At 44.2% G+C, this 566140-nt stretch overlaps 2 protein-coding genes across 2 annotated transcripts; one reads left to right on the plus strand and one right to left on the minus strand.

The window, feature by feature from the left end:
- The first annotated feature begins 15306 nt into the window (after window positions 1-15306).
- naalad2 (N-acetylated alpha-linked acidic dipeptidase 2) lies at window positions 15307-256629 on the plus strand. The gene is made up of 19 exons (XM_078545757.1): window positions 15307-15528; window positions 15839-15944; window positions 60294-60480; window positions 98403-98504; window positions 138044-138169; window positions 145957-146143; window positions 158506-158593; window positions 161222-161317; window positions 163753-163838; window positions 164230-164349; window positions 182119-182201; window positions 189743-189806; window positions 191613-191680; window positions 199371-199462; window positions 222514-222604; window positions 240345-240609; window positions 243617-243698; window positions 245545-245637; window positions 256217-256629. The coding sequence occupies exons 1-19, from the start codon at window positions 15447-15449 to the stop codon at window positions 256401-256403; spliced, it is 2205 nt and encodes a 734-aa protein (XP_078401883.1). The 5' UTR covers window positions 15307-15446; the 3' UTR covers window positions 256404-256629.
- A 21028-nt stretch (window positions 256630-277657) lies between these two features.
- On the minus strand, window positions 277658-318703 carry LOC144682891 (cysteine and histidine-rich domain-containing protein 1-like). The gene is made up of 11 exons (XM_078545756.1): window positions 318487-318703; window positions 306757-306809; window positions 303845-303901; window positions 298902-299050; window positions 297501-297604; window positions 297125-297183; window positions 293662-293732; window positions 292709-292814; window positions 285478-285597; window positions 283056-283118; window positions 277658-278235 (listed from the first exon to the last, which is right to left on the minus strand). The coding sequence occupies exons 1-11, from the start codon at window positions 318548-318550 to the stop codon at window positions 278077-278079; spliced, it is 1005 nt and encodes a 334-aa protein (XP_078401882.1). The 5' UTR covers window positions 318551-318703; the 3' UTR covers window positions 277658-278076.
- Window positions 318704-566140: the final 247437 nt, after the last annotated feature.

A 566140-nucleotide genomic window follows, 5' to 3' on the forward strand; every position in this document is an offset into this window, starting at 1 on the left:
GATGGAGGGCTGGTGAACATTGGGCTTATGTACCAACCTTGAGTGCCAAAGACAATTTCTATGACTCTCGATGTGACATTCTGGAACACATTTCAGATGGTGAGAAGTTATTCATCTTGGGTGATTTTAATGCACAGATTCATGGCCACCGCGTACTGGTCATCGAGTTGGACAAGATCAATGAGAGTGGACAATGGCTTCTTGACCTTTGGGGAAGCAGTGCCACAGTGGTATTGTTACTGGACTGGTAATCCAGAGACCCAGGGTAATGCTCTGGGGACCCCGGTTCGAATAACATCATGGCAGATAGTGGAATTTGAATTCAATAAAAATCTGGAATTAAAAGTCTAATAATGGCCATGAAACTGTTGTTTGTTTGTTGTAAAAACCCATTGTGTTCACAAATGTCCTTTAGGAAAGTAAATCTGCCATCATTTGGTCTGGCCTACATGTGACTCCATATCTGCAGTAATGTGGTTGACTCTTAAATGGCCTAGCAAGCCACTCAGTTGTATCAAACCACTACAAAGTCAGTTAAAAAGGAATGAAAGCCGACAGACCACTCAGTATCGGCCTAGGCACCGGAAACGACAATGGCAAGCCCAGCCCTGTCGACCCTGAAAAGTCGTCCTTACTAACATCTAGGGGCTTGTGCCAAAATTAGGAGACTGTCTCAGACTAATCAAGCAACAGCCTGACATAGTCATACTCATGAAATCGTACCTTACAGATCATGTCCCAAACATCACCATCACTATCCCTGGGTAGGTCATGTCCCACAGGCAGGACAGACCCAGCAGGGGTGGCTCATAGTGGTATACAGTCAAGAATGAGTTGCCTTGGGTGTCCTCAATATCAACTCTGGCCCCCATGAAGTCTCATGGCATCAGGTCAAACATGGGCAAGGAAGCCTCCTGCTGATTACCACGTACCGCCCCCACCTCAGCTGATGAATCACTACTCCTCCATGTTGAACACCGCTTGGAGGAAGCACTGAGGGTGGCTAGGGTGCAGTATGTACTCTGGGTGGGGGACTTCAATGTACATCACCAAGCATAGCTTGGTAGCACCACCATAGATCTAGCTGGCTAAGTCCTAAAGGACATAGTTGCTAGACTGGATCTGTGGAAGTGGTGAGGGAACCAATAAGAGGGAACAACATACTTGACCTCATCCTCACCAACCTGCCTACCACAGATGCATCTGCCCATGACAATATTGGTAGGAGTGACCACCACACAGTTCTTGCGGAGACAAAGTCCCGTCTTCACATTGAGGATACCCTCCATCGTGTTTGGCACTACCACCGTGCTAAATGGACTAGATTTTGAACAGACCTAGCAATATAAGACTGGGAAACCATGAGCTGCTGTGGGCCATCAACAGCAGCAGAATTGTACTTAACCACAATCTGTGACCTCATGGCCAGGCATATCCCCCACTCTGCCATTACCACCAAGCCAGGGGATCAACCCTGGTTCAATGAAAAGTACAGGAGGGCATGCCAGGAGCAGCACCAGGCATACCTAAAAATGAGGTGTCAACCTGGTGAAGTTACAACACAGGACTACTTGCATGCCAAACATTATAAGCAACAAGTGATAGACAGAGCTAAGCGGTTCCACAACCAACAGATCAGATCTAAGCTCTGCAGTCCTACCACATCCAGTTGTGAATGGTGGTGCACAATTAAGCAGCTCATTGGAGGAGGAGGCAGATCCACAAATATCCCCATCCACAATGATGGAGGAACCCAGCATGTCAGCGCAAAACATAAGACTGAAGCATTTGCAACAATCTTCAGCCAGAAGTGCAAAGTGGATGAATCATCTCTGCCTCCTTCAGAGGACCCCAGCATCACAGATGCCAGTCCTCAGTCAATTCGATTCACTCCACGTGATATCAAGAAACGGCCGAAAGCATTGCATACTGCAAAGACGATGGGCCTTGACAATATTCCAGCAATAGTACTGAAGACTTGTGCTCCAGAACATGCTGCGCCCCTAGCCAAGCTGTTCCAGTACAGCTGCAACACAGGCATCTACCTGGCAATGTAGAAAATTGCCCAGGTATGTCCTGTATACAAAAGGTAGGACAAATAGAACCCGGCGAATTACTGCCCCATCAGTCTACTCTCCATCATCAGCAAAGTAATGGAAGTGGTTATCAACAGTGTTATCAAGCGACACTTGCTTAGCAATAACCTGCTCAGTTTGGGTTCCGCCAGGGTCACTCAGCTTCTGACCTCACTATAGCCTTGGTTCAAACATGGACAAAAGAGCTGAACTCGAGGTGAGATGAGAGTGACTGCCCTTGACATCAAGGCAGCATTTGACTAAGTGTGGCATCAAGGTGCCCCAGCAAAACTGAAGTCAATGGGAATCAGAGGGAAAATCTTCGCTGGTTGGAGCCATACCTAGCACAAAGGAAGATAATTGTGGTTGTTGGAGGTCAATCATCTGCACTGATGTCCTGGAACTGAGGAGTTCCTCAGGGTAGTGTCCTAGCCCCAACCATCTTCAGCTGCTTCATCAGTGACCTTCCTTCCATCATAAGGTCAGCAGTGGGGACTTTCGCTGATGATTGTGCAATGTTCATCACCATTCGCGATTCCTCAGATAGTGAAGCACTTCATGTCTTAATTCAGCAAGACCTGGACAATATCCAGGCTTGGGCTGACATGTGGCAAGTAATATTCGTGCCACACAAGTGCCAGGCAATGACCATCTTCAACAAGAGAGAATCTAACCATTGCCCCATGACATTCAATGGCTTTACCATCACTGAATCCCCCACTATCAACATTCTGGGGGTTACCATTGACCAGAAACTGAACTGGACTAGCCAGATAAATACTGTGGCACAAAAGCAGCTCAGAGCCTAGGAATCCGGTGCTGAGTAACTTACCTCATGACTCCCCAAAGCCTAGCCACCATCAGCAAGACCCAGGTCAGGAGTGTGATGGAATACTCTCCGCTTGCCTGGATGAGTGCAGCTCCAATCTTGAAGCTTGACACCATCCAGGACAAAGCAGCCTGCTTAATTGGCACCACATCCACAAACATTCACTTCCTCCACCACCGATGAACAGCGGCAGCAGGGTGTACCATCTACAAGATGCACTGCAGGAACTCACCAAGGCTCCTTAGACAGCACCTTCCAAACCCACGATCACTAACAACTAGAAGGACAAGGGCAGCAGATAGATGGGAACACCAACACCTGGAAGTTCCTCTCCAAGCCACTCACCATCCTGATTTGGAAATATATCATCGTTCCGTCACTGTCGCTGGGTCAACATCCTGGAACTCCCTCCCCAACAGCACTGGGTGTACCTATACCAAATGGACAACAGCGGTTCAAGAAGGTAGCTCCCCTCCACCTTCTCAAGGGTAATTAGTGATGGGCAATAAGGGCTGGTCTAACCAGTGATGCCCAAATCCCATAAATGAATTTAAAAAAAGAATGAATTTTGCATCACCAACACTTTCAATCATGGCTAACATTGTCACAAGTTATCATGCCATTGTTTCAAAATCTGGCCACTGGCACCAATTTGACCTGATCACCAGAAAACGTTATCTCCCCAGCATTTTCCATACCCACACATACCACAGCACAGTCTGCAACACTGACCCACAACAGAGAGGAAATGCAATCCCAAAAGTCAAACATGATAGCCCACCACACATCATCACCCCTGGTACAAGAAATTATACCAAATACAGTAGGTCCCCAATTAACATTGCCCCATTTAACATCGTTTCACTTTAACATCAGTCAGTTAATGGGGCCTGTCATCTTGTTCGGTGTCATGAGATTTGTTTTAAAGTAGTTTCCTGCCACAACAAAAACAGAATTACCTGGAAAAACTCAGCAGGTCTGGCAGCATCGGCATCCAAGGGCCCAAACAGTCCTTTCAAGTGAAGCAGCATTTCACTTGCATTTCCCCTAACTTAGTCTACTACATTCGTTGCTCCCAATGCGGTCTCCTCTACATTGGAGAGACCAAACGTAAACTGGGCGACCGCTTTGCAGAACACTTGCGGTCTGTCTGCAAGAAAGACCCAAACCTCCCTGTCGCTTGCCATTTTAACACTCCACCCTGCTCTCTTGCCCACATGTCTGTCCTTGGCTTGCTGCATTGTTCCAGTGAAGCCCAACGCAAACTGGACGAACAGCACCTCATCTTCCGACTAGGCGCTTTACAGCCTTCCGGACTAAATATTGAATTCAACAACTTTAGATCTTAAACTCCCTCCCCCATCCCCACCCCCTTTCCGTTTCTTCCCCCTCCCTTTTGTTTTTTCCAATAATTTATATAGATTTTTCTTTTCTCACCTATTTCCATTATTTTTAAATCGGTAATGCTCTGTCAGTCTTTCCACCCCACCCCCACTAGAGCTGTACCTTGAGTGTCCTGCCATTCATTCTTAATTAGCACATTCTCTTAGATAATATCACCATCTTCAACACCTCTTTGTTCCTTTATCTGTGACATATTTTGATTATCTGCTCCTATCACTGCTTGCTTGGCCCTACTACCACCCCCCCAACTTCTCTCCCCCCACCTCAAACCAGCTTATATTTCACCCCTCTCCTAACTTTACTTAGTTCTGCTGAAGGGTCATGAGGACTCGAAACGTCAACTCTTTTCTTCTCCACCGATGCTGCCAGACCTGCTGTTTTTCCAGGTAATTCTGTTTTTGTTTTGGATTTCCAGCATCCGCAGTAGTTTTTTAGTTTCCTGCCCGTTTGACATAGGACCACATGACCGAATTGGCACCATTTTGGAGCAGGCTACGCTGCTCACTGACCCTTTCTCTTGTTACCAACCGTTCAACTTGCAGCCTCTGCTACTCCCCTGATTCATCTCAATGATCCTTGATCTCAACAAGCCTCCCACTCCCTGATCTCCTGCTCATCCTCCTGAACCCGTGGTTTGAGCGAGGAATCAGGAGATGAGAGGCAGAAGGAGCAGCATTGATTATAACAGTCCGAGCTCGGCACTTCTGCACCTTGGGACCTACACTTTCACAACTTTGGAGCTCCAGATTTGGATCGGATCTGGATCGTAAATGGGAAGGTAGTTTCAGGGAGCGGTAAGTGGTGAGCGGGAGAGGGAGGTTTAGTGATAGCAAGGATCAGTGAGAGGGTGAGTCAGAGCAGAGGCTACAAGTCAGATGGTCGCCAGCATCAGGATGGGTTAAGGAGCGGTTGGGGCTGTGAACCAGAGGGTCAGCGGGAAGAAGGGTCCGCACTGACCAGGAGGGTCAGAAAGTGGGATGTGGGGCAAGTGGGAGGTTCAGGAACCAGGATCAGCAGCAAGAAGGAGGTAATACAAGTAGAAAGTTAATTTTCTTTTAGCATTTAAAATAAAATAAATTTAAAAATATATTTAATTTAGTCATTTGGTAGTACAGAACTTGAGTATTGCGGAAAAAAGAGACATGTTGAAGCTTTTTGTCCTGCACTCATCGGGACACTTCACAAGAATACCTATATGACGGGAAAACAACAATTTATACTTTGAGAAGAATGCTGATTTGTTCGCAAGTGGACTCTGATTGGTAGAGGTGCTGCCATGGAGAATGGATGGTGACTGACAGTTAACCAGGGTGCTTGCAGTTGTTGGGTAAGAAAGTCTAAATATTTATTTTGTACAAAGCTAATTTAGTTTGTAGTTGGCATTACACTGAAATCTACAGAATAAATTCTGTAGTTGCCAGCCTTAAGCAGGGTTTTTCAAGGGTTCCAGTGAAAGAGCAACTTAATTACGAACCAGCTGAAACTGGGTCCTCACTCAGTGACTCAGCTAGGCCTTTTGTGTTAGGAACATATAAATTCAGCTAGCAAACTCAGTTTAACCTAGGACTGAGTGTGTGCAGTTGTTGGGTAAGAAAGTCTAAATTTTTATTTTGTACAAACCTAATTTAGTTTGTAGTTGGCAGGGGCAGGACAAATCCAACCTGGCCAATTACCGCTCCTTTGGTCTACTCTCGATCATCAGTAAAGTTGTGGAAGGTATCATCAATAGTGCTACCAAGCAGCACTTACTCAGCAGTAACGTGCTCACTAATGCTCAGTTTGGGTTCCGCCAGGGCTACTCCGCCCCGACCTCATTACAACCTTCATTCAAATATGGACAAAAGAGCAGAACTCAAGAGATGGGGTGAGAGTGACTGCCCTTGGCATCAAGGCAGCTTTTGACCGAGTGTGGCATTAAGGACCTTTTGCAAAACTGAAGTCAATGGGAATCAAGGGGAAACTCTCCAGTGGTTGGAGTCACACCTGGCACAAAGAAAGATGGTTGTGGTTGTTGGATGTCAATCATCTCAGTTTCAGGAAATCACTGCAGGAGTTTCTCAGGTTGGTGTCCTAGGCCGAATCAACTTTAGCTGATTTATGAATCACCTTCCCTCTATCATAAGGTCAGAAGTGGGGATGTTTGCTGATGATTGCACAATCTTGTGCTCCAAAACTTGCTTGCCCCTAGCCAAGATGTTTCAGCACAGCTACAACACTGGCAACCATCCGGCTATTAGAAAACTGCACAGGTATGTCCTGTACACAAAAAGCAGGGCAAATCCAACCTGGCCAATTACTGCACCATTAGTCTACTCTCCATCATCAGTAAAGCCATGGAAGGGGTAATCAACAGTGCTATCAAACGCCACTTGCTTAGCAATAACCTGCTCATTGATGCCCAGCTTGGGTTCTGCCAGGGTCACTCAGCTCCTGACCTCATTACAGTTACAGTGTGTACCATCTACAAGATACCCTGCAGGAATTTACCAAGGCTCCTTCGGCAGCACCTTCCAAACCCACGACCACTACCATCTAGAAGGAAAAGGGCAGCAGATAGTTGGGAACACCAACACCTGGAAGTTCCCCTCTAAGTCACTCACCATCCTGGCTTGGAAATATATCGCCATTCCTTCACTGTTGCTGTGTCAAAATCCTGGAACTCCCTTCCTAACAGTGCTGTGGGTGTACCTACACCACATAGACCGCAACGGATCAAGAAGGCAGTTCGCCACCACCTTCTCAAGGGCAACTAGGGATGGGCAATAAATCCTGGCCCAGTCAGCGAAGCCCACGTCCCATGACTGAATAATAAAAAAACATGGTCAGAACAGGGGATGTTCAATGATGATTACACAATCTTCAGTACCAGCCATGACTCTTCAGATACTGAAACATTCTGTGTCCATATGCAGCAGGACCTGGACAATATTCAGGCTTGGGCTGTTAAGTGACAAGTAACATTCGCATTGCACTGGTGCCAGGCAATGACCATCTCCAACAAGAGAGAATTTAACTTGACATTCAATGGCATTACCATCACTGAATCCTCTACTATCAACATCCTGGGATTTACTATTGACCAGAAACTGGACTGGACTAGCCATTTAAATACCGTGGCTACAAGAACAGATCAGAGGCTGGGAACTCTGTGCCAAGTAACTTATCTCCTGAGTACCCAAACCTTGTCCACCACCTACAAGGCACAAGTCAAGAGTATGATGGAATCTTCTCCAATTGCTTAAATGAGTGCAGCTCTAACATCACTTAGGAAGCTTAACACCATCCAGGGCCAGGCAGCCCTCTTGAATGGCACTCTCTCCACCACCTTAAGCATTCACTCCCTCCACCGCTGATGCAAAGTGGCAGCAGTGTGTACCATCTACAAGATGCACTGTGGCAACTCAAGGCGCCTTTGACAGCACCTTCCAAAACCGCGACCTCGACCACTTACAAGGAAATGCAGCAGGTGCAGGGGAACACCCCCTGCAAGTTCCCCTCCAAGCCACACACCATCCTGACTTGGGAATTATATCTCCGATTCTTCGCTATCGCTGGGTGAAAATCCTGGAGCTCCCTTCCTAACCGCACTGTGGCTGTATCTCCACCACAGGGACTGCAGCGGTTCAAGAAGATGGCTCACCAGCACCTTCTCAAGAGCAATTAGGGATGGGCAATAAATGCTGGGCTAGCGATATCCACATCCTTTGAAAGAATATAAAAAAAGCAGCTTGTGTGTGAATTTATCCTGACATCCAACCAGGCAGAATTAGTGAATATCTGGAGCAAGAGATTCCAGGATGTTCTAAGAATATTGACTCACATTTGATTTTCCAGTGTGGTTGCTGTCCTATTTGGAGTTTAGATGTGGTTCTGCTACAACTAGTTCCCCTTCTGTTTTCAAATCCATTCTGATCAGATAGGGTAGGTGGTGGAACAATTCCCAAACCCTGCCCCAATATTGAATGACATGAATATTGGGACATTTAACAAACCTCCGCATGACAGTGAGAATAACTTTGTCGATTATTTCCTTTGTGTAAATGTGTCTCAACTGTTTCTGTCCTTGTACAGATAAAGCATTTTTTAAAATGTAACTTGTATTTTCAGTTTGGCTTAATTATATCTTTCTTCCTGTTCACTAGGTTAAGAATGCACTGAATGCAGGTGCTAAAGGACTCATCTTTTTCTCAGATCCTGCTGATTATTGTGCACCAGGAGTGCACCCGTACCCAGAAGGCTGGAATCTCCCTGGAAGTGGAGTCCAATGTGGAAACATTTTAAACCTGAATGGAGCTGGTGACCCTCTAACCCCAGGCTTTCCAGCTAATGGTACGTACTGTAGTAAACATCCATATTCTTGAGTAAGGTAGCAACTGATCTTTACAGAGCAGATTTTACATGGTGTAACCATAAATCATCTTACTCAATGTTACCGCTGTCACCATGAAAATATTCAAACAACTTTTAACCATATTCTTTGTCAAATCTAAGTAAAGCAAAATGATTTTGCGCAATATCAGGACTGTACTTTGTTCACTTTGAATTGATCAATTTACTTTCAGAAAATTATTTTTGCTCCTATGGATCTGCAAAAAATCTGCATTAGTGGGAAATGAGCATGACTTTAACGGTGGGTGCTGTTAACCTTGGATAGATATTTTCTCCAATAGTACCCAAATATTACACAACAAAGATTGTAAGAAAGACAGAAAATGTTGGAAAAACTCAGCAGGTCTGATAGCATCTGTGGAGAGTGGAAAACAAAGTTAATGTTTCGAGTCCGTATGACCCTTCTTCAGAGCTGAAGAGCAGTGGAAATTTGATGCAATTTATACTGATTAAGGGGGGTGGGGTAGGTGGAGCTGGACAAAAGGCCAGCGATAGGTGGGGACAAAGGAGGGATTGACAAAAATATCATGAACTAAAGGACAAAGGGAGTGTTAATGGTAGTGGTTAGTGCTAAAAAAGGTGCTAATAGTGGCAATAAGATAAGAAAGCAGCATGTGATTATAGCAGAACCAGGGTAGCAATGTGTAAAAGGTTAACATGGAACAAGTGACAGATGGCCCTGTAGGGGATGGGGTGGGGGAGGGGGTGGTGGTGGGGGAAAAAAGAATAGTAAATGGGATAAAAAAAAAGGGGATAAAACTACGGATAAATGAATAAAGATAAAAATAAGTGGATAAAAATTAAAATGGATGTAGAAGGGGATTAAAAAAAAGAGGGTGAGGATGGAGGAGAGAGTTCATAGTCTGAAGTCGTTGAACTCAATGTTAAGTCCGGAAGGCTGTAAGGTGCCTAATCAGAAGATGAGGTGCTGTTCCTCCAGTTTGCGTTGAGCTTCACTGGATCATTGCAGCAGGCCAAGGATGGACATGTGGGCATGAGAGCAGGGTGGTGTGTTGAAATGGCAAGTGACCAGAAGGTCTGGCTCATGCTTGTGGACAGACCGGAGGTGTTCCGCAAAGCGGTCACCCAGTCTGCGTTTGGTCTCCCCGATGTAGAGGAGACAGCATTGGGAGCAGCGGATGCTGTAGACTAAATTGAGGGAGCACTGCTTCACCTGAAGGAGTGTGTGGGCCTCTAGATGGCGAGGAGGGAGGAAGTAAAGGGGCAGGTTTTGCACCTTTTGTGGTTTCATGGGAAGGTGTCGTGGGAAGGGGATGAGGTGTTGGGTGATGGAGGAGTGGACCAGGGTGTCCCGGAGGGATCAGTCCCTACGGAATGCTGGCGGGGGTGGGGGTGAAGGGAAGATGTGTTTGGTGGTGGCATCATGCTGGAGTTGAAAGAAATGGCGGAGGATGATCCTTCGAATGCAGAGGCTGGTGGGGTGAAAAGTGAGGACAAGAGGTACTGTAGGGACCGTTCACTCCAGGACATGTGCGAACTGACCACGGCACCATGGTACAGGGAGCCATTCAAGTGGGTAGGAAATAGGAATGTAGTAGCGGTAGGGGACAGTATAATTAGGGGATAGATACTGTTCTGTGAGCGTGAGTCCCGAAGGCTGTGTTGCCTAGCCGGTGCCAAGGTTAAGGACATCTCCTCATGGCTGGAGGAACGTGGAGTGGCAGGGGAAGGATCTAGTTGTCGTTGTCAACATTGGTACCAACGACATTAATATGACTAGAAAGGAGGTTCTGCTGAATAAATTTGAACAGTTAGGAGCTAAATTAAAAAAACAGAACCTCCAACGTAATGATCTCAAGATTACTATCTGAGTCATGGGCAAACTGGCATATGGTAACTAAAGTCAAGGGGATGAATTTCCCCCCCATTGGGGGGGAAGTTGATGGGCGGGCGCACTTTTGATCGGCGCCCCCGATAGGAGGCGGGGCGCCATTTTACGTGGGCGGGCCAATTAAGGCTTGCCCAGCGTGACGTCCGCAGGGAAGCGTTATGTGCTCCCTGTGCGGGCGGTGGGGGGGGGGGGGAATACCTAAATTCGAGAATGCGCTCTTTCGTGCATGCTCACGTAAGAGCGCACTTATTTCCCTGAGGCTAAGTGCAGCCTCAGGGAGATTGGCTCTACGTGCAAAAATATTAAAAATAGATTAAAAAAATTCCCTTACATGTTCCCTCATGTGACAATGTCACATGAGTTGGGACATGTTCATAATTTCCAACAAAACTTCATTAAAATTTGTAAAACCCTACATGAAACCTCATCCCGCCTGTGGATGAGGTTTCATGTTTTTTCTACTTCCTGCGGGGGCTCCTGGTCTGCCCACCAACCTTAAGGTTGGACAGGCAGGTCCACTAATTACTTTAATTGATCTGTCAATGGCCTCAATTGGCCATTGACAGGTCGGTGGGCGAGCAGCTGATTTTGCGGCACCCCCACGTTCCTGAAAATTTAAATAGGGCGGGGTGACATCGGGAATTACGCCTGACATCATCCCGTGTCATTTTACGTGGTGGCGAGCGGGCCCCACCCCTGCTTGCCAACGGTAAAATCCCGCCCAAGGAGTTAAATGCGCGGCTCAAGGATTGGTGTGGGAGGAATGGGTTTCAATTCACAGGGCACTGGCATCAGTACTCGGGTAGAAGGGAGCTGTTCTGGTGGGATGGGCTTCACTTGAATTGTGCTGGGACCAGTGTCCTGGCGAATCGAATAACTAGGGCTGTAGAGAAGGCTTAAAAATAAATAGGGGGGAGGGTTCTGGAGAGAGGATATGTAGACTTACAAAGCAAAAGGATATGGCAGCCTTGCAGGGCAGCTATTTAGGTAATGATACCCAGAGTGTGACAGCATGGGACAGAATGTACAAACATTAATAAAAAGTAGCAAATAGGGTCAAAAGGGGAAAAAATGGTAAAAAGACAAAATCAATGGCTCTTTACTTAAATGCACGTAGTATTCAGAAAAAAATAAATGAATTAACAGCACAAATAAACTTTAATGGGTTTGATCTTATAGCCATTACGAAGGCATGGTTACAAGGAGATCAAAGCTTGGAACTAAATATTCAGGGTATGTGACTTTTTGAAAGGACAAGCAGGAAGGAAAAGGTGGTGAGATAGTTTTGTTAGTATGAGATGGAATAAGTATGATAACCAGAAATGATCTTGGATCAGAAGATGTAGAAAGGTCTTTGTGTACATGTTTTAATTTTGATTGGGTAATACAATTATGTATACACCCTTTAGAATAATTGGTTAGCAAAATCACATGTTTATGTACTCAATAGGATAATTTTAACATGGTACCTGTGTGTCGGTTACCGATTGGATGTATTCAAATGTACTCAATTGTATTGTGATAAGAAAAAGTATAAAAGTAGTGAAATGTAATCAATCTGGGAGCTGGGTCAGTCTTAGGAATGATTGCGGCACCCTTGCATATGCTTGAATAAAACTGGTGAAAGGAAGCCTGAGTCTCTGTGGTCGCTGTGTGATCGGGGATTGTAATTTCTCCTCTTCAACTGGCCTATGTGGTAGTTGCTGGATTGGAGGGAGTACTGTCTTTACTTGGAAAAGAGTTTAACAGCAAGGACGGTTGATGAACCATGGCAGACATTTAAGAAAATGACTCACAACGAGTAAGAAGGACTCTCGGAAGGGGATAAACCAACCATGGTAAACCAAGGAAGTTAAGGATAGTATCACTTTGAAAGAAAAAACATACAATGCGGCAAAGATTAGTGGTAAGCCAGAGGACTGGGAAAGTTTTAAAAACCAACAAAAGATGACCAAAAAAAATAGAGGGAGAAAATAAACTTTGAGGGTAAACTAGCAAGTAATATAAAAACAGACACTAAGAGCTTCTTTAAATATATAAAAAAGGAAGAGAGAGGCCAAAGTGAACATAGGCCACTTAGAGAGTGAGCTGGGGAAATAATAATGGGGAATCAGGAAATGGCAAAGGAGTTGAATAAATACTTTACATCAGTCTTCACAGTAGAAGACACTAATAACATTCCAAAAATTCTAAATAATCAAGGGGCAAAAGGGAGGGGGGGAGAAGAAATAAATACAATAACTATCACTAGAGAAAAAGTACGAGGGAAACTAATGGAGCTAAAGGCTGATAAGTCCCCTGGACCTGATGGGTTGCAACCTAGGATATTAAAGGAAGTAGCTACAGAGATAGTGGATGCACTGGTAGTAATCATCCAAGAATCCTTAGATTCTGGAAAAGTCCCAGAGGCTTGGAAAACTGCCAATGTAACACCCTTATTCAAAAAGGGAGGGAAACAAAACAACAGGTAACTATTGGCCAGTTAGCTTAACATCTGTCATTGGGAAATGTTTGAGTCTATTATAAAGGATATAACAGCAGAACATTTAGAAATGCATAATATAATCGAGCAGAGTCAGCAAGGCTTCATGAAAGGGAACTTATGCCTGACAAATTGATTTGAATTCTTTGAGGATATAACAAGTAGGATAGATAAAGGGGAATCAGTAGATGTAATATATTTGTATTTCCTAAAGACAGTTGATAAAGTACCACACATAAGGCTACTTAATAAGATAAGAGCGCATGGTGTTAGGGGTAGTATATTAGAATGAATGGAGGATTGGCTAACTAATAGAAGACAGAGAGTTGGGATAAAGGGGACATTTTCAGGATGGCAACCTGTAACTAGTGAGTGCCACAGGGATCAGTGCTGGGGCCACAATTATTTACAATATGTATTAGTGACATGAATGAGGAAAGTGAATGTACTATCGTCAAGTTCGTGGATGACACAAAAATAGGTGGGAAGGCAAGTGGTGAGGATGACACAGAGTCCACAGAGGGATATAGACAGGTTAAGTGAGTGAGCAAAAAAGTGGCAGATGGAATATAATGTGGGCAAATGTGAGGTTATGTACTTTGGCAGGAAGAATAGAGGAGCTGAATATTATTTAAATGGAGACAGACTGCAGAAAGCTGCAGCACAAAGGGATTTGGGGATCCTCGTGCATGAATCTCAAAAAGCCTGCATTCAAGTTCAACAGGTAATAGGGAAGGCAAATGAAATGTTGGCCTTTATTTCAAAGGGAATAGAGTATCAAAATAGGGAAGTCTTGCTAAAACTATACAAGGCACTAGTTAGACCACATTCAAGAAGCTCAACACCATCCTGGACAAAACATTCCACTTGATCGACATCCCAGCCACCACCTTAAATCTCCCTCCATCACTGACAAACAGTAGCAGCAGTGTGTACCATGTGCAAGATGCACAGCACCTTTCAAACCTGGGATCTCTACCATCTAGAAGGATGAGGGCAGCAGACACATGGGAACACCATGTTCTCTTCAAGTTCCCCTTCAAGTCACTCACCATCCTGACTTGGAAATATATCACCGTTCCTTCACTGTCGCTGGGTCAAAATCCGGGAACCGTCTCCCTAACAGCACCGTGGATGTACTATGGTCACATGGACTGCAGTAGTTCAAGAAGGTGGCTCATGACCGCCTTCTCAAGTGCATTTAAGGATGGGTAACAAATGCTGGCCTAGCCAGCAATGCCCACATCATGTGAAAGAATTAAAAATTACACCTACCAGAGACCGGAGAGAAAATGCAAGGAAAAGCCAATTCTGAGCCAGCAACTTGTCCAAAATGCAATCTTCTGTGCCACCCTGTTAGGGTTGTCATCTAAGATTAAATGTATTCCTAGAGGTTTTATCACATGACTTGCCCCCATACCCTTGCCATTAGTCGGCCAACATATCCATCCTTGTGACCACTGCCTTCCTACACCAATTTGAAAGCAAAATGACTCATTAGCTAATTGGATGATGCTGGACTGTCAGCCTACCATGCCCCTACCCGCCACTCCCCCCCCCCCCCCGCCCAATTTTCAATATTTTTATATCTGGGAAAAGAGAAATGTGGAAAGAAAATGACAAAAAGACAACATTTTTAATGTCCCCATGGTTTTCCTCTAGATTTACAGAGAGCTGTGTCCTGGAGATTGATCTTCAATTCCTGGAGACTCCAGGCCAACACTGGAGGGTTGGCAGCTCTAAATCCTGTCCTATTCATAGCAGAATCTACTGGACTCAAGTCAGCCTTAGTCCTCTATGTAGCCACTAGAAACTGTAACCCACAAAGCACCCCAAATGATAAACATGGCCATCTTCGTCTCGAAGGACGAACAAGAGCCCCGTCTATTCTCTGAAAGCAGTATGATGTGAGTTCTGCCTGTGCGAATGACTGGATCAAAGTACACAACGCAGAGAGCACTGAATTACACGACAGTACACAATATTAACTTACACATTGCAGAGAAACTGCTGAATGTGTCTTGACCTCCAAAGGGAGTAATCAGAAATCTGGTGAACCAATTTATGATGCAAACAAACACAATCGTTAGCGCTGTGGAATATCTGAACTGCGGGGTGTGTTGACACAGCTCCAAGGTTGCATTGGCTGAATCCAGCCAAACCACTGAGTGGATCAAAATTGTACATACCAGGCAAAATGACCAATCCTACTTTCCTTACCTGAGTGGACGCAACATAAAAAAAAGCAGACGTGAGCCATTGGGTTAACGTTTGAAGCCACTACAGACTTTCCTGTACTCTCGCGGACTTTCGTGGATGGGAGCAATTCACTGCTCTGGCTGTTAATCGAAGTTCACTTCAGACTTTTCGGTCTGAGATACGGGAGGGGCGGATCAGAAACAGCACGAACTAGAAATGAGTTCGAATGCCAATTGGGGCAAGTGGGCGCGCTTTTTGTTGACAATAACAGCTTTCTTTCTATTGGGGTTTCTAATCGGTGAGTATTGGGTCCTTGAATAGTGCTAAATATGTTGATGTTCCCTTCACGGGAACTCCCTCGAGAAAGGCAGAGCGATTTGAAATGAAAGAGCGGAGTTTAATTCACCCCCAGTTTAATTCAACTCCGGCAGTGCCACCAAATATGAAACATTTCTTGCAAGTTAGGCAAGGAAACATTTGCATCGGGTGAGCTGCATGTTCTTAATCAAAACTAGATACCGCTGAGGAGTTAAATTGACGAAACTCCGGCTGAATTGACTCAAAATAAACGAGCAAATGATTTTGAAACTTGAAATTTTCTGTTAAAGGATGGGTTGGGCGTCCCTGTGTGAACATCTCCCCAATGAAACCTCAAAGAATTGGGAACAAACTGCTGAATGAAATGCAAGCTGAAAATATCAGAACATATCTGCGGTAAGAGACGCAATTCTTCTTATGGTGTACTGCTTCTTCTGGCCCTTGGCTAGTTCCAGTCGCTAAGTGTTCGTCCTAACGATTTGTTTGCCAGCAAAATACTGATGCTCACTCGGGATAATCCATTCTGTATAGCGAGCGATTAAGTGTGTCTGGATGATGAAGCACATTTCAGATATTGCGTAATTTAAGCAAAGTAATTTCATTTGTATGACATCTCGGCAAATCAATAAGATGCACAAGAAGAGGTTTAGCCGCCCTGAAGTAGTATGTTTCTTCAATCAATGTTTTTACTTAAAATGAATTAATCCTCAGGGTATATATATAATAATGTGTCTGTGCGTTGAGTGCATAATCTTGTCTGATAGTCCAGTGCAGCACAGAGGGAGTGTCTTGCTGTCAGAAGTGCCATGTTTCAGATGTCATGTTAAACCAAGGCCCTCTCTGCCCTCGCAAGTGGACATAAAAGTTTCTGTGGTGCTATTGAAAGAAAAGTAGGAGTTATTCTCAATGTCCTCAGAATCACATAATCGCAGAATTGTTATGGTGTAGAAGGAGGCCATTCGGCCCATCATGTCTGCACCGGCTCTCCAAATGAGCGTTATGACTTAGTGCCTTTCTCTTGCCTTTTTCCCATACCCTTGCACATTGGGTGATTATTTGAATAGAAACAATTGCCTCTTGAAGGCCTTGCTTGAACCTGCCCCCACCACACTTCCAGGCAGTGCATTCCAGACTGGAACCACTTGCTGTGTGAAAAAGCTTTTTCTCACATCACATTTGCTTCTTTTGCAAATCACTTCACTTCAAATCTGTGCCCCCTCATTTTCAATCCTTTTGTGAGTGGGGACAGTTTCCCCCTATCTACTCTATTCAACCCCCTCATCCTTTTGAACACCTCTATCAGATCTCCCCTTAGCCTTCTCTCCAAGAAGAACAGCCCCAATCTCTTCAATCCATTTTTATAACTGAAGTTTCTCATCCCTGGAACCATTTTTGTAAACCTCTTCTGCACTGTCTCCAATGCATTCATATCCTTTCTATGGTGTGGCGCCCAGAATTGTGCACAATACTCCAGCTGAGGTCTAACTAGTGTCTTATATAAATCCGGCATTATCTCCTTGCTCTTGTACCCTATGCCCCGTTTAATAAAGCTCAGGATACTATATGCTTTATTAACTGCTCTCTTCACCTATCCTGCCACCTTCAATGATCTATGCACATATATACACAGGTCCCTCTGCTTCTGCACCCCCTGAAGAATTTTACCCCTTATTTTATATTGTATCTCCATGTTCTTCCTACAACAATGCACCACATCACACTTCTCTGCATTGAACTTCATCTGCCGCCTATCTGCCCACTCCACCAACTTGTCTATGTTCTTTTGAAATTCTATATTATCCTCCTCACAGTTTACAATGTTTTCAAGTTTTGTATCATCCGCAAACTTTGAAATTTCCCCCTGCACATCTAGATCATTAATATATGTTAATACCGACCCCAGTACAAAACTTCTTCCAGCCCAAAAAATATCCGTTGACCATTATCTGTGTTTCCTATTACTCAGCCAATTTTGTATCCATGTTGCTACTGTCCCTTTTATTCCATGAGCTGTAGCTTTTCTCACAAGTCTTTTGTGTGGCATTGTATGAAATCCCTTTTGAAAGTCCATGTACACCACATCAACAGCATTACTCTCTTCAACCCTTTCTGTTAACTCTTCAAAAAACTCCAACAAGTAAATTAAACACAATTTCCCCTTAGAAATCCATGCTGGCTCCTCTTAATCAACCCACATTTTTCCATGCGATTACTAATTCTATCCCGATTTAATTGTTTCCAGAAGTTTCCCCACCTCTGAAGTTAAACTGGCTAGCCTGTAATTGCTGGGCTTAACCTTAAGCTGCTGTTCAAAAAAAGGTTGTAATGTTTGCAATTCTCCAGTCCTCTGGCACCTCTCCTGAGTCTAGGGAAGTCTGAAAGATTATGGCCAGTGCCCTGGCAATTTCCACTCTCATGTCTATCAATATCCTTGGGTACATTTCATCCAGTCCTAGTGCCTTGTCAACTTTAGGTACTAACAGTTTATTCAACACTTCCTCCTGATCAATTTTGAGCCCTTCCAGTGACAGAGTCCTGTCACCATGGCCTCAGTGCCATCTGCTTCCTTGGTAAAGACAGATGCAAAGTATTCATTTACCACCTCAGCCCTTGCCTCCATGTGTAAATCCCCTTTTAGGTCTCTAATTGGCCCTACTCCTCCTTTTACCACCCTTTTACCATTTATGTGCCTATAGAAGACTTTGGGATTCCCCTTTATGTTGGTTGCCAGTCTTTTCTCATCATTCCTCTTTGCTTTTTCACCTCCCCTCTGAACCTTCTGTATTCTGGTTGGTTCTCAGTTTTATTTTCTGTCTGACACCTGTCATAAGCACACTTTTTCTTCTTTATCTTAATTTCTGTCTCCTTTTTCATCCAGGGAGCTCTGGATTTGTTTGCCCTACCTTTCCCTTTTGAGGGAATGTACCTTAACTGTGCCTGAACCATTTCTTTTTCAAAGGTAGCCCGTTGTTCAGCTACAGGTTTTCCCGCCAACATTTGGTTCCAGTCTATCTGGCTTAGTCCATTCTTGCCCCACTGAAGCCAACTCCCCCCCCCAAGTTAATTATTCTTACCCTGGATCGTCTATTGTCCTTTTCTACCATCATCCTAAACCTTACGATATAATGATCACTGTCTCCTAAATGTTGCCCCACTGACACTTCTCTACATTATACTCCATCTGCCACCTTGTTGCCTACTCACTTAACCTCTCTGTATCTCTTTGCAGCCTCTCTGTGTTTTCCTCACAGTTTGCATTCTCACCTACTTTTGTATATACAGCAAATTAAAACCTTATGCGAGATAGCTTCATCTAAGTCATTAATATGGATTGTAAATAGCTGATGTCTGAGGACTAATTCCTGTGGCACTTCACTAGCCACAACCTGCCAACTTGCAAATGCCCCATTTATCCAGACTCATTGCTTCATCCTCTATGCATAATAATGTATTACCCCAACTCAATGTGTCATTATCTTGTATATTGTTATAATCTCGAGGGAGACCATTATCTTTTAAAAAGAAATTCAAACTCTCAGTTATTAACTAAGAATTACCATAAGATGTAGGAGCATCAGTAGGCCATTCGGACCATTGAGTCTGCTCTGCCATCCAATGAGATCAAGGCTAATCTGATAATCCTCAACTCCACTTTCCTGCCTTTTCCCCATACCCCTTGATTCCCTTACTGATTAAAAATCTGCCTATCTCAGCCTAACCCAGCCTCTACAGCCCTCAGTGGTAAAGAATTCCACAGATTAACAACCCTGTGAGATGAAATTCCTCCTTATCTCTGTCTTAAATGGGTGACCCCTCACTCTGAGATTATGTCTTCTGGTCCTAGACTCACCCACAAGGGGAAACAACCTCTTAGAATCTACCCTGCCAAGCCCCCTAAGAATCTTACATGTTTCAACAAGGCCACCTCTCATTCTTCTAAGCTCCAATGAGTATAGGCCCAACCTACTCAACCTCTCCTCATAAGAAAATTCCTCCATACCCAGGATGAACCTAGTGAACCTTCTCTGGACTGCCTCCAATGCCAGTATATCTTTCTTTAGATAAGGGGACCAAAACTGTTCACAGTATTCTAGGCGTGGTCTAACTAGTGCCTTGCATAGTTTTAGCAAGACTTCCCTATTTTTATACTCCATTCGCTTTGCAATAAAGGCCATCATTCCATTTGCCTTCCCTATTACCTGCTGAACTTGTATTCTAGCTTTTTGGGATTCATGCACAAGGACCGCCAAATCCCTCTGTGCTGCAGCTTTCTTCAGTCTTTTTCCATTTAAGTAATATTCAGCTCCTTTATTCTTCCTGCCAAAGTGCATAACCTCACATTTTCCCACATTATATTCCATCTGCCTCATTTTTGCCCACTCACTTAACCTGTCTATATCCCTATGTAGACTCTTTGTGTCATTCTCACCACTTGCCTACCCACCTATTTTTGTGTCATCCCCATACTTGGCGATGGTACATTCATTTCCCTAACCCAAGTCATTAATATATATATATTGTAAATAATTGTGGTTCCAGTACTGCTCCCTGTGGCACTCCACGAGTTACAGGTTGCCATCCTGAAATTGCACACCCCCCCCATATCCCAACTCTCTGCCTTCTATTAGTTAGCCTGTCCTCTATCCATCGTAATATACTACCCCCAGCACCATGGGCTCTTGTCTTATTAACTTGTCTCATGTGTGGTACCTTATTGAATGCTTTTTGGAAATCCAAATATATTACATCTACTGATTCCCCTTTATCTATCTTGCTTGTTACCTCCTCCAAGAATTCTAATAAATTTGTCAGGCTTGATTTCCCCTTCATGAAGCTATGCTGACTCTGCTTGATTATATTACGAATTTCTAAATGCTCTACTATTATATCCTTTTATAATAGACTGTAACATTTTCCCAATGACAGATGTCACCACAAGGTTTCACATTTCAAACAAAAATCTTTTATTACACAATAGTTAAACAAAGTGAGTACTACTAACTTAAGACTAAAAATTAAGAAGAAGGGTCATACTGACTCGAAATGTTAACTCTGTTTCTCTCTCCACAGATGCTGCTAGACCTGCTGAGTTTTTCCAGCATTTTCTGTTTTTTTTTACTTAAAATTTAAGAGTCTACAAAACATATAAACCCAAAAATCTCAACAGACCACTTCCTGCTTTACTTTCATTTCCACCCAAGAGTTCCCCTATATTTTACAGGTTCTTGAGGAATCCTTAATTTCTCCTGGGACCAAAATTAGGTGCCCCACAGCCCTCAGGATTCATTTTGATCTCCTCAGTGTTCCTGCTGTTTGCCAATGTATGAGATTTCTTGGGGTCCTTCCACTAGGCAAACCTCCAACTCTCCTTAAGCACCTCCTGACTGCGGACACCCCAGCTCAAACATGGGCCCCGTTGCTTTCTTGCTGAGTGACTCCAAAATCAGGAAACACCTTTGCTTTTGATATCCCTTTGCTTCTGGTCCACAGCTGCTGGCAGCTTTCTCTCTCTGCCTGTTTCCAAGCTGTTCCAGCACCAGATGTAAACTGCCAGTTTTCTGTGAAAAATTACACAGACAAACCCAAAACAAAATGCTATCTTTCTGCAACCTCTCCCCATGGCAACTTCAGCAACAACACTGGCATCCACCAGGCTATGTGGAAAGTTGCCCAAAAAAGTTGTACGCAAAAAGCAGGATAAATCCAACCCGGCCAATTAATGCCCCATCAGTCTACTCTCGATCATCAGCAAAGTAATGGAGGGGGTCATCAACAGTGTTATCAAGTGGCACTTGCTTAGGAATAACCTGCTCACTGATGCTCAGTTTGGGTTCCACCAGGGCCACTCAGCTCCTGACCTCATTACTGCCTTGGTTCAAACATGGACAAAAGAGCTGAACTCCCGAGGTGAGGCATGAGTGACTGCCCTTGACATCAAGGCAGCATTTGACCGAGTGTGGCAGCAAAGAGCCCTAGCAAAACTGGAATCGGGGAAAACTCTCCGCTGATTGGAGTCATACCTAGCAAAAAGGAAGATGGTTGTGGTTGTTGGAGACCAGTCATCTCAGCTCCAGGACATCACTGCAGGAGTTCCTCAGGATAGTGTCCTATGCCCAACCATCTTCAGCTGCTTCATCAATGACCTTCCATCATAAGATCAGAAGTGGGGATGTTCGCTGATGATTGCAGAGTGTTCAGCACCATTCTTGACTCCTCAGATACTGAAGTAGTTCATGTCCAAATGCAGCAAGACCTGGACAATATCCAGGCACGGGCTGTCAAGTGGCAAGTAATATTTGTGCCACACATGTCAGGCAATGACCATCTCCAACAAGAGAAAATCCAACCATCGCCCTTGATGTTCAATGGCATTACCATCACTGAATCCCCCACAATCAACATCCTGGGGGCTACCATTGACTAGAAACTGCACTGGACTAGCCATATAAATAATGTGGCTACAAGAGCAGGTCAGAGGCTAGGAGTCCTGTGGTGAGTAACTCACCTCCTGACTCCTCAAAGCCTATCCACCATCTACAAGACATAAGTGAGGAGTGTGATGGAATACTCCCCATTTGCCTGGATGAGTGCAGCTCCTACAACACTCAAGAAGCTTGACACCATCCAGGACTTGGTTGGCACCACATCCACAAACATTCACCCCGTCCGCCACTGACTCTCAGTTGCAGCAGTGTGTACCATCTACAAGATGCACTGCAGGAATTCACCAAGGCTCCTTAGATAGCACCTTCAAAACCCAATACCACTACCATCTAGAAGGACAAGGGCAGCAGATAGATGGGAACCACCACCTGGAATTTCCCCTCCAAGCTACTCACGATCCTGATTTGGAAATATACTGCCGTTCCTTCACTGTCACTGAGTAAAATCCTGGAACTCCCTCCCTAACAGCACTGTGGGTGTACCTGCACCACATGGACTGGAGTGGTTCGAGGTGGCTGCTCACCACCACCTTCGCAAGGGCAACTAGGGATGGGCAATAAATGCTGGCCCAGCCAGCGAAGTCCACATCCTGTGAATGAATTAAAAAAAAAACTTGGCACACCTGGAATGTCTCAAATGGAGATTTCTATTAATCAGCTTCAATTCTCAAACCTGCCCTTTCAACTGGGAAAATTGCATGCATACTATTAAACCCCTATGAAGACAAATATAGAAATTTCATCACCTTCAAGGAACTTAGAGTTCACCCATTGTTCATTCTTTTCCCAGTTCCAGCACTGGCCTTATTAAATAAACATAGCCTTATTTAATAAACATAAGCTGCCCTTTGAATTGCAATCACTTTAGGCTTGTTTGCCAGCCTCCCAAAAACAGGTATTTCTGTTATCTTACATTTAAAACTTCAATTTCCAAACTAAAAGTTCGACTCCTAAAACATGCAAAACTGTTTAATTTCATGATTCATAACACCTCCCCTCAGGGGATAAAATAAGGACCCATCACCATCGTGATGTGTTTTTATTCCTACTTTCAGCAATATGCTACACGTTTTAACAACTATCTTAACATGCAATACAGATAACAATTTGCCCCAATGTCCACCATTCAATCCATCTTGAAACCATGATTTTGTTGACACAGTAGCCAGGAACCATTATTCCATTAAAATTTTAAGTTGTTTTTCTTGCTATGTCTTTTGTTCCCCTTATGTAAAAGAATATTGATTTTGTTGCTAGTAAGGTGGGACTCCTCATTATTATCCATATGTGAAGTTTCAAGCTATCTTTGAATCAGTTTTAGAATTCATCTTCTGAACTCCACTGTCCTCCATATTTGTAGTTTCCTTGTTGTTTAAATTTGAAAATAATGCTCCAGTAGTTAATTCCACAGTTACGCCATCTTCCTCTGACTCAATTGCAGGTGTATCTTTATTTCTAAGCCCATTATCCAGACTTAACCACTTTTGATTCTTTTCTTGAGATAGCAAGTTCAAAGTAGTTTATTTTTGTGCATAGAAATTGTCCCTTCATTGGCCAAAATCTTCCTTTGTCACTTAAAGAATATAACTTAGATGATGCGTATGTTCAAGCAGAAATGTTTGATATTCCTGTTTGGTTTGATCTTTGAACAGTTTATAGTCATTCATCTTTCTTCTTGATGCCATTTGTTCTGATTTCCGTAGAGAACTTTAACGTTTAAGTCGGGCTTTCCCAGCCTTTTCACTCGGGGCCACATTTGCATATTTTTCTCACCCAAGGGGCCGATGGGCAAATTTCAGAAAGCTCAGGTTTCGCATAACAATAAACTGAACTTCAAAAAAAGTTCAAGTTTTAAGGAAAGAACCAATTGCTGAACAAAAGCACAGCAATGTCATAGCAATAAATTAAGTTAAGAAAGAGTAATTAATAAAAATGATCAGAGGTTGAGTGTGTCTGGCTCATTCCCATTCTCGGGGTGCTCGCTCACTCACTCACTCACTCACTCACTCACTCACTCACTCACTCACTCTCATCCACTGTCAGTGGGTGTGTGTGTGTGTATGTGTTGGCATGTGGTGGTGAAAGTGAGTGAGAAACCTGAAACTGGGTACAATGCAGACTCTCACCTCCCCAATGCCTCCGGCCACAAAACACACTCAGTTATTCAGTCTCTCACACACCCCACCCCCCCCACACAGCCACTCAATCTCACACACTGTACACCTCCCACACAGTCACTCAGTCTCTCACACATCCCCCCCCCCCCCCATATATACATATATACACACACAGTCTCTCACACTCCATGCCCCCCCCACAGTCACTCAGTCCTTCCCATTCCTCCCCATATGCGCACGCTTATGCACACACTCACACCATGCATGTGATCACACACACACGCACGTGCTCACATATGCACAGACGCACATGCGCTTGCACACGTGCGCGCATGTGCTTTCGCATATGCACGTGCTGACGCACTCATTCTCGCACATGCACGCCTAGTGCGCGCACGCTCTCACACAGACACAAGCACACGCGCGCCAATGTGCTCACATGTGCACACAAGCACACACGCGTGGCAATGCGCTCACATGTGCACACACACACACACACACACACACACACCCTCATACACACGCTCTCAGGAACGACAGACAGATTGTGTGCCAACTTGAGGTGGCTTTGGACCTCCCTGCTCAGCATTGATGGATGGGCACCTAGCTGGGATACTGGATGTCCAATATATCTCCCACACTGACAATGATCAGCTGAGACCATTGTCAGTGTGTGGGATTTCAGGTCCGAGTGCATCCCCAGGAAGCCCTGATTGAGCCCCTGGAGGAGCCTCTCCATTTGAGTTGCCACTCTCTCCATGGAGGAGATGTTGAGCTCGGCCATGAGGGTCAACGCAGTGCTTATTCTCCGCACAGACTTCGCCTCAACGGCAAGCATGGCATGCATTCCCGCATGTATCTCTGCCAGACGCTCCCGCATACCCTGCTGGACATCCAGCATCTGCTGCCTAATGGACAACTCCAGAGGCCCATCATCAGTTATCAACTGAGCATTGTCCTGGTCCCCAGCAGTCCTCCGACTGCTAGTGCCTTGTGCACTCTTTGCCTCTGCCTGCACCTCAAACGAGTGTGAAGTGCCCTCACCAATGTGCAGCGAGATACTAGATGACGATCTTATGCCCACTGAGGTGCTGGTATCTGCGCTGGTGCCTGCTTGACAGAGTGGGTGTGATGCTGGGGCGTGCTGAGCATGTTGGTCCTCAGGGGTGGGCCTTCAGGCTCCTCAGAAGGACAGGCTGCTGGTGACCCTAAAAGGGAGAAGAAGGACATGTCATTAGACTGTCAGTGTTATTATTTAATTAATTATCTAAGTCGAGATGGCTGGGCAGTTGATGTGCTGTAGCTGTATGATGTGGGAGCTGGCAGATCCCATTGTGAGCCGCAATGACCACATCTGCAGCAAGTGTTGGTTGCTGGAGGAACTCTGGCTCAGAATTGATGAGCTGGAGTCTGAGCTCCGGACGCTGCAGCACATCCGGGAGGGGGAGAGTTACCTGGACGCTTTGTATCAGGAGGTGGTCACACCCGGTAGATTAAGTACCTCAAGTCCGGTCAGTGGTCAGGGTCAGCAGGGTGTGACTGCAAGTGAGGCAGGTAGAGGGATCCTGTGTTCAGGAACAGAGGAGCCTCAGCTCTTGACCTTGTCCAACAGGTACGAGGTACTTGCTCCCTGTGTGGATGAGGAACAGGGCTGTAGGGAGGATGAGCCAGCTGACCACAGCACCGTGGCACAGGAGGCCATTCAAGAGGGGGGAGCAAAAAGACAAGTGGTAGTTGTAGGGGATTCTATAGTTAGGGGAATTGATAGCATCCTTTGTAAGCAGGATCGAGAGTCCCACATGGTATGTTGCCTGCCCGGTGCCAGGGTGAGGGACACCTCTGGCCGGCTTGAAAGGATATTGGAGGGGGAGGATCCAGTTGTGATCCACGTCGGGACAAATAACATAGGTAAGACTAGGAAAGAGGACCTGTTTGGGGATTATCAGGAACTAGGAACTAAATTAAAGAACAGGTCCTCAAGGGTTATAATCTCCGGATTACTACCCGAGCCACATGCAAATTGGCATAGAGACGTGAGAATAAGGGAAGTAAACACGTGGCTAAAGGAATGGTGCGGGAAAGAGGGGTTCCATTTCGTGGGGCACTGGCATCAGTATTGGAACAGGAGGGATCTGTACCGTTGGGACGGTCTCCACCTGAACCGATCTGGGACCAATGTTCTAGTGAAAAGGGTAAATAGGGTGGTCAACAGGACTTTAAACTAGAAAGTGGGGGGGGAGGGAAGGGACCAAACGCAAACTGGGCGACCGCTTTGCAGAACACCTGCGGTCTGTCCGCAAGAAAGACCCAAACCTCCCTGTCGCTTGCCATTTTAACACTCCACCCTGCTCACTTGCCCACATGTCTGTCCTTGGCTTGCTGCATTGTTCCAGTGAAGCCCAACGCAAACTGGACGAACAGCACCTCATCTTCCGACTAGGCACTTTACAGCCTTCCGGACTGAATATTGAATTCAACAACTTTAGATCTTGAACTCCCTCCTCCATCCCCACCCCCTTTCTGTTTCTTCCCCCTCCCTTTTGTTTTTTCCAATAATTTATATCGATTTTTCTTTTCCCACCTATTTCCATTATTTTTAAATTTATACCTTTTATTGCACTGTTAGTCTTATTTCACCCCACCCCGACTAGAGCTGTACCTTCTGTGTCCTGCCATCCATTCTTAATTAGCACATTCTCTTAGATAATATCACTACCTTCAACACCTCTTGTTCTTTTGTCTGTGACATCTTTTGATTATCTGCTCCTATCACTGCTTGCTTGTCCCTAAAACCACCACCCCCCCTACTTCTCTCCCCCCGCCCCCCCACCTTAAACCAGCTTATATTTCACCCCTCTCCTAATTTTACTCAGTTCTGTTGAAGGGTCATGAGGACTCGAAACGTCAACTTTATTCTTTTCCGCCGATGCTGCCAGACCTGCTGAGTTTTTCCAGGTAATTCTGTTTTCGTTTTGGGTTTCCAGCATCTGCAGTTTTTTGTTTTTATCTCTGTGGCGAAGTGTGAGGTCATGCACTTTGGTAGGAAGAATAGAGGCATAGACTATTTTCTAAATAGGGAGAGAATTCAGAGTGCAAAGGGACTTGGGAGTCCTAGTCCAGGATTCTCTTAAGGTTAACTTGCAGGTTGAGTCGGTAGTTAGGAAGGCAAATGCAATGTTGGCATTTATTTCGAGAGGACTAGAATATAAAAGCAGGGATGTCCTGCTAAGACTTTATAAGGCTCTGGTCAGACCACATTTAGAATATTGTGAGCAATTTTGGGCCCCGTATCTCAGGAAGGATGTGCTGGTCCTGGAGAGGGTCCAGAGGAGGTTCACGAGAACGATCCCAGGAATGAAAGGCTTAACATATGAGGAACGTTTGAGGACTCTGGGTCTATACTCGATGGCGTTCAGAAGGATGAGGGGGGATCTGATTGAAACTTACAGAATACTGAAAGGCCTGGATAGAGTGGACATGGGGAAGATGTTTCCATTAGTAGGAGAGACTAGGACCCGGGGGCACAGCTTCAGAGTAAAGGGAAGACCTTTTAGAACAGAGATGAGGAGAAACTTCTTTAGCCAGAGAGTGGCGAATCTATGGAATTCATTGCCACAGAAGGCTGTGGAGGCCAGGTCATTGAGTGTATTTAAGACCGAGATAGATAGGTTCTTGATTGGTAAGGGGATCAAAGGTTACAGGGAGAAGGCAGGAGAATGGGGTTGAGAAACTTATCAGCCATGATTGAATGGCAGAGCGGACTTGATGGGCCGAATGGCCTAATTTCTGCTCCTATGTCTTATGGTCAGTGTGCATGCCTGGCACCCTGATGAGACAGAGATCTGCATCATGGTGCCCTCATCTTTCCATTATCAATGGGCATTCCAGGTTCGAGGCTCACATCAATATCACGACTACACTGGAATAGTTGCAAAACGCCACATTCTCACCTCAGTGCACTGCACTCTTACCTCCCCCTGGCACCCCAACCTTGATCGAGGTGCATGGCGCCTTTCCCACTCCAGGATTAGGAGGTGTGGGCATCCCCCGGCCAGTCCGCGACCTCTCAGCATTGTTAAGGGATGTTTGCTCCTGAAAGGATAGAGGATCATTGATTAGTCCACTCTCTACCTCCAGTGCCATTGCAGCCTGGCCAATCCCACCTGAGGAATACTTCGCAGGTCTCAGCTGATTTGTGACTGTGGAGCCTCGAGGCACTCAGTCCAAGCAGCCAGGGCTCACCCCTTTGGCCAGATCCTATCTCTTTGACATTTGCCACTCGGAATGTAACAACTCTGAGGTCGACGGGGGGATGGGCAGCTCTTACCTGTTTTGCAGTGTGACCCATGCCAACACAGTACTCACCCTTCCCGATCACAGGAGATCATTAAAGCGCTTCCAGCACTGCACCCATGTGCGTCGCAACACGTTGTGGCTGGTGACCCTGAATGCCACCTCCTCCCAGGCCTTTTTGGTGAGGTGGGGGGGCCTCTTGCTCCCGCCCCTGGAGACAAGTGTTTCTCTCCTGGCTGCCACTTCCTCCAGGAGGGCAGCGAGGCACTCATCGGAGAAACGTGGGGCTGACTGGCCCGCCGACCTGCCCACCCGCTGCGGTCTCCATGCACAGGACTTCCGCGTCCTTCGGTGGCAGCTTTCCAGGGGCTGCCGAGGCCGCATTTGAATCAGCCAATGGGTCACCATTGGACCCTGCGGGCATTAAGTCACTGCCCCCGCAACAGCCCACCCCTTCGTGCTCATTCACAGGCTGCGTCTCAAGCTGGCGGGCCTTAATTGGCCCGCCCATGTAAAATCGCTGTGTGCTGCCAATCGCAGGCAGCTCTGCTTCCCGACTGTCCCCGCTGAGCATCCCTGCCAAAGGTAAAATTCTGCCCCATGTTTATCTAATTACTATTTCAAGCCTAATTCTTTCTAAAGTAAGTTGCAATGAAGGAATAAGAAATTTGCAAATGCTTATGGACAGGTTAGGTGAAAGGGCCAAAATTTGGCAGAGGGAGTTTAACGTGGATAAGTGTGAGGTTATCCATTTTGGTCGGAAGAATAAAACGGCGACTTATTATTTAAATGGAGAGGAACTTCAGAATGCTTCAGTGCAGAGGGATCTGGGTGTCCTCGTGCATGAATCACTGAAAGCTAGTATGCAGGTACAGCAGGTAATAAGGAAGGCAAATGGAATTTTGGCATTTATTGCTAAAGGAATAGAGTATAGAAATAGGGAAATGTTGTTGTAACTGTACAAGGCATTGGTGAGACTGCACCTGGAGTACTGTGCACAGTTTTGGTCCCCTTACTTGAGGAAGGATGTAGTTGCACTGGAGCCGGTTCAGAGGAGGTTCACTAGATTGATTCCAGAGATGCGGGGCTTGTCTTATGAGGAGAGATTGAGCAATTTAGGCCTATACTCGCTAGAGTTTAGAAGGATGAGAGGAGATCTAATTGAAGTGTATAAGGTGCTAAAGGGGATAGACAAAGTAGACGTGGAGCAGATGTTTCCCCTTCTGGGGCATTCTAGAACGAGGGGCCATAGATTTAGGCTAAGGGGTGGTAGATTTAAATCAGAGATGAGGAGGAATTACTTTTCTCAAAGAGTCGTGAATCTGTGCAATTTACTACCTCAAGAGTGCAGTGGATGCCAGGACGCTGATTAAATTTAAGGAGGAGATAGACAGATTTTTAATTAGTAATGGGTTGAAAGGTTATGGGGAGAGGGCGGGAAATTGGAGTTGAGGCCGAAATGAGATCAGCCATGATCATATTGAATGGCGGGGCAGGCTCGAGGGGCTGAATTGCCTACCTCCTGCTCCTAGTTCTTATGTATACATCAAAGCACCCAGGCTAGCTGGCTTTAATCCAATTAAGACACATCCAGCCAAACACACAGTCACAGATCCTACTACAAGTCCATTTTAAAAATAATTTCCAATAACATTATAGACATTATCTCTTCATGACAACACCTACGCGCGCTCTCACACTCAGGCTCTCTCATGCACATATACGTGCACACGCAGACACACTCGGAGACACGCTCTCTCTCTTTCTCTCGCACACGCCGCCTCTTTCTCTTTCTCTCTCATGCACACGCCGCCTCTCTCTCATGCACACACCGTCTCTCACGCACGTGACCCCCAAGTTGTTGTTGAGATCCGGTTAGGGACCAATGATGTTTTGTTTAAAGCAAATAAAGCTTGAGATTCAAGACACTTCCTACGTGAAGAAATCCACAGGATTCCATGGGTTTTGAACAAACAGAAATAAACTTTACTACACAAGGTCAAAAAGATAAAACAATTTACAAGTTTATCTTATACTCTAGCTTTCAGGGTAGTTATGAGGTACATATGAATTAACAAGCCCACTATGGTCAAACACACCACACACATAATAATAATTGCCAAATACGATCAAAACAAATTCCATGGATTTCTCAACAATCCACCCAGCCATCAGTAACACTGTGAGTCAACCAATTTTAATGAAACTTTGTCCCTCTCACATGAGGGTTTCCAATCTTCATCTTCGAAGATCCCGCCTTCAACTTCTTTCCAAAAGTTGATCAAACTCAGACAGCTTCAACGATGGCCTACCTCGCAGGATTTCAAACTCGCCTTCTGAGATTCTGTTCCCCTAGATTCCCAAGTACACTCAAATATCAGCTTACAAGCACAATTTCAGATCTTCGGTCATGCCAAGCAGATTACTACCTGCTCCAAAAGGGTACCTTTACCATGACGTCCTGCAAGCATGGAGCCACTAACCTTCGGCTGCCTCCTTGGACCTTCAGGGTTACGCTTGAGCCCTCTTCAGTTACCAAACTCAGATGGCATCAACAATGGCCCACCTTGCAGGGTTTCAATCTCCTTTCCGAGTTTGCATTCCCCTGGACCCCCGAGCATGCACCCAAGCATCAAATTACAGGCACAGCCTCAGACCCTTGACCGTGCCAAGCAGAACATTACTGCTCCAAAGGGGTACCTTTGCCCTTATGGCCCTCTTTAATTAAAGTCTGCTTCCTGCAGCCCTTTCTCTAACTTGGAGGCTGTGTCTCTGCTCCTCTCTTTTAACTGAACTTAACTGTCCCCTGTATTTGTCCCTTACCTTGGACTTCCTTTTGGGATCTCTCCCTGTCCCCCTCCCTTGCCCCTCTCTCTGGGACACTTGCTGACTGCACCAAGTCACCTGATCCAAGTTTTTGTGCCATTTTCCTCCTCTTCTCCTTATGCGCAGGTGCGCGGGGCCTGTCCTGGGCAGCACTGCGCATGTGCAGCCCACTCCCAGCCTGCGCATGCATGGGAGGTTTGAAGACTGTCGTGACTTTGAGTTCCTGACCTCCGAACTCAGCAAGGTAAGTGTAGGTTCCTTAACACCCAGAAGACACCTAGTTCTATATCTTCACTGTCTATCTATACCCCTCTACTATTACTATCTTGCCAAACTGCTCGTTTGACTTCCAGTTGTGTACAAGCTGAAATTTCCTTCAGTTAAACATTGAGAAGACTTAAGTCATTGCCTTCAGCCCCTATGAGAGACTCTATACCCTTTCCTCGGATTCCATCTCCTACCTGGCCATTGTCTCAGGTTGAACTAGATTGTTTGAAATTTTGACATCCTAATCACCCCTGAGCTAAGCTTCCAATCCCACTCAACCGTAAGGATTGCCTACATCCACTCCTGCAACATCGCCTGCCATTGTCTCAGCCTATCTGCTGCTGAAACTCTCAGCCATGCCTTTGTCACTTCCAGACTTTACTATTCCAAATTTCCTTTGGCTGACCTCTCACATTCCACCTTCTGTGAACATTAGCTCTTTAAAAAAAAAGCTCTGCTGCCCATATCTTAATCCACACTGTTACACTCACCCAGTCAATCCTGTCCTTATTACTGTTTTCAATCCTCCAAAACCTTCAATTTGAAATTCTCATCCAAACATTTGGCCTCATCCTTTCCTATCTCTGTAACCTTCAGCCCAACAACTTTTCTTTCTCCTGAGTGTGGCCTGTTGTGCATCCCTTCCTCCCTTTGTCTCACTATTAGTTTCTCCTCTGCTGCCTAGGCTTCACGGTCTGGAATCCCCTCCTTAAACCTCTCTGCCATTCCATCTGCCTCCTTTTAACAGCCTTCTTAAAACCCACTTTTTTGTCCAAGCTTTTGGTCACACCGTCTAATATATTCTGCTTTGTCTTGGTGTCTGATTTTTGTGTGATTGCATCTCTGTGAAGTGCTTTGGGATACTTTTGTGTTGAAGGCTTTATATAAATGCAGACTGTTGGTGTCAGCCATAGCTCACACCTGAGTTCCAGGCTTTTGGTTTCATGTCCGTCTGCAGGACTTGAATACAGAAATCAAGGCTGACGTTCTGTGCAATACAGAGGGGGAGTTGCACTGTTGGAGATGCTGTATTTTGGGTGAGATGTTAAACCGAAACACCATCTGCTTCCTCAGGTGGATGTGAAAGATCCAAAGGCAATAACTTTCCTGCTCTTCCTCAAGATATTAATGGTATTCTCGTCAATATATATCCTTTCATCTATAATCACAAAAGCAGACTATCTGTGCATTATCACATTGCTGTTTATGGGAGTTTAGTGTGTGCAAATTGTCTGCCACGTTTTCCAAATTATAACAGTGACAATATTTCAAAAGTACTTCATTGTTCGTAAGAGTTTTGAGATGTCTGGTCATGAAAAGCTCTGAATGAATGCGAGTCTTTATTCCTTTCTTTAATATTGAAAAATACTGTGTTCAGATTTGTAAAGGCAATTTCCAAGATAATGTTCACACTGTTGCAAAACAAAATATTGGAATTTGAACATATGTGATCAAAGGTCACTAAAACCAGACATTAAAGTCCCCAGAATAGTGTGCTGTGTGAGAGGAGACAAGAACTACTGTGCCACCAGTGGTTGGAAGCCTGCAACTGCATGCTAAAATCTAAAAACATTTCCAATTATTTCTGTTATTACAGTGATTGTTGCAGGTCAGTAACCAGACTAATGTTAGATGTACCATTAAAGTGCCATCAATTGGTGTTATTGGGAGTGCAGAGGAAAGCATCACCTGTAGATATTTTCAGGTGAAAATCTCTAGACATATTTGTGCCAGATTTTTCTTGAAATGCATAACCCACATACTGATTTGAATATACAAGATTGTTCAATCAGTGATATGAAAATAGCACAGTTAGTTGCCTGTGCATCTGATGATGTAAAAGTAAGGAACCTGATGGGAAGTTTAGAAGGCCAGCTAGATGGAACATAGAACATAAGAAATTGGAGCAGGAGTAGGCCATTGAGCCCACGCTGCAATTCAATGAGATCATGGCTGATCCTCTATTTCAATGCTGTTTTCCTGCACTATCCCTGTATTCCTTGATGTTTTTAATTTGTAGAAAACGATCACTCTAAGTCTTGAACACACTCAATGACTGGACCTCCACAGCCTCTGGAACAGCGAACTCCAAAGATCTACCACCCTCTGTGTGAAGAAATTCCCTCCTCATCTTAGTTTTAAATGGCCTGCCCCTTATTCTGAAACTCTGTCCCTGGGTCTAGAACTCCCAGCCAGGTGTTTCTAGAACCTTTCTGCATCTACCCCGTCGAGCTCTGTAAGAATTTTGTATGTTTGAAATAGATCACCTTTCATTTTGCTAAGCTCCAGAGAATAAAGACCCTGCCTATTTAATCTTTTCGGACAATCCTTCCATCCCAAGAATTAGTTTGATAAACCTTCATTGCATCCCCTATAAGACAACTATATCATTCCTTGGGTAAGAAGACCAAACTGCACACTACTCCAGGTGCGGCCTCACCAAGGCTCTATATAATAGCAGTAAGACATCCTTACTCCTATACTCATCCTCTTGTAATAAAGGCCAACAGACAATTTGCTTTCTTAATTGCTTGCTGTACCTGCATGTTAACTTCCAGTGACTCATGGAAAAAGACACCCAAGTCCCTTTGAAGTTCAAAACTTCCCAGCCTCTCACCATTTAAGAAATACTCTGTATTTCTGTTTTTCCCACCAAAGTGGATAACCTCACATTTCTCCACATTGTGTTCCATCTGCTAAATTTTTGCCCACTCGTTTAGCCTCTCCGAATTCCCTTGAAGCATCTTTACATCATCCTCACGTCCACCTGGTTTTGTGTCATCTGCAAACTTGGAAATATTGCATTTAATCCCCACAACCAAATCATTGATATAGAGATTGTGATTAGCTGGGGCCCCACACAATGAATCTTGCGGTACCCCACTAGTCACAGCCTGCCAACCTGAAAATTACACATTTATTCCTACTCTCTGTTTTCTGTCCATTAATCAGTTCTCAATCCTTGCCAGTATATTCACTCCAATCCCATGTGCTCTAATTTTGTTTACTAACCTGTGTGGGACTGTCAGGAAGTTATAAACATTTCCATAATGTTATTGGAACTTGTTGTAAAATAGAGTAATAGTGGTGTGTGTGACTTAATTGGATTAAAGGCAGCTGGTCTGAAGGCTTTGATGTAAACATGGGGGAAGTTTAGAATGTAAGGTATAAAAGGACATTTGCATTTTTAAATAAACCAGACTAGATTGTTTTCAAAGGAGGGGTGAAATATGTCACCTAGCCAGGTGATGTTTAGCAACTGTGTGTTTATTTTTCCCAAAGATTGCTGGTAAAACTTAGTGCTATGAGAGATTTTTTATTATCAGGAAGGTAAAGTCTAAAGGCATAGTTAAATAATGGGTATTTGCATTCAAAGGGGAAAATATTTATAAAGGAGCGAAGGCTGTGTGTAAGGGAAGGTGGTCTAAGATTCAACAAGTGTGTTACGCCTTCAGCCTGTCTGTATCAAACTGCTGCTTCCAGGGATTGAAGTTAAGAGAACTCACTTTGAATTCGACTGTTCAGGGTAACGTTTACTTTGCCTGTGTCTTTTAAAATCTATGTGTCTTACTGCTGCCTTAATGACAGTGTAACTGGGAATCAGATTAACTAGGGGATTTAAAAGTTATTGTAGTGGTAATTTGTGGACATATGTATGCGCTTACAATCTTTTCTATTAATAAATGTCTAATTTAGTTTTATGAAACCTCTTAAGACTCGGTGGTCTTATTACTGAATTCAAAGCTCGCATCTCGAAGCATACAAATTGAAAATTAGTTGTGATGGTTGTTTCAAGTTTCCCTCTGGGGTTTGAACAGCTCAGCATTCATCATCTGCTGTGTCATAACAAAGTTTGGGGGCTCTTTGCGGGATATATTTGAAATTCCTTGATTGGGTTGGAGTTGGTGAATCTTAAGGTGACGAGCATGAGAAGCACTTTGAATTCAGGAGTGTGTAGTTTTTTTTTTGTAGTGGTGAAACTGCAAAATGGCTTTGGCAATTGCTAAGTCTTGTCTGGGAGTTGAAGTTATAGCTTTATGTACCGTTTGTAAAATCAACCAAAGTTAAGTTAATGGAATTGGCAGATAAATTACAATTAGGATTGCCTGCATGGGTGAGGAAATCAGACATAATTGAAGGTATAGCACAGCATTTGAAATTGGAAGGAATGCCTGAGAGACCGAGTTCTCCAAGGGGTGGTTCATTGTAATGGGCTCAAATTCAGTTGCAAATGAAAAGAATTTGGAGCGAGAGGCAGCAGAAAAAGAAAAGGAAAGAGAAAGGGCATTTCAAAGGGAACAGGCAGAAAGATAGGAAAGAAAAAAGAGAGAGAGAGAATTGCAGCTTAAAATACTGGCAGTTAAAAAGAGACACCAGGAGGTGAGGAAGAACTTATTTCCAGATCAGAACCCAGCAAGGAGATGTTTAAATTTGTACAAGCTTTTTCAAAGTTTGAGGAAAGAGATTCTAAAGCATCCTTTATTTCATTTGAGAAGATAGCTAAAGATAGATGAAATGGCCACAGGAAAACTGGGCATTGTTGTGCAGAAAGGTTTCACATCTGAGTGACAAGAACACTGCTCATCAGAACAAGGAGCCACAGGCAGGGTGACAATCTTAGCAGTTTATTCACAATAGTGAACAGTATGTACAAGTGATCAACACCTGTGCCCAGGCTGTGCAACTACTTTTACCTAACTTTCCTAACACTGCCGCTATGTCTTGGTGCTTCCCGGATATCCACAGCAGAGGAGGAGGCAGCCTGCTGACTGTGACGCCCTGTCTGTGATGACCTTGGCAGGCGTCCTCTAGAATATCGAGACTTGGGCCCCGGCCTACCTTCGGGGTCGTGCTGTGTGGCACTGGCACCCTCCTCGGCCTGTGAAGCTGGAGCTGTGGCGGTCACAGGGAGAGGGGATTCGGATAGGCTGGTCACTCCCAGAGTCACCTGGGTGGGTGGCCCTGGAGTGTGCACCTGCTGATCCTCCTCCCTATGGGTGCCCAAGGGCCCTTGACTGACTCCTTCAGGAGAAGGGGTAGCTGGAGTGAGATTGAACTTACCAGCACCCCTCTCATGTATACACTGTTGGAGGCCAACTATGGCATCAGTGATGGAGTTAAGCCCGCACAGCAGTGCAGGAGTGACATCCTGGACCGATGTATCTGTGGCAGCCGCTATCCTGCCAGTGTTGACCTGCAATGCCCACGCTTTCACCTCAGCCTGAAGATGGACAGACTCCATTGTGCCTTGCAATTTGAGGAGTGCAGCAGACATCCCTTCTTGATGTTCCCTAGCTTACCTTTTTAGCCCCAGCAACTGTGACCATGACCGAATCCAGAGGCTCGTCATCTGACTCGGACTCAGCAATGTTCTAGCCTCCAGCAGTCCTCCAAGTGCCGGGGACCTGGGAAGTCCCTGCCTCTGCCTGCTGTGGATTAGAAAGTGCAATGTGCTCGCCAGATTGTTAGCCTGAGGCTATTCTAAAGTTGGGTGCCACCGAGGTGTGTGTCTCTGCACTGGTGGAGGGTGTGGATGAACATTGTGATGGGTCTTCAGGGAGAGTGCCTTCAGATTCCTCTTTAGAGGTTTCTTCGGAGCTTGATTGGAGGCCCTGGGTCATGGACTCTGTTGGCTGTTTGGCAGATGTACATGAGAAAGGAAAGAGAGATATTTAGTGCATGGCAGTTGCCTGTGAAAGAGGACACATCACTCACAGCATGGTTGTCTGATGGATGTTGCACTGCTGGATCCTCACTTGGTAGAAAAGTGCTGACCTCACCATCAGCACAGGACCGGTCCCGGTCATCGCCGGCCAGCTGGATGGCTCTTTTTTTGAATTCTGTCAGAACTTTGATCTCCGGCATCCCTCCACCTGTCTGTGGCCTTTCCCTCCTGTTGTGTGCCAATATGTTCTGTATGGATGGAGATGGGGAGAGTGTATCAGATGCCTGCCAGGCCAGATGATAAGAATGCCTGGCCTGTGTGGGTGGTGAGTGGTACCATGGACAGGATGAGGATAATGACAGTGCGTATGAAAGAGTGAATGGTGATGTCCCTTGCAATGGCAGTGAGTGAGGCCCCTATGGATGTGTGATGGGAGTGAGAGAGGTGTGAGTGACTTACCCTGGCGGAAAGGAGGAGAGCATTCATCCTTTTGCAGCACTGGATGGCTATCGTCCTCTGCGGGGCGTTTGTGCTGACCACCGCTGCCACCGCCTCCCAAGCCAGGTTGGTGACGTTGCTACCCATCTTGCGGCCAGAGTGGTGGTAGATCACATCCTGGTGGGCCTCCACATCATCCAGCAGTCACTCGAGGGACCAGTCATTGAAGTGGGGGGTTGCAGCCTTTTTTCCTTTGCTGGCCATGCCTCCCAGGTAGCGGTGGTGAGCCAATGGCGATGAGCGCTTTGCTGGCAGCTGCCTTTTAAAGATGGTGGCCGGCATGTTGCAATAGCGGGGTGATGGCGGGAGGGCAAATGAGAGCCTGTTTGCCATGGAAACAGCATGTTTCGCCGGAGTGAATAAATAATGAGGCAGCAAAAATATGTATAAGGGAGCGAAGGCATTGTGTAAGGGAAGGCAGTCTAAGATTCAACAAGTGTGAAATGCCTTCAGCCTGTATGTACCAAACTTCTGCCTCCAGGGACTGAAGTTAAGAGAACTCAATTTGAAATCGACTGTTCATGGTATTGTTTACTTTGCCTGGGTCTTTTAAAATTTGTGTTTTACTGTTGCTTTAACGAAGGTGTAACTGGGAATCAGATTAACTAGAGGGTTTAAAAATTATTGTAGCAGCAATTTGTAGATGTGTGTGCTGACAACCTTTTATTTTATAAATGTTTAATTTAGTTTCATAAAAACCTGTTAAGACTTTGTGCTCTTATTATTACTGAATTCGCATCTCAAATACAAATTGAAAATTAGTTGTGACAGTTGTTTCAACAGCTCAGCATTTACCATCTGCTGTGTCATAACCCTTATCAAAAACTTTCTGACAATCTAAAATATACTGCATGCACTGGTTCCCCCTTATCTATCCTGCTAGTTACATCCCCAAAAAACTCCAACAGGTTTGTTAAACCTGTTTAATTTTCATAAATCTATGTTGACTCTGCCAAGTTCGACCATTATTTTCTATGTGTTTTGTTATCACTATTATTATTATAGATTCTAGCATTTTCCCTACTTACTGATGACAAGCTAATAGGTCTGTAGTTCCCCGTTTTCTCTCTCCCACATTTCTTAAATAGTGGGGTTACTTTTGCTACCTTCCAATCTGCCAGAACCATTCCAGAATCTATAGAATTTTGAAAGGTAACGACTAATGCATCCACTATCTCAGTAGCCACCTCTTTCAACACCCTGGAATGTAGCTCATCAGGTTCAGTGGATTTATCTACTTTTAAGTCCCATTAATTGATGTATTACTTTTTTACTGATATTAATATCTTGCAGTTCCTCATTTACGCTCCCCCTTGATTCTCCATTATTTCTAGGAGATTTTTAGTATTTCCTTCGTGAAGACAGTCACAAAGTATTTGTTTATTTTCTCTGCAATGTCCTTATTCCCCTTTATAAATTCTCCTGACTTCACTTGTAATGAACCCACATTTGTTTTTGCTAATCTTTTCCTTTTTAACATTCCTGTAGACACTTTTACAATTTGTTTTTATGTTTCTCACTAGTTTACTCTCACATTCTAATTTCCCTTTCTTAATCTTTTTCTTGGTGGTCATTTGCAGAATTCTAAATGCTCCCAATTCTCTGGCTTACAATCTTTTTTCACAACTTTATACAGCTCTTCCTTTGATCTAATGCAAATCTTGATTTGAACAATGCTGAGCATGTAAAATATTATAGCGTTACAATTTCTAGGCATCTTTTAACAGTTTCCATTTTGTAGCTACAGTCTTGTGGCTTGGTATAGATTGATGTTAGTTTTGTGGCTGATGCTTCACATTTATTAGGGATTCCTTGTGTTTGAGTCCTCCGATAAATTTTGTGGCTTTTCATTTCTTACTGCTGTGATTGGCTGTATTGTTACAGCAGCAGAGAGGGTCTTGAAGAAGCCTTTGCAATTAATTTCAACTTCGTTTTGAGGATGGGAACGGGGTGGAAGTAACAACTTTGAAAGAAGAATTTGGTGAGGGGGTACTTCAGTAGTGAATAGCATGTGAGTCATGGATAAATAGAATGGAAGTAATTGAACTGAAAGCTTAGATTTTAGCTTGTGTAACTGCAAGTCACTTGGCAGTTAACTGTCAATTATAAGTAGGCCACTGTGCAACTTTTAATTAGATTGCTGTGAGGGCTGACAGACTTTTGAAACTGGCTGGTTTCTGGAAGGTATATAAATATGGGTTGTTGCAAGAGAAGCAGAGTGAGAGTAAAATCTTCTAAATGAGAATATGAATTTTAATTAAAGAAAAAACCTCCATTAATACAACACTAACACCGCGACGCAGCAGAACACTTTACAACCAATGAGGTACTTGAAGTGTAGGCCCTTCTGGTTTGAGTTTACTAACTTGATGTCAGTGGTAAGTAGAACAAACCAGCTAAATCTAAAAACAGTAGCACAGGTAGGAACAGTGATACATCATTCTTGCAGGATGTGGAGTTTCACGTTGTTCAAGTGTTGACTCAGGTAAGTGCTACCAACTTGCATTACTCAAGCTCAAAATCTCAGAACTTGAGCAGGAGGAGGAGAGAATTAAACATAACCAGGAGGCAGAATGAGATTTTGGAGCAGGTGTTTGAGAAGCTGGTTACACTGATGAACGTGTATGCAACAACCTATAACATAGTAAACAGTTCCAAGGCACTTCACAAGAGTGACGATCAACCAAAATTGAACACAAGCCACACAGGGGGTATTAATATCAAGGACCAAAAGCTTGGTCACAAAGAGGTTGAGGGAGGAAATTCCAAAGCTTAGGGCCTTGGCAGCTGAAGGCACGGCTGTCAATAGTGCAGCAATTAAAATTGCAAATGTGCAAGATGCCAAGTTTGGAGGAACACAGGTTTTGGAGAGCTTGAAAACAAGAATGTGAATTTTAAACAGGCTTTTCTAGATTGGGAGCCAATGTAGTTCAGTGAGTACAGGGATGAAGTGTGAATGGGACTTGGTGCAAATTAGGATACAGGCAGCAGAGTTTTGGATGAGTTCATTGTAGGGTGTTGGGTACCATTCGGTAGGCCTTAATGAAGTCTTCGTAGTCTTAAGTAGGTTAACTGTATATATTTATTAACTACAGGAACTATGTACATATTTACAATAAAGGTTTCAAGTTAGGAGCTGTCTCCATGCTTGCTTGCGCACATGGCTCTGTCCAACACTAGACTGACCCCTAGGTGCATATCATGTGTTCTGTTACATCACTTTGTGGGCGGTACTGTATTCAGTCCCACATTAACACTATGTGCAAGACCCTATACTACACCTCCTCCCAAGCCTTTATCCAATGTATTTCAAGTTATTCTAGTTTATCCCTTGTATTTACATTGTTAATACTATTCTATCTCCCCCTACTTCAAGTCTCTGAGTTCATAGGTTCAGCCTGGAGGCTTTATAACCCTTCCATGTCTCATTTGCACTACTGTCGGAGGAGTTGTGGGCCCTGTCATTACAGGTAAACTCTGTTGATTTGGAGGTTGTTCTGGCACCTGGGTATCTTTTTATCCTCTTTTTTTTCATTCCTTGATATTGAACTGCACTTTGTGAATTTGGCAGACGTGGTTGTTGATTTATCCATTTTTTCTGGGCTGGACAACACTCTGCTCATCCTAAATAATGTTTTTTCTTCTTCTTTCATCATGGGGGTCATTGCAACATCCTTTGTGATAGAAGATAGCCCTTCCTGTTATGAGGATGTGATTTTTAGTAAGCTCAACTCTGCATTTGGCTATGTGATGTGCTAACGGCAACGGATGGCTGCTACTTGGTTTCAGCATCGTCTGTAGCTCCGCCATGCTGGCTGGGAGTTGCAGCGTTTGCTCTGTGGTCGCAGTGTTCACCTCATCCACACTCGTTGGAGTCCGAGGATGAGGCTCCTCTGGTTGTTGGTTCCCCTCTTGTCTATCCTACACTGGAAGCGTCATGGTAATCATCTGAGTGGTTGGCTGGTCTGACCATTGAGGGCTTTCCGGCACCTGTAATGAAAATGGTCAAACCTGCTCTGCAAAAAGAAAACAGCTCAAAACTGAAGCCCCAGTCAGGATACTCTTTCTTGTTTGAGCTCTTGGGAACTTGCAGTTCTGTATAATTTATGACAGTGGTTATCTTGACATCATCTGCTGTTTTGAGGAGACTCAGGGTTACACAGGCATTTCTGCTCCAGAGGGAAAAAGACTAGTTTCAGATGATGTACATGAGCTCGAAGATTTGTTTGCTGCCATAGTCGCTTAGTGGTTCCAGAATCATGCCTATAACCAGAAGTCCGAATCTTCTGGACCTATAGAGTTTTGTGCCTGTTGTTCGAAGCCAGAGGTCTCTCAGCTACTCCTAGCTCTGAAGAAGAATCATACGGACTTGAAACGTTAACTTTTTTTCTCTCCAAAGATGCTGTTAGACCTGCTGAGTTTTTTCCAGCATTTTCTGTTTTTGTCTCTCAGCTGTAGCTCTTTGTCCGATAGGACCATAACATTGGCTACCATGTCCAATTTAAAGTTTGTGAGATGTCCGTTAGCCAAAATATCTGCATTCCAGTATGAAAATCCTGGATCTTTGATATCACCCAAGAAGCTTGGCTGTGTGGCTTCTTGAGGTACAGACTCGACTTCATGAATCATCTTTGGGTCTTCAGTGCATTTAGATGTTTTGGCCAATCCTGTTACATTGAAAGCATTGGGCTGAAATTGCCTGTGGGGGCGCTTTGCTTCGCAGTGCTGGCATGGTCACTCTACTGGTCGGTTAGGGTGTTGCTTCCCCTGGCCTGGAGTCTCCCTGGGCAGAATCTTCCGCTCAGCAAGTAGGGGCGGGGCCCGCTCACCGAGGCATAAAGTGGCACAGTGAAACGTCCGGCATGCGCCCCGACATCACCCCGCGTCATTTAGATTTTCACTTTGGCGGGCACGCACCCGAGTCAGCTGCGTGCCCGCCAAACTGTCAAAGGTCTATGAAAGCCTGTTAAAAACTAATTGACATAATTAAATAAGCTGCCCGTCCAACCTTAAGGTTGGCGGGCAGTCGAAGAGCCCGGGCGGCCTTCGCATTTTGCATGAAACCTCACCCATGGGCAGGGTGAGGCTTCATGAAGATTTTATTAAATTAATAAATATTTTTCGAATATTTCATAAACATGTCCCAGCTCATGTGACTCTGTCACATGAGGGTACATGTCTGAATAATGTTAATCTTTCTTTATTTTAAACTTTTAAAATCTGAACTTAATCTCCCTGAGGCAGCACTTCGCCTCAGGGAGATGTATGCGCTCTTTTGACTCAGGGAAGCCCCACCCGCTTCCTGCACAGAGAGCGCACAGCGCTTCTGGGCGCGCATCATGCTGGGCAGGCCTTAATTGGCCCCCCCAAGTAAAATGGCGGCGCTCCCAACCAACCGGGAGTGCCGGTCAGATGCACGCCCACCCGCTCCCGGCCTGCCTGATGCAGAAAATTCTTCCCCCTGTTTCTGTGCAGTTTAACTAACCGGACTGTGGGATTTCTTTTGTATCACGGTTTACTTTGTCCTCTTAAAATGGACCTGTGCTGCACGTGGAGTTAAGACTACCTAATAATCTGGATAGTTTTCTCAAGGATTAGACCTTCCTACGCTTGCAGCATGTCTGAGAGTGTATTGTAAACTACTCCTACAACTATAATGTTCCTGATAAGTTCAGATTTTAGGTCTCTGTATTTGCGGCCTTCAACCATCCTCTACAGATCATTAATGAATGAGCAGACAGGTTCTCCTGGCTGCTGGACACACTTCATAAATTTAGCTTTTTCAAGGATTTTGATGCTTCTTGGGTTAAAATAAACATCAAATGATTTGAGTACTTCTTCAAATTTAGCAGATGACTCGTTGATTCCTTGTTTAGCAATAATGTCACCTGCTATCGGGCCTATCGAATAATGCAGTGTGTTAACTTGTTCAGCTTCTGTCTTTTTATCCAGACCTGAAGCAGTCATGTATTGAAGGAATATTTTTCTCCAAAGTCCCCAATTATGGGATTGATATGAGCCTTTAAGTCCAAATTGATCTGGAGGATTGGATTTCTGATTTATGGTTAAAAAATTTTGAAGCGTAGGTTCAGCTTTAAGAAGTTGCTGAAATTCAAGATGGTGCCACCATTCATTTGAAGACAAAGGGTTTACCCCTGCTTGCCAGTTTTGGCAGGCTCCCACTGCAGTGGCGCTTATGATCAGCCTTGACAAAAATTTAAACAATGGCTGCTTGGATCGACTAAATGCAGACTTCTCCATTTCAGCATTATGCTTTGGGGTCACATAAGCATCAAGCCCTGGCCTTTGCTGATTTTTAGTCGCAATTCTTCCAAATTAATTATTTAATTTTTTCCATCTTGGAGTTACTTCAGGCACTGACTTGAGAATCCAATTTTTTAGACAGAGTTTTATAAACAGCAATTTCTAACCACTGAACTATTTAAGTTTCTCAGGACTTGCTGTGAGCTGGAATTTAAAAGTCAGCACTCTGGGGATTGAAGCTGGACTTCCAAGAGATCTTATGGAGTCTTCTGCTCCAGTGAGGAATTTTAAATGTTTGCTTTCAGCTTCCAAGCCTTTCTTTGGTGTTTTTCCCTGGTGATTTCTCTCTGTGTGTCTGCTTCTTGAGCTTTTCTTCAGGTCAGAATGCTTCTTCAAATTTTTCTTTAGTCTTGCAGGATTTTAGTTTTTCTCTTTTTTCTCTAAGTTTTTTTTGCGGGGTTTTGGGTTTTTCCATTCGTTGCTACTATGTTGTAGGGTGATCAATACCATTCAGTAGGTCTTAATGAAGTCGTCTTTGTCTTAAGTAGGTTAACTATATGGGTGGAATAGTGTGCCCACTGGCATTGGGCATGTCCAGTGGCATGAGTGGACAATATGGTGAGAAGGCCAAAAATTGATTTCGTTATGTCATGAAACCAGTTTGTGGTCGTCCGCTCTGCCTGCTATGGCGGGCCATGGTTCCCACTATCGGACGTTGGGAACCTCCATTGTAATACATCTGCATATCATTATAAGTCCAGCCCACTGGAATCATCTCCCCTCCCCTTACTGGATTGTCCAACTACGTCGGCGTGATTGCACACTGATCTGTTTCATAACAGCATATAAAAGGCATGAAATTGGCAGGTTGCACTTTGAGGGGAACTTGAAGGTGAGTGTACAGTTACATTGCAGAGTGTTCGCCCCGTGGGGCCTCGTCCCCGCTTGCCGAACCGAAGATTCTGGCGCATGTGTATGTAAGGTGAGAGATGCGGGGGGGTCATCAGCCAGAAAAGCATGTGAATAGTCAAGTCTAGAGGTAACAAATGGCATGGATGAGGGTTTCATCAACAGATGAGCTGGGACAAGGAGCGATACATGCAATGCTACTAAGGTGAAGGCAGGCGGTCTTCGTCTTGCTTTTTAAAAATTCATCCACAGGATGTGGGCTTCGCTGGCTGGGCCAGCATTTATTGCCCATCCCTTGCTATGCACTTCCAAGCTCGTCTTGGGTTCAGATATGACACCAAGGTTGTGAATGGTCTGGTCCAGTCTCGGAAAGTTGTCAGAAAGAGGTATGGAGTCAGTTGTTAGGAAGTGGCATATACAAAAGGCATTGGCTTCAGTCTTCTTAATATTCAGTTGGAGGACATTTCTGCTGACCCAATTAGTGATTGTCAGACAAGCAGTGTCGGCAATTAAAGATTGTGGAAGGTTGAGAGAGGCGGCGGTGGGATTGAGCTTGTGTGGAACCTACCATGCTTTTGGATGATGCCACCGAGCGACAGCATGTAGATGAGAAATAAAGGTAGCCAAGCATAGGTTCTTGGGAGACTCTGGGGGTAACGGAGCAGGAAGGAAAACCATTGAAGAAAACTCTTGAACTTTGGGGATGTTACTCGCGTCTTCCACCGTGAAGACTGACACAAAGTACCTATTCAGTTCCTCCGCCATTTCTTTGTTGCCCACTACTACTTCTCCAGCGTCATTTTCCAGCGGCCCAATGTCCACTTTTGCCTCCCTCTCACCCTTTATATATCTAAAAAAACTCTTGCAATCTTCTTTTATATTACTGGCTAGTTTACCCTCATATTTAATCTTCCCCCTCCTTATTTCTTTTTTAGTTGTCCTCTGATGGTCTTTGTAGGCTTCCCAATTCCCTGGTTTCCCACTGCTCTTTGCCGCATTGTATGCTTTCTCTTTAGCTTTTATGCTGTCCCTGACTTCCCTTGTCAGCCGTGGTTGCCTCATCCTCCCTTTAGTATGCTTCTTCTTCCTAGGGATGAATTTTTGCTGTGTCTCCCAAATTACTCCCAGAAACTCCTGCCATTGCTGTTCCACTGTCTTTCCTGCTAGGCTAACCTCCCAGTCAATTCTGGCCAGCTCCTCCCTCATGCCTCTGTAGTTGCCTTTATTCAACTGTAATACCGTTACATCTGATTCCAGCTTTTTCCTCTCAAATTGCAGGGTAAATTCTATCATATTATGGTCACTTCCTCCTAAGGGTTCCTTCACCTTAAGCTCCCTTATCGAATCTGCCTCATTACACATCACTAAATCTAGAATTGCCTGTTCCCTAGTGGGCTCCACCACAAGCTGCTCCAAAAAGCCATCCCGTAGACATTCCATAAATTCCTTTTCTTGGGATCCACTACCAACCTGATTTTCCCAGTCTACCTGCATATTGAAATCCCCCAGGATCACTTGTAACCTTGCCTTACTTACACGCCTTTTCTATCTCCTGGTGTATCTTGTGCCCCACATCCTGACTACTGTTCGGAGGCCTGTACATAACTCCCATAATGGTTTTTTTATCTTAGCGGTTCCTCAACTCTACCCACACAGATTCTACATCATCTGACCCTAGGTCATTTCTTGCTATCGATTTAATTTCATTTCTTACTAACAAAGCAACCCCACCTCCTCTGCCAACCTGCCTATCTTTTTGATAGGATGTATATCCTTGGATATTTAGCTCCCAGTCCTGATCCCCTTGCAGCCATGTCTCTGTGATGCCCACCACATCATACCTGCCAATTTCAATCTGTGCCACAAGCTCATTTACCTTATTTCGTATACTGCGTGCATTCAGATACAACACCTTCAGTCCTGTATTTCCTGTCCCCTTTCTCATTGTTGTCCCTTTATCTGATGTGCATGAAGTTATATTCCTAGCCCTTTCCAAACACTCTGTACCACTTTGTGTTCTGGAGACTTTAATAGGTTCTCCTGGGCTCTCATTTCTTTTCAGTTTTTTCATTATTTTCCATGAAGTTGTATCCACCCCCCCCACATGCTAACCTACTGCTTTGTTTCCCATTAGTCATACTTCTTGGAGTTTTATCCTTCCCTCCTCCCCCACTTTCTAGTGCTGTTGACCACCCTATTTACCCTTTTCGCTAGAACATTGATCCCAGTTCGGTTCAGGTGGAGACTGTCCCAACGGTATAGATCCCTCCTGTTCCAATACTGATGCCAGTGCCCCACGAAATGGAACCCCTCTTTCCCGCACCACTCCTTTAGCCATGTGTTTACTTCCCTTATTCTCGCGTCCCTATGCTAATTTGCATGTGACTCGGGTAGTAATCCGGAGATTATAACCCTTGAGGACCTGTTCTTTAATTTAGTTCCTAGTTCCTGATAATCTCCAAACAATTCCTCTTTCCTAGTCTTACCTATGTTATTTGTCCCGACGTGGACCACAACAACTGGATCCTCCCCCTCCCTCTCCAATATCCTTTCAAGCCGGTCAGAGATGTCCCTCACCCTGGCACCGGGCAGGCAACATACCATGTGGGACTCTCGATCCTGCTTACAAAGGATGCTATCAATTCCCCTAATTATAGAATCTCCTGCAACTACCACTTGTCTTTTTGCTCCCCCCTCTTGAATGGCCTCCTGTGCCACGGTGCCGTGGTCAGCTGGCTCATCCTCCCTACAGCCCTGTTCCTCATCCACACAGGGAGCAAGTACCTCGTACCTGTTGGACAAGGTCAAGAGCTGAGGCTCCTCTGTTCCTGAACACAGGATCCCTCTACCTGCCTCACTTACAGTCACACCCTGCTGACCCTGACCACTGACTGAACTTGAGGCACTTAATCTTCCAGGTGTGACCGCCTCCTGAAACAAAGCGTCCAGGTAACTCTCCCCCTCCCGGATGTGCCGCAGTGTCCAGAGCTCGGACTCCAGCTCATCAATTCTGAGCCGGAGTTCCTCCAGCAACCAACACTTGCTGCAGATGTAGTCACTGCGGCTCGCAATGGGATCTGCCAGCTCCCACATCATACAGCTACAGCACATCACCTGCCCTGCCATCTCGACTTAGATAATTAATTTATTAATTAGCTTTGTAGTTTTTTTTCAAATTTGGTGCAGATTTCCTACCAACCAATCAGGTCACAGCTTTCCTGTGATGTCACTTTTTCAGTTTTGGCTTCAGTTACTCTATGCCCCAAGGTCACCGCTCCTGTGCTCCTCCCTCCGAGTCAGCTCCCTGGAGACAAGGCCGCGAATCCCGAGGTAAGCTAGATTTATACTCACTGCACCCGTGCTCCTCCCTCTGAGTCTGCTTCTTGGAGACAAGGCTACCAGTGCCCTCCGCTGGAGTATGTGAGAGTAAACTAGTAAGAAATATTAAAAACAGATTGTAAGAGCTTTTACAAGTACAGAAAAAAATAGAGTAATCAAAGTAAATGTTAGTTCCTTAGGACAAAAAAAAATAACATGGGGAATGAGGAAATGGCAGAGATATTGAACAAGTATGTTCACAGTAGAAGACAAATTCCATGCTGGAAATAAAGGCTAACCAAGAGGCTTGTTTACCGAATAAGAGTGAGGAACTTAAGGTAATTAATATCAGTAAAGAAAAAGTATAGGAGAAACTTAAGGGAGCTGATGACCTACACCCTCGGGTTCGAAAAGAGAGAGCTGCAGAGATAGTGGATGTGCTGGCTATGATTTTCTAAAATTCCCTTGATTTTAGAATGGTCCCAGCAGATTGGGAATTCACAGAAGTAACACCGCTATCAAAAAAGGAGGGAGAGAGAAAACAAGGAACTATGGGCTCATTAGCCTGATATCAATTGTCATAAAAATGCTGGAATCTATTATCAAAGAAGTCTTAGCATTGCACATAGAAAATCATAGTATGCTCAGACAAAGTCAATGTGGCTTTACAAAATAGAAATCCTGTTTTAATGAATTAATTAGAGGCTTTTAAGAATGTAACTAATATGGTAGATAAAGGGAAACCAGTCAATGTCGAATACTCAGATTTCCAAAAGACGTTCAATAAGCTGCCATACAAAAGAATGATATGGGATATAAGGGCTTATGGAGCTGAGGGTTAATACTTTAATATGGATATACGATTGGTTAACGGACAGGGAGCAAAGAGTATGGCTAAACAGAGCATTTTCAAGTTGGCAGGCAGTGACTAGTGGAGTGCCACAAGAATCAGTGCTGGTGCCACAGCTATTTACAAGAGATGGACTATAATGAGAAGTGTGAGATTATTCACTTTGGTAATAAGAATAGAAAAGCAGAATATATTTTATGAGGCATGAAACCTGCCAATGTTTTTCAGAGGGACTTTGTATAAGGAACAAACTCCCAAAACACAACTTACATTTACAGCAAGAAATTAGGAAAGCAAATTACATGTTGGCCTTTATTGCCAGGGTTTTGGAGTACAAGAATAAGGAAGCCTTGATACGATTAAAAGGAGCTTTTGTAAACCATACCTGGAGCACTGTATTGGTCACCATATCTAAGGAAGGACACACTTGCCTTGGAGGAGGTACAACAAAGGTTCACCAGATTGTTGGTACCTGGGATGAGAGAGTTGTTCTATGATGAGAGGCTGAGCAATTTGGACCTATCCTCTCTTGAGTTTAGAGGAATGAGCTAATCTCATTGAAACATATAAGATAGTGAAGGGGTTTTTACCAGGTAGACGCTAAGAGGTTGTTTCCCCTGGCTGGGGAATCCAGGACACAGGGACACAGTCTCAGGTTAAGGAACCGATCATTTAAGAATGAAGAGGAGAAATTTCTTCACTCAAAGTCTTATGAAACTTTGGCATTCTCTAACCCAGAAGGTTGTGGATGCTCCATCATTGAATATGTTTCAAGCTTAGGTGGAATTTTGGTGTCTCAGACAATTATGGGATATGGGGAGCAGACAGGAAAATGGTGTTGAGACAGAAGGTCTGTAATGCTGAATTGTGAATTGTGAATTGTGGGGCAGGCTTGATAGACTGTATGGTCTACAAAGAGCTCAGAGAGGACATGTTAGGCAATAGGATAGCAGTGGGAGAAATTAAAGACAGCGGAGGGTCGAGAGAGTGGTGGTGACAAGCTGTGTGTTGTCAGATGCAAGTTCAAGGCTCAAGTGGGAGGGAACCTTTGCAGTGGGCAAGGGGGAGAGAGGGAAGTGGCAGAGGCAGCTGATCAGATGGTTTCAATCTTGATGATAAAAGTTCCTTGCACTTGTGGGGGATGAGGGTGAAGGAGATCGGAGAAAGGGCTTTAAGAATATGGTTTTCATCAAGATGTGAAGTTGGGGGTTATTCGAGGATGATCCTTATGTGATCCAGCTTGGTCTGACAATGGATGGCTATACTGGTTGTCTGCCATATCTGCTCAAGTCTGCATCCCTTGGATCTAATAGAGTGGAGATGAGGGCCATACCAGGGTAACAGACATGGCTTTAATGGGGGTAAAGGGTAAAGGGAGAGAAGTTGGCAGGAGGGGGGGTTGTAGGGACAAGCAAGCAGTGATACAGATGATCAAAAGATGTTACAGACAAAGGAACAGGGAGGTGTTAAAGGTGGTGATATTATCTAAGAGAATGTGCTAGGTGGGAAAAGAAAAATCTATATAAATTATTGGAAAAAACAGAAGGGAGGGGGAAGAAATGGAAATGGGGGTGGGGATGGGGGAGGGAGTTTAAGATCTAAAGTTGTTGAATTCAATATTCAGCCCGGAAGGCTGTAAAGTGCCTAGTCGGAAGATGAGGTGCTGTTCCTCCAGCTTGCGTTGGGCTTCACTGGAACAATGCAGCAAGCCAAGGACAGACATGTGGGCAAGAGAGCAGGGTGGAGTGTTAAAATGGCAAGCGACAGGGAGGTTTGGGTCTTTCTTGCGGACAGACCGCAGGTGTTCTGCAAAGCGGTCGCCCAGTTTACATTTGGTCCCTCCAACGTAGAGGAGACCGCATTGGGAGCAACGAATGCAGTATTCTAAGTTAGAGGAAATGCAAGTGAAATGCTGCTTCACTTGAAAGGAGTGTTTGGGCCCTTGGACGGTGAGGAGAGAGGAAGTGAAGGGACAGGTGATGCATCTTCTGCGTGGGCATGGGGGGGTGCCATAGGTGAGGATTGAGGAGTAGGGGGTGATGGAGGAATGGACCAGGGTGTCCCGGAGGGAACGATCCCTATGGAATGCCACCAGGGGGGGTGAAGGGAAGATGTGTTTGGTGGTGGCATCATGCTGGAGTTGGCGGAAATGGCGGAGGATGATCCTTTGAATGCGGAGGCTGGTGGGGTGATAAGTGAGGACAAGGGGGACCCTGTCATGTTTCTGGGAGGGAGGAGAAGGCGTGAGGTTGGATGCGCGGGAGATGGGCCGGACACGGTTGAGGGCCCTGTCAACGACCGTGGGTGGAAAACCTCGGTTAAGGAAGAAGGAGGACATGTCAGAGGAACTGTTTTTGAAGGTAGTATCATCAGAACAGATGCGACGGAGGAGAAGGAACTGAGAGAATGGGATGGAGTCCTTACAGGAAGCGGGGTGTGAGGAGCTGGAAGAAAGATGTACAGCCAGTCAAAATAGTTGTAACTCAAAAGATTTCAACAAGAAAAAGGCTTGTTACATTTGGGGTATATTGAAGATCTCCAAATTATGAGAAGGAAAGAGAGGAGGAAATCTATAGTCCGTTTAGAGGGAGGAGTAGGATATTCTCAATATTATTTTGGAAGGTTTTAATTATTCACAAATGAATTGGAACATAGAGGGAGTTCATGGAGGAAAGGGGATGGAATTCCTCAAATATGCAAAGGATATCTTCCTCAAGCCGTGCGTTAGTAGGTTTACAAGGCCAGAAATATTGTCAAATAAAATAGGTCAGATAGATGAACTAAAAGTGGTTGAGCATCTAAGGAGTAGTGATCAACTGCAATAAGTTTAAGATTCAAATAGAAAGTGAAAAAGCCTGTATGAAAATTAGAACACCAGATTGTATTAGAACAGATATTAGAGAAATGAAGAGTGAGGTAGGGCAGCTGGATGGACAAACTGGCAGGGCTGTAGCACAACAGTAGTATTGTTTTAAGAGATTAAAATGTACAGAAAAGAGTATACTCCATTAAAAAAAGAAAACTACCAGTAGCTTCAAGGTGACTTGGATAAGCAGAGGTTAAAAATTTAAAAGATTATGATCTATAAATAGACAACTTGTAGCACCTTTAACATAGTTAAAAACTGCTATAAATCTGTGGACCTAGTGATATACTGTATTTAACATAGTATTGAAATATGTCAGCTAACCTACCATGAGTTATGCCACCGGAGATCTGTTGGTATATATGATAAACTATTGGTAAGTGCGTTATTGGAATAGTGTTGTTTGAAGGGAAGGAATTAATATTAGACATGAACAAAAATAATCACTAATTCTGGAGAAATGATCTTGTAGTACAGTATTTATATTAGTAGAGACCTTCCTGTGCCTATTTTTGCAGAAAACTATTTCAATCATGCCTTATTGGAAATTAAAATTTAAGGGCAGAATTGTCCCAGATTTGCACTGTGCGCTAGTGGGCAGGAAAAACAACGTTTTACCTGCTGGTCACAATGGCGGCTATTCACGCTGTATCGTCCCAAACCCGCCACATTAATTATGCATTCCTGGGACACACACTGTTTATATGGTGGGCGGGCTCTGATTTGCCTGCCACCCTGTCACCTTGCAGCTTCATCACACCAGGCACCACATTTAAAGTACAACCATGCTCAGTGCTCCCAGTTCAGGACTGCAGCAAAGAAGACATGACCCCGATTGGCAAGAAGACTGCAGCCCTCGAGCGCCTTTTGCATGCTGTGGAGACCCGCTGTGATGTCCTCTAACCCCTGCTCTGGCCTTGAGGGGCAGCAGCATTACCACTCTGACTTGGTAAGTGTTGGCAGTGGTGATCAGTGACATTGCTGCACAGAAGAGGTTGGCCATCCCATGCAGATAGAGGATGAATGACCTCATTCGTGCAGCCAGGGTATGGCAACCATCTCAGCCATCGAAACTCACACTCAAGTCCATCACACATTCACTGTCACCTTACTGCCAGCTCAAGAGGGAACATCATCACCCATTCTCACACACATCTCCATCTGGCCTCATCTTCTCTGGAGACTGCCTCCTCAGCCCTCACCATCTTGAGGCCACTTGCACAGATCAACATGTGCCAACACATCCTAGGATACCCTCCTTCCCCAGTACAGCCCTCATCCTGCAGCCTCTTCCCTTGCCTGAGGCCACTTCTCCCCCTTCCCCAAGCCAGCCCTAGCCCTACATCATTGAAAAGCCACCCACATATGGTTGATCTGGTAGATAGAGACCTGCCCGTGAGGCCCTTAAAGTGATGTAGTGTTGTCTGTGAAGCCTGGCGCTGATGACTGTGAGTGCTGACTGAAGCAAGGTAGGTAAACAAACCTTGAAGTCCCGAGTGAAGTGCAGCCCGCCAAGTGCACGCCTTATATATACTGTTGTGAAACACGGCGCGTTTCCCGCCGATGTGGGTGGATGATCCAGTGGTGGGGAGGAGAGTGAGTCCAGTGGGCTGGCCATATAATGATATGCTGATGTATTACAATGAGGTTCCCGATGGCGAGGAACACAGCCCACCATCGATGGGCTGAGCAGTCGCTTGCAGACTGGTTTCACGACGTTGTGAAACTGACTTCTTGGCCTTCTCGCCATATTGTCCACTCACGCCTGGCGCCAATGGGCATGGCTAATCCCAGCCTAAGTGTTATATGATGGCATTAATGGGGGAAAGGGAGTAGTTGTAGCGTATGTAGTGCAGAAAACAATTAAATCATATACATATACATGTCATCTGCCTTTTACTTGATGCAGAGTTGTAGAGTTTTGACTTAAATGGTATAATACATGATTTGTATATCTAATCCCCATTAGTTTATCCTCTTCTCCTGCACCACAGAAATGCCTAGAAGATGGTTCATCTGATATTGCTGTTGAAAAATAAGTACTAAGTGAATGCAAATGAGGTTACTTTGAGTTTTTGAGTTAAACCAGAACACCCTTCTGCTTGTGATGTGTGTTATTGATAATCCAATGAGTTGATTCTGTTAGTATTTTAGGTTGCAAACTGGTTTGTTTGCAGATTGGGTTTGGTCTTTATTCTTTACAAGCTGTCCTCAAGACAATAGTTAAACCTAACCCATAATTTACTCTTTGTAAATCTGTTTGATTTTGTTTGGCATTTTCAAATTAAATAAAATTGCCAATATCAAGGAGATATCAACAGTTCTGTTACTAGCATTAGCTGGTAACATATTGAGTTTAATGCCATGAATACATGATCTTTATTTGCCTCTTGGGCTGGCAACACAATTATCAATTTCTCAACCAGTGATGGACCCCAAGAGAAGGCTAAATGAACTAACTGTACAATAAAGCTGGAGCGTAGAGCTCAAATGCTATGCAAAAGGGAAAAGCCATCAGGGAGAATATGGAGAATGCTGGAACCAGAATATGGGAGAGTAAGTTAAAGATGGCAGGATTTTCCTACCGGGGCAGGGAACAAAGGTCAGGACTGTTTCTGGGCCTCGAGGCTGTCCTTGGGTTGGTGAGGCGGGGGGAGGAGGGGGAGGGGGGGGGGGAAGAATCATTCATTGGGAGCTAAACAGATTCTCCATTCAATTAAGGATTACAGGCAGGATCTTGAAGCTGGAGGACTAATCAGAGGCCTTCCAGCTTGAAAGGAGCAGCAGGCTATAATGGAAAGTAAGTAAGGGACAGGGAGCTTCAGGTGGAGGCACCCTTACTCCAACTTTTTCCAATTTACAGGGTGGTCTGTGGCTGCCTCTGCATCTAGGAAGGCAAGGTGGGCTTCTGGGTCTGCCCAGAGCACTGGCTCCTTGGCCTGCTGTCGGGTGCCCGCCTCCAGGCACCTAAATTGTCCACTGCCAATGTAGGAACCTGGAGGCCAATTGGAAACTTCTGGTCGACCTCCCAAAATTGGCCACAATTAAGGCTCTAATGAGTCTGATCAGCTACCCACCACATACGGGCAGGTAGCCCAGCCTGCCTCAATCCCGTCTCTGCCAAAGTGGCCCAGAGGTAGGATGGAGTCAGGGAACTGGCACTGGCTGTAAGGGCTAATTTGTGACTCCACCCACCTCTGGTTCTGGCTGTTTGGGGGCCAAAATGTTAGCGAAAGAATTAACAAAACCTGGAAGATAAAAGCCTAGGAACTGGAAAAATGGCAAATTTTTGTAAGAACAGTTGTAATCATGGAAGGAATGATTCAGGTTCAAAGGCAGGAAAAGAAAAAAGATTTTTTAGATCGGAACCTAAGACAGAGAATACTATGATGAAAACTTATTGATTCAGTGGGCGGAATTGTCCCAGATTTGCACCAGATGTGGTAGCCTGCCGGCCGCAATGGCAGCTTTTCACGCCATATAGTCCCAAACCCGCCGTATTAATTATGCATTCCCAGGAAACGCCATTTTGATGGCGGATGGGGTCTCATTCGCATGCCATGCCATCACCTCGCCGTATCAGCATGCTGGGTGTCATATTTAAAGTCCAGCGGTGCGCACACACCTCAGTGCTTCGAGCCCATGACTGCTGCAAAGAAGACATGGCCCTGAAAGGCAAAGACTGCAGCCCCCAGCTTCAATGATGTTTCCCTTGAGCGCCTTTTGGATGCAGTGGAGACTCACAGTGATGTCCTCTACCCCAGCGCTGGCCGCAGAATGGGCAGCAACCTCGCTAATCCGGCTTGGGAGACGGTGATAATGGTGGTCAGCACCAACACCCTGCAAAAGAGGACATTCACCCAGTGCCGCAATAGAATGGATGATCTCCTCCGTTCTACCAGGCTAAGTCACTCTTCTCATCACTTTCAACTCACACACTCTCAAACCCATCACATATCCACAGGGCCCTTACTCCCTGCCCCACAGACACCTTCATTGGCCTCATCCTGTCCATCCTCATCCAACCACTCACCAATTTATATGCCAGGCATACTTATCATCTGGCCTGTCAGGCATCCTGCTTGCTTTCTCTCTCCAACTCTATTCACACAGGGCAAGCTGGCACACAACAACAGGGGGAGGTCGCAGACCATTGGAGGAATGCCTGAAATCAAGGTCCTCATAGACTTTGAAAACAGAGCCATCCAGCTGGCCAGCGAGGATTTGATCCGGCCCTGTGCTGATGGTGAGATCGGCGCTGCTCTATCGAGTGAGGATCCAGCAGTGTAACAGCCTTCAGACAAACATCCTGTGTGTGACGTGTCCTGTTTCACACACTCTGCCGTGCACTATTTATCTCCCCTTGCTTCCGCAGGCACATCTGGGAAACAGCCGAGGGAGTCCCCAACCCAGAGCCTCCAACGAAGCCCTGAAAAAACCTCTGAAGAGGAATCTGGAGGATTCCTCCTTGAAGACCTATCACAGCGCTCACCCACACTCTCCACCAGCGCAGAGACACACCTCGGCGGGACCTTGCTTTACAGTAGACTTGGGATCACAATCTGGCAAGCACACTGCACTGTCTGATCCGCAGCAGGCAGTGACAGGAACTTCCCTGGCGTCCGGCACTTAGGGGACTGCTGGAGGCCAGAAACTTGCTGAGTCTGAGTCAGATGACCTCTGGACTTGGTCATGTCACAGTTACTGGAGCTGCAAAGGCAAGCTCGAGAACACCAGGAAGGGATGTCTGCTGCACTTCTCAGATTGCAAGGCATGATGGAGGAGTCCATCTGTCTTCAGGCTGAGGTGATATCACCGGCATGACAATGCACCGAGGTCAACACTGGTAGGATGGCAGCCGCCATGGAGACCTTGGTCCAGGACGTCGCTCCTGCACTGCTGCTTGGGTGCAACTCCACCACTGATGCCATAGTTGGCCTCCAACAGTGTGTATGCGAGAAGGGTGCAGGGCAGCTTGATCTCACTCCAGCTACCCCTTTTCCTGAAGAAGTCAGCCAGGGCCCCTCAGGCACCCATAGGAAGGAGGATCAGCATGTGTAGCCATCCATCCAGGTGATTCTAGGAGTTTCCGGCCAATCCAAATCCCCTCTTCTTATGACCTCAGCAGCTCCAGCTCCACAGGCTGAGGAGGGTGCCACTGCCACACAGCAGGACCCCGAAAGCAGGCCAGGGCCCTCCAAGTCTTGGCCCTCCAGAGGACACCCACCAAAGCCATCACAGACAGGGCATCACAGTCAGCAGGCTGCCTCCACCTCCGCTGTGGATGGCTGGGGAACACCAAGACGTAGCGGCAGGGTTAGGAAAGTTAAGATGTAGTTGCACAGCATGGGCAATCACTCATGTATACTGTTCACTATTGTCAATAAACTACCAAGAATGTCTCCCTGCCTATGGCTCCTTGATCTGATGAGCAGTGTTCTTGACATTCAGATGTAAAACCTTTCTGCAGAAGATAAAGGCAGGTATCTCAGTCCAGGGCCTCTCCCCAGTGCTTTCTGCAGCCTTCAGACCAAAGTGATGGTCTGGCCTCTCACTCCCTGAACAAATTACTGATGCCTGCATGTCGATGGTGCTTGTCATTGCTGCCAGAAGGTTGTGGGCAGGCGTCAGAGTTCTCTCATTCTCTCTGTGTGCTCTTAGCACATTTGAGGTGGGGCTGGCCCCATCTCTTCAGCATTGGTGACCACTGACACTGTGCTCCTGAAGGGGTCAGATGCAGAAGACGGACAAATGCTTTTAAAGTTTCATGACTGCGTCTCCATGATATGACCCTGATCACAGAGCGCAAGCGAGCTGCCCTCAGCCTGACAGGAGTTAGACATTCTCAGAGGCTATGTGAAGATTTATGGAGTGTCCTCAACATATGTCGTCATCAGCCTCCTGCAACTGAGCGACTAGAGCCTCCACTGGGTCCCCATGACAGGAGCATTCTCACAGAGGGTATGTGCGTAGCCATAAGCCAGACTGGAGTCAAACGTTCATTGATGCAATGTGAGGATCTTATGATGTCTCCTCACTGCATGTCGTCGTCATCATCCTCCATAAATCTAGCAGCTTTGAGGGCCACCTGAGCGTGCCTGCCTTGTCTGACCAGTGCGAGGGCCTCATCCCCGTCTTTGTCACCTTCGACGACATTCTCACCCTCATCACCGTCGATGTCCTCCTTTATCGTAGGAGACCTTCAGCTCCTGCACCACCTCCTCAGCCAGCTCCTCTCCCTGTTGCAACCCCAGCTTGTAAAGGGGGCGCCAGGCGACGACAATGCGAAGCACCCTCTGCGGAATGCATTGCATGGCTCCGCCAGATGGATCCAGGCACTAGAACCTCAATTTCAGCATCCTGATGGTCTGCTCCAGCTGCAGTCTGAGGCTGCCATCTGGGTGTCATCAGCCACGTCCTTTGCGGGTAGCCCTTGTCCCTGAGGAGCCTCCCTGCAGTTTCTGTGGATCCTGAAGACTTCGGGGATCTGTGACCGACTGAGGATGTAGGCGTCGTGCACACTCCCTGGAAACCGTGCACAGACCTGCAAGATGGGCTTGTGGTGGTCACACACCAGCTGCACATTCAGCGAATGGAATCCCTTGCGGTTGACATAGTTGACTGACTGTTGCGGCGGAGACCTGAGCGCCATGTGAGTGCAGTCGATGGCACCCTGCACCTGTTGGAAACCTGAGATCTGGGCAAATCTGATCGCTCTTGCATCCTGACTGCCCTGGTCCCGGGCGAAACACACAAATTTGTGTGCCCTCGTGAAGATGGCATCCGTGACCACATGGATGCATTTGTGGATGGAGGCTTGTGATATCCCTGAGAAGCCAACTGTGGAGCCCAGAAAGGAGCCACTGGCATTGAAATTGAGTGCCACGGTCACTTTCACTGCTATTGGCAGTGGATGCCCTCCATGTCCCAGTGGCGACAAATCCCGCAGCAGGTGACAGATGTGACTGACCAGTTCCCTAGACATGCGCAGTGTTCGGCGACACTGGTTCTCGGTCATCTGCAGGAATGAAAGACGGTGACTGGAGACCCTGGGTCTAGCTACCCAGAACGACAAAACAGTAACATCTGGGAAATAAGAATACGGGTCCAAACTGGTCTTGTATACTTTAAAATGGAACACCAGTAAAAACTGGGAAATAAGAGTACTGGTCAGGACTGTTTTTTCTTTCTGGGTAGACGCCGACCAGCGACTGCTGCCTCTAGCTCTTTGGCTGTGTATGCGGGAGCCCTAGCTATCCCTTCTTCTAGGCAGTTCTGCTCCTCCCTCTGCGCAGCCAGACGCCTCATTCACTCTCCTCTCCATCGTCTTCGCTCTCTGTACGCCATAAGGCACACAGCTTGTTCACCAGGCTCCACAATCCTGATGTACGCCTCCTGCAGGATGAAAGAGAGAGATGCGAGGGTTAACATGGGTGTACTAAGAACCTGTCTTGGTAAAATCTGAAGGCACCTTAATGCATCACGGAGAGTGCTGGCCACCACTTGGATGGCCAGAGATTAGTGCACTGCATGGCTGCTCCACCCGACCGATTGGCCGCAGCTTTGTCCATTGGACTGCATGCTGTGCTCTCAGCGCAGGCACAGGCATTCTCTTAACACGTGCTACAAGGCTGCACTGTTAGCTTGAACCATGGGGGAGACTGGTCCAAACCGGGATGCTGACATTGCAAGGGGCTGTGAGCGCCTCCACCAGTGACTGCTCCATGGCCAGCTTTAGCAAGGAGATTGTACAACATGGCCAGTCGTCCATGCGGTCGACTAAAATGCTCATTACCTTGCAGTCTGTGCCCAAGGAGTGAAAAGTTCTGGAGCACTTAGTGGCACTTTGATGCCTCTGCGTTGCTTGAGTGGGCAGAGAAGCTAGAGGCCCAACTCTTATCATCAATGTGGTTGCGCCTCTCAACTGCAGAGGAATAGCCACTTTATACAATGTTTCCCTAATGTATGGTCACTTCCCTTGCTCACTCCCCCTAGCTCGCACGTGCCTATGCGCTACCTTCAACCGCAGGGCAGCCCTTGCCCCTCTCCCAAGTTTCCTCAACTGCAGGGCAGCCCTTGTCCCCCCCACCCCAAATCACCTCAACCGCAGCCCTTGTACACCCCACCTCCCCACCCCCCAGAGGGAAATAATTTATTCCTCACACCCTTGTTTAATACAATGTCAGATCATTAATAGCAATGGACTAAATGCACATTGAGCCTTTCAACTGGAGTGATATACTCATTTCAGATGTTAACCTATACGAAACATTCTATGTGAGCCAGATTTTAATGAAATCATGGAAATTGAGTCAATTTGTGTTCATTTTTTGAAAATGTTAAATAATTCGCTATATTCAATCACAGTTTTTACTTTGCGCACACATTATTTTTCAGTTACTTATGAGTCTTAATTTTATTTCACTCAGGAATTGGACACGATTTCCTCATTTAGCTGGGACTGAAAGAAATCTCCAGTTAGCCCAACAGATTCAAAAGCAGTGGAAGAACTGGGGACTGGATTCAGTTGAATTGGTTCACTATGATGTCCTGTTGTCTTACCCAAACAAAAGCAATCCTAATTACATCTCTATCATTGATGAGAATGGATATCCGGTAAAGTGAAAGACCTTGCATTTAATTTTAGTTTTTACTTAAGTCCATCTGTATTTTTGTTAATTTGAAGTAATACACAATTAGATGGTATTCCACAATATAATTCAATTACTTTCCATGCTTTTCTTGTCAATGCCCAAGTTCTACAATCACAGATTACATTCTGACTTACATTAAGCCTGTTCTCCTAATACCTGTATCTTCACCAGCTTTCATTGGCTCTGTATATTCCCCTTTCATCCACTTCAAAATTCTTGCAATCATCCATAAGCCTTTCTATATCCTTGCTCCTCTCAATCCCAAGAAACTTGGTTGATGAGAGCAGTGCTGGTTCATCTGACTATTTTATTTTTATTGAAAGTGGATCTTCAAACATGTTAGCAATCTATTTTAGGAATAAATTGCTGTCCATATAAAAACACTCCAAAACTTTTGGGCAGGATTTTCCCCCCGTTGGGGGGAAGTTGAAGTACGGGCGCGCAGAGGCGCGACTCCGATCGGCGCCCCCGATCTGGGGTGCGCTGCCATTTTATGTGGGTGGGCCAATTGAGGCCCACCCAGCGTGACATCCGCACAGAAGCACTGTGTGCTCCCTGTGCGGGGGGCGGGGGGGTGAGAGTCCCTAAACTCGAGAGTCCGCTCTTTCACGCATGCTCACTAAAGAGGCTAAGTGTTGCCTCAGGGAGATTGTCTCTACTGTACAAATTATTAAAAATAGAAAAAAAAAACCCTGACATGTCCCCTCATGTGACACTGTCACATGAGTTGGGACATGTCCATAACTTTTTAAAAAAAAACTTTTTAATTTTTTAAAACCTACATGAAACCTCATCCCACCCATGGATGAGGTTTCATGCTTTTTCTGAAGCCTGCCACCCAGCCTGCCCACCAATCTTAAGGCTGGACAGGCAGGTCCATTAATTACTTTAATGACTCTGTCAATGGCTTCAATTGGAGTTACGCCCAATGTCATCGCGCGTCATCCCCCGCTCGCCGACGGGAAAATCCTGCCCTTTGTATTCATTCCTATCTTTTTAAATGTTTCTTTGGCGTGATTTGAATTTTATATAAAATATGAATTTATGTCCAAGCACATGCAAATGAGCCTCAAGCCAATGGTTGGATCTACCAGCAATTTTCCATGATGTCAGACTGCTATTGTGTGTAGTGTGTCACTATTTGAAAGTGCTTGGTGTGTGCCAGCATGGGGTTAATAAGTTATGCTTTTTAATAAATGTCACCTCTGCTAGAGTACTTACTGGAGTTCACATGAGTGCAATGTAACCCTTGACTCCCTTACTGATTAAAAACCTGTCAATCTCTCTCTTGAATATACTTAATGACCCAGCTTCTACAGACCGCTGCATTAAAGAATTCCACAGATTAGCTACCCTCTGAGAGAAGAAATTCCTCCTCATCTCTGTTTTAAATGTGCAACCCCTTACTCTGAGATTATGCCCTCTGACCCTAGACTCTCCCACTAGGGGAAACACTCTTTCAGCATCTACCCTGTCAAGCCCCCTAAGGATTTTAAATCGTTCAATAAGGTTGCCTTTCATTCTTCTAAACTCCAATGAGTACAGGCCTAACCTACTCAACCTCTCCTCTTAAGAAAATCCCTCCATATCTGGGATCAACCTGGTGAAATTTCTCTGGACTGCGTCCAAAGTCAGTAAATCTTTCATTAGATAAGGGGACCAAGACTATTCACAGTATTCTAGGCATTGTCTAACTAGTGTCTTGTATAGTTTTAGCAAGACTTCCCTATTTTTATACTCCATTCCCTTTGCAATAAAGGCCAACATTCCATTTGCCTTCCTTATTACCTGTTGAACTTGTATGCTAGTCTTTTGGGATTCATGCATGAGGACTCCCAAATCTCTCCGTTGCAGCCTTCTGTAATCTTTATCTATTTAAATAATATTCAGCTCCTCTCTTCCTGCCAAAATGCATAACCTCACATTTTCCCACATTATATTCCATCTGCCACTTTTTTGCCCACTCGCTTTAACCTGTCTATATCCCTCTGTAGACTCTGTGTCATTCTCACCACTTGCCTTCCCACCTATTTTTGTATCATCTGCAAATTTGGTGATAGTACATTCACTTCCCTCATCTAAGTCATTAATATATATTGTAAATAATTGAGGCCCCAGCACTGATCCCTGTGGCACTCCACTAGTTACAGGTTGCCATCCTGAAAATGCCACCCTTATCCCAGCACGTTGTCTTCTTTTAGTTAGCCTCTATCCATGCTACCCGTAACACCATGGGCTCTTATTAGTTAGCCAATCCTCTATCCATGCTAAGATACTACCCACAACACCATGGGCTCTAATTAAGTAGCCTTATGTGTGGTACCTTATCGAATGCCTTTTGGAAATCCAAATATATTACATCTACTGGCTCCCCTGCCTGTTACTCTCCTCAAAGAATTCCAATAAATTTGTCAGGCATGATTTCCCCTTCATGAAGCCATGCTGACTCTGCTTTATTAGATTATGTAATTCTAAATGCTCTGCTACTACATCCTTTATAATAGACTCAAACATTTTCCCAATGACAGATGTTCAGCTAACTGGCCTATTTTTGTCCTGTTTTTGTCTCCTGCCCTTTTTGAATAAGGGTGTTACTTTGGCAGTTTTCCAATCCTCTGGGGTTTTCCAGAATCTAAGGATTCTTGGAAGATTCCTACCAGTGCATTCACTATCTCTGTAGCTACTTCCTTTAATATCCTAGGATGCAACCCATCAGGTCCAGGGGGCTTATTGGCCTTTAGCCCCATTAGTTTCCCTAGTAATTTTTCTCTATTGATAGTCATTGTATTTATTTCCTCCCCCTCTTTTGCCCCTTGATTATTTAGTATTGGAATGTTATTAGTATCTTGAAGACTGAAGCAAAGTATTTATTCAACTCCTCTGCCATTTCCTGGTTCCCCATTATTACTTCCCCCGCCTCATTCTGTAAGGGTGCCTATGTTCACTTTTTGGTGTCTCTCTTCCTTTTTTATGTATTTAAATAAGCTCTTACTGTCTGTTTTTATATTACTTGCTAGTTTACCCTCAAAGTTTATTTTCTCCCTCTTTATTATTTTCTTGGTCATCTTTTGTTGTTTTTTTAAAAAACTTTCGCAAACCTCTGGCTTACCATTAACCTTTGCCATACTGTATGTCTTTTCTTTCAATTTGCTACTATCCTTAACTTCCTTGGTTATCCACGGTTGTTTTATCCCCTTCCTTGAATCTTTCTTCTTCACTGGGATGTATCTTTGTTCCAACTCATAAACTATTTTCTTAAACACCTGACATTGTTCATCAACTGTTTCTTCTGCTAAAATCCTATCCCAGTCCACTCCATCCAACTCTGCCCCCATTCCTTTCTAACTGCCCTTATTTAAGTTTAGCACAGTTGTTTCCGACCCAAGTCGGAATGCTGAACTGAATTTAAATTCTACTACATTATGATCACTGTTTCTTAGGGTATCTTTTACTCTGAGATAATTTATTAAGCCTGTCTCATTTCACATTACCAGATTCAAAATAGCCTGATCCCTGGTTGGATCCACAACATATTATTCTAGGAAATTGTCCTGAATACACTCTATGAATTCTTGCTCGTGGCTACCTCTACCAGTTTGATTTTCCCAATCTACTTGAAGATTAAAGTCAACCATGATGAATGTACTGCCTTTTTTACATGCCCTCATTATCTCCTGATTTATTCTGTCCTACAGTATAGCTACTGTTTGGGGGGGCCTACAGACTACTCCTACCAGTGTCTTCTTCCCCTTGTTATTTCCTACCTCCACCCATATGGATTCTACATTTTTCAATCCAAGATCCTTTCTTGCTTTCGTACTTATTCCATCTCACAGTAACAAATTTGCCCCACCACCCTTTATTTCATGCCTGTCCTTTTGAAAAGTCACATACCCCTGAATATTTAGTTCCCAGCTTTGATCTCCTTGTAACCATGTCTCTGTGATGGTTATAAGATCATACCCATTAACCTCTATTTGTGCCGTTAATTCATTTATTTTGTTCCAAAAACTGCGTGCATTTAAGTAAAGAGCAATTAAGTTTGCCTTTTTATCATTTTTCCCCCTTTGACCCTATTTGCTGCTGTTTTTTTATGTTTGTACTCTCTGTCCTTGCCTGTCACACTGGGTATCATTACTCAAATAGCTGCCCTGCAAGGGATCTAAGGCCCTATCATATGAAAAATGAAGTTCACAGTCTCCCTGTAGAGGCAAAGCCTCCTTCAGCATTGCACCTTGGACATATTGAGATAGCTGCATCGCTGTCTGTAAACTCTGGTAGCAAGATAGGGGTGTCTTCTGTGCCCCCTTCTGCCTTGGGCTACCTGCTGGCCCTGTGTCCCTTATGCTTGCGCCTCTCCTCCCTCAGGTCACTCCCCTGGAAGCTGCATTGGGACACCTGGCCTCCTCTCCCTTCTGCCCCTCTCTCCCTCCTCAGAGGAGGTGTGTCCAACGGAGATCACAATTCCTATTACCAAGGTAATGGAAGGTTGCCTAATACCTGCAAGGGTCCACACGGTCAAAATCCTCCGGGGCCTTGGAGACACCAATGAGTCCTGAAATGCTAAGAATGAAACTCAGAACAGAGATGAAGCTGTCAAGTTCAAATAAGCAACCAGCAGCAAACTATCTCCTAAACTCCTCACTACTCACACTGGCAATGCTGCTAACGCTTTTTATCCCACCCTTGGATGAGGTTTTGCAAAATGCAGGCTGCCTGTTTTGCCCATGCGACAAGTGCGAAATCACACGGGCAATGTAAAATCTGGATCAATTGGCTTTTTAATGGCCTTAGGTAGCCTTTTAATTGATGGCGGGTAGGGCTGTGATGCCCACACGCGCCTGCTGACCTGAAGATTGTGCGTGTGTGGGATGGCGTTGGGATGCTTGCCTGACTCCGTCTTGCACTATTTTATGCCCGATCTGGGCGATACTCCAGGAACAGAGTAAGCGCAGGAATGAAGAGGGCATTCTCGGGCTAATCCCAAAGGATGGAATCTGAGAGAGATGTGCACACATAGGACCTGCGTCCAGTGCAGCGCTTTCCAATATAATATATTAGCGGACTCAATTGGTAATGTTTGTAAATAACCCTCCTGTAAACGGAGCTGGGTTAATTAATTACTTCCAGTGAACAGATCACAGGAGCCGGGGTGAGATTCTGCAGAGCAGCAATGGGCCTCCGGCAATGTTGCTTTATGAATTCCAGATCAGGTTTCAGTTCTGCACTCCTTTATCTAAAGTCATGTGCCAACAGAAACCATGGGCAGAATTTTTACCTTGTCAGGCGGGCACGGTGGGCTGGCGGGCTCGGGCGGCTGCGAAACCGACTGCCGCCCACGATTGGGCCCCAACTGCGATTTCATGCTCGCTGGCCAATTAAAAGCCAGCCAGCATGAATTGAGCGCGGAAACGCTCAGCGATGCCTGGGCGGGGTGGGGGGGTGGAGAAGGGTGAGCGCGTAAGTCAGCACATGCTTGGGAGTGCGCTCAGTGAAAGCTCCCTGAAGGCACAGAGCTGCCTCAGGGAGCTGAAGATTTTTAACATTAAAAATAAACATTTGAAAAATAAGGAAATCATGTCCGCTCATGTGACTCTGTCACATGAGCAGGGACATGTTAAAAACGAGTTTTAAAAGTTTTAATTTTTTTAAATCAATGGTCAAAACCTCATCCCGCCCGTGCATGAGGTTTTGCAAAAGATGCAAAGGCCGCTTGGCTCATTTGCCCGTCCGCCAACCGTAAAGTTGGACGGGCAGGGAAAAACGCAATTCAATTAATTAATTAATGGGCTTAACAGCCCTCTTAGTTGCCAACAGGCATGCTGCCAACTCCTGCATGCCCAACGCCCGAAATATCGCACAAGTGCGCAATGGCATCGGGACGCTCGCCTGACGTCATTGCGCACTATTTTTCTCCCATTCGGGTTGGGTGCGCACCCCCACGACGAGGGAAATATTCTGCCCCATGTGACTATGCTTCCAAATTAATAGCGGGCAATCCAAAATCTTGGAAAATCCAAAATCCAGCATGGTCTTGGTCCCAAGGATGCTGGATTTTGGACATTGGGCCTGTATTGGATTAAAGGAAGAAACTTATAATGTTTCCCAAAAAATGTAGTAAGCTTGAAGATTGGGAGGATTTTGAATTTTCAGAGCTCATGATCCACGTTCTCTCAGGCTTTATGAAAAAGAGGTGGCTATTGAGGTAGTGGATGCATTGACGTTGATTTTCCAGCATTCCCTAGATTGTAGAATGGTTCTTTATAGATTGGAAGGGAGCAAATGTATCATGAAAGAACAAAGAACTTGTATTTGTAGGGTGGCTTTTACATCCTCAAAGCCCCAAAACACCTCATAGTTAATTACATTTGATGTGTTATGCAGGCACACATGGCCGCTAATTTGCACATAGCAAAGCTTTGCAAACAGCAATGCAACAAATGGAGAGTTAATCTGTTTTGATGATGATTGAGTGATTCGAGTTGTCCGAACTCCAGGAGAGCTACTCTTCTTTGAATAGCGCATGGGTTGTTTTGGGTAATGAACAGATATCGATTTGATGTCTTATCACAGAATCATAGAATTGTTACAGCACCAAAAGAGGCCATTTGGCCCATCTTGTCCACACCAGCTCTCCCTAGGAGAAAATTACCTAGTGCCACTTGTTTCATACACCACGCTGCCAGTATATCTTGCCTAGAGAGACCGTAGGCTGATTCGGGTAGTTACTGCAAACTGGTTTATTTACATTGTGTACAATATATACAAGGGTTACTGAGTAGGCATATCTCTCCTGGGTGCTCGATCTGCTGCACAGAATCTAGCATATGACTGCTGATGTCACTTACTTTATGGTCTACATCATCCGTTGCCATAATTACTCTACTGACCTATTACATTACACCACTCCCCTGTCCTCTTCTCAACCCTGTATATTCTTCCTTTTCAATCAGGTCACCTCTTACTCTTCTAAATTCTAGTGGACACAAGCCTAGCCTATCCAACCTTTCCTCATAAGACAACCTGCCCAATCCTGGTAAAAGTCTATTCCTGGTATTAGTCTAGTAAACCTTCTATGAACTGCTTTTACTGCATTTATACCCTACCTTTAAATAAAGAGACCTATACTGTACACAGTACTCCAGATGTGGCCTCACCAGTGCTCTGTGCAACTGAAGCATAACCTCCCTACTTATGTATTCAATTCCCCTTGCAATAAATGGTAACATTCTATTAGCTTTCATAATCACTTGCTATACCTGCATGCTAGCCTTTTGTGATTCAGGTACTAGGACACCCAGATCCTTCTGAATCTCAGAGTTCTGCAATCTCTCACCATTTAGCTAATGTGCTTCTTTTTTATTCTTCCTGCCAAAATGGACAATTTCTCATTTGCCCACATTATACTCCATTTGCCAGATTTTTGCCCACTCACTTAACCTATCTGTGTCCCTTTGTAGCCTCCTTATGTTCTTTTCACAGCTCACTAACCTACCTATCTATGTGTCATCAACAAATTTAGCAACTATACCTTCAGCCCTTTCATCCAAGTCATTTATGTAAATTGTAGAATGTTGAGGCCCTGGCACTGATCCCCTTGGCACTCCACTCGTTACATCCTGCCAACCAGAAAAAGACCCATTTATGCCAACTGTTTTCTGTGAGCCAGCCATACCAATACGTTACCCCCTACATCATGAGCTTTTATTTTCTGCAATATCCTTTGATGCGGTACCTTATCAAATGCCTTCTGGAAATCTAAGTACAGTATATTCACCGGTTCCACTTTATCCACAGCACATGTGACTCTTTCAAAGAACTCCAATAAATTGGTTAAACATGATTTCCCTTTTACAAAACCATGTTGATTCTGCCTGATTGCTGTGTTTTTCTAAGTGCCCTGCTATAACATCTTTAATAATAGCTTCCAACGTTTTCCCTGGGTAAAATTTTTCGCACGGCAGGTCCGACGAGCGTAAAATGACGCATGCTGACATCGGGCGAGCGTCCCGACTTCAGGTTGCTCTTGCCCAGCTTGCACTCCTCCCCCCACCCACACAGGCAGTGGTGAGTGCTGCCGCTTGGGTTTCACACTTAATTACCTTCTGAGCTCAATCGCAGGCAGCGGTCGGCTTCCTGACCACCCCCACTGATTCCGCATGCCATGGGCAAAATTCTGCCTCCTATTACAGGCATTAAGCTAATTGGCCTGCAGGTTCCTGCTTTCTATCTCCCTCCCTTTTTGAATAAGGGAGTTACATTAGCTATTTTCCAATCTAATAGAACCTTTCCCCCAAATTTGTGGAATTTCAGAAAATTAAAACCAATGCATCACTTATTTCACTAGCCACTTATTTTAAGAACCTGGCATGAAGTCCATTAGGATCCAAGAATTTGTCAGCCCACAGCTCCAACAGAATGCTCAATACCACTTCCCTGGTGATTGTAATTTTCCTGAGATCTTCCCTCCCTTCCATTTCCTGATTTACAGCTATTTCAGGGATGTACTTGTATCCTCTAGAGTGAAGACTGTGTTATGCTACGGCAGGCAGTATTTGCCAGGCTGACCAAATCCACAAGGGAAACTTGGCCACACTATCACAACGGTTTTGCAATTTACAGTTATTATGAGGAGATTTGTGCTCTGAATTCATAGTAATGAGCCCATTAACACACTCAGATTTTAAAAATAAAATTAAAACATTTATTAACAAAAGAAAAGAGTAAAACACACACACAAAATTACAGTTATACAGTTACTTAATATAACAATTCTCAAAATTCCTAATCAACCAGACTCCAACTACACATCCACTTTAAGGCAACAGTCCAAAATAGATCTTAAATTTATAATGCCAATCTAGCAAGATTACCACAAGCACTCACTCGACAGTGGAATTCCAAAGGCTTTTAACACAACTTTGGCTAGTGAAATAGCAGACTTCTGCAAAGTGATTAGAGGCTTTTCCCCAAGTCTGTTTCACACGGTATACCTTTCAGATCTTACACCCGGCCACACACCCACAGTCTTCCAATCCTTCTTTATTTTCCCCTCTTTAATCTATAAATCCCATTGTTGCCCCAAGTTTTATTACTTTCCCATAATATAAAAATCTTTTATGTTGTCATTATGGTCAGCGCTTTTGGGAAAAATCAACATAATAACCCACCTTATTTATCTTGTTAGTTGTAAACATCCTACCGTGTCTCTTTGAAAACCAAACACCTACCCACTTAAAATACAAATTTCATTCACACCTTTTCTGCTGACTTTACCCTAGCTCATTCATTCACAGCTCACATGCCCTTTTACACCTAGCTTTTTTGATAATTTCAACCATGCAGTCTATCTGACTCTAATTAAATCAGCCACACAGAACCATCCACACACACACACACAAACATAAGCCTAATTTACAATACCCAACAATAATAATATGAAAAATATGATAGTTTCATGACACCTCCATACTTATGGAGAAATGAACCATCGTAATTTTAAAAGACTGCTTCATTTTCTCAATCCATCTTTCATTACTTGCTATGCTTTGCTATATATGCAAACTATTACATTACCAGGTGCATGCATTAACATAATATATGCACGTCCTTTGTATCAATAGTGGTCATTTCAGTCCAGAGCCCATGTTTTAAAATGCCCAATCTCCTTTAAACTTTAAACTGTTGACAATGCAACCAAAATTAAATTTTCTCGTCCAGCCACATGTATAACCTGTAAATTAGATGATTGCAGTAATAAACTCCATCTGAACAGTCTTGTACTTTGGTCTCAAAATCTGTCCAGATATTTTAAACGATTGTGGTATTTATAAACAATTGTTCTGATGAATTGCTTGCAACACAAACCTCAGAATGCTGCAACACTAACACCAGGCCTAGAGCCTCTTTGTCGATGGTTGGGTTTTTCTCTGATGTACATTCAGGTTCCATGAAAATTATCCTATCAGCTTCTCAATTCCAATTACTTCATCTTGCAATGACACAGCATCAATGCCCAAATCACTTGCAGCCAATGCCAACTTAAATTGCTTGGCATGATTAGGCGCTGGAAAAACTTGTGTTGTAGTCAACGTAGTTTTTAAACTGTCAAATGCATCCTGACACCCCTGTGTCCATTGAAACTTTTTGTTTTTTACTAGTTCAGTCAATGGAGCAACCACACTGTTAAAATTTGGTACAAACTTCTGATGAAATCCACTCATGTTCAGAAATCTCAAGACTTCATGTTTTGTTGTAGGCACTGGGGAATTAACGATGGCTTTTACTGTCACATCTATTGGAGCTATCTGACCATGTCCAACTGTATGGTCTACATATGTAACTTGCGCTTTTGCAAATTCACTCTTAGCCAAGCTCACCATCAAATTAGCTTCTTCCAGTCAATCGAGTAGCTCCTTCAGATGTCGTAAATACTCCTCCCACATTTGACTGAAAACCACCAAGTCATCAATATAAACAGCACAATTGCTCAGCCCTGCAATTACTGTTTCAGTCTTTGAATTCTTCATACCATATGGCATAACTTTAAACTGATGTAGTCCATCTGGTGGGGGACAAAAGCTGATATCTCGTGCTCTCTCTGATTACGTTACTTGCCAATATCCTCTCAGCAAGTCAATCTTTGTGATAAACTCTGATTGTCCCGCTTTCTCGATACAACCTTCCAACAATGGAATAGGATATGAATCCACTTTTGTCACTGCGTTTACTTTTCGATAATCCACACACAGTCTTTGTGTTCCATCTGACTTCGGTACCATCACAAAAGGTGAACTCCAGTTACTGCAACTAGACTCTATAATGCCATTCTGAAGCATGAATTCAATTTCTTTCTGTACTTGAAATAATTTTACTGGATTTAATCTTTGAGGATTTTGCCTTATGGAAACTGAATCAGTCACATCTACATCATGGGCAGAATTTTATGCCTCATGGCGGGCATGCGCCCGACCCAATTGGGCATAAAATCGCATGAGAAGATGTTGGGCGAGCATCACAACGTCATCCTGCACTCACGCAATATTTTGCTTAGCGGGCGTACGCAAAAGTCGGAAGCTCGCCTGTTGGCAATTAAGCCCATTAACGGTGCAATTGACTCCGATTTTTCCTTGCCCATCCAACCTTATGGGCCAGGTGGCCTTTGCATTTTTCATCAAACCTCATCCAAGGGCAGGATGAAACTTCCGTGATGAAATAAAATAAAAATAAATTCCTGTGGACAGCATTTTTATCAGCTATATTTTCAGGTAATTGATTATGATGCATGGACACTTTGTTTCAGCTTTTAAAACCTTTACTTTAGCTTTTTCAGGTCTCCAGTTCCCTGAGGCAACTGTTTGCCTTCAGGGCACTTTCTCGCAGCGCTCACCCGTGCCCGCGGAAACGTCATCGCCTGTCCTCTTCCCACCTCCACCCTGGCAGTGCTGAGCATTTCAGCACGCGTTTCACGCTAGCTGACCGTTAATTGACCAGCCAGCACGAAATCGCGGTCAGGGACTGTTCATGGTCGGTGGCCCATTTCCTGACTGCTCCTGGGCCCGCCGATCAGGTGTACCTGCCAAGGGTAAAATTCAGAATCATGTGTAGCTAAATTTGTCTCCCCCAGCTTACTCTCACAAATAGCTTTGTGTGACTGCAATAGCTTTTCCAAATCACTTTGACACTTGAGTGGAAGGTAACTCAATATTACATTTAAATTTTCAAGCACCCCCTTATTATCCAATTTGATTAGAGGAAGATCAATTTCGGAATCCTTCATTTCTACTTTCTCCTTAGCTACCGCTACTAATACCTCCTTTTGGTTATCTTTCCTGTCGAAGTACTTTTTAAGTATATTTACATGACAAACCCTCTGCTTATTTCTTCTATCTGGCATACTTATTAAATAATTTACTTCATTCAATTTCTTTTCAATCCTGTAAGGCCCACTAAACCTTGACTTTAATGATTCACCTGACACTGGTAACAAAACTAACACCTTTTTCCCAGCAACAAAACTGAGCAAAAACAGAATTACCTGGAAAAACTCAGCAGGTCTGGCAGCATCGGCGGAGAAGAAAAGAGTTGACGTTTCAAGTCCTCATGACCCTTCAGCAGAACTGAGTATAGTTAGGAGAGGGGTGAAATATAAGCTGGTTTAAGGTGGGGGGTGTGGGGGGAGAGAGAAGTTGGGGTGGGAGGTCGTTGTAGGGACAAGCAAGCAGTGATAGTAGCAGATAATCAAAAGATGTCACAGACAAAAGGAACAAAGAGGTGTTGAAGGTGGTGATATTATCTAAGAAAATGTGCTAATTAAGAATGGATGGCAGGACACTCAAGGTACAGCTCTAGTGGGGGTGGGGTGGAAAGACTGACAAGGTATTACAGTTATAGATTTAAAAATAATGGAAATAGGTGGGAAAAGAAAAATCTATATTAAATTATTGACAAAAAAAGGGAGGGGGAAGAAACGGGGTGGGGATGGGGGGAGGGAGTTTAAGATCTAAAGTTGTTGAATTCAATATTCAGCCCGGAAGGCTGTAAAGTGCCTAGTCGGAAGATGAGGTGCTGTTCCTCCAGTTTGCGTTGGGCTTCACTGGAACAATGCAGCAAGCCAAGGACAGACATGTGGGCAAGAGAGCAGGGTGGAGTGTTAAAATGGCAAGCGACAGGGAGGTTTGGGTCTTTCTTGCGGACAGACCGCAGGTGTTCTGCAAAGCGGTCGCCTAGTTTGCGTTTGGTCTCTCCAATGTAGAGGAGACCGCATTGGGAGCAACGAATGCAGTAGACTAAGTTAGGGGAAATGCAAGTGAAATGCTGCTTCACTTGAAAGGAGTGTTTGGGAACACTCCACCCTGCTCTCTTGCCCACATGTCTGTCCTTTCTTTCGGTAACCCATATCTTGTAAAAAAAATTTAGTAAACTCCACAACAATTCTCTTTGCTGTACTATTTCGTAAAGATATCGCTCCCAGAAACGCTGTAGACACTTCCATAATTGTCAGCAAGTACTGATTTCCACTTCTAGGCTTAGGGAGGTGTCCTACACAATCAATCAGGACCCTGGTAAATGGTTCCTCAAATGCTTGAATCAGAATTAAAGGTGCTGGTTTAATCACTGTTTGAGGTTTTCCTGTCACCTGACATGTGTGACATGATCTACAGAATTTAACTACATCATTATGCAGTCCAGGCCAGTAAAAATATTTTTGTATTTTTGGCTGCGTTTTCTCAATTCTTAAATGTCCCGCTATTGGAATTTCATGAACTTGTCTCAATATTTCATTTCTGTTTCCAGATGATATAACTTTTTGATGTACTACCTCCTATTTCTTATCTGCTAAAACATGAGCCGGCCTCCACTTCCTCATTAATACATTACCTTTAAGATAATAACATTCTGGAATACATTCTGCCTCTGCTTCTGAATAAACTGTCTGATATAACTTCTTTACTTGTGAATCCCTCTGCTGTAGCTCTACCAATTTAACTGAACTAAGCACCTCCACCTCAATCTGTTCAACCTTCTCTTCCTGCACTATCTTTTTCAAAAACAGATCCAGCTAATTGAATGGAAGCATCTTTTCCCTGTCTTTTAAGTTCCTCCTCTTCCTGTTTCAAGCTGTGAATTTGTGATCTCATTACTACACAATCTGGAAACAATCCAGGATGTTCTTTCTGCAACACCTCCGTTGAATACGCCTCCACAGGCTGCTTGACTACAATAGGCATCACCAACATCTGTGACCCAACTATACCATTACCTAAGACAAATTGAACTCCTGCAATGGGCAATCTTTTCACTACTCCAACAATCACCTTACCTGTTTTCATTTTACTTTTTAAATTTACCTTGCACAATGGAATAGGTTTAACGTCTCCATGAATTCCACTTATTACCACTCTGTCCTGCAATATTCCCTCTGGACAACAAATGGCACTCTGCCATAACATTAAGGATTGACCAGCCCCCGTATCTCTTAAAACTTTAACATATTTGCCTGCTCCACCCTGCATACATGGAAAGACTTTCCTTTCACACACAAAGGCCTGAATTTTTAGGTTGGCAGGCGGGCACGATTGGCGGTCCTGGGACTGGCTTGGAAATGGACCGTCAACTGTGATTGGGATGGGGGCAGGGAGAGGGCAGGCGCTGTCGTCAATGCGGGCACGGGCCAGCACTGAGATAAAGCTCCCAGAAGGCAGAGAGCTGCCTCAGGGAGCTGAAGACCTGAAAAATCAAAAATAAAGGTTTCAGAAGCTGAAAGAAAGCGTCCAGGCATCATAATAGATCACCTGAAAATTTAGCTAATGATAATGCTGTCCACAGAAATTTATATATATTTTACTTCATCATGAAAAATGCAAAGGCCACCTGGCCGATTCACCCGCCCGCCAACCATAAGGTTGGGCGAAACACGAAAAATAGGAGTCAATTGCTCCATTAGTGGGCTTAATTGCCCTCTTAATTGTTGGCGGCCGCGCTTCCAACTTTTGCACGTGGCCCACCGACCGAAATATTGCGTGAGCACGGGATGACATCGGGTTGCTTGCCCAACGTCATCTCGCGGGATTTCACACCGGAACCAGCCAGGCATGCGCCCACCTGCCGAGCTAAAAGTTCTGCCCAAAATCTTTAAACATTTTGGTAACCTGCCCTTCAGAACTCCCTTGGGTAAATTGTGAACACACTCCCCCTTCTTTGCCTACCACTGATTCTTCCTGCTTCACCTGTACACAAACTGCTGGTTTTTCCTGCTTTTGGATCTCAAAACCCCCAGTACTCTTATTTCCAGAACCTTTCTGTGCTCCAACTAATGCAATAGGTTTTCCCTGTGATCTCCAACACATTGACTTTGTGTGCCCCACCTTATTACAATGAAAACACCTAAACTTTCCAGTGTCATTTCTACCCTCAACACATTCCATTACAGTCTGAGGAGAAACTTCCTAAATATTTTCCAACTGCTCCTTCTCTCCTTTGACTAACCACCTTCCCGTCACCTTCCCGTTTTCTATCCTTCTCGGATTTAAAAGGGTGATGAAAAAAATTCAATCAATGGACTAACTCGTAATCATCAGCTATCTTTGCTGTTTGCCTGGCTGTTTTGACCCTCTGTTCCTCCACATGAATTCTAACTACTAAAGGAATTGAATCTTTAAATACTTCCAAAAGAATTACTTCTCTAGGAGCTGCATATGTTGTCTCTACTTTTAATGCCCGTATCCACCAGTCAAAATTACTTTGTTTTACTCTCTCAAAACTCAATGTAAGTCTGACCAGGCTGTTTCCTTATATTCCTAAATTTCTGCCTCTACATCTCAGGAACCAACTCATATGCACTCAAAATAGCCTTTTTTACTGCCACAGCAATTCTTATACTCCGTGAGCTTTACCTACCAACCTAGATTGTAAAAAGCAAAGATTTCTTGTGGCCATTTCATCTGTTTAGCTATCTTCTCAAACGATATAAAGAATGCCTCTACATCCCTTTCCTCAAACTTCGAAAGTGCCTGCACCATTTTAAACATCTCCCCACTGGGTTTTAAATTAAAAGTAGTTGTTTCCATATCAGAACCTTCCTCAGCATCTGAAATCTCTTTTTAAAGGTCCAGCTTTTTAAGCTGATATTCTCTTTCTCTTTCATTTTCTCTTTCTTCCATTGCTAATTTCTTCATTTCCAATTCCCTTTCCTGTTTTCTTTTTCTCTCCCGCCTTTTTGCTTGCCTCCTTTTAAATGCTTGCTCTCTTTCATTCTCTCTTTCACTTCCAATTCAAATTTTTTCATTTGCAACTGAAGTCTCATTACCTCCGGCTGTGACTCACTAGCTTCAGTGGAAACTTTCCCCCCATCGGGAGGGTTGTGCGGGGGCGGGCAGAGGTGGGAGTGAACCTGATCGGGTTCGCGCCGCCATTTTACGTGGGTGGGCCAAATAAGGCCCGCCCATCGTGACGCACGCCCAGAAGCGCTAAGGGGGGGGGGGGGGGTGGAATTCCCTGAGTGGTTCCCTGTGCTCTTTCGTGCATCCGCGTCATGTGCATCTGTTTGACCTGTGTAAGTTTAAATAAAGGAAGGAATAAACTTTTGAAACATGTCCCCTCAAGTGACACTGTCGCATGAGCTGGGACATGTCAAAGAATTAATGTAAAAATTTTTTATTACATTTTAAGACACTTAATGAAACCTCATCCTGCCCATGGATGAGGTTTCATGAAAAATGCGAAGGCCGCCTGGGCTCTTCGCCTGCCCACCAACCTTAAGGTTGAGTTAATGACTATTTAAATGGCCTTAATAGGCCTTTGACAGTTCGGCAGGCGTGCAGCCAACTTGACAATCTAAATGATGCATGGTGACATTGGGACGCACGCCAGACGTCACCACATGTCATTTTACGCGTCGGTGAGCGGGCCTCGCCCCTGCTCACCAATCGGAGAATTCTGCCCCAGGTATCCCTTCCAATTTCAAATACTGCGCTATTACTTCAATTATGTCCACTTTCTTTTCCCCTGCAGTTAGGTTACATGTTAGGAAGTATTTATTTTCACAGAGGTTCATTGCCCCTGGAACAGATTTACTGAAGCATGTGGCAACCATGGATGCCCTGCAGTCTTTCAAGAGGGACCTGGACAAGTTCTTAAGTGAGGAGCTTTAAGATATAAAAGGTTGGCTTGTGAAGGCTGGCAACAGGGAGACTTGGGTTGTTGGAAGATTCATGAAGCTTGCTTGATTGCCTTGAAAGGTCAGAAAGGAAATTCCCAGAGTATTTTTCTCCTAAATTTGCCACAAATCGCTGCTTCATTTCCTTGCCTCTCCCAGGCAATTTTGTGACATAGTGGGATGAATTGGGTTGAGGCATGTGGGTGACGGTAGGGGTTTTGATGGTATATGAGGTTCCACCATGTCGGAGTGGAACATGCTTAATGGTCTAGATGTTTCCTTAATATAATATGTAAATTAAATATGAAAATATTTCTACAGATGGATTTGCTAAAGGACTTTTTATTGCACTAATGATTTGAAATATTAAGCTATGTATTATTAACTGGGTGACTTCTTAGAGCTGCATGCAGACGTAACAATATAAAGGCTGCAATTCTATTTCTCTGCGTGTTCAACATAGGTCTGTGACAGATTTGGGGCTTTGGCTTTTATTGAAAATTCTTGCTTGAATTTCCTGTTCTGTTGTCTGTTGTTCTTATTTAAAGTCACAGCCCTATTTTCTTCTGACTTTTAAACACCGCAGAAATTTTCAGTGGATCCAAATTTTGCCACTCAGCATAACGTTGATCTTAAATATTGTAAGAAGTTGTTGTTCAGTCTTTTTGGGAGAGAGAAGTCCCATGATAGCCAACACCTTAAATTATGGATTAAATCAAGTAGCCTTTCTTTGCACTCCATTCAATAACAATATTCTTTATAAAGTAAAAAATTAAAACTATATTCAGTACTACAGATGTGGTTTTATCTGACCTGATAGCACCTTTCTTGACTGTTAAGCTATACTCATAGGGAATATTATAATATACTGTTTGCTTTTCTCCCTGTGAACAGTGGACTGATGGTTTGAGCAACTTGTTTCCAACCTGTTTCCCCCACCCACCACCAATAATCCTCTAGGTCTTTTTCTTGTAGTTTCCTCTGTTGTATATCTTAATTTTACACCATTCCATATTAAATAGCATCTTCTCTGCCCATAAATTTAATTTTCTTTGGATTATTTTGAAATTGTGCACATTAATAAACATTTGTCACTACAGCTAACTTGGTGCCACCTGCAAATTGGGGGAGGCAGTGGCGTAGTGGACTAGTAATCCAGAGACCCAGGGTAATGCTCTGGGGAACCGGGTTCGAATTCTACCATGGCAGATGGTGGAACTTGAATTCAATAAATATGTGGAACTAAAAGTCTAATGATGACCAGGAAATCATTGCTGATTGTTGGAAAAACCCATCTAGTTCACTAATGTGCTTCAGGGAAGGAAATCTGCCTTCCTTACCTGCTCATGTGACACCAGACCTACAGCGATATGGTTGAGTCTTAAATGCAAGCCACTCAGTTGTATCAAACCCTAAAAACAAGTCAATAAGGAATGAAACTGAAACTGCCAAAATTGGGAGAGCTGTCTCACAGACTGGTCAAGCAACAGCCTGTCATAGCCATACTCACAGAATCGTACCTTACAGATAATGCCATAGACACCATCATCACCATCCCTAGGTATGTCCTGTCCATGGGCAGGGTAGACCCAGCAGAGGTGGTGGCACCGCGGTATACAGTCAAGGGAGTTGCCCTGGGAATCCTCAGCATCGACTTTGGACCCCGTGGAGTCTCATGGCATCAGATGAAACATGGGTAACGAAAGCTCCTGCTGATTAGCACATACCACCCCTGTCAACTGATGAATCAGTACGCCTCCATGTTGAAATCAAGGGAACAGAATGTACTCTGGGTGGGGGCCTTCAATGTCCATCATCAAGAGTGGCTCGGTAGCACCACTACTGACCGAGCTGGCTGAGTCCTAAGTGGCATAGCTGCTAGACTGGGTCTGCAGCAGGTAGTGAGGAGATCAACAAGAGTGAAAAACCTACTTGACCTCACCCTCACTAACCTGCCTGCCCCTGATCCATCTGTCCATAACAGTGTTGGTAGGAGTGACTACTGCACAGTCCTTGCAAAGACGAAGCCCCGTCTTCACATTAAGGATACACTCCATCGTATTGTGTGGCACTACCACCGTGCTAGGTGGGACAGATTTCGATCAGACCTAGCAACTCAAGACTGGGCATCCATGAGACGCTGTGGTCCGTCAGCAGCAGCAGAATTGTACTCAGACACAATCTGTAACCTCATGGCTTGGTATATCCCCCACTCTATCATTACCAACAAGCCAGGGGATCAACCCTGGTTCAATGAAGAGTGCAGGAGGGCATGCCAGGAGCAGCACCAGGTATATCTAAAAATGAGGTGTCAACCTGCTAAAGCTACAACACAGGGCTACTTGTATGCCAAACAGCATAAGCAGCAAGTGATAAACAGAGCTAAGTGATTCCACAACCAACAGATCGGATCTATACTCTGCAATCCTGTCACATCCAGACGTGAATGGTAGTGGACAATTAAACAACTCACTGGCGTTAATAATGAAATATCCCTGTCCTCAAAGATGGGGGAGCCCAGCAAATCAATGCAAAAGCTAAGACTGAAGAATTTGCAACAATCTTCAGCCAGAAGTGCTGAGTGGATGATCCATCTCGGCCTACTCTGGATGTCCCCAGTATCACAGATGCCAGTCTTCAGCCAATTCAATTCACTCCACGTGATATTAAGAGATGGCTGAAGGCACTGGATACTACAAAAGCTATGGGCCCTGATAATATTCCAGCATTAGTACTGAAGACCTGTAGCCCAGAACTAGCCAAGCTGTTCTAGTACAGCTACAACACTGGCATCTACCTGACAATGTGGAAAATTGCCCAGGTATGCCCTGTACACAAAGAGCAGGACGAATTCAAAGCTGCCAATTACGGCCCCATCAGTGTACTCTTGATCATCAATTAAGTGATGAAAGGGGAATTAACAGTGCCGTCAAGTGGCACTTGCTTAGCAACAACCTACTGGCTGACACTCAGTTTGGGTTTCGCCAGGGACACTCCGCTCCTGACCTCATTACAATTTTGGTTCAAACATGGGCAGAAGAGCTGAACTCCAGAGATGAGGTGACAGTGACTGCCCTTGACATCAAGGCAGCATTTGACCGAGTGTGGCATCAAGGAGCCTTAGCAAAACTGGAGTCAATGGGAATCAGGGAGAAACCTTTCTGCTGGTTGGAGTCAGACCCAGCACAAATGAAGATGTTTGAGGTTGTTGGAGGTGAATCATCTCAGTTCCAGGACATCCCTGCAGGAGTTCCTCAGGATAGTGCCTAAGCATCTTCAGGTATCTAGGCATAATCATCTTTAGCTGCTTCATCAGCAACCTTCCTCCATCATAAGGTCAGAAATAGGGATGTTCGCTGATGATTGTATAATGTTCAGTACTATTTGCACCTCCTCCAGATACTGAAGCAGTCCATGTCCAAATGCAGCAAGGCCTGGACAATAAGTAACATTCATGCCACACAAGTGCCAGGCAATGACCATCTCCAACAAGAGAGAATCTAACCATCGTCCCTTGTCACTCAATGCCATCACCCGCTGAATCTCCCATGACCAACATCCTGGGTGTTGCCATTGACCAGAAGCTGAACGGGACTGGCCATGTAAATACTGTGGCTACAAGAGCAGGTCAGAGGCTAGGAATCATGTGACGAGTAACTCACCCCCTGACTCCTCAAAGCCTGTCCATCATCTACAAGGCACAAGTCAGGAGTGTGATGGAATACTTGTCCACTTGCCTGGATGAGTGCAGCTGCAACAACACTCAAGAAGCTTGACACCGTCCAGGACAAAGCAGCCTGCTTGATTTGCACCTCATCCAAAAACATTCACACCCTCCACCACTGTCGCACAGTGGCAGCAGTGTGTATCATCTACAAGATGCACTGCAGGAGCTCACCAAGACTCCTTAGACAGCACCTTCCAAACCCACAACTGCTACCATCTACAAGGGAAAGGGCGGCAGTCACATGGGAACGCCACCATCTGGAAATTACCCTCCAAGTCACTCACCATCCTGTCTTGGGAATACATCGCTGTTCCTTCACTGCCGTTGGGTCAAAATCCTGGAATTCGCTCCCTAACAGCACTATGAATGTGCCTATACCACATGGACTGCAGCGTTTCAAGAAGGCAGCCCACCACCACCTTCTCAAGGGCAGTTAACGATGGGCAATAAATGCTGGCCTCGCCAGCAATGTCTACATCGCATGAATGAATAAAAAAAAATTTAGACACTTCGGACACAATTCTATTTAACAAGTCATTGCCTCCTGTGGTAGCAACTGACCATTAGCTATCAGTCAAATACTTTTCATGAGTAATAATTGTTGCTATCTATGAAGCAGCCAATTACTATCCAGTCCAATATATTGCATCTATCCCATGGGCTAGACTGTATGCAGTGGATGATGTCAATTATCTTTCTGAAATCCAATTACACTGCATTCATTGTCTCATCCCATCACTAGGTACATAATCTCCTCAAAGAAATCCAATAAACTGAAGAGCATACTCCTAAACTCATTCTAGCCTATCTCCAAATTGATCCCTTATATGGCCCCTTTCCCAAAATTGAAGTAAGTTTTATAAGTGTGTCATTTGGTAGTTCACCTTTTGTCCCCTTTTAAAAATTAGGAGCAATATTTGCTCGTCTCCAAATCTGTGGATATGACCCAAGCCAATGAATTTTAAAAAATATTTGGAAGGAGGGGGAAACTTTTGTATTGTCTGACTGAATTCCTTCAGAATTCTGGGATGAAAGTTGTCAGAGCCCTAGGAGCCTTCCTACCTTGAATTCATCTGAGGTAGCAGAACTCGTCTGTGACCCCTCCCTCTGGTGAGCTGTCACATGAATTGTCAAATCTCCTTGTCCTGGCTGTAGCTCACTCGTGCCTGGTGACTCAATGTTTGCTGATCCTGACTCTATATACTCACCACTTAGGTATACATAGTGCCACTTAGGTATACACAGTGCCAATATCTGAGCTGGTGGCTGCCAGTGTTAGATCAGGTGGCGCTGCATTCTTATCATGGATGCGGGGTTGCCCTCTCTTTTCCTCCTAGGTATGCTGTGGCTGGTCACGCAGGGATTCCTGAGTACTTTGAAGCAGAAAATCAGAAGGGAAAGATTGCAATGAGGTTGGGGAGATGTGGGGAGGAAAGCAAGAGGTCTATGGTCATCTACAGCTTGCGCATCATGTCGGATAACAGGATGAGGGTGAGGAAGGAGCTGAGAAGGGGAATAAGGTAGTAACATACTATAATCCTGGATGATCTCGGTTACCCTGAATTGCAGCCAGCCCCATGATGTGGAGAACCACCTCCTCTGTTGCACGAAGTGGATGAAGGCGTGTCTGCCCCCTGCCAGTTCTCTCATGAGCTCGTCTATTGTATGCCACCTTGACCTATGAGATATTACACACGTGTTCATGGTGGAAGACACAAAACGATTCCAGAAATAGTGGATCTAGGGAGAATGAGGGATTTAAGAATTCAATGTTAATAAAGAAATAATACTGGAGAAATTAATAGTACAAAAAGATGACAAGAACGCGGCAGCTGATGACCTTCATCATTGGGTTTTTAAAGAGGTGACTACAGAGATTGTGGCTGCGTTGGTTTTCATCTTCCAGACTTCCCTAGATTTTAGAAAGGTCCCCATAGATTGGAAGTGGCAAATGTAACACTGCTATTCAAGAAAAGGAGAGAGAAAACAGGGATAAAAGCAAAATACTGCAGATGCTGGAAATCTGAAACAAAAACAAAAATTGCTGGAAAAACTCAACAGGTCTGACAGCATCTGTGGAGAGGAAGACAGAGTTAGCGTTTCAATGCCGTATGACTCTTCAAAAGAACTAAAGAGAAATAGAAATGTGGTGAAATATAAATTGTTTAAGGGGGGTTGGGCAGATGAAGCTGGATAGACGGCCAGTGATGGGTGGAGGCAAAGGAGGGATTGCCAAAGATGTCATAAATGTCATAAACAAAAGGTCAAAGGGGTGTTGACGGTGGTGATATTAGCTAAAGGATGTGCTAATGGTGACATTAAGGGTAGAAAGCAGGATGAGCAAGTGACAGATGGCCCTAGGAGGGGTGGGGTTGGGGGAGGGGATGGAAATCGGCTAAAAGGTGGGGAACAATATGGAAATAAGTTGTAAAAATAATAATAGAAATAGGTGGGAAAAGAAAAAAATATATCTTAAAAATATATATAATAATTATTAGAAAAAAGGGGATAAAAAAGGGGTGAGGATGGAGGAGAAAGTTCATGGTCTGAAGTTGTTGAACTCAATGTTAAGTGCGGAAGGCTGTAAAGTGCCTAATCGGAAGATGAGGTGCTGTTCCTCCAGTTTGCAGAGTCTACTCGTCTGCTAAGACAAAGGACCCCACAACCTTCCTTTCAATTGTCAATGGTTGAGGCATTCACAATCTCAGGGTCCCAGACGAGGGATGCATGTCCCTTGTTAAAGCCAGAGTGAAGAAGTGGAAGTCATGTGACATGGACCCCTAGCTTGTTTTTTTAATTTATTCAAGGATGTGGGCTTCGCGGGCTAGGCCAGCATTTATTGCCCATCCCTAATTGCCCTTGAGAAGGTGCTGGTGAGCTGCCTTCTTGAACAACTGCAGTCCATGTGGTGTAGGTACACGCACAGTGCTGTTAGGGAGGAAGTTAGAGGATTTTGACTAAGCGACAGTGATGGAACATGATATATTTCCAAGTCAGAATGGTGAGTGGCTTGAAGGGGAATCTCCAGGTGGCTGTGTTCCCATGTGTCTGCTCCCCTTATCCTTCTAGATGGTAGTGGTTGTGGGATTGGAAGGTGCTGTCTCAGGAGCCTTGGTGAGTTTCTGCTGTTCACCTTGTAGGTGGTACACACTGCTGCCACTGTTCATCGATGGTGGAGAGAGTGAATATTTGTGGATGGGGTGCAAATCAAGTGGGCTGCTTTGTCCTGGATGGTGTCAAGCTTCTTGAGTGTTGTTGGAGCTGCACTCATCCAGGCAAGGGGAGGGAATTCCATCATACTCCTGACTTGTGCCTTGTAGATGGCGGACAAGCTTTGGGGAGTCAGGAGGTGATTTACTCGCTGCAGGATTCATAGCTGCTGACCTGCTCTTATAGCCACAGTATTTATATGACTGGTTCAGTTCAGTTTCTGGTCAATGGTAACCCCAGGATGTTGATAGTGGAGCACTCAGCGATGGTAATGCCATTGAATGTCAAGGGGTGATGGTTAGATTCTGTTCCTCTGGCACTTGTGTGGCACAAATGTTACTTTCCACTTGTCAGCCCAAGCCTGGATGTTGTCCAGCCGTTGCTGCATTTGGACATGGACTGTTTCAGTATCTGAGGAGTCGCAAATGGTGCTTAACATTGTGCAATCATCACCGAACATCCCCACTTCTGACCTTATGATGGAGGAAGGTCATTGATGAAGCAGCTGAAGATGGTTGGGCCTCGGGCACTGCCCTGAGGAATTCCTGCAGTGATGTCCTAGAGCTGAGATGACTCTCTTCCAACAACTGCAACCATCTTCCTTTGTGCTAGTTATGACTCCAAGCAGCGGTGAGTTTTCCCCCTGATTCCCATTGACTCCAGTTTTACTAGGGCTCCTTGATGCCACACTTGGTCAAATGCTGTCTTGATGTCAAGGGCAGTCACTCTCACCTCACCTCGGGAGTTCAGCTCTTTGTCCATGTTTAAACCAAGGCTGTAATGAGGTCAGCAGCTGAGTGGCCTTGACAGAACCCAAACTGGGCATCAGTGAGCGGGTTATTGCTAAGCAAGTGCCTATTGATAGCACTGTTGATGGCCCCTTCCATCACCTTCCTAATTATCATGAGTAGACAAGGGGCGGTCAATGGCTAGGTTGGATTTATCCTGCTTTTTGTGTACAGGACATACCTGGGCAATTTTCCACATTGCTGGGTAGATGTCAGTGTTGTAGCTGTACTGGAACAGCTTGTTAATGAGCACGGCAAGTTCTGGAGCTCAAGTCTTCACTGCTATTGTCGGAATATTGTCAGGGCCCACAGCCTTTGCAATATCCAGTGCCTTCAGCCATTTCTTGATATCACAAAGAGGGAATTGAATTGGCTGAAGACTGGCATCTGTGATGCTGGGCACCATTGGAGAAGGCCGAGATGGATCATCCACTCAGCACTTCTGGCTGAAGATTGTTGCAAATGCTTCAGCCTTATCTTTTGCACTGACGTGCTGGGCTCCCTCATCATTAAGGTTGGTGATATTTGTGGAGTCTCCTCCTCCAGTGAACTGTCTAATTGTCCATCACCATTCACAACTGGATGTGGCAGGGCTGCAGAGCTTAGATCTGATTCATTGGTTGTGAAATCACTTAGCTTTGTCTATCACTTGCTGCTCATGCTGTATGGCACACAAGTAGTCCTGTGTTGTAGCTTCACCAGGTAAACACCTCATTTTTATATACGCCTGGTGCTGCTCCTGGCATGCCCCCCTGCATTCTTCTTTGAACCAGGATTGATCGCCTGGCTGGTTGGTAATGGTAGAGTTGGGGATATGCCGGGCCATGAGATTACAGATTGTGTTTGAGAACAATTCTGCTGCTGCTGATGGCCCTCAGCAGCTCATGGTTGGCCAGACTTGAGCTGCTAGGTCTGTTCGAGACCGATTCCATTTAGCACGGTGGTGGTGCCACACAACATGATGGCGGGTATCCTCAATGTGAAGACGGGACTTTGTCTCCACAAGGACTGGTCACTCTTACCGATAGTCTCATGGACAAATGCATGTGCGACAGGCAGGTTGGTGAGGATGATGTCAAGTATGTTTTTCCTGCACAACCTGCCGCAGACCCAGTTTAGCAGCCATGCCCTTGAGGGCTCAGCCAGCTCTGTCAGTAATGGAGCCAGTAATTTTGCCTTATGGAACTGCAAATTCAATCTGATGTTTACCATCCTACAAGCAGCCTCACAGAAAAGGAGCTTGAATACCTGGCCCCATCTACACAGTTTCTGCTGGAACTTCTGTATCATTGCCTCCAAGACTAATTCATGTCCACATACCTATCCTACTGTGTGAAGTCAATACCCCCAGTAAAGTGAATTATACAGCATTGGCTTTCAACCTGCCGACCACCGTGAAGGAATACCTCATTGGGCTTTGATCTGGACTCTGTGGATCAAACCACAAGTCATAGGCATATTGCAGGCAATGCTCCAATCCAGGAACAAACCAATACTTGAAACATTATATGTTATTCACAATCAAGAACTTTCTCTTTTGAGCTGAAACACCTGTTAGACCTCAATCTCATCAAGACAGTGGAAGATTTCAATCAACAGACAGTCATCAATGATACCAAATCTGAGCCCCTCAAACTGTCCAACTGCTCTGAAGATCTGGATTGGGACTTCAGCACTGAATTGGTGGATAAATTACAATTGGGGTTACCTGCAGGGGCAAAGTAAGCAGATATAATTGTAGGTATAGAACAGCAGTTAAAGTTGGAAGTGATACCTGACTAGTGAGTCACAGCTGGAGGTAGTGAGACTTCAGTTAGAAATGAAGAAGCTTGAACTTGAACAAGCAAAAGAAATGAAAAAACTTGAGTTAGAGGCAGCAGAAAAAGAAAAGAAAAAGGAAGAGCATTTCAAAGAGAGCAAGCGGTAAGGCTGAAGAAATAAAGGAAGCTGGAACTGGAATTCCAGACAAGAGAGAAGGATAAAGAAAGAGAGGCAAGGGAAAGAGAGAAGGAAAGAGAAAGGGCATACCAGCTTAAAAGGCTGGAAGTTAAAAAAGTGATTTCAGATTCTGAAGAAAGTTCTGATGAGGAAAAATCCTTTAACTTAAAACCCAGTGGGGAGATGTTTAAATTTGTACAAGCTCTTCCAAAGTTTGAGGAAAAAGATATTGAAGCATTCTTTATTTCATTTGAGAAGCTAGTTGAAGAGATGAAATGGCCACAGGAAAACTGGACATTGTTGTTACAGTCCAGGCTGGTGGGTAGAGCACATGAAGTTCATGCTTCACTGTCAGAAAAAATGTTGGTGAAATATGATGTGGTAAAAAGGCTATTTTGAGTACATATGAGTTGATTCCTGAGGCATACCGGCACAAATTTAGGAATATGATAAAACAGCCTGGGCAAACTTATTTGAGTTTGAAAGAGTAAAACAAAGTAATTTTGACCAGTGGATATGGGCATTAAAGATAGAGACAACATATGCTGCTCTTAGGTAATTATTTTGGAAGAATTTAAAGACTCAATCCCTATGGTAGTGAGAACTCCTGGAGGAACAGACTTGAAAATTTAAGTGTAATATTGAATTACCTTCCACACAAGCATCAAAGTGATTTGGAAAACCTATTGCGGTCACACAAGGATATTTGTGGAAATAAGATGGGGAGGACAAATTTAGCTATACCTGATGTGTCATAGAAGTTTCATCTTTGCTAAGGCAATATCCTTATAGATTAAATCTGGCAAAGTTCACAGAAAGAAATCGAACTAATGCTTCAAAATGGTACCATTGAGCCTAGTTGCAGTAACTGGAGTTCGCCTATTCTGCTGGTACCGAAACCAGATGGAACAATGGACTCTGCGTGGACTATGGAAAGTGAATGCGGCGACAAAAGTGAATTCATATCCAAACCACGGTTGGAAGGTTATATTGAGAAAGTGGGAAAATCAAAATTTATCACAAAGATTGACTTGCTAAATGGATATTGGCAAGCACTGTTAGTGGAGGGAGCAAAGGAGAGCTTGGCTTTTGTGACGCCAGTTGGACTATATCAGTTTAAAGTTATGCCATTTGGTATGAAAAATGCACTTGCAACATTTCAAAGACTGACAAACAAAGTAATTGCAGGTCTGAGTAATTGTGCTGTTTATATTGACAGCCTGATAGTTTTCAGTCAGACATGGGAGGAGCATTTACAGCATCTGGAGGAATTATTTACTTGATTACAAGAAGCTAATTTGGTGGTGAACTTGGCTAAAAGTGAATTTGCAAAAGCGTAAGTTACGTATCTAGGCCACACCATTGGATATGGTAAGGTGGCTCCGAGAGATGTGAAAGTCAATGCTATCATGGATTTCCCTGTGCCTACAACAAAACAAGAAGTTTTGAGATTTCTGGACATGAGTGGGTTTTATCAGAAATTTGTACCAAATTTTACTGGTGTGGTTGCTCCACTGACTGAACTATTAAAAAAGAACAAGAAGTTTCAATGGAAACTGGAGTGTCAGAAGGCATTTGACAATTTGAAAACTGTATTAACTATGACACCAGTTTTGGCAGTACCCAATTACACCAAGCAATTTAAGTTGTCCATTGACGCAAGTGATATAGGCATTGGGATCGTACTGTTACAAGATGACACTGGAATTGAAAAACCGATAAGGTATTTTTCATGGAAACTGAATGTACAACAAAGAAGATATTCAACGATCGAAAAAGAGAATTTGAGTTTGGTGTTAGCATTGCAGAATTTTGAGATTTATGTAGCAAACAATTCGTCAGAAACAATTGTTTATATAGACCACAATTCTTTAAAGTTTCTGGACAAATTTTGAGACAGGACTGCAAGGCTATTCAGATGGAGTTTATTACTGCAACCATTTAATCCACAGATTATACATGTAGCGAGATGAGAAAATCTGATTGCAGATGCATTATCAAGAGTTTGAACCTTAAAGGGAGAATGGGACATTTAAAACCTGAACACTGAACTAAAATGATTCCTGTTGATACAAAGGATTTGTATATATATATTATGTTAATTCATGCATCTGGTAATGTAATAGTGTAAGTATATCGATAAGTATACGAGATAGTATAAGATGGGTTAATAAAAATGAAGCTGTCTTTTTAAATTATGATGGATAATTTTTTAATAAGGAAGGGGATGTCAGGCACTTATAATAATTCTCATAATGTTATTGGAATTTATTGTAAAATGGTATCTGCATCTGTGTGTGTGGCTTAATTGGATTAAAGGCAGCTAGTCTGAAGGCTTTGATGTAAACATGGGGGAAGTTTAGCATGTAATGTGTAAAAGGACCTTTGCATTTTTATATAAACCAGACTAGATTGTTTTCTAAGGAGGGGGTGAAATGTGTCACCTAGCTAGGTGAAGTTTAGAAACAGTGTGTTTGTTTTTCCCAAAGATTACTTGTAAAACCTAGTGATATGAGAAGTTTTTATTACCAGAAACATAGGGCATGATCTTCCGGTCGGTGAGCAGGGGCGGGGCCCGCTCACCAATGCGTAAAATGACGCGGGATGACGTTGGGTGGAACTCCCGACGTCACCGTGTCATTTGCATTTTCAGGCTGGCGGGGGCGCAGCCAAGTCAGCTGCGTGCCATTGAGGCCATTGAAAAACTAATTAAAGTCATTAATAGACCTGCCCGTCCAACCTAAAGGTTGGTGGGCAAGCCAGGAGCCCTGGTGGGCTTTGAAAAAAGCATGTAACCTCATCCGTGGGTGGGATGAGGTTTCATGAGGGTATTTACATTTTTATTAAAGGTTTCAATAAAAGTTATGGACATGTCCCAACTCATGTGAGAGTGTCACATGAGTGGACATGTCAGGGAAATTTTTTTTATCATTCGTATGACAAATTTTAATTCGATCTGATCTCCCTGAGGCAGCACTTAGCCTTAGGGAGATCTGTGCGCTCTTTCGCATGCATGCGTGAAAGAGCGCACTCCTGGCTGAGGGAATCCCCCCCACCCACACAGGGAGTGCATAGCGCTTCCAAGTGGATGTCAAGCTGTCACATAAAATGGTGGGCACCCCCGATCGGAGTTGCACCTGCCTGTACCCACTCCCGTACTCTTCCCTTGATGGGGAAAAATTTTTCCCATGGAGTCCAAAGACATAGTGAAACAATGGGAATTGGCATTCAAAGGGGAAAATGCGTATAAAGGAGTGAAGGCTGTGTATAATGATAGGCATTGTTAAGATCTAACAAGTGTGAAAAGCTTTCAGCATCTATGCCTCAAACTGCTGTTTTCAAAGAACTGAAGTTAAGAAAACTCACTTTGAATTCAACTGGTTCCGGGTATCATGTTTCTTTGCTTGGGTTTTTTAAAACCTATGTGTCTTATGGTTGTCTTAACGAAAGTGTAACTGGGAGTCAGATTAAGTAGGTGATTTAGAAGTTATCATAATTTTGTTGATCTATATACGTATTTAAAATAATATCTCTTATGAATAAATGGTTAATCTAGTTTTGTAAAAGCTTATAAGGCTTGATGGTCTTATTACTACTGAATTCAAGGCACACATCTCAAAATTTATACAAATTGCAAAGGAAGGTGTGGCAGTTGTTTCAAGTTTCCCTTTGGGATTTGAAGAAGTCAGTATTTACCATCGACTGTGCCATAACTGACAACTGGACTTAACGCTCCAAACAAAAGCTAGCCAGGGTTCTTGCTTCAGATTACTTCCTGTGACAGAATTTCAGAATTTATATTATTTGTATTATTTACCAACATACTTTCTAGTTTGTTGTAAGTTTGTTTTCTTTTTCTAAACTAACTTGCACAGGATATTTTGTCAAATGCCTTCATTAATTAGACTATTTTCTAAACTTTACAGAAATAAACTCAAGACTTGTGTAGTAATTGAAGGGATAGCCTTTCCTACTGCCTATCCAGGGGTCACTGATTGTCCATGGAGGCTCTGACCAATGAGCCCTAAGTGCAGGTAATCTGGGGGGGTGGGGCTTTCTAGTGGAGGACCTGGTTTAAGCATGTAGCTTCTGAAAAGCTCTCTGTAATAAAGTCACCTGTTTCAAATAGAAACCTGTCTGGTATGTCAAGTCATTACATTTGGCAATGAGGGTAAAATAGCTCCAACACTGCATCTCGCCCAGTGAATGTGAACACATCAAGTCTGCTAGAAAAATGAAAAGGCCTAGCAGAAACATTTCAGCAGCGAGTCCACTGGTAAAGGGCATTGCCACTGTACCTGTGTCCTATAGGCAACAGACAGTCCAGCATCCAGTGATCATCATGACAGGTTAAGGATCTAGTCTTCTGGGCCGAGATTGGTTACAAAAAATTAAGCTCAACTGGTCTCAAATATTTCACTTGAGAACAGGAGGAGTTCCTGAACTGCTAAGGAAATGCAACAGTGTTTTCATGACGAATTAAGGAAGTTAAAAGGCTTGCAAACAAAAATATTTGTGGATTCTCAGGCGGCACTCCATTTCTTTAAGGCCAGACCTGTGCCTTATGCCTTAAAGGAGAAGGTGGATGCAGAACTGTGCTGGTTAGAAAAGCTGGGCATCATCCAGCCTGTCCCATTTTTGGAATGGCAGTGCCCATAGTTCCAGTGGTGAAACCTGACCAAACTATACGCTTTTTTGGGTACTATAAATTGATCGTGACCAAGGCAACCAAACTAGATAAATATCCTATCCTGAGGATAGACAATTTATATGCAAAGCTAGCGGGGGGAAAATCCTATATCAAACTGGACATGAACCATGCATACCAACAGTTAAAGCTGAATAGCATATCTAGAGGGTATGTAACCATCAACATGCACAAGGGTCTGTATCAATATACTCGTCTACCCTTTGAAGTATTGTCCGCATGTGCAATCTTCCACAGCACAATGGAGAGTCTTTTGCAAGACTTCCCTAATTAGTAGTATACCTAGATCATGTACTGATCACAGGGTCAACTGAAACCGAATACTTGGCCAACCCGGAAGAGGTGCTAAGAAGATTCTTGGAAGCTGGTGTGAGATTGAAGAAAGAGAAATGTACATTCCAAGCAAGAGAATTTACTGCCTGGGTCACCGGGTGGATGCCATGGGTTTGCATCTGGCAGAAGAGAAAGTTAGGGCAATCAAAGAGGTACCCTCTCTGTCCAGTGTAACTGAACTCAAGTCTTTTCTGGGCACGATCAATTGCCAAACTTATTAACAGTGTTAGCACCATTACACTTGTTGTTAAAAAAGAATCATTATTGGTCGTGGAATTCACAGCAAGAAGAGGCCTTTGTGAAAGTTAAGAAGCTATTACATTCATCATGTTTATTGGTACATTAGGGCCCATCGAAAGAATTGCTATTAACATGTGATGCATCTCCTTATGGCGTGAGAACTGTGTTATCACATAGGATGAAAGATGGATCTGAAAGGCCAATTGGCTATGCCTCCAGAACCCTCTCTGCAGCCGAGAAGGATTATTTCCAATGAGAAAAGGAAGGTTTTTTTGTGATATTTGGAGTGAAAAATTTCCGCCAGTATCTGCATGGATGACATTTCACCATTGCGTCAGACCATAAACCATTAATGGGTTTATTCAGTGAGGATAAAGCCATTCCGTCAATAGCCTCAGCAAGAATTCAACATTGGGCTTTGATATTATCTGCGTATGAGTATACCTTTATGCACCGTCCTGGCTTGCATATTGCAAATGCAGATGCACTCAGTCGTCTCCCGTTACCAGATAGCATTGTGCATGCTCCAGTGCCACAAGAAGTTGTGCTTGTACTGAGTTTCTTGGATTCTTCACCTGTGTGTATGAACCAAATTAGGAATCGGACGAACAGAGATCCAATTTTGTTGAAAGTCCGATGCTTTGTATTGCAAGGGTGGTCAAATTCACCTGTATCTGAAGAGATGATACCATTCCTTGCCCGAAAGGCAGATTTAAGTTGTGAAGATGGAATCTTCTTGTGGGGATCAAGAGTCGTTGCCCCTTCGCAAGGAAGAGTACCACTCTTGTCAGAGCTTCGCAGTGCGCATCCAGGCATATTGACGATGGAAATGCTTGCTCAAGCTATGTCTGGTGGCCAGGCATAGACAGTGACATTGAAAGCATGGTCAAGCACTGTCTCTAGTGTCAGCAACAATAGAAATTGCCTGTTTCAGCTCCACTGCATCCGTAGGAATGGTCTGGTGGGTTAGACTACATATTGATTAAGTAGAACAATTCTTAGGTAACATCTCTTTATTGATCATAGATGTGCATTCTAAATGAATGGATGTGCATGAAGTCAGATCACCGACATCGAGCGCAACTAGCGAAAAGCTGCGTCAATGTTTTAGTATGCATGGCCTACTGGAAGTCCTCGTTTCTGATAATGGTACAGTCTTTACCAGTACAGTTTCAGAGATTCATGAGTATAAATGGAATCAGACATATTAAAACAGCACCATATATCCCTCATCAAATAGTTCAGTTGAAAGAGCTGTGCAAACTTTCAAATCTGGAATGAAGAGGTTACCTGAAGATACTCTAGAAACTCGGCTTTCCCGCTTTCTTCTGTTATCGTGTGACGCCTCATTCAACTACGGGTTCAATGCCAACTGAACTTTAGATGAAATGCTGCCTACATTCAAGGCTAAGTCAAGGTTAAGTTTCTCACCTCACGTTCTAAGACTGTGTCTAAGAATATGTTTACATATTTAGTATTTCAAATCTAGTTTTTTGATGAGTCAAAGCCTCCAGGCCAGCTGTCTCCAAATCAATTAAATCCCACCCCCACACACACACAGAGAAACTATGCAAACCCCACTATTAAACTACTTTTACAATAAATCACAATAATATTATGAGAATTATTATACTTTCGTGACAAGTGGTAGCATCCCTGCCTATGAACCGAAAGTTCTGGGCTTAGGTCCCATTGCTGGACTTGATGGCCAAGGAAGTGGCATTCAAAATGTGGCCAAACAGGTTGAGTATCAAACTATAAATCCTTCCAACATAACTCCCCAGTGGGAGAAGTTCCCAGTCAGCCATGTGATGGTAAGAAACTTGGTGTCTCTACCCTCACTATTCATAGCTCCGGACCACTACAAACATGTGCATGTTGCTACAGAAATTCAGACCCTTTGGGGGAGTTGTTTGGCCCTGTTGGCTGGATGGCTGATGTGGATCAGATTGGTGTCAACAGTACAGGCTTTGATCCCTGTTCCGGCTGGGGTGGATTTGGGACCAACTTCCTTGCCCTACCTGTGATGGAGATCGTGGTGTTGTAAGTTAAACCTGTCTTTGGGCAGAGAACTGAAGATGCAGACCAACTAAGATCAACATTGATGATGTTACTTGGTGGGCAACTAATACTCTGAACTACAGAAAAGATATACTCCTTAACTTTTTAACATGACCACAAATTCCACGCCGCATTTATGCATTACACTGCACCATCCATATATGTTGTTACAATACCTGTAGAGACCGATAACTTTTTAAAAAAGAAATTTAAACTTCCAGTGACTGACTGAAAGGATCACATGGCAAGATTTCAAATTTTAACAAGCAAACTAGAAGCAACATTGACTAAATACTATTTCACTAGGCAACTTATACTCTAACCTACAGAAAAGTTTCCCATTAACTTTTCCAATGATCGAACATCCTCCTTCACAATTATACTTCATTCTGTCCCTTAAGTGGACTCTTCATTGTCAAGGAACCAGTCCAAGGTGATTCTTGGCTCCTGAGGGCTTGCTTCCTTTCTTTTCCATTCCCAGCTGGATAACCCTAATCCCAGAACTGAACTCCATGGTGCAGGACAAATTCGAGATACTTCCCTCCAGCAAAGCTAGGCCCATCTTCTAGTCTCATTTAAAACCTCTCAAACCCGGTCTCTTCAATCTGTACATGAGCTCACATCCACATTTCACATGGTGACTGACATGATTAGCGTTTTCTCTGCTTAAGGTGTAGGATTCGCTACCTCCTCAAACCTGTCCATCTGGAGATCTCACTCTCATTCCTGGAATCTTTTTCCTCCTTTCTCTCATGCCTTTCTCTTTCCTTCTTTTCCTTTCTTTTGTGCCTTTCTCTTTTCTCTATTTTTCCTTTCTGCCTTATTTTTTTCTTGGAAATCGAATTCCAGTCTTAGCTCTCCCAGGCAAGCTTTTACCAAGGTGATCTGGTATATCTCAGGTTCCACATCTTTTGCCTGTTCCAGTTCAAGGGTGAGGGAAATGCTCAGCCAGCATTTTTAGCACCTCAGGTTCTCAACTTTTGCCTTACATTAACTTCCATCTGTTTAGCTACTGCTTTGAGCTGTTCAATTGTTAAAGTTCTTAGCTTATGCTAAGTTAAATCTCCCTGTTGTATGAATGATTTCACACTAAGACTGGACATTCTACTTTCTAATGTTAATATGCATGAAGCCTGCTGCCATAGTCTATATTTTTAAAAACAATTTCAGCTATTGATTTTTTTATCCCTTTTGTTTCCAGTTTATTCTTTTAATGACAGCTCATTTAATCCAATCTGCCCCTATCCTGGATGAGCTCCCAATTTCCGTTATGGACAGGGTGAGAGAGAACTGCTGAAATCCCTGTCCCCTTTCCAACTGCCTGTAATCAGTGAGCTTTTGAGAGGCAGATAGATGTGTGTGGTTTTTTTAACTCCTGAGAGTGTGGATGATTTGAATAACCAGCAGCAAGTTTTGTGCAGGTTTAATTCAGATTTTTTTTAAGCACTCACCCTGAAATCAAATGCTATGGCATCTATTCACACAATCACATACACGAATACACTCAAGAAAGGTACAGTTGAAGAGAATAGTACACTGTTACAACTTAAAGGGAAAAATAAATGTTTGTATGTCAGTGTCTGATGTAATTTGAAGATCAAGGTTGCAGGCCGATGGTAAGTTTTCTTCATGCCTGAAGTGCAATTTAGGTAAGTCACATGATCCCAATGTGAAATTTATGAATCATAAAAAAATGAACATTTACACACATAAATTAAAAAGGTACAGAAATAGAGGCACCTTTTCTTAAGTAATGCAGTCGGCTAAAATAAATAATACAGTGCTACGAATCCAGAAAAGGCTTTGTAAATAAAATTGTTTCTGGTGTTTAAGACAATTAATAGAAGAACTAGGTCAGAAACATTAGTTTCTTTTTGGCAACATGTTGTGATCTGGAATGCAGTGTCTGAAAGGCTGGTGGAAGCAGACTCAATGGTAACTTTCAAAAGGGAATAACCGTTCTATGTGATTATGTAATTACCAAAAATCATTCATACCCCAATTGTCAATCCCATAAGAACACATGAGATGTAGCCATTTTAAAAAAAACATTCTTTCTAGCTCATAACTTGTAAAAAGTGATTTTGCTCCCTGGATACTTTGGGTTTTTTGACTCCACAGCATGCATAGTTTTTTGACTGGGTCTCTGCCCAGAAGTCAGCCTGATTGGCAGACTTGGCTCATAGTCAGGTGGGGTGCACTACAGAGCAGGCCGCAGTCACAGGTAAGGAACCTTCAGCTACTAGTGACAAGGGAGAAGGCCCAATCCCTGACCCCAGGAGACTCTGATTCCTGATTTGAGAGGGTATCTTTAGTTGGGGCAGGATGGGGGAGTTCTGTTTGGGGTAGAGGCATCTGATCCCAGGGAAGCAGGTAGCTGGGTAGGCTGTGGAGAAGCAGGCCTGTTTCCCCTGGCTAAAAGCAACGCTGGAAAGGCACTTTCCTTTTCCCAAGCTGTCTGTGTCTCCCATGAGCTGCTGAGTTTCCCATTGCCCAGAAAATCGGGAGGTTGAATGTGAGGCTCTCAGCTTCATTATAATCTTTAAATGGATAACCTGCCTGTTGAGAACAGGTTGGCTGCCTGTACCTTCGGCACCTCTATTAAACCCAGAAATGGGTGCTGGGAGGTGGGTTGGGGTCAGACTTGATATTTAAAATGTTTGAAAACCTCAACCTGTGCATTGTTGGAGAGTGGTATTGGTGGGGGTTGGGGGGGTGGATGAAGGGTGGATATAATTCACCCCCACCTGCCAGATACACAATCACAGAATTTTAACAGCACAGGAGGCCATTCAGCCCATCGTGCCTGCACCGGCTCTCCAAATGAGCATTATGTCCTAGAGCAATTGCCCTCCCTTTTCCCCGTACCCCGCACATTGTTTCTATTCAAATAATCATCTAATGCCCTTTTTAATCCCTCGATTGAACCTGCCTCCACCACACTACCAGGCAATGCATTCCAGACCCGAACCACTCGTTGTTTGAAAAACTTTTTTCTCGTGTTACATTTGCTTCTTTTACAAATCACTTTAAATCTGTGGCCTCTCGCTCTTGATCCTTTTACGAGCGGGAACAGCTTCTCTCTACCTACTCTGTCCAGGCCCCTGATGGCCAGGATTTTCACCTGGTCGGGCGGGCGCAGCGGGCGGGCCCGGGAGTGGTCGCGAAGTCAACTGCCGCCCGTGATTGGGCCCTGACATCGATTTCATGCTGGCGGGCCAGTTAACAACCAGCCAGTGTGGGGGCGGGGGAAGGGCGAGTGCAGGTGCATGCAATGAGAGCTCCCTGAGGTACAGAGCCATCTCAGGGAGCTGAAGGAATTATTAACTCAAAAATTAAAAACTTAAGCAATGTTAAAAACATGACCCCTCATGCGAGTCTCTCACGTGAGCAGGGACATGTTATGAATGAACTTCAAAAGTTTTTATTTAATTTTTATTTGCTGTTGGAAACCTCATCCCGCCCGTGGATGAGGTTTCCTAAAAAATCCAAAGGCCGTTTGGCCTTTTCGTCTGCCCGCCAACTGTATGGTTGGACGGGCAGCAAGAAGTTTCATTTAATTATAACTTTAATGACCTTAATAGGCCTGTTAATTGTTGGCAGGTGTGCTGCTGACTCACGCGCGTGCCCGTTGACCGAAATATCGCGCAATTGTGTGATGACGTCGGGACGCTCGCCCTACGTCATCGTGCGTCATTTTATGCTTGTTCAGGTCAGGTGCGCACCCACCCAATGAGCACAATATTCTGTCCCATGATTTTGAACATCTCTATCAAATCTCCCCTTAGCCTTCTTCTCTCCAAGGAGAACAGTCACAATCTATCTTCATAGCTGAAGTTTCTCAACCCTGGGAGCATTGTTGTAAACCTCTTCTGCATTTTCTCCAATTTGTTCACATCCATTCTATAAAATGGCGCCCAGAACTATACACAATACTCCAGCTGAGGCCTAATGAGTGTCTTATATAAATTCAGCATAACCTCTTGTACTCCATGTCCCTATTGATAAAGCCCAGTATGTTATGTTATTTATTAACTGCTCTCTCCACCTGCCCTGCTACAGGTGTCATGATTTTTGGGTGTGAGAGAAACAGGATCCAGATAGAAAATGAAAAAGATGCAAAGCGACGGAGAACAATTTTAAATTTATCTTTGTGCAATAACTAAGCAATGGGAGTTAACTAATAATACAAATATAAAATTAACCAAATGTTTATGTTTAGATCTTCAATACATCTTTCTTTGAAAAACTACCTCCTGGATATGAAGATATAGAGGACCTGGTACCACCCTTCAATGCCTATTCTCCAGCAGGCATACCAGTGGTAAGCTCATCTAACTGTGGAAATAACGGGGGAGAAATTCATTTGTGTAGTGCCGCTTCAAGCTAACATCTCTAATGATACCAGTGAAGAACGCTGTGTGAGCTGCACTTGGGGAAGTGCTATAAGTCTGCTGCATAGTGCTGCTTGTGGAAATGAATTTCTCCCCCATTTTATTATAATCTAATGATTTTAAAAACTGGTCAGTTTGAGAATGTTTTAAGCGTTCCCATAGAAGTTCAAATTCTGTCACTACTATCCTTTTCCAAGAATTGCTACTTTACCCAGCCATGGAGTTAATGGTAGAAGAGTGGAACATGTGATAAGCAGCATCTTAATGTGCAGGATTCCAATTGTCTCCTCTTTCTTGAAAATGCAAGTTTGTTTAAGGAGTACATGTTTATTTTAATAACGTTGTAGGGCCCTTTGATGCAGAGTGAACAAGCAACTCACTAAGGGTCCTTCAACAGTACCTTCCAAACCTGTGACCTCTCTCCAACCTCTAGGACAAAGACAGTGGATGCATCAGAGCATCACCGCCTGCAAGTTCCACTCCAAGTCACTCAGCATCCTGATTTGGAACCATGTCACTGTTCCTTCACTGTTGCTGGATCAAAATGCTGAAACTCACTCCTTAGCAGTATTGTGGGTGTACGTACACCACATGGACTGCAGGAGTTTTAGAAGGTTGCTCATCACCACCTTCTTAAGGGCCATTAAGAATGGGCAATAAATACTGGCCTTACCAGCCCCAATCACTTCCCAAGAATGAATAACAAAAAGATATTGATAATGTGGCCTTTTTCTTCAAGACTGTTATGTTACATAGGTTTGATAGTAACATTGAACTTTGATGCTAATGTCATTGAAAGCTGTTAGTTCTGCCCGCCTTGTCTTCAGTACAAGTCTTGCACACTATCCAGCTATTTATTTTACTGATCATTTAATGACCTGATAGAGTAAGCACTAACAGGATAGCAAATTCTCATTCCTCCTCTCAGTCCTAAGCTGTATCTCAGTCCTCCATATAAACTTTCTGTTAGATATGTCAAAAGATCCAGTAAATAAACTGCAGAATGAGCTGGGCACATGTTGTTGGAACTGCTCTTGACTCTATGTAAAAAGACCTTTGGTCTTTAGTAGCTGACTAATGGGAAGCAAAATATGTGAAGTACTAAATTAATTTAAAGGCCTTGTTAATATTGAACCAAGTAAACAAATTATAAGTATTCTTTGATTAGACAGTTCCAGTCAGGCAGAAGTTCTCAGAGCCTCAGTATTAAAAGGTTTTTCTTTCATTCAGAGACTGTAATATGGAGCAGAATTTTCCCCCGTCAGGGGGGATGTTGAAGAGCGGGCGTGTGGAGTCGTGCCTCCGATCGGCACCCCCGGTTGGGGGTGCGCTGCCATTTTACATGCAATTAAGGCATGAAAGAGCCCACTCATCTCCCTGAGGCAAAGTGCTGCCTCAGGGAGATTGGCTGCACGTTGAAAAATATTAAAAATAGAAAAATTAAATTCCCTGACATGTCCCCTTGTGTGACACTGTCACATGTGTTGGGACATGTCCATAACTTTTAAAACCACTTTAATTAAATTTTTAAAAACCTACATGAAACCTCATCCCACCGGTGGATGAGGTTTCATGCTTTTTCTAATGCCTGCCAGAGCTCCTGGCCTGCCCACCAACCTTAAGGTTGGACAGACAGTCCATTAATTATTTAAATGACCCTGTCAATGGCTTCAATTGGCCATTGACAGGTCGGTGGGCGCACAGCTGATTTTATGAGCCCCCGCCTACCTGAAAATTTAAATGGGGCGCGGTGACGTTGGGAGTTCAGCCCGACTTCACCACGCGTCATTTTATGTGTCGGCGAGCGGGCCCCCCCCCCCCCTCCCCCGCCCCACCACTCGCCGACGGGAAAATCCTGGCCATGGTTTTTTTTTAAACAAAGTGGAGAGATGGGCTGTGCAATTAATGTCACTAACTGTACTTTTTGAAATATATGCCCAGATCATCCGGTCAGTGGCGATGCTGAGTGCATTGCTGCTGCTCGTGACAATCTCTGCACCCCTTTTTGTGCTCTTCCAGCTGGGACTTCCAATCCTGGCTGCAGCAGTGACAGATCAGTGTAGCATTTCAAATGGAAGACCAATTAGTGCAGGAGGGATGGGCGAAGAGGAGCAGTGCAGAGGACACCCCATTTTTATTACATTAGCTGCCATATTTAGGTAAGGTTTGAAGGTCTCCAATTTTTCAGTGGGGAGTGAGTGAATGGGTTAGTGAGTGAATGTTTGAATGAGTTGGGTGGTGGAATGGGAGTGGATAGTCATGATGGGCAGGTGTAGTTGGGTCAGGTTGGTGTGGGGGTTAGTTGAGTTGCGAGGTAATTGGGTCTTTGGGTTGGTTGGGTCATGTCGGGTATTTGGATCAGGGGGTAGCCGGATCAGGTTGGGTTGGGTCTGAGGGGTGATTGGGTCGGCTGGAGGTGGGAGGAGTGTGTAGGCACTCAGGTCACCGGCGGTAGACAGTTCAGGTTGAAGGGGATAGTCAGGTTTAGTCAGGAATGTAGTTGGGTTGGGTCGTTTCGGGGTTAGTTGGGTCAGGTCAGCGGGGTGTAGTCTGTTCGGGTCAGCGGGGTGGTTGGGAGTATGGGGGCTATGTTTGGATGGTGGAGGTTTGAGTTACACTATTAATCATGGAGTTACACCAGAGATTAAACTGTGTAATGTTCCTGGGGTAGGTACCTGGGTAAGCAGTGTGTATCTCACCCAAGGCTCTGACACAAATCAGTATAAAAGACATTTGCGTAGTATCCGGGGCAGTGCAAGTCACCTCATTGGAAGTTTAAACCAGGCAATTACAGTGCCTGTGCATGCACCAAGACTTCCACGGTGTCCAGATGCACATCACAAACTTAAGTTCAGATTGTGCCACTCTGGAGGATTCGGACCATCAATTTGTGTCAGTGACCAGCTTAGTCAGCAAAGTGTAGCTGTTAGGAAATGAAATTAGCTTTAAAATTTTCTGTCAAATGGACTGTGAAAAAGCCCTAGAATAAGTTGTACCTTAATGTTCAAAAAGCATTTGACAATGTTTCATGTAAAAAGTGATTAGTTAAATTCAAAGTGATGGGGTTCCGGAGTGAATATATCCTAGAAATGAATAAGAAATTTGTTGAAAGACAGGAAGAAACAGGTTTCATTTGAAGACTTAAATTGTGTTGATACTCCCAGAGACCAGTTTTTGGGACCCCTAATATTTCTAATTTCTACTAGCAGTAGAGATTCAGAAACTCAACGCAAAATTTTCAACATTGGAATTGATACTAGACAATGAAGCACAATTGAATCTGGGGAGGCAACTTGGGAAATACCAGATTAGTTACTTAATGTATCCTGGCACTACAGACATGTGACTCCTTTCCCCCTATATTTTCCTCCCCACTTGACTACTCTTCACACCACCTGTTCTGTCCAAGCCACCTTGATGCCTGCCCCCATCCTCCAGTTGCATCTTAGCCTCTCTTTCATATACCTCACTCTTTCATATACCTTACCTTCTTCATGTCCTCCAGATAAAATCCTCAGCATTTACCATCACCCCCTTCAAACCTCATGCTAACTTCCTCCCTTCTCTGTTCCCTTTCTAAATTGACTACTCTCAATATCAGCCTTCATACAAACTCATTTACCCGTTGCAACCATTTTGATGCCGCCATTCCCATGGCCTCTGCACTTTGGATCTTCATGCCAAGAAAGCTGTTCCTGATTATGTCCTCATTATGCTTACCACCCAGATCTCCCTATTTACCTCCTGTAAATCCATTACACATGGAAAAAATCTTTCCCAACACCTTACATTCATAATTACATGCAGTCTGTGTGGTATAGGTACACTCACAGTGCTATTAGGGAGTCAGTTCCAAGGTTTTGAACAAGCCATTTCTTTTTTCCTCCCCAACCCTTGTATTTCTCCTGGTACCGCCTCCATCTTCACTCCTACAAGTAATAGAGGTGCAAATTTAAGTACATCTAAAGTGTAACTTGTCTAACCATTAATCACCAGACAGCTTTCACCAGATTAATTATTGCTGTGCTTCACTTCCAAAACCACCTACTGTTCCAGGATCATCCTTTTTTCTACTGCCTAGCTTAAACTCCTCTCCCCAACATACTGTATTCTCATCTAAAATGCCCAATTGGAGAATCTTGTGAACTTCTTCACTTCCTAGACCAAGGCAAATTCATGAAGCTGTTCCCACTGCTTCCTCCCCTCCTGTGGCCAGTACATCTTTAACTATGGCTTCTCTTCCCATCCTACACCTTCAGCTCTGGAGTTGCCCAAAGATCTATCCTTACTCCCTGCCTCTCCTTCATCTAAGTGCTGCTCCTCATTGACATTAGTAACAGCAGGAGATCAGCTTCCACATGTATGCCAGTGATGTCCAGCTGTTGCTCTCCATCACTTCTCTTTGCTCCTCAACTGACAATTTGCTGTCTAATCATAATTTCCTCCTGCTTAACATTAAGAAGGCTGAAAGTATTATACTTATACATAAACTTTGTGGAAGTTGTGTTCACACTGTATAATGTTCTGGCCAGACCATATCGTAAGTATGTGTGCAGGCCTGATCACTAACATTAGCAATGGAAATCCATAAGGCCGATCCCTTGCTTCAGATTATAGATTTATTAATAAAAGACTACAAAAACTCACATAAAGGCATATCACCTTTCACTGTTCACTTCTACAGAAAGTTTGAAGAGGATTTCAGAAACCCATCAAGTGACTTTCTTGGATAGCTTGTCAAGATTTTACTGACATTTATTCACCATTTCTTCCAGAAATTCTCTGAAGACTTCACCTAAAGAGACTGTGTGCTGTCATAGTCTATCTTATTGGACATCTTATAGGAGTCACTAGGAGAAAGGGATTGCTTGAATATGGGCACCTTGCTAGGGCTCCCCCTTGGTCTGCAAGATGAATGGGAGAAGAAGATGAGACAAGGCAGAGCAGTACCAGCTGCTGCAGGTGACAGGCAAGATGGACTCATTCCACCATCACCCCCCCCCCCCCCTCCCCCCCTCCACCACCCCCCCCCATCCTACATTATCATTTGTATATTTTCCAGATTTAATTTTCATCATGTTTAATTTGCCCTTAAAATATCTTCTACTTTGGGGTGAATCATTGTAATACTTAATTCCAACACAACAAAACTAGCATCTAGCCTAGTCTGAATGCGCAAATAGTTCAACTGACCAATCAAACCTCACAATTTCTCTGTCTGTTTAAATATAGAATCAGTCTTCAGTGATGACCTAGTATGATTTACTGGGATGGGAGTAAACACTCTCTAAATAGGATTCTTGATTTAAAGTTATTCCAGACCTTCTTTGTTTAATATCTAAATCAACATATTGTCATGAAAGGTTAACTTTACAAGATGATTATGTTTCAAAATGTCCCCTTTAACTTGAGGTTGGACAGAATGTTCTGAAAAGAGAGGTGGGGTAGTGCGAATTCCTGATAAACATCTCAGTTCAGTGAAATGCCTATGTGATCCAGTTGCCCTGGGGAGAGAAACTCAAATAGGTGGAATGACTGTTTTAACACTTTCACAGTTTCTCGCAGAAAAAGGACAACTGCTGTTTGTGACACAGGAACAAAGAAGCTACTGCTGCGTGTTAATGAGCAAGCAGTATGCTTTTGAAAGGCTAGTTCCTGTGCAAAAGCAAGTGACCAGGACAGGTGTGTCTCTTGAAGACTTAATGAACAGAGAGTCCTATAAGATGTCCAATAAGATGGAGTACTACAGCACACACTCTCTTTAGGTGAAGTTTTCGGAGAATTTCTGGAAGAAATGGTGATTAAATGTCGATGAAATCTTGACAAGCTATCTGAGAAAGTCACTTGATGTGTTTCAGAAATCCTCTTCAAACTTCCAGCAGCAAGTGAACAGTAAAATGTGACATGCCTTTATGAGAGTCATCAAGGTCTGCCTTGATGGTAATAATTGTATTTGGGAAAACTCAGGTGGAATGGAATGATTGTCAAAGGACACTGGACCTGGCATGGCAGGGAGAACTGAATCTTGATTGGAGAACTGGGAATGACTTTGGTACTGTTCCTTTAATGCTACGTATCTACCAGGAGCATGACATACAGTAAAATGGTTTCATTAGGTATATTTTAATTGCATTAGTTAGATAATGCAAAAGTACCTTTTCTTTGATGTATTAGTTGCCTGTTAATTAAAGTTTGATCTATGTCGATATTAGTTTGTTAAGTAAACATGAAACCTTGTTCATCGGCTCTTTCCATCGGTTGTTGGGAAATTCATCTCTTTTTAAAAGTTATCAGTCTCAACTGGGATCGTAGCAATATTTAAAATGCCCACAACCTGAATCCTAATTTTAAACTGTATTCCTAATAATAAACACGTTTCTCAAATTCCAAGGGCCACTAAATAAGAAATCATCAACACGCATCATTCAAGATGCCTGGATGTTTTCCTTTATGATACCAGTAAAATATTACAGGACCTGTTTTTAATTGAACGCAACCTATTTTCAACAAAACAGATCTCTCTGTAAAATACCACACCGTGGCAATATCATTCATAGATGCATTTGTTTAATTCCCATAATTTTCTTTCTGCCTCTGTTACATTTTTAGGTGGTTTCAAAAACAATTCTCTCAAAGTATTAACCTGCAGAAATGGAGCTTTTATATCAATTGACCTACACCCTCATGAATATGTGGCCTAAAAAGCAAAACATATTTTTAAGATCACTTTTTCAGCAGTGAGGGAGTCCGTTCTAACATCTGTATCACCCAGTTGCTTTTCAAAACCCCTGGAAAGTAACCTCTGATCACAAAACACATTTGCATTTGAGGTACAGAGCGCCTTGTTTCCTTTCATCAGAATCTCAAGATTTTGCAATTAATTCTAGTTAATTGTGAGGAATTACCTCTAATAGCTTAATTGCCATATTCGATAGGTACTGTCTTACCATCATGACCTATTACTTTACATTCCTTATGAGCTTCTCCATTCCTTGTGATCCTCTTTTTATAATATAACAAATCTTCTGAATTAAACTATCTCAGATGGCCTAATATGATGTCTCAGTGCTCGGAGTGTTCTGTGATACCTCAGCCTTGATAAAAGCTTGTCTCCTTGCATGTAAATCATTTAAATGGTCAGATAAAACAAAACTAATTGTATGACCTTCTAGAGCATGAGGATTATCATAAAGTACAGAGATAGTTTGTGATTTTGCCCGTAGACTAGTTGATAATGACTATGTGCTCCAAACATCTGGACAAAATGCCTGGGCTGTTGTCAATTTTCAGTCTGGTTGATCAGCAAAAATTTTATGCAGCATTCTATCGATCATCGCATGATTCCTTTCACTAAGGCCATTATTTAAAGGATTCTCAGCTGCTGTATTTGTGTTTTCACACATTTCTTAGCAATAGTACTGAACACTTAGGGTGCATTACGATTCTATTCCCTTTTTGGGACCATCCTGGATCAAGTGTACTTCTCAGACATTCACTCTCAACTTAAGGTTAAGGATACCAAATCCTAAAGACACTGAATGGATTTGAAGGTCTGGTATAACTCTCCTCAAAAGAAAGGAGCAAGCTGAGAATAATACTTTCCTCAAGATAGCCTTTTAAACAAGTTTCAGCCGGATTATAATATCCTGAATATACATCTCCACCAAAGAGTGTCCAAAGCTGGGGTTCATGAGTGAGCGATACAGAAGGTTATGTGAGACAATGTGAATTATATATAAGTTTATTAAAGAAATGAGCATGCAATTCAAAGTTGGTGAGACAGTCAATCATAGCATTAATGATTCTAGGAAAAGATAGAAAATGCAATTTATTTCTAATAAAGGATCCAATTTTTATATCCAAATAGTAAAATATTTAAGTTGGACATCCATTAATTATTAAAGTAACATTTACCTTCAATTCCTGAGTCAGTAGAAGACCACAGAGTTAGGGAGATTCCTCTGACCTGTTAAGGGGAGAATTATCATCATCTTGCTTTACCTGTACCTTGATGGCTCTGTTGATGACACCTTCCATCACTTTGGTAATGATCGAGTATAGACTGTTGGGCTGGTAATTGGCCAGATTGGCTTTGTCCTGCTTTTTGTGGCAGGACATACGTGGAGTGAGTTCAACAAATCTAAAACCCAAAGTATGCTTCCAATATTTATGCTGTTTTTCAAGTTCTGTAACTAATTTCTTATGTATGGCGGTTGTATACCAATTTTGAGTCAATCTGTTGTCCTTTAATTCCAAATAATGTACAACTGCTGAATTCCGGATAATGTTCATCCTCCTTCGGTTTCTAAGTCAACCAGTAAAGTTACAAGCACTTGTGATAGTTAATTTTCATTGATTCATCTAACTACATACGAGCATACAAATTAGGAGCAGGAGTAGGCCACTGGGCCCCTTGAGACTGTTTGGCCATTCAATAAGATCATGGCTGATCTAATTTTAATCTTAACTTCATATTCCTGCCTACCCATACTAACATTTCACCTCCTTGCTTATCAAGAATGTATATACTTCTGCCATAATGATATTCAAAGACTCTGCCTCAGCCACCTTTTGAGGAAGAGAATCCCAAAGTCTCACAACCCTCTGAGAGAAAATAATTTTTCTTCATCTGTCTTAAATGGGTGACCCCTTATTTTTAACAGTGGCCCCTAGTTCTAGATTCTCCCACAAGAGGAAACATCCTTTCCATATTCACCCTGTCAAGTACCCTCAGGATCTTGTATGTTTCAATCAAGTTGCCTGTTACTCTTCTAAGCTCCAGTGGATACAAGCCTAACATGTCCAGCCTTTCCTCATAAGGTAACCCGCCCAATCCAGGTATTAGCCTAGTAAATCTTCTTTGAACTGCTTCTAATATATTTACATATTTCCTTAAATAAGGAGACCTATGCAAAGTACTCCAGATGTGGTCTCACCAAAGTCCTATATAACTGAAGCATAACCTCCCTACTCTTGTATTCAATTCCCATCGCATTAAACGATAACATTCTATTAACTTTGCTAATTACTTGCTGCACCTGCATACTAACATTTTGCAATTCATGCACTAGGACACCCAGATCCCCCTGCTTCTCAGAGCTCTGTAATCCCTCACCATTTAGATAATATGCTTTTATTTTATTCGTCTTGCCAAAATGGACAACCAGACATTTTCTCACATTATACCCCATTTGCCAGTTCTTTGCCCATTCACTTAACCTTTAATAGCCAACTTATGTCCTCTTCACAATTTACTTCCCTCCTAACTTTTGTGTCATCAGTGAGTTTTCAACCATACCATTGGTCCCTTTATCCAAGTCATTTATGTAAATTGTAAAGAGTTGAGGCCCCAGGACTGATCCTTGTGGCACAGCACTCATCACATCCTGCTAACCAGAAAATGACCCATTTATGCCTAGTATCAGTTTCCTGTTAGCCAGCCAATCTTCTATCCATGCCAATATGTTACCCTCTATGCCATGAGCTTTTATTTTCCACCAAGAATTTGATGGGGCACCTAATCAAATGCCTTCTGAAAGTCTAAGTACAGTGCATCCACCGAATCCCCTTTATTCACAGCACCTGTTACTACTTCAAAGAACTCCAATAAATTGGTTAAACATGATTTTCCTTTCACAAAACCATGTTGACCCTGCCTGATTACTTTGAATTTATCCAAGTGCCCTGTTATAACATATTTGGTAACAGCTTTTAACATTTTCCCTATGATAGATATTAAGCTAACTAACCTGTAGTATCCTGCTTTCTTTCTCCCCCAACTTTTTGAATAAAGGAGTTACATTAGCTATTTTCCAGTCTAATGGAACCTTCCCTGAATGTGGTGAATTCTGGAAAATTAAAACCAAGGCATCAACTATCTCACTAGTGCCATGAAGCTATTAATGTATATAATATTATTGGTAAATATTTTTATTTTAAAACAGGTTTAGTTTGTGGGTATGTCTTAATTGGATTAAAGCCAGCTAGTCTGGGTGCTTTGATGTGTACTAGTTTTGAGATGTAAACAGAGAAGTAGAGGTGCATTTGCATGTTGAAGAGAGCATTCAAGAATATTCAAGAAGTGGGATGAAATCTGGCACCTAGCTAGCAGAGTAGTAGAGACCAAGCAATGTTTACATTATGAATAAAATTGGTACTTTATTGTTAGAAGAGGTAGAGTTCAAAGAGGCTGGTGATACAATGAGAATTTATATTCAATGAGATGTGCTGGATATAACCGATAGCAGTTTTCGTGTGTGCAGGGCAGAGGCAATGTAAGATCAAAGCAGCTGTAAGCCCCTAACTGTCTCCACAGGAATCAAAGTGAAAAGAACCTCATTTTGAATTTGGAAGGTGAACATGCTTTGCCTGGTGTCTGGTTAAGTCTATGGGTTGCTGTTGCCTTAATGGCGATTAGTTTGGGAATTTGTTAAAAGTTATGATAGTAGTAATTTGTAGCCATGTGTATATATTTAACTTGTGTAAATTAATAAAATGTTTCAGTTAGTTTAATATAAAACCTCTCGAACTGGCGGCCTGATTCCTGAATTTAGATTTGCATCTCAAACACACCACTTAAAAATATAGGTTATGACAGTTGTTTAAAGTTTCCCTCTGGGATTCTTAAATAACTCCGCTTTACAAACAGCTGTCTCATAACACTAACCACTTCTTTTAAGACCATAGGATGAAATCCATCAGGATCTGAGAACTTGTCAATCCACAGTTTCAACAATTTGCTAAGTACCACTTCCCTGGTGATTGTAATTTTCTAGAGTTCCTCCCTCCCTTCAAATTCCTGACTTGCAGTCATTTCTGGGATGTTACTTGTATCCTCTATATTGAAGACTGATGCAAGATACCTGTTCAATTCATCTGCCATCTCCTTATATTCCATTATTAACTCCCCAGACTCACTTTCTATCAGACTTTGTTAACAGTTCTCTTTTTAAAATATCTATAGAAGCTCTTACTATCTGCCTTTATATTTCTAGCTAGCTTTCTCTCATACTCTAATTTTTCCCTCCTTATCAATCTTTAGTCATTCTTTGCTGCTTTTTATATTCTGTCCAATCTTCTGACCTGCCACCCATCTTTGTGCAATTATATGCTTTTTCTTTATGTTTGATACCATCTTTTAATTTTTTAATTAACCATGGAGGGCAAATCCTTCTCTTGGAATTTTTCTTTTTCGATGGAGTGTATTCTGTGTATTCTGAAATATCCCCTTAAACGTCTACCACTGCATCTCTATTGATCTATCCATTAACCTAAATTGCCAGTTCACTTTCGTTAGCTCTGCTTTCATGCCTTCATAATTGCCCTTATTTAAGCTTAAAACACTAGTCTTGGACCCACTCAACTCTCCCTCAAACTGAATATAAAATTCAATCATTTAATGACTGCTGCTACCTAGGGGTGTCTTCACTATGAGGTCATTAATTTATCCTATCTCATTGCACAATACCAGGTCTGGTATAGCCTGCTCCCTGGTTAGCTCCAGAATGTGCTGATCTGAGAAATTATCCTGAAAACATTCTATGAATTCATCATCTATGCTACCTTTGCCCATCTGATTATTCCAGTCTATATGTAGATTAAATCCCTCGTGATAATTGCTGTACCTTTCTGACAAACTCCCATTATTTCTTCTTTGATATCCCATCCTACTATGTGATTACAGTTAGGGGTTCTGTACACCACTCCCACAAGTGACTTCTTGCCTTTATCATTCCTCATCTCTACCCAAATTGCTTCTATACCCTGGTTTCCTGAACTTAGGTCAGGAACTGTGTTTCAAAATTAGTGAGTTAGATATAAGTCAATTTGAATTTGGTCAGTTTTGTCAGAAAATTCAGATGGCAGTGATTTAGGGCTATCAGCATAAAACCATTTTATTTGGTAGCTTGCAAAACCAATTTATCAATGTTTTACCGTGATAAGCTTTGTGACTTAGTGAAACCATCTTATCAGGAGTTACCCTTATGGCTTTAAGATTGGGGGCAGAAGTTTTCAGTCAGCGTGCGGGGGCGGGTCTGACACGCCGATGCGTAAATTGACCCGTAATGATCTCGGGCCTGTGTCCCGACGTCACTGCACGCCATTGCGATATTTTGGAAGGCGAGTGCGCCATTAATTGACCAGTTAAGCTCCTTGAGGCAGCAATTGAATACAATTTTTCACAGCCCGTGCAATTTTCAATGCGTCGCACGGGCGCAATGGGCAGGCGGCTAGGCCACATTTTTAAAAACCTCATCCACGGGCAGGATAACGGGTGAGTGGGCTCGCTAATGTGAGTTGTCAGAACTTTAGTTTATTACTTACTGCTACTTGCTTGTGTGAACAGGACAACTTCATTTCGCTTCAGAGCTGCTTTGACAGAAATAATAGGCTTCAGTTCAGGATTCTGGACGAATCATAACACTTGGGGCCTTGCAGGTATCAGACAGCCTTCCCTTGCCCTGGGAATGGGGATTGTGCTGTCCGCTGGAGGCACCTCCTCTGAGGAGGAAGAGAGGGCCAGAAAGGGGAGGAGGCCAGGAGTCCATATTCAGCCTCCAGGGGGGGCCACCTGTGGGAGGACAGGCGCAGGTACAAGGGGTGCAGGGCCAACAGGAAGTCCAAGTTGGAAGGGGCAGCAGAAGACGCCACTATCCTGCTGCCCGGGTTTACAGGCGGTGATGCAGCTACCTCAATATGGCTGAGGAGCAATGCCGAAGGAGGCTCTGTGTCTCAAGGGAGACAGTGACCTCCATCTGTCAGATGATTGACCCTGAGATCAGCTCCGACTGTGTGGGTGGACACCCCGTGCCAGTGGCGCTGAAGGTCATGATTACCCTCAGCTGCTATGCCTTCGGCTCTTTCCAGGGGTCAGTGGGTGACCTTTGTGGAGTCTCCCAATCAGCTGTCCACAGTTGTGTCAAGCTGGTGACAGACGCTCTGTTTAGGCATGCATTGACTTTCATTCACCACCGCATGGATGAGGCCAGCTAGGCAGAGCGAGCCAGAGGCTTTGCTGTGATTTCTGGGTTCCCCGGTGTCCAAGGTGCAATTGACTGCACACACGTTGCCATCAAGGCGCCAGCGGGTGAGCTGGGTGCCTTCGTCAACAGGAAGGGCTCCCACTCCATGAATGTGCAGATAGTGTGTGATTGTAGGATGCAGATTTTGCAAGTCTGTGCAAGGTACCCAGGCAGCTCCCATGACACCTACATCCTCAGACACTCCCAGGTGCCGGGGCTCTTCAGTGCTCCAGCCTGGCTTGATGGATGGCTGCTGGGTGACAAGGGCTATTCCCTCAGAAGGTGGCTTGTGACGCCTCTCTGCCATCCAAGAACAGAGGCTGAGCAGTGGTACAATAGGAGCCACGTCTCCACAAAGGCTGTGGTGGAGAGAGCCATTGATCTTCTCAAGATGCGCTTCCGATGCCTGGACCATTCAGGGGGCGCACTGCAATAGCCCCCAGATCATGTGTCACTGATAGTGGTTGCATGCTGTGCTCTCCACATGATAGCACTGGAAAGGGGGGGACGCTGTGGAGGAAGAAGATGTTGACGCTGCTGCTCTGGCAGCAGACGATGAGTTGAGTAGTGAGTCAGGGGATGAGCATGCCCAGGAGAATGCTGAGGGGGTAGATGCCAATCTGGGTTAACTCCAGGGAGGCAGGACACCCGGGAGGCTTTGATCCAATGCTCCCTCAGCTATCCTACCAAAGATGGATCACCAACACATACCAGGGCTGCAGACTCCATACTCGATACCTGACAGCAACATTTGCTTGGTCAGCAACGTGAACTATGAACCATTTCAATAAAGCTCAATGACAAACAAGTCACCTACAACATCATGGGTTCCCCTTCACCTGCAGAACTAATGAAGCACCCAGAGGCTTGTTGAGAGCCAACACATTTAATGATTTGCAGCTTGGCATACAGAAATCAAAGTAAATTAAAATGTGTTGAACATCACACCAACTTAACAGTAACTTAAAAGTGGGGTAAAAGAAAACCACTAGTGATAAGTCCATGTTGTGCCTAAGGTGCTTTACGTTTACGCTTGCGGGTGCTACGTCTAGGTGCTCCCCTTCGCTGGCACCGGCATTGGAGACAGCCTGCTCACTCTGCTGTCCTGTTGGCCTTGATGAACCTTGGCGGGCATCCTCTGGCCCGTGAAGCCTGTGCTGCCTCCGCCTGGGAGGGAGTGGCCAGTGGAATGGCTGGCTTCTCCTCAGTCACTGCAGTCTCATTGGATACCACAGTCACCGGCAGAGGGGTGGAGGAGCTGCTGCCGTCATCCAGAGCGACCTGAGAGAAGCCCGCAGAGATGACAAGCAGCTTGCGCACCAACATGAGGTAGTTTTGGACCTCCCTGCTCACCATTGATGGATGGGCACCTAGCTGGGATACTGGGTGCCTCGTCCATCTCCCACAGTGAAACTGACCACCTGAGGTCATTGCTGCTATGAGGGCTTGCAGGTCCGAGTGCATCGCCAGGAAGCCCTGATTGTTCTCCTGGAACAGCCTCTCCATGAGAGTCGCCACTCTCTCCATGGAGGAGCAGTGCACTCGGCCATGAGGGTCATTGCATTGTTCATGCTTCGCATGGACTCCTCCATAACAGAGACCATGGCACACATTCCCTCATGTATCTCCCCCGGATCCTCCCGTACACCCTGCTGGACTATCAGTATCTGCTGTCTCAGGGACGACTCGAGGCCCATCATCAGCCACAGACTGAGCATGTTCCTTGATCCCATCATTCCTCTGACTGCCGGTGCCCTGGGTACTCTCTGCCTCTACCTGCACCTCAATCGAGTGTTAAGTGCCCTCACCCCTGTGCACCGAGATACTGTCCGACAATCTTTTTCCCACCGAGGTGCTGGTATCTGCGCTGGTGCCTGCCTGGCTGAGAGGGTTTGCGCTGGTGCATTAATGTCTCCTGTGCCCTCAGGGGTCAGCGGCGGTCCCTCAGCCTCCTGAGTCCGGGTGTGCTCTGGTGAGGCTGAGAGGAAGAACAATAACATTTGATTAGTTGAAGTCGTTACACTGTTAATGTGCATGCCTGGCACCTGGATCAGGATGCGCTCCTCCTTCCATTTTCAATGGGAAACCCATGTTGGATGCTGAAATCAATATACAGTCAACAGTGGAATATTTGCACTGATAGACATTGTGACCTCAGGGCGCGGCACTCTTACCTCCCTGTGGCACCCCAACCTCACCGCGGCCGGTTGACCTGGGCTCATGGTGCCTCTCCAGCTCCAGTGCCTCCTGCTTGTATCTGGCGATGATGAGAAGGTGGGGCTGCCCTCCGCCAGTCCGCAGCCACTGTGTATTATTGTGTGTGGTCTTCTCCTGAAAGGAGAGAAGAGCATTGATTAGTCCGCCCTGTACCTGCATTGCCATTGCAGCTTTGCCACCCCCACCTGAGGAAAACCTCGCAAGACACATCCGATTCGTGACCCTGGAGCCGCCGTACACTCATTCCAGGGCTGAACCCTTGCCCAGATGCTGTCTCCATCACATTTGCCACTCACACTCTAAGAACTTCCAAACCCATGACCACTACCATCTAGAAGGACAAGGGCAGCAGATAGATGGGAACACCACCAGCTGGAAGTTCCCCTCCAAGTCACTCACCATCCTGACTTGGAAATGTTTTGCCGCTCCTCCACTGTCACTGGGTCCAAATCCTGGAACTCGCCCCCTAACAGCACTGTGGGTGTTCCTGCACCACATGCAGCGGATCCAGAAGGCAGCTCAGCACCACCTTCTCACGGGCAACTAGGGATGGCCAATAAATGCTGGCCCAGCCAGCGAAGGCCACATCCCGAGAATGAATGAGTACAAAGTTAAAATTCTGAGGTTGGTGGGGAGGGGGCTAACCTAACTGCTGTGCTAAGTGACCCATGCCAACACGGTACTCACCCTTCCCAATCGCAAGAGGTCATTAAACTGCTTGTGGCACTGCACCCAGGTGCGTCTCACCACATCATGGGAGTCGACCCGTGATGCCACCTCCTCCCAGGCACATTTTGTTAGGCAGGGGGGCCTCCTCCTCCCGTCCCCTGGAACCAAGATCTCACAGCATGCTGCCACCTCCTTGAGGTGGGCAGCGAGGCACTCATCGGAGAACCTTGGGGCCAACCCATACCCCTAGCCAAGCTGCTCCAGCACAACTACAACAATGGTATCTACTAGACAATGTGGAAAATTACTCAGGTATGCTCTGCCCACAAAAAGCAGGACAAATCCAACCTGGCCAATTTCTACCCATCAATCGACACTCGATCATAATCAAAGTGATGGAAGGTGTCATCAACAGAGTCATCAAGTGGTATTTACTCACCAATAATCTACTCACTAATGCTCAGTTGGTGTTCTGCCAGGGTCACTTGGCTCCTGACCTCATTATAGCTTTGAGGTGAAAATGATTGCCCTTGATATCAAGGCAGCAATTCACTGAGTGTGGCATCAAGGAGACCTAGCAAAATTGAAGTCAATGGGAATCGGGGGGAAAACTCTCCACTGGTTGAGTCATACTTAGCACAAGGAAGATGTTGTTGTCCAATGCCCCAGGACATTGCCGCAGGAGTTCCTTAGTATAGTGTCCTAGGCTCAACCATCTTCAGCTGCTCTTTATGGAAGAGAATTCCAAAGGCTAACAACCATCTGAGAGAAGAAATCCTCTCCATCTTAAATGGGAGATCACTTATTTTGAAACTGTGCACCCTGGTTTTAGATTTCCCCACTAGGAAACCTGTCTAGGCCTGTCAAGCACCCTCAGAATCGTATATGTTCTAGTCATTATTCTAAAACTCCAATGAGGATAGGCCCAACCTGCTCAACCTTTTCTCTTAAGCCAACCCCTTCATCCGAGGAATCAGCCTAGTGAATCTTCACTGAACTGCCTTCAATGCAAGTATATCCCTCCTTAAGGTCTCACCAATGCCCTGTACAGCTGTAGCAAGACTTCCCTACTTTTATACTCTACCCCACCCCTTGCAATAAAGGCCAACATTCTGTTTGTCTTCTTAATTACATGCTGATTTTTATCCGTGTCCATATGCAGCAAGACCTGGACAACAGCTGATAAAGTGGCAAGTAATGTTCACGCCACACAAATGTCAGGCAACGACCATCTCCAACAAGAGAGAACCTAACTGTCTTCCCTTGATATTCAATGGCATTCCCATCACTGATTCCCCCACCATCAACATTCTAGAGGTTACCACAATTCATTATTATTATACATGCAAAAATTTGTTTTGGGTACATTGTTTGTTCATTAAATAAATACAAATGAATAATAACAATGAAAGGAAGAAAATTACCCTCTCACAAAGATCTAACTTTAATTAAATATCTATTAAAAGCTATTTGGATCAGTCAGTGAGTCCCACCCAGAGTGTTTATCCTCATCCATGTATTAAATTCCTGTTAAAGATTCTTATAGAGAAGGGCACAAATGAGTTTGAGAACCAATTTGTTCTGCATCTGAGGGCTTGTAGTCTTTTCCCTGAACGCATCCAACAATAATACCGAGACAGGGGGTGTTTCTCATTGTTCATGACAAATTCTTCGAGAGCAGATTTCGTCAAATAATCTTCCTGTTTCTTAAAGAGTCTGCTTTCCTTAAACAATAGTACAAGGTGAGACATCTGAAAAGGATAGCACTCTCAACTACAGCCATTTAGAAGAGTTTCATGATTGTAGGATCTACTCAAAAGGAGTTTAATTTTCTGAGCGTATAGTCGTGTATGTCCCTTGGCCACCACATCTGTAAACTGTTCCCTTCAATTCAACTTATCATCTACCTTGATGCCTAGATACCTGTAGTTAGTAAGTATTTCAATGTCCACATTGTAAATCTTCATCAATCTTCACCTGCTTTTTCCTAAAATCTATAACTAGTTCTTTAGTCTTGTTTTTGCTCAGTTTAAGAGAATTGTTACCACACCATTTTATGAACTTCACCACATTCCTAAAGTTCCCTTTGTTAATGCTCATGAGACCCACAAGTAGCATATCATCAGCATACTTCAGGATCGTTATTGTGTCATACTCTGAATGACAATCATTCATATAGAGGATAAAAAGTGGCAAGTAACATGCATGCCACACAAGTGCCAGGCAATGACCATCTCCAACAAGACAGAACCTAACTGTCTCCCCTTGATATTCAATGACATTAGCCTCGCTGAATCCACCACCATCCACATTCTGGAGATTACCACAATTCATTGTTATCACCCAGGCAAAAATTTTTTTTGAGTACATTGTTTGTTCTTTAAATAAATGCATGGACCAGAAACTGAACTGGACCAGCTATATAAAACTGTGGCTACAAGAGCAGATCAGAGGCTGGGAACTCTGCAATGAGTAACTTACCTGTTGACTCACCGAAGCCTGTCCACCAACTACAAGTCACAAGTTAGGAGTGTAATGGAGTACTCTCCACTTGCTTGGATGAGTGCGGTTTTAGCAACACTCAAACTTGGAGCAACCCAGGGCAAAGCAGCTCATTTGATCAGCACGCCATCCACCACCTTAAACATTCACTCCACCCCTCGATGCACATTGGCACCAGTGTGTACCACGTACAAAATACACTGTAGCAACTCACCACGGTTGACAGCACCTTCCAAACCCATGACCTCCAGCAACTAGATGGATAAAGGCAGTAGACGCATGGGAACACCACCACCACTTGCAAGTTCCCCTCCAAGCCCCGCACCATCCTGACATGGAATTATATTGCCATTCTTTCACTGTCGCTGGGTCAAAATCCTGGATCGCCATTCCTAAAGGCATTGTAATGTACTTGAACCAGATCAACTGCAATAGTTCAATAGGACAGCTCATCACTACCTTCTCAAGGGGATTAAGGGATGAGCAACAAATGCTGGCCTTGCTAGCAATGATCACAACCCATAAAGGAATAAAAAAAATGACATCAGTGCTTATAAAATGGCTCACTCCAGCTACGTGGAATTATCATTCTCTTTAGTGACCTCAAGATGTTGTCATTGCCAAACCTAAAGCAAATGGTACTTTTATATTTCTTAATCTTGCATTGATAATCACTACATGGTGAATCAAGATAACATTTTAGTCAAACTATCGCACATACTGTTGAAGTACAAGCATTATCAGTATCGCACAATTAACAAAGACCGTGACTAACACATTCATCACAGGACTAAAACTCCTTGTGACCAGTGTGATTCTTCAGATTGATCATTGTCTTCAACCTCTTCCTTAGAATTCCCTTTATTATGTGTCATTTCGAGGACCCTACCTCTTCGCTTTGGGCAGCTCACATCATAATGATACTTTGATTCACACCTGAAGCATTTTTAATTGTTCTTTGGGATTCATTCACCCATTATTGTTGCTTAAATTTTATCTTCTGCTATAATATCCAAATCTACTACAGGTGCTTTCATCCTTATTCTCCCTATCTTTAATCCTTCTGTTGTATTGATTCCTGTGTCCTGTGTCTGGACCATTTAAAAATCTGGTAATCATTGAGTCTTCTTTGTGTCACAGCAGGCTGTCTCATTTGTTCTGTGAAGGCTGAAGTAAATAACTGTTTTCCCAGGAATCTTTTTAGTACAGCAGACGTCTGATCCAAAAAGAGCTCCTTCTCTGAGAAGCAAACACCAGTTAGAACTGTCTGCATGAGACACTTTAGCATAATCCACTAATTTAAACACTAGTATTGATCAAAGGATCCTCAAATTGAACTTCTTTAATATGATCTGTTAGAGTACATGATGCATGGACTAGCCATCTGTTTTTTTCCAAATCCATTAAATTCTAACCATGCCTCATGGTCATTTAACAGGTTATGTTGTAGATTTCATTCATGAACTTTAATCTCTAATAGAAGGTCCAAATTTCATCACTATCCAACTTATACTTAGCATCATAATTTGTGTCCACACATCTACTGCATTCTTCCACTGTAATATGGTTCAAACTCTGACAACATCAGAGGGTAATCATACCTCAAGAATTTAAACTTGCTCTTTGCGTTTTCTACAATGGCCACTGGAATTTTATTTTACATCTGCATCTTTTTTCCTTCATTTCCAATCTTCACCTTTAGGCAACCATCTTCTGTTACCATGTTCTATTCCAGATAGCCAGGTGGTGAAGGATGGAATTGGAGCCTAACCTTTACACACTTATAAGCTTCTATTTACAAAGATATACATTGAAAACATGGATCTGCATACTCAAAAACAAGCTTTCAGTCTACCTCTAGATATAGGACAAGTGAATGCCCAGTTAACGCCCACCACCTGAATACAATTAAATACCCAATTAATATACAATTAACAAGATATTCTGATTTTTTATTCAGTGTTTGGGTATTGCGGGCAAGGAATTCCATGGCATTTATTGCTGAACAACATAGAGCACAGGTGCAATTAACAAATTTGGATCTATCAATATCACTGTCCTGATAACTGTGTAATGGCTTTATAGCAATTTCAGATCAGTAAAGTAATGAGGATCGGAACCATTGTCCTAGCATTTGCTGCAATGGTGATATTGATGTTGAAAGCCATAAATTGAACTGTTGTACTCCTCTAACCTCCAGTGGTGATTCATGGCAGAATTTATTGGGAAAATAATTAGAATACCACCAAACAAAGTAGTAGATCAAGAACTGTGCAGCCAATGTCTTATACATGGACAACAGGTCATTTGACAGGACATATTTATGAGCAATGGCTCTGATCTGATAATGTGGAGAAGTATGTATCGACAGAATGTCCTGATTGGATTTAGTTTGATTGATGGACTAGTATTGAAATAGGATAAATAAATAAATTGGCATTAAAAAGGGACCCACCCATAAGCATAGAGATGTCTCCCAAACTGCTTGTGATCCCTAACCATTTTTCATTGTCAGTTTCAACATATGCTTATTGCACAAGATAAAAAAAAGTAATATAAAATTAGTAATATCAATCAGAGGAGAAGCAGTACATCCCTGGCTGTCAGAACACTTATTTTATTACTAATTGAGATTATGATTTCAATAAGGTTTATGGAACAACACCTATCCTTTGACAAGCTGCTCATTGATTTAATTAGTTCAATGCTGTTCTGTAATGGGTGCAAGGCTGTGGGATCACTGTGTTGTTAATTCAGCAACCCGACCTCACCAAGGAGCTAAAGCAGATAAATGGATTGAGGTACAGGGCAGCCATGATCTAATTGAATGATAGAGGAAACTTGAGGGGATGAATGACTCACTCTTGTTCCTATGTTACTAGGATTTTAATTGGAGGGGCTTTGATAATTAGCCATTCAACTTTGTTATCAAGTATCTCTGTGGAGCTTTGTAAATTCAAGAAAATTATGATGTGCTTCACGTAATAGCATCAGTCACTCATATCGTAATTTCCTAGAATTTCTGCATCATAATGTGTAAATGTCAATGTGTCGAACTATGGAAAAGTTTTCAGCAAATTCGCAGCCATTCTTGTCATGGGTCGAATCAAAAGTCTGTCATGGAATCTTTTAACTGCCTAGAGACTAGTTTAAGAAACTGTAGAGGCTCTACTAGCTCTGATGATAACGTTTACCTATGGACTTGCTTACCTGTGTGTCAATAGTTGTTGTAAGGAAAAGACATCAAATTGTATCCGATTAACATAGAAGACATTGAAAGAGAGACTCCTGACATTAATTCTCCAGTAACACAGTGAATATAGATCAAGCAGTCTGAACCTGTAAAAGATTACAGTTTGAATTCCAGACATATGTATTTGAGAGTTAAAAGGATATTAGTTACAAAAATATGTGAACTTGATGGGAAGAAAGCTGATTTGCGCAGCACCCTCTTTTAACCCCCAACTTTCTTTACTTCTTTCTCTTACTTCTCCACTGTTGGTGCTGACTTATGATGGGATGAAGATCAATGCATGCTGGTTATATCACTCAAATGTTTATTCTTCAAGTGTGAGTCCAATCCATGTCAGAAGGTTACTTGAGTGTGGGATAATCATACGTGAGCTTAACTTGATCCTCATCCAGCATTCATACATACACACTTTCCAATTAGGTCAATGACAGTGCTAAGAAGCTGGAAAGATACCTATTTGGTACCTGGCCTACACATGAATTGTTTCCTCTATTCCTCTTTTTTCCTCTTTTAATCCTTCACCTCACTCCCCTCCCCTCCCCGCATCCCCAAATCTGACTTTCCAAGACTTGGAGCACCTCGACTGCTCCCAAAGCCAGCTGTACAGATTAAAGCTGGTATCCTCCTGATCTGTTTAGCTCAGTATAGGTAGGCAGTGCATTTACCCATTTGGGCAGAATTTTCTGCCTGCCGGACGGGCGGAGCAGGAGCAGGCGCAGACCCGAACGCCGCCCGCAATCGGGTCCGCACCGCCATTTTACGTGGGTGGGCCAATTAAGGCTCGCCCAGCGTGAATCGCAGCTTCCGAGGATAGTAGGAGTGGACGGGCGGCGGGACAGCAATGACTGCCGGGTCCAATGGCGACCTGGCGGCCTGTTTAAAAAAGCTGCTGCAGTCTTTCAAAGGCTGTCAAACATGGCTAGTGGAAGGGCTCCCCAGAGCACTGCTGGTGAGCAGGCCAGGCAGGGGGGCACTGTGCCCCTTCTCTTGTGGACGATTGCCTTGCTGCCCTCCTCGAGGCGGTGGCAGCACGGCAGGAGGTCCTCGTACCCCAGGACGGGAGGAAGAGGCCTCCCCCCACATGACCAAACGTGCCTGGGAGGAGGTGGCGGAGGTGGTGAGCTCCTGTGACGTGGTGCAGCGCATCTGGATCCAGTGCTGCAAGTGCTTAAACGACCTTTTGTGCTCGGGAAAGGTGAGTACCATGTTGGCATTAGTCACTTAACCCAGCAGGTAGGCTTTCCTCCCTGGTACCCCCACCACCACCCCCCAAGTCTGAGTGTAGTGACTGCATTGAATCATTGACTACATGTGTCCTTCGCTGGTTGGGCCAGCAGATATTGGCCATGCCTAGGTCACCCTGAGAGGTTGGTGAAGAGATTGGTTCTGCACCCGCAGCATGTGGTACACTGAGACCCACATTACTGTTTTGGGGACAACCTGGAGGAGCTGTACCCAGGCGCAGTGCTGGAACACTAGGACATGTCAAAGTCAGGGTGATGAGATGCTGGGAGAGGAGCTTCAAGGTGGCGTGGCACTGATCGACCTGCTGTCCTCTGCACTCCACGTGCTTGCACCTCCTTGCTATGGAAGGTTAGGTGTGTGGTGCCAAATGTGATGTAGGCAGCATTTGGCCAAGGGGGGGTGGGGTGGGGGACAGGCCTGGCATCTTTGTGTGAGTGTTCGGCAGCTGTGGGGTGAGGAGGCACTGGAGCCCTGCAATGCCCCACTCTGGTTGGGGTGGGCCGTGTGTGAAGAGATTCCAGGTACAATTGGCACTAATCAATGCTCTTCTCCCCTTTTCAGGAGAAGAATGCACATAATGCAGCTGAGCGGGTGAAGACTGGCAATGCTTACCCAGTTCGAGCAGGAGGCCCTAGATCTGGAGAGGCGCCACACGCCCAGGTCCACTGGTGTTGGTGAGGCTGGGGTGCCACAGACTGGTATGTTTGCCCAGCAGTGAGGTCACCATTAGTGTCCCAGCAGCCATGGCAGTGCTGGATGTTCAGTGATTGAAGTTTGCAACATGGCTTGACCATTGCTTATGGAAGGATGAGCGCATAATGATCCGGGGGACAGGGATACACATTGACATTGTCTCCAAGTTAATTGATCCAATGTCCTTGTTCTTCCTTTCAGCATCAGTGGAGCAGGGCCGGGAGGAGCAGCAGAAGCCCCCTCTCACACCTGAGGGACCTGAGGTCTCGGACTCACCAGCGTCACATCATCTCTGCCAGGCAGGCACCAGCGCAGATAATAGCACCTCGGTGGGAATTAGATCATCGGGCTAGTATCCTGGGGCACAGCAGAGAGGGCACTTCACAGTCTCTGGAGGAGCTGGCAGAGACAGAGAGTGCTAATGGCGCCAGCAGTCAGAGGACTGCAGGGGACCAGGCACATGCTCAGTCGGTGCCTGATGATGTGCCTCTGGAGTCGTCCGCGACGCAGCAGGTTCAGGAAATGCGGCCGGGTGTGCGGGAGCATCTGGTGGGGATGCATGAGGCTATGCTAGGCTTGGTGTCCGTGGTGGAGGAGTATACGCGGACCATCACCGATGCAATGAGCCTCATGTCCGAGCGCCATGCATCCTCCATGGAGAGACTGGCGACTTTCGTGGAGAGGCTCCTCCAGGAGACCAATCAGAGCTTCCTGGGGATGCGCTCGGACCTGCAAGCCCTCACATCGGCATTGACCTCAGCTGGTCAGTGCCAGTGTGGGAGATGGCCTGAGCATCAAGTTTCCCAGCATGGTGCCCATTCATCCACGGTGAGCAGGGAGATCCGAAGCGACCTCACGACAGCGCAGCAGCTTCCTGGCGTCTCTGCGGGATCCTCTCAGGGTGCTCCAGATGAGGGCGGCAGCTCCTCCGCCCCTCTGCCCCTCTGCCAGTAACCATTGCATTCAGTGAGGCTGCGATGACAGGAGAGATGCCAGCTATGGAACTGGCAGCTCCTTCCCAAGGGGGGCCAGCACAGGCTCCATGGGCCAGAGGACGACTGTCAAGGTCATCGAGGCCAACAGAGTGAGCAGGCTGTGTCTCAGATGCCAGTCCCAGCGTGGGAGCAGCACCAAGACGTAGAGCCCAAAAACGTAAACATAAGGCACCTTAGGCATACCACGGGTTTATCACTGGTGCTTTTGTGCTGGCCCGCAATGAGGTCTTCATGAGTTGCTGTGATTTTTAACACCTTTGTCATTTTGTTTTCTTAAGTTCCTTATGTTATACCATTAAATTCAGACATGTCACCATGGCTGAGGGTGCCTCTTTTCTTCTGCAGGTGGATGGTTACCAATAATGTTATGAGCAGTTTGTGTGACATTGAGCTTTATTGACACGGCCCTTGGTTAATGTCCCTATCCAGGCATATTTAGCACTCAGTAATCGAGTATGGAGCCTGCAGCCCAGGCTTGTGCTGGAGGTCCATATGTGGTGTGCTAGCTGAAGATTCATTGGATTAAAGCCTCCCGGGTGTCCCTGCCTCCCTGGAGTATGCCCAGGTCAGCATCTACCCCCTCAGCATTTCCCTGTACGTGCTCATCCTCGGACACACTGCTGGACTCATCATGTGCGGCCACAGCCACTGCGTCTGTGTCTTCTTTGTCCACAGTGTCCCCCCTTTCCAGTGCAAGATTGTGGAGAGCGTAGCATGCAACCACTATCAGCGAGACACGATCTGGGGAGTACTGGAGTGCGCCCCCTGAATGGTCCAGGCATCGGAAGCGCATCTTGAGAAGACCGATGGTTCACTCCACCACAGCTCTTACGGAGGCCTGGCTCCTATTGTACCGCTGCTCAGCTTCTGTTCTTGGATGGCAGAGAGGCATCATGAGCTGCCTTCTGAGGGGATAGCCCTTGTCATCCAGCAGCCATCCATCCAGCCGAGCCGGAGCACTGAAGAGCCCCGGCACCTGAGAGTGTCCGGGGATGTAGGCATTGTGGGAGCTGCCAGGGTACCTTGCACAAACTTGCAGAATCAGCTTCCTGTGATCACACACTATCTGCATGTTCATGGAGTGGAAGCCCTTCCTGTTGACGAAGGCACCGGGCTCACCTGCTGGCGCCTTGATGGCCACATGTGTACAGTCTATAGCACCCTGGACACGGGGGAAGCCCGCAATGGCTGCAAAGCCTCTGGCTCGCTGTGCCTGACTTGCCCGGTCCTAACGGTAGTGAATGAAAGTCAATGCACACCTGAACAGATCTGAATCCATGCAGATAGTAATTTGGAAGATGGCAATGGTTGTTATAACCAATCAGCATGATTCACTAATGGGGTAGATCTTGACTTAGTGTGACAGTGTAAAATGTGTGATAATGGGTCAAACAGCCTGTATGAAATCTCTCCCCATTTTACTCTTCATTAACTTCAATGTTAATCAAAATCGTGAGCAATGTAAAATGGGTTGCCGATTCACTATCACGCGTCTGTAACCTGCTTGACGCAAGTGTGGACAGCTGATTGGGAGACACCGCAAAGATCACCCACTGACCCCTGGAAGGAGCCAGAGGCACAGAAGTTAAGGGCAGCTGTGACTTTCAGAACCACTGACATGGGCTGTTCACCCACACAGTTAGCGGAGATCTCAGGCCCAATCATCTGACAGATGTAGTTGACTGTCTGCCTTGAGCGTCGGAGCCTCCTTTGGCACTGCACCTCAGACATATTGAGGTAGCTGCTTCGCCGCCTGTATACCCTGGCAGCAGGATAGTGGCGTCTTCTGTGGCCCCTTCCGCCTTGGACTACTTCTTGGCTCTGCACCCCTTGTGCCTGCGCCTCTCCTCCCAAAGGTGGCTCCCCTGGAGGCTGAATATGCACTCCTGGCCTGCTCCCCCTTCCAGCCCTCCCTTCCTCCTCAGAGGAGGCGCCTCCAGTGGAGAGTTCAACTCCCCTCCCCAGGCTAAGGGATGGCTTCCTGAAACACGCAGGTCCCAAAACGATTCTACACTGCAGAGTGCTGACCTGAAGGTTGTCAGTCCAGACCAAGCAGCTGGTATGCGTTTTGAAGTATTTCAGCTCACACAAGCAAGTATCATTTACTTTTCAAATTAAATATTTGACAGAGCACACTCGCAACCCCACTGAGCCCTCTTATTCCACCCATGGATGAGGTTTACACAAATGTCTCCTACCCGCCTGCCCGTTGCGCCTGTGCGACAACCTGAAGATCGCACGGGACCTGAAAAATCGCCGTCAATTGCTGCCTCAGGGGCCTTAAGTGGCCCGTTAATTAATGGCGGGTGCGCATCGGAGATCATCGTGTGCCCGCCCACCGGAATATTGTGATGGCACACAGTGACGTTGGGATGCTCGCCCGACGTCACCGTGCCTCATTTTACGCGTTGGCATGCGGGTCCTGGCCTCACACACCAACGGGAAAAATCTGCCCATAATGTCACTCAGGGAGGTTAGAAACTGCTGCCAAGCACATACTTTGCCCTGAGGTTTATGCAGTACTAATCAGTCTAATGCAATTAAATTTTATAGTGCTCCTGTAGTGTTTTTTAATGAAACTGCAAGAGTCCTCTGCCTATTTTTGATATTTTAATGTAATAGAAACTCTACAGTTATTGTTGATGCCTTCCCATTTTTCTCTTTAAAATATTGTTGACATCTGGCTGATCAGTTTGGAAATAGACATGATGGATTTTTTAAATAAACAATAACTTACAAAATTGTTTGCCCCCTCCCTTCTTTCCCCTATTCAAAAGAGCAACAGTTTTATATAAAATACAGGGTAACAAATGAACATTTTCTTTTCATATTCATTGAGCCATTCAAAAATATTAACCTTAGGAAGTTAGGAACAAGAGTAGGCCATTGAGCCTCTCTAGCACGTTCCTCCATTCACCATGATCAAGGCTGAGCTGTGACCTAACTCCATATACCCGCTTTTGCCCCAACAAGTAACATTTTGCTAACATTATCTAAAATAATTGTGCTTGCCATTAAGGTTTAACTCTCATTCTTCCATACAATGTAGTAATAGTGATGGGAAATAATCAGCAGTACCTCTGATGCAAAGTCCACTGATACACAATTTTGTATCCCTGCTGTAACTTTGTTATTGGTGCAAAGTTCCACTGTGTTTATTTTCTTTTGGTCTGAACTATTTAAAGGAATAAATGTAGAAAATGCTTAATGCCTCAAAAAAAACCAAATAAGAATAAAGGGAACACAAGCAAAATACTGTTGACACTGCAAATCTGAAATTAAAACAAAACACTTAAAATACTCAGCAGGTCAGACACCATCTGTGGAGAGAAACAGAGTTAACGTTTCATGTCAATGATCTTCTGTCAAAACTGGAAATTGTTAGAGATGCGCTGGTTTTTAAGCAAGCAGAGACAGGGAAAGCGGGAAGGGAGGAAAGAAGAAAAAGGTGATAGAAGTGATTAAATGATGACAGGGTGGCGATGCAAGGCAAAAGGGGATGGTAATGGGACAAGTAAAGACTCAAAAGATGAGACTGGAAGAGGTGTAGATGGCAAGAGCAGAATCATTGCAAGCACTTACTGGCTGAAAAATGAGAGCGGTGGTTAAGATATGAAATTGTTTAACTTAATGGAGCCTGGAACATTATAAAGTGGCTAATGGAAAAATTATGTGCTGTTTCTCGAGCTTACTTTGAGCTTCATTGGAACAACATAGAAGGCCGAGGACAGAGAGTTCAGAAGGGGAATGAAATGAAGAGTGGAAGTGGCATTGATTAGAAGCTCAAGGCCAAGTTTGTAGACTGAATGGAGATGTTCAGCAAAGTGGTCACCAACTTTGCCTTTGGTCTCCCCAATGTACAGGAGCAGATATAAAATACTAAATTGAAAGAAATACAAGTAAATTTTACCTGGAAAGAATGTTTGGGGCCCTGGACAGTGAGAAAGGAGGAGGTGAAAGGACAGAGGGTACAGTCCTTTTGGAATGCTGAAAGGGGAAGGGAGGAAGATGTGTTTGGTAGTGACATCTCTCTGGAGGTGATGGACATGGCAGAAGATTATCTGTTGAATGTGGAGGCCGGTGGGGTTGAAAGCGAGGATGTGGAACTGTCATGTTTCTTCCTCTTTCTTCCCCATGCCCCCCACTTCATCCTCTATCCCACAGCCAAGAGCAGCCAAAGAACTAGAAGTAAAAATAAAAATGAGTGGGTGCAAGTGAAAATCATTTGACCTTGATTTACCCTCTGTACATTAAGGCAGAGTAGCATATTTTCACGTTCCCCTTGGGTTGACCGTGTCTTTCTCTCTATCAGTCAGTTCATGTTGGATTGGAATACGGAGCAGAGCAGGCCCTTCTGGTTATGGCTATTTTACAAAAAAGGAGGGTTCATTGTTCTAGTGTTTATAGCAATAATGGTTGCAAACAACAACAAGTTAATTGTGCTGTTCTCATGACAGCATGTACAGAGTAGCCTATTGGAAAGTGCTTATTTTAGAAGTTGACTGCTTATTGTTATTAAATACATTAGGCATGCATGGAGACAATAGTAAATTACTGACATATAATCCATTAGTCAGGTTTAACCAAAATTATTATTTGCACGAGCTTTGGAAAGGTGTTGATGCTGTGTTTATATAATACAACTGTTTGAGGCGATTGGTGAAGTAGAATCTATCCTATTTATACAAGAGGACTGATTCCAAAGCAATGGAAAACTGTATGTGTATTACTAAAGTCACATCCTGTGACTTCATCTTCTGGCTGCCATTTCCTCCCGGGCTAAAAAATAACGTTTGGACAATAATAAAATAATTGGCCTGCACAGGTGGGCTGAAAGCGAACCAAATCCAGATGGGTTATGATGCCACGCTCTCCCCCTCTCCCTCCCCCGCCCAGAAGCTGTTTACATCAAAGAAAAGGAGCTGTTACTGAAGGAAATGGAGAACAAGGGTACTTTTGGGAGGATCTTGTTGCCTCTGGGAGTGAAGGGAGCAACAATGCTTAATTTATTGCACAGCAGGTGTTTGTCCTTTTAGGTTAGTGTGAGCTAAAATTGGTTGAACCATTTTTTGGGTGGGGCTCATGATTTGTGACCTGCTTGTGCCCATTGAGGTGGAGGTAGGCAGCATGCAAACTCTGTGCTGCCACCTTATTTATCTGATTGTAGGGTAGAGTTAGGCGTCTGCCATGCTGCTGGCTGCCTCTGTGGTCAGCAGGGTGCTGAACAGTGTGTTTTAAATCACATGGTGCAGCTGTTCTTAAAGGCATTCAATCACTCTTAAGGGAAACTGCAATGGATTACAGCAGGCTGCTACTGAATACTTCTACTGCCATTGTAAACAAGGAAATGGAACATTAGGGTAGAGAGAGGTTTCCAGGGTCACAGATGTGGCAGTGAGAGGCAGCAGTTTCTCAAGGATTGCCCTCAGTAGAGATTGGGAACAAGATTGAGGCAAGGAGATTGGTTCCTCATGTCTGGTTCCGAGGACTTGGCAACAGTGCCACAAAAAGTCTAATGACCTCACACAGTTGGCCAAGATCAGTAAATGCACCTTCACACGACATCTCCTACCCATTGCTGCAGTAACCTCTTGCACTGTTCAAAGCACCACATCCCAATCACCCATCCAATGCCCAGTCCCTAGATTTTAGGACCATATCTAATATCCAGATACTCCACCTCACCCTTATGCATTTACCAATGCTGCAAGCATCACACCCGCCTCTCATTACCTCCACATACCTTCAGCTATTCAGCTATGGCAGGCACATCACCCAAACAGTGCAATACAGTCACTGACATTCTTCCCTCTCTCTTGCAGGACAAGGTGACACACAACAGAGAGGAGCAGAGCAGATCTCTTGAGCCCTAACGAGGAGATAGATCTTCACATCATAGGGCCAACAGAGACAGAGGCCATGGTATCCAGCACTGCTGGGAACTTTGAGGATGTTGGTATGTTCCAGCCTCATGGCCCTTCTCAATTCCCAGCACAACCTCATCCTGCTACCTGGCACCAAAAAACTGCCTAACTAGCCACAACAGCCCAAGGAGGAGGAAGAGGAGAGAGGAACAGCACAGCACTGATGAAGTGATCCACCACTTGATTTGACGCTCTCAGCCACCAGCTCAAATACTGACTCTGGAAGCTAGTATGGAACATGGTGGGTCACCAGACATGAGTGGGCTGCAGCCTCGAAAGAAGCAAAGGATGGTTCATTTGCCAGATCACCGGAGGATGAGGTTGCAGATAAATCCTGCTGCAGGACATTCAGATGAGGATCACAACAGAACAGCAAACAGGAGAAAGCTTATGGCCATGCACACCCAGGTGCTGGGTGCATTGCCAGGTAGCCACCTTTCATTGTCAAGGAGCTTGGAGGAGCCTGGCTTCAACTTGTCAAAAGATATCGGGTAGAACTTGCCCGCTCTGCAGCCTCTGTTCCATCTACCTGTTGTGCTGCAGATCCAGAGGCACTGCAGTTGCAGTCACTATACTTGTTGCACCAGGTCAGCAAATCCTCTGCCCTCTCTGTGAGGATGCAGCAACACTCTACAAAAACCAGAAATTCACCACAACACTGCTAAGTACACTCTAGAGTACTTTCAGTTACTTAGCAATAGTGGAGGTTGTTCAACGTTGCCTTGCCTGCAATTTCAATGCCTAGCCCTTTAAATAACTCCAGTGCTGGGCCCTTCTTCCAACTAAACAATTAGGGTAGAATCATCCCAGATTTGCGCCAAGTCCGTTAACGGCCGGGAAAAGGACGTTTTACCCGCCGGATGCAATGGTGGCTTTTCGCGCTGTATCGTCCCATTCCTAGCGCTCACCACCTCATTGTTAAATCATTCGCAGGAAACACGCTGGGTCACTGGCAGGGTGGCTTCTCATTCGCCTGCCCCACCGTCACCTCAGGCCTTTGGTAATCCAAGTGTCATATTTAAAGGGCATCCCTGCACAGAGTTAGCATTCTCTAAGGGGCTGGAAGCTGCTGCACAGTCATGGCTGCCAAAGGAAGGAAACATGCTGCCCCCAAATTTAGAGATGCCTCCCTCGGGTGCATACTGGACGCTGTGAAGTCCTCTACCCTCGCTCTGGACGAGGTCTAGAAAGCAAAGTCACCAATCCTGCATGGGAGGCAGTGGCGGCGGTGGTCAGCGCCAATACCCTGCAAAAGAAGACAGCCACCCAGTGCTGAAAGAGGATGAATAATCTCCTCTGTTCTGCCAGGATAAGTCTCTCATCACTCTCAATTCACGTGCTCTCAAACCCATCACACATCCACAGGGACCTGACTCACTGTCAGTTCAAGGGACACCACCATTCACTCTCTTACACACACATTCATTTGCCCTACGGATCGTTTCCGCATCCCGTCCACGGCACCACTCACCACCTGCACATGCCAGACATCTGATCATCTGGCCTGGCAGGCGTCCTGCTTACACTCTCTCCATCTGTATTCATGCAGGACAAGCTGGCACATAACAAAAGGGAGAGGTCACAGACTGGTGGAGGAATGCCTGACACTAAGGTCCTCACAGACCAGCTGGCCGGTGGTGATCTGGATTGTACCTGTGCTGACGGTGAGGTTGGCGGTACTCAACCAAGTGAGGATCCAGAAGTGCTGTATCCATCAGACAACCATGCTGCGAGCAAGTTCCCCTGTTCCACGGTCCTGCCATGCACTAATTATCTCTCCTTGCTTCCACAGGCACATCTGGGAAGCAGCCAAGGGGGTCCACGAGCCAGGTTCTGGACTCAAGGCCTAAAGACACCTCCAAAGAAGAACCTGATGACACCCTAAATGAAGACCTGTCACAGTGCTCACTCACACCCTCCACCAGCTTTGAGACACACACCTCAGTGGGACCTAGTTCTAGAGTAGCTTTGGGGTAACAATCTGGTGAGCATATCGCACTGTCTGATCCACAACAGGCGGTGGCAGGGACTTCCCAGCTTTCTGGCACTCGGAGGACTGCTGGAGGCCAGAAACCTTCTGAGTCCAAGTCAGTTGATGAGCCTTTGGACTTGGTCATACCTCAGTTTCTGGAGCTGCAAAGGCAAGCTTGGGAATATCAGAATATCAGAAAGGGATGTCCACTGTACTCCTCAGATTGCAAGGAATGATGGAGGAGTCCGTCCACCTTCAGTCTGAGATGATGGTGCCGGCATACCAAAGCACTGAGGTCAATACTAGTACGGTGTCTGTTGCCATGGAGACCTTGGTCCATGACATCGGTCCTACACTGCTGCGTGGGTTGAACTCCATCGCTGAGAGGGATGTGGGACAGCTTGATCTCATTCCAGCTTCCCTTTCTCCTTAAGGAGGAAGCCAGGGGCCATCAGGCACCCATAGGGAGGAGGATCAGCAGGGGTACACCCCGTGGCCATCCATCCAGGTGATTCGGGGAGCGTCCAGCCCATTCGAATCCGTCCAGGTCTCAGCCCTCCAGAGGATGCCCGCCAAGGTCATTACAGACAGGGCGTAGCAGTCAACAGGCTGCCTCTACTTCCGCTGTGGATGTTGGGGGAGCACCAAAACGTAGCGGCAGGGTTAGGAAGGTTAAGAAGAGGTAGTTGCACAGCCTGGGCAGGGGTGTTAATCACTTGTACATACTGTTCACTATTCTAAATAAACTCCCAAGAATGTCTCCCTCCCTATGGCTCCTTGTTATCATGAGCAGTGTTTGTGTCACTCAGATGTGAAACCTTGGTTCCTGCACAAGATAAAGGCAAGTGTCTCAGTCCAGGGCCCCTTCCCTGTGCAGTGTGTAACCTTCAGATCAAAGTGATGGCCCAGCTTCACACTCACTGGACACATTAGTGATGCCTGCACCTCGATGGTGCTTGTCATTACTGCCAGAATGTCATGGGCAGCTGTCACAGAGTTCTGTCATTTTCTCTGTCTGCTCTCAGCACATATGAGGTGGGACTGGCCCCCCCATCTCTTCAGCATCTGTGACCGGTGATGGTGTATTCGGAAGGGGTCAGGTGCTGAAAGCTGACAAAGGATCAGTTTCGCAGCTGCGTCTCCATGATATGACCCTGATCACTAGCTGCCCTCAGCTAGACAGGAGTCAGACATTCATAGAGGCTATATGAAGGTGTATGGAGTGTCCTCACTGCATGTCGTGCATGTCGTCATCATCCCCCTGGAATCTAGCGACTATTAGGGCCTCCACTGCATCTCCATGACATGAGCCTGAGCACTGAGGGTATGTGCGCTGCCATCAGCCACCAGGAATCAAATGTTCACAGATGCAAGGTGAGGATATCAGGACTGTCCTCACTGCATCTCCTCATCATCCCCCACAAATTTTGTGGCTATGAGGGCCTCCTGAGCGCGCCTGCCTCGTCTGACCAGTGCGATGGCCCCATTGCAAGCATCCTTGCCTTTGAGGACCTCATCATTGTCATCCCCTTTGAAGTCCTCCTCATTGGAGGACACATGCAGGTCCTCCATCTCCTCAGCAAGGTGTTCCCCTTTGCAGTGCCAGGTTGTGGAGTGCGCAGCATACGATAATGATGCGTGACACCCTCGGTGGACTGTATTGCAGTGCTCCACCAGACCTGTCGAGGCACCAGTATCGTTTGCTCCACCAAAGTCCGGGTCGTGGCATGAGCCTCATTTACTGTCACTTTGCTGCAGTCTGAGGCCGCCACATGGGCATTATCAGCCACGTTCTTTGCGGGCAGCCCTCGTCTCCTGAGGAGCCAACACTGCAGCCTCTCTGGACCCTGGAAGATGCCTGGAATCTGAGACCTGCTACGGGATGTAGGAGTCGTGGATGCTCCCTGGGAATCCTGCGCAGACCTGCAGGATGTGTTTGTGGTGGTCGCACACCAGCTGAACATTCAGCGAGTGGAAGCCTTTGTGGTTAACGTAATTGACTGCCTGTTGCCACAGAGGTTTAAGTGCCCCATGAGTGCAGTCGATGGCACCCTGCACCTGTGGAAAACCTGAGGTCTGTATAAATCCCAGCACTCTTGCTTCCTGGCTTCCTGATCCCAGGTGAAATTCACAAAGATCTGTGCCATCGCGAAGATGGCGTCCGTGACCTCCTGGATGCACTTGTAGCTGGAAGCTTGCGAGATCCTGCACAGGTCACCTGTGGAGCCTGGAAGGAGCCACTGGCGTAAAAATTAAGAGCCGCAATCACTTTCATGGACACTGGCAGTGAATGTCCTCTATGTCTGCGTGGTACCAAATCCTGCAGCAGGTGGCATATCTGACCGACCAGTTCCCTAGACATGCGCAGTCTTCGGCAACACTGGTTCTCAGTCATCTGCAGGAATGACAGGCGCTGTCTATAGACCCTGGGACTAGCGAGGCACTAATGAGTGACGGCTCTCTGTGGATCTTCAGCTGCGTGCGTAGCAGGCCCTGCCACCCTTTCAACTTGAGGGAGGTGCTCCTCTCTTTGCCAAGCCAGCGCCTCTGCCACTCTCTTCTTCCTCTCTGGTTGCTGGAAGCCATGAGACATACTGCAAAATCACAAGGCTCCGTGATCCTAATGTTCTCCTCTGCAGGATCAAAGAGAGAGATGCGTGGGTTAGCATGGATGTACTAAGAACCTCTCTTTTGGTTAAGTCTGAAAGCCCCTTCACGGATGCAGGAGAGTGCTGTCTACCACTTGGATGGCCAGTGTGTTATGTGCTGATTGGCTGTCTGAAAATCCACCCACCTCCGTGCCACTCCATCGATTGGCGACAGCTATGGCCATTGGATTGCATGTTGTGCTCTCATCTCAGGAACAGGCATTCTCCTAACCGCCGCTGCAAGGTTGCACTGTTAGCTTGAACCATAATGGATACTGGTCCAGACCTTAATAAAGACATTGCAAGCAGCTGTGAGCACATCCACCAGTGACTGGGCCATGGCCACCTTTTACAAGGGGAGTCTACAACTTGCCCAGTTGGCCAATTGCTCTGCTGCCCCCTAAAACGCACATTAATTTGCAGTCTGCGGCCAAGGGATGACAAGTTCTGGTGCATTTGGTGGCACTTTCATGTTTTTGTCTTGCTTGAGTGGGCAGAAAAGCTTCAGCGGCCCGACTCCAAACATGCCAATGGAGCTGCAGCTGCACAGTCTCAGTTGTGGAAGAATGCTTACTTTTGACAAATGGGTGGCCACTTCCCTCATCTCCCCCGGCATGTACTTGAGTCTTTTCTTCAGTCTGTCTGTGCTGCCTTGTCCCCTCCACCACCACCAACCCCCGTTCTGACCCACACTGAAGCCCTTGCTCTGGTACTACACTGAAAGCCAGCCAGGAAGGAGTGACTTGCCCATGCCCCCTGCGAATGTGCAGCGCCTCATCCTTGATCTCCTACGGGTGATGCTCGTGAGCGTTGCGCAAGGTTGTGTGCACTCACCTCCAAGTTTACCTCGAAGTTTAGGTCGCCAGGTGCACGCCTTTTAAAGGCAGTCATGAAGCGCGCCGTTCTGAAGTCACACCGATGTGGGCGGTAAATTTGACGTGGGGGGATGATTCCAGTGAGCAGGACTTGCAATTAGATACAAACGTATTAAAATGACGTTCCCAATGTCCGGCATTGACCGATGTTGTGGACGATTGCAAAGTTTCACGATGGCGTAACACTGATTTATGGCCTTCTCGTCATATTGTCCCCTCTCCGCCCACCATGACACCCAATGCCAATGGGGCCGGAAAATTCCAGCAGTAATCTTTGATGCCTGACAAACCAATTAGTTGAACGGACCTGTATGGTCCACATGTGACACAAAAATTGGCCATGTAGTTGATAGTAAGGTGGATAGCTGTTGTCTCCAGAATAATATATTGGTTTTGTTAAGTGGGTAGAAAATGGAATTCAATCTGGAAAAGTGTGAGGTAATGCATTTGAGGAAGGCAAACAAAACAAGGGAATACTCAATAAACAGGAGGATATTAAGAGGGCTTGAGAAAGTGAGAGACCTTGGAGTGCATGTCCACAGATCCCTGAAGGTGGCAGGACAGGTGAGTAAATTGGTTTAAAAAAAAAGGTACATTGAATGCTTTGCTTTATTGGATGAGGTATAGAATACAAAAGCAGGATGTAATTCTGGAGCTGTATAAAATACTGGTTTGGCCACAGCTGGAATTTTCAGGAAGGACACAATTGCTCTGGGGAGAGTACAGAGGAGATTTACAAGAATGTTGCCAGGGCTGGAAAATTGCAGTTAAGAGGAAAGATTGGATAAATTGGGGTTATTTTTCTTAGAACAGAGGAGGCTGATGGGTGACCTAATTGAGGTGCACAAAATTATGAGGGGCCTAGATAGGGTAGACAGGAAAGACCTATTTCCCCTAGCTGAGGGGTCTATTACCAGGGTTGGGAGGGTAATTTGTGGGAGTGAGGGGTATTTGGAAATCTCGGGGAGGCTACATGACCATGTCAAGCTGCAAGATTAAAAAGGGCAAGACCTGCAAGCGACAATAAAATTTCCACAAAATCGGTTTCTGGAGCCGCCTCTGTGAGGATCTAATTTGCATATAAAAACAGCAGCCTCCTCTTTCAGATGCATTTTCAAGCTAACCTGCAAATCATCTGAAAATGCAGTTCTTGGACAGCCGAGGTATCCACCTGATATTCTATAGCTGGCCATTTATTTTACAGGCAAGGAACATGGGCAGCAGGTGAAAATCATCCCATTGTCTGAGATAGGAAATAAACTGTTCTGTGCTGTGTTTTGTGAGAGCAAGGCACAAAAATAACCTAAACACTATGGCCAGAACTTTACATCCTGCAGGTGGCCGCATGCCCGACCCGAACGGGCGTGAAATAGCGCGAGATGACGTCGCGAGAGTGTCCTGACGTCATTGCGCACTCATGCAATATTTCGCTCGGCGCACAGGCTAGGCAGTCGGAAGTACACCCGCCGACAATTAAGTGGGCAATTAAGCCCATTAATGATGTAATCAACAGCAATTTTACATGGCCCGTCCACATTTACCGTTGGCATATGGTTGGTTCCCAGGCGGAATTCACATTTTTGCTCAAACTCGGCATCCCGAGCTGGGAGGGAGGGAATCAGCCTCTGGGTGACAAAAGAAAATTGACAGTGGTGTTGTCCAACCACAAGCCTCATTTGAAGAGGTAGTCAGATGGTGCCCATCGGTAAACCACCAATCAGCGCTGAGGAAGGTGACAGGCAAGTTCAGCTGAGACATGGCACACTCAACCAAACTTCTCATTGAAAGATCGCTTGCTTTCCTATTTGTGGCCGTGGGTGCAAACAAAATCTGCCACACTGGAGGTAATTTAAAATCCAGCTTCTGGCCGAAAACATCTACTGTTGGAACCCAGTGTGTAAATGAAAATTAATGAGGCGTTTAAATGGAGATTGGTCTTACCATTGAGAATTGCACAGTAAAATTAGAGTGGAATAGGGGATTCTGACTGGGATCTTGTGACAAACAAAGCCTTGGTTCTGTTTTTTAAGAAAAAGAGGTAGAAACCTCAATGAAACAAAAGTCTGTGGTTTGTAACTGCTCTCTTCCACAATTAGTTGTCTTAATAAGGCTGCCAGCTCTGGCTAGACATATTCCAGGAGATGTCATCACATGACCACCTACCTTCAACTGCCCCTCCCCCAGCCTATTGCCATTGGTCACCCAACATGCCAATCCTCATGGAGCCCTTCCTAAGGCTTTTCAGTGTGTTCTCATTTTGACCATTGAAAATCTGGTCACCCTATAGCCAGAATTTTCGGCTCAGCGAGCGGGGGTGGGGCCCGCTCACCGAGGCGTAAAATGACGCAGGGTGACATCGGGCATGCATCCCGATGTCACTGCGCATCATTTAGATTTTCAGTTCAGCGGGCGTGCAGCCGACTCAAAGATCTATTAAGGCCATTGACAAACTAATTAAACTAATACACTGAGCTGCCCATCCAACCTTAAGGTTGGTGGGCGGGCGAAGAGCCCGGGCGGCCTTGGCATTTTTCATGGAGCCTCATCCACGGGCAGGATGAAGTTTCATGAAGTGTTTATAAATTGGATAAAAATTTTTATAAAAATTCATTGACATGTCCCAGCTCATGTGACACTGTCACATAAGGGGACATGTCTTAAATTTTTTTCTTTATCTGGATTTTTAAAACTTAAACTAATCTCCTTGAGCCAGTTCTGTGCCTCAGGGAGATTTCTGCGTTTTTCGCGCACATGCGCGATAGAGCACAGGCCCTGACTCAGGGAACTCCCCCCCGCCACCTGCACAGGGACACTCAGCGCTTCCAGGCATATGTCACCCTGGGCGGGCCTTAATTGGTCCGCCCACGTAAAATGACAGCGCAGACCCGATCGGGGCGCCAATCCCGCCCGCCGCGCACCCCCCTCCCAACGGGGGGGAAATTCTCCCCTATATGAGTTAGTTATAATGTCCTGCTTTCTTAACTTGAAAAGATGGAATATCTTTAGCTTCTTGCCCTACATTGGTTTGACCATGTATGAAGTTTATTCTTTGTTTTCCCAGTGAAGGTGGCTTTAGTTACCACAGGGGATCTTGAGTGTACAGTTGTTGGTAAATTTTGGATAAACTCCATCTCTTATGTGATTTTTTGCTACTAGTTTTCATTGTTTGAGCAATGTGTTTTGCAAGTTTCAGATAACTGCAGTGCAGCATGTAATATACAAGTTGTAATGGACAATTTGTTCTTAGCTATTTAAATTTAGAATATTACTTAGATCACAACTAATTTTCATATAGAAATTTTACTTTGAGTTCAAAGCCAGTTAAATATTGATTTTATTATCTATGAACACTCACTGTTCTTATCATTAAGGGTTTTCTGTGTAATCCATTTAAATGTGTTCCTTTCATTGGGGTTGTTGATATCAAGTAATGTGCTGTTATGTTTATATACAGGGAGATTTAATCTATGTTAACTATGCTCGGACTGAGGATTTCTTCCAACTGGAAAGGGAACTGGGCATCAACTGCACTGGAAAAATTGTGATTGCCAGATATGGGAAAATCTTCCGAGGAAACAAGGTACAAATTTATTGTTCACATTTATTTGAAACATTCTGTATTTTTCTAAAGCAGTACTATGATTAGCAAATAAAAAATGCTGATTTTTGTTTTGAGGAAGAAAAGCTGGTTTAATCAAATTTGGCCGTTTCAAATGTAAACTGTCATGGTGATGGGGCAACTCCAGAGTCCTTGAGAACTATGTGTAAGATATGGAAGAATTATGTTAAATATTAAATGTTATCTGGCTATAGTGTAATGCTGGTTCAGAAATATTACAAAGTACAAGTAGCATACTTGACTAAAGAAAGAATCCTCTAGAAATCTCCGCTCCAGTCTATATCATAAACTCAGGGGAGGGGAGGGGGAGCGGTGGGGGTGGGGTGGGGGGGGGGTTGGTGTTGAGTTTCCATGGGAGTATGACAGGCCATAGTGGGTAGGTGAGGGCTAGAGGGCCAGAAACCTTCTAAAACAACTGGGATCAAGTCTGAGGGAACAGAGGTAGGCCTTCTAACCAGCCTGCCTCGGCACCTTCCTGCTCTCATGTCCTCCTGACATCCTGACATCTGCTTCCAGGTTCAGCAGGACTGATTTCATCCCTTATCCTCACCCACGGGAGTGAAATTCTCATAATTTGCAATTTTACTGAGGTGAGCCTGGAGAATCAGGAAATTTCCCATGTCGAGCTACCTGTCTCAGTACCCAAAATGCGGCCCCATGCTATCGTCCAACCTTTAAGAGATCATGAGGAAGATTTTTCATTCTTGGGATGTAGCCACTGCTGACAAGACTGCTAATTATTGCCTCATTACTCTGGAAGCTGGTGATGGACATTCTTGAACGACTGCAGCATGTCATGAAAGTGCCCCCTCCAATGCTGTTAGGCAGTAAGTTCCAGAATGTTGAACTAGCTGCAATGACCAGATTGATTTTACAGTTTTAAAATGTTTCACAACTTTAATTTAAAGCAAACACATGTATGAAGACCACTGCTTCCGTACATACAGTTTAAAAATAATTTCTTAAAATATATTATTTTGCTCCAGTAGCTTCCTCAAAGGCTAAGAAAGCTCTGTATAAGAATAGTGTTAAAAATCACTTCACTATCAATCCAAGGGATGAGCAAAGTCTTGGGATGACATGAACATGGCTTTTGGTGCTCCTCACAACCTACAGCTAAAGTTGTATTATAACTATGGTGATATTTATGCCCCACAAGGGTATAAAATAAATGGATTAGGAAAGTATGAGCACAGAAGAGATGGCCCATAGATCAATGATTCTTTCCACACTTACAATGTATCTGGATAAGAACAGCAGGAACACATTTCCCAAAAGCTGAAGAAGCCCCCAGGCTGGAGTAACTGCATTCCATGGTCGTATGCATCCTCGATGTTTCAATGATGACATGTGTGCAAATGACAAGCAAATGAAAAGATTTTGCATTGCATATTGAACCAGAAGTGCGAGTAGCCTCCTTCTGAAATCCCCACCATCACAGTTACCTGTCTTCAGCCAATTCGATTCATTCTATGTGATAACAAGAAACAGCTAAGTAAACTTGACAAAGCTAAGGTTATCTGTCCTGATAGCAGTAGTGCTGAAGATCTGTGTTCCAGAACTAGCCATACCTTTAGCCTAGCAGTTCCAGTAAAACCACATCATTGGCATCTACCCAACAATACTGAAAATTGCCCAGGTATGTCCTGTTTACAAAAAGCAAGAAAAGTCCAGTGCGGCCAATTACTATTCTATCAGAAAAACACAATACTGCGGATGCTGGAAATCTACCTGACCTGCTGAGTTATTTCCAGCTTTTTCTGTTTTTATTGCCATTCTATCAGCTTACCCTCATTCATCAGCAAAGTGAAGGAAGGAGTTGTCAACATTGCTATAAAGAAGTATGTTCCTACCAATACTTTGCTCACTGATGCTCCATTTGCGTTATGGCAGGACCACTCTATTCCAGACCTCATTACAACTTTAGTCCAAATATGGACAAAAGATCTGAATTCCAGAGGTGAGGTGAGAGTGTCTGCCCACATTAAGTCAACATTTGACCAATTGTGGCACCAAAGAACCCTAGTAAAGCTGAAGTCAATGGGAATCAGGTGGGAAACTCTCCACTGGTTTGGAGTCATATGTAGCACAAACTAAGGTAGTTGTGATTGTTGGAGACCAATTGCTGGGTCAAAATCCTGGAACAGCATTGTAGGAGTATATTCACCACATTGACTGCAGGGGTAAAAGAGGGCAACTCACCACTGCCTGGGTGGACAATAAATTCTGGACTTGTTAGTGGCATCCATGTCCCAAGAATGATTGAAAAAAAAACTTGCCAAGAGCTCAAACCATTATGATGATGTCTCCTGTTGAAGTCTTGTCTCTCATGGCTTCACTGAGCTTTGAAGGCCCGTGAGTCAATTTGCTAATTTGAATTGGTATGCACCAATACCAGTTTGCACCACATGAAAGGAAGTTTAGTTGCTCACTGCAGATCTGGAAATGAGACTTGGCAGCTGCAAAATTTTCCAGATCCAGACTACTTTTAATATTGGCACATGAATGATTGATCTTCCAAAAGGTCTCAATGAATATTCCTTTCATCCTTTTTGGGAAAATCCTGACTTGGGGTACTCTCTTTCTCTGTCTCTCTCTCTCTCTCTCATCCCCAGCAGTCAGTCATAGAGCAGCATCAACAGAGGTCAGAGAGTAGGTAATCTGCTATCAGTGATGGTGGATCAGAGAGGCAGGGATGATGTTCAGGGAGACAGGAAAACAGCAGCAACACCATCAGTGTAAATAACATGCTGAAAGAGATGGCCCAAATGATAGAGGAATTTGGAGAGTTGGCTAAAGGTGCAGGGGCAAAAGTAGGTTTTAAGACTTTGCAAGTTAGGGAGGGACATAACAAGCCAAAGGATTAGGGAGAGAATTTTGGAAGTCGAGGCTGACAGTTCTGTTACCAATGAAGAGCACTGGGACAAGGTTATATCCTGAAGCTCAGTTTGGGTCGCTGTGGGAAAGAATTGAATTTAAGTTCAGAACAGAAGAAAAATGCTTGAAAAAACTTTGTACTGTGGAAGATGCTGCAAAGGCCATGGGCCTTGACAGCATTCCAGCATTAGTACTGAAGATCTGTGCTGCAGAACTAGTTGGGCTCCTAGCCAACTGTTCCAGTACAGCTACAACTTTGGCATCTACTCGGTAATGTGGAAATTTCCCCAGGTATGTCCTGTCCACAAAAGGCAGGATAAATCCAACCTGGTCAATTACCGCTCCTTCAGTCTATTCTTGAACATCAGTAAAGTGATGGAAGGTATCATCGATATTGCTACCAAGCAGCACTTACACAGCAATAACCTGCTCACTAATGCTCAGTTTAGGTTCCGCCAGGGCTACGCAGCTCCTGACCTCACTACAGCTTTCGTTCAAATATGGACAAAAGAGCTGAACTCAAGAGGTGGGGTGAGAGTGGCTGCCCCTGACAGCAAGGCAGCTCTTGACTGAGTGTGGCATCAAGGAGCTTTTACAAAACTGAAATCAATGGGAATCGGGGGAAATCTGTGCACTGGTTGGAGTCATACCTGGCATAGAGAAAGATGGCTGTGGTTGTTGGAGGTCAATCATCTCAGTTCCAGGACATCACTGCAGGAGTTCCTCAGGTTAGTGTCCTAGGCTGAATCATCTTCAGTTGATTTATGAATGACCTTTCCTCTATCATAACTTAGGGGGATGGTGTTGGACTAGTAATCCAGAGACCCAGAGTAATGCTCTGGGTTCGAATCCCGCCACGGGATTCAATAAAAATATGGAATTAAAAGTCTAATGATGACCATGGAACTATTGTCGATTGTTGTAAAAACCCACCTGGTTCACTAATGTCCTTTAGGGAAAGAAATTTGTCATTCTTACCTGGTCTGGCCTACACGTGACTCCAGACCCACAGCAATGTGGTTGACTCTTAAGCTCTTAAGTGCCCTATGAAATGGCCTAGCAAGCCACTCAGTTGTAACAAACCACTACAAAGTCACAAAAATGGAATGAAACCGGATGGAGCACCCAGCATCAACCTAGACACCGGAAACGACAATGGCAACCTCAGCCCTGTCGACCCTACAAAATCCTCCTTACTAATATCTGGGAGCTAGGACCGAAATTGGGAGAGCTGTCTCACAGATTAGTCAAGCAGCAGCCTGACATAGTCATCCGGACAGAATCATACCTTATAGATAATATCCCAGATACCACCATCACCATCCCTGGGTCTGTCTTGTCCCACTGGCAGGACAGGCCTAACAGAGATGGTGGCACAGTGGTATACAGTCGAGAGGGAGTTGCCCTGGAAGTCCTCAACATCAATGCCAGAACCCATGAAGTCTCATGGCATCAGGTCAAACATGGGCAAGGAAACCTCCTGCTGATTACCACGTACCGCCCTCCCTCAACTGATGAATCAATGCTCCACGTTGAACACCACTTGGAGGAAGCACTGAGTATGGCAAGGGTGCAGAATATACCCTGGGTGGGGGACTTCAATGTCCATCACCAAGAGTGGCTCAGTAGCTCCACTACTGACCAAGCTGACCAATTCCTAAATGACATAGCTGCTAGACTGTGTCTGCAGCAGGTGGTGAGGGAACCGACAAGAGGGAAAAACATACTCAACCTCATCCTCACCAACCTGCCTGCCGCAGATACATCTGTCCATGACTGTAGTGATAGGAGTGACCACTGCACAGTTGTTGTGGAGACAAAGTCCCATCTTCACATTGAGGATACCCTCCATCGTGTTGTGTGGCACTGCCACTGTGCTAAATGGGATAGATTTCGAACGGATCTAGCAACTCAAGACTGGGCATCCATGAGCTGCTGTGGGCCATCAGCAGCAGCAGCAGAATTTTACTTGAACACAATCTGTAGCCTTGTGGCCTGACATGCCCCCCACTCTGCCATTACCATCATGCCAGGGGATCAACCCTTGTTCAATGAAGAGTGCAGGAGGGCATGCCAGGAGCAACACGAGGCATACCCAAAAAATGGTGTCAACCTGGTGAAGCTATAACACAGGACTACTGGCATGCCAAACAGCATAAGCAGCAAATGATAGACCGGGCTAAGCAATCCCACAACCCACAGATCAGATCTAGGTTCTGCAGCCCTGCGACATCCAGTCATGAATGGCGGTGGACAATTAAACAACTCACTGGAGGAGGAGGGTCCACAAATATCCCTGTCCTTAATGATAGAGAAGCCCAGCATATCAGTTTCATAAGATAAAGCTGAAGCATTTGCTACAATCCTCAGCCAGAAGTGCCGAATGGATGATCCATCTCAGCCTCCCCCGGAGGTCCCCAGCATCAGAGATGCCAGTCTTCAGCCAATTCGATACACTCCACGTGATATCAAGAAATGGCTGAAGATACTGGATACTGCAAAGGCTGTGGGCCCTGACAACATTCTGGTAATAGTACTGAAGACTTGTGCTCCAGTACTTGCTGTGCCCCTAGCCTAGCCGTTCCAGTAGAGTTACAACACTGGCATCTACCCAGTTATGTGGAAATTTGCCCAGGTATGCCCTGTACACAAAAAGCAGGACAAATCCAACCCAGCCAATTACCGCCCCATTAGTCTACTCTGGAGCATCAGTAAAGTGATGGAAGGGGTCACCGACAAGCGGCACTTGCTTAGTAATAACCTGCTCACTTGCGCCCATTTGGGTTCTGCCAGGGCCATTCAGCTCCTGACCTCGTTACAGCCTTGGGTCAAACATGGACAAAAGAGCTGAACTCCCAAGGTGAGGTGAGAGTGACTGCCCTTGACATCAAGGCAGCATTTGACCAAGGGTGGCATCAAGGAGCCCTAGCAAAACTGGAGTCAATGGGAATCGGGGGGAAAACTCTCCACTGGTTGGAGTCATACCAGCACAAAGGAAAATGGCTGTTGTTGTTGGAGGTGAATCATCTCAGTTCCAGGACATCACTGCAGGAGTTCCTCAGGATAGTGTACTCGGCCCAACTATCTTCAGCTGCTTCATCAATGACCTTCCTTCCAACATAAGGTCAGAAGTGGGGATGTTTGCTGATGATTGCACAATGTTCAGCACCATTTGCGACTGCTCATAAACTGAAGCAGTCCATGTCCAAATGCAGCAAGACTTGGACAATATCCAGGCTTGGGCGGACAAGTGACAAGTAACATTCGTGCCACACAAGCACCAGGCATTGACCATCTCCAACAAGAGAGAATCCAACCATCGCCCTTTGATGTTCAAAGGCATTATCGTCATTGAATCCCCCACTATCGACATCCTGTGGGTTACCATTGCCCAGAAACTGAACTCGACTAGCTATATAAATACTGTGACTACAAGAACAGGTCTGAGGCTAGGAATCGTGTGACAAGTAACTCACCTGACTCCCCAAAGCCTGTCCACCATCTTACAAGGCTCAAATCAGAAGTGTGATGGAACACTCCCCACTTGCCTGGATGAGTGCAGCTCCCACAACACTCAAGAAGCTTGACACCATCCAGGACAAAGCAGCCCACTTGATTGGCACCACATCCACAAACATTCACTCCCTCCACCACCGACGCACAGTAGCAGCAGTGTGTACCATTTACAAGATGAACTTTAGGAATTCACCAAAGCTCCTTTGACAGCACCTTCCAAACCTACAACCGCTACCACCTAGAAGGACAAGGGCAGCAGATAGATGGGAACACCAACATCTGGAAGTTCCCCTCCAAGTCAATCACCTTCCTGACTTGGAAATATATCACCGTTCCTTCACTGTCGCTGGGTCAAAATCCTGGACCTCCCTTCCTGACAGCACTGTGGGTGTACCTACACCACATGGGGAACTCTGTGCCAAGCAACTCATCTCCAGTCTTCTCCAATTGCTTAGATGAATGCAGCTCTAACAACACTTAGGAAGCTCAACACCATCCAGGACAAAGCAGCCCTCTTGATTGGCACTCTATCCACCATCTTAAAACATTCACTCCCTCCACCGCTGATGCAAAGTGGCAGCAGTGTCTACAAGATGCACTGTGGCAACTCAAGGCATCTTTGACATCACCTTCCAAAACCACAACCTCGACCACTTACAAGGAAAAGGGCAGCAGGTGCAGGGGAACACCACCTGCAAGTTCCTCTCCAAGCCACACACCATCCTGACTTGGGAACTATATCCCTGTTCCTTAACTATCTCTGGGTCAAAATCCTGGAGCTACTTTCCTAACCGCACTGTGGGTGTATCTCCACCACAGGGACTGCAGCGGTTCAAGAAGATGGCTCACCAGCACCTTCTCAAGAGCAATTAGGGATGAGCAATAAATGCTAGACTAGCCAGCGACATCCACATCCTTTAAAAGAATATAAAAAAAGCAGCTTGTGTGTGAATTTATCCTGACATCCAACCAGGCAGAATTAGTGAATATCTGGAGCAAGAGATTCCTGGATGTTCTAAGAATATTGACTCACATTTGATTTTCCAGTGTGGTTGCTGTCCTATTTGGAGTTTAGATGTGATTCTGCTACAACTAGTTCCACTTCTATTTTCAAATTTGTTCTGATCAGATAGGGTAGGTGGTGGAACAATTCCCAAACCCTGCCCCAATATTGAATGACATGAATATTGGGACATTGAACAAACCTCCGCATGACAGTGAGAATAACTTTGTCGATTACTTACTTTGTGTAAATGTATCTCAACTGTTTCTGTCCTTGTACAGATAAAGCATTTTTTAAAGTGTAACTTGTATTTTTAGTTTGGCTTAATTATATCTTTCTTCCTGTTCACTAGGTTAAGAATGCAATGAATGCAGGTGCTAAAGGACTCATCTTTTTCTCAGATCCTGCTGATTATTGTGCACCAGGAGTGCACCCGTACCCAGAAGGCTGGAATCTCCCTGGAAGTGGAGTCCAACGTGGAAACATTTTAAACCTGAATGGAGCTGGTGACCCTCTAACCCCAGGCTTTCCAGCTAATGGTACGTACTGTAGCAAACATCCATATTCTTGAGTAAGGTAACAACTGATCTTTACAGAGCAGATTTTACATGGTGTAACCATAAAATCATCTTACTCAATGTTACCGCTGTCACCATGAAAATATTCAAACAACTTTTAACCATATTCTTTGTCAAACCTAAGTAAAGCAAAATGATTTTGTGCAATATTGGGACTGTGCTTTGTTCACTTTGAGTTGATCAATTTACTTTCAGACTAAAATTATTTTTGCTCCTATGGATCTGCATAAACTCTGCATTAATGGGAAATGAGCGTGACTTTAATTGTAGGTGCTGTTAACCTTGGATAGATATTTTCTTCAATGGAATCCAAATAGTACACAACAAAGACTGTAAGTCGCTTGGATGGTTTCTTCCTACTGAAATTAACATGAAATAGCACTCAAAACTATTGATTTCCTAATAATTATGAATATCCTGTTATCCTGAAAAAGCAGTGTCACTCACAAAACATTGAGCTACCTTTGTAAAATATATCAGTTTGAAGTTGAGCTTGTAATGGAAGTGATCAATTTTGTATAAACATAAAATTTCATGCTACCATGATTATGGGCTTCAAATCTAGAGCATTATAAAATCACTCAGAGTAAATAAAGATAAGAGGGCTAGTCAGTGCATAACATCTCAAACCCATAGTCTCTCGTAACAATCTTAAGCTGCTTTCTTGCTCCTCTCGGCTCCACTGCAATGCAAATCATTGATGGGTCCTGCTTAGCTCCCTCCCTTCTGATCGCATTCCTCCCCAACTCACTATTGCACCTTCGGCAACTTCCCCTCCCGGGACCTTATCCGAGGGCTGGTGATGCACTGACTCTAAATGGCAAATTGCCTGATGTTGCTGGGTTGGTGGCCAACCCAGGACACTATTCCGAGACACTCCCTCGGCATGGTCTCAGTACTGAGATGATTGATCTTCAACAACCACAACCATCTTCCTTTATGCTAGGTACAACTCCAACCAGTGGAGAGCTTTCCCCCTGATTCCCATTGACTTTAAGTTTACGAGGGCTCCTTGATGCCACACTTGGTCAAATGCTGCCATGGTGTCAAGGACGGGCACTCACTAACCACTTTCTTGAGTTTGGCTTCTTTGTCATGTTTTGACCAAGGCTATAATGTGGTAAACAAGAGCAAAGAGTTGAATGCGTGGCCCAAAGATTGTCATGGGAGAAATGGGTTTCGATTTATAGACCATTGGCACAAGTACGAATCGTACCACTTGGACAGCCTTCTCTTGAACTGTGCATGGACCAGCGTACTGGTGAATTCTATAACCAGGGCTGTAGGAAGGGCTTGAAACTAAATAGTAGAGGGGAAGGTTCACATGAGAGAGATTTGGAAAGTTAAAGAGAAAGGATGAGGTAATAGTGCAGGGTAGTGACACAGGTAGTGATGACCAGAGTGTGACAGGAAAGGACAGAGTGCACAAACATAAGAGTGCACCAGCAAATAGGGTCAGAATAAGGAAAAATTATAAAAAGGCAGAATTTAAGGATTTTTCTCTGATTTTCTATCAGAAGGATGTACCATCTGTGGTCAGCTAAGGAAGTTAAAGATGGTACCAAATTGAAAGAAAAGATGTACAATGCTGCTAAGACTGGCAATAGGCTAGAAGATTAGGAATATTTTAGAAACCAGCAAAGGATAACTAAAAGAAAATCAAGAGGGAGAAATTGGAGTATGAGAGAAAACTCACAAGAAATATTAAAACAGGCAGTTAAAACTTCTACAAGTATATCGAAAAGAAAAGAGTAGCTAAAGTGAGCATTGATCCATTAGAGGGTGAGACTGGGAATTAATAATGAGAAACAAGGAAATGGCAGAGACTTCGGACAAGTATTTTATATCTGTCTTCACAGCAGAAGACACAAAAAGTATCCCAAGAATAGTAGAAAGCAGGGGACAAAAGGGAGGGAGGCACTTAAAACAACCATGATCACTAGAGGAAAAGTACTGGGAAAACTAATAGGACTAAAAGCTAACAAGTCGCCTGGACCCAATGGCCTGAATCCTAGGATCTTAAAGGAAGTGGCTGCAGAGATAGTGGATGCATTGGTTGTAATCATTCAAAATTCCCTGGATTGTAGAAAAGTCCCAGCAGTTTGGAGAGCTGCAAATGTAACACCACTATTCATGAAACAAGGGAGACAGAAAGGAGGAAACTATAGGCCAGTTAGTCTAACATCTGTCATTGGAAAAATGCTAGAATCCATTATTAAGGAGATAGTTGCAGGACATTTAGAAAATCATAATATAACCAGGCAGAGTCAACATGGTTTTTGTGAAAGGGAAACAGGGTTTTACAAATTTATTAGTATTCTTTGAGAATATAACGAGCAGGTGGATAAAGGAGAACCAGTAGATGTAGTGTATTTGAATTTCAAGAAGGCATTCAATAAGGTCCTGCATAAAAGGTTAATGCACAAGATAAGAGCTCATGGCATTGGGGGTGATATATTAACATTGATAGAGGATTGGCTAACTTACAAAAAACAGAAAATCACAATAAATGGGTCATTTTCAGATGGAAGAAAAAGTTACAAGTTTTCACTCCTTATATGCATCTTTGGTCACTTACACATATTCTAATCTTGTTAATTTACAATCACATGCTTAAACAGATGTCTCCAGTCTCAGTTACTTGTTTCCCATGTGTACATACATCAAGCATTGGTCTCATCCATGCAGAGCTGCCAAGCCTTGCTGATTGTGCATTCTAGGCCACACTGATCTCAACACCCGCTCCCTGGCCTTGTCCTTTGTCCCACTAGCTTGTTTGTTCCTTATCCTGCCTTAAGCATATCTGCTACTCTCCAGTTCTGCTTTTTTAGCTCATGTCCTGTTTTTACTAAAACACTTGTTAGTTTCAAGTTTGACCCTTTCAATGCAAATGATCTGGGTGCCCTTAAACATGAATCACAAAAAATTAGCATGCTGGAACAACAAGTAATTAGGAAGGCAAATGGAATGTTGGCCTTTATTGTAATGGGGATGGTGTATAATCTTGATATAGCTATACAGGACATTGGTGAGACACACCTGGAGCACTATGTACAGGTTTGCTCTCCTTACTTAAGGAAGGATATATTTGCATTGGAAACAGCTCAGAGAAGATTCACCAGACTGATTCCTGGAATGAAGGTATTATCTTATGGGGAAATGTTGAGCAGGTTGGGCCTATACTCTTGGAGTTTAGAAGAATGAAAGGTGATCTTATTAAAACATACAAGATTCTGAGGATGCTTGACAGCGTAGATGCTGAGAGGATGTTTTCTCTTGTGGGGGAATATAGAACTAGGGAGCACAGTTTAAAAATAAAGGGTATCCTATTTAAGATGGATATGAGTAGGAATTGCTTCTCTCAGAGGGTCATTAGTCTTTGGAATTCTCTTCCCTAGAGAGCAGTAGAGGCTGGGTCAGTGAATATATTCAAGGTTGTGTAGGACAGATTTTTGATTAACAAGAAAGTCAGGGTAATGGGGGACAGACAGGAAAGTGGAGTTAAGGCCATAATCAGATCAGCTGTGATCTTATTGAATGGCAGAGCAGGCTCGACGGGTGGAATGGCCTGCTCCTCTTCCTTTTTCTTATGACTTTGTGATCTTATAAAGTCAGGAGCCGAGTGGCCCTGGTGGAACCTAACCTGTTGTTCCCTGTTTTCTCGCTCCCTCCTTTCTTTAATAGTGGTGTTACATGTGTTAACTTGTAATCTGCTGGGATCATTCTAGAATCAAGGGAATTCTGGAAAATCATAGCCAGCAAATTCACTATCTCTGCAGAACCCTTGGATGTAGGCCATCAGGTCTTGGGAATTTGTTGGATTTCAGTCCCTTAAGTTTCTCCTTTTCCTTTTCTACTTTTCCTCTGCTGATATCACAGTAATTACTTTAATTTCTGGTAAGTAACTTACGTCTTCTACTGTAAAGACAGATACAAAATATTTGTTCATTGTCTTTACTATTCTTCATTCCCCACGTTAGTTCCCCATTAACTACTATTGGGGGGGGGGCATATTAACTACTCCCACCAGCATTTTCTGACCCTCGCTATCCCTAGGGCAGATTTTTCTGGTTGGTGAGCGGAGGCGGGGCCCGCTCGCTGACCCGGGGATACGTCGGGCATGTGTCCCGATGGCACCCCGCGTCATTCAGGTTTTCAGTTCGGCGGGCGCGCAGCCAAACTGTCAACGGCCTATTAAGGCCATTAAGAAGCTAATTAACCTGATTGATGGACCTGCCCATCCAACCTTAAGGTTGGCAGGTAGGCCAGGAGACTAGGTGGGCCTCGGAAAAAGCATGAAACCTCATCCACGGGCAGGATGAGGTTTCATGAAAAGGGTTTTTTAAATTTTAACAATAAATTTTCAATAAGAGTTATGAACATGTCCCAACTCATGTGACAGTGTCACATGAGGGGGCATGGCAGGGAAATTTTTTTATTACCTGAAATTCAACTTTTACATTGGAACCGATCTCCCTGAAGCAGCACTTTGCCTCAGGGAGATCTGTGCGCTCTTTTGCGCTTCCTGGCGGACGTCATGCTGGGCGGGACTTAATTGGCTCACCCACGTAAAATGGCGGTGCGCACCCGAACGGGGGCGCTGATCGGAGGGCCGCCCGCCCACGCCCACTCCCACACTCCCCCACCCCCCCCTGCCGACGGGGGGAAAATGTTGGCCCTAATCTCCACCTGTACTGTTTCTACTTCCTGACCTTCTGAGCCATGATCTTTTCTCACTAATGTCCTGTGTCTTCCTTAATTACCAGGGCTACTCACTTTCCTTTTCCATTCTGTTGTCTTTTCGAAATGTTGTTGTAATAATTGTAAATTGCTGCTTCTTACTGTTATGGAGACCATGGGCAGAATTTTTCAGTCGGCGAGCTGGAGGCGGGGCCCGCTCGCCAACGCGAAAATGACGATGGATGACATTGGGGGAAACCCCCGACGTCATCCTGCCCCATGTAAATCTTCAGGAAGGCGGCCGGACAGCATGATCAGCTGTCTGCCCGCTGACCTGTCAATGGCCAATTGAGGCCATTGACAGGATAATTAAACTAATTAAAGGCCCTGCCTGTCCAACCTTAAGGTTGGTGGGCAGGCCATGAGCCCCAGCGGGCTTCTGAAAAAACATGAAACCTCATCCACTGGCAGGATAAGGTTTCATGTCTGTTTTTAAAAAGTTTAATAAAGTTTCTGTGCTTTTTATTAACATGTCCCATCTCATGTGACATTGTCACATGAGGGAGACATGTTAATTTTTTTATTTTTCTATTTTTGAAGTTTATAAACCTTTCACTGACCTCCCTGACACAGCACTTAGTCTCAGGGAGATGTGCGCTCTTTCGTGCGCATGCGTGAAAGAGCGCACTCTGACAGTTGGGGAATCCCTCACCCTCCGCACAGGAAGTGCATAGCGCTTCCTGTCGGGCGGCCCGCTGGGTGGGCCTTAATTGGCCCGCCCACTTAAAATGGCGGCGAGGCCCGTTTCGGCGGTGGCGATCAGCTGCCTGCCTGCTGCCGAGCCGGTGGGGCCCACCTGCCCATCAAGGGCAAAATTCTGCCCCATGTGACTGTATAGACGAATCCTTCCCAAGTGCGGGGAATTTTAGGGGCGGAGCTTTTTAGCCTTGGCCTTGGAACAAGCATGTCGCCTCATCTAGAATCTGTAAATAAAGTTTACTGTTTCTTGAAACCTGTTTTCCACTCCTAAGTTTATTACAATTAGTGACGAGGATAAATAGTACCGATGCAACACCTCGCCTCGCAACTGTGGGTATTCCGATACTTTAAGGGAAGGAAGAAAAGAAGTATACTCACCAGCAATGGCTTTCTTTGGTAGAATTGACCCGTATGACTCATCCGTCGAGGACTGGAGTTAATACATTGAGTGATTAGGTTTCTACTTTGTAGCTAACGAAATAACGCTGGAGGAGGAACAGAAGGCAATTCTCCTGTGTCTGCGGGAGCAAAACCTATAACCTAATCCATAGCTTGACAGCTCTGAACATGCCAAATTCCAGATCCTTCAACAAGCTAGTGGATTGCATGAAAGGACATTTTCAGCCTAAGCCTTCAGTGATCATGCAAAGATTCAAGTTTAACTCCTGAGCAAGGGTCCCCAGTGAGTCGATCGCAATGTACATCGCAAAGTTAAAACAGTTAACAGAGCACTGTGACTTCGGTGATACTATAAACGATATGTTGTGAGATTGCTTGGTTTGTGGCATAAATGATGACGCCAGTCAGCACCGTTTGCTTGCAGAAGTTGAGATAGACCTGAAACGCGCTGTGGAGATGGCGCTAGCAATGGAGAGTGCTGAGAGAGATTCGCAGGCTTTGCTGAAGGTGCAACATGGTGCCATTTTGCAGCTAGGGTGGGAACCTGCCACCGGACGTGGCGCGAAGATTAGGGAGGCTTCCTCAAAGCGGCACAAGGCCCCTATCGCTAGAAAATCAAAAAGAAATGCTGGAAGCAGCTCACCAGTAACCCAGGAGTTAAAGTGTTAACGTTATGGTGGAAATCATGCACCCGAAGTCTGTTAATTTAAAGAGGCAGAATGCCACTTACTGCCACAAAAAAGGGCATGTTGTTAAACAGTGCAGGACTAGATCAAGGCAGCCATTGAGACTTCAGGGCAAGTTAAATGAAGTGCACAATATAGATGAGTTAGAAGTTACTGAGGCTGATGCTTATTCCCTACACAATCTGAAGGCCAGGAAAACTAAACCAATCACTGTTACACGTCAAGCAAATGGAAAACCTCTGGTCATGGAGGTGGACACAGGAGCATCGACCATAGTGGTGGGAGAACACATCTTTAAATACCTCAGAGAAGGTACCCAGCCATTGAGTTTGGAGAAAACTGCTGCTCAGTTAAAAACATGTACAGGAGAAGAAATACAGGTGAAAGGCATCACCTCTGTACTTGTATCATACAAGCAACAGACAGCCGATAATTGTTGTAACAGCAGAAAGAGCTAGCCTTATGGTCGTGATTGGCTGAAAGAAATCAAACTAAATTGGTCGGAAATTTTACACGTCAGGACAGGAGGAATTCCAGAGTTGCTAAAAAATATGACAAAGTATTCCGAAATGAGTTGGGCAAAATCAAAGGTCTACATGCTGAAATATACTTAGACCCTAAAGCAACATCCTGGTTTTTTAAGGCAAGACCTGTGCCCTACACTCTAAAACAAAAGTTAGATGCGGAATAATGTTGTTTGGAGAAGTTAGGAATAATACAGCCAGTCCAATTTTCAGAATGGGCGGCACTCATAGTCCCTGTGATGAAACCAGGTCAAACCATTTGTGTCTGCAGGGATTATAGATTAACGGTAAACAAGGCTGCAAAATTAGACAAATACCCAATCCCAAAGATTGAAGATCTGTATGCTAAACTTGCAGGAGGAAGAACCTACACTAAGCTGGACATGAGCCATGCGTATCAACAGTTCGAGCTGGACAACGCATCAAGAAATTATATCACCATAAGCCAGCACAAGGGCCTGTACCAATATCCACGCCTACCCTTCGGTGTGTCTTCTGCCTGTACGATTTTCCAGAGAACCATGGAAAGCTTATTATAAGGACTTTCCGAGTTATAGTGTACCTGGATGACATCCTAAACACATGATCCACAGAAGCAGAACATAAGGCAAACCTGGAAGAGGTTCTGAAGAGATTTTTAGAGGCTGGCGTTTGTTTAAAAAAAGAAAAGTGCACCTTCCAAGCAAACGACATTACATATCTGGGTCATTGAGTGGATGCCCAAGTGTTGCATCCATTAGAAGAGAAAGTCAGGGCAATCAAGGAAGAGCCCTCTCCTACCAACGTCTCAGAGTTCAAGTCTTTTTTGGGCATGGTAAACAATGACGGTTGATTCTTGCCTAATCTATCTACAGTGTTAGCCCCTTTACACTTATTATTGAAGAACAACCACAGATGATCCTGGAAGGCACGGCAAGAGGAAGCCTTCACAAGAGTCAAGAAACTTTTACACTCGTTGTGTCTGCTAGTGCAGTCCAAGAAACCGATACTCACTTGTGATGCATCTCCCTATTGAGTGGGAGCAATATCGTCACACAAGATGGAGGATGGATCTGAAAGACCAATAGGATATGCATCCAGAACCTTTTCTGCAGCCAAGAAAGGTTACTCACAAATTAAAAAAGAGGGATTATCTATCATATATGGAGTAAAGAAGTTCCATCAATATTTGCACAGTCAACCCTTCACCAGAGTGTCAGATCACAAACCATGTAGATCCGAACTAAGTTGTCAGGATGGTATCTTGTTATGGGGAGCAAGAGTCGTTTCATAGTGCGCACCCTGGTATTTCGAAAATGAAGATGCTCGCACCAAGTTGTATCTGGCGACCAGGTATAGGCAGTATAGAATAAATGGTTAAACACTGTCTCCAGTGTCAGCAACAGCAGAAGTTGCCCATTTCAGCTCCACTGCATCCGTGGGAGTGGCCTAGTCGACCCTGGGTTAGACTACAAATAGACTATGTAAGTCCATTTCGAGGTACCATGTTTCTGGTAATTATCAACGCACAATCAAAGCGGATGGGCATGTTTGAAATGAGATCACCTACTTTGTGTGCAGCCATTGAAAAACTGCTCCAGAGTTTCAATGTTCATGGATTACCTGAAGTTATTGGGCAGGATTTTATATGTCGGCGAGCGGGGGCGGAGCCTACTCACCGACGCATAAAATGACGCACGGTGACGTCGGGCGGAACTCCTGACGTCACTGCGCCCCATTTAAATTTTCAGGAAGGCAGGGGCGCAGCAAAATCAGCTGCGCGCCCGCCGACCTGTCAATGGCCAATTGAGGCCATTGACAGAGTCAGTTAAGTAATTATAGGACCTGCCCGTCCAACCTTAAGGTTGGCGGGCAGGTCGGGAGCCCTGCCGTGAATTAGAAAAAGCATGAAACCTCATCCAAGGGCAGGATGAGGTTTCATGTAGGTTTTTAAAAATTTTAATAAAGTTTTTGTAAAAATTATGGACATGTCCCAACTCATGTGACAGTGTCACATGAGGGGACGTTAGGAAAGTTTTATTTTTCTATTTTCAGGGTTTTAACATTTAGAGCCAATCTCCCTGAGGCTGCACTTAGCCTCAGGGAGATGAGTGCGCTCTTTCGTGTGCATGCACGAAAGAGCGCACTCTCGATTTTGGGAATTCCCCCCGCCTGCACAGGGAGCGCATAGCGCTTCTATGCAGACTTCACGCTGGGTGGGCCTTAATTGGCCTGCCCACGTAAGATGGCGCCGTGCCCCCAATCAGGGGCACCGATTGGAAGCGCACCTGTGCGCGTGCGCCCTTCAACTTGGCCCCTGACGGGGGGGAAAATTCAGCCCATTGTGTCAGCTTTCACTAGCACTGAATTCCAAAGATTCGTGAACCTAAATGAGATTAAACATGTCAGAACAGCACCGTATCATCCCTCATCCAATGGGTTAGCAGAAACAGCAGTACAAATCTTTAAAACAGGCATGAAGAAACTATCAAAGGGAATGTTAGAAACATCAATTTCAAGATTTCTGTTCAGCTATTGCACAACTCCTCATGTGACCATTGGTTTAACACCTTCAGAATTGTTAATGAAGGGCCGACTTCATACAGGATTGAGTCTAATATTCCATAATTGAGAGCGGAAGGTGGAGAGAAACCGGGTAGTCAGAAAGAGAATCATGACATTCACACTAAAGATCGAGAGTTTACTGTGGGAGAGACAGTTTTTGTATGAACTTTTGCAACTGGATGGAGATGGGTCCCTGGTACAATCATCTCTGAAACAGGACCTTTATCATATCAAGTCAAAGTGAAAAACAGGATTTTAGGAAAGTCGTGGATCATCTCAGAAATCAAGACTCCAACAGCCAGTTAATCCACCTGAAATCAAAGTCATAATTTCGAACCTTGAGGTGCTAGATCGATAAAGAATAGACATACTAGATGTTACTGTTGAAGTGAATAATTCTGAACTGCCATTGTCTAAGGATGTCCCTGATGCTGCAGTTCCTGTGCAAGTCGATCCAGCGGAAGAACCTCCAGTTGTAGAGTTGCATCGCTCTACCTGAATCTGAAAACCTCCTCAAAGACTAAATTTATAATGGCATGAACTATATATAATTGTATATAATATGGGTTAAAATGTTTTTGTAAATAAGAGGGTAAAACAAAATTAAAGAGGGAGGAATGTAGTAGTTGTAAGTTAAACCATTTCTTACTGTTATGGAGATCATGTGACTGTATAGACGAATCTTTCCTAAACGTGGGAAATCTTAGGGGCGGAGCTTTTTAGCCTTGGTTTTGGAACAAGCATGTAACCTCATCTGGAGTCTGTAAATAAAGTTTATTGTTTCTTACAAACGTGCAGGATGGGTTTCTTGTAACAGATGTGTAACCTGGAACACTTATTTCCCAACCTTGGTCACCTTATAACCATGGCTCAGTAATGGCGATTAGATTGAAACCATTTATTTACATTTGTGCCACTAGTTCATCAATCTTATTGTGGATGCTCCACAAAATCAGGTAGAGTTTTTAATTTTATTTCTTTACTGCTATTTCCTGCATGGGCTTACTCGCTGATACACTATTACTGTTAAACCCTCCGTCCCTTCTTATTACACTCTGCCTGTCTTATCCACATTGTTATATTGTTCTATTGCCTTGACTTTTACTCTTTGGATTTCTAAGTCACCCTTCACCTGAACCCTATCTAACCCATTTAGCCGAGTAGTAGGGTGTGTCCTCCATGTGAGGAGGGATTTCATTTTTTCAAGCATTTTCTCATCCCGGATGTTAGTGAGGAGGGCTTTGAAGTGTTGACTGGTCAGAATATGCCTTTGTCATTTCTAGGCTGGTGCCTGATTGTCTGATTTTATTCTTACAAATTTTTTGTAGTGGTTTTGAGACAAGGCAGTGGCTTGCTCAGCCATTTCTGATGGCAATTAAGAGCCCATCACAGAGAGAGCTGGGGTTTCACGTACACATATCTTTGAAGTGGCAGAACAACTTATTAAAGATGTGAAAAAAACTTATTAGATCCTTGCCTTTATAAATAGAGGCATAGACTATAAAAGCAAGGAGTTATGCCAAACCTTTTATAAATCACTGGTTAGCCCTTAGGTCGAGAATTATGTCCAATTCTAGGTATCGCAGTTTAGGAATGCTGTCAAAGCCTAAGTGAGGCTGCAGAGGAGATGTACTTGAAATGGTACCAGGGATTAGCGATTACAGTTAATAAGGTCGACTGGAGAAACTGGTGTTGTTCTCCTTGGAGCAGATATGGTTAAGGGGAGATTTAATAAAGATACTCAAATTTTGAGGGGTTTTAATAGATCAGGAACCGGAGGACATAGATTTAACATAATTGTCAAAAAAACTGAAGAGAGATGAGGATAATTTTTTTTAAATTGCAAGTTGGAATCCATTGCCTGAAAGGGTGATAGACGTGGATTGAATAGTAACTTTCAAAGGAAAATGGGATATGAGCAATATATATGTTGGTAAAACTAATCACTGTATGGGAACATTGAATTCATGTTGCATGCAGTGCATAGCAAATTAGTGCAGAAGGTAATTCTGGATATGCTTTTGAGCATTGGTAAAACTATTTTTCTAATCTTTATATTGGCTCACTTTGAAGTGCCAGCCTAAGATAAGAGTGAAACAGTAAAGGCGATAGAAAACCAGACGTTTAGGCTTTTGCTCCTATCACTGCTTGCTTGTCCCTACAACCACCCCACCCTCAACTTCTCTCCCCCTGCCCCCCACCTTAAACCAGCTTATATTTCACCCCTCTCCTAACTACACTCAGTTCTGTTGAAGGGTCATTGGACTCGAAACGTCAACTTTTTTCTTCTCCACCGATGCTGCCAGACCTGCTGAGTTTTTCCAGGTAATTCTGTTTTTGTTTTTGTTTAGGCTTTTGGTTTGGATCTACTTAGAAAAAATGTTTTAAAATGTCTTTATTAAAATTTTTCAACAACCTTGTTGAACAACAGACTTGTATATATCTATACAGAATGGTAATTGTATGGTTGATTCGAAGTATGTTATTAATGAGATCTTTGACTGATGTAGACATTCAGGTAATAATGACAGTCGGAGATATCTTGTTCAGCATTACAAAATACAGTGCAATAATAAAGTGCAGTAATTATATTATTCACATGTAGATGCTTCACACCAGTTCTTAGGAATGTTTACAGCATCAGATTGCACAAAATTAGCTTAACATGGATCAAATGTATTACAAAGAAAGTGTTTTTGTAATGTACTTCATTTTCCATTCTTCTCTTCAGAATATGCATTCAGATTGGATGAAGGCATTGGCCTTCCAAAAATTCCTGTTCATCCAATAGGCTATGAAGATGCAGAGGAGTTACTGCGGTAAGTTGTCTAAAAATGCATATTAGCTTTGTTCAGACTGAATTCAAATTCTTAAATTGCCATAGCAGGATTTGAACTCATGCTCTTTTGATTTATTATCCAGTCCTGCTGAACTGCTGGTTCTGTAAGATAATCACCTCACCATCACACACATGTGCTATTTAACATCCTCCTGTTAAGCCAAAACACAGTTATTTACTTCCTGAAAAATGCTTGTATGTTTAGCTTTGTATTCTACTCCACTATTTCTTCACGCGCTTGTAAGTATTGTTAATCAAATACTGCTTCAAAATCAAAGGATACAGCAGGATTACCATCTGGAGGAATATTCTAAAATCACAGAAAGACTCCATCGTTCTGTCATATAATGTTCAGTACTAGAAATTATAGATTTTTGTTCTGCAGGCATAATGGCCAGGACTTTTTGGACACAGCAGGAGTCCTGTTGCTGGGGTCCAAGTGGTGGGCAACCCAATGTGGTGGGTGGTGGAACCTAGAGTTGCATTTTACCCACAGCAGCAATTAAGTAGCTACCGCTCGGGGCTGCCATCAAATTAAGGATGGGAGCTTGCCCCGAAGAGCTGCAGGCCCATTCAGAGTGCTGCCAGCTCAACAGCCTGAGCAGCACCATTGCTAGCAGTGGCCAATGCTGCGACTGCACCTTGAGGATGAGGGCACATCGATGGACATGGATCCTCACAGCAAACTAAATAGGACCTGGGATGTCAGACCTGCCCTAGTAAGGAGGGAGGGCAGGCGGTGCTAATACTGCAGGGGCATCATTGCCATTGGGGGGCTCTTCCATGAACCAAGAAGTGCCCAAATAGGAGCAGCCCCCCCAATCTCCCCGCTGGAGCCTACTGTGAAGCTGCCAAGGTTTGCTGGTGGTCTCTGCATGTGTTCCTGACCTCTGCCACCACCAACCGCCACTGGTAAAATGCCATCAGAGATGGGAAAAGGTCTTCAATTGGCCACTTAAGTGGCTCAATTAGCCTCCGGGTGAGAAGTCACCTTTCTCGCCTCTGGCAAAATGGCATGGTGACAGGAAGACATTGGGTACACCACCCAATACCTTTCCATGCCATTTTGTCAGCCTGCCTGCTTCCAGGCCCATAAAATTCCAGTTATAATATTAAAAAATGTAAATTTGAAAAGTATTAAAGTATCTTGACCACCATATACTTGCTGTATGCAAATTGGCTATTGCATTTCTCTACGTAGTAACTACACTTAAAATGTAATTGGTTGTGAAATACATAGGATGTCCTGAGATCATGAAAGATGTCATATAAATGAAAGAGAGGGTAATCAAAACCTGAAACCCCTGAATTACAAAGTTGTTACAAAGAGTAAGATGAAGCAGAATAAGGGGTATTACTAATTTCAACTTGATAATACAAGGTAGAATCAAGCTGAATATCAAAATACAGAGGAGAAATGATGGAACAAATGAAAGGGCTGAAAAGATAGTAGAAGAATAGATTGACAGCTAATAAAAAAGGGCATGTAAAGGTCTTTTACAGACATATTAATAGTAAAAGGATTGTCAGAGGAATAGGGAACTAACTAGGGACCAAAATCTGTCTGTGGATGCAATAAACATGCCTGTGATACTACTGAGTACTTTGCACCAGTGTTTAGCAGGGAAATGACTTTGCCAAAGCTACAGGAAAAACCAAGGTTATTAGAATTCCGGATGGCATAACAGTTGTTAAAGAGGAAACGCTAGAAATGCTAGCAGTACTTAAAGTGGGCACGTCACCCATCTGGATTGGGTGCAATCTAGGTTGTGAGGGAAGTAAAGTTAGAAATTGCAGAGGTGCTGGCTACAGTCTTTCAATCCTCTGTGCCTCAGGGAAATTGCTGCGCTTTGGCCCCGACTCTCCCTCCTACCCCAGCTCTCACAGGTTGCTACTGGGTGCGCGTTACGCTGGGCGGGCCTTATTTGGCCCGCCCACGTAAAATGGCGGCGTGCGCAGCAATCGGCTCCATGCCCTGTCCCACCCAGCCCGCCCGACATAGGTAAGTTTCTGGCCATTGCGTCCAATTCATGGCACCACACTTTACAAAGGACATGAAAGCTTTGGAGAGGGTAAAGAAGCAATTTACTAGAGTGGCTGCAGGGAAGTTACATGGATAAACAGGAGAAGTTGATGTTCTCTTTACAGCAGAAAAGCCTAGATGAAATTTGACAGGGATATTTAAAATTAAGGAGGATTTAAATAAAGTAAGCAGAGAGAAACTATCTCCAATGGCAGAAGGATCAAAAACAAGAAGACACTGGTTTAAAGTGAATGGCAAAAGAGCCATAAGGATAATCTATTTTTGCGCAATGATTGGTTAAGAGGCTGGTGGATATATATTCAGTAGTAGCCCTCAAAAGGGAATTGGATAATTGGATAAGCAGAACAACTGTCAGGGATATGGGGAAAAAGCAGGACAATGGAACTAATTGGATTGCTCTTCAAAAGAGCCGGCCCAACCCGATGGGCTGAATGGCCTCCTTCTGTGCCACACTAATCTGTGATTGCAAACAGTGGCAGTGGACTTGCTTTAGTCTACAGAATAATTGCAAAAGTAAGTTGCTTCTTATTTCCTTTTAATGTAATTGCTCACTCTCTTCAACAGTTACATGGGAGGGATTCCAGCCCCCAGTGAATGGAAAGGACAGCTGAATATTTCTTACAACATTGGACCTGGCTTCAAGGACAGTTATTCCTCACGGTAAGTTTGTTTCTGGTAGATAAGAGCAGACTACAGTTTTCCTGCATATTCTACATTATTGACAACATCCTGTCTTGCCCTCTCATAATTTAGTCTCTTACACTGTATTGTATCCATGTTTGTGTCAGCTGCATTGAGGACACCAAATCGCAGATTGCCATGCTTCATAATAATACTGATATTCTCAATATAAAGACATTTAGAACACAACCAGTAGCCAATTTTGTATTCTTACAATGTAAAAATAAAAATGTAATGTAATTGGTATCTATTTTCTACTAAAAATGGTGATGGCTCTCAGGATTCGAAAGGTGTTGTACCAGTAGATAGTGCTGTTGATGTAATATGAGAAAAAATGAAAATAATGTGGTAATACCTAATGTTATGTGACAGCACCAAAATTCCTGTGATGCTTTTTCTTAAAATAAGGGGATCCTAAAATTTATCTTCACTCCTCTGCCCTCTTCTTACTCACCCCCTGCCCATTCTTGATAGCCACCTCCCTTTCTCCTCCCCCCCCCACTTTCTCCTTACTCACCTCTTTTCTCCATCATGACGCACAGTCAATGGCTGCCTCCCTGGAGAGGTGCAGTCCCAGGTGACACTGCTGCTGTGACATTTGTAGAAAGTTGAGCCTCCAATGGTAGCCCCTCCCTGGTGGATGGCATCTTCTGTGCCCCAGTGGCTGGCTGGTTGTCTACCCCCTCTGCACACCCCTGCTCCCTGTCCCCTTCCAAGCTCATGATCCTGGTGCCCCTCAGGTTGGTGCTGCCTCCCTTGCAGTGGCTGCAGCTCGCTCCCTCTCTGATGCTCCTCCTGACAGGAGGTCACAAAGCCTGAGGTGAATGAGGCCCGTAGCGAGGTGCTACACTCAGATCTTGGGCCTACCAACAATGCCTCCCCCCCCCCCCCCCCCCCCCCCACAGCCTTGCTTCATAAATACCGGTGCTCAAACTCAACGCAACCGCTGTGCTAGGCAAGTTAGCCCCTTCTCTTGATTGCTACCTCTGCTCTCCATTCAGACACACCCTGCCTCCCAAGCTCTTCTATTGCTCACAATGGCGTCCGACTGCAGCCAACATTGACCTCTTGCTCAGCTTCTGCCTGGTTATAGTGAGCAAGGCTCTGAAGCGCCGCTGTTCCCACACACCTGTGTAAAAATTAGAAAAACCTGGTAAAATCACTGTTAATTGCCTGTTTAACAGACTTAATTACCAGCCTGCCTTGCTCCAGCACGACCTTCTCCCGCCAGCTTTGCTGCCTTTTGTAATATTCGGACTTAGCATAAAAGTGTTGTGCTTTCCTCCCCATGCCTCGCACTGCAGTTTCATGACTATTGCCGCCTCCCAGCCTGCCTCCATTGGGCTGGTAAAATTCAGACCATTAATTTCAAATCAACAATAATATCTGTAACCTCACCAGTGATTCTCTCTCTCGGCGGTCATTATCCTAAGCTAAGCTGGACTATTCACAATGTCAGTGTCTATCTTTGAACACCATGCTGAGTTTCCAACTTCATCCATGTCTTTTGTCACATCCAGATTCAATGATTCCAAAGCTGATCAGGCCGATCTTCCATATTCCAATCTTTGTAAGCTTCAGATCTTCTGAAACTCTGCTGCCAGAATCCTATGTAGGACCAAGTCCTGCTCAACAATCTCTCCTGTCCTTGCTAACCTCTGTTTTCCCATAGGCAGAACGTTCAACTATATGGAAATGTAAAAGCAAAAAACTGCGGATGCTGGAAATCCAAAACAAAAATAAAAATACCTGGAAAAACTCAGCAGGTCTGGCAGCATCTGTGGAGAGTAACACAGTTAACGTTTCGAGTCCATATGACTCTTCAACAGAACTAAGTACAAATAGAAAAGAGGTGAAATATAAGCTGGTTTAAGGGAGGGAGGGGGGGGTGGTTGGGGGACAGGTAGAGCTGGATAGAGAGCCAGTGATAGGTGGAGATAGCCAAAAGATGTCATAGACAAAAGGGCAAAGAGGTGTTGAAGGTGGTGATATTATCTAAGGAATGTGCTAATTAAGGGTAGAAAGCAGGACAAGCAAGGTACAGATAGCCCTAGTGGGGGTGAGGTAGCCTTTTTCGATTCCTTTACCCCACCCCACCTCTTTGTCCTTCTGTCTATGACATCTTTTGGCTATCTCCACCTACCACTGGCCCTCTATCCAGCTCTACCTGTCCCACCCCCCCTTAAACCAGCTTATTTTTCACCTCTCTTCTATTTTTACTTAGTTCTGTTGAAGAGCCATACAGACTCGAAACATTAACTGTGTTCCTCTCCGCAGATGCTGCCATACCTGCTGAGTTTTTCCAGGTATTTTTATTTTTGTATATGGAAATGTAAAATGGGCTAAAGTGAGTATTTAATCTGAATGCATGACTTTTTTTGCTGGAACACTAAAAGATTTATTTAAAATTTTAGAAAAGTCAAAATGCACGTTTACACAAGAAATGAAGTGAGACGAATTTATAATGTAATTGGTAAAATTCGAGGAGCAGTGGAACCAGGTGAGAATATTTCTGAATATAAAATTATTTAAATTTATTACACTTTTGTATTTCTGAGATTACATGTTTCTGCAGTGCTGGAATTCATTAATTTTACAAAAAAGTTGCATGCACTTTGGACAATGGCTTCTTCGATAAATAATATATAATTAATTGTACAACAGATGAGTTAGATTGGCTAGGATGCAAAGAACGTTATTTAACATTTGATCTGGAACATTGACATAAAAGTTTCAAAAAGTAAATTGTCTCCACTTTTAGCATGAACATGGCTACTTTATGAATACACAATAGTCACACCTATATTAAGAAAAGGGATTGTCACTTGATATTGCTGGAGATGCTCTTGTATAAAAAGAAAAAAGAAAAGTGTCTTTATTTGCTGTAACAGATCGGTACATCATATTTGGAGGGCATCGAGATGCGTGGGGACTTGGCGGCATTGATCCAACGTCAGGAGCCGCTGTTTTACATGAAGCTGTGCTAAGTTTTACAAAACTTATGAAAGAAGGTAAAAATCTCTGAATGTAACACTAGTTATGGCATCTACCGTTTTTCTGCGTAGGTGATTTTATTTTATTTTAGAGACTGAGAATTATAATTGACACAATCTCACACTAAATCCAGCACCTTTATTGAGATCAAAGCAGTTTTAATTAAGTCATGCAGTTACCCCTCAGATGATTGATAGGCGATTACTGTAAATCACTTAGGAGTGAACTTTGACCAAGATTTTCCTACTTGGTTCACCAGGACTCTTTCCATTGATACGTATACTCTCTTTCTTCAAACACTACCTGTTGATACGTTTCTTCTGTCTTCCTTCTTGAGCACTCCTGTATGGGACTTTTTTAGGGGATCACATACAGTTTACTTTTTGAAAGAGCTCATGCACAATCCTCTTCTGGATTCAGATGGGTTAGTTGGGAGCATGATCGGCTATTGGTTGGTTAGCGTATTCCCAAGCTGTCTTCCATTGGCTTAGCCATATAAGGACTTCCTCCTGTCCTGCTGTGTTACCTGCCTGGCTTTGATCAGTTTGCTGTGATTAACTGTTCTATTTCAATGTAAATTGTCCTATTCAATTCAACAATATCACTGCAATTAACAAGTATCGATGTAATTAGCAAGTATGGCACCCATCCGATTTCCACAGAACAAACACTGCTCTGAGCTCATAGCTAGTAACCCTTTGCTTACAGCTGTAAGAGGCCTTGTTTTTGTTGCCTTGAAGGTACTAATCTTTCCTGAAGTACAGATCCACAGGCATGCACAGGTCTCTGGTATATTATTCAAATGGCCATTCATGTGCAAACCTAAACATTGCATTTCAGCATGCTATACAACATGTAGAGCATCACTGCTGAGATCATTCCTGGTCATACCAACACACTTTGCAACAAAGATTTCCTTACAGCCCATGTTCTACTTGATCAGTACCCTATCCACCACCTTAAACATTCGCTCCCTGTACCACCGGCATAGTATGTACCATTTATCTGCATGCACTACAGCATGGCATCAAGCCTCCTTCGACAGCACCTTCCAAACCCATGTCCTTTACCACGTAAAAGGACAAGAGCAACAGACGCATGGAAACACCATGATCTGCAAGTTCCCCTCCAAGTCACACACCATCCTGAATTGGAACTATATCGCTGTTCCTTCACTGTTGCTGGGTCAAAATCCTGGAATTTCCCCCCCTGGCAAAACTGCAAGTGTATCTAACCATAGATTGCAGCAGTTTAAGAAGGCGGCTCACCACCACCTCATAAGGGTAGTTAGAGATGGGTAAGAAGTGCTGGCCTTGCCAGCAATGCCCACATCACATGAATGAATTTAAAAAATGAGGAGTGTACAACTTGGCTGCTTGTTTTCTTCTTGGCCCCGGGACACAGGAGTTAATTGTAGCATCCCAATTGCTATCCTGGTTGATGTCCACAAACTCAGCACAGGCTAGAATTGAATCTGGGACTTGAATGGTCTGATTGCTTTAGTGCATTTACATACCAGACCATTCTGAGAGTTGCAGTTCTCTTTTAATTGAGAACTAAGCACAGTATTTATTTTTCAACAATTTTTGTAATTCTACACTGCATCAATTTGTGCACTCAACAGAAATGCAAATTAGAGAATCTGACACAAAGGTCACTGCACCAAATTTAACCACTTTTCTAGTCATTAGGTTTACTGGGATAGATGTTAACTTTCGCGCATCCTATAGCCATGGTTGGAGTGAAGAGGCCATTTGAAGGACCAGCAAGCTGTCAGCCCCAAACAACTGTCCTGATGCAGCTTGTTCAAGTTAGGCTGGCATAGTATTGGGCAGATCAGAGGCCATCTGACTGACAGCAACATATGTCCTGGAGGAGCTTCAAGTTTGAGCTACAGAGAGTTAATGTGGGACTGGAGAACAGTACCACCCATAGTATGATGTAGAGAGTCGCATGATGGTAGGCTGTGTGCAGTATAGTCTGGAAGGAGCCAGCATGGAGGCTGTATCCATGCAGGGTTCTACCTTGGCTATGTATATAGTTATGGGTTACCAATAAACAGGTTATGTTCAACCATATGAGCCTCAAGTGAGACGCCAAAAAACTTTACAACATGGTGGCAGTGAAGCATGGACCCCAAAATCCTAGAGAAGCTGGAGAAGGAAGCCAGAATCACACAGCATTAAAATCTAAAGATATTGAAGCCTGACCTGGGCAAAGTGTGCCTAAATTGAAGACACAATTGGAGATTACCTTAAAAAAAAGCTCCATTTCAGATGTGGAGGCTGAAGGACTCCTCCGGGGTATGTGAAGGTCCATTGCCAGACCCGATCAAAGGCAAGTCAAGGAAGCTAGCTAGATTGTTCATTCATCTGTTATGAAAGCTCAAGATGAAGCAATTGAGTTTCACAAAGGACCTTTGAAGGACCTTCCCATTCTACAAGGACCCCTTGGGCCAAAGTCACAAAGAGAAGCAAAATGAGTTTAATGTCACTCTAAATGAATGGACAAACCAGGTGTCAGAGAAGACTCAGCAATGTTCAATATTCCAGGAGGAAACCGAGAGCTACAAGAAAGAGACTGAAGAGAGGAAGAACCAAAATGGAAAAGAGGAGGCACTGAAAGGAAAAGCCATACAGCTTTCCAAGCTGCGAGCGGATAATGAAGCACAATTAAAAAACTGCAACAAGTTAAGATTTCGCTGGAGACATACCTGGCTAACAATGAAACTAAAATGAATGACGAGGTCAAAGCTCTGCTGCAGACGGAGAAAGAAAAGACAAAATAAGATCAGAAAATAAAAATCTGGCACTGAAACTCAAGGCGCTAGAACAAAAAGCACTGGATGGCTCAAACGTACTGAGAGCAATTGAATTCTTGCAAAAATGAAATGGCTGAAATAAAAATCAAGAACCTAGAATGTCAAGGAAAAGTTGAACAGTTGCCAGAGAAAGTAGAAGTCCTCACAAAGAGAGTGAAGAGTTTCAGAAACAACTAGCAAAGTAAAATTAATGAATGTGAGCTTGGAGGATAGCACACAGAAATTAGGTTCAGCTAAGGAAAAACTGTTCAGTGTGGAGAAGCAACTTTCATGAATGAAAGATGACTTTGCTAAGAAAAAAGGAGAACTGAGGAGAACACTGGAGTGTTGCTCACAGGAAATAGAACACTTGAAGAAGAATGTGAAAGATGAGATGCACAGTTGGGAGGAGCAGGCCCAGATTTTAAAAGCAGATAACTTTGAAACAAAGGCAACTGAACTCACCAGAGTAGTTGTTGAGCTGAATGAAAAGATTAGTCGGCTTGTAAAAGTACTGAAAAATAAGAGAGTAAACAAATATTTGGGAAAATTAGGAAACAAGTGGAAATGGAGGTTCCATTTTTGCAACATCAACTTCCAGGAAGAACATGGCGGACCTGAGTCCACTGTAGGAATGAACAGAGTGACCGTTCCCTCCGGGGGGAACGGGACAAACCCATGGTCCCTGATGGGAGTAATCTGTAGGGCCCCAAACAACAGTTTAGCAGTAGGGTACAGTAGAAACCAGGAAATACTGGGAGCATGTAAGAAAGGCATGGCAATCATCATGGGTGATTTTAATATTCATATAGACTGGACTAATCAAATTGGCAAGGGTAGCCTTAAGGGAGAGTTCATAGAGTGTATTAGAGATTGTTTCTTGGAGCAATATGTTATGGAACCAACCAGGAAGCAGGCTATTCTGGATTTGGTTTTGTGTAATGAGATGGGATTAATTAATGATCTCATAGTAAAAGATCCTCTAGGGAAGAGTGATCATAGCATGATAGAATTTCAAGTTCAGTTTGAGAACGAGAAACTTGAGTCCCATACTAGTGTTCTGGAGTTAAACAAAGGTAGCTACATAGGTATGAGCGCAGATTTGGCCCTAGTGGACTGGGCAGGAAGACTATTAGGTAGGACAGTTGATGAACAGTGTCAGATATTTAAGGAGATATTCAATTCCTCCCAAGTAAAATATATCCCAATGAGGAAGAGAGATGGTAAGTGGGGGGAAAAGCATCCATGGCTAAGCAAAGAAGTTAAAGGTAACTTAAAGGCAAAAAACTAAGGCATACCAAATTGCAAAGGTCAGTGGCAGGCTGGAAGATCGGGAAACTTTTAAAGATCAACAAAGGGTTACTAAAAAAATAATAAAAAGAGCAAAGGTGAATTATGAAAGAAAACTAGCGCAAAATGTAAAACTGATAGCAAAAGCTTCTACAAGTATATAAAAGGAAAGAGAGTAGCTAAAGTGAATGTTGGTCCCTTGGAGGACGAGATTGGGGAGTTAATAGTGGGGAAATGGCAGTGACGCTTAATCAATATTTTGCCTCAGTTTTCACAGTGGAGGAAACTAGTACCACCCCAATAGTAACAGGTAGAGCAGAGGGTATAGAGAAGGAGGAACTTAGAACAATCACCATCACTAGAGAAAAAGTACTGAGCAAACTATTGGGATTAAAGGGTGACAAGTCCCCAGGACCTGATGGCCTACATCCCAGGGTTTAAAGGAAGTGGCAGTGGAGATAGTAGATGCATTGGCTATAATATTCCAAAATTCCCTGGATTCTGGAAAGGTTCCAGTGGATTGGAAAAATGCTAATATAACGCCCTTATTCAAAAAGTGGGGAAGCAGAAAGTTGGAAACTATAGACCAGTTAGTTTAACGTCTGTCATTGGGAAATTGTTGGAATCCATTATTAAGGAAGTAGTAATGGGGCATTTGGAAAGTCAAAATGCAATCCATCAGAGTCAGCATGGTTTTATGAAGAGTAAATCATGTTTGACTAATTTGCTAGAGTTCTTTGAAGATGTGACAAGCAAAATAGATAATGGGGATCCTGTAGATGTAGTATATCTGGACTTCCAGAAGGCCTTTGATAAGGTGCCGCACAAAAGATTAATACACAAGATAAGATCACACACAGTTAGGGGTAATATATTAGCTTGGATAGAGGATTGGCTAACCAACAGAAAGCAGAGTCGGAATAAATGGGTCTTTTTCTGGATGGCAAGCTGTAACTAGTGGGGTGCCACAGGGTTCGGTCCTTGGGCCCCAACTATTTACAATCTATATTAATGACTTGGATTCAGGGATAATTTGCAGATGACACCAAAATAGGTGGGAAAGTAAGTTGCAATGAAGAAATAAGAAATCTACAAATAGATATGGACAGGTTAGGTGAATGGGCCAAAATTTGGCAGATGGAGTTTAACGTGGATAAGTGTGAGGTTATCCATTTTGGTCGGAAGAATAAAAAGGTGACCTATTATTTAAATGGAGAGAAACTTCAGAATGCTTCGGTGCAGAGGGATCTGGGTGTCCTCGTGCATGAATTGCTGAAAGCTAGTATGCAGGTACAGCAGGTAATAAGAAAGGCAAATGGAATTTTGGCATTTATTGCTGAAGGAATAGAGTATAAAAATAGGGAAGTGCTGTTGTAACTGTACAAGGCATTGGTGAAACTGCACCTGGAGTACTGTGCACAGTTTTGGTCCCCTTACTTGAGGAAGGATGTAATTGCACTGGAGGCAGTTCAGAGGAGGTTCACTAGATTGATTCCAGAGATAGCTTGTCTTATGAGGAGAGATTGAACAGTTTAGACCTATACTTGCTAGAGTTTAGAAGGATGAGAGGAGATCTAATTGAGGTATATAAGATGCTAAAGGGGATTGACAAAGTAGACGTGGAGCAGATGTTTCCCCTTCTGGGGCATCCTAGAATGCGAGGCCATAGTTTTAGGCTAAGGGGTGTTAGATTTAAATCAGAGATGAGGAGGAATTACTTTTCTCAAAGGGTCGTGCATCTGTGGAATTCACTACCTCAGAGTGCAGTGGATGCCGGGAAGCTGAATAAATTTAAGGAGGAGATAGACAGATTTTTAATTAGTAATGGGTTGAAAGGTTATGGGGAGAGGGCAGGAAATTGGAGTTGAGGCCGAAATAAGATCAGCCATGATCGTAATGAATGGTGGGGCAGGCTCGAGGGGCTGAATTGCCTACTCCTGCTTCTAGTTCTTTTGTTCTTATGTTCTTACGGTGTCCAAACAAAGCAGATGTGTTGTCGATGAAAAGAAATTCAACTCAAAGGAGCCTAAAAAGCCAATTAAATGGAGACAACTGAGCACCAGAAACAATAAGTACTACAATTTCAATGCCAAATCGACAAAGTCAACCCAAAGCAACTGCAACTATCATTCCTCCAAACATGACAAGAACAAAATCTGGAAGAATTGTCGAGCCTCCAGACCATCTGAATTTGTAAAGTCAGAGATTTGAGTTGGGGAGGGGTGTGGGGGAGGGGGAGAAGGGGTAGCATGGAAGTAAAGAAGATTGTATTGTAAATATATTTGGGGATGGACTTGGAGAGGTGTAGTATAAGGGTGTTCGGGTTAGTAAGGGTTAATGTGGAACTGGAGAACAGTACCGCCCATGGTATGATGTAAAGAGTTACATGATAGTAGATTGTGTGTTGTCAAGAAAACAAAAAATTGTAATTTTTTTCTTCTGGTAATAACCCTGGCATATTTTCTTATGTACTGGAAGTCAGGCTGTAATTGGATTAAGAACTACAGTGATGGCAAGGGTCTAAAGCCCACAGTAACAGTGGTTTTGATACGTTAATGAACCAAGAGGAACTTCAATTAGAGTTTTGCATAAAGCAATAACAGGAATAGTTTTGAATTGAGTTGTTTTAGTCCAAAGTGGGTATATGCAGGTTGTAAAAAGGTGTAAGGTAATAAGGTAAAGATAGGGTAAGTTTGTTTTTACAAGTTTAAGAGCTAAAGTAAAGAACGATTTAATCAATTCTGGGAAGAGACTGGTTGAGATAATAGAGAGATCAAAGGAAGGTGTGCAATTAAGGAAATACTAAAGCCTATGTGAGGGTGCAACTGCTTAGATCTTCCAGAAGACAACAGGGTAACTGGTCAGAATTCCCAGAAGACAGTGTGAACAAGGCCAGACTGAAAGAAACAGTTTCTGTTACCCTCGGAGGACACCCCAAGGAAAAAGCACTGTGTGGTAAAAATTAATGGACTTCTATCGGTTTGAAAATCTATAAGGATAGTTGCTGAACACAAAAGGGAGAGGTTAGCTCTGAGGGTAGTTAAGATTTGTGGAACTGTTTTAAAGTACGGTTCTGATGATGCTACAACTCCAGCATGATGCTACCACCAAACACATCTTCCCTTCACCCCCCTGGCGGTATTCCGTAGGGATTGTTCTCTCCGGGACACCCTGGTCCACTCCTCCATCACCCCCTACTCCTCAACCCCCACCTATAGCACCTCCCCATGCCCACACAGAAGATGTAACACCTGCCCCTTCACTTCCTCTCTCCTCACCGTCCAAGGGCCCAAACACTCCTTTCAAGTGAAGCAGCATTTCACTTGCATTTCCCCTAACTTAGTCTACTGCATTCGTTGCTCCCAATGCGGTCTCCTCTACATTGGAGAGACCAAACGTAAACTGGGTGACCGCTTTGTAGAACACCTGCGGTCTGTCTGCAAGAAAGACCCAAACCTCCCTGTCGCTTGCCATTTTAACACTCCACCCTGCTCTCTTGCCCACATGTCTGTCCTTGGCTTGCTGCATTGTTCCAGTGAAGCCCAATGCAAACTGGAGGAACAGCACCTCATCTTCCGACTAGGCACTTTACAGCCTTCCGGACTGAATATTGAATTCAACAACTTTAGATCTTGAACTCCCTCGTCCATCCCCACCCCCTTTCCTTTTCTTCCCCCTTCCTTTTGTTTTTTCCAATAATTTATATAGATTTTTATTTTCCCACCTTTTTCCATTATTTTTAAATCTATACCTGTAATGCCCTGTCAGTCTTTCCACCCCACCCCCACTAGAGCTGTACCTTGAGTATCCTGCCATCCATTCTTAATTAGCACATTCTCTTAGATAATATCACCACCTTCAACACCTCTTTGTTCCTTTATCTGTGACATCTTTTGATTATCTGCTCCTATCACTGCTTGCTTGTTCCTACAACCACTGCCCCACCCCCCCGCCCCCCACCCAACACCTTAAACCAGCTTATATTTCACCCCTCTCCTATTTTTACTTAGTTCTGTTGAAGGGTCATGAGGACGCGAAACGTCAACTCTTTTCTTCTCCACCGATGCTGCCAGACCTGCTGAGTTTTTCCAGCTAATTCTGTTTTTGTTTAGTATCACTGGAGTCAGCTGATGAACTTTTAACAGAAGAATAAAACATTTATTTATCAAGAAAAGATGAACTATATTACAATACTCTTTCACCCACAACTGTACCTTTACAGATATATATTTGTATGGATAACACAAGTTACAAAAACTATCTTATACTCTAATGTTCACAGTAAGTACAGTCCATGTAAACCAACTAGTGACCTGTGGTCAGATACATCACACTCTGAAACCAAATGACAGATGCCACTCCAAACAGATGCCAAGAATCTCTCATCAGCTCCCACTAGACGCTTGTCACATTGTGAGCCAACCAGTCTCACTAAACTTTGTCTTTCACATGAAGGTTTCCAATCTCCACTCACCAAGAACTCACTTTGGAATTTTCTCCCAAACCAATGCTTTCTCTCAGACATCTCCTGCAAGGGTCTACCTCCAGGTTTTCGAACTCTCCTTCCGATGTTCCTGTCCCCTGGGTCACCACATGCCTTCAAGCTTTCTTCCACACACTGTCTCTTACCGACTCAGCCATCACAGTACACCACTGCTTCACATGCCCATAGCAAAGAATTACAGACCTTCAGTTGTCTCTTTGGACCTTCTGACTTCTCACAAGCCTTTATATCACTTTAAATCTGCTTCCTGCAGCTTTTCTTCCTTTAAGTTTGAAGCTTGGAGCCTTCTTCTGCTCTTCACTTTTAACTTCACTTAACGGGACTTCTTCCAGGTTCCTGTCCTTACTTTGACTGGAAGGTCTTGAGACTTTCCCCTGTTGATGCCTCACTCATTGGCCTTGGGACCTTTCGGGTCTTTTGGGAAATCTGCTCTCACTCTGCAGTTCCCTCTCCCAGTGTCCAGTCTCTCTGGAGTCCTGGCTTCAACTGAACTTTGGTTTGCTATCTGCCCCTCTGCACCAGCCTCTCCCTGGCAGCTATTTTCAACTGAGCTCAAACTGCTTTCTCTTTAGTTTTTCTGTGTGTGTGTGGTGGGGCGGAGGTGGTGGTGGGGCCTATCTCTCTGATCCACTGTTGCTAGGCAACAGCACAATTTTTTTCTACTCTTCAGGTGTCATCAAACTTATTAGAAATGCAAATATACGAACAGCTTTAGATCTGCTGTCTCCCTCAAAAATGAAACGAAATCCCAGGTTTCACCTTTTAAAGTGAAACTAAAACTCAACTTGACCTCTTCATAACACACAAATGCAGAAATGCAAACCAAACTTGAACTTTAAAACTAAAACCCATTCCTAACAACCAACAATACAAATATAATTTTAAATGTCTCTACTTCCTAACACTAGCCTCTGACCTGCTTATGTAGCCGTAGTATTTATATGGCTAGTCCAGTTCAGTTTCAGGCCAATGGTAATCTCCAGGATGTTGATAGTGGGGGATTCAGTGATGGTAATGCCATGGAATGTCAAGGGGTGATGGTTAGATTCACTCTTGTTGGAGATGGTCATTGCCTAGCACTTGTGTGGCACGAATGTTACTTGCCACTTATCAGCCCAAGCCTGTATATTGTCCGGTCTTGCTGTCTTTGGACATGAACTACTTCAGTATCTGAGGAGCTGTGAATGGTGCTGAACACTGTGCAATTACCAGCAAACATCCCCACTTCTGACCTTATGATGGAAGGAAGGGCATTGATAAAGCAGCTGAAGATGGTTGGGCCTAGGACACCACCCTGAGGAACTCCTGCAATGATGTCCTGGAACTGAGATGATTGACCTCCAACAACCACAACCATATTCCTTTGTGCTAGGTATGACTCCAACCAGCAGAGAGATTTTCTTTTGATTCCCATTGACTCCAGTTTTTCTAGGGCTCCTCGATGCCACACTCAGCCAAATGCTGCCTTGATGTCAAGGGCAGTCACTCTCGCCTCACTTCTGGAGTTTAGCTCTTTTGTCCATGTGTGAACCAAACTTTGTCATGAATAACATTGCTGATTACTTGCAATCTATCTGACACTGGCTAGTACAAACTGGAATGCGAGAAGAAATTCAATGTCATACTGGTTCATACCCTCTGGATTCAGCAATTTCCCATGCTTTCCTTTGAAGCTGGTCAAAAGACTGCCATCAGGGCTTTATTTGGTGCTAGTTTCAGAGAATTCACCTATTAAAATGGGCTCTGAACCATTCTGCTCTTCATTTTCTTCCCTGTCTGCAGTGCTTTTAATGTCCAAGTCTTTGAAAAAAGTTTCAGCCAACCAGACATCTGAATTGTCATTCACATCAACTGAATTCATCTCATCTTGCTTAAATTCAGGATAATTTTTATCTTACGTTCTTTCCCACAATCTAACCCTTCATTTTTCTTTTCTAATATGTTTAACGTTGCTTCCTTTTGTGCAAGCGGTTCATTTTTCTGCTGAGTAAAATCCTCTTTAGCTGCTCTAATAACTTCATTCAGGTTATTTTGATGCTTAGCTAAGAAAGTTTGATAATCCTTTTTATTCAAATTACAAATTCTCCAAATCTCTTGCTTTTCTGTATCCCACAGATCTAGAGCTTTGCCTAATTCTATCCTGGCAAGAGTAATTGCATTCTCATTTTGAAGCTTTAATCTATGTTCACGAGTACATATTCTTTCCTGCAGCTCTGTAATGTTAACACTGGACTCAGCTTTTCCATTTCCCTTCAAAGTAAACCTTTTCCCTGTTTCGTCAAGCTGAGCACTATTGCTAACTGCTTTGTCATACCTTGCTCATGCTTTGCATTTTTAATGCCTGCTATTTTAAAGTTCTTCAACCACCATTTACTTTTTTTCCTTAGCCCAATGCTCCCGATGTCCTTTTTAAATGAGCAGGCTGAGTTTCTGACTCTTTTAACACATCTTAAGACAGAACATCAATTTTAACAGCGTGTTTACAAGAAATAATTGGTTTTTTCAGGTCACTCAGCTTTCCCTGCATATTTCAGTTTCAGCAGCCTCTGCAGGCTTTCCTGAAATCCTCAAGACAACAATACCTTATCCCTAGCCAATTTATTTCCTAACAAGAAATCCACACCTTCAATAGGCAAATTAGGAATAATACCCACCGTAACAGGACCAGTGACTAAGTCACATTTTAAATCAACCTGATACAAAGGACCAGGCAAACAATTTCTATCAATACCCCACAACAGTACTTCTTTATTCAGTGAACGTTTTGGAGAGAGATTCATGCAGTGACTGTGCTACTCCTATATCTCTCAGGGTGACAATTGATTTGTCTGCCTCACTGTAAGCAAATGGAGACATTTTATCTTTAAATAGGAAACTTCTTTCATTTCCTGCACTCTGATTTTCTCTACCAGTAAACACATGAGAACCTACTGGCTTGCCGTAAGCTTGATCCGCTAGGACAGTTTTCTCTAAACAATGCTGTGCAACTGTACAAATGCTTACAGACGTTTTTTTCTACTTCCGAGATATTCAGCCTTCACATGTCCTTTTTTTATGACCAGAATAACAAGTTAGTCCCCATGAATCAAACTTGCCCTTTGGACTTTGTCTCCTAGTAACCTGAGGAGTGCCTGTTTCTCGAACCTGGTCCTTTTCCTCGCTAGAACCAGACTTCTTTTCATTATCAAACCCCTTGGACGGAATTTTCCCAAATTTGCACTAAGTGCGGTAGTGGGCAGACAAACTGGCGTCCTACCCGTCGAAAGCGATGACAGGTTTTCTCAAACCTGCCTCATTATTTATGCACTCCCAAGAAACACACATTCTCATTTGCCCTCCGGCCATCACCCTGCAGTTGCATCACGCAGGCCGCCATGTTTAAAAGGCAGCCACCAGCCCAGTGTTCATCGCTACCAGGTCACCACTGCTGCCCGGGAGACATGGCCAGCAAAGGAAAAAAAAATGCAGCCCTCAGCTTAATGACAGGTTCCTTGAACAACTGCTGGATGCCTTGGAGGCACGCCGGGATGTCCTATACCCCCGCTCTGGCTGCAGGATGGGCAGCAACATGACCAAACCGGCTTGGGAGGTGGGGTGACCAGCACCAAAGCCCTTCGGAAGAGGACAGCCACAAGAGGATGAATGATCTCTATTCCGCCAGGATAAGTCACTCTTCTCATCACTCTCAATTCACATAGTCACAAATCCAGAACACATCCACAGGGCCCTCACTCAATGCCAGTTCAAGGGACATCATCATTCATTCTCTCACACACACCTTCATTGTCCTCAGCCCATCCATGGGACCACTCACCACCCACACAGGCCAGGCACATTTATCATCTGGCCCGGCAGGGTCCTGCTTACGCTTTCTCCATCTCTGTCCATGCAGGACAAGCTGACTCACAACAAGAGAGAGAGAGATCGTAGACCGGTGGCAGAGTGCCCAAAATCAAGGTCCTCAAGGACTTTGAAAACAGAGCCATCCAGCTGGCCGGCAAGGATCTGGACAGGTTCTGTGCTGACGGTGAGGTCGGCGCTGCTCTACCAAGTGAGGATCCAGCAGTGCAACATCCATCAGACAACCATGCTGTGAGTGATGTGTCCTCTTTCACAGGCCACTGCCATGCACTAATTATCTCCCCTTGCTTTCGCAGGCACATCTGCCAAACAGCCGACAGAGTCCATGACCCAGGGCCTCCAATCAAGCCCTGAAGAAACCTCTGAAGAGGAATCTGTGGCATCCTCCTCAAAGTTCCATCACAGCGTTCACCCACACCCTCCACCAGTGCAGAGACACACACCTCGGTGGGACCTAGCTTTAGAATAGACACAATCTGGTGAGCACATCACATTGAACCACAGCAGGCGGTGGTAGGAACTTGCCAGGCCCCCGGCATTCGGAGGACTGCTGGGGGCCAGAACGTTTCTGAGTCCGAGTCAAATGATGAGCCTCTGGACTCGGTCATGTTACAGTGGCTGGAGCTGCAAAGGCAAGATAGGGAACATCAGGAAGGGATGTCCGCTACACTCCTCAGATTGCAAGGCATGATGGAGGAGTCTGTCTGCCTTCAGGCTGAAGTGATAGCACCAGCATGCCAACATACCGAGGTCAACACTGGTAGGATGGTGGCCACCATGGTGACCTTGGTCCAGGACGTCCCTGCTGCATTGTTGTGTGGGCTCAACTCCATCACTGACACCATAGTTAGCCTACAACAGTGTGTACGCAAGAGAGGTGGGGGGCAGCTTGGTCTCACTTCCCCTCAAGGAGTCAGCCAGGGTTCCTTGGGCACCCATAGGGAGGAGAATCAGCAGGTGCACACTCTGGGCCCATCCACCCAGGTGACTCCAGGAGTGACTGGCACATCCGTATCCCCTCCTCCTGTGACCTCAGCAGCTCCAGCTTCACAGGCTGAGGACGGTGCCACTGCCACATGGCAAGACCCCGAAAGGAGTATGGGGCCCTCCAAGCCTTGGCCCTCCAGAGGACGCCTGCCAAAGTCATCACAGACAGGGCGTCACAGTCAGCAGGCTGCCTCCACCTCTGCTGTGGATATCTGGGGAGCACCAAGACATAGCGGCAGGGTTAGGAAAATTAAGGAGAATTAGTTGCACAGCCTGGGCACTGGTGTTAATCACTTGTACATAATGTTCACTATTGTCAATGAACTCCCAAGAATGTCTCCCTGCCTATGGCTCCTTGTTCTGATGAGCAGTGTTCGTGTCACTCAGATGTGAAACCTTACTGCACAAGATACAGGCAGGTGTCTCAGTCCAGAGCCTCTTCCCTGTGCTCTGTGCAGCCTTCAGACCAAAGTGCTGGTTGACATTATTGATACCTGCACCTCGCGGTGCTTGTCATTACTGCCAGAATGTAGTGGGCAGGCACCACAGAGTTCTCTTATTCCCTCAATGTGCTCTCAGCAGCTTTAAGGTAGGGCTGGCCCCCATCTCTTCAGTATCTGTGACCAGTGATACTGTGTTCCAGCTCCTGAAGGGTTCAGGTGCTGAAGGCGGACCCAGCCTCAGATGCTTCTAAAGTTCTTGCCTGCATCTCTATAATATGACCCTGATCATGGAGCGCAAGCGAGCTGCCATCGGCCAGATAGGAGTCAGACATTCACAGAGCCTATGTGAGGATCTATGGAGTGTCCTCACTGCATGTCGTCATCATCCTTATGCAATCAAGCGACGATTAGGGCCTCCGCTACATCTCCAGGACAGGAGCATTCTCATAGAGGGTATTTGCGCTGCCATAAGCCAGACTGGAGTCAAATGTTCACAAATGCACTGTGAGGATCTATGGGGTCACCTCACTGCATGTCGTCATCATCCTCCACAAATCTAGCAGCAAAGAGGGCCTCCGGAGCGTGCCTGCCTCGTCTAGCTAGTGCAAGGGCCTCATTACCATCATTGTCGCCTCTGAGGACCACCTCAACCTGATCCCCATTGGCGTTCTCTGCAGCTCCCCCATCTCCTCCTCAGCCAGCTCGTCTCCCCGTTGGAGTGCCATGTTGTAAAGGGCGCAGCAGATGATGACGATGTGTGACACCCTCTGCGGACTGTATTGCAGGGCTCCACCAGACTGGTCCAGGCACTGGAATCTCTTCTTCAGCATCCTGCTGGTTTGCTCCACCAAGTTGCGAGCTGCTGCATGAGCCTCATTATGCTGTCGCTCTGCTGCAGTCTGAAGCCGCTGCATGGGTGTCTTCAGCTACGTCCTCTGTGGGTTGCCCTTGTCCTCGAGGAGCCATTCCTGCAGCTTCTGTGGACCCTGGAATACTTCAGGGATCCATGACTGACTGAGAACGTAGGAGTCATGCACATTCCCTGGAAACTGTGCGCACACCTGCAGGATGCGTTTCTGGTGGTCGCATACCAGCTGCACGTTCAGTGAGTGGATCCCTTGTAGTTGATGAAGTCTGCCATCTGCAGCAACGGAGACCTGAGCACCACATGAGTGCAGTCAATCGCATTCTGCACCTGTGGGAACCCCGACATCAGGGTAAATCCAATGGCCCTTACATCCTGGCTGTCCCAGTCCCGGGCAAGATGGCACCCATGGCCCCATGGATGCATTTGTGGGTGGAGGCTTGTGATATCCCACAGAGGTCACCCTGTGGAGCCCTGAAAGGAGCCACTGGCATAGAAATTGAGCACCATGGTCACTTTCACAGCCACTGACAGTGGATGCCCTCATGTCCCCTTGGCGCCAAGTGCTGCAGTGAGTGGCAGATGTGAGTCACCAGGTCCCTAAACATGCACGGTTATTGGTCATCTGCAGGAATGACAGGCAGCATCTATAGACCCTGGGTGTCACTAGGCGCCGACCATCCACAGCTCGCTGTCACTCCTGGGAAGCTTGTGCGTGACTCTGTGCCGGGGCTGGGGGTGGGGGGGATCTGGAGCGCTTGGTGGCACTTTGGTGCCCCCGCATTGATTCCGTGGGCATGAGCCTGACCCCAATCGGATCACTGTGGCTGTGCCTGATCTGTCTCAGTTTCAGAGGGATGGTCAGTTTATACAGGTGCCCCTACTGCGTGGCTACTTCCCTCTCCTACCCCTGTCCTCCACCTCGATTTCTTATGCACGGGATCCAACGCCGGGGCAGCAGTTGCCCCCCACCACGACACCGACAAAGCAACAGTCACCACCGAGGCAGGGCGGCACTTCACCCAGGCCGCCCCAACACCTCTGAAGCTTGCAAAGCAACATGTGGCCCTGGCGAGCTGCAGGAAACGATGCTGTTCACTCACCTCAGTTCCCCCAAAGTGAAGGCCGCCAAGTGCATGTTGCCTGCACTTGTTGTGAAACATGTTGACGTGCTTTCCTGCCAACGTGGATGGACGATCCGGCGGGGTCCCAAGAGCCTGGCAGATGGCCTTTTAATGATATGCTGATGTATTACAATGAGGTTCCCAACGACCGTTGGCAGGCTGAGTGGACGATCACGACCTGCCCCCCTCCATTGTGAAACCGATCGCGCCATATTGTCCGCGCACGCCACCTATCATGCCTGCTTCCAGCTGGTATGGAAAATTCTGCCTCTTATCTCACCAATATTTACGTGAGTCTCAATACAACAAAGATATGTCTTAAAAAAGTACAACTGCTCATCTCACTCTCTGCACACATGTGGCACCACATGCAGTTCTAAAGTTGTCTAACTTGGCCTCCGGTACATGGGGTCTCTTGCTTTCCAGTCAATCAATTTGGCCCTTGAGTTGCATTTGTCACCAGCTAAAATTCATCCAAGGTCCCTGTATACAGTTAACACTGACAAGGTGCAAATCTATGCACCCTGTCTCACTTGGGTCACATCAGTCATGATAGTGTAGCTTTCCAGAGTTCCTTTTCAACTGGTCAACCAACAATATCTGGTTCACAGTCTGACCTTCTGCTATAACTCTCAGCTGTTTGACATGCCCGAGCTCCTCACACCGCTTTTAGGATTCAGTCCCTTTCAGCTTACTGATTACTCCTCGAGAGTTTCTAGAATTCTGTTTGCCTTCTTACTGTCAAACAGAAAATTGACCTTGTCATAGACAGCTTTGCTTGCCTCTCTTCATACGAATTCTGTGTTCTGCAACTGTGTCCTGCTGCAACAGAACAGGCTAGAACCCGCCACTATCCCAGTTACCTTGAAGTAGCCTTTTTGTTGGCTTTCAACCCCATAGCAACCTCAGCCTGAGTTTAATTTCTCAGAAGCGATGTAATAGCCAAGAAATTATCCCCTTTCTGGCATGCTCTTTAGTTTCACTTTGGATTTAAATGGACAAACACAAACGTCACAAATACAAGCTCTCTGCCAAGTACTGAGCTTGTAACACTGGCAAGGCCAGCATTTGTTGCCCATCTCTAATTGCCCAGGAGAAGGTGATGGTGAGTCATCTTCTTGAACTGTTGCCGTCTATCAGCTGTGGATACACCCCAGTGCTGTTAGGAAGGAAGTTCCAGGTTTTTATCACAGCGACATTGAAAGAGCAGCAATGTAGTTCTAAGTCTGGATAGTGTGTGGCTTGGAGGGGAACTTGCAGGTGATCTTCCCATGCATTTGCTGCGCTTGTCCTTCAAGGCGATAAAGGTCACATGTTATCGAAGGATATCAGAAACATTTGAATGAAAATAAAATGGGACATTTTTCTATGAATGGAGAGAGTTTTTAAACCCCCTGTACTATCATAGAATTAAAGAAGCCAATACTATGATAAACTATAGATAAAAATGTTTAATTTTTATCACGGTATACAATCATAAATTGCAGCCCATTTAGCTGGTCTTGTGGATTTTATAATCAGTCCCAATCTTTATGGAGTAAGTGGCAGTAATGATCCAATATATATTAAGATTTTTTTCAGTAACGTGTATCTCAATGTGTGAATTCCTGGCTTTTGATGGGCAGTACTAAATATATTTTGTTTTTAAAAGGAGGGAAACAGAATTGAATAAATGTCCCCTTTTGCAGTAAAAAGTAAAGCGAGTTCCATCTGCAGTTAGCTCCATTGTCTTTAGCCATAATGTGAAGTGAAGGTTAGATGCTGGACTCATGCAGCATGTTAGTACTCTATACCTTTGTGGCTCAATCCCAACACCAGTTTACTATACTGGTGCTGCCGGGTGAGAGTTTAAGGGCAAAAATGCACCATTAAAGGCAAACTATTTTTGTTGCTACTATCTGGTCCTATCTAGGTTGGCGGCCCAGAAGAACAATAGTTTTTGCCAGCTGGGATGCGGAAGAATTTGGTTTGTTGGGTTCCACAGAGTGGGCAGAGGTAAGTTGTTTGAAATTCGAGAACAAGGAGCATGCCTATTGAATGTAAATTTCAATCATCTAAGTAATGGAAAGGTAGTTCTACGCAATATCCATAATGCTGGTAAAACCCCAGCTTTCCTTTCTAATTATTTAGTTTGCAGCTTTTCATTTAAGGGCTGCCAGATTAGTGTTGGATTTGAAGCTTTTTTGGGGATTATTGAAACATGGATAGAGAGGCACTTTAATCTTCCTATAGCTGGGTTTGAAATCAAATGAACACAGTTCTAAATATTTTGTTAAGAGCAAAATACTGCTGCTGCTGGAAATCTGAAATAAAAACAAAATGCTGGAAAAACTCAGCAGGTCTGACAGCCTCTGTGGAGAGAGAAATATTTTGTGCTACCCAATTCTGTACTTTAAAAAAAATATCAGTAGTACATCCATCAAAAATTGATACAAATCTGAATATATGCTACTAAAAATCCATATTTTATACAATATTTGAGTGAGACAAACTAAGTAGTTGCATTGGTATGTTAAAATGGATTGAGGAAAAATTTGATGAGCCCCGTTTTTGGGCATGGGGATCTTGATGCATGATTATCCCACTCCCGCTCCCACTGGGGCAGACAGCACGCAAACTTTGTGCTGCCTACCCATCAACATGATTGCAGTATACAGCCTAGCACGAAACGTAGTGCTGACTGGCTGCATGCTCAATAGGGGGTTCAGCAACATGGGTGGCTATCATGACATACAGCTAGCCTGCACTTCTTAAAGGTGCCCTGCCCCTCTTAAAGGGAAGGTGCATGTGGCTACAGCACGTGCTGCAACGGTCTCAGGAAGACACTGATGGAAGGAAGCAGTATGATAATGGAGCACCAGGCCAAAGAGAGAGCTTCCAGGTTCGCGGAAGTGACACTGGAGGCCTTAGTGATGGAGGTTGAAAGGAGAGAGGTGATGTTCCTGCAGGGTACCAGGAGGGGGCTCTCAAGGCACATCCTCTAGAGGAAAAGTGAGTAGGAGCTAACAGAGGTGAATTCCTAGAGTCAAGGACCTGGCTACAGTGCTGGAAAAAGGTCAATAACCTCACACATGTTGTCATGATCAGTTAATGCATCTTCAAATGGCATCTCCTACCCATTACACCATTAACCTCTCATTCAGCTCAATGCACCACACCTTACCACTCACCCATCAGCAATCAGGATGCATGCCTAACATACTCCACATCACCCTCACACTTACCAATGCTGTCAACCTTACATACACATACTTGCAGCTATTTAACTATGGTAGGTACATCATCCATACAACGTTGCAACACACTTACCGACACTTTCCATCTCACACGTGAGCTCGAGCAGCAGAACAGAACTGGCTGGAGACAGGCATGCCTGCATCTCTGGAGTCCTTTGAAAGAGAATGTGCTGCACATTACAGAACCAACAGCTACTGAGGCCAAGAACATTCAGGATGATGTTATGTTCCTGCCTCGTGCCCCTTCTCAAATTCCACTTTCTCCTCATCCTGATCTCTGGCGTCAAGTGCAGGCTGCAGATGGTGTGGCCATGGGCCTCTTGCTTTCCACCTCACCCAATCCCTCCCCTTCGACATTTTTGCTTTCAGATATCCAAGATTTGCCACCTGATCGGCCAGTGCAACCATACTGTGAAAAGCGTAAGCAACAGCAGACATCTGACAAAGAAGCACCATCACTTGATCTGATGCTCCCAATCACCAGCTCATATACTGGCACTTTGCAAACATTGGTAGGTTGTATAGTGTAGGCATCAACAGGCAGTGAGTCACTGGGCATGAGTGGCTGCAGCCAGGTCAGTGAGAAAAGATAGCCAGTGTGCCAGCTCACCAGAAGGTGAGGTCGCAGATAAATTCTGCTGTAGAGAACTGAGATGAGAACTTTGATGGGGTGGCATACAGGAGAACACTGAATGACATGCACTCAGAAATGCTCAGTACATTGCCAACTCTGCTACAGAACCTGTTGTCACTGTCAAAGAGCATGGGGGAGTTCAGCTCCAATTTGGCACAGGGCTTCACACAGACCTTGAGCTCATCCTTTCCAGTATGGAAATAGTGGCCATGATGGCACTTGCGGACCAGTGTCATGTGGCTAATGTCTCAACTTCCATTGCAGCAGAGGCAGAAAATTCCAAATGTCTAAGTACTGGAGTGGAAGCTCAGACTGAGGTCATGAGATCCATGCTTCTTGGTATGCAGATGCAGACTGCTGCCATCATGTCTGTGGATACCAGAGTTCAAAGGGGCATGCAGCTCTCATGGCAGTCTAGTATTCTGTGCTCCAGCAGATTATAAGGATTGCTAAGGTACCGCCCCAGGGAAATGGCAATGGCTCTGTGGGGCATGAATTTCAGGTGTATCTATAGCACACCCATGCTTGTGTCCTTGCAGACAGGGCACCCATGCCAGTAGTGGGCTTCAGATGACAGATTTGAAGTTTTGGGTTTTGTAGTGCTAGTACCAACAGTGTTACAGAACCAAAGTTTCAGGCCTTTGTGTTTTAACAGGACTTAGCACCAAGACATCAAGAGTCAAAATAGAGATACAAAGGTTTGTTGCCCGTCATGAGAGGACAGATACCCAGTGCCGCAAGAGAATGAATGATCTCCTCCATTCCGCCAGAGTAAGTCACTCTTCTTCCACTCTCAACTCACACACTCACAAACCCATCACACATTCACTAGGATCTCACTCACTGCCAGTTGAAGGACATCACCATTCACTCTCTCACACACACCGTCATTGTCCTCATCCCATCCATGGGACCACTCACCACCTACAAATGCCAGGCATACTTATCATCTGGCCTGGCAGGCATCCTGCTCTCCATCTCTATTCATGCAGGACAAGCTGGCACACAACAACAGGGAGAGGTCGCAGACTGGAGGAATGCCTGAAATCAAGGTCCTCATGGACTTTGAAAACCTAGCCATCCAGCTGGCTGGTGACGATCTGGACCGGTCTTGTGCTGACGGTGAGGTCGTCAGTGGTGTACCAAGTGAGGGTCCAGCAGTGCAACACCCATCAGGCACCATACTGTGAGTGATGTGTCCTGTTTCACAGGCCACTGCCATGCACTAATTATCTCTCTTTGCTTCCACAGGCACATCTAGGAAACAGCCGACGGAGTCCACAATCCAGAGCCTCCAATCAAGCCCCGAAGAAACCTCTGATGAGGAATCTGGAGGCACCCTCCTTGAAGTCCCATCACAGTGCTCACCCACACCCTCCACCAGTGCAGAGACACACACCTCAGTGGGAACTAGCTTTAGAATAGCCTCGAGATCACAACCTGGTGAGCACATCGCACAGTCTGACCACACCAGGCGACGGCGGCAGGGATTTCATAGGTGTCCAGCACTCAGAGAACTGCTGGAGACCAGAAATTTGCCGAGTCCAGGTCAGATGACAAGCCTTCAGACTCTGTCATGTCATACTAGCTGGAGCTGCAAAGACAAGCTCGGGAACATTAGGAAGGGATGTCCGCTGCACTTCTCAGATTGCAAGGCACGAGGGAGGAGTCCGTCCACCTTCACTGTAAGGTGATAGCGCCGGCATTGCAATGCACCGAGGTCAACACTGGTAGGATGGTGACCGCTTTGGAGATCTTGGTCCAGGACTTTGCTCCTGCACTGCTGTGCATGCTCAACTCCATGCCATAGTTGGCCTCCAACAGTGTGTACGCGAGAGGGGTGCGGGGCAGCTTGATCTCACTCCAGCTACCCCTGCTCCTCGAGGAGTCAGCTTGGGGATCCCAGGCACCCATTGGGAGGAGAAGCAGCAGGTGTCTCCATCCATCTAGGTGACTCCGGGAGTGTGCGGCCCATCCGAATCCCCTCTCCCTGCAACCTCAGCAGCTCCAGCTCCACAGGCTGAGGAGGGGCCACTGCCACACAGCAGGACCTCGAAAGCAGGGCTAGGTCTTGCAAGTATCAACGCTCCAGAGGATGCCCGCCAAGGTCATCACAGACAGGGTGTAACAGTGAGCAGGCTGCCTCCACCTCTGCTGTGAAATGTCTGGGGAGCACCAAGGCAGGGATAGGAAAGTTAAGAAGATGTAGTTGCACAGCCTGGGCGCGGGTGTTAATCACTTGTACATAATGTTCACTATTGTCAATCAGCTCCCAAGAATGTCTCCCTGCCTATGGCTCCTTGTTCTGATGAGCAATGTTCTTGTCACTCAGACGTGAAACCTTTTTGTGCAAGAAAAAGGCAGGTGTCTCAGTCCAGAGCCTCTTCCCTGTGCTTTATGCAGCCTTCAGACCAAAATGATGGTCCAACCTCACACGCCCTGGAGACATTACTGATGTCTGCACCTCAATAGTGCTGGCCATTGCTGTCAGAATGTAGTGGGCAGGCGTCACAGAGTTCCATCATTCTCTCTGTGTGCTCTCAGCACCTTTAAGGTGGGGCTGGCTCCCATCTCTTCAGCATCTGTGACCAGTGACGCTGTGCTCCTGAAGGGCTCAGGTGCTGAAGGTGGACAAAGGATCAGATGCTTCTAAAGTTTCATGGCTGCATCTCTATGATATGACCCTGATCACAGAGTGCAAGCGAGCTGGCCTTGGCTAGACAGGAATCAAACATTCTCAGAGGCTATGTGAAGATCTATGGACTGTCCTCACTGCCTGTCATCATCATCCTCCTGCAATCGAGTGAATATTAGAGTCTCCACTGCGTCTCCATGACAGGAGCCTTATCACAGAGGGTACTCGCGCTGCCATAAGCCAGACTGGAGTCAAATGTTCACAGATGCAATGTGAGGATCTATGGGGCCATCTCACTGCAAGTTGTCATCATCCTCCACATACCTAGCAGCTATGAGGGCCTCCCAGGTGCACCTGCGTTGCCTGGCCAGTGCAAGGGCCTCTTCCCCATCATTACCGCCTTTGAGGACCTCCTCACGCTCCTCCCCGTCATTATCCTCCGAGGAGACCTCCAGCTCCTCCATCTCTTCATCAGCCAGCTCCTCTTCCTGTTGCAGCGCCAGGTTGTAAAGGGTGCAGCAGATGATGACAATTCTACGGACTGTAATGCAGGGCCCCACCAGACTGGTCCAGGCACTGGAACCTCATCTTCAGCATCCTGATGCTCTGCTCCACCAAGTTGCGAGTTGCAGCATGAGCCTCATTGTACCTTCGCTCTGCTGCAGTCTGAGGCCGCCGCACGGGTGTCATCAGCCACGTCCTCTGCAGGTAGCCCTTGTCCCCGAGGAGCCATCCCTGCAGCTTCTGTGGACCCTGGAAGACATCAGAAATCTGTGACCGATTGAGGATGTAGGAGTCGTGCACAGTCCCTGGAAACCCTGTGCAGACTTGCAGGATGTGTTTCTGGTGGTCGCATACCAGCTGCACATTCAGTGAATGGAATCCCTTGCAGTTGATGTAGTTGACCGTGTGTTGTGACGGAGACCTGAGTGCCATATGAGCGCAGTCAATCGCACCCTGCTCCTGTGTGAAACCCGAGATCTGGGTGAATCCAATGGCCCCTGCATCCTGGCTGTCTTGGTCCTGGGCGAAATGCACAAAGTTGTGTGCCCTCCTGCAAATGGCATCCGTAACCTCAGGGATGCATTTGTGGGTGGAGGCTTGTGATATCCCACAGAGGTACCTGTGGAGCCCTGAAAGGAGCCACTGGCATAGAAATTAAGCGCTGGGGTCACTTTCACGGCCACTGGCAGTGGATGCCCTCCATGTCTCCGTGGTGCCAAATCCTGCAGTAGCTGGCAGATGTGACTGACCAGTTCCCTAGACATGCACAGTCTCTAGCGACACTAGTTCTTGGTCATCTGCAGGAATGAAAGACAGCGTCTCTCGATCCTGGGTGTTGCTAAGCACTGACTAGCGACGGCTCACTGTGGCTCTTCGGCAGCGTGTGCAGGTGCCCCAGCTGCCCTTTCTACCAAAGGAGTTCTGTTCCTCCCTCTGCACAGCCAGGCATCTCAGTCGCTCTCTTCTCCGTTGTCTTCGCTCTCTGTACGCCATGAGACATAGAGCTCACTCACCAGGCTCCATGATCCTGATGTACTCCTCCTGCAGGATGAAAGAGAGAGACATGTGGGTTAACATGGGTGTACTAAGAACCCGTCCTGGTTAAGTGTGAAGGCCCTTTAATGCATCCCAGAGAGTGCTGGCCAGCGCTTGGATGGCCAGAGATTAATGCACTGCATGGCTGCCTGAAACCCCACCCTCCTCCACCCCACTCCACCTGACTGATTGGCGGCAGCTTCACCCATTGCACTGCATGCTGTGTTCTCAGCTCAGGTGCAGGCATTCTCCTAACCCACACTACAAGGCTGCACTGTTAGCTTGAACCATCGGGGAGGCTGCTCCAAACCAGGATGCTGACATTGCAAGGGGCTGTGAGCGCCTCCAACAGTGACTGCTCCACGGCCAGCTTTAGCAAGGAGATTGTACAACGTGCACGGTCGTCCAATTGTTCTGCGGTCCACTAAAACGCTTATTACTTCATAGTCTGTGCTTGAGGGGTGAAAAGCTCTGGAGCACTGGGTGGCACTTTGATGTCTCTGCGTTACTTGAGTGGGCAGGTAAGGTAGGAGCCCCACCCCAATCATATCAATGGCTGTGCCTGAACGTTCTCAGTTGCAGAGGAATGGTCACTTTATATAAGGTGTCCCTAATGCGTGGCTGCTTCTCTCCTCACCCCGAATGCATCTGCGCTACATTCAACTGCAAGGCAGCCCTTGCACACCCCCTCCTCCCCAAGCATGCCTCTAGCTTGAAGTCCAACAGGCATCCCTGGTGAGCGCTGCATATCATTGCTGTGCGCTCACCTCCGAGTTCCCCTCAAAGTGCAGCCTGCCAAGTGCATGCCTTTTATATGCTGGTGTGAAACACGTCAGCGGGAAAGCACGCCAGCGTGGACGGACAATCCAGTGGGGAGGGGGACGATTCCGGCAGGCTAGCCTAATAATGATATGCAGATGTATTACAATGAGGTTCCCGGTGTTTGATGGTGGGAAATCCCTCCCCCAACTCGTTGACAGGCTGAGTGCACAATCACAACTGGTTACTCAAACCGATCGCGCCATGTTGTCAGCTCACGCTGGATGCCAGCAGGCATGGAAAATCCTGGCACAGTTAAATGCTAGAACAAATTGCAATATTCTGACTGACGGAGCAGATTGGTTCTCAAAAGCAGGTACATATGGTTTAATTGGGATGCAGTTAGGCTGCCTACTTAGCTATAGCTGGAAAGTTTTTATTTCCTTTTTAAGAAGAAAATAGAAAATGACACAGATTAGCAGTTGTTTCTTGATTTGTTCTAAATTTATGAAAATTTAAGTAAAAAACTTATGTTTATGTAGCACAATGTGCAACCTTGTGTTCCAAAGCTCATTGAAACTAATTTTAAGTGCTTTTGAAGCATAGCCGCTTATAATATGAAGCACTAACTTTAAACTTATCCTTGATTGAGGTAACACAAATGTACATATGAGATAAAGGAATGCACAAGTTACTGCTGGTTTCAATAATGTTTTGATATTTTTACATTAAGGACAATGCCAAACTACTTCAGGAACGGGGAGTTGCATATATCAATGCAGATTCATCCATAGAAGGTAATTAAGCAACTGGGTAATTTGATTAATTTTTATCAGATTTATTTCTCTGTCATCTCTTTCACCTTGAAATAGTGACCAGCTTTTAAAATGTGCCTGTCACTCATTTTGTATATTCAGTATCTACAAAATGTGTACCAGTCAATCATATGCCACGCTGCTGTAGATAGTTTGCTGATGCGGTGTCTGACATCTTTGTCAAGAACCAAAAGTTTGATCATCATGCAGGAGCTCCCTCAAGCTTATTATTCCATACAGGAAAATGGAACATAATGTTAAAATCTTGACTGTTTTCACAAAGCCATATCTGAGCAATTAGCTGCTTCCTATTTCATCTATTTTAACTTTTATCACTGGCAACTGGTGCTGTCGTCCGTCCGTCCGTCTATCTATCTATCTATCCCATATCTATCTATCTATCTATCTATCCCATGTCTGTCTGTCTGTCTTGTCTGTTTACCTGTCTGTCTGTCTATCAACAGAACTACAAGAGCTACATTTCTGTAAAAGAACACAAGAGTTGACATGGATGTGGTTCAACATGTTTCTTGGCCTTTATTGCAAGAGGGATGGAGTATGAAAGTAGCCTTGCTACAACTGTCAAGGGCATTGGTGAGACCACACATGGGGTACTCTGTACAGTTTTGGTCTCTTTACTTAAGGAGGGTTACACTTGCATTGCAGGCAGTTCAGGGAAGGTTCACAAGGTTGATACCTGTGATTCAAGGGTTGTTTTATAAGGAAAGGTTGAATCGATTAGGCTATACTCATTGGCGTTTAGAAGAATGAGAAGAGATCTTATTGAAACATAAAGATTCTGAGGGGGTTTGACAGGGTAGATGCTGACAGGATGTTTCCTTTCATGGGGGAATCCAGATCTAGGGAGCACAGTTTCATAATAAGGGGCCTCTCATTTAAGACTGAGATGAGAAGGAATTTCTTCTCTTAGCAGGTCGTTAATCTTTGGAATTCACTACCCCAGAGAGAAGTGGAGACTGGACTATTGAATAATAAGATTTAGTTAGACAGATTGTTGATCTGCAAGGGAGTCAAAAATTATGACGGGTAAGACAGGAAAGTGGAGTTAGGCCACAACCAGTTCAGCCATGATCCTATTGAATGGTGGGGCAGACTCGAGGGGCCAAATGGTCCACGCCTGCTCCTATTTCTTATATTCTCATGTTCTATCAATCCAAAAAGTCTTCTTAGAATATCAGCGCCGAAACTTCGCTCATTGCATTTATTTTGCGTCAAAGACTGTGTTATCATTCAGAATATTGCCCCTAGTACACTAGCGTTCAAGGTTAGCTGTAACAACATAAGTTGTTATAAAACATTATGAAGCATATAGTTGACTGCAGAGAAATCTACAATTTGTTAGATTACATTAAAAGAGTGAATTAAAATGTTTCTTTGCTCTGAGCAACAGTCTTATCATATTTACCTCTGGCTGAGCCTGATACATCAAAACTAAAGAAATCAACGTATGTAGTTAGTCTTTTAGAAATTTTGATGGGATGTTAATTACTGAGCTCTTTTACAGAGCTAATTAAAGAAAAAATTGTGAAGAGTGTTCAAGGGTCACATTCAGACATGGCTTCAGCCAATTTAAAAGGTCTTTGTCCAGTTTTTAAAATTTTACAAATAGCCATGAGGATACCTATATATATTTTATAATAATATATGAAGTGAGGTCTAAGTCCCCTCACACATCTGAACAATTATGGGCTATTTGTGATTTTTGTAATTTAACTCTGTTATTTCTCTCCATATCTTTTTATTCTCCCTCTTTCTTCTTTCCCTCAGGTAACTACACGTTGAGAGTTGACTGTAGCCCTTTGCTGTACCAGTTAGTTTATACCTTAACTAAAAAGGTAAGGCAGCTGTTTAACTGCAGCAGCTTCATAACTTCCACTAGTGTAATTTGATGTATTTATTGCAGTGAAACAATGGATATCTAAAGTATTTATATTGTAAATGTAAAATATTTTTCCATCTGTCCACTGAAAGGTTAAGGATATGTAGAAGTTGTAGAATATTTATTAGAACTGGATAAAGGAGGTTTGCTGGGCCAGCCATGATGTAACTGCCTTATCTTCACTAGATAGGCTGCTGTATATATCAATAGATATTTCTTATTTGGTACCATGAGAAAATGGTTTAGAGGAGGAAAATCTTATGTGGATTCCACAGTATGGTTAGTTAAGTATGGAATTGGAGCATGGTATGAAGCAATCTCAACAGCTCACTGGCTTACTAAGATATAAAATATGTAAGTGGTGCATCTTGTTGATGCTCCAACATACTACATAGAGAACAGTAGTATGTGTGATTATGATTGCATTATCCTTAGCAATGAATATCTGATCTCCAGAAAGCATAAAGCATGATTTCCAGAAAGCATGAAGCAGAAGTCAATTTTTTTTTTTGAGAAGGAGGAAATTTAAGGCATATGGTGCAAAAGGAAATATAACAATGCGAATAGACATTGGTTAGTAGGTAGGAAACACATAGTTATGGTAAGCAGGTTTAGAGTAGGGTGGAAGTGGCATATCCAAAGGTCAGTACTGGGCTCACTTTTGTTCTTGGTATAAATAGACAAATTGGATTTGGCATAGGGAGGAAAATTTTCAAATTTGCTGACAACACAGAAGAATGGGATTGACAAATATCAAAGAGGACTGGAAAAGATGATAAACAGGTAGTAATTTCATATGAACATATGAATTAGGAGCAGGAGTAGACCACTTGGCCCCTCGAGTCTGCTCCACCATTCAATAAGATCATGGCTGAACTGATTGTAACCTCAACTCCATATTCCTGCCTACCCCCAATAATCTTTCACCCCCTTGCTTATCAAGAATATGTCTAGCTCTGCCTTAATGATATCCAAAGACTCTACTTCCACCACCTTTTGAAGAAGAGAGTTCCAAAGACTCACTACCCACTGAGAGAAAAAAATTCCCCTCACCTCTGTCTTAAATTGCTGACCCCCCTTATTTTCAAACAGTGACCCCTAGTTCTAGATTCTCCCACAAGAGGGAAACATCCTCTCCACATCCATCCTGTCAAGACCCCTCAGGATGTTATAATGACCCCTTATATGTTTCAATCTAAACTCCAGCAGATACAAGCCTAGCCTGTCCAACATTTCCTCATTGGGCAACAATCCCATTCCAAGGGCTGGATTTTGTGTGCTGCTGGCAGGTGTATTTCCCATGGGGAGTGCACATAAAATGGGGTGGCCACCCATTCCACCACCTTCCTGCTCACTCCAGAGTTTATACCCATAATACGGGGGCTGGGCGGGCGCTGAAATCGGCGGCCTGCCCACCATATTAAAATGACCAATTAAGGGTCAATTGGGCCTGTTATCAAGTATATTGACCCTAATAATACACTGCCCATGCCATAATACATTTGGTATGGGCAACAAGGCAGGAGCGGAAAGCCTGATGGTTAAATGGCGGTAAGGAATGGGGGTCGTTCATCGGTAGCTGCCCTTTGCTGATCGCGGGGCAGCCCCTCTTAGACTGAACCCCCCAAATTGTTCCTACCCAGTCCCTTTCTTAATCCCACCCTCTCCTCCCACATTGCCCCTGTACCTAATGCTCCCAAACCCTCCCGGCCCAAGACCTCCGATTTACCTGCTCTGAGGATCCAAGACCTTGGGCTCTTGACTTCATCTGCAGTCCCAGCAGCTGCCACTGAAGCCTTCCTGGCACTGCTGGGACTGGTGGAGCTGCCAGCCAATTCGATTGTCCAGCAGCTCCAGAGGGCGGGACTTGTGCCCACCACTCAGCCCTGGTTAATAAGCCGCGCAGCACTTTAATAAAAGTCTAATGATGACCATGGAACCATTGTCAATTGTTGTAAAAAACCCATCTGGTTCACTAATGCCCTTTTGGAAAGGAAATCTGTTGTCTTTACCTGGTCTGGCCTACATGTGACTCCAGAACTCTTAAATGCCCTCTGAACAAGGCCAATAAATGCTGGCCTACTCAGTGATGCCCACATCCCATGAACGAATAAAAAAGAATGTTCACTGATGACTGCACGATGTTCAGCACCATTCGCGACTCCTCAGATACTGAAGAAGTCCATGTCCAAATGCAGCAAGACCTGGACAATATCCAGGCTTGGGCTGACAAGTGGCAAGTAACATTTGCGCCACGCAAGTGCCAGGCATTGACCATCTCGAACAAAAGAGAATCTAATCATCGCCCCTTGATGTTCAATGGCATTACCATCACTGAATCCCCCACTATCAACATCCTGGGGGTTACCATTGACCAGAAACTGAACTGGACTAGCCATATAAATACTGTGGCTACAAGAGCAGGTCAGAGGTTAGGAATCATGCAACGAGTAACTCAACTCCTGACTCCCCAAAGCCTGTCCACCATCTAGAAAGCATAAGTCAGGAGTGTGAAGGAATACTCCCCACTTGCCTGGATGAGTGCAGCTCCCACAACACTCAAGAAGCTTGACACCATCCAGGGCAAAGTAGACCACTTGATTGGCACCACATCCACAAACATTCACTCCCTCCACCACCGACGCACAGTAGCAGCAGTGTGTACCATCTACAAGATGCACTGCAGGAATTCACAAGGCTCCTTTGACAGCACCTTCCAAACCACTACCATCTCAACGGATAAGGGCAGCAGATAGATGGGAACAGCACCACCTCGAAGTTCCCCTCCAAGTCACTCACCATCCTGACTTGGAAATATATTGCTGTTTCTTCACTGCCGCTGGGTCAAAATCCTGAAACTCCCTCCTGAACAGCACTGTGACTGCAGCTGTTCAAGAAGGCAGCTCACCACTGCCTTCTCAAGAGCAACTAGGGATGGGCAATAAATGCTGGCCCAACCAGCGAAGCCCACATCCCATGAATGAATTAAAAAAAAACACTACTTCAGATGTGGTCTCTCATCTCGATATTTATGAGGTAACACATTTTTAGAGGAAAACGAGGATTGGGATCGTGCACTCAATGGCAAGACACAGAAGGGGTTGGATGAAGACGTACCTTGGTATTTAAATACATAATTCCCTGAAAGTTTGAGTGCAGGTAAATTAAGCCCAAAAAAGTGTCAACAGCATTTTGCATTTTCTTCAGTGGGGGGATACAGTACACGAGTAAAGAAGCATTGTTGAATTTGTACTAAACATTTTGGAATATTGTAAACAGTTTTGGCACCCTATTATGGAGAAGGCAACATGGATTCACTAAGATCATGCCAGGGATGAGAATCTATAGCTGCAAAGAAAGACTTGAATTTCTGGGACCATTTCCACTCCAGCAGGGAAGGCTTGGAGGAGATTTCATAGAAATTTTAATAATTTATAAAAGGCTTTGATGGAGTCAATAGGGAAAAGCAATTTCCTTTGTCACTGAATGAAGAGAGAGAAGAGGAGTGATTTGTTTTTTTACACAGTGTGTGCGATGGAATGCTTTACCACAAGGAATGACTGAGTTAGAGATCATTGTTTGTTTCAATGGAATATTGGATGAGAATTTGAAGCACAGGCAGATTCAGTGCTGGACGAAACAAACAGGACAGTGGGATTATTTTCGGATTGCTCCAGCAAAGAGCTGGCATATACACAATGGCATCCACCTGTATTGTAAACTTGTATGATCTTATTGAGGAAACATTCTCAGACTACCCATGCAATTTGTAGAATCTGGATTTGCTATAATCTCCACCCAAATTCATTGATTCCTGCTGAGAGAGAATTCTGCTAATGGTAGGCACTCTTCAGTAGATTACTGGTGGACACTTTTCATATGTGAACTTTGACACTTGAATTCTGAAAGATGATCAGCATTGGGACACCACAGTCCGGCTTTGTCCTTATTGGACCTGCACACCAATGCAGTTCCAGTGGGAATTACTGGACAGTGATTTATATGAGGTAAAGCAATGACTGATATTAACACCCCCTTTCACCCTACCTCACCTCACCCCACCCTGGGCCTACTTGAATTATTCTGTTGTACTGTAACATTATTTATAAAGAGCCAGGAACTACATGTTATTTGAATATATATCCCACGGTGCCAAATTTACTGCTACGCTGCTGTCAGGTGCAGTGTAACAATGTACAAGTCTGTCAGCCTACCAGACACATAGAGAGCAGCAAGAAATACACTCAATAAAGCTCCAGCATTTTGAGTCTAAGGTATGATTATTTCTAACTTACAAGAACCAGAAGACATAACAGATTCTGAAGTCAATTATAGAGCCCCTAATTATTTGGGAATAATAGTACAGTGACAGTGTTACTGGACCAGTAGTCCTGACACCTGGGCTAATGATCCAGAGACATGAGTTCAAATCCTGCCATGGCAACTGGGGAATTTAAATTTAATTAGATAATTCTGGAATTTTAAAAAATGCTGGTATCAGGCAAGCAACCATGAAACTACCAGATTGTCATAAAAACCCATCTGGTTCACCACTGTCCTTTAGGCTAGGACATCTCCCATCCTTTCCCAGTCTAACCTATTTCAGACTGCAGACCTACAGCAATCCACTTGACTCTAAATTTCCCCTGAAAGACCTAGCAATCCACTCACTTGTATCAAACAGCGGTAAAAAGTTTAAGAAAAATAAATCCTGATGGACCATTCTGCATTGAAATGAACACCGAGCATGACAAAGGCACACCCAGCCTAGTCAACCCTGCAAAGTCCTCCTCACTAATATCTGGGGACTTGTGCTTAAATTCGGAGAGATATCCCACAGATGATTGAAGCAACAGCCTGACGTAGTCATACTCACAGAATCGTACCTTACAGCCAATGTCCCAGACTCCTCTATCACCATCTCAGGGGATGTCCTGGTCCATTGGCAGGGACAGATGCACCAGAGGTGGTGGCACAGTCATGGGAGGGAGTTGCCTTGGGACCCCTCAACAATCACTCCAGAACCCATGAAGCCTTATAGCATCAACACAAACATGGGCAAAGAAACCTCCTGCTAATTAATACCTATCCTCTTATCCTCTCTCTCAGCTGATGAATCAATGCTTCTCCATGTTGAACACCATTTGGAAGAAGCAAATTGATAGCAAGGGTGGGGAACTTCAATGACCATCATCAAGAGTGACCCAGTAGCACCACCGCTTGAGTTCTGAAGGACATATTCTCCAGCCTAGGCCATGGCAGTAGTGGGAGAACCAACAGGAAGGAAGAAGCTACTTGACCTCGTCCTCATCAATCTACCTGTTTCAGGTGCAAGGAGCTGAATTCCAAATATGAGGAGACAGTGACTGCCATTGATATCATGGCAACATTTCACCAACTGTGGCATTAAGGAGCCCAAGTAAAATTGAAGTCACTGGGAATCGGGGGATAAATTTGAAGTGGCTGGAGTTATACCTAGCGCAAAGAAAGATTGTTGTGGTTGTTGGAGGCCAATCATCATGACATAGCTGGAGGAGCTCCTCAGGGTAGCGTCCTAGGTGCAAACGCCTTCAGCTGTTTCATCAAAACCTTCCTTCCATCATAAGGTCAGAAGTGCAGATGTTTGCACAGTGTTCAGTTCCTCAGATGATGAAGCAGTCCTTGCTCAAATGCAACAAGACCAACAGCACTCAAGAAGCTAGACACCATCTAATTCAAAGCAGCGCACATGATCAGCACGCTATCCACCACCTTGAGTATTCACTCCCTTCACCACCAGCATACTGTGGCTGCAGTATTTACTATCTACAGTAACACCCAGGCTTCTATGATAGCACCTTATTTTTAATCAAACGCTTATCTTTTACCACCTCGAAGAACAAGGGCAGCAGGTGAATGGGAAAACCACTACCTGCCACACGCCATTCTGATTTGGAACTATATTGTCATTCCTTCATCATTGTTAAGTCAAAATCCTAATAGCACCATGCGTGGGTACTGACTTACCGTCACCTTCTCAAGGATAATTAGGGATGAGCAGTAAATGCAGCAATGCCCACATCCCATGAATGAATAAAATAAGCCAGCTGATGTCACTTAACTCCTTAATTGCATGTGGTTTTCTCATTGATGCTTGAATTACATTTGGCATTATATTCTAAAGCTTTTCATCATTTTATTGCATGCAATCACATTGGAGTTAAATAGTTGCAGTAACATTCATAGCACAAGTTCTAAAATTGATGAGGTGAAATGCGCCCTTATCTCACATTGGCTAATAAAGAATGGCTGCCTGTGTCAGTTGGACAAAATCTTGAAGTGCACTCTCTCAATCAATTTTCTGTGCAACAAGAACTAATTTGCATCCAAAATCCAGCAACATGCACATGCTAATGCTTAAATTTGGCCACTGCTTTATTGTGAGCTAATGTTGAATGATACTGAGAGTTTGAAATGTGAGCATTTTCCATTCACTATCTTCCTGGATATCAAATCCGATTCACTCTAAATAAAATCCAAATCCTTTAAATATCAATGTTGGTGCCTAGTTTTAGATTATGATCAACTTTATGTTTTGTGTGCTTAAAAGGTAGGATTTTTGTGTAGAATAATCCCCTTCATCACAAAAATATTTTGTGCAGATGATTCATTATAAAATTATGATGTTTATCTAATTATCCTTGATAGCACAGCTCATAGAAGAAAGTGGAAAACTTGCCAACCGTTTGAATTTAAAGTGGATGATCCAGATTGAAAGGCCCTTATTCAAATTGTAGCAACTGTTTCATCTAAACGCTAAGAATGTGTTTTCATTTTTATTTCAAACAGCATTTATATTAAAACATTCTTGAATTATGCCATCTGCTGTGCTTAATTTGTCACTGTTTAACCTTTATCTTTAATAGAGCTGATTCATAGTTTATAGCTTAGGTCATATGGTCAAAAGTGTACTTATTTTTACACTATCTGAGGACTAGGTAAGCTTGAAGAGGCTTGTGTTAGTTCAATAAGCTATTATAATAGGATCTTCTGTTCAACTTATGGGCAATCTACTCTGTTAGTTATACTATACATATAAAGTCACATTCTAATAAAGTCACATTCCAATTCATAGCGAACAGATTTTTAAAGGTTTGATCATTCGTACCGAGCATAAGATAAATATTTTATTAAAGCCTAAGAATTAACCAGGGTCTTTCGACCTAGAATAGCTCCCATCCCCAAAGGTCTGGGGAAGTATCTTGCTGATCTCCAGTGCCATAGGACTAAAATGTTCTGTCATTGGAGTTTTTTTTATTCTTTCACAGGATATGGGTGTTGCTGGCTAGGCCAGCATTTATTGCTAATCCCTAATTGCCGATGAGAAAGTGGTGATGAGCCATCTCCTTGAACCACTGTAGTCCATGTGGTGTAGGTACACCCACAGTGCTGTTCGGGAGGGAGTTTCAGGATTTTGACCCAGTAACAGTGAAGGAACAGTGACGTATTTCCAAGTCAGGATGGTGTGTGGCTTGGAGGGGAAATAAACATTTATTTTAACAAGGGGCTTTACAAACATTGATATTTATGGATTGGTATGTTATAGCTAAAGTAGGTTAACAGTAAAATGTGAAAATTATGATTTGATTGTTTTTGCCCCCTTTCAGATCCCCAGCCCTGATGATGGTTATGAGGGGAAATCCCTTTACCAGAGTTGGTATGAGAAAGATCCGTGGACAGGGTACAAGGAAGCTCCCAGGTCAGCCAAAAATAAATGTTTGTTTTTTCGCCCCGCCTCTTCAGCCATTATAAAGGTTAGCAGAGAAAAGTTGTGGATGCTGAGAATAGTGCAAATTTAGCAAGACGTGCATTGTGCTAACATCACACAGCCCTTTTGGCAGAACTGCCTCACAGGCTAGTCAAAAAACAGCCTGACATAGTCATACTCACAGAATCATATCTTACAGATCATGTCTCAGACACCACCATCACCATCCCTGTCCCACCGGCAGAGGTGGCAGCGCAGTGGTCCTGGGAGGCCTCAACATCGACTCTGGCTCGCATGGAGTCTTATGGCATCAGGTCAAACATGGGCAAGGAAACCTACAGCTAATTACCACGTACCACCCCCACCTCAGCTGATGAATCAGTGCTGCTCCATGTTGAACACCACTTGGAGGAAGGGCACAGAATGTACTCTGCATGGAGGACTTCAATGTCTATCACCAAGAGTGGCTCGGGTAGCACCACCACAGACTGAATCCTAAATGATATAGCTGCTAGACTGGGTCTGTGGCAGGTGATGAGGGAACAAACACGAGGGAAAAATATATTTGACCTCATCCTCACCTGTCTGCTGCAGATGCATCTGTCCATGACAGTATCGGTAGGAGTGACCACCGCACAGTCCTTGTGGAGACAAAACCCTGCCAATGATGGAGGATACCCTCCATTGTGTTGTGTGACACTACCACTGTGCTAAATACGATAGATTTCAAACAGATCTAACAACTCAAGACTGGGCATCCATGAGGCGCTGTGGGCCATCAGCAGCAGCAGAATTGTATTCAACCACAATCTGTAATCTCATGGCCCGGCATATCCCCCACTCTACCATTACCACCAAGCCAGGGATCAACCCTGGTTCAAAGAAGAGTGCAGGAGGGCATGCCAGGAGCAGCAGCAGGCATACCTAAAAATGGGGTGTCAACCTGGCGAATCTACAACATAGGACTATTTGTGTGCCAAACAGCATAAGCAGCAAGCGCTAGACAGAGCTAAGTGATCCCACAACCACCAGATCAGATCTAAGCTCAGCAGTCCTGCCACATCCAGTTGTGAATGGTGGTGGAAATTCAACAACTCACTGGAGAAGGAGGCTCCACAAATATCCCCATCCTCAATGATGGAGGAACCCAGCACACCAGTGCAAAAGATAAGGCTGAAGCATTTGGTACAATCTTCAGCCAGAAGTGCCAAGTGGATGATCCATCTTGGCCTCCTCCGGAGGTCCCTAGCATCACAGATGCCAGTCTCCAGCCAATTTGAGTCACTGCATGTGATATCAAGAAATGTCTGAAGGTACTGGATACTGCAAAGATGATTTTGCCCTGACAATATTCCGGCAATAGTACTGAAGACTTGTGCTCCAGAACTTGCCACACCTCTAGCCAAGCTGTTCCAGCTACAACACTAACATCTACCTGGCAATGCGGAAAATTGCCCAGGTACTCTTGTATAGAAAGAGCCGGACAAGTCTAGCCCAGCCAATTACCGCCCCATCAATCTACTCGATCATCAGTAAAGTGATGGAAGGTGTCATCAACAGTGCTATCAAGCAGCACTTGCTTAGCAATAACCTGCTCACTGACGCTCAGTTTGGGTTCCGCCAGTGCCACTCAGCTTCTGACTTCATTACAGCCTTGGTTCAAACATGGACAGAAGTGCAGAACTCCAGAGTTGAGGTGAGAGTGACTGCCCTTGACATCAAGGCAGCATTTGACAGAGTGTGGCATCAGGGAGCCCTGGCAAAACTGGAGTCAATGGGAATCAGGGGGAAAACTCTCCACTGGTTGGAATCATACCTAGCACAAAGGAAGATGGTTGTGGCTGTTTGAGGTCAATCATCTCAGTTCTAGGACATCACTGCAGGAGTTCATCAGGGTAGTGTCCTTGGTCCAACCATCTCCAGCTGCTTCATCAGTGACCTACTTTCAATCATAAGGTCAGAAGTGGGGATGTTCGCTGATGATTGCACAATGTTCAGCACCATTCGCTACTCCTCAGATACTGAAGCAGTCCATGACCAACTGCAGCAAGACCTGGACAATATCCAGGTTTGGCTGGCAAGCGGCAAGTAACATACACATCACACAAGTGCCAGGCAATTACCATCTCCTGCAAGAGAGAATCCAACCACCTTGACATTCAATGGCATTACCATCACTGAATCCCCCACTATCGATATCCTGGGGGTTACCATTGACCAGAAACTGAACTGGACTAGCCATATAAATACCGTGGCTACAAGAGAGGTCATAGGCTAGGAATCCTGCAACAAGTAACTCACCTCCTGGCTCCCCAAAGCCTGTCCACCATCTACAAGGCACAAGTTAGGGGTGTGATGGAATACTCCACACTTTCCTGGATGTGTGCAGCTCCAAAAACACTCAAGAAACTTGACACCATCCAGGACAAAGTAGCCCACTTGATTGGCACACCTTCCACTAACATTCACCCCCTCCATCACCAACGAACAGTAGCAGCAATGTGTACCATCTACACGATATACTGCAGGAACTCACCAAGCCTCCTTAGGCAGCGCCTTCCAAACCCACAATCATTAGAAGTACAAGGGCAGCAGACACATGGGAAAACCACCACCTCAAAGTTCACTCACCATCCTGACTTGGAAATATATCGCCGTTCCTTCACTGTCGCTGGGTCAAAATCCTGGAACTGCCTTCCTAACAGCACTGTGTGTGTACATACACCACATGGACTGCAGCGTTCAAGAAGGCAGCTCACCACCACCTTTTTCAAAGACAACTAGGGATAGGCAATAAATGCTGGCCCGGCCAGCGAAGCCCACACCCTGTGAATGAATTAAAAAAGACTCTCATCAATCCTTCCATTACTTCATCAAGAAACTCAACCAAGTTAGTCAGGCTGACTGGCTTGTAATTGTTGAGTTTCTTTCTCTCCTGTTTTTTTAAACTGGCATCTAACGTTTGCAATCCTCCAGTCCTCTGACACCTCTCCCACACTCAAAGAGGATTGGAAAATTGTGCGTAGAAGGGACGGGATTGAATACCCCCCCTGGGAGCAGGCTGGGAGTTGTGTCGGATAATCGTGTGGTAAGGTGCTGGTGGAAAGCCCATTCCCTTCCCAACTCCCCTCTCTTCCATTGATTAAGTTAGCGTTAGATAAAGTTGAAGTCGGTCTTCTTGTCCCTAGGCCTATTGTGGCCTAAAATGACCAAAAAAATGGCCATTTAAGGAGCTCATTCTGCCATCACTGGTATCTTACCAGAGTCAGTGGGGGTTGTGAGGGGGTTCCGCACCATGTGGGGAGGTCGCAAGGTATACACTGGCAAGTTTGGGGGAGTTGTGGGCCCTCCTAATTGGAGACCCAGTACCCCACGGAGAATTCCGCTCACAGTAAGGCCCCCTTCCCTCAACATCAACATCACTCCCTCACCAGAGCCTGCCTCACTGGTCTCGGCAAGCCCACCTCATTGATTTCTCTTCTGTGGCCTTCATTGTTGCTCCTGCTCCGGGGCCTTCTGCCCCTGGTGGTGCTGTCAGGGCCAAATAGCTGATTGTCCTCTGATTGGCCAGAAGCTGTTGGAAGTGGGCTCCTCACCTCTAAAGGTATTGTAACCCCAACAGCAAATAATTGCCTGATGGGCATTTATTCCGTTGGTGCTTCTTGAAATGGCTGCACCAGCGGGGCCATTAAATTCATCCTTAGTAACCCAGATGCATCCCATTGAATTGACTTTGAAGTTTACAATCCTTTTAAGTACCTCCTCTATCTAGTTTTATCCTATTGAATATTACAGCTGTCTCTCCCTTTACTGTTGAATTTGCAGGATCCTCTTATTATGATACAGCCGATGGTAAATGCTGAGTTCAAATCCCAGAGGGAAACTTGAAACGACTGTCATAATCAATTTTTGCAATTTGTATGTTTAGTGAAGCAGGCTTTGAATTCAGTTATAATAAGACCACCGGGTCTCAAGAGGTTTTTATAAAACTAAATTAAACATTTATAAATTAAAAGATTGTAAGCACATGCATATGTCTACAAATTACTATGATAATAACTTCTAAAAAGATCCCCTAATTAATCTGACTCTCAGTTACACCTCCGTTAAGGCAACAGTAAAACACATAGATTTAAACAGACCCCAGGCTAAGAACATTCTGGATAGTTGAAGTCAAAATGAGTTTCTTTCAGCTCTGGGTCCTTGCAGGCAGCCGCTTGAGGCTTACAGGCTGGAGGCTTTAAATCTTAGAATCCTTCCTCTTCCTTTATACATATTTTCCTCTTTGAATGCAAATTCTCATTGTTTCACCAGGTTTTTTGAAACTTTACCTCTTCTAACAATAAAACCCTTTCACAACACCAATTTTATTAGTAAGTTTTGGAAAAATTAAACACATTGTTTGGCTTCTTCTGGCTAGGTGCAATATTTCATGCGTTCTTTTGAATTATTTATTTAAAAATGCAAATTTCCCCCTTTACACTTCACCTTGTAACTTCCCTACATTTATCTAATTAACATTTCAAACCTACACTCTTCTATACATCAAAGCCGCTAGACCAGCTGGATTTAATCCAATTAAGACACAGACACATGCACACACACAGGCACAGACACCACTAGAACTCTATTTTAAAATAATTTCCAATAACATTATAGACATTATTACGCCTTCTTGACGCTCTTTTCTAGTGAAGACAGATGCAAAGTACTCATTTAGTATTCAGCCATGTCCCCTGTCTCCAAAAGAGTATTTCCATTTTTGTCCCTTCCTTTGATTATCTTTTAACTACTATTGTGGTTATCGAAGACTTTTGGTGCTTTTTCACATTAGCCACTATATAATTCCCATACTCTCTCTTTGTCCCTCTTAATCTCTTTTTTAGATCTGCTCCTTTCTATATTCAGCTTAGTTCTCTATTGTATTATAATACTCATAATTTGGCATAAGCTTCCTTTTTCTGTGATATTAACCTTCTTACTTTAGTCATCCTGAGAGCTCTGGTTGCTCTTCCTTTCTCCTCTGAAGTGAATGTGTCCACTCTGAAATGAACTATCTTCAACTTTGAAGGCACCCCCATTGTATATTAGTTTTAGGAACAGGGTGATATCATTTGGCGCCTCAATCAATGAGATCATGACTAATTGGCAGCCTGACTCCTATAGCTGCCTTTGCCTCATCTCCCTGAATACCTTTAGCTATCAAAAATCTATGAATCACAGTTTTCAAACTAACAATTGATACAGGATCAGTTGCCATTGTGGAAGAGAATTCAAAACTTCTACCACTCTTTGTGTGAAGAATTGTTTACAAGTTTCACTCCTGAAAGGTCTGACTCTATTTTTTTTGAGTTTGTCCCCTAGTCCAAGACTCCCCAAATATTGAAAATAGTTTCTCCCAATCTACTTTACCCATTTCCCTTAATATCTTGAAAACTTGGATCAAATCACTCCTTAATTTCCTAAATCCCAGGGAACATAATCCTACTTTATTTAATTTCTCTTCGGAGCTTAATCCTCGGAGTCTAGGTATCATTCTAGTAAATTTACCCCGCATTCCCTCCAAGACCAATATATCCTTCCTTAGGTGTGATGCCCTGAACTGCTCACAGTACTCCATGTGTGATCTAACCAAAGCTTAGGAACTTGGAAACAGGGGTAGACCATTTGGCCCATCGAGCCTGCTCTGTCAATCAATGAGATCATGGCTGATCATCTACCTCAATGCCACTGTCCCGTGCTATCCCAATATCCCTTGATGTCATTAATATCCAGAAATCTATTGATTTATGTCTTGAACATGCTCAATGATTGAGTTTCCACAGCCCTCTAGGGTAGAGAATTCCAAAGATTCACCACCCTCCGAGTGAAGAAATTCTCCTCATCTCAGTCTTAAATGGCCTAATCCTTATCCTGGAACTGTGTCCCCTGATTCTAGACTCTGGATTCTAGATTCCAGCCAGTGGAAACATCCTGTCTACACCCACCCTGTCACATCCTGTGAGAACTTTGTAAGTTCCAATGAGATCACCTCTCATTCTTTGAAACTCTATAGAATACAGGCCTAGTTTCCTCAATCTTTCCTCATAAGACAATCCTGCCATCCCAGGAATTAGACTGCTGAACCTCCATTGTGCTCCCTCTATGGTAGGTATATCCTTCCTTAGACAAGGAGACCAAAACTGTACACAATACTCCAGGTGCGATCTCATCAAAGCGCTATACAATTACAGGGTGACATCTTTATTCCTGTGCTCAAATCCCCTTGTGATGAAGGCCAACATACCATTTTCCTTCCCGATTGCTTGATGCACATGCATGCTAACTTTTAGTGAACAAGGACACCCAGGTCCCTTTGGACATCAACACTTCCCAACCCCTCACCATTTAAGAAACATTCTGCATTTCTGTTTTTTTCTACCAAAGCAGATTCAGACATATTCACATTATATTCCATCTGCCATGTTCATGCCCATTCACTTAGCCTATCCAAGTCCCCTTGAAGCTTCATTGCATCCTCCTCCAACCTAGTTTTGTGTCATCAGCAAATTTGGAAATATTACATTTGGTCCCCATATCCAAATCATTTACATAGATTGTGAACAGTTGTGGCCCCAGCACTGATCCTTGCGGTAACCCACCAGTAACAACCTGTCATCCTGAGAATGACCCATTTATTCCTACTCTCTGTTTTCTATTAACCTTCTTCATCCATACCAATATATTACTTCATTTATTTAATTTCACCATGGCTCCTGAGGTCTGCCCATGGTGGATATTGGGTGAGTTTGCATGGAGAGTGTAAGGGCAAAGGGTTGTGGGTGGTGGGCGTGGGTTGGCATGAGTTAGCACTAAGTTGGCATAAGGGCTATAAAGGGCCATGGGAATGAATGAAGGGTCATGGGTTGGCATGGAGGGTATGAGGGCCACTGCTGGGCAGGTAGAGGGGCTTTTGTTGGCATGGAGGATATGATGGGCCATGAGGGGTAGAGGGGCATAGGTTGGCACCAAGGTATGAGGAGCCATGGAGGTGGGTGGGGAGCATGAGGTGGCATGAGTTGACATGGATGGGGTATGGGGAGCATGTGGGGAGGGGGCTTGTGAGGAGTGAGGGCTTGCTGGCTGTTTTTTAGTTTTACTACTTTATTTTTACAACTTGGATGAAATCCCAGAGCGCCGAGGCAGCCTTTTACACAGCCAGCCTTGGCACCTGGCAGCCCCTGTGACTGCCTCCAACCTCTTTCTGGGGGTGGCGGACCTGATTCCAGTTAGCATCCAACCCCCACCATTCCACCCCCGACCCCCGGCGCGGCCCCCCACACCCCCAAACAGAATCTGACCGTTCAGGGCACTTTCTCCTGAGTTGGGTTTGTAGAGTCGGGAATTTTCCCCACTCTGAGCTCCCAACTCAGGGATGAAAATTTGGCCCTTTTTCTCCTTCCGCTCAGTTAGTTTCCTAATAATAATTTGCCTTCAACTCCATGAGCTTTATCTTTAGCTAACAGTCTCTTAAAAAGGATTTTATCAATAATTTGCCTTCAACTCCATGAGCTTTATCTTTAGCTAACAGTCTCTTAAAAAGGATTTTATCAAATGCTTTCTGGCTATGTAAGTAATATCCATAGTCATTCTGCTGTCACCTCTTTAAAAATAGTCAACCAGATTTATCAGGCATGACCTACCCTTTATAAGTCCATGCTGGCTCTCTCTGATCACCAAGAAGCTTTAATGTATTCAGTTAGTCTATCCTTACTTATGGACTCTAGCAATTTCCTGACAACAGATTTTAGGCTGACTGGAGTGTTATTCCTTAGATTCCCTCTCACCTTTTTTAAATAGTGCAATGACGTGCAGTTTTCCAATATAAAGGAATGAATTGGGGCAACTTTGAAAAAATATACTTAGGGCATCTACAATGTTCCCACCTACTTCTTTTCAAACCCTGGAATTGAAACTATCTGGGGATTTGTCACTCTTTAGTGCTAATAATTTCTCCATTACTGTTATCTTACTTATATTAATTTTGTGGAGGCCCTATCACTAAATCAGTATTAATTTTCTTGGGTTATCTGGCATGCTGATCTCTTCCTCTACTGTAAATACTAATGCAAAGTAATTCAGTATTTTAATCATTTCCTTATTTTCATTGACTATTATCAGTTTTCAAGAGGCTAACTGACCACCCTATTTTCCTAATGTAATTGTAAAAGCTTTTTGTGTCGGTTTTGATATCCTTTGCATGTTTTTTTTAATACTCCCTTTTTGTAGCTCTTACTGTCTGCATTGCCACCGTGTTGCTCTTTGCACCTTTCCAATTTGCCAGAAGCTGCACTACTATTATCATTTTTCTCTATATTTTTTAGGTTTATGTTATCTCTTACCACTTAATTTGCCATGGCCGTCTCTTTTGGCAAGTAGAACCCTTGCTCTTTAGGGTTATATATTGGTTCTGAATCATGTTAAATACTTTGAGCACCTGCAACTGATCTGTCATTTTACCCATTAGCAGATTTTCGCAGTTTACGCTGGACATTTTCTGTCGCATTGCGTTGGAGTCAGCCTAACTTAAATCCAGCAGTTTTGTGTTTCTCCCTTTCAACCATTGTACTGAGCTCCTATTATGATTTGATAAATGTTTACACCCCATTAGGGTGTTAACTAAATCTGGTTCATTACTCATTACTAAATCTAATCTGGCATGCCCCATTGTTGGTTCTAAGATTTAGGCCTAAATTTTCACACAGACCGAGAGCCTTTCCATCGCTGTGAAAATGACGCCAGAGGCTCGAATGCAGAAGTCCTGCCCCCAAACCTGGCTCCCACCGTTTTTTGCAGAGGGTTGGGGGTATTGGAGATGGGTTGGAATTTGGAAATGCGCATTTCACGGAGGCAGCTACCCATACAAAACTCTAGCTACCTCCAGTCAGATCTGATTCTTGTCAGCTAGGAGTGGCAAGTACGACTTGTGCTGATTAGACCTGGTAGGAGCAGATCTAAACTTTGTGGAGTTGCTTGGTTCAGGTAGGGTACCTGTTAAATTTGTAGATTTGAGACTCGTGCATTACTAATTAAGGGCCACACTGGTACAGACATTAATTATAAGTGACAATAGATTTATTAAGCAATACAAGTTAAACTATGTGATACTTAACATAGGCAGCAGTATACAGCCATGTCTTCCGCATCTCCAGTCTTTGCCTCCCAGATAGCTGTGGCATTGTCTTTTCAAATGTTCTGTTGATTGATGGTCTTTGACCTTTCTTCTCTTGGTGTGCACCCATGTTTCGATGCGCTTCACTTCTATCCTCTAATCTGGTGGTCCACCCTGTTAGGTCATATCCCAATCTTTCTTACATGATTGACTTAGTATGATGTCATAATCTCTTTACATTTCAGTCCACATACACTGACAGAGTCATAGAGTTATACAGCACAGAAACTGGCCCTTCGGCCCATCATGTCTGTGCCAGCCATCAAGCACCAATCTATTCTAATCCCATTTTCCATCACTTGGCCCGTAGCCCTGCATGCTATGGCGTTTCAAGTGCTGATCTAAATGCTTCTTAAATGTTGTGAGGGTTCCTGCCTCTACCACCCCCTCAGGCAGTGTGTTCCAGATTCCAACCACCCTCTGGGTGAAAAAGTTTTTCCTCAAATCCCCTCTAAACCTGTGCCCCTTACCTTAAATCGATGACCCCTGGTTATTGATACCTCCGGGGAAAAGTTTCTTCCTATCTACCCTATCTATGCCCCTCATAATTTTGTATATCTCTATCAGTTCCCCCCTCAGCCTTCTCTGCTCTAAGGAAAACAACACTAGTCTATCCAGTCTCCCTTCATTGCTGAAACGCTCTAGCCCAGGCAACATCCTGGCGAGTCTCCTCTGCACCCTCCCCAGTGCAAGCACATCTTTCTTCTCCTTGTTCTTCTTAACAGCACTTGCAAAAGATTCCAAAGGTCACAATTCTACATAGCATTTCCTGGTGCAACAAATTCTAAACATTTTACAAAATATGGACCCATATTTGCTTTTCCAAGGCATTGAAACATATAGTTAGACCATTAATATGCTTCTCAACATAATGGCCTAAATTTTTTGGATGGTGGAGTCGGGGAACATGTCCCCGCCGGCTCCAAGTGCCTCACAGACATATCACACTCATTTGAGCGTTAATTAGCTGCAGGCAGGAATTCCACCTCTTACTCAAAAGAAAGCCCCACCTTAAAGAGCTGCCAGCCAATCTGATTGGCCGACAGCTCTCCAGACCCTGCAATGGTCTGCAGCTGCAATGGTCTGAAGAGGAATTGCCTGAGGAAGCCTGAGACTAAGTCCAGGCACTGGAGGCCAAGATAAGTTCAAGGGGTCCCAGGGCAGAGAGGGTAGGAAAGGCCTGGGGGGGTGGATATGCAAAGCGGGTGACACCATGGCACGCATTCCCTCATGTATCTCCACGAGATCCTCCCGCACATCCCGCTGGACTTCCAGCATCTGCTGCCTAATAGATGACTCCAGAGGCCCATCATCAGCCATCGACTGAACATTGCCCTCGTTCCCCCAGACCTCTGACTGCCGGCACCCTGGGCACTCTCTGCCTCCGCCTGCACCTCAAGCAAGTGGCGGAGGAGGGAGTCTATCAGCACCTTCAAACATGGGCTGCTTTCAAGTGGAATGGAATACTGTTTACAGGCACGATGAGGTGGCCATTAATTTGGACATCTGGACCTCTGTGGACTTTCTCCCACAATCATGTTTAGGCTTAGCAAATGACACAGCATGGGAGACAACTAAAGTATTAATGGCAGGTGACCAGTGTGTTGGTAAAGTGAAAGGTTCAGATTTCTTTATAACATATACTGAGTGAGCGCCAGACACATTCACAACATGCCCCTGGCTGGAACCAATCCACAAGCAATTTTGAATATAGTCTACAATAGCTTCCACCAATCAAAGGATATCACTACCTAAAATCCCATTTCCATAAGTCATGGAGGTTTACAGGGGTTCAGTAACATCACACCAGAATTGTGCCTAACACGCTGTTAGTACTGTATCCCGGAAAAGCAGAAGCTTTCATGCCTGTTACTCCTGGAATAGCAAAGCAACCCTTGCCCGCCGCAAGCTGGCATTCAGGATGTAGAGGATCATAATGGACGAACCAGTATCTGTAAGCAGAGTTTGCTGTTGGCACCAGGCTACAGTGCAGAAAGAACTGGTCAGCTATTACCATCCCGTCTGAACCCCACTTCAGACTAGAAGTGCGGGGGCCTAACCCAGTCATTGAGGGTCCCAGTCCCATTTGAGATGGGCATGGGTGGATCCATAGCTTTCACCACAGGATACCCAAGCTGCTGGGTCATGATAAAGGTTTGCATTACGGTGGATAATTTATCCAAATTATTAGCTATGCCAGTTGCCAATCGTTCCTGATTATTAGCCAGGGCGTCCATTTTGGCTGCCAATTCAATTGGTGGCTGAGGTGAGTAAGGAGGTGGGGTTGAACGTTGATTAGCTGGTTCTACCTATTCCTGATCCCGATCCCCGCGAATCTGTTGTCACCTGGGACCCGTACAATCACTGGCAAGGTGGCCTGCCTTGTCACAACTGTAGGATTTGAGGGTGGTGCTGATGAAGTGATGCGAGGCCCTTTCACCACTTGGACGGGTTTTCTCTTCAGAGGCCCTTGTATTTATTTCTTTGCAAAGGCCCATGTTGCTCCCGCATCCTGCAAGAAGTTGGGCCATGGGGTTGTGTGAATAACTGTATGGTCTAAAGCTGTTCGTAAAGAAAGCAGTATATTTTTCAAGAATAATTTCTTAAACACAACTTCCTTCTCCCCATCTGTATCATTAGCATTGGGTGTACCTTGTATCATTTTGTATATTGTATACCATCGCTTCCCAAAAGCAGTGGGACCTTTATGGGAGCCCTGCATAGTTTGATGTAATTGAACCCCAATATCCAGATTTTCCAAACCTAGTGCATTCTATATGTTAATAATCAAATTGTTCAGCAATGTTGTCCTAAAAAGGAGGCAAATGGGAGGCTAGTTCATAGGTCAGGGGTAAGAGCTGAGAGTGTAACACTCTTTATATATATATATATATATATATATATATATAAAACAGCTAAAATAGTCTAATTCAATAATATATAACAGTATAACAATTCTGAGATACAGAGGGATCTAGGTATCCTAGTGCATGAATCACAAAAGGCTAGTATGCAGTTACAGCAAGTAATTAGAAAAGCTAATAATTGCGAGGGGAGTCGAATACAAAAACAGAGAAGTTGTGCTTCAGTTATACAGAGCATTGGTGAGACCACATCTGGAGTATTGTGTACAGTATTGGTCTCCTTATTTAAGGAAGGGTGTATATGCATTAGAAGCAGTTCTGAGAAGGTTTACTAAACTAATTCCTGGATTGGGCAGTTGTCTTATGAGGAAAGGTTGGATAGGCTAGGCTTGTATCCACCGGAGTTTAGAAGAGTAAGAGGCAACTTGATTGAACATATATGATCCTGAGGGGTCTTGATAGGGTCGATGTGGAGAGGATGTTTCCTTTTGTGGGAGAATCTAGTACTAGGAACCACTGTTTAAAAATAAGTGGTCACCCATTTAGGACAGAGATGAGGAGACTTTTTTTCTCTGAGGGTTGTGAGTCTTTAGAACTCTCTTCCTCAAAAGATGGTGGAAGCAGAGTCTTTGAATATTTTTAAGGCAGAAGTAGATAGATTCTTGATAAGCAAGGGGGTGAAAGGCTATCAGGGGTAGTTGGGAATGTGGAGTTGAGGTTACAATTAGATCAGCCATGATGTTACTGAATAGCGGAGCAGACTCGAAGGGCCAAGTGGCCTTCTCCTGCTTCTAATTCCTATGTTCATATATCCCCGTCTTCAAAGTGGGGATGATAATTACAAAACAATTGTAGGCATTGTCACAACTCAATGGGGCAGGGATGCAGACCAATAGGTCCAACTGTTAAACATAAGCTTGGAGCTTGTATATGTAAAGGCCGAGAGCCAGTGTGGGCCTGTTGGTTGGCATTATCATTTTCAGAACAATCTGAGTCCATGTCAGGATGTGACTAGCTGCTGTGAGGATGGAGGTTTCTCTATTTCATTTGGGGGTCAGTGTAACGAGGCTGTAGAGGCGGCATCACCAAAAAGACCCAGCCAGGATCTGAGCTATAATCTGAGTGAGGATCGCTCATGGTACCGGTGGCCACTGCTGCTTGCTGTTTACCCAACTGAGCCTTTAGTTGTTAGATTATAGACAGGCAATGCCTATGGTCTGGTCTGCCTCTGTATAGGGACATTGTAAGGCTCCCTTCAAGCCACCCAAGAATCTTCTAATTTCCTGCTAAGACATTGCCTTCATGTCTAGTCTCCTCATGGCTTTGTTTAGCAGTGCCTGCTTGAATCGCATTCAGACACTGTTGTTGCATAGCCACTAGCGAGGAGGCAATCTGATTCTGTAAGAGATTTACCTGGGCACCTTGCTCCTTCAGCCTCTCATTCTGTTTAGCCATGATTTCAGCATCACATTGCACACAATCGAGGCTGCATACGTGATCAGCTCAGGGCTTTGTTTGCTTTCCATTGTTTAGCCTTTATTTGTCCTTGAATAAGTGTAATGCCTTCCTCAAAGGGACTTAATGAGGCATTCTCTTAATGTCTGTACACAATCAGTATTACAATTCTTGTTTAACTTGGTCTGAAAGGCCTTCCATAATGTCTTGCTGTCCATCATGGTATTTAACTTTGAAGAGACACTGCTGTCAATCAGTCCTAACTGGTGCTCCCACAAACAATCTTGTTGCAAGTAGTTTTCCTCTTATCTGTGGCTGCTGGCTGGTACAGGCATGGATAAGTCTGTTCTCCCTCACCCTTACATATCTGGTTTATTAATTAGAGTTCCATGCTGGGGTGCCAGATTGTTAGGTTTGTAGACCTGAGACTTGTTCATAACTGATAGAGGACTACACAGGTACAGACCATGATTACGAGTGACAATAGATAGATTTATTAAGCAACACAAGTTAAACTATGCGATTACCTAATGTAGGCAGCAGTATACAGGCATGTCTTCCGCATCTCCAGTCTTTGCCCCCTGGATAGCTGTGGCACTGTCTCTTCAAGTGTTCTGTTGACTTTGATCCTTCTTCCCTCGTTGTGCACTGATGTCTCAAAGTGCCTCACCTGTTATCCTCTTTTCTGGTGGTTTACTCCGTTAGATCATATCCCAGTCTCTCTTACATGATTGGCTTAGCCTGATATCATAACCTTTTTACATTTCAGCCCTCAGACCCTGACAGATTTTCCCTGTTCTTTTTAACAGTACTTGCAAAAGATTCCAAAGGTCAATTCTGCAGAGCATTTCAAAGCATTTCCTAGAACAACAAATTATAAATATTTTACAAGATATGTAACCACATTTGCTTTTCCAAGGCATTGAAACACATATTTAGACCATTAATTCACTTCTCAACATGATGACATGTTCCTTAAAATTCAACACATGTTATAAACCACGATACACTGCAATTGTTTTTTCAGCATAGCCTTACAGCCTCAGATAGACAATGTTTAAGTTTGTTAGATGCTTGTTATATAGTTGATCTTCCAGGCAACTTTTCTTGGTGGACACATTTAACTTCATTTACAAGACAGCAGCAGCAACAGTGCATCATACCATGGATGGTGCTATGCTCCAGTCCCACATTAACCCTTGCTCTGCTGAACACCTTTACATTACAATGGCATACAGGCACTTACAACATCATACACATCCCCCTTTCTTCTCAAAAGAAAATTTTCCTCCCTTCCAACGGAATATTACAATACAATCTTTACTTGCTATCCCTGCTCCCCCACCTCAAGTCTCTGACTTTATAAATTCAGATGATCTTGAGGCTTGATAGTTCTTCCAAATCTCAGTCTGTCACATTTGGAGGAACGATAGTAGTATTCTGTGTTTATGGTACTTGGTTATCTCCATTTGATTCTCTTTTTGCGCTCCTTCGAGTTGCATTTCTCTTTATTAACATCCCACCTGCTTTCATCGGACACTGTGAGTTTGTCCCATTCCTTCCGAAGGGAATGAGCTCTCCATTCATTCCTAGAATAGACTGGAAATTTAATTTTTCCATGGTGTCCGTCATGTTCTCGCTAGACATTTATGTTTGACAAATGGAACCTTTATTTCCACTTGTTTCACAATCTCAGCCAAACATATGTTTGCTGTTTTTTTTTCCAAGTCATTTTGCAAGTTTATGAATCTTTTCATTCAGCTCAATCATTCTCAGCACATCTGAGACATCCGGTGCATTTTCTTCCTCTAGTTCCTTGCACTTCAGTGTCAGATTTACATTTTCCAATCTTCTGTCTTTTCTTTCTCTGTCTGCAACTTGGAAAGTTCTACGGCTTTTCCTTTCATTGCCTCTTTGTTTTCATTCAACTGCTTCTTCAACTAATCTGTCTGCTTCATGCAGCTTTCGGCTTCCTCCTCGAAGATTGAACATTGCTGAGTCTTCTCTGCCAACTGGTTCTTCAGTTTGTTCAGAGTAACATTAAATTCATTTTCCTTCTGTTTGTAATTTTCCAGAGGAATAAATTTTGATATGAGGAATTCTTGTAGCATGTGAAGATCTTTCAACAGGTTTTCCTTTTCTTTGCAAAGCTCGCTTTCTTCACCTTGAGTTTTCCTGTAATTCAGCACAGTCTCCTCAAGTTTCTTCTACTGCTCTTCCATTCTACTGTTTGAGACAGTCTTCATTTCTTCATGTTGCTGAATGGTTATGCATTCATTTTGCATTTGATCTTGAAGGACAATCAGCTGTTCTTTCAACTGTTTATTTTCTTGTTGACCTCTAGCCAACTCAGCCTGGGCTTCATTGCATAATTGCGTTCCTACTAATTATTCCAACCCAGCATTTTCTGTAGTGATATTTAATGTCCTTCTTAGCTCCTCATGTTTTTCCAAGGTTACATATTGATTCTTCAAGGAGTCCTTCAGAGTTGCAACTTCTCCTGTGCCTTTTCAGCCTGCTGTTTTGCCTGGCTGCACATCTGGTTGAGTTTTCCCAACTCCTGCTTTGATTTCCCAACTGTGGAATTGAGGGCTCTTATTTTCTCCTGATACCTTTATGTCATGACTGAAATTTGTTTGTTCAGATTTCGAACAGCTTAATTCATTGAAGACTTTATCATGCATTTTCAAAGGTATATATTCAGCTTGAATCTTGCATTTCAAATCTTACAGGTCAGCTCTGATGTGAACATTTTCCTGTAGAAGAGCTTCATTTACTTGTTGCATGTTTTGCTTCTTTTGAGTCACCTCAGATAGCTTTCCTTCATTCATAGCCATCTTCTCACTCCACAATGCCATCTGCTGTTGCAGTTTGGATAGCGCGCCAGCATCTTCAAAAAAACTCAATTTTTAAGCCTTTGACTGCTTCTCTGCCATTTCTTTCTTCTGTACTAAACTCTTCGGCTTGTGCATTTCATTGTGCTGACATGGTCAGCAACTGTCTTGTGGTTTACCTGAGTATTGTCGCCCATCCCCTGGGGTCGTCTATCTACCTCACTCTGGGGTATTTTGGCTCCCTCGCTCTGGGATCTTTTGGCTCCATTGCTCTGGGGTCCTTTGTTGCCTTCTCTTTGGAGTCTCTTGTTGCCCTTGGCACTTTATTGGGAGTTGCCCTTTCTCTGGGGTCTTTTCTAATTTTCTGTGCATGGCCATTTTTTTCTGTAATTACTGCTTTAAATTAAAGAAAAAAAACCTGGTCATATCACAAAGACAGATGACCAAAAGCACAAAACATTGCAAGACGCTGACTGATGCAGTGTGAAAACCCAACTGAAAAGGGATTCCTTTTCCAAACTCTGCAGGATTTTTTTTCTTTTTGTTTAACTCTGCAGGAACTTTTAAAACAGCAGCAATTCATGCCTCATTATAAGAAGTCAGGACCTGACTGAAAAGGGTTCACTTTCTCTTAAACTCTGCAGGCTTTTTCCTTTTTGTTTACTATACTCTACAGGTTTCCATCTTTACTATGCCAGCTGATTTTTATTTAGCTTTTTTTTTAACTTCAGTGCAGCACAGCCACTACTGCTGCAACCTACTGAGTCTCTGGGACTGCCACCTGTTCTACAGTGTAAGTACAGCTTCTGTTTTTGTAATTTTTGCTCACCGTCTTGGGAACTGACCAGGTTCTTTGACTTTGCGTCATTCAGGATCTTGCAAATTTTGTATTTTTGCTCACTGTCTTGTGAACTGACCAGTATTATTCACACTGCATCACTCAAGGTCTTGCAATTTTTTGTTTTTGCTCACCCTTCTTTGTAGTCTGACCAGGTTTTTTTTCTTTTTTACTCTGAGTCACTCGCGGACCTTGCAATGGACTTCCACTCTGATGGACACTCAACTTCTAAGTCTGTAGCGAAGCTTCTTCAATTATTTCTTCAATTTTTCTTCTTAGGTGCATGTCTCTCTAGCCAGGTGTCAGAGTTTTTCATATCTTGGTATTCTGTACTGAGTCCATCGTTTAAAATGCCACCTTTCATATCACCGCTGGTCTCCATATTGTGCTACCACTGTTGGTCACCATGTTGTGTGGGTCGTTTGGTGTTTCATGGAGAGGCCTTGAGAGTTGTATGTTTAAACATGAGCCATTTAGTGTTAATCTTTAACTATGTGCAGATTCCAGTTGATGTCATGCATGGTGCTGCTGCTAAGCTGCTTCTAGAGTGTTCTCTTCGAGTCTATTACCATGTTACTGTATGCATCTGTCATGGGCAGTGCTATTTTCCAGTCCCACCTTAACCCTCGCTCTGCTGAGCACCTTTACATTACAATGGCATGCAGCAATATACAACATTATATAACAGGAAGGGCTCATCGCCAGATGCGTCCTAATACAGAACAGATTCACATAGTTTCTTTCGATCTAACCCTTGCCATCAGCCATTCCCTGGTGAGCAACTGCCACATTATAAACCTTTTACGTAGAAGCCATAGTTACTCAGGGAAACGCCCATCCCAAAAAGAGAGCAAAGCAAAATCAATGAGTTTGACTCAGTTATATAAATCAGGTGAAACTATCACTATCATGACCATTGGCCTCAACATATTGCAAGCAAACAGTGTGAGAAGTCCTTCACAACCTGGACCTTTCACATTACCGCCAATGGCTGTCAATGAGGTGCCAAAGCCTCCATCTTGTGTGCAGCTGTGAGGGACTTGGTGAAGGGTCAACTGTGTGGGTGCTTCCTGATGGATGGATGGCAAGAGGGCAAATGGATGGGCTAAGGCCTGTGGCACTATTTATCATACATCCACTGAGGCATAATATTTAACTACATTACTGCAGAATATCTTTAGAAGGTAGTGGTGCCAAGCTGCTGCCATCTCCATGGCTGTGGCTTGTGAAGCCATTCAATGCTTTAAGTGGTTCAGTGTACTTCTTCAGCACAATGTGAATAGACAGCAACAATGGAAATTTTTTTACCTATGGAAAGCCCATGATAGGCTATCTGCCCCAGAGTCAGCAACCAGTTGGACAACATTTAGAGAGTTTGCACTCACCTGACTCCTCAGAGTTAAGCAATTCACCACCTTTCTGGTATGTTGCCCCACAGGACCTCACTACAGCTTTCACATTGCTTTTAATGGGAAAATCTGATTCACTAAATGTTCCATTTAACGTTACACTTTTTAGAAACACAACTACAACGTTAAGCGAGGAATTACTACATATCATAGTCCCATGTGGTGACTTGTGCCTGCAGTTCTCCCAACCATATTTAACATGCTACATACATTTGCCCAAGCTGAACTGTCTCATCTGTCCTGCCATACATTAACTTGCCTGATCTGACTATTTCCATACCCGCTAATGTGACATTGTTAGTAATCAAGCGATCCCTACCCTTTGAAGTCCTGCTCTTTACTTTTCTTCCAAACTCCTGATGCTTTGACTGCAAATCTTCTACTCATTTCTTTCCTATGTCATTGGTTCCCAAATTGACCATGACTCCTGGCGGTTCCCCTTGCACCCTTAAAATATTCTGCACCATCTCTGTGATGCCATTTACCCTGGTACCAGAGAGGCAACATGTCATGCAGGACTCACGACAGCAGTTGCAGAAATGCAAAACTATCTCCCTTCTGGGAAATTCTCAGCTGCTGTGTCTGCAGCAGCTCCTCAAACTCATAACCCCTGGTTTGAACTTGAGCAATTGGAGATACTTTCTGTATATGTGGTTATCCACCTGAAGCATCCCACATGCACAAGAATTGCAGCCATTTTGATGGTTAAAAAGTTACTCAGCCCTTGGAAAGAGTCAAACAAATTTCAACCCATTTGCCAAGACTTGGAATAAAATGGGGGAAAAAATCCAGGCAATGATGAATTAAAGGAAATTCCACTGTGAGGGCACAATGCAGATTTGAGTAGGGTTTGAGAGGGGCAAGTAACAGAATAGGATAATTCATTTTCATGATGGGAAAATAGAATATAATGCTGCATAAAATCAGTGTGGGGATTGTTTACTTCTTTCCACTCCAAATTACCTCCCTTTAGGTCAAAAATGCATTATGCCGACAATAATTCTAAGGCATAAAAGTAAGAAGTGACTTTTGCAGTCACTGACAGTGCCATTCCTATGTTGCAAGCTGGCTGCAGGTGCCCTTGCCATGGACAGTGAAGTTCTACAACTGACTGTCTGCTGGTGAGAAGTCTGCAGAGGCAGTTGTCATTGGTCTTGGCAGGTAGGTGTGTTAAGATGGTCACTGGTCTATTGACAGGTAATATTATTGCAAGATGAGTGCTTAATTGTAGACAGTCAGATTATTTAATATTAGGAGAAAGCTGGGAAGATGGTTGGCTCTTTTCTACCAGAAACTTACAGGCTGTTCAACAGACCTTACAGCTATATAAATTTTAAGATCAAGATGGTTTCACTGTTTCTGATATGTGACCTCTGTGCAAATTGAGTTCTGACTAGCATTCTGCTGACTTGCAATAATATTTCTTTGTTTTCATCTGATATACCTCATAACAATGCCAAGTATCTGTTTGTCTTTTTTGCTGGTTGTATTTCTGAACCAGCTTTACACAACTCATGCACCTGGACCCCTAAATCCATTGGGATGAAATTACCACTCCTAATGCTCCCCTATTTTGATTGCCTTCCCCCTCTCTCCAAAGTTTTTTTTTCTTTTCTTGCCTCTTTTTCTTGATATGATTAGGCTAGTGATTGATTTCTTAGTAATGTTATTGTTTAAGAAGAGCATTAATCAAACTCTATGTAGGACAGTGATGAATTATGCTAAAAGTAATTTTTAAATAACTGAAAGGAAATGTATTTCTATTACATAGTTGTTATAAGTTAAGAGCCTGCACCAAATAATATTTTAGATTCAGCATCAACAACCATTTGATCAAGTCAACCTCATATCTCCTATGAATTGCCCAATATCTAGTTAAGCAATAGTGTGGCATAAAAAGCATAACAAGAAGACCCCTCATTGTGTGTACTGGATACCCTCATTTCACACCATTGCCACATGCATTTTCCTAACTTTTGGGAGGTGAACTATGAGCATTCGAGCCAAATGAGGCCAATGATCTAGTTTATTTTACAAGCAGTTTATGAATGAGCCAAATGCAGTTTCCTCAGTGAGATTTAATCAACTTTCTATCACTACTTTTATCATGAAACATAAATTACATGACTTTGCCTTAAATGAGTATAACTCACTCTCCATGTTGGCAACTTTGGAATTGAAAGTGAAACACCTTCCCCTGCCTCACTGTTTCAAGTACAACCTGTTGTCAAGTGTCTTTTCTAAAGACATGAGGAAGAGAAGTTACTTGACCTCTAACCCCTCTTTCAACTCTGTCAAGAAATGGTTTGCTCAGTTGCCAAAATTACCACTTTGAATGATATGCAACCTCTGCGCTCCCTCCGTTTTTGATGCAGGAGCTTTGGTAACTACATTGTCTGTTTAGCAATGACCCTGTCTGGATCTCATAAATGGAAACCGTGATTTCATTACAGGCATGATCATTTCTGGAAAGTGTGATAGACCCCCTTCCCTATTATCTCAAACAAATATGAATATGCAAATGTTAATGGGCTTTCTCACTAGGACAGCATATTAAAATTCCAAACCACTTTTTGCTCCGTGTTTCCATGCTTTATTTTGCTATCCAGGAATTAATTTTTTGTATCCCAGCTTGATTTCAGAAACTTGGAACAAATTAAACTAAAATTCCCTTCCATTCTAAATCTCAAAGTGTTATAATGGCACTAGACAGGTCAGAAACAACTTTTCTACTATTGATTTATGAAAACACAACAAATCAAAGTTAAACTTGCTAATGCCTTTAGGGGATAAAACTTTTAAGAGTGCTGCAGTTCATTCAGACTTCCTGATTGACTGTGGGGTTTTTTTTCAACTGTTTCATGTTTCTCCCTTCCCATGGGATGACCGAACCTCTGTTTCACTCCTTTCCTTGATTGCTTGGGTTGAGTCTGTGATTGCATTATCTTTCTATGTAAGGCGTGTCAGTACAGCAAAGCATGGCATTATAAAAATTTCATGTAGAAGGGAACCATCACTGTTTCAGGGAATAACAGTGAAAATAGCTGAATGTTATACCCATGTAAAGTGTATCAAAAATTGCATTGTGTGTTAATAAACGTGGAAGAATACACCCGTTAAACAACTTCTTAGTAGTTATGACCCCTTTAATGTACATTAGTCTAACAGGGGTGAATATTACAGTTTATTGCTGTGTCTGAAATAAACATCATTACATCAAATTGCTTTTAAAATTCAGGTCAATCTGGAAAAGTTTGAGATTTATTTTATATCTAGGGTTTATCATAATTCCTAGTGTTTCTAAATTATCCTAGATTAAGCAGCTCAACCACAGTTTGTCCAGTAGCCAGAATGCATTAGAACACTGAAGTGTCATTTAACTCTTACTTGCCTCAATAATGTTGAGGACTAAGCAGCAAAATATTCAATTCTATTTCATGCAGCTACTTTATTTCACTACTTCCATCTAGCAAAGATAAATTATCAGTCTGGTACAGTAACTCTGCAGAACTATAGCATTACATTACTGACATTCAAATTAACATGTAACTCAATCCAAAATTATAACCTTTGCTATGAATATTATTTTAGAGAACTTAGCCTTTTCTAGCTCTTTTAGAAGTGTAATAGAGAGTGTAACAGAGAGTCTTATTTAAATTTGTAATTTGAATATTTTTACAATAAATATAACAACCTTTTAGTCAAAATAGTTCAGTCTTCCAATATGATGCATTGATTCCGTCTTCATGTCATTTACTCCTTTCTTTCACTCAGTCGTCTTTTTTTTAGACCTTTTAGTTAACACCTTGTTCGTACTTTCAATACTATTGTTACCTTTTGTATTAAATTCTAATAAATTATATTTCTGATGCGATTACAATACTGAGTTTGCTGTTCATTGTTTTATAATTTTATCTCTAATAGGCTGTTCAGTTATTTAGATTCCAAGACACCATTAAAAGGAATAACTGTGTGATAGGACATTTTGGTTTATTGTTTCTAGATAAACAAAAGGGTGCCTTAAACTCTTAATAGTTAACATCTGCTTTTGTTAACACCTTTTCACCTTTGTAGTATTTGCTGTTAAGAAACGCTCTTAATCAGAAGTTAACATGATGCATATAATTAAGGAAATTACCAGCAATGCTTTTTGCATTTGTGGTCATCTTAAACATAGAAAAAGTTCTTAGTCTCTTTCAAATATTTTGCTGTCAGGTTTAGAGTCAACAGGTCTGGTAGGGTATGATGTTGAGATGAATTTAATCCTTTATTAGATTAACAATAATTCTTCCTAAAGGGCAGTTGTAGAAGCTAGTGTATGTATTCTATATTAAACATATTGCAAATTAAGGAATAAATTCCTTGCACAGTTTTTGTAAGGTTTTTTTTAATCACAGAGTTACAATAATTCTGTTCTGTTAATGTATTTAGGATAAGAAAACTGGGATCTGGCAGTGATTTTGAAGCTTATTTTCAGCGACTTGGCATTGCCTCTGGCCGTGCACGATACACGAAAAACAGGGTGAGTGCGTTCGACAAGATAAAAAGTAGATTGTTGGAATTTTGGCCCATGTTTACTGATCTATTCATTTTTTTCATATTGTCTTTACCATGTTTAAAACCTACTCAGAGTTAATGTTCTGTTTGTGTGGTTAGAGAAATCATGTAACAAATAGTGGTCCAAAACTTCCAATCAGAGTTGGGACCCATCTGTCTGATGCTGATCAGAAAGAAAACTACCAACTTACCTGCATACATTGAAAAGGTTCCCTCAGCACAGAAAGCCTCACAGAGAGCAGTGAAGAGAATCAGTGCAGAAGCCGCAGCCCCTTTTATGGCACTGGCTGCCGTAAGGTAAGTTTAAATGTCCAGTGTGAATGTTGGTGAGTGGATGAGTGAGTGAATGGGCAAAGTGGGTAGGTAGGTGAGGTAAGTGGGTAAGTGGTTAGGGTGGCAAGTGGGTGAGTGTGTAGGTGTGCTGGGGCTATTCAGGTCAGGCCTGGGGGGTGTCGGGGGGCTCAGGGTTAGTCAGGTGGTGGGCCTAGTCAACTCAGGTTGAGGGGGAGTCAGGTGGTGTGGACTAGTCAAGGTGGTAGGAGGGAGTTTGGTGGTGGGGGCTAGTCAGGGCGAGTCAGCGGGATTTTGGTGGTGGGGGCTAGTCAGGTTGGGCGGGGGAGTCGGGGAGGTCAGGGGTGTAGGCGGGTGGTGAGGGCTAGTCAGGCTGGGCCGGGGGAAGTTGGAGGAATGAGGGGGGTAGTTGTGTAGTGGGGCTCATCAGGCTGGGTTGGGGGGGGCAGTGGAGGGGGGATCAGGGGGATTAGTCAGCGATCAGGGTGGTAGTCAGGGAGTCAAAGGTGGAGCCAGGAGTGTCAATTGTATAGTTACCCAGGAGTTAGACTAGGATTTTTCTGTTTAACCTTTCCTGCGTAACTATTCAGGTAAGTACATCGGAACTCTCCAAAGTCTCTGACTTTAGAGCTGGAGGCATTTTCGGAGGGTCCCGGGGAGCAGAGGAATTGCCAATCGGAAGTTCAAAGTTCCTAAGCAATTCCCACAGAATCATTGCGTCGGGACCTCCTTGGGGTCCTGACGTGCATCTTGGGTCGGATGCCAAGTTTACAATGATCCAGAGACTGGAAGATCTGGGTCAGTATTTTTTATAAAAATTAAGTTTACTGAAATTCCAATGATGTTTTACACAATGAACTGTTTAATTTGCCAACACAGCACTTTTATACTGAACTGACGAGCATAGTATCAATAATATTCACAGGGAGCTCAATCTTGACTGCCCTTTGTTGGGGGTAAAGTTGGGAAGTCAGCTCCTTCTGTTTCTGTTCAAATGCAAATGAGTACAGCCTTCCAGCCACCCACTGTCAATGAGATTTTTTCAATCGATAAAATGATGTCAACAAGTTTGTTTTAATCTTCAAAAAATGTCCTCAAAAACAGAGATTTTTATCAGCTAACTTTCTACTGATATTGATAGGCATGATTGAAGGAAGAATTAATTGCATTTCTTTGGTGCTTTATCATGTTCAACTTTCTCCAAAAGCTTCACACAGTGGCTTACTTTCTGAAGCACGTGGGCAGATATACAGAGAAAATAGCAGTCAGTCTATGCCAAAAATAACCCAAAAACTGAATTAAATGACCAGAAAATCTAGTTCTGTAATACTATTGGTTATTGAAGGAATTTGTCCAGTTCACTTGTACTTCCTGTCAGAACCATGATTGGATCCCCCTTGTCCTCACCTTCCATCATCAGTGTCCACAGTTGGAACATCCTCCATCATTTTTGCCAACTCCAACACAATCCTGAAACCAAAAACATCTTCCTCTCCCCGCCCCTTTCAACTTTCTGCAGGGGCTGTGCCTTCCGTGATACCTGGCCGACTCTTACATCACTCTGAACAACTCCTTTCCTTGACACCTCCCTGTGCAAGCTCTTGAGATGCCATAATTGCTCTTTCATCTCCTCCCTTCCCAACATAGGTGGACCCGAACTCTATTTTTGATGAGACTATGATTTACTTGTACTTCTTCCAACCTAGTACAATGGATTTGTTGATCACAGCAAGGTCTCATCTTCTTCATCGAGGAGAACAAACACAGATTGAGTGATCACCTTTCCTCTCTTCCATCCAAAAGTACAACACTAAGCTTCGTTAAACATTTTTAATTCTGTGTTCCACTTCCATTCATGCCTCTGCCCTTGGCCACCTACACTGTTTCAATTAAGATCACTTCAAGCTTAAGAAAAAGCACTTCATTTTCCTACTTAGAAAATCTTAATACAATCAGGCAGAGTCAACATAGTTTTGAGAAAGGGAAATCACGTTTGACTAACTTATTAGCATCCTTTGAGGAAGTAACATCCAATATGGATAAAGGGCAACCTGTGGATGCGGTGTTCTTGGATTTCCAAAAGAAATTTGACAAAATGCCACATCAAAGATTATTACACAAAACAAAAGCTCATGGTGTAGGGGGTAACATCTTAGCATAGATAGAGGATTCATTAGCTCACAGGGAAACGGTAATTTTCAGGTTGGCAAGGTGTTGCCAGTGGAGTGCCATAGGGATCAATGCTGGGCCTCAGTTATTTACAATCTATATTCATGATTTGGATGAAGGAACTGAATGTATGGTTGTTAAATTTGCTGATGTCGCAAGATAGGTAGGAGAGTAAGTTGTAAAGAGGACAACGTAAGTTGTACAGAGTCTGTATATGGATATAGATTGGTTAAGTGGGGGGGCAAAAATTTAGCAGATGGAGTATAATGTGGGAAAATGTGAACTTGTCCACTACAGCAGGAAGAATAGAAAAGCAACATGTTATTTAAATGGAGAGAAATTGCAGAACTCTGCAGCACAGAGGGATCTGGGTGCCTTGGTACAAGAATCACAAAAATTAATAGGCAAGTACAGCAAGTGATTAAGGAGACAAATGGAATGTTAGCGTCTATTGCAAGGGAAGTGGAGTATAAAAGCAGGGAAGTTTTGCTCCAACTAGAGTTGTACAGGGTGTTAGTGAGGCTACACCTGGAGTACTGTGCATAGTTTTGGTCTCCTTATTTTAGAAGGGAAATAACTGCATTGGAAGCAGTGCAGAGAAAGTTCACTGTGCTGATTCCTGGGATGAAGGGCTTGTCTTATGAGGAAAGGTTGGAGAGGTTGGGCTTGTATCCATTGGAGTTTAGAAGAATGAGAGGTGATCATATTGAAACATATAAGATCCTGAGGGGTCTTGGCAGGGTAGATGCTGAGAGGGTGTTTCCCCCCGTGGGAGAGACTAGAACTAGGGGACACAGTTTAAAAAAATAAGGGGTCTCCCATTTAAGAAGGAGAGGATGAGAATTTTTTTCTCTTAGAGGTTCTTTAGTCTGTGGAATGCTCTTCCCCAGAGAGCAGTGGAGGGAGGGTCATTGAATATTTTTAAGACTGAGTTAGATAGTTTCTTGACTGACAAGGGAGTCAAAGGGTATCAGGGTAGACAGGAAAGTAGAGGCCATGATCTTAAATGGCAGAGCAGGCTCGAGGGGCTGAATGGCTTACCCCTGCTCCAAATTCTTATGTTTGTTATGTACTAGGCACCTTACAGCTGTCTGGCCTTAACACTGACAATAACAAGACCTTACCCACTACCATAGATGTACATGATATAGTACAGAGGCATGTAATTTAGCCCTTCAGTCTTGTGCCGGACCTTTGAAAGAATGATCTAATTTGTTCCACTCCTCTGATCTTTCCTCATATCACTGGAATATTTTTGTTTCCAAGCATATATCCTATTCCCATTTTAAGTTTATTATTGAATCACCTTTCTTCACCTTTTCAGCATTGCATTCCAGATCAGAATAACTGGCCACATTTTAAAATAAGTTGCTCTCATTTCACCTCTGGATTTTTGACAATTGTCTTCTATCCCTGTCCTCTGATTACAAACCCTTCCATCAGAAGTGGTTTCTCCTTATTTACTCTATCAATACCTTCATAATTTTCACCACCTCTATTAAAGCTCTTCTTAATCTTCTCTGTTGTAAGGAGAATTCCAGCTTCTCCAGTATCTGCATGTGACAAAAGTTCTGCATCCCTGGTACTATTCTCACATATCTCATTGGTACCTCCTTGAAGACCTTGACATCCTTCTTAAAGCGTGGTGCCCACAATTGGACACGTCGCCAGGTTTAATGATTGGGGTGTTGGTGCCATGTAAAATTCAGCAGGTGGCCTTCCCGCTGCCTACCCACCCATGCCTGAAATTTCACAGGGGAAGGGAACAGAGTAGGCATCAGGCGGCCCTTAAGTGGTCAATTAATGACCACTTAAGGGCATTGTAATGATATTTTACCCACAGTGAAGTGAGCTGTGTGGGGGGGACGGATTCCCCAACTGTCAAAGTGCGCTCTTTCACGCACGTGCGCGAAAGATCGCACTGCTCCCTGATACTAAGTGCTGTCTCAGGGAGATCACTGACAGTGCTTCAAAGTGTCAAAATAGAAAAATAAAAAAAGATATTAACATGTCCCCCTCATGTGACAATGTCACACGAGATGGGACATGTTAATAAATCTCATGTAAAGTTTATTTAAGATTTTTAAAACGGACATGAAACCTCATCCCACCAGTGGATGAGGTTTCATGTTTTATCAGAAGCCCGCTGGGGCTCCTGGCCTGCCCGCCAGCCTTAAAGTTGGACGGTCAGGGCCCTTAATTATCCTGTCAATGGCCTCAATTGGCCATTGACAGGTCGGCGGGTGGACAGCTGATTTTGCTGTCTGCCCACCTCCCTGAATACTTAGATGGGGTGGGATGACATCAGGGGTTCCTTCCAACGTCATCCCGCGTCATTTTCCCGTCAGCAAGCAGGCCCCACCCCCAAATTGCCAATAGGAAAATTCAGGCCCTTGAATGCTCTATTCAAAAAATGCAAATGCACTCTATCTATCTGTTTACATCTCAAACTATACATCTTAAACTAGTACATCAAAGCACCCAGACTAGCTGGCTTTAATCCAATTAAGACATACCCGCAGACCAAACCTCTGTTAAAAAAATATTTTCCTAAATATTATATACATTAATAGCTTCATGACATCCCCCTCCTTATCAAAAAATGAACCGTCATAATTCTAAAAGATGGCTTCATTTTGATAACCCATCTCGCACTATCTTCTATACTTATTAAACTATTATATTATCAGATGCATGCATTAACATAAATATATATATATATACACACACACAAGTCCTTAGTATCAATAGAAATCATTCTTGTTCAGTGTCAAGGTTTTTTTTTTTAAATGTCCCAATTTTCTTTAAGCTTCAAACTTTTGATAATGCATCTGTGAACAAATTTTCTCTTCCAGCAATATGTGTAATATGTAGATTGAATTGTTGTAATAATAGACTCCATCTGAAAAGCCTTGCACTTTTGTCACGAAATTTGTCCAAAAACCTCAAAGGATTATGATCTGTATAAACAATTGTTTCTGATGAATTGTTTGCAACATAAATTTCAAAATGCTTCAATGCTAACACCAAACTCAAAGTCTCTTTTTTGATCATTGAATATCTTTCTGTTGTACATTCAACTTCCGTGAAAAATACCCTATCGGTTTTTCAATTCCAGTGTCATCTTCTTGTAACAGTACAGCCCCAAAACATATATCACTTGCGTCAATGGCCAACTTGAATTTCTTGGTGTAATTGGATTAAGGATTAAGGATTAAGGAAAATCCCAAGGCCTTTTATACATATGTGGAAAGCAAGCGGGTAGCCAGGGAAAGGGTAGGCCCACTCAGGGACAGAGGTGGGAATCTGTGTGTGGAGCCAGAAGAAATGGGAGAGATACTAAATGAATACTTCTCATCAGTATTATGAGTGGCATGGACAGAGTAGATAGTCAGAGGCTTTTTCCCAGGGTGGAAGAGTCAATTACTAGGGGACGTAGATTTAAGGTGAGAGGAGAAAACTTTAGAGAAGATGTGCGGGGCAAGTTTTTTACGCAGAGGGTAGTGAGTGTCTGGAATTCGCTGCCAGAGGAGGTGGTGGAAGCAGGTACAATAGTGGTGTTTAAGAGGCAGCTTGACAAATACATGAATAGGATGGGAATAGAGGGATACAGACCCCAGAAGTGCAAAATGTTTTAGTTGACGGGCAATATGATCGGTGCAGGCTGGAGGGCTGAAGGGCCTGTTCCTGTGCTGTACTTTTCTTTGTTCTTTGTTCTTTGAACATCCAGCCACTCTTTCTCTTCCCTGACTACCTGCCTTCCTTTCACCTTCCCACTTTTTATCCTTTGAAAGGGTGACGGAAAAAAGGTTTAGCTCTATGAACTAACTCATAATCATCACTATCTCTGCTACTTGTCTTACAGAATCAACCCTCTGTTCCTCCACGTGAATTCTCACTACTGAAGGGGTTGAATCTTTAAAGTCTTCCAAAAGAATTACTTCCCTATTGTTGTCTCTATTTTGAACGTCCGTATCCACTGTTCAAAATTACTTTGTTTTGCTCTTTCAAACTCAGTATAAGTTTTCCTGGGCTGGCTTCTCATATTCCTAAATTCCTGCCTGTATGCTTCAGGAACCAACTCATATGCACTCAAAATAGCTTTTTCTGAAAGCGAAGCAAAAAACCTCAAGCCCTCTACCTAATAGCTTAGATTGTAATAGTACTGTCCAGTTTTCTTGTGGCCATTTCATTTGTTTAGCTAGCTTATCAGATGAAATAAAGAATGCTTCAATATCTGTTTCCTTAAACTTTGGAAGAACTTGTACAAATTTAAACATAACCCCACTGGGTTCTACTCTAGTGACAAATCCTTCCTCACCTACTGACATCTCTTTTCTAACTGCCAACATTTTCAGTTGGAATTCTCTTTCTCTTTCCTCCTTTTCTATCTTCGCAATTTCTAATTCCCTTTTAGAAGCCATTTATTTGTCCTTTGCTTCTAATTCAAGCATTTTCATTTGCAGCTAAAGTCTCACTACCTCCAGCTGTGACTCACAAGTATCAGGTTTCACTTCCAACTGTAGATGCTGTGCTATACTTTTAACTATATCTGAGTTCTTAGCTCCTGCGGGTAACCCCAATTTTAACTTATCCACCAACTCTGTTAACTTACTTATGGTTATTTTCTCCAACCCATTTAGAGTTATCTCTTCTACTCCCAGACAAGTCTTAGCAATTGCCAAAGCCATCTTGCAGTCTCACCACTTCTAAAATACCTCACCAACTCCTGAATTCAAAGTACCACTCGGACCCGTAAACTTTAAGATCCACCAATTCCTAACCAATCAAGGCATTAGAAATATAATTTAATCCCAGACGAGCCCCCAATTGTTATGACCGATGCAGTTGGTAAAGCAAAGTTATTTAAAAATCCCAGAGGGAAACTTCAAACAACTGTCATAATCAATAATTTAAATGTTATGTTTGAGATGCGACTCTAAACTCAGGAATCAGACCACTAGTTTTCGAGGTTTTACATTAAACTTAATGAAATATTTTATTAATTACACAGGTTAAAATATATACACATGGCTACACATTACTACTATCATAACTTTCAACAAATTCCCAAACTAATCTCCATTAAGGCAACAACAACCCATAGACTTAACCAAACACCAGGCAAAGCATTTTCACCTTACGAATTCAAAATGAGGTTCTTTTTACTGTGGAGCCAGTTGGAGGCTTGCAGCTGCCTTTTGATCTTACAACATCCGAAAACTACTGAAGTTATACCTATCAGCCCCATTGAATGTTAATTCTCATTGTATCAACAACCTCTTTGAACTTCACCTTTTAACAATGAAACCCCTTTCACAGTACCAATTTTATTAGTAATATAAACATTCAGCTTGGTATCTGTTAGAAAGGGGTCAAGTTTTCACCCCACTTCTAGAATGCTCTATTCAAAAAATGCAAATGCATGCTATCTCTCTGTTTACATCTCAAACTAGTACATCACAACACCCAGACTAGCTGGCTTTAATCCAATGAAGACATGCCCGCAGACCAAACATCTGTTAAAAAAAATATCTTCCAAAATATTATATACATTAATAGCTTCATGACACTCCCATTTAAGACAGAGATGAGAAGAAATTTTTGCTCTCAGAGCATTGTGAATCTTTGGAATTCTCTTTCCCAGAGAGCGCTGGAGGCAGGGTCAATGAATATTTTTAAGGCAGAGGAAGATAGATTCTTGACTAACAAGGGAGTCGAAGGTTATTTGGTGCAGGCAAAATGTGGAGTTGAGGCCACAAACAGATCAGCTATGATCTTATTGAATGGCGGAGTCGACTTGAGGGTCCAAATGCCCTTCTCCTGCTCTTAATTCATATGTTTGTATGTGTCTGCCCCCCCTCCCAGATTTCTCTATTCCTGCACTCTATTTAAAATTGTATCATTTTAGTTTATATTCACATTTCTCTGTGTTTAATTTTATCTGGCATGTGTCCTCATCCCTAAAAGGATCAAAATCCCCACTGACTCATGGGAGTCCCTGGCTTGTGGCTGACTAAAATAGAGAACAAATAGTCTCTTGGTAGTACAGAACTTGAGTGTTGGTGCAAATAGTGTTGAAGCTTTTTATCTTGCACTCATCAGGACAAACAAAATAATGTAAAATTTCAAAGGGTAAGGGTGCAATAATTTGTACTGCATGAGAAAAGGGTGCTGACTGATTGGCAAGTCACCTCTGGTTGAGGTGTTGCCATGGAGAATGCACCAGAGAACTATTGTTCCCCATGCTTTTGTTTAGTTCAAAAAAAGGGGCAATGCTGGGACATGTTCCTTGTTCCTGCATATGAATATATGTTGCTTCTAGCGAGCATAAATGAGCCACATTATGATGCTGACTGAGAATCTTAAACTGATTGTTAGTGTAATCGTAGCACACACAGGATTGTTCAACGAGTGCTGTCCAATCATGGAATCACATCTAACATTAGACCTTATGTTCTGGATTTTGCAAGCATGAGCTGGTTGAGTATGACCAGTACTCTGCCTATTGCAAACAGCTGAAGGAATGCGTTGTTTGATATGATCCACCGGGAGTTAGGATGTACAGCCTATGTAATTTTCATCACACTAGCACTGAAATTCCTATACCACATTCCTCATTTGTGTGGTAGGTATAATTTCTTTTTGGCTTGATGGAAGCTTTCTGTTAGTGGAAAATAACACTTGTGTTGCTACTGCATAGTTGGAGCATGAAACTTCTAGCTTCAGATCATTGCTCACCATGTATCTCAAGACTCCCAAATAGGCCTAATGCCACCACTTTTGGACCTGAAAGGTACCCAGTCTACCTTAAAATTACCTTGGAACATAAGAAATAGGAGCAGGTGTAGGCCACTTGAACTACTCTGCCATTCAGTGAGTTCATAGCTAATCTTCAACCTCAATTCCACTTTGCTGCCCAATCCTCTTACAACTTGATTCCCTTAGAGTTCAAGAACCTTTTGATTTCAGCCTTGGTATAATCAATGACTTAGCATCCAGAGTCCTTAGCTTTGTAGCATCAAGAAACTTGGTCTCCTCATCTAAGTCATTATTATAGATTGTAAATAGCTGAGGCCCCAAAACTGATCCTTGTGACACCCTCTTAGTAACAGCCTGCCTACTTGAAAATGACCCATTTATTTGACTGATCCCAAAAAACCCTAACAGATGTTCTTCCCAATTATATTATGGTTTTCTAAGTACCTTATTACCACTTCCTTAATAATGGATTCCAGCATTTTCCTGACAACTGATGGTAGACCATCTGACCTGTACTTTATCTCGCCCTCCTTTTTTGAATAGGGCTGTTACATTTGCTACCTTCTAATCAACTGGGATCACTCCAGAATCAAAGGAATTTTGGAAAATCAAAACAAATAGGTCCACTCTTTTTGTAGCCACCTCTTGTAGAACTCTAGTCTGTAAGGCATCAGGTCCATGGAATTTGTCAGCTTTTAGACATATTAATTTCTCTGGTGCTTCTTCTTTATTAATATTAATTTTTATAAGGTTCTCATTCTCATTAAACCCCTGGTTGCCCTCTATTTCTATTACTTTTCATCTGTTACTGTGAAAACATATTTATTTAACATCTCTATCATTTTCTAATACACCATTACAATTTCTTCTGCCTCAGCCAATACTCCCTCTAAGCCATGCACAAATCAGCCCCAATAAGTGACCACACACAAAAATTGAAAGGGCCGGTGCATTTAAATGAATAAGCTGCGCACGACAAATAAAAGACTATACCATTGGTCTCAGCCTCTAAGGGACTCCCTTTTGCGTTTGCTACTCTCTTCCTTTTTACATGCTTGTAAAAACTCTTAAAAAATGATTTTATATTTCTTTCTCATTTACTCCCATTCTATTTTCTCCTTCTTTAGCATTTTTTGGTCCTTTGCTGGCTCCTAAAGTTTTCCTAATCCCCAAAATTACCATACTTCAACTCTTTTAATCTAATACTACCCTTAGCCTCTTTAGTTAGTCATGGATTGATGGCTTTTCCCATGGGGCAGAATTTTCTGCCTGTCGGGCAGGTGGGCCCGACCCAATCTCCGGCAGGCAGGGAGCCGATCCCCGCCGGAGAAGCGGGCCGCACCGCCATTTTACATGGGCTGGCTAATTAAGGCCCGCCCAGCATGACGTCCGGCGGGAAGCGCTATGCGCTTCCTGTGCGGGTGGGGGGGATTCCCCAAAAGCGAGAGAGCACTCTTTCGCGCATGCACACGAAAGAGTGCACATCTCCCCGAGGCAAAGTGCAGCCTCAGGGAAATCGCTTCCACTTTGAAAAAGATTAAAAATAGAAAAAAAAAATTCCCTAACATGTCCCCCTCATGTGACAATGCCACATGAGATGGGACATGTTCATAATTTACTCTATAACTTTATTAAACTTTTTAAAACCCTGCATGAAACCTCATCCCGTCTGTGGATGAGGTTTCATATTTTCTCTATTTGCCGCCGGGGCTCCTGGCCTGCCCACCAACCTTAAGGTTTTAATTGTTTAAATGGTCCTGTCAATGGCCTCAATTGGCCCTTGACAGGTCAGCGGGCCTGCAGCTGATTTTGCCGCGCCCCCGCCTTCCTGAAAATTTAAATGGGGCGGGATGACTTCGGGGGTTCCGCCTGATGTCATCCCGTGTCATTTTACATGTTGGCGAGCAGGCCCCGCCCCCTGCTCACCTACGGCAAAATTCTGCCCATGGAGTTTTTATTTCTCACTAGAATGTATATTCATTGACAATTATAAAATACTTCTTTAAATGATCATGACTCCTCTATCATCATATCTTTAAATTTAATTTCCCAATCTTCCTCACCAAACTTGCCTCTCATTTCTACATCATTGTCTTCATTTAAGTTTGAGACTGTACAGTCAGCATTAAGTATGTCACTCTTGAACTCAACATGAAATTTATCATATTATGATCATTCCTCCCTAGAGGATTCGTGACTATTAGGTTACTAATTAAGTCACTACACCGGAGAAGATCTAAAATAGCTTTATCCCTGGTTGACTTTACAATGTATTGTTCTACTAAATGGTCTCAAATGTAATCCATGAACTCGTCCTCCAATCTATTTTTGCCAATTTGATTAGTCTGATCTGTATAAAGATTAAATTGCCCTATGATTATTGCATCGCGTTTGTTAAAAGCTCTCCTAATTTCTGGATTAATATTCTGTCCAACAGTGTAACTACTACTGTGGTGGTTGGGAGGGGGATGGGGGGAGGGTGCCTGTAAAATACTCTGACCAGTGTTTTATGGTCCTTGTCATTTCTTATCTCCACCCATATTGGTTCTACTTTCTGCTCTTCCAAGCCATGATCCTGCCTTACTACTGTCCTTACATCATCTTTTCCTATCAGGGCTAGCACCCTCTTCCCCACATTCCCCACCCACCCCACCATCTCCCCAACTTCTTTCCTATTTTGTCTGTCTTTTTGGAACTTCATGTGCCTTGGAATGTTTAGTTCCTAACCTTCACCATGCAACCAGGCCTCTGTATTGGCTGTTAGATCAAACCCATTTATTTGGAATTAATTTGTCTGTCTTGTTGTGAATGTTTCATGTATTCAGATAAAGCACCTTTAATTTTAACCTTTTACCCTTTTCCCTGTTTGACCTTATTCACTGATCCGATACTATCATTAAAATCTCTGTCAATTCCTGGCACCACTCTGGTTTATCTTTACCAAACTTACTGCACTGTTCCATTGTTCTATATCCCGGACTTTTCTCTCTAGTTTTACAAACTTCTCCTTACCTGCTGCACCCTCCCTCCACTATCCCAATCCGCAATCCCCCCCCACCCACCATTTTTAATTCACAGAATCACAGAATTGTTACAGTGCAAAGGAGGCCATTCAGCTCATCGTGTCTACACCGGCTCTCCAAATGAGCAATTCATTGAGTGCCACCCTCCTACCTTCTCCCCATAACTCTGCACATTCTTCTATTTCAGATAACAATTGAATCCCCTTCTGAATGCTTCCATTTGTAAGATTTTAGTTTTGGGAGCCACAGATACCTAAAATAAGCAGTTGAGTATTCATAAGTAAATTTAAGGTCATTTATTAAGAAGTAACAGTTTAGATATGATGCATTTGCTAAATAGACAGGATAAGTATGTAACTCATGACAGTGGTGAGTGGTTCACTGGTCCCAGAGACAAATGGATGTTTGGCATGGAGTGTGTTGATCTCAGTAGCTTTTGATGACAGCATTCTGCTCTCTAGCCAAAGTGTCCGGGAACTCTTTCCCCATCTTCATCCATCTTTCATGGTCCATCTTCCATCAAGGTGGCTGCCTGGTGTGGACTGTCACCTGATGAGGACTGCCCCCTGTCTCCCAGCACACGTTAATATACCATATTTCTAGAGACTGGTAGCATACCAGTCAATCACCTGTTCAAACCCTTCTGACTAGTGGGTACAGGACAGGTATCCAAGATGTCTGTGTGGTCACCTCCCATCCTGTTTGTCACCTTGGCTTGAGGTCACCGGGGTATACAGGGCACCAGAATGTTTTCTGCGATCAGTTCAGGAATGTTTGCAGAGACTAGTGACCTCAGTGTGGGGAGCGCAATCTTTGTGACCTTTATCTTTACCTTGTCCTGGTCCCTGATTTCTTAGAATTGTTTATGTTTTTTTTTGAGAGAGAGAGTATTAGATGTTGTGCTAGCTAGTTCCATGAGAATTCTATATAAACACAGTTCTATATAAAAACTCTAAAAACACCATTTCTTAAAGGCACTATTTCTTACAAATTGAATCTGCCTCCACACTCTCAGGCAGTACTTTACAGACCTTAACTACTCATTGCATGAAAAAGTTTTTCTTCGTGATGCTTTTGCTTCTTTTACCCATTACTTTAAATCTGTGCCCTCTCTTTCTCGATCCTTTCACAAGTGGGGACAGTTTCTCCCTATCTACTCTGCCCAGACCTCTCCTGATTTTAAATACCTCTATCAAATCTCCTCTCAGCCTTCTCTTCTCCGAGGAAAACAGTCCCAACTTCTCCAATCTATCTTCGTAACTGAAGCTCCTCATCCCTGGAACCATTCTGGGAATCTTTTCTGAACTATCTCCAATGCTTTCACATATCCTTCCTAAAATGCAGTGACCAGAACTGGATGCAATACTCCAGCTGAGACCAAACTAGTGTCTTATACAAGTTCAACATAACTCCCTTGTGGTTGTGCTCTGTGCCCCTATTAATAAAGCCCAGGATAATGTATGCTTTATTAACTGCCCTCTCAACTTGCCCTGCTGCCTTTAATGACTTATGCACATATACAGCCAGGTCCCCCTGTTCCTGCACCCCCTTTACAATTGTGCCCTTTATTTTATATTGTCTCTCCGTGTTCTTCCTACCAAAATGAATCACTTCACTTTTTCCCTGCATTGAATTTAATCTGCCACCTATGTCCACCATTCCAGTTTAAAGCCCTAGCTGCAGCCCTCGTTATTTGATTCACCGGGAGTCTGTTCCCAACCTGCTTTAACTGGAGACCATCCTGATGTAACAGCTCCATCTTTCGCCAGCACTGGTGCCAATGCCCCATAAATCAAAACTCCTGTCTCTCACACCACTTTTCCAGCCAGGCATTCAATTCTCTGATCAGTTTGATCCAATGCCAATTTACATGTAGCTCAGGTAGTAATCCAGAGATTATTACGTTTGAGGTTCTCTTTATTAATTTGAACCCTAGCTCCTCAAATTCCCTCAGTGGAATGCCATTCCTGGTTTCTACATGAAGCACAATCACCAGTCTTGTCTCTTCCACTCCAAGTTCTTTTCCAGCCATGAGAAAATATCCTTAACCCTGGCACTGGGCAAGCAACACAACCTTCAGGACTCCCGGCCACAGTTGCAGAGAAAAGTATCTATCCCCCTGAATACACTATCCTGTACCACTGCTTCATTCCTTTTTGCACCCCCAACTACATGAACACTCTGAAGAAGGGTCATACGGACTCAAAACATTAACTTTGTTTTTCTCTCTCCACAGATGCTGTCAGACTTGCTGAGTTTTTCCAGCATTTTCTGTTTTTGTTTCGGATTTCCAGCATCCGCAGCATTTTGCTTTTATATAGATGAACGACCTCCTGTATCATGGTATCATGTTCAGTTTGCCCAAGCACCCTGCAGTTTTTGCTCTCACCTACATAGATAGAAAGTACCTCATACCTGTTGGACATTGGTCAAAGGCTGAGACTCCTCCATCACTACACACTAGATCACCTTACCAACCTGACCCCAGGTCACAAAATTTTGTCACTGACTACGACCAAGTCTAAACTAATACCTGATTTCATGAATGTGACTGACTCCTAGGTCAAAGTGTCGAGATACCACTCCATGGTAAATTGCAATGTCTGCTCGAACTCCAGCTCAACAACTCTGAGCCGCAGTTCCTTGAGCTGCAGACACTCACTGCAGATGTGGTTGCTCAGCATCTCATTGGCCTCCACCAACATCCACATGCAGCAGTGACAACAGGCGAACTGCTCTGCCATCACCAACTGACTCTTTCACATGTTTGACTAAAGTTTTTATTCACTTGCTATTTAGTTTTATTAAGTACATTATCTAGTTTATTTCATTAATTTAATAAAATAACTATTTATACTTTCGCTGTCCTTAGTTTAAACCACCACCTTCGCAAAAAAGGCAACAAAATGTAATACAACCCAGCCAGTAACCTACCTGCTGTCCAGACTGTGAGCTGCTCGACCCTCTGCTGTTCTCACTGTGCTCTCGACCCTCTGCTGTTCTCACTGTGCTCTCGGCCCCCTGCTGTTCTCACTGTGCTCCCGACCCTCTGCTGTTCTCACTGTGCTCCCGACCCTCTGCTGTTCCCACTGTGCTCCCGACCCTCTGCTGTTCTCACTGTGCTCTCGGCCCCCTGCTGTTCTCACTGTGCTCCCGACCCTCTGCTGTTCTCACTGTGCTCCCGACCCTCTGCTGTTCTCACTGTGCTCCCGACCCTCTGCTGTTCTCACTGTGCTCCCGACCCTCTGCTGTTCTCACTGTGCTCCCGACCCTCTGCTGTTCTCACTGTGCTCCCGACCCTCTGCTGTTCTCACTGTGCTCCCGACCCTCTGCTGTTCTCACTGTGCTCCCGACCCTCTGCTGTTCTCACTGTGCTCCCGACCCTCTGCTGTTCTCACTGTGCTCCCGACCCTCTGCTGTTCTCACTGTGCTCCCGACCCTCTGCTGTTCTCACTGTGCTCCCGACCCTCTGCTGTTCTCACTGTGCTCCCGACCCTCTGCTGTTCTCACTGTGCTCCCGACCCTCTGCTGTTCTCACTGTGCTCTCGACCCTCTGCTGTTCTCACTGTGCTCCCGACCCTCTGCTGTTCCCACTGTGCTCCCGACCCTCTGCTGTTCTCACTGTGCTCCCGACCCTCTGCTGTTCTCACTGCTCCCGACCCTCTGCTGTTCTCACTGCTCCCGACCCTCTGCTGTTCTCACCGTGCTCCCGACCCTCTGCTGTTCTCACCGTGCTCCCGACCCTCTGCTGTTCTCACCGTGCTCCCGACCCTCTGCTGTTCTCACCGTGCTCCCGACCCTCTGCTGTTCTCACCGTGCTCTCCACCCTCTGCTGTTCTCACCGTGCTCCCGACCCTCTGCTGTTCTCACCGTGCTCCCGACCCTCTGCTGTTCTCACCGTGCTCTCCACCCTCTGCTGTTCTCACCGTGCTCCCGACCCTCTGCTGTTCTCACCGTGCTCCCGACCCTCTGCTGTTCTCACCGTGCTCCCGACCCTCTGCTGTTCTCACCGTGCTCCCGACCCTCTGCTGTTCTCACCGTGCTCCCGACCCTCTGCTGTTCTCACCGTGCTCTCGACCCTCTGCTGTTCTCACCGTGCTCTCGACCCTCTGCTGTTCTCACCGTGCTCCCGACCCTCTGCTGTTCTCACCGTGCTCCCGACCCTCTGCTGTTCTCACCGTGCTCCCGACCCTCTGCTGTTCTCACCGTGCTCCCGACCCTCTGCTGTTCTCACCGTGCTCCCGACCCTCTGCTGTTCTCACCGTGCTCCCGACCCTCTGCAGTTCTCACCGTGCTCCCGACCCTCTGCTGTTCTCACCGTGCTCCCCACCCTCTGCTGATCTCACCGTGCTCTCGACCCTCTGCTGTTCTCACTGCTCCCGACCCTCTGCTGTTCTCACTGTGCTCTTTGGAGAGGAAAGGGAAATTCGAAATGGGACAGTGGAATGCAAGGACAGAGGGTCATGAGTTGAATTTTTTTAAGAGAGGGGTCAGGACAGCAGATTTGAAGGAGAGGGAGAACTTTACCTGAGGAGAGAGAGTCATTGACAATGTCAAATAACATGAGCCAAGGAGGGAAGTGAGACAGTTGATGTGAACAATGTTGCAGGAGCAGGAGTTGGACCTCGTGGACAAGATGAGCTTGGAGAAGGCTTGAGCAAAGATAAGAGAGAAACTAGTGTTCAGGACTAGGCTGGGGTGGTCTGGGGTTGGGCAGGATGAGGCTTTGGAGGAAATTTGGCAGTTGGTCTCAGTCTTAGTGACAAAGGGAACAGAGGTGAAGATGATACCAGAAGGAGCAACCTTGGTGATGGAGTAATTCCTCTTGGCCAGCAGCTACTGGTGGTAGTATTGAGTGAGTAAACTAATGCTTACATAAATGAGGCTTGGAATATGGTTCTCTGTTTGTACATGGGCTAGTCTCTACCCCTGGTATCGCCTGTCATTTTCTTCCTCCAGATTCCTGGGCACTTGAGCCCCCTCCACTTTGATTGATTTTAAATTTTTCCTTTCCCTTTGCCCTTCATCAATAACCATTTACATCATCAGGTTCTCAAATTATTGCTGTGATTATTGCCTCCTTTGTCTTACACCATTTTCAATTCCATTATTTAATCAATGATGTTCTTTCACCTAATCACAGGCAAATTGTTTTCTTCCCATCTCTTTCTCGCTGGCTCTCTTACTGTTTATAAGGACTCAGTTCGGACAAATAGTCATTGGCCTGAAATGTTGACTTTAACTTCCACATTCCACAGATGTTGCCTGGCCTGCTGGGTATTTTCAACCATTTTATGTATTAATTTGAAAAGTTAAGGCTTCTTTTTCAGCTAGATCTTACAATGTGAATTGATGAAGAGAAATCAATTGAAGGAAGACATTTCCTTCCAATATGTAGCTGAGTCTTGCTACAGACAGTGAATAATTTTAACCATCTCAGGCTTTCCTTGTGTGTTCCAGAAATCTGACAAATTCAACAACTACCCGGTATATCACAGCGCTTACGACATATTTGAGGTGGTGGAATGGTTTTATGACCCATCCTTTAAGAAACTGCTTGCGGTGGCCCAGGTACGAGGAGGATTGGTTTATGAGATAGCCGACTCTATCATCATACCTTTTGACTGCAGAGATTACGCTGAAGCTTTGACCAATTATGCAAATGTCCTCTATGAGCAAGCCAAGCAGCATCAACTTCAGCTTAACAAATACCAGGTTTCTTTTGGTAAGTAAGTGTTTCAGTCGCGATTGAGTTAATTATTTTGCTTGAGGAATTTTATGCATACAATTGGACAATTTCCTGTCCTACATACTTGCTTCTCTATTTCACCTTTTCTGCCTCAACTATTTTGAATGTTAAATCTAGCATACATTTGGATGTTGGTTGTGATGTGTCTGAAAGGTAACTATAGAGGAATCCCTCCATCACAACAGCATGCGATTTGACTCTAATAATTGATAAAATCTAGGAGTTGTGTGAGCTGATAGGCTTGTCAATCTCATTGAGAATCTGCCAGTTTGAAGGAGAGATCTTCATTCCAGTGATAGGGACTAAATTAAACTCAAGTTCTGGATGTATAATATTTTACTGTATTATTCATTCCCAAATAATTGAAATCTGGATCACCTAAACAGATGGAATACAAAAAGGCAAACGGATTCTAATCTATATAAAGTTAAGAATAGAAAATGATAGAAACACTGAACAGATCAGGTGGCATCTGAGAGAAACAAAGTTAATATTAACGATCTTTCATGATGAAGTTATGAATCTGGAGTATAGGTCAGGATCATACTGTCAATATAACAGTGTGGCTATCAGTGCTCACCCTGATCAAAGTGTAAATCCCACAGCAGCTTATAGCAATGCACATACACAGTTAATCATCGAATTCAAGGACATTGCTCAGCTGTTCCAGAAACTTTGCTACATTGGTATCTCGCGGAGAGACTGGGTGTTGGAAACATATGGAAAGGCCAGTTGCTGTACTTAACATGAAATATATCTACCAAACCCAAAAGAAAAAGTTCGGGCTTGTCCATTCCGATGTAAATAAACTTTTAATGATGTAATAAGTCATTGATCTTCATCATTCATGGGGTGGAATTTAATGCCCTTTCCAGTGTTTGGAGGCAGGGGGTGGCATTTAATCAGGCTAGAGTGTGTTACCTTCCCACCTCTGTCCAGATTAAGTCTGGGGTGGGAAGGCTCATGTATGGCCTTCCTGCCCCAATACCAATTGAGGCCCTTAACTGGGCAATTTATGTCCATTTAAGGGCCTCAGTCTGCTGCTGCTGGTATTTAACCATGAGCAGGAGGTGCAGTCGACATACAGGAAGCCCAAAAAGCAAACCCATGGTCTCCCAGTGAAGTTCCCTCATCATCAGGCAGTCAGTGACTGATTAAGGAACCCAACATCAGGAAGGTGGGGCCCTCTGAAAGCTATCCCCATTCCCCGAAGTGTGTACTATATACAAGGTGTGCTGCAGGAACTCACCAAAGCTCCTTTGACATCACCTTCCAAACCTACAACCTCTACCACCAGAAGGAGAAGGGCAGCAGATGCATGGGAACATCACTATTTGCAAGTTCCCCTCCAATCACTCACCAGCCTGACTTGGAAATATATCGCCATCCATTCACTGTCTCTGGGTCAAAATCTTGGAGCTTCCTTCCTCACAGCACTGTGTGTGTACCTACAGCAGATGGACTCAGCAATTCAAGACCACCTTGTCAAGCGCAATTAGGGATGGACAACGAAGGTTGGCCTAGCCAGTGATTCGCCTCATCCCATGAAAGAAAAATAAATTCATCTGTGGCCTGGGTCCCTCACTGATCCTGGGTGCCTTGTGGGGTGTATTGCCAGCAGCTACTAGCTTTCCCCCAATTGTGCTGACAGTAATGAGGAACTGTCAGCCTCTGATTGGCCAGCAGCAACTTGGAACAGGATTTCCACACCCTCGGGTCCTTAATCCCAGGGAAGGCCCACCACTGGTCGCTTAAGTGCCTGACTAGCACAAAGGAGGTGATGCAGGGCTTCTGCTGGCTTTCCAGCTAGCAGGCGAGACCCCCATTGACTGGATTAAATTCCAACCCTGAGGTCTGAACGTTTTGCTTCACTCCTCCTTTCCATTTCCTTCACCAAGATCTCCAGTGCAGCATCTAAAATTGTGCAGCCCACCTTCTCCCGTTCCTTACTTTTTCCCAGGACTGATTGAATTCCTGCACAACTCCCAGTATCTCCTGCAGCCACAGTGCATCCAGCTTTAGGTGACACTAGCAAGTTACAATTCTGTGCAGCCTACAAGCAGCCTGGTTAGTGCTGGCCATACACATTATCCTAATGAACAAGCTATATAAAGTTAGCATGCTGCCTGCATTTCAGTAAGTGTATATGGGTTAATTGAGCATCATGATTGTTGCACTCAGTTGTGGCAGCTTTCCAATTTAAATCCCTGCGTGTCTCAGTTAAGATTCTTAATCTGATTGGTTAAGGAGATACATAGCTGCTTGCCCTGCACATGTCCCTGATTCCCTGTAGAGGACACAGTGACAAAATGGCAATTAGTCAGTTCAAGTTGCAGTGAAAAGCTCATAGAAAATCATTTTGGAAGAAGAAATGTGAAAGATGATGTTCACTAGAAAAGTTGAAAAGGAAGTTGATTTATGTGTCAATGCTGAGAGTCATTGAAATTATCAAGTTGATGTGAAGTTTAAATAAATAAAGTGAATTTGGTACTCAGATCTACTCTTGAGAATTCAAGTAGTATTTTCATGGGTTAAGTGGCATTTTCTTGTTTCATTCTTCCTGCATTAAGCCTGGAACCAATGAATAAGAGTCCCTAGATTATCTAATGGTTTCTTGATTGTCATTGCAGATACAGTCTGAATTCTAACAAATTATATATGGAGCATTGTATTTGACAAATTTGACAAAGTCCATATAGTATAATTTAGTGTGGGAGAGGACCAGAGATGTATATCTGCTCTTGTGGAGTATCAATGTAGTGGAACTATCATCAGTTGAGGCTTGTGGGGTGCTTATGTTGGATTGAAACACAGGACTAGGAGTGTTACGTAGAGACTGTAAGCTAGTAAAGCATCCAGTGCTGGGAAACTATTTACCTAAGTTCCTATTAACCATTGGCACTGAAAAAGCTAAAAGTAATATAATGCAATTGGGCTTCATTAAAAAGTAAAAGGTTCCCTAAAGTCTGCTTTTGTGTTTCAGACTCTCTGTTTTCATCTATACATAACTTTACACGCATTGCCACTGATTTTCATAAACGACTGGAAAAGATTGACATCACAGAGTGAGTAATAAAACCTATTGGACTACAGTAAAGTTGAAAACCATGCTTCACCCTCTTTGCTGCTGTTGTATCTTCTTCTCTTACTCTTTATGCTCCAATAAAGCAGACCAAATTGAAACAAATTGGGTTAGTGGTTTTTACATCCCTTCCTTAGATTCATACACCCACTTAGATTCCTCATGTGGTAACCTAGACAACAGCTGGAATGTCCCACTAATCAATGATAGCCAATGATTCTTTTTATGCATATCTTCACGCACAGCTTTTTTCCTTTGAGAAATAGTGGGAAGTGGGGAAGGGCTCCCGACTGAATGGGATCATGAACACTGCTTTCCGTGGCCAGGAACCCAGAACCGCTAGACCAGTGGTAGGGACACTACCACTGCACTACAAGACCTCCATTGACCAACTGGTTGGAGTGTCATGACTTGAATCACAACTGAATTGTATCAATTCAGCATCATAGATACTATGAAGATGGAAAAAAAAACTGAGCATATAAATATATTCAGGCACTATGAATGTAGACGATGTCTAATTATTGAAATAATGAAAGCACCAATGACAAGCAGTGATTTATTCTCCTCAGACATATTTTGTAGTCCAGATCCTTAAGTGAGAAATGTAATTTCCCCACATTGGTCCCTATTTAGATGGTTGAAGAGGTAAAATTATGCTAGTCTGCTAGCAGATCTGCCTAGTGATGTTATTACTGTTGATTGAGGATGGTCAGTATTAGTTAGTCATTGGCAGCAGTCAGGCTGCATGCCATCATCGATGGTAGGACCAACAGGCAGTTAACATTTCCTTTGGATGGTGTTGGGTACCTATTCCACCAGCAAACGCTTCATCTACGCCACCAACAGAAAGAAAATGTTATTTTTTGGATGTGTTTCATACAAATAGTAGTTGGCAGTGCTGATATGTTTTGATGGTCTGGCAGCATCAAAATTAATTCTATGTCATGGCCAAATGTCATGAGAAACTAACAAATTGGCTTGTTCATTGTTCATAAACATTTGTGTTGTACTGGGTACATTATCTGTTCCATGTGACTTTACCTCTAATGAACATTCACCTGTAGGCAGGGTCATATTTCATATTTAACATTCATCCTTCTACGCACACACCCTTTGAGCTCCTAATCTCTACCGATGCAGAGCCATTTCCTTAGAATGAAAAGTTATTGCATGCTGCAGGGATAAAGTAGCTTCTCCATCCAGAAAATTCAACATGTATTTTTGCCTTTAAGGGATGTTTCAGCAGGAACCCATGTACCTCCTTTCATGCATCTCTATTTTTGTTCTATTATGCTCAGTAATGGGAGTGCCTGGGTTTCAATTACTCCTAATTCTAACTTTTAAAAATATTTTCATGTGGATGTGGGCATTGCTGACAAGGCTAGTATTTGTTACCCATTGCTAATCACCCTTGAACTGAGTGGCTTTGCTAGGCCAATTTAGTTAAGAGTCAACTACATTGCTATGGGCCTGGAGTCACACATTGGCCAAACCAGCTAAGGACAGCAGATTTCCTTTCCTAAAGGGCATAAGTGAACCAGAGGAATTTTTACTGAGGTTTTATTAATTGAATTTCACCAGCTACTATGGTGAGATTTGAACCCATGTCACCAAAGCATTAGCCTGGGCCTCTGATTATTAATCCAGTGACATTACCACTGCACCACCATCTTGATTGGGTGAGTGAAATACTTGCTGTTTGTTCAAAGGAATAATCCCGTAATGCAATTTTTTTTGTAATTCAGTTACTGAGGCAAATGAAACAATCTTATGTCTGGAAACTTCTAAATTTGTAATTTCACTCACTTTGTAAATGTATTTTATAGTCCTCTCGCTGTACGAATAGTAAATGACCAGTTGATGCTGCTGGAAAGATCCTTCATTCACCCCATGGGATTACCTGGGAGGCCCTTCTATAGGTAAGAGTTGATTTAGTCAGAATCTAGTAATAATACCCACCAATTGCCTGGGTTCCATTGGTCAGATGATGTTCTGTTCCATAAATTATCTCCTAAATACATATACTTGCTGAGCTGCATTTAATTTATTTTGTCTCGATATTCCTTATATCACTTTTAACTTGGTTATATGATTGTATTACTTTGTTATTTTAACTACTATTGATTAAAATTACAAACTGTTGCTAATGGGCTTAACGGAATGTCATGGATGAGCAATGTGCTAATCATTTAGCTATGTAGAAAAATAATCTTTACTATTTGCAGCAAAATTTAAATGTACTATTTAATTGTGTTACAGTTTCACTACAGATCACAAAGAGTGGAGATTTTCCCCATAATCAGTTTTACAGTGATGATGGGAGAATTACTGAAATGTGTGAGACAAGGGCATAGGAATTTGCAATAGCCACCTAGTCCCAAGCACAATTGCAGCTATGTTTTATGTAATTAATTTAAAACCCTTCTACCATTAAATTGTGTATATTTATGAAATGTAAACTTTATGCCTCCCGAGATGAGAGATAGAGGGCGCAAAATTTAATTACATAGCGCCGCTTTGCAGTGCAATGCAGGTAAGCTTCCATGTTAGTGGCTTAGGAGACACCTCTGGCCACTTCCATGCAGGCTATGCCACATCAGGCGGCTGGAATGGTGCATTCAGATCTGTCCCTTGTGTCTGCCTGAAGAACTTGAAAGGGTGAGAACATGACATGACTGATACAAAGCATGAATATTAAAATTGGCCAAGAAATGTTCAGAGAATGCCTTCCTTATTCAGTCCTGAAACATCAAGTGTTAGGAAGCAAGTGCCCTGTTCTGGGCTATTTAAAGGACCACAACAAGTTGCAGTTGGGGTGCTTTTGATTTACTTGTGCTCAGGCCAGGTCGGTATAAGTAGTGTGGTTCATTGCTGAAGGAATGTGAAGGTTTCGGCTGACCTCAGCAAGGCTGAGAGAATAACATAACCTTTGATAAGTATAGGGACAGTAGTTGCAGCGCCACTTGTTCTGAAAAATGAGCAGGATGTGCAGAAGAGGAGGCAGAGAGAAGAACGTCTGTGGGGAGGGAGGGGAAGGGCCAACCCTGAGAGTGTCTTCCAAGACCACCAAGCCCACCTGGGATAAACCAAGAGCAATGCTTCATGAGGCATCTTCTTACTAAGGAGGGTTCAGCTCCTTCAAGAAGAACTGGAGCCTGAAACAAGAGTGAGGACAGCCCTCCCAATGCCAGTGAAGATCATCAGCACTCAATCCTTCTTCACAACAAGTTCCTTCCAGGCAGCAACTAGCAACATTGCAACATGTTGCTCAGAAGTATCCAAGAGGTGACAGAGGTGTTCAGAGAAGACCTCATCATCTTTTCCCTGAGGAGGGAAGACCACGATAAAAGGGCACATTGGTTTGCCAGGATACCAAGCCTCCTGATGGCACAGAGCATCATTGACTGCACACACATGGCTCTAAGAACATCCCCACCCCCCTCCCCCCAGTCAATGGGTGGCGATACCACAACTGCAAGGGGTACCATTCGGTCAATATGACGTGCTGGAGTGCAAGTTTAGACAGCTGAGACATCAGACACTCCATCCTGGGTTAGCCTGGCAGTGCTGCCATGGAGGTGAACTCCACTTCCACACTCAAAGGATGGGCTCCAAGCTCTGCATGATGCCCTTGCTATGCTGAAGCCAGACCCCTCCATACAGTGATGGGAGGCTGTCTGGCAGGCCTGTCAATGCACCAAGCATCTTGGTGTATGTGTTCATCAGTGTTTCCCTATAGTCCGCTCCAATGAGTCCTCATCTGTGTCCCCTGGAATAGAACTGGTGTGTGGCCTCACTCTCCGGAGATTTCACAAACACGGCCTGACCAATCCCCTGAGCTGTAGCCCCAGTTTTGCCTAGTGACTCACCATGTGCATATCCTGCCATTAAAGTAGATTTTAATGTTTGTGCTGTGTCAGTATCTGAGCTGGTGGCTGTCTGTGGGTGTTTGGTCGAGTGACAGTGCTTCTTCTTCCAGGCTATTTTGCCTCTCAACTAATGTCTGGAGAGACTAAGTAGCTGGCAGTTCCTTGCTATCTGAAAGTACAAAAGCACAAGGGGAGGGCAGGGGTAGTGAGTGGGAGGAAATTGGGCGGTCCACGATCACTCCATTAGCAGTTCCCATTGCATGGAACTTTTCAGGATTCAGGCTTGTGAGTTAGTGGAGAAGGTGTATTAGGCAGCAGCTTAACTTCCATTCAGAATGGCCTCTGCTGCAATAGATGTCACTTCCTCCATGGTACTGCTGCCCATTCTTCAAAGGACTATTTCCTTCAGGATTCTGGAGGGACATATACAACTTGGTCCTCCTCTGATCCTCTGGCTTCCTCCCCTGTTGTAGTTGCTCTCCTCTTGCAAGACAGAGAGGGCAGGTCATTGATTGTGGGTTAGTGTGTTTGGGTGATGACTGCCGAAGCTGAATAACTGGAAGTATGTGCATGGCTGATATTGTTCGCAGGTGTGTATCAGGATGTCAGGAGTGAGTCCTGAGGGTCCGAGTGTGGTGTTGGGTGAGTGATGGGGCTATGGTGTATTGAGCAGTGTGAGAGGTTAGTGGTGCGGTGGATGTGAAATGCAATGTGCAGATGCATTCACTCACTTTGATCACCTGAGTGAGGTTATCAAATTTATTTTGGCACTACTGCCAGGTCCATGATGCTACTCTCTGGGCATTGATTACCATTATGATATGCTCCCTGTCACTTCACAGTATCACCCTGGAGAGCCTCTTGGCTCCCGCCGGAAACATGGAGCTGAATTTTACGTTGGGGATGGTGTTCTGCCCCTTATATAGAAGTCAGGGGTGAGCTTAACTTCGTTCGGCCAGCTCGCCCAGCAGCCATTAAATAGCCAATAGCCCTCTAATTCGCTAGAGGCAGAACATCCACCCCTCGCCAAGAGGAAGTCCTGCCTCAGAGAGCTGCTGGCCAATCAGAGGACAACAGCTCCTGTGACCCGGCAGCACCACCAAGAACAGGAGCCTTTCCTGGGACTGCAGCGAAGCTAAGAGGAAAGCGTTTAGCTTTGGAATCAGAATGTGAGGTCCGGTAGGAGAGTGGGGGGCATGGTTAGAAAGAAGGGGGCATGTTTGGAAAGGGTGTATCTGGGGGGGAGGGTGGTGTTCGCACCCTGGGAGGCCTCCAATGGGCACGGTTTTACCTGGCAGCATGGTGACCAGGCGTTGGCCTCTCCCAACTTGGATAAAGTCCTAGGAGAAGGTCCTTTTGTGGACATTAATTGGTCAGTTAAGGAACTCAATTGACCCACAGGCAAGTGGGCTGCCCAACTCCTCTCCATCTCCTCCTCATTTGTGAGGGTGGGTGATGACAACGGCACCACTGGTTTGATGCCCAATTTTATGCCCCTTTCCCGCCTGCCATTTTCCCCTCGAGGTGGGGGGAGGAGTGCAAAATTGAGCCCAGGGGCTGAATTTTTTGTACGCAAAGTGGGGCTGCCACAATCCTGTCCCTGCGTAAAATCCAGCATCATAATGTCAGGTTGCGAACCCAATGTCATCATACTGGTCCGCTATAATAAACTGGGTGGGCGGGCCCTGAAATCAGCAGCCTTCTGCCTTTTTAAATACCTCACTAACAAACGTTTAAGCTTATTTGGAAGCCAATTGACTGGAATAAAACATTGTCCATGTCATAACATGGTGGGTGCAACAGGAAACACGTTTTTCATGCACTGTTGAAAAGGTGGATATAAAGGCTGGAAGTGGGACTATGTCTGACTTTAACAGAAGAATCTGCTGCTGCAGCTGTGAGACTTAGCTAGTGTTGCATAACATATACATCTACATCATTTCCTCAGAGAAGGGGAAAAAAAGTGTTCTCATTAACATTGACTAATGCACCACTTATACTGTAAATCAGTGTCTGATATGGGAATTGTCCATTCTGTTGGAGGGGCCTCCTCCAGTGAGGGGGAGAAGGCAGAGGCCAGTTAGCTAGGGACAGGTGTGTCATGAGGTTCAGAAAGGTGGGAAATCTGCAGAGGGGAGACAGCAGCAGCAGACAGGCAGAGGGGGGTGAATGCACTATCCTGTCAACCAAGTGTACAGGGTCAGGATGTCTTACCTGCAGATGCCGGAACAACAGCGTCTCCGAAGACTGTGTCTATTGAAGGAGGCAGTCATATCGTTTGTGACATGCTTTCCGGTGAGATAGCCTAGAATTGTGTGAGTGGCCACCTGATGCCTGTGGCCTTAAAAACAACTGTGGCATTGAACGTCTTCACCTCAGGGTCATTCCAGGCATGTTGTGGCATCACCCAGCCTGCAGCCCATCACTGTATTAAGGTATTCACTGATGCCATGTTTAAGCATGCCCATCATTATATCTCTTTTATATGTGACAATGCAAGTCAAGTGGAAAGAGCCAGAGGCTCTGCAGCCATGACTAATTTCCCACGAGTACAAGGGGTAATTGACTGCACCAGCCAGACAGCAAGAGGCATTCATAAACAGAAAATGTTCTGATTATGTGCAATCACAATGAAAGAATATTGCAGGTGTGTGCATGTTACCCAGGAAGCAACCACGACCCATACATCCTTAGATATTCCCAGGTACCAGGGATGTTTACAGGCCCTGGAGCTTTGGATGGCTGGCTGCTTGGTGATAAAGGATCCCCTTTAAAAAAATCGTTGATGACTCTAGTAAGGAACCCACGGACAGAGTCTGAGCGTGGGTACAATGATAGCCACACATCAACCAAAGTCAGCATTCTGCTTAAAAGGCTTTTCAAATGTCCCGACAGATCAGGTGGCACTCTCCAATATGCAAGAGTGACACTTAAGGTCATCGTTTGATGTGTGTTGCACAACCTGGCCCTCCAGAGAGGGGAAACCCTGTCAGAGGAGGAATTGATGGAGACAGCCCTGTCTTCTGATGACAAGTCCTGTGAAACAAGAGATGGTCTGATACTTAGAAGATTCCAAAAACAGAGTCTCTTCAGCTCAATACACCTTCCTGGCCTTTGGCACCTTCTCCTGTTAGCTCCCTGTTACAAACACTAGGGCCATGAAAGGGCAATGTGAGTCACCAAATAATATGGAACAGAGGGACCTACAGGAACACAAACTCCCATAACAGTAAATAAACAATACATATAAAACCAATCACATCACACACAGATAATGGATGAATGCAGCTGGAGAATCATGTAAAACGAAATCTCACTTATGTTGGCAATAAACCAAAACAATGTGCAAATTTCACAAATTAGAATGGTGACACACTCATTCTTGCAGATCTCAAAAGGTCATTGAGTCTTTTGTGGCACTGCAGCCAGGTTCGCTGGATGACCGCAAGGCTGCTGACCTCTGCTGCAACCTCCATCCAGGCTGCTTTTGTCTTCCTGCTGGCCAGCATGAGGACCTCCTGCCTATAATTATAGTCTGGAGGAGGACTTGCACTGTGTTATGATGTGGCAGATTATGTGTGCCAGGTGGACCAAATCCATGAGGGAAACTTGGTCACACTATCACAACTGTTTTGCAATTTGTATTTATTACAAGATGTAGTCACTAAATTCAGAAGTAAGAAGTCCACCGAGACCTTTAGAGATTTTTTTAAAAATTAAATTAAAATATTTTTTAACAAAATAAAAGATTTCAAGCACATACATATGACTACAATTACTTACTATTATTAACAAATCCCAGAATTCCTAATTGACCTGACTTCCAGTTACAACCCCTTTAAGGTAATGTTCCAAAATAGATTTTAGATTTAAAACAGAACCAGCAAATCAACACAATACCCATTTGACAGTGGAATTCCAAATGGCTTCCTGAACTTTAGTTTTGTTACATAGCAGACTTATGTACAAATGGCTGGAGGCTTCTTGAAGGCTGTTTCAAACACTCCTGTTAGATCTTACATGGCCTTCTCTCACATAGCCTTTCATTCTCCTTTATATTTGTTTCTATCTTTTTAATATGTAAATTCTATTGTTCCATGGCCAGAATCTCCCATTCAGCATGTGGGGGGCAGGCCCCACACGGCGACATGTAAAGTGATGCGCGGTGATGTTGGGCATGCGTCCCAACGTCACTGCACATCATTCTGATCTTTAGTTTGGCGGGCGTGCACCGGAGTCAGCTGTGCGCCCGCCGAAATGTCAAAGGCCTATTAAGGCCATTAATAATCTAATTAAGCTGATTGTCTGGACTGCCCGTCCAACCTTAAGGTTGATGGGCAGGCGGAGAGCCCAGGTGGCCTTCGCATTTCTCATGGACATGTCTGAATAATTTTATTTTTCTTCCTTTCAATTTTTGAGAATGAAATTAATTTTGAGAATGAAAGAGCACAGGCCCCGACTCTCCCTCCTCCCCCCACCTGCACAGAAAGTGCTGAGCGCTTCCGGATGCGTGTCACGCTGGGCAGGCCTTAATTGGCTTGCCCACGTAAAATGGCGGCATGCACCCAATCACAGGCAGCAATTGGTTGCGCACCCACTCCCGCCCAGCCCACCCGACGGGGAGATAATTCTCCCCCGTATGTCTTTGAAACTGCACCTTCCTCATAATATAAAAACTTTCATGTTGCCAACATTGCCAGTAACCTTAAGGAAAAATAAAAACACTCCTTAGCCTTGTTTTTCTGGATAGTTGTAAACAGACTTGAAATCCAACAATCCATTTATCTAAAACTGCAAATTCCCTTCACACATTATATGCTAAGCCAACATCCCTATTTACTCATTAGCATGTCAAGCACATTATTACACCTTTTGATGATTTCAAGCTTGCAGCCTACTTGACTCCAAATGTAATTAAATCACACAGACAGACCCAACTATAATCACACCCATAAACCTACTTCACAATAAACCAGAAAAATATTATGAAAGTTATTATACTTTCATCACAAGCGTCAAACCTTGGGGCTGTTCTCGGTCTAGGGCCCTCCCATCTCCTGGCTCCATTCTCTCAGCCATCTGTGGAGAGACGATGAGAGTTAAAGGGCTGATTTTGAATATCTCCCTGAACACTTGCTATTCATCAATGGAACGGGTCAGCTGCACTCAAGTGTTCTTTCTTCCCTGGCAAAGGTCCTGAAAGATTCAAAACTAGCAGAATAATCATCCACATTTAAAACCAAGCTCTTACCTACTGCAATTATTCACTGGAATTTATATCCATCCACGCAAACACTTGTACCTCCAAAGAATGTTTTCTGATACAGCTGCCACAGTGTCGTGCCAGGGGTACCTTTAGAGGGGTGGCCATGACCGGTTCATGGCCTGCCATGAAAGCTGCAGCAAGAGAGATAAGACAAAGAGTGGGAAACTACATTAAAAAAGATATCTGGCTTTGGAATGGAAGGGAGAGGGATACTGCAGTGAAAGAAAGAGAAACTAGCTGAGATTGAGGTACAAAAAGAAGAAAAGAGAAGAAATAAGGAGAGGATTAAAAACTAGAAATGTGGCAGAAAGTGCATAAAGCTGAAACTGCTGCTCTTGATGCTATGACCTGGCCAGGAGAAAATATAATGGGGCTAGTTTTCCTATTCGTGCACCTGGATGCTTGGGCACAGAGGAAAAGCAGGCAGGGTAGAGTGCATGCCCAATGATCCATTTAAATTAATGGATGGAAAATTGGGTGGACTCCTAAATGAGGATGTGATGTCCCCAATCAATTTTCTCCTATACACTGTACCCAGGTGATTCAATATTCCCAGGCTCAGGAACAGAAGAATTTTCCCTAAGGACTGCAAGAAAGAAAGCAATGTTCATCTATATCAAATGCGCTTGATGTTGATATTTTCGATAAATACTCAATTTATAAGTAATTTGACAAATGTAATTAAATTTACTCTGTTATTAATTTGATTTCAATTGCCAGCAATTGTAAGTGGTTTAACAAACCTACTTTTTGTTTGGACGAGATTTAACCAATTAAGGCAAAACAGGACTCTTTGGGTGGTAAATGTTCAAAAGTTTATTGAGAAAAAATTTATCTAACAAACTTAGGACAATGGCTTTTACAGCTTCAGCCAGTTGCACATTCTGTTGAAGCATAGGTCACAGGATCGACCCTCTCAGGTTTCTGGTCTGGTTTTGAACCCACTTGTGGAGATTAACACAGGTTCATACTCCAGAGTCTCCAAAATCTGGCTATCAGCAAAACCTTACGAAGCCTCCTTTTTAATCACTGTGCAACCATCGCATCATGCCAGAGTCAGGCCAATGTTAGTTTAATGATTGGCTCTAGCTGTTGCTAGGTAAATTTGGTTGGCTCCATACCTTCCCTCCTGAGACTATCTGGCTTCAGTATCTCAAACAGGAGTACAATGTGGTTATTTCTTACTGTTTATTAATCTGATTTTACACAACTCTCCATTCAGTAAGCTAGACTCTTCCAAGGCCAATGACCTTATCAGGGTTCTAAAAGACTTCCTTGTTTGTGCAGTTTCAGTTGCACTTTCTCACGAGAGAGAGAAACTTCAAACTTACACAATAATTATACATTAATATTCATTAGAAAAACTTGGTGTTCATTTATGAATATTGATTATATTGATTAACTGATTATAACTCAATCAAGGTTCATTACTTCTACAATGATCTGTTTCATGACAGGTCACTACTTAATATAGTACTTTGATTAATGTAGACAACACAGGATACAAAATGTCTTCTTCAGCCATGATAATGTTAAAATGGCTTCCTTGACCTTGTTAGTTATTACAGTGACTATAGTATAAAAATGGTCAAGTTGAACTAAAATCTACTTGCGCTGAGAAGAGCCATGAAAACTCCCAACAAACATCACTCTTAAAAAAAATTGCAGCTGAACAGATGTTGCTGCCTCCTATTCCTCACACCTCTGTATCACTGACCATAAGGAGACCAACTCCAATATTTAAGATATTTATTCCAGCTACCCTCCCCTACAAGCGAAACAACAGCTGCTATAAACCAGGTGAATGTTGAACAACAACAATGATGACAACTATTTATACCAGTAAAACATCTCAAGGCACTTCACAAGAGTGTTAGCAAACAAAATTTGATACCAAGCCATGTAAGGAGATATTAGGACAGTCGACCAAAAACTTGATCAAAACTTAGTTTTTAATGAGCATTTTAAAGGAGGTAAGAGAGGTGTAGAGGTTTAGGGTGGAAATTTCAGAGCTTAGGGCCTTGGCAACTAAAGACATGGCTGCCAATGAAGCTGATGCAATAAACTGATGACACTGCTCAATCTCATCCCGACTGCAGCAACCAGCAGGCTTGGTGCTCTGTAAAATGGCTGACTCTCTCATTCTGAATCTCCCAATGGGTTCAGTAAGAGAGCAGCATGAAGTACAATCTTCCTCACAACAATCATGGCTGAAACATATGGCAATCAAAATGAGTGCTGCACAGCCTATGACTGGAATGGAGGAAGTAGAGGCAGTATGGGGCCCGTCATTTTGGAGACACAATACAAATGGTACCTTCAGGCCCATAATAACAGTGATCACAGGCCATGAATGACCATTCCTATGCATCAGCTCCTCCACCCACCCCTGTTCCCAACCCAACACACAAACTAAGATGAACAAAACTACCTTTGAATGGTAGAATTCCCCAACCACCCCCGACCCTGCCCAACCCCAGCGGGGTTGCATTACTTCCACATAGTCATAGTCAGGTGAGGAAACCTGTATATATTTATGAAATACTTCTGAAAACAGTATGCATCAAACTTTCCAAAAGTTCTACTAATGGTTTTCTGCCACTCTCAGAGATTGCATGGGTGGGGGAAGAATGAGATGGGAATGATGCTGTGCAGAAGTTACACTGTACCGACGTGGGGCAGTTTCAGTGGGCCAAATGTTCTTTACCTGTCCTTTTTCATTTGTTCATGAAATATACAATGAATAAATACAATAATTAATTGTATGTAGCTCAGAAAAAAATCAAAATATCCAGTGATGTGAACTAAGCAATTTAACTAAAACCAGTGGGAATTATTTTTGCTTGATGTTTATGCAAATTATGCACTTTGAATTTAGATTAGATCTAAATGTTGTCTGTCATAAAATGTAAATGTACACCTAAATGGCAAATGGCTTCTTTAAAAAATATGAATGTACTTGCTGAAAATCTAATGAGAACAAACATTGGTTACCACCATCCCCATCATTTAACCTACCTTCTATAACTTGAGACGTCATGCACTCACAAGAGTTTGTCCAGTTCCATACAAAACGTAAGATTTTTTAAAGAAAATCTAATCATTTCACCCTGGTTTCCTTACATGTGGGAGTGGTAAAATTAGAAACTTTCCACATCAACAACAGATCTCCATGTTACAGCAATTACTTAATTTTAAAAAGGCCTAATTTGTTAAGCCCTCTCACCTGATCAGTGTCTATCCTGACAATTTTGGCAAACGCCCCAGATTAACCAGTCATCACTACTGTATGTTGAATGTTTCAATTTAATGTAATTGATAAGTGTGGCAATTAACATTTTTAATTTCCTTTTTCTCCCATAGGCACATCATTTACGCTCCCAGCGCTCATAATAAGTATGCGGGAGAATCTTTTCCAGGAATCTATGACGCATTATTTGACATAGCAAATGCTGCAGATGAGCGCAAAGCCTGGCGAGAAGTGAAAGAGCAGATTGCTGTTGCGTCCTTTACAGTGCAGGCATCTGCTGGGACATTAGTGGAAGTGTAATTTTATTTGGTTTTATGCTTTTGAGGAATTGGATGAGGAGTTAATGATGTGACATTAAGACCATCTTAACATGAATAATCATTTAGAAATTCGTAATGAATCTGAGCTCAAATTTAAACAAAATATGCACATTATTTATCAGTTATATACTAGAATCAACCCTACAGCAATGCTAGTTATACTGTTTTATTTTTGTTAGATCTGTATTAAAACCTGCAGTCATCAATTTTTTGTTTCCACAATATTCTAGACCATATGTGTGAGATTTTAAAGAAGAAATAGCAACACAGAAACAAAAAAAATCAAGTTCAGTTCATATATAAAATGGAGAAACCGCTGATAATTTTAAAGAAATTATAATCAACATTCACATTACTTGAAGTAATGAAAAAATAATCAAGTAGTAATTTAGCAGTTTATAGTAGCATCAACTCTGAAAACTGCCATTGTTTGTTATCAATTTCATTTTTTCATTCACTCACCAAAAACACTCGAAGCTTGATATCATCCCAGACAAAACAACCCATAAACCATCTTAAATATTCACTCCCTCCACTGCCGGCACAATGGCAGCAGTGTGTAACAAATACAAGATTCACTGCTGCAACTGGTCAAGCCTCCTTTGACAGCACCTTCCAAACTCTCAACCTCTATCACCTAGAAGGACAAGGGCAGCAAATGAATGGGAATACCACCACCTGAAAGTTTCCCTCCAAGCCACACACCTTGGAACTATATTGCCGTTCCCTCACTGTCACTGGGTTAAAATCCTGGAACACCCTCCCTAACAGCACTGTGGGAATTGCACCAGATGGATTGCAGCAGTTTTAGAAGATGGCTCACCATTTTCAAGGGCAATTCTGGATGGGCAACAAATACTGGCCTTGCCAGCGACGCTTACATCTCATGAAAGAATTTAAAAAATCAATTCAGTGGAATAAAGTAGAAGTCAGCTTAAAAACCTGAAAGCATATGCATCTTAAATGTAAGAATTACTAAGGACTTCGGCTCTTTTAGCAATGTGACTTTTAACATTGTGCTTTAATATTTCACAGTATTAAAATTCAGAATTCTAGTCAGTCTACAACTCAAAGCTTCAGTCTTCATATGTAGCATCTTATGATTCACCAGCCACCTCATTTACATAAAATTTTTTAAAAATTGCTATTTCACCCAAATTTTGAGGGATGGCATCTAGTGTGCCCTCTAATTTTTTTTGGAGTGACAGATTCTTCATTTAAGTGTGCAGCCCCAGCAGCGCTAGGTTTGATTAATGGCCACTGCTGGAACCACAGCCAGTCCCTGAAGAAGAGGAGAATATGGAGGAAGACTGAAGGTAAGTCCAGGGTATTGGCAAAGCCTTGTGAGGGGGCCAGCTTTGAGAGGCCGGGGAGGAGGTTTAAAGGGGTAGAATGCCTCAGGAGAGGGTGGGGGGGGGGGGTCTCCAACGAGCACAGGGGACCCCTTGCCTGACACCAACCCGCCCAATAAAAGCTATTGGGCTTCCCGTTTGGCGTAAGCCTCCTTCTGCCGTGGGTAAAATAGCAGTGGGGGCAGGCTGAGGCCTATAAGTAGCCATTATTGGCTACCACCTCCATAAAATGGGAGACAGGTTGAGGGCGGGTGGGAAGGCACGAGCAGGAACGGGAGACTGTAAAATCCAACACTTAGTAAGTTAAAGGAATTGATGTGTGCAACTACTCAGGTACTTTTGGCATGCTGCATGATCACACAGTTTAGAGGTATTGTTGGCTACACTTACTCTTCCTTGTGTATAAATCATTAAATACATCACTTGGCTTTTGTGAATCTACTTATATTTTATATTTTTAAGTGTCTTCATATTCATACTTTAGAGTGTCTTGGTTACAGTATGTATACACTGTACAATAGCTATTCAAGGGCCAGATAAAAATGGAGAATGCTCATTTTCAGTGAATTAAAAGTGATCAAACAATGTGCTTTTCTTCTACTTTATAATGGAAAGTTTAAATGTTTCAGGATTTGCTTTAAAAAATTGCCTTAAGCATCTGGAGAATTAAAGCTAACACTTCATAATGCTTAAACACTCATTAATGATAAAGTTTGAGTTTCTTAAATTTTGATCAAAAAGTATCATTCTTCTATGGCTATATTAATTTTCCTGTAAATGTTCTGTTTCTAACTAAAAGTGTGTAATTGAATTGATATTTAGTGTCTAAAATATAGTTGTCAGAACATTCCATCAGTCACATGTTAAATTAATGGAGATAAACATTAATATTTGGGAATGTTTTATTGAAATAATCTAATAGTATAGAAAGAATATAAACACCAACTATTACACTCTTGTAGGAGATCTAAAAATATTTTCTTTATAATTTTGAATGTAGATGGAATGTTAGTGAGGTTGAGAAGCTTGTAAAATAGATTAAGTTTTTCTAATTTGTTATTGACTTAATTTGAAAATAAAGGAAACCATGCATTGTGCTCTAGTGCTCTGAATCCATCTTAAATGCTGAATTTTCAGCAGCATCTAGTCAAACCACTGTCAAAGCATAAGTCAGGAGTTAAGGGTAGTTTCTCAGTGACTGGAAGTGAAGAGTGGTGTCCCACTGGGTCCTGTTCTGGGACCACTTCTCAACAACTTTGATCTAAGGCTGGAGGGAGTGTTACCAGTGTTTGATGATAATACAAAAAATAAAAGAAATAATAAATAATTCCTTGATTCAAAAGAAGTTGTGAGGGGATGTTGATAATAGAGGAATGGGTTAAAAAAGTGGCAGATAAATACCAATGGCATTGAATGTGAGTTGGTACGTTTTAGTGTAAAAAATCCATTTGAATGGGAGAAAGCTGGGTGATGTGGTACAGAAGAGGAATTTGGGGGTTCCCATCCACAAAGCAGCACTTTTATGGACAGACTGTAAGACCATAAGACGTAGGAGCAGAAGTAGTGCATTTGGCCCATCAAATCTGCTCCGCCATTCAATGAGATCATGGCTGATCTGATAATTCTCAACTCCACTTTCCTGCCTTTTGTCCACAACCCTTGATTCCCTTACTGATTAAAAATGCCTATCTCAGTTTTGAATATACTTAACGACCCAGTCTCTACAGCCCTCTGTGGTAAAGAATTCCACAGATTAGCTACCCTCTGAGAGAAGAAATTCCTCCTCATTCCTGTCTTAAATGGGTGACCCCTTACTCTGAGATTATGACCTCTGGGCCTAGACTCTCACACAAAAGAAAACAACTTCTCAGCATCTACCCTGTCAAGCCCCCTAAGAATCATATATGTTTCAATAAGGTCAGCTCTCATTCTTCTAACCTTCAATGAGTAAAGGCCCAACCTACTCAAGCACTCCTCATAAGAAAACCCCTCCATACACGGGATCAACCTAGTGAACCTTCTTTGGACTGCCTCTAATGCCAGTATATCTTCCCTTAGATAAGGGGACCAAAACTCTTTCCAGTATTCTAGGTGTAGCCTAACTAGTGCTTTGTATAGTTTTAGCAAGACTGCCCTATTTTTATACTCCATTCATTTTGAAATAAAGGCCGACATTCCATTTGCCATCCCTATTTCCTGCTGAACTTGTAGGCTAACTTTTTATGATTCATGCATGAGGACCCCCAGATCCCTCTGTGCTGCAGCTTTCTGCAGTCTTTCTCCATTTAAATAATATTCAACTCCTCGATTTTTCCTGCCAAAGTGCATAACCTCACATTTTCCCACATTATATTCCATCTGCCAAGTTTTTTGCCCACTCACTTAACCTGCCTATATCCCTCTTGTCATCCTCATCACTTGCCTTCCCACCTATTTTTGTGTCATCCACAAACTTGGTGATAGTATATTCACTTCCCTCTTCCAAGTCATTAATATATATTGTAAATAATTGTGGCCCCAGCATTGATACCTGTGGCACCCCACTAGTTACAGGTTGCCATCCTGAAAATGCCTCCCTTATCCCAACTCTCTGTCTTCAATTAGTTAGCCAATCCTCTATCCATGCTAATATACTACCCCCAACACCATGGTCTCTTATTAAGTAGCCTTATGTGTGGTACCTTTTCGAACTCCTTTTGGAAATCCAAATATATGGAGGTGAATGCGACAGGAGGACCCTGGGACAGGTAGCCAGCAGCAGCCAGAGGTGAGTGCGAGAGGAGGACCCTGGGACAGGCAGTCAGTAGCACCTGGAGGAGAGTGTGAGAGGAGGACCCCGAGCCAGGCAGTTGGCAGCACCGTGGGGAGTGTGTGAAAGGAAGACCTTGGGACTTGAGCACACTGAGAGTGAAACTGCGTGAGAAGGGCAGTGGTGGCGGCAGAGAGCCCCTTCAACCAATTTCTACGTGTCAGAGCTGAAGTGCGACATCACAGGAAAACAGGTGATTGGTGGGTATCTCTTCCATTTTTCTTTTGATTGGCCAAGTGGTTTAATTCAGGAGACGCTATTACAGCTGAAAAGTACAGTTAAGAAATTCACTTTTAAAATATTTAACACCCAAATTAATTAATTAAATAGAATAGAGATGGCTGGGTAGGCGTTGTGTTGCAGCTGTAGTATGTAAGAGCTGGTGGACCCCAGTGCGATCCACGGTGACCACTTCTGCAGCAAGTGTTGGCTGCTCAAGGAGCTTTAGCCAGAGTTGATGAGCTGGAGTCTGAGCTGCGGACACTGTGACACATCAGGGAGGGGGAGAGTTACCTGGACACTGTTTCAGGAGACAGTCACAAACCTTAGATTAATTACCAAATTTGGACCATGGTCAGGGACAGGAGATTGTGACTGAGTGAGGCAGGTATGGGGATCCAGAATTTAGCTTTGGAGGAGACTCAGCCAGAGCCCTTGTCCAATAGGTACGAGGCTCTTGCTTCCGGTGTGGACGAGGGCACAGACTGCACAGAGGATGAGTGACCTGACCACAGCGCCGTGGTACAGAGTGCCATTCAAGTGGGGGGAGAAAAGAGAAACGTAGTAATAGGGGATAGCATAGTTAGGGGAATAAATACTGTTCTCTGCAGCAAAGACAGAGAGTCCTGAAGGCTGTGTTGCCTACCTGGTGCCAAGGTTAAGGACATCTCTTCTGGGCTGGAGAGGAACTGGGAACAGGAGGGGAAGGATCCAGTTGTCATAGTCCATGTAGGTACCAATGATATAGGTAAAACCAGGAGAAAGGATCTGCTGAGGGACTACGAGCAGCTCGAGGCTAAATTAAAAAGCAGAACCACAAAGGTAATGATCTCCTGATTACTACCTGAGCCACGTGCAAATTGGCATATGGTAAATAAAATTAGAGAAGTAAATGCATGGTTCGAAAATTGATGTGGGAGAAATGGGTTGTGATTCATGGGGCACTGGCACCAGTATTAGGGAAGGAGAGAGCTGTTCCATTGAGGAGGGCTTCACTTGAACCATGCTGGGACCAGTGTCCTGGCGAATCATATAACTAGGGTTGTAGATAGGACTTTAAGCTAATTAGTTGGGGAAAGGGTTCAATTGAAGGGAAGTTTAAAAAATCAAAAAGAAATGAGAGAGCAGAGGTGCAGGGTAGTGAAGAGGCGAATGATAGTCAAAGTGTGACAGGAAGGGACAGAAAATATAAGCAGAAGAGTGCAGCAGAAATCAGAACCAGAATGAGTAATAATGGTAAAAATTCAAAGCTTAAGGCTCTTTATCTGAATGCACGCAGCATTTGTAACAAGAAAAATGAGTTGATGGCACAAATAGAAATAAATGAATATAACTTCATAGCTATTACAGAGACGTGATTGCAGGGTGACCAAGACTGGGAACTCGATATTCAAGGGTATTCGATGTTCCGGAAAAATAGACAAAAAGGAAAAGGAAGTCGGGTAGCTTTGTTAATAAAGGAAGGTATCAGTGCGGTGGTGAGTAATGATATAGGTGCAATAGATCGTGATGTGGAATCAGTTTGGGTGGAAATAAGGAATAGCAAGGGGAAGAAGTAATGGGTGGGAGCAATCTATAGGCCCCCGAAGAGTTGCATCACTGTAGGACAAAGCACAAATCGGGAAATAATGGAGGTGTGTGAGAAGGGCACGACAATTGTCATGGGTGATTTTAATCTGCATATTTACTGGACAAACCAGATTGGCAGTGGTAACATGGAAGGCAAATTTGTAGCGTGCATCAGGGATTGTTTCTTAGAGCAATATGTTGCAGAACCTACCTGGGAACAGGCTATTTTAGATCTAGTAATGAGGTGGGATTAATAAGAGATATTGTAGTTAAGGATCCTCTAGGGCATAGCAATCACAACATTGTAGAATTTCAAATTCAGTTTGAAGGTGAGCAACTTGGATCTCAAACCAGTGTCCACAACTTAAATAAGGTCTATTACAGAGGTATGAAGAAAGAGTTGTCTAAAGCGGGCTGGGAAAATAGACTAAGGGGAAGGTCAGTGGAAGAGCAGTGGCAGACATTTAAGCAGATATTTCATAACACTCAGCAAACATTTATCCCAGTCAAAAAGAAGAATCAAGGAGAAGGATGAACCACCCATGGTAACAAAGATGGTCAAGGAGAGTATCCAATCAAAACCTAAGGCATACAAGGTGGCAAAAATAACTGGTAGGCCAGAGGATTGGGAATTTTTTAGGAACCAGCAGCAGATGACCAAAAAGTTAATGAAGAGGGAGAAAATTGATTATAGAAGTAAATTGGCAAGAAATATAAAAACAAACAGCCAGAGCTTTTACGGGTATATAAAAAGAGAGTGGCTAAAGTGAGCATGGGACCCTTGGAGGATGCAACTGGGGAATTGATAATGGGGAACAGGGAAATGGCAGATAATTTAAACCAATATTTTGCATTGGTCTTCACAGTGGAGGACAATATAAACATCCCAAGGATATCAGATAAGCAAGGAGCTAATGGGGGGAAAGATCTTGTAACAGTCTCTATCACAAGGGACAAAGTATTTGACAAACTAATGGGACTAAAGGCAGACAAGTCATCAGGACCTGATGGCCTGCATCCAAGGGTTTTAAAGGAAGTGGCTACAGAAATAGTGGAGGCATTGGTCGAAATATTCCAGAACTCACTAGATCTGGGAGGATCCCAGTGGATTGGAAAACTGTGATGCCCCTATTCAAGAAGGGAGGGAGATAAAAAGCAGGAAACTATAGGCCAGTCAGCCTAACATCTGTCATTGGGAAAATGCTAGAGTCCATTATTAAGGAAGAAATAGCAGGACATTTAGAAAAGCTTAATGCAATCAAAGTCAAGATGGTTTTGTGAAAGGGAAATCATGTTTGACAAATTTGCTAGAGTTCTTTGAGGATATAACAAGTTGATAAAGGGGAACCGGTAGATGTAATGTATTTGGATTCCCAGAAGGCATTTAATAAGGTGCCACATAAGAGGTTATTGCACAAGAAAGGAGCTCATGATATTGGGGCTAATGTATTAGCATGGATTGAGGATTGGGTAACACACACAAGACAGAGAGTCGGCATTAATGGGTCTTTTTCAGGTTGGAAAGACGTCACTAGTGGAGTGCCACAAGGATCAGTCCTAGGGCTTCAATTATTTACTAACTATATTAATGACTTGGAGGAGGGGGCAGAGTGTAATGTATCCAAATTTGCTGATGATACAAAAATAGGTGGGAGGGCATGTTGTGATGAGGACATAAGGAATCTTTATGGGGATATAGATAGATTGAGTGAATGGGCAAAAACGTGGCTGATGGAGTTTAATGTAGGAAAGTGTGAGGTTATGCACTTTGGTTGGAAGAATCAAAAGGCAGGCTATTACTTAAATGGAGAGAGACTCCAAAGAAGTGCAGCAGAGTGGGATTTGGATGTTCTTCTGCATGAAACATAAAAAGTTAGCATGCCAGTGCAGCAAGTAATTAAGAAGGCAATTGGAATTTTGGCCTTTATTGCTAGGGGGTTAGAGTTTAGAAATAGGGAAGTCTTGTTGCAACTGTACAGGGTGTTGGTGAGGCCGCACCTGGAGTACTCTGTACAGTTTTGGTCCCCGTATTTAAGAAAGGATATACTGGCATTGGAGGCAGTTCAAAAGATGTTCACTAGGCTGATTCCTGGGATGAAGGGGTTGACTTATCAAGAGCAGATAAAGAGGCTAGGCCTTTATTCATTAGAGTTTAGAAGAGTGAGGGGTGATCTTATTGAAATGTACAAGATTCTGAGGGGCTTGACAAGGTAGATGTTGAGAAGATGTTTCCACTAGTGGGGGAATCTCAAACTAGGGGACATAGTTACAGGATAAGGGGACACTCATTTTTTGGTCATCCTTTGCTGGTTTTTAAAACTTTCCCAATCCTCTGGTTTACCACTAATCTTTGCTACTTTGTATGTTTTTTTTTTCAATTTGATACTATCCTTAACTTCCTTGGTTAATCATGGATGGTTTATCCCCTTCCTAGAATCCTTCTTCCTCACTGGGATATATCTTTGCTGTAAGTCATCAACTATTTTCTTAAAAGTCTGCCATAGCTCATCAACCATCTTTTCTGCTAAACCCCTTTCCCAGTCCACTCCAGCCAACTTTGCCCTCATTGCTTTGTAATTACCCTTAATTAAGTTTAGCACAGTGGTTTCCAACCAAAGTTTCTCACTTTCAAACTGAATGCTAAATTCTACCATGTTATTGTCACTGTTTCCTAGGGGATCTTTTACTCTAAGGTCATTTATTAAACCTGCCTCATTACACCAGATCCAAAATAGCCTGATCGCAGCATATTGCTCTAGGAAACTCTCCCGAATAGTCTATGAAGTGACAGAAGTAAAAAATATAAAAGTCAAGATGTAAAGTGAATCTATATAAAACCTTTCTGTGATCACAGTTGGAGTACTGTGTACAATTTTGGGCTGTGAATTATGGGAAGGAGGCTGTGTTAAAAAGGATTCATCACAGATTCATTAGTTCAGATGTTGCCTGGTTATGAGGAAATAAAAATACAGAGGCTTGTGAATTTGGGGCTTTATTCATTAGAGCTGGCGAAATTGGGAGTGATATAATAGAGCTGTATTGAGTTTATGATGGGGTGGGACAGAGGAGATTGGAACATCTAAAATCCATTCTGAAATGGAATCCACGCCTGAAGAATTATTTGGACTGTTCTTTCCACATATGCGGCCTGACCTGTTGCGTATTCCCAGAATTTTCAGTTTTTATCTGTGGATAGAAATAGGCTGTTTCCAATTGCTTAGGTATCTAGAATGACTGGGTGAAGATGCAAGATTTAATGCAAGTGATTTATGACGAGAGCAGGAAAAAGTTGTATTCTCAGATTTAGGCTGTGGAATAACAAGAGTTAGCGATTGAAGCAGACTTTGGTCTCAATATTAATGGGGAGGCAGGGAGGTAGAGGGGTCCAGTTTTGTGGTTGCGTAACCCAGAAAAATTTGTTTTCCTCAGGTCCAGTGGAATTTAACACAGAACCTGATTACCATTTTGGGGTGGTGTTTCCCAGTCACAGCCAGCCAGATTGGGAGGCTGGCTGACTGGTTGTTGTCCAGGTAGGCCTGTGGCACTAGGCCACAGTCAGGGACTGCAGGGGAGGGAGAGAAAGATCGGTGTTCGAGGGGACATTGATGGGAAGGCTTGGAAGGGTTGGGGGACATGAGAAGGGGTTGGGAAGATTACAAACATATGAAATAGGAGCAGAAGTAGGCCATTCAGCCCCTCCAGCCTGATCCGCCATTCAATAAGCTCATGCCTGATCTTTTTGAGTTTCAGATTCCACATTTCCATCTATCCCCCATAACCTTTGATTCCCTTGCCTAACAAGAATCTAAAGATTGTATTGCTGGGAAGGTGGACAGCTTTGCTTAGTCAGATGGTCTCCTGGCTCTCAGGCAGTGCTAGAAAAACACTCGTTCTATGTACTGGTCCCCTCTTCCCTTTAGTGTCTGGGTTTTCTGAGACTAGGGAAATATGGTTGGCCTGCATTTCAAGCTGGAGAAAATAAAAAATCTGAGATATGCAGCCTCATTAAACTATTTAAATGAGTGACCTGCCTCCGAGAAATGGGTTGGTCGCCTATCCCTGTCTTCATTGAAACCAAAAGTGAGCAGGTGGGGTTTGGTTTTGAGAATTGGTTTACATTTTTCCTTTCCTCCAAACCAATTGAACTGCCACCAATTAACATGTTAGATGGGTGGTGAATAAAAAACACTGGTACTGGGACTACTGCACGCATGGAGCATAAATACATAGTGTGGTAAGGCTGAACCTATTTCCATGTTGTATTTTCTGTGTAAGATGGTATTTAGTTTTTTGGTAATGATCTTCGGTGTCCATGTTTTCAATGATGGTCATAGTTCAGGCAATCCAATCACCTCAAATTTTGTATTTACATCAAATTTCAAAATTCATAAGCAAGTGATTAAACTTTGCCTATAAAATTACATTTCCTGTGTTTGAAATGCCAGTTAACAATGGCCCAGATCTTCCAGTCAGCATCGGAGAGGATGCATCTGGCCATTTAATCTGCCCATTTACTATTTTACACTCGAGCTTTTGCCAGCTCCAGCAGGGATGCAGGGATGAACAGAGTTAGGTGGCCAGGTCTTGAGCATTAATTCCAGTGCAGCCACACCCCCTTCTCTCATCATGAACTGCCCCTTAAGGTCTGGGCTAGCTTCAGTTCATTGATTTGCACTGTTTATAAATGAACCTGTCAACCCCTGTACTGCTCAACCTCCCATCACTGGCAGTGCTCATCTACTCCCTCACCCCCACAACTATGCTCACCCCCTCACTCCCTGACAATGTTTAATCCCCACTCCCCCACTTCCTGACAATGTTGACCCCCACCCCCTACTGACGATGCTCAACCCACGAAAATACTCAAGCCTCCCCACTTCACCAGTGCTGACTCTTCCAACACCAGCCATACAGGAACCAGGGATTCTGGAAGGTGAGATGGCAGAGGAGGGTGCATGAGGGATTAAGCACTATCTGGGAGGGAGGCGAACATTGTCAGGATGGGGGCTGAACATTGTCGGCGGGACGGGAGGGTGGGTGGTGGTAAATATTGTCATGGGTGGGTGGTTGAATATTGCCTGGATGGGGGCTGATCGTTGTTGGGACGGTGACTGAACATTGCTGGATCAGGGGTTGAATGTTTCCAGGAGGGAGCGGTGAACGTTAATGAAGTGGGGGGGTGGGTGAACATTGTCAGAAGGGGGAGGGGTGCAGTGGTGAGCATTGCTGGGGTGCTGTGGGTTTTGGAGTGCTTTGATACTCTAGCTGATTTACTTAGAGTTATGCTCCTGAGCAGGCTTTACACCTGTTATGAAAAGCTCTCAGTAAACCCATGGGTAGAAGATTCCCCCCGTCAGGGGGGTTGTGCGGGGGCGGGCGCAGGCACAGGCACAATCGGTGCCCCGATCGGGTCCGCACCGCCATTTTACGTGGGTGGGCCAATTAAGGCATACGTGTGAAAGAGCTCAGAAATCTCCCTGAGGCACAGAGGTGCCTCAGGGAGATTAGTTTAAAGTTTCTAAAGTTTAATAAAGGAGAAAAAAATCTTTAGACCATGTCCCCTCATGTGAAACTGTCACATGAGCTGGGACATGTGCATTAATTTTATTAAAATTTTTTCCAAGATTTCAAAAACATTCATGAAGCCTCATCCCACCCATGGATGAGGGTCCATGAAAAAATGCAAAGGCCACATGGACTCTTCGCCTGCCCGCCAACCTTAAGCTTGGATTGGATGGGCAGTTTTCTCAATAGGGTTAATTAGTTAATTAATGGCCTTAACAGGACTTTGACAGTTCCACTGAACTGAAAATCTAAATGACGCTCGGTGACCTCGGGACGCCCCCGCTCGCCGAGCCGAAAATTCTCCTGCATGTAATAACCAGGGTAAGTATAGGGTTACAGCCCAAGTGTCCTTCCCAACCAATCTTGCAATTTCTAATCTACCAATGGCCATGCCACTAGCAATCTCGCATGTTTTAAGAATGCATTTTTAAAGTCTCTGGTTTGCATGACATCTAAAATTATTCAAACTCTATGGCAATACACTATTGTTCATATTGTTCAGTGCAAAATAGTGAGAAAAGCTGTCAATAGCGCCATCAGCTGTTCTGTTTTTGATGTCTAATATCGATTGATGTTAGAGCAATTATTATAATTATGTGCAATCCTCTTCAAATTTGTTTGCAAACAAAATGGGATTTACTTTTGTTTTAACCTTTTTGGCATTTGGGAAATTTTTTTTGTAAAAAGGTTCTATTAATAAACAAAAACAAAAATAGCTGGAAAAACTCAGCAGGTCTGGCAGCATCTGTGGAGAAGAAAACAGAGTCAACGTTTCGAGTCTGTATGACTCTTCAGCGGAACTGAAGAGAAATAGAAATTAGGTGAAATATAAGCTGTTTAAGGAGGGGTGGGACCCCCGCTTTAAACAGCTTATATTCACCTCATTTCTATTTCTCTTCAGTTCTGATGAAGAGTCATACGGACTCAAAACGTTGACTCTGTCTTCTTCTCCACAGATGCTGTCAGACCTGCTGAGTTTTTCCAGCATTTTTTGTTTTTGTTTCAGATTTCCAGCATCCGCAGTATTTTGCTTTTATGTTCTATTAATAAATCTGTTCATATATTAGGTGTGAGATCTTGAAGCATAATGTCACAGATACACTGATGACACCATTCTTATTGCTGACTCTGAAGGGAATCTGCAAAAAATTTTGGATAGAGCAGTTAGGGAAAGTGAAAGGAAAGGGCTGAGCATAAATTGTGAGAAAACAAAATGTCAGTAGTGTCCAAAAAGAAAATCATACCAGAATGTAAGAACGCAGTGAAGAATTAAAATATCAAACAGACAGACAAATTTTGTTACCTAGGAAGTATGCTAACATCGGACGGAAAGTGCGACCAAGAAATAAGATTAAGGATTGGAATGACCAGAGATACATTTCAAAAAGTGAAAAAGATTATGATCAACTCAACATTAACCATGAAAATACAGCTGAGAATCCTGGAATGCTACATCACACCAATTTTGGCATATGGAAGCGAGTGTTGGATGATCAGTGAAGCAATGCAGAGAAGAATTGTGGCTTCAGAGTTATGGTTTTTGAGGTGAATAATGGAGATATCTTGGACAAGCCACACTACCAATGAAGAGGTGCTGGCAAAATCTAAGGTCAAAAGAACTCTGCTGACCAAGATCAGGAAGAGACAGTTGGAATTTCTTGGGTATGTAATAAGAAATCATGATTTAGAAAATCTGATGCTGATGGGACAGATCAATGGTAAAGAGATCAAGGTAGTCAAAGAGCGATCTTTTGAAAGAGCCTCACAAACTGGATGGATGTACCAACAACAAAGATGATCCACACTTTAGAGCAGGGTTAACATAGAGGTCTATAGTCACCAATGGCTTCTTAGGACATGGCCCCTGAAGAAAGAGAGAGAGGGAGATAGAGAAAAAATGTCACAGGGATGAAGCTGTGACCTGATATGCACATGAGAAAGCTCTTTGGATCCCTGTAGTTTATCGCTGCACTATTAAAGGGCAGAACCTAGTAGATTATTAAAAACTTGTCTTCAGGCTTTTTGAATGATGAAAGTGTTTTAAAAATCTGAATTGTAAAACATGTCCATACCATACCTGAATTTCACATTACTTCTACCATAAATAATCTAGAGGAACTGTTTTATTTTCAGAAATGTTGCAAGACAACTTTCATAATATAAATGAAACATTTACTGAAGAAATTAGAAACCGTCTTCCTTTCATATTCAATATTTGAAAGACCGGGTGCAAGAACATTACCATCTTCGTACATCATCGGCTTTAGTGGACCTGTCATAAATACCAGAAAAAGTTCCATGAAGAAAGAACCCTAATAAATTAATTGGTTTATTTGAATATTGACCTTGTGAAAACTATTTCTCATCCTGTCACCGAGCCAATATTTAACCAAGTCAGCATCTTACCTTCAATTCCATGAATGTCAATTCTAGCTAACAGTCTCATAGAGAAACTTTCTTAAATGCCTTCTGGAAGTTCATATAAGTAACATGCAGACAACATCCTGCCCAATATTTTAGCCATCTCTTCAAAACATCTAATTGGGTTTGCCAGGCATGACCTACCATTTACAAGTCCATGCTGGCTCTCTGATCAACTGAAAATTTTCAAGTTGTTCAGCCAGCCTATCCTAATTATAGACTCTAGCAATTTATCCAAGCAATAGGCTAACTGGCCTACAATTTCCTGCTGTTCCTGTCTCACCATACATAAATAGCAGAATGATATGTATAATTTTCAATCCACAGGAACAGTTCCTGAACTGAGAGAACTTTGGGAGATTAAAGTTTGGGTATGTACAATGTTCTAACCTACGTCTTTTAAAACCCTTGGATTGGAAACCATTTGGTCCTGGGAAATTGTTATTCTTTCGTACATTGTTTTCTTTTGTCGCGACTCATTGGGGATAGTGCGCTGTAATATCAAGCCCCACTGTTCCCTGAGCCATGACAAATGTGATAACGTTTGATCAAACCACCATATTGCCCCAATTCTACCTGTTTAATTTAGGTTAACAGAATACGAACACCAGGTTTGTAAACTTAATAAATAAATGTTTATTGAACAAACTGTCATTAACCAGTGGCAAAAGAAGGAAATATGAACTGCTAATTTCTAACACTATAACTTAAACTCTACCTATTCTTAAATCCCTATACACACACACACACAAGACACACAAAAACATGGATTTGATGGGTGGGATAAAACAGTTCAACAGCACCAATTCCAGAGTACAGGATTCAATGGGTTGATTTTGATTGATGTCTTCCAAATTTCTTTCAGTTCTTGTTGATGACACGAGGTGGTCTTCCAGCACTTTCAGTATTTAGTTCACTAGTTGAGCGCTTGTCTTTCAATGTCTCCAACAGTGATTTTCCCCTTTGCCTCTTGACAGGGGTTTTTAGAAAGAGATCAGGTTATAGAGATATGAGAAGAAAAGCCAGCTAGCTATTATTGTGGAATTACTGGAATCTTCCACACACAGGCAAAAGAGGTTTTAGGTCTTGTTCCTTTCAGGCTAGGAGCTATTCAGCTGCATTGCTTTTCACCAAAACCTGGCCACATGGTCAGGAGCCAATTAAACCGTTGTTGCCAGACAGCTCCCTTGGTCCAGACTCCTTTTCAGCACCATTTTTCTTTCAGGGCACGCTCTGTTCCAGGACTGCAACATTGTGTATATCTCTCATCCTGTTCCATGGACATGTCTTTCAACATGCAGCCATTGTAATTTGAACCCACAATCCGACAGAAAATAAAAAGATATGTTCCTTATACTTCCTTACTGTTATTTGTATACTTTAATTTTGGGGAGTCCAATATTAGTTCCCTTGGGATTTCCAGCATGCTGATCTCTTCCTTTACTGTAAATACTGACCAAGTAATCAATCAACATGTCTGCCATTTCCTGATTTTCATTGACAATATCACATCAGTTTTTAAGGGGCTCCTGGCCACCCTTTTTCCTATTTGTAAAGAAAAAGTGTTTATTTCAATATCCCTTGCAAGTTTCTTTTCATATTCCCTTTTGGTAGCTCAATGTATTTGTCATTTCTTACAACATTTCCTCATTTTCCAGAACCACTTTTTTAAAAACATTTTTGTGTAGTTTATCTTTTAATTTTTTCTTGTCCCTTACCTCTTTAGTTGTCCATGGCTATTGTTTTGGCAAGTAGAGCTTTGTTCCTTGGGGGTAGAAGCTGGTTCTGTATCTATTTTTTTGAACATCTCACATTAACAATCCACAAATTTTATCCATTGTGATGAACCTTAAGGAAAAGAAAGAAACTTACCTTCCGCTTACATTGGAGTTCGGAGGCTGGGAACTATAGTTCCCAGTAGGCCTCAGGGTTTCTGCGCATGCGCTAGCTGTAGAATGGCCTCACATGTGCAGTTGGATCACTTTCATAATCTTCAGGCCAGTAAGCGACTCTGTGTACATGTGCAGTTCATTTTTCAATTTTTTCAAATTGGAAACCTGCTCTGTGTGCCTGCGCAGGAGAGAAAAAAGACCAAAAAGTGAACAGTGGTAAAAAGAGATCAGATGACCTGGAACTGGAATTCCATTCAAAGGAAGGTATTCCAAGGAGTAAGACATGGGAGGGGGACAGGCAGAAGATCCCAAATAAAGAAAATCCCAAACCAGGAAGTGGGGAAGAAACAGACCCCAGAAGACAGTCACAAGTTAAGGAAGAATAGGAATCTGAAAGTAAAGAGCAGAGAAAAAGGCTCTGAATTAGAGACAGAGCTCGAGAGAAGCCTGAAGATCCGAGGAGACAGCTAAAGGTTGGTGACTCTGTGCTGCGGGCAATAAGGGCAAAGGTACTCTTTGGAGCAGTGGTGTCCTGCTTGACACAGCCAAATACCCGAGTGTGTGCATGGGAGGTGAAGCTTTAATGTACGTGAAGATCAAGGGAGAAAAAAGCATTGGTAGGCCGAGTTTGAAGCCCTGGAAGTGGATCCTTGTTGAAGACAGCTGAGTGGAAGTGAAGCTTAGGAGACAATTCCAAGGCAAGTTCTTAGAGCATGGAGATGGGAAGCCCTTATGATAAAGACAGGGTTTCAGTGGGACCTGTTGTTTCACAGTGTAGCAAACATTTGGTGGATGGGGGGTGGGGTGGCGGTGTGTGTGAAATGAAAAAATAAGAAATCCATAGAATCTGCTTTGGGTGGCATCTGGCACTTGGTTTTGGAGTGTGGCCTGTCCAACCACAGTTCACAAGTTAGTTCGTTAGTTCATATGTGCCACATACTTACCCAGAATAGTAGAGTATAAGATAGATTTTGTAAAATGTTATCTTTCGACTTTGTATGTATCTGTAAAGTTATAGTTGGGGTGAAGGAATAGTGTGATTTGAATTATAGACTGGTGTTTGCATTGAAATCTATCCAACCTTAGGGCCCAAAGACTGGAGGATCGTATCAAATGGTATGTCCCAGTTGCTATTCACAACGGCCAAGGTACAGACCGTATCCAACCAGCCCGTGCTTGCAAAACTTGAAACAGTGTCCAACATTAGACATTAGATGTGATTCTGTGATTGGACAATATTTGCTAAATAATCCTGTGCACTCAGAATTACACTGACAACCAATTTAAGATTGCCAGTCGGGCCCGCAGTATGGCGCATTTGAATACACTGGAAGCGACATACATTAATATACAGGGCCCCGTTCTTTGCAGACAGAAAGAACATGTACATACATTATGCCTATTTCAGCTAAACAAAATAAGTGACAGCCATTTGCTGACTCATTCCTCAGGGCAATGCCTTGACCAAACAGGGTCAGGCTGACTGGTTTAAATTTCAAACAATGCTTGGCAGTTAACTGTCAGTCACCATTCTCCATGGCAACACCTCTACCAATCAGAGTCCTCTTGCCAACCAATCAGCACTCTCTTCACATCAGTATAAATTGTTTTCCCCTTATATTGATGTTCTGATGGGTGCAAGCCAAAAAGCTTTGACATCTCTTTTTTCAGCAATACTCTCGTTCATTTTCCTTGTTTAAAGTTTTATTCTTTTGATAAAAAGTTCACCAGCAGATTCCTGTGAACCTGTTCAGTAACTCTGCAGTTTCTAAAAAGAAATAAAAGTTAGGATCCATCAAGCCAGGTTCCACTCTGCGATCTGGCTTATCCAGTAGTAACATTAGCTGAGATCGTAACACTATTTGCAGATTTAGTTTACAGTGGGCAGTACATCTCATTCTTGCCTAAGTAAAGAATCTTAGGGATAAACACAAAACAGCTGCTTTCAAACACTGCTCAATCATTGCTTTTAGATAAATGATCACAAACTGTTAGGCTGGTTGCTAAATCTTAAATTGCCTGTCTTCTTTTTGGTTGGATGACATATTTTTGCAGCAAACTATCCCGGACACACAAGAAATTCACTACCCGATGTCCCAATCTATATCAGAATTGAAATCTCCCATTAGAACCACACTATATTTGCTACAATGTTCATCTAATCTCCGAATTTATGCAATCTGTCACTTTAAATCTGCTACGAGAGGGCCTATGCACATCATCTACTGATCCCCAATCCAATTCTATTTCTTAATTCTATCTATAAAGACTCCACTGCCCATTTAACGCATTGTATCATCTCACCATTGAAATGATTTTGTCCCTAATCACTAAGATTACACCCATCCCCTCCATCTTATTTCCCATCTAGAGATTATAGTCTTTGAGGTTATTTAACTTAGCTCCTAGTTCCTGGTACTCTCCAAACAGGATTTCTTGTCTTTTCTTCCCTATGTTGTTGGCCCAACATGGATCATAATGGCTGTATCCTCCACTCCATCTCCAATATTCTTTCAAGCCAGTTTAAAATGCTCTTCATCTTGGCAGACGGACAACATACCAAGTTGGACCCTTAATCATACTTAGAGGATGCTTTCTCTCCAGTTAATTATTGAACCCCCTACAGCTATTACAATTTAGCTCACCCATCCACCAACTCAAACAGCCTCCTGCTCCAAGGTGCCATGATTGGCAATAAAAACAAACAAAATGCTGGAAACATTCAGGACAGGCAGCATTTGTTGGAAGAGAATTAACATTTCAAGTTAAAGACCTTCCAGAGTTCTCATGACAGGCCCTTGACCTGAAACTTGTGTTTCCAGCATCTGTTTTCATTTCAGATATCCAGCATTTTCAGTATTCTGTTTTTTCGAATAGTGCCACAGTTCACATTCTAGTTGTCCTTCCAACAGCCTTTATCCTTAGCTTCACAGGTCGCAAGTGCTTTGTACTCCTTGGATAGGATGTTTCTGCACATCTAGGTTCCCTATCTTATTCAGTTTCCCCTTTGTCTGCACATTAAGTCACACCAACCTAGTTCTGAACTTGCACCTCTCAAAAAGAGACACCAAAGTCTGGACCAGTTGCTCCTCCTCCCTAAGGGTCAAGAGTGTCTACAACTCAATGACTGAGCTAGAGAGATTCAAGATAGATACAGTATACCTCAAATATGTTGACTCTTGGTAGTCTTGCTGTTCACAAATTCCCACACACTACACTCCAGACATACAACCTGCTCTGCCATATCTTGGTCTACATTATCTAACTACTTATTTTCCTTTCCTACACACTAATTTGCACTAAGCACTAAAACACGACAAAATTTTAAAATACTGTCAGGAATACCTAGTTTGTAATTTATATGTTTTGGAATATAACTTTTAGTTTTAGGAATTAAAGTTTAAACTGTAGGGGGTGGGGGGAAACTTAGTTTAAAACTGGTAAACATTTGATGTAAATGCGATTCAAAGGCTGGGCCATGTTGACTTAAAAAGGTTGGTCATAAAACAGCAGGTGGAGAAACTTAAATAATGGATGACCCATCTTTGGGCCTTTTGGTGGAAACATGACATCTGCAATCATTTCAGTGAGGGCAGACCAAAGAGTTTTTACTTTGGGATTTGAGAGTTAAATTAGTTTAAAAACATTTGGTAAACCCTGAAGGGTTGCAAAGTCCATTTATTTCTCCAAAGAATGTTATCGTAGATGGCTGGAGCTTAGGGAGGTTCTCTGGTTTCAATTTATTGTTTTAGTTGCAACCTGGATTTTTTGTGGTGCAGCTCAGAGAGAAGATAGCCAAAGCAAATGTCAGTTAGTTAGGCCTGCAGTTTAAGCAGAGAATATCCTAAATTCATAATACAGGTGAGGCTTAATCTCCATTTAGATTAAGTAAAGGAACTGAAACTGGAAAATTGTCTAGTTTGAAACTAAAGGAGAAATATACAGGGTCCTCAGTCTTGCGGGGAAAGAAAACAACCAGCAGATTAGATTGGAAGTATTAAGGAGGCAACCAGAATAAGGGATTCAGGCATCCACAGACCAGAGGTGGCAAAGGGAAGGCAATAGTGTAGTGGATTTGTCACTGAACTAATAATCCAGAGACCCAGGGTGCTGCTCTGGGGACCCAAGCTCAAATCCCGCCATGGCAGATGGTGGAATTTTGAATTCAATAAAATCTGGAATTAAAAGTCTAATGATGACCATGAAACCATTGTCGATTGCTGGTTCACTAATGCCCTTTAGGGAAGGAAATCTGCTGTCCTTATCTGGTCAGGCCTACATGTGACTCCAGACCCACAGCAATGTGGTCGATTTTTAAATGCCCTCTGAACAAGGGCAATAGGGATGGGCACATCCAATGAATTAATGAAAAAGTCTTACCTCAGAACAGATAGGACTGTGGTAATCAGAAGTAAATAACCTTAAGATTGAAACTTCTGAAGAAGTCATACGCACTCAAAACATTAACTGTTTCTCTCCATAGATGCTGCTAGACCTGCTGAGTTTATCCAGCATTTTCTGTTTTTGTTTCAGATTTCCAGCACCCACAGTATTTTGCTTTAACCTCAAGACTGATGTATCTTAGAATGAAAAGTCTGGGGAAAAGGAGTAATACTGAGTGCACATTATACAGTTAGTGTTAAGACTGCTTGTTTTGTTTAAATTTCATTCATGTACAGTAAAGTTTGAGTGCCTTAGTTCTGTTGATTAATTACTGGGTGCTCAGATTTTTTAAAATGTTAATGCTAATCGGATCCTAACAATACCATCTCAAGCTTTCATGAACCACAAGTCTGGAAGACAAAAAGCAACACCTCCATCCCCCTCTGCACCAAATTTCCAATTTTTGCACTGTTTATGATGCACTCTGTCGGGTACTACTAAATATCTGGAATGGAAATTCCAGGATAGACAAATTTCCAAGATCTTAAGTCCCATTATTTACTGAATTACCATTTAAAAAAAAATCCTTTAAGCTTCTCCCCTCAGGTGCTGACAAGCCTAGCTGACAATAAGCTTGTCAGCTGCACCCTGTAGGCTTGCTCATGTTTTGGATCACTGAGTGCCAAATTGATTTGATTTCAGTCTTTCATTGTCAGGTGTCATGTTGGAGACAAGCTGACCTCAAGATGTAACACTATCCCTTCCACAGATGATTTATTAGTTGATCCCTAGACAACTTACAAGCAAGTGATTGAATCCTGACTAAAAGAAACATGCAGTAGGAAATCCTCCTGCACAGCGTGGAGGGAATACCATACCTCCAACAGAAATACATGCAGCTAAAATTGTGGGTTTCATTTCAAATATACCAACAACTTCCCCTAGCTGTTCAATGAAAAACAAATCAAATTAGGAACTTCATACATTAGATAGTTCAACTATTAAAATATACAGGCAGTTTCAATGCATTACTTAACCACTTTTATTTTCAAAATAGGAATAAAATGTGATTTTATCAAGGTCATGTAAATAGAATTCTAATAGGTAAGTGTTCCAGACACTGGAAAAAGTGGACTTTATTCAATTTAAATCAAACTGTGAGGATGCTGCATTGCTTTTGGGCATGTTATCAATGTGCTGGATAATAGAGTTCATTTGTTACACAAATAAATCTATGCAGCTAAAGACAAGATGTAGTACAGCTTGTTCATAAATATCTTAAAGCTGTGCATCAAAATACAGTAAGCAGTCATTTTATGAAAATTGTTTCTAAAACAGGGATACAGAATGTAGATGCGTTACACGATTAATTAATTTGAACAGTAAATGGTATCTACTCCCTCCCATCACCCACTTCACATTCCTAAATTGGTCCAGTTTCTTTTAATCGTCTTCATCATTTGAATCTGGAGCTTGATCTTTTTTCTCAGGCTGGGGTGGAGGTAGTTCAAGCCGAGCCCATAATATTGGTTCAGCTTTCTTCATAGTAATCTCAACCTTAGCGGGTGTCATACTCATTTGGCTTTTACTAACATCAATGACCTTCAGGGAGGAGAGAGAAAAAATTATTTCACTGCTTTTATCTAATTAAAAAATAAAAAACAGTTTCTAAACAAGCACAATATACAGAACACCAAGTTTTTTAAATTCAATCTCAGGATGTGGGCATCGCAGGCTAGGGCAGCATTTACTGCACATCCCTAATTGCCCTTAAGATGGTGGTGAGCTGCCTTCTTGAACCGCTGCAGTCCAAGTGGTGTAGGTACACCCACAGTGCTGTTAGGGAGTTCCAGGCTTTTGACCCAGTGACAGTGATGTACTCAACAAAACATGCAAATAATAAATGTTAATACTAGCTAGCATTAATCAAACCAAGATCAGGCTTTCATTAGAAAGGACTTCTGACCCATGGAGTTGATGTAGAAATTATTTTTTGTTAAAGTGAGAAACAACTTACATTTAATGCTTCTAATGTAGGAGATCTCAAGGCTTTTCACAGAAGAGCGGGCAGTCTAAAATTTTCACTGAATTGATACAAGGTATTAGGAAGGGTGACTAAAAGCATGGTCAGAGGTAGGTTTTAAGAAGGGGTTTAAAGGAAGAGAGTGTGGTAGTGAGGCAGAGGAGTTTTTGGCAGATATTCCAGATCTTAGATCTAACTGCATGTTTTAAGGCATGGCCAACAATGGTCAGGCAAAGGGTGTGAGGGGTATGTAGAAGGCGCAAGCTGAAAGAACGCAAAAGTCTTGGAGCACTGGAAGAGGCTAGAACGGAGGTGTGATCATGAAGTAACTTGAACATGATAATGATCATTTTACATTAGAGGCACTGAGTGATATGAGAGCAGGATTTGGTGTGGGTTAGGATATGCACAGCTCGTATGAACTTAGGTGGAAGATAGAAAGCCAGCTAGAAGAACACTAGAATGACCAAAACAAAAAACTACTGCGGATGCTGGAAATCCAAAACAAAAACAGAATTACCTGGAAAAACTCAGCAAGTCTGGCAGCATCGGCGGAGAAGAAAAAAGTTGACGTTTCGAGTCCTCATGACCCTTCGGCAGAACTGAGTGAAGTTAGGAGAGGGGTGAAATATAAGCTGGTTTAAGGTTGTTGGGGGGGGGAGAGAGAGAGAGAGAGAGAGAAGTTGGGGGGCGGGGGTGGTTGTAGGGACAAGCAAGCAGTGATAGGAGCAGATAATCAAAAGATGTCACAGACAAAAGGAACAAAGGGGTGTTAAAGGTGGTGATATTATCTAAGAAAATGTGCTAATTAAGAATGGATGGCAGGACACTCAAGGACCTGCCATCCATTCTTAATTAGCACATTTTCTTAGATAATATCACCACCTTTAACACCCCTTTGTTCCTTTTGTCTGTGACATCTTTTGATTATCTGCTCCTATCACTGCTTGCTTGTCCCAACAACCACACCCCCCCAACTTCTCTCCCCCCACCCACCCTCCCCCAACCTTAAACCAGCTTATATTTCACCCCTCTCCTAACTTCACTCAGTTCTGCCGAAGGGTCATGAGGACTCGAAACGTCAACTTTTTTCTTCTCCGCCGATGCTGCCAGACCTGCTGAGTTTTTCCAGGTAATTCTGTTTTTGTTTTGGATTAGAATGACCAAACCTGGAAGCGACAAAGAAATGCAGGATGGTTTCAGAAGGGGTCAAAGTGGTTTTTGAGAGAGTATATGTGGTTGGTAGCTCAGCTTGGGGTCAATTAGAATGTTGAGGCTGTTAAGAATCAGTTTTCTCCCAGGACAGTGGTTGGGGAGGGGAAAGAGATTTGAAGGTGACCAATTTGTGGTTTGGGCCAAAGATGATACTAATTTCCCCAATGTTTACTGGAGGATACTGTGGCTCATTTAGAATTCAATTTTGGATAAGTAGTCTGACACCACATGTAGTGGAGTGGGTCAAGAGAGGTCATGGACAGTAAGAACTGTCAACATACATGTGAAACTTGGTGCATGGCTTTAGATGACATCAACAAGGGCAGCATGCATACGAGGAAGAGGAGGGTACTAAGTCTGGATTCATGGAACACTTGAGAACAGTGGGAAGGGAAGACACAGCAGAAGGTTCTCTGAACATGAGTGGATAGGTAAGAATGGAACTAAGTGCGGTCAGTCCCTCTCAACTGGACAAAGGCGGAGAGCATTAGAAAAAATGGTAGCCAGTTCAAAGACTTATAGAGGTGAAAGGAGACACTGATGGAGTGGGATAGTGCATGTTTGACCTTGATTAGGACTGTCTCAGTGCTGTGGCAAGGGTAAAAACCTGACTGGAGAGATGGAAGCATCGAGTTCCAAGAAAGATGGGAAGAGATTTGAGAGGCAATGTGTTCAATGACTTTGAAAAAGGGAGGTTGGAAATTGCCATCAGGGACTTCTCTTAAAGGGACAGAGGTTGTGGAAGGGTAGTTGGGTGTAGTAAGTGGATTATGAAAATGGGGGCAGGCAGTACTAGAGCACAGGAAACCATTTGCACCAGTTATAAATATAGCATGGGGACCAGGAAAGGAATTCAGCATCAGCAGTTTGACAGGAATGGACTCGAGAGATGAGTCTGATATCCAAGATCAGCTTGAAGGCAACATGAATGAAGACAGGAGAGAAGGTAGAGAAAGACGCAGCTTAAGGGCTTGGTGGGAATGGGGAAGTAGAATGCAGCAGAGGCAGATAAACAGCTGGTCTCAATCTCAGTGACAAAGTTCATGAGCACCTTGCACTTATTCTTGCTAAAGGTAGAAGGGGCAAAGAAAAGGAGTTTAAGGAAACAGTGGAAAAAATGTTTGAGGTTACGTTCTATTCCAAAATGATTGTGGAGTGGCGAGTAACTTTGGCGGAGAACAGTATGGTCTGACAGTACTTACAGTGGTCCAGCTAGACCTAGCGATGAAGCAGTTCTGATCCAGATTCATTCAAGTCTGCATCCCCTGGATCTGCAGAGCAAAGATGGGGGCTAAACGGGGGCCAATGACCAGGGTGGGAGTGAGTAAAGTTCATAAGGTGGTGGAAAGTATAGCCAGGTAAGGAGGCTTCAGTAAAGGAAAGGTGTCACTACCCATGAGCCAAAGTTCCATGATGTCAATGTAATCAACCACAATGAAGTCATAGGCTTCTTTGCATGGACATTTTGGAAAGAAACAGGAAAAGGGTGGTTACTGGCCTGCTTACAAAGTCCAAGAGGCAGTGCTAGGTGATAAGTGGGATGGGCAGAAGGTTGACGAAACCGGCCTCCAACAAGTACATCGGACTGGAAGGTCAGTCAGAGAGGACAGGGTAGGGTAGTGAGGATTGCTGCTTTTAAGGAGACAGCAAAAAATGTCTTGATAGGCCCTTCAGAAAATGCCAAGAAACACAAGGATAACTATGGGCTTAGTCCGAAGGGCACTGCACTAACTCACTAAAGCACCTTCCAAACCCACGACCTCTCCCACCTAGAAGGACTAGGGCAGCAGATGCATGGGAACACCAACACATGCAAGCTCCACTCCAAGGCACACACCACCCTGACCTGGAACTATAGCATCGTTCCTTCACTGTCACTGGGTCAAAATCCTGGAACTCTCTTCCCAACAGCATTGTGGGGGTGTACCTACACCACATGGTCTGCAGTAGTTCAAGAAGGCAGCTCACCATCACCTTCTCAAGGGCAGTTAGGGATGGGCAATAAATGCTGGCCTAGCCAGCAACACCCATATCCCATGAATGAATAAAAAAATGTCAAGGAAAATTAAAGATTGGGACGATGGCAAGAGCAAGAAAGTAAAGGAATACTGATGGGTTGAGGTGGGGACTAATGTAAACATACTGAGGAAAGAAATGAATGGTAAAATGATTGGGAGACAGGAAGGGCAGAGATGGGACATACTGGTCAAAACGGTCTCAGAGCAAAATAGAGAGACAGAAGTATCAGGATTATTCAGATTACTGCAGGCAAAGCAAGTATTAGGATAGCGTCATCCTAGAACACAATTTTGAAGGCAAAAGCTTCAGTGGATTTAATTAAAACATATGATCACCAACCTCTTGTCTGAACCCAATTTTCTGCAAATTTAGCTCAAGCTCCTTATAACTCGCTTGCAGAATAAAGCCACTTCCCCAAAAAACCATGGTCTAGGTTTTCTGCCACCAATCTCCACCAATTTTTTGGTGGTTCTGGGACAAAGGCAGAAAACAACTCACTACATTTTCACCTTACCACAATATCCTGGGAGAATAGACCTGTTAGAGAAAACTACAAACTGTAAACCTCCCCGCTCTCTGAACACTGGACACAAAGGGCTGCTTGTTAGGCCCCTTCATTCAACATTCAGATTTTTGGTGGAACAGATGCTGTTGATGCAAAAACGAATGCCTATCACTATATAACCAATACTTCCTGGAGCCCAGCTCCTGCATGTAAATGGCCTCAGGATTAGATATCTAGCTAGAATCAGGAGCTTCAGAACAGGTGGAAATACCACCCCACTAGAAATGTGGAAAAGGGAAGAGTTCTCAGCTATTATAATTTCACATTTGAACAAAATTTTTACTATCCCAATTGCTTAAATTAAGCAACTGTAATAAACAGCATGAAAGATATTAACTCAAATCAAGCAGACTGCATAGATTTTCAGTAATTATTACATGAAACAGGTTCTAGTGTTGCAGCCAAGTTTGAAAAATTCAATCAATAACAAGCAGAGAACCACAACTGAATTAACCTCAGTCCTAATTCTAAGGAAACAACCTTACACAAAGGAAGTTATGATAGTGGCATTTCTAACTGAATTACAGAAAATAGGAATTTCTTAATCAAAGTTAGTGCACCAATCACCCCTGAAAAGCTTATAATAGGATCTATACTTACACCCCACAAGTTCACTTTGTGTTCAAATTCTTTTTCCCTTTCAAATAAAATGTGGATATTCAGCTGCAACATTTAAAAGATAATATTGATTTGCAGTATTAGAACACATTGGAATGTACACACACAAAAAGAAATGTATTTTTCAGAAGGTCAGTGAGAGTGCAGTCATACTTCTGCTTCACAGTGTTGCAACTGTGACAGTGCAACTCTGTAGTGATAGTCAATATAAACAAAGTGCTGCATCGTCAAGTAAAGCACATTTGTTAGCAACACACAAGACTTGTCAAAATGTTCTTAGGTGAACAATTATATTTAATAAAATCCAATTTAAGTGTGCTGAATTTAGGTATTGAGAATGCCAAAGAACTATGCTTAGTAAAGAACAGGCTGTGCAATTATCAGCTGATAAAAGGCAAAAAAGAAACTAGCATCAATGCAGGAAGCACTGAAATAGAAATTTGATTCCAAATCAGAGTGCCATATCTCAGCTGTGATTAAAGAGCTATTGGATCAGGCACTTCTACTTCAAGATGTCCTTAGAGAAACATTTGCATGGGCCTGCAAAACAGGCAACTAGTTGCACCTATGCTCAGATAAATTAAAATTGGTTGCAGATGATTAAAAATATCATTCATTACTGTATTTCCAGATTCATTTTGTTTAAAAGGTATAATCTAACAGATGGAAAAATAAATTACTTCACGCAAAGATGCCTCACTTGTACAGATCGAAAATCTGAATCTGCTAGATAATTTTAATTATTATTACTTCTATTTATTAAATTTATTGCTGTATTGGTGTAGCCATTTATACATTAAATTGAGAATCAACTTATTGAAAAATGTATTTTTTAAGGTTTAAATTTCAATAAAGTTTATCGAAAAACTCATTTCAATTCAATTCCAGATCAGATAGTCAAAGTTAAATTTTCCTTCCCGACTTAAAACCTCATGTCAGAAACATATGCCAGCTGCCTACCTTACATCATAAGGAGAAAGTGTTTCCACTGACAAAACAAGTCAGTAACTACAGGAAACCAATTTAAGATAATTGGCCAAAGGAACCAGAGGCAACATGAGGAAAACATTTTACTCAGCGAGTTATGATAATCAAGAATGAAAGAGTGGTGGAAGCAGATTCAATAACCAACTTTCAAAAGAGAACTGGATAAATATTTTAAAGGTGAAAATTTGCAAGGCTACACGGAAACAGCAAGGGGGTGAAACTAACTGAACAGCTCACAGACACAATAAGCTGAATGGCCTCCTCTGTGTTACATCATTCTATGATCCTATTATCATAAATTAAGTTGGTTCAATATTTACTGTCACAGTTTTTCTATCTAATGGAATATAGTTAGCTCTGCTAAGAAGTATTAATCCGGACACAGTCCAATTACTGCACAAAACAGTTTGCGCGTACATTGAAAAAAAATAACCTTGCTAGGCATTTTATGTTCTGCCAATACAGTTCAATACCTACCTGTGTTGTTAACTTTAGGAAACTCACCAGAAAGACAGCTGCATAGCTCAAGCACTTATATTGTTTAGATCTGCAAACCAATGCCACTCATCTCCAGTTTGCCATTATCATTATAGAAGCAGCTTTTCTGCTCCCCACCCCCCCTCACTCCCCCCGCCACAGAATGCTGCTTTGATTTCTCCATTTTCTACAACTCTGTCTTCAGCCATGCTGCTGCACAGAAACAAAACTGACTTCACACCCAGAATGGGTAGGGATAGGAGAAACTGATGGGCATTACCCTTTAGGGCTCTCTTGCATTGCATCAAGGGTAGCCAAGCACAACAATGATCTTCAGGCTATTCACTTCATGCTTTGATTGCAAAAGGTCACAGCATGCATCAAAGATAATGCAAGTGGTCCATGACGAGATGCATACCTCTTAAAAAGACTTACACTCTGATGATTACTATAGTGAAAAGCTGAGGTGCTAAATGACCCTAAATAGTGAAGCAACTTTTCTTTAATATAAGCATACTACATGTACAGGATATTCACTAAGATCTTCACGTAACTCATGTTAAGCTATGCATTTAAGAGCCTGCAATAAGGAAATTTGAATGTTCCTTATTAATTCTAGCTCAACTTGAAAAAGAGCTATTATTACTCTTGCAATAGAATAGCTATTCTTAAGAGGTAAATCGCCTTATGCATTGGCTCCTTATACAGGTCTGGTATCTAACATGCCAGTCCTAAAGTTAATTGTAAAAACACTTGAATTTGCTGTAATTAAAAATTGAGTACACTGACATGGATCAACATTGCAGAATATTTAAGAACATTTTTCACGAAATACAACAATGTAGAGAATAAAATAGCTTAAATTATGTAGACAAACTATTTTCAATTTTTTTTTACTTAAATCATTTCATTGTAAAAGCTATAGCAGAGTTACACATACCACTGTGCTGTTAGCTTCAACATAACTCAGCTCTGGGATCGAGTTTTTGGCATAAATAGTAATTATGACTTGTCCTCCAGTTTGATGCCAATCATGCCGGCATGGTACAACTTTATTGGCCTGTTAAAATAAAAATCATACAATGAATCTGCTAACTGCATATAAAAGTCCAACAAAAATGCAGCTTAAAGGTCAAAGAACTCCCCCATTTTATAGTGAGAATAGACCTACTTAGAAGAACTGGTTTTATTTTATTAAAAATCACAAATTTAGTAGGCTTAGGACCTACTAGTCAGGCTCCCGCTAGTCAGCTGTGAGGTAATGCCACCAATAGGGAATCACTACATGCACCTTGGAACAATTCTACTAAAAATAGCGAACATGACATGACAGCAGTCGTGGAGAGTCAGCTCAATGGCATCCGAACTTGGGAAACCATGTTATTGGCTGGCAATACAGTGTCCCTAGTTGGAAGGTTGGTTTGTCAGAGCTGGGTGCCTCTGCATCTGTACTCAAATAGGTTAGAGGATACAGCCCGCTCCCCACTTTTTGCAGTCATGTGGGGAGGGGGTATTTCTTGATGTTCCATTTCATGCTATCAGTGACTTAGCATGGACGCAACGTAAGGAGGCATTAGTAGCTCAAAAATCAGATGCCTATATGTCTCATTAACTTTATATTCAGAAAAGTAGCACCCTGTTGTGAAAATGTCTAACTTCATGATTCCTATGTTTTAGGACTTATTTTTAAATTCGTTCATGGGATAGGGGCATCGCTGGCTGGGCCAGCATTTATTGCCCATCCCTAGTTGCCCTTGAGGTGGTGGTGGTGAGCTGCCTTCTTGAACCACTGCAGTCCATGTTTGTTCCAGGATTTTGACTCAGCGACAGTGAAGGAACGGTGATATATTTCCAAGTCAGGACGGTGAGTGGCTTGGAGGGGAACTTCCAGGTGGTGGTGTTGCCATCTGTCTGCTGCCCTTCTCCTTCTACATGGGAGAGGTCGTGGGTTTGGAAGGTGCTGTTGAAGGAGCCTTGGTGAGTTCCTGCAGTGCACCTTGTAGATGGTATGCACTGTGCGTTGGTGGTGGAGGGAGTGATTATTCGTGCATGAGGTGCCAATCAAGCGGGCTGCTTTGTCCTGGATGGTATCAAGCTTCTTGAATGTTGTTGGAGCTGCACTCATCCAGGCAAGTGGACAGTGTTCCATCACGCTCCCGACTTGTCCCTTGTAGATGGTGGATAGGCTTTGGGGAGTCAAGAGGTGAGTTACTCACCTCAGGATTCCTAGCCTCTGACCTGCTCTTGTAGCCACAGTATTTATATGGCAAGTCCAGTTCAGTTTCTGGTCAATGGTAACCCCTGGAATGCTGACAGTGGGGGGGTTCAGCAATGGTAATGCCACTGAACATCAAGGGGCAATGGTTAGATTCTATTTTGCTGGAGATGGTCAATGCCTGGCACTTGTGTGGTGCAAATGTTACTTACCACTTGTCAGCCCAAGCCTGGATATTGTCCAGGTCCTGCTGCATTTGGACATGGACTGCTTCAGTATGTGAGGAATTGCAAACGAGTGTAGAACATTGTGCAAACATCCCCACATCTGACCTTATGATTGAAGGAAGGAAGGATGGATGAAGCACCTGATGATTGGGCCTAGGACACTATCCTGAGGAACTCCTGCAGTGATGTCCTGGAACGGAGATGTTTGACCTCCAACAACCACAACCATCTCCCTTTGTGCAAGTATGACTCCCAACCAGCGGAGAGTTTCCCCCCAATTCCCATTGACCCCAGTTTTGCTAGGGCTCCTTGATGCCACACTTGATCAAATGCTGCCTTGATATCAAGGGCAGTCACTCTCACTTCACCTCTGGAGTTCAGCTCTTTTGTCCATGTCTGAATCAAGGCTGTAATGAGGTCAGGAACTGAGCGGATTTGGCGGAACTCAGTTAGGGAGCACGTTATTGCTGAGTAAGTGCCACTTGATAGCACTTTGATGATCGATTCCATCGCTTTACTGGTGGATAGTAAACTTATGAGGTGGTAATTGGCCGGGTTGGAATATGCAATATCCAGTGCCTTCAACCATTTGTCAATATCATGTGGAGTGAATCAAACTGGCTGAAGACTGGCATTCGTGATGCTGGGGACCTCTGGAGGAGGTCGAGTTGGATCATCCACTTGGCACTTCTGGCTGAAGATTGTAGCAAATGCTTCAGCCTTATCTTTTGCACAGATGTGCTGGACTCCCCCATGATTGAGAATGGGGCTATTTGTAGAGCCTCCTTCTCCAGTGAGTTGTTGAATTATCCACCACCATTCACAACTGGATGTGGCAGGACTGCAGAGCTTAGATCTGATCCGTTGGTTGTGGAATTGCTTAGCTCTGCCTATTGCATGCTGCATATATGCTGTATGGTACGCAAGTAGTCCTGCGTTGTAGATTCACCAGGTTAGCACTTGATTTTTAGGTATGCCTATGTTGGTCCTGGCATGCCCTCCTGCACTCATCATTGAACCAGGGCTGATCCCCTGGCTTGGTGGTAATGGTAGAATGGGGATATGCTGGGCCATGAGGTTGTAGATTGTGGTTGAGTACAATTCTGCTGTTGCTGATGGCCCACAGTGCCTTATGGATGCCCAGTCTTGAGTTGCTAGATCTATTCAAAACCTATCATGTTTAGCAAGGCGGCAGTGCCACGTAACACTATGGAGAGTATCCTCAATGCGGAGATGGGGCTTCGTCTCCACAAGCACTGTGCAGTGGTCACTGCTACTGATACTATCACGGATAGGTAGATTGGGGACGAGGTCAAGTACATTTCTCCCTCACTGCCTGCCGCAGGCTCAGTCTAGCAGCCATGCCCTTTAGGACTCGGTCAGCTTGGTCTGTACTAGTGCTACCGAGCCACTCTTGGTGATGGACATTGAAGTAGCCCACTCAGTTGTACATTCTGTGCCCTTGCCACCCTCAGTGCTTCCTCCAAGTGGTGTTAAACATGGAGGAGTACTGATTCATCAGCTGAGGGGGGATGGTACGTGGTAATCAGCAGGAGGTTTCCTTGCCCATGTTTGATCTGATGCCATGAGACTTGATGTGATCTGGAGTCGATGTTGAGGGCTCCCAGGGCAACTCCCTTCCGACTGTACACCACTGTGCTGCCACCTCTGCTGGATCTGTCCTGCCGGTGGAACAGGCCATTCCCAGGGATGGTGATATTGGTGTCTGGGGCATTATCTGTAAGGTATTATTCCCTGAGTATGACTATGGCAGGCTGTTGCTTGACTAGACTGAGGCACAGCTCTCCCAGTTTGGCGCTAGCCCCCAGATATTAGTAAGGAGGATTCTGCAGAATTGACAGGGCTGAGTTTGCTGCTGTCATTTCCAGTGCCTTGGTTGATGCCAGGTGGTCCATCCAGTTTCAATCCTTATGTACCCTTTAGCGGTTTGATACAACTGAGTAGGGTATTAAGAGTCAACCATATTGCTGTGCGTCTGGCCAGACCAGGTAAGGATGACAGATTTCCTTCCCTAAAGGACATCAGTGAACCAGGTGAGTTTTTAATTCCAGATTTTTATTGAGTTCAAATTCCACCACCTGCCATGGTGGGATTTGAGCCCGGGTCCCCTAGAGCATTACCCTGGGTGGGTCTGGATTACCAGTCCAGTGGCAATATCATTACACCACCGCCTCCCCTTCACGATATAACTTTTAGTTTGGGGCTGAAGTTTTAAATGTAAGCTAACTGAAGCAGCTGATTTGGGAGACTGGGAAACAGCCCTATGATAATTACAGTTCCAAATTCGGTCCCAAGGGGTTAGGGGTTAGAGATATGAAAACAATAAACAATAGCTGATCCTCTCTTAGCTTTGTAGTGGAGCCTGTAGGGATTGCAGCTGTTCCTATTAGAGATACAAATTATTCATCTAATTTCCTAGATCAAAATAAGGCTGGAAAGCAACTGATGAAAAACAGTAATTCTTGAAGTACCCATATATTTTTCAGATCAAAGGACAGGTTTGGGAATTAAAGTTCATTAGTTGAAATCTCTATCTTGCACATCCCAAGTGTGCCATGTTGCCATAGAGATAGGTTGCAGGGAGGTCTTCTTTTGATTTGGGTTTATCTGATAGATTTTTCACTGAAAACAGGCAGTTATATCTAAAACTGGAATAGCTTGGAAACAGGCAAAGGAAGAGAAAGCTGCCAACAGTTGCAGTTGGAGCCGGACAGTAACGTTGAGAAACAGAAAGAATTTGCCAAAAGCTGTAAAGAGAAGCAGAGGGCTATCAGAAACAAGGAGGATTTTCTGATTTTGGAGTCACTGAGCAAGAAAGCAGCAAGGCCCATACTTGAGCTTGGGTGTCCATAATCAGGAGGTGCTTAAGCAGAGTTGCCTAGCCAGATACTAGTGGAAGGACTCCAAGAAATCTTATCCCTCAGAGGAGAATCAAAGTGAATTTCTGAGAGCTGCATGTGGCACACCTTGGTTTGGCCCCACGAGATGCAAAGGCACCCACAAGGTCCTGTAAAGTATAAGGCACGTCTTGGCTGGAAATAAAAGTAGAATGGCCAGTGGTCAGTTGAGATTTTCCAGTTTAAAATATAATTGTTTATGAAATAAGTTAGTAGTACTTCCTTTGTTTAACTCTTGTAAAGAATTTTGTTAAAATATGAACCTTTGTTACATGGTTCTTTTAGTTAACAACTGAGTTTGAGTTTTTTTTTAAAGTTACTGGTCTCCCTCAGGATCTTAAGTACCAAGTCCAGACTTCTCCTTTAATTAGATAATTGAAAAATTAATTGAACTACTAACACTTAAAAATTGCATGCACTGGTGCTTTAAAATAATGTGCCACCAGTAGTTTCTGTGAAAGAAGCTTCTCTTTTTCTAAACCCCTGAAAAAAAAACTTCATTTATTGTAATGGAAATTTTCAATCCCAATTTTACAAATTATGTTTAGTTATACTATTTAGCATAACGTTACTTTTAAGTAATATTAATAGCACAAGCTATTATCTAGTTCCACATGTTCATACAAAACTAATGTTAAATCATCAGCTCCATACATCTTACTCAGTATTATAGAATAGAAATAGGTTTGGATTATTCAGTCTCTTGAACCTGTTATTTCACTATTTTATTAGATCATGGCTGATCTGTACTTTTAATTTCATTTACCTGCTTTCATCTGTATCCCTTACATAATAAATCTACCAATCCGTCTCAATATTTAACTTCAACATAGTTTCTAAACAAGGATGCTGACAACCTCCAAATTCAATACTCACTAATACAAAAATTAAAGCAATCATCATGCTTGGTTTTGCTTTGTTAAAAGGTAGATTTGATCATTCCCTTTAGTTCCCTGTCACACAACTGCATTAGGGCAGAGTATGAAAAACACTTTCCTAAACCTCTGCCAATGTTGCCTTGAGAATTGTGCAACAGCAACCCAAGGTAATTCTCCCTTGAGGAACACTTCACTGAATAGTTACAGCGCAGAGGCCATTAAGTCCATCATGTGTGTACTGGCTCTCCAAAAGAGCAGTTTACCTAGTGTCACTCCACAGCCTTCTCCCCACAGCCCTGCACATTCTTTTTTCAGATAAAAATCCAATGCCTCCTTAAATGTCTCGATTGGATCTGCCTCCACTGCATTCTCAGGCAGTGCATTCCAGATCCCAACCACTCGCTGCAGGTTTTTCCTCATGCCTCCATTGCTTTCTTTGCAAATTTCCTTAAATCGTTGCCCTCTTGTTCTACCAATGGAAACAGTTTTCCCCATCTACTCTGTCCAGACCCCTCATGACTTTAAATCCTCTATCAAATCTCCTCCCAACCTCTTTAATCTATCTAGAGAAGTGAAGTTCTTCATTCCCGGAACCATTTTCGTGAATCTTTTCTGCACTCTAATACCTTCATATCTTTCTTAAAAGCATGGTACCCCAAACTGGGCACAATACTCTAGTTGAGGCCAAACCAGTGTCCTATATGAGTTTAACATCACCTCCTTGCTTTTGCACTTTATATCCCTATTAATAAAGCTTAGGAGGCTGTATGTTTTATTAATCACTCACTCAACTTGTCCTGCCATCTTTAATGACTTATGCACATGTACACCCAGGTGTCTATGTTCCTGTACCCCTATCGTTTCTGGAAGCTTCCCCACCACTGAGTACTTATCAACACTCTTGAGGTAGAAAATCAGAGTCTCAATACCTGTGGCACAGCATACTAGAGTCTCAATATGCAGTATTAAGAGTACTACTTAAACATGAGATCCCAAATTTACACACTAGTTATTCTGTATTATTCAATTGATTACCAGAATAAAAACAAAGTCATTACTTTTGGTCTCTGGTACACACTTTGCACCTTCCCTTATCACTAACTCCATCCCTTACTCTGATCATTTGCTCAGACTGAATAAGACCATGCAAAATATTGGTGACCTGTTCGACTTCGAGATAAGCTTTAAATCATACATCCTGCTTACTTCCACCTCAGTCCATCTGCTACTGATAACCTTACCCATACCTGTATCACCTTTAGGCTCAATTTCTCTAATGTTCTCTATTATGGCTTCCATCATCATTGAACTTCAATTCATCCAAAATACAGCCACCTGCATCGATCATGCATTAAAGTGCTGACCCATCACCTCCATCTTTGTTAATCTACATTGGCTGGCTGACTCCCAGTGCATTAAATTTAAAGTACTCCAATCCCTCCATGACCTCACCCCATCGTACCTCAGTAATTTCCTCCAGACTTGTATTTAACTCCTGCACCGTACCATCCTCCAACTCTGGAACCCCTCCTTTTAATTCATCATGTTAATAGCAGAATCTTGAACTCCATCCCTAGAGCCATGTCACATCTTCTCTCTCCACCTTCAAAGGCCTTCTTAAAACAAATCTTTTCAAAAAACTGTCACTCACTAATTTATTGATGTACGCACCCTTGTTCAGTTCTAGTTAGTTTTTCTACTCCCCTTTAGATGCTTGAAGATGCTATACAAATGAGTTGATCAAAAGTATTTCGTTCACCTTTGTATCATATGGCAGAGAAAGTAACTAGATACTGTAATAGTTTGAAGATCTTTATATATTCTGATTTTATACTTATTGTGAATAATCACGTTGGAGGATGAAGCACTTTTCCCTTTATAAGGAAGTGCTTCTAAATAGTCCGTCAAAGTAAAAAAACTGAACCAGACTTACTGCAGTTGCTTTGGTCCACATATGCTTGCTCTGTGTACAGCCCCCTTGGGCTATGAAAGAATTGAAATCGGAAGTTTTTCTCTTACAGCAGCTCCAATATTTCATTCTGGGAGAAAATTGTTAGTGGTAGATATTTTAAATAATGAATTGAAAAATTGAGGCAAAAAACTTCATCAGTCAAGAAAGAATATTAAATTTGAATGTAATTACATGTTTTTTTTCTACCGAATTGGCACAAGATACTTGATATCTGATAGCTGTACAGTTATCAGCAGCTTTCACATTTAAACTCTGAAACCACTTGCTGGAGACAGTCTGACAGCAGACAATTAATACACAAGTTCCCTAAAACATTTGTATCATTTGAGTGCAATTATCTATTCCCTTATCTGTTCATTTTGTGTGAATTATTTAAGTATTTAGTTAAAATGTATTCGAATGGAATGCAGGCATTGCTGGTAAGGGCTGTCCAACATTGCCCAAAGAATGCCAAACCTACAAGTAGGAGGTTCTATGCATTGCAGTGATAAACAAAAATGACTGTCTCTGGAACAGAATTTTAAAAAGTGAACAAAAATAAATCTAACAAAAGAAAATGAAAAAATAAAATACTAACACTAATATTTACCTGGCTGAGAGAGATCTGGCTTTAAGTGGTACAAGAAAGCATTTCTGGAGACACTGCACCTATTGAGTGCTGTGCTCCAGGCTGTACAGGCACTCAACAATGATCTTGCACATCAGAATTTTCACAGCATGTTGAAACCACCTCACCATGTCCCCAAATGCTTAAAATCCCAGCTTCTAATCAGGTTTCTTTCATGGAACAGCATAAGCCTCATTCTCACCCAGAAAATCACGTACAATGCTTCTATTGATGATTTTCTGCTCCCATAATCATAGCCCCTACTGTATTATTGATGTGGAACACAGCAAAGAGAAACCATACATACCCTTCGTGGAAAATTGGCACTCCAGAGTGATAAACACATACCTCTTCATTGCTGCCTGCATCTAGAAAAGTCTTCAGAGGGTAAATGAGGGCAAAATTTAAAGAAGATAAACCAGAAAAAACCTCAGACTGAGCTAGTAAAAAACATATTAGAAAATTTATTCCTCCAAACTGGTTCTCGCTTTGTCTATTAGAAATTTAAGTTCTCCATTACAGTGGCTAAACAGCAAATTAACACAATACACTACATCAAATTACATTTGAATGTGGCAATTTCACTATTCTCGAATCACCCATTAAAAACTACGCAGTGAATAAACACATTTGAATTCATTTTTTAAATTATAGTAATTCTGATTGCCTTTAATTTATATTGGCATCTAAACAGAAATCAAGGTCACACTACCACAATTATTTCATACTACCAGGAATCTAGAGAAAATACTACTAGATTCAAACAGAGGTAGAAGTACATAAACATCAGAGGTTCAACTGGAATCAGTGCTCAGTATGCAAAACAATAAAAATCACACCACTTTCTAAGTGAAGATTCCCCATTTCTTACATTAAAGAATCCTCCATAACCCAGAAAGAGTAAACCCCTTTACAAGTTTGATAGCAGAGAGAGAGTGACAATGGACAAATCACACTGGTGTCATTATGTGCCAAAATACTGTAAGTAAAATATCTAACAGCAAAATGTCAACCGAATCCCCATTAGGCTGGTACAATGGTATTGTTAATTCATCTATTCCTTCTTAATAACAACCACAATAAAACAGTTTCTTAAAATAAAAATATTTTGATAATTTCCGAATAAGTGATAGCTCACAAGTTAAAATATTCTCACTACAAGACTGGGGGAGAATGTAGAAGGTAAGTGAAAGTAAATTACTGAAGATCTTTTTTCCCTTCATTAACAAAGGTAAAAAAGAACTTTTTTCACTATAGCCATATATGAAATACACTTTCCTCTGGCTCAACTACAAAATCCTAGGCACTGGAGTATCATGCCTTCAAATGGCCTTCTTTCAATCTTCAAAAGTGGTAGAGCAGGCTTTGCTTAAAGTATGAACCAAATGTATTAAATATACAAGTGAATAATGTAAGTGATACACAAGTTAATTTACAGTGGGCTGTCTTGCCTCACTCAAGTAAACAGAACAAAGAAAGGCTTGCTGCTCTAAGAAATAATCTTGCATATATGCCTTTCAAACATTTTGTCATGATCCTGGACCAGTCCCCCAAGTTCTGGTATGATCTGGTTAGGGACCAGTATTTTTCTGTTCAAAGTAGACAAAGATTGAGATTCAAGACACTTGCTAAGAAAATAAAGCCACAAGATTCCATGGGTTTTGAACAAACAAAAACAAACTTCACTCTTCAAGGTCAGAAAGATAAAACAATTTACAATATCTCTTGTACTCTATCATTCAGGGTTAATATGAGATGCATGTGAATTAACAGGCAAACTGTGGTCGAATGCACCACACTGCACAATAAATAGCAAACGCAACCAAGACATTTTCTCAGCAACCTACCCGGACGTCAATAAACACGGAGTCAACCAATCTCGTTGAAACTCTGTAGCCCTCACAAAGGACTCCAAACATTTCACTTTCGAAGATCAAGCCTCTGAATCCCCTCACAGCCACTCCAACTCAGAATGCCTCAACAACCGCATGCCTCCCAGGGCTTCAATCTCATCTCCCGAGACTCCGTTCCCCTGGATGCCTGCACTTCAGCCTCTACTTACTGGTGCAATTTCAACTCTTGACTAGCTGGCTAGCTTCAGTAGGCTGGCACTATCCCTGGATTTCACCAAGCTCCAATCTGCCCAGTTACACAAAGTTATGAATAGCTCCCAGGGCTTCTTCTGAGCCCTAATCCTTTCCAGCACAGAGCCAGTGACCTTCTGCCACCTTCTCCACTTCCCAGGACTTTTCGTCAGTCCGAACTGCACAGAGCTATCACCTGGCTCCTGGGACTCCTCCTGAGCCCCAACTACACAGAGCTAGCTAACAGCAACACTTTTGCTGCCTGGAGCCTGCTAAAAGCAGCAGCTTTTCAGTATGGCCTTTACCCCTGCTCCAGATCACTTATTCTCCCAGCGAACACCCAGGTAAATTGAAACCCTAAAACTTTCTTAAGCTCCATCCATCGCTATGACAACCGTGCCTTCCAGGGCTCAGATCACTTATTCTCCCAGCGAACACCCAGGTAAATTGAAACCCTAGAACTTCCTTAAGCTCCATCCATCGCTATGACAACCTAGCCTTCCAGGGCTCACTGAATGCTTTTATTTTAATTGTAGCTTTAATTGCCAAAACAACTCTCTGGGCTGCATTTCTTTGCAAGCACTGTAGATACCTCGTCTCCAATTCTCCAGCTAAGTAAGCCCACCTGCTGTTTTATGATCTTACCTTTCTAGCTGTTAACCCCTGAAGCCAACATAGCCCCAATCTTTTAAGTATAAAAAAGTCTTCAAGTTGCTTTAGTTGCATTTATTTCATGTTCTACAGTTAAACTAGAATCTCCCCAGAACTAAAATTTACATCTAAAATCTTACTATGAACCACGAACTAGGTATTTACAATAATATACAACATTTCCCTTAGTGTCAAGCACTTTTAAGCTGCCCGAGTTTCTAATACAAGACTTGAATGTTGCTATCATGCAGTCAAACGACCAACTACTTTCTTTCAGAAAACACAGAATGTCAAGAATCAAAACAGGCTCTTTTAAACCACAGAAAATTATAGGACATCCTTTGTTTTAGATAGCTGATCTCTCAGATTCAAAAACTGTCAGTCAGAACTGAAATATTCCTGAAGTCCGTATTAATATAATGAAAGCTTATATCTGTGCACATTTTCTATCAGGTTTTATAAATTTCTAGGTTTTCAGTTATGACAGCACACCAATTCATCATCCCACCAAAACTGACACCGTAGCAAGTCAGTTTTGTATTTCCCAGCTCCTCAGTCTTTACTTCAGAAGGTGCTTTTTCACCAATTCCATTTCTCTGCTTTTCAAGTTGTTGCTTCTTAGCAAAATTATATTTAAAATGACTGAATATATGACTTTAAAGACTGAATTATATCTGCGCATCATATTCAATTATTTTCTTCCCTCTATGTCATCCATTTCCTGATTTGTGTGCAATATCACAGAACGCTAACCAACTAATATTAAATCATATCAGCTGTAGTTATGATCTGTATTTATTAAAAAATAACAATCTTAATTCAGTAAAGGTACTTAACGTAATTCACAGAGAAAAGGATCATCTTGAGAACTATTCAAGAAATTCAGACTGCTACACTGCCATTTTGATAGCGACCTGGTATCAATTTATTTCTTTCACTCATTTGTTATTGCACCCTTTAAATCAGAAAAGGTAGCATATACCAAAAAAGCAATACATTTGATAGCAGGGCTTAGTTTCCCTTGAATATGCTTACCTTGTTACAACCTGCATTTTTACATGTGGTCCCAACCTTTATTTCATTACTATCCTCTTCTATAAAAGAGAAATTTTTTTTTAGTATACAACTATTCGATATTGAGGGAATGGGTAGGAAGGAAAATCATATTTTTGCAAACACTGAATTCTAAACAAATAATAAAAACTTGATTTTATATCAATTGTTGCCACCAAGACATTTTATGTGACAGCCAATAAAAATAACTTGGATTAATTTTTCTTTTTCAAAAGAAACCACATCAGTGACAATCATGATTAAAACATTTCTACCAATACAAGTTAATACAAGTTAAAAGGTGCAAGGAACAACTTAAAACTTTGTACTGCAGCTTGCAATCTCCAAAATGTTTTACCTTTATTTGTGGGTCCATTGTCAGCAGTTAACTTGAGTTTTTCTAGCGCTTGCTTCAATGAAGAAGAAACCTTTTGTTCCAATCTTACCAAAGGGGCATCTGGGCTATTCGGAACAAAAAAAGAATTTTTTTTTTGGTTGTTACTCGAGTACATTCAGTTTTTTAAAAATGCAAACTGAATCCATTTCACCTGCTCCCCCGCCCCCCCTTCCCCCGGTGTTTCTTCCTCAGTAACAACTGTGGCAAGATTTCCCAAGTGTAATTGCACCACCAAGGGCATTGGCATAATAAACCCTCAAGCAGCAACAGGCTCATCTTAAGAGCTTCAAGAGCCAGTCAAAAGTGATCATAATTTTTAATCCTCCTGGTTTACAGCCAGAGACCAATTTGGAACATGGCACTCACATTCAAAATAGACAGCCAACACAAGAGAAAACAAGGAAAATATATAGTATTATTTTTTGTTTTAAAGTGAGCATGTTTTATTCAGAATACAGATTAAAACAATACAAAAAAGTGAGCAAATGTAGTATCTATTCCTATCTTAGATTTTCCTGCTCTTGTCCTGAGGCAAAAGGATTGTTTCATCAGATAGAAAATCTGCTACTCTTCAGCTCAGAGCTGTTTGCAGAATATCAGAGGATGTTGCAGAAGAGCTCTATTCTGTCCCATTCAACCTCCATGTAGAGCCTACCAGCAATGCCAACAGGCAGACACAGGAAATTTGACTAACTTTTCCTGCCCCTATCGCAACACAAGAAAAATACAACTAATATTACAGTGAACAAAATTCCTGATTAATATTATGTTAATAAAGCTACTTAAAGAGTTGCTTCAGTGTCACAACACTGCAGCTGCAGATTTTAACAGGTAAGTCTTAACATATTTGGGGAAGAAAAAAAATGACTGCAAAAATCAAAATAAAAAAAGTTAGAAGGCCTTCAGAAAACCTGGTCGGGTAAAAATAAGGCCACTTCACAGTGTATGAAGTCAGTAATCAAATTAGTTCAGCTGTTGTTTATGAAGTTTATAAAGTTTCTTTTGATTTGGAGAAATCAGGAGTATAAGTTGGTATTTCATACCATTTCTAATGCATATTCCAACAATAGAAGAGTTTATTATTCACTCTACGGCTCACTATACAAGAAATTTGGTACAAGTTTCAGTTCATTGGAAGCACAAACTGGCCTATGGAGCTGGTATTTGTACAGAGCATGACTGAAGAATTTTGGGAAGGAGCATAAACTTAACTGTACAAATACAATAAAACTAAATTACAGATTTCAATTGCTCATACTGATTTGATTCAATTATAGTTTTGGTTAAAAGGATATCCTTCCCAAACTAACTGAGAGTAGGATTGTATTTCTCATTTTTTTCTATTTTAGGTAAAAGGTTTACCTTGGCCTTATAACTGCTTCGACTGGTTTTCGGCTCTGCATAACATATTCATTACTCTTAGATTTTAGTTGTGGTTCTGATGAGGTCTTCACTTCAGGTTTGACAGGCTCAGGAGGCTTTTCATTGCAGTGCTTTCCTTTTGTACAACCCTAAAAAAGTAACAACAAATACTGGCTTTCAAGCATAAAAGTTATTTGGTTTTCCTCAAAACGCTGGCTCAGATGTTGCAGGCAGTGACAAAAGGGATGGTGCTGACCTCGAAGAGAGCTGGCCACAAAGAATTAGCTCATTTTATGGACTTCCCAAATGTTGATGTTAATTTCAACCTGGCTCCAGCTACAGGGGGTCTCGGGTATCTAGGGCAGGGAAGTCAAGCAGGCTGAGCAGCTAACTGACATGAATTCTCAGAGCTTTCAAACCAGGAAGTAAAAAGCACTGATTACCATTCACTTTTTAATCATTTACAGAGGGCAAAATAAAGATCAGGACATACACATGGAATTAAAGTAGAAGCTGAAATGTCAAACTAGAAAAAATAAATATCTTAAAAATCTATGGAAGCTATTATAGAACGAAGAGAATGACACTCCAGACTTCCAACATTAGTTTTCCAGGACCAGAGTGGTTGTTCATCAGTAATTATGACTTAGTACACCCTTAAAAATTCAATCATACATCATTCAATAGTGAAAATAGTGCACAAGAAGTGGACGTTCATGACAAGTCACTGATTCTGTGCTGATGGTAGCTGAGATAATCAGGGTGTACCCTGTGAAGGAGCAGGATATCACTAACAACAATTTACAAATTCCCATGTTTAACCGTGTATTTGCAGATGTCTGAAGCTGCTGATAGTTTTACAAGTAATGAGAGTGAGACATTAATGTCACTGGACTAGTAATCCAGAGAGCCAGGCAAATTCCATGGATATGCAAGTTCAGATCGCACCATGGTAGTTGGTGGAATTTAAGTTCAGCTAATTAATAAAAACAAATCTGGAATTGAAAGTTAGTCTCAGTGGTGGTGACAATGAAACTATCGCCAATTGTCCTAAAAACCCATCTGGTTCACTAATTTCCTTTAGGAAAGGAAATCTGTAATCCTTACTCTGTCTGGCCTACATGTGACTCCAGACTCTCAGCAATGCGGTTGACTGCTCTCTGAAATGACCTGGCAAGCCACTCAGTTCCAGGGCATTTAGAGATGGACAAGAATACTGGCCTTGCCAATGATGCCCACATCCCATGAAAGAACCAAAAAAAAGGGAACTGCCAACGTTTGCTGTTGTTGCAACCCTAAATTCCATGCTATAGTCTATGTGGGATTGAAGGCAAACCGTTTCGGTAAAACGTAATGGCAATATTACTAATTCAGGCCTCGCCCTGGATAGCTTCTTCATATAGCGGCGCTGATCATTTCTGTAAGCAGTCTGAGCAGCTTATATTTAGAGGTGTGCTTACTACTACCTAATATCTAACTATACAATTTGATAACTCAAAAGGTTTTTATTCTTGCAATTCTGAGATCTGAATTGGATATTTAAGTCTTTCACACTTTTGCATCTCCAATATATTTAAAAATGAATCAAGAAAACACTTAGTAAGACAATTCCAGATACAAATCACAAAGTCGGTTAATTTCTCAGTACAGGTGAGAAATACAGTGATAGTTCCGGCTGGACTCTTAGTTAATCAGTGCAGATACTTGGTAATAATAAAAACAAATGAACATCCTACATTCTCCCACATCAGTGCCTTGCTTGATTTGAACAATATAACTTTGAATGGTCCTCCTACAATCTACAACCTTCTGGGAAAACCTGCCCTAGTAGCTTTCCTTTTAAATAAAACTGATTATACATGTCAGTCCTTTCTTTATCTCTGAGTTCACAAACAAAAGGGAAGGTGTATACCAGAAAATCCCCTGCCAAGCACCTAGTGGCAGCAACATCCCAACAGGAGGTATGAGGTGTAAATCAATTATGGAGACAGGATAATAAAAAGTGTTTTTCATATTTGGGAAAACAACTTCAATACCTAGCTCAATACTATCTTAACTACCTTTCATCTCTAATGCATTAAAAACTTGCGAACAATCTTTTATGTAAAAACCCAACATTGGAATGTCATTCTATTCCAAAATCTTTCTATGGAAAAATAGTCTAAAATCCCCCAAAAGTATAGCCACTCACACACATCATTAGTATTTTGCTTGCACTACAGCTGTTCAAGCTTTAAAAGAACTACATTCTAAGTTGTCCATAATTGTTTTAAGATTATTTAGCATCTGGCCTGAAAGCTTTCCCCTCTACAGGCAAACAAAATATCTGAATGTTGTGCCTTCATACTCCCATAATGCAATACTAATATTAGTAAACACTAGCAGCTCGGTGTTGAAATTTCAAATCTCCAAAACACAACAAATGCCCCCTTTAGTGCATCAATGGGACATAGCTCCTTGATGTAATGTAATCCCAGGTGGTGACAATTCAAACTAAGTCAGAGTTGACTCACTGTTATAATGTCACAGATGAATGGAGGAAAAGAATGCAATCTTCTCTTCAGATCAACCACCTCTCATATTACTAGAATAATTGATCCTGCCTCTGATTTCCCCATTTTATTCTGTCACCCTCACTATTTCAGATCCATATATCATCACTCCACCTTTCTGCATCCAGTCAATGTCACTATTAATCACCACCTTTTCAGGGCAATTAGGGATGGGCAATAAATTGCCATCAATACCCACATCCTGTGAATTCATATAGGTTCATGTGGTTAACAGTGAGGTTGAATGTCTTGGGCTACAGGAAGATATAGACGGGATGGTCAAATAGGCAGATAAGTGGCAGATGGAATTTAACCCTGAAAAGTGTGAGGTGATACACTTTGGAAGGAGTAATTTGACAAGGAAGTGTTTAATGACCAGCATGACACTAGGAAGTTCTGAGGAACAAAGGGACCTTGGCGAGTGTGTCCATAGATCTCTGAAGGCAGAAGAGCATGTTAGTGGGGTGGTGAAAAAGGCATATGGGATACTTGATTTTATCAACCGAGGCATAGATTACAAAAGTAGGGAGGTCATGTTGGAGTTGTATAGAACCTTGGTGAGGCCACAGCTGGAGTACTGTGTGCAGTTCTGGTCGCCACATTATAGGAAGGATGTGATTGCACTGCAGGGGGTGCAGAGGAGATTCACCAGGATGTTGCCTGGGATGAAACATTTAAGTTATGAAGAGAGGTTGGATAGACTTGGGATGTTTTCGTTGGAGCAGAGAAGACTGAGGGGCGACCTGATCGAGGTGTGCAAGATTATGAGGGGCATGGACAGGGTGGATAGGGAGCAGCTGTTCCCCTTAGTTGAAGGGTTAGTCACGAGGGGACACAAGTTCAAGGTGAAGGGCAGGAGGTTTAGGGGGGATGTGAGGAAAAACTTTTTTACCCAGAGGGTGGTGACGGTCTGGAATGCGCTGCCTGGGGGGGTGGTGGAGGCGGGTTGCCTCATATCCTTTAAAAAGTACCTGGATGAGCACTTGGCATGTCATAACATTCACGGCTATGAGCCAAGTGCTGGTAAATGGGATTAGGTAGGTAGGTCAGGTGGTTTTCACATGTCGGTGCAGATTATATGGGCTGAAGGGCCTCTTCTGCACTGTGTGACTCTGTGATTCTTTCGTCTCATTGTTTGGGGTAAACACACATACATAACACTGTCCAGAGATATCTAATAGTTAAAATTAGTTCTTAGAAACATTAATATCTGAAAACATGAGACACTTAGAACTATTTTGATTACAGCTAGCCCAGAACAAATGACCACAAGCATCTTCTGTTCATACTTCGCGGTGGAAATGACTAACATGCTAACTGAAAGACTATTGGAAAAGAACACTTTTAATCTTGAGTATTTATAATCAGTCTTTGAAAGTACCAGAAAATTGTAGGCTTCAATGCCCTGGTTTGCATTGTCTATTTCCAGCAGTCAAGTCAAGAGGTGCTTCTCTGGAACTTTTGTCAAGGACTGTTTTCAAAAAGGTATTGAAAAAAACTGTCAATGGCTCAAGATTCTTAATAATTTTGCAACAGTTTATCCATCATGTAAATCAAGTGTCTTGATTTTTTATTTTGCATATCTACAACTGTATTACCTGCAAATAAAATTGACATTAGTTTTACCCTGTGCATGTTTTGGGGTGTTTGAAATGGCAGTGAAAGATTAATTGTTTGCCCTGTAGTACGCTATCCAATTCACACCATGCATAAGAATGCAAATTTCAGTTTCAAACTGAAATTTGCATTCTTATGCAAGGATCAACCAATGCAAAATATATTTTTGCTATAAACCAGAGTTAAAAGTAAAAATTCTCTCCCATTGTCATAAAACCACTACTGATAAAATTCACCTAATTTTTGGCAAAGCAGAAATAATCAAATAGCAATGCTTAGACTCAATAAAGTGAAAGTAATTAGTCACTCTAGACCAATGATCATAAACATATCTAAACTGGAACACAATAAAATGCAAAGTTTTAGTGGGCAACATTGTGCTGTTGTCAACACGAAGTAGCACTTGGTAAGTTTGGATCTCTGCTCTGAGCCCCCACTACAGGCTCTCAGGAATCAGGAGAGGGAGAAGTGAATCAAGTAAAAGTAGTTTTTGAATAAAGTGAAATCAGATAGGAGTTTAATTTTGTACTAACATACTTAATTGTTAATTGTGTTAAGCCACAAACTAGGACCAGGTTTCATGCTGAAAATCGTGTCCCTGCATTTAATTTCTCCTTTAAGAATATTTAAGACTACATCAGCAGAGCTACATTTTGCCCCACAAAAGTTTATCAGTATCATATTTCCAGACTGTCATGAGGTCAGGGAGTAAATTACTTCAAATCAAACAGCAAAGGAATGAAATTATTTCAGCAGCACCAAAAAGAATCTTACCGCAATATTTAAGAAATCTGAGAAATCTGTAGTGCGTTTCTTACAGCAAGACCAACCCTATGGGGCAAAAAAAATCTTGTAAGTTACACAACAGAACGTGAGAAAGTTATTTTTGTCTGCTAAATTTACTTGAAAAACATTTCCGTAATGATCACAAACTTCTGCCACTATCATATAAAATGTGACAAACACTGAGAGTCTGTTAAAACTGTTTCATTCCTTCCCCTGCTGACTGCCACATACACCCCCACCCACCCAAGTGTCTAGCTTTGCCACATGGGAAGGCAGATACAAAAACAGAGCCAGTTAGCTCAGTTGGTTACATGTTGTGCTTAATAACCCAATGGTGCAGGTTCACTCCCCATACAGGCTGAGGTAGTTCTTGGGGCCTGCCTCTTCTACCTGCTCCATTGCGATACCATGGCATCAAAGAAAGGCTGCTAGAGATAAGAGCTATGTGGAGAGCCATGATTAACACCTTTGGACAACCGAGGACACAACATGAAGAGAGAGATACAAAAGCTGACAGCACAAACATTAACTATCCTTTATCAAGTGTACAACTTAAACTGGTAGTCTACCTAAATTTATTCTTGGCATAGTAGCATTCCACACGATCAAAATTTTCACCATGCTGTCTTTGATCAAAATCTTTTGACTTTCCTTTCGTAACACAAGTTCTCACAAAAAAAATAAGGAATTGGTTTCAGAAGAATGTCAGATTTAAATAGACATGCAAAATATTGATCTCAGGTGGAAAAACCTTAAACCATATATGATAAATTTGACTTTTACTATATCAAGTCACATTGATCTTTCAAACAAAACTGCACTGAGGCAGAATAGCTTTTAAAGTAACTACTGTCCAGTGAATTACCTTTGATCCTAAATGTTTTAAATATATCCACTCACTGGCATTTTCGACTTGCATTGCATCCTTTAGTTTGAATTTTTTGGGAGGAATTATACTTCAACACAAAACTACATTTTCACGAGTGCTAATTCCAGGTATCAGAATCATAGCATGAAATTTCCCCATCAGCAAGTTATACCAAAATTACATGGGAAAGTAATGTATATTGCCCGTGGCAAAATGCACATGGAAAATCAGATGATGCTGGAATGCAAGCTGTGTGTGATAAACCCACATGATTTAAAGTAACCGACAAAGCCAGTTGGAGCACCTCCACTGCCTTCAGGACAGCACAGTTGTTTACTACTTTTAAAAAAAACTTTCTGTAATGGCAGTGCTGTTTCATTCAGTAGCTTGACAAATTCTTAATTTTTCTCAGAAATTAGGATGTAATTTTTATAAAAAGGAATATTTCTTCAGGGTTCTCCATACAGAAGTTTGAAAAGCAATTTGCCGAAGACAGCGGAGTTTTCAAAAGAATGTCTCATCATTTTTGTACTGTACATGTCAAGATAGTGGAGACAAGCTATTGCTACATTACAGGAGTTTTGCTGAATGTTATCATTCCACACACTGTGACAGGAGCCCAGCCATCCCCGCATTCCTCACAATGACTCTGCAATCCAAGAGGTCCAGGTTCAGTAAGACCGTGGCCCAAGAGGTGGTGGATCGTGGGACACAGGTGAAAGAGTGGGAGCAGGTGGCTGAGGAGAAGGAAGAGCACCTTGCCATTTTCAATCACCTTCCCCTACTGAGCTGGCAGACGAGGGGATAAAAAAAGGCTAAAACCACCTTCCTCCCTTCTTGCTGCACAGTGCATTCGCCTCGTCACCATCAGGCTCCACCAAAACGGAATCAGAGTCACCCAGCTTACTCACTGCAAGCATCAATGTGGAGGCATAGCCCTGGGTTAAGCCAGGAACTAAAGGTCAGTGACAAGGGAGACTGTAACTAGATTGATTCTTACCACTTCTCAAAGAGAAACTGGCTTAGAAGGTGGTCTTGGACTATTGAGTCATAGGGCTCCAAGTTGACAGGCATAAGCCTCGCATATTATTGGAGCATCAGAATGCCCTGAGATCCCTCAACAGCAACTTGAAGCTTTTTACAGATCTGGTTTCAGGTCTGCAATGATGTTAAATGCAAGCATCAAGCAGGGTATGTTGGAATTGTGTCAACCAATGCAGCAGGTGGTGGCTGAATTTGCCCCGCAACAAATCTCCAACCAGGAGACAAAGAAGGACAAATCAAGATTGCAGCTCTCAGGGTGAAAGATCAGAGGGCAGCTCAAATCATGGCTGTCAGTCTCTCATCAAAAAGGATAACTGAGGCTTTGCAGGATTTGGCTCCTGTCGTTGAGTGAGACTGTGGATCTAAAACCAATTGGAAGGACCACGGGTGCGGGCAAAATGCTTTCCACGTCTGCGGGAACAGTTTCAGACTGGAATAAAACCTTCCAGCAGCAAGTATGATCCCACCCAGACATAGCAGGCAGGATCAGATCTCCCTCCTGAGAAACAGGTAGCTATCTGCCATGAGAAGAGACCCTACATAGCCACATCACCTCTCGGCTTGGAATTTTGAGTCCACCATTTCTCACCTTTATATTGTCTTATGGAAAATTGTCACCATTATTGTGAAATTTAGTTTTATGGTTGCTGTCATTATATTTTTGTATGCTTTGACATTAGACTAGGTGGTGACTTTACTCACTACACTATTGGGGTAAGCCAAAAGTTTAAAGTGGCACTCCTGCTGCCATGCCATGACTAGCATTTCTAATAGATGCACTGCCTGATTTGGACAACCGGTGTAACACAATTTTCCAGGTACTAACATTGATATTTATCACTTCAATCAACCTTTCAAAGATAATTAAAACATCTCATGCAAGTGATCCTGCACCATCAAGTAGTCAACATTTCAACTTTGGCAGCCAACAGCTGTACACAAACCATTCATTCTTAAAATTGAACATTTTAGAAAACAGATTTCCTACCTTCAATGCATCATGAAACACAGGTACACCGGGGTGGTATGTACAAGCATTTTCTGAAAAAAAGAAAAATATCAATCATTTAATGGAGCTAAGGAAAATAATTATTGCTGAACTAGTGGAACTCCCATGTCAGTGATTGTGGTAATTCACTAATGACTTGCATTTATATAGCGCCTTTAATATAGTAAAATGCATTACAGAAAATATCAATTTTTGTTTGAAACTGCAAATCACATAAGGAGATATTAGGACAAGTCAAACTGCTAAGCTTAGCGTATTTTCATGAAAAGAGAGAGGTAGAGGCTGTAAAGGTTTAGAGGGGGAATCTAGAGATTAAGGGGCTAGGCAACAAAAGGTATGGCTGCCAATGGTGAAGCAGTGGAAACTGGGAATAGGCAAGATGTCAGAGTCAGAGGAGTGCAGAGTATTGGAATATTGTAGGACTGTAGGAGAGGAAAAAGAGGAACTTGAAAACAAGGAGGATATCACATAATTGAGGCATTGCCAGACTTGTAGCCAACAACCTAAATCAGAGTACAGGGTGGTATAAGAGTGTTATACCATTTAATCCATAATGCAGTATTCTGCTACAATGCAGCTGTGTTACATCAAGTCAAAAGTACAAACTTGGTTGAGTAAATGGGCTCAGATGGAACTTCTAATGTTATTTTAGGTAGGGAACTTTAAAGATTAAAACAAGCTACTTTGAGAAGTTGCACCTCAGAAGCATCAAGCATTTTAACATTTTTGTTACTGCTGTAAAACGTTTATGCTTATACTAAACATTGCTAAAGTTAATGGCTCATAGGAACTGTATTTCCAGCCTCAATACATAAAATCTAGCCCATCTAGAAGTCTGCAAAAAGTCTGTCGCAACTAAATATTCTCTTTTGGATGAAAATCTACCATTTCAGGACTTCCCCATCTACATAAAATCATTTCTCTGATATCACCCTCATGACCATCATTCAACACCTCTATAGGGTGTTATGCAGGTTACATTCTAATCTGTGAACTTTCTAAAGAGCTGTTTGTGGAAAGGAGAGGGAATAAAGAAACACTAAGATAAAAGCAAAAAACTGCGGATGCTGGAAATCCAAAACAAAAACAAAAATACCTGGAAAAACTCAGTAGGTCTGGCAGCATCTGCGGAGAGGAACACAGTTAACGTTTCGAGTCCGAATGACCCTTCAACAGAACTAAGTAACACTAACTCCTGCTGCCGACCAGAAGGAGCTAGGAAGAGTTGCATATATGTGCTCAGCCTACACTATCAGCTCCTACAGGATAACTTTTGAATAATATTTAGCATTATTTGTTTTATAGCAGATGAAATAGGCAAGGAGCAAAATGGTACTTTTTACAATTGTATGACACATACCACAATTTCTTGCTTAGATGAGAAAGATTCTGGACTGTAATATTAATCAAATTTTATAATTAATATTCTAAACCATATTACTGCACACACACAATGATATAGAACATGCCATTTCTCACAATTCCATGCAAACAGGAATGTAATAGAAATGCATTATTTCTCCGCAAGTCAATATTCTCCTGTATTGACAAATGCATTCAAACAATACACACACTGTCATAACTCACAATGAAATGAACTAACAGCAAGGCTTATGTTACTACTTTGCACTATGCAAATAATTGAGAAAATGAAAATTGATTAAGCAAGAAAAAAAAAAGGATGCAGGGAGGCAGCTGGTGTAATCCATCAAATGCCCATGTCTAATTTTTAAACTTATTTTCCAAACACATACACAGCAACTTCTGGAGCCAAGAACTCCAAATCCAGAAACACATTGTCCAGAATTTTTTTAAGCAGCTCCCACAACTCTTAGAGTGCAATGAATAATTCAACTGCAACCTCACATTTTCCCATGTTACATTCAGGTTCTGATGATAATTAACTATGGGGCATTTATGTAGGAAACATTTTGAAGGAAAGAAAGAATCCAGGTGCCTAGCATTCCCCTTCATCCTAACATTCAAAACTAACTTTGTGAAAGTAAAATCTCTGTATGGTATCTCCCTCTTAATAAGTTATTCAGATTGACTCAGTTTCATTTTCACTAAGAATCAATTATTACCAAAATAAGAACCTTGCGACACTCTTGTGACATGCCACATTTATGCTTAAAGGCTTGAATTTATTTTAATGCAGGGAGCTATTTTCCACTCAGTCTAGTGATTTTTTTTAATTTCGATGGTTCAACTGGGAAGGTTATGAATTAGCCATCAAGAAATTAAGACAGTGGTAGCCTTAGGTGATAGAGGCAAAAACTATTTCCTGTGATAAGCGAGCAGCAGCCCTTCAGACTGCTGGTAATTTTTCCCCCAGTAGCATCTGGCAGAAGTACAGTTTTCTGAAGCAGCAATGGTCAAAGTTTAATGACTTCTTGGTCATTCTAACCAGGTAGACCCTGGTTAGTGGGTACTTGTGTGTGGGATACCTAAGGTGATAGGGCCTCCAATCTATCCTTTTTCATGTCCTATCCTCCCCCTATTATGGCATAAAGGCTGAGGGTATACCAGCTAATTAGCATTTTAGTATAGTGCAGTGCTTTGGAAACATGGAAGACAGTATTTGGATAAATAAAATAATTTTAGTTAGTGCTTCATAATATTTTATCATTGCTTTATGTCTCAGGTACATATTTATATTCAGTTCACACATTTATCAGGAATTCTGACATTATTCTACAACACAGAAAATTCTGAAATCCAGAAATGCCTTTGTCCCAAGCGTTATGGACGATAGGTTAGTGTGTATCCATAAAACGTGTCAGCATTTTTTTTGTTTAATGGGTTTATGCTCTGATGTCAAAAAGCACTATAATGAGTGACAAATGTGATTTTTCACATATAGTAAAGCAAGGATCAGAGTCTGGGTCACTACAGCAGAGGTGGCCAATTGAGTCCATGCCGGCTCTATGTAGAGAAATCTAGTCCATCTCCTGTTTTTAAACACCCAACGGCCCCCACCCCAAGCCCTGCAAGTACCTAGCCAATTTCATTTCAAATTCATTCATAATCTCCATTTCCGCCAATCTCCTAGGCACATCCCTCCCATATCTCTTGCCCAAAATCTTAAATGTGTGTTGTCTTGTCTCTGTACCATCAGCTAATAGGAAGAAATTTTCCTTGGCTACTTTACCTAAACCTGTCACAATCTCGTACACCTCTATTAGATTTCTCCTCAATCTCCTTCGCTCCCAAGAAAACAACCCAGCTTCTCAAATCTAACCTTGTGGCTAAAATCTCTCATCCCTGGAACCATTCTGATAAATCTCCTCTGCACCCTCTCAAAGAGCCCGACATCCTTCCTAAAGTGTGATGACTAGAACTGGACACAAGACTCTAGTTGTGACCTATAAGCTATAAGACCATAAGACGTAGGAGCAGAAGTAGGCCATTCGGCCCATCGAGTCTGCTCCACCATTCAATGAGATCATGGCTGATCTGATAATCCTCAAGTCCACTTTCCTGCCTTTTCCCCATAACCCTTGATTCCCTTACTGATTAAAAATGTCTATCTCAGCCTTGAATATACTTAACGATCTAACAAAAGCTTTATGAAGGTTTGCATAACTTCCCTGCTTTTGTGCTCAATGCTTCTACTTATGAAACCCAAGGTCCCATATGCTAGGCTAACCACCCTCTCAATATGTCCTGCCACCTTCAAAGATCCATGAACATGCAATCCAAGGTCCCCTCTACCCCTGCACTCTCTTTAGGACTGTGCAATTTAGCCTATTTTGCCTTCGGCCAAAATGCACCACCTCACACTTCTCCTTTAAATTCCACTTGCCATTTGTTTTTGGTATTGTTATGACCATTAGGCTTTATAAGGATATGTTCTAAACTGTCTCCTTTAATTCAAGGTAAAGCAGAGTGCCTTGGAATGGGGAAAACGTTGTGAACTCTGCTCAGTTTAAACCCAAGTGACTTGGTTGCCATGGTTATAGGGGGCCCAGTTCAAAACTTATTTAAAGGCAGGTGCAGCTTTACACTTGGACATGAAAGAAAAGGCAGCTGGCCTTGCTACTGCAGACTCTCAGAATCAGTCAGACTAACGGAGTTGGGGTGAGAGAACTCTCAACAGTTGCTGCTATGCCAGGCAGCAGACAAGGGCTGCTTTTGGGTTAACCGACCAGTGAAGGGCTGATGAGGAAGGAACCCACGTCCGAGGAAACAAGGATCGTGAAATGTTACGAGAGCATAGAATCTTACAATGGGAAGTCCATTTGATTATGCTCAAAGGGTTGAGTGAAGAGGACACTAATCAAAAAGCAGAATACTGCATATGCCGGATGAATTTAGCCACAGGAGGTCTCTCTCCACAGATGCTGCCTAACTTGAGTATTTCCAGCATTTTCTGTTTTTATTTGAGTGACGACGACTTGGGTTAAAAAGCCACTGGAAAATTCCCCTGGATGAAGCATGGAGAAGGCATCCTGATAAATTTAAGGTCAAGCTCCTCTCAACATTAAGATTTCATGTCTATGGAGAGTTCAGTATAACGTATAACCATGGCATGGGATTTTCTGTTAAGATAAAGGGAAGGTGCCCTTTCTGTGGTTTAATATATTAGTTGCTTACTAAGTGACGTTTAGTCAATTGTCACTTGGCAGTACAAAACTTGAATATTGCTGATAAAAGAGACATACTGTCAAAGCTTTTGCTCTTGCACTCATCAGGACAGATGCAAGAATAGTAAATCTCAAGAGGAACAACAATTTATACTGCATGAGAAGTTTGACAAGAGGACTCTGATTTGTAGAGGCATTGCCACGGAGAATGCACCAGGGAACAGTTAATTGCTAAGCGAAAATTGTTGTTCCACTTGAGATTTGGTATTCTCGCACCTGTCCTGATGAATGCAAGATGAGAAGCTTTGACAGCATTCCTCTATTTAGTCAATGTGGATTTTAGTTTGTTATAGTACAAGACTTAAAACATGAAATCTTATCATGCGATCCTTTAAGCTGGTCACTGGGAAATTCGTTTTAAAAGTTATTGGTCTCTAAGGGGATTGCAACAATATCAGCAAATTTAAAAATTTTACTCTGTATTCCAATATCCAAGTCATATCAAAAAAGCAGTGGTCCCAGAAATTACCCTTGGGGAACACCAATCAGCCTTTTATGTGGTACTTTCCTTAGCAACTTGGGATGTAAACCATCCAGTCTAGGTGATTTCTCCAATCTAAGCGCAGTCAGCCATTCAAGTACATGCTGTCCATCAATTTTCACCCCATCCATTACTTCTGCCATCTCGACTTTTACTGATACTTTGTCAGCATTCTCTTCTTCAAATAAAAAATGCCTACACAAAGTATTCTAGCCTTGCCTTGTGCCTCCAAGCACATTTCACCTTCTTTGTCCCCTATAAGCCGAACCCCACCTCTTACTGCCAGCATGTAAATAGTAGCATGTGGAAGATTTTTGGATTACCTTTTATGTTAAACAGTCTATTTTCGTACTCTCTGGCCTGATTCTCACTTGAATAATCCACCCGGCATGTATCCTACACCCTTTTTTTGACTCAATATATTCTCTATCTTCCAAGAAGCCCTAGCTTTGGTTACCCTGCTTTTCCACCTTAATGGAATGTACCTAGCCTATACCCAAAACATTTCTTCATCAGCTTTTCCTGTGAAACTTTGGTTACATTTTACCCTGATTAAACCCCCTCTCATCCAATTGCAGTTAGCTTTCTTCTAACTTAGAAGTTCTACTTTAGATTGCTCCTTGCTCTTCCATTATTAATCTAAACCTTAATATTATCACTCATACCCAAGTACTCTCCCAGACACTTGGCCCACCTCATTCCACAGCACCTGATCCAGCAATGTCTCTTTCCTAGTTGGACCAAGAACATACTAATGAAGGAAATTCTCCTGAACACATTTCAGAAATTCCCCCTTTGACTTACCCTTTATTCCAACACTATCCCAATCAATGTTTGGATTATTTAAGACACCAATCTCACCATTCTATACACCTTGCACATCTGTGATTTCTCTGTATATTTGCTCCTCCATCTCTAACTATTTGTTGGCCTATGGAATACATCCAAATCGAGAATATTCCATCACACTCCTGATTGTGCTGTGTAGATTGTGGAGGCGCCTTGGGAAGTCAGGTGAGTTATTCACCACAGAATTCTCAGGCTCTGACCTACACTTGCAGCTACAGTATTTCTATGACTAGTCCAGTTAAGTTTCTGGTCCATAGTAACCCCCAGGTGTAGATGGTGGGAGATTCAGCGATGGTAAAACCACTGAATGTCAAGGGGAGATGATTAGATTCTCTCTTGTTGGAAATAGCATCGCCTGGTACTTGTGTGGCAGGAATGTTACTCATCAGCCCAAACCCGAATGTTGTCTAGGTCTTGCTGCAAGCGGACATGGACTGCTTCAATGAAGAGTCGCAAATGGTACTGAACATTGCACAATTAGCAGCAAATATCTCCACTTCTAACCTTATGATGAAGGGAAAGTCATTAATGAAGCAGGTGAAGATGTTTGGGCCTGGGATACTACCCTGAGGAACTTCTGCAGCAATGTTCTGGAACTGAGGACAATTGACCTCCAACAATCACAAGGATCTTCCTTTGTGCTGGCTACGACTCCAACCAGTGGAGAATTTACCCCCTTGATTCCCACTGACTCCAATTTTGCTAGGGCTCCTTGATGCCTCACTTGGTCAAATGTTTCCTTGATATCAAGGGCAGTCAGTTTCAACTCCTCTCTTGAAATAAGATGATTTATCCACGTTTGGACCAAGGCTGTAATGTATCAGGAACCGAGTGGCCTAATGAAACTCAAATTAAGCACTGGTGAACAAGTTATTGCTGTGTTATGTGAGGAAAGTATAATAATTTTCATAACTTTTTTTTGTTGTTAAGTAGGTTTATGGGTGTAAGTACAGATGGTTCTATCTGCATGATTTAATTACATTTGGAGTCAAGTAGACTGCAAGATTGAAATCACCAAAAGAAGCTAGGTGTTGAAATGTGCTCTAGATGGAAATGAGTAAATATTGATGCTGGCTTAGCATGTAAGGTGTGAAGAGGATTTGCATTTTTAGATAAATGAAGGGATTGTTGGATTTCAAAGGGATGTTAGTCCGTTTACAATTCACCAAATAAGCAAGGCTGAAGAGTGTATTTATTTTTCCCAAAGGTTACTGACAACATTGGCAACATGAAAGTTTTTATATCATGAGGAACATAAGTTTTAAAGACATATGGAAAAATAAATTCACATATTAAAGAGAGAAACATACATAAAAGGAGAATGAAAGGCAATGTGGGGAGAGGGCCATGAAAGATCTAACAGGAGTGTGTGAAACCGCCTTAAGAAGCCTCCAGCCATTTGTGCATAAGTCTGCTATGTAAAGTAACTGAAGGTGGGGAAGAAATTTGGAATTCCACTGTCAAGTAGGTATTGTGTTAACTGTTCCTGCCCCATGGAACTCATTTCTTGCTATCTTGACTCCAATCTCCCTTCCCTTGTCCAGTCTCTTCCCACCTACATCCATGATTCCTCTGATGCTCTACATCATATCAACAATTCTATGGGTACCCGCGTGGACCCCACTTATGCCTGTCTCTTCATGGGGTATGTGGAACATTCCTTGTTCCAGTCCTACTCAGGCCCCCTTCCACAACTCTTTCTCTGGTACATCGATGACTGCTTCGGTGCCGCTTCATGCTCTCGTCTGGATCTGGAAAAATTGGTTAACTTTGCTTCCAATTTCCACCCATCATTTTCACGTGGTCCATCATTGAAACTTCCCTTCCCTTCCTTGACCTTTTGGTCTCAATTTCTGCTGATAGGCTATCCACCAATGTTCATTACAAGCCCACCGACACCCACAGCTACCTCGACTACAGCTCCTCACACCCTGCTTCCTGTAAGGACTCCATCCCATTCTCTCAGTTCCTTCGCCTCCGTCGCATCTGTTCCGTTGATGCCACTTTCCAAAACAGTTCCTCTGACATGTCTTCCTTCCTCCTTAACTGTGGTATTCCAACCACGGTGGTTGACAGGGCCCTCAACCGTGTCCGGCCCATCTCCTGCGCATCCGCCCTCACACCTTCCTCTCCCTCCCAGAACCATGATAGGGTCCCCCTTGTCCTCACTTATCACCCCACCAGCCTCCGCATTCAAAGGCTCATCCTCCACCATTGCCGCCAACTCCAGCATGATGCCACCACCAAACACATCTTCCCTTCACCACCCCCACCTCCCCCTTCAGCATTCCGTAGGGACCGTTCCCTCCGGGACACCCTGGTCCACTCCTCCATCACCCCCTACACCTCAACCCCCTCCCATGGCACCTTCCCATGCAACCGCAGAAGGTGCAACACCTGCCCTTTTACTTCCCCCCTCCTCACCATCCAAGGGCCCAAACACTCCTTTCAACTGAAGCAGCACTTCACATGCACTTCCCTCAATTTAGTCTACTGCATTCGCTGCTCCCAATGTGGTCTCCTCTACATTGGAGAGACCAAGTGCAGGCTGGGTGACCGCTTTGCGGAACACCTTCGGTCTGTCCGCAAGCATGACTCAGACCTTCCTGTTGCTTACCATTTCAATACACCATCCTGCTCTCATGCCCACATGTCCATCCTTGGCCTGCTGCAATGTTCCAGTGAAGCTCAACGCAAACTGGAGGAACAGCACCTCATCTTCCAATTAGGCACTTTACAGCCTTACGGACTTAACAACGAGTTCAACAACTTCAGATCATGAACTCTCTCCTCCATCCTCACCCCCTTTTTTCTAATAATTATTATTTTTTATATATATATCTTTTCCCACCTATTTCTATTATTTTTTAAAAATTTATTTCCATCCATTGTTTTATCTCCACCTTTTAGCCTATTTCAATCCCTTCCCCCCACCCCACCCCCACTAGGGCCATCCTGTCACTTGCTCATCTTGCTTTCTACCCTTAATGTCACCATTAGCACATTCTTTAGCTAATAACACTACTGTCAACACCCCTTTGACCTTTTGTTTATGACTTCTTTGGCAATCTCTCCTTTGCCTCCACCTAACACTGGCCCTTTATCCAGCTCCACCTGTCCCACCCCCCCTTAAACAGCTTATATTTCACCACATTTATATTTTTCTTTCGTTCTGATGAAGAGTCATACGGACTCGAAACGTTAACTCCGTCTTCCTCTCCACAGACGCTGTCAGACCTGCTGAGTTTTTCCAGCAATTTTTGTGTTAACTTGGTTCTGTTTTAAATCTAAAAATTTATTTTGGACTGCTGTAACTGGGAGTCAGGTCAATTAGGAATTTTAGGATTTGTTCTGGTAATAACTGTAGTCTTACGCATGTGCTTGAAATCTTTTGTTTTAATAAATAATTTAATTTTAAAAATCTCTAAAAGTCTTGGTGGACTCATTACTTCTGAATCAGTGCACACATCTCTTAATAAATAAATTGCAAAACCGTTGTGATAGCGCGACCAAGTTTCCTTTGTGGATTTGGTATGCCTGGCACACATCATCTGCCATGTCATAACAGTTAGGTGTTGCTTAATAGCATGGTCAATGACACTTTCCATCATAAGATAAAAGCAAAATACTGCAGATGCTGGAAATCTGAAAGAAAAACAGAAAATGCTGGAAAAACTCAGGTCCGACAGCATCTGTGGAGAGAGAAAAACAGAGTTAACATTGCAAGTCCATATGACTTCTTCAGAGCTGAAGAGAAGTGGAAATGTGATGAAATTTATACTGTTTAAGGGCAGTGGGACAAGTGGAGCTGGATGGAAGGCCAGCAATAGGTTGGAACAAAGGAGGGATTGACAAAGATGTCATGAACTGAAGGAGAAAGGGAGTGTTGATAATAGTGGTTAGTGCTAAACAACGTGCTAATAGTGGCATAAAGGTAAGAAAGCAGAATGTGATTGTTGCAGGACAAGGATAGCATTGTGTGAAAGATCAACATGGAACAAGTAACAGATGGCCCTGTGGGGGATGGGGTGGTGGGGAAAAAAGGATAAAAAATGGGATTGAAAAAAGGGGACAAAACCACGGATAAATGAATAAAAATAAAATAAGTGAATAAAAAATTTTTAAAAATGTAGAAAAAAGGGGATTAAAAAAGGGGGAGAGGATGAGTGGTCTGAAGTTGTTGAACTCAATGTTAAGTTCAGAAGGCTGTAAGGTGCCTAACTGGAAGATAAGGTGCTGTTCCTCCAGTTTGTGTTGGGCTTTACTGGAACATTGCAGCAGGCCAAGGACTGACATGTGGGCATGAGAGCAAGATGGTGTGTTGAAATGGCAAGCGACCAGAAGGTATGGGTTATGCTTGTGGACAGACCAGAGGTGTTCCGCAAAGCAGTCACCCAGACTGCGTTTGGTCTCCCCGATGTACAGAAGACCATATTGGGAACAGCGGATGCAGTAGATCAAATTGAAGGAAGTGCAAGTGAAGCACTGCTTCACCTGAAAGGAGTGTTTGGGCCCTTGGACGTGATGAGGGAGGTGTTGTTGCACATTCTGCAATTGCATGGGAAGGTGATGAGGTGTTGGGGATGATGGAGGGGTGGACCAGGGTGCCCCATAGGGAACGGTCCCTACGGATAGCTGACGGGGTGGTGGGAGTGAGGTGGGGAAGATGTGTTTGATGGTGGCATCATGCTGGAGTTGGTGGAAATGGCAAAGGATGTTCTTTTGAATGCGGAGGCTGGTGGGGTAAAAAGTGAGAACAAGGGGTACCCTATCGTGGCTCTGGGAGGAAGGGGAAGGTGTGAGGGCGGGGAAGGTGTGAGGGCAGAGGCGCAGGAGGTGGGTCGGACACCTCTCAACCACGGGGGAGATGGCCGGGGCGCGGGGGGGGAGACCCCTGTTAAGGAAGACATGCCAGAAGTGCCGTTTTGGAAAGTGGCATCATCGGAACAGATGCGACAGAGGCGAAGGAATGGAGTCCTTACAGGATGTAGGGTCTGAGGAGGAGTTGTAGTCACGGTAGCTGTGGGAGTCACTTTGCTGATGACTGAGGGTGACTGATGAAACAGTAATTGGCCAGATTATATTTCTCCTGCCTTTTGTGGGCAGGACATACCTAGACAACTTTCCACACTATCAGGTAGATACCAGTGTTGTAGCTGCACTGGAACAGCTTGGCTAGGTGTATGGCAAGTTGTGGAGCATAAGTCTTCAGGGTGTTGTCAGGGCCCATAACGGTTGCTGTATCACTGCATAATTTATCTGCAGCACTCCAACAGGAAATTTGGGCCAAGTGTGGTATTTAAGTGAAGCAAGGTCGAGGCTAGTGGGTAACTGAACCAGGTGCATATGGATATAATTCAGTATCTATTTTTCAGTATCCATTTCACAAATGAAACACACTATATTCTCGTGAGGGTAGGAAGTGTACATAAGCAGCTCCCATGCAGATGTAGACAGACAATTCTTAATAACTGACAAAGAGTACGGAATTGGGGGATAAATCACACACAGCAACCCGATTTAAAACCAACACTAAATACAGCTCTGATTTACTTCATCGTCAACATAAGGAATGTGAAGATGAACGGAAGCAAACCAAAAGGAAGGTGCTTTGGGGTTGGAGACGGCTTCCATCCCTGTCCGAGCCGGGCCCTCACCAGCTCACACCCGGGTGAAGTCCGGGTCCCGGCTAAAACAACTCAAACATCACAACTCGTGCTCCCATCGTCTTACCATCGCTGTTTTTGTCAGGATCAAAACGCTGTCCGCAGCCTTTGTTGTAACACAAGAGAGACATTTCCCTACAGAAAGCTGCAAGAGAAAATCTTAAACAAGCCCAGCCACCCCCTAACTCCCGCTGATCGAGCAGCGACCGCCTCCACGGCCTCAACCCTCCGCTCCACGCTTCTTCTTCGGCAATCTCCGGAAATTCCCGGGCGCTTCCGCATTCGTTCTCGAACATTCGAGCAGGTTCTCTGCTGTCGGGGCGAGGGCCGCGCGTGCGCAGAGAGCCGGCACGGTTCAAGAACTTTAGGTTCCGAGCGGGAAAGATCCCATTTATCAGCGGGACTCGTATTGAGTCTCAGTCTGGCACTGCCATTGATAGGCTGTTGTACTTTGTGACAGATGGCAGGACTTCCACAACTAATTTCTTAATGGATGCTGTTTGATTCGCTTTTAGTTTGGGTTCTCAGCTTAGGAGCAACTAAATTAGGGATAAGTCCTTCCGGTTAATAGAGACTGATCCCATTGCAAAAGTGCCACCTCAGAAAAATAGCAAAAAACTGATAAGAATGGTTCTGATTTAAATGGCAATGATGTGTGAGAGCTAGTAGTTGGTTATTGAGTTTTGTAACGAACTGTGGGCTTATGCATTTCTTGTTTTAAAGGGCAACATGCCAGCAGAGCACAGCAGCTCAGTTAACAACTGCGAACAGAATTGAAAACAAGTGTGAACATGGATTTCGGTAAGGGTAGGAAAAATTAAGAGATGAGGTGGGAGTTTGAAACACTGATGGTGTTATTGGGTTAAATTACTGAATTTAAAAGTGTAATGGACTCTGAAACGACATCAACTGGTGAAATGGACAGATACATGGCAGATGAAATTAATGCAGAGAATTGTGAAGTGCTGCATTACGGAAAGAAGAATGAAGAGAAACATGAAATGGTATAATTTAGAAGGGAATGCAGAAACTGCGACCGAGGAGTTCACATACACAAATCTTTAAAGGTTACAGAACGAGTTGATATGGGTGTTAAAACAGCATACAAAATTCTGAGCTTTATAACACATTACACAGACAAGGAAGTTATGCTAAACTTTTGTAAATCACTGGTTAGACCTCAGGTGGTGTAATGTTCAATTCTGACATATTTCAGGAAGGATGTTAGACACTTAAAGGTGCATAGGAGACCTATTAGAATGATACAAGGGTTGTAAGGATATAGTTCTGTAGAGAGATTAGATAACCTGGGATTATTCTCCATTCCCTGACAGCTGATGGAAGCATATTAAGTAGTAATTTTCAAAAGGGAATTGGATATTTACTGACAAAAGAAAAATTAGTAAGGCTATGGGGAAACAGCAGGAAAGTGCAGCTAATTGGACATCACTTTTAAAGAGCCAGTTCAAGCACAATGGATCAAATTGTCCCATTCTTGCTGCATGATTCTATAAATTATTAAAAGTGAGGTGATAATGAGACAACACTTACAAATGAAAACACACCAGAAAGGCAAGTGAATGAACAGGGGAAACAGGCATTGTGAAAATGATAACGAAGAGCCCGCTTGATTGGCACCCTATCCACCACCTTAAACATTCATTCTCTCCACTACTGGCGCACAGTGGCAGCAGTGTTTACCATCTACAAGGTGCATTACAGAACTCACCAAGGCTCCTTCAACAGCACCTTCCAAACCTGCAACCTCTACCACCTAGAAGGATAAGGGCAGCAAATTCACAGGAACACCACCACCTGCAAGCTCCCCTCCAAGACATACCACCCTGACTTAGAACTATATTGCTGTTCCTTCCCTGTCACTGGATCAAAATCCTGAAACTCCCTAACATCATTGTGGGTGTACCTACACCACATGGACTGCAGCAGTCCAAGAAGGCAACTCACCACCACCTTCTCAAGGACAAATAGGGATGGGCAATAAAAGTTGGCCTAGCCAGAAAGCCCACAAACTGTGAAATAATAAGAAAATGCACTTGTATAGGACAACAAATCATGAACGACATTAATGAAGCGTAAAGACAAAAAAAAATTGATATATTGGTGGCATAAAATTGGTGATGTATATCTGGAGGGACATGGGCATACTGCTCTTGATAATTACATTGAACAGGTACATTCTGTTTAATCTTCAGCAATTCTATATATTGAGAATATTGAAGCTAAACTGGTACACCCTGTCTCATTAAAGCTTTTAGAGGCGCTTGTTGGCATTTCACCAGTTAGCTTCCTCAACTGAGTTTAGTGAACCGCCACTAGAGATACTTAGTGTGAATGCCCTAAATAATACATCTTTGATTTTTGTGCAGCATTGAAAGTGTTGGTCCCGTAAAGGTGCTCTAAGCCTTGGTCCTTGACCACAGAGACATTGCGCTCCATCCAAGTCCCTACACCTTCAATACTAAAGATTCATACTGGCACTTGTTTCCCTCCATCTACAACCTCCCTTGATTCATCTTGCAGCCTTCCTCTAATCCAGTTTAAGTTGGTACTGAGCTTCCAACATCCCCTCCCCCAGTTTCAATCTGGTACTTTTCCCTCCAAATATTCAGTTGCCATCCCTTTTGCCTCCAACCCACTCTGTTCACTTGCATTCTCCATATTCCATCAGTTCATGCTAGCATTATCCTCCCACCCACAGTTGAAGGTGGCATTCCTTCCCTCCAATGTAATTAATGCTGGCTTTCCCCCCCACATTCCCTGTCAATTAATGCTAGCATTCTCATTCTTCCCTGACCCCAAAGTACTGCTCTCAGTGTTTGTTCCTTTCCCACTCGGTTCAATAAAAATTTTTTTCTTTGATGTTACCTCACTGGGTGAACAGCAGTTCATGGTATTGAAGAATATAGACAGATCAGGGTAATTACAATTAGTATTATAAACTAACCATCTAAACTTCAAAATCAGATTACAGCATATTGTTTTAGGACTTTTAATATACCCATTGAAGCTTAATGCATAATTTTGTTTAGACTTTGATACTGAACGTAATCATAGCCAAATGCACAGATGTGCCAAAAAGAACTCTGAGAGCAAGTATTCACTTCTGTTTAACAACGTGACCTATTATGAAGCATGACAATTAAAAAATATCAGAGCAGAACCTATTGGGCGCAGAGCAGCAGATTTAAATAGCACATGAGGGCCGACAGCAGGAGATTTTCAGGAGCAGAGCGGCAGATTTAAAAAGCTCAGAAGAGCTGCAGCAGGTCCTATTGGGAATAGAGCCGCAGACACCAAAGAAACATAGGGAAAACTCAAAAAGTGATGTTACAGTCAGCAGGGTGTGCAGTGACACAGATTAAGTTACAAATAAATATCAAATTTATTGGTTAGGGTTTGTCTTTGGTGTTACCTAAACAATCAATTATCCTAAAAGTGAAAAATATTTTTTTTCTTAGACTGTAAGATTTAAGGGAGTCGTGAGAGTAGAGAAATTAAAAAAAAAAACACGAAGTGGCATCAGCACAAGAGAAAGAGCTGGTAAGCTTTTTTTCAACTAGATCATTGATAAGTCTTAAGTTTATTTCTGTATGTTTAAATAGTAGTCTAATAAATAGAGGCACGACAGGGTAGACCTTCCATCCTCTGCCACATGAGAACTCCAGGACACTTCCCATGTCTTGGACAACCATAAGTGCAGAAAATGTCAGCTGGAAGAGCTAGAGCTCTGGTTTTGACCAAGCATGTAGTCCCCAGAGTGCATTTTGTTCTCCAACCAGTATTCAGTTATGAATACTAGTGTGATGGCTTCTCTAGGGAGTGCAGCAGGAGCAAGTCCATGGCATGCAGGAAGAACATTGGGAAAGCACTGGTGACAGGGGATTCTATAGTTAGGGGAACAGACAGGCCACAGACATGAATCCAAGATGGTAGTTTCATCCCTCAACCCTGAAGCCAGGATCAACAATATAATTGAACGGCTGTAGAGCAATCTAGGGGGAAAGGGGCGGTGGTGGGCTGATGTGCAGAGCAAACATCCAGCAGTCATGGTCCATATCAGTACCAACGACAAAGGTAAAAAAAGGGATGAGGTCCTGCTGGCCTACTTTAGGGTGCTAAGAAAGAAACTAAGACCTGGACAACATTCAGGGTTGGACTAGTAAGTGGCAAGTAATGTTCACATCACACAAGTACCAGGCAATGACCATCTCCAACAAGAGAGAATCTAATCATCTCTCCTTGACATTCAATGGCATTACCATCACTGAATCCCCCACTATCAATAACCTGGGGGTTACTGTTGACTAGAAACTGAACTGGACCAGCCATATAAATACTGTGGCTACAAGACCAGGTCAGAGGCACTCAGAGGCAGGTCAAAATCTGCAGAAAGTAAATCACTTATTGACTCCCCAAAGCTTGTCCACCATCTACAAGACACAAGTCAGATGTGTGATGGAATACTCTCTACTGACCTGAACGAGTGCAGCTTCAATAACACTCAAGAAGTTGACACCATCCAGGACAAAGCAGCCTGCTGGATTGGCACCCCATCCACCACCTTCAACATTCTCCCCCTCCATCACAAATGAACAGTGGCAGTGTGCACCATCTACAATGTGCATTGCAGCAACTCGCAAAGGCTCCTTCGACAGCACCTTCCAAACCCATGACCTCTACCGCCTAGGAGGAAAGAGCAGCGGATGCATGGGAACACTATCCCCTACAAGTTCCCCCCAAGGCAAACACCACCCTGACTTGGAAGTCGTTCCTTCACTGTCACTGGGTTAAAATCCTGGTACTCCTGCCCTAACAGCATTCCCAGTGCCAGTCATGAGTATAGAAACAGAACAGAGCAAATAAATGCGTGACTAGAGAGATGGTGTAAGAGGGAGGGTCTTAGATGCCTGGGACATTTTGGGAGGGGTGGGACCTATGCAGGCTGAATGGGTTGCACCTCAACAGAGCTAGGACCAAGGTCCTTTGCAGGGTGGTTTGCTTGTGCTTCTGGGGAGGGTTTAAACTAACTTGGCAGAGTTTGGAAACTAGGATGTAACATCAGAGAGGAAAAACAAGGTACACAAAGAATTAGGAGAGGCAGATAGCACTAGAGTAAAAAAAAGTAATGCATTAAGTGCGATCAGAGTAAAAGGGAATGCGATAAAGTCTAAATTAGTGCAAATATGTGAATACATGGGAGTGTATTTTTAAAAAAATTTTGGTGAGCTGCTGGGGGAGATAGACACATATGATGTTGTGGCCTGATAAACTTGACATAGCTCAGCTAATTAGGACTAAATATTCTTGGATACAAGATGTTCAGGAAAGGTAGGGAAGAGAGAAAGACAGTAATATCAAGGGAAATATTATAGTGGTGGAGAGGAAGGATGTCCTGGAAGGGTCAAGGATAGAAACTTTTCAGTTAGAGCTAAGAAACAGAAGAGATACCATTATACTATCGGGTGTATTCTATAGGCCACCAACTAATGGGAGAGGTGCAACAACTATAGAGTAGATATATAGGGGACTTTAATTATCCTAATATAGACTGGGACAATAATAGTGCAAAAGGGCAGAGAGGAAGAAGCGTTGTTGATATGTGTTCAGCAAAATTTTGTGTATATGCCCAGACCAACGAGGAATGTGGTCTAGCTTGATATGGTTCTGGGGAATGAAGTGGGTCAAGTGTCAGAAGGGGAACATTTATGGGACAGTAGTTACATTATCATAAGGTTTAGGTTAGCTATAGAAAAGGACAAGGAGCAATCCAGAGTGACAATACCTAATTGCAGGAAGCCCAATTTCAGTGGAGTGTTATGACGTGGCAGATGATGTGTGCCAGGTGGACCAAATCCACAAGGGATACTTGGTCGTCACAACAGTTTTGCAATTTGTATTTATTATGAGAAGATGTGTGCACTGAATTCAGAAGTAATGAGTCCACCGAGACCTTTAGAGGTTTTAAAATATTTATCAACAAAATAAAAGATTTCAAGCACATACATAAGACTACAATTACTTACTACTATAACTCCTAAAATTCCTAATTAACCTGACCACAAGTTACACACCCCCTTTGAGGCAACAGTCCAAAATAGATTTTAGATTTAAAACAAAACCAGCAACTTAACACAGTATCCACTTAACAGTGGAATTCCAAATGGCCTTTTCCAACTTCAGTTACTGGACACAGCTGACTTATACACAAATGGCTAGGGACTCCTTGAAGGTTGTTTCACACACTCCTGTTAGATCTTACGTGGCCCTCACCCCACATTGCCTTAAATTCTCCTTCGTATATATTTCTCATAGGAACATAAGAAATATGAACAGCAGTAGACCATTTGGCCCCTTGAGCCTGCTCCGCCATTCAATACGATCATGGCTGATCTTCTTGTGTTTTGATTTCCACATTCCCATCTAACCCCGATAACCTTTGATTCCCTTGCCTAACAAGAATCTATCTACCTCTGCCTTAAAAATATTCAATGACCCCACCTCCACCATCTTCTGAGGCAGAGAATTCCAAAGTTGCACAACCCTCAGAAAAAATTTCTCCTCATTTCTGTCCTAAAAGGGTGCCCCCTAGTTCTGTACTCACCCACAAGAGGAAACATCCAGTTGACGTCCACCTTGTCAAGGTCGTTCAGGATCTTGTATACTTCAGTCAAATCACCCCCACTCTTCTAAACTCCAGTGGAAACAAGCCCAGTCTATCCAACCTTTCCTCATAAGACAACCCACTCATTCCAGGTATCAATCTAGTAAATTTCCTTTGAACCGCCTCCAAAGCATTCACACCCTCCCTTAAATAAGGAGACCAAAACTGCACACAGTATTCGAGGTGCGGTCTCACCAATGACCTGTATAACAGAAGCATAATATCCTTACTTTTATGCTCAATCCCTCTCGTGATAAAGGATAGCATTCTATTAGCCTTCTGAATTACTTGCTGTACTTTAATATGTAAATTCTATTGTTCCATATGTCTTTAGAACGGTACCTTTCCCATAATATAAAAACTTTTCATGTTGCCAATATTGTCAGTAACCTTTGGGAAAGATAAACACATTCCTTATCCTTGCTGATCTGGCTAGTTGTAAACAGATTAACACCCCTTTGCAATCCAAACAATCCCTTCACTTATCTGAAAATGCAACTTCCTTCACACCTTACATGCTAAACCAGCATCCATGTTCACTCATTAGCATTTAAGCATATTTCTACACATAACGTCTTTTAATAATTCCAAGATTGCAGTCTGACCCCAAATGACCCATAAACCTACTTTACAATAAACCAGAAAAATATGAAAATTATTATACTTTCATAACAGGGGTGAGGACGAATTTGGCCCAGGTAAACTAGAAGCTAAAATTGGCAGGCAAAACTGTAACAGAATAATAGGTTGCACATGGTTTGCGTACATTCCTACGAGGGGGAAAGGTAAGACAAACAAAGCCAGAGCTCCCTAGTTGACAAAAGCAATAGACAGTAAGATGAAGCAGAAAAAGGATATGTATGATAGATGCCAACTTGATAATAAAGAACCAGCTGAATATAGAAAGTTCAGAGGGGAATTGAAAAAAGAAATGAGAAGCAAAGAGAGTTTGAAAAGAGACTGGCAGCTAACATAAAAAAGGAATCCAAAAGTCTTCTATAGACATATGAATAGTTAAAAGATGGTAAGAAGAGTGGGGTGATTAGAGACCCAAAAGGCAATTTATGCATGAAGATAGAGGGCACGCCAGATGTATTTCACACATAGTATTTCTCACCTGTCTTTACCAAGGAAGAGGATGCTGTCAAACCCTCGTGAGACACAGGGTGGGCTAAAATTAACAAAGAGGAGGTATTAGAAAGGCTGGCTGTACTTTAAGTTGAAAAGTCATCTGGACCGGATCAGATGATCTGAGGATACTGAGAGAAGTAAAGGTGGAATTTACAGAGTCACTGGCCATTATCTTCCAATAGGTAATGGTGTAGTGGTTGAGGACTTTAGAATTGCAAATGTTACACATGTAGCAAATGAAATTTTTATGCAGAGAAGTATGAAGTGATACTTTTTTGGCTGGAAGAGTGAGGAGAGGAAATATAAAATAAAGGGTACAATTCTAAAAATAAGGTGCAGAAGCAAGGGGATTGGAGGGTGGGGTAAGCATGCACAAATTATTGAAGTTGAGAAAGTGTTTAATACAGGATCTAGGGCTTTATAAATAGGGGCATAGAGTGCAAAAGCAAGGAGATTATGGTGAAACTTTATAAAATACTAGTTTGGCCTCAACTGTGTCCAATTCTGGGCAGCACACTTTAAGAAGGACATGATGGCATTAGACAAGGTGAAGAAAAGATTTACAAGAATGGCTCCAGGATAAGGAACTTCAGTTATGTAAACAGATTGGAGAAACTGGGGCTATACTGCTAGAGAAGGTTGAGAGGTGATTTAATAGAAGTGTTCAAAATCATGAGGGATCTGGACCGAGCAGATAGTGAAAACCAGATCAAGATGGCAAAAAAAAATTAAAGGTGACGTGAAGCAAAACCTTTTTTTGGTATTAAGTGAGTGGTTGCAATCTGAAAGGCATTGCCTGAGAGTGCACTGGAGGCAGATTCAATTGTGGCTGCCAAAAGGGAACAAGACAATTATCTGAATAGAAACATTTGCAGTGTTATGGGGAAAAAGGGCAAAGGAGTGGAATTAGGTGAGTTGCTGTTGCAGAGAACAGACATGGACATGGCAAACCAAACAACTTCCTTCTGTGATGTAAACGTTCTGTGACTGTACGATTCTACCAAGCAAACCCAGAAGGGGGAGGGGCAGTTCTGGACTTAGCTTTAAGAAATGAAACTGGGTAGGTGCATGGAGTTTCAGTGAGGGAGCATTTTGGTGATAGGGATCTTAATTCAGTTATATTTAACACAGTAATAGAATAGGACAAAAAGACAGACCACGAGCAAAAGTTCATAACTGGAGAATGTCCAATTTTACTAAGCTAACATATGATTTAGCAAAAATGGACTGGAAACAGCTATTAAGTGGCATTGAGATAAACTATTAAGAAAATAGGAACAGTAGTAGGCCATTCAGCCCATCATGGCTGATCACCTGCCTCAATGCCACTTTCTCCACACCTGCCTCAATGCCACTTTCTCCGCACCTGCCTCAATGCTACTTTCTCCGCACCTGCCTCAATGCCACTTTCTCCGCACCTGCCTCAATGCCACTTTCTCCGCACCTGCCTCAATGCTACTTTCTCCGCACCTGCCTCAATGCCACTTTCCCCACACCTGCCTCAATGCCACTTTTTTCACCTTTGCCTCAATGCCACTTTTTTCGCCTTTGCCTCAATACCACTTTCTCCACACCTACCTCAATGCCACTTTCCCCACACCTGCCTCAATGCCACTTTCTCTGCACTTGCCTCAATGCCACTTTCCCTGCACCTGCCTCAATGCCACTTTCCCCACACCTGCCTCAATGCCACTTTCCCTGCCCTTGCCTCAATGCCACTTTCTCCGCACCTGCCTCAATGCCACTTTCCCTGCCCTTGCCTCAATGCCACTTTCCCCACACCTGCCTCAATGCCACTTTTTTCACCTTTGCCTCAATGCCACTTTCCCCACACCTACCTCAATGCCACTTCCCCCACACCTGCCTCAATGCCAATTTCCCCGCCCTTGCCTCAATGCCACTTTCTCCACACCTACCTCAATGCCACTTTCCCCACACCTGCCTCAATGCCAATTTCCCTGCCCTTGCCTCAATGCCACTTTCCCCACACCTGCCTCAATGCCACTTTCCCCACACCTGCCTCAATGCCACTTTCCCTGCCCTTACCTCAATGCCACTTTCTCTGCACCTACCTCAATGCCACTTTCCCCACGCCTGCCTCAATGCCACTTTTCCCGCCCTTGCCTCAATGCCACTTTCCCCACACCTGCCTCAATGCCACTTTCCCCACACCTGCCTCAATGCCACTTTCCCTGCCCTTGCCTCAATGCCACTTTCTCCGCACCTACCTCAATGCCACTTTCCCCACACCTGCCTCAATGCCACTTTTCCCGCCCTTGCCTCAATGCCACTTTCTCTGCCCTTGCCTCAATGCCACTTTCTCTGCACCTGCCTCAATGCCAATTTCTTCGCTTTTGCCTCAATGCCACTTTCCCCACACCTGCCTCAATGCCACTTTCCCTGCCCTTGCCTCAATGCCACTTTCTCCGCACCTACCTCAATGCCACTTTCCCCACACCTGCCTCAATGCCACTTTTCCCGCCCTTGCCTCAATGCCACTTTCCCCACACCTGCCTCAATGCCACTTTCCCTGCCCTTGCCTCAATGCCACTTTCTCCGCACCTGCCTCAATGCCACTTTCTTCGCTTTTGCCTCAATGCCACTTTCCCCACACCTGCCTCAATGCCTCTTTCCCCACACCTGCCTCAATGCCACTTTCCCTGCCCTTGCCTCGATGCCACTTTCTCTGCACCTACCTCAATGCCACTTTCCCCACGCCTGCCTCAATGCCACTTTTCCCACCCTTGCCTCAATGCCACTTTCCCCACACCTGCCTCAATGCCACTTTCCCCACACCTGCCTCAATGCCACTTTCCCTGCCCTTGCCTCAATGCCACTTTCTCCGCACCTACCTCAATGCCACTTTCCCCACACCTGCCTCAATGCCACTTTTCCCGCCCTTGCCTCAATGCCACTTTCCCTGCCCTTGCCTCAATGCCACTTTCTCCGCACCTGCCTCAATGCCAATTTCTTCGCTTTTGCCTCAATGCCACTTTCCCCACACCTGCCTCAATGCCACTTTCCCTGCCCTTGCCTCAATGCCACTTTCTCCGCATCTACCTCAATGCCACTTTCCCCACACCTGCCTCAATGCCACTTTTCCCGCCCTTGCCTCAATGCCACTTTCCCCACACCTGCCTCAATGCCACTTTCCCCACACCTGCCTCAATGCCACTTTCCCTGCCCTTGCCTCAATGCCACTTTCTCTGCACCTGCCTCAATGCCACTTTCTTCGCTTTTGCCTCAATGCCACTTTCCCCACACCTGCCTCAATGCCTCTTTCCCCACACCTGCCTCAATGCCACTTTCCCTGCCCTTGCCTCAATGCCACTTTCTCTGCCCTTGCCTCAATGCCACTTTCCTGCACTTTCTCTATATCCCTTGATGTCATTTGTCTCCAGAAATCTATTGATTTGTTTTGTACCTGGCAGGGACATAACGGGCTGAATGTCCTCCTGCACCATAAATTTCTATAAGCAAGCAACACCTACTCAATCTGCTCAATGATGCAGAGCGATGCTCAACTCCTGATCTAATCACAGAAGTGTACTCAAAATCTGAATGTCAAAGCAGAGGTGCGAGTAAGTACCCACACCATCAAGACAGCATTCAACCCAGGATGGCATCATTTAGCTCTGGCAAATTTGAAGTCAATGTGGGGTTAAGAGTGATTGGTGTCGTACCTAATACCAAAAAATATGGCTGTGGCTGCCACAGACCAATCATTGCAGCAAACATAACTGTGAGTTCCTCATGACCGCATCTTTAGACCAGCCAGCTTCAGTTGATTTATCAATGGCCTCCTACTATCTTGACTTAATTGGCAAGACTATACTGGTCCCCTTAAATCAGTGAGGTGACCAATGTGTTCACTCTGCTAAGGAGAACAGTTTACTTTCACCAATCAGCCTTTAAATTTATCAAAGCAAGATAAAAGCAAAATATTGTGGATGCTGGAAATCTGAAATAAAAACAGAAAATGCTGGAAAAGATCTCTGAAGAAAAGTCATACAGACTCAAAATGTTAACTCTTTCTCTCTCCACAGATGTTGCCAGACCTGCTGAGCTTTTCCAACATTTTCCGTTTTTGTTTCGGATTTCCAGCATCCTCGGTATTTTGCTTTTTATCTTAGGGCAATCTGTCACTTGTTTTTATATTTTGCTTTCACAGAGCACTAATCCTTGTTCTGCTATTAACACATTCTGCTATCTTACCTTCATGCCACTATCAGCACCTTCTTTAGTCTTTAATACCACATTAATACTCCCTTTACCCAGTGTCCATCATATCTTTGTCAAATTTCTCCTTAGTTCCCACCTATCTCTGAACTTCTAATTTGCACTACCTCTCTTAAACAGTATCACATCCATCACATTTCTACTTCTCTAACTCTAGAGTCATACGGACTCAAAACATTAACTCTGTTTCTCTCTCCACAGATACTGCCAGATCTGCTGAGTTTTTACAGAATTTTCTGTTTTTATTATCTTAAATTTGTCAAGTTAATTTGGAGAAATAACAATCGCAAAGTCTTATTTTCAACATTTAACTCAGTATTTAGATAACCAGTCACTTATTTTGGATTCTTTCCACTGGCTTATTTTTTTTGAACCCACTACTTACTTCTGACTCATTAATCGAGGTGCTGATGGTGGCATTAAGGTCAGAAAGCAGAATGTGATAATAGCAGGACAAGGGTAAGCACTCTGGAAAGAATAACATGAACAAGTAACAGATGGCCCTTGTGGGGATGGGGTGGTGGGAGAAAGGATTGAAATAAGATAAAAGTTGGGGATAAAACAATGAATAAAATGAAAATAAATAAAAATAAAAATGGGTGGATAAAAATTAAAATGAATATTGAAAAAAAGGATTTAAAAAAAGGGTGAGGATGGAGGAGAGAGTTCATGGTCTGAAGTTGTTGAACTCAATGTTAAGTCCAGAAGGCTGTAAAGTGCCTAATTGGAAGATGAGATGCTGTTCCTCCAATTTGCGTTGGGCTTCCCTGCAACATTGCAGCAGGCCAAAGATGGACATGTGGGCACGAGAGCAGGATGGTGTGTTAAAATGGCAAGCGACAGGACGGTCTGGGTCATGCTTGTGGACAGACCGAAGGTGTTCCGCAAAGCGGTCACCCAGTCTGTGTTTGGTCTCTCCAATGTAGAGGACACTGTGTTTGGAGCAGCGAATACAGTAGACCAAATTTAAGGAGGTGCAAGTGAAGCGCTGCTCTCGTGCCTCTGCCCTCACACCTTCCTCTCCCTCCCAGAACCATGATAGGGTCCCTCTTCACCTCACTTTTCACCTCCGCACTCAAAAGATCATCTTCCACCATTTCCACCAACTCTAGTATGATGCCACCACCAAACACATCTTCTCTTCACCACCCCGTCAGCATTCTGTAGAGACCATTCCCTCTGGCACACCCTGGTCCACTCCTCCACCACCCCCACCACCTCATCCCCCTCCCACGGCATCTTCCAATGCAGTCACAGAAGGTGCAACACCTGCCCCTTTACCTCCTCCCTCCTTGTCCAAGGGCCTTGGCAGTGCTTCATTTGCACCTCCTTCAATTTGGTCTACTGCATTCGCTGCTCCCAATGTGGAGTCCTCTACATTGGAGAGACCAAACGCAGACTGATTGACCGCTTGGCAGAACACCTTCGGTCTGTCCACACGCATGACCCAGACCTTCCTGTCACTTTCCATTTTAACACACCATCCTGCTCTCATGCTCATATGTCCGTCCTTGGCCTGCTGCAATGTTGCAGTGAAGTCCAATGCAAACTGGAGGAACAGCACCTCATCTTCGATTAGGCACTTTACAAGTTTCCGTACTTAACATTGAGTTCAACAACTTCAGACCGTGAACTCTCTCCTCCATCCTCACCCCATTTTTATTCCCTTTTCTCAATATTCATTTTCATTTTTTAATTTTTATTTTTTAACCACCCATTTTTATTTTTATTTATTTTCATTTTATTCATTGTTTTATCCCCACCTTTTATCCTATTTTCAATCTTTTTACCCACCACTGTCCCCTCTCTCCACCCCACCCCACCCCCACAAGGGCCATCTGTCACTTGTTCATGTTGTTCTTTCCAGAGTGCTTACCCTTGTCCTGCTATTATCACATTCTGCTTTCTGACCTTAATGCCACCATCAGCATCTCCTTTAGTCAGTACCACCACCATTAACACCCCTTTTTTCCTTTTCTTCATGACATCTTTGGCAATCTCTCCTTTGCCCCCATCTATTGCTGGCCTTCTATCCAGCTTCACCTGTACCCCCGCACCCGCACCCCCCCCAACCCCCCCCACCTTAAACAGTATAAACTTAATCAGATTTTTACTTCTCTTTAGTTCTGAAGAAGAGTCATATGGACTCGAAACATTAACTCAGTTTTTCTCTCCACAGATGCTGTTTGACCTGCTGAGTTTTTCCAGCATTTTCTGTTTTTGTTTCAGATTTCCAGCATCCACAGTATTTTGCTTTCATCTTAACAGGTGCCGTTTGATTAGTTTTTAGTTTGGGTTCTCAGCTTCAGAGAAACTATGAACATACTTATGAACACACAAATTAAGAACAAGAATAGGCCATTCAGGCCATTGAGTCGCTCCGCCATTCATTAAGATCATGGCTGATATGATTGCGGCCTAAATGCCACTTTGCTGCCAACCTCGATATCCCTTTACTCCCTTGTTACTCAAGACTCTACCTACCTCTGCCTTAATATTCAATGACTCTGCTTCTACCACTCTGGGGAAGAGAGTTACACAGACTCATGAACCGCTGAGAGAGAAAAAAAAATTCTCATCTCCACGTTAAATGGAAAATCCCTTATTTTAAACTGTGTCCCTGGTTCTGGTCTTTCCCACAAGGGGAAACATCCTCTCTGCATACATGTTATCAAGTCAGCTCAGGACCTTTTATGTTTCAATAAGACCACCTCTCATTATTCTAAACTCCAATGGATGTTGGCCCAACCTGTCCAAGCTTTCCACATAAGATAACCCCTTCATCCAGGAATCAATTGAGTAAACATTCTCTGAACTGCTTCTAATGCAATTATGTCCTTTCTTAACTAAGGAGACCAAAACTGTACGCGGTACTCCAGATGTGGTCTCACCAATGCCTTGTAGAACAGTAGCAAGGCATCCCTACATTTATATTATATTCCCTTTGCAATAGACGACAACATTCCATTTGCCTTCCTAATGACTTACTGCACCTGGCTGCATACTAACTTTTTCTGATTCATGTACCAAGACACCCAGACCCCTCTGTACCTCAGTTCTGCAATCTATCTCCATGTGCCAAGTGGACAAGTTCACATTTTCCCACTCTGCCAAATTTTTGCCCACTCACTTATGTATATCCCTTTGCAGATTCCTTATGTGTCATCAGCAAATTTAGCAACTATACATTCGGTCCCTTTATCCAAGTTATTGATACGGATTGTACATAGTAGAGATCATAGCAGTGATTTCTGTGGCACTCCACTCATTACATCTTGCCAACCCGAAAATGACCCATTTACGCCTACTCTCTGTTTCCAATTAGCTAACCAATCCTCTGTCCATTCTAATATGTTACCCCACACCATGAGCTCTTATTTTGTGTCATAATCTTTGATGTGGCACCTTGTCAAATGCATTCTGGAAATCTAAGTGCACCACATCCACAGGTTCGCCTTTATCCATGTTACTTGTTACTTCCTCAAAGAACTCTAATAAATTAGTCAAACACGATTTTCCTTTCACAAAACCATGTTGATTCTGCTTGATTGCATTAAGATTTTCCAAATGCCCCACTATTAATCTCCTTAATAATAGATTCCAGCATTTTCCCTATGACAGATGTTAAGCTAACTGGTCTGTAGTTTCCTACTTTCTGCCTCCTTCCTTTCTTGAATAAAGGAATTACACTTGCTAATTTCCAATCTGATGGGACCTTTCCAGAATCTAAGGAATTTTGGAAAATCAAAACCAATGCATCAGCATCTCAGCAGCCACTTCTTTTAAGATCCTAAGATGAAATCAATCAGGACCTGAAACTAAATTTGGTCCATAGAAGCTGATTCCATTGCAAAAGTACCACCCTAGAAAAATAGCAAAAGCTGACTTAAAAGACAGTGATGTGTGAGAGAAAGTAATTGGTTTTATTGGGTTTTGTAGCTTGAGCTGTTGCCCTATGTATTTAAAATAAATACAGAAAATTCTGGAAATATTCAGTAGGTCAGGCATCTATGGAGAGAAAAAGAGTTAACATTTTGGGTCAATGATGACCCTTCATTAGATTTCTTTCAACAGGAATGTGGTTGATTCTTCCTTGTTCAATTTTTTTTATAGTCATTCTTGTATGTGAGTGCTGCTGGTAAGACCAGCATTTATTGACCATCCCTAATTGTCTGAGGAAGCTCTGGTGAACTGCATTCTTGAACCACTGCAGCCCATGTGGTGTAAGTACACTCACAGTGCTGTTAGGAAGGCAGGGGCGAGTGACGAGTGTATTGCACAACATTAACTTAGAAATGTAGTAAGCAGAAAGGAGGATACCAGACTTCAGGAGGACATTGACTAGTGAAATAGCCAGACAAATGCTAGATGAAATATAATGAAGAAACATGTAAAGTGCTGCATTTCAGAAAGAAGAATGAAAAGGGGCACTAAGTGCTAAATCAGTGATTCATGATCCTTTTGATCTTGAGGCTCCCTCAGCCCAACACCCAACATCCCCAGGTTATAAAAATTCCATGGAACCCCTGTAACCCAAAACAAGTATATTGTCTATAAAAATTAGTTACACAATTAAACATATTTATTATTATTGTTTTGACTTAATCTGAAACTGGTTGCTGGTGCTGCGCCACAATTGTATCAAGAGTCGAGGTATCTTCGCCAACTACATGCATATCATAGTCAATGTTCGTCTTGGCTCAGTACTTTATTTCCATTGCTGTCATTGCTGAAAATCCAGCTTCACAAAAGTAGCTTGTACTAAATGGGAACAACATTTTCAATGCTGCAAAAGAAGTAGTTCTGTATTCGTCAGAGCATATATACAAAAATATCTCCAGTAACATTTCACTGAACTTGGTTCTGAGGAAACTGTTTGATGAAATGCCAATGAGCTCTTCTAATAGGTTTGATGGGACAAAGGGTGGAAGTTTAGCTTTGATATTCTCGCTAAAGGGATTTGTACCCCTGGTGTTGCAGATTGTTCTGTTGTGAGCTCTGGAAAGAAGTATTAAACTTGTTGCATCAACCAGAAAGGTGCACTATGAACTGTGGTTTATTTATGTCAAAGTCAATGTTTTTTCTTGAATGAAAGAATGTAGGAACTCAAACATATCTGTAGTGATCCTGCAGGTAAGTACTTTCCAAACTTGCAGTTTCCATTCGAATAGGTCAATTCCTCCTGCTGGGTAAATAAATCAGCTCCCTCATCTTGCATTGTTTCATTCAATTTATTAATTTCACTGAATAGGTTTGCGAGTTTAGCCAACCACATGTTTAGCACCTCAACAAGTTCAGGTTTCTTACCAGCTAAGAAATTACATACCCCTTCCCTGAGATAAAGTATATAGGTAAGCATTCTGCCTTGAGACAGCCATCTTACCTCTGTATGCATAAGCACCAAATTGTGCTATGCACCCGTTTCCTCATAAAGCACAACAAACCACCTAGGATGTGAAAAAGCAGCAATGCTACCAAGGCCTACCTGAATTTTCCATGCAAGCGATTCATCACTGGCCACTTCCCACATGGCCCATGGAGTAACGCACAAAGATGCATCCCCTGCATGTGCCCCAAGACATGGAATGATGTCACTGACCTTAAAGGGCTGATGCAACACCGGGTTACCAAATTTGTTCAACGACTGTCAGGCAGCATTTTAGTTATTCATTCCTGAAACAAGAAGGTCTTATTCTGAGGCAAGTTAAAGTGCCACTTAATAAGTTGTAACTGAGGTGCTTTTGCCTTACTTGTGCTGAGGCAAAGTTTGTAGAAGCACTGTGGCGAGTTGCTGGAGCAATTTGGAGATTTCTGCTGACCACAGGAAAAGCTGAAAAACAGTACCACTTGTTCAGCAACATAAACGGGGAATGGAGAGGTTGAGGCAGGAAGGGGGGAAGAAAAGGAGGGCTCGCTCTCCATAGAAAGCCTCACTTTTGGTTTGGAGGGCCATGTCTAAGTATGGAAATTGTATGGGTGAGTAGGGGAGTTGTAGCCATAAATTCTCAAGAAATGAACATTATAATAAAGACAAATTTTGGTACAAATAAACATAAAGCCTTTATTATTATACCATCATAACAATGCATTACATACATTAAGGAAACCAAACTATCCTCTTTTTCACACCTTCTTGGCTTAATGTGAACAATGCAGTTGCTTATCCCCCTTTACGTTGGCATCAAAGTCTGGTGTCATTCTTATTAAGGAAATCCACAGTAAGAGGTTGAGTTGTTCAGTTAACTGGTATCTAGCAAGATTTGTTGTATTTCAATAGGGAAAATATTTGTTCACGCACAGAGGTGGAGCCGAACCAAATAAGGATTTTCCATGTCACCTTGCAGATATTTGAGAACCAGAGTCATTCAAGGAAGCATAAAACTCAGAGCTTAAGTTGCAAGTCTTGCAAGGCTTCTCATAGTCAATTGATAGTGGGAATGACATCAGCTCCAGTGTCTTCTCTATCTTCTCAAGGCCAGAGAACTGATGAGAAAAATCTCCGTGCAAGCCACTCAAAATTTTGCTGTACTTCTCTGTACTCTGATGACACTTCCAAATATTTGGAAAGTGAGCTAACTCTATTATTAATTTGTTTTGAGAATAAAACTACTTTAGCCTTGAAAGCTTTCATACTGGAACACATTCTTGCTTTGCAGCTTCACGTTAAGCCCACTTAAATGTGCCACACTATCCACATCAAAATCAAGATCACACATCCAGTTGGAATTTCTTAAACCAGGGAAATCACCATATAGTAATCCGATACCTTTAAGAAAAATGTTGTAATGTAAGATCACATGAGCTTGGTACCCAATAGCAGAGTTGCATGGGCTACCTCTGTAGTCAGTAGTGTTGAGTTAGAGCCTGACGAGTAAAGACAGAGTTTTGAGTTGTAAGCACACAAGTGTAGTTGCTGAGTTCCTTTTGTAAATAAACAGAATGTGTTTCTTCTAAGAACGGTCTACTGATCTTCTCCATCTTAGTACCAACTCGGTCACCCCGAAATAAGCGTGAAACCCGGATCTTTTAGCCCCAACAAACCAGGGGCACTGGACCCGACACACCATCTTTCCCCTGCAAAGAAATGTCTGAATTTAATCCCTAAACTTCCATGCTCACTGCAGTACACTTCCTAGTTGTAGGGCATTAGTATAAGGTAAGTCCTGATGTTTGGCCTTTGTGTCTTCAAGAAGAGAAATGAATTGCTGATGATTATGTCCCAGACTTTGCTGTTATATAGTTCAGTATTTTCACCACTGCAAACAACATGATCAATGTCAAGGACGTTTTTGCAGAGGACTCTTGATGTTTAATAGAGTGCAGAAAAATTGTGTCTTTCTCTGGGTCGTCTTCTTTTACTTTGTCATCAATTCTTTTTAAAAGTCCCATGGTTATCCGAGTTAAATTTGGTGATTCACCTGTGGTCCATTGCCAGTTTATTTCAGGGGAGCTTCAGACATCCATTGCAACCAGAGTCCCTCTCATACAAATCTGATCCCTTTGTAATGCTGATACGACCGGGATGGGAAGAGTGCGCAGTTGCTCTAGCCCCACTACTCCACAGCTCATACCATTAGTTTAAAGTTTAATTTACTCACCAAAATGGTCAATTGTTTACCTTCACTACTGGTACCCAGAATAAAATAGATGTTGACCAGGCTTCTTTCAATAAACAAAAAACTTATTTGTTTATTATAAAATCAGAGTTTCAAATAGAAAGGCAAAGCTTATCAACATACAGTATGGAATATGAAATTATACTAATTACTCTTCCGAGATACCTTAAGTCATGTACATACACTCACAAACAAACAATGGAATAAAAATAGAAATGAAGGAATCCTGCCAAAGATTAAAAGTCAATGGTTCAAAGGCAAAGGATAGATGGTGAAATGGCATCCAGGTTATGCAGTTAGTGTCTCAGCACTGGTCCACAAACAGAGTCCTCATTAACACTTTAAGGGACAGTGCCTTTTAAAATACAGATTCTTCTGGAATGTCCTTAGCCCTGGAAGATGAACCATTTTCTATGAATAGTGTTCATGACAATGCCTTTCATTGATTCCATCGATAAAACTATCTCTGAGATTTTAAATTTATCATTAATTTCTTTGACAAAAATCAAGAGCTGTGCTGTCATTGAGAGATAATGAGAATATCGTGAAGCACTGTTCTTTCTTGTGCAACTCAGAAGCCAACTCTATATCAATCACCTCTTCATGGCGAGTAATAGTTCTACATGAAAAACTAATGCTCTTGAATTTTTTTTGATCTTCGAGGCACAACACACCAGCAAAATCGACCATACATACTTTCAAAAATAACCCTTCAGCAATAGGCGTGTTTAGTGATTTTGAATGCCAGAGCATAACCTGCCTTTGCAGTGGCTTCCTGAGGTGTAGCCTGTTGTGCAAAATTGTTTTGCTGAACTTTTAAGTTAGTGGCAATTTTCTCAACTCTCCTTGCTTTTTCCTCAGCTGTTAAGTTGCTAGCACAACTGAGATGTTTCACTGAGAAATGCAATGCAAACTGCATTCCGTGTATACCATGATGTTCTCCTGACAAATCAGGCATACAGCCCTTGAGTCCATGTTTGTGAAAAAAAATGTTACATGTCATTCTTTGCTGAAAGCCCAACACTCATTATCCACTTTCCTTTTTCTTGTAGTGTTCATCATGGGGTGCAGTAAGGTACTTTGTGTTGACAATGCACGCTGTATGACTATAGGCTACAAAAAATTTAGATCAACATGTTATTTAAAATTGAAAGCAACTGACATAGATCATAGTGCATAAAATAAATTCTGTTAACAACAACTACCATTACAATTGATTATTTTATTGTACATTCGTCGGAACGGTCATTGACTTGAAAGGCTGCCTGACCCACTAAGTACTACCAGCGTTTTCTGTTTTTCTTTCAGATTTCCAGTATCTGCAGTATTTTGCTTTCATCTTCCCCAATATAAATGCGGCTGTACAATATCGTGTTGCAAGAAGTGTCAAGGGAAAAACAATAAAGAAACGAGAAAGAAAATGTGAAGAGACTAAATGGCATCTCAGAAGCTGTCACCACATCTTGTGGGCAATACAATGATCTGTATCCTCTCTCTACCTCCATCAGCAATTATGTTGTCATCGGCCATATTATTCCACAAATAATCATCTGTGCTATCTTGCATGTCTCACATTTCTTGAATGATTTGACAAAAATCTCATTCTGATTACATCCCAGCCCTTTACAACCCATTCACACAGGGCTGCTAATGTCAGAACCTGTATGCCAAGGGAGTTGCTGAATCTTTTCACTTCTCCAATCATCAAGTCATTCCACTTTTTACTCATGCTCTCCTTGAAGGGCTTGTGTAGAGAGACATCCAATGGTTGAACAAGGCTGGTTAGACCACCAGGAATCACTGTAATATCACTGTTTGCAATCTAACTTCAGCAACACCATTGACAAGGTGTGATCTAAACATGTCCCAGATTTTTCTTTACGTAATCTTCCTAGTCGGAAACTCCAAATTTACATCAGCCATACTTTCAAGCCACCTTCATCCATCCTTTATCATAAATGTGGACTACTCCTTTTGGAAATTGCTGTTTTTGGAGGGTTTTCCACATGAATATCACCGTTGGCTTAAACTTTGTCCCGTCAGACATACACAATAGTACAAGGTGATGGCGCAGTGGTATTGTCGCTGGATTAGTAATCCAGAGACCCAGGGTAATGCTTTGGGGACCCGGGTTTGAATCCTGCCAAGGCAGGCGGTGGAATTTGAATCTGGAATTAAAAGCCTAATGATGATCATGAAACCATTGTTGATTTTTGCAAAAACTGGTTCATTAATGCCCTTTAGGGACATTCAGGGACTCCAGACCCACAGCAATGTGATTGACTCTTAATGGCCTAGCAAGCCACTCAATTGCATGAATCCATTATGAAGTCTGAAAAAATGAATGAAATGGACAGACCACCTGGCATTGACCTAGGCACCAGAAACAACAATGGCAAACTCAGCTCTGTCGACCCTGAAAAGTCCTCCTCACTAACATCTGGGGACTAGTGCCAAAATCGGGAGAGCTGTCTCACAGACTAATCAAGCAACAGCCTGACATAGTCATCCTCACGGAATCATATCTTACAGGTCATGGCAGGACAGACCAAGCAGAGGTGGGGCCACAATGCTATAAAGTCAAGAGAAAGTTGCCCTGATGGGAGCCCTCAACGTTGACTCTGGACCCCATGAAGTCTCATGGCATCAGGTCAATCATGGGCAAGGAAACCTCCTGCTGATTACTTGCCCATGTTTGACCTGATGCCATGAACGCCTTCCCTCAGCTGATGAATCAGTGCTCCTCCATATTGAACACCACTTGGAGGAAGCACTGAGGGTGGCAAGGGTGCAGAATGTACTCTGGGTGGGGGACATCAATGTCCATCACCAAGAGTGGCTCGGTAGCACCACTACTGACCGAGCAGGCCAAGTCCTAAAGGACGTGGTTTGTTGGTTCCCTGAGCACCTGCCACAGTCGTTGTGGAGACGAAGTCTCGCCTTCATGTTGAGGATACCCGCCATCGTGTTGTGTAGCACTACCACCGTGCTAAATGGGATAGATTTCAAACAGATCTAGCAACTCGAGACTGGGCATCCATGAGTCGCTGTGGGCCATCAGCAGCAGCAGAATTGTACTGGAACACAATCCGTAACTTCATGATCCAGCATATCCCCAAATCTACCATTACCATCAAGCCAGGGAATCAACCTTGGTTCAATGAAGAGTGCAGGAGGGAATGCCAGGAGCAGCACCAGGCATACCTAAAAATGAGGTGTCAACCCGGTGAAGCTATAACACAGGACTTCTTTGATTACTTCGGTGCTGCTTCATGCTCTCGTCGGGACCTGGAAAAATTTATTAATTTTGCTTCCAATCTCCACCCCTCCATCATTTTCACATGGTCCATCTCTGACACTTCTCTTCCCTTCCTTGACCTCTCTGTCTCAATTTCTGATGATAGACTGTCCACCAATATCCATTACAAGCCTACCGACTCCCACAGCTACCTCGACTACAGCTCCTCACACCCCGCTTCCTGTAAGGACTCCATCCCATTCTCTCAGTTCCTTCGTCTCCGTCGCATCTGTTCTGATGACGCTACCTTCAAAAACAGCTCCTCTGACATGTCCTCCTTCTTCCTTAACCGGTTTTCCACCCACGGTCGTTGACAGGGCCCTCAACCGTGTCCGGCCCATATCCCGTGCATCCTCCCTCACGCCTTCTCCTCCTTCCCAGAAACATGATAGGGTCCCCCTTGTCCTCACTTATCACCCCACCAGCCTCCGCATTCAAAGGATCATCCTCCGCCATTTCCGCCAACTCCAGCATGATGCCACCACCAAACACATCTTCCCTTCACTCCCCCTGACGGCATTCCGTAGGGATCGTTCCCTCCGGGACACCCTGGTCCACTCCTCCATCACCCCCTACTCCTCAACCCCCACCTATGGCACCTCCCCATGCCCACGCAGAAGATGCAACACCTGCCCCTTCACTTCCTCTCTCCTCACCGTCCAAGGGCCCAAACACTCCTTTCAAGTGAAGCAGCATTTCACTTGCATTTCCCCTAACTTAGTCTACTGCATTCGTTGCTCCCAATGCGGTCTCCTCTACATTGGAGAGACCAAACGCAAACTGGGCGACCGCTTTGCAGAACACCTGCGGTCTGTCCGCAAGAATGACCCAAACCTCCCTGTCGCTTGCCATTTTAACACTCCACCCTGTTCTCTTGCCCACATGTCTGTCCTCGGCTTGCTGCATTGTTCCAGTGAAGCCCAACGCAAACTGGAGGAACAGCACCTCATCTTCCGACTAGGCACTTTACAGCCTTCCGGGCTGAATATTGAATTCAATAACTTTAGATCTTAAACTCCCACCCACCCCCCTCGCCCCATCCCCACCCCGTTTCTCCCCCCTCCCTTTTTTTTCAATAATTTATATAGATTCTTCTTTTCCCACCTATTTCCATTATTTCTAAATCTAAAACTAAAACTTTGTTAGTCTTTCCACCCCAGCCCCACTAGAGCTGTACCTTGAGTGTCCTGTCTTCCATTCTTAATTAGCACTTTTCTTAGACAATATCACCACCTTCAACACCTCTTTGATCCTTTTGTCTGTGACATCTTTTGATTATCTGCTCCTATCACTGCTTGCTTATCTCCACAATCACCACACCCTCAACTTCTCTCTCCCCCACCACCCCCCCCCCCCCCCACCACCTTAAACCAGCTTATATTTCACCTTTCTCCTAACTATGCTTCAGTTCTGCCGAAGGGTCATGAAGACTCGAAACATTGACTGATTTCTTCTCCACCGATGCTGCCAGACCTGCTGAGTTTTTCCGGGTAATTCTGTTTTTGTTCTGGATTTCCAGCATCCGCAGTAGCTTTTAGCTTTTTGTTTTTAACACAGGACTACTTGCATGCCAAACAGCATAAGCAGCAAGTGATAGACAGAGCTAAGTGACCCCATAACCAATGGATCAGATTTAAGCTGTGCAGTCCTGTCACATCTAGACGTGAATGGTGGTGGACCATTAAACAACTGGAGGAGGAGGCTCCATAAATATCTCCATCCTCAATGATGGAGGAGCCCAGCACATCAGTGCAAAAAGATAAGGCTGAAGCATTTGCTACAATCTTCAGCCAGAAGTGCCGAGTAGATGATCCATCTCGGCCTCCTCTGGAGGTCCCCAGCATCACAGATGCCAGTTGTCAGCCAATTCGATTCACTCCATGTGATATCATGAAATGGCTGAAGGCACTGGATAGCGCAAAGGCTATGGGCCCTGACAAATTGCAGCAATAGTACTGAAGACTTGTGCTTCAGAACTTGCCGCGCACCTAGTCAAGCTGTTCCAGTACAGCTACAACACTGGCATCTACCTGGCAATTTGGAAAATTTCCCAGGTATGTCCTGTACACAAAAAGCAGGACAAATCCAACCCAGCCAATTACTGCCCCATCAGTCTACTTTCGATCATTAGTAAGGGGTCATCAACAGTGCTTTCAAGCGGCACTTGCTTAGCAATAACTTGCTCACTGATGCCCAGTTTGGGTTCCGCCAGCAGCCACTCAGCTCCCGACCTCATACAGCCTTGGTTCAAATATGGACAAAAAAAAAACTGAACTCTTGAGGTGAGGTGAGAGTGACTGCACTTGACATCAAGGCCGCATTTGACCCAGTGTGGTATCAAGGAGCCCTAGAAAAACTGGAGTCAATGGGAATCGGGACAAACTCTCCACTGGCTGGAGTCATAACTAGCACAGAGGAAGATGGTTGTGGTTGTTGGAGGTCAGTCATCTCGGCTCCAGGACATCACTGCAGGAGTTCTTCAGGGTAGTATCCTCGGCCGAACCATCTTCAGCTGCTTCACCAATAACCTTCCTTCAGAAGTTGGAATATTCGCTGATGATTGCACAATGTTCAGCACAATCGCAACTCCTCAGATACTGAAGCAGTCCCTGTTCAAATGCAACAAGACCTGGACAATATCCAAGCTTGGGCTGACAAGTGGCAAATAACTTTTGCACCACACAAATGCCAAGCAATGACCATCTCCAAAAAGAAAGAATCTAACCATCGCCTCTTGACATTCAATGGCATTACCATCACTAAATCCCTCACTACCAACATCCTGGGGGTTACCATTGACCAGAAACTGAACTGGACTAGCCACATAAAAAGCATGGCTACAAGAGCAGGTCAGAGGCTAGGAATCGTGTGGTGAGTAACTCACCTCCTGACTTCGCAAAGCCTGTCCACCATCTACAAAACACAAGTCAGGAATAATCCCCACTTGCCTGGATGAGTGCAGCTTCCACAACACTCAAGTAGTTTGGCACCGTCCAGGACAAAGCAGCCTGCTTGATTGACACCACATCCACAAACCCTAGCCAAACTCGTGGGGCTGGAGAATCCTGTGGCAAGGGAGGGGGGAGTTCTGTCGGGGGGGAGTTGTTTGTGGGGGTTGGGGGGGGGGAGGGGGTGGGCAGAGTTCCATGAGGGGTAGGGGGGGTGGATACCCAGCACATATTTGGGGTCTCCCCCAGTTATACTGCTCTGGAGCTCAGAAGTTATGGCCCAGTAACTTTGGGCGGAATCATTCCAGTTTTGCACAAAATGCGGCAGCGGGTATGAGAAAAAAGATATATTCCTTACATATCTTTTCCAGCCTCAATGGCAGGTTTTCACACTGTATCGTCCCATTACTGGCGTGTCCTGCCTCATTAATAATGCATTCCTGGGAACACGCCGGATTGCTGGCAGGGTGGGCTCTGATTCACCCGCCCCACTGCCACCTCAGGCCTTCAGTAATCTGGGCGCCATATTTAAAGGGGACAGCCACCCAGTGCCAAAAGAGGATGAATGATCTCCTTTGTTCCACCAGGATAAGTCACTCTTCTCACAATCTCGACTCACACACTCAATCCATCACACACCCAAAGGGATCTCATTCGTTGCCAGTTCAAGGCAAATCACCATTCACTCTCTCTCACACACGCCTTCATCTACCCTGCGGATCATGCCTTCATCCCATGCATGGCACCATGCACCACACACATGTGGCAGGAATTCTTCTCATCTGGTCTGCCAGGTGTCCTGCTTACACTCGCTCCATCTGTATTCACGCAGGACAAGCTGGCACACAACAAAAGGGAGAGTTCGCAGACTGGTGGAGAAATGCCCGACATTAAGGTCCTCACAGACTTTGAGAATAGAGTCATTCAGCTGGCCCACAATGACCAGGACCGTTCCTGTGCTGACGGTGAGGTCAGCGGTGCTCAACCAAGTGAGGATCCAGCAGTGCAACATCCATCAGACAACCATCCTGTGAGTCAGTTCCCCTATTCCGCAATCCCCTGTCATGCACTATCTCTCCTTGCTTTTGCAAGCACACCTGTGAAGCAGCCGAGGAGGCCCATGAGCCAGGTCCTCGACTCAAGCCCTGAAGACACCTCAGAAGAAGAATCTGATGACACCCTAATTGAAGACCTGTCACAGCACTCGCCACACCCTCCACCAGCACAGAGACACACACCTCGGTGGGATCTAGTTCTAGAGTAGCCTTGGGGTCACAATCTGGTGAGCACATCACACTGTCTGATCCACAGCAGGTGGAGGCAGGGACTTCCCAGGTTTCTGGCACTCGGGGGGCTCTGGAGGCCAGAAATCTGCTGAGTCCGAGTCAGATGAGGAGCCTCTGGACTCGATCATACCTCAGTTGCTGGAGCTGCAAAGGCAAGCTCGGGAACATCAGGAAGGGATGTCTGCTGCACTCCTCAGGTTGCAAGACATAATGGAGGAGGCTATCTGCCTTCAGTATGAGGGATGATACCGGCAGCATGCCAATGCACTGAGGTCAACACTGGTAGGATGGCGGCCACCATGGACACATTGGTCCTGCGTTGCTGCATGGGCTGAACTCCATCGCTGACGCCATAGTTGGCCTCCAGCAGTGTCAACACAAGATGGGTGTAGGGCAGCTTGCTCTCACTCCAGCTCTCCCTTCTCTTCAAGGAGTCAACCAGGGGCCCTCGGGCAACCATAGGGAGAAGAATCAGCAGGTGCACATATAGAAACCAGGAGCAGGAATAGCCCCTTCAGCCCTTCGAGCCTGCTCCGCCATTCAATATAATCATGGCTAATCCTCTATCTCAATGCCATATCACTGCTCTCTCTTAATACCCCTTGATGCCCCTAATATCCAAAAAATTATCAATTTCTTTCTTGAATATACCCAGTGACCCAGCCTCCACAGCCTTCTGTGGTAGCAAATTCCACAGGTTGACCACCACTTCTTTTCAGTGAAGAAATTTTTCCTCATCTCAGTCTTAAATGGCCTGCTACATATCCTGAGACTGTGGCCCCTGGTTCTAGACTCCCCAACCATAGGAAGCATCCTCCCTGCATCTAGTCTGCCTAGCCCTGTTAGAATTTTATACATTTCAATCAGAAACCCTCTCATTCTTCTAAAATCTAGTGAATACAGGCCCAGTGGAACCAATCTCTCCTCATACAGCGGTCCTTCCATCCCCGGTATCAGTCTAGTGAACTTTCACTGCACTCCCTGTATGGCAATACTCCAGGTGTGGTCTCACCAAGGCCTTGCATAACTGCAGTAAGACATCCCTACTTCTGAATTCAAATCCTCTTGCAATGAAGGCCAACATACCATTTGCCTTCCTAATTGCTTGCTGCACCTGCCTGTTTACTTTCATTGACTGGTGTACAAGGACAGCCAGCTCCCTTTGTACATCCACATTTCCCAATATATCACCATTTAAATAATACTCTGCCTTTCTGTTTTTCACACCGAAGTGTATAACTTCATGTTTATCCATGTTATACTGCATCTGCCATGTGTTTGCCCACACACACAACTTGTCTAAATCGCCTTGGAGCCTCCTTGCATCCTCCTCACAACTCACACCCCCGCCCAGTTTTGTGTCATCAGCAAACTTGGAAATATTGCATTTGGTTTCCTCACCCAAATCATTTATATATATCATGAATAGCTGGGGCCTAAGCACTGATCTTGCGATACACCACTAGTCACCGCTTGCCATCCGGAAAAAGACCCATTTATTCCCACTCTCTGTTTCCGGTCTGTCAACCAATTCTCAATCCATGCCAGTATATTACTCCGGATCCCATATGCTTTAATTTTGCCCACTAGCCTCTTATGTGGGACCTTATCAAAAGCCTTCTTGAAACCCAAATACATCACATCCACTGGTTCTCCCTTATCTATTCTACTAATTATATCCTCAAAAAACTCCAATAGCTTAGTTAAGCATGTTTTCCCTTTCATAAACCCATGTTGACTTTGTCTAGTCCTGTTAATACTTTCCAAGTGTTCTGTTACCACGTATTTTATAATAGACTCTAGCATTTTCCCCACTACTGATGTTAGGCTAACAGTTCTGTAATTCTCTGTCTTATCTCGCCCTCCTTTTTTAAATAGTGGGGTTACATTTGCCACCCTTCAATCTGTAGGAATTGCTCCAGAGTCTATAGAATTTTGGAAGATGACCACCAATGCATCCAATATTTTCAGGGCCATTCCTTTAGTACTCTGGGACGTAGATTATCAGGCCCTGGGGATTTTTCAGCCTTTAACCCCATTAATTTCTCTAGCACCATTTTTTTTACTAATACTGATTTTCTTCAATTCCTTCCTCTCACTAGATCCTTGGTTCCCTAACATTTCTGGGAAATTATTTGTGCCCTCTTTTTGAAGACAGAACCAAAATATGTGTTCAATTCTTCTGCCATTTCTTTGTTCCCCTTTATAATTTCCCCTGTTTCTGACTATAAGAGGCCTCCATTTGTTTTTGCTAATCTTTTTCTCTTCACATATTTATAGAAGCTTTTACAGTCAGTTTTTATGTTCCCTGCAAGTTTACTCTCATATACCATTTTCTCCTTCTTGATCAGTCTTTTTGAGCACTTTTGCTGAATTCTAAACTGCTCCCAATCCTCAGGCTTGCTGCTTTTTCTGGCAATTTTATATGTCTCCTCTTTGGATCTAAGAGGGCCCCTCTTTCTTGATGTCCTACAGGTGATGCTCGTGAGCGTCGCGCAAGGTTGTGTGCACTCACCTCTGAGTTCTCCTTGAAGTTCAGGCCGCCAGGTGCACACCTTTTAAAGGCAGTCATGAAGCGTGCTGTTCTGAAGTCACACCAATGTAGGCGGTAAATTTGACGTGGGGGGATGATTCCGGCGAGCAGGGCTGATAATTAGATGCAAATGTATTAAAATGACATTCGTATGTGCGGTGGTGGGAAATGCAGCCCACCATTGAGGGGTGGAGTGGATGATTGCAAACTGGTTTCACGACAGCATGAAACCGATTTTTGTCCTTCTTGCCATATTGTCAACCACCACCCCACCCCGCCCGACATAATGCCTGACACCAGCAGGGCCAGAAAACTCCTGCCTTTAAGTTTGAACTGGGCTGTATATCTGCCAATCCTTCTTGATACCTTGTTGCCATGTTAGAGGGGGGATTGGCAGTAGCATAGTGCACACCAGTGAGATGGTAGCCTTGACAGCATATGTTGACATGTGCAGACACGAGGAGCTGAACAACGGCCTTTGATGGTGTGCTATTCTATGATTGTATCAATGAGTAGCTTTGCACCAAAGTGAGTTTGACTTCAGCAGCGAGCTGGCTAAGTACAGAGTTTGGATTTTTTGGCCAAAAGTTGGGTTCAACTTATACACAAGATATGTGAAAAATGAATAATTTTTTGGCCCTAAGTTGGCGATCGACTTTTACACGAGATTGACCATTACTCAAGTATATATGATACATATCTTGGGATTACCGCAGGTAGCAGCATTTATACTTCATTGTTTCAAATCCTTGTCCACCAGCAGCATCGTTGATTGGGTTTTTGCTGCGTCTACAAATCTCCTATTCTCTGATTCTATTGCCAATTAACCAGAAATAGTTTTGCCACCAGAAATAGTTTCTCCTTATTTACCTAATCAATACCCTGCCTGATTTTGAACATCTCTATTAAATCTACCCTTCAGCTGTTTCATCAATGACCTTCCTTCCATCATAAGGTCAGATGTGAGGATGTTCGCTGATGATTGCACAATGTTCAGCACCATTCGTGACTCCTCAGATACTGAAACAGTCCATGTCCAAATGCAGCAAGATCTGGACAATATCCAGGCTCGGGATGAAAAGTGGCAAGTAGCATTCATGCCACACAAGTGCCAGGCAATGACCATCTCCATCACCCCTTGATATTCAACAGCATTACCATCACTGAATCCCCACTATCCACATCCTGGAGGTCATCATTGACCAGAAACTGAACTGGACTAGCCATATAAATACTGTGGCAAAGAGAGCAGATCAGAGGCTAGGAATCCTGTGGCGAGTAACTCACCTCCTGACTCCCCAAAGCCTGTCACCATCTACAAGGCACAAGTCAGGATTGTGATGGAATACTCTCCACTTGCCTGGATGAATGCAGCTCCAGAAGCTTGATACATCCAGGACACAGCAGCCCACTTAATCAAGGGCATCCCCTCCACAAACATTCACTCCCTCCACCACCAAGGAACAGTCGCAGCAGTGTCTACCATCTATAAGATGCACTGCAGAAACTCACCAAGGCTCCTTAGGCAGTACCATCCAAACACACAACTGCTACCATCTAGAAGGACAAGGGCAGCAGATATTGGCGACACCACTGGAAGTTCCCCTCCAAGCCTTTCACTATCCTGACTTGGAAATATATCGCCTTTCCTTCACTGTCATTGGGTCAAAATCCTGGAACTCCCTCAGTAACAACACTGTGGATGTACCTACACCACAGGGACTGCAGCAGTTCAAGGAGGCAGCTCACCACCACCTTCTCAAGGGCAATTAAGGATTGGCAATACATGCTGGCCTAGCCAGCAATGCCCATATACCATAAATTAAGTTTTAAAAAAAATTATCTCTGCTCTAAGGAAAAGAACCCCAGCTTTTCTTATCTCCTCACTTAGCCGAAGGTCAACATCCCTGATACCATTATAAATGTGGCTATAGGAATTTATAATGTAAAAGGTTGACAGAACATACACAATTATGCAAGACATTTTCATAGATTATAGATATATAACCATTCAAGTGGGTGAACAAAGGAGACCACCATATCTTGCCTTCATCAATCTCACCAAGGCACTTGACCATGTGAGTAGAGGTGGTCTATTTAAGCTTCCAGAGAAAATTGGCTGCCCACAGAAGCTCCTGAATGTGATCTCCTCTTTCCATGACAACATGATGGATAAGGTGAGCTATGACCGGGCAACATTGGAACGCGTTGAAATCCACACTGGGGTCATACAGGGTCCTGTTGCTGTTATATGCCTTCTGGTAATCTACGGAGGGTATCTACTTATATACCAGAACTGGTGGAAAACTGTTCAGCCTTGCCTGTCTGAGATTCAAGACAAAGGCGTGCTAAGTCCTCATCAGAGAGCTGCTCTGCACTGACAATGCTGCATTAGCATTCCACACTGAGCTACACCTTCAGCAGCAAATGGACAGATTCTCTCATGCACGTAAAGTATCTGGCCTGACCATCAGTATCAGGAAGACAAATGTCATGTTACCATACTGCCTTCAATCAGCATTGGCAATGTGACACTGAAGGTTGTTGATAGCTTCATAGATCAAGGCTCCTCAAACACCAGCAATCTGTCACTTGATGCTGAAATCAAAACTCGCATTGCAAAAGCTGCAACTGTTGTGTCTAACTGAGTAAGAGATTGTGGAACAGCAGCAACATAACTGAGAGCACCAAACTGCAAGTCTACCAAATCCGCGTTCTCAGAGCAGTCCTCTACAGTGATGAGATCTTGACAACATATGCTCAGTAGGACAAAAGGCTGAACAGGTTCCACCTTTGCTGCCTCAGACATATCCTCAGCATTTCTTGGCAGGACAAGGTCATCAACTCAGAGGTCCTGGAGTGCGCTAATTCTATCAGCATACACTCATTGCTAAGCCAATGATGTCTGGACTGGCTTGGCCACGTTCATCGGATGTATCACAGCTGTACAGAGAACTGGCCACTGGGTGACAACCTCCTGGACATCCATATCTTTGTTACAAGGACACATGCAAATGAGATATGAAGATGTCGAAATTGACACTGACAACTTGGAGACAGTTGCTGATGACCTTTGGATGCTGACTGTTTGGAGAGGCATTGGAAGAGGTGAGCAGAAACTAAAAACTCAGCTTGCTGAGAAAGGGCCCAGAGAAAACAGAAGCTAATGAATTGTGCACCTTCTCAGCCCACTGTCTTCCTCTACAGCAAATGCGACAGAGACTGCCATGCCAGAGTGGTGCTCCTGATCAACACCAGGTGATAGTTCACAGAGTTCACTACCAGGCACAAACCATTGTCATACAAGGCAGAAGGCTGCCTTAGCAAGTGGGTGAAGGCATTCATCAGTGTATCATTATATCAATGCAGACCTGATAGTCCCAGATTCAAATCCTGGACTGCGAACACCTATGGCACCGGAGTTCAGCAAGAATCAGCATCTTCAGGGCGGGCCCCGCACGCCGACACATAAAATGATGCGCAGTGACGTCGGGCGAGCGTACCAATTTCTTTGTGTGTCATCGCGATATTTAGGTGGGGGGCGCGGGGTGTTTTCAAATGCGCGCCTGCCATTAATTAATCAGCTAGTTAAGGCCCTTGGGGCAGCTATTGACTGCAATTTTTCGGGGCCTGTGCAATCTTTGGGACGTTGCACGGGCGCAATGGGCAGGTGGGTAGGAGACATTTGTATAAACCTCATGCATGGGTGGGGTAAGAAGGCTGACTGGGGTCACGAGTGCCATCTGTTAGATATTTAATTGTGGAGGGTTACTGACACTTGCCTGTGTGAGCAGGGATACTTCAAAACTCTTTACAGCTGCTTGAACAGGAGTAACAGCCTTCAGGTCGGGACTCTACAGTAAAGATCATTTTTGGGGCCTGCAGGTTTCAGGAAGTCTCCCCTTAGCCTGGGAATGGGAGTTGTGCTATCCACTGGAGGCACCTTCTCTGACGAGGAAGGGAGGGCCAGAAGGGGGAGGAGGCCAGGAGTCTACATTCAGCCTCCAGGGGAGCTACCTTTGGGAGGAGAGGCTCAGGCACAAGGGGCGCAAAGCCAACAGGAAGTCCAAGGTGGAAAGGGTCACAGAAGACACCATTATCCTGCTGCCAGGGTTTATAGGCGGCGAAGCAGCTACCTCAATATGTCTGAGGTGCAGTGCCGAAGGAGGCTCCGTCTCTCAAGGGAAACAGTCACCTCCATCTGTCAGATGATAGGCCCTGACATCTGTGCCAAATGTGTGGGTGGGCACCTCATGCCAGTGGCGCTGAAGGTCACGGCTGCCCTCAACTTCTATGCCTCCGGCTCTTTCCAGGGGTCGGCGGGTAATCTTTGCGGAGTCTCCCAGTCAGCTGTCCACACTTGTGTCAAGTAGGTGATAGACACTCTGTTCAGGCGTGCATTAACTTTCATCCACTACCGCTGGGACGAGGCCAGCCAAACAGAGTGAGCCAGAGGCTTTGCAGAAATTGATGGCTTACCCTGTGTCCAGGGTGCAATCGACTGCACACATTTGGCCGTCAAGACGCCAGCGGGTGAGCCCGGTGCCTTCGTCAACAGGAAGGGCTTCCATTCCTTGAATGTACAGATAGTGTGTGATCACAAGATGCAGATGCTGCAAGTCTGTGCAAGACACCCAGGCAGCTCCCATGAAGCTTACATACTCAGACACTCCTGGGTGCCAAGGCTCTTCAGTGATCCAGTACGGTTGGATGGATGGCTGCTGGGGGACAAGGGCTATCCCCTCAAAAGGTGGCTCATGACGCCTCTCTGCCATCCAAGAACAGAGGCTGAGCAGCGGTACAATAGGAGCCAGGCCTCCACAAGGGCTGTGGTAGAGAGAACCATCAGCCTTCTCAAGTTGCACTTCCGATGCCTGGACCGTTCAGGAGGCGCACTCCAGTACCCCCCAGATCGTGTGTCACTGATAGTGGTTGCATGTTGCGCTCCCCACAATCTAGCACTGGAAAGGGGGGAACACAGTGGAGGAAGAAGATGTAGACGCAGTTGCTCCGGCTGCACACGATGAGTCCAGCAGTGAGTCCGAGGATGAGCATGCACAGGAGAACGCTGAGGGGGTAGACGCTGACCCGGGCATACTCCAGGGAGGCAGGGACACCCGGGAGGCTTTAATCCAAAGAACCTTCAGCTAGCTCCCCACAGATGGACCTCCAACACACGCCAGGCTGCAGGCTCCATACTCGATACCTGAGTGCTAAATCTGCCTGGATAGGAACATTAACTAAGGCCCTTGTCAATAAAGCTCAATGTCAAACAACTCACTCTTAACATCATGGGTTCCCGTCCACCTGCAGAAGTAAGGAATCACCCTGAGCCATACTTATCAAAATTTAATGATATAACAAAATGAAGTTTAGAAACCAAAAAAAAAATGGTGTTACACATCACACCAAGTGTTAATGAACTAATAGTGGGGCAACGTAAAAGCACCAGTGAGAAACCCATGGTGTGCCTAAGGTGCCTTAAATTTACGCTTATGGGTGCTACATCTAGGTGCTCCCCCGTCGCTGGCATCTGAGACAGCCTGCTCACAGTGCTGTCTTGTTGGCCTCGATGACCTTGGCGGCCAGCTTCTGGCCTGTGGAACCTTCCACCTGGGAGGGAGCGGCCAGTTTCACAGCTGGCATCTCCCCAGTCGCCGCAGCCTCATCGGATGCCACGGTCACTGGCAGAGGGGCGGTGGAGCTGCTGCCCTCACCCAGAATGCCCTGAGAGGAGCCCGCAGAGACGACAGGCAGCTACTGCGCCGACGTTAGGTCACTCCGGACCTCCCTGCTCACCGTAGATGGATCAGCACCAAGCTGGGATACTTGGTAACCAAACCATCTCCCACACTGGCACTGACCAGCTGAGGACAATGCCGCTGTGACGGCTTGCAGGTCTGAGTGCAATCCCAGGAGGCCCAGATTGGTCTCCTGGAGGAGCCTCTCCATGAGAGTCGCCACTGTCTCCATGGAGGAAGCATGGCGCTTGGCCATGAGGCTCATTGCATCGGAGATGCTCTGCATTGATTCTTCCAGCATGGGCACCATGCCACCCATTGCCTCATGTATCTCCGCCAAATCCTCCTGCATACCCTGCTGCACTTCCAGCATTTTCTGTCTCACGGATGCCTCCAGAAGCACATTATCAGCCATCGGCCGAGCATGTCCCTGGTCCCTAGCAGTCCTCCGACTGCCGGCGCCATGGACACTCTCTGTCTCCGCCCGCACCTCAAGCAAGTGTGAGGTCCCCTCACCGTTGTACCCTGGGACACTAGCCAACGATCTAATTCGCACCGAAGTACCAGTGTCTGCGCTGGTGCCTGCCCGTCTGAGATGGTGTGATGCTGGTGAGTCGATATGTTCAGGGCCTTCAGGTGTGAGAGATGGCCCCTCTGCCTCCTCCTCCTGGCCCTGCTCTGGTAATGCTGAAAGGAAGAACATTGGCATTTGATTAGATAAAGTGCAGACAATGTCAATGTGCATGCCTGTCCCCTGGATCATTATGCGCTCATCCTTCCACAATCAATGGTCAACCCATGTTGCAAACTTCAATCATTGAGCATTCAGCAGTGCCATGGCTGCTTGGACACACATGGTGACCTCAGTGGTCGGCAAACATACCTCCCTGTGGCTCCCCAGCCTCACTGCCACCGGTGGACCTGGGCACATGGTGCCTTTCCAGATCCAGGTCCCGCTGTTCGAATGGAGTCAAGATGGCCAACTGGGCCTGGCCTATGCCAGTCTGCATCCGCTCAGTGGAATTGTGTGCAGTCTTCTCCTGAAAAGGAGGGAAGAGCTTTGATTAGTCCAGCCTGTACCTAGATTCCCATTGCATCCCTGCCAACCCAACCAGAGTGGGACATTGCAGACCACTAGTTCTTCGTCACCCTGCAGCTGCCACACACTCAAACAAAGAAGTCAGGGCTGACCCTCACCTTGCCCAAATGATGCTTCCATCACATTTGGCAGCACACAGTTTAACCTTGCAAAGAAAGGAGGCACAAGCACTTGGAATGCAAAGGCCAACAGATGGATTGGTGCCCTGCCCCTTGGAAGCTCCCCTCCCAGCATGTTAGCAGCCTGACTTTAACAGGCTTTGCAGTTCCAGCACTCTGCCTAGGTGCAGATTCTTGATTTTGCCCCTGAATCTATACTCTGGGTGTCAGTGTCACACATGCTGCGGGTGCAGAACCCATCTCAGCACAACCCTCTCAGGGTGAACTGGGCATGGGCAATACCTGCTGGCCCACCCAGTGAGGCACTCAGGCCGTGAAGGATTCAATGCTGTAACTGCACTCAGAGTTGTTGGGGGGTGGTGGTGGGGGCGGGGGGGGGTGGGGGGGAAGGTTGATGGCTGCATTAAGTGACCTGAGTCAACATGGTATTCACCCTTCCTGAGCGCAGGAGGTTGTTGAATCTCTTGCTGCACTGGACCCACATGCGTTGCACCGCATCATGGGAGCTCACACACCTCCCAGGCACGTTTGGTCCGGTGGGGGGGGCTTCTACCTCCTGTCCCTCGGAAGCAGGACCTCCCACCGTGCTGCCACGTCCTCCAGGAAGACAGCTAGGCACTCATCAGAAAAACAAAGGGCACACTGCCCCACTGCCATACCTTCCGGCCTGGCCTGCTCCGCTGGCCTACCCTCCAGACTTGCCTGCTCACCAAAAGCCCTCTGGTGAGCCCTTCTACCTGCCATTGTGAGCAGCCTTGCAAAGGCTGCCAGCGCTTCATTTAAACAGGCTGTTGGGTTGCCATTGGACCCAGCAGTCAGTGCTGCCGCCCGCCCACTCCCGCTATCCTCGGGAGTCGAGAAATATACTGGGCGGGCATTAATTGGCCCGCCTGTGTGAAATGGCAACACAGACCCGATCATGGGCAGCAATCGGGTCTGCACTCACTGCTCCTGCTCGGCCTACCCGACATGGGGAAAATTGTCCCCCATGAGCTTTTATTTTCTGCAATAACCTTTGATGTGGCGCCTTATCAAGTGCCTTCTGGTAATCTATAAACAGTACATCCACTGGTTTCCCTTTATTCATAGCATGTTACTTCTCCAAAGAACTTCCAATAAATTGGTTACACATGATTTCCCTTTCTCAAAGCCATGTTGACTCTGCCTGATTATCTTGAATTTTTCCAAATGCCTTGCTATAACATCTTTAATAATAGCTTCTAACATTTTCCCTATGACAGATGTTAAGCTAACTGGCCTGTAGTTTCCTGCTTTATGTCTCACTCCCTTTTTGAATAAAGGAGTTACACTCACTATTTTCCAATCTAATGGAACCTTCCCTGAATTGACTTTTTATAAAGAGTATTTAAACCTAAACTTAAAACTCAAAGTTTTGAATTTTCAGTGTTTCTACATTGTAATCTCTCCAGTCCGAAACGCATGAGACGAAGCCGTTACTGGAGTTCGGGATTTTCTGGATTATAGAATGATGATAAAATGCCTCAATACAATTGTGTAAACCAGAAAACACCACAGATATTAATATTTACATGAAACATAAAACAGCCATAAAACATGATAAAGCAGTAATAAAAATTGTCTTACTTAACCAAATGCTGTACCTTTCATGTTTCCACTCCTAAAGTAGCGCTGAGCAGTCGAGTGACAAGTCTGTGAGTTGCTTGGGTCGGCTCAAAAATCTCCAGACAGCTGGCGTTTCTGACTGGGGAGGTTACAGTGTACTTGCAAAACCAAAAACCAAATCAATACTGCAGTAATCCAATAAGTAATCTTAAATACACACTTACCTTGTGCCAGTCTGGTATCTGTGCCACTTGCGCTCATCTGCTTTAAATGGTGACTGCATGCATTCCACAAGAAAAGCTTACCTCTTGCCTCCAATCATTGGGTAACTCCAACTTACCTGGAAGTACTTTTGGCATTGAAGTAGTTATCTTGAAGCTCTCCAAGATCTGGCTTTTATTTTCACAGCTCCTGACATCGATCAGCTCGGCCCCAGTAACAGTCGTGCATGTGCACTCGGCTCATACTGTGTTTGCACCTTGCAGGCTTTCCCTGGTGCAGACCTGGGCCTGATCAGAAGCTCCTGCAGGCAATATGTGGCCCACAGGCTGTAGTTTGCTCAAGTCTGCCTTACCCACAAAGGATCTTCTGGGAGCACCTGTCCTACTTAGCAATGAGTCAGGAGCAGAGACCCCACCCTCACTGCGCCACTATTTAGTTTAAAGGTGGAATATTTTGGTCCCTCCAGCAGTGGCGGATGGGGGGCGCTTAATTTGGCGGAATGCAAAAAATCTTTTTCCCGACAGCGGGATAAACTGATTGAATTTTGTTCTCCTGACTTACAAAGTGGGTTAAAGGCGGGTCGAGCTTCCCAATGAACAATATCAGGAACCCTATTTGCATGCATTAGCATCTCATGCATGCTTATTAAAAGGCCACCCCGCCAGAATTAAGCTCACCCTCCAAGTTAAGTTCCCCACCAGCAACAACATTTAGTTTTATGACTGTATATAAGTGGCGTGCATCTGGCGGGCTTCACCTTTTCCACGACTTTGAGATCAGTAGATGTTTATCTCCTTGGGGACCTCACATGACTTCACTCATATCGAGTGCTGGTATCAGAAGCTGCACCAAGGCTGGACATGGGAGGCAGGCTAAGTGGGGAAGCGGGAGGAAAGAGTGTCTTAGAGGGCGGAGTCGGTGGTGTTGATGGTGGGATCCTGGGGGGTGAACTCAGGGTATGGTGATAGGAGGGAACAGTCACAGTCAGAAGGGGGAGTGGGGTGCTGTAGGGTAGCAGGTGAGAGTGTTGTCTATGAAGGTCTCATGGTGGGTGGTGGGGGGGGATGGTCATGGTGGGTAGCTAGACAGGTGGCTCGGATAATGAGGGGGGGCAGGGTCAGGGTGCGCATGAGGACGTTAACAGGTGTTGGCTCTGGGGGGATGGTGGAAGGTATGTGGAGGCGGATCCTTATAGGGTCCAGGGCAATGGGGGGAGGTTCAAGGGTGACAGAGAGGAGAGGAATGGTGATACTGGATGGGTAAAGGGCGATGGCTAAAGTTTGGAGGGTGACAGGGAGGGCAGAAGGAGGTAGAGGAAGTCTGGAATGTGGCGCGCACCATTTTTCAAATCTGACCTTGACCACGCTGTTAGTCAGTAAGTGAGATCCCTCGAAGTGGGCGGAGCATATTTTTGGGTGGGTGGAATTCAAGGTCAGTACAAGTGGTCAATTAACAGGGACACCCTAATAATTATGAGGCAACTCGGTGTCAGTCAAAGATGGTCCTCTCTAAGAGGAAGCAGATTTCTTCCCAACCCATTGATCTCATAACATCAAAATCCCAGCAAGGTGTGGAGCTGACATTTATTCTGTGGCATTTGCCATCTGCTGCAGTTGGAGGTAGCGATGAAGGGAGGGAGGGAGGTGGATGCCTCCAAGGGGCACGGCTGGTGGACAACAGCCAACTTGCGACCCCAAACCTCCATCCTCTTGGGTGAATGTTCATGGCTGACAAGGGCTCATGTAGTTAGTCTTTCTATGCTGCCAAGGCAATGGTCTCTCGCTAGATTCTCGAGGGTAGTGGGAGTCAGAGGGAGACTTCTTGCACATGGCTGTCATCACTCTGGTCAAAGACCAATGTCTCCGTGTGCAGTCATGTATGAATGGTAGGAACACCCTTCTCATGTCCTTCAGGATATCCTTCACCTGAAAGGGGTGGGGTGGCAATGCCATGTCTAGATGGAGGCCAGGCGACGTGCTTAGCACTGGTCTGCTGGCTTTGAGATGGAGAGAAATCTGTAAAGGATACACTCACTAAATGTATTGCTTCAATTTGTTGACAGACTTACTGAGACATCAATGATGCAGGCTGCAGGCAACCCTGCCTTGGTAATACCTCTCATCCAGTTGAGGAGAAGGAGTGCCCATCGCAAGTTAACACGGGGCGAAGAGTAGCAAGGGCTTGAGCAGCAAGAGGCAGCAGCACCACAAGAAGGTCAAGATACTGGCAAAAGGGTCCACTGCAACAGCGAGCATTGGCCGACCATAGTTGTACCACAGGCGGTGCTCTTATCTAGAGATTAACGAAAGACAATGCCAGAGGCACCCTCATATGTCCCAGGATGTGATTGCTTATACCTGCCAGCTGCTCCAGTACAAGCTGCATCTGCAAAGAGTGAATGTGTCTCCAGGTGATGTTTAAATGTGTTGCCCGGACCTTCGACCCCATGAGGTAATGGAAGAGTGGGTGACTTCCTGCCTGCCCTGCCACAAGGTACACCATGCTCCTTGCAGATGCATAATTAATGAGCTGAGCAGCAGAAGATCGTGCGTGTTCAGCCATCCTGCCGCCCAGTGGGAATCACGCGACTTTCCCTCCTGCCAGCAGAATTAGACTCCAGAATGGAAAATGCCGCCCAAAGTGTCCAGGTAAACTTCCCTCTCCTTGATGCATCACAATGTCTGAAGCTTGGACTCCAGCTCATCAACTCAGAGCTGAAGTTGCTTGAGGTGCAGACACTTATTGCACATGTGGTTGCCGTAAAGCACATAGGTGTCCACCTGCTCCCTCATGCTACAGCTGCAACACATCAGCTACCCTGCCATCTTTATTGTGTTTAATTTAACTAATTAGTTTAGAAATGTTACACAACAATTTCTGTAGTTATGTCATGAAGTTCAACTAGTAATGTTATCAATTTAATAAACTATTTATAATCTTGAGTGTAAGTTCAAACTACTGTCACCATTTAGAAAGAGACTAAAAAACGTAAAACTCACCAATTACCTTTCTGTTCACTAAATTAATGCCTCTGGGATTCAGCTTTCAGGTCTTGCTGTCTTCAGCTCCCTCTCTTGGACGACTTCTTCCTTCACTGCGTCAAATTCCTTCACTTATTAAATTCCCAGAGTTAAGCACTCGGACTCGCTGCCCATCATCAGGAACCTATCATTAGGGATGTACTGATGAGATACTTAGAAAATCATAATATGATTGTGTGAAGTCAACATGGATTTATGAAAAGGAAATGATGTTTGACAAATCTGTTTGAGTTTTTTGAAATTGTAACCAGCAGTGTAAATAAAGGCGAACCAATGTATTTTCAAAAAAACAAACATCCAGTAAAATATGACACACCAGGTTATTGCACAACATTAGAGGATTGTTCCATGAGGAGAGATTGAGTAGACTATGCTTTTATTCCCAGGAGTTTAGAAGAATGAGAGGTGATCTTATTGAAACATAAAATTCTTAAGGGGCTTGGCAGGGTAGGGGCTGGGAGGATATTTCCCTTCATTTGTGAGTATGGAACTAAGGGTCACAGTCTCCAAATAAAGGAGGACCAATTAAGACTGCGATGAGGAAAAGTTCCTTCATTCAGAGGGTTGCAAGTTTTTGAAATTCTCTACCCCAGAGGGCTGTGGATGCTCAGTCATCGCCTCCAATGTACCATCTTAGCCTTCAGCAGACTGAGGAATAGGATATTTGGGGACCAGGTTCTCAAATCCGACGCAAATGTCATGGTGTATCGGGCAGCATATCCACATGCCCCGTGCTTTGAAGACTTGGACAATCTACAACATGCACCTCAAAGCACTGGAGAAGTACCACCAGCGGTTCCATTGCAAGATCCTGCAAATCTGGTGACATCAAAGACATTCCGACACTAGTGTCCTCTCCCAAGCTAAAATGGACATGATCGAGGCTCGAATCACTCAAAACCAACTCTGCTGGGCGGGACATGTCGCTTGCCTGAAGCAACAGCTCTACTCAGAACTTGGTTGCGGCAGGAAACTCCAAGGAAGACAGCGGAACCACTTTAGAGTTGTTTTAAAAGCAACCCTGAGAATGTCATACATCACTGCTGACTCATGGGAGTCCCTGGATCTGCAGTGAGCAACAACAGAGAGATTTGCATTTACCATTGTAATATCTGAGGAAGGCAGCGGTGTGCATTGCTGTACCACAATGCTGAGCTGTGCCTTTTCTGGAAAGCTGATCAACATTTAATGGTTAAGTTCCATTTCTTTGATGTTATTACAAAAACATTCTTCAGTATTGTCTTTAGTTTAGTAGTTACAAGAAGTATTTTGAAGGTAAAATGGGAGGAAATTTGGGGCTATATTTTTGGCCTGAGTTTGGTGATGTCGCCAATGCACTTCCCACACATAGGTGTTGCAGCTGCCTGTGACATCAAAGCCAGTGATATTCCAGAAAAATGCCTGCTTCTAAGATGATGCAAATCTAAGAAAGGCAGAAGGAGGGAAGGAGCATGTCTACCAGGTTAGAGAGTGCGTTACCGAGCACTTGGTGTGGCGGGGGGTGGGGGGTGGTGGTTTGTATTGCAGTGACAGTATTCATTTCTTGTTTGCCCTGAGCATTAACAATGATTATAGTTATTCTTTGGTTTAAATACTTTGTCTTGCAATTTGATGACTGGGTCACAGAGGGAAAATTGTATCACTGCAAAAGTTGTTTCACTTAAATAAAGGAAAATGAAAGCTGTCTAATATTTGGAACACTGGAACATGCTATTAAGTCAAAGGTAAGATTATATCAACATGCCAAACACCTTAAATCACCACATTATAGCATAAATGCCAATTTACTGAAATTCAGCACAGTTGCCCATATGAAATTGAATCAAAATCATGAATCTTAGTAAATCGGAGGAAGGAAGTTCTTGTAGGAAGCATCCTTAGATATAGGACAAAGATCAACCATTAGATATAATCTAATTGTTATGCATCATAGCTACATTGTTACGAATATCTAGTTCATGGCTCATGTTAATATTGCAGAGGTCATGTTTAATTATGGGAAGATTATTGTTGTGAAGGTAAGGTAAATAAATGCTGGGCTTTAGCGATTGCCAGAACACCTAAAAGAAAATGGCAGTTCAGAAGGTTACTCATGATTGTTTAATAAGTCGGAATGTAAGAGATGGAGCCATAAAACAGCAGGTGGGATTACTTAGCTGGAGAACTGGAGACGTGATGTCTACACTGCTTGCAAAGAAGTGCAGTCCAGGGAAATGTTTTGGTTTAGGAGTTATAGTTAAATTAGTTTAAAAGCGTTTAGTGAACCCTAAAAGTTATGTCATCATGGAAATGTGTGGAGCTTAAGAAGGTTCTCTGGCTTCAATTTATCTGAGTGTTTTGCAGCAAGGGAAAAGGCTCCATATCAAAAAGGTGTCATTGTTAGCAGGCTGCAGGCAGATAGGGCTCAAAATAGCCCTGGAAGCCATTTGGTGCAGCTGAGAGTTGCAGTTTGGACCTTGTGAGATTTTCAGCTCATAGAGATGCCCTGGGAGCCAATCAGTGTAGCTAGAGTTCAGGGGAAGTCCTGCGGAGCTGAGAAGGCGGTGGAGGGTCATTGGTTCTGTTCTGCAGAGAAATAGGGCTTAGAAGAAGCTCTGGGAGCCATTTATAACTCGATGCAGCCGGGAGACTTTAATTCGGAGAAAGCCAGGGCAGTGCCAGCTTAGTGAAGCTAACGGTCTGCAAAAGAGTTGCAACTGTGTCAGCAATTAGAAATGGGAGTACAGCTTTGTGAATCCCATGGAATACAGTATCAGAAGAAGAGATTGAACCAACGGGAGGTGAGCAGTCATTGGGGCAGTCTCAGATGAAGTGGCTTTTGAGGGAATTCAGAGACTAGATCTTTGAAAGTGAAGAATTGAAATCCCTTGTAAGGGAGACAGAGTTTTGATGAGATACTGGACTCACAATGGTCACTGACATCTGGTGGATTGCTGAGAAACCCATGAGATCCTTCCTAGTTGCATCTGCTATTTAATGTGCAGTGTGGTGTGTTCGACCACAGTTTGTCTGTTAAGTCATATTTACTTCATGTTAATTCTGAATGTTAGAGTATCAGACAGATATTGTAGTTTTTACTTGCTGGCTTTGCATAGTGGAGTTTATTTGTTTAAAACCATGGAATCTTGTGGCTTTATTCTCTTAATAAGAACTTGGAATTTCAAACTTCATCTAACTTTGATCCCTAACTGGTCCCTAACTGGACCGTACCAACTGCTACTTGCAAGCCCAGTCAATCTAATATGAAAAGAGGACATAGCATGGTGATTCTGTGGGTTTCTGCTGGTTTCCGGCCAGTATTACAGTGGGAGTTGAATTGAACTCCAATGGAAACAGGGTAAATATCTGCTTTGAACCAATTACAGTTTCCCTGGGGACTCTGTTGGAGGTAGGAAGCACACTCGAATCTCAGATTCATTAAGTGCAAAAGAGAACGTTAGAGACTGGAGAACTTTATTTGGAAGAATGCTAGATATCCATTTGTGTGCATATTGGTTCAGAGTTGCTTAGTGTAAAAATTCCCAGAGGCGTATCACATGAAAATATTACATGATTTACTATGTTCATTTTGCAATCCCCTAACTAAAAATAAGGCACACAGGACTTCTCCATTAATATTTAGGAACCCTATTGTTTAAGATTTATACGTTTAGAAATAACCATTGACAATATTAGTGGATGAACATTTAATACCATTGTACAAATTTCTTTGTCTGTATTTCTAAGCCATATATATTCAAGCAATATGTGTTTTGTTGCATTATGAACATAAATATGTTACATAGAATAGGAGGTGTCAATTGATAGAGAAAGGTCATAGTGAAAAGAATTCAATTTCAAAGTCATCTCCTTTCAATGTCAATTCATATCTCTATGGAAAAGGGTAGAGAATCGGACAGCCAGGAGAGGGCACTGTGATGACAGAGTTAAAGGCAGTGGCAGCTCATGTTGGTTGATGGCTGGAAGCAGAAGTTAAAACAGATATACTGAAGTGTTGGGAAAAGGTAATGCAGTTCACAGAAGGAGATTTGGGATGATTAATAAAAGGCTCAAGAGCAAGAAATATTCTGAAACACCAGATGAGGGGTAAACATTCCAAAGCAGCTTATAAAAGAAGCTAAATAGATCAATTTTTAAATTAACAGAGAAACTGCAATAAATGGACTCAACATCCCTGCTTCACTGCCCTTGATAAGAAAAGAATATAGATTTTTAGAAGTGTCTAATCATTTAATGCTATGCTTATTCAGAACGTCATTTTATATACAGATGCATGCAATGATCTAAATGACAGCCAACAATTGTGTTAAATAGATTGCAATTCTCTAATCCAGCTAAGCACACAACAGAATGCTAATTATATGTTTATATAAATCTCTAGATATGCTTCACGGATGAAAAGTATCCTTGGTACATTTGCCTGCTAGTTATTGTGTCTTCATCTTACCCATGCACTAGGCTTCTTGTCGGTCAAGTACCAGAACATATGAGCCCATATTAAACCATTGCTTCAATCTGTGATCAGCCAACAGCAATAGCTCTTTTAAAGCCAACCAAATAAACCAAATTAACAAAATGCCAACAGCAGTAGTATGCATTGATATAGTGCCTTTTGTTAGTATCTAATAGGTTCCGTTGATGGATGTTAAGTAGCTAAAGGTAATAAGATGAACAGGGGTTGGGTATTGATTAGTTAATTATACTCAGATGTGTATATATCACTGTGGAGAGATGGTGCTGGAGTGGAGAAGTAAGTTCTATGGTGAGCAATAAACAGTCTCTACCAAAACACCTTAGTCTCTGTGTCTTCTTCACAGCCAGGCTCGGGATTTTCCCTGACAATTGTAACAGAGAATGGCTGCCTGAAGGTGAAGATTGGAGACTAAGATTTACTTCCAGACAGAAGGTTAGAATTGCAGGTTTTTTTTGAGAGAAGACTGTAATTGGAGAAAGTTGACTGAAACCAGGTAAAAGGTGGGCAGGATATGATTTTCCATGATTGTTTTGTGAATTGGAACCTTACAATCAATGGAAAAATGAAGTTGATGCATAGTCATGGGTTACATCTCTACAGAAAAGAAAGCAAGGGTCAGCCCTGGCACTTTCACTTTCTGCTAGGAACAAAATCAGCTGCAAAGTGTTCAGTACTAGATGCTCAAGATCTGGACAACAAAGAAACATAGAACCATAGAAAAGTTACAGTGCAGAAAGAGGCCATTCAGCCCATCATGTTTGGACATTCTTTTAAAATTCATGGATAAAATTTATATGAAAGGTGACTAATTTAATGCCAATGAGGCTTTGTTGGACTTTGATAAATTTAGGAAAATAGATGATCCTTCCATTGAAGAATACACCATGAAATTTAACTGACTGTATAGGAGATTGCAGAGAACCCACTTGGAAATTCCTAAATCAGTATTTGCCTTTAAATTGCTGGATTGTGTTAGGATATCAAGCATGAATTGGCTCTTGGTTTTAGCTGGCGTTAGATTCAAAGAGAGAGAAATGCTTTTGGATCAAATGTCGGAAGCCTTAAAAACAAAAAATTCTGGGAAAGCATTCATTTCCAGCCATGTTTATGGCACAAATGGGCTTTTCAGCACTAACACCAAAGTTTGAGGATTTTCCTATAACTTTTGGTGACATACACATGGGAATGTAAATCCATTGATGTCAAAGCAGCATTTTTGCAAGGGGAACAATTTCAAAGAAATATTCTTAAAGCCTCCAAAAGAAACTAGAGATATATTATAGAAGCTGAACAAGTGTTTATGGGCTAAACTATGCGATCAGGGTATGGTATTTTTCATTTAGGTCCGTCCTACTAAAAACTGGTTGTCTTCAGCTAAAAGCAGATCCAGCAATGTTTTATTGGTACTACGAAGGAAAAGTAGCAGGTATTTTCTTAATGCATGTTGATCATTTCCTTTGGGGGGTGGGATCTGCAGCATTTGAGAAATTTGTGATAGATAAAATTAGGAATTCAAAATTGGAAGTGGTGCTTCTGGAGCCTTTAAGTATAAAGGGTTGGACGTTAGGCAGACTAAGTTAGGAAAAACACTGAATCAACAGACTTGCTGAGACAATGTTAAGAGGATCCTCATAAATTAGGCCAGATCCTCTCAAAAGGAAGATACTACAACCAAGGAAACTCTTTCAAGTTACCAACAGTCACAGATTGCAACTCGTTCGAGTACAATCACAGTTCTTGGTTTCCGGGAGTGGGACATGAACCCACAACCCTCTGATTCAAAGGCGAGGGTGCTATGAACTGAGCCACAGCTGACACCTCTACAACCAAGGAAACTCTTTTAAGTTATCAACAGTCACAGATTGCAACTCTTTCGAGTACAATCACAGTTCTTGGTTTCCGGGAGTGGGACATGAACCCACAACCCTCTGATTCAAAGGTGAGGGTGCTATGAACCGAGCCACAGCTGACACCTCTACAACCAAGGAAACTCTTTCAAGTTATCAACAGTCACAGATTGCAACTCTTTCGAGTACAATCACAGTTCTTGGTTTCCGGGAGTGGGACATGAACCCACAACCCTCTGATTCAAAGGCAAGGGTGCTATGAATTGGGAAATTAAACTTATCATGTGCACAACAAGACCGGATGTGTGCTATGATGTATTAGAGTTGAGCACAATGCTGAAATATGATACTAGTGGGGAAGTGCTAAAAGCAAATAAGACATTATATTTTTTCTTGGACTGTGGCTTTAAAAACTAACGTGGCCGAAGTTTAAAAAAAATCTTCACCAGAGCAGAAAGAAGGAAATCTACAATGTTATCATCTCCTGGAACAGTGTGTGCCAGGTTTGACAGAATGGTGCTGGAATAGAGACCTGGTTTAAGAGGGAACTGCTTAGTGACGGTGTTTTGATTGGTTCCTAACCAAGTGGCCAGGTTCTGTGTGAGGGAAGTGCAGTAGATCAGCTCCTAGCCTGAAAAGAGAGACCTGAAACCTCTCTCCCCTGTGTTTTGTAAGACTCCAGTAATCCTGCCATAGTAGCTAGCTGGCTATTACTCACATCACTGTATTCTATTTTCTTTGAGAAGCCCCTGTCAGGAGGAAAGGGGAAAAATCACCAGCAGAGACATTAAAAGCAAGTTTCAACCAGAGAACCACAGACTGCAAGTGCTGGGAGGCCAGCTTGTATCAGCCACAACAACCTGCAAGAAATTTGGAAGCAAATGATCAAAATCAATCCATCTAATCCTGAACTCTGGACTGGTGCTATTTCCTTTAACTTAAATTAAACAGTTAGGTAGAATTGGGGCAATCTGGTGATCTAATCAAACGTCTTGCATTTGTCTCGGCTCAGGGAGCAGTGGGGCTTGATTCTACAGCACACTATCCATAGTGAGTCATGACAAAGTTTGGGGGCTCAAGTCCAGGATCTTTTGGAACAAAAGACAATGACAATTTGGGTGTAGATTTAGTAAGTAATAAAAGCTAAACAGAAAATACCAGATTTGTACTATCAAAATAAGATGGCACTGGAAACTACTAAAACCTTCCTGCAAGTGGAAGAGATGTCCCTGACAATTTTACAAGGGACCCCTGAAGCCAGGTTAATCGAATTAGCAAATAAATTAAGATTAGGATTGCCTGCCAAAACTAGGAAGACCAAGATAATTGAAGAGATAGCACAGCATTTAAATTGGAAGTGATACCTGACACTAGTGAGTCCCAGCTGGAGGTAGTGAGACTTCAGTTAGAAATGAAGAAGCTTGAACTTGAACAAGCAAAGAAAATGAGAAAACTTGAGTTGGAGGCAGCAGAAAAGGAAAGAGAGACAGCATTTCAAAGGGAGTTAGAAATGGCAAGGTTAGAAAAGGAGGAAAGAGAAAATGAGAGAGATAGAGAATTCCAGCTTAGAATGCTGGCAGTTTAAAAAAAAAAGACACCAGGAGGTGAGACACGGCTTATGTCCAGATCAGAATCCAATGGGGAGGTGTTTAAATTTATATAAGCTCTTCCAAAATTTGAAGAGATGTCGAACCATTCTTTATTTCATTTAAAAAGATAGCTAAACAGATGAATTGGCCAAAGGAAAACTAGACATTGCCATGCAAAGCAAATTGACAGGTGAGCACAGGAAATTTATGCTTCACTGTCAGAGAAGGTTTCTAGGGATTATGATGTGGTGAAAAAGGTCATTTTGAATGCATATGAATTGGTCCTTGAAGCATACAGACAATAGTTTTGAAATTTAAGGAAACAGCCTGGACAAACTTACTTTGAATTTGAAAGACTTAAACAAGATAGTTTTGACAGGTGGATACGAGCGTGAGGATTTGAAACTACCTCAGAGAGATTGTTCTCCTGGAAGAGTTTGAAAACTCACTATTTTCTGTAGTAATAACCCATGTGGAAGACCAAAGGGTTGCAACTGCCAGATAGGCAGCAGCAGTGGCTAACGATTGAATTGATCCATGAAACCAAACCATTTTTCCACCACCCCCATAAATTTGAAAAGGATAGAAAGTGGGAGATTTGGAAGTAAGGTATTGAGGGTGGAGGTGAACTTGAAGGCCTAAATGCTTCCATTGTAATAAAATGGGACACATTCATTCAGAGTGCTGGAAGTTGTGAAGGAATCCAATGGGATTTATTGGGGTTCATAACAGTGAGTCTGAAAAGGGAACTCAAAAAGAAAATACCACTGATCAAATTGTAGCTTTAACTACAAATAAGAGTCTGGAGGTAAACACTGCTGTGAATGAATAAGGTAGATGAGAGATATAAAGGGTTTTTGTCTAAAGGGAAGATCACCCTTTTTTCATCAAATGATACAGCTAAACCCATAACTATATTAAGGGGCACAGGAGCTACTCAAACTCTTTTGCTGGAGAAGGACCTGGCTTTCCCTGCAGAGAGTTCAATGGAAGCTAAATTTTGGTAAATGGGATAAGCGGAGACTATTATCCCGGTTCCGTTGTACAAAGTGCAATTGGAATGTGATTTGTTGTCTGGATCGGTGGTTGTAAGAATGGTTAAGAAATTACCTGTGGATGGAGTGGATCTACTCCTAGGGAATGATTTGGTAGGAGTGAAGGTTATAGCTTTGCCCATATCACGGAAAGTCTGAAAGAGGCTAAATAGACAGCAGTTACAAGAACAAGTTCCTGGTATTTTTCCATCATATGTGGTGACCAGAGCAATGGCTAAACAAAGTCCATCACCAGAGGTCAACGTAACACCACCAGCAGATGTTAGAGTACCCGACACTTTTTTAAGGATGAGGATAATTAAAAGGAAGTGTTTGTTATGACTTCCTTAATTGAGCCTTAGAAAGCAGATCCAGAGTTAAACAAGTTAGCACAGGCAGCTCACACTGAAGTTGAGGCTGAAGGAGTTCTGGAGTGCTATTACCTTAAAAACGGAATTCTGATGAGGAAGTAGGGACACCCTCACAGACCTGTGGACGAGGAATGGATGGTTGTTCATCAGATATTGGTACTGCCCAAATATTATAAGGAAATAATCATGGCAATCATGGATATGACCGCCTGACTTCCAGAAGCTATTCCTTTTTGGACAATTACAGTGAAGGTGGTAATGGAAAATTTAACTCAGTTTTTCACTCATTATGGACTACCGACTGAAATACAATCAGACCAAGGTTCTAACTTGTGCCTAAAATTTTCCAGGATATAATCAGCAGTTTGGGTATCAGACAACTAAAGTCTACCTCTTATCATCCACAGACACAGGGAGCCTTAGATATATCATCAGACTCTCAAAACCATGAGGGGTCACAGTGGCCCTCAACTTTTATGCCTGCGGCTCTTTGCAGTGGTCAGTGGGGGATCTGTGTGGAGTCTCAAATTCAGCTGTCCACAGTTGCGTCAAGCTGGTGACTAAAGCTCTGTTCAGACGGGTATTGAATTTCAATCAATACGGTACGGATGAGGCCAGCCAGGCTGAGTGAGCCAGAGGCTTTGCAGCGATTGCTGGGTTCCCCCGCATCCAGGGTGCCATTAACTGCACACATGTGGCCATCAAAGTGCCAGCGGGCGAGCCCAGTGCCTTCGTCAACAGGAAGGGATTCCACTCCATGAACGTGCAGATAGTGTGTGACCACAGGATGCAGATTCTGCAAGTCTTTGCAAGGTACCCCGGCGGCTCCCATGACGCATACATCCTGAGACACACCCAGGTGCCAAGGCCCTTCAGTGCTCCAGCCCAATTGGATGGATTGCTGCGGGGTGACAAGGGCTATCTGTTGAAAAGGTGGCTCATGACGCCTCTCCGCCACCCAAGAACAGAGGAGGAGGAGCAGGACAACAGGAGCCATGCCTCCACAAGAGCGTGTTAGAGAGAACCATAGGTCTTCTCAAAATGCACTTCCAATGCCTGGACCATTTAGGGGGTGCATTGCAATACCCCCCTCCCCCCAGAGTTTGTGTCACTGATAGTGGTTGCATGCTGCGCTCTCCACAATCTAGCACTGGTAAGGGGGGACCTAGTGGAGGAGGGGGACGTTGACGCAGCTGCACAGGCTCCAGGTGATGAGTCCAGTAGTGAGTCAGAAGGGGTACACAGTGAGGAGAACACTGAGGGCATCAAGGCAGACCTCGGTAACTTCCATGGAGGCAGGAACAGCAGGGACGCCTTGATCCAATGCTCCTTTATCTAGGCTGCCAAACAAGAACCACGACCTCATGCCAGGGCTGTCGCCACCATCCTGGATCACAGAAATTCCCCATTCCTTTGTCCCCAAGATACACTCAGTGCTTGTGCAATAAAGTTTCGAGCCACCCACATCCAGCATTACATATTAGCCTACCCCGCATCTACAAAAGAAATGAAGCATTCTCAGGCCAATAACGCAAAAGCAAATGTAATTTAATGTTGGAACTCACAGATTATTGAACAGAACAATATCCAGTGTTGATGGTCACACCATTAAAAAAAGTAAAATAAAATGGGAGAAGAAAAGATCACCTGTGACCAGTCCCTCTTATGCTTAAGGTGCTTTAAACTTACCTTTATGGGTGCTATGCCTAGATGCTTCCCCTCTCACTGGCACGGGCATTGGAGGCAGTCTGCTGACTCTTCTGTCTTGTTGGCCTTGATGACCTTGGCGGTCGTCCTCTGGCCAGTGGAGCCTGTGCTGGCCCTGCCTGGGAGGGAGTGGCCAGTGCCATGGCTGGCATCTCCCCAGTCACTGCAGCCTCAGCAGATGCCACGGTCACTGGCAGAGGGGCGGAGGAGCTGCTGCCATCATTCAGAGTGCCCTGAGAGGAGCCCGCAGAGATGACAAGCAGCTCATGCGCCAATGTGAGGTCGTTGTGGACCTCCCTGCTCGCCATTGATGGATGGACACCTAGCTGGGATACTGGGTGCCTCACCCATCTCACACACACACACACTGACCACCTGAGGTCAGTGCCTGCGTAAGGGCTTGCAGGTCTGAGCGCAACCAGAAACCCCTGATTCTGCTCCTGGAGCAGCCTCTCCATGAGAGTTGCCACTCTCTCCATGGAGGAGGCATTTCACTCGGCCATGAGGGTCAACGCAATGCTCACACTCCGCAGGGACTCCTCCACAACGGAGACCGTGGCACATATACCCTCATAGATCTCCGCCAGATCCTCCTGCACACCCTGCTGGACATCCAGCATCTGCTGCCTGATGGATGACTCCAGAGGCCCATCATCAGCCTTCAACTGAGCATCATCCTGGTCCCCAGCAGTCCTCTGACTGCCGATAACTTGGGCACTCTCTGCCACCGCCTGCACCTCAAGCGAGTGTGAAGTGACCTCACTAATGTGCACCGACATACTAGCCACCGAACTAATGTCCACCGAGGTGCTGGCATTTGTGCTGGTGCCTGGTTCAGATAGTGGGTGTGATGCAGGTGCTTCTGGAGCATGATGGTCCTCTGGGGTCAGGGGTAGCTCCTGGAGGTGCTGCACTTGGCTGCTTGGTGGCAGATCTAAGGGAGAAGAAGGACATGTCATTAGTTTAAGTCATGACACTGTCACTATGCATGCCAGGCACTCTGGTGAGACAACGGAGATCTGCATCATTGTGCCATCATCTTTCAATGAGGAACCCAGTCTGAGGCTCCCATAAATGATGAGATTGCACAAGATTGTTTGCAGCATCTGGAACTCTCACCTCAGTGCACTGCGCTCTTACCTTCATCTGACCTCACCGTGGCTGGTTGATCGAGGTGCATGGCACCCTTCGAGCACCAAGGCCTCCTGCTTGTACCTGGAGAGGATGAGGCGATGTAGGGGTCCTCCGCCAGTCCGAGACCTCTCAATATTGTTATGGTATGCCTTCTCCTGAAAGGACAGAGGAGCATTGATTAGTCCACTCGCTACCTGCAAAGTTGTTGCAGCCTGGCCAACCCCACCAGAGAAGCACTCTGCAGGGCAGATCTGAATCGTGGCCCTTAAGGCGCAAGGCACTCAGTCAAAGCAGCCAGGGCTCATCCCCTTGGCCAGCTCTGGCATCATGGACAGTTGGCACTCAGAGTAACACCCCTGAGATCCGCAGGGGGATGGCCAGCCCAAAACAATTCAACACACTGACCCATGCCAACATGGTACCCTTCCTAAGTGTTGCAGGTCATTGAAGCGCTTCCGGCACTGCACCCAGATGCGCCTCACCACGTCGTGGCTGCTCACCCGGGCTGACACCTCCATCCATGCCCTCTTTGTGAGGTGCAGTGGCCTCCTCCTGCCATCTCTGGGGACAAGGGTGTCCCTTTTGGCAGCCACCTGCTCCAGGAGGGCAGCGAGGCACTCATCGGAAAAACGAGGTTCTAAGTGCCCAGCTGGCCTCACCTCCCGCCTGGCGTCTACATCTTCATTTGCAGACATGTCGCTGCTGCAACTCCTTGGGGCTGCCTGCGCCATTTTTGATCTGGCCACCGGTTGGACCTAGTGCCCAACAGCCCCCGCCCCTTCTCGGATGTTCTGCAGCCAGTGTTCATGCTGGGTGGGCCTTAATCGTGGGAGGCAGTTGGCTTCCTGATGGCTCCCGCTCACCCCTGCCCAGACCACCCGATAAGGGCAAAATTCTGCCCCATGTTTCTAGAAAGACTTACAGGAGCATGTAAAGTAGCACAAGAGCATTTAAAAATCTCACAAGCCAGAATGAAAGAATGGGCAGACAAACATGCTACAATGAGAATGTTCCAAGCAGGAGATGAAGTATTGGTAGTATTATAAAGTATTATATTCAAAGGATACCTTTCCAGGGTGAACCCTTGAAAGCAAAATTCAGTGGCCCCTACAAGATAGTAAGGAGGGTCAGTGCAGTGTCTTACCTGATAGATATTCCTGAGCATAGGAAGAAGAAATGGTTATGTCACATAAATATGTTGAAGCAATATCGTTGCAGAGGAGATGATCAGAAAGAGCATGTGTGCCAGGTGGTATGAGTAGTGCAGGATGACAAAGATGTAAAAGTCAGGTAGAAGGAGAAGTAGACAGTGCATAAAGTGAACCACCTACAATCCAACTAGCCAATGTGAAAATAATGGGACAGTTAGACACTGTGTTCTCGTATTTAGAGGAAGGACCATGGGATGATTTAATAAGGTTACTTAGGAAGCATAAGGAAATTTGTAGGGATACACCTGGATACACTACGTTGACTAAACATGATGTGGACGTAGGAGATTCAGTACCGATAAAACAACATCCGTATCAGTTGAGCCCAGAAAAAACAAGCTCAGTTAGAACCAGAGATCAAACATATGCTAGAAAATAAATTGATCAAGCCTAGCCAAAGCAGCTGGAGTTCACCAGTCATGTTGGTCCCTAAGCTGGATGGATCCACTAGATTTTGCATAGACTACAGGAAAGTAGATGTAATAACGAGGACAGATTCATACCCGATTCCTCGGTTAGAGGATTGCATCGATAGGGTGGGCAGTGCCTCATTTCTTTCTAAAATTGATCTATTAAAGGGGCACTGGCAAGTGCCATTAACATCAAGGGCTAAAGAAATATCTGCCTTTGTTCCATCCAATGGGTTGTATCAATGTCTAGTCATGCCCTTTGGGTTTAAGAAAGCTCCAGCTACATTCTAGAGACTTATGAATCAAGTCTTGGCTGAAGTACCTAACTGTGTAGTTTATTTAGACAATGTTGTGATATATAGCAACACATGTGAAGAACATGTAAGGCAGTTAGAGGACCTGTTTAAACAACGGCAATTAGCTGGCTTAGTCATAAATCTGGCCAAAAGCGAATTTGCAAAAGCAAGGGTAACTTACCTAGGTCACATTGCCGGTCATGGACAGATGTTGCTGAGAACAGCAAATGTAATTTTCCATTCCTAAAACCAAATGAGAAATTATGAGGTTTCTGGGAACATGTGGGTTTTATAGGAAGTTTAGGCCTAATTTCAGCACAATAGCTGTACCTCTAACCAATTTGTTTAGAAAACAGGCAAAAGTGGTATGGTCGGCAGGATGCCAAGCAGCCTTTGAAAAGCTGAAGGTAGTCTTAATAAATGGACCCATGTTGGCCGCCCCTGACTTTTCCAACCCTTTTAAAATGGTGGCTGACTCTAGTGACTTAGGGGTAGGTGTAGTTCTATTACAAGATGATAAATTAGGGATAGAGAAGCCGGTGGGGTACTTTCTAAGAAACTAAATCAATATCAGAGGATGTATTCTACAGTTGAAAAGGAAACTCTAGCATTGTTGTTGCTTCTTCAACACTTTGGACTTCATGCCTGACACGATAACAAGGAAATACCAATCTATACAAACCAATATCCGCTGGCGTTCATTGAGAAGTTTAAAATTCAAAATACGAGACTGTTTAGATGGAACCTATTGTTTCAACCATTCAATGTAAAGATTGTTCATATTGCTGATAAAGATAATGTGATTGCAGATGCATTGTCCCGGGTGTAAATTACTGAATTCAGTTACTACTTAAGATTGTATAAGCGGGAAGGATGGATGAATGAGTGTAAGTCTCATGTTTGTTGTCTATGTATCACATACCCTGCGATGAAACGCATTTTAAAAAAAATGGTGTTTCATGTTTTTAAGGGTGGAGGCATGTAAAGAACATATTTTTTTCTTGGACTGTTGTTTTAAGATTGGACTGTGGCTTTAAAAACTACCACAGTTGAAGTTTAAAAGAGATGTCACTGGAGCAGGAAAAAGAAAATCTACAATGTCACTATTTCCTGGAACAATGTGTGCCAGGTTGGACAGAATGGTGCTGGAATGGAGGCCTGATTTAAGAGTTTTGATTGGCTCCTGACCGAGTGGCCAGGTTCTGTGTGAGCATAGTGCAGTAGATCAGCTCCTAGCCTAAAAAGAGAAGGACCTGAAACCTCTCTTTCTAGTGTTTTGTAAGATTCCAGTAATCCTGCCATAGTAGCTAGCTGGCTATTCTTCATATCGCTGTATCCTATTTTCTTTGAGAAACCCCTGTCAGGGGGAAAAGGGGAAAAATCACCAGTAAAGACATTAAAAGCAAGTTTCAACCAGAGAACCACACACTCCAAGTGCTGGGAGACCACATTATGTTAGCCACAACAGCTTGCAAGAAATTTGGAAGAAAGCAATCAAAGTCAACCCATCTAATCCTGAACTCCGGATTGGTGTTATTGAACTGTTTTATCTCACCCTTAAAATCTATGTTTTGTGTGTCTTATGTGTGTATGTGTGTTTGTGTATTGGGGTTTTAGAAGGGGCAGAGTTTAAGTAATAGAGTTAAAAGTTAGCAGTTCATATTTCTTTTGCTGCTGGTTACAGACAATTTGTTTAATAAACAGTTATTTACTTGTTAAGTTTACAAATCTGGTGCTCGTATTCCTTTACCCTAAGTTAAACAGTTAGGTAGAATTGGGGCAGCCTGGTGGTCTAATCAAATTTCTCACATTTGTCTCGGCTCTGGGAACAGTGGGGCTTGATACTACAGTGCACTATTCATTGTGAGTCATGGCAACATGGAAGAAATAAAGTTTAAGAATGTATGCTTAGACCTGGGTGCCCAGAAGGGGTGAAATTAGTCATATTTTTGTGACACTTCACACGCTAACCTTCCCGATGGTTATTCGAGTACAACAGGATTCATTATATTTTTAGTAGGAAGAAACGATAAATATTTTCCATTAGCCTGGAAATCATAAAAAAAATTGAGTAGTTAAAAGTACCTTAGCTGTGGAATCACTCTTGCTGGTAGAAGTGATAGATATGGCCATATATTTATCGAATATTTCAAGGGAACTCCTATACAAGGGGTCACCAGGGAAAAATGTGCCTATAGAATGCTATATAGGTAACTGTTCACTCTGGGACAATGTCCATTCAACAAAGAGTGTCATGGAAAAGAGGCTGAGGATTGATCTCACAAGTATAAAAGAGATGTTGGAAAGGAAGGAGATTTCAAAATAAAATGGGTTGATGCAAGTCACCAGTTATCATGTTGTTTCACAAAGAACTGCTTGTCTGAAGAAATTTTTGGATATCCTCAAAGAGGGACACCTTATGTTATAATAGATTATGAGAACACGGAAGTTTTCATGTTATATCCTTATTAATTTTTTTCTGCTTTCAAGACGGGGTGATTACAGAGTATGTTAAATATTGATTGTGTTGTATAACGGCTGGGATTTTCCAGTCCCATCATGGGCAGGACCCGCCGCAGGCGAGGTGGCGTCCCAGCCAAAAGTCCAGGATCAGAAGACCCTGGTGGCGGGCGGGTGCAGAAAATCCCGCCCCACATGTATCTTTTGTATTTTTTCTTATGAATAGTTTTTGTTTACATATCACTTTAATTGAATAAGGGATCTGTTAGTATCTAATAGGTTGTGTGGATGGATGTTAAATACCTAGAATACCTAGTAGCTTAAGGTAATAGGGTGAACAGGATTGGGTATTGATTAGTTAATTGTACTCGGATGTGTATATAAAGAAGAGTCAGCCAGCACTGTGAGGAGATGGTGTGGAAGTGGTGACAATAAACTTTCTCTATCAAAGCATTCTAGTCTTAGTGTTTTCTTCATTACTAGGCTTGGGATTTTCCCTACACCTTTAACGCAGACAAATATCTTGAGGCAGTTAATAGAGTTGTAATCAAAAATAAATGCCGAGGCAAAGGAGATACTAAAGCTTAGTCAAAAATGTGCTTTTTAAAGACTGATTTAAAGGAGATGGAAGTAGAGAGGTGGAGGGGTTTTAGGGAGGGAATTCCAGAAAATGAAGCTTTGGTGACTGAAGATATAGCTGCCAATGGTTGGGCAAAGAGAGGAAGAGTTGCACAAGAGACCCGTATCAGAATGGAGAGTTCTGGAATTGGGGCTGGAGAGCTAGAGGAGCATACAGACTGAGGGTTGTGTCAAGCCACGTAGGGGATTAAAAATAAGGGTGGGATTTTTGAGGAAGGGTTGACGGTTGAGGTTAGAAAGAGAGAATGACATTACCTGAGGGGAGGGTTCCTTTGACAATGTCATCTAGCATGAGAACCAGGAAGTGAAGTTGGGTGGTTAGCAGTTTAATGGGAATGAAGCAAGATAGAGCAGGAGCTAGATATCACGTATGAGATGTGTTCAGAGGGCATCAGGGAGGATTGAGAAAGAGTCATGGTTTTGCTGGAGACAATAGCATCAAAGGTGTATTTGAAGAATTGGTAAAGCAGCAGAATCTTGCAACTTAGTCACAAATTCTCCATATGAGGAAAGGTTGGACACACTAGGCTTGTATCTGTTAGAGTTTAGAAGAGTAAGAGGTGACATGATTGAAACATATGAGATCCTAAGGTGTCTTGACAGGGTAGATGTGGAGAGGATGTTTCCTCTTGTGGAAGAATCTAGAACTAGAACTGTTTAAAAATAAGGGGTCGCCCATTTAAAACAGAGATGAAGCGAAATTTTTCATTCAAAGGGTTGTGAGTCTTTGGAACTCTCTATCTGTAAAGGTGGTGGAAGCAGAGTCTTTGAATATTTTTAAGGCAGGGGTGAATAGATTTATGATAATCAAGGGGGTGATAGGTTATTGGCAGCAGGTGGGATGCAGATTTCAAGTTATTATCAGATCAGCTGATCTTATTAAATGGCGGAGAGGCTCAAGGGGCTGAATGGCCTACTCCTCCTTGTTCGTATGTTCGTAACTACAGTATTTACATGTCTGTTCTAGTAAAGTTTCCGGTCAATGGTGACCCATTAGGATCTTGATGATTGGGGATTCAGCGATGGTAAGGCCATTGAATGTTGAGGCAAGGTGGTTAGAAGCTCTCTTGTTGGAGATGGTCATTGCCTGGCACAGATGTTACTTTCAACTTATCAGCCTAAGGCTAAACGTTGTCCAGGTCTTGTTGCACTTGGCCATGGACTGCTTCAGTATCTGAGGAGTTGCAAATGGAACTGAACTCTGCAATCATCAGTGAGCATCCCTACTTCTCACCTTATGATGGAGGGAAGGTCAGTGATGAAGCAGCTGAAGATGATTGGGTTGAGGACACTACACTGAGGAACTCCTGCAGTGATGTCTTAGAACTGAAATGATTGGCCTTCCAAAGCTTCACCAACTTACGTAATATGACTCCAGCCAGTGGAGAGTTTTCTACTGATTCCTATTGACTTCAATTTTACTAGGGTTCCTTGATGCCACACATTGTGTTATGGCTGCTGGGCTTTATAAGCTGGTTAGATTTTAAACTCTCCCGTTTAATTCAAGAAAAAAATAGAATAGTTTGGAGAGGGAGACGTGACTTCCTATAGAAACTGCCTGGAGACAATCAAGTGACCTCATACTGAATGCCTGGAACCAAGCTCATGTGGCCTGCTTGTTATCAAAACAGGAACTCACTGAAACTTAGTCAAAGTCAATGCAAATTTTTACACCTGAACACAAAAGATGCAGTGGACCTTACTGCTGCCCAAGCTCAGACTTTGAGTCGTCAGACTGAAATATTTGGGGGGAAAAGACCAAAAGTAGGTGTTGGCATGCAAGGCTGAAGAAAGCAGAGGGCTGGTGAGGATGGAACCTTTGTTTGAGGAAACAAAAATTGTGGAGAGTTAAAAACCAAGGAATCACCAGAGGGTGCCTTGCTTCTGGATGTGATTATATCCAGAAGATTGAGTGAAGGAGACTTTGTTTAAATGGACGCTGGAAGAGCCCTTGTGGGGCAGGGAGAGATTCTGTTATAGCTGGGAGGAGCTTGGGACTTTAAAAACAAGGCTATGGTTAGAATTTTCTGCTCTAGAGATGAAGGGTGAAATTTTCTGCTCTGGAAACTAAGGTTGGAATTTTCTGCTCCAGTTGGCAGTGGCATGTTTGGCGGCGTGAGTGGACAATATAGCGAGAAGGCCAAAATCTGTTTCATGTTGTTGTAAAACCAATTTGCAATCATATGCCCCACCAGTCAAAGGCGGGCCACGTTTTCCGCTGCTGCATGTCGGGAACATAATTTCAATACTTTGACATCTTATTATGAGCCCTGCTTGACAGAATCATTCTTCATGCTGGATCATCCAGGCACCCGCCGGAATGTTTCACAACTGAACATAAGCAACGTGCACCTGGTGAGCTGTACTTCGCTTGGGACTTCAAGGTTTGTTTGCCTACCTTGCTTTGGGCAGCACTTGTGGTCATCGATGTCAGGCTTTGTAGGCAGCACCACATCACTTTTAGGGGGCTCATGGGCAGGTCTCTACCTAACAGACCAGCCGCAAGGCGGGGGTGGCTTTTCAACGGCCGCAGTGCTAGGGCTTTGTTGGGGAAGGGGGGGAAGTAGCCTCAGGCAAGGGAAGAGGCTGCAGAGTGAGGGCTGCTGTGGGGAAGGGGGGTTTCCCAGGGTGAGTGTGGGGGCACATGTTGATCTGTGCAAGTTGTCTCAAGATGTTGAGGGCTGAGGAGGCAGTCTCCAGAGGAGATAGGACCAAATGGAGATGTGAGGGTGTGTGTAAGAGAGTGAGTGGTGATGTCCCTTGTCCTGGCACTGAGTGAGATGCCAGTGATTGTGTGATAGACTTGTGAGTATGTGAGTTTAGAGTGATAAGATGGTCACCTTACCCTGGCGACACGGATAAGATCATTCATCCTCTTTCTGCACTGGATAGCCAACCTCTTCTGTGCAGCATTGACACTGATCACCACTTACCTCCCAAGCCCGAGTGGTGAGATTGCCAGACCTCCTGCAGCCAGAGCAGGTGTGGAAGGCATCGGTGGGCCTCCAAAAAGGCATTCTAGTGTCGGGTCACTGAACTCTTCTTGGCTTTCAGGGTCATGTCTTCACTGGAGCAATTCTGAGCCACAAGCATTGAGAACAGCGTGCATGGCTGCAATTTAGATATGGCACCTGGAATGAGTAAACGATGAGTTAACAGCGTGGCGGGCAACTCAGAGGTCGCCCGCCAGTGAGATGGCATGTTTCCTGTGGCTGCATAATTAGTGAGGTGGGAAATAGTCAATATAGCACGAAAACCTGCCATTGTGACTGGCAGGTAATAAGTTGTTTTTCACACAGGCTGCATGCACCTCTGCTGTGGATGTTGGGGATGCACCAAAATATAGTGGTAGAGTTAGAAAAGTTAAGAAACATTGAAATCACTATGGGGGCATGGGTGTTCGCTCACTGTATGTATAATGCATCTTTGGAAATACATTTGCTGTTCATGCCAATGGTCTCATGATTTAAATGCACCATGCATATGTGCCCTCTTATTGTGAGAGTGACCCAAGGTCCCACTCTGTGAATGTCTCCCTTTCTGAGCCTCAGTTTCATGTGGTGCTTAGCAGGCTCATGTTAGTTACTCAGCCCTTGTATAATGTCAGGGAGATGTGTCGAGCTCTTTCCTGAAAGTGTCTGCACATAGAGTTTGGAATCTTTATTCCTTACAAGACACCATAGAGCTATGTGTGCTCCTGCACCTTGGAGGGTTACAACTAATATTGTTTCATCGACAATGAGTTGCCTTCTTAGGTCTTGTGCTTTGGCACAAGCTCTGCAGCCATTACGGTCTCCATAACCATGTGTGTGCCCATCTCTGTGGCTGCAAGAAGTGTCTTATTCAGGTGGCCACAACTGCATAATGTGCAGTTGACACAGGGTGTGCGCTGGTGTGCAGCCTTGCACTTCCCATAATGGCTACATACAGCTTTGGTTGCTGACCTTTCCAAAGGTGAGGATCTCGTGATCTTTGAGAGTTCCAGGTCTGAGGCTGAATGTGGGCCTTGCTTCCGATGTCACTGGTTGTAAAGGCCTTTCTGAGCAATAGCATAGCACTAAGGGACAGGAGAAATGTGCTTGGCTTCCCTTGCCTTGGACCTTGTGTCTATCAGTGTGTCATGGGCACATCTTCCTCGTTGTGCTGCTTCGAGGGCATCATCACATGGAAGGTGACCCTCATCACCCTCTTCAGGATGCTGCCCTTCCAGGTCTTCTTCATCTGAGGAATTCTCAGCCTCCTCCATGCCTCTCTCTGGTGAGTTATTTCTGCTTTGAAGCGCCAGGTTGTGCAGGGCACAGCAGACTATGATGATGCAAGAGACCCTCTGTGGACAGTACTGCAGAAACCCACCTCAGCAGTCCAAACTGCTGAGCGCATCTTATGGATGCCAATAGCCTGCTCAATGATGGATCTTGTTGCACAGTGAGTTGTGTTGTATCTCTCCTCTGAGGCACTTTGAGGATGACACAAGTGTGTCATGAGCCACCTTTTCAGCTGGTACCCCTTATCACCCAGCAGCCAACCCTATATTGGGTGCTGCAGCCCTTCAAATGTCTGAGGCACCTGGGAGTGACTCAGGATATAGCAGTCATGGCAAATTTTGGGGTACCTGGCACAAATGTGCATGATGTGCTTCTGATGATTGCACACCAGCTGAATGTTAAGGGAGTGGAACCCTTTCCTGTTAATGAAGATCAGGGGATGCTGCCATGGAGCTCTGAAAGCAACGTGTGTGCAATCGATTGCACTCTGAACTCTAGGGAAGATTGAGATAGCCACAAATCCCAGAAACCCAGCAGCCTGGCTACGTTCATCCACTGTGAACTTCATCTAATGTTGAGTCTTACTGTAGAGGACATCTGTCACCTCCTTTATACATTTATTTGTTGAGGACTGAGAGATGCCACAGAGGTCCCCTGTGGATCCCTGGAATAAGCTGCTCACAAAAAAATTGAGTGCGGCAGTGACCTTCAGGGACACTGGCAGAGAATGGCTTCCCAGTCCATGCAGCATTAGATCCTCCTGTGGAATGTGGCAGATATGAGTTACCACATCTCTTGACAGGTGCAGCACTGTCTCTCGCTCATCTTCAAATAGGAAAGGGGTCTTCGGTATACCCTTGTTAGTGCCAGTTGCCTCCGTTGGATGGGTCTGACCTCCTCAGCCTCTTGTCGTCTTGGGGCCCCTCTGAACCATACACCTCAGGCTGGGGTTCCTTTCAAAACTGTTCCAGATGGCACCAGGCCCTTCTTCTCCTTCTCAATTGGAACACAACCATCAAGAAGGCAGCATTGAGTGCAGCCTCCATTCTGAAATCCTCCTCCTTCCTGTGGACAGTTAGGTCCAAGAGATTAGTGTAGAATGAACAATTATAGTAGACCTCTCATTCGTAGCCAGAAAGCCACTGTCTTGCCCTAGTGCTGAGTCTGTGCTACTCGCCTTTCCCTGTTCTAGCCTTGTAGCTGGGGCGCTCCCTCACTGATATTATTAGATGCCTAAGAAGCCAGCCCAGCCATTTGACATCTCAATCCCATAGAGGTTGGAAGAGGCTTGAGCACAGCAATGCTGCAGCACTCAGATGATGCCTGATTTGGTTTAGTGATGTCTACCTTGCACTTTTGGAATGAATGGACGCCCTTTGGCCTGTAACCTGTGTCAATTGGACAATGCACTTTACAGGGCCTCATTGATCTTCTTGCAGATAACTAGCAGCTGTTATCCCTTAATGGCTGGCTGCATCTTCCCTTCTCACTGAGGAGGTGTCAGCTGTGGCTCAGTTCATAGCACCCTCGCCTTTGAATCAGAGGGTTGTGGGTTCATGTCCCACTCCTGGAAAACCAAGAACTGTGATTGTACTCGAAAGAAGTTGTAATCTGTGACTGTTGGTAACTCGAAAGAGTTTCCCTTCTCACCGAGGTGTCAGCTGTGGCTCAGTTCATAGCACCCTCGCCTTTGAATCTGTGGGTTCATGTCCCACTCCTGGAAAACCAAGAACTGTGATTGTACTCAAAAGAAGTTGCAATCTGTGACTGTTGGTAACTCAAAAGAGTTTCCCTTCTCACCTTCCTCTCACTTTTAAATGCTCAAATTTACCACCTTCATGTGACCCCATTGACTTACGCAGCCTAGTGTTGAAGTGCACCATTTGTTAGTGGTTCCAACTCTTAACGTCTCAAAGTGTACATGAGTTCGATCAGCTGAGCCCTCATCTCCATGTTGAGAATCCAATAAGCATGAGGGTGCCCCCAAAAGGGCCATTGTGTCCAGTCCTGGGCTCCTTCCACACTGCCTCAGACCTCTTCCGTGGAGAATCTTTTCCAGGTTTATTTTTAAACTGTCATTGCTCTGGGGTCTCAAGATGGTGGTGCTTTGAGACCAGCTTTGACCCTCCACCTGTCACTGTTCACATCCCTCCGATCATCCTGGAAACCCACGATATGCAGGTAGACCTCTCCTCCAGTCACTCTCCAGCCTCCTCCAGTAATCCAGGAGCCCATAGTTATTGTTGTGGACATTCCTGCCCTCCTTCCTGAATCCATCACTGGAGATGCCCCCGCGCCCCATGTGGACCTCACCTCTCCCCATCTTAAGGCTGTGTGCACAGTGACATACTGAGACGGCACCACATCCCCCCAAGAGAGCTTCAAGAATCCCTACCGCCCCACCTCACCGCCCCCACTGTTTATTACATTCTTCCCATTTACAAGCTGCAGATGCCTCCCTGATCATGATCATCACATCTGTAGCCCAGTACTGAGCCGGGCACACCAGCACCCCCGAGTGTGAGACAATGGCCACACCCTGCACACCAAGCTGTCACTGATCTCTATTGAGCACACTGGCCTTGTCCCTCCCTGGAGCAGGACCATAGCACGCATGGCATGCATAGCCCTGTAGCTGCGAAGCCCCAGGACTGCCTTTAATCTCTCACCCGACATTTTGCCCTCAGCCATGGGACAATGACTCAGCTCTCCGGTTCCTTCAGGACTGACTACAACATCATTTCTCTGCCCCCTAGTCTCTGTGTAACCCTTCCCTAACTTGCAAGCCCTGCCCACCCCCTCCAGTCATCAGTGTGCGTGCAACCCTTCCCTCTTGTGCTACACTAACTCCCCCTTCCCTACTCTAGACCCTGCATCCACCCCCTCCCACTCGTATCACAGGAAGCCCAGCCACCCCCCTGCTGTGTCCTCATTCTACCCTTCCACGTCAGGCTCCAGCTTTCCCACCCCCAATCTTCCCTCTGTTTACCATCTTCACACCCTACCCCTCTTCCGCAAACCAACCTTCCCCTGTACCCTTCACCCTCATGTCCCTGTGAAACCCCCCACCCCCCCGCATTCTGGTTGCCATGTTGGTCTCTGTTGATAGAGTGCAGCCCTGCCTGATACCCACAGCACACAGAGAGCTGTCCTTCCGGAAAAGCGCAGCACCCACCATGAGGATCCCAACTAGTTGCCCCCACCAGTCTGGCCTAACACTGCAGCTTTGGCATCGCTGATGACCCAGAGTAGTGCTGTTGTAGGTAGGCTCTGAATGTTGCACTCACATCGAAGTGAAGGTGGAAAGCTGCACGCCACTTATATCCGGTTGTGATTCAGACCGGTTTAATTTCCCACTGGCCTGGCACGTAATTGGTAGGGGGAATGTGATTCTGGCAACTTGCATTTTTAATGAGTATTCATGGCATGCTAATGCATGCAGTTGGGATCCCTGACATGGATCAGCAAGAAATCAGACCTACCATCAGCCTACCATCAAAGGGAAATGAGGGAAAATTCCGACTTGTTTTCCCACTTGCCGAAATCCAACTTTTGGCCTCTCTTCAAATTTTCCGCTCCCGCCCATCATGAATCCCTCCGCTGGCAAGACCGGAAAATTCCATCCAACATTTCTGCAGAGTCTGGTATAATGTATAAACTTTATGTGGGGTTTTCAGTTGTGTCAAGATGCTAATAAAAAATATCTGTTCTGTAGTTTAATGTATTAGTTGCCTACTAACCAATGTTTAGTCTATGCTGATTTTAGTGTGCTTGTTACAGTAAAAGTATTTAACCTTGAAATCTTGTGTGATTCCTTTCCGTCGATCATAGGAATTCATAACTCTTTTTAAAAGTTATTGGTCTCTACTGGAATTGTAACACTAGTAAAATGCTGCCTTGACATTAAGGGCAGTGACTTCACACTGCCTCTGGAGTTCAGTTTCTTTGCCTATGTTTGGATTTGGGGGTCAATAACACTAAAGGATAAATGCCGTTCCATGGCACTGCAGTTTGCAGAATTTTTTGGAATCCATTTTGGAAGTACTTTCGAATGGATACTTTCAATACTATTTAACTAGTAGTGCTCCACATGAGAAAGTTAACAATTAATACTGAGAATATCTATTTATATCCTTGGCACCCTTTCTATGTTCTCATCGTCTTTTAGCCATATGGAAGCATTTCTGGTTTAGTTTGTTTCACCTAACAGATATGTATTAAAAATTCACCCCAATTTGAAGGCGAGGGGCAGAACGGAGTGGGAGGCATGTGTGATGTATGCAAACCCCAAAGATGCTCCATTCAAAATCTTTTGACCAGGCTTTCAGTCAACACACACCATCTTTTTTTTTGGCTTGCAACCATTTCTTATTTATCTCTGTGTAGCTTCATTGGATATTTTTCTTTATCACAGGCCCTACATAAAAACTAGTCTTTATTATTTTGTCGGTATTGAACCTGGAAACTCTTGTCAGCAAAAGTGCTTTTACTAGCAGGAATTGTGCCAGTAGGGGTAGAAAATCAAGAGTTCAGATATGGTCTTACGTTCCATCCGCTCTGTACTTCTGAACAATTTCCTGACCTGGTTGCCTGCTGTGGTGCATTCTGTTGCACAGAGTGTGTGAGACTCATTGTATGTTCAAATTATTGGCAGTGCAGGTATTAAGGAAGAAATCCTGTGGTTTTCCCAAATGCTTGTGCTGTGCATTAATCTCACCTATTTAAATTATGTGTTAAAGGCCAGAAAGATTCTCTTCTGTTGGGAAGAGTTCCCTCAAAGCTGCAGTATTCATTTCACTTCACTACCATTCAATTTTAAGCTAAGGTGATTTATTTCATTACCACTTCTCATTTCACGGACTAGGATAAAGGACAAAGTTGGGATACCAGTGACATCAAATGGAAGCAGAAACTTTTTTTTATTGATTCATAGGATGATTCGATGATTTGATTGAAACATATAAGATCCTGAGGGGTTGTGACAGGGTGGATGTAGAGAGGATGTTTCCTCTTGTGGGAGAATCTAGAACTAGGGGTCACTGTTTAAGAATAAGGGGTCGCCCATTTAAGACAGATGAGGTGAATTTTTTTCCTCTCAGAGTAATGTGTCTTTGGAACTCTCTTCCTGAAAAGGCAGTGTAAGCAGAGCCTTTGAATATTTTTAAGGCAGATTTGGATAGGTTCTTCATAAGCAAGGGCTTGATAGCTTATTGGGGGTAGGTGGGATGCAGATTTCACGTTACTATCAGATTAGACATGATCTTATTAAACGATGAAGCAGGCTTGAGGGACTATATGGCTTACTTCTGCTCCTTGTTAGTATGCTCGTATGCGTATCACTGGCTTGGCCTGCATTTATTGTTTTTCTGTAATTTTTAAAAAATTCATTCAAGGGATACGGGCTTCACTGGCTGGGCCAGCATTTATTGCCCATCCCTAGTTGCCCTTGAGAAGGTGGTGGTGGTGAGCTGCCTTGAACTGCTGCAGTCCTTCTGGTGTAGGTACACCCACTGTGCTGTTAGGGAGGGAGTTCCAGGATCTTGACCCAGTGACAGTGAAGGAACGGCAATATATTTCCAAGCCAGGATGGTAAGTGACTTAGAGGGGAATTTCCAAGTGGTGGTGTTCCCTTCTATCTGCTGCCCTTGTACTTCCATATGGTAGTGGTCGTGGGTTTGGAAGGTGCTATCTAAGGAGCCTTGATGAATTCCTGCAGTGCACCTTGTAAATGGTACACACTGCTGCTACTGTGTGTTGGTGGTGGAGGGAGTGAATGTTTGTGGATGTGATGCCAATCAAGTGGGCTGCTTTGCCCTAGACTGTGTCAAGCTTCTTGAGTGTTGTGGGAGCTGCACTCATCCAGGCAAGTGGAGAGTATTTCATCACACTCCTGACTTGTGCCTTGTAGATGGTGGACAGGCTTTGGGGAGTCAGGAGGTGAGTTACTCGACGCAGGATTCCTCACCTCTGGCCTGCTTTTGTAGCCACAATATTTATATGTTTAGTCCAGTTCAGTTAATCCCCAGGATATTGATAGTGGGGGATTCAGTGATGGTCATGCCATTGAACGTTAAGAGGCAATGGTTAGTTTCTCTCTTGTTGGAGATGGTCATGGCCTGACACATGCAAATGTTACTTGTCAGCTCAAGCCTGGATATTGTCCAGGTCTTGTTGCATTTGGACGTGGACTGCTTCAGTATCTGAGGCATCGCGAATGGTGCTGAACATTGTGCAATAATCAGTGAACATCTCCACTTCTGACCTGATGAGGGAAGGAAGCTCATTAATGAAGCAGCTGAAGATGGTTGGGCTGAGGGCACTAACCTCAGGAACTCCTGCAGTGATGTCCTGGAGCTGAGATGACTGACCTTCAACAACCACAACCACCTTCTCTTGTGCTAGGCATGGCTCCAGCCAGTGGAAAGTTTTCCCCTGATTCCCATTGACTCCTGTTTTGCTAGGGTTCCTTGATGCCACACTCGGTCAAATGCAACCTTGATGTCAAGGGCAGTCACTCTCACCTCACCTCAGGAGTTCAGCTCTTTTGTCCGTGTTTGTTCCAAGGTTGTAATGAGGTCAAGAGCTAAGTGGCCCTGGCAGAACCCAAACTAAGCATCAGTGAGCAGGTTATTGCTCAGCAAGTGCCGCTTGATAGCACTGTTGATGACCCCTGCCATTACTTTACTGATGATCGAGAGTAAACTGATGGGCCAGTAATGGCTGGATTAGATTTGTCCTTTTTGTATACAGGACATAGCTGTGCATAGCCACATAGCCGGGTAGATGCCAGTGTTACAGCTGTACTGGATCAGCTTGGGTATGATGCGGCAAGTTCTGGAGCACAAGTCTTCAGTACTATTGCTGGAATATTCTCAGGTCCTATAGCCTCTGCAGTATCCAGTGCCTTCAGCCGTTTCTTGATATCACATGGAGTGAATAGAATTGGCTGAAGATTGGCATCTATGATGCTGGGGACCTCTGGAGGATGTCGAGATGGATCATCCACTCTGCACTTCTGGCTGAAGATGGTACCAAATGCTTCATCCTTATCGTTTGCACTGATGTGCTGAGCTCCTCCATCATTGAGTATGGGGATATTTGTGGAGCCTCCTCCTCCAGTGAGTTGTTTAATTGTCCACTATCATTCACGACTGGATGTGGCAGGACTGCAGAGCTTAGATGTGTTCCATTGGTTGTGGAATCACTTAGCTCTGTCTATTACTTGCTGCTTATGCTGTTTGACATGCAAGTAGTCCTGTGTTATAGCTTCACCAGGTTGATGCCTCGTTTTTAGGTGCGCTCATGGCATGCCCTCCTGTGCTCTTCATTGAACCAGGGTTGATCCCCTGGCTTGGTGGTGATGGTAGAGTGGGGGATATATACCGGGCCATGAGGTTACAGATTGTGTTTAAGTACAATTCTGCTGCTGCTGATAGCCCACAGTACCTCATGGATGCCCAGTCTTGAGTTGCTAGATCTGTTCGAAATCTATCCTATTTAGCACGATGGTAGTGCCACACAACACGATGGAGGGTATCCTTAATGTGAAGGCAGGACCTAATCTCCACAACGACTGTGCGGTGGTCACTCCTATCGATACTGTCATGGACAGATGCATCTGCGGCAGGCAGGTTGGTGAGGATGAGGTCAAATATGTTCTTCCCTCTTGTTGGTTCCCTCATCACTTGTCATAGACCTCATCTAGCAGCTATGCCCTTTAGGACTTGGCTAGTTCGAGCAGTAGAGGTGCTACTTTTATATTTTGGGTAAATGAGTTCACTGGCCAACTGAACTCTAACTGCATGCCTTCATACATTGTCATCAATTGCTGCTTGCAATCAATAATGGAGAGAGACTGTTTTAGAAATAAATAGTGATGTTTTATTGAGACATGGGGAAAAGCACCAGATCATAAGTGCTCACTCAGAAACCTCCAGAACTAGACTTGCAGTTCCCAGTTGCCCCTGCTGTAGAGTAATTCGTCAGTGCTATCACATGATAAGTACACTTGCATTCTCTTAAAGGGACAGGGTACCTCACTTTACCATGTCTCGCCCTTCACTTAAAAGTACACCTAACAAGATTAAAACACATTAACTATTTGCAGGTCAAGTCTCTCAGGAGGTCTTCTATGATAGGCTGAGCATCGTAGCCCAACAACCTCGGCTGGTGTTTCCAAGACCTCCTTTTCAGGGGCAGTTGCCCACTATGTCCCTCAATGGATTATTTCACCATCTTCCGGGTGCAGTCACGTTCACTCCTCCTGCCCCTCCCCTCCAAGCTGAAACAGGTAAAGAAAGGGCAGCAAGCACAAAGCAATATAGCGATGAGCTACATGATGTGTGAGGAGAAAGAGGAAAAGGAAAAAAAACTTTTTTTGTTTTACTTTCCGAGGACTGTCAATAATTTTGCTTTCTCTTCCTGCGCGTCCTTTTCTTAGGAGCACTGACCCATATCTCTGTCTTCTCTTTAATTTTGCTGTTGGCTTGACTATACTCAGGCACGAGCTGAATGTGAATGGGCTCAGTAGTTGTATTTTCCGACAGCTCTTCTGACAATTCAGGGTCTTCTAGCTTTAAAACTTCAGGGCTTTTATGTAGCTGTTGATTCAGTTCTTCCAATTCTTTCCTATTCTCATTAATAGTTTCCTGGAGAATCGCATATTGTTGCTTCTTCTCAGCTGGTTCCTTCCTTAACTCGGCCAGAGACAGGCTTAACTCTCCCTTTCCTTCTTCATATAATTTTCGTGGCACAAATTGGGAACTGATTGAATTTTGTAGCGCATGAAAGTCCTTTAATAGGCTTTCCATTTCCTTTTGAAGGATGCTAACTTCAGCTTGAACTCTGTCCTGGTGTAACACTTCTACAGGCTTCTCCCATTGGGTCTTTGCGTACTCATTTTTTCTTGCAGCAACACTTCTGGCTTTGAATTGGGAACTCACCAGGCCCTCAAGATTTATCTCTCCCAGCCAGTTCCTCCTGAGGAGTCTTGGTCCCCTGCCTGACATTACAAAAAGGGTAATTTTGCAGACTGTTCCTCATACTGCACCTTGATTTGATATACCCCGTTCACATTTATTTCTTTGTCTTTGTATGTCCTTAGCTTTGTGTTCGAAGGATGGGTTCCTTTACTCATATATCTAAATGTATGGTCTGCAATGATGGACATCAACATTCCCATAGCAAATTCCATCTTGATGGGTTGTCCATTAACTGTAATGATTGGCTCGCTTCTACCCACTTTGAGGTTATATAATGAATGGATGTCTGATTCTATTTCTTCTGGTTCTTCCATGAGGCATATTTCATAATTTTTCCTTCTGCCTTTGTAGTGTTATTTTAGCCTTTCTCTGCAGTGCCGCCTTATGTGGCCATAGCAGTGGCAGAAAAAGCACTCGACTTGTTTGAGTTGTCGTTTGTTCACTGGAGGCCTGGATGTATTTCTCTCATTCATTTTGTGGGTTTTCACTGCAGTACTGTTGTTTTTCAGTGGTCTGGAGCTCAAGAACATTTCCCTCCTTTCCGTGGAGTCTGAAGTTTTTGCGCCTTTTGTTGTCGAATAGTCCCGCTCGACCAGATGAACAGCGCCATTTTGTGTATCTTTTATAACTTCGGAATTTCTAACAGCACTCTACATTGTGGTAGCTAATTCTAATGCCTTATTGAAGTCTAGACTAGGTTCAGCTAGCAAACGCCTTTGGATAGTATCATCTCCAATCACGCATATCAGCCGGTCTCTCAACATATCACTAGTGGACGTTCCGAATTTGCAATGCTCAGTTAATGCCTTTAAAATGGCCACATAGTCAGCTATTGTCTCCTCTGGAAGCCTGTTTCTTGAATTGAATTTGAAGCGCTGCATAGTAACTGGGGGCTTTGGTCTCAGGTGGCTCTGTACAATTTTTATTAACTCATCAAAAGTCTTTGAGTCTGATGTGCTAGGTGACGTAAGGCTGTGGATCAGCCCTTACTTTTTGCTTCTGCATGAGAACAAAAGAATTGCCCTCTTCTTCTCCTCCCCCGCGATGTCGTTGGCAGTAAAAAATTAAGGCTAGGTGTTCGACATACTGGGACCAGTCATTTGAAATGGGTCGACACGCCCGAACAACAGCATCATGAACAACTGCAAGAGGACTGCACTTCTGATAGGCTTTCCAGATAATGTTGAATTTAGGTGTTTGGCTTACCACTGAGTCGCCCTCTGGGGTTCTTATAATTTTCTGTCCATAGCCATTTATCCTTCTAAACGTATTGCCGCTTTAAGAGCAGTCACCTTATTTTTAAACTCTGCCTCTGCAGCTGTCGGCTTTTCTGTGTTGGGCTTTGCGCTTTTTTGGAGGGATCCCTGCAATCGCGATTCCGCAACGTTTTTTAAAATTTTAAATTGTAGCACTGCTTTCTGTTCCGATTGCCAGCTGTCACCTATTTTGTAAGTAAGTACAGATGCTCTTTCCAATGCTTTGCTCACCCGTCTTGTGGACTCTCACTCGGGGCCTTGCAATGTTTTTATCCTCGTTGCCACTTTTATATCTTGGGTAAATGGGTTTGTTGGCCAATTGAACTCTAACTGCATGCCTTCCCATGTTCTCATCAATTGCTGCTTGCAATCAATTATGGGGGAGACAGATTGAAGAATAAACAGTGATTGTTTATTGATACATAGGGCAGAGAACCAGGTCATATGTGCTCACTCAGAAATTTCCAGAACTAGACTAACAGTTCCCAGTGCTGTACAGTGATTTGTCAGTGCTGTCACATGATCAATGCATTTGCATTCTCTTAAAGGGACAGGGTACCTCACTTTACCACAGCTACCAAACCACTCTTGGTGATGGACATTAAAGTCCCCCACCCAGAGTACATTTTGTGCCCTTGCCACCCTCAGTGCTTCCTCCAAGTGGTGTTCAACATGGAGGAGCACTGATTCATCAGCTGAATGAGAGCGATATGTGGTAATCAGCAGGAGATTACCTTGCCCATGTTTGATTTGATGCCATGAGTCTTCATGGGTCTGGAGTTGATTTTGAGGACCCCCAGGTCAACTCTCTCCCGACTGTATACCACTGTGCCCCCATCTTTGCTGGGTCTGTCTTGCCGGTGGACAGGACATACCCAGGGATGGTGATGTCTGGGACATTATCTGTAAGATATGATTCCGTGAGGATGACTATTTCAGGCTGTTGCTTGACCAGTCTGTGAGACAGCTCTCCCAATTTTGGCACTAGACCCCAGATGTTGGTAAGGAGTATTTTGCAGGATTGACAGAGCTGAGTTTGCCATTGTCGTTTCTAGTGCCGAGGTCGAAGCTGGGTGGTCCGTCTGGTTTCATTTGATTTTTGAGACTTTGTAGTGGTTTGATACAAATGAGTGGCTTGCTAGGCCATTTCAGAGGGCATTTATAAGCGTTAACCACATTGCTGTGGGTTTGGAGCCACATGTAGGACAGCAGATTTCCTTTCCTAAAGGACATTAGTGAATGAGATGGGTTTTTACAACAATCGACAACGGTTTCATGGTTCTCATTAGACTTTTTAATTATTTAAACTATTGAATTCAAATTCCACCATCTGCCGTTGTGGGATTCGAACCCGGGGCATTACCCTGGGTCTCCAGATTACTAGTCCAGAGACAATACACTATGCCATTGCCTCCCCCAGCGATGTTAATTGCCCTTGAGAAGGTGGTGGTGAGCTACCTTCTTGAATTGCTGCAGTCCACAGTGCTGTTAGGGAGGGAGTTCCAGGGTTTTGACCCAGCAACAGTGAAGGAACAGCAATATAGTTCCAAGTTCAGGATTCTGAATGGCTTGGAGGGGAACTTCCAGGTGGTGGCATTCTATGCATTTGCTGTCCTTGTCCTTCTAGGTGGCTTTGGAAGGTGCTGTCAAAGGAGGCTTGGTGAGTTGCTGCAGTGCATCCTGCACACATTGCTGCCACTGTGTCGGTGGTGGAGGGAGAGAATTTGAAGGTGGTGGATGGGATGCAAATCAAGTGGGCTGCTTTGCCCTGGATGGTGTTGATCTTCTTGAATGTTGCTGGAGCTGCACTCATCTAGGCAAGTGGGGAGTATTCCATCACACTCCTGACTTGTGCCTTGTAGATGGTGATCAGGCTTTGGGGAGTCAGTTACTCTCTGCAGAATTCCCAGCTGCTGACCTGCCCCTTGTAGATACAGTATTTATGTGGCTGTTCCAGTTCAGTTTCTAGTTAATGGTAACCCCGAGGATGTGAATAGTGCGGGATTTAGCAATGTTAATGCCATTAAATATCAAGGAGAAAATGGTTAGATTCCACTTATTGGAGTTGGTTACTGCCTGGCACTTGTTTGGCAAGGATCTTACTTGCCACTTATCAACCTAAGCCTGAATATTATCCAGGTCTTGCTGCATATCGGCACAGACTGCTTTAGTACCTGAGGAGTTGCAAATTTTTTTATTCATTCATGGGGTATGGGTGTCACTGGCCAGGCCAGCATTTATTGCCCATCCTTAATTACCCATGAGCTGCCTTCTTGTACTGCTACAGTCCGCATGGTGCAGGTTTGCCCACAGGCTGTTAGGGAGAGAATGGTGCTGAACATAGTGCAATCATCAGCGAACATCCCCACTTCTGACCTTGTGATGGAGGGAAGGTCATTGATTAAGCATCTGAATATAGTTGGGCCTAAGACACTACCCTGAGGAACTCCTGCAGTAATGTCTTTGGGCTGAGATAATTGACCCCCAACAATGACAGCCATCTTCCTTTGTGCTAGGTGTGACTCCAACCAATGGAGAGCTTTCCCTTTGATTCCCATTAACTCCAGCTTTGCTAGGGCTCCTTAATGCCACACACTGTCAAATGCTGTCTTGATGTCAAGAGCAGTCACTCTCACCTCACCTCCTGAGTTCAGGTCTTTTATCCATGTATAGAAATAGTTGTTTGGTAGTACAGAACTTGACAACTGCTGAAAAAAGAATTTTGTTCAAACTTTTCGTCTTGCACTTAACAGAACAAATGCAGACATACCAATGCCAGGGGAAGGAACAACTTTATGCTGTACGAGAAGAGAGCGCTGAATGGTTGGCAAGTGGACTCTGGTGGAGGCGCGGCGATGGAGAATGCACCAGTTGATGATGACTGACAGTTAATTGCCAAGCATTGTTGACATTTAAACCAGGCAGCTTGACTCTGATTGGACAAAACATTGCCCTGAGGAATGAACCAGCGAATGGCTATCCCTTATTTTGTTCAGCTGAAACATGCGCAATGTCTGTACATGTTCTTTCTGTCTGCAAAGAACAGGGCCCTGTGTATTAATATATGTCGCTTCCAGTACACACAAACGTGCCACACTGCGAGCCCAACTGACAATCTTAAATTGGTTGTCAGCATACTTTTTAGCACATTGAGGATTATTTAGTAAATGTTGCCCAATTGCAGAATCACATCTAATGTTGGACACTTTGTTTTGAGTTTTGGAAGCACTGGCCGGTTGGATTGGGTCTGCACCCTGCCCATTGCGAGCTGGCACTAAAATTCATATACCAATTACTCATTTGTGTGATAGGCAGGATGCCTTTTTGGATTGACGGCAGCACTCTGTTAGTGGCGAATGCCACTCGTGTTGCTACTGCATAGTAGCAGTATGAAACAGCTAGCTTCACCTGTTGCTCAAATTTTTGAGATACCTTGCCCTTCCAGGGTAATCTGACATAGACTGGGCAATTTTCAGGGATGAAAGTGATGGCCTTAGGCCCGTTCATGAATTTGCATGATATACAGTGCGAAATGATCTGATCAGGGAAGCTAGTATCCCACAGGATGTCTTTGATGTGCCCTATTTTGGCAACAAACTTGCATGGTGAACAAATGGCTTGGGCCCTATTTACGAGGTTGCCGACATGGACAATCTTATCTTACATGGAACTGTAAGAATCCCAACGCATGTAGTGACCAGTGAATGTAGGCTTGCGATAGACCATGTAGAGAACCTTCTGCAGATTTCTCAACTAGTACATCAACTGCTCCATTTCATAGGTGAATTTGAGCACAGGATGGAGCCCATTAAGACATGCAAGGAAACTATTGCAGGATTCCAAATGACCTGTCTGATTTTCACATGCAACATGAATGTCTTATAGCGTTGCAAGTCCTTAAGACCAATCCGGACATACACGTCAGTAAACCTGACAAAGGGTTGGGAATAGTCATCCTTAACAAGCATGAATATATCAACAAAATGCACGCCATTCTTAATGACAGGTCAAAATTCATATTCATTGGACTTGCCACTCAACATGACTGACAGCCTTGCTCGAAAGTAAGCTAAAAAACGCTTGCTGGACTTGTGTAAGAGCAATGAGCTGTTGCGTGATACATATGACAGGGTTCACCTTCATGGCTCACTGTGTCCACATATGTATGGGCTGCCCAAGACATACAAATGTGATGTCCCTCTGTGCCCCATCTTATCTTTAACCGGTTATGCACAGCATGAATTGTCCAAATGGTTGGGCAAATTGTTACACCAGTTTTGAACAAGTTTTCCACATACGTGGTGAAGGAATCCTTCACATTTGTGAAGGCCATACAGGACTTGCATATCGATAGCAATGCTGTGTTCATGTGCTATTTGATATTGCTAGCCTATTGACCAATGTTCCACTTAAGGAAGCCATAGATATTTGCGCTGCAACACTATATCATGGTGATCTAGACCTGCCACCATTATGTGAATCAGTATTCATTGAGCTTATGAACTCGATAATTTGCGCAGCTGAGTTCAGCTTTAAAGACACCATGTATGCCCAAAGAGATGGTGTTGCCATGGGATTCCCTCTAGGCCCAGCTCTCGCAAACACCTTTGTTGGGCTCCATGAGAAATGTGTCTTCAATGGAATGACACCTAACCTGCTTCCCCTGGCATATTTCTGAAATGCAGATGATACGTTTGCTTTATTTAAATCTGTAGCAGCATGTAATAATTTCATTACAGATCTTGATGGACTTCATCCTGCACTCAAATTCACTGATGAAATGGATCAGTCAAATGAACTCCCCCTCCTTGACATAGTTGAGAAATCTGCCAGGAGTTCTCCACCACAGTCTACCACAAGCCTACCTTCACTGGTCAATATATGCATTGGCATTCTTGCAGTTCCACGCGCCATAAGTTTGGCCTTATTGGCAACCTTGTAAAAAGGGCCCAAATCTTTTGCTCACCATGCAAGCTTGATGCTGAAATAGGGCGCATCAAAGACATCCTGCAGAATAATGGCTACCCTGGTCAGATCATTTTGCGCGATATATCGTGCAAACTCACGAATGGGCCTAAGGCCATCACTTTCATCCCTGAAAAGTGTCCAGTCTACCTCAGATTATCCTGGAAGGGCAAGGTATTTCAAAAATGTGAACAACAGGTGAAGCTAGCTGTTTCATGCTGCTACTCTACAGTAGCAATACGAGTGATGTTTGCCACTAATAGGATACTGCCGTCAAGCCATAAAGATGTTTTGCCCATCACACAAATGAGTAATCTGGTATATGAATTTCAATGCCAGTGTGATGATAGGATGTAGGCCGTACATCCCAAAGACTGGCGAGCGGATCATATCAAATGGCATGTCTCTTCCGCTGTTCACAGTAGGCAAGGTACAAACTGTACCCAACCAACCGATGCTTGCAAAACTCAAACATAGTGTCCAACATTAGATATGATTCCGCAATTGGACAACCTTTGCTAAATAATCCTCAGTGTGCTAAGAATTACACCGACAACCAATTTAAGATTGTCAGTCAGGCTCACAGTGTGGCACATTTGCATGTACTGGAAGCTACATATATTAATGTACAGGGCTCTGCTCTTTGCAGACAGAAGGAACATGAACACACATTGTGCCTCTTTCAGCTAAACAAAATAAGTGAAAGCCATTTGCTGGTTAATTTCTCAGGGCAATGCCTTGACTAATCAGAGTCAAGCTGCCTGGATTAAATTTCAAACAATTCTTGGCAGTTAACTGTCACTCACCATTAACTGGTGCATTCTCCACGGCAACACTTCTATGAATCAAAGTCAACTTGCCAACCAATCAGCACTCTTCTCCTACAGTATAAAGTTGTTGCTTTCCCTGACATTGGTATTCCTGCGATGTCCTGAGAGTGCAAGATGAAAAAACTTGAACAAAATGTCTTTTTGCAGCCATACTCTTTTGTCAGTCTTTGGATCAAGGCTGTAGTATGGTAAGGATTTGAATGGCTCTGGCAGAATCCAAACTAAGTGTCAGTGAGCAGGTTATTGCTGTGTAAGTCCCACTTGATAGCACTGTTGACAGCACCTTCCATCACTTTGTTGATGATTGAGAGAAGACTGAAGGGGGCAGTAATTGGTCATGTTGGACTTGTCCTGCTTTTTGTGGACAGGACATGCCTGGGCAACTTTTTACATTGCCTGGTAGATACCAGTGTTATAGCTGTGCTGGAACAGTTTGGCTAATTGTGAGCACAAGTCTTCAGTACTGCCACAACAATATGCCGCCAATTTTACCTACAGGCTCACCCATAATTGCTTGACAATGATGATGAAGAACTGCCTCTGTGGGTTTAGACATGGGCTGAGCTTTTCCATGCCCGCTGGCTTTGGGTGTGTTCGGTGACGTGAGTGGAAAGATGGCGCGATCAGGTTTCAAGACGGCGTGAAACCAGTTCACGATCATCTGTTCATCCCACCAATGGCGGGATGCACTCTCCACCATAGGATGTTGGGAACCTCACTGTAATACATCAGCATATCATTATTAGGCCTGCCCGCTGAAATTGTTCCCCCGGTGGATAATCTGCCCGTGGTGGTGTGAAAGCACGCCAGTGTAGAACATGTCTTGACAACTGTGATGCGCAGAAGTCAGGACTTACCCACCAGGGCTAGCATGGATATCCAAGGAGCAGAAGATGTAGGAGCTCGACACCAACGGCACACTGGAGGAATGTCCATGGCATGTTGTGTGGATTCTTATAGACATGGCTCTGCTGCAAAGCAGCGCACGGAAGTTGGATAGTTGCTCACAATGGGTGAGGGTCGAGGGGGTGGGAGAGGACAGGCTAGGATCGGCTTGGAGAGGAAAAGATGTCAGGATGGGGTGAGGTTGGGAGGGGGGGAATGAAGGTGTGAGGATGGGGTGAGGTTTGGACGGGGGGAATGAAGGTGTGAGGATGGGGTGAGGTTGGGAGGGAGGGAATGAAGGTGTCAGGATGTGGTGAGGTTGGGAGGGGGGAATGAAGGTGTGAGGATGGGGTGAGGTTTGGACGGGGGGAATGAAGGTGTGAGGATGGGGTGAGGTTGGGAGGCGGGGGGAATGCAAGTGTCAGGATGGGGTGAGGTTGGGAGGTGGGGAATGAAGGTGTGAGGATGGGGTGAAGTTGGGAGGGGGGAAGGAGACCGGGGGGAGGAGGAGGGGAAGATGGCAGCTAGGGAGGTAGGTGTAAGGGGGTGGAAGGTGCAAGGGAAGGAGTGCAGAGAGGGAAAGGTGTCTGGGGGAAGGAAGGGTTGCGGAGAGGGGACGGAAGGATGTCCACATGGAGGAAGGTGTGCAGAGAGGGGAGGGGAGGGTGTCTGGTGGGTGGAAGGGGTGCGGAGAGGGGAGGGGAGGGGTTTGGGGGGTGGGGAGGGTGTCCAGTGGAAGACGGGGTGCGGAGAGGGGTGGAGAGGGGAGGGGAGGCTGTTCGGGTGGGGTGGAGAAAGGGGTACAGAGAGGGGAGGGTGTCTGGGGTGGGGGGAGGGGTGCGGAGAGGGGAGGGGCGGGTGTCTGTGGGGGAGGAAGAGGGGGTGCGGAGGGGGGAGGGGTGTGGAGCGTGTTCAGAGGGGAGGAAGGGGTGCGGAGAGGCAGGTGTCCGGGGGCAGGAATGGTTGTTGTGAGGGGAAGGGAGGGTGCCTGGAAACAGGAAGTGGTGCAGAGAGGAGAGGGGAGGGTGTCAGGGGCGGAGGGGAGTGTGGAAGGAGTCAGAAAGGGGGTAAGAGTAAGATTGGAGGAAGAGGTAAGGGTGTGGGAAGGAGTCAGGAGGGTGAGGGACTAAGGATGGTGGAAGAGGTAAGGTAACGGTGGGGAAAGGAGTAAGAATTGGTTGACGGACTGGAAACAGAGAGTGGGAATAAATGGGTCTTTTTCTGGGTGCGGCAGTGACCAGTGGTGGATCGCAGGGATCAGTGCTCGGGCCCCAGCTATTTACGATATATATAAATGACTTGGATGAGGGAACCAAATGCAATATTTCCAAATTTGCTGAAGACACAGAGCTGGGCGGAGTTGTGAGGAGGATGCAAGGAGGCTCCAAGGCGATTTAGAGAAGTTGTGTGTGTGGGCAAACACATGACAGATGCAGTACAATGTGGATAAATGTGAAGTTATACGCTTTGGTGTGAAAAACAGAAAGGCAGAGTATTATTTAAATGGTGATATATTGGGAAATGTGGATGTACAAAGGGATCTGGGTGTCCTTGTACACTAGTCAATGAAAGTAAACAGGCAGGTGCAGCAAGCAATTAGGAAGGCAAGTGGTGTGATTTGAGTTCAGAAGTAAGGATGTCTAACTGCAGTTATACAGGGCCTTGGTGAGACCACACCTGGAGTATTGCATGCAGTTTTGGTCTCCCTATCTAAGAAAGGATATACTTACCATAGAGGGAGTGCAGCGAAGGTTCACTAGGCTAATACTGGGGATGGCAGGACTGTCCTATGAGGAGAGATTGGTTCGACTGGGCCTGTATTCACTAGAGTTTAGAAGAATGAGAGGGGATCTGATTGAAACGTATAAAATTCTAACAGGGCAAGACAGACTGGATGCAGGGAAGATGTTTCCCTTGGTTGGGGAGTCTAGAACCAGGGGCCACAGTCTCAGGATATGGGGCAGGTCATTTAGGATTGAGATAAGGAAAGATTTCTTCACTTGGAGGTTGGTCAACCTGTGTAATATTCTGCCACAGAAGGCTATGAAGGCTGGGTCACTGACTATTTTCAAGAAATAAATTGATAAATTTTTGGATATTAGGGGCATCAAGGGGTATGGAGAGAAAGCGGGAATATGACGTTGAAGTAGAGGATCAGCCATGGTCATATTGAATGATGGAGCAGGCTTGAAGGCCGTAGGCCTACTCCTGCTCATAGTTTCTATGGATTCTATGTATGAGTTGGGAAAGTGAGGGGAAGGGACTAAGGGTGGTGGAAGAGGTAAGGTTGGGGGAAGGAGTCGGGAGTGGGAGGGGGAGGAGGGAACTAAGGGTGGTGCAAGAGGTAAGGGTGGGAAGGAGTTGGTGGGGAGGGGGAAGGACTAAAGGTGGTGGAAGAGGTAGGGTAAGGGCAGGAGTCGGAGGGGGGATTAAGGTTGGCAGAAGAGGTAAGGGTGGGGGAGGGACTAAGAGTGGTGAAAGAGGTAAGGGTGGGGGAAGGAGTCAGGTGGGGGAGGGGGAACCAAAGGTGGCAGAAGAGGTAAGGGTGGGGAAAGGAGTTGGGGGGTGACTAAGGGCGATGGAAGAGGTAAGGGTAGAGGAAGGAGTTGTGACAGGGAGGGACAAAGCTGGGGTGGAAATCCTGGGTGGAAGACTCGGCCGGGGAGGGGACCGGGGGAGGTATTCTGGGGGGGATGGTGTTCTGCGGGGGAAGGGTTGCAGAATAGAGGGATGTGCAGTTGAAACCAGATCACGCTTGCTAAATTGAAAGTGAAACGAGGGTCACGGTGGGCGAGATCATGTGCTGCATGGGAATGTGATCAATGGGTGGAAGGAGATGCACGTCAGCTCAGATGGACAGCTGAAAGTGAACCCCAGCAGGCAGCATTCAAAATGCTCAGGACATTGAGATGAGTGTGAAACGTGAAGGAACTGCGTGTGTGAGAGAGGCTTGCACGAGGCTGTCACACATACACTTTTCCCTCCAGGATCACTCATGTGACAGCTGCTCCCTTTGTGGGTGACGGGCCTTCCTGGCTGCTTATTTCCACCTCTTCAAGGAGGAGGTGTTCTCTTGGCTGCAGGTGAGGATGTGGATGGAGCTGAGTGACTGGCTGGCTGAGGGTGTTGGTCTCTTGGCAGAGCTCCCTGTGAACCAAAGTAGAGATAATTAGTGCATGGCAGCAGAGTCAAAAGCAGGAGAGAGAGCACTCATAATTGCATTGAGGGAGGGATGAGGTGGTACAAGATCCTCAGTTGGGTGTTCGCCACCAACCTCACCGTTGCCGTAGGCAGAGTCCACATCCGCATCAGTCAGCACAATAGCACGCTCCTCAAAGTGAGTGAGGAGCCTAATGTTGGCCACTCTATCCCGGTCTGGACTTCCCCCTGTTGATGTGAGCAGGCTTCTCCTGCGTGAAAACAGATGGGGAGAATGTGAGCAGGACACATGGCACTGCATGGAATGTTTGTGTGGTGAGCGGCGCCATGGACAGGAATGAGGATGTGAGTTCCAGAGCATATGACCTTGATGGAGATGTGAGGATGTGTGAGAGAGTTAGTGGTGTTGTCCCTTGAGGTGTGAGGGCCCTGTGGATGTGTGATGGGTTTGTGAGTGTGTGAGTTGAGGGTGATATGAAGAGCGACTTACCCTGATGGAATGGATGAGACCCATTCATCCTGTAGCAGCACTGGGTGGCTGTCCCCTTTTGCAGGGCATTGGCAATGACCACTGCTGCCTCTGCCTCCCAAGCCTAGTTGGTAAAGCTGCTGCCCATCCTGCGGCCAGAGCGGGGGTAGAGGACATTGTGGCGGGCCTCCACTGCATCCAAAAGGTGTTCCAGTGATGAGTTGCTAAACCTGGGGCTGCATTCATCTTGCCTTTCGTGGACATCTTCCCTGCAGTAGTTGTGGCCTGGAAGCACTGAGATGTGTGCACGTGGCTGGATTTTAAATATGATGCCCAACGTGATGAAGCGGCGAGGTGATGGGCGGGTGAATGAGAGTCCACCCGCCATCAAAATGGTGTGTTTCCCTGGAATGCATAAATAATGTGGTGGGATTGGGACGAAAACACGCCATTGCGGACGGTGGGTAAAACGTAGTGGTAGAAAGGTATTGAGTGTTCAGGAGGTGAGCCACTTTCTCAAAATATCCAAATCAAAACATCGTTTTACATTGCCCACTAGCATACTTAGTGCAAATCTGGGATGATTCTGCCCATAGGAGTCACAGAGCTGCCCCTTCTGTCTCAAGGAATTCTGCAGTCAAAATCCCCCATAGGGATAGAACTGCCAAAGACAGTCAGGGTGACTACAGCTTTCAATTTTACACCTCTAGCTTCTTCCATACCAATAATGGGGGAATGTCTGCTGTTCACAGATCTGTAAAACAGCAGGCTAATGTTCAATATAATGGGCAACAGTTTTATCTCTGTTACAAGTTAACAGGGTGAGCAACATTAAACAAATATCTAATCTCATGATACTGGAGGATTTATCAAAACGCAGGAAGTCATTGCCAACACCTATGGTGCTATCAGGTCACTCGACATGCTGCCATGACATACATGGACATAAATGGTTTCCATTCCATTGGCATTCAGTAACTGACGATACCATATCAGGCATGTTAATTGCTTCTAAGTGATTCTTTAACAGAAAGACTTAGGGGGTAAATTTCTGCAGCTTTCTCCCAACAGTTCTGTAAACACTATTTACCCCAATTTTCCCAGAATTTGAGGCTTTTGCTGAAGTTATTGTGGGCAAGTGGGAGCACTCCCTTGGAATTTCATTCTCTTAGAGTCTTAGTTGGTTCTTGGGTTTCACTGGACTCTAATTGAGATTCAATCTACCCTTAACTTCACTTGCCAAAACTTGTGAAGGTCCTACAACTTTTTTGGTTGGTCATGTCCATTTTCAAGCAGACTGACTGTCACTTGCCTGGGAGTGATATATACACTGGATCTTTATATTTATTTCATTTGTGTGATATGGGCTTCATTGGCAAGGCCTGCATTTATTGCCCATGCTTAATTGCCTTTAAGAAGGTGGTGCTGAGCCACCTTCTTAAACTGATGAAATCTGTTTGGTGAAGATACTCTTACTTTTAAGGTCCAAGATTTTGATCCAGTGATGATAAAGAAACATCAATATATTTCCAAGTTGAGATGATGTGTGACTTGGAGGTAGTGGTGTTCCCATCTGCCTGTTGCCCTAGTTCTTCTAGGCAGTAGAGGCCATGGGTTTGGGAGGTACTGTTGAAGAAGCCTTGGCATTGCAGCCATGTTGCGCTGGTGCTGGAGAGAGTGAATGTTTACCGTGATTGATGGGGTGGCGCTCAAATGCCTGCTTTGTCTTGATGGCATTGAACTTCTTGTGTGTTATTGGAGCTGATTCCATCAAAGCATGTGGACAGTATTCCACACAGTCTTGACTTGTGCCTTGTAGATGGCAGAAAGGTTTTGAGTGTTCAGGAGGTGAGCCACTTTCTCAAAATACCCAAATTCAGAGCTGTTGATATAATTGCAGTATTCATGTTGCTTACCCAGTTAAGTTTCTGGTCATTGTTGACGCCCAGATTGTTGATGTTGGGGGTTCAACAATGATAATGTCATTGAATTTCAAAAGGAGCTGGTTAGACTCCCTCTTGTTGGATATGTTCATTGCCTTGAACTTGTGTGGCACTAATGACACTTGTTCTTTATCTGCCCAAGCCTTTGTGTTGCCCAGATATTGCTGAATTTAGGCATGGACTCTTATTATCTGAGGAATTGTGGATGGAACTAAACACTGTCCAATTATCTGCAAGTATCTGCATTTCTGACCTTATCATCAAGGGAAGGTCATTGATGAAGCAGCTGAACATTATTGGACCTAGGTCATTGCCCTGAGGGACTCTGGAAGTAATGTCCTGATGCCAAAATTATTGGTCTCACACAGCTACCACTATCTTCCCTTGTGCTAAGTATAATTCCAACCAGTGGAGAATCTTTTCCTGGATTCTCACTGACTTGAATTTTACTAGGGTTCCTGAGAACCACACTCAGCCAAATACTGCCTTGGTCAGGGGAACCACTCTCACCAGACCTCTGGAATTCATCTCTTTTGTCCATGTTTGGCCCAAGGGTGTAATGTGGATTGGAGCTTAGTGATTCTGATGGAGCCCAGCTGAAAAAGTTATTGGTGAGTGATGGATTCTCCCATCACTTTGACAGATGAGTGTTCAGCAAAAAAAAGACTGGTTTAGGTCTAGGTTGATGTTGGCTCATCTGTGACATTAGGCCAAGTCCTGATTCACATAGCCAATTGTAAATGTTGCATATGAAGGCTTTGGCTTTGCACCACCTTGCTTGTCCTGAAGGGACTTGACTCTGTTCTCCTCAAATGTCGAAATCACTTAATGACAGAGACGGCTCCATTTGGGGCTGTCCAAGGTTGTTTTTTTTCCCTATATATTGGGATCCAGCTTGCAAGCTGTGAGACTGGCTTTCAGATTGTCTTTATATCTAAGCTTGGGATATCCTGTGGTATGGGTTCCGTGCTCAGTTGGCTGTAGAGTACTGCCTTTGCTATGCGGGAATCCTCCATGTGGACCACATGACTGCTCCAGCCAAGCTGAGCTCTGATGAGCATGCTCTCGACAACAGGTATGCAGCACTTTGCAAGAACCCCAGTGTTGAGGATTTTTTTCCTGCTACCTGATGTTGCAAATAGATCTCACACAGTGAAGATGGAATGCTTCTAGTTCCTATGTGATTCTGGTAGATTATCCAAGTCTCAAAAGGTTGTCAATGGAAAGAAACTAAGGGCGGAATCATCCCAGGTTTGTATTAAGTGTTGGAATGGTCAGGAAAAGGAACATTTTACCCACTTGCTGCAATGGTGGATTTTCATGCCATATCATCCCAATCCTGCCTCATTAATCATGCGTTCCCAGGAAATATGCTGCTTCAATTGCAGGAGGGCTCTCATTCGCCCACCACACCATCACCTCACCATTTCCTTACGCCGGGCACCATATTTAAAGTGCAGCCGCGCGCAGTGCTTCCAGCCCATGACTGCTGCACAGAAGACATCGCCCAGAAAGCCAAGAAGACTGCAGCCCCCTGATTTAGTGACACATCCCTGGAACTGCCTTTGGACGCTGGGGAGGCCCGCTGTGATGACCTCTAACCCCATCCTGGCTGCAGGACGGCAAGATGGGCAGCAATATCACCAATCTGACTTGGGAGGCGATGGCAACAATGTTCAGTGCCAATGCCCTGCAAAAGACGACAGCCACCCAGTGCAGCAAGAGTATGAATGATTCCTTCCATTCCACCAGGCTAAGTCACTCTTCTCATCACTCTCAGCTCACACACTCACAAACCCATCACCCATCACTGCCAGTTGAAGGGACATCACCATTCACTGTCTCACACACACCTTCATTGTCCTCATCCCGTCCATTGTAGTACTCACCAGTCACACATGCCAGACATCCTCATTATCAGACCTCGCAGGCATCCTGCTTACACTCCCTCTATCTGTATTCATGCAGGACAAGTTGGTATACAATAAAAGGGAGAGGTCGGAGATTGGTGGAGGAATATCTGACACCATGGTTCTAACAGACTTTGAAAACAGAGCCATCCAGCTGGCTAGCCACGATCTGGATCATTCCCATGCTGAAGGTGAGGTCAGTGTTGCTTTACCAAGTGAGGATCCAGCAGTGCAACATCGATCAAACAACCATGCTGAGTGATGTGTCATGTTTCACAGGACACTGCCATGCACTAATTATCTCTACTTGCTTTCACAGGCACAGCTGGGAAACAGCCGAGGGAATTTTTTTATTATTCATTCTTGGGATGTGGGCTTCGCTGGCTGGGCCAGCATTTATTGCTCATCCCTAGGTGCCCTTGAGAAGGTGGTGGTGAGCTGCCTTCTTGAACCACTGCAATCCATGTGCTGTTGGGAAAGGAGTTCCAAGATTTTAACCCAGTGAAAGTAAAGGAACAGCGATACATTTCCAAGTCAGGATGGTGAGTGACTTGTAGGGGAACTTCCAGGTGATGGTGTTCCCATCTATCTGCTGCCCCTGTCCTTCTACATGGTAGTGGGTCGTGGGTTTGGAAGGTGCTGTCGAAGGAGCCTTGGTGAATTCCTGCAAGTCATCATGTTGATGATACACACTGCTGCTCTGTGCGTCAGTGGTGGAGGGAGTGAATGTTTGTGGATGGGGTGCCAATCAAGTGGGCTGTTTTGTCCTGCATGGTGTCAAGCTTCTGGAGTGTGTGGGAGCTGCAGTCATCCAGGCAAGTGGACAGTATTCCATCACACCCCTGATTTGTGCCTTGTAGATGGTGGACAGACTTTGGGGAGTCAGGAGGTGAGTTACTCGTTGCACGATTCCTAGCCTCTGACCTGCTCTTGTAGCCACAATATTTATATGGCTAGTCGAGTTCAGTTTCTGGTCAATGGTAACCCACAGGATGTTGATAGTAGGGGATTCAGTGATGGTAATGCCATTGAACATCAAGGGGCGATGGTTGGAGATGGCCATTGCCTGACACTTGTGTGGCACGAACCTTACTTGCTACTTGTCAGCCTAAGCCTGGATATTGTCCAGGTCTTGCTGCATTTGGAGATGGACTGCTTCAGTATCTGAGGAATTGCGAATGGTGCTGAACATTGTACAATCTCATCAGCAAACATCCCCACTTCTGACCTTATGATGGAAGAAAGGTCTTTGATGAAGCAGCTGAAGATGATTGGGCTGAGCACACTAGCCTGAGGAACTCCTGCAGTGATGTCCCTGGAGCTGAGATGACTGACCTCCAAGAAACACAACCATCTTCCTTTATGCTAGGTATGACTCCAACCAGCTGAGAGTTTTCCCTCTGGTTCCCATTGGTTCCAGTTTTGCTAGGGTTCCGAGATGCTATACTTGGTCAAATGCTGCCTTGATGTCAAGGGCAGTTACTCTCACCTAACCTCGGGAGTTCAGCTCTTTTGTCCACGTTTGAACCAAGGCTGTAATGAGGTCAGGAGCTGAGTGGCCCGGGTGGAACCCAAACTGAGCACCAGCGAGCAGGTTATTGCTAAGCAAGTGCCTCTTGATAGCACTATTGATGACCCTTTCCATTACTTTACTGATGATTGAGAGAAGACTGTTGGGGCAGTAATTGGCCGGGTTCGATTTGTCCTGCTTTTTGTGTATAGGACAAATTTGGGCAATTCTCCACATAGCCGGGTAGATGCTAGTGTTGTAGCTGCACTGGAACAGCTTGGCTAGGGCGCAGCAAGTTCTGGAGCACAAGTCTTTGGTACTATCCACAACCCAGGTACTCTGCTCAAGCTTTGAAGACACCCTGGAAGAGGAATTTGTGGAAACCTCAACTGAAGACCCGTCATAGCTCTCACCCACACCCTCCACCAGCACACAGGCACACACCTTGGTGGGACCTAGTTCCAGAGTAACCTTAGGGTCACAATCTGGTGAGCACATTGCACTGTATGATCTATAGCATGTAGTGATAGGGACTTGCCAGGTTTCTGGCACTTGGAGGACTGCTGGAGTCCAGAAATCTGCTGAGTCTGAGTCAGATGATGAGCCTCTGGACTCGGTCATACCTCAGTTGCTGGAGCTGCAAAGGCAAGACCAGGAACATTAGGAGGAGATGTGTGCTGTACTCCTTAGATTGCAAGGCACAATGGAGGAGTCCATCTGCCTTCAGGCTGAGGTATTAGCGTCAGTATGCCAACGCACTGAGGTCAACACTGGTAGGATGGCGGCTGCCGTGTAGACCTTGGTCCAGGACATCGATCCTGCATTGCTGTGCAGGCTGAACCGCATTGCTGACACCCTAGTTGGCCTCCAACAGTGTCAGTGCGAGAGGGGTGCGGGGCAGCTCGATCTCACTTGAGCTACCCCTTCTCCTCAAGAAGCCAGCCACGGGCCTTCAGGCACCCTTAGGGAGGGGTATCAGCAGGTGCACACCCTGGGGCCATCCACCCAGGTGACTCCGGGAGTGTCTGGCCCAACCGAATTCCCTCTTCCTGTGACCCCAGCAGCTTCAGCTCCACAGACTAAAGAAGGTGTCACTGCCACACAGCAGGACCCCAAAAGGAGGCTGGGGCCCTCCAGGTCTCAGCCCCCCAGAGGACGTCCATTAAGGCCTCCACTGTGGATGTCAGGGGAGCACAAAGACAAGGTTAGGAAGGTTAAGAAGATGTAGTTGCACAGCCTTAATCAGTTTTACATAATGTTCACTATTGTCAATAAACTCCCAAGAATGTCTCCCTGCCTATGGCTCCTTGTTCTGATGAGCAGTGTTTGTGTCATTTAGGTGTGAAACCTTGGTCCTTGCACAAGATAAAGGCAGGTGCCCCAGTCCAGGGCCGCTTCCCTGTGATTTGTGCAACCTTCCCAGCACACTGATGGTGTGCCTTCACTGTCACTGGTCACATCAGTCACGCCTGCACCTCAGTGGGGTTATCATTGCTGCCAGGAGGTCCTGGGCAGTGGCACAGAGTTCTGTCATTCTCTCAGTGTGCTCCCAGCACCTTTAAGGTACAGCTGGCCCCCATCTCATCAGCATCTGTGTCCAGTGACAGTGTGGTCCTGAAGGGTTCAGCTCAGGAAGGATGCCATAGAATCAGGAGAAGTTAAAGTTTCCTCGCTGCATCTCCATGATACGATCCTGTTCACAGAGTGCAAGCGAGGTGCCATCAGCCAGACAGGAATCAGGTATTCACATAAGCTATATGAGGATCTATGGAGTGTCTCCACTGCATGTGGTCACCATCCTCCTGGAATGTAGGGACTATGGGCATCCGCTGCGTCTCCATGACAGGAGCCTTTATCACAAAGAGTATGTGTACTGCCATCAGCCAGACAGGAGCCAAACATTCACAGATGAAATGTGAGGATCTATGGTGTCTCCTCACTGCACGTTGTCATCAGTCTCCACAAATCTAGCAGTTATGAAGGCCTCCCAAGCGTATCTGCCTTGTCTGGCCAGGGTGATGGCCTCATCGCCATCATCATCACCTTTGAGGAACTTCTCACTTTCATCCCCGTCGATGTCCTCCTCTTTGGAGGAGATGTGCAGCTCCTCCACCTCCTCCTCAGCCAGCTCCTCTCCTTGTTGCAGCGTTGGTTTTGAAGGGCACAGCAGGTGACGATGAAGCATGACACCCTCTGTGGACTGTATTGCAGGGCTCCACCAGACCGGACCAAGCACCAGAGCCTCAGTTTCATCATTCTGATGGTTTGCTCCACCAAGGTGCGATTTGCAGCATGAGCCTTGTTGTACCTTCTTTGTGCTGAACTCTGAGGCTGCTGCATGGGTGTTATCAGCCAGATGCTCAGCGGGTAGCCCTTGTCCCCGAGGAGCCAACCCTGCAGCCTTTGTGGACCCTGGGAGACATCAGGGATCTGAGGCCTACTGAGAACGAAGGAGTCATGGACATTCCCTGGGAACTGTGCGCAGCCCTAGTGGATGCATTTGTGGTGGTCGCACACCAGCTGAACATTCAGTGAGTGGAAGCCCTTGTGGTTGATGTAGTCGATTGCTTGTTGTGACAGAGTTCTGAAGGCCACCTGAGTACAGTCGATGGCACCCTGCACCTGTGGAAAACCTGAGATCTGGGCAAATCCCAGCGCTCTTGCATCCTGGCTTTCCTGATTCCAGGCAAACTGCACAAAATTGTGTGGCTTCGCGAAGATGGCATCCGTGACCTCCTGGGTTTATTTGTGCATGGAGGCTTACGATATCCCACAGAGGTCACCTGTGGAGCTCCGAAATGAGCCACTGGTGTAAAAATTGAGCACTGTGGTACCTTTCACAGCCACAGGCAGTGGATGCCCTCCATGTCTCTGTGGCATCAAATCCCGCAGCAGGTGGCAGACATGACTGATCAGCTCCCTGGACACATGCAGCTTTCAGCGACACTGGTTCTTGGTCATTTGCAGGAATGATGGGTGCTGTTTGTAGAACCTGGGTCTAGCTAGGTGCTGACCAGTAATGGCTCACTGTGGCTGTTCAGTGGCATGTGCAGGAGCCCCAGCCACCCTTTCTTCCTGAAGGTGCTGCTCCTCCCTCTGCCCAGTTAGGCGCCTCCATTGCTCTCTTCTCCTTCGTCTCTGCTCTCTGTAAGCTATCAGCCATGCAGCTAGGACACCAGGCTCCATGTTCCTGGTATACTCCACCTGCAGGATAAAAGAGAGATGCGTGGATTAGCTTGGGTGTACTAAGAACCTCTCTTGGTTAAGTGTGAAGGCTCCTTAACACATCACAGCGAGTGCTGGCCACCACTTGGATGGTCAGAGGTTAGTGCGCTGCATGGCTGCCCGAAATCCCACCCACCTCCGCCCCACTCCACCTGACTGATTGGCAGCAGCTTCGCCCACTGGACTGCATGCTGTGTTCTCAGCTTGGGCACAGGCTTTCTCCTAACCTGCACTGCAAGGCTGCGCTGTTAGCTTGAGCCACATGGGAGACTGGGCCAAACCTGAATGATGACATTGCAAGGGGCTGTGAGCATCTCCACCAGTGACTGCTCCATGGCCAGTTTTAGCAAGGAGATTGTACAATGTGCATAGACGTCCAATTGTTCTGAATTCCAATACAATGCTCATTAGTTTGCAATCTGTTTCCTCTGTTACAGTTTGTTAGTGGTGCTCCTTTCAGAAGGGACACCTACGGTGGAATTTTCTGTGCCTGCTGGTGTCGGGTGTCATGATGGACATCAGTGGACAATATGGCAGGAAGGCCAAAAATCAGTTTCATGCTGTTGTGAAACACATTTGCAATTGTCCGCTTCGTCCGTCAATGGCGGCCGCATTTCCCGCCATCGGGAACTTCATTGTAATACATCTGCATATCATTATAAGCCCAGCTCGCTGGAATCATCTCCCCATGCTGGATCATCCGAGCACGTTGGCGTGATTGCAAGCCAATGTGTTTCACAACAGCATTTATAAGGCGTGCAACTGGTGAGCTGCTCTTCAAGAGGAACTCAGAGGTGAGTGCACAATAACGTTGCACAGTGCCCGTGAAGGTCGCCTGTTGGACCTCAAAGTTGAGGCGCCACGTATTCAGGCGAGGAAACAGACATGTTGCATTTTCCCAGCTGGCCGACAGTGCGGTGCCATGGCAAGGCCTGCACTGCTAAGGAGGCAAGATGGTGGGGGGCACGGGCTGGAGCAGTTGAGCTCTGGGGCATTTGGTGGCACTTTCAAGCCTCTGTGTTGCTTGATGGGCAGAGATGCAAGAAGTCCGACTCCAAGCATGTCAATGTGGCTGCACCTGAACTGTCTCAGATGTGGAGGAATGGTCACTTTATACAATGTTGCCTAATCCATGGCTGCTTCCCTCCCCCCACGTGTGCTTGTGCATTGCTATCAATCATAGTGCAGCCCTTGTCCCCCTCCCCGACTTGTCTCAACCACAGTGCTGCCCATTCCTCCGCCAACTCGTCTCAACTGCAGATCAGCCCTTGCCCCCCACCACCTTGCCTCAACAGCAGTGCAGTCCTTGCCCTGGCACCGCACTGTCAGCCAGCCGGGAAAATGTGACTTACCTGTTCCTTCGCCTGAAAACGTGGCGCCTCAACTTTGAGGTCCAACAGGAAACCAGTTACTGTGCACTCACCTCCGAGTTCCTCTTGAAGAGTAGCTCGCCAGTTGCACGCCTTATAAATGTTGTTGTGAAACACATTGGCTTGCAATCACGCCAACGTGCTCGGATGATCCAGCATGGGGAGATGATTCCAGCGAGCTGGGCTTATAATGATATGCAGATGTATTACAATGAAGTTCCCGATGGCGGGAAATGCGGCCGCCATTGACGGACGAAGCGGACAATTGCAAATGTGTTTCACAACGGCACTAAACTGATTTTTGGCCTTCCTGCCATATTGTCTGCTCATCTCCATCATGACGCCCGACACTAGCAGGCACAGAAAATTCCACCCTAAGTGGCCCTTCTGAAAGGAGAACCACTAACAAACTGTAACAGAGGAAACAAAACTTAAAAACTTTAAAGGAAATTTAGGTAATCAGATTACCAAGATGCGCTCTATCCCCCAATGCCCATTCATCGTGGAAGGTCTGAAGCATATTGGTGGATGCTCTCCAGGAACTCCTGGGCACCAAAATAGCTGTGTAAGAGAGGCCGGCAGTCAGGTTTATAACTTCCTCGACTGTCCGCTGCCTGGACCTGTTAATGGCCATCTGGGCCAGGTCCGGGAGCAGCCCATTCCCCTCCACACCAGGTGGCCAAAGATCCTGAGCATGGAACTGAAGTGCAGCCTGAAACTGAGGAACAGCGTCCTCAAATAATGGAAGAGCTGCAGCCTCTAACACACAATATAGAAGTGAAGCACAAACTCCTCCAGGCCACAGAAATTACAGTTGACCTGGGAGCCTATGAAGTGGATTAACAGCATATTGCACAGGACTACTGTGTGCAACACCCTCTACGCCAAATCCCTGATGGACAAAACGAGGATTCCTGCATTACAGCCTCCCACCAGGGACACCCGGCTCCACTGGACAGCAGGATTGAATGTCATGGCGTGTCTGGATGGCTGAGGAGGGCAAGGAAGTGGAGGGAATGCAAGAGCAGCCACACAGGAACCCTCAGTGCAGAGTGGAATGGTAGGGAAAGAATTTCTGAGAGATGGCTCAAGCTGTGTAGCCAAGGCACCTGAGGGAGACCTTGAGGTGTGACATCAATGAGAAATTCTGTCTGAATGGGGGTCAGCTCAGACGGGAATTCTCCACATGCCAGAGCCATCTCGTCACTGAGTGCAGTTGGGGGCTGAACACCACATTTTTAAGATCCTCAATGGCTTTGACCATGAGGTGGACACTACCCAGGGTGCACAACGTGCTAGCATTTCCAGCAACATCCAGCTCATTCCTCCACTTCTCACTTTGGCAGTCAAGGCCCTCCCTTCCACCAGCCACACAAGCCCATACTGGCAGAAGTGGGGCTTCCTGAGCAGCAGCTCCCAGATGATAGCTGCCACTCCTGATGGAGAGAGCTTTAGCTGGAGGCGACTATGTTCCAGACACTGATCAATTCCTGGTAAAAGACAGGTAGCTCTTGCAAGGTGCCACAAAGAACCTCTAGGGTTTATAAACAGGAGCTGCATATCATAATTGAGGCTATGTAGTTGGCGGAAGAAATATATTGCCAGTACATACCATCTAGGAGGAGGCTCGACATATAGGTATCCCTGCAGGGGCTGAAGACAATAAGTTGCCACCTGGATGTGGAGGCACACAAGTACCTGACTACGCTCCCTAAGCAGTAGACTCAGCACAGTAGCAGAGACCCAGTGCGCCCTTTTGTCCCAGTAGAAGACGACTCGTTCCTCTATACCTTGGTGACAAACTTGGGGGAGGGAGCAAAGTGACCAACTGATACCACAGCATAACGGCCTCCAGTTGGTTTATGACAAGTTCTAAACACTTATAGGACATCACTCAAAGCAGGCTTGGTCAACATCCTAGGCAAGTGGGGACCTTGGACTCCAGCTCTTGCCAGTTCACTGTCTAGTCTTCCTTGCCAGGCTAAGATAGACTCCCAGGCAGAGGAGCTGATGGTGCTCCAGGCAAAAGGTCAGAACTGCTCTGGCAGGGAGTCTAGCTGCCACTGACCCACCAAGAGCCCAGAACATTTTTCCCAGTTGATCCTGGTGGAGGATACTGCAGAGTAGACTTACTGGCACACGTGTATTGCAGGTCAACAGGATTCAAGACCATGAGAAGCACATCACTGCCATAAACTGAGAGGACAACCTCCGTGTCCAGCCCATGCAGAGCCAGTGTCATCAACCTCCTCTGCAAGAGGCACAGAAAAGATTCCACACAGATGGTATATAACTGGCCAGCCATGGGGCACCCCTGCTGCTTCCCCCCAAAATGAAGGTGTACCATCAATGGTCCATTAACTTTAACCAGACACTCCGTGGTAGCATACAGAAGTCAGATCTGGGTGACAAAATGTGTCCCAAACCTGAATGCCTGTAGAGTCAGGAATAAGTATTCATTCCCAGGTGTGGCTCATGATTCAGCTTCAATAGACAGCCAAAGTATCTGAAGGTCTTTAGAGTAAGAAAAAAGTGTTCCAAGTTCCCTTTTGTTGTTTCATTACTAATCTGAGTTGATATCCTAATTGTCATGAAACTACCATATTTTTCATAATATTATTATGGTTTATTGTAAAGTAGATTTGTGAGTGTGAGTGTGTATGGTTCTGTCTGTGTGATTTAATTGAATTAGAGTCAGATAGGCTGCAAGGTTGAAATTATCAAAGGAAGTTAGGTGTAAAGGGCATTTGAAATCCTAATGAGTAAACATGGATAAGGGCTTAGCATGTAGGATATGAAGGTAATTTGCATTTTTAGATAAATTAAGGGATTGTTTATGTTTCAAAGGGATGATAGGATATTTACAACTAACAAGGTAAGCAAGGCCAAGCAGTATGTTTATTTTTCCCAACAGTACTGACCATGTTGGCAACATGAAAGATTTTATAGGGTGGGTAAAGTACATTTCCAAAGACATATAGAAGTATTAAATTTACAGATTAAAGAGAGAGAAACATATATAAAGAAGGATGGAAGGCTATGTTGGGGGGCCATGTAAGATCTAAAAGGACCAGGTAAAACAGCTTTGGGGAAAATCCTCCAGCTACTTTTGCAGACATCTGCTATGTGCAGTGGCCAAAATGAGAGAAAAGCCTTTGGCAGTCCACTGTTGAGTGGGTGCTGTGGTAAACTTGCTGGATTGTCTATCTAAATTTAAAATCTTTTTAGGACTGTAGCCTTAAAGAGGATGCACAGTTGGAAGTCGGGTTAACTAGGAATTTTGGGGATTTGTTATAGTATTAAGTAACTGTAATCTTATGTATATGCTTGAAATCTTTTCTTTTGTCAATAAATGTTTTAATTTAGTTTTTAAAATCTCTAAAGGTGTTAGTGGACTCTTTATTTCTGAATTCAGTGCACAAGTCTTCTCATAATAAATATAAATCGCAAAACCTTTGTGATAGCGTGGCCATGTTTCCCTTGTGGATTTGGTCTGTCTGGCACACATCACCTGCCACGTTGGGACATAATATTGTTAATGGAACTGGGCTGAAGCTGCAATCCATACTATTGTATCAGTAATTGTCTGCAGAAAAAAAATGATACAAATTTTAATTGGTTAATAGGCAAGATGAAGGCTCATGGAGTTGTGGGTAATATATTTGCATGGATACAGGATTAGTTAATGGGCAGGAAGCACAGAGAAACGTATTGAATGGTGGAGCAGGCTTGACAGCCCAAATGGTGTACTCCCGCTTCTATTTCTTATGCTCCTGTGTTCTTGTGCAGTTTTTTTGACTATAAATGCAAAATATTGGCCCTGGAGTGTTGTAAAAATGAATTCTTAACTGCATTACTAGTCACTGTAATAAATTTCTACAAGAAATGCTAGTACATGTTCTTACTTTGAAAAAATGTGACTTCTAGATTTTTTCATGTGGTTCAATTTGCATATTTCTAAGTATAATTGCCACATTATTATTCTATGGATAGCATAATCTTTTCTGTGATAGCTACTAAGGATCAACTGAGTGTCAATATTGATTTGAAGTTGCAGTCAACAAAATCTGCCTGACATGTTATGCATATTTATTCCATGGAGGATTAACTTTTATTAAATTGGAAAACACATCGAATGAAGACTTTAAAATTTTGCCCTTTTTGATTGGTATATATATTTATATACTATCTATAAATATCTATATACGGATATATCTATATATCCATCTGTATTGTTTAAATAATAAGACTTAGCAGTATCACTCCTGATCTTTTACCTCTGAATATAAAGGTTGCATTAATTGAGAATTTTAAGTGAAGGGCCGAGGCCACAGTTAGAACACTCACGGGGCTGAAAAGTGTAAAGGACAACAAAGATCAAATCATGAAGTGGTAATTAGGTAATGCCAAGATTAGACTTAAAAATACACAAAAATGCGTAAGAGGGAGGGCCGAATTTTCCCAGAATTGCACTAAGTGCTGTAGTGGGCAGGTAAAATGGAGTCCCACCCGCCAATGAAAATAGCGGGTTTTTACGCCGTATCTTCCTGAGCCCACCTCATTATATAATCACTCCCACAAAACATGCCATTTCCATGGTGGGCGGGCTCTCATTCACCTGCTTGCCATCACTCCGCTGTTGCATCACGCCAGCTGCCACCTTTAAAAGGCAGCCACCGGCAAAGCGCTCATCACCACCAGCTCACCACTGCTACCTGGGAGACATGGCCAGCAAAGGCAAAAAGACTGCAGCCCTCGCTTCAACGAGGGGTTCCTCATGCAAATGCTGGATGCTGTGGAGGACCGCTGGAATGTGCTCTACCCCAGCTCTGGCCGCAGGATGGGTAGCAATGTCACCAACCCAGCTTGGGAGGCAGTGGCAACAGTAGTTAACGTGAACGCCCTGCAGAGGAGGACAGCCAGCCACGCAAAAGGATGAATAATCTCCTCCGTTCTGCCAGGGTAAGTCACTCTTTTCATCACTCCCAACTCACACACTCACAAACCCATCACACATCCACAGGGCCCTTACTCACTGCCAGTGCAAGGGACATCATCATTCACTCTTTCACACACACCATTATTGTCCTCATCCTGTCACTCACCGCCTACACAGGCCAGGCATACTTATCATCTGGTCCAGCAGGCGTCCTGATACACTCTCCCCATCTCTATCCATGTAAGACAAACTGGCTCACAACAGGAGGGAAGGGCCACAGAAAGGTGGAGGGATGCCGGAATTCAAAGTTCTCACAGAATTTGAGCCATCCAGGTGGCCGGCAATGACCGAGACTGGTCCTCTGCTGATGGTGAGGTTGGTCCCGCTCCACAGGCCAAGGAACTTGGCACTGCCACACAGCAGGACCCCGAAAGCAGGCCGGGGCCCTCCAAATCTCCGTCCTCCAGAGGACGCCCGCCAAAATCATCACAGACGGGACGTCACAGTCAGCAGGCTGGCTCCACCTCTGCTATGGATGTCCAGGGAGCACCAAGACATAGCGGAAGGGTTAGGAAAGTTAAGGAGAATTAGTTGCACAGCCTGGCCACGGGTGTTAATCACTTGTACATAATGTTCACTATTGTCAAAAAACTCCCAAGAATGTCACCCTGCCTATGGCTCCTTGTTCTGATGAGCAGTGTTCTTGTCACTCAGATGTGAAACCTTTTTCCATAAGATAAAAGGCATAAGATAAACAGGCCTCTTCCCTGTGCTCTGTGTAGCCTTCAGACCACAGAAATGGTCCAGCCTCACACTCCCTGGAAACATTACTGATGCCTGCACCTCGGAGGTGCTGGTCATTGCTGCCTGAATGTGGTGGGCAGACACCACAGAGTTCTCTCATACTCTCTGTGTTCTCTCAGCACCTTTAAGGTGGGGCTTGCCCCCTTCACACCAGCATCAGCGACCAGTGATGCTGTGCACCAGCTCCTGAAGGCTGAGGTACTGAAGGCGGACACAGCATCACATGCGTCTGAAGTTTCATGGCTGCGTCTCTGAGATAGCCCTGATCATGGAGTGCAAGTGAGCTGCCCTTGGCCAGACAGGAGTCAGACATTCTCAGAGGCTATGTGAATATCTATGGAGTGTCCTCACTGCTATTTTGTCATTATCCTCCTGCGATTGAGCGACTATTAGGGCCTCCACTGCATCTCCATGACAGGAGCATTCTCACAGAGGGTATTTGCGCTGCCATAAGCCAGAGTGGAGTCAAACGTTCACAACTGCAATGTGAGGATCTACGGGGACACCTCACTGCTTGTCTTCATCATCCTCCACAAATCTGGCAGCCAAGATGGCCTCCCGAGTGTGCCTGCCTCGTCTAGCCAGTGTGAGAGCCTCATCCCCATCATCGTCACCACCGAGGACCCCCTCACCCTGATCCCTGTCAGCGTCCTTCTCATTGGAGGAGACATGCAGCTCTTCCATCTCCTTCTTAGCTAGCTCGTCTCCCCGTTGCAGCGCCAGGTTGTAAAGGGTGCAGCAGACGACGATGATGCGTGATACCCTCTGCAGACTGTATTGCAGGGCTCCACCAGGCCGATCCTGACACCGGGGCCTCATCTTCAGCATCCCGATTGTCTGCTCCACCAAGTTGTGAGCTGCCGCATGAGCCTCATTATAGCGTCGCTCTGCTGCAGTCTGAGGCCACTGCACGGGTGTCATCAGCCACGGCCTCTGCAGGTAGCCCTTGTCCCTAAGGAGCCAACCCTGCAGCCTCTGTGGACCCTGGAAGACTGCAGGGATCTGTGATCGACTCAGGATGTTGGCGACGTGCACAGTCCCTGGAAACCGTGCGCATACCTGCAGGATGCATTTCTGGTGGTCGCACACCAGCTGCACGTTCAGTGAGTAGAAGCCTTTGCAGTTGATGAAGTCCACCGAGTGTAGCGATGGAGACCTGAACACCACATGGGTGCAGTCAACTGGCACCTGTGGGAATCCCGAGGTCAGGGTGAATCCAATGGCCCTTGCCTCCTGGCTGTCCCGGTCCCGGGAAAAATGCACAAAGTTGTTTGCCGTGGAGAAGATGGCATCCGTGACCTCATGGATGCATTTTTGCATGGTGGATTGTGAAATCCCATAGAGGTCAGCTGTGGAGCCCTGAAAGGAGCCACTGGCATAGAAATTGAGCGCCATGGTCACTTTCACAGCCACTGGCAGTGGATGCCCCCCATGTCCCCTTGGCGCCAAGTCCTGCAGTAAGTGACAGATGTGAGCCACCAGGTCCCTAGACATGCGCAGTCATCGGCGACACTGGTTCTCAGTCATCTTCAGGAATGGCAGGCAGCGTCCTTAGACCCTGGGTGTCACTAGGCGCCGACCAGCCACGGCTTGCTGTCACTCCCGGGCAGTGTGTACCGGAGCCCCTGCTGCCCCTTCTCCCTGAGGTTGTTACTCCTGCCTTTTCGCAGCCAGGAGCCTCAGTCACATTCTCCTCCATCTTTCACAGTCTCTGTAGGCCATCAGGCATACAGCAAGGTCACCAGGATCCATGAGCCTGATGTGGTCCTCCTGCAGCATGAAAGAGAGAGAGAGATGTGGTTATCATGGCTGTACTTAGCACCTTTCCTGGCCCTGTATGACCGCCCCTTAATGCTTCCCGGAGAGTGCTGGTCACCCCTCGGATGGCCAGAGATGAGTGCGCTGCGTGGCTGCCCTGTCAGCCTGTGACATGGGGGACACTGGTCCAGACCAGGATGCTGAGATTGCAAGGGGGCTGTGAGCACCTCCAGCAGTGACTGCTACATGGCCAGCGTTGGCGAGGAGGTTGAACAATGTTTGCGGTCCAACTGCTCCGCGGTCCAATAAAGTAGTGGTGGACTCGAAGTCTGTGCCGGGGGAATGGGAGATGGTGGGGGTAAGGTATGGAGCGCTTGGTGGCCCTTTGGTGCCTCCGCATTGCTTGCATTGGCGGGCAGACGAGGAGCCCGACCCCAATCATATCACTGTGCCTGCGCCTGATCTGTCTCAGTTGTGGAGGCATGGTCAATTTATACAGGTGTCCCTAATGCGTGGTCACTTCCCTCGCTTACCTTGCCCCCTCACCCGTGCACGGGATGCAGCACCAGGGCAGCACTTGACCCCTCCCCCCACCACGCCCACCCTCAGCAGTCGCCTCCGAGGCTGGCCAGCACTTGCCACCAGGCACCCCCACCCCTCAGCAGTCGCCTGCATGGCCAGGCATCAGTTTCCCCCATCCCTTGGTACCCCTGAGGTCTGTAAACAACAGGCAAGCCATGGAGAACGCTGCTGCTCACTTACCTCAGTTCCCCCCAAAGTGAAGGCCACCAAGTGCACGTTGCCTGCGTGCTGTTGTGAAACACATCGGCATGTTTTCCTGCCGACCTGGATGGATGATATGGTGGGGCTCCAAGAGCTTGGTGGGATGGCCTTTTAATTATATGCTAATATATTACAATTAGCTCCCCGCCGACTGATGGCGGGAAACGCGGCTCGCATTGGCGGGCAGAGCTGAAGATCGCGGCCTGACTTCACGCCATCGTGAAGTGGGTCCCGCCATATTTTCCGCACAAACCACCCATCATGCCCACCGCCAGTCGGCTCGTGAAATTCCGCCTGGAGACTTTATGATTTGGATTATGGAATGAAATAAAACAATTTATTAAAACATGAACAACAGTCCAATTAATTGCCAAGTTTTGTCAATCAGCCGATGTTTATATTCAGCATTTTATCTTTTATATTCCAGTAAATATACTACCATGAAAAAGTTAAGTGTACAAGACTTATTGTTTGCCCACTTGATTAACCAGCCCACTTGATTAATCATTTAAACCCACTGTCCTGATTTCTTCTCTTTAGGGAAAATTTTATTGCAGAATTTATCATTAAGTTTACTGTGTTATGTTGTTGCACTCTTTCCATTAAAGATGAACATTACAATGAAGCAAAAGTTATATTGTCAAATATACCACCATAGTGCAAGCCAGAAGAAATTAAGATGTAAATGTTATGAATCTTTACAATTAAAAAGCTTCTATCTAACGGATTTGGAGGGTGTGGAAATGTGTTCATTACAAATCAAAGTGACACAAAACAACATGCTCCACATTGTTTTGAACGTTGGACTTTACAAGATGGTTATATTTGAAAATGTCTCCTTGAACTTAAGGTGAAACAGAATGTTCTCAATAGGGGGATGGTGAGGTCATACTAAGAACCTCAACCCAGAGACAGGCCTATGTAGTCTGTCTACAATGGGGGTAGAAACTTAAGCAGAAACCTATTGAAATATCAAGTGACCTTTTCTACACCTTATCATAGGAACTCACAGTGAACGGGGCAGCTACTTTGTTAGACAAAAGGAGAGACGCAAAGGAATTACTGCTGTGTGGAGGATCAAAGCTGCCACTGCTGTGGGAGTAGAGTGAACTGTTTTTGTGTTAACTGCCAAGCAGAGCACCTGTAAGAGTTGGTTCTCTGTTCAAAAGAAAAGGGACCTTTGGAGATTTAAGGAATAAGGAGTCGTTGTGGTGGGCTTTGCTGGTGAAAGTTGAGCCTGGAATATTCAGGCTGAGTGAAACAATTTTTGAAGGGCACTGGAAGTTTCGACCAAACACAGTGGGAAGAAGTGAACCTGTTCGAAAGCTGGGTGTAGCTTGGGATTTGTTCTGGTAATGCGACACATTTGTTAAAAGTGCAGTACACAGGAAAAGTGGTTGCAAGATGTATCTTGAGTGTGTTAATTAGTTAATGTGAAAGTACCTTTTCTTCAGTTTGGTGCATTATCTGCCTGTTAATTAATGTTTGATCTCTGCTGATTTGTTCATCAGGGTAAAAGTCGTAAAATGTGAAATTTTGTCCTTCAAGTTATTTCCATCGGTCGCTGGGAAATTTATCTCTTCTTAAAAGTTATTGGTCTCTACAGGGATCATAACAAAATCAGAAAGGTCCTTCACACTTGCAGATCTTCCAGGGACCAAAAAACTATTAGGTTTAAATATCATGAGTCATACTCTAATGATTTTTTTCTTCAAATAGCCATACTCCTTTCACCTTTGTTTGTTCAAATATCTGGTTGGAGATGTCACAAGGACCTTGATACTTCACCAGTTTTCCCCTGCACAGACCTGCTCCTACCTTTGGGGTACACCTTTTGAATTCTGCTCCATGCTCATAAGAAATGAAATAAATTTGCATCTTACTTGCAAGTATTCACTGGGCTCAACACATGCAAATAGTAAATATCTGTCAATGTTTCTAAGTCTCAATGCTCCTCCTACTGCTTTGTGAATGCACAACCTGGATGTTTCCACACTTTGACAGCCTGACTTTATTTTTTCTCTCATGATCAGCACCCTGTCCCCATATTTCCGTAGCTGCCTGTTCCTCACCCTCTGCTCTTTGTGAGACCATAAGAGGGTAAGAAATTGCAGAGTAAGTAAACTGTAAGATTATATACAGAGGGAAAGGAGAGCAACTCACAATTCGCATAATACAGTTCTGAAAGCTTTAACTAACTGTCAAGTCCTTTCATTAATTTAAAAAGAAATAATCCAAAGAAAATTCAAATGAGCAGTTTGATCGATTGCCTGCCTCAACTTGGATAAAGTAAAAAAGCTTTAAGTGGCTTTGCAAATCTCAAGCCTTCATTTGAAGCAAAAATATTTTAATCACGAAAGAAACCCTTGAGAGTGTGGTTAAAATGGCTTGAATGAAAAATAGCAAGAAAGGCTTCTTACAGATTCTGGAAATTGAGCAGATTTTTAATCTAAAATAACTACTTTTTTAATACTTATAATGCAATCACTTCTTTATTCTGCTCTTACAGATCTGAAGATTGCAATTATGTATGGAATGTGTTTATTGCAAAATTTGCCAGTCTATAGCATTAGTAATCCGACTGCACAGGAATTTCAGTTAATGTTTTCTAATTTCAGTCTATGGGTGGAATCATTCCAGATTTGCACTAAGTGCGGTAGCGGGCAGGGAAAATGATGATTTACCTGTCGGCCGCAATGGCGGCAATTCACAATGTATCATCCCAAACCCGCCACATTAATTATGCAGTCCTGAGAAACATGCCTCAGTGGCGGGTGGGCACACATTCTCCCACCGCACCATCACCTCGCCGCGTCATCACGCCGGGTGACACATTTAAAGTGCAGCCGCGTGCACACCTCTCACTGCTTCCAGCCCAGGACTGCTGCACAGAAGACAGGATGGCCCCAAAATGCAAAAAGACTGCAACCCCCCTGGTATATTGATGCCGTGGAGGCCTGCTGTGATGTCCTCCATCCCTGCTCTGGCCACGGGAGGGGCAGCGGCATCTCCAATCCAGCATGGGAGGTGGTGGCAGCGGTGGTCAGCTCCAGTGCCCTGCAAAAGAGGACAGCCAACTGGTGCCGCTACAGGATGAATGGTCTCATCCATTCCGCCAGGGTAACTCACTCTTCTCATCACTCTCAACTCACACACTCACAAACTATTACACATCTACAGGGATCTCACACCTCAATGAACAGCATCACTAACTCTCACACACACCCTCACATCTCTATCAGGCTCATATCCTCTGGAGTTCGCATCCTCATCCTGTCCATGGCTCTGCATACCACACAAACATTCCACGTAGTGGCATGTGTCCTGCTCACACTCTCTCCATCTGTTTCCACGCAGGAGAAACCTGCTCACATCATTGGGGAGAGGTCCCAGACCAGGAGTGGACTGGGCCACATTAAGCCCCTCACTCACTTTGAGGAGAATGCCATTGTGCTAACTGTTGAGGAGGTGGACCGGGCCTGTGGCGACGGCGAGGTCAGTGGCGAATGCCCTCGTGAGGATCCTGCACCATATCTTCCCTCTCTCAACGGAAATGTGAGTGCTCCCTCTCCTGTTTTTGAATCTGCTAACATGCACTACTTTGGTTCACAGGGAGCTCTGTTAAGCGACCGAAACCCTCAGCTCCATCCATGTCCTCACCTCCATCCTAGAGGGCACCTCCTCCATTGAAGAGCTGGAAATAAGCAGCCTGGAAGACCCATCACAGCGTTTACCCTCACCCTCCACCAGTGCAGAGACACGCATCTGAGTGGGACCTAGATCTACAGCAGGCTCGGGTTCACAATCTGGTGATTACCGCATGGACATGTGTCCACAGCAGGACGAGGCAAGTTCAGCCGAGCTCCTCAGACTGCTGCGGAAGAGGCATCTGTGAGGTCCGAGTCAGATGATGAACCTCTGGATTTGGCCTTCCAACTCATCCTGGAGAGTTGGCAGTAGGTGTGGGAACATCACGCAGAGCTGTTGGAAGCCCTAAACAGAGTGGCTCGCGAGTTGGAGGAGTAGGTATGCCTGCTCTGTGATGAAGTGGTACCCACATGTGTGCATATGGAGATATCCATGGGGAGGATGGTGGGTGCCATCAAGATCATGGTCAGCAGAATGCCAAGATGTGTGCAGTCCTGCACTCCATCATGGATGAGTTCCTGCAGTGGCGGTGCAAGAGGGAAATGGGGCACATCGATGTCTCTCCAGGTGCTCCTTCCCCTCAAAGAGTCAGACTGGGGCTCCCGTGAAACCGAAAGGAGGAGGAGGGGCAGCTGGTACCCCTGGGTCAGTCACTCATGAATCTCAGAGGCTGCCCTTTCCCTCTGAGTCCCCTTTGCCTGTGAGCCCCTCAGCACTGTCCTTTGTCACCACAGAGGGAGCAGCTGGTTAATGAATAATTCTGGAGGGAGAAGTGTGTGTTTGTGTCAGGGCCTTGCGGAGCCTCGTGCAAGCTCTCTCCCACTCACACGTATCACGTTCACCTCAATGTCCTGAGCATTTTCAACGCTGCCTGCTGGGGTTCACTTACAGTTGCCCATCTGAGCTGACCTGCATCTCCACCCATCCACTGATCACACTCCCATGCCGCAGCTGGTCTCGCTTACCAAGACTCTAGCTTCACTTTCAATTTAGACAGCATGATGATGATATAGTATTTCATTCACTCCCCAATTCATCCATTTCCTTTCCCGGTCACTTTTGACCCCCCAGTACCACTTTCCACCTCCCCTCCATGACATATCAGCCACGACCCTTTTCCTTTGGGGATGTCCAGGTGAATGTGCATGTTCTCTTCCTTCCCAAAAATCCCACCATCATCCACATTAACCTCCCTGACCTCCTCCTTCCCACCCTCAGGGTCTGTGTCTGCCTCCGAGTCCCCACCAACCACCCTTGCTGTCCCTTACAACTGCTACCGTCGAACCTTCACCCTCCCATCCTATCGCCTTACTCTGCAATTGGTCATTCTTACCATTCCCTCGTACCACACCCACCCTGCCAGCAGGCAGTCATGGACTCATCAGAGCCCACCCTTGCATGTTCACCTGGACATTCCCCCCCCACTCCGGACCCCTTCCCTCCTTGGAACCCCCCTTCCCCCCTTGGAACCCCCCTTCCCCCCTTGGAACTTCCCTTCCCCCTTGCAACCCCTTCCCCCGTGCTTAGTCCTTCCCCCCTCCTGACTCCTTCCAACACCCTTACTTCTTCCGCCACCTTTAGTCCTTCCCCCTTCCTGACTCTTTCCTCCAGCCTTTCTTCTTCCTCCAGCCTTACTCCCTCCCTCCTCTGCAATCCTACTTCCCCCTTAGCTCCTTCTCCTTTCCGAACTCCTTCCTCCCCCTGGACTCCTCCCCTCTGAACCCCTTTCCTTCCACCCGCTCTTTCCCCTACCTCCCAGTTGCTGACGTCTCCCCGCTACCCGCTTCTTCCCTGTACTCCCTTCCCCCTCCCAACATCCCCCCCGCCGACACCTTCGTACCCCACTTCCCAACACCAACCCCCTCCGACACCTTCATTCCCCCCTCCCAACCTCACACCCCCGACATCCCTTCCTCTCCCAGGTGTTCCTAGATCTTCTTTTCTCAACCCCGGTACATGTTCCTCTCCCAAACACAGCTGAATCTTCCTCTCCACCAGTTCGACCATCATCTGTTGCGACTTTCCAACTTCTGTGGGCTGTTTCACCCTGGAGCCATGTCATTAGAATCCACCCAGCTTGCGATGGACATTCCTCCAGTGCGCTGTTGCTGTCGGGCTCTAGCATCTTCTGCTCCTGGGATGTCCCCAGTGTGAGCAAGGCCCTGGCGTTAAGTCCCAACTTCTGCATGTCACACGTGTTCTGCACCGGCATGTTTTCCTGTTTGACCTGGGCTGACAATCCAGCGGGGTGGGGTGATTCCGGTGGGCTGGCCTTATAACGATATGCAGATGTATTACAGTAAGATTCCTGACGCCCAATGGTGGGAAACATGGCCTGCCATCGTTGGGTTGAGCGGACGATCACAAACTTGTTTCACGATGCTGAGAAACCGATTTTTGGCCAGCTTCCCTCTTGTCATATTGTTGCACCATGCTGCTGAACATGCCTGATGCCAGCAGGCATGGAAAATTCCACCCTATGTCTAATTTAGAAGTGTTTTTAATACCATAGCTTATAATTGTTGAAAAATCAAGGACGTTTTCATGCCCAAATTTTCAGTTTCCCACAATTTTCTAGTTTACACAGCAAATTAGGAAATAGAAAATAATCTGCAAACATTTGGCATACATACAATTTTCCTCTCCCATCTGTCATGTCATTCCTGGTACTTCTAATAGCTCACTAGGCACCTTCATCACTTCTGGGATTTCCATTGGAAATTACGATGGATGTAGAATATGCCTGCCCAAATATGATTACATCACAGGGCAATCAATTTATTTGCTTTTCCCTTTAAGATTTAAATCAAAATTTAGTTACACTCCTTTTAGACACCCCAGGGTATGCTCTGAGGCACATTGTATGAGGCAAGCTCCACTGCAGGAGCCCAAGTCCTGCTGGGAGCTTGGTGACATTGTTATGTGACCCTGATCTTGGAAAAGCAGGCAGGATCATTATTGAGCAGAATTCCTGTCTCATTGAAGATGTGCTGCAATTATACCACTGTAGAAAATCCCAGTGAAAATACCAGATAATTTCCAAATATATAGTATTTACCTTACAAAAAAGCTATTATGTTTGTGTATTTAGTATGACTTTACCCATAATTTTCAGCTGATACAACCCATAAATGTGTTACCCGCATAAATGTGCATAATTGGAGTGTAAACAATTAGAGATATGGCTGGAATTCAATAACGTTGGATATTTACCTATAACATTAATAGCACACATTTCCAGTGAAGGTACAGATGGGCAAGAAGGCTGGAGTTTCATTTCAAAATTATAATTGGCTAGATTTAAACTCTGATGCCCTCAGTATGTCTTCAGAACACTGTAAAGGTACTACTTTTTAACTTTGCCCATATAAATCAGCGTTTCTCTGAAAGGTAAAGAAATTTCTAAAATCCCTTCAATCCTCAAGCTTACTAATCTTTGTGGAAATGTTGTAAGCTTTTGACTTAATAATTTCTTTTACTCCTCTTGTTAGCCTTTTTCGGATTACTTTTTCTCCGGGGTTTTTGTGCCTTAAAGAACTGTATCCTTCTCCTTCTCGTACCATGTCCTAAGGGGACATTGGCGACCATGGACTTCTCCATGATTATGCTTGGCAAAGTACTGCAGTGGTTTGTCATTGCTTTCTGCAGTATGGCTGACCAGGAAACTCTTCCACTCTTTCCACCTGCCATCAGACATAGTGGAAGGATTTACAAGCTGATATAATCAACCTGTTTGGTCACATTATGAACACACCTCCTGTGGCCACCAAGTCCTGAAGTGGGATTTGAACCCAGAGCTTCTGGCCCAGAGGAAGGGCTGCGATCACTGTGCCAAAAGACCTCCTAAAGAAATGCATGTACGTTGCAAATTATGTATTAATTATTTAAATGAGAGCCCATTGTTTGTCTACTGTCATATATTTTAATATAGTTTGCCAATTTACTGTAGCCAGCTTCCCTCTCACGCTTTTGTAGTTTGCTTTGTTTGGATTTAAAATTTTAGTTTTGGACTTATCTAAATCACTTTCAAGCTCAATTTAGAATTCCATCATATTATGGTCACTTATCCTTAGAACCTGTTTTACAACAAGTTTATTATTTAATCCTATCTCATTGCATAACACTAGATCCAAAATAACCTGGCTGGTTCCTCTAAATACTGATCTAGAAAACTGTTTTAAGCATTCCATGAACTCATCCTCCACACTATTACTGCAAATTTGGTATGCCCAGACGATACGAAGATTGAAGTTCTCCATGATTACCGTCTTGTTGCACACACCTCTAATTTCATGATTTATACTGAAGGGTTCTCAAAATTCCCACATTTTTCATATCATCAACAAGGATATGACTTTTGGACTCTTACCTGAAACCAGACAATGAGAGGAGACAGAATACGCATTCTTCCCTTTAAAACAATCAACATGAAACTAAAGCCCATCAAAATCTTGCATAAATAATCGCTACTAACTACGGGGCAGGAAGACCACAATCAATGCAATTATGCGAACCCATCAATACTCCACACATACAATGGCTTTCAGTTCAAGACTAGTTACAGGGGCAGGAAGACAATGATAAACATCATGCGAGCCCAATAAAAACAATGAGACATCAATCACCTGGGGAAGCCTACCAAAATCAAACAAATAACTAACCTTGATTTGGATTGAGATAAGAAATTTGAAAAAAAAACAGTATAACTGGGCCAGCAGATCTGGAGTGAGCAGTTTGTTTTTGGGCAGTGAGGAGTTTAAACAGGTAGCTGAGCCAAGCGGAGAAAGGAGATCTGGAGGTTTGCAGGCCCGCAGGCAACATCACGGCAAAGGGCACGGGGTGGCAGGCTCAACCGAAGACAACAAGGCCGCAACCACAGCCCTCCACGAAGATCGACCACCCACAACCACGCCCTCCACCCAACTGAAGAACCTTCGCAGATTCCACAGACCAGGACCATGTGGGGATGGCAGGCCCCAGAGGATGCAAAGAGCATACCCCTAAACTGCAACTGGCTTACCTGGCTGGATTTCAAACTGTCAAGGAACTTGGGTTGGTGAGCATGATCCCTGACCTCTCCTAGTTCAATTTAATTAGGTTTTGCGGGTGGGACAAGGGTAAGTAGCGTAATTTTCCCTCATTATGCCGTGTGTTCCCCATTCTTAACTAAGTGTACTTTGTAAGTCTGTATAATCTCAGTGTAATCCTAATGTTATAAGTTCATTTGTGACTTCAGTAAACTCAGTTTTTTTTTCTTGCACCAAAACCAGTTGTCTGCTGCACTTTATCACAACCCCCAAATAAGTCCAAGGTCTAGAACCCATGGAGTGGGAGCGATTCGAACCGCTCAGAAGTCAGAGGTGGAGCTGACACACAATACAATACCCCTACAATACTCTGCTATACACTACAACTAGTGTTGGTGGTATATAAGCAAAATACTGTGGATGCTGAAAATCTGAAATAAAAACAAGAAGTGCTGGAAAAGCTCAGTAGGTCTGGAAGCATCTGTGAAAAGAGAAATAGAGTTAACATTTCGAGTTGAATATGACTTCTTCAGAACTGATGGGAGGTGGAAATGTAATCGGTTTTATACTGTTGAAAAGGGAAGGAGGAGGAAGAACAAAAGGGAAGGCTTGAGATAGGGTACCGGGCAGGAGAGATTAAATAACAAAGATGCCATGGAAAAAGTGTTGTTGATGGTATGTTACAGATCACTCAGGGAGTCTGAGTTGCCGTGGCAACATGCACTTTTACATGCATGTCATAGCCTGGAGCTATGGATAGTGATGGTAGAGGATCCAGCTTTCTTTCCATTGCATGGCTGACCAGGAATTTCCCCCACTCTTACTGCCTGCCATTGTCTTGTACTGGAAGGATTTGCCAGTTGATAATCAACCTACTTGGCCACATTATGAATACAACAACTACTGTTAGGACAAACAACTGGGGCTGAGGTGCTGGATTGTACTGGCATCCAGCTCTTTTGTTCAGTGCAAGCGGAGCCCAGGTTGGAGTGAGTGACAGCACATGATTTCTCAAATGCAATGGGTTGGACACAATGAGTCTTAACTCTGCTCCTTCTGGCATACCTAGAGGAGACAAGGTCAGAATTGAAATACTATCCTTATGGGTACCCTTTAATTGCTGGTACTGTTCTTTGGCATATTTTTGCTGTCAGTGAATGAATAGATGGAAAGAAAGCACAATAGGAGGCCAGCACAAATCCTGAGTGGGATTAGACCTCCTATGTCCGATTCCATGCCTCTCTCAAACCAGAGTCTCCAGGACTATCTCCTTGTATGGGCGAATGAGATGTAGGTTATAGGTTGTCTTCTGAAAGAGAATAAGAGGTGATAAAATTAAATTTTCAGGAATAAATGCAAATTTTTCTTTTATTCACTTTAAGAGCTTGCCTACTGATATCAATTAGACTATTGAGGTCAGCACACAAAGAAAAAAAAGCTGGAATTTATAGTGCCTTTCAAGATCTCAGGGCATCCTGAAGTGCTTTATGGCCAATGAAATACAATTGACGTGTAGTCATTGTTCTATTGTAGGAAACATGGCAGCCAATTTGTGAATGGTAAACCCACAAACAGCAATGTGATAATGAACAGATAACCGTGTTCTAGATGGTGCTATCCACTGACTCCAACCCTCTCCTTCACCACTGTCTAAGGTTGAACCAGACTAATTGCAACCTTGGTATTCTATTTGACCCTGACCTGAACTTTCGGCCATAATTCTGTCCATCACCAAGATCACCCACTCTGTCTTCATAACATTGCCCATCTTCACCCCAGCCTCAGTTTAACTTGTGCTGAAACCATCATCTATGCCCTCATTACCTCTAAGCTCAACTAATCCAATACTCTCCTAGCTGGCCTCCCACCATTCTCTATAAACCTGAACTCATTCAAAGCACTGTTGGTTGCATTCTAACTCACATCAAGTCCTTTTCATCCCATGCCCCTATAGCTGCTGACTTATGTTGCTTCCTTGTCTGGCAATATGTTAAAATTATCATCCTCATTTTCAAATCCCTCTATTGCCTTGCCTTCCCAATCTATGTAATCTACTCCAACCCAATAACCCTCTGCAACCTCTTTGTTTCTTCAATTCTGGCCTTTTATGCACCCCTGATTCTCATTGCCCTGCCATTTGTGGTCAAGCCTACAGCTGTCTAGGCCCTAAGGACCAATCCTGAAACCTGTGTGAATGGACAGACTGAAGAAATGGATTGTGACACTCCACTTCCACAAAAACACCTTCCCCATCCCAACATGGACCCACTATTCCTCACTACTGTATCCATTTCAGACTCCCCATCACCACATTCCCTGGGCTAGCATCCAGCAATAAAAGTCACCAACAGAAAAGGTCACTAAATATCTTTTTACAACACATCCAAATATACAAACAGAAATGAACTAAACTCTCTGTGCATTCCTTTAATGCCTGTCTTATGGTTGCCTTTTCCTGTCCTAGCACTACCCTGGTGGCTGCAGACTGGCTGATGGAAGGCTGCTGACTTTCACTGGGAGAGATTGCAGATGGTTTGGTAGGACACCCTTGAGCAGCTCTGGGCTGACTTCTGACTCCAGCATTCAGTGGATGCACCATCACACCATTCTCCCATACCCTCCACCAGCATAGTGAGTCACCTCTGAATGCATTAGTGACAAGACTCGGAGTCTTAATCTGGTGAATACATTGCAGATGCATTGCAGCATTTAATGGAGGATGTGACGGTTGAGGTCCCTGAGAGTTGGAAGATTGCTGGAGACCAGGCCCATGCTGAGCCCCATGTTGATGACAGGCCTCTGGGAATGGCCACAAGAAACCTGCTGGAGATACAGAGACAGGCAGGAAAATATCTGGCAGAGATGCCAGGGGCTAAGTGCAGCCTTGAGCGAATGGTGGAGATGTTCACCCAAGCCATGGGTTCTGTATGTCTCTGACATGTGGGTTTTTGTCTTTCTCCAGAAGCAGTTGGCAACAGCCGTGGAGACTCAGGTCCAGCAGAATGCTCATTGGCTGTCAGATATGCATTCAGACCAGCATTCCGTTGCTCTGGCTATGTGTTCTACAAATCGTTGGCTAGGTGAGAAGGTGATGAGACACCTCAACCTCCCTCCAGGTGCCCCTTCTTCTCTTGGAATCTGGGAGGTTCCATTGTACACCAACAGGAGGAGGAGCGCTAGCAACCCACCTCAGGGGTGTCATCTTAGGGCACTCCAACAGTGGACTGCCACTCATGTTCCACTCTGCCAGTGAACCCAGTGCCTCCTCTAGGTGAAGCCGAAAATGGTGCACCTGCACCTGCGCAGGAGATCCTCACAGGCCGGAGCCTTCTAGTCCTCGGACCACCAGAGGATGGCACCGAAGGTCATGTCAGACAATAGGGCATAACACCCAACAAGTGGCCCCCACCTCAGCTGCGGATGTTAGGGTTGCATCAAGGGATAGTGGTAGAAACATAAGCAAGAAACCCTCTAAGGCACAAATGTGCTCCGGGTATCTAATCATTCTATGACATTGTAAACTTATGTGTAACTATATAGTTTCGATCATGGAGGTCTTGTGGTGTAGTGGTTAGTGTTCCTACCTCTGAGTCAGAAGCTCTGGTTTTGAAGTCCCAGTCCAGTACTTAATGGAAACAGATGGTGCGTTCATTACAATGGCCAAATAGGTTCATATCAACCTGCAAATCTTTCCAACATGAACCAAGGGTAGGAGGTAAGAGTGCGAGAGACTCGTGGTCAGCTGTGCGATGAAAAGAAAGTCGGAACCTCTACCATCACTACCCATAGCTCCAGATTACAACATTCATGTAAAAGTGCATATTGCCACAGAAACTCGGACTCCCTGTGTGATCTTAACACCCCACACCACCATATAGTTTTGATCGGTTTATTCATATGTGTTGAATGGTTATATTGTTGGGACTTTTGGGACTTTTGCAGCCAGACAGGGCTTTTTTAAGCATTTGGCACATGGAAACTGATTATGGCTGATATGGAGTTGTGGACACACTATTTATTGTGGAAGCCCAGGTGTAATGGTTTATCTGAACTTCTTGACATCTGGTGGTTTCTATGTTTGTCAAGCTTTGTTAGTTTGGGGGATTGGAACCTCACTGGTAAGCCAGCGTATTTTGCTCACCTCCTCGTCACCTTTCAGGAGCTGTTGTCTCAGAAGGTTTGCAACTGAGGCATTCCATAGTTTGCAGGTGAGAGCATAGAGTCTGGCACCCCAGCCTCTCCATGCCCGGTTGCAGGGGGCGCGTGCCATCTCTCAAGCTCCAGGGCATCTTGCTCGTATTGGGAAATGATTAGTAGAGTAGTGGGGCTTCAGCCGGTCCATGACCTTTCAATATTGTTGTGGGCTGTCTTCTCCTGAAACAGCAGGAGAGAGATTCCAAAAAAAGTGCAGCACAGATGGATCTGGGTGTTCTTGTACATGAAACACAAAAAGTTAGCATGCAGGTGCAGCAAGCAATTAAGAAGGCAAATGGAATTTTGGCCTGTATTGCTAAGGGGTTGGAGTTTAAAAATAGGGAAGTCTTTTTACAGCTGTACAGGTGTTGGCGAGGCCACACCTGGAGTACTGTGTACAGTTTTGGTTCCATATTTAAGAAAGGATATACTGGCATTGGAGGCAGTCCAAAAGAGATTCACTAGGCTGATTCCTGGAATGAAAGGGTTGACTTATCAAGAACGGCTAAACAGGTTAGGCCTTTATTCATTAGAGTTTCGAAGAATGAGGGGTGATCTTATTGAAATGTACAAGATCCTGAGGGGGCTTGACAGGGTAGATGTTGAGAAGATGTTTACACTAGTGGGGGAATCTCGAACTAGGGGAAATAGTTACAGAATAAGGGGCACCTATTTAAAACTGAGATGCGAAGGAATTTCTTCTCTCAGAGGGTAGTGGATGTCTGGAATTCTTTGCAGAGCTGTGGACTCCCCAGAGAGTTGTGGAGACTAGATCACTGAAATTATTTAAAGAGGAGGTAGATAGATTTTTGAAATATCAGGGAGTTGAGGGCTATGAGGAGCTGGCACAAAAGAGGAGTTGGGGCCTGGGGCAGATCAGCCATGATCTTATTGAATGGTGTGGCAGGCTTGAGGGGAAGAATGGCCTACTCCTGCTCCTATTTCTTATGTTAACAGAGGAGCATTGATTGGTCCACTCTGTACCAGCAGCTCCATTGCAGCCTGCCCAACCCCAACTGAGGAGCACCTGGCAGGGCATATCCAAGCCGTGGACCTCAAGCCACAAGGCACTCAGTCTAAGTAACCAGGGCTCACCCCCTTGGCCAGTTCTAGCGTCATTGACAGTTGGCACTCAGGTTCCAGCACCCCTGAGGTCCATGTGGGGACAGCCACACCTTAACACTTCTGCACACTGACCCATGCCAACATGGTACTCACCCTTCCTGAGCACAGCAGCTCATTCAAACGCTTCTGGCACTGGACCCATGTGCACCGTACCACATCATGGCTGCTCACCATTGCTGCAACCTCCTCCCATGCCCCCTTTGTGAGATGTGGTGGCCTTGTCCTTCCATCCCTGGGGACAAGGGTGTCCCTCCTGGCAGCCACCACCTCCAGGAGGACAGCAAGGCACTCATCAAAAAGCGGGGGGGCCGAGTTCCCACCTGACCTGCCCTCTCGCCTGCAGTGTCCAGCCACACTTGAATCCATAGCAAGAGTACAGGAGACGTCCTTCCATGGCAGCCTTCCAGGGGCTGCCTGGGCTGCTTTTAAGCTGGCTGCTGGGTTGCCATTGGACCCTGTGGCCGACAGTCCATCTGTCCCGCCCATGCTCGGCCCTTCTTGGCCAGTGCCGAACCACGTTTCACGCTGGGCGTGCCTTTGGCCCGCCAGCGTGAAATTGCAGCCAGGGCCTAATCGTGGGCACCGGACCATTTCCCGGCCACAGCCGCATGACAACCCCAAAATTCTGGCCAATGTATTGGAGGTCACAGATAAAATTTGTTGCAGTAGTTAGAATTCAGATAAGTTCTGGAAATAAGAGCACTGTGGGTCCTGAGATCCAGGCACAGGGAAAGAATGGTTTGTATACAGGTCAAGCAGGAAGAATCAGCGATAAGTAAAGGAGTGGGAATGTGTTCACAATTTACTGAAGGGAGTTCTGAAGGGCAGGTTACAGAAATGTTAAAAGATTTTGCATGTGAAGGGGAAGTTTTTCCATGCGTACAGGGTCGAGCAGGTAAAAATATTAAAATTTTAAGATCCACAGGGGTAGACAATCCTTAATGCTATGGAATAGTGATATTTGTTGTTCAGAGGGAGTATTGCAGGAAAAAGTGATAAAAAATGGGATTAATGGAGATGCTAAACCTATTCTATTATGGAAGGTAAATTTAAGGAGTAAGTGGAAAACAGGTGAGATGATTGTTGGGGTAGTGGGAAAATTGCCCATTGCAGAGGTTCAATTTATTTTAGGCAATGATATAGCTAGGTCACAGATGTTGGTGATGCCTGTCGTAGTCAAGCAGCCTGTAGAGGTGCATTCAACAAAGGTGTTGCAGAAAGAGCATCCTGGATTGTTTCCAGATTGTGTAGTAATGAGATCACAAACTCACAGGTTAAAACAGGAAGACATGGAATTTAGAAGGCAGGGAAAATATGCTGATATTCAATTAGTTGACATTATCTTTGATAAGATTGTTCAGGGCGAGAGAACGGAGGAGAATGAAGCTGAAGTGTTTAGTTGAGTTAAATTGGTAGAGTTACATCAGAAGTATCCATGAATAAAGCAGTTATATCAGGCAGCTTACTCAGAAACAGAGGCAGAATGTATTCCAGAATGTTATTACCTTAAAGGTAATGTGTTAATGAGGAAGTAGAGGCCGTCTCACGTTTTAGCAGATGAAAAATGCATGGTAGTGCGTCAGATAGGTATACCATCTGGATACAGAAATAAGATATTGAGAGTAGCTCATGAAATTCCAACAGGGGGACATTTAGGAATTAGGAAGACTCAGGCAAAAATACAAAAACATTTCTATTGGCCTGGATTGCATAAAGATATAATCAAATTCTGTAGAACAAGTCACAGATTACAGGTGATAGAGAAACCCCAAGCAGGTGATTAAACTGGCACCTTTAATTCCAATTCAAGCATTTAAGCAACCTTTTACTAGGTTCCTAATTGATTGTGTAGGACACATCCCTAAGACTAAAAGTTAAAATCAGTACTTGCTGACAACAAGGCTTCTGGAAGCGACACCTTTGCAAAATATTACAGCAATGAAATTTGTGGAAGAGTTAACAACATTTTTTTTTACCAGATATGGTCTGCGAAAAGAAATACAATCAGATCAGGGTTCAAATTTCAAAGCACAGCTGTTTAAGGAAGTAATGAACAGTTTGGGGATAAAACAGTTTAAGTCAACAGCCTCTCATCCTGAATCACAAGGTGTTTTGGAAAGGTGTCATCAAACTTTAAAAACTATGATGAGGGCTTATAGTCAAGACTATACAAAGGATTTGGATAGGGGAATTTTATTCTTGTTATTTGTTATTAGCGATGCTCCTGATGAATCAACAGGATTTAGTTCTTTTGAATTAGTCTATGGTCATGAGGCAAGGGGACCACTGAAGCTGTTGCAGGAGAAATTAGTGGGTCAAAATTTAGAAACTACTCTCCTGGATTATGTGACAAGCTTCAAATAAAGATTGAACAGAGCATGTAAATTAGCAAATGAGCATTTGACGATATCACAGTAGGTGATGAAGGCGAAGGCAGATAAGAGAGCCATAGCCTGTAGCTTTATTGCTGGGGAAAAAGTGTTAGTTTTATTACCAGTATTGGGTGAACCATTAAAGACAAGGTTTAGTGGACCTTACAGGGTTGAAAAGAAACTGAGTGAAGTAAAGTATTTAATGCATATTCCAGATAGGAGAAAGAAGCAAAGGTATGTCACGTGAATCTGCTTAAAAGTTACTTTTACAGGGAAGATGACCAAAAGCAGGTATTAGTGATGGTAGATAAGGAGATAGAGGTAGAAATGGAGGATTCTGAAATCAATTTTCCTCTAATCAAATTGGATAATGAGGTGGTAGTCAAAAATTTAAATGTAATATTTCCAGACAAGTGTCAATGTGATTTTGAGAAGCTATTCCAGCCATACAAAGCTATTTGTGGGAATAAACTAGGGGGGGACAAATTTAGCTACACATGATGTAAATGTGGGTGATTCAGTTTCGATAAGGCAACATCCTTATAGGTTAAATCTAGCAAAATTATTAGAAGCACAGAAAGAAATTGAGTCCATGCTTCAAAATGACCTAATTGAGTCTAGTTGCAGTAATTGGAGTTCGCCTATTGTGATGGTACCGAAACTGAATGGAACACAAAGACTGTGTGTGGACCATCGAAAAGTGAATGCAGTGACATGAGCAGATTCATATCCTATTCCACAATTGGAAGATTGCATTGAGAAAGTGGGACAATCAAAGTTTATCACAAAGATTGACTTGCTGAGAGAATATTGGCAAGTACCGATATTGGAGAGAGTGAAGGAGACACCAGCTTTTGTGACACCAGATGGACTGTATCAGTTTAAAGTTATGCCATTTGGTATGAAAAATGTACCAGCAACATTTCAAAGACTGACAATTAATTGCAGGGTTGAGCAATTGTGCTGTTTATTTTGATGACTTGATAGTTTTCAGTCAAACATGGGAGGAGTATTTACAACATCTGAAAGAACTGTTTGATCAACTGCAAGAAGCTAATTTGGTGGTGAACTTGGCTAAGAGTGAATTTGCAAAAGCGCAAGTTACATATCTAGGCCATACCTTTAGACATGGTAAGATGGCTCTGAGAGATGTGAAAGTAAAAGCCATCGCGAATTTCCCAGTGCCTACAACAAAATGAGAAGTTTTGAGGTTTCTGGGCATGAGTGGATTTTACCGGAAGTTTGTGTACCAAATTTTAGCAGTGTGGTTGCTCCATTGATTGCAGTATTAAAGAAGAACAAAAAGTTTCAATGGACTAAGGTGTGTCAGAATGCATTTGACAGTTTAAAAACTCTATTGGCTATGACACCAGTTTTGGCAGCACCTAATTATGCCAAGCAATTTAAGTTGTGAGTTGACACAAGTGATGTAGGCATTGGTGCTGTACTGTTACAATAAGATGAAACTGGAATTGAGAAGCCAGTAGGGTATTTTTCCCGAAAGCTGAATGTACATCAGAGAAGATAGTCAACCATCGAAAAGGAGATTCTGGTGTTAGCGTTGCAGCATTTCAAGGTTTATGTTGCAAGCAATTTGTCAGAAACAACTGTTTATAAGACCATAATCCTTTAAAATATTTGGAAAATTTTTGAGACCAAAGTGCAAGACTGTTCAGATGGAGTTTATTATTGCAGCTGTTTATTTTATAGATTATACGTGTGGCTGGATGAGAAAATCTAATTGCAGGTGCATTGTCGAGAGCTTAAAGCTCAAAGGAAACTGGACATTTAAAAGTGGACACGGGACTGAAATTACCTCTGCTGATACAAAGGATTTGTGTACATTGTTATGTTAATGCATAAACCTGGTAATGCAATGGTTTGTTTATTTAGGTAAGTATAGTAAGTAATGTAAGATGAGTTGAGAAATGAAGCTGCCTTTTAAAATTATGACAGTTCATCTTTCCATAAGGATGGTCTCATGAAACTAACATTTTTTTTGGTATATTATTGTGGTTTATTGTAAAGTAGGTTTATGGGTGTAAGTGTAGATGGTTCTGTCTGTGTGGTTTAATTAAATTAGAGTCAGATAGGCTGCAAGCTTGAAATTATCAAAAGAAGTTAGTGGTAAAAGGCATTTGAAATGCTAATGGTAAACATGGATGAGGGCTTAGCATGTAGGATGTGAAGGAAACTTGCATTTTTAGATAAGTGAAGGGTTTGTAAAGGTTTCAAAGGCGTGATAGGATGTTTACAACTAACAAGATAAGCAAGGCCAAGCTGTATGTTATTTTTTCAAAAGGTACTGACCATATTGGCAACATGAAAGATGTTTATATTATGGGAAAAGTAAATTTCCAAAGATATATAGAACAATCGAGTTTGCAGACTAAAGAGAGAGAAACATATATAAAGAAAGTGGAATATAAAGGGAGGGACGAGTGGGGGGAGGGGGGAAGGGAGGGAGGAGTGGGGGAAGGGGGGAAGGGAAGGAGGAGTGGGGGGAAGGGGGAAGGGAGGGAGGATTGTGGGGAGGGGGGAAGGGAGGGAGGAGTGGGGTAGGGGGGAAGGGAGGGAGGAGTAGGGGGAGGGGGGAAGGCAGGGCAGTGTGGGGGGAGGGGGGAAGGGAGGGAGGAGTGGGGGGAGAGGGGAAGGGAGGGAGGAGTGGGGGGAGAGGGGAAGGGAGGGAGGAGTGGGGGGAGAGGGGAAAGGAGGGAGGAGTGGGGGGAGAGGGGAAGGGAGGGAGGACTGGTGGGAGAGGGGAAGGGAGGAAGGAGTGGGGGCCATGTAAGATCTAAGAGGACTGTGTAAAACAGCCTTGGGGAAGCCTCCAGCCAGTTTTGCAGAAGCCTGCTGTGGGCAGCAGCCAAAGTTGGAGAAAAGCCACTGGCAGTCCACTGTCTAGTGGGTGCTGTGGTAAACTTGCTGGATTGCCTACCTAAACTCTAGATCTATTTTAGATTGTTGCCTTAAAGAGGGTGTATAGTTGGGAGTCAGGTTAATTAGGAATTTTGGGATTTGTTATAGTATTAAGTAACTGTAATCTTATGTATGAGCTTGAAATATTTTCTTTTTTAAACATATGTTTTAATTTAGCTTTTAAAATCTCTTATTGTGTTAGTGGACTCAATACTTCTCAATTCAGTACACAAATCTTCTTGTAATAAATACAAATTGCAAACCGTTGTGATAGTGTGGCCAAGTTTCCCTTGTGGATTTGGTCCACCAGGCACCCATCACCTGCCACATGATAACAAGCGCTATACCTGAATGGTCCAGATAGCAGAACCTCATCTTCAGCAGCCCAAGTGTCTGTTCTATTGTTATTTTTGTTGAGGTATGGGCAGCACTGTCCCTCTCCTCTACTGGACTTTGTGGGTTCTGCACAAGGTGTCATAAGGCAGGTCTTCTGAAGATAGCCCCTGTGACCCAGGAGCCACACTTGCAGCTGCTGAAAAGGGAGCAAACAGCTGTGGCACCTAAGAATGAGTGAGAACGTACGAGTCATGAGAGCTCCCTGAGAAGTGAACACATACTCGCAGGATTTGTTTCCAATGATCACAAACCAGCTGCACACTGAGGGAATGAAACCTCTCTCGGTTTATGAATACTGCTGGCTGTTCCCAGGGAACCCTCGGTGTCACATGTGTGCAATCACTTGCCCCTTGTATTTAGGGAAAACCAACTATGGAGCTGAATCCAACAGCTCAGGCTGCCTGCCTCTTAGGGTCTGTGGTGAATTGTGCAAATCATCGGCCCTTTTGAGAATGGCATTGATAAACTCCCTTATTCACCTGTGTATGGCTGACAGGGAGATGCCACACATAACCCCCAGTGGATCACTGGAATTACACTATAGCATGGAAATTTAAGGATGTGGTGACTTTTAAGGCTACTGGAGAAGGATTGCCCCCCATTTCTATGGAGCCGTAGCTCTTCGTGCAGGAGTGGACATAGGTCAGTGACTGACTGCTGTGACATCCTCAAGAGCTGGCGTTCCTCTCTGATATTTGCAGATAGTTATTCCGCATGTAGTATATTCAGTTACACACTTTTGCCAGCATTTTGAGCTGGCAGACCTTCTGTTGCTGCTCCTTGTTGTCCTTCTGGCTATTGCTGCACCCGGCCCTGGGCCATCCTCTGCCTACTTCTCTCCTCCTCCGCCACAACATCAAAAAGCACTGGATGCACGAGACCCATCCTGTCTGCCTGAAGTGAACTGTGGACAGAAGGTTGGCAAAGATCTAGTCAGGACAGCCTATGTGGCCTTCTTTGGACCAATAGGGAACCTACTGCTGTGCATCGGCCACACCCTGGTCTCCACCCACCCCACCAAAGGTCAACTCCCTCCTCAACCTGGTCTCCAGTCACCTCTTCCAGCCGTTGCAGCTATGTTCCTGGACAGTCCCCTTCTGACACTGGAACTGAAAGCCTTCACCCTGCACCCTCCCTCAGTCACCTTCTTACCTTCCCTAAACCCACCAAACACCGGCCTTGATCAATTGCCCATCAAACTAGAGCAACCCCCTCATCACATCCAGTCGCCCCCAACCCCCGGCACTCTGGACCTGCCCCCATCACCTCGACCCACCAACTGTTATCCTTGAATCTCACCTATCATCTTTGACCTGCCCTTGGTTACCCTTAACTCTCCAAAACTCACGACTGACCTGCCCTCACTCACCCTTTATCTACTTTCTATCATGCTTTATCTACCTTTGATAGAGATTTACCTTCCCTCTGTCATCCAACTCTCCCCCACTGTCCCTCCACAACCCTTATTAGGGCTGCCACAATCTTCCCTCCCTTCTACGGGCAACTATACTCTGACTTCCCTGGACAGGCACCACCTGAGCTCAATGCAACAATTCAGTCTCCTCTCCCCTGGTCCAAAAAGGTTCCCCATACAAGAAAAGCAGCTCCTGCTCACTCCAAATCCACTGAAAAGACTATCTCGCCTGTTGCACGCCATCTTTAACCAGTCGTGAATCTGAAGGCATGCATTTCTCATTTGCTGCCAACTTAATCACAAAGGTAAAATTTAATCTGGGATCATGAGTTTTAATAAGCATGCAGGACATGCTAGTACATTAAGAATAGACTCCTGTCGCCTGCCATTGGGAACCACAATCTGCTTTTATCCACTGTCAACTTAAATTCCAACTTTCATCCTGCCGTTGGGAAGCTGACATTTTGCCTCCCACACAATTTAGTGCCACCACCCACAATCCCCACTCTCGGGAGCAGCATTAGATTTTGCCCATCTTCTCTCTCCTGCACTCCACATTTGTCAGTAGTCCTTCCAATGTGTATTCACTGAATCTGGGAGCCCCCTCTCCCTTGCCTACTGAGCCATTTCCTTGCACATGCAGTGTTCCACTCCCATTGGCCAGTAGCCTTCACTTCTTCAGTGCAGCCACCTTTTAATAGGAAATTTGTTTTTAAGAAGGAAGCCTGGCTGCAACGCACACCTTTATACAACATATTCAACTATACAAACAGAAATGAACTAATCACCCTTGTGCATTCCCTTAGTGCCTGTTTCACGGGTGACTTTGCCTGTCCTGGCGCTCCTAGGTGCTACCACACTGGCTCCAGCATGGCTGCTGACTTTCAGTGGGGTAGACTGCAGATGGCCTTGCAGGAAGCTGTCGAGCAGTTCTGGACCTTCAAAACCTGGCTTTGGACTGCACCATCTTGGTATAAGTGGGACCATTGTGGGCTGGCTGGCTGACAGGCGACAGCAAGGTTGCTTGTGGAGTCACCAATTGCAGAGGCAGCAGGCAGTGTTTAAGAGAAGACAGCAATGTGGGATCCACTTAGCCCAACTTTAAAATCATTCAAATGAAGTGTGTAGACCAAATTTGCTTGTTTCCAATTTGATCTGAATGGGCATATGCAGGTCACAAATCCTGACTCCCAGACCCAAAAAATGAGGCAATCTGATTTCTAGTCCTTTTTCTTTAAACCAGAAATCAATCTGAATTACAACTATAGTGGACGAAAATGATTTGCATTCTTCTGTTTTTTTTCACTTGTGTCTAATTATGCACTGAAGCAAAATAACATAAGACTTCTAACCTTATTTTTAGTTTAAGCTATTGTATTATTCAAGTGTAATATGCAACATCAGGCTAATTTGCAAGTCTTTCATTTAGATTCAAAGGGTGACCTCAAACGTTTTGGAGGCCAGATATGAATTAATGAACACAAAAGGGTTCAACTCCTGTATAATTTAAAATGCCTTTTCATTTAGTGACCAAAGTGTTCAGGTCCCTGGAGTGATATCAAAAATAGACAAGCCATATGTGCCATCCAGGCACATCCAGACATATGACTAGAAGATCAGATGTGATTGAACTCCAGGAGGGTGCTTGTGATGTATTTGTATTAAGGGATTTTCTCTCGAGTAATTTTCCCTTCCAATGAATATCATGTCAAACAGGTACATATACAAATGGATCTTACACAGATACACAAACACATAATACAGCATGTGTAACTATATATGAGCATGATATTATGGATGTATATAGTTATATAATATTACCAGATACCAATGTAATGCCTATATTCTTAGCAATATAACATTTTTCTTAAATGCAGAAACATTGAATAATTTGTCCACAGGTCACAGGTATATCTTACCTTTGTCAGTGTTTGATTGATTCTGTGAGGTAGGATATAATAATAAATAATGTTTTCATTTGGTATGTGACAGCCTTCTGTCTTCTAAGACAATGCTTTGCATTGTGGTGGTTAACTCTGTGCTGAGCATTGCCTAATGTGGCACGGGAGTCCCGCTCTGACATGGCAGTCTCTGCTGCATTTGCTGCAGAGGAAGACAGTGGGCTGAGAAGGTGCACGGTTTGCTGGCCTCTGTTTTCTCTGGGCCTTCTCAGAGAGCTGAGATTTTTGTTTCTACTCACCTCTTCCAATGCCTGTCAAAACAGTCATCCTCCAGGGGTTATGGCTGTCAGCGACTATTGCCCAGTTGTCAGTGCCAATGTCTACGACCTTCATATCTTGCTTGCAGCTGTCCTTGTAACAGAGGTATGGATGCCCAGGAGGCTGTGATCCAGTGGCCAATTCACTGTACAGAAAGTCTTTGGTTATATGACCATCATTCACCCATGAACACGGCTGAGCCAGGACAGACATCATTGGCTTAGCAATGAGTGTATGCTGATGGAATTAGTACACTCCAGGACCTGTGAGTTGGTGACCTTCTCCTGCCAAGAGATGCTGAGGATATGTCTGAGACAGTGCAGGGGGAACTTTTGCGATACTTGTGTTGGTTTCAGCATCAAGTGATAGATTTCTGTTGATTGTGGAGCCTAGATATGTAAAATTATCAACAACCTCCAGTGTCATATTGTCAACACAAATTATGTCATATATGGAAAGAGGTCACATTATCACTTTCAGCAGCTTCAGAGGAAGCCAATTTTCTCCAGCAGTTTAAATACTTACCTTTGCTCACATGGTCGAATGCCTTGGTGAGATTGATGAAGACAATATATAGTGGTCTCCTTTGTTCACTGCATTTCTCTTGCAGCTGCTGACTGAGAAGATCATGACAATTGTAGATCTTCCTGTTCTGAAACCACACTGGGATTCGGGGTAGGTGCGTTCAGCCAAGATCTGCAGCCTGACAAGCGCAGTACAGGCAAATACTTTTCCCAAGATGCTCAGCAGAACTATGCCTCGATAGTTCTTACAATCTTTGCAGGTCGCCTTCTCCTTGTGCAGGATCACAGACTTTGCATCTTGGGGCACTGCCCCCTCTGTCCACCAGAGACAGAGAAGTTTGTGCAGTTGTTGCAGGAGTGTGGGTTTCCCATGCTTGATGAGTCCAGGTGGTATAACATCTGTATCTGGGACTTTGCCCATGGCAAATGATTCAATTGCTTTGCTAAGCTCCTGCACTGTGGGTTTAATATCCAGCTCTGCCATGACAAGCAGACTTTCTATGGTGTCTAGAGCTTCTTTGGTGGCAACTCAAGGTAGTGTTCCACTCATCTCTCCAACTGTTTATTACAGTCAGTGATAACCTCTTCTGTCTTGAATGAAGCCATTTTCTTTGCTGATGGACCTGTTGCTTTTTTGATCCCTTCAGACATGTCCCTGACATTCCCTGCATCGAAGAGAATGGATATTCTGGCAAAGTTGTAATCAGTAGTCATTAGTGCACCACCTATCATTCTGTTGAACTTTACTTCAAGCGGCTCTTAGTGCATTCAGATTTCTCAGATCCCTCTTGTAATTAATGAGAGTGGACTACTTGTCTTCAATGATAGGTTCCATCACAATGATGTTATCCTTGGACCAGTCAGCATTTTTATGCTCTTGCTTCCCATATGTTGAGAGTGTAGTATTTTAGATGGTGTCTTGAAGAATGTGCCATTTTGCTTTTGCACTCTGTGTGAGAATGCTGGAAAGCACTGTTCAGTAGAGTTGAGGATCTTTTGGTTTTTATCTGGGTAGGCAGTATGTCTGATGTTGACATGCAGATGGCTTTTCTGCTTTGAATGAAAAAGCTTCAAGGATTGCATCCTAATTGTAGCAATTATAATTCTGATAAATGTAGGACTGTAGCTTTAAGGATAATCTTGTGTTGTAAGATCACATGATCTGTGTACATGAATGAGTTAGCAGCATGGGAAACCTCTAGGAGAAGGAGTTCTTTTTTAGGTATAGAGTTGGATGTAGGTATGTAGTTGCTGCTGCTGTCTCATAAATAAAATTCAATGTTTCCACCAAGAAAAGTTGCCTGGAAAACCAACTCTATAACAAACTGGCAATGAGGATAAATCAGCTCCGGTACTGTCCGTCGCCCAGCAATTGTGGGTATCTAAGATAATTAAAAAGAAAGGAAGATATACTCATCCGAGATGCCACAGTTTGGCAGAATCGATCCCTTTGAGCCAGCCGCAGATGGCTGATCTCAATATATAGAACGTCTTGCATTCTACTTTCAAGACAACAAAATCATAGGGGAGGAAAAGAGGAGAATGATTCTCCTAAGTATTTGTGGGAGCATGACCTACAGTTTGATTCAAAGCTTAACGGCCCTCAGTACCCCTGATTTGAAGACCTTCAGTGAATTAGTAGAGCTCGTTAAGGGACATTTTCAACCCAAGCCATCAGTCACAATGCAGAGGTTCAGGTTCAATTCATGGAATAGAGCCCCAGGGGAGACCATTGCTACCTATGTGGTGAAATTAAAACAACTAACAGAATATTGTGATTTCGGTGAAGCCCTGAATGATATGCTCAGGGATTGTTTAGTCTGTGGTGTGCAAGGGGTTGCTATTCAGCAAAGATTGCTGGTTGAAGTGGATCTTAGTTTTAAGAAAGCATTAGAAATAGCGCTTGGGATGGAAAGCGCTGTAAGGGATTCACAAACGTTTCAATGTGTGCAAAACGGCAAAATGGCTGTTTTCCTAGATGGGCGGGAATGGTCAGCTGAAAGTGGTGTGAAAAGCTGGGAATCCACCGCGATGCGGGAAACAGCATCCGCTAACTGAAAATTGAGAGGAAACAGCTCAGCAGCAAAGTTGAATACTAATTTTTATCGACATGGAAACAATCACACTCCTAGCGATTGGTAATTTAAAAAGGTAGAGTGTTATTTTTGTCACAAAAGCGGACACATATTGAAACATTGCAAAGCGCGATTTAAACAGACTTCCAGGCAACAAACAAAGTTCAATGAAGTATATAGTGTGGAAGAGCCAGAAATAACCAATTATGGCATTTATTCCTTATTCAACATGAAAGTTGGGAAGACAGAGCCAATTACTGTCACATTGTAAGTGAATGGTAAACCCTTAAAAATGGAACTAGGCATCGGCGTTTCTACCACTGTAGTAGGAGAATACACTTCCAGATATCTAAATAAAGGTGCTCAACAATTAAATTTGGAACAAACTTCTGCCAAGCCAAAAACGTACACAGGTGAAGAAATCCAGGTAAAAGGTATCACCAGAGTATTGTTCATCATAGACACCAAACAGCACAGCTACCAGTGATGGCATTAGAAGGCAGAGGACCAAGCCTTCTAGGTCGAAATTGGTTGAGGGAAATTAACCTTGATTGGCCAGTGAGATTTCAAAAAGAGCAGAAAGAGTTCCTGAGCTGAAAAAGGAACAAGATAAGGTACTCCAGAAAGAGCCTGGAGAACCCAAGGACTGCAACAGGATGAAAAAGGATTGTGTAGCCATTCAGTAACGTGAAGAAATGAAGACTGTCCTAAACAACATCATGGGAGAACGGTAAAAGAAACTCAAAGAGGCTGAATTACAGAATTCAAGATGAAGCGAGTGAGCTTCGCAAAGAAAAGGAAAACTGGTCGAAAGACCTTTACACACTACAAGATCCCTCAGGTCAAAGTTTGTGCCTCTGCAAAATTACAAAGAGGAACAGGAAGAATTTGCATCACTCTGAACAAACTGAAGAATCAGTTGGCAGAGAAGACGCAGCAATGTTCAAGGTTCCAGGAGGACGCCAACAGATACAGGAAGGAGATAGAAGAGCTGAAGAACCAGCTGAATGAAGCTAAAGAGGCTTTGAAAGGAAAAGCCATAGAACTTTCCAAGATGTGGGTACATAACGAAGTCATGGGTAGCTCAGCTACTGAACAGAGACAAGTTAAGATTTCACCTGCGAGAAGTCTGGCTGACAGTGAAGTCAATAAGGCCAAGACTAAATTCTGTGGTAGAAAGAAGAAGACAAAAAGGAAGAAGGTTCTAAAAAGACAATAAAAGGCGGGAATGAAAAAGTTAACAGGTGAATTGTTGGAAACTAAATTTGCTTGTTTCTTATTTCGCGACAGAACAACCCCCCACACTATGACAGGTGCAACACTTGCAGAGTTACTGATGAGGCACCGTCTTCGAACAAGATTAAGCCTGATACTTCCCAATTTGGAGGGGAAGGTAGAGAGAAGTCAAGGGATCCAAGAGGCGACTCATGAATTGTATAGTTGTGAGTGACAATTTACTGTTGGTGAAGGAGTATATAAAAGGAATTTTGGTGGAGGGCCAAAGTGGTTATCTGATAAAGTAAGCTCTGTGACTGGACTATTGTCATTCCACGTGGAAGTGGAGGGCCGGATCCCTGTAAGCATGTGGATCATTTAAGAATAAGGGAGATACCCCCAAAAAATGATGTTCCACCTGTAACCATTGCTGAATCTGTGGTTCCTGTTGCAGTTGCTCAACCAAGGATAGACGTGCCCGATGTCTCTGCTGGAGTGGACAACACTGAACTGCCTATGCCTAATGAGTACCCTGATGTATTTGCAGTTCCAGAACATGTGGCTCCTGCAAAAGAATCAGAAGTTGTAGAGCTACCACGTTCTACACGGATCAAGAAACCACCTGAAAGACTAAACTTGTAATTTCCTGACCTGTGTAAATATTGTAATGTCATGAGATAAATATCCTTATACAAAATGTACAGAAAAGTTAAGGGGGGGGAATGTAATAATTATAGTTCTGATAAACGTAGCATTGTAGCTTTAAGAATAATCTGGTGTTGTAGGATCACATGATCTGTGTAAATCAATGAGTTAGCAGTGCGGGGAACCTCTGGGAGAGAGAGTTTGTCTTTAGTTATAGTTAGATGCATGCATGTAGTGGTGCTGCTGTCTCGTAAATAAAGTTCAATGTTTCCACCAAGAAATGTTGCCTGGAAAACTAACTTTTTAATACTAATCTTGGTGCACACCATGGAGTGATCTGTAACACAGTCAGCACTGTGGTAGTTGTGTGTGTTGGGAATGTTTTTCAGAGTTACGTCCGGTGATGATCAGACCAGTTGGTACCAATGTCCTGATCTTGGATATCTCCAGGACACTTCATGGTTTGTTCTGAAAGCTCGTGGTAGCAGCTAAACCCAAGGTGTCTCTGTCCATTTTCATTTATCTCTCCCAGGCCATGATGTTCGAGGCAAGAGGGCTATTCCTTGTGGTCCAAGCCCACTCTTGCGTTGAAATCTCCAAGTAGGTAAAGATGTTCTGACTTAGGGATTCTACTGATAGCAGTGTCAAGCTCTCCATAGAATGGCCAGTGTGGTGACCAGTGTGGTGGTCTTCAATGGTATCAATGAGGAAGCCCACGTAGGCCACGTAGGTAGTGGCCGGTGGCACTGCCATGGGTTCTTTTAGGTCAATTGAGAGAAAAGTCATGGCCTTGGTTTAATATGTCATCTAAAAGATAACGGGCACAATTGTTCCAGATTTGACATTTTACCCGCCGGCTGCAATGGCAGCTTTTCACGCCGTATCATCCCAAACCCGCTGCATTATTTAAGCACTCCCGGGAAACACGCTGTTTCCTGGCGGGCGGGCTCTCATTCACCCATCACACCATCACCTCGCCGCTTCATCACACCGGGCGCCATATTTAAAGTGCAGCTCCGTGCACATCTATCAGTACTTCCAGCTCACAACTGCTGCAAATAAGTCATGGCACTGGAAAGCAAAAAGACTGCAGCCACCAGATTAAATGATGCATCTGTTGACCACCTTTTGGGGGCAGTGGAGGCTTGCTGTAATGTCCCCTACCCCAGCTCTGGCCGCAGGATGGGCAGCAACTTCTCTAACCTGGCTTGGGAGGGGTTGGCAGCGGTGGTCAGCGTCAATGCCCTGCAAAGGGTGACCGCTACCCAGTGCCGCTACAGGGTGAATGGTCTCACCTGTTCCGCCAAGGTAACCCACTCTTCTCATCACAGGGATCACGCACCTCAAGGGACAACACCACTAACTCTCACACACACCTTTACACCTCCATCAGGCTCATATCCTCTTGAGCTTGCATCCTCATCTCGCCATGTCTCTGCTCACCACACACACATTCCACGCAGTGCCATGTGTTCCGCTCACACTCTCTCCCTCTGTTTTCATGCAGGAAAAGCCTGCTCACATCAGCAGGAAGAAGTCCCAGGCTTGGGGTGGACTGGCCCACATCGGGCCCCTCACTTACTTTGAGGAGCGTGCCATCTAACTGACTGGTGAGGAGGTGGACCGTGCCTGCAGCAATGGTGAGTTTGGCGGTAAACACCCTTGTAAGGATCCTGCACCACATCATCCCTCTCTCAATGCAAATGTGTGCTCTCTTTCCTGCTTTTGACTGCGTTGCCATGCACTACTTATCTCTACTTTATCACAGGGATCTCTGCCAAGCAACTGAAATCCTTAGCCAGCCAGTCCCTCAGCTCTATCCCCATCCTCACCTCCAACCAAGAGGACACTTCCTCCATTGAAGAGCTGGAAATAAGCAGCCAGGAAGACCAGTCACAGCGCTTACCCTCACCCTGCACCAATGCAAAGACACACACCTTCATTGGACCTAGATCTACAGCAGGCTCAGGTTTGCAATCTGGTGGTCACCGCATGGACACGTGTCCGCAGAAGCAGGAAGCAGAATCGGCCGAGCTCCCGGCACTCGAAGGACTGCTGGGGATCAGGCAGCTGTGAGGTTTGAGTCAGATGACGACCCTCTAGATATGGTCTTCCAACTCATCCTGGAGAGATACCAGAAATTGTGGGAACATCACGCAGAGCTGTTGGAAGCCCTCAGCAGAGTGGCACGTGAGTTGGAGGAGTGCATCTGCCTGCTCTCTGATGAAGCGGTATCCACATGTGCCTGTACGGAGGCCTCCACGTCCGATGTCAGTGAACGTGGCTTGCCATTGGCGGGCTGAGCGGACGATCACAAGCTGGTTTCTCGACGCTGTGAAACTTTTTTTTGGCCTTCTCACCATATTGTCCACTCACACCACCGAACACACCTGACATCAGTGGGCACAGAAAATCCTGGCCAGCATCTCTGACAGTACAGCACTCATTCAATACTGCATTCAAGTGTATCTGGAGTGAGACCTACAACCTTCTCACTCAGAGTTGAAAGTGTTACCACTCAGCTAAAGCAGGCAACTCTGAACAGAGAAACACAAGCTGAAATATCTGTAAGCAAGTTTCCTCATCGCCTAATGCATGTCCCAGAAACTCAGATGCACCAGGTGGCATTTGAGCACTGCATTTAAACTACTTGAGGAAAAAACTTGTTCAGTCGATTTCCTGACACTCTGAGAATCATCAGGATATTATCCAGAAGATATCAAGCCTTGCTGAAGTTGTCTCCTGCTGCAGCTTATTATTAAGTACAAAGATAAACTGGCCCTGATTTTGCAGTCTGCAGCAAAAGAGAAGTTTACACCATTTACTATGATAACAGCCACCCACAGCCATTTTACAGGTTTTTGAATGGCAACAAACCATGATTTTGTGCCTGATGTACCCTGGTGCCTTGTACAGAGGACCTGAGGCTTGTGTGGACAGGGTAAGAAATAGTGTGGTTTTTCAATAAACCAGGTTGAAAATTCCTCACTGAGACACATGTGGAGAAATTGTAACCCCCAAAAATGGATGGCTTTTTTTAGTTGAGATCTTATAAACCTAAAAATCTGAAACAGGAACCCAATCTGCCTTGAACCTGCCCACTTTTGGTCTTAATGGAAGGAGGATGAGGGCTGGGCAACCAATCCGCTCTCAGGAGGTGGGTTGGTTATTTGAATATTTTAATGGTGCTGTGTGCCTTCTCTATAGCAATCATTTTGCTCTTAGTCGGCAGGGTTTCCCTGGCCTCAGGAAACCGTCAAGTAAAGAAAACAAGAATAGTTGAATCTATCAGTCAAGTACCCTTATTGCACTATTTCTGGGCCAAGAAGAGAAGCGTTTCCTGCAGGCTATAGAAGCTAACCAGTCATTCATACCTCATGATATGTTTGCTCCATCGGCAAACATCTGTTCCCACGCCCCCTGATTGCCATCCAATTCCTCACCTCCCTCTGCACGGCGATTGAACCCACCCCCACACCCGCTAAATTGTATACCCTACTTCCAATGAAATCTCCAACCCTCTCAATAGGACTTAGCTGGTCTCATTGTGGTTGTGGCCTTTTGTCACAGGCTTTCCTCCCCTGACATGCTTCAAGCCTGTCAATCAGGTTGGCTGTGAGTGGGAAACCCACTGAAAAAAACATTAAAGACATTCTGTGATTAACATCTGCGGGGCATTTGGGAAACCCTTACTTCCAGGTTTCCTATTCCTAACTCCACACCACCACTACTCTCACCCCCTCATTCAACATACGCCAAAGATAAGAAAATCAGGACCGTAGAGTCTAAATCCGAAAGTATAAATTAAATTTAAGTCATGTACAGGAAGCATAAAAGGGAAAGAAAGATGAGTTTAGGTGAGATCAAATAGCCAGAAACAAAAACCAATAAGTTTTTAAGTCTCCACAGCTAATTATATTCTGAAGAAATAAGTTTCCACAATAAATTTTCAGTGCCAGGAAGGTTGTTTGTCAATAATTATGATTTATCATGCCATCAAAAATTCATTTACACTGGAATAAACAAGCCCTAATGATTCCTGCTATGTGTAACTAGTGAGTAAATGCAGCAACTTCATGCCTTTACAGGGGTTTGAATGCCAAGTCTGTCAGAGAGGCACTGTTATAGCATTGCCTGTGGAGGAGCAGAGTTTGGTAACTTCCAAATTTCCATGCAGAGTCTGGAATTTGTGCTTAGATTTACTCCATTATAACAGTGTGTGCTGTTAGCCTCACCACAAATCCAAGTCATTTAGGTGTTAGCATAGGCAGAGAAAATTTATACAACAGTTCACTGTGTTACAGCAACCCAACTGAAATCACCTTTGTGACAATGATATTGAGTAATCTATATCACATTTCTCTTCTGTCAAAGTATTTTATAAAGATTGATGAACCACTTTATGTTGTATCTTTCTGTGCATTAGATATGGTATTTATAACACTTACCCCTTTTAACTGTTTTCATGTTGTATACAATGTATTACATGTACAGCTGCTTGAATCCCCTTTAATATGCATTTTGATCATAACCTTTACCTGTTAACATTGTGAAATATATTTCCCCTCTATATTACTTCTCTGCTAAAACATAAGTCAACATATTCCACATTTTAACAGAGCATAAAGTCCTGAATGTTGTGGTAGTAATGATAGTGAAACTATCAGCACTTATTGTCATTACTGGAACTGACAGCAGCTTCTGCACATGCGCAGTTAAACACAGAAGTCCAGATTTGCTGTCATTCTCCATATGATGTGCTATTGAAGTTTCTGCAAACTGCAATCAATTGCAAATCACTGAACTGATAAGAACTTGCCCTTTTGTGTTATTTGTTTCACTATAAAGACCCTTGAAAATGTTATAGCTTGTTGAATGACATGTAGCTATGTTTTCAATGGCATACTAACTTTATAATTATTGATAAGGAACTTCTCTGGCCCTGAAAAATGAATTCTATGGAATTTGTGGAATGTCAAATTTCTCCATTGTGATAAAAAAACTACATATTATTAATTTGTAAAGATATTTCAGCTTCTATGTTAAACCAATATGTGTCTCCCAATCATTTATTTTGTTCTCTGTAAAATGATATTAAAAAATTATGAATAATCAGTGCATTTTACTTCCTGTTTTGCTGTTGTGAGAATGCTTCAATGTGATTGGTTGCTTAGCTTGCTTGATAACATCAATATTGCTGTATGCCTGGAGATCCCCATGACTTGACTCTAAACTCAAACTAATATTGTGAATTGTGTTACGATCCATTTAAAGACTAATAACTTTTTAAAAAGAGATGAATTTCTCAGCAACCAACAGAAAAAATCTGAACGACAAAATTTCATTTTTTATTGTAACAAACAGACTAAAATCAATGAGGACAAAGCATTACTTAACAGGCCACTAATGCATCAAACTGAGGAAAAGGTACATTCCCTTAACTAACCAATGCAATCAAAACATTCCTTATGGAGTCTTTTCACCATGTAGCATTCCAGGAACTGTCCTATTGTTACTCCTAGTGTCTCAGCAGGATAACTTCACCCTGCCACTTCAGGTCGAAACTTACAGTATCTTTGGACAATCATTCATGTTTGAGTTTTTTTGGATCTGGTTATCACCAGCAAGGCCCAGCTTGATGAATCTCCATTCCTTAAATCTCCAAAAGCCCTGTCTGTTCTGTTCCTTTCCTTCCAAACAGAAACAGAACTCCCACCATCATCCTGCTTGGTTGTTAAAATCAAAAACAGTCCACCTGCTTCCCCATAGCAGTAGCTTCTTTGTCCCTGCATCTCAAACAACAGCTGTCCTTTTTCTTGGAGATACTATGAAAAGGTGTTAAAATTGGCACCGGATGCTTCAATGGGTTTCTGTTTGAGTTTCTCTCCCCATGGAAACTGGATCACAGGGGTATGTCTCCCGGCTGAGGTGTTTATCCAGAATTCTCTGTTTTACTTTGAGTTAAAGGTACATTTCAAAAAATAACCATCTTGTAAAGTTCAGCATTCACGACAAAGTGGAAATCCATGCCAGAGCGATCGTTAGCTCTTTGTGACCAGCTTTCCTCAAGGTCATTGGCAAATGCGGTTGTTTTGCCGCTCACTGCAAAATACAGACAACTGTTTATGTTTTTAACTTTCCTTGCAAGCAGCTGTTGAGGTAGCTGAAGAATTCCCTGTTCAAATGTGATGGATTGTGACCAAAATATTTGCTTTGAAAGGTATGCACTTGCAAATACTAGTTTGAAGGGCAAAGCAATAATAATATTCAATTAAAGTAATAAAAACAATTTAGATATCTGAATTAGTATGGTCTGAGAGGAACCAAAGGCAAAATATAATTTAGAGCTAGATATTTTATACAGTAAAATCAAGAATACCCTTTAGTGTAGCTAGAAATAATGAACAGAAATGTGTGCTGGTTAGCCAAAGTGATGACAGTCTGGGCAGTCTGATTTTAATTTATAAGACAGTACTCAGTACTAAAGCACTGTTCATTAATACCATAAATATTTCTATGCAAGTGGCTTAAATGTCCAATTGCAATCAGAGAAAAGTCTCAATGGTATTGGAAGGGTTAAAAAGGCCTATAATTTAACTCATTATTTTTCAGTAGTTTTGTTGCTTACTTGGCCGGAATTTTACAATGGGGCCATAAAATGCGGTGAGCCATTCTAAACTTCGGCAGGACTATAAAATCCTGCTGGCATAAAATTCCATCCCCTATTAGATTTTGGTCTGACTTTACAAGTGACATATAAGACAGTACTCAGTACTAAAGCACTGTTCATTAATACCATAAATATTTCTATGCAAGTGGCTTAAATGTCCAATTGCAATCAGAGAAAAGTCTCAATGGTATTGGAAGGGTTAAAAAGGCCTATAATTTAACTCATTATTTTTCAGTAGTTTTGTTGCTTACTTGGCCGGAATTTTACAATGGGGCCATAAAATGCGGTGAGCCATCCTAAACTTCGGCAGGACTGTAAAATCCTGCTGGCATAAAATTCCATCCCCTATTAGATTTTGGTCTGACTTTACAAGTGACATATAAGAATTAAAGAGTTTAGCCATGGTGCATTTGAAGACAAAACTAAGAAATGATGAACATCTAATTTGCACTTTATTTTTCATACAAATACATCTCATTTCTTTTTCTCCCTGATGCCTTTGTTTAGATTTGGATCTGGAAGAGCCATAACAAGATCATGTTCCTCAAAACTTCTACCTGACCATCTCAGCCACTGCACTGGTTACAAAAGATTGCAATTAACACATGAACAGGGGAACTATATGGGAAAAAAACACTGAGTTTCTGAAGAAAGGCTTTTGGATAATGTTTTCATTGACTAAATGTATTTTTCCTGTATCATGCAAATCAAAAATGTCCTTTTCTGGTTAGTTTAGGAGAAATACTATACCTTTTAAATATCAATGTAGCTCCCATATTTGAATAATCTCTCAAAGTTTAGAATTGCGTAGGAATTTCTGTTTATTTTGGTTCCCTCTCTTCATTCATATACTATCCCTGAGCAACAACATCCATCAGCATGGGGACAATTTTTATGCATGCACCTCGGCTTTTCCATTTCATCCATTAACCTTAGAGCTTCTACAAAATTTTATTTCAGTCAATAAAGCCTGGTGGTGTAGTGGTATTGTCACTGGGCTAGCAATCCAGGATAATCATCTGGGGACCTGGGTTTGAATCCCAGCATAACAAATGATGAAATTAGAATTCAAAAAAAATCTGGAATTAAAAGTCTATGGGTGGAATCGTCCCAGATTTGTGCTAAGTGCGGTAGCAGGTGGGAAAAATGACATTTTACCTGCTGGCTGTGGTGACCAAACTGTCAAAAACTTGCTGCATTACTTATGTATTCCCAGGAAACACACCATCTCATTCGCCAGCCACACCATCACCTCGCTGTTTCAGCACGCTGGACGCCATATTTAAAGTCCAGCCGCACGCACACCTCTCAGTGCTACCAGCCCACGACTGCTGCAGAGAAGACATGGCCCTGAAAGGCAAAAAGACCGCAGCCCCCAGGTTCAGTGACATGTCACTTGAGCGCCTTTTGGAAGCAGTGGAGGTCTACCGTGATGTCCTTTACACCCGCTCAGGCCGCAGGTTGGGCAGCGGCGTGACCAACCAGGCTTGGGAGTGGTGGCAGCTGTAGTCAGTGCCAATGTCCTTCAAAAGAGGACAGCCACCCAGTGCTGCTACAGGATGAATGATCTCCTCCATTCTGCCAGAGTAAGTCACTTTTCTCACAATGTCAGCCTACACACTCACAAACCTATCACACATTCACAGGGATACCACTCACTGTCAGTTCAAGAGACATCGCCATTTATTCTCTCATACACATCTTCATTGTCCTCATCCCATCCATGGGACCACTCACCACCCACACATGCGAGGCATGCTTATCTTCTGGCCTCCTGCTAACACTCTCTCCATTTCTATTTATGTGGGACAAGCTGGCACACAATAACAGGGAGAGGTTGTAGACCAGTGGTAGAATGCGTGAAATCAAGGCCCTCATGGACTTTGAAAACAGAGTCATCCAGCTGGCCAGCCACAATCTGGACTGGTCCTGTGCTGATGGTGTGGTCGGTGCTGCTCTGCCAAGTGAGGATCCAGCAGTGCAACATCCATCAGACAACCATGCTGTGAGTGATGTGTCCTGTTTCACAGGCCATTGCCCTGCACTAATTATCTCCCCTTGCTTCTGCAGGCACATCTGGGAAACAGCTCATGGATTCCATGACCCAGGGCCTCCAATCAAGCTCTGAAGAAATCACTGAAGAGAAATGTGAAGGCATCCTCCTTGAAGTCCCAACACAGCGCTCACCTACACCCTCCATCAATGCAGAGACACACACCTAACTTTAGAATAGCCTTGGGATCACAATCACAAAATTGGGTGAGCACATCACACTGTATTATCCACAGCAGGCAGCAGCAGGGACTTCCCAGGTGTCTGGCACTCGGAGGACTACTGGATGCCAGAAATTTGCTGAGTCCGAGTCAGATGACGAGCCTCTGGACTCGGTCATGTCACAGTTGCTGGAGCTGCAAAGGCAAGCTCGGAAACATCAGGAAGGGATGGCCGCTGCACTCCTCGGATTGCAAGGCACGATGAAGGAATTCTTCCCCCTTCAGGCTGACATGATAGTGCCGGCATGCCAGCACACTAAGGTCAGCACTGGCAGGATGGCAGCTGCCATGGAGACCTTGGTCCAGGACATCGCTCCTGCTCTGCTGCGTGAGCTCAACCCCATCACTGTTGCCATAGTTGGCCTCCAAAAGTGTGTACAAGATGGGTCCGGGGCAGCTTGATATCACTCCAGCTTCCCCTGCTTCTCAAGGTGACAGCCTGGGACCCTTGTGCACCCAGGGAGGAAGTTCAGCAGGTCCACACCCAGGGGCTATCCACCCAGGTGACTCCAGGAGTGTCCAGCCCATCCAAATCCCCTCTTCCTGTGATCTCAGCAGCACCAGCTCCACAGGCCAGGGAGGGGGCCACTGCCACACAGCAGGACCCCAACAGCAGGCCGGGGCCCTCCAAGTCTCGGCCCTCCAGAGGACGCCTGCCAAGGTCATCACAGACCGAGCGTAGTAGTCAGCAGGCTGCCTTCACCTCCACTGTAGATGTCCGGGAAGAACCAAGATGCAGCGGCAGGTTTAGGAAGGTTAAGAAGATGTATTTGCACAGCCTGAGCATGATGTTAATCAATTGTACATACTATTCACTATTGCCAATAAACTCCCAAGAATGTCTCCCTGCCTATGGCTCCTTGTTCTGATGAGCAGTGTTCATGTCACTCAGATGTGAAACCTTTCTACATAAGATAAAGGCAGGTGTCTCAGTCCAGGGCCTCTTCCCTGTGCTTTGTGCAGCCTTCAGGCCAAAGTGATGGTCCAGCCTCACAGTCCCCAGGCACATTACTGATGCCTGCACCTCGATGGTGCTTGTCATTGCTGCCAGAAAGTACTGGGCAGGCCTCACAGAGTTCTGACATTCTCTCTGTGTGCTCTCAGAACCCTTAAAGTAGGGCTGGCCCCATCTCTTCAGTGTCTGTGACTAATGACTATGTGTTCCTGAAGGGGTCAGGTGCTGAAGGTGGACAAAGGATCAGATGCTTTTAAAGTTTCATGGCTGTGTCTCTATGGTAAGACCCTGATCACCGAGCGTAAGTGAGCTGCCCTCGGCCAGACAGAAATCAGGCATTTTCAGAGGTTATGTGAAGACCTATGGAATGTCCTCACTACATGTCATCATCATCCCCCTGCAATTGAGCGACTTGGTAGGCAACAGTCCAAGGGGTCTCCACTGCGTCTCCATGACAGGAGCATTCTCACAGAGGGTATTCACGTTGCCATAAGCCAGTCTGGAGTCAAACATTCATAGATACAGTGTGAGGATCTATGGAGTCTCCTCACTGCATGTCGTCATCATCTTCCAGAAATCTAGCATCTATGAGGGCCTCCCGAGTACACCTGCCTCGCCTAGCCCATGTGATAGCCTCATCCCCAGCATCACCGCCTTTGAGGACCACCTCACCTTCATGCCCATTGGCATCCTCCTCATCTGAGAAGACCTCCAGCTCCTCTATCTCTCTTCAGACAGCTCATCTCCCCATTGCAGCGCAGCTGGTAAAGGGCGCAGCAGGCAACGACAATGTGTGACACCCTCTGCAGACTGTATTGCAGGGCTCCACCAGACCAGTCCAGGCACCAGAACCTTATTGTCAGCCTCCTGATGGTTTGCTCCTCCAAGCTGCGAGTTGCAGCATGAGCCTCATTATACCTTCGCTCTGCTGCAGGCATATCCTCTGCTGGTAGCCCTTGTCCCTGAGGAGCCATGCCCGCAGCTTCTGTGGACCCTGGAATACTTCAGGGATCTGTGACAAACTGAGAATGTAGGAGTTGTGCACACTCCCTGGGAACTGTGCACATGCCTGCAGGATGTGTTTCTGGTGGTTGCACACCAGCTACACATTGAGCGAGTGGAATCCCTTGCTGTTGATGTAGTTGACCATGTGTTGTGACGGAGATTTGAGCACCACATGAGTGCAGTCAATCGCACCCTGCACCTGTGGGAAGCCCGAGGTCTGGGCAAATCCAGTCGCTCTTGCATCCTGGCTGTCCTGGTCCCGGGTGGAATGCACAAAGTCATGTGCCCTTTTGAAGATGGCATCTATGATCTCATGGATACATTTGTGGGTGGAGGCTTGTGATATCCTACAGAGGGCACCTGTGGGGCCCTGAAAGGAGCCACTGGTGTAAAAATTGAGCACCACTGTCACTTTCACAGCCACTGGCAGTGGATGCCCTCCGTGTCCCCTTGGTACCAAATCCTGCAGCAGGTGGCATATGTGACCGACCAGTTACCTAGGCATGCGCAGTCTTCGACGACACTGATTACCGGTCACCTGTAGCGTTTCAGCGGCATGTGCGGGAACCCTAGCTGTCCCTTCTTCCTGACGGTTTTGCTCCTCCCTCTGCTCAGCGAGGTGCCTCAGTCACGCTATCCTCCGTCGTCTTCACTATCTGTATGCAACAAGACATGCATTGTGGAGAGTGCTGGCAACCACTTGGATGGCCAGAGTTTAGTGCTCTGCATGGCTGCCAGAAACCCCACTCACCTCCGCCCCACTCCACCTGACTGATTGTCATCAGCTTTGCCCATTGGACTGCAGGCTATGCTCTCAGCTCAGGCGCAGGCATTCTCCTAACCTGCGCTGCAAGGTTGCACTGTTAGCTTGAACCATCGGGGAGACTGCTCCAAACCGGGATGCTGACATTGCAAGGGGTTGTGAGCACCTTCAGCAGTGACAGCTCCATATCGAGATTTAGCAAGGAGATTGTGCAACGTGCCCAGTCATTCAACTGTTCTGCAGTCCACTAAAATGCTCATTACTTTGCATTCTGTGCTCAAGGGGTGAAAAGCTCTGGAGTATTTGGTGGCACTTTGATGCCTCTGTGTTGCTTGAGTTGGAACACAAAGCTAGAAGCCTGTCTCCAATCATATCAATGGCTGCACCTGAACTCTCTCAGTCGCAGAGGACTGGTCACTTTACATAAGGTATCCCTAATACGTGGCCACTTCCCTCTACTACCCTATCCCCATCCCCATCCCGAATGCTTGTGTACTACATTCAACCGCTGGGCAGCACTAATCCCCACCCCCCCAAGTGGCCTCAACTGCAGGGCTGCCCTTGCCCCCCCTCCCACAATGCACCTCAAGCTTGAAGTCCCAACAGGCGACCCTGGTGAGTGCTGCGCAATGTTCCTGTGTACTCAGCTCTGAGTTCCCCTTGGACTGTAGCCTACCATGTGCACGCCTTTTATATGCTGTTGTGAAATATGTCGTTGTGCTTTCCTGCCAATGTGGGCGGATGATCCAGTGGGGTGGTGGGGTTATGATTCTAGCGGGTACGCTTAATAATGATATACAGATGTATTACAATGAGGTTCCTGACTTCCGATGACAGGAAATGTGGCCATATTGTCCGCTCACACCACAGACACGCCCGATGCCGGCGGGCACAGAAAATCTCAGCCTAATTGTTGTAAAAACTCATCTGGTTCACTAATATCCTTTAGGGAAGGAAATCTGCTGTCCTTACCTGGTCTGGCCTACATGTGACTCCAGGACATAGAAATGTGGTTGACTCTTAAATGCTCTCTGAAATGGCCTAGCAAGCCACTCAGTTCTCATGGGCAATTAGGGATCATCAATAAATGCTGCCTAGCCAGCAATGCCCCCGCCCCATGAACAAATAAAAAAAAATACTCCCACTAACTACTGATTAAACTGAAACTACCTTCTTTAGCCCTACAAGCCTCAATTCTAAATCCTTCACCCGCTACCACTTCAGGCCAAGCCCAGAAGTGCAGAATATTGACATACTACTCAGTTTCCTGCCCCAAATCGAAACCATTATCATAACCACTTCTAATTTAAACTCCTAAAACATTGCCCATGACCACTGATGCCTCACCCTAATTACAGTTGAAATCCTAATTTATATTATTCCCTCAATGCTCAATTTTTCCCACGATCTCCTTGCCAACTTGCCTGTTTCTATACCCTCGCTCCATGATCTACAACTCATCTAGAACATTATAGACTACATTATCACTTAGAATACCATCACTCAAGATTTTTCCAAGAACCACTGACTCCACATGCGTGAGAGTTAATTTTAAGGACTCCATCCTCAACTTCAAATCAGTTGCACCTTTGCCTCTCTCCATGATTTCCTGCAGCCATTTGACCCTTTGTGTATGTCATAGCCCTGTGATAACCGTTCTTCCCATTCACTGCTCCTTTTGCTTTGCCAATGGAGAATTTGCTTTTAAGTGCTGAGCATCCAATTACTCAAACTGCCAACATTTCTGTTTTTCCCCCCTCTCCTTTCTTCTAAAAGCCCCCTAAGGACACTTCACCTGTGCACCCTTTTTGTTTCCTTTCTTTCTCCTGTTTAATATCCATTTGTTGTCCACTGTCCTTTTAAACATTCTTAGATGTTTATCTGTATAAAAGTGTTGTGAGGGACTAAGACCTCACCCTGTTTATTTTTATCAAATATATAGATATCCTCATTGCTATTTCATAAATTTTAAAACTGAACAAGGTCCTTAAAATAGTTGAACCTACATCTGAACAAAAGAAGTTGCAGTTTTAGGGAAACTCACACCTCGTTATCTCTGAGGAACCACTAATGATTATCTATGGACTGCTTAGCCCAACTTCAAAGAAAGCTAGACAAAGGCCATCTGCATTTAATAACCCAGGCTGGCCAGAAGGAAACTGATGGTCTGCTAAGACAAAAGGCCCCACAACCTTTCTTTCGCTGGGCCAGCATTTATTGCCCATCCCTAATTGCCCTTGAGAAGGTGGTGGTGAGCTGCCTTCTTGAATCACTGCAGTCCATGTGGTGTAGGTACACCCACAGTGCTGTTAGGAAGGGAGTTCCAGGATTTTGACCCAGTGACAGTGGAGGAACGGCGATATATTTCCAAGTCAGGATGGTGAGTGGCTTGGAGGGGAACTTGCAGGTGGTGGTGTTCCCATGTGTCTACATAATAAGATTCACTTTGCTTCTTTTTCATTTTGGACTTGCTGTATTACAGTTTATTTAAGACTTCTGGAAATGTTTACAGGCTTTCTTTTGGGTACCTGCAACATCTGATTTATTTTTGATGCCTCTCTTTTACCAGTAATCCATTTACACTATACATAGAAAACCAATCCAGATCTATTGAACATAGATTCCAGTTGAACTTTTACAATGCCTAAATTGAATCATTTTGATTTCCTGTTAGTTTACACTAGTATTGGGAGCGGAGAATGTTACACTTGACAAACAGTAAAAGAAAATGTGCATCTTACACACCTTTTCAGTTCTAAGAATTTTTTTGGGGTGCATTGGAAAGATTGTGGAGTAAACTTTTGATTTCAGTGGATGGAACATTGTAGACAACGCACATGTAATTTTTTGACAAGCAGCCACTAGCAGCTCAATGTCTTGGTGAAGTTTATATATATCGTCATATATTTGGGACGATAATTTGTTAATTAAAGTGTCACTGCTCAGCAGCTTGGCTATAATGTATGATTTGCAGCTCCACACTGCAGTGCAAAAGGATTGCAATGAGCGTCCAAGAAGCAGTGACAGATGCCAAAGTATTTGTTTGGAAGCAGTGAGATAATAATACGAGATGTGAGGTAATCCCTTGAGTATGTTGTCAGTTGGTCTCTCTGCCAATGATAAGACCAGTTTTCGATTGGTCCTATCTGCACCGGTGGATTTTTATTTCATGGGATTAACTTGGAATGTTGGAAATGAGTCTGGTATGTCACATTGCAAGTGATGCGCAACTAATGGTGAGTGATAATATTAATCCTTTACTGGTACCGGATAGAAATGAAATAGCAAGATAGGATTTAAAAAAATAAAGTGTTCTCACTTGCACTCACTTTGTCATACCACAAATTGAACTTGTGTAAATGACCAAGAGGGACAATTGACCTATTATTTTTTGATATTTACTTGTTTAAACTCTTTTAATTAAATTAAGTTCTGGTACACGGTATAAACTTTGTTCATCCTCATTTAGCCAGCTTACTCCTTTGTTAGCTCATCCATTAAATGCCTGAAGTGCCTATTCTGCATGCCAAAATCGCAGTCTAAATCAGAGGCAGAACAGGAATTTGATATTTATGTACAGTCGCAGATATAGTACATTTTCTTTAGGTTCTCACTAATTTGTGTTGTCTTTCCTGTTTAGGCACTGGCTTAATGTTTGAATTATTGTCTATTTTTATTTGCTGTCAGGAAAGTTTCTGCCCCATCAACAGTACCAAACTCAAGTAGTGACGTTTCCTTCCAACAGCAAAGAATACAGCCAGCAAAGGACAAAAGGCAAGATAGAAAGATTGGGCAGTCCCAACAAAATCAGATAATTCACCCTTCCTTGCACTGTGGAAAGCCATTCAGGTCTTTAATCAGGCTCTGCAGTCATGCCATGTGGAACAACTGATGACTCTACGCATGCAAAAAACAGTCATTTTCAATAATGAAGGGAAACCAATGACGATTTGGATAGTAATTTTGGGCCTGACGCATTTCAAGACATTTCCGGATGGTAAGATGCAATATAAAGGCAAATATTATTAACACATTCTATTGTTTGTCTGTACATCAGTTGGTCAGTTTATTGAACTTCATTGGGATCTTTGGTAACATGCCTTGGATTTCAATTAACTTTTTATCAAATAAAGCACTGCACTGGCTTAGCCACAGAGAAGGTTTTATGAACTTAACTCTGCTTAATTACATAGAATTACAGCAAAGTTGCAATAGGAAATTTGACTGTGTTGGTGTTTACCCTCCACAGACACAGTTGTCCTAATTCCATTAATCTGCCTATCCTTTTAGTCCTCTTTCCTTCAGCCACCAATCCAATGCATGTTTAAAAGTTGACATAGAGCGGAATTTTCCATGCCTGCTGGTAGCGGGCACGATAGGTGGCGTGCGAGGACAATATGGCGCGATCTATTTCACGCCGGCGGGAAGGCAGGCCGCGATTGTCCGCTCAGCTCGCCAACGGCGGGTTGTTTTTCCCACCAACAGTCATCGGGGAGCTCATTGTAATACATCAGCACATCATTAAAAGGCCATCCCGCCAGGCTCTTGCACCCCCGCCGGATCGTCCATCCACGGAGGGGCGGGAAAGCACGTCGACGTGTTTCACAACAGCACGCTGGCGACATGCACTTGGCGGCCTTCACTTTGGGGGAACTGAGGTGAGTGAACAGCATCGTTTCCCACAGCTTGCTAGGGTCACCTGTTGGTTTGCAGGCTTCAGGGGTGCTGGGGCAGCCTGGGTGAAGTGCCGTCCTGCCTCAGAGGCGACTGTTTTTGAAGGGGTGGTGTCCGGGGGAACTGCTGCCCAGCCTCGGAAATGACTGTTGCTGATGTCGGGGGAGGGTCGGGGGGGCAACTGCTGCCCTGGCGTTAGACCCCATACACAAGAAATCGAGGTGGGGGGGCAGGGTAGGCGAGGGAAGTGGCCACACAGTAGGGATACCTGTATAAACTGACCATCCCTCTGCAACTGAGACAGTTCATATGCAGCCACAGTGATATGATTTGGGTCAGGCTCCTAGCCAGCCCACCCATGCAAGCAACGTGGAGGCACCAAAGGGCCACCAAGCACTCCAGACCTTACCCCCCACCGCCCCCCTACCCTATCACTGCACGCCCCCCACCCCCCCCCACCCCACCTCACCCCTCCGCTGAGTCTGCGACCACTTTACTGGACCTCGGAGCAGTTGGACTGTACACATTGTACACAATCTCCTTGCCAAATCTGGCCATGTAGCAGTCACTGCTGGAGGTGCTCACAACCCCTTGCAATCCCAGCATCCCAGTTAGGAGCTGTCTCCCCCATGTCACAGGCTGACAGGGCAGCCATGCAGCGCACTCATCTGTGGCCATCCGAGGGGTGGTCAGCACTCTCTGGGAAGCGATAGGGCCAGGAAAGGTGCTATGTACACCCATGTTAACCACGTCTCTCTCTCTCTTTCATGCCGCTGGAGGACCACATCAGGAGCATGGGGCCTGATGACCTAGCTGGATGCCTGTTGGCCTACGCAGAGCGAAGAAGATGGAGGAGAGAGCGACTGAGACTCCTGGCTATGCAAAGGCAGGAACTGTAACCTCAGGAAGAAGGGGCAGCTTGGGGCTCCCACACACGCTACCCAGGAGTGACAGCGAGCCTTGGCTAGTCAGTGCCTAGCGACACCCAAAGTCTATAGACACCGCCTGTCATTCCTGCAGATGACCGAGAACCAGTGTCACTGACGACTGCACATGTTTAGAGACCTAGTCGCTCACATCTGCCACTTACTGCACGACTTGGTGCCAAGGGGACATGGAGGGCACCCAGTGTCAGTGGCTGTGAAAGTGACCATGGTGCTCAATTTCTATGCCAGTGGCTCCATTCAGGGCCCCACAGGTGACCTCTGTGGGATATCACAAGCCGCCACCTAGAAATGCATCCATGAGGTCATGGATGCCATCTTCTCGAGGGCACATTATTTTGTGCATTTCACCCAGGATCAGGACAGCCAGGATGCAAGAGCCATTGGATTTGCCCAGACCTCTGGATTCCCACAGATGCAGGGTGTGATCGACTGCACCCATGTAGTGCTCAGGTCTCTGTCACTACACATGGTGGACTACATCAACCACAAGGGATTCCACCACTGAATGCACAATGGGTGTGCGACCACCAGAAACACACCCTGCAGGTGTGGGCACGGTTTCCAGGGAGTGCGCACGATGCCTACATCCTCAGCCAGTTACAGATCCCTGGCATCTTCCAGGATCCACAGAAGCTGCAGGAATGGCTCCTCGGGGACAAGGGCTGCCCACAGAGGCCATGGCTGATGACACCTGTGTGGTGGCCTCAGACTGCAACAGAGCAACACTATAATGAGGCTCATGCTGCAGCTCGCAACTTGGTGGAGCAGACCATTGGGATGCTGAAGATGAGGTTCTGGTGCCTGGACCAGTCTGGTGGAGCCCTGCAATACAGTCCGCAGAGGGTGTCACACATCGTTGTCACCTGCTGCGCCCTTTACAACCTGGCGCTCCAACAGTGAGAAGAGCTGGTGAGGAGGAGCTGGAGAAGCTGGAGGCCACCTCTGATGAGAAGGATGCCAACGGGGATGAGGGTGAGGAGGTCCTTGGTGCCGACAGTGATGGGTATGAGGCCCACGCACTGTCCAGACTAGGCAGACGCGCTCGGGAGTCCCTCATAGCTGCTAGATTTGTGGAGGATGATTAGTACATGCAGTGAGGTGGCCCTTTGGATCCTCACTTTGCATCTGTGAAGGTTTGACTCCAGTCTGGCTTATGGCAGTGCGAATACCCTCTGTGAGAATGCTCCTATCATGGAGAGGTGGTGGAGGCCCTAATAGTCACTTGATTGCAGGAGGATGATGACGACATGCATGAGAACACTACATAAATCTTCACACAGCCTCTGCGAATGTCTGACTCCTGCCTGGCCGAGGGCAGCTTGCTTGCGCTCTGTGATCAGGGTTATATCATGGAGACGCAGCCATGAAACTTTAGAAGCATCTGATCCTCTGTCCCCCTTCAGCACCTGAGGCCTTCAGGAGCTGGAGCACAGCATCAGTGATCACAGATGCTGAAGAGATGGGGGTCAGCCCCACCTTAAAGGTGCTGTGAGCACACAGAAAGAAAGATGGATCTCTGGTGCCTGTCCATTACATTCTGGTAGCAATAGCAAGCACCGCCGAGGTGCAGGCATCAGTAATGTTTCCAGACAGTGTGAGGTCAGACCATCACTTTGGTCTGAAGGCTACACAAGCCACAGGGAAGAGGCCCTGCATTGAGAAACCTGCCTTTATCTTGTGCAGAAAGGTTTCACATCTGAGTGACACAGACACTGTTCAACAGAACAAGGGACCATAGGCAGGGAGACATTCTTGGGAGTTTATTGACAATAGTGAACATTATGTACAAGTGATTAACACCCGTGCCCAGGCTGTGCAATTGTACCTTCTTAACTTTCCTAACCCTGCTGCTACGTCTTGGTGCTCCCTGGACATCCACAGTGGAGGTGGAGGCAGCCTACTGACTGCGACGCCCTGTCTGTGATGCCCTGTCTGTGATGCCCTTGATGGGCGTCCTCTGAAGAGCTGAGACTGGGAGGGCCCCAGCCTCCTTTCGGGGGCCTGCTGTGAGGCAGAGGCACCCTCCTTGGCCTGTGGAGTTGGAGCAGCTGAGGTCACAGCAAGAGGGGATTTGGATGGCCAGACCCCCTCTGAGTCACCAGGACGGGTGGCTCCGGAGTGTGCACCTGCTGATCCTCCTCCCTATGGGTACGTGGGAGCCCCAGGCTGACTCCTTGAGGAGAAGGGTTAGCTAGAGTGAAGGCGGTGGATTCTTCCATTGTGCCTTGCAATCTGAGGAGTGCAGCGGACATCCCTTCCTGATGTTCCGGAGCTTGCCTTTCCAGCTCAAGCAATTGTGACATGATTGAGTCCAGAGGCTCATCATCTGACTCAGGCTCAGCAACGTTCTGGCCTCCAGCAGTCCTCTGAGTGCTGGACACCCAGGAAATCCTTGCCGCTGCCTTCTGTGGATCAGGCAGTACGATGTGCTCACCAGATTGTGAACCCAAGGCTATTCTAAAGCTATGTCCCACCGAGGTGTGTGTCTCTGCGCTGGTGGAGGGTGTGGGTGAGCGCTGTGACGGGTCTTCAAGGAGGGCACCTTCAGATTCCACTTCAGAGGTTTCTCTGGGGCTTGATTGGAGGCCCTGGGTCATGGACTCCAACGGCTGTTCCCAGATGTGCCTGCGGAAGCAAGGGGAGATAATTAGTGTATTGCAGTGGCCTGTGAAAGAGGACACATCACTCACAGCATGGTTGTCTAATGGATGTTGCACTGCTGGAACCTCACTTGGTAGGGCACCGCTGACCACACCATCAGCACAGGACCGGTCCAGATGGATGGCATGAACACCTTGATTTCAGGCATTCCTCCACCGGTCTGTGACTTCTCCCTGTTGTTGTGTGCCAGCTTGTCCTGCATGAATAAAGTTGGAGAAAGTGTAAGCAGGACGCCTGTCAGGCCAGATGATAAGTATGCCTGGCATCTGTGGGTGCTGAGTGGTCCCATGGATGGGATGAGGACAATGACAGTGAGTGTGAGAGAGTGAATGGTGATATTCCTTGAACTGGCAGTGAGTGAGGGCCCTGTGTGATGGGTTTATGAGTGTGTGAATTGAGAGTGATGAGAAGAGTGACTTATCCTGACCGAAGGGAGGAGACTATTCATCCCCTTGTGGCACTGGGTTGCTGTCTGCTTTTGAAGGGCATTGGCGCTGACCATCGCTGCCACCACCTCCAATGCCAGCTTAGTGCTGTTACTGCCCATCCTGCGGCCAGAGCGGGGGCAGAGGACACCCTGAGGGGACTCCATAGTATCCAAAAGGCATTCCAGTGACGCATCACTGAACCTGGGGGCTGCAGTCATTTTGTCTTTCAGGGCCATGTCTTCCCTGCAGCCCATGTCATGGGCTGGAAGCACTGAGGTGTGTGCACGTGGCTGGACTTTAAATATGGCGCCCAGCGCAATGAAGCGGCGAAATGAATGCAGGTGGGTGAATGAGACCCGCTCCCCATGGAAACGGCATATTTCCTGGAGTGCATAAATAATGTGACGGGTTTGGGACGATAAGGTGTAAAAACCCACCATTGTGTACCACAGGTAAATTGTCTTTTTACCTGCCCGCTACCGCACTTAGTGCAAATCTGGGATAATTCCACCCAAAATCTCTGTGTCATTTACCTCTGGTAATGCATTCCACAGCCTCACAACTTTCTGTACAAAGAAAATTGCTTCTTCTTTCTGTCCTAGATCTCTTAAATCTAATATTTTATCAATGTGCTATTTGTTCTGGACCCATCACCCTGTTTCTATCTATTCCATTCTAAAGTGTCATGATTTTGAATATTTTTATTAAATAATTCTGCTTCTCTCCTTTTCTAAATAAAACACTCCAAAATTTTTCAATTCTTTCTTTATTTATATATGTCCTCAACCGAGACAATATCTTTGTGAATCTTCACAGTACACCCTCTATTGCATCAACATTCTTCTTCTCGAGCTGAAAACTGCACAAAAATGCCCAACTGTAGTACTCCACATAAATAAATTCACCACTACAGCTCAATTTTTATGTTCTACGCCTCTTGCCATAAAACCAAATATTCCATTAGCTTATGCATTACCTTTCCATTTATTATTGCTGTCCACCCCTGGTTTATTTTCAAAATACAGCATAACATAATAGAAGATGAATTTATAGCATAAAATGAATCCATGCAAAACCTGATTTAATTTATTGTCTTATATGGAGTTTAGGACATTGCCATAATGATTGGAGCCAGAAGAAATGCCAGTATAGTTTATCAGGATACAGTAGGTGGAATTTATAAAGGCTTCAGACCTTTGGACCACTTCTGGGTATCAATCCGATTGGGTCAGTAGTATGCCGACAGGAGAGATCTTCTGGGAGGCGCCAATTAGCAGGCTGCCTCCATGCTTGTGGTCCAGTTAAGGATGGAAGACGACACAGGGAGGCATGAGTGTCAATGGGAAAGCTCACAGCAATGTCTGGCTGGCCCCACAGGGAAAAGATATTTTATTTTATTTAGCGAATATAAATCCCTGAAGCCAAGTGTTAGTCTCCTCGTTTGCTGAGTTTAAGGTGATTAGTGCACCACTTAGTCTGTGGAGGGGACACTTTTCCAATGTGCAACATTGTTTGTGTCCCTCCACAAGTATACTAGGGGTTTGTACTGAGGTCCTAGTGGTGGAGGTTGGCTGCATGGGAGCCCTGGCCTGTCCTGACCAGATTTAGCAAGGACCACTCTCGTCGTGGTAGTTCAAAGCCTACCAATCGACTGATAGGGTTTGTCACAAGGAACTTGTTAGTGACTTTCTATGTTTCTGTTGGGTGGCCGAGTTGTACTATTAATGATAGAGGTGATCGGCAGACACTTCTTAGGTGGAAACATTAAGTTTATTTACAATATACTCAGCAGTAACTACTCGTGCGCTTTAAACCCCAACTCTAACTCTACACTGACTTCGGAGGTAGCCCGCTCCGCTACGGAGGTAGCACTACTCTCCTATTGGTTACTACAGATCATGTGATCTTCCCTAACAAGTATTATTCTTAAAGGTACATTACACAGTAAATAAAACCATGAAGCAGAATTTTATGTCCAGCGGGCGGCTGCGCGCCCGACCTGATCGGGAGTAAAATAGTGCAAAATGATGTCGGGTGAGCATCCCGATGTCATCGCGTACTCGCTAGATATTTCGGTCAGCAGGCGTGCGCGAGAGTTGGCAGCGGACCCGCCGACAATTAAAAGGCCTATTAAGGCCATTAGTCAATTAATTTAATGCTATTTTCCGCTGCCTGTCCAATTTTACGGTTGGCGGGCGGGCGAATAGGCTAGGTGGCCTTTGCATTTTTGAGGAAACCCCATCTACGGGCAGGATGAGGTTTCCAACAGTAATTTAAAAAAAAAATTGAAACATCATTTTTATTATGTCCCTGTTCAAGTGACTGGGTCACATGTGGGGACGTGTTTCCCTTATTCTTAAAATCTTTATTTTTCATTTAAAAATTCTTCAGCTCCCTGAGGCAGCTCTGTGCCTTTAGGGAGCCTTCAGTACGTGCTCCACTGTGCATGCGCAGGCTTCAGTGCTCGCGCTCCTCCCACCCCCGACCCCGGCAGTGCTGAGGCCAACAGCGTGCATTTCATGTTGGCTGGCCTTTAATTGGCCGGCCAGCGTGAAATCGTGGTCAAAGCCTGATCGCAGGCGGCGGTTAATTTCATGACCATTCCCGAGCCCGCCCGCCGTACCCGCCTGACGAAGGGCAAATCTTGCCCCATAATTACTACAATTTCCCATTCCTGATCCAAAGGTTACCTGCTGATAGATCTTGCTCAGGAAGGTTGCTCTATTTGGGGCCCTGAAATACAAAGTGGCAGTAGTTGGGTTGAACAGGTCATCATGGAGCAGTAAGTGAGCTGCAGCACAGATGGTTTCAACCAGCTTTTGGGTTTTTGTTAATCGGCGGTTGGGTGGGGGAGTGATGTTTGCGAGGACAGGAGCTGGGGAGGGGTGTTGAGTAGAAGGTTCAATGATGATATGCATTGTTGCATTCAATTAAGTATCAACAAGATGTGTGTATGTGCGATGACCTTTGCCAGAAAGGTACTCAGGACTTTGCTGTGGAGTATGAAAGGGCAAGCGCTAAGGTCCAGAGTGGTGTGGCAGCAGCACCCCACATAAATCCAGCACAGTTGGCTAGGAGATTGTTTCTGGTTTCAATCATTGCTGCTGTTTTCCTCGGATGTTCTCGGAAGGACAAAGTTCTATCTAGAGTCACTTCCCAGTGTGTTGGGTTGGGATTGTGCTTTAGTCTCTGCTAATCATGTAGATATGCAATTCTCTTTTGTCACTGGCATTGTAGAGGTGGAATACACTGGATATGGTTTTAGAGAGATCCAGCGTGAGGCGCCATGTGCTGCAGTAGTCCGTCAACTTTGTACCGTGTGGAAGGATGAAGCTTGGGTGGCACAACAGATGTTATCATAGCATAGATGAGCTTGCAGGATGTTGTTGTTGGCAGATCAATTGTATATATCTTGAACAGGATTGGGGCTAGCACTGAGCCCTGTGCTAGTGCATTGGCCAGCCTTCCCCATGCACTTCTCCCTTGTCCAAGGTGGACTCTGAATCATTTGTTGCAAAGGAGTGTTTTGACAACTGTCCTGGCTGAGGTTGGAAGCACCCTGGACAGCTTTAGGAGCAGGCCAGTGTGCCACACTGTATTGTAGGCAGCGGTGAGGTTCAGAAGCACTATACCTGTTTTCAGGTTCTGCTGGAAGCCATTTTTGATGTAGATGGTGAGTGTCTATACTCGATCACATGTGCTGCATCCCTCAGTGAATCCAGCTTGGTTGACGTTAAGGATGACCTCTACTTCCAGAGATGAGTGTTTCAGGATAAGATGCTCAACAATGTGAGATCTTTTCAAGGTTTTGGCATGGCAATGATTTTTGCCATAAGCTACACCATTGGGAGTGAGTTTGAGCTGACGATTCTTGTGTAGGACTAAATCAACCAGGCATGAGCACTGTTGTTTCAGGATTTCTGGTGTGATGTTGTCATATCTCGCTGCTTTGCCACACTTCAGGTCCCTTAATGCTTTTTCCAGTTCTGTGATCTTGAAAGAATCAACACTGCCGTGTTCTGCATGTTATTGACATTTTTATTTCAGTTTGTTATAGATGATGTGTTTTATTTTATTTTCCAACGCGTTCCTCACTACATTGAGCAAATGACTGGCAACTCGGTTCAGGGTGACTGATGGGCATTTTTCTGTAGGTGATTTTTGGGCTGCTCCAAGGCAGCAAATCAGGCTCTAGCACTTCCAAATGGAATGGGTGAAATTGAGCCCTACTGTCATTTCCTCTCATCTCGCGCCTTGAGAGATTTAATGAGGTTATCTGCTATAGGGCCAACAGATGATTCATATTCCTTTAGGAGTGCTATGTTCTCTGCATCAAGGCATGGAACGTAGATGGGTCGATAGCCAGAAGGGATAGCTGTGCAAGCAGCTTTGTGAATGGGACCACAAAAGCAATTCTGCTGCCACTGCTAATCCACAGCACAGGCAAGAGAAGGAGAGAGAAAGCCCACACCGCTGGTGAGGAAGCACGGTCGCTTGCCGATCAGCTGAGATATTGGCACTGTGCGCACCTTAAAGGCTAGAATTGGTACAGAATTAGGATCAACACATGGTGAGTTACTGACCATTAGCAGGCTGCAACAAGTTGAAGGGAAAGGGTAGATTGTGTGCCAGCACACCTCAGGTGTGTTCTGCTACAGGGTGCTCAGATGAGGACATCAATAGGGCAGCATTCAGGAGAATGCTGTTGATCATGCACACCAAAATGCTTAATCCATTGGCAGGCTTGACAGACAGTTTTCTGTCACTGGCAAGCCGTGTGGAGGGGTCTTGCTCTAAAGTGACAGAGCATATTATGCAGAGCTTGGAGCTCATCTTTTCTACCTAGGAAGTGCTTGGCCAAGTTCATGGCTATACTTGTGGACTAGTTGTGATGGAAAGTCTGGCTGCTGTTGTCTCAGTTTCCATTGCAGCATAGGTGGAAGCCACCCAATCTCTCAGTGGTGCAATGGAAGCTCAGACAGAGGTCATGAGAACCATGTATGTTGCCATGCAAATCCAGTTTTCTGCCATGCAGGCTCAGATTGCTGCCTTCATGGCTTCAGATCGCAGTGCTCAAAGGGGCTTGGAGTTTCTCACAGCAGTCTTACAATCCATCTTCCAGCAGATTACTAGAATTGCTGAAGTGCTGCACCATGGGAAGACAGCATTCTTGCTCCTTCCAGTGCCACTCTGCCAGTGTACTTGCTGTTGCCTCTTAGCTTGCCACCCAAGACTGCTCCGCCCATACTGAGGGGGTGCAGTCCAAGAACCATAGCTGCCCAGGGGTGTCCTCTAAGGCTTTCCACTGTCTCCCTCACTGAAAGTCAGTATCTTTACAGAGTTGGCTGAGCGGCAGGAAGCAGAAAGTAATGGTGAAAAGTTGTTTTTTCTGACTGGAGGAAGATATATGGTGGGATTCCACGTGGGTCAGTGTTATGGATACTTCTTTTCTTGATGTATATTAATGACCTAGACTTTGGTGTACAGGACAAAATTTCAAAATTTGTGGATGACAGAAAACTTGGAAGTATTTTGAATTGTGAGGAAGATAGTAACACATTTCAAGAGGACTTAGGCTGGTGGAATGGGCAGACAAGTAGCAGATGAAATTTAATGTTGAGAAGTGCAAAGTGACTCATTTTGGAGAAGGAATGCAGCGAGACAAGACAAAATAAAGGGTGCAATTCTAAAGGGGGATGCAAGAGCAGTAGGACCTGTGGTATATGTGCACAAGTCATTGAAGGTGGCAGAGTAGGTTGCAAAAGCGATTACTAAAGCAAATGAGATCCTAAGCTTTATCAATAGGGGCATGCAGTACAAAAGTATGGAAGTTATGACTTACCTTTATAAAACATTGGTTCCGTCTCAACTGGAGTATTATGTCCAATTTTGGGCACCACACTTTGGGGTGGATTTGAAGGCATTTTAGAGGGTGCAGAAAAGACTCACAAGAATGGTTCTTGGGATGAGGAACTTCAGTATGTGGAAAGAGTGGAGAAGTAGGGACTGTTCTACTTGGAGGAGGGAAAGTTGAGAGGAAATTTGATAGAGGTATTCAAGATCATGAGGGGTCTGGATAGAGTAGATAGGGAGAAACTGTGGTCGTTGGCGAAAGGGCTGCGAACTAGAGGACACAAATTTAAGGTAATTGGCAAAAGAAGCAACATGAGGAAAATCTTTTTTATGCAGTACTGTACATGGTTAGGATCTGGAGTGCATTGCCTGAGAGTGTGATGGAGGCAGGGCCAACTGAGGCCTTCAAAAGTTAATTGGATAATTAACTGAAGCAAATATATTTGCAGGGCTATGGGAAAAAGGTGGAGAGTTGGATTAGGTGATTTGCTCTTCCAGAGAGCCAGCACAAACATGACAGGCTGAATGGCCTCCTCCTGTGGTGTAACCATTCTATGATCTAACCGGCCATGCTGCAGTCAAGGACATGGTAAAGGCACCCACAAGACAGGCACTAAGGGAATGCACAGGGTGAATAGTTCAGTTCTTTTTGTAGGATTTCATATGTTATTCAATAAAGATGTTAATGGCAAGGGTTTTGTTGGTGGCTTTAATTGTGGGATGTTGGCTAAGGGGACATCTCAGATGGATGGAATGGCAAGGAATGATGGGTCCATGATGGTAAAAGAAAATAGTTTTGTGGAAACCCAAGTCCCAGCAGGTGCTCTCAGACAGCTTGTCTAGGGCGAAGGGGTCCAGGATTCATACTCCCTGCCTCCTCCTCTTCCTCTTTCTCCTCATGAGGACAATGTTATTGAAGGTGCAGCAAACTGCTACAAACTTGGACGTACACTTTGGCGTGTGCTGAAGAGCTCTCCCTGAGCAGTCCACGCAACAGCAGCATTGCTTAAGCAGGCTTGATGGTCTGCTCCATGATGTTCCGGGTGACCCTATGACTCTTATATGCACGTTGTTCTCGTATGGTCAAGTGCTGCAGTGGGGTCATGAGCCACGTGTGCAGGGGTAGCCTTTGTTGCTGAGGAGCCACCCTTTGGATCTGTGTAAACAGCTGAAGATGGTGGGAACAGCAGACTACCTCAGAATGAAGGCATCATCAGGGGATACCAGGATAGTAAGCATTCACCGCAATAGTGCACTTTGCAAGGTCATACCCCAACTGCACATTGACAAAATGATAGCCCTTGCAGTTCCTGTACTGCCCCCCTGTTGACATGGAGGACCTCCAAATCCATCATCAGGAATCCCGCTATCCTGACAAAGCCACGTGCCCTCTCATCCTGCTTATCTCTGCTGGGGTATTCACCTCTCCTGGCACAGCTGCTCTCTGTCACTTCTTGAAGATCGTGATGGATGCCATAATGGGTAATGTTCAAAATGTTGCCTTTTTTGTTGCAAAGGATCAAGACAGACAGATGTTCAATGTCATTGTGACTTTTACAGCCATTGGCAGCACTGTCCTCTCCCTGGTGTGAAGCTCCAGATGGAGTTGAAGGAGATGCAAGCATTCTGTGACCATGGATCGCCTTAGGCGTTGCTCCTGGGTGAGATGGAGGGTGAAGTGGCCTCGAATAACATATGGTGAATAGGGCTTTCTGTGGAGAACCTTCCTCACCCTCCCTCTTTGCAGTGCTTTGCAGTGCTTTTCCTCTCTGCAGCCTTCACTCCATTTGCTGGTCATGTTGCAGACTCAAAGCCACTCCAGCCACAGTTCCCATATCTTGTGCAAAGCTGGATCACCAAATCCTGTTGCCTCTCTGGATGTTTGCAGCAGCTCCCCAAAACACCTCCATACACAATCCAATGTAGTTCCACTAACCTTGTCAAAGCATTAGCAAGTTAAAAGCATCTGACTTGCAAGCTGGTGGCTAGCCCTTTGTTTAATGCTAGTCTGGGCACATGCTGACTATTGCTGCTGGATTCCAGGTACCATCATTTGGGTGTTGAACTCAAACCTTCCTTCGATTTTCAGGTTGGGAAATTTGTTACCCACATGCCAGTCATGGGCATCTTTCATCTTCCCCTGTTTTTTGAATAGTGCATCATGGACTCCTGGGAGTATTGATGAGTAATGACAATACTTGTCTGCTGCATAGTAACTCCGCGTTGATTCCACAGTGCCATGTTTGCAAGTTTTGAATGGGTACTTGGTTCAAACAATGTTGTATAGCCTGTTGGCTGATGATCTGCATTGCAGAGTTAGGTGGCCTTCTCCCAGTGTAAACACAGGGTTTCCGATGGCGCTCCTTGTGGTCTCTTTGTCATTGTCTTGACAGTACCATGGATGATGATCAAGGACAGGTCTTTGCACACCAGTAGGCCTACTGGATCCATGGTGGCCACAAAATAACATATCTGGGGTGACCAGAATAAGTTTTTGTAGCGACACTTGAGTGTAATGGAACCCAGAGACCGAATCTCTGAGCCATTGTACAGGGTGAGTTTGGCAGTGGTTGGTCAAATCATCACTTGCTACTTCTGTGGGTACTTAAATTCCAGTGTGTGAAGTGGAAGGATATCTGCACCACTATCCAGTTTTGCATATGGATTCTGCTGACCCTTCACCTGTACTCATATAATCTGGATGGTCGCAAAAGCTTCTGTTGGTATCACTGTGCCAATACGTTCTTTGATGTTCACCGTGCTGAATGTCTGCTCGCTTTGAGTGTTGACGTTCTGGTCATCCTCATCATTTGACCGTGAAGCTTGGCTAGACATTTAATGTATTTTGCCTTGAGGATGTTTGGTACGCGCTCTTGGTTGGTTTGAATGCTGTACCTGTCGGGCCTCTGTGGCTGCTCATGACACCGAACCACTTGACCCTGGCTTTGCTTCTTGCTTTGGTGCTTCCTTTGGTGCCACATGCCTTGCTTACAGTGTTAAAAGTTGGCAAATTTCTGGGCGCGTGTATGAGACTGCACCACCCGCATTGTTGGAACAAAGTAAATTTGGAGATCCGCTGCTTTCTAATTGAATATTAGAAATGTTTTAATCTTTTAATCATTTGTAGGATTTTTAAAGTTATTTGGAGCTTTTGACAGCTATTCAAGTTTCCTCCAGCACTTCTCGAGTTAATTTAGTTCTGAGATGCAGTACCTTAAGTGGCCACTGTCTTAGCTGGTCATAGGTTACTGCTTGACTGCAATGGTGGTGCTGTTGAGCTCTTTCTGAGTTATCCCAATTTTAGCTCTAAGCTTCACCCACAAAAGCGAGTTGAGGCAGGAAAATGGCTTCAGGACTTCCAAAGTGGAACTCGCTACCATGAGAAATGGTTGAAGCGAATAGTACTGATGCAGTTAAGGGGAAACTAGACAAGGATATGAGGGAGAAGGGAACAGAAGGTTATGATGTTAGATTTAGATGAGAAAAGATGGGAGGAAGCTCAAGTGGAACATAGATATCACTATTGACTGGTTAGGTTGAATGGTCTGTATCTGTGCTGCATGTCCTATGTATGTGATCCTATGTATGAAAACCTCATGATGCTGAATGCACATTTGGTTGGGAGTGATTAACACAGGTTTTCAGTGCACATACACAGAGCAAGTTTCTTATCAGATCAGCTGGAATGGCTATCTGATGTCAGGCTAGCCTCCTCTGCACTTAAGGGATACCTGAACTGGCATCATTCCCAACATGGGAAGTGTGAGTGAGTCTTCAGATGTTTCCATTAAATAGCAAGTATCTTAATAGCATTCTAATCAAGGATCAGTAAAAACTAAAAGCCAAGGATGCCAGTAGGTTTTTGGGGTATGTTGGTGCTAATGAAGCTTTTGGGCCAGCGAAAATTAAACACCACTGTAATTCATCCAAGGCCTTAAGAAGTTATCTAAATATTTTTTCAATGCTAAATAAATATCATACCATCATCTAATATTCATCACTGTTATGGGATAATTTGGTGAGCAGGATTCTCCCCTGCAATGCCACCTCCAATTGGACCATAGCTGGTTGGTTCTTCCTCACCAACCACATGCAAATAGTGGTGGGGACGAGGCCAGGGAGATTTTCCTTCGATTCACTTGTGTTGCTGCTGAAATAGGGAAAGTGACAATGCGTTCTGCAAAATTGAGATAGTACCCTGGCGATCCCCTATAAAGGATGGGTGCCTTTTGTAGCAGCTTTATATCCATCCATTCCACACCTAATGACTTTGTAAACTCCATTATCTGCCAAAATCTTCAAAGTAACAGCTCTGCTGATCTTCAAGGAGCTTCTATCCCTTTAACTGCCTGGACACCTTTTCTGGTTTTGTAGCACCACTGGGATTTAGCAGCAGGGTAACAGTGTGTTCCCTCTTTGTGGCAGGAATGCATCAGCAATAACCTCTGAGATCTGAGAAAAACTACAATAAATCTCTCCTGTTCTCGTATTTCCAGTATGATGTGCTCTTTGACTATACTATTCTAAATGAACCTGTCAAATTTAGAGGCTTTCATATATTAACACACATATAAATAATAAATGATTGGATGTTTAATTAATAATTATTTCAAATGTTATCTTGTCTCTGTTTTTCTCACTTGTGAGAAACCATTTTTTTGTTGACAAATTGTGTTTGTGTGCAACAATTTCAACAGTTAAAAAAACCTTTAAAGGACACAGTTAATTTTTTTCTTCTGAAGGAGTACTCCAGAGTAAACTGTCAGAGGGGTATTATAAACTTGTCACATAAATCTGTAAATATTTAAATGAAAGTTAACAATTAAAATGTATTTGCTTAAGGATAACATCCTGTTTGTTGCTATCATTTTAATTTTATAAAAATTGGGATACCCCGATGTGCCAGCAATTACAGAGAGGTCATTGTTTTATATAACTGAATAAGTCACTGCTTTTATCAAATGGGCTTTTCCAACATTTTCCTGTATTTGTGTTTGGGGGTGTGGAGTGGGGAGTGTGGAGTGGGGGATGTTGTACTCGATTATTGAATCCAATTTTGGTTCATATCACCAATTGCTCTCATCCTCGCCTACCATTCAGCAATTTGCACTGAGTCACTCTCAAACAATGAGAAATTCTTCAGAGGGAGCAGCTTTCAAAGCTGTCAGTATAAGGTTAAAATGTCAGTCTAATCATTTTAAGTAAATCCGCAACACTGATTTTCTTTAGTTTGGACCCCAGGGAAGGTGCAAAGTGGAGTTGAAACATTTTCCTCAAAGGAATAGTAAAGAAACCAGAGAGATGAAACTGGAGCTAACATTACACACTCCTGCTGACAAGTTTAGGAGGCAGCATTGCCAGAAGCCTGCATGAGTTTGATCAGTGAATGGTGGATTTGTAGGGCAGAAGCCCAATTGGAGAAAGGAAATAATTTATTAAAGGCGGTGGTAGCTTGGATATGAAATTGGCCAGGAGACAGAATGCAGAGAGTCATGGTGAATGGCTGTTTTTCAGACTGAAGGGTAGCATATAGCGATGACCCTCAGGGGTCAGTATTGGGTCATTGCTCTTCTTAATAAATATAAATGATCTATACATATAAATAATAGGATATATGTGTATATGAAGGATAATTTCAAAGTTTTCAAAGCTTGGAAATGTAATAATCAGCCAGCAGGGTAATAGCAGACCTCAGGAGGACATGGACAGACTAGTGAAATGGGCAGGCACACTGTAAATTAAATTTAATGCAGAGAAGTGTGAGATGATGTATTTTGAAAGGAAGAATGAGAAGAGGAAATATAAGCCAAATGATACAATTTTAAAGAGGGTGCAGGAACAGGGATGTCTGGGGGTGGGGGGTGGGGAGGGGGGGTTCACATGCACAAATCTTTGAAGATGGCAGAAAAAGTTAATAAAGCTGTTAAATAAGCAAATGGGAACATTGGCTTTATGCAGGCACAAAGTGCAAAAGCAAGAAAGTTAAGATAAACCTCTGTAATTCATTTTTGGGCTTCAGCTGGAATATTGTGTCCAATCCTAGGCACCACACTTTAGGAAGAATGCCAAGGCCTTAGGGAGGGTACTGAGGAGGTTTCCCAGAATTATACCATGGAAAAGGGATTTCAGTTATATGAAGTGACTAAAGAAGCTGCCTTAGAGCAGCGAAGATTAAGGGAAGATTCAACAGTGGTATTCAAAATTATGGAGAATAGAGTAAATGAGGAGAAACTTTATACTGGAGGGTGGGCAGGTAATCAAAGGATGCAGATTTGAGCTGATTGCCAAAAGGGATGAAGAGACATTTTTTTTACACAGAGAATTGTTGTGATCTGGAATACACTATCTATAAAGGGTGAAGGAAGCAGATTCAATAATAAATTTCAAAAGGGATATATACTTGAAAAGAAAACTTTTGCAGGGCTATGGGTTAAGAATCGGGGAGTGGGATTAACTAGCTATCTCATGAGTCAGCAGAGGCATGATGGACCAAATGGCCTTCTGCAGTATTTTAAGAATCCACAATTTTATGTCCATTAAATTGATTGTATATTGAAATCGCTGAGTGGATAACAGTATGCCATTGGAATTGTGCCTGCAGATGATGCTGTGAGGCCACATTATGTGACAGGCTAGCTACAATTGAGCTGAGATAAGATTATTGAACAGTTTTAACTCCCAGTGGGAAGCCAGCAAGAGTGGTCAACAATTCTCTGCGGGTGAGTGATGCAGAGGCTCAACACATTTTAATTGCGAAATATCATTTAAACACCATTGATCAACAACTCAGCTGTTTCTGGTGGAAAGCAGCAGCTGACTGCTAGGGAACAGGGGAAATCAGTTGGCCTGCAGGTCACTCACCCACATCAGCAGAAGGCTGTTAGCAGGAAGGTGATTTAGTGAAGGGGATGCTGGGGGTGGGGGTGGGGGTGGGGGCTGGAGGGTGTGGGGGTTGTTATGAGGATTTCGCATCTGGGAAGTGGGTGGGACCCTGGGGCCTGGGCTTTGCTAGATGAGCACCATGGTGGTGCTCAAGATTAGGTTAAAATTTCATTGGACTCCCATGTACCTCATGGTACTTGGGTTTGAATTTATTAATGAGACTTCCCTTTAAGTCTGGTGGGAGCCCTGTCTGCCATCAAACTAACGATATTAAAATTGCAGGTGCATGAGAATGGTGCAGGAAATGGAGACACTCTATTTTAACGCTGCTCCAGCTGAGTGGAGAGATTGAAAATCACTCATTATCTGACTGCTTAACCAATAATAAAACTTTGACTCCGCTTGCTATTCCTATGCCCCAGGCTCAGGTGGAGTTAAGAAAAGTGCTCCTGGAAGGCCCTTAGTGGATAAGTGCTCCTGCTGAGCCCTTCTCTCCCTCCTCCTTCTCTTTCTGAAAGCCATTTGTTCTCTGCTGCCTGTGCCCCATTTACATCTCACACTGCAGCCCAAGGGGAAAGTAACCATAGCATCCATGACTGAGAGCAAGTGGTGTATAAAGAATACTTGCAGTCACACCCAATGCTTTCTCCATGTGCAGCACAACTTGCTCTTTATTTTCCATTATTGTTTCATGGGTTGTGGGTGTCACTGGCAGGGCCAGCATTTGTTGCCCATCCCTAGTTACCCTTGAACTGAGTAGCTTGCTAGGCCATTTCAGAGGGCAGTTCAGAGTCAACCACAATGCTGTGGATCCGGAGTCACATATAGGCTAGATGGGGTAAGGATGGCAGAATTTCTTCCCTAAAAGATATTAGTGAATCAGATGGGCTTTTACAATAATCAATGAAAGTTGTCTGGTCAACATTACTGAGACTAGTTTTCTATTCCAGATTTATTTATGGAATTTTTAAATTCCATTAGCTGCCATGGTATTACTAGTATAACTGATCTAGTTGTATTTTTAGTCAATAGTGACCTCTAAGGTATTAATGGCGGGCATCCAATGTTGTAGTACTGTTGGATGTCAAGGAGAGGTGATTCGACTTTCTCTTGTTGGAGATGGCCATTGTCTGACACTGAGATCCAGATTTACTTTAAAGTTGGGCGGAGGCTGGGAAGTCCAAGTCCCAACCAGCCTCACGAGTTTTGCATATGGGCAAGGAGTGGGCGACACATGTGCACTCGAACATTTTGTAGTTCTTCAGGTCGAGGACAGCCCAGTGCAGATGAATAAAGAGTAAATGGCGTGAAAACCCAGATCATGTGACCAGAAGTGGAGCACATTAAGCAGAGAAAGTCCCAGACAGGGGACAGGAAGAGGCCGCAAAGAGACAGGGAGTGGTCCCAGTTAAGAAGAAAAAGGCTCCAAGCACAAAAGGGCTGCAATTGGCAGACTATTAAGTGGTGAGGGCTCAGGAAAAGCCCTGGCAATCAAAGAAGACAGCAGAAGGTTGGTGACTCCATGCTGCAGGCTGGTGGGGTGGAGGTAACCCTTTGGAGCAGTCCTATTCTGCTTGGCACAGCTGACGAGCTGAAGGTGTGCTTGTGAGTTGGTGCTGGAATGCAGACTCAAGGATCCAGGGGAACGTAGTCTTGGGAGTTGAGATTGAAACCCTGGGAGAGGTGCAGTCATTTATACAGTCTGAGCTGGAGCGACTTTTGGAGAGAATTCCAAGGCAAGATCTTTAAAGGTGAAGACTGGAATCTCTTCAGAGAGAGACAGGCTGGAATTTTCCAGTCTTGTCGTGATGGGATCTGGTGCAGGGGATGCAGTGGCCTAGCTAAAAGTCCATTGACTTTCAGCGGGACTGGATGGTCCTGGCAGTGGGTGGGGCCGGAAAATCCCACCCACAGAGTTTCAATGAGATTGGTTGACCAACATGTTTACTGACGTCTGGTTGGGTTGTTGAGAAATCTGTGGAATCTGCTTTGGTCACATCTGCTATTGATTGTGAGTGCGGTGTTAGACCATAGTTTGCCGGTTAATTCATATGTACCTCATATTAATCCTGAATGTTATAGTATAAGATATTGTAAATTGTTTTATCTTTCTGACATTGTATAGTAAAGTTTATTTTTGTTCAAAACCCGTGGAATCTTGTGGCTTGTTTCTCTCAGCAAGTGTCTTGAATCTCAAACTTTGTCTATTTAAACAAAACATTATTGGTCTATAACCGGATCTTACTGAAAACTTGGGGGCCTGGTCCAGGATCATAACCCTTGTGTAGCACATATTTTACTTGTCACTCACCAATCCAAGCCTGAATGTTGTACAGGTCTTGTTGCATTTGGTATGAACACTTTTATTATCTAAGGAATTATGAATAGAATTGAACATTGTGCAATAATTTGCAAACATCGCCACCTCTGACATTATGGTGGAAGGAAAGTTATTGATTGAGCATCTGAAGATTGTTGGGTCTAGATCACTGCCCTGGGGAACCCTATAGCAAAGTCCTCAGATTGAGGTGATTGGCTTCCAACAACCACAACTATCTTCCTTTGTACTGTTGTGACTACAGCCATTGAAGAATTTTCCTCATGATCTCCATTGACTTCAATTTCACTAGGACTCCTCAGTGCTACACTGAGTCAAATGATGCCTTAATGTCAATAGAACTTAGAATAAAATAGAGAACAGTCAACGTGAATTTCAAAATGGAAAATCATGCTTGACCAACCTTATTGAATTCCTTCAAAAATAAAAGGGTAAGATAAGGGTAATGCAGTAAATATAATTGGAGAAATTTTATGCCCCCCACCCTCCCAGCCATGTATTTGCAGGTATGGGTCATGTGAAAAAGGACGGGGTCTAGCCCACCATTTTCCTGCCCATACCTGAACTGTCGCCCATAATACATTGGGCCAGTAAGGCATCAGCCAGCCTGCCCACCTTTAGGCCTACTGAGGCCCTTACCTGGCCACTCCAGCCACAATAATACATGCGGCTGGGAAAGATGGAACCAAGGAGATCAGCTTGCTACTTCGCCATCTCAAAAAGCGGACGTACCTCCTTTGGGTCATGCCCTGTGCCCATCAGGAGCACCCCCTCCCAAGATATTACCCCCTCCCTTTGTGACTTTCTCCTTGGCCTCCAAAACCTGACACCCCCCATATCACTTGCAGCCCCCACTCCCTAAGGTCCCTGATCACCCCCTGACCAAGAACCCAAGACTGATCTTTAAGTCCTGTTGTTGTGGATTGTCTCCTCCAAGCTGCTTGTAGTCACAGCTGCTGCAGCTACTGAGTTCTGGTGCTGCTGGGACTACTTAGCTCCCGGCCAATCTGACTGCCCATAAAGTCGTCCTTCCTTGGACTTTGGAGAGCAAGATGCGGCCATACTAACAGGAATGGTGTAGGTGAGAGTGGATAATAGTTTAATGGAAGCAAGGACATCAAAAGTGGAGGTGAGAGTGTGATCGAGCAGGATAGTAGCTGCAGAAATTTCATGATGAATGGAAAGCCAAAAGCTAGATGGTTGGGAATTAGAAAGTGTCATTGTGAGTGACTTGGGGGACAGTTTTTCCAGGGCTGATCAGTGAAGGAAATGCAGTTGGAAAGGATGTGAGTGGAGAGGGATTCAAGAAAGTGATCAGAGATAGCATATCTGTGATTGACAAGATGGGTGTACAAATGTCTCATGAGTTGGCAGGTTTGAATGTGTGGTTATGAATATATGTGGGTGAGTTTTTGTGCAAGGAGTAATTAAGAGGATTTAAGAGGGCTGTAAACTCAGAGGAAAGAGAACATGGTGAGTTGGAATGGAAGTTAAAATCACCAAGCATTAGATGTTAATAAGTGCCGAGGTTGAAGGAGGAAATCAGTGCAAGTGGATATAAACCTCCTAAAATCCACTGTCATTAGAAAATTCAGCAATTTCCAACACTAAGTGCTAGGAGATATATGAAAGTACTCCTAATTTGTCCCTTCTTGGCCACTTGAATGTATTTGTTACATTTAATGTACTGGCTAATATTTAACGTAGTGTTGCTATAGTATTTATTCTTTGAAATTGTGGATTCTGATTATAATTATGTCCTGTTGCGAATTCTCACTTCCCATTTTTAGTACCCTTCCTTGGCCATTCCTGGAGTGGGACTTTCGAAGCTGGAGCTTCTGAATCAGAGGCAGGGATGCTATCACTGCACCACAAGACGTCCCTTTTGCCATGTACAGAATTTAAAAAAGATTCTGAGGGGGCTTGGCAGGGTAGATGTTGAGAGAATGTTTCCCCTCATTGGGGAATCTCAAACTAGGAGACAAAGTCTAAAAGTAAGAGACCTCCTGTTTAAGACTGACATGAGAAGGAATTTCTTCTCTCATTAATCTTTGGAATTCCCTTCCCCAGAGGGCAGTGAAGGCTGAGTTAGATAGATTTTTAATCTAAAGGGAGTCAAGGATTATGAAGGAAGGCAGGAAAGTGGAGTTAAGACCACAATCAGATCAGCTATGATTTCACTGAACGGCAGAGCAGGCTTGAGGGGCTGAATGGTCTACTCCAGCTTTTAGATCTTATGATCTTATTAACATAAGAGCAGCAAAATTTGAAAATCCCTGAAAACTGGCATGGGCATCGTGGTGAGCAGTGAAACCACACCTGTTGCCTCTGATGCAGGTAGCACACCAACACCTGGCAGGGGGCTTACGTTTGTGCAAGGCTAGCACCACCTAAAGCTAGCCTACACAACTTAAAGCCAGTCTGCACCTCTTAAAAAAAAGATGTTTTGTAGCTGCAATAGGTTTTGGAAGTCCATTTACAACTGATTCTGACCTGGAAAAGTCACAAGAAAGGTCTGATATGAGAGGGTGCAAGCTCCATGGTTTTCCCACACTGCCCTATGATAAAGTCCCAATACCTGCTTCATGACCAAGACCAAGACCAAGACCAAGACCAAGACCAAGACCAAGACCAAGACCAAGACCAAGACCAAGACCAAGACCAAGACCAAGACCAAGACCAAGACCAAGACCAAGACCAAGATCAAGACCGGTTTCTTCAAGCAGAGTTTTATTTTGGTATATAAATCTCTACAGGCCCCTTGTCCCACCTGTTTTCCCTTTTTATACATAGCAAATGGATATTGAGCTTGTTGGCTAATAATTACCAATTGAACTCCTTGTGAGTTAACTATTTCCTTCCCCAACACCCTGGAGGCATTGGTTGAAGAAGTATGGAGGGAGAGAGATGTGCTTTATCCCCAGGTGGCCAGGAGACTTCCCAGACAAACTCTGAGAAGACAATGGGAGCAGAAAGCCAAAATGATCAATATCACAATTCAAGTCCCGAGGACCTGGCTGCAGTGAATCAAAAAGTTCAATAACACCTCACAACTGGTCAACATCATTGAAAGCATTGTCAAATGCCATTTACCACCAATGAAACCAGAAGCCTCAGACACTGCTCAATGCACAACACCCCCAGCACTCACCTACCACAATCTCTATCAATAGCAACTCATACCTAATATTAATAAGTTTACCTCATCCTGCCATAAATAGCACTGTTGCAAGGCTCCCAATCACATCTCACAGCTTGCGCACACTGCCAGCTATTCAACCATGACAGCCACATCACTCAAAGGTATTGCACTATATTGACTGACACACTTCCCTTTCTCTTGCAGAGTAAGATGACGCATAATCAGAGGCAGCAGGTGCTAACCAGTGATGGATGGCTGCAGCTGCATGTCCTTACCCTATGGAGGAGATGGTGCCATCATTGGAATGGCCATTGCTGAGGTCATGGCCAGTGGCAAGACTGAAAACTGAGATGATGTTATCCTCATACCTAACATGCCATCCTTTCCTCTTATCCTAAAATATCTTCTGATTTACAAGCTGCAATGGTGTAAGCATACATCTCTTACTTTTACCCCTCTCTCCTCAGCACAACTCTTTCCTATGCCTTTTCTCTTCAGGTACCCAAGAACTACTACCTGGACAGTCACTGGTGGAAGGCCAACAGCTGGAAGAGTAAGGAGACAATGACAATAAAATTACACCATTGCTCAATCTCATACTTGCAGCACCAGCTCAGATACTGACATGAGGTATACATTAGAGGTTAGCTTCGAGGCAGAATCTGCACGTGGTGCAACACAGGGCATGAGTTGCCTGCAACCAAGGCAGGAGGCAAGTGTAACACAGGTACTGGCTCCCTGGAGAGCAAGGTTGTTCATGGGGTCTGCTGCAGATGACCCAGTTCAGGGGTTTGATGAGACAGGCTTCAGAAGGAGGCTGACAGGTATGCTTGGTGCAGTGGCTGGCCTGCCAGAAAACATGCAGTTAACGTCAAGAAGTCCAGCACCAACTGTGCATAGAGCTTTGTGCTGAGTTTGCAACCCATCCTTTCCAGCACAGGAGTAGTGGCCAAGACCATTACCACAATTGCGGATCCAACCATAATGCACAGTTTGATGGCCAATGTCTCAGTTTCCATTGCAACACAATCAGAAGATATCCAATATTTGGATGTTGCAGTGGAAACTTAGACGTCTGTCCTGCAAGCTCAGTTTGCTGCCATCATGGCTGTGGGTACCAGTGGTCAAAGGGGTTTGCTAGGTCTCACAGCAGTCCAGCAATCTGTCATCTAACAGATTATTAGGACTGCTGAGGCACCATCCTAGGGTAATGGCTGTGATGCCATCGAGAACAAACTTGTGCCCTTTCTCAGCAAGACAGCATTCAAATTCCCATTCCTGCCATTCTGTCAGTCCCCTCCCTTACTCCTGACTCCAGCTAGCCAGCCAACCAAGATGGCTTCCACCATGCCGAAGTGCTGCAGTCTCCAGCTGAGCTTTCTAGGCCCAGAACTGCTCTAGGTCATTGTCCAATCTTTCACTGAAATTCAGCAACATTCTGTGAAGGTCTTGTGACATAAAACAGTCAATGAGACACCAAAATTAAAATTGGATGAGCAACAAAATGTCTTCTTTTATTAAACTGCTTCTGTAGACTCCATCTGCTAATACAAATGCATATGGTAGCGTCAAGTGAACAAAATGAACATTGCATCCCTCCCCTTTTAGCAAACGAGGGATATGGCATGATTCAATGATTTGTCTACAAAGTATAAACAATAAACTTAAACATTACTTGAACATTCAACTTATTAAAACGATAACATTTGTATTAGTTTAACAATGCACTTAATCATATACAATGAGATGAAGGATTTGTTCATCAACTGAAAATAGTTCACTTTGTAGCATTAACATTTAAGTATGGTGAATGCCTACTGTCATGAGTAGGATATTGGCTAACATCAGGTGTGGTCTCATTCAACTCATGTTCTTCACTGAGATGTTGATGTTGGATTCAACGTTTACGAATGGTGTTTTCAGTGCTTTGAAGAATGATCCGTTTCATGTGATGATTTGTGAACCACACCTAGCAGAGATTATTGATCCTTTAGTGTTGGTCACAATAAATGGTTGGATGTCATAAGGGGTTTATTTGCTTTCCAACATGACCATCACATTTTAAAAGCATTTTATCTCCTGACTTTAGTGGTGTAGCTCCAAATTTTATGTCTCACTCTGGATTTACACTCATTCGATCCTTCTGTTCTCACTCATGTTTGCCTACATGTTGATCATTAGCTCTACGTGGTAGCTCAGGAAGATGGGTGCATAAAGGATACACAAAGGTGACTGCAGCTGGAGGCTTTCAAGCAGCTGAGTGAGGAGTCACTCTAATTGAGAGGAAAATGATACAGCTCTTGCTTTCATGACTAACTCTCAGCTGTAACTGTATGTATTTTTTTTCAAAGTACGCATAAGTTTTTCGACTTCTCCATTAGCTCTTGGCCAATGGGGTGTGATCTTTCAATGAGTGAAACCTAGATAGTTTGTGATTTTACTGAACTTATCACTGTTGAAAAGGGGTCCTTTGTTAATTCTCATCATTTGAGGAATTCCAAACAAGGCAAAGACCTTGACAAGCTTTGGGATGACTGCTTTTATTGAAGTAGACATAGTTATTTCCATGACTGGGGATTTGCTGTAATCATCAGTGACAGTGAGCTGGTGCTCACCAATGTGCAAAATCTGCTAAATCAACGCTCACCTCAACCTGTGGCCCTGGAGGTGGTTGGGACATCTTGAGCATAACATGAAGATTTGACATTGTGGTTGCTTGATATGGCAAACACTGATTGATTTTGTGTTCAACCATGTGATCAATTCCTGGGAACCATATCTTTTCCCTAAGGAGTTATTTGGTTTTGACATTTCCCTGGTGACCTTCAAGTGCTCTAATTGACAACACATTCCCTCAATGCTGTGGAATCACAATGCAGTTGTTGCATAGCACCAAGATCAGATGTGGTTCTAACATTGAGCTCATTTTGAACACTGTGAAGAACCTGTAGTTTGTGAACGATTTTGTTTGTAGACACTCTCTTGAACACGCCTTTCTAGTTTTGTGATTCCATTACCATCATACATAGTTGCAATGCCTTATCTTGTTTTGTTGCCACTTTGATGTCAGCTAGTTTTAGTGATTTTGGCGCTGCTTTTAGGTGTATGTAGTTAAGTTGTTGTTCAGCAACCTTTTTCTCACATCTAGTAGGATTGACTGTTGGCAACGAATGTCACAAAAGATAATCCACTGGGCTGAGTTTGCTTGGCTGATTCTCAACAAGGAATACATACTCTTGTAGCTTAAGTATCCAACACTATTCGAGTCGGTGGTTTGCTATTTGGATTGTTGAATAAGCTTACTAGTGGCCTATGATTGGTTATCACTTCAAATTTGCTTCCATACAAATAGAGATGAAAATGTAATATATCCCATGTGATTGACAGCACTTCTCTCTCTGCTTGTGGATAACGATGCTCCACAGGTGTTTGCGATCTGTTTGCCATCGCAACCATTGATGGGTTCCCTGTCTGCTCTTTTTGCACGAGAACTGCACTTAAGCCAGCTGGGCTTGTATCCATGACTAGCTGGGTGCTTTCCTTAGGGTCGAAATAGGCATTTATGCAACTTGCTGACAACTGTTTTTTGATCTGGTGTATAGCCTGTTTGTGTGATGTAGTCCAATCCCACTTGGTAATTTCTTTTATCAGGTTGTGTAAGGGGGCAGATAGTGTAGTGAGCCCAGGAATGAAGTGACTACAGTATGTGAGGAGTGCTAGCAGAGTCCAGACTTCCTGCGTGCTTGTAGGATCCACAGCATTTGCAATGGCTTCAATTTTCTGTGGATCAGGTGGTATTCCTTCACCGCTGAACACATGGCTGAAGAATTTGATTCTGCTCTCATTGAAAGAGCACTTCTTTTTGCTCAAGGTGAGGTTATATTCTCTAAGAAGTTGTAAGCATGCAAGTAGGCATGTCTTGAGTTTGCTTTCAGTATTATCATAGATAAAAATGTAATCACTGATGTTCAGTGTACCCTCAAGTCCTGCAGAGTGAATCATGCACTGAAATACCTTAGCTACTGAACTGACTCCAAAGTTGAGCTTCTTCTATTGAAAAAGTCCAATGTGAGTGCAGAACACTGTAAGATAGCTTGATTCTTCTGCAAGCTTGATTTGATGGCATCCTGCATTGATGTCAAGTTTAGCCAAGTGTTTAGCATCATGCACTTTCTCTATGGTGTCATCAATTGTTGTTGTCAAATGCCTTTCTTGTTGTGTGGCTTGGGTTGGTTACGGCACATCCATGTAGATTCTCATCTGGTTCTTGCTCTTACGTTTCTTGATGACTTGTATGGGTGAGACCCAAGGGATAGGCTCATCCCCAACTTTCTCAATAATGTCAAGATCAAGTAGATGCTGAAATTCCTTCTCAGTCTGCTTCCTGACAGGAAATGGTATTCGCTGCCATTGATATGTGACTGAGGGCACATTCAACTTAGACATAACACTTTTCAGTTTGCTGAAACCAGTGAAGCGGTCAGCATACAATTCAAGAATACTTTTGGTATGCATAGGGATCATGTATGTGACTGTAATCATGTACAAATCTCTTGGTGTGTGGAAACTAATATGACATAATTTACAGCATGAGTTCTGGTGTCTTTAAATGAGATTGGCAATTCAAAAGTCCTGAGAATTTTCAGTGGTTTGTTATTGTTGTAAGGGAACATTTTTGGATTCCCTGGTTGGCAGAGAATGGGGCAGTCCTGAAGTCTGTTGAACATTTTGTCTCCCATGACATTGATAGATGCTCCTGTATCTACATCCAATCTACATTAATGGTCACTGTCACATATGGCTGGTTGCTGTGTCCAAAAAAGATGAAAGTATATTCAGGGTTATCTGCCTGTATTTTGGCTACATTCCCATGCCCTTTTGCTGGGGTGTGCACACATGTCACCTTTCTGTTGGTAGTGGTCTTAGTAGTTGATTTTGCTGATGAGCGACAAACACAAGCAAAGTGCTTGAGTTTTCCACAAGCTTTACACTGTTTTCCAGTAGCAGGACACTCTGTTCAGTGTGGGGAAGCACCGTCATAGTAGGAACATTCTTTGGACAAGTTGCAACTCTGTTTGTGAGACTTCTTTGTTGCTTTGCAGATAATTTCCTGGCACGTTAGCAATGAACAGCGTTTACAGGAGTTGAACTTAGACTGTGGGTTTTGGCAGCCTCAACTTCAGTAGCTCTGGATTCTGAAAGTGATAGTGATCTTGCTAACTCCAACAGTTCTGACAGCTTTCTGCCTTTCTCAAGTGCTTTTTGCCATAGTTGGCTAGAGAGAGAACTTTTGATTTTTTGATTTTAGATTACTCATTCAGCATGTTCAACATCACATTTGGTTGCTCATTGCCTCAACCACATGTGATATTGGTTAATTGGCTCGTTTACTTATTGCTCCATGCGCTGGAAGATGATTGTTTCGTATGTTATACTTTTCTTGGGCATGAAATCAGATGTTTATGCATTTCTAGCTGAGTCGTAGCCATTTTGCTCAGGCGTAAGTCTCTCAAGAATATGTTCCATTATTTCACTGCCATACAGGAGAAGTTGGGCCATTTTCTTTTTGTCATCTGTGATTGCAAAACCTGCCATTGAGCCTTTGAAACATCGCAGCTACTTTTCTCAATGTGGCTTCAAATGCCCTTCAAAAGGTGATATATTGGGCATAGACAATGGCATATTCACCAGCAACATTGATGAACTTTGTCTGTAAAAGCTTTCCTGTTTGTTTAATCCAAGCTTGTGTGCACTTAACACAGCCTGAGGAGATCTCTAAGTCTGCAGTTAAAATGCTGTCTGCAATTTTAAAAGCTGTCTCTGCAGAAAATAGGCAAAGCCCTCCAAAAAGATTCATACCTGGAAAGAATGTTTTGTATTTTGCATCATCTTCATAGCCAGTGTGAAGTTCTTGGGACATAAAACAGTCAGAGACACCAAAATTAAAATTGCAGAGCAACAAAATGACTTCCTTTATTAAACTGCTTCTGCAGACTCTAGCAAACTCCCTCTGCTAAATGTGCGTGGTAGCTTCAAGTGACAAAAATGAACTTTGTACATTTTAAAACACTATACATAAGCACAATACGCTCTACCTGTCATGATGGGGCCACTGGGCTAGCACTATATAGGAGCACTATGACAGGCAAAGGCAGAGGGAAGACAGGCAGTAAAACAATGTGCAAGGCTGAATAGTTGACTTCTGTATGGAATATTGTATGGTTTGATTTATACATTTGGTTTGGAATGTTAGTATTGTGATGCATTTTTACATTGTGGCCAAGCAGATGCTGTGATGATCAGTATCAGAGGGAAGGTAAGGTGTGGGACTGTTGGTGGGCAAGGTTTTAAGGCTGGTATTGCAGCTGGATGATTTGTTCATGGATTTCCTAGCCAAATAGGACCTGTGTAGGTTGCCTCCCCCTTTCCCCTTTATCTTCCTCCTACTTCTCTTCTTCCACTTCCTCTTCTTCTTATTCCTTTTCCGGTTCCTCCTGATCTTCAGCTGTTCACCATATAACTGGTGGCAAGGGCTATGCCCTCATGACAGTGACATTGTGCACTCTACAGCAGAAATCTTGACATATGCTCTGCTGAGTGCTGTAAAACTCTTTTAGGTTAGTCCAGGCATGCCAATGATCTACTTTATAATATGTCATGTGACAGCTTGCTTTCATTGTGGGCATGCTGCCCACGTGTGTGGGGGTTGCACACTGCAATCATAATCAAGTTGTCAGCGGATAGTCCTCATTGCCCACTAACTGCCCTTTGGTTTGTCTTGGTTGCTCAAATACAGATGGCACAGCGGACTGCCGCAGAATAAAGGCACCATGACTGCTGCTAGGATATTGGACATTGACTTGAATGATACGCTGTGCATGGTTGCACAAAAGCTGGACGTTGAGAGAGTGGAATCCCCTTCCTGGTGCAGCACATCTCATGTTGATATGCAGCACACTCAAAGCAACATGTGTGCATTCAATGGCACTCTGCACTATGGGGAGCCTGCAGCTCTCACAGAAACCTATGCTTACTCTGTTTTTCTCTGGCAAGAGGGAATAAAATGCTCTCAGCTCTCTTTGAATAGAGCGCACCAGTTATCTCTCTTACTCAATAGTTAATGGCAAGCGGTGAGATGTTGCAAGTATCTCCTACTCCAGCCTGGAGAAGACCGACACATAGGCCAGGGTTTTACAGCCCCATCGCGACGTGTCTCCCTGCCGACGAGACCATAATGTCTCACTGGGTGGAAGGGGCTGTAAAATCCTGGCCATAATGACTTTTGGTCAAGGCCACCTTCACAGCCATTGGCAATATGGTCCTTGCCCTGCTCTGAGGTTGCAGTGGATGGCAGTGAAAATGTCCATTGTGAAGCAAATATGTCTGACACACCATTCTTCGCTGAGGTTCAGATAGGAGAATTGCTCCCTGAACACCTTGGGCAATATGGCCCCTTGCTGATAGCCCTTCTCTCCTTTCTCCTCTTCCCTCTTCTAGCAGCTTTTCCTGCTCTTTGTGCCTTTTGGTCATTGTCCCAGTCATGCTGTATTCCAATGGGAATGCCTGCTACAGCACCCATGTTTGGGACTATCTGATTTGTGCAGACCTTTGAAGTCAGCAAGAAATCCTTCAGCATTGTCACACCATTCCTTGTAAACTATAGCAATTGTAATGAATTCTAGAAAGCTCCAAAAAGCTGTACAATCACAGCAACAGCAAGTAGAAACCAATCAACAACTAACCTGAAAGAAGTTGATAATCTCTTTAAGTAGCACTGGTGGGAAGTTTGGGTGGGAGGGGTGGGGATGGGGTAATCCTTCCTACTGCTAAATGTGTATTCAGCTATACGTGGTTAAGGGATGCATTAACTGAAGCAGTAAGATCCAAAATGACAATGCTGGCATCAAACTAGTATTGCATGCAGATTGACATAATGATCAGCCTACTCAGCATACTGCTGGTGGATGCTAACTGTGGATGCACTAATGCCCTCACTAAAATGGCTTCTGGCACGACTCACACCAGAATCGTGGGCATGCATCACTGCTTTTAGACCTCTAAAGCTATTTGTAGGACACTCACAAGAGCTCATATTAATAAATTAAGGTCAACAAAAAAAGGTGCAGAAAGAACTTATATGGAAAGGGTAGTTAGTATCTCTCAGCCTCTCACTCCTCTGGCCTTTTGTTATAATGGTATATCTGAAAAAGAAAACGTCTGTCTCCCCCATCTTTACTACTCTTTCTCAAAGTCTTCTCATCAACTAAGATAAAAGCAAAATACTGCGGATGCTGGAAATCTGGAACAAAAACAAAAATAGCTGGAAAAACTCAGCAGGTCTGACAGCATCTGTGGAGAGGAAGACAGAGTTAACGTTTTGAGTCCTTAAGACTCTTCATCAGAACAGTTCTGATGAAGAGTCATACGGACTCGAAACGTTAACTCTGCCTTCCTCTCCACAGATGCTGTCAGACCTGCTGAGCTTTTCCAGCTATTTTTGTTTTTGTCTTCTCTTTCACTGTTTGTTTTATTCAGTTCTTCTTTTATGTTTCACTTTCTCTCTCTGACTCCACTCATGCTTTTTGTTCATTATCTTCTGCTTCTGTTTCTTGGTCTCCTCCTCACTTTCATCTCTTTCCTGACTTTACCAACTGGTCTGACTGCATTTTCTGAAAATGCTTCATACTAGAGTAGAGGGAGCCTCGGGCATTGCTGAACTGCTTCTCTTTGAAGTAGATATATAAAATGGGAAATAGAAATGTCATGTTGCTCTGGAATTTTTGTCCTACTTTGAGCTCTTTGATTTTGCTGAGTGAATAGACATTCAGCTCACCATTTCCATGAAAAGAAAACAAGGCAAGTTCAAAGGGCACAAAAGACTAAGTGGGAACAAAGAATCCTTTTTTACAAATTTCACTTTAACCATTGAAATATTTATTATTTAGGATATTTTTTTTAACTTACCTACATGAGGATCTGGAGAAGTACTCAATTTTGAATGTTCTTCTCTCTTGCTTTTTATCTTCTCAAAAGTAATAAGTTGTGATTTACTTGATGTTGATTTATCACTAGTATCTGTGAATACAACAGCTAAAGGCCTAAATCTTGAACTGCTGCTCTACTGGCAGAAGTGCACGTGTCTTTGTATCACAATACAGAACCCATCCCAAATTGAACAAATTGTCTCAGGGCAGGTGGTCTGCATCCATAAGGGTGGATTGGAAGGACCTGCCCAGCAACACCCAGCAAAATGAAATCAGGGAAGGGATAAACAGGAATAGGTCTAATATTTTTTAAATGATCCGCATTTTTAAGGAATGCGTATTTTTTGCTTATAAAAATTGTAGCTATTTTGTTAACAAGCTCTGAATACAATACAAGCACTTTTCTTGATAATTTTGCCATACATTAGAACTATCACTGTCCATTTGCCAATGTCTGCTTTCTACAGATGATAGGACACTTGTCTCTGTGTTAGAAGCTCATGGGCTCAAACTCAATGCCTGAATTTGAGCTTGTAATCCAATCTGACACATCAGTGCAGTACTGAGGGAATGCTGCATTGCCAGAGAAACACAATTTGAAAGAAAATTATGTTTCTGTTCAGATGGGTGAAAGAATAGTGAAGCAGAAGACTAATTCTGCCACAGTATTTAAATATTAGTAAATAATATATATAATATTATAATTCATCTATCTTTTTACATAAAATAGCTGAAAATGAAAATTATTATTGTAGATCCTATATTTATTTTTCATAAACACTACTATATTACTTCCACAATTTTAGAAACAAAATGAAAATCGATAAAACAAACAGAAATAAAATGAAATTTTAACTATGAGTATAAAGTTGTGAAAGAAAACCTGGGGCTGGATTTAACAGGGTGCTGTTGTCTCTGGCCCCCAGCTAAAAAGTCAGAAGTGGAGGGGGAGAGGGAGAACTGCCCACGATCCTGACATTTCCCTGCAGCCATTTAATATGGGAGCAGTGTTAAGCTTTGGAGGCGGGACTTCTGCCCCTCTATCAGGAGGAAGTCCCACCTTAGAGAGCTGCCAGCTGATCAGGCGGCCAGCAGCTTTGTAGCCTGAGCAATGACACTAGGAGCGGAGGCCACTGCTGGGACTACAGGCAATCCACCACACCAAGGAGCCCAGGTAAGACTCGGGCCTGGGCTCTTGCCATGGCAATGTTGGCAGACCCTGGCAAGTGGGGGCGGGATGAGACCTTAAGTGGCGTTAATTGGGCACTTAACATAGAAAGTATAGGGCGGAATTTTCCGTCCCCATTGGCGTCGGGCATCATGGTGGGTGAGAGTGGATAATATGGTAGGAAGGCCAAAAATCGGTTTTACGCTGTCATGAAACCAGCTTGCGATCGTCCACTCTGCCCGGCCATGGCAGGCAACGTTTTCCACCGCCGCACGTTGGGAACATCAATTTAACACATCTGCATTTAATTATAAGCCCTGCTTGCTGGAATCATCCCCCAACACTGGATCATCCGGGCACGTTGGCATGATTGCACGTCAATGTGTTTCACAACTGTACATAAGTGACGTGCACCTGCAGCACTGGTGGTCATCAGTGCCAGGCTTTGCAGGCAGCATCAAATCTCTTTTAAGGGAGCTCGTGGGCAGGTCTCTGCCAACCAGAGCAGCCATGAGGCGGGGTGGCTTTTCAATGGTGGCAGGGATAGGGCTTGCTTGTGAAAGGGGGAGCAATGGCCTAAGGCAAGGGAAGAGGCTGCAGCGCGAGGGCTGTACTGGGGAAGCGGGGTATCCCAGGATGTGTGTGGGGGCACATGTTGAACTGTGCAAATGGCCTCAAGATGATGGGGCTGAGGAGGCAGTCTCCAGAGGAGAAGAGGCCAGATATAGATGTGGGGGTGTGTGTGAGAGAGTGAGCGGTGATGTCTCTTGAGCTGGCAGTGAGAGAGATGTCAGTGAATGTGTGATGGCGTTGTGTGTGTATACGTTTAAAGTGAGGAGATGGTTGCTTTACCCTGGCAGTGTGGATAAGATCATTCATCCTCTTTCTGCACTGGAAGGTTAACCTCTTCTGTGCAACATTGGCACTGACCACCACTGCCACCACCTCCCAAACCAGGGTAGTGAGATTACCAGACATCCTGCGGCCAGAACAGGGGTGGAGGACATCACGTTGGGCCTCCAAAAGGCATTCCAGTGACAGGTCCCTGAAATCTTCCTAGCTTTCAGGGTCATGTCTTCACTGGAGCAGCCCTGGGCTGCAAGCATTCAGAACTGTGTGCACGGCCGCAGTTCAGATAGGCACCCTGAGAGAGGAAAGGATAAGATAGTGGCATGGTGGGCAATTCAGAGGCCGGCTTCCAGCGAGATGGCGTGTTTCCTGTGGCTACATAATTAATGAGGCGGGAAGCGGATGATACAGCTTGAAAAGCTGCCATTGCAGCCGGTGGGTTTTTCCAACCGCTACCGCGCTTAGTGCAATTCTGGGATGATTCCGCCCATAGAAAATAGGAGCAGAAGTAGGTCAATTGGCCCTTCGAGCTGCTCCGCCATTCAATATGATCATGGCTGATTCTCTATCTCAACACCACACTCCCGCTCCCGCCCATACTCCTTAATGCCTTTAGAGTCTAGAAATCTATCTATTCCCTTCTTACATATATTCAATGACTTGGCCTCCACAGCCTTCTGTGGTAGAGAATTCCATAAGTTCACCACCCTCTGAGTGAAGAAGTTTCACCTCATCTCAATTCTAAATGGTCTACCCTGTATCCTAAGACTGCGTCCACTTCTTCTAGACCCCGCAGCCAAAGGAAACAACATCCCTGCATCCTGTCTGCCCAGCCTTGTCAGAATTTTATACATTTCAATGAAATTCCCTCTCATTCATCTATACTCCATTGAATACAGGCCTAGGTGGCTCAATCTCTCCTCATACGACAATCCTGCCATCCCAGGAATCAGTCTGATGAACTTTTGCTGCACTCCCTCTATGGCAAGTATATCCTTTCTTAGGTAAGGAGACCAAAACTGCACGCAATATTCCAGGTGTGGTCTCACCAAGGCCCTGTACAGCTGCAGTAAGACATCTATGCTCCTGTAGTCAAATCTTCTTGGAATGAAGGCCAACATACCATTTGCCTTCCTAACTGCTTGCTGCACCTGCATGCTTGCTTTCAGTGACTGTTGTACAAGGACACCCAGATCCTTTTATACATCACCATTCCCCAATCTATCACCATTTAAATAATACTCTGCCATTCTGTTTTTCCTACTGAAGTGGATAACTTCACGCTTATCCACGTTCTACCGCATCTGCCATGTATTTGCCTAGTCACTCAACTTGTCTAATTCAGCTTGAAGCCTCTTCACATCTGCCTCACCACTCACATTACCACCTCATGTTGTGTTGTCAGCAAACTTGGAAATATTACATTTGGTTCCCTCATCCAAATTATTGATATATATTGTGAATAGCTGGGGCCCAAGCACTGATCCCTGCGGTACCCCACGAGTAACCACCTGCCACTCTGAAAAAGACGCATTATTCCCACTCTCTGTTTCCTGTCTGCTAACCAATTCTCAATCCATGCCAATATATTACCCCCAATCCCATGTGCTTTAATTTTGCACACTAACCTCTTATATGGGACTTTATCAAAAGCTTTCTGAAAATCCAAATACACCACATCAAATATACCACATAAATCATCAGTAAAGTAATGGAAGGGGTCATCAACAGGGCTATCAAGTGGCACTTGCTTAGCAATAACCTGCTCACTGACGCTCAGTTTGGGTTTCGCCAGGGCCACTCAGCTCCTGATCTCATTACAGCCCTGGTTCAAACATGGACAAAAGAACTGAACTCCAGAGGTTTGGTGAGAGTGACTGCCCTTGATATCAAGGCTGCATTTGACTGAGTATGGCATCAAGGAGCCCTAACAAAACTGGAGTCGGGGGAAAGCTGCGCAATGGTTGGAGTCATATCTAGCACAAAGGAAGATGGTTATGGTTGTTGGATGTCAATCATCTCAGCTCCAGGACATCACTGCAGGAGTTCCTCAGGGTAGTGTCCTAAGCCCAAACATCTTCAACTGTTTCATCAATTACCTTCCTTCCAACATAAGGTCAGATGTGGGGATGTTCGCTGATGATTGCATTATGTTCAGCACCCTCCGTAACTCCTTGGGCACTGAAGCAGTCCATGTCTAAATGCAGCATGAGCTGGACAACATCCAGGCTTGGGCTGACAAGTGTCAAGTAAAGTTTACACCACACAAATGCCAGGCTATGACCATCTCCAACAAGAGAGAATCCAACCATCACTTCTTGACATTCAATGGCATTACCATCACAGAATCCTGCACTGTCAACATCCTGGTGAGTTACCATTGACCAGAAACTGAATTGGACTAGCCATATAAACACTGTGGCTACAAGAAGCTGACACTATTCAGGACAAAGCAGCCCACTTGATTGGCACCCAATCCATAAACATTCACTCCCTCCACCATGTCCAGTGGCAGCAGTGTGTACCATTTCAAGATGCACTACAGAAACTCACTAAGGCTCCTTAGCAGCACCTTCCAAGCTCATGACCACTACCATCTAGAAGGACAAGGGTAGCAGATACATGGGAACACCACCACCTGGAAGTTCCCCTCCAAGACACTCACCATCCTGATTTGGAAATATATTGCCGTTCTTTCACTGTCATTGGGTCAAAATCCTGGAACTCCCTCCCTAACAGCACTGTGGGTGTGCCTATACTGCATGGACTGCAGTGGTTCAAGAAGGCAGCTCACCACTACCTTCTCAAGGTAAATTAGGGATGGGGCAATAAATGCTGGCCTAGCCAGCGAAGACCACATTCCTTCAATAAATTTTAAAAATTCACTGGTTCTTCCTTATCTATTCTACTAGTCACATCCTCAAAAAACTCCAGTAGGTTTGTCAAACATGATTTTCCTTTCATAAATCCACGTTGACTTTGTCTTATCTGGTTGATATTTTCAAAGTGTCCTGTTATCACATCCTGTAGAATAGACTCTCGCATTTTCCCTACTCCTGATGTTAGGCTAACCGGTCTGTAAGTCCCTGTTTTCTCCCTCCCTCCTTTTTTTAAATAGTGGGGTTACATTTGCCACCCTTCAATTTGCCAGGATTGTTCCAGAATTTATAGAATTTTGGAAGGTGACAGCCAACGCATCCACTATTTCCAAGGCCACCTCCTTTAGTACCCCGGGATGTAGATTATCAGGCCCTGGGGATTTATTGGCTTTCAGCCCATTACTATTGTTTTAGTAATACTAATTTCCTTCAATTCCTCCTCCTCAATTGGTCCTTGGTTCCCTAGCATTTCAGGGAAGTTATTTGTGTCTTCCTCCGTGAAGACAGAACTAAAGTAGTTGTTTAATTGCTCTGCCATTTCCTTGTTCTGTATTAAATATTGTCCTGTTTTGGACTGTATGGGACTTACAGGTGTCTTCACTAATCTTTTTCTTTTTACATACTTAAAGGAGTTTTTACAGTTTGTTTTTATGTTACTTGCAAGTTTACTCTCATAATCTATTTTTCCCCTCTTAATCAATCTCTAGGCTCTTCTTTACTGAATTCTACACTGCTCCCAATCCTCAGGCTTCCTACTTTTCTAGCAACTTTATATGACTCCTCTTTGTATCTAATACTATCCTTAATTTCTTTTGTTAGCCATGGTTAGCTTTTCTTGTTGTGTTTTTGCACCTGAAAGGAATGCATAACTGTTGTAATGCATGCATTCATTCCTTAAATATTAGCCATTGCTTATCCACCGTCAAGCCTTTTAATGAAATTTCCCAATCTATTCCAGCCAACTCACGCCTCATACTTCTGTAGTTTTCTTTGTTTAGATCTAGGATCCCAGTTTCAGATCAGACTACTTCACTTTCCATCCTAATGAAGAATTCTATCATCTTATAGTCACTGTTCCCTAAAGGACCCAGCACAACAAAATTATTAATTAACCCCTTCTCATTGCACAATACCAAATCTAGGGTAGCCTATTCCATATTTGATTCTTCAACGTACTGGTCTAAAAAAACCATCTCCTACACACTCCAGGAATTCATCCACCACAGTATTATTACTAATTTGGTTTGCCCAGTCTATATGTAGATTAAAGTCACCCATGATTACTGTAGCACCCTTGTTACATGCATTTCTAATTTCCTGCTTAATGCCGTCCCCTACCTTACCACTACAGTTTGGAGGTCTATAAACAACTCACACTAATGTAGTTTCTTAGCTCCATCCAGACTAATTGTACATCAGGATTTTCTGAGCCAATATCCTTTCTCACTATTGTACTGATTTTGCTCTTAACTAACAATGCCACCCCACCTCATTTTCCTTTTTGCCTGGCCTTTTAAAATACCCCTGGATGTTCAGTTCCTAGCCCTGCAGCCATGTTTCCATAATTGTAATCATATTGTACCTGTTAACATGTATTTGTGCTGTTAATTCATCTACCTTATTGCAAATGCTCCATGCATTCAGATGTAGTACCTTTAGACTCATCTTTTTAACATTTTTACATATTGTTTTTGTGCAATGGCCCTGATTGCTGCTAGCCCTTGTTTCTTCTGCCTTCTGCTTTTGCTTTCTAATTTTCTGTCTTTCAGTTCTACCTTTCTTTCCCTCTCTTGTGCCTCCGCCTCTGGCTTCCATTCCCCTGCCACTCTAGTTTAATCCCTCCTCCACAGTACTAGAGAATACCCCTGCGAGGATATTGGTCCCAGTCCTGCTGGATTGCAACCTGCCCAGCTTGTACAGTTCTCATCTTTCCCAGAATCAGTCCCAATGCCTCAAGAATCTAAATCCTTCTCTTCTACATCATCTGTCCAGCCACGTTTTCATCTGGCCTATTCTCTTATTCCTGATCTCACTAGCATGTGGCATTGGGAGTAATTCTGAGATTACTACCTTTGTGGTCCTGCTTTTTAATTTATTTCCTAGCTCCCTATATTCTACTTTCAGGACCTTATCCCTCTTTTTACCTATGTCGTTGGTACTGATATGGACCACGACCTCTGGTTGTTCACCCTCCCTGTTTAGAACGTCCTGCAGCCGCTCAGTGACATCCTTGACCCTGGCATCAAGAAGGCAATATACCATCCTGGTGTCGCGTCTGCAGCTGCAGAAACATCTATCTTTTCCCCTTAAAGTAGAATCCTCTATCACTATTGCTCTCCCACTCTTTTTTCTCCTCCCCTGTGCAGCTGAGCCACTCATGGTGCCACAAAACTTGGCTCTTGTTGCATTCCCTTGAGAAACCATCTTCCCTAGCAGTATCCAAAACCAAATGAGTGTTAGAGAGGGAGATGGACTGATGGTACCCCTGCAATACCTGCCTAATGCTTTTACTCTGTCTGGCGGTCACCCATTCCCTTTCTGCATGTGCAATCTTTACCTGCGGTGTGACCACCTCACTGTACATGCTATCAATGAAGATATCAGCCTTGTGGATGCCCCACAGTGACTCCAGCCACAGCTCCAGCTCTGAAATATGGATTTTGAGTAGTTGCAGATGGAGGCACTTCCTGCACACGGTTGCTCTGGAAATTGCAAGTGCCCTTGACTTCCCTCATTGTACAGGAGGAGCATTCCACGTGGCCGAGCTGCCCTGCCATGACCTATCCTTAAATTACTCCCTTTGCTTTTACTTCCTCTAGTTTAAGGAATATTATCCACATACTAGGGACCTTACTTCTGATACTTTAAACACTACTTAATCTAAACTAAAGACCAATTTTTACTTTAAAGACTGGACAGTAGAAATACTCACCATGTCCTACTTACCAAGGCTGCCGTTCCTCTTGTGTTATAAAATGCCAAATGGAAAAATAAGGAGTATTCATTCGCTTCCTTCCCTAACCCCTTTAATCACCCAACTCCCAGCACTCTTTTATAAGTCGCTCTCTGGTGGTAAGTTGCACTAAATTGGCTGACTTTATATGCTCCTAAGACACAGGCTAGCTGACCCAGTTACAGAGGAAACAGAAACAAAAGCAGAAAACGCTGGAAAAACTCAGAGAGAAAGACAGAGTTAACATTTCGAGTCCGTATGACTCTTCTTCAGAGCTAAAGAGAAGTAAAAATGTGGTGACATATATACTGTTTAAGGGGGGTGGAACAGGTGAAGCTGGATAGAAGGCCAACAATAGGTAGAGGCAAAGGAGAGATTGCAAAAGATGTCATAAACAAAAGGTCAAAGGGGTTGGTTAATGGTGATGGTACTGACTAAAGGAGGTGCTAATGGCGACATTAAGAGTAGAAAGCAGGACGTGATAATAGCTGGACCAGGGTAAGCACTTGGGAAGAACAACATGAGCAAGTGACAGATGGCCTTAGTTGGGGTGGGGTGGCGGGACGGGATGGTGGTGGGAAAAAGATCGAAAATAGGCTATAAGATGGGGATAAAACAATGAATAAAAATGGAAATAAATTTTTAAAAATAATAAAAATAAGTGGAAAAAAATAAATTAAAATTAAAAAATAAAAATGAATATTGAAAAAGGGGATCAAAAAGGGGTGAGGATGGAGGAGAGAGTTCATGGTCTGAAGTCATTGAACTCAATGTTAAGTCCGGAAAGCTGTAAAGTGCCTAGCCGGAAGATGAGGTGCTGTTCCTCCAGTTTGCATTGAGCTTCACTGGAGCATTGCAGCAGGCCATGGACAGGTATGTGGGCATGGGAGCAGGATGGTGTGTTGAAATGGCAAATGACAGGAAGGTTTGGGTCATGCTTGTGGACAGGCTGAAGATATTCTGCAAAACAGTCATCGAGTCTACGTTTGGTCTATGTCCAGTGTAGAGGAGACCACATTGGGAGCAGCGAATGCAGTAGACCAAATTGAGGAAAGTGCAAGTGAAGCACTGCTCTTGGAAGGTGAGGAGGGGGAAGTAAAGGTGCAGATGTTGCACCACCTGCGATTGTATGGGAAGGTGCCATGGTTGGGGTTTGAGGTTTATCGATTTTGCTTCCAATTTCCACTCCTCCATCACTTTCACATGGTCTGTCTCCGACAATTCCCTTCCCTTCCTAGAACTCTCTGTCTCAATTTCTGGTGAAAGACTGTCTGCCAATATTCATTACAAGCCCACCAAACCCCACAACTATCTCGACTACAGCTCCTCACACCCTGACTCCTGTAAGGACTCCATCCCATTCTCTCAGCTCCTTCACCTCCGTCACACTGTTCTGATAATGCCACTTTCCAAAACAGTGCTTCTGACATGTCTTCCTTCTTCCTTAACCGAGGTTTTCTGCTTATGGTGGTTGACAGGGCCGCCATTTCCGCCAACTCCAGCATGATGCCACCGCCAAACACATCTTTCCTTCAACCCACTGTCAGCATTCCGTAGGGACCGTTCCCTCCGGGACACCCTGGTCCACTCTTCCATCACCCCCAACACCTCAACTCCCCACAGCACCTTCCCATGCAATTGCAGAAGGTGCAACACCTGCCTCTTTACATTCCCCTCCTCATCGTCCAAGGGCCTAAACACTCCTCACAAGTGAAGCAGGACTTCACTTACACTTCCCTCAATTTGGTCTACTGCATTCGCTGCTCCCAATGCGGTTTCCTCTACATTGGAGAGACCAAACGCAGACTGGGTGACCACTTTGTGGAACACCTTCTGTCTGTCCGCAAGCATGACCTAGACCTTCCTTTTGCTTTCCATTTCAACACATCATCCTGCTCTCATGCCCACATGTCCATCCTTGGCCTGCTGCAATGTTCTAGTGAAGCTCAACGCAAATTGGAGGAACAGCACCTCATCTTCTGACTAGGCACTTTACAGCCTTCTGGACTTAACATTGAGTTCAACAACTTCAGCCCATGAACTCTCTCCTCCATCCTCACCCCTTTTTGATCCCCTTTTTCAATATTCATTTTTATTGTTACATTTTTTTTCACTTTTTAAAATTATTATTATTATTTCAATTTATTTCCATTTTTATTCATTTTTTATCCCCACCTTTTAGCCTATTTTCAATCTTTTCCCCACCACCGCCTCCTCCTGCCACCCCACCCCCACTAGGGCCATCTGTCACTTGCTCATGTTGTTCTTCCCAAGTGCTTACCCTGGTCCGGCTATTATCACATTCTGCTTTCTACTCTTAATGTCACCATTTGCACTCCCTTTAGTCAGTACCACCACCATTAGCACCCCTTTGTCCTTTTGTTCATGACATCTTTTGCAATCTCTCCTTTGCCTCCGCCTATCGCTGGCCTTCTATCCAGCTTCACCCGTTCCACTCCCCCTTAAACAGTATATATTTCACCACATTTTTACTTCTCTTTAGCTCTGAAGAAGCGTCATATGGACTTGAAACATTAACTCTGTCTTTCTCTCCACAGATGCTGTCAGACTGCTGAGTTTTTCCAGCATTTTTTGTTTTTGTTTCAGATTTTCAGCATCCGCAGTATTTTGCTTTTAACAGAGGAGCCAGTTTCAGCTGCTTCTTTAATTAGCTAAGCCCAACTGCTCATCCAGTGGATACCTTGTTAAAATCCTGCTTAAGGCTGGGAACTTTAGAATTTAAACTGTAGATTTCGGTTAAATGCTGACAACAAACAAAATTAGATTTTTAGAAAAAGATTTTTAAAAATTAAGACTTCTTACTCACCATTCACCAGCATCTAGTCCTAGCAAGTTAAATTCCACCAGCTGCTGTAGTGGGATTTGAACTCATGCCCCCAGAGTATTAGCCTAGGCCTCCATAGACCCAAGGGCATGCAAGCCACCTGTCCCTATTTAATTGGAGTGGGGCAGGAATGGGCAAGTAGGTGATGGGCATGCGCCCACTTGATTTTATGTGCCCCCCCCAACCCTATAACCCACTAATGGGAACATATAATCCAGCCCATGGTTTTGTCCTGCTGTAGTTTTGTGTGCATATTATAATTTCAGGCTGTGTTCCTGGCATGTTACATGCAATGCATGTATTTCTCTGATACAAAATACTTCCAACTTGGTTTCAACTTTGTGCTAAGGCAGGCAATAATGGAGCAGAAGTTAGAAGCCCATCCATTTTCAGCTTCTGTAAAAGGATAGAAATTACTGGCAGCAATGTTATACACAAACGCTTACAAAGCTGGATTATCTCCTCATTCTGCTATTTTAACAACAATGATAACCCATGGGTTAACACTTCTCTTAAAATCAAAGAAAGAGCACTTTGAGCATCTGCACAATGATATTATTTCCAATGTAGTCCATGCTATTATCCTAAATAAAAGGCTTTCAATGTGAAAGCTATAAGGTAGGCGTCCCTGTTCCTTTAAACCAGAACCTCTTGTATGATTTACGTTGTTCTATTTAAATAGGCCTGTTTCACTGCTGAAAGCATTAGTGCCCACAAATCCTTATCTGAGAAGAAAGTTCAAAGCATCAAAAATTCGTGAGTAATTTTAAGCCAGGATAATCTCATATATGCCTACACCTTTTTTAAATAAAAAATTATGTATGGAACAATGATGTCCTTGAGGCATGAGAGTTACTTTACAGCCAAAGAACTACTTTTGAAGCATAGTCAGAGTTGTAATGAAGGAAACAAAGTTTATAATAATTCTGAATCTCCCAGTATGATTATTTGACTAAAACAGAAAATGTTGGAAACACTGACAGATGCAGCCAGACTTACTGAGTGTTTCCAGCATTTTTGGTTTTAATTTCAGATTTCCAGCATCCACAGTGTGTGTTAGACATTGTGGGAATGCACATCATGATTTTCTGTCCAGTAGACACTTCAGTGGGACTTCAGGGCATCTGTTTCCTGACTTGTGCTCCTTGTGAGCGCTGCATCTTGTTGGGAGGAGCTGATCATGGAAACAGCCCCAGTGAGATCAATAGTAGTGATACAAGATAAGGGGGGAGAAGCTGGACATGTTAGCTCCTTGAGTGCTATGAGACCCTTGAAGATTCCAAAATGGTGTTCGCTGTGCGTGCATGGATATTTCTGACATGAGGTGTGCTGGATGCCATGTGGCAACACGGTTAGCATACATATGCATAACATCAACTAGAAGCATGCAGAGCAAGCAAATCATGAGGTCAATCAAGATGCAGTGGAGGGGAACCCCCCCCCCCCGGAGGAATGGTTTGGGCTGCAGGTGCAGCTTTTCCTGCCCGAGCTCCCATCATTGGGACATGGTGCCTCCAGCTCTGATGGCCCTGATCTGCTGCCAGGAGGTAGCCTCCAGGGAGCTGCCATGCTTGGCACTCAGCAGGAGGCCTCTCTAATGCAGGAAGATCCTGGTAAAGTCCTCTCTGCCTCCCTTGTTATCCTCCTAATTGCCACATATTGGTTACCTGCCATCTCGGCCACTGCTGTTGATGGGTTGGTCTTTGGCAAGATCACCCAGAGGTGAGAATACGTTGGCCCATTGACCAAACACCTTCATTTCAAAGTTTGCATCCAATCTTGTCTTTAAGGCTGCCTCCACAGGATTGGGAACATTCCAACCTATGAGTTCAAACAGCTTTCAGTTCTGCTGAACAGGGATGCTTTGTGAAGCAGGCCGAGTTGAAGGAAAATCATTCATCCATGTATTGAAGGTCTGGAACATGATGGTTTGGTTACTATTTTTGTTAGTAAGGTGATTGAAGAGCCAAGTGAACAATATAAATATTGTAACAGGATCACTGGGAGAGATTTAGATGAACATAAATGTTTCTTCTTGGCTCTATGTTGTATATTTGAAGCCTGTAATGTGTGTCTTTTGACACATTGTGATGTGCTGTTCATATACATTAAATGTAAAGATCAAAGGTAGAATTGATATGAACATTTTGAGCAAATTGCTGTTTGCTGGAGTCATGCTGGAACTGTGAAGTGTAATACCTGAATTACTATAATGAATTGTGAACTCATAATAACTGCAACCTCCTTATGTCCTCTTCACATCATATTTTCCTACCTATCTTCATGTCATCTGAAAATTTAGCTCCCATGCCTTCACTCCCCTCATCTAAGTCATTGATATAAATTGTAAAAAGTTGAGGCCCCAGCACAGACCCCTGTGGGACTCCATTCGTCACATCCTGCCAATCAGAGCATGACCCATTTATGCATACTCTCTGTTTTCTGCCAGTCAGCCAATCTTATATCCATGTTAAGTTAATACATTACCCTCTACACCATTAGCTTTTATTTTCCACAATAACCTTTGATGTGGAACCTTATCAAAAGCCTTCTGAAAATCCAATACATCTACAGGCTCCCCTTTATCGATGGCACAATTTAGTTCTTCAAAGACCTCCAATAAATTGGTTAAATATGATTTCCCTTTCACAAACCATGCAGACTTTTCCTGATTACCTTGAGATTTGCTAAGTGTCCAGCTATAACCTCCTTAATGATCGATTCTAGCACCTTCCCAATGACAGGTGTCAGGCTAACTAACCTATAGTTTCCTAGATGGAGTATAATGTTGGAAAATGTGAAGTTGTTCACCTTGGTAGGAAGAATAAAAAAGAAGAGTATTACTTAAATGGAAAACAGCTGCAGAATCGCGAGGTGCAGAGGGACCTAAGTGTTCTAGTGCATGAGTGACATAAGGTTAGTATGCAGGTACAGCAAGTAATTAAAAAGACTAGTGGAATGTTATCCTTTATTATGAGAGGAATTGAACATAAAAGTAAGATGTTATGCTTCAGTTATGAAGGGCATTGGTGAGACCACATCTCAAATACTGTGTGCAGTTTTAGTCTCCTTATTTAAGGAAGGATGTAAATGTTTTGGACGCGGTTCAAAGGGGGTTTACTAGATTGATTCCTGGAATGAGTGGGTTGTCTTATGAGGAAAGGTTAGACAGACTGGACTTGTTTCCACTGGAGTTTAGAAGAGTGAGGGGGGTGACTTGATTGAAGTATACAAGATCCTGAACGGTATTGACAAGGCGGGCATGGAAAGGATGTTTCCTCTTGAGGGTGATTCCAGAACTAGGCGGCAATGTTTTAAAATTAGGAGTTGCCTTTTAGGATAGAAATGAAGAGAATTTTTTTCCCTCAGAGGTTGTGTGACTTTGGAGCTCTCTGCTTCAGAAGGTGGTGGAGGAGGGGTCATTGAATACTTTTAAGGCAGAGGTAGATAGATTCTTATTAGGCAAGGGAATCAAAGGTTCTCGGTGATAGATGGGAATGTGGAATTGGAAACACAAACAGTTCATCCATGATCTTATTAAATGGTGGAGCAGACTTGAAGGGGCGAATGGCCTACTTACACTCCTATTTCGTAAGTTTGTACGTTCATCCATACATTAGGAAGCCAAGCCATGCCTTTTTTACAGGGGTAGCTGTTGCATTCCGGTAAGTTTAAATGTCCTAATGCCATTTTGGCAAGCCAAGGAGCGAAGGTAAGTGTGTAAGTTAGGTGGTTGAGAGGGTAGGGTGTAGTCAGGGGATGAGGGTAGTCGAGACATGGGGCTGGTAGTCCAGTGGTCGGAGGGTAGTCAGGATGTGGGGGGTAGCTGGGAGGTCAGGGGAGTGGTAGATCGGGGTTTGGGAAGTAGTCAGGAGATCCATGGTAAACAATAGAATCAGTGGGGAGTCAGGGGTCAGTAGTATAGTTAGCCAGAGTTTTAATCCTTCTACCTTTTCCAGGGTAACTATTCTGCTAAGTAAGGCAGAACAATCTGAAATCTCTGACTCAGAGCTTCGGAACATTCCAGATGCATGGAAGTTGCCCAATTCATTCATGGGATGTGGGCATCACTGCCTAGACCAGCATTCATTGCCTATCCCTAATTGCCCTTGTTCAGAGGGCATTTAAGAGTCAACCACATAGATGTGGGTCTGGAGTCACATGTAGACCAGGCCAGGTAAGGGCAGCAGATTTCCTTCGCTAAAGGCATTAGTGAACCAGATGGGTTTTTACGACAATTGGCAATGGTTTCATGGTCATCATCAGACTTTTAATTCCAGATTTCTATTGAATTCAAATTTCACCATCTGCCATGGTGGGATTCAAACCCGGGCCCCCAGAACATTACCCTGGGTCTCTGGAATACTAGTCCATTGACAATACCGCTATGCCACCGCCTCCACTATGAGTTGAACTTCCCAGGTGATTCCCTTGGCGTCCTTGCGTTGGGACTTCCGAAAGCTCTGTCAGTGCATTTTCTGGGGTACCTCTGAGGTATGACCATCCAGAGACCAGAAAATCTGGGCCAAGGACTACAAAATGCTGTAAGAAGGCTATAAGTAGAAATGTTACCTAAATAGCCCCTGGCAGAAAGAACAGAGAGAAGAAGCAGGGTAGTGAGAGAATGTGAGCTCACAGCATCCATGTCTCTCAATGTATCTCGTGTTTTTTTGGGATCAGCACACAATGAGTTAAAACAGATTTCAGTTCATCCCTTTCAGTTCATGCATTTAGGCCTGGATTTTCATCAAGTCAGGATGTCTCGGAAGCCCTTTATGTTTGAGGGGTGCTGATACTGATATAATTTTGGTAAATGTCAACATAATTCATCAAGAAAACACAATTCCTTCTATTGAGCTCATTCCATCAGCAGAACATATACAATCTACCCTATCAAAGACTGAAGCAAGCATTATTCCTGCAGTGCTGCTATAAATTAGCTGGGCATGTGGTGGAAATCCCAATAATATATGTAAAGTAACGGTAGTGGAACAGGAGCAGTTGTGAGTCTTTATCTCCCCTATTTAATTTCCCAAAGAACAATTCTGCTTAGGTACTCTCTGATCCCCAAAGGTAATCAAGCAAAAGGCCAGAATATTTATTCATTGCCACACCAACATTTTTCAGCCTGCTATTCTCTACAGGCAACAACAACCACCCTCCTCCAGCTGCACAGAAATCATTGTGTCTAATGGAGTACTGGATCATGTCAATCTATACCGATCCTTCTAACCTTCAGTCCAAATAGAAAAGATGAGTTAACTCCTCCCCTTATAAGATCCTGAACTACAATAATATCTAAACATAGTCCCGCAATCTGAATAATCCAATTTTGGGATGGTGGGGACAAAATGACACACTGACATCCGATAAATAAATGCCTGTGCCATTTCACAGATTATTCTGCTGATTGCAGTTTGCTGCAGAGACTACAAACAATTTTCCATTCTCTGAAGACTTTCAAAATATTGGTTGGAATGTTTCTTTATCGCATTTGTTTGTCTCCCTAATCCAAAATGTGAGCAGATCAGAGCACCTGTCGCTGGACCTTGCTAAATCTGTCATTCACAGATCCATAATCATAACATTGCCAAGCAAGGCAGTTCTGACTGTTCGCCCGTAGATTGAAATCTGATTCACACCTGGGCAAACCTCAATTACCAATATGTGTTGTTTACAAGTTCACTGCGTGATTTCTGTGAATAGAGGACTTAAAAAAAAGGTGAAACCCTATTATTAATGGCCCCAGGCTGAGCGTTTCTATTGTGCATTACTTTGTGCTTCCTGTTGCCAACCTAGTTTTCAATCCAACAAGTTAATTAATTTCGCAAGCCTTCATTTTCTTTTAGATTAAAACTTTATTAAATATCTTCTGAAAAATGAGCTATATATGCCAACAGTGTTACCACAAGAAAGACATTATAAAGAATTTTAACTACTATTTCTAGTACACTACTTTGAACTCAATAGTTGCACATGAATATATCATAACACAACACCTCTGTATCAAAAGACACATATCACCTCCCAACTAGGTAATTGATGTGCATCCCCAAGAATAAAGTTCTAATAATGCCTCCAACTTTAAAACATAGGCCTGAATTTCAGGCTTGGTGTACGCGCCAATTCGGCAGGCCCGGAAGCAGACGTATAATCCACTCCCAGGCGGGATCGCGTTTCCAATACAATTTCATGCTGGGTGGCCAATTAAGGCCGCCCAGTGTGAAATGTGTCTTCTCAATGGACCTAAGGGCCAGGCGGGACAGGAGCCTGTCGGGCGCCGGGTCCAATGGCAACCCAGTGGCAAATTTAAAAGCAGCAAAGGCAGCTCTCTGAAGGCTGCCGGGGACACTTTGTAGCTTTGGAGTTGTTTGACAAAACACTTTTTTAAGCAGCAATGGCATCTGCACCTGCTGGGGACACCAGGCAGGAGGGCAAGTCCTGTGGGCATTCAGACCCCCAGTTCCTGGATGAGTGCCTGGGAATCCTCATGGAGAATGTCAGTGCCAGGTGGGACAACCTCATCCCCAGGGATGGCAAAAGGAGGCTACCACACCTGACCACGAAAACATGGGCAGAGGTGGCAGCCCAGGTCAGTGGCCATGACGTTGTGTGGCGCATATGGGTGCAGTGCTGCAAAATGTTCAACGATCTGTGCTTGGCAAGGGTGAATATCGAGTTGGCATGGATCTGTGTGGAGAAGTATTAGAGGCTGGCTGCTTAGGCGGTGAGCTCTGGCTGCTTGGCCTGATTGCTTTGCAGGTTGAGGGCCACGACACTGATGTGCCCTGCAAGGTGTTCCTCAGGTGGGGTTGGCCAGGCTGCAATAGTGCTGCAGGTAGAGAGTGGATTAATCAATGCTCCTTTGTCCTTTCAGGAGAAGAGAAGCCATAACAACATCAAGAGGTGAAGGACAGATGGAGGCCCTCCAAACATGCTCATATTGACAAGGTATGAGATGGATGCCCTGGAGATGGAGTGCCTGCGCCCAGCTCTGTGCACTGGTCGTGGAGAGGCAGGGGTCTCTGATGACAGTAAGAGTACGGTGCTTGGATGCGGGAGTGTCGGAGTGTGTAAACATTGTTGTGTTGTCTCACCTGTATTGGAAACGTCAAACCTGGAGACCCCATTGTTCATTGGAAGATGATGGCACCATGATGCCGATCTTCATTGTCTCACCAGCCCACCTAGCATGCACAGTGACAGTGTGATAGCGAATACCAATGGCATGCTGTTTCCTCCCCTAGAACTGCCATCCAACAATTGCAGCACCCCGAAGAGCCACCCTTGACATTGGAGGACCAGTGGCCGTCAGATACATCTGTATCAAACCACCCCTCTGCACCAGGCACCAGCGCAGATACCAGCACCTCGGTGGACATTAGATCGGTGGCTAGAATGTCGGTGCACATTGGTGAGGGAATTACACACTCGCTTGAGGTGCAGGCGGAGGCAGAGAGTGCCCAGTGCGCCGGGACCAGGACAATATTCAGTCGAAGGCAGATGATGAGCCTCTGGAGTCATCCACAAGGTGGCAGATGCTGGATGTCCAGTGGGGTGTGTGGGATGATCTGGCGGAGATCCATGAGGGTCTGCGTGCCATGGTCTCCATTGTGGAGGAGTCCATGAGGAACATGAGCACTGAATTCACCCTCATGGCCAAGCGTACTGTCTCCTCCATAGAGAGAGTGGTGACTCTCATGGAGAGGCTGCTTCAGGTCCAGAATCAAGGCTTCCTGGCGTTGCGCTCGGACCTGCAAGCCCTCACACAGGCAATGACCTCAGGAGGTCAGTGCCAGTGTGGGAGATGGATGAGGCACCCAGTATCCCAGCTAGGTGCCCGTCCATCCATGGTGAGCAGGGAGATCCAGTGCAACCTCACGTTGGCATGCGAGCTGCTTGTTGTCTCTGCGGGCTCCTCTCATGGTGCTCTGGATGATGGCAGCAGTTCCCCTGCCCATCTGCCAGTGACCATTGCATCTGATGAGGCTGCGATGACTTCGGAGATGCCAGCCATGGCACTGACCACTCCCCCCCAGGTGGGGCCAGCACAGGCTCCACTGGCCAGAGGACGACTGCCAAGATCATCAAGGCCAACAAGACAGCAGAGTCAGCAGGCTGTCCCCAATGTCGCTGCTAGCTAGTGGGGAGCATCCAGACATAGCTCTTGCAAACGTAAGTTTAAGGCATCGTGAGCACAAGATGGACAGTTCATGGGTGATTTTCTATTCACTTATGTTTGGTTTTTATGTCTGCTGGTGTGGACATCAGTACCAGTAATTGTAATGTCATAATGATTTCAATGTGACGATAACATTAAGTTTCTTTGGTTCTGATGGCCTGGGTATCCTTCACCTTTTTTCTTTCTGGTGCAGGGTGCGCCAGTATGTAATGCTGGACTTGAGTGGCTGGATACTTTATTGCACTGGCATTGAGTGGAGTTTGGGTGTACATGAAAGGGTCATTTCAGACTTCCAGGATGGAGGCTGTAGCCCTTGCATGCGTCTGAAGCTGATGTTTGGTAGCCTAGCTGAAGGATCATTGGATCAAGGCATCCCAGGTATCCCTGCCTCCCTGGTGGTTACTGAGGTCTGCCTCCGTGCATTCAGTGCTCTCCTCCTGTGGCCTGTGCAACTGTGTTAAGATCCTCTTCCTCCAGTGGATCTCCCCTTGCCAGTGCCAGATTGTGGAGAGCGCAGCATACATCCACTATCAGTGACACCCACTCTGGGGGTTACTGCAGTGCACCCCCTGAATGTTCCAGGCACCAGAAGCTCATCTTGAGAAGACCAATGGTCCACTCCATCACCGCCCTTGTGGAGGCATGACTCGTATTATAATGCTTCTCTGCCTCTGTTCTTGGGTGGCAGAGAGGCGTCATGACCCAACCTTTCAATGGATAGCCCTTGTCACCTAGCAGCCATCCATCCAGTCGGGCTGGAGCACTGAACAGCCTTGGCACATGGGAGCGTTTCAGGATGTACGCATCATGGGAGCTGCCAGGGTACTGTGCACAGACTTGTAGAATGGTCACACACTATCTGCACATTCATGGAGTGGAATCCCTTCCTGTTGACTAAGGCAACCGGCTGACCTGCTGGCGCCTTGATGGCCACATGTGTGCAGTCGATTGCAGGGGAACCCAAGCAATTGCTGTGCGGCCTCTGGCCTTATTCGAATGGTAAAGAATAAAGGTCAGTACCCACCTGAACAGAGCTTCTATCACCAGAGATACAGAAGCTGAGGGCCACTGTGACCTTCAGAGCCACTGGCATGGGGTGCCCACCCACACAGTGGCAGCTGATCTCAGGCCCAATCATCTGAAAAATGGAAGTCACTGTCTCCCTTGAGAGGCGGAGCCTCCTTTGGCATTGCACCTCAGACATATTGAGTTAGCTGCATCACTGCCCGTAAACCCTGGCAGCAGGATAGTGGCGTCTTCTGCGGCCCCTTTCACCTTGGACTTCCTGCTGGCCCTGCACCCCTTGTGCCTGCGCCTCTCCTCCCACAGGTCCCTCCCCTGGAAGCTGCATTGGGACACCTGGCCTCCTCTCCCTTCTGCCCCTCTCTTCCCCCTCAGAGAAGGTGCCTCCAGCAGAGACCACAATCCCTATTATCAGGGTAACAGAAGGCTGTCTGATACCTGGAAGGGCCCACATGGTCTGAATCATCCACGGGCCTTGGGGACACAAGGAGATCTGAAATGAAGCCCAGAAATGCTAACAATGAAGCTCCGAACAGAGATGAAGTTGCCAAGTACCAATAAGTCACCAACAGCAAGCTATGTACCAAACTTCCCACGACCGACACTGGCAATGCTGCTCACCCTTTTCAACCCACCCATGGATGAGGTTTTTGAAATTGTCGGCTGGCCGCCTGCCTGTTTTGCCCACGCGATGAGGGCAAAATCACGCAGGCAATGAAAAACCAGCATCAGTTGGCTTTTTAATGGCCTTAAGTGGCCTCTTAATTAATGGTGGGCACAGCTCCGGCACCTGCTCGCGCCCACCAACTGGAATATTGCGTGAGTGCGCGATGACATCGGGCGGCTCACCTGAAATGGGTCATTTCAAACATTCAGCAAGGAGATGGCACCCCTGACATGAGGTGGAAGCAGTGCCTTGGCAGCCTAGCTGAAGGAGCATTGAATCAAGGCCTCCCTAGTGTCCTTGCCCCCCTGAAGGTTCCAGAGGTCTGCCTCCATACCTTCACTGTTTTCTTCCCCAGGGTCCTCTTATGATCCACTACTGGAATCATCATGGGTGGCCTGTGGAGCTGCCTCAAGATCCTCTTCCTCCAGTGGGCTCGCCTTGCCAGAGCCAGATTGCGGCGAGTGCAAATGCAAAGACTATCAGTGACACCTGCTCTGGGGGGTATTGAAGTGCTCCCCGAACGGTCCAGGCACCTGAATCTCATCTTCAGCAGACCTATGTTCCTCCAAGCACCACCCTCGTGGAGCCGTGACGCCTATTATACCTATGCTCTGCTTCTGTTCTTGGGTGCTGGAGAGGTGTCATAAGCTAGCAGCCACTCATCTAGTCGAGCTGGAGCCATGAACAGCCTTGGCACCTGTGAGTGCCGGAGGATGTAAGCATCATGGGAGCTGCCAGGGAACCTTGCACAGACTTGCAGAATCTGCGTCTTGTGGTCACAAATTATCTGGATGTTCATGGACGGAAGCCCTTCCTGTTGACAAAGGCACCTGGCTCGCCCCCTGGCATGTTGATGGCCCCATGCGTGCAGTCGATGGCACCCTGGATGTGGGGGAACCCAGCAAGCGAAGTGAAGCCTCTGGCTCGCTCAGCCTTTTCCATCTGGAAATGAATAAATGCCATGACCAGCCTGAACAGAGCATCAGGCACCAGCTTCATGCAACTGTGGACAGCTGATTGGGACACTCCACAAAGATCCCCCACTGACCCCTGGAAAGAGCCAGAGGCATACAAGTTGAGGGCCACTGTGACCTTCAGCGCCACTGGCACGGTGTGTCCACCCACACAGTTGGAGGTAATTTCAGGCCTAATCTTCTGACAAATAGAGGTCACAGTCTCCCTGGAGAGGCGGAGCCTCCTTTGGCACTGCACCTCAGACATATTGAGGTAGCTGCCTCGCCGCCTGTAAACCCGGGCAGCAGGATAATGGCATTTTCTGAGGCCCCTTCCACCTTGGACTCCCTGCTGGCCTTGTGCCCCCTGTGTCTGCGCCTCTCTTCCCACAGATCGTTCCCTTGGATGCTGCCTATGCCTGGCCTCCTCTCTCTTCTGCCCCTCTCTTCCTCCTCAGAGGAGTTGCCACCAGTGGAGACCACAGTTCTCATTACCAGAGTAACAGAAGGCTGTCTGGTGACTGGAAGGGTCCAAATGGTATAAATCCTCCAGGAGCTTTGGAGACACCAATGAGGCCTGGAATGAAGGCTAGCAACACAAAGACTGACGCTCAAAACAGAGATAAAACTATCAAGTTTCACTAAGCAACCAGCAGCAAACTATCTCCTAAATTCCTCACTACGGCGATGCTCCAGACCCTTTTTATCCCGCCTTTGGATGACAATTTGTTAAAAATGCGCTGCTCACCTGCCTGTTTTGCTCGTGCGACGAGTGCGAAATCTCATGGGCAATGTAAAATTGTGGACAATAGGGGTTTTAATGGCCTTAATTGGCCCTTTAATTGTTGGTAGACGCAGCTCCGACTCCCGCACGTGTCTGCCGACCTCAATATTGCTGACGTGAGCGATGTCGTCGGGACGCACATCTGACGTCATTTTGTGCAATTTCACGTGCATTCGGGTTGAGCGCGTGCCTGACCTCAGAACGTAAAGTTCAGGCCATATGTGTGGTATACTATATGTGTATTAACAGAATAGGGGATGGAATAGAGTGATTGAGGGAAAAATAAAGTACTCATGAATTGGGCCTGTATCTCTCATCCTTCAGAATCATGATTTATGTGCCCAGTATCATTCAGCACTTTGTGTTCAATATAAATGACTGATTACAGTTTTACATGGTTTATGACTATAGTTTTTGGTAACTTATGTGTAACGCTCAATATATTGTTACATCCAACTATTGATGTACTGAAAAATTCATTATTATTAGAAAGTATAGTGATATTCTCGGTGGATGAGTAATCCGGAGACCCAGGTTAATGCTCTGGGGACCTGAATTCGAATTCCACCATGGCAAATGGTGGAATTTGAATTCGATAAAAATCTGGAATTATAAGTCTAATCATGACCATGAAACCATTGTTGATTGTTGTAAAAACCCATCTGGTTCACTAATGTCCTTTAGGGAAGGAAATCTGCCGTCCTCATCTGGCTTACATGTGACTCCAGACCCATAGCAATGTGGTTGACTCTTAACTTCCCTCTGAAATGGCCCAGCAAACCACTCAGTTGTATCAATCAGCCAGATAATCTAAAAGGAATGGAACTGGATGGACCACCGGCATCGACCTAGGCACCGGAAATGACAATGACAAAATTGGCCCTGTCAACCCTGCAAAGTTCTCCTTACTAATATCTGGGGGCCAGTGCCAAAATTAGACGCGCTGTCTCACAGACTGTTCAAGCAACAGTCTGACATAACCATACTTACGGAAATATTCCTTACAGATTATGCCCCAGACACAACCATCACCATCCCAGGGAATGTCCTGCCTGACCTCCAGCAGAGGTGGTGGCACAATCAGGAAGTAGTTACCCTGGGAGTCCTCAGCATTGACTCCGGATCCCATTAAGTCTCATCCTCAATGATGGGAGAGGCAGGCACATCAGTGCAAATGATAAGGCTGAAACATTCGCAATAATCTTCAGCCAGAAGAGCCAAGTGGATGATCCATCTCGGCCTCCTCTGGAGATCCCCAGCATCACAGATGCCGTTCTCCAGCCAATTCGATTCGCACCGTGTGATATCAAAAAATGGCCCTAGGCACTGGATACTGCAAAGGCTATGTGCCCTGACAACATTCCGGCAATAGTACTGAAGACTCATGCTCCAGAACTTGTTGCGCCCCTAGCCAAGCTGTTCCAGTCCAGCTGCAACACTGGCATCCACCCGGCAATGTAGAAAATTGCCCAGGTATGTCCCGTACACAAAAAGCAGGACAAATCCGACTGGCCCATTTATGCCCCATCAGTCTACTCTCCATCATCAGTAGAGTAATAAAAGGGGTCATCAACAGTGCTATCAAGCGGCACTTGCTTAGCAATAAACTGCTCACTGATGCTCAGTTTGGGTTCCGCGAAGGCCACTCAGCCCCTGACCTCATTACAGCCTTGGTTCAAATGTGGACAAAGGAGCTGAACTCAAGAGGTGAGGTGAGAGGCCGCACTTGATCAAGTGTGGCATCAAGGAGCCCTAGCCAAACTGGAGTCAATGGGAATCAGAGGGAAACTCTCCACTGGTTGGAGTCATACGTAGCACAAAGGAAGATAACTGTGGTTGTTGGAGGTCAATCATTTCAGCTCCAGGACATCACTGCAGGAGTTCCTCAGGCTAGTGTCCTAGGTCCAACCATCTTCGGCTGCTTCATCAATGACCTTCCTTCCATCTTAAGGTCAGAAGTGAGGGTATTCGCTGATGATTGCACAATGTTCAGCACCATTCGCAATTCCTCAGATACTGAAGCTGTCCGTGTCCAAATGCAGCAAGATCTGGACAATATCCAGGCTTGGGCTGACAAGTGGCAAATAACACTTGCACTAAACAAGAGCCAGGCAATGAACATCTCCAACAAGAGAGAATCCAACCATCGACCCTTGACATTTAATGACATTACCATCACTGAATCTCCCACTATCAACATCCTGGGGGGGTCACGATTGACCGGAAACTGAACTGGATTAGTCATATAAATACTGTGGCTACAAGAGCAGGTCAGAGGCCTGCGGCCCCCTGTGGCAAGCAACTCACCTCCTACTCCCCAAAGCCTGTCCACCATCTACAACGCACAAGTGAGGAGTGTAATCGAATACTCTCTACTTGCCTGGATCAGTGTGGCTCCAACAACACCCAAAAAGCTTGAAACCATCCAGGACAAAGCAGTCCACTTGAGTGACACCCCATCCACAAACATTCATTCCCTCCACCACTGACGCATAGTGGCGGCACTATGTACTATCTACAATATGCATTGTAGAAACTCACCAAGGCTCCTTAGACAGCACCTTGCAAATCCACAATCTCTACCATCTAGAAGGAGAAGGGCAGCCAACACATGGGAATACCACCACCTGTAAGTTCCCCTCCAAGCCACTCACCATCCTGACTTCGAACCATATCGCCATTCCTTCAGTGTTGCTGGGTCAACATCCTGGAACTCCCTCCCTAACAGCACTATGGGTGCACCTACACCACATGGACTGCAGCGGTTCAAGTAGGCAGCTTACCACCACCTTCAATTAGGGCAATTAGGGATGGGCAATAAATGCTGGTCTAGACAGTGACGCCCCCATTCCATGAATGAATTTAAAAAAACAGTTGCTTATTTTGCAAGTTTAGAAAAATCCCAGTTCATTACTTAAAGTTATTCCCAAGATATATTGAAAATGTGTTGAAAATGTCCAGAAGCAGTACAGTGTACCAAAATTGTCCTTCATTTTTCTCAATTGAATTTCTCAAAAATTAGACATGGAAAAGTGTGTGGATTCCTGATTGCAAAGCTACACATCTACAAGTGCCGCACAGTACACTGAATTTACAAATCTAATATAGCAAATGATGGAATGTCACAGTTTCTAAATAAAATCATAACAGTTATGGTGTATATTTGTCCTCCAGTCCTTAAATTGATATTCATTTATTTTTCTTTCAAAAACCACTTCACTATACCATGGGACAAATGAACAGATCTGATGAGCTGAAATAGGTGGGCAATCACATTATATACCATTCAATTAATGCTGTGCTCACCTCTTTAAGTGGACCTGAGATTGAAACTTCCTTGAGATTGGCAACTGTCTTGAGACCTAATGAAAGGCATACAGTTCTGTTATCAGCTTAATAGTTTATGTGGCAAACTTACCTCACTGCCAACACTTTGGGTTTGACATTGAACCCTCATGACAGGTGGGAGAGGGTCAGTGGGGGAGGAGGTTAAAAATGAAAAACAATGGCAGTTTTCCTTGGCATCCTTGTGTCTGATCATAGAGAGTGGGGACACTTTATTATGCTATTTAAATCAGACCTCCACAGGGTTGTTGGGAACATGTCTTAAATTTAACAGTTGTCAGCTGGGTTTGCCAGGATGTAGGAACCCCAGCAGCTAAATGAAGATGGGAGTAGCTGACTGAAGCATTTAAGTGATTTTTCAAGCATCTCTTTTTGGCCAGGAAGAGCAGGAATGATTCGTCGGACCTGCAAGCATCCTTTCTACTGATTACAGCCTTTTCTTCCTGTTGATCTGCCAAAATCAAAATCCTGGAACTCTGTTCCTAACAGCACTGTGGGTGTTCCTACAACACATGGACTGCAGTGGTTCAAGAATGCAGCACACTACCACCTTCTCAAGGACAATTAGAAATTAGCAATAAATGCTGGCCTAGACAGCGATGCCCGTGCCATGAATGAATAGAAAGACTCTCACTGCTGCCCCACTAATTGCCAAATCCCCCACCCCTCTGCTCTATCCTGCCATCTGATGTGCACTCACCCACCTCCTGCTCCTGATCAGCCAACCCCCACCCCTCCTCCTGATCATTGGGTTCCGTCCCTTGCACCAACTCCTGATCTTTCCCAATTGCAAATGGTTTGACTGCCCTGTTAATCTAGCCGACTACCAGGTGGAAAATGAAGAAGAAAATTATAATATGGTCCAGCTGTTAAACTCAGCAGGATCTTTGCGCCCCGGGCATTCTGAGTTTCCCCACACTACTACACTTTCTGGCTTCCTCTCCACCTCCCTGTAAATATCAGGGCCTTTGTCTCTGAAAATGACAACTTGGTTGCATTTCTATCTCTCAGCTCTCACAGATTAGTAACATTTCTAACACTACACATTCTGTGACAACCTTCTATGCATACAAAATAACTCAGTCTTGTATTATCAAACCAATTTTACATTGTATAGGTTTCAACAGAAATTTCATAAGCAAATAGTTCCTTGACCAACCAGTGTTCAGATTGGAAGTCCTGTATTTATTTAAAAATAAAATAAATTATTTTGCTTGGTCCATGGATAAAGGCATCACCCAAAGTAATGCTAAGCCATCCTCAATAAAGAGGCAGGTTTATGCTGAACTATCTGATCTTGGTCACCATGACTAACAGAAGAATCCTGGACTAGGTGGTGATGGCAGTGTTGGAGGAACAAATTATCCAGAGTTCCTGCTCCTAACTGGTATCCAGTTTCTCTGCTGGAAAGTGTGCATATGCAAATATTCAGCAAGGGAAAGATTGGGCTTGGCTATGATGCTTTTTATGGTTAAATAGCATGCTGACATAAGCTGCCATATTCATAAATGAAGAATGGTCACGAATGAGATATCAGATGGCTGCTAATAGGGCCATGTCTGAAGGAAAGAAAACCTGCTCCCTAAATTGTTGAGGGAGGTGGAAATGGGAAACAAAATAAAAAGTTGAGAACAGGGGCATTAAATCTATCGAGGTGTCCTTAATTAACAACCAAACATCGACAGCAATGGGGAAATTGCTTTTCAGCTTATGTTACCCATAAATAAAATTGATCAAATATCAGACAACAGCTTGCCATCGAGAGGAGAGATTGAACCTTCATCCATTATATTGCATTGGAGTCAAAACATTTCCTTAAGATATTTTATAACTTTGCATCAGAAGTAAAGTGTTTCAATAACAAAATGGCATAGGTTTTAAATATGCAAACAGGATCAGAAAAAATATACATATATAATTATATCATTTTTATTTATAGACTCAGCATAGTGACATAACACAATTAGATATTGTGATACCTGCTATGAATGTGTGTAAAATATCTGTGAAAAATCCTTAGTATGAAGTATGCTATAAGGTCAGAACACAGCAAGAGATTGAGATTATGTTGTTTGCTACAGAAGTGTGACTGGTTTATCAATGGCATGTCAACTTTAAAACAGACAGATTTTCTGAAATATCTATGTTTTAGTTTATTCCATTCTTCCTTTGTCATGGATGGTAAGCATCTATGCCTGAATCTTATGTTCTCAATAGATGCACAGTTGTGTCATGTGATCTTAATGGAAGCGATTTTAAGCATTATTTTGTTGTGCAGTATGAAGGAACAGAGCATGCTGCAAACATTTGGGGTCAATGTTTCTCTTTTGGTGCTATTTGAGAGCAATTTGGTATGGAACCCACCTGAACTGGACTCAATGATGCCATTATTTACAGGGCCAAGACAATTGGGATCTCATTCTAATGGAGTAGGTGCCCACTGGGAGAATTGTTGACCAGGCAGACGAGGAAGTCTGAGTGTTGTCTGTGCCTTAAAAACCCCAAGACCATTATAAGTGTAGATATAGTCAAAGTCACATCGGAGAGCCAGAAGAAATGTTATTTTTCAAGTAAAATGGAGTATTTTGATCTTGAGTCTTTCTGATAGAGATTTGGAAGTTTACTATTTGATTTATGTGTTGTCAGAAGTTGCAACATACATGTTGGTGATCTTCATGCATATTTAAAAGTTATAACCCTTGTGAATCAGTTCATCCTGCTCCATCATGGCTGAGGTGGTAGCAGCACCCAAGGTGAGCTTGTAGTCTGCCTTGGAGGGCACCAGTAAGAGGTGCCATTGGTGTAAGGAATAGGGAAAAGAAATGTGGGTATAAAGAATGATGGTATAGTAATATGAGCAGGGTGTTGGTTTGACTTCTCTTTTTATTTTAGGTGACCTACAGCAGTCATGTGATCAGGGAAAGGGGAGATTCCTGGGAATCAGTTGTTAGTGGGTGAAGAAAGGACCAGGTGAATGACTTCAGCAGCTGTCAAGGGAATTTGTGATTGTTTCCCATCAAATTCCTTTAAATAAAACATATATCAAAGGAGAATTGGTGCAGAACCAAACATTGCCTTCATCACTAAGTGGAAAATATTAATGGCATATTGTAATGAGCCTTGAAGCAGCAGAGCTTTTGTTTCAATATAAAAAGGTTGCAGCTTATCCTTCATGTTGTGCACTTAGCAGCAGCCCAGAAATCAGTGGCAGCAGGTTGTTATGAGGATAGTTTTCCCTTGACTGCATTTCACACTATTGAGGAATTCTGCCTGCAAAACCATCTGACAATACCTTGTATGAAATTTATACCACTGAACACTGTTAAGGAAAGGTCATATGAGTCGGCAGAAAAACCAGAGAGAAAGCTCAGGCATTAGATGGTTGACTTTCCTTTGCACTGTATTCAGTTTTTGAAAGTTATTTGGGAGCAGGGCAGAATGTAATCATCCACATTATATCATAGGCTGGTGGATTCTAGTGCATCCGGTGAATTATTCTGCTGGTTTCTTGACAAGACAGCTGGAACCATATCCAGTAGTAAGTCCTTGTCAATTTAATCTGTGTCAAGCAGAGAGCCATCGTTTACAAACCAATACCACAACAAAATACAAACATTAATGTTAATCCTCATGTAAGAACAAAATCAGCAAAACACAAGCACATTTAAGCAGGAGAATAGGTTAGACAATCTGACAACAATAATTTTCAAATGTATTGACATCTGAATTGCTCTTTGATAGGGCTGTCAATTAATTGCAATTAACTTCTGTGATTAATGCCTTATTTTTTTAAAGATTACATTCCTTAATGTGTAGCAATCACACATTAAACATAGTTAACTGACAGCCCTAGCATATATGTTACTGTGGTTTTGAGTTCACAAGGACTGGTTGACACTGGAAATATCTGAATTATTAATAAGTAGCTCATTCCTTGTATTCAAAAAAATCATTTGCGGCATGGACATGATATGAGTTAATCTCTGGTATATCAAGCTCTTTAAAATGTATCTACAATCAAATATTATATTTTACTGGTAAGATTTGAACACATAACTCTCCCTGTGAGTTTTACCATATTTCTTTTTAAAAAAGACCATAAACATCTTAAGAATGGGGTTATTTAGTGTTCATTTTTACCTTGAGCTAAGATGAAAAATAACATTTGACAAAAGTGCATACATAATGTATTTAAAATAAAATGCTTAAGTGTTGAAAAATGAACCACTTATGGTAAAATCAGGCACCTTCAATGTGCATTTTCAATTATTTTCAACGAACAAATGGCTAAAAATTCAATTGCTGCTGTTTTTAGGTGGGGTGTCACAGCTTATCAGCTGCTCTGTTAAACTAGGAACCACATAAACTTTGTGCTGCCTCCTCATTTCCATGATTGTAATGTTCAGTCGAGCATGAATTTAGTATGTTGAAAATTGCATTGTGCAATTATGTCCACTTAAGGCTACTGTACATACATATACCAGTAGAGGGAGTTTAGAAGAAGAATAAAGGAACCTGTGTTTTCATAGCATGTGCAGCTGTTCTGCTCCTTTCTGAATCTTACTGATTTTTCCCAAGGACTTTACAATGGTGACAAAGAGGAATATGAAACATTGCTTTCTGGTATTAAACTTTTGGAAGGTTTTGTCTACTTTCTACAGATAGCATGTTAAGTTGAAGATTTGGCCAATATATCAAGGCTGTAGCCTTTTGTTACATACACATTGAGGCACTGCAGCTCAGGATTAACAAGAGGAAGGCCTGCAGGGTGTACAAACACACTGATCTCACAAAAGTAACTATCTAAATGATAAAAAAAAAGGTCTCGAATCATTATTCAGAAGTTCTTTTCTTTGGAAGAAACACAATCACAGATCCTTGATCACGCACTACCTCTGTGTTGCTCATGAAGATGGTATTGTCTATGCCAAATCTACCACGTTTTGATGTGCATTCTGAGCCATCCTCTGTATTCCCACAACAACAAAAGTGGCTATGGTGTTTTGAAGGCGCAATGGCAGGTTTTGCAATCACAGGTGTCAAAAGAAAAAAGGCCTTGAGACTACAAGTCAGCAAAAAAAAAATGCTCTAACAATTTAATTCATGCCCAAGAAAAATACAGTGTATGAAATAATTGTCTTCCGATGTACAAAGCATAAAACAACGGGACAATTGATCAATATTGCACGCGACTGGGGCAACTAGCAAATAAATGTGACTTTGGTGATGTTGAACTTGTCGAGCAGGAAATCACAACACAAGTAATCAAACGTTGTCTTTGCAGTCAACTACACCAAAAAGCAGTTGAGAAAGACAGAAAGCTTTCTGAGCTGCTAGAGTTAGCAAGATCGCTATCATTTTCAGAGTCCAGCTCTACTGAAGTTGAGGCAGCCAACAGTAACTACCACACTCCAAGTTGAACTCGTGTGAATACTGTTATTCATGTAGAAAAGAAGAAACCACCCACAAAGCAAAAGCAGCAGTCTCACAGAGGTGCTTCCCCAGAATGGTCAGAATGTCCTGCTGCTGGCAAACAGTGTAAAGCCTGTAGAAACAAACACTTTGCTCACGTTTGTCATTTGAACTCAATGACAAAGACGAATACCGCCAAAACGGTGCCATGCACAGATACCACAACAAAAGTAGAGAGAATGTAGCCATAGCAGAGGCGGACGACCCTGAAATTTAGAGCCACATCACTAAAGCCAGGAGAAAACGGCCGGAATTTTCAGTGCCTGTTGGCATCAGGTGTCATGGCAGGCATGCGTGAACAATATTGCAAGAAGGCCAAAAATTGGTTTCACGCCGTCGGGAACCGGTTTACAATTGTGAAGCGCACCCATCAATGGCGGGCTCTGTTTCCCACCCCTGCACGTCGGGAGCGTCATTTTAATACATCTGCATATAACTCGAAACCCTACTTGCTGGAATCAACCTCCATGTCAACTTTGCCAGCCATGTTGGCGAGAAATCACGCCAGCCCAGAACAGGCCTTGACAAATGTGACGTGCAGAAGTCAGGGTTTACCGATAGGGCCTCGCTCATATCGTGGACATTTGAGGAGTACAAGATGCTGGAGCCCTACAGCTACCAGACCTTGGAGGAACGTCGCATGATTGGTGGATTTTCATGGACATTGCTGTACTGTGACGCAGCTCACAGGAGATGGAAAGTCACCGTTGATGTCTGGGATCTGCTTTGGGGCATCAGGCCCTTGGATGATCATTGAGGGGAAGGAGAGGAAGCTGTGAATGGGACAAAAAGGTGTACTGGGGGAGGTGAGGTGGGAGAAGAAGGTCTAGGTTTGACTGGGAGAGGAAGATGTACCAGAGGGTGTGAGGTTGGAAACGGAAAAAAAGGTGCCGGGGTGGAGGATGCGAGGGTGAGGTTAGGAGGGGGGGAATGAAAGTGTTGGGGGGCTGAGGCGGGGTGGGGGTGGGGGAGGAGAGTATAACAGGGAGAATGCGGCAACTGGGGAGGTAGGTGTAGAGCGGAGGAAGGTGTAAAGGAAGGAGTTAGGAGGGGGGAAGGAGTTCAGAGGGGGGCAGGAGTCCAAGGTGAGGAAGGAGTCCCAAGGTGAGAAGGATTCCAGGGGGAGGAAGGTGTACAGGGAGAGGATGGAGTTCAGAGGGGGGAAGGAGTCTCGGGGAGGAAGGACTCTGGGTGCAGGAAGGAGTTCATAGGGGGGAAGGAGTCCAGGTGGAGGAAGGAATCCAAGGGGAAGAAGGAGTCCGGGGGGAGGAGGGAGTAAGGGGGGAGGTTGTCCAAGTGAACATGCAAAGGAGGGGTCTGTGGAGTCGATAACTGCTTCCTGGGGAGTGAACTGAGGGTGGGCCTGGTAGAAGTGATTGGTGAGTATGAGAGAGGGCAGAGTGAGCCAGTAGGGTTGGAGGGGGAGGGTTCAATGGTAGAGGTAGAAGGCACAGCAAGGGTGGTTGGTGGAGACTCGGAGGCAGACCCGCACCCTGGGGGTGGGAAGGAGGAGGTTGGGGAGGTCACTGTGGGTGGGGGCGGGATTCTTGTGGGGGATAGGGAATGTGAACATTCACCTGGACATCCTGGAAAGAAAAGGGTTCTGGTTGGTTGGTGGTGGTTGGGAGGTGGAAGGTGATGCCAGGGGGAGTCAACAGTGATGGGGAAGAGGATATAGGTGACTGGGGAGGGGCAAGGATGGGGGAGTTGAAAACAAACCTTCCAAGAACCATGCTTCTGAAATTGAAAGTGAGTGGAGCTGTTTGTTGGACGGGCACAAGTGCTGCATGACAGTGCGCTTAGTGGGTGGGTGGAGATGCAGGTCAACTCAGATGGACAACTGAAAGCAAACCCCAGCAGGCAGAATTGAAAATGGGGGACATTGAGATGAGTATGATGGAGGAAGGCTCCGCGTGCATGGGAGAGTGCTTGCACATGGCTCCAAAAGGCCCTGCCACACAATTCTCCCTCCAGAATCACTCATGGTCTAAAGGAGAGGATAGCCTCTGAGATTCTTGAGTGGATAATCCAGGTGTGTCTAGCTGCCATGCCTCTTCCCTTTGGGTGCCTGGGGGCCCCGGCCTGACTCCTTGAGGGGAAGGAGCGTCTGGAGGGACGTCAGGGTACCCTGTTTCCCTCTCACTTTGCCATTGCAGGAACTCACCCATGGCTACTGCGATGGAATGCAGGTCTGTGTGTATCTCCATGTTCTGCTGGACCAGGGTCTCCTTGTCATCTGCCATCCTTCCCATGGAGACCTCTATACGTGCGCATGTGGACACTACTTTATCAGAGAGCAGACGGACGCACTCCTCCGACTTGTGTGCCACCCTGTTGAGGGCTTCCAACAGCTCTACGTGATTTTCCTCCATCTTCTGCTGTCTCTCCACGATGAGTTGGAAGGCTGAATCCAGAGGCTTGTCACCCGACTTGGACCTCACAGATGCCTCTTTCCCAGCAGTCCTCCGAATGCTGGGAAGCTTGGCTGAATCTGCCTCCCGCTGCTGCGCTCGCATGTCCATGGAGTGACCATCAGATTTTGAACCTGAGCCTACTCTAGATCTAGGATCTGCTGAGGTGTATATCTCTGCACTGGAGCAGGGTGTGGGTAAGCGCTGTGACACGTATTCCAGGCTGCTTATTTCCAGCTCTTCAATGGAGGAGGTGTCCTCTTGGCTGGAAGTGAGGACCTGGATGGAGCTGAGGGTCTGGCTGGCTGAGGGCGTCGGTTGCTTGGCAGATCTCCCTGAGAACCAAAGTTGAGATAATTAGTGCATGGCAGCACAGTCAAAAGCAGGAGAGAGCACTCAGTTGCTTTGAGAGGAGGATGATGTGGTGCAGGGCCCTTATGTAGGTGTTCGCCACTGACCTCACCGTCACCACAGGCATGGTCATTGTTTTCACCAATTAGCATGATGGCACATTCCTCAAAGTAGGTGAGGGGTCTAATGTGGGCCACCCCACCCCAGTCTGGGACCTCTCCCTCCTGTTGTCAGCTAGCTTCTCCTGTATGAAAACAGATGGAGAGAGTGTGAGCAGGACACATGGCGCTGCATGGAATGTTTGTGTGGTGAGCAGAGCCATGGACAGGATGAGGACACGAGTTCCAGAGGATATGAGCCTGATGGAGATGTGAGAGTGTGTGTGACAGTTAGTGGTGATGTTCCTTGAGGTGCGAGGTCCCTGTGGATGTGTGATGGGTTTGTGAGTGTGTGAGTTGAGAGTGATGAGAAGAGTGACTTACCCTGGCGGAATGGATAAGAGCATTCATCCTCTTGCGGCACTGGGTAGCTGTTCTCTTCTGCAGGGTGTTGGCGCTGACCACTGCTGCCACACTTCCCATGCTGGATTGGTGACTTTGCTTACTGGTCTTTGCTCAGAGTGGGGTTAGGGGACATCACAGTGGGCCTCCACTGCACCCAGTTGGCTCTTGAGGGAAGCGTCACTAAATCTGGGGGCAGCATGATTTCTCCCTTTGGCAGCCATCAGTTCCCAGCAGCTTCCTATATCTTGAAGAGTGCTAGCACTGTGTAGGGGTGGCCTTTAAATATGGCACCTGGTTTACTGAAGGCCTGAGGTGATGGCGTGGCGGGCAAATCAGAGGCCACCATGCCAGTGATTTGACGTGTTTCCCGGGAATTAATCATTAATGAGACTGGGAGGGGGAACGACACAGCATGAAAAGCTGCCATTGCAGCCTATGGGTAAAACATTCTTGTTCCCGCCTGCTACCACACTTAGTGCAAACCTGGGATGATTTTGCCCAAAGTACTTGTGAAACATCATGGTCACGTTGGAAAGCAAATAACTCCTGATGACCTCCGGCTATTTGTTGTGACCAATACAAAATGATCAATGATCATTGCTAGGTGTGACTCGCAAATCATCACACAAAAAACCTTGGCCGGGATTTTGTGGCCCCGTCATGGGTGGGACCCGCCGCGGGCGAGGCGGCGCTCCTGGCAGAAGTCCATCGACTTGCGGCAGGACCAGAAGAACAGGGCAGCGAACGGGTGTGGAAAATCCCGCCGACTATTCTTCAGGGCACTGAAAATACCATTCACAAGCATTGAATCTGATTCTGATATCGACATCTCAGATGAAGAACATGAGTAAACTGAGATTACACCTGATGTCAGACGATATCCTACTCATGAGAGGAGATGTCCTCCATACTTAAGGGGTTATGTTACAAAGTGAACTATTTTCAGTTTGAATACAAATCTTTTATCTCTTCTACATGAATAGGTGGACTGTTAGTTAATAGAAGAATTAGCATATGTGACAGTGTTACTAATGAAGCTAAGTGTTCTAATTATGCTTAAGTTTATTGCTTACACTTTTGGAAACTAACCGCTGAAACAAAGTCACTCACTTTTCCAGGACCACTTCATCCAATTCAGGGCCATGAGGAGTTGGAGCCTATACAACAGGCAATGGGCACTAGGTGGGGTTTACCCAGGACAGGCGACCAGTCCATCACAGGGCACACATACACACATACATACACACACACACACATGCACACATGCTGGGGGACAATTTACCATAGCCAATCCATCTAACCAGCATGTCTTTGAACTGTGGGATAAAACCTGGCGGAAACCCATGCAGACACGAGGAGAATATGCAAACTATTGAAACAGGCTATGCCTCTCACCTACTAAGAAGGGGGAGGATATAGGGTATTGAAAATTGCAATGTGCATTTTGTCCAACCAAGGCTAACATACTCAAATATACCAGCAGACGGTGTCTAGAAGGAGAGTAAAGGAACCCATATTTTAACACCATGTGCAGCACCATGTGAATCCTACCGTTTCTTCACAAGAAATTCATAGTACCCCATGCACCTGGCTGCTTCAATGCTTAGCAGGGGGCCTGCCAGCATGAGTGGCTAGCATGTGTTGCAGCCAGCTTGCATCTCTTAAAGGCAGCCTACACCTCTTAAAGAGGAGTTGCAATCACTAGAATGAAGCTGCTGCTGCCTGCTTATAATGCAATTGGCTGCAAGCGGAAGCTAAACAAATGGAACGCTAGGGAAGGGAAGGCTATGATGTTCATGGATGTGATGCTTGAAGCCAATATGATGGAGGTCAACAGGAGCAAATTACTCTGAAGAAAAGGGGAGCAGGTGACCAGGGAGCTCAACTCTCGGAGTCTGGCTTTAAGGATCTGGCAGCAGTGCTGCAAAAAAAGTCCAATGACGCATACACGTGGTCAAGGTGAGGGAATTTTTTTTATTTTTCCACGGGATGTGGGCATTATTGGCTAGGCCAGCATTTTTATTGCTCATCCCTAATTATCCTTTAGAATGTGGTGGTGAGCTGCCTTCTTGAACCATGTCCATGTAGTGTAGGTACACCCACAGTGCTGTTAGGGAGGATTCCAGGATTTTGACAGTGAAGGAACAGCGATATATTTCCAAGTCAGGATGATGAGTGGCTCAGAGGGGAACTTCCAGGTGCTCCCTTGTCCTTCCAGGTGGTAGAGGTTGCAAGTTTCAAAGGTGCTGTCGAAAGGTCTTGGTGTATTGTTGCTGAGCATCTTGTAGGTGGTGCCACTGTGCATCAATCTTGGAGGGTGTGGATGTTGGAGGTGGTGGATGAGGTGCCAATCAAACAGGCTGCTTTGTCCTGGATGGTGTCAAGCTTCTTGGATGTAGATCACACTCTTGACTTATTCCTTGTAGATAGTGGACAGGCTGTGGAGAGCTAGGAGGTGAGTTATTCATTGCAGAGTTCCCAGCCTCTGACCTTCTCTTGTAACCACATATTTATATGGCTAGTCCAGTTCAGTTTCTGGCCAATGGTAACCCCCAGGATGTTGAGAGGCAATGCCATTGAATGTCAAGGTATGATGGTTAGATTCTCTCTTGTTGGAGATGGTCATTGCCTGGCTCTCGAATAGTGCAAGCGTTATTTACCACTTGTCAACCCAAGCCTTACCCTTGTCCAGGTCTCGCTGCGCATGGACATGGATTGCTTCAGTACCTGAGGAATTGCGAATGGTGCTGAACATTGTGCAATCATCAGCAAAATATCCTCACTTCTGACCTTATGATGGAGGGAAAGTAATTGATGGAGCAGCTGAAGATGGTTGGGCCTAGGATACTACCCTGAGGAACTCCTGCAGTGATGTCCTGGAATTGCGATGATTGACTTCCAACAACCACAACCATTTTCCTCTGTGCTAGGTATATCTCCAATCAGTGGAGAGTTTTCTCCCTGATTCCCATTGACTTCAGTTTTGCTAGGGCTCCTTGATGCCACCCTCAGTCAAATGCAGCCTTGATGTCAAAGGCAGTCACTCTCACCTCAGCTCTTGAGTCCAGCTCTATAATCCATGTTTGGACCAAGGCTGTAATGAGGTCAGGAGATGAGTGGCCCTGGCAGAACCCAAACTGAGCATCAGTGAGCAGATTGTTTTTCAGTAAGTGCCACTTGATAACGCTGTCAACGACACCTTCCATCATTTGCTGATAATCGAGAGTTGGCTGATAGGGTGGTAATTAGCTGGGTTGGATTTGTCCTGCTTTGTGTGTACAGGGCATACCTGGGCAGTTTTCCATATTACTGGGTAGATGCCAGTGTTGTAGCTGTACTGGTACGGCTTGGCTAGGGATGCAGCTAGTCCTGGACCACATCTTACATGCATCTTGAAATAATATTTCACACTCACCGCACCATTAAGGGGGGCATTTTGGAGACTGTGACCAAACTCAGTTAGATTTAGGATAGTTATGGAAAAGAATAAGGTTGGGCCGGGAATGAAAGTTCTAAACTGGATAAAGGTAAAGTTTACTAAGATGAGATACAATTTGGCCCAAGTGGAGCAGCTGCTTGCAGACAAACTTGTGTCAGTGCAATGGAAGACATTCAAGGAGGAAATAGTGAGAATACAGGGCAAATATGTTCCCGTAAAGACAAAGTGGAGGTTGGGGGGGGGTGTGGGGTGGTGGTGGGGTGGGGGGCGAGTCCAGAGAACCCTGGATGTCAAGATGTCAAGGGACATTAAGGTTAGGATTAAGGAGAAAAGAGAAGATTATGGCAGATTCAGAGGGCTCAATACGGCAGAGTCCCTGGAGAAGTATAAAAAGTCCAGGGGGAGCTTAAGAAAGGAAATTAGGAAAGCTATGAGAGTGCATGAGAGAGCATTGGCGGGTAGAAGAAAGGAAAACCCAAAGGGGTTTTAAAAATATATAAAGAGCAAGAGAATAACTAGGGAAAGATTAGGGCCAATTAGGGACCATAGTGGTAATCTGTGTGTGGAACCGGAAGACGTGGTTACAGCTCTCAATGAACACTTTGCGTCGGTCTTCACAATGGAAAATGACGATGCAGATATAGACATCAGGGTGGAGGAATGTGAAATATTAGAGGAAATTAAAATAGAGAGAGAGGAGGTACTAGTGGGTTTAGTGGCCTTAAAAGTGGATAAATCCGCAAGCCCGGATGAGATGTATCCCAGGCTGTTGAGGGAGGCAAGGGAAGAGATATCAGGGGCCCTGGCAGTAATTTTCAAACCCTCTCTGGTCACAGACGAGATGCCAGAGGACTGGAGGACTGCTAACATTGTCCCATTATTAAAAAAGGGAGGAAGGGATAGACCAGGAAATTACAGACCAGTCAGCCTAACCTCGGTGGTAGGGAAGTTACTAGAAAGTATTCTGAGGGGCAGAATATATCTGCACTTGGAGAGATATGGATTAATCAGGGATAGTCAGCATGGATTTGATAAGGGAAGGTTGTGTTTGACAAACTTGATTGAATGTTTTGAGGAGGTAACCAGGAGTGTTGATGAGCATAATGCATTTGATGTGGTCCACATGGACTTTAGCAAGGCTTTTGATAAGGTCCCTCATGGCAGACTGGTCAAGAAAGTAACAGCCCATGGGATCCAGGGCAAAGTGGCAGATTGGATCCAAAGTTGGCTGAGAGGCAGGAAGCAAAGGGCAATGGTAGAGGGATGTTTCTGTGACTGGAAGTCTGTTTCCAGTGGGGCTCCGCAGGGCTTGGTGCTGGGGCTCCTGCTGTTTGTGGTGTATATAAATGATTTGGACTTAAATGTAGGGGGTATGATCAAGAAGTTTGCGGATGACACAAAAATTAGTAGGGTGGTAAATAGTGGGGAGGATAGCTGTAAACTGCAGGAGGATATCAATGGACTGGTGCAATGGGCAGAGCAGTGGCAAATGGAATTCAACCCGGAAAAGTGTGAGGTAATGCACTTGGGGAGGGCTAACAAGACAAGGGATTACACTATGAATGGTAGGACCCTGGAAAATACTGAAGATCAGAGGGACCTTGGTGTGCATATCCACAGATCCCTGAAGGTAGCAGGGCAGGTAGATAAGGTGGTTAAGGCATATGGATACTTGCCTTTATTAGCCGAGGCATAGAATACAAGAGCAGGGAGGTTTTGCTGGAACTGTATAAAATGCTGGTTAGGCCACAACTGGAGTACAGCATGCAGTACTGTTCACCACATTATAGGAAGGGTGTGATTGCACTGGAGAGGGTGCAGGGGAGATTTACCAGGATGCTGCATGGGCTGGAGTGTCTGAATTATGAGGAAAGATTGGATAGGCTGAGGTCGTTTTCCTTGGAGCAGCAAAAGTTGAGAGGGGTCCTGATAGAGGGGCATAGATACGGTTGATAGGAAGGCACTTTTTTCCATTAGTAGATGGGTCAATAACCAGGGGACATAGATTTAAAGTATGAGGTAGAAGGCTAGGAGTGGAGCTGAGATATTTTTTCACCCAGAAGGTGGTGGGAGTCTGGAACTCACTGCCTGAAAGGGTGGTTGTGTCAGAAACTCTCGTAACATTTAAGAAGTATCCAGATATTCACTTGCGTTGCCATAGCCTCCAGGGCTATGGGAAAAGCGCTGGAAAATGGGATTAGTGTAGTCAGATCTTTGTTGACCGGCATGGACACAATGGGCCGAATGGCCTTATTCTGTGCTGTAAATGTCTATGAGTCTATGATTAACTTCAAAGGCTGCTCAATGTACCGCAACTTCATCATTCACTCACCAGCAGTCTGTAGCCATCAGGACTCAAGTTTAACATTCAGAAGCTCCACTTCTAATGATGCCAGTTTCACACCACCTCTCACATCCCCAACATACCTCCATCTATTCAGCTATGGCAGGCACATCACCCAAACAGAGTGCACCTTAATTGCTGATTTTCATCCCTCTTTCTTGGAGGACAAGGTCACTGACAATCACAGGGAGCGAAGCAGAACCACTGAGGAATATGCATGTCTGCATCTTCTGAACCCTAGAGAGGAGATGGCGCACTGCATCATGAGGCTAACTGTGACAGGGCTAGCTGCATTCAGTTTCTCTGGGAACATTCAGGATGAGGTCATGTTCCTGCTTTACGTCCCTTTTCAAATTCCACTTCACCCTCATCCTGCTATCTGACATGATGTGCAAGCTGCTAATGGTGTGTCCATGGACCTCTTGCTTTCCACCTCAACCCCCTTCCCTCACACCAATCCTCCTCTTCTGGTTTTTTACTATCAGACACCCAAGGAGTGTTGCCTGCTCAGCCACAACGTCCTCAAAAGGAAGGACAAAGCCAACATCACACCACTGGTGACAAAGCACGATCACTTGATCTGACGCTTGTAGCCATCAGGTCAGATACTCGCACGGTGTGAATTTTAGCGGGTAGTAGAGAGTTGATATCTGCATGTGGTGTACCAAGTATGAGTAGGCCAGGGAAAGGATACTTCATGAACCAACTCACCAGAGGATGAGGTCATTTCTGAATTCTGCTAAGATAAAAACAAAATACTGCAGATGTTGGAAATCTAGAACAGAAACAAAAATACCTGGAAAAACACAGCTGGTCTGACCTGCGGAGAGGGATACAATTGACGTTTCGAGTCCATATAACCCTCCATCAAAACTAAGACATATAGAAATGAGATGAAATATAAGCTGGTAGAAGGGGGTGGGACAGGAGAGCTCGATAGGGGGCCAGTGATAGGTAGAGGCCAAGAAGAAATTGCCAAAGATGTCATAGACAAAAGGACAAAGGGGTGTTGACGGTGGTGATATTATCTAAAGGATGTGCTAATGGGGACATTAAGGGAAGCAAGCTAATGGCAGATGGCCCAATGCGGGTGGGGTGGGGGGAAGGGATCGAAATGGGCTAAAAGGTGGAGATAAAACAATAGATCGAAATAAATTTAAAAAATGGGAGGGAAAAGAAAAAATATTTAGTTGTAAAAAAATAATAAATTATTGGAAACAGGAGGATCGGAAAGGGGATGGGGATGGAGGAGAGAGTTCATGATCTGAAATTGTTGAACTCAATATTAAGTCCACAAGACTGTAAAGTGCCTAGTCGGAAAATGAGGTGCTGTTCCTCCAGTTTGCGTTGAGCTTCACTGGGACATTGCAGCAGGCCAAGGATGGACATGTGGGTATGAGAGCAGGGTAGTGTGTTGAAATGGCAAGCGACAGGGAGGTCTGGGTCATGCTTGTGGACAGACCAAAGGTGTTCCGCAAAGCGGTCACCCACTCTGCGTTTGGTCTCTCCAATGTAGAGGAGACCGCATCGGGAGCAGCGAATGCAGTAGACTAAATTGAGGGAATTGCAAGTGAAGTGCTGCTTCACTTGAAAAGAATGTTTGGGCCAGGGTTGGTGTCGATGAGTTGTTGGAGCTTGCGTTCCTTTGCATCTCCTACCCAAAATCCACAAACAAGACTGTCCCGGCAGAACGGTCGTGTCAGCCTGTTCCTGCCCCACAGAACTCATTTCTTGCTATCTTGACTTTATTCTCTCTCCCCTGGTCCAGTCCCTTCCCACCTACATCGGCGATTCCTCTCACGCCCTACATCATGTCAACAATTTCCAGTTCCCTGGCCCCAATCACCTCCTCTTCACCATGGACGTCCAATCCCTCTACACCTTCACCCCCCACCGGAATGGTCTGAGGGCTCTCCGCTTCTTCCTCAAACAGAGGCCCAAACAATCCCCATCCACCACTACTCTCCTCCGTCTGGCTGAACTTGTTCTCTCACTGAACAATTTCTCCTTAAACTCGCCTCACTTCCTCCAGATAAAAGATATGGCTATGGGTACCCGCATGGGCCCCAGTTATGCCTGTCTTTTTATGGGGTATGTGGAACATTCCTTGTTCCAGTCCTACTCAGGCCCCCTCCCACAACTCTTTCTCTGGCACATCAATGATTACTTCGGTGCCGCTTCATGCTCTCATCTGGATCTGGAAAAATTTATTCATTTTGCTTCCAATTTCCACTCCTGCATCATTTTCAAGTGGTCCATCACTGACACTTCCCTTCCCTTCCTTGACCTCTCAGTCTCAATTTCTGGTGATAGACTGTCCACCAATACCCATTACAAGTCTACCAACTCCCACAGCTACCTCGACTACAGCTCCTCACACTCGGCTTCCTGTAAGGACTCCATCCCATTCTCTTAGTTCCTTTGCCTCCGTCGCATCTGTTTTGATGATGCCACTTTCCAAAACAGTTCCTCTGACGTGTCTTCCTTCTTCCTTAACCGACAGGGCCCTCAACCTTGTCCCGTCCATCTCCCACGCATCCGCCCTCACACCTTCCTCTCCCTCCTAAAACCATGATAGGGTCCCCCTTGTCCTCACTTATCACCCCACCAGCCTCCGCGTTCAAAGGATCATCCTCCGCCATTTCTGCCAAGTCCAGCATGATGCCATTACCAAACACATCGTCCCTTCACCCCCCCGGCAGCTTTCCGCAGGGATCATTCCCTCCTGGACACTCTGGTCCACTCCTCCATCACCCACTACACCTCAACCCCCTCCCATGGCACCTTCCCATGCAATTGCAGAAGGTGTAACCACTGCCCCTTTACTTCCCCCCTCCTCACCGTCCAAGGGCCCAAACACTCCTTTCAAGTGAAGCAACACTTCACTTACACTTCCCTCAATTTAGTCTACTGCATTCGCTGCTCCCAATGTGGTCTCCTCTACATTGGAGAGACCAAATGCAGACTGGGTGACCGCTTTGTGGAACACCTTCAGTCTGTCCGCAAGCATGACCCAGACCTCCCTGTCGCTTGCCATTTCAACACACCACCCTGCTCTCATGCCCACATGTCCGTCCTTGGCCTGCTGCAATGTTCCAGTGAAGCTTAACGCAAACTGGAAGAACAGCACCTCATCCTCTGACTAGGCACTTTATAGTCTTCGAAACTTAATATTGCGTTCAACAATTTCAGATCATGAACTCTCTCCTCCCTCCCCACCCCCTTTCCGATCCCACTTTTCCCAATAATTTATCATTTTTTTACAACTATATATTTTTTCTTTTCTCTCCCATTTTTAAAATTTATTTCGATCTATTGTTTCATCTCCACCTTTTAGCCCATTTCGATCCCTTCCCCTCACCCCACCCGCACTCGGGCCATCTGCCATTAGCTTGCTTCCCTTAATGTCCCCATTAGCACATCCTTTAGATAATATCTCCACTGCCAACACCCCTTTGTCCTTTTGTCTATGACATCTTTGGCAGTCTCTTCTTGGCCTCCACCTATCACTGGCCCCCCATCGAGCTCTCCTGTCCCCCTTCTACCACCTTATATTTCATCTCATTTCTATATGTCTTAGTTCTAATGAAGGGTTATATGGACTGAAAAATGTCAACTCTCATATCCCTCTCCGCAGATGCTGTGAGACCTGCTGAGTTTTTCCAGGTATTTTTGTTTTTGTTCTACATTTCCAGCATCCGCAGTATTTTGCTTTCATCTTCGTGTTTAATTTGACTGCCACCTCTCTTCAAGGAATTTCTACCTTGAAGAAGTATTGCTCTTCTCTCCGACAGGATTTCCGCTTGTCTCTTTTGCCCTGTTCACCATCATTGCTTTCCATTTCTCTCCTGGTTTTTGACAAGGTATTTACTAAAACTCGCTTTCACAGCCATATTTCATTCCTCAGTGACTGTCCCCGTCTCCGACTTATCCCACGTTGATTCCAACTGAAGTTCCACCCCTCATGTTTTGAACACACCCAGGATTACAGGTATCTCTGGGACATGCAACGCTCGTCGGATTGCTGTTCTCGTCGCATCCTGAGATCCACACTCAGTGCCATGCGCCGTCATATGAACACACTCGACCTCTCCCTCCAGCAGCACCGACGCACCCTATTTCTAAGCTGTCCTTGCCCCCAGTTTCATTTTATTCTTCGTCTCATCCGATGCCTCAACAAGAAACTTTGTCTCTTTCTTTCAGATGCAAAGGAACGCAAGCTCCAACAACTCATCGACACCAACGCCCATCCAGGACCCTCCACCCCTGCCCGTCCCTCTGACCCCATCCCGTCTTATAATCCCAGACCCGGCCGTGTATTCACCATACCCTCTGACCTTCCCCTCTCTGATACTGAACGTTCAGTGCTCAGCAAAGGACTCAGTTTCATACCCTTATGTCCTCACCTCAATGAATTTCGGGCTCGGCACGAAGCTGAACTCTTCTTCCGCCGCCTTCGTCTCCGTGCTCACCTCTTTGGGCAGGAGTCCTCTCCCCATTCAATGGATCCTTTTACCCGCCTCCAATATTCTCCCTCCACCTGGACCCCTCCCTCTGGATTCTTACCTGCTCTTGATCTTTTCATTGAGAACTGTCGGCGTGACATCAGTCGTCTCAATTTCTCTGCTCCTCTCACCCACTCTAACCTGTCTCTTTCTAAACTTACTGCACTCCGTTCTCTCAGGTCCAACCCTGACTTTGTCATCAAACCCGCTGACAAGGGTGGTGCTGTTGTTGTCTGGCGTACTGACCTCTACCTCGCAGAGGCTGAGCGTCAATCTGCAGACACTTCCTCCTACCTCCCCATGGACCATGACCCCACCACTGAACATCAAGCCATTGTTTCCAGGATTGTCACTGACCTCATCTCCTCTGGAGATCTTCCCTCCACAGCTTCCAACCTCATAGTCTAACAACCTCGGATGGCCCGCTTCTACCTCCTACCCAAAATCCACAAACAGGACTGCCCCGGCAGACTGATCGAGACAGCCTGTTCCTGCCCCACAGAACTCATTTCTTGCTATCTTGACTCCATTCTCTCTCCCCTTGTCCAGTCCCTTCCCACCTACATCCGTGATTCCTCTCACATCATATCAACAATTTCCAGTTCCTTGGCCCCAACCACCTCCTCTTCACCATGGACATCCAATCCCTCTACACCTCCATCCCCCACCGGGATGGTCTGAGGGCTCTCCATGTCTTCCTTGAACAGAGGCCCGAACAATCCCCATCCACCACTACTCTCCTCCGTCTGGCTGAACTTGTTCTCTCACTGAACAATTTCTCCTTAAACTCGTCTCACTTACTCCAGATAAAAGATGTGGCTATGGGTACCTGCATAGGCCCCAGTTATGCTTGTTTCTTTATGGGGTATGTGGAACATTCCTTGTTCCAGTCCTACACAGGCCCCCTCCCACAACTCTTTCTCCGGTACATCGATGACTGCTTCGATGCCATTTCATGCTCTCGTCTGGATCTAGAAAAATTTATTCATTTTGCTTCCAATTTCCACCCCTCCATCATTTTCACACGGTCCATCACTGACACTTCCCTTCCCTTCCTTGACCTCTCAGTCTCAATTTCTGGTAATAGACTGTCCACCAATATTCATTACAAGCCTACCAACTCCCACAGCTACCTCGACTACAGCTCCTCACACCCGGCTTCCTGTAAGGACTCCATCCCATTCTCTCAGTTCCTTCGCCTCCGTCGCATCTGTTTTGATGATGCCACTTTCCAAAACAGTTCCTCTGACATGTCTTCCTTCTTTCTTAACCGAGGTTTTCCACCCACGGTCGTTGACAGGGCCCTCAACCGTGTCTGGCTCATCTCCCACACATCCGCCCTCATACCTTCCTCTCCCTCCCAGAACCATGATAGGGTCCCCCTTGTCCTCACTTATCACCCCACCAGCCTCCGCGTTCAAAGGATCATCCTCCGCCATTTCTGCCAATTCCAGCATGATGCCACTACCAAACACACCTTCCTTTCACCTCCCCCCCCGGCAGCTTTCCGCAGGGATCATTCCCTCCAGGACACCCTGGTCCACTCCTCCATCATCCCCTACACCTCAACCCCCTCCCACGGCACCTTCCCATACAACTGCAGAAGATGCAACACCTGCCCCTTTACTTCCCCCCTCCTCACCGTCCAAGGGCCCAAACATTCCTTTCAAGTGAAGCAGCACTTCACTTGCACTTCCCTCAATTTAGTCTACTGCATTCGCTGCTCCCAATGAGGTTTCCTCTACATTGGAGAGACCAAATGCAGACTGGGTGACCGCTTTGCGGAACACCTTTGGTCTGTCCGCAAGCATGACCCAGACCTCCCTGTCGCTTGCCATTTCAACACACCACTCTGCTCTCATGCCCACGTGTCCGTCCTTGGCCTGCTGCAATGTTCCAGTGAAGCTCAACGCAAACTGGAGGAACTGCACCTCATCTTCCGACTAGGCACTTTACAGCCTTCTGGACTTAATATTGAGTTCAACAATTTCAGATCATGAACTCTCTCTTTTATCCCCACCCCCTTTCCGATCCCCCCTTTTCCAATAATTTATCATTTTTTTACAACTATATATTTTCCTTTTCCCTCCTATTTTTAAAATTTATTTTGATCTGTCATTTAATCTCCCCCTTTTAGCCCGTTTCGATCCCTTCCCCCCCACCGCACCCGCACTCAGGCCATCTGCCATTAGCTTGCTTCCCTTAATGTCCCCATTAGCACATCCTTTAGATAATATCACCATCGTCATCACCCCTTTGTCCTTTTGTCTATGACATCTTTGGCAGTCTCTTCTTGGTTGCCAACTATCACTGGCCCCCTATTGAGCTCTCCTGTTCCACCCCCTCCTACCAGCTTATATTTCTTCTCATTTCTATATGTCTTAGTTCTGATGAATGGTTATACGGACTTGAAACGTCAACCGTATCCCTCTCCGCAGATGCTGTCAGACCTCCTGAGTTTTTCCAGGTATTTTTATTTTTGTTCTGAATTCTGCTACTTGGGACTCAGGTAAGGACTTCAATGGGGTGGCCTTTAGGAGAATACTGACGAGCATACACAGCGAGATCAGTAGGTCTGCCAGACAGCCTGTTGTCACCGTCAAGTTGCACAAAGGAGTCCGGCTACAAGGTAACACAGGGCATTGCGCATAGTTTGGAGTCCATTCTTTCCACTGTGGAAGTGGTGGCCAACTCTATGACAACACTGATGGACCCAACTGTACTGCACCTTCTGTTTCAGTTTTAACTGTATCATAGGTGGAAGCCACCCAATGTCTCAGTGCTGCTGTGAAAGCTTAGACAGAGGCCAGGAGATTCATGCGTGCTGCCATGCTGGCTCAGACTGCTGCCATCATGACTGCAGATCTCAGTGCTCAAAGCGGCATGCAGGCTTTCAGAATAGTCCAGCAATCTGTGTTCCATCATATTACCGGGATTGCTGAGGCTTCACAGTGGCAGTGGCACAATGCAGCCTGTTGTTCTCTCTCAGGATGACAGCAGTCGTGTTCTCACCACTGCTACTCTGCCAGTGACCTTGCTGGTGCAAGCCAGCCAGTCAGCCCAAACATTTGCTGCCCATGCTGAGTTGCTAGAGGGCATTCTGCAAGGCCATCCGCAGTCTGCAACACTGAAAGTCAGCAGCCTTCCTCCAGCCATGCTGCTGCCACTGGGATATTATTGGTACATGGGCAGGGAAGGCAACAACTAAGCAAATGCCCAAAGAGTGAATAGTTCATTTCTGTTTGTGCAATTGGAGATGTTGTTGGATAGCAATGTTGTGGAAAGGTTTTCATTGGTGGGTTTTATTACAGATTTTTGGCTGTAATGGGACATCAAGAATGGATAGAAAATTGGGGAATAGTGGAGCAAAGGCGGGGAAGGGATGACACTTAAGGGAACTGGAGTCTGAGCAGGTGATCACAGAGTGCCCATCTGGAGTGAAAAAATCCTGGATGCCTCTTCTCTCACCACCACCCCGCCCCCTGCCCACCGCTTCTTCCTCCTCCGCTCAAGGTGGCTTCCCTATGCCTGGTGGCAATGGCTGTGTCTCATATAGTGGGCTTGTGGAGAACGCAGATTTAAGGTTACTATCAGCCATGATCTTATTGAATGGCGGAGTAGGCTCAAGGGGTTGAATGGACTACTCCTGCTCCTTGTTCATATGCTCATATGTTTGTATGTAATTTGGAATCACGCTCCGAAGAGTATTGCAGGGCTCCACACGAGCAGTCCAGGCAACAGAACTGTTGCTTGAGAACATTGACTGTCTGCCATAAGATGTTTCTGGTGGCGGCATGGCTCTTTCACATGGTGTACCTGTTGTCCTCGAGTGGTTAGGAGGTGACCATCAGCCCAGGTGTGCCGGGTTATCTCATGTCTCCAAGTAGCAAGCCTCTGGTTCTTTGTAGTGACACAAGGATGGTGGGAATGACAGTCTCAGGAGGAAGGCATCATGTCTGCTGCCAGGATAGTGGGTATTCACTGGTGTGATTGTCTCTACATGGCTGCTCACTAACTGCAGGTCAATGAAGTGGAACTCTACAATTCCCATACCTCTCTTCATTGATATTGGTCTGCAGAACCATATGTCTGTGGTGAATGCTTCCTATTGGGAGTTCTGCTAGCCTGGCAAAATTACTTGCCCTTTCCTCCTGGTTAACTTACCTCTCCTTGCTTATAGGGTTTCCACCATCACTTGGATACAGTGATGAGCCATGCACTTGACATGTTGATAATGTCACCTGCTCCCACCTGGATGGACCCAGTTGTCTAGAAGTTTAAAGTGACGATGATCTTGATGGCTGCTGGCAGCATCGTCCAGCTTTCAGGCTGAAGGTCTTATTGAAGTAGGTGGTACAGTTTTGTGGCTGTCTTCTTGTTGAATCTGAGGTGCTTCAGACACTGTTCTTGGCTGAGATGGAGTTAGAAGTGCTACCTGAAAACCCATGGTGGGAAGTGCCCTCTGTGAAGATCCCTCCTCATCCTCCCTCTGCGCAAACATTCTCCATTTGTCTATTCTGTTGCAACTACAGCCTCCATAACTTTTGCACTCTTGTGTGGACAATTCACCAAACTTCCTCTGCCCCTCCCTCTTTGTGAGGATGCATCAACATTCCCTGCCAAATCCAGTAACTCACCACAAGACTTCCAAAAACACTCCACTGAGCTTCCACAAACTTTGCAATAGCAGAATTAAGTCAGAAGCATCTCACCTGCAAGTTGGATGGCTAGTGTTTTAAATAGTGCAAGAGGGGGTTCTGCGTGCAGCTGAATGTATGTTCAGCTGTGACCGATGAGCACATGCGTTCACTGGATCTGCATGGTTCAAGTTTCCAGAATGTGTATCAAATCAGTCAGGATGGATGTTTGATGCCATGATTTGTCCATGTCGAAAGCTTTTAGCACACACAAGACACTCTAGTGCCCTTGCCAGAATGGGGTACCATTTGAGCCACGTTGGAAATGGCCAGAAGTACTGCACATGACATTTTCTCACATTGGAGTTTCTGTAGCACCAGCCCCAATAGGAAAAACAGTTCGGATCAGTACTCTTATTTCCCAGATTTGACTGGTGTTCCATTTTAAGGTATACAAGACCAGTTTGGGCCAGTATTCTATTTCCTAGTTGTTACTGTTTTTTCATTCAGCAGCATGATGGAGCCCAATTTCCTGGCTAAAGTATCTGAGCAAACTTCTTAAAATTTCTAACAAAACTGAATTGAACGATGAAAAACTGACCCATCATCAAGAGTTTTTAAAAAAATATATAGTATTATCCTAGTGCTAAAATGATGTTCAGTTTTGGGTTATCCATACACCCCTTTTCACCTTGGGAAATGCGCTCAGCATACCTTTCATAGTACACTGAGATGCAGATATGGGAAAGGCACTCGAACTTTAAGAGGAGAATTTTAATGAAAATATTAGAGAGTAGATAATAGTGTTTCTTCAACTGTGTTAATTGCAGTGTATGAAATTTGAGATAGATCAATACGATTCATGCTGCAAAGCCTATAGCAGGACACATTTCAATTCGATAGGAGTTGTTGAATTTATAGGGAGAATGACTTGATCATTCAATTCAGTAATGCAGTGACGTATGTAGAACTCAAACCTGAACCTATAATTTACAAACCTTATTTTTTCCTAGATAATAAATGATCAGCTGCTAAATGTCAACATGAGGCTTTGGTAAGGTTTTAAATTCAATAAAAGGCCATTTGCAAATGAATGCATTTGTAAAAGTGTTAACTTAGTATTTTATTATTAAATGCTTAAAGGTTAAAAACGTAAAATACTAAAGCCTCTTAAATTAGTATAATGGTAAATCAGGACTGGCAGGAAACTAAGCCTACCCTGTATTGCAAAAATGTTATATAGTAAATCATGCTGTCATTTATAATTAAAATCGCTTCCTTTGATGGAAGCAAGGCTTCTGGGAAAGTTTCACACAAACTCTATTACTTAATTAGTTAACCTCTAAAACTGTGGGGATTCAGCATAATCCTTGGGAATGGATAAGAAGTTGGCTGAAGGATCGAAGATAAATACTCCTCAAAGGAGTTACATCAGAGCATGGGAGCAGGACTAAGTGGAGTGCTCCTGGGACTGGTATTAGGACCACTGCAACTCATAGTGTACTGAAATGTACTTTAAGTATGGATTCAAAAACCCAATGCAAAGTGGTCATATCTGTTGTCAATTAATTGCAGTTAATTTCTGTGATGATTGCATCATTTTAGGGATTAATTTCTTTAACATATTAATTGCAGAAGTGAGCTGCAATTAATCGATAGCCTTAATTCATTTATAAATATATAAGTAAATTTTAACGAATTGAAAGAAAACTTACATTTTCAATTACATTAGTGCTATTTTGACTGGCCTGCTCTCATGATATGGAACAATCACATTTCTCACTACCAATAGCCTGATTCTATCGTGTTTTGCAGTTCATAGAGAGAGATGAAGATAAAGAGGCCTCTTCAATATGTCAGTCTATCACAATAAGACAGGGCAAGAGTCTTGCTGCTTGTTTTGGATATTGCAATATACAATCACCTCTTTTCTTTTAATGATTTTTACTTTTTCTTATCTTTAATTTGGTCGTAATGTCCAAACCATTAAACAGCCTTAACAATTAAAATACACCTAAACCTAAGATTAACTCAGATTAACAATTTTAATCACAAGATTAATAGTACTTTATTAAAATTGATAGCTCTACTGTTCAGTGATGTCTTATGCATGGCCTGATCATTAAAGCTGAAAGAAATCATAAAAATCATCTCACTCAATGTTACAGCGGGTTTCCTTCCCGAAGGAACATATGATTCATAGAGCTTTTATGACAATTCAATGGTTTCATGGTCACTTTTATTTATACCAGTTTTATATTGCCAGATTTTTTAAACTGAATTCAAATCAAAAACTCGCCCTGACAATATTCTGGCAATAATACTGAAGACTTGTGCTCCAGAACTTCCTACGGCCCTAGCCAAGCCGTTCCAGAACAGCTACAGCACTGGCATCTACCCGGCAACGAGTAAAATTTCCCAGTTACGTCCTGTACACAAAAAGCAGGGCAAATCTAACTCGGAAAATACCATTCCATCAGTCTACTCTCGATCATCAGTAGACTGATGGAAGGAGTCATCAACAATGCTATTAAGCGGCATTTGCTTAGCAATAGCCTGCTCACTGATACTCAGTTTGGGCTTTGCCAGGGTCACTCAGCTCCTGACCTCATTCCAGCACTAGTCCAAACATGGACTAGAGAGCTGAACTCAGGAGCTGAGGTGAATGAGTGCCATGGGCATCAAGGCCGCATTTGACCGAGTGTGGCATCAGGGAGCCCAGCAAAACTGGTCAATGGGAATCAGGGGGAAAACTCTCCACTGGTTGGAGTCATACCTAGCACAGAGGAAAATGGTTGTGGTTGCTGGAGGTCAATCATGTCAGCCCCAGGACATCACTGCTGAAGTTCCTTAGGGTAATGTCCCAGGCCCAACCATCTTCAGCTACCCCATCAATGACCTCCCCTGCATTATAAGGTCAGAAGTGGGAATTTTCGTTGATGATTGCACAATGTTCAGCACCATTGGTGACTCCTCAGGTACTGAAACACTCTATGTCCATGTGCAGCAAGACCTGGACAACAGTAAGGCTTGGGTTGACGAGTGGTAAATAACACTTGCACCACACAAGAGCAAGGCAATGACGATCCCCAACAAGAGATAATCTAACCATCGCTTCTTGACATTTAATGACATTACCATTGCTGAATCCCCCTCTTTCAACGTCCTGGGGTTACCATTGACCAGAAACTTAACTGGACTGGCCATGTAAATACTGTGGCTACAAGAGCAGGTCAGAGACTGGGAATCCTGTGGCGAGTAACTCACCTCCCGACTCCCCAAAGCCTGTCCACCATCTACAAGGCACAAGTCAGGAGTGTGATGGAATAGTCCCCACTTGCCTGGATGGCTGCAGCTCCCACAACACCCAAGAAGCTTGACACTGTCCAGGAAAAATCAGCCCGCTTGATTGGCACCCCATCTACAAACAATCACTCTCTCCACCACCGAGGCACAGTGGCAGTAATATGCACCATCTACAAGATGCACTGCAGGAACTCACCAAAGGACCTGAGACAGCACCTTCCAAACCCACGACTGCTACTATCTAGAAGGACAAGGGCCACAGACTTAAGAGAACTCCACCACCTTGAAGTTCCCCTCCAAGCCACTCACCACCCTGACTTGGAAATATATCACCATTCCTTCACTGTTGCTGGGTCAAAACCCTGGAACTCCACCCACCCCCTCCCTTAACAGCACTGTGGGTGTACCTACACATGGACTGCAGAGTTGCAAGAAGGCAGCTCACCACCACCTTCTCAAGGGCAATTAGGATTAGGCAATGAATACTGTCCTAGCCAGCGACGCCCATAACCCATGAATAAAAAAAAACATTCTCTGGGTTATTAGTCCCAGCCTCTCGATTACTGGTCCAGTAACATAACCATGACACTGCCGTACAACTGTACTAAAAAAATTCACTTTTCCTTTTTATGTGTATTCTAAAATATATTACTATGTATTACATTTATTTTTAATATTGTACAAATAGGGTGCAATAGGCACAGCACCATCAACAGCCATGCAATTGAGAATGCGATGGGCCATGCCCAACCTCCTGCATCATTTTCCAGCTAATAGCCCATTAGGAACCCTAAGAAATTCAGGCTTGGATTTTCGCAGAGTCAGATGGACTCCAGAGTCATTTAAAAATGATGGGCTAAACCCGTTTCCAGGATTCCTGCCCCCATTCCCGGCACCCCCAGATTTCAATGGTGCAGGATAAAGGTGCAGGTAGTGGTGCCAGCTCCATTGTGGGGCTAGGCACCTCCTAGCCCCAGCAATTTTCCTGGAGTCAGGCCAGATTCTTCAGGACTCGTGGTTTCTGGATCGCAGAAGAGTCGTGAACCATAGTCTGGATTCAGGAACTGTTAGAGAGAGATTTTGAAAGTATGCATGCTGAGCTGAGAGCCCAGACTTATAACAAGATTAACTCTGTTTACACAGCTGAGAGAAATGTTGACTTTGCTTGATTGACATCTTTATGCGGTGTTACGAGGTTATGCCCCTTTATTTTTGAAAATATGATTTTTCAACTTTCAACTCACAGGAACTTTTGCAATTTGAACTGAGACAGAACAAACTGCTTAAAAATGCAAAGCCACATTCCAAGGTGAATGTGAGAAACTAACAAATCACCCTCAGGGGAGTGTGAAGAGAGAGGCATTTTCTATAATCCAGACACCCATTGAAACTCATAACGGTTTAAGGAAGAGACATTAAAAATGCAAAGTACTGGATATTGAAACAATGGTTGCCTCAGACAGACCGACCCAAAACCTCTTGGAAATACACAATGTGTGAAGTATTTCAAGGCAAGGCTGCCAGCCTCAAGAGAGAGTTTGCAGGTGATACAGAAAGCTTTCAGCAGAGAAAACAAGCTGAGGGCTACTCACTCTCTCCCTCTCTCTCTTTTGGAATAAGTATGTTGCCCGGTTTGAGAAGCCAACTCTACCAGAAACCTACCAATCAACTGAGATGTTGTCATAATTGCAACATATTTTACATCTGACTGCACCCAAGGAACAAACTAACATAAATAGGCTGCAACATTTAAAATCTACACCTCAAGGGCAATCAAAGGACACTGAGTAGTATATTCTTTTACTTTTTTTTATTGGACACTAACTCCCTTTATTTTTGATATCTGTGTGTGCAAGTGTGTGTGGACCCTAATGATTGCATGAGGGTCGAATGCTTGATGTCACATTTTTCTTTATTTTCTCGGTTTTAGTAGTTAATAAATTCACTCTTCTTTGACTCAACAGAACTTTGTTTGATTGGCTCCTTTTTGCTCACAGCTTAAATAGTTAAATACATCCTGATTTGGAAAAGGCATATCCTCGTAAAAAGAAACTTAAACCTTTGTTGTGACCAACAAGGAGGTTGAATAGAGGGGAGTCGGTTCACCCCTTCTCACCTAATTGTGATAAGTTATCTTTTCTGTGACTTTTTTTGTCAATGACGCAATGTTTATTTGCATAACGTTAAGAGGTGTGAAGTGTTTATAACTTCTGTTATTGATACTTTAGTGCTCTGTTTGATTGATAGGGTTGTAGCAACAGCAGTTTTTTCAAAGAATCATGAATGGGTGTTTCTTAAGCAGTTTAACACATGTCAATGGAGTGCAGCTGAGCTAACTGAGTGAAGACTTGGTGTTTGGTGAAAGGGGAAGTTTAAAGTGTTAATTTTGTTGTTAAATTTTACTCTTAAAATCTAACCTAGCTTGTAGATTCTAGTTACTAGAAAATGCTGTGTAAGCAGGCTATGTTTTTTCTTTCTTGCAGTTTAGACAGGGTAAACTCTCTCTCAGCTGTAGGAGCTGAGTAGTTACTTAGCTAACTGGTTGAATCTGGTTACTGTAGCCCCAGTCTAGTTTGCTCCAAATTCAGGATTCTTTAGTGCAGCTGACAAACTGAGTGAGGACTTGGAGTTTGGTGAGAGTGGAGGTTGGGGGAAGGATGTGTTTGTTTCCTTTTTCTATCTTTCTCACCCCATAGAAATTGGTTCTTGCTCTACAATAGGGAAAGGAGCTGTTTGGTGAGTGCCTGGTAAGTTCTATTCTATCCCCAAGGTTTGAACTAGTACACAAATTGGTGGTAAAATTAATAAAATATATAAGAAAGCAACATAAATAAGTGATTAATATAATTAAGTAATTATTTAATCTCATTAAGGACGGTAGGACATGTATAGGCTGCAGCATATGGGAGCTCCTGGCTAACATTGTGATCTAGGGCAAACACGTCTGCAGTAAGTGTTTGCAGCTTGAGGAACTTTGGCTCAGTTATTGAGCTGGAGGCTGAGCGACAGACTCTGTGACACATCAGGGAGGGGGAAGGTTATCTGGATGCTTTATACCAGGAGGCAGTCACACCACATAGGATAAGGTCTTTTGATTTGGTCAGTGATCAGGGACAGGAGGGTGTGACTGCAAGAGAAGAAGGTAAGGGGACCCAGAGTGCAGGAGTGTGAGCCTCTGCAATTGCTCAATAGGTTTGAGGTTCTCTCAGTTTGTTTGGGTGAGAGAAGGGGCTGCAGAGTGGATGAGCAAACTGACCATGGCAGATGGTACAAGAAGCCATTCAAATTGCAGGGAGCAAAAGGGAATGTAATGGTAGTAGGGGACAATATAGCAATGGGGATTGACACTGCTCTCTGTAGCAAATAGCGAGAGACCAGACAGTTGTGTTGCCTTCCTGGTGCTAGGGTTCGGGCATCTGCTTAGGACTGGAGAAGAACTCGCAGTGGGAGGGTGAGGATCCAGTGGTCATGGTCCATGTAGGTACCAGCAACATAGGCAGGATGAGGAAGGAGGCTCTGCATAGTCAGTATGACAAGCTAGGCACCAAATTAAGGAGCAAAACCTCAAAGGTAATAACTTCTGGATCATTACCCGAACCACATGCAAATTGGCATAGGACAAATAATATTAGAGAAATTAATGTGTGGCTCACAGACTGGTGTGGGAGAAGTAGGCTCTGGTTTGTGGGGCACTGGTGCCAGTATTGGGGAAAGTGGGATCTGTACTGTTGGGACAGCATGGGATCAAGTTTGGAAAGATGTGGTAAACCAAAGAGTAGAGACAAGGCAAGAAAGAAAGGTATTGATATGGGAAATGATCAACAGACCATGATAGGAAAGGAAAAACAGTACAAATCTAAGAATAAATCAGCAGACAAAGCTAGACACTACAAAACCAATAAAAGTTCAAAACTAAAGGCTCTGTATCGAAACACACGTAGCATTCAAAACAAAACTGATGAACTAATAGCGCAAATAGAAATTAAGAAGTACGATCTGATAGCCATTACAGAGACATGGCTACAGGATGACGTAGATTGGGACTTGAATATTGAAGAGTATGTGACATTTAGGAAGGACAGGAAGTCAGGAAAAGTGAAGTGAGTTGGGGTGGTTATGGGGTATGAGGGGTGAGGATTAGAGGGCCTAAAATGTAACCGAATAACTGAGAGAAAGTCCCAGAGAACCGAGATGGGCCTTTTAACCAGCCTGCCTCAGCACTTGGCTGCCCCTATGGCCACCTCCAAACTACTGCTGGGGGTGGCAGACCCGACTCTATCCCACACCTGCCATTCAGGCCATTTTCTATGGAGGCGGGAACTTTCCTGACTCGATCTACCTGCCTCTGTAGTGAAAACCCAGGCCTAAATGTTGGGGCAGCACTGGTATACCATAGGATTTTTGGAGGTCCTGGAGGCAACTTGAAGAATTGACACAAAACTGCAATTTTTCAATTTTCCCTCCACCAAAGAGTATCTTTGGGCCTTGAGGCCTTCCTTCAATTATATAACATGGTGCAACACTGTCTGAAGGGCATTAACTTACAGTATTTATTTGTTTTTGTAACTACCTACAAGGAACAGCACAGATTTATTAATGTATCTGTTGGGCATGGGACACATTTATCATTTAATGCTCCATTTATTTTACTTCTTTTATCAACAAACAATATTATGGGCAATCCAACTGTTTCTTTAATACTAATATATATTTTTTGCGGCAACACTAATGGCAGGAAGTTCAGATTATTTGAATTATTTTAATTCTTTTCTCTTAGGGCCTGGTTTCTTTGGTGTTTGGTGACATATGCCCCATGATACTGTCTTCAGATGAAGATAAACATATTCTCATTTCTAAATAGTTCTCTTCTAAGCATACTGATATCTTTTACAGTCATAAACTCTGCAGAGTAGTGGGTATTATAGCCAGACTAGCGCTGTCAATATTTTTGGTGTCAGCAATAGTACATTTAAAATTAAATATATTTTAATTTAATTTATAATACATAGTGACAGTAATCAGTCATGGTACTAGCCTTTGATGTATCACAATGCATTAATATTACATATTTCATAAGGCCCCTCAATCATTAACATGGTATTAAAAAATCTTGCATTTATTCAGGTCCATTCATGGTGACTGGACATTGCAAAGTTCTTTACAATCAATGAAGCGGAGTCACCAACATTCCCTCTGTTTTTTTTGGAGTGCTCAGGTGATTTAATTAAGTGCACAGCAGCATGATAACGTAAAGGGGCCATCTTGTGCATGGCCATGCAGCTTACAGGGAACATTGGTAGTCACTGTTGCAATGTAGGAAAATCAGCAGCTAGTTTGTGCACAGCAGGCTCCCAGAAACTCTAATGTGACAATGATCAGATAATCTGTTTTGGTGATGCTGACTGGAGGGAAAACATTGCCAGGACATCAGTGATAACTCCTCTACCTTTCTCCAAAGTAGTGCTGCAGGATCTTTTGCATCCATTCAAAATGCAGACACGGCTTCAGCTTACTGTCTGATCTGAAAGACAACACGCTTGACAGTTCAACTCTCGATGTCCTGAACTGGAGTTCCAACACTGATTTTGGTGCTCAAGTGTCAGAGGGTGCCTTGAGCCCACAACCTTCTGACACAGAAGTTAGAGTGCTACCAACTAAGCTGACACAATCACGTGTGTGAGGATCAATTGCACAGCATACATTGCATTCTAATCTTTTTTTGAGAGCTTTACTTGAATTTAGCCTGCTACTCTCTAGATTGCCATCTCTACTTTGTAATCGGTATTTCTAAATTCTTTTGTCCTTTTCAGTTTTCCACATGATCACTAATCTGTTTCATATCAGAACCTTCTGGGCAGCAGATGCTATAATTACACCAATTGGTGTGTTATGAATTTGTTGATTAGAAGGAACCTATTTCAGGCAGGATATGCTTTCTTCTGCCTGGGTCTATGAAATTCAATTGATTATTTCCTACAAGGGGTGTAATTTGATTCTATTTTATCGGTAATCTCACAGGGTAGAAAGATCAAATGACTCCTGAGCAACAAAGTGGAATGAATGAACGTAGGTCTTCACTGTCAGAGAAGTGTTGGAGACCTCAGGTGTCTTTGTGTGACACAACTTTTAAGAGGCCAGTGACAAAGACTGGTTCACAATTATATGTGCTTTCTTGATCAGCAAGTCTGAAGACTCTACTGATTGCTGCTTTTCACTACAATATATTTTCAACATCTACTATGCAATACAACTTCATCACGATATTTCAATACCTCAAAAAAACTAATAAAAAAACACCAAGATAGAATGAAATAATAGGTAAGGAGACAAAAGGATAAGATTGAAGTCAATGGAAATGACTCTTGAGAATCATGTGCAGTGAATCACTGTGAGCCCATTATGTACTCTTGTCCTGGTAATTTCACCTAACACAAAGCCTGCTCACAGTAAACTTCCATTAGCAACAAAATAAACAGAACTCCAGCCATGATTCCACCCTCTGTTCACAAAATAATTATAGATGACAAATGCCACCTCATCCAGCCTGTCTCATCCATTCAGAATGATATGCGAACATACGTATTAGAAGCAGGAGTAGGCCATTCAACCCTTCAAGCCTGCTCTGCCATTTGATAACATTGCCTACATCATACCAGTGTCTACAATTCAGTACTTGATTAGCTGTAAAGCGATTTGGGACATTGTGAAAGGTGTTGTATAAATGTAGGTTTCACTTTTCTTTCATCACACCTACATGCATTCATCAGAGTGACTATAACAATGGTAAAATTGGAGACCCAATGCTGATTCTCTTAAGGATAATTAATCACAGAACAATCAACTGCCGTTAGGAAAGTGGCTACAAAAAAGTCATTACATTTACAAAACAATTCAATTGTGGCTAATGTAACCTTATCATTCTGACCTCTCTGACACCAACCCACTGATGTACAATTGTGTTGTGTATTGATAATTAACAGCCTATCCACAGTTTCCATGTGATGTTTCATTACATTTGTACTAAATAAATGTGTAAATAGTATTTTTTTAAAAATTCTAATTGTTGTTTGAGGTATGAGAGAAGCAGGCAAATTAAGTGGAAAAATGTAGTTAATAAATAAGAAACCCCAACAGAAAAAAAAGACTGTGGCAGCAAAATCCTGAGAGACATCATTTCTAAAGCACTTATGTCATAGGATTAGATTTCTATAAAGGTCCTTTTATGGTTAAAAACCTGTTATGCTGTTTCTCAAGGATTTCAATGTTTTTTTTTGCTAAAGTTACAATGGATGATCAGGAATCCTCACCCCCAGAGAAATTTTAGTCCCACAGTGTTACCAACTTCAGCTAGATTTTAAACAGGATGGTGCAGGGTGGGGTGAACCTAGGATGGAGTAGAGATTTGTAAAACTTTTCTTTAAGCAAGCTCTTAGTGACAATTAAGGATTTTGTTCCCAGACTTTGCAAGAGCAATGAAATGGGCAATAGTGAGTCAACACCCTGTTTTGCATCACTCCTGGTGTTTAGTTTCTTATATTTATTCTGATGAGGCCCAAGATTCTCAAGTCATCAGAATTGTGTCCACTTTAGGGCATCATAAAAATTTAGACTGCTATTTATATGGTTTGAATTCAAACGAGAATTTTGAGAAGTGTACAGTATTTAATTCCGGGGTACTAAACCTTAAAAGTGACCCCTCTATCCGCAGCCCCCTCCAACCCTTCTCAATCCCCCCCTCCAACCCCTCTCAATCCCCCCTCCAACCTCCCCCTATTCTTCTCCAACCTCCCACCAGATCATGTTGAAATTGTGCTGCAATAGAATACAAGCTTTATGTTGACAATTAAGCACAGCTGTCCCCAATTGCAGAAGGATTATGGAATCATTGTAAGAGTATATAAACCAGTTCACTCTGGGTGTCTGGAAAGAATTGGGAGAGTTTGTTATGTTACTTTGCTGTCTTGGAAATAAACCTGTTTTAAGATTCAGGCTAGCTTCAGACTTATTCTTCCTCAACATGCAGTTATTGGAATTAACATGGTGGCCGAGGATGAACATTAAGCTTTAGTGATGGTTTGCTGAATAAGAAGCTTTTGTCTCTATCCACTGAGAGAAAAAGAAGCATATTGTTACTGACAAGCTCCGTTACAGAATGGCAGAAGGACGTTGCAAAATATCCATTGATATTTTTCAGAGGTGGAACCATATCAGCAATGGAAGGCTGAAGTTGAGATGTGGGTACAGGTTATTTCCTTACCCCTAAAGAAGCAAGGGATGGCTTTGGCTTTGTCATTACCGGCAAAAAGTAAGATTAGGAGTGAAGTATTTTCAGAATTGAGTGGCTTGGATACCGAAGAGGGATTGACCCTTTTATGGTTTTTGAATAAGTTTTATGAAAAGGTTGATTTGTTGGAAGTATATGAAACATAGTCAGCCTTTGATAGATTTAAGAAAACAGATGATCAGTCCATTGGGGAAAATATTATGGATTTTGATAGGTGGTATAGAGACTGGAAAAGTTTAACTTTGAAATACTGGAGTCTGTATTGGCATTTAAGTTACTTGATTGTGCATGCATTTCTTATGTAGATAGACCTTTTAGTATTGACAGTGGTTCAATTCCATGGGAAAGTCTCTCTCCTAGACAAAATGGCTGCTGCCCTCAAAGCATTTTGGAATAGTCATTTCCAGCTACTTTTCTATCCAATACAAGCAATTCTGCAGTAAAGCAAAGGTTGGAGGATTCTTTGGTGGCTGAATTTTGAGATTGTAATGGAATCTGCATTTAATATTTTGTCAAAGATGTGGTTGCTCATTGGCGGTCTGAAGGTGGTCACACTTTTGACCACTTTGAGAGTGGAAACAAAAAGTGGGTCTGGGATGGTGACTGTAGGCGCTTGAACCTGCGAAATGTGCTGGTATAGTTTATTGGTGTGATTCTAAGTATCATTACGCAATGAATTGCCTGCAACAAAAGAATTATGTTTTTGAAATAACACATGAAACTGATACTGAGGCTGAAAGTGATGATGGTGACTGCCATCAAGGAAATGTGTTGATCACGGAGTTTAAATCCGATTATGTGTATTTTGATGGCTGATTCATTCAAATGCACAGTTTTAGATAATGGTTGCACTTAGTGTGAGGGGTGGATTGGCTTAACAGCTACCTGGAATCTCTCCATGAGGCAGATTGGCAGAATGTTAAGGAGTATGGAAGCTCTACCTGCTTCAGGTTTGGGGATGGTAACATGCTAACTTCTTCCAAAAGAGCAGTCTTCCTATGCAAGATAGCTGGGAGCAGTCTCTTCATCAGTACTGATGTGGTCTCTAGCGAGATACCTCTATTATTGGGCAGATCTTTGATGAACAAATCACAGATGAAGCTAAACGTGGAGAATGACAGAACGATTGTGTTTAGGGGGGAAAACTGTGGATCTACATTTTACTTGATCAGGCCATTACGGAAGTCAAATATTTTTTGTCAAAGAATTCAAGCAGTTGTCTTAACTTTTGGGGATAAAAGTTTGGTGGACAAAAAGATGATTATTTGGAAGTTGCATAGACAATTTGCACATCCAGCACCACAAAAACTGAAAGCTCTACTGCATGATTTTGGAATGGTTGATAAAGAATACAACAACCTTACGAGCAAGTCACAGTTCAATGTGACATTTGTGTTAAATATTGAAGAACACCGCCACATCATGTTGTGAGTCTGCCACTGGCCAGGGAATTAAAAGTATGGAACAAGGATTGGGGTTTTTTTTTTTTTTGCCATACTTTGTTGATATGTTGATTAGATTTAGCGTATCTATGGTAATACATGGTAAGGACGAATGGACTATTGTCGATAAATTCATGGAGAAATGGGTGGGTAGTGGATTAGGAACACCAATGAAATTCCTGACAGGTAATGGAGAGGAATTTGTGAATGATGAATTTTTGGACGTGTGAAAATTTGAATATCATAGTCATGCATACTGCAGCTGGGAGCACGTTCAGCAATGGATTGTGGGAGATGAATCATGCAGTGATAGACGACATGTTGCATAAGATACTGGCTGAACAACCTGACTGCAAATTGTAAAATGATTGGTGTGGGCAGTACATGCAAGGAATTCTTTACAAATGGTTGGGGGGTATAGCCTGTACCAGTTGGTGCATGGAAGAAATCTGAAGTTGCCTTCAGTATCCCTGCTCATGAAAGAACTACCATTAGCTCTGTTTTTTTTCTGCCCACTTGAATGCTTTGCATGCAGGCGGGAAAGCAATCATCAAGGTGAGATTTCTGAAAGAATTAGGAGAGCATTGTGATACTGCATAAGACCATCTGAGGCACAATTTAGTTCAGGTGATCTGGTTTATTATAAGGCGGGTGGGGGGGTGGTAGGGGGGGGGGTGGTGGTGGCGGGAGGGCAAAGAGAATGGAATGATCCAGGGAAAGTTGTAGGATGTGAAGGGAAAACTGATTATTCAACATGGAATCAACAATAAAAACCCATTCCTCATAGGCCATCGGAATAAATTATGAATTTGCAAATACTGACAATGTGATAGGTGATAAAGCATCATGTGCATTGCATACTCATATTTTGTGGGGCAGAGCCAGAGGGGCAAGTTAAAATGGACCAGGAATTGGATTTCAGTAGAAAATGTGCTTGTTATAAACAGGAAGAGGCTATTTTGTCCAGAGGTCAGCTGCCCAAAGTGGGTTCCTGGGTTATCATATCATCCAGAAGGATCAGATAACTGAAGGGTTGCAACAATAGTGGGATGGGCAGGAAAGTCTACTGGAAAACATAAGAATTGGCTGAACATTTAGGATTATGGACAAGCAGTGAAGGCCATGGACTGGGAGAACAGAGTATGAGAATGGAAAATCAGGAAACATAACCCAAGTTGCAGTAATGGGCCAGGTGATGAGTCTCGGATGAGGAAATGTTCACATCGCTCTGACTGGGTAAGAAGAGTATCTGACCGTAAGGCCCTAAAAAGACTTAAACAGGCAAGTAGGAGTCACAGCCTGACTAGAACACATAGTAGGGTGGAGAATGCTAAACCATAATGACAAAGTAGCAGAAGTAGGAGTTCCCATGACTGAAAGGTTTTTGTAATGGCTGACAAGTTAGGGAGTAAAGCTATATGGGAGGCTAAACAGAGGGAGTTGGGCAGTTGGAGGGAGTTTGGTATGTATTCAGAAGTCCCAAATAGAGGTCAGCCAGTGTTATCACATTTGTGGGTCTGCACAGAAAAGGTCCTATCAGATGGCACTTCTAAGGCCAAGGCTAGGTTTGTGGCCCGAGGATTTGAAGAATGCTTAGCAGATAAAGAAATCAGTGTGGACTCACCCTTTGTGATGTTTTCATGGGAGTGTAAGCCCATTGATATAAAAGCTGCATTTCATGGAGGAAGACACAAATAGCTTCACAGAAATACTAGGGAACCAAGCACCTAGTGAGGAGGAGGAATTGAAGGAAATTAGTATTACTAAAAAAAAAGTGCTGGAGAAATTAATTGGACTGAAAGCCAATAAATTCCCAGGGTCTAATAATCTACATTCCAGGGTACTAAAGGAGGTGGCTGTGGAAATAGTGGATATGTTGGTTATATAGAATTCTATAGATTCTGGAACAGGCCTGTGGAAACATCACCAAAAGGGTGAGTCCACACTGATTTCTTTATCTGCTAAGCATTCTTCAAATCCTCAGGCCACAAACCTAGCCTTGGCCTTAGAAGTGCCATCTGGTAGGACCTTTTCTGTGCAGACCCACAAATGTGATAACCCTAACTGACTTCTATTTGGGACTTCTGAATACATACCAAACTCCCTCCAACTGTCACCCCACTATTTAAAAAAGGAAGGAGGGAGAAAACAGGGAAATACAGACTGGTTAGCCTAACATCAGTAGTAGGGAAAATGTTAGAGACTATTATAAAGGATGTGATAACAGGGCACTTAGAAAATGTTAACGGGGTTAGACAAAGTCAGCATGAATTTCTCTAAGGGAAATCATGTTTGACAAACCTACTGGAGTTTTTTGAGGATGTAACTAGCAGAAATAGATAAGGGAGAACTAGTGGATGTGGGGTGTACTTGGATTTTCAGAAAGTTTTTGATAAAGTCCCACATAAGAGGCTAGTGTGCAAAATTAAAGCACATGGGATTGGGGGTAATATATTGGCATGGATTGAGAGTTGGTTAGTGGACAGGAAACAGTAGGAATATTGCGTCTTTTTCGGAGTGGTAGGTGGTGACTAGTGGGGCACCGCAAGGATCAGTGCTCGGGCCCCTATATTAATGATATAGTTGAGGGAACCAAATGTAATATTTCCAAGTTTTCTGATGACACGAAACTAGGTGGGAATGTGAGTGGTGAGGAGGATGTGAAGAGGCTTTGTGGTGATTTAGACAAGTTAAGTGAGTGGGCAAATACCTGACAGATGCAGGATAATGTGGATAAGTGTGAAGTTATCCACTTCGAAAGGAAAAACTGAATGGCAGAGTATTATTTAAATGGTGATAGATTGGGATATTTTTGATGTGCAAAGGGACTTGGGTGTCTTTGTACACCGATCACCGAAAGCAAGCATGCGGGTACAGCAAGCTGTTAGGAAGGCAAACGTTATGTTGGCCTTCGTTGCGAGAGGATTTGAGCATGTGCAGCGAAGGTTCACCAGACTGATTCCTGGGATGGTAGGATTGCCGTATGAGGAGAGATTGGGTCGACTAGGCCTGTATGTACTGGTGTTTAGAAGAATGAGAGGGGATCTCATTGAAACGTATAAAATTTTGACAAGGCTGGACAGACTGGATGCAAGGATGAAGTTTCCTCTGGCTGGGGGGTGGTCTAGAACAAGAGGTCACAATCTCAGGTTACAAGGTAGGCTATTTAGGACTGAGATGAGGAGAAATTTCTTCACTCTGGGGTGGTGGGGGGAGGGGTAGGAGGTGTTACCTGTGGAATTCTCTACCACAGAAGGCTGTGGAGACCAAGTCACTGAATATATTTAAGAAGGAAATAGGTTTCTACACGTTAAAGGCATCAAGGTGTATGGGGAGAGAGTGGGAGTATGTCGTTGAGATAGAAATCAGCCATGATCATATTGAATGGCGGAGCAAGCTCAAATGGCTGAATGACCTACTCCTGTTGCTATTTTCTATGTTTTATGTAGGGGGATCACCTCCAGAGGGAAGTGTTTCTCAAACGTCTTTAGGAGGCACCAGAGGTGGGGGGCAAACTTTGGAAATTGAATGACTGCATATATTGTTTAAATGATGCTTCTAGTGTGTGGTACTTTTCAGTTTGATCGGTGTTGTTAAAGTTAGGTTGTCTCCAACTGAAGGCAGATCTCGCCATGTTATACTGTTACCATGGTGGGAGGCTGGCAGGCATCTTAATGCATGTTGATGACTTCTTGTGAGGTGGCACTAGTGAGTTTCAAAACAGAATTATTGACAGGATTAGTACAGACTTTAAGGTTGGCAGTCAGGATAATGGGGCCTTTAAATGCATTGGATTAGAAATAAAACAGTATTGGTCTGAGGTTACTTTGAACCAGCGATCGTATTTAGAAAGTGTTAATCCTATTGCAGTCAGTTGGGCTAGGTCTTCGCAAAAAGATACTGACACTCCCAAGGATGAGACAGAGCAGCTGCAAGCTCCGGTTGGGCAATTAAACTGGCTGGGCTCTTAGATGAGGCTGGATGTGAGTTTTGTTGTTCTTGAAATGAGTACTATAATGAAACATCCTAAGGTCCAGGATATCTCATGGGCGAAAAAAACATTAAAGTTAAAGATGGAGAAATGTGTACTGAAGTTTCCATCTTTGGATGACCCTAAGAATATAAAATTGTGTTCAGTGCTGCCTTTCACACAAACCTTGTTGATGGGTTTTAAAGTGCAGTGGGTTTTATAATTCATGTAGGTGAAAATGGGAAATGCTGCCCCTTGGCTTAAGACGCCAAGAAAATGTAAATAGTAAAAGGTGGCCTGGCTGCAGAGACTTTCTTTAGTAGAGGCGGCTGACATGACATTCTTTTTATCTAAAACATGAGGGGAAATCCTACATGAGGGAAATGATGAAGGAAATGTCCCATTAGAATGTTATATTGACAATCGATCCTTTTGGGATAACATATGCTCCACTAAGTGTGAATGACAGAAGATTACAAATTGATATTGCGAGTCTAAAACAAATGGTGGAGAAAAAAGAATTCACTAAGCTCCAGTGGGCTGATACAAGTCATTAGTTATCAGACTGTTTCACCAAAAGGAATGCTTGTAGTGAAAATTTGTTGGAGTATTAGAAGAAGGATGACTCAGGATGTGATTGCTTTGGAAAATGGGTGCTTTATTTTTCTGCCTTCGGTTTTTATTTTTTTCTGAAAAGGAAATGCACTTGTGTTTGGTTTTGCTCTGAAGAAGGAATCTGTTCATGTTGAAATTGTGCTGCAACAGAATACAAGCTTTAAGTTGGTAATTAAACACAGCTGTTCCCAGTTGGGGAAAGATTAGGGAATCATTGTAAGAGTATATAAGCCGGTTCACTCTGGATATCTGGGAGGAATTGGGAGAGCCTGTGGTTTGACTTTGCTGTCTTGGAAATTAACCTGTTTTAAGGTACAGGCTAGCTTCAGACTTATTCTTCCTCAACATTCAACTCCCCCACCTCCCTCCATTCCCACTCTCCAACACTCGCAATCTCTTCCCATGCCCCTCCAACCCTCCACCAACCCTAATCTACACACCACCCCGCCTCCTCCCCGACACACACAACACCAATTGTATCTAAAATTACAGGGATTTCACTTGCCGTTTTTGAATTGAGAACACTCTCTTGACAGTTGTTTTGCTGCTGCTGCTGACCTTAGGGCAGTTTCGTGCCGGGCTTTTAAAAAAATAAAATTGGAACCCCAAAGCTGTCTGAAGATCGGAAGCAGCCGTGCAGCAACTGGTGAAACTGACCTGACGTTGACAGACCGGCTAATCGGAACATGCAGCCTGACACTTTCAAAGTTTTTAAGCTGGTCTTTAAGGTCTGAAGCTCTGGCTGGATGACTTTAGAGCTCTGTTTAAAACACGGAACCTGGGCCCCCGCCAGCCCTGCGCCCCGGGACTTAGCACCAGCTGCACCCCCTCTCCTGTACCCTGGTTGAGTGCCATTTCAATTGTAGCGGTTGGAGCTAAAAATTGGATTCATGACTTAACATTCAGTTACTCATTGTGCCAGTCAGAATGCTCAATTTCTATTGGATGTTTAAGAAAGATGTGGGTCATCTTGCTAAATAGCTTCAATTGAGCAAAGACCTAATTTGGGTCCTGGTTTAGCATTTTATTGTCTTTGTGACAATTGAACCATCTTGGCTTGGAATTTCTGCTCAGTTGCAGTGTTTTTTACAAAGCAATTCAGCCCCAAATCTGTAACTCTTTCGAGTTATCAACAGATCGCATGTAACTCTTTCGAGTACATTCACAGTTCTTGGTTTCCGGGAGTGGGACATGAACCCACAACCTTCTGATTCAAAGGCGAGGGTGCTATGAACTGAGCCACAGCTGACACCACCCCAAATCTGTGTAACCTGCACAAAAGGTCATGGAATTTTAATTTCAAGTTATATTCACTGCAAATCAAGTTTGTGTAATCGTGCATACCGATTTTTTAAAAAAAAGGTACTAAAACCTAGCCCCATTTACAAAATTGGTCATTACCCCAGGGTGAAGTAACCCATCATTTAAATTTTCCATTAATTGTGTATTTGCAGATCTAGGACAATTTTAAAAATTAAGTTGGTTCTTTTGGGCGCAAGAAAATGTTATAAAAGCTTTTGAATATAGATTTTTAAATTTAGGAAGAAACTGGTTGTTGTACCTCAAAGAAATTGTTCTGTACATATTTTAAGTCATTTTCAGTAATTCAAAAAGGGATACTTAAAGGTGGTGGATTGACACTGATTAAAAATGTTTTTTTATGATAAACTTATTTTCAGTTGCATAAATTAAAACACACATAGTTACGCTCTCAAACATATCATTGAATACTTTTTAAAGCAATTTAAAAAAAAAAATGCTTCAAAACATTGTCCAGTTGCACCAGCTCAGGATAGATTTTGTTGATGAAACTAAAATAGGTTTTGCTGGAAACTTGAGGAAACAAAACACTTCACAAAATTGCACAAATTTTGAGGACAATTTGTGCTCGAAATGACAATTGCACTCATGGTCCTCACATTTGGATCTATCTTCTACAGCTAAATATAGTTTCAAGTGGAGTTAAAATGAGCTACAGGGTTCTGACTTCTCACTTTGCATAATCTTAACTCATCTGTTTTTTTATGTTCTGATAGCTGGTTTATTTTTGGGATTAACTATATTCTCTAGTTTGTTTTATCTATTTTTTCCAGAGGCCACCTTCTCCTTCTAAAGAAACATTACAGAAGATTATTCAAGGCTATGTTAATTGGAATACATTCAAATATTTCCTGATACACCAAATACATTATTAAATGACATGTTAAAAGGGAGGATATTATTGCAATTCATTGAACAATTGCCTGTGAAACGAAGAGCGCTGGAGGGCATGCCAGGAGCAGCACCCTAAAAATGAGTGAAGCTTCAACACAGGACTACTTGCACGCCAAACAGCAAAAGCTGCAAGTAATAGACAGAGCTAAGTGATCCCACAACCAACGGATCAGGTCTAAGCTCTGCAGTCCTGCCTCATCCAGTCATGAACGGTGGTGGACAATTAAACAACTCATTGGAGGAGGTAGCTCCACAAATATCCCCATCCTCAATGATAGGGGAGCCCAGCACATCAGTGCAAAAGATAAGCCATTTGCATTTGCAACAATATTCAGCCAGAAGTGCCGAGTGGATAATCCATTTCAGGCTCCTCCAGAGGTCCCTAGCACCAAAGATGTTTCACGATGTCGTGATACAAGTTGCGATTGTTGCTCAGCCCATTGAGGCCGGGACACAGCCATCGGACTTCAAGAACCTCATTGTAATTCATCTGCATATCATTATAAGGCCAGCCCGCCTGGATCACCCCGCCCGCCATGCTGGATTATCAACCTGTGTTGAATATGGGACAGTGCAGAATACGTTTTGACAAGTTGTGATATGCAGATGCCATGACTTACCACCAAGGCCTTGTTAGTTTTGCGGACATCCGAGGAGTAGAAGGCGATGGAGCCCCACAGCAACGGCACACTGGAGGAATGGAAAGTCACCATTGAGGGTCTGCTTACAACGGATGACCGTCGATGGGGTGGAGAGGAAGGTCCAGCTGTATTTGGGAGAGGAAGATGTAATGGGGGGTGGGAAAGGAAGGTCTAGGGTCGACTTGGAGAGGAAGAGGTGTCTCGGGGGGTTGGGAGGGGAGGAACCAAGGTGGCGATGCTAACAAGGCCATGGTGGTAAGTCACCTGCATGTCACACTTGTCAAAACATGACCTGCACTCTCGTGATTTCCCACCAATGTGGGTGGATGATCCAGCATGGGGGGGATGATTTTGGCAGCTGGGCCAAGGTGTGGGGGTGGGGTGAGTTTGGTAGGGGGGAAAGAGGGGGGAAAAAGGGGGTAACAGGGGAGAAGACAACAACTGGGGAGGGAGGTGCAAGTGAAGGAGACCAGAGGGGGAAAGGAGTGAAGGTAGGGGAGGGAGTTGGTGGGGGGTGGGGAAAGAGTGCAGAGAGGGGAGTGAGTCGGTGGGGGGGGGGGTGGTAAGGAAGGAGAGGGGAGGGAGTCAGTGGGGGGAGGAAAGATGGAGTGTGGAGGGGGGACAAAGTTGGTGGGGAGAGAAAGGAAGGAGAGAGGAGAGAGGAGGGAGTCAGTGGGGGAGGAAGGAGAGAGGAGGGAGTCAGTGGGGGAGAAAGGAAGAGGAGGGGAGAGGGTCAGGGGGGGGAGAAAGGAAGAGGAGAGGGGGAGAGGGTCAGGGGAGGGAGAAAGGAAGAGGAGAGGGGGAGAGGGTCAGGGGAGGGAGAAAGGA

Source organism: Cetorhinus maximus, chromosome 7 (genome assembly GCF_964194155.1).
Source record: "Cetorhinus maximus chromosome 7, sCetMax3.hap1.1, whole genome shotgun sequence".
In the NCBI taxonomy this organism is placed as follows: domain Eukaryota; kingdom Metazoa; phylum Chordata; class Chondrichthyes; order Lamniformes; family Cetorhinidae; genus Cetorhinus; species Cetorhinus maximus.

Coding starts and splice junctions, on each gene's coding strand:
- naalad2 (XM_078545757.1), top strand. CDS start 15,447: ATGAGTTCGAATGCCAATTGGGGCAAGTGGGCGCGCTTTTTGTTGACA. Junction 163,839..164,229: donor TCGAGGAGCAGTGGAACCAG/GTGAGAATATTT, acceptor TTGCTGTAACAG/ATCGGTACATCATATTTGGA. Junction 189,807..191,612: donor TGCAGATTCATCCATAGAAG/GTAATTAAGCAA, acceptor TCTTTCCCTCAG/GTAACTACACGTTGAGAGTT.
- LOC144682891 (XM_078545756.1), bottom strand. CDS start 318,550: ATGTCTCTCTTGTGTTACAACAAAGGCTGCGGACAGCGTTTTGATCCT. Junction 293,733..297,124: donor AAAATGCAGGTTGTAACAAG/GTAAGCATATTC, acceptor TACCCTCTGAAG/ACTTTTCTAGATGCAGGCAG. Junction 292,815..293,661: donor GTGCCAATTTTCCACGAAGG/GTATGTATGGTT, acceptor ATTTTCTCCCAG/AATGAAATATTGGAGCTGCT.